The 576,716-nt window shown below is 40.2% G+C and overlaps 7 protein-coding genes, 2 long non-coding RNA genes and 8 pseudogenes across 31 annotated transcripts; 3 read left to right on the forward strand and 14 right to left on the reverse strand.

Annotated features, from left to right (window-relative positions):
* Positions 1 to 8,588: 8,588 nt before the first annotated feature.
* On the reverse strand, positions 8,589 to 10,175 carry LOC144366299 (uncharacterized). The gene is made up of 2 exons (XR_013425315.1): positions 10,036 to 10,175; positions 8,589 to 9,871 (listed from the first exon to the last, which is right to left on the reverse strand). It is a non-coding gene; the product is annotated as an uncharacterized LOC144366299 (long non-coding RNA).
* A 757-nt stretch (positions 10,176 to 10,932) lies between these two features.
* On the reverse strand, positions 10,933 to 14,674 carry LOC144364633 (saoe class I histocompatibility antigen, A alpha chain-like). Of its 4 annotated transcripts, none has more exons than XM_078020379.1 (8): positions 14,571 to 14,674; positions 13,773 to 14,042; positions 13,266 to 13,541; positions 12,402 to 12,677; positions 12,173 to 12,274; positions 11,724 to 11,756; positions 11,537 to 11,584; positions 10,933 to 11,377 (listed from the first exon to the last, which is right to left on the reverse strand). In XM_078020379.1, exons 2-7 carry the CDS (start codon positions 14,020 to 14,022, stop codon positions 11,541 to 11,543), a joined length of 981 nt encoding a protein of 326 aa, XP_077876505.1. In that variant the 5' UTR covers positions 14,023 to 14,042; positions 14,571 to 14,674; the 3' UTR covers positions 10,933 to 11,377; positions 11,537 to 11,540. The 4 variants fall into 4 exon arrangements, with proteins under 4 accessions (XP_077876505.1, XP_021577268.2, XP_077876506.1 ...); XM_021721593.3 differs by lacking the exon at positions 14,571 to 14,674 and adding an exon at positions 14,370 to 14,564; XM_078020380.1 differs by lacking the exon at positions 14,571 to 14,674 and adding an exon at positions 14,209 to 14,231.
* Positions 14,675 to 60,221: 45,547 nt separating this feature from the next.
* Positions 60,222 to 64,077, reverse strand: LOC101974336 (patr class I histocompatibility antigen, A-2 alpha chain-like). 3 transcript variants are annotated; one of them, XR_013425317.1, is made up of 8 exons: positions 63,959 to 64,077; positions 63,398 to 63,664; positions 62,915 to 63,190; positions 62,058 to 62,333; positions 61,814 to 61,930; positions 61,373 to 61,406; positions 61,173 to 61,220; positions 60,222 to 61,012 (listed from the first exon to the last, which is right to left on the reverse strand). XR_013425317.1 is itself a non-coding variant. In XM_078020394.1 (5 exons), exons 1-5 carry the CDS (start codon positions 64,029 to 64,031, stop codon positions 61,830 to 61,832), a joined length of 993 nt encoding a protein of 330 aa, XP_077876520.1. In that variant the 5' UTR covers positions 64,032 to 64,077; the 3' UTR covers positions 61,812 to 61,829. The 3 variants fall into 3 exon arrangements, 2 of the variants coding, with proteins under 2 accessions (XP_077876520.1, XP_077876521.1); XM_078020394.1 differs by lacking the exons at positions 60,222 to 61,012; positions 61,173 to 61,220; positions 61,373 to 61,406 and having other exon boundaries at positions 61,812 to 61,930; XM_078020395.1 differs by lacking the exons at positions 60,222 to 61,012; positions 61,173 to 61,220; positions 61,373 to 61,406; positions 61,814 to 61,930 and having other exon boundaries at positions 62,207 to 62,742.
* LOC101966190 (patr class I histocompatibility antigen, A-2 alpha chain) lies at positions 60,222 to 359,765 on the reverse strand. Of its 6 annotated transcripts, none has more exons than XR_013425319.1 (8): positions 359,630 to 359,765; positions 359,069 to 359,335; positions 358,585 to 358,860; positions 357,728 to 358,003; positions 357,484 to 357,600; positions 323,919 to 323,951; positions 61,173 to 61,220; positions 60,222 to 61,012 (listed from the first exon to the last, which is right to left on the reverse strand). XR_013425319.1 is itself a non-coding variant. In XM_078020396.1 (7 exons), exons 1-5 carry the CDS (start codon positions 359,700 to 359,702, stop codon positions 357,500 to 357,502), a joined length of 993 nt encoding a protein of 330 aa, XP_077876522.1. In that variant the 5' UTR covers positions 359,703 to 359,765; the 3' UTR covers positions 290,130 to 290,158; positions 323,919 to 323,951; positions 357,484 to 357,499. The 6 variants fall into 6 exon arrangements, 3 of the variants coding, with proteins under 3 accessions (XP_077876522.1, XP_077876523.1, XP_077876524.1); XR_013425318.1 differs by lacking the exons at positions 60,222 to 61,012; positions 61,173 to 61,220; positions 323,919 to 323,951 and adding exons at positions 355,760 to 356,675; positions 356,835 to 356,882; positions 357,042 to 357,076; XM_078020396.1 differs by lacking the exons at positions 60,222 to 61,012; positions 61,173 to 61,220 and adding an exon at positions 290,130 to 290,158.
* LOC144365797 (class I histocompatibility antigen, Gogo-OKO alpha chain pseudogene) lies at positions 133,705 to 134,877 on the reverse strand (annotated as a pseudogene).
* LOC101965888 (patr class I histocompatibility antigen, A-2 alpha chain) lies at positions 200,935 to 209,636 on the reverse strand. 11 transcript variants are annotated; one of them, XM_078020386.1, is made up of 8 exons: positions 209,329 to 209,636; positions 209,023 to 209,038; positions 208,772 to 208,929; positions 208,264 to 208,539; positions 207,390 to 207,665; positions 207,146 to 207,262; positions 206,709 to 206,741; positions 200,935 to 205,765 (listed from the first exon to the last, which is right to left on the reverse strand). In XM_078020386.1, exons 1-8 carry the CDS (start codon positions 209,402 to 209,404, stop codon positions 205,710 to 205,712), a joined length of 1,008 nt encoding a protein of 335 aa, XP_077876512.1. In that variant the 5' UTR covers positions 209,405 to 209,636; the 3' UTR covers positions 200,935 to 205,709. The 11 variants fall into 11 exon arrangements, with proteins under 11 accessions (XP_077876512.1, XP_077876514.1, XP_077876513.1 ...); XM_078020388.1 differs by having other exon boundaries at positions 209,023 to 209,102; positions 209,329 to 209,463; XM_078020387.1 differs by having other exon boundaries at positions 209,023 to 209,102; positions 209,396 to 209,416.
* On the forward strand, positions 207,977 to 222,284 carry LOC110599517 (uncharacterized). The gene is made up of 3 exons (XR_005732672.2): positions 207,977 to 209,098; positions 209,487 to 216,172; positions 217,919 to 222,284. It is a non-coding gene; the product is annotated as an uncharacterized LOC110599517 (long non-coding RNA).
* LOC144364725 (patr class I histocompatibility antigen, A-126 alpha chain-like) lies at positions 290,438 to 292,424 on the reverse strand (annotated as a pseudogene).
* Positions 292,444 to 309,941, reverse strand: LOC144364732 (class I histocompatibility antigen, Gogo-OKO alpha chain-like; annotated as a pseudogene).
* LOC101975172 (HLA class I histocompatibility antigen, alpha chain G-like) lies at positions 324,324 to 332,343 on the reverse strand (annotated as a pseudogene).
* Positions 359,766 to 399,230: 39,465 nt separating the features above from the next.
* LOC101975453 (patr class I histocompatibility antigen, A-126 alpha chain-like) lies at positions 399,231 to 422,727 on the reverse strand (annotated as a pseudogene).
* A 35-nt stretch (positions 422,728 to 422,762) lies between these two features.
* LOC101975735 (class I histocompatibility antigen, Gogo-OKO alpha chain-like) lies at positions 422,763 to 425,465 on the reverse strand (annotated as a pseudogene).
* Positions 425,466 to 445,935: 20,470 nt separating this feature from the next.
* Positions 445,936 to 449,502, reverse strand: LOC101976014 (HLA class I histocompatibility antigen, alpha chain G-like). Its single transcript, XM_078018544.1, has 3 exons — positions 449,412 to 449,502; positions 448,367 to 449,212; positions 445,936 to 447,928 (listed from the first exon to the last, which is right to left on the reverse strand). The coding sequence occupies exons 1-3, from the start codon at positions 449,461 to 449,463 to the stop codon at positions 447,450 to 447,452; spliced, it is 1,377 nt and encodes a 458-aa protein (XP_077874670.1). The 5' UTR covers positions 449,464 to 449,502; the 3' UTR covers positions 445,936 to 447,449.
* A 5,209-nt stretch (positions 449,503 to 454,711) lies between these two features.
* Positions 454,712 to 492,651, reverse strand: LOC101976303 (patr class I histocompatibility antigen, A-126 alpha chain-like; annotated as a pseudogene).
* Positions 492,652 to 530,337: 37,686 nt separating this feature from the next.
* LOC101966484 (HLA class I histocompatibility antigen, B alpha chain-like) lies at positions 530,338 to 541,722 on the forward strand. Of its 3 annotated transcripts, none has more exons than XM_078020391.1 (10): positions 530,338 to 530,416; positions 530,710 to 530,976; positions 531,192 to 531,467; positions 532,057 to 532,332; positions 532,459 to 532,569; positions 532,979 to 533,011; positions 533,171 to 533,218; positions 533,379 to 538,011; positions 539,631 to 539,872; positions 541,399 to 541,722. In XM_078020391.1, exons 1-8 carry the CDS (start codon positions 530,344 to 530,346, stop codon positions 533,381 to 533,383), a joined length of 1,089 nt encoding a protein of 362 aa, XP_077876517.1. In that variant the 5' UTR covers positions 530,338 to 530,343; the 3' UTR covers positions 533,384 to 538,011; positions 539,631 to 539,872; positions 541,399 to 541,722. The 3 variants fall into 3 exon arrangements, with proteins under 3 accessions (XP_077876517.1, XP_077876518.1, XP_013220005.4); XM_078020392.1 differs by having other exon boundaries at positions 539,631 to 539,839; XM_013364551.4 differs by lacking the exon at positions 539,631 to 539,872.
* Positions 541,723 to 551,445: 9,723 nt separating this feature from the next.
* On the forward strand, positions 551,446 to 556,349 carry LOC144365798 (out at first protein homolog pseudogene; annotated as a pseudogene).
* Positions 556,350 to 558,913: 2,564 nt separating this feature from the next.
* LOC101976867 (saoe class I histocompatibility antigen, A alpha chain) lies at positions 558,914 to 561,570 on the reverse strand. Its single transcript, XM_078018545.1, has 6 exons — positions 561,504 to 561,570; positions 560,976 to 561,239; positions 560,492 to 560,767; positions 559,629 to 559,904; positions 559,385 to 559,501; positions 558,914 to 558,966 (listed from the first exon to the last, which is right to left on the reverse strand). Exons 1-6 carry the CDS (start codon positions 561,565 to 561,567, stop codon positions 558,914 to 558,916), a joined length of 1,050 nt encoding a protein of 349 aa, XP_077874671.1. The 5' UTR covers positions 561,568 to 561,570.
* Positions 561,571 to 576,716: the final 15,146 nt, after the last annotated feature.

The raw sequence follows: 576,716 nt of genomic DNA on the forward strand, positions 1-576,716 counted from the left end.
GGGGAGCCGGAAGCCAGCACTGGAGCTCTCGCAGGTCTATGCCACCCGCTGGAGTGCTCCAGGAGACCAGTGAGGAGTGGAGCCCGCAGGCCAGGCCAGCCTCTGCCCCCAGCCGCCATGTCCCTGCTGCATGCCATGGGCCTTTCAAGAGGAGCCAAGGTGCCACCAGGGAGACAGGGCAGTCACCTGACCAGGTTGTGCTTCAGGGGGATCCCCCACCCACAGCTGGGTGACAAGTCTGGAGGGGAGGGGTCTCGGCAGGGAGAGCAGCAGCCCCAGAAAGGTGATTTGGGTTTCTGAACAGTGAGAGGCAGGGGCAAGGGGCTGTGGTCAGGAGATACTTGGGAGGAGGGGTCAGCAGGGCCCGGGGTTGGATGGCCTGGCTGGGGGAGGCCTGGGAGGGAGGAAGGGGACTTGCCCTGGGCAGGGGACAGGTGGCAAGCCTCTTACTGCGCCGTGGACTCCGAGGCTCAGCAGTGTGACTGAAGGTGCAAAGACCAGTCCGCTCGTGGAGGGAGAGTTCCAACCCACTCAGTGCCCAGGTCACTAGCTGCACCCTCTGTGGCAAGCAGCCTCCAGCAACCGGGGCGTCCTCATCGCTGACACCTGCCCCTTTGTTCCTGCTTCCAACTCAGGAACCCCAGAGACAGTCATGCTCCCAGCCAGCCCCTCAGGACACCCTGTCTCCCTGTGTCACCTCCAGTGGCCCAGGGCAGCAGTCTCCCACGGGGCTCCTCCCCTGCCACCCCTGGGTGTCTCCAAATGCCAGTGAGGCCAGTGGCCCCTCCCTGCAAGCTCTGAGCAAATGGCCTCTGCCTCACTCAGTCTGTCAACGTCCACTCAGGGCCGTGTCCGAGGTAGGACTGAAGCCTGGGAGTGGTGGGGGCCATGGGCAGCGTGTCACGGAGAATCCTGTAGGTCAGAGCCCCAGGCTGGAACTCCTGAGACCCCTGACCCTGAGCAGGTGGTGAAGGTCCAAAGGAAGGAAGATCAGACTCTAGGGGGAGGCCTGGGCCATGGAGGGCGTGTGGCTGGAGCCCTCCCACTCTGCACCTCAGAGGCCTTGTCAAGCCACATGGCAGCTGGTGGAGGTTGCTGGCAGCTCCAGGGTCAGTGCCCAGCTGGGCACTGACCTGAGGGAGCCCCCATTCTCTGCCCACACCCGTCCCCACTGCACACTGATGATGTGAACCTAATTTAATAATCGCCCTGCAAGCATGTGCTTGGTGCCCAGATAGACAGGGTCCAGGCACAAACACAGGACTAAAGACCATGTCCTCCCCTCACCAAGGGCCAGTGGCCTCTCTCTGTACTCTGGACAGCTGGGAACAATGAGAGTCTTTCTTGATTGAAACAAACGTGCCAAGGGAGCATCCATTTCAGTCTTTGGAGGGTTCAGAGTCAGGGCCGCCTGTGCCAGTTGAGGTTGGAGGGTGGTGGGGAGTGTGGGTCATTGTAGTTAGAAGAGCAGGTTCAACAGCATGTGGGGACCACAATGTGTCCTTAACTGAAGCCTCAGATGCAGAGTCAACGCTGCTCACCACCATGCACCTGGTCATCAGCTCACTGGGCCGTCCCTCGTATTTCAAACTCGGCTCCACGTACCATAAACATATATAATTTTTATTTGTCACTTTACAAAAGAAGTTTAGAAAAGAGAAATAATGCCACTTGGATTCACAGGAACCAACCAGTGCCTCTCAAAGCCACTTTGATCCTGTGGAGACATAGGATAAAAGCAAATGACCAGAAGGCCAATAGGGTGGCCGGCCCAACAGCGGCACTGCAAGGTCATCACTGAGCTTCCTGAAGGCCTGCGGGGGCGAGGCTCAGGGCTCCAGGGACCCAGGCTGCAGGGCACCCCCCGCCCCCACACCCTCTCATGTTGTGCAAGGGAGGGAACAGGCAAGGGCAGCTGGTAACTCACAAATCTCTCGTTACCAGGAAGTGGGTTCAAGTCCATGTCGGGCACCCCTAGTCGGGCACCCCTAGTCGGGCACACCGGTTCACCCATGGCGCTGGCCCTCGGGGGCCGTGGGAGGGAAGTGTAGTCCACGGGCTTCAAAGAACCTGTCGAGGAGGAGCCGCAAGACCCGGCTGAAGGGAGGCGATGTTCTGTGTGGCTCCACTCTGCGAGTGATTGAGGACCCCCACAGCTGCTCCTGGGCAGGAACCATGGCTGCCGTGCGGACAGGGGTCCAGGCCTCAGCGACAATGCAGGACCCCGGGTGCCCCAGCAGGACTACCGGGATCAGCATCCGAGCAGGGCTCCCGGCCACCCACCGGAGCAGGAATCCCAGCACGACTCCCACACAGGACACCCGCCACTGCCCCTGTGCAGGAACCCTGGCTGCCACCCCCATGTGGACCCCCATCCACCAAAGTGAGGCTCCTCCGGTCACCTCCATCTTGGGACTCTGCAGCCACTACCATAGTCCCCTACACGCTATAGGTTGCCTGCAACTGAGGACATCGCACAGGCACCCACATCTGGAGATAGCCCACAGTCACAACACTGCATGCCACAGAGCCACGTCTATGACACATTGCCCAACACCATGTCCACCACAACCCTCTCCTCATCGCTGAAAGCAGCCACCTCCATCTTGGGACACCTTCATCACCATCTTTAGTTGGGACAACTCCCAGCTTGGAACTCTGGCTGGGCAGGTCCTGACAGTATCCAGCCTCCCCGTCTGCCCGGCACCTGCCACCTGGCACAGTGACTGCCCGATACAAAACAGCTCTCCGGTGACAGGTGCGCAGTCCCCAGGGCTCAGCCCACAAGACCTCTCGGAGAGAAAGGTCCCCAGTTAGGAAGTAGAGAGGGAGGGGTGAGTGGGATACAGATTAGAGACTAAACTAGAGACCGGGAACCGTGAGGTCTACAGGTGATATAAGGAGAAAGACCAGGTGCCCACATCAGACCAGCGGGCCCCAGAGGAGATCCTTGGGGTGCCGTCTCCCATCAGGAAGGGCAAGTGCCATCCCCCACCTCCAGGAGCCCCGCACCTGAGACCAGCTCTCCCACCCGAATAACCTGCACTATCCTGAGGGTGGAGAAACCAGCTAAGGACAGACAACCCCCCTGTCGGATGAGAAGGGAAGCAGGAGAGATACTGATTTCCAACAAAAATAATCCTGGTTTCCTCATTCGAGGTTTTTCCTCTTGCTCTTTCTTCTCCTGCCCTCACGTCCCCAACATTTGTGAAACCAACTGCATTTCATGAACCAGGCTACCGAGGACTGGGAGGTCTGAATAGTGCATTCCGGTAGTGTTGTCTCTTCTTTTATCTCCTATTTTTACATTTCTATTCTTCTTGATATTGGTGTGTGTTTGTTTCATGTGCTCTACTATCCTCCTGCTCACTTGTCTACCCCAATCACTTCCGCTCTCTTCTCCTGCTACTAACCAACTCCCTTAGATTCCTTTTTCAGGCTTTCTAAGATGTAATAACTCTATCCTCACCTCCTTCCCCCTCAACATCTCATCCTAACCCCCACCCCCCGTTTTTTGTTCACATCAGAAACTGTAGACCCTTTTGCAAACCTACTGTTTATATTGAAGATAATAATTGAACTATTTCCGAATATTGTGACCAAACTGTATACGTCTTCATAGCAGCTATTTGGTTTCAGGTTGTACTGGTTGTATTGGGGTCTGTTAAGATTATCCTCCCCCTCAAAGGACAGGTATTAAACCCTGCAAGGACACTATAAGCCTGTAGGGTGAAAACGATAAACCCTCAGATTGCAGTACTAGAAGGGAAGGCACACAAACAACATAAAAAAAAACAAGGGAAGAAAGTGTCCCCAAACCAACCAAGGTTCTACATTATTAGACTCCAGGCCACTATAGCAGAAGGAATTACAGAGAAGGAGTGCAGGGTTACGTGATTAAAATGTTCTGTGAATTAAAGGATGACATAAGAGAGCGAATCCAGGCAGCAAAAGACCATTTTAATAAAGAGCTACATAAGCAAATACAGGAAGCAAAAGATTACTTCAATAAGGAGACAAAGGTTCTGAAAAAACAAAAAACAGACAAATCCTTGAAATGAAAGAAACAATAAACCAAATTAAAAGCTCAATAGACAACACCACCAACAGGTTAGATCACTTGGAAGACAGGAGCTCAGACAATTCTTGTCAAAATATATCATCTTGACAAGAACGTTGACCACACAGAGAGGACGGTAAAAAACCATGAGCAGAACACTCAAGAATTGTGGGGTAACATGAAAAGACCAAAGTTAAGAATCATTGGGATAGAGGAAGGCATAGAGATCCAAACCAAAGGAAGGAGCCATCTATTCGATGAAATAATATTAGAAAATTTCCAAACATGAAGAATAAATTGGAAAATCCAATACAAGATGCTTATAGGATGCCAAATGTACAAAATCACAACAGATCTCTCCTCATACTGTATGTCTTGCATTTTCATTATGATATGCCTTGGGGTGGATCTGTTAGTTCCAAAAACAACATGGTATTGGCACCAAAATAGACTTATAGACCAGGGGTACAGAATAGAGGACACAGAGACTAACCAATATAATTACAGTTATCTTACATTAGACAAAGGAGCCAAAAACATACATTGGGGAAAAGACAACCTCTTCAACAAATGGTGCTGGGAAAACTGGAAATCCACATGCAATAAAATGAAATTAAACCCCTGTCTCTCACCATGCACAAAACTCAACTCAAAGTGGATCAAGGACCTAGGAATTAGACCAGAGACCCTGCACCTAACAAAGGAAAAGTAGGCCCAAGTCTCCATTAGGTAGGATTAGACCCTGACTTCCTTAATAAGACTCCTATAGCTCAAGAATTAAAAACAAAAATCAATAAATGGGATGGATTCAAACTTAAAAATCTTCTTCTCAGCAAAAGAAACCACCAGTGAGGTGAATAGAGAGCCTAAGGATGGGAGCAAAGTTTTACCAACACACATCACACAGAGCACCAATCTCCAGGGTCTATAAAGAACTCAAAAATCTTAACGCCACAAAAACAAACAACCCAATCAACAAATGGACCAAGGACCTGAACAGACACTTCTCAGAAGAGGATATACAATCAACCAACAAATACATGAAAAAATGTTTATCATCTGTGGCAATTAGAGAAATGCAAATCAAAACTACTCTAAGACATCATCTCACTCCAGTCAGAACGGCAGCTATTGTGAGGACAAACAAGAGTAAGTGTTGGCGAGGGTGTGGTGGGACCGCAAATTGGTGCAGCCAATATTGAAAGCAGTAAGGAGATTCCTTGGAAAACTGGGAATGGAACCACCATCTGACCCAGCTATCCCTCTCCTCGGTTTATACCCAAAGGACTTAAGAACAGCATCCTACAGAGACACAGCCACATCAATGTTTATAGCAGCACCATTCACAATAGCTAACCTGTGGAACCAACCTAGATACACCTCAATAGTTGAATGCATAAAGAAAATGTGGTACATATACACAATGGGAAATTACTCAGCATTTAAAGAGAATAAAATCCAGGCATTCGCAGGTAAATGGATGGAGTTGGAGAATATTATGCTAAGAGAAGAAAGTCAATCCCCAAAAAACCAAAGGATGCTGATCCATTAAGGGGATGGGTGGAGAGCATGGGGGGGATGGAGGAGCTTCAGATAGGGCAAAGGGTAGGGAGGGTAAGGGAGAGGACAGGGTGGTAGGAAAGATGGTGGAATGAGATGGCCATCATTACCCCTAGTACATGCATGAAGACATGGATGGTGACTCTGCGATGTGTACAACCAGAGACGTGAAAAGTTGTGCTTTATATGGGTAATATGAATTATAATGCACTCTGCTGTCAGGTATAACAAATTACAATAAATAAAAAACAACAACAACAACAAAAGAACTTGTGAGGCCCGATTATGTCATGGCCCAGGCTATGTGGACAGTGACCAAACAGACTCCATTTTGCCCTGAGCCTCCACGTCATGTTAGAAAGCCTTCTCCCAGGGAAAACCCTGCCTCTGCGCCTGTCAACAGTTGCCTAGCATAGCATGTTTGCCAACACAAAATGGCGATTCTTACACAATGTAAATGTGTTCTCTCTTGGGTTCCCGTCTTCCCTGGACCATGTGCCCTGGCAGAGACTGACTCTCTAGACGTTGGTGACCATTTTGTAACTTGTACACAACTAGGGACCTTTTGGCCACTCCCTTTTCTGCTTATGAATTTAGATCTCATGACATTTGTTTATGGTTTTGAATCATATCAACAGCCACTTCTACTTTAAGATGGTTTTGGACTATAAAAGGTGTATTCAGACCCCGAGAGGGTCGAAGGGTGTAGACCTGCAGCCTGCCCTTGGCCTGCCCGCTGGTGGATCTGGACCACAGGCTGGTGAATAAAGTTTCCATTCCCGGCTTAGAGATTGACTGAGTGATTTATTGCAATTCCACCTCAACATTTACAGGTCCCTTTGAAAGGATAAAAGAAACTGAAGTTAAAATGTAAAGGACCAGGTTTTGTAGAGTTTCTAAGCTGCAAAGCCTGAGTTAAAATGTAAAGGACCAGGTATTGTTAAGTTTCTATGCTACACTCAAAGCCTGAAATTCCTGTAGCTGTTAGGACAATTCCCGGGACTGCCCATTAAATAATCCTCCTTGACCACTTAGTTGTTTAACAACTTGGACCCTGTGCAGCTAGGCATGTAGGCACCTCAGGGCCCAAACCAATCAGTTTGAATGTATCCCCCTCCTTAGGAGTGACCTATCACTCCTGCCCGACCTGTTCCCGCCAATGAATGTACTAATCATGTTTGAGAGTCGTTGTTTGATTTTCCCGCACCTCATGATGATTTGCTCTGATGTATGCAAAGCCCCCACCCTCCCCAAAAAGTGTACTTAAGCACTGCTCAACCCCTGCTCTGGGCTCTTGGCCGCTGTCCCTTCTTGAGTGAGCCTGGAGCCCCAGTGCACTGGATCCTCAATAAACCCCCTTTTGCTGCTGCATGAGTCGGTCTCTTGGTGGTCTCTTCCTCCATCGTTCCCCAGACCCTTACACCTTTGTAGGAGTGGGAGTGGGTCACACCTGGTTATGGAAGGGGACAAAGCACCCCACCAGCCAGTGCTTCATTCCAAGGTTCCGAGGTGCTCCACCTTAAACAGAGCTGATGACTTTTAAAAAATCGAATAAATTAAAAGAGATGGACCAAGGCTTAATCAAGCAACTCATTTCAACCTCTCCAGAAATGGAAGGCACGAGAGTATGCAAATCCATTGTTAATCTGCGCTCGGCTAAAGCATCATCGGGCAGCTTGCTTTCTATGCAAATAGGACCCAGAGTGAACAGAACCGGTGACTTTCCGTGGCTGGGCTTGTTTTCTTCGTAAATTGATTTTTACCTCAAAAGACTTGAAATTTCTCACAAATAGCTCACATGCACACCCCCGCACTGCAGTATTTTTGGTCTGGATTTATTTCATCCATTTCTGAATCAAGAATTCCCTTTAGACCTGCCCAGGACCCTGGGATGCCAGACATGGCGTCCCCCGAGCCCCAGCATGACCACGGTGGCAGGGTGGGAAATTGCGGGAGATGGCACCAAGAGCCACAGAGGCTTAAAAGCCACCTCCCCAAGAGTGCTCAAGCACGAGACTGTACATTTCATATGCAGATCTGCCTCGTCTTTGAGAGTAAGTGGACACTTAACTCCAGAGCCTTTTTGCAATTCCCTGTTACCCGCAGGGAATCAGCCATCAGTAAAGTCAAACCCACTTCCTGAACAAAGAGTTCCGGAAAACTTTCCTTTTAGCGAGGCAGCAGACTCACCAGGCTCCTAAGCGCTGCTGAAAGATTCCAGTTTGGACCCAGCTCTTGGGAGGCTGAGCGCCCCCTCCCTGGGCCCCGCAGGGCTGTGCTGCAGAACCTGGGAAAGCAGGCACACCCTGGCCTCCAGCTCAGCGGCCAGGGGCTGGTGGTGTGAAGGAGGAAAGAACCGGAGGAAAAGGGGGCCATGCTTCCAGACGCCAGTGCAGAAAGAGACCTTCTGGGTAGGACCCAAAGCACAGGCAACAAGCAAAACTCGACAAATGGTGCTACGTCCAACTAAAAGGCTCCCGCACCACACAGGACACAGTCAGCAGTGAGAAGAAATGACCTGGAAAATGAGAGGAAGTCTTGCCTGCCATGATCGGCCAGCGGGTCAGTGACAGAATCTGCAAGGAACCCAGGGCCTCGTGACAGAAACCCAGGAAGTCCCATTTAAAAAAAGGGGAAATGATCTGAGTGGACCTCTTCTCCAAAGAAGAAACACAAACAGTGACTTGTGCACAGAAAAGTGATGGGTTTGGTTGTCCACAGGGAATGCAAAATGAAATTCCAACCAGGACAGGGCCATGGAAATACAGCACCCGAAAAGCCCCTGGGTCCAGGTATGAAGGCATGAATGGTGTGACTGGACTTCGTGTCCAACCAGAGAAATGAAAACTTGGGCTCCGTTTGTGTACTACGAGTTGAAAGACATCCTGTCCTCATGTAGAACCAGCTGGAACAAGTAAATGAATACATTTTAAAATGTGAATTAAAAAAAAACACAAACTGGTTGAGCTGCTTTCTCAAAGAGTTTCTTTGTTTCTCAGTCAAGGTACACTAGTTCTCATATCTTTATAATCTTTCTCAATAGAAAGTAAGTTCTAAACATCAATCCACATTCCACCAATATTAACTATGCTCATCATATATCCCTATGTAAAGTAAGAAAGGGTTTATAAAAAGAGAAGAATATATCTTTATTTGTTTTAACTTTCCTAAGTGTATAATATAACTTTCCTTAATCAAAAATGAGACTGCATGTGGTGAACTTTGTAAAATAAGCATACTGATTAGGTTTTCTAAGAGGCCGGAAATATGGGCTTGGGTTCTAGTTGATATAATCAATGTCGTGCCTAAAATTCTCATGACCTTTCAAAGGATGATTGTTGTCCATTATCAGGTTTGTCCACAATGTACTGAGATAGAAGAACAGCCTTCTACTTTGTCCTTGATATGCTGAGGGGTAGGAGAACAGCCTCCAAGGCATGAACTACCTGTTCTGTTCTAGCCATCTGAAATTTAATTTGTTTGGCATTTAACATACTCATGCCTCCTGTCAGAAACATAAGCATGAAAATACAAAGTCCCAAATACATAAAAAAGGGCCTCATGGTTTCAATTTCCCACCAACCAGCGTGGCTTTGCCAGCATTCATCCTCACTGTGACCCTGTCAAGACAGTGGGAGAGCGGCTTTGCCAGCACTTTTTCTCACTGTGACCCTGTCAAGACAGTGAGTGGGGGATCGCCTTCACCATCATTTAATTAACATCTCATCACAAATTTCCAATACAAATCAATATCCAGATTCTGTTTTTTCAACAGGGAAGGAAGAAGCTACAGCCCAGGGCAACATAAAGCTAAATCAAGAATGGAGACTTGCCGGGTCTGATGGTGTATAACTGTAATCCCAGTGGCTTGGGAAGCTGAGGCAGGAGGATCACCTGTTTAAAGGCAGCCTCAGCAAAAGCAACTCGGAAGTAATTCAGTGAACCCTGTCTCTAAATAGAATTAGGGCCTGTGGATGTGGCTCAGTGGTCAAGTGCCCCTGAGTTCAATTTAGAACCTTGTCCTCAAAAAAAAAAAAAAAAAAAAAAGGAATGGAGATGTTCCCACTGTGTGGGGAGGGGTCTTGGTGCTTAGAGATGGGTTCTTCTTTCCATTTCCTCACATTATGATGATAGAAACACAGACACATAGACACAATTAGATGCAAGCTACACAAAGAGAAGTGGGGACCTCTTGAGCAGTAGGGGCCAAGAATAAACTGAAGAAATCAGTCCTACAGAAGGCAGCTCACACTGTAAAAAAAAGTGATCACGGATTCAGATCACTCATTGTAATGGAGACCCTCTGAACAACCCATTAAACACTCAAAATGTCAAAAATTCCCCAGAGAGTCCCTGTAACCCAGGAACCTCCCAATTCCCCAACCTCTGTCTCTTCAGGCCCTCCAGGGTCTCACCTTTTTGAGCAGTAAGAGGCATTTCAGAGATCTGGGCACTGTCACTACCTGAGCAGAACAAAAATAGAACCCAGTCAGAGCCCATAGGACATGGGCTAATGGAGGAATTATGGGATGGATCAGCTCCCTCCTCATTTACCTCTACACTACCCCAAGGTCTCAGGGATCACTGTTCTTCATACTTACAGGCAGCTGGAACATAGATTCTTTTTATTTCTCCTGTGGGAAGAAAACGTACTGTGAAGGAACAGGTTGAAGACTCATCTTAGAGGAATCCCCTAGTCCTAGACTCCAGAGAAGTGTCCATAAGTGTGACTGCAGATGTAGGGAAGGATCAGGAAAGGAGATGTGTAGGGATTGAACCAATTGCTCTCCTGAAGATCTGCCCTTGGCAAGGAAATTCCTCTCTTGCCTTTAAATGCTAGGAATCAGGTCCCCATCATCAGAAAAAAACCCAAGAGGGTAAAGTTTCCATCCCGTGCAGTCCTGGTCTCCACAAGTTCCATGTCCTGGGTCTGGTCCTCTCCATCTCGCTGCCAAGTTGATCTCCTTAGGGTAGAAGTCCAGGGCCCAGCATCTCAGAGTGACATCAGAAGGTCAGACTCAGGTCTCATCCTATGTTAATCCAGTGGCCTGATGCCCTCTCACCCATGGTCCTGGAGATAGGACCAGCCCTGGTCCTATCTGATGCTACCTGTTATCAGAGGTCCTGTTGGGATGAGGTTCAACTGAATGGACAAGGACTAAGGAGCAGTAAAACTGATCCAGTTGAGAGTGACCACAAAGGCCCAGGATGGACTGAGCACAGACTAGGTGCCAGACTGTCCACCTGCTGGAGCTCCTTTCATCCTTCTCCTGTCCCCACCTGCAGCAGACTCAGCCCAGCAAACACGTGGATTCTGGAAGGTTTCAGGTTTTATTTTCTCTCAGAAAAATTTTAGGAATCCTCTTCTCATTTAATTAACCCATCAACATATTTTGTGGCACAAATTTGAAATATAATCAATATCCACATTCGATTTTCCAAAAGGGAAGAAAGACGCTACAATTCAGAGCAACATAAAGCTAAATCAGGAATGAAGACATCTCAGCCCCACATCAGCTACAGAGGAAAGTTGATTGAGGAAGAGAACATGACAGTGTGGGGAGGTGTCCTGGTGACCAGGGATGTGCTCCTCTCTCCATTTCCTCACATTATGATTATAGGAACACAGACACAAAGACACAATTAGATGCCAGCTGCACAAAGAGTAGTTGGGACTTCTTAAGATTTCAGAAGGGAGCAGGAAGAGAACTGAAGAATCCTGTACTGCTCAGCCCCATAGAAGGCAGCTGTCTCACACTGTGAAAAAAAAAAAGTATAATGAACAGATTCAGATCACTCATTGTAATGGAGACACTCTGAACAACCCATTAAAGACCCAAAATATCACAAATCCCTGTAACTCAAGTCTCCTCCTTCCCCAACCCCTCTCCATCTTCTGGCCCTCCAGGGCTTCACCTTTTTAAGCAGAAAGAGACACATCAGAGCCCTGGACACTGTCATTACCTGAGCAGAACAAAAACAGAACCTGGTCAGACCCCACAGGAGATGTGGCAAATAGAGGAATTATGGGATGAATCAGCTCCGCATCGCTTCTCACTACACTAACCCATGAGCCTCCGGGATCACTGTTCTTCATACTTACAGGCAGCTGGAGCATAGGGCCCTTTTTTAACTCCTGTGGGAAGAAAACATACTGTGAGAGAGCAGGTTGGAAACAGGTGTTAGAGGTACCCCCTCGTCCTGGACACTGGGGAAGTTTCCAGAACTGTGATTGCAAATGTAGGAAAGGACCAGGAGACAAGAAGAAAACATATGGGTAGGGATGGAGCTAATTACTCTTCTGAATTCTGTCCTCAGCACAGAAATTCCTCTCTGTCTTCTAAATGCTGGATATCAGGTCCCCCGTCACCACAAACATCAAGAGGATATATTTATCCTTCAGTTTCTATGTGCTTTACAAAAAGTAATCAGAGTCCAATTTGGGTAAGGACACATGTAGATATCACTTCCCATGAACAAGGCAGGACACACTTCTACCAGGTACTTGAAACCATCAGTGGGACAAAAATTCAGACCCTGCACTTTCCCTACCTGTGTTTTTCTTCTTCCACATGACAAAAGCGACCACAGCTCCAGTTACAACAAGGACAATTACAACAGCAACAATTCCCATGGTGGCCTGAGGGGGTGGCTCTGGGAGAGGAAGGGAAGTCAGTTGAGGAGCCCTGATCCCCAGCTCTCAGCCCTGACCCTGCTGAGGGTCTCCAGAAAGCCTCCTGCTTTCCTTACAACAGGCTCTGGGCTCTCATCCCCTCCTTACCCCATCTCAGGGTGAGGGGCTCAGGCAGCCCCTCATGGTGCACATGGCAAGTGTATCTCTGCTCCTCTCCAGCAGGAACCACCACAGCTGCCCATTTCTGGAAGTTTCCATCCCCTGCAGGTCTGGTCTCCACCAGTTCCATGTCCTGGGTCTGGTCCTCTCCCTCTCGCTGCCAAGTCAGGGTGATCTCCTTAGGGTAGAAGCCCATCGCCCAGCACCTCAGAGTGATGTCTCCTTCAGAGCTACTGTGGTGAGTCACATGTGTCTTTGGGGGGTCTGGGAAGAACAGGGAAATTCAGACATTTTTGCATTATCTTTCCTGGGCCACCAGCCAGAGAATGGATGACACAATTGGGTGGGGGAGGGAGCACAAAACCTATACACAAGTCTGGATTCAGGCTTCTGGCATAATCTCCTATTCCTTGCAACTAGTTCTAGAAAGTTCTAGAATCAGGTTGAAACAATCTAGTGTAAGAGGCTACAGGTCCCTGAGAAAGAATTCGTATTCTGATCTGGATGTTGCTCAGAGATGTGGAAAAGCTGGAATCAGACCTTCAAGGACACTAGGCTGGTGTGGACCTGATAGTCTGTCCTTGATGGCAAGACTGCTACCAGAGAACTGTGGTCAGTTATTTGCTGTCTTTCTCACCAGCCAGGAGAGAGAAACTGGATTCCTTACTTGTCCTCAGAGAAAGCCGCCTTCAGTTCCTCTCTAGTGCAGCACCTGGGAATCCAAGCCCACTCACCTCCCTCTGGAGGAGGAACTGGGAAGTGTTCTAGCATGGGTGCCATTCTCCCCACCTTGTGGGAAGTGGGCCAACAGATCTGCAGGAGCTCACGCAGGTAACCCACTGCCCCTCATACCTAAGCGCTGCAGACTGTCCTTCCCGTTCTCCAGATATCTGAGGAGCCACTCCACACAGGTGCCCTCCAGGTAGGCCCTGCGGCGCTCTGCAGCACCTGTGGCCTCCCACTTTTGCTGGGTGATCTGAGCCGCAGCATCTGCAGCGGTCCAGGAGCGCAGGTCGTCGTTCAGGGTGATGTAATCCGCGCCGTCGTAGGCGTACTGAAGGAACCCTCGGAGGAGGCGCCCGTCTGTCCCCACCTCGCAGCCATATATCCTCTGGAGTGTGTGAGAGCCTGTCCCCGCCGGGCGGTCAGCCGCGTCCTCGCCCCGCCCACCCCGTGGGATTTTCCCCCTAAACTGAAACCGAAATCAAGTCACAGTCCCCGCAGGAGCTTTCTCGGTCGAGGGTCTTCCGGTCTCTCAGACTTGGGGGCAACCTCGGACGAGGGAATCATTGACGACTCGGAAACAGCCTTGAGGGACCGGAGGGGTGTGATATCCGTTAAGGGCCCCGGGTCACTCACCGCTGTCGCTCTGGTTGTAGTAGCCGCGCAGGGTGTTCAAGCACATTCGGTGATTCTGTGCAGAGTTCTCGGAAATCCGTGTGTTTTGCTCCCAATACTCCGGACCCTCCAGGCCCATCCATGGCGCTCGCGGCTCCTGTCTGGGATTCTTCGCGTCGCTGTCGAAGCGCATGAACTGGGTGTCGTCCACGTAGCCCACGGAGATGAAGCGGGACTCCCCGCGGCCCGGCCGGGACTCGAGGGTTTCCATATACCTCAAGGAGTGGGAGCCTGGAGGCGAGAGCGGCTGAGACCCGGTCCACCTTCCTCCAGGCGCCCGACCCAGGTCCCAGGTTGACAACACCTGGAGGAGAGGAGCGAGCTCCAAAGACGCAAAGGGGGTGGTGTGATGCGGAAAGGCAGGACTTAGGGGCCGGAGTGGAGGGTCAGGACGTGCCTCACTACGGCGGGGAAGGTCTGGGCTGGGAGCAGTGGGGACGCAGTTTCCCCGGCTCCTGCTCGCTCACTGGAGAGTCCTCTGGCTCCTCCCGAGCAGAGACCATTTCCTTCCCCCTCTGCCCCCGCACCCCTCCCCCTCCCCCCACCCCCCGCACTCACTCGCCCAGGTCTCGGTCACTACCAAGGCCCCCGAGAGCAGAAGAAGTGGTAGGAGCTCTACCACCCCCATCCTGCAGTTTGGAAATTCTGCGTCCCGGCTGCTGGATGGGGGACTTTAAAACCGAATCGCGGCTCTGCAGGTTGCCTTCTGTAGGAGCAAGACACGCAAAGGGGGTGAGAACGGTGTCCAGGCAGAATCACCTGACTCAAGTTGGGAGAGCAAGAAGTCAAACTCCAAGGAGACGGCGAATCAATCTTTGGTCTGTGTCCACACCCCAGACACCGCTCTAGATCCTGAGAGCCACACCCACCTGGACTTTGCCCTGAACGCGATTCTGTACCAGTTGTTCTTTGTCACAGTGTCCCCTTTGATTTCTGCCTCAGGGCGTAAATACACAGTTCTCAAATGTTTGGTTCCAAGGTCTTCATAGGCTCTTAGAAAGACATGTGCATTCCAGAGGTAATCATGTTTATGTGGATTATGTCTACCAATATTTGCTGTATTAGAAATTAATTCCAATTTAAAGATATTTTAAATTAACAGAAAAAAATAGTTTCCAAAATAAAAAGATTTACTAGGAAGACTGGATCATTTTACTTTTTACAGTTTTGAAAGTCATTTTTTTTTGTCATTAGAAAACTGGTAGATATTCGTATCTTCTGCATTTTACCTGTGATTTTTGTTGAAACAAAAAATGCAGCCTCATACAAATATGTAGGAGGAATATTTTCAATGATACAATATATGCTCTCAAGAGAAATTCAGAAGTTGATAGTGGTGGATTCAAGTTCTCCCAGATTCTGAATTTCTCTTGAGAGCATATATTTTATTATTGAAAAATATTGCTGTTTTCAATAACCATGGCTGTTCATCTTTGATATTACACTAAAATGACATAAGTGTTAGCTTAAAGGTTCTTTGCCATTTGGACCCTGAAACATTATCATTGAATATTTCATATTTTCTTGCATTAAAGTCTGTGGGTGAGTCTTGCACATTGAATGGATCTTGCACTAATGCATGATGTTTTTAAAAGTCATGCATTGTTGGGTCAAGTTGTATAGACCTTCTAGTGTTAATATATTTAAGTGCAAATGATCAAGAGGTCATATCTTGTTATTCCCACAGATTTCACCAGAAAGTGATGTAGGTACTTGGGAGTCTGTCAAGTTGATAGAGGTGAACTCAAGTTCTCCCAGATTCTGAATTTCTCTTGAGAGCATATATTTTATCTTTGAAAATATTGCTGTCTGTGGATTATCTGGAAGGGACAGGCTCAGTTCATTTTTTAGAATGTTGGCCAAATACTGACGTCTGAAGTATAGTTTTTGTGTAATTCATTGTTTTAAGGAGGAATCGTATTCCAAATAATGGGGCTGATACAACTCACCAAATGGCTTTGGTTGATACAAACACCCTACTTTCAAATGTACCAGAAGTGTCTTATGTGTACTTCCCATTTTATCAATTAGGTGTTTTAATAATGTGGATTCTGGAATGAAGATTTAATAAAGTTAATAATTTTTAATACTTTAACCAGGACATGTTTAAGTGAACTGGCATTCTTTTTTCTTCTGTAGTTAAAAGGTCCTCAAGAAAACAATAAATAGTTTTGTAGTTTGGTACAATAGCTTCACTCTTGCCAAGGTTTACTCTAGTGTAAATAATTTTTTTTGTGGTGCTGGGGATTCAACCCAGGGCCTTATGCATGCCAGGCAAGCACTCTGCCAACTGAGCTGTATACCCAGGCCCATAAATAATATTTTAGTGATATAATAAAAATGTTTTTTTACCCCAAATGCAGAATTAGTAATTGTTGTATTCTGCTACCTTTCCTATCCCCTACTATCCCCCCTCCCCTCCCCTCCCATCTTCTCTCTCTACCCCATCTACTGTAATTCATTACTCTCCTTGTTTATTTTCCCATTCCCCTCACAACCTCTTATATGTAATTTTGTATAGCAATGAGGGTCTCCCTTCATTTCCATGCAATTTCCCTTTTCTCTCCCTTTCCCTCCCATCTCATGACTCTGTTTAATGTTAGTCTTTTCTTCCTGCTCTTCCTCCCTGCTCTGTTCTTAGTTGCTCTCATTATATCAAAGAAGACATTTGGTATTTGTTTTTTAGGGATTGACTAGCTTCACTAAGCATAATCTGCTCTAGTGCCATCCATTTTCCTGCAAATTCTATGATTTTGTCATTTTTTATTGCTGCATAGTACTCCATTGTGTATAGATGCCACATTTTTTTTATCCATTCATCTATTGAAGGGCATCTGAGTTGGTTCCACAGTCTAGCTATTGTGAATTATGCTGCTATGAACATCGATATGGCAGCATCTCTGTAGCATGCTCTTTTAAGGTCTTCAGGGAATAGTCCGAGAAGGGCAATAGCAGGGTCAAATGGTGGTTCCATTCCCAGCTTTCCCAGGAATCTCCAAACTGCTTTCCAAATTGGCCGTACCAATTTGCAGTCCCACCAGCAATGTACAGGAGTACCCTTTTCTCCACATCCTCGCCAGCGCTTGTTGTTGTTTGACTTCATAGTGGCTGCCAATCTTACTGGAGTGAGATGGTATCTTAGGGTGGTTTGATTTGCATTTCTCTGACTGCTAGAGATGGTGAGCATTTTTTCATGTACTTGTTGATTGATTGTATATCCTCCTCTGAGAAGTGTCTGTTCAGGTCCTTGGCCCATTTGTTGATTGGGTTATTTGTTATCTTATTGTCTAATTTTTTGAGTTCTTTGTATACTCTGGATATTAGGGCTCTATCTGAAGTGTGAGGAGTAAAAATTTGTACCCAGGATGTAGGCTCCCTATTTACCTCTCTTATTGTTTCTCTTGCTGAGAAAAAAGTTTTTAGTTTAAGTAAGTCCCATTTGTTGATTCTTGTTATTAACTCTTGTGCTATGGGTGTCCTATTAAGGAATTTGGAGCCAGACCCCACAATATGTAGATCAGAGCCAACTTTTTCTTCTATCAGATGCAGAGTCTCTGATTTGATATCTAGCTCTTTGATCCACTTTGAGTTAACTTTTGTGCATGGCGAGAGAAAGGGATTCAGTTTCATTTTGTTGCATATGGATTTCCAGTTTTCCCAACACCATTTGTTGAAGATGCTATCCATCCTCCATTGCATGCTTTTAGCCCCTTTATCAAATATAAGATAGTTGTAACTTTGTGAATTAGTCTCTGTGTCCTCTATTCTGTACCATTGGTCCACCCACCTGTTTTGGTACCAGTACCATGCTGTTTTTGTCACTATTGCTCTGTAGTATAGTTTGAAATCTGGTATCGCTATACCACCTGATTCACACTTCCTGCTTAGAATTGCTTTTGTTATTCTGGATCTTTTATTTTTCCATATGAATTTCATGATTGCTTTATCTATTTCTACAAGAAATGCGTTGGTATTTTGATTGGCATTGCATTAAACCTATAGAGAACTTTTGGTAATATCGCCATTTTGATAATGTTAGTTCTGCCTATCCATGAACAGGGTATATTTTTCCATCTTCTAAGATCTTCTTCTACTTCTCTCTTTAGGGTACTGTAGTTTTCATTGTATAAATCTTTCACCTCTTTTGTTAGGTTGATTCCCAAGTATTTTATTTTTTTTGAGGATATTGTGAATGGAGTGTTTTTTCTCATTTCCGTTTCAGAAGTTTTGTCGCTGATATACAGAAATGCCTTTGATTTATGCGTGTTGATTTTATATCCTGCCACTTTGCTGAATTCATTTATTAGTTCTAGTAGTTTCTTTGTAGACCCTTTTGGGTCTTCTAGGTATAGAATCATGTCATCTGCAAATAGTGATAATTTAATTTCTTCTTTTCCTATTTTTATGCCTTTAATTTCTTTCATCTGTCTAATTGCTCTGGCCAGTGTTTCGAGAACTATATTGAATAGAAGGGGTGATAGAGGGCATCCCTGTCTTGTTCCAGATTTTAGAAGGAATGCCTTCAACTTTTGTCCATTCAGAATGATGCTAGCCTGAGGCTTAGCATAGATAGCTTTTACAATGTCAAGGTACGTTCCTGTTATCCCTAGTTTATCAAGTGTTTTGAACATAAAGGGATGCTGTACTTTGTTGAATGCTTTCTCTGCGTCTATTGAGATGATCATATGGTTTTTATCTTTAAGTCTATTGATGTGGTGAATAACATTTATTGATTTCCGTATATTGAACCATCCTTGCATCCCAGGGATGAATCCTACTTGATCATGGTGCACAATTTTTTTTGATGTGTTTTTGTATTCGATTCACCAGAATTTTACTGAGGATTTTTGCATCTAGGTTCATTAGAGATATTGGTCTGTAGTTTTCTTTCTTTGAGGTGTCTTTGTCTGGTTTCGGAATCAGGGTGATGTTGGCCTCATAGAATGAATTTGGAAGAGCTCCCTCTTTTTCTATTTCCTGAAATAACTTGAAAAGTATTGGTATTAATTCTTCTTTAAAGGTTTTGTAAAACTCTGCTATATACCCATCCGGTCCTGGGCTTTTCTTGGTTGGTAGTCTTTTGATGACTTCTTCAATTTCATCCATTGATGTCTGTTCAAATTGTGTGTATCCTCCTGACTCAGTCTGGGCAAATCATATGACTTAAGAAATTTATCGATGTCTTCACTATCTTCTATTTTATTGGAATGTAGGTTTTCAAAATAATTTCTAATTGTCTTCTGTATTTCTGTAGCATCTGTTGTGATATTGCCTTTTTCATCCCGTATGTTGGGGTAAAATTGGGAGTTCATAACCCACTTCAATCTAATGTATGAAATATGATATGTCAAGAGCTTTGTAATGTTGTGAACAACCAATAAAAAAATAATAAATAGAAAAAAAAGAAAAAAATATATAATAGTGGGTTTTGTTTTTTAACATGTTTCTTTGTAGAGAAATTTTTAAATTCAATAAAATCCCATCCATCACTTTAAAAAAAATAAATAAATTTGCTAAACTTTTATTCTAAAAAAAAATGTTTTTTGATCATAGAGATCTTGTGCAATACTCTGAGCACCTTCAAGGATTCCATAGATCACAGTTTGAGAACTGCTGCTCTGAGACAACAGTAAAGAGCTCCCAATTGGTCTCAACTTCTTTTTTTTTAAATTAATTTTATTTATTTTTATGTGGTGCTGAGAATCAAACCCAGTGCCTCATACATGCTAGGCAAGCGCTATACTACTGAGCCATAACCCCAGCCCTGGTCTCAACTTCTTTGCTTGATCCTCTGCTACAGTTCTCAATAATTGCTAAAACATGTAAAAAAGAATGGGTATTAGAGAACAAGTAATTATGCACAATTATGTACAGAAAGAAAAAAATAGTTCTTACATATTAAAAAGTGATCATATAAATGAAAAATTCTATAGATTATTTGGACAATTAAAGTAGTATCAGAAAAGAAGTAGTAACACTGGAAAAGTAATGGTAAGAAAGACAGAGAACTCTAAAAGCACACAGTTATTAATAAAGGATTTCAAGCAATTGAATCAGAGGAATTCCAAAAATAATTGAGAATATGAACTTATTTTAAAATCTCAAAAAATATCTCAGCCTTTTCAGCACTCCAAAATTACATGTGAATTGCTCCCAAACAAATGAAAACAGATCCAGAAAGTAGGTAGAAAAAAAGAGACTCTGAACATTTCAAGCAGGAAATACAACTTTAGAAGCTAGATAATGTTGAAACAATATCATGCATACTCCAAGTAAAAATATTTTCAACATAGAATTCTGTACTAAGTTAAAGTTTGACTAAGAGGTAGAGTATCCTAAAGACATTTCAGATGTTTAGGGCTTCAGTATTTTCTGTTCATGTTCCCATAGGATATGGCTAAATATATGAGAAACAAAAATGATGGAGAAAACCAAGAAAAGGGGACACATGGGATGTACCTAAGAGAGGAGACAGCACAAGACAGGGAGGCCATGTTCCCCCATGAGGTGAAGCAGATCCAGGGAGTCAGCCTTACTCCAGTTGTGAAGGCATCCAGTCCAGGTCTGGCAGGACTGAGAGCTCTGGGACAGGTGTCTTCACAAAGACCAAGATGGTTAATTCTGGATATGCTTGAATGTACTCAAGGAGACTGCCTTTGTCTGTTTTGCAGCTCTAATGGAACAGCACATATTGTGTAAATTATGAAGATCAGGCATGTATTTCTTCACCATTATTAAGGTTGGGAAGTGGTGAAAGGTTAAGGGCAGGAGGGGGCAACCCACTCCCAAGATAACAGTACTGATCTATTTATGAGAACAGGACCCTCATGACTCACCCACCTCCCATTAATCCCATCTCCCCACACCATCACATTGAAGATCAAGTTTGTAACACGTGAACTTTGGGACACACATTCAAACCACAGCAGAGACCCTAGGAGAAAGTTTGGGAAAATTCCAGAATAACAGAACAACAGAAACTAAGCAAATGAAGGAAGAACAATTTTATTAATTGCAGGGAAGTTACAAATCAGTTCAAGAAAACAAAGTGATGAAAGTTACAAGCCTAGTTGTGAATAACATTTGCATAGTCAGTATAATATAAACAACATTGATCTAATCAAAATTATAAATTGGCTATTGAGAGAATAGGGGCATGTGCAGGGAAGCTTTCAACTAAAAGTACAACATGAAACTGAAAAACTAAGAAGGAGCCCCATCAGCCTTCTATTTAGTGGCACAGAGGTAATAATAAAAGTATCAGGCAAAAGAAGTAAAGCAGGGATCAGGAAATGGGGCTGCATGGAAGATTGGGGCCATTTGTCTTTTTACTGAGTCTTGTAGAAGCATTTGTCCTTTCAAATGCTGTCTGTGGTTCCACTCAAAAAATAAAATGCAGTGTTTAAAAAGACAACATGAGAAAAAGGACTCAGACATCACTCTATAAGGTGTATCAGAGATTTGGGGCAGTAATGGAAAGGAGACAAAGGATCAGGTGGTGAATTTGTAAGAAGGGATTTTGTTTTATTTACTGAGTTAACTTGTGTTTTAGTGGGAAATATTACAGTATGATTGAATGCAGAAATGAACAAGCCACAGAGAGTAGAATGCAATGATATAGGGGATGGAGGGGCCAGTCTTATTATTCCCAGGTGTGGAGGTGGCCTCAGACAGCAACAGATCATCCATCATCACTGGTGGGAAGATGGGGGAGACAGTTTTGGCTGTGGGGCCTCTGATGGGATTATGATGCAGTTCTTACCTGAGTCCTATTTTTTGTCCAAGTGAAAAGAGAAAGAATTTTGTCTTCTAGGAGTGAGGAGTGGGGTGTTAGTACTGGGGTGTAAGAAGGGAGGAGAAAGTTAGAAATTGCCCACTTAGGAAACCAGAGAGCCAACTGACCTGGGAAATGGCATTTGCAGAGAGCAGTACTGGGGGCCACTAAGCTCTGTATTCATCATCTGAGGGAATGAGAGGGAAAGGAAGAGAAATATGCAGCATTTAGGCTGTAGGAGGAGGAGGAGAACAGGATAGAAGGAAATGCAACAGAATTTTTCTGTCTAGGCATATGGATTATTTTTAACTTGTGATTGATCCTTGTCAACATTTTATAAATTTTCTACATCAAATATATATTAGAGTCATATATCACCTAATGACAATAATACTTTCTATGAAATGCGTTCTTATTCTATGAAGCTAGTATCACCCTGATACCGAAGCAAATGAAGACACATCAAGGAAACAAAACTATATATCAGTATGCCTGATGAACATAGATGTAAAAATCCTTAATAAAATATTAGCAATATACATTCAAAAACACATTAAGAAGTGGGGGAAGGTGGTAGAATGACATGGACATTATTACTCCTATATATGGGTATGGATTGCATGAATGGTATGACTCTACGTATGTACAACCAGAGAAATGAAAAGTTGTCTTCCATTTGTGTAAAAAAATAAAATTAGTTTAAAAAAACATATTAAGAAAATTGTACACTATGATCAAGTGTGTTCCACCCAGAAACGAAAGTTTGGCTCAATATATGAAAATCAATAAATGTAATATATACATAAATAGAATTAAAGACAAACATCACATGACCATCTTAGTGAATTCAGAAAAACCCTTCAACAATGTTCAATGCCCATTCTTGTTTTTTTTTTTTTTTAAAAAAAAAAACACTGAAAAAAACTAGCAATGAAAGGAACTTGTGCTGGCATTGCAAATGCTCTATGTATCAATCCAAGCCAACATCATACTAAATTGGGAAAAACTGAAAGTATTTTCTCTAAAAACTGGAATAAGACATGGATGTTCACTCTCACTAGTCCTATTCAATATAGTAGTTGAAAATCTAGCCAGAGCAATTATGCAAGAGATGGAAATTAAAGAGCTATAAATCGAAAAAAAGTCACATTATCTCTATTTGCTGATGACATGATTCTATACTTAGAAGACCCCAAGAAAAATCTGTAGGGAGCCACTCTGAATGATTCACACTCTCCATCCTGGAGTAGAGAGGCTTTGACATCTTGTAGTGACCTGGACATTGCCCCAGTCCAAGAAGTTTGAGGGCACATCTTCAGATGTAGGTGTGTCACCCCATGGATTGAGCTATGCTCACCTGTTGCTTTGTGCTATTACCCCTTTGCCCTGTTTGGGATAGAATGTTCCATGGAAACACTTTGTGTGTCCCCTTTGGGTGTGGCCTTCCTAGATGTCAGTCAACCTGCTGACAGCAGCATCTGGAAGCTAAGCTAGACTCAACCTCTTGAAACCTGACCCCTTGTCTCATTTGAATGGCTTCTCCTTAATAAAAGGGTTCAGCACATTCTCTCTCTCTCTCTTTCTCTCTCTCTTTCTCTCCCTCCCTCCCTCCCTCCCTGTCTCCCTCCCCACCCTTAAGGTCCAAGGAGCTGTCTCAGGACTCCAAAGAAAAAGGTATCTCTGTCTCCTGTGTGATTATTTTGTGCAGCCCAGTTCCCCTGGAGTGATCCTGCGTGTTTTAGTCCTGAGGAACTTGACAAAAAAAATCACACTTTTGGAGCTGATAAATTCAGCAAAGTAGCAGGATACAAATCAACATACAAAAATCAGTACTAGTAATGATCCTGCTGAGAAAGAAATCAGGAAAACAATTCCATTCATAATAGCCTGAAAAAAACAAAAACCTGAGAATATATCAAAACAAGGAGGTGAGAGACATGTACAGTGAAAATTAAAAAAAAAAACAAACAAACAAACAAACAAAAAAAACTGAAGAAAGAAATTGAAGAAGGCACTAGGAGTTGGAAAGACCTTCCAATTTCTTGGATAGGCAGAATGAATATGGCCTGTACTACCAAAAATGGCCATACTACCAAAAGTGATCTACAGATTCTCTGCAGTCCTCATCAAAATTCCATTGACTTTCTTCATAGAAATAGATAAAGCTCTCATGAAATTCATTTGGAAAGATAAAAGGCCCAGAATATCCAAAGTATCCTTAGTAAGAAAAGCAAAGCAGGAGGCATCAAAATACCAGACCTAAGTTACACTACCAGGCTATAGTAACAAAAATAGAATGGTATTTGCACCAAAACAGACATGAAAACCGATAGGACAAAATAGAAGACAGAGATAAACCCACATAAGTACAATAATCTCATATTTGACAAAGATGCCATAAACATGCACTGGAGAAAAGATATGCTTTTCAACAAATGGTGCTGGGAAAAAAGGAAATCCATATGTAGTAGAATGAAATTCTGTCCCTATCTCTCACCATGCACAAAACTCAACTGAATCAAAGACATAGGAATTAGATCAGAAACCCTGCACCTGCTAGAAAAGAAATGTAGGTCCAATACCCCAACATATTGGCCCAGGAATTGAATTCCTTAACAAGGCTCCTAAAGAACAACAAGTAAAATAAAAATCAATGAATAAGACGGCATCAAATTAAAAAGGTTTTCACAGCAAAGGAAACAACTAAGAGCTTGAAGAGAGATCCTACAGAATGGGAGCAAATCTTTGCCAAATGCTCCTCAGATAAGGTATTAATGTCCAAGATATAAAGGACTCAAAATACTTAACACCAAAAAACCAAATAACCCAATCAATAAATGGGCAAAGGTACTGAACTGGCACTTCACAGAATAAGAAATAAGATGAGTCAACAAATATATGAAAAAATGTTCAACATCTCTAGCAATTAGAGAAATTAAAATTAAAACTACCCTGAGATTTCATCTCACTCCAGTCAGAATGACAAATATGAAGAATACAAGTAACAATAAGCATTGGTGAGGTTGTAGGGAAAAGTGTACACTCATACATGGGTAGTGGGACTGCATATTGGACAATAATAGCTAAACATGGCGTTAAGCTACATGCCCTTTAAAGATGAATGGATAAAGAAAATATGGTATATATATATATAGACTATGGAGTATTACTTGGCCATAAAGAAGAATGAAATTATGGAACTTGCAGATAAATGGATGAAACTGGAGACTGTCATGCTAAGTGAAATAAGCCAATCCCCCCAAAACCAAGATCAGCTGTTTCCCCTGATATTTGGAAGTTAACCCACAATAAAGGTGGGGGTAGGAAAATACAAGAATAGTTGTTCAGTGAAGTAGACAAAGGGAAATAAAGAGAAAGGAGGGAGGATGGGAAAAGGAAAGACAGTAGAATGAATCTGACATATTTTTCCTATGAATATATATGAGTAGACCACAGTGAATCTCACCATCATGTACACACACTAGAAATTCATTTAAAATAATAACTCTGGGTAAATGGCAGAAAGATTTGTAGAGAGAAGGGAGCAGGTGTTGGGGGACAGATGAGGAGGGAGAGATACTAGAGATGGAATTAGAACAAGATATATTCCATGAATTTATAATTATGTCAAAATATAATTCATGTATAACTAAAAAGAACCAATAAAATAAGAAGAAGAAAAGAAAAAAATTATCATGTTCTAATTGCTTATTACTAGAATACTGGAATAAAATTGGTTTTGGCAAAGTAAGCTTTTTACTGTGGCCTTGCTAAATGGAATTATTAATTCTACTAATTAGGAAGTTTCTTAGCATTTTCCACATAAATTCTCATGCTTCCTGCAAATAAGGATAAAGTTTTTTTTTCCTTTTTAATTTGTAAGATTTTATTTGACTCTTCAATTGACTAGGGTATCCAGAATAAAGTTAAATAAAAATGGTGAGAGCAGGTGTCTTTTTTTTTTCTCTTTCACATACTGATTTTATTTTCTCTGGATATATACCCACAAATAGGATTGCTAAACCAAATGGTAGTTCTTTTTTTTTTTGAGAGATTATATTTTATTTTATTTTTTATTGGTTGTTTAAAACATTACATAGCTCTTGACATATCCTATTCCATACTTTAGATTCAAGTGGGTTATGAACTCCCATTTTTACCCCGTATACAGATTGCAGAATCACATCGGTTACACATCCACGTTTTTACATAATGCCATATTAGTGACTGTTGTATTCTGCTACCTTTCCTATCCTTTACTATCCCCCGTCCCCTCCCCTCCCATCTTCTCTCTCTATCCCAGAGAGCAGGTATTTTGCTTGGTTGCTGATCCCAGGAAAAAAATGGTGAGGATTTTATCTCTTGGGCTGATGCTTGCAGTAAGCCTTTAATTAAGGCATGGTCCTTAATCATGTTGAAAGTTCCTTTCAATTCCTAATATGCTACAGATTTTATCATGGAATGAAGTTAAATTCAGATGAATGCTTCTTCTGGATCCCTTGTAATGAACATGTGGCTTTTGATCTCCATTCATTAATTTTCCAAATCAGCCTGAAGAGATGTACATTGCTTTCTGTGTTTTTGCATGTGATTTCCTGGCATTCTGTGTAGATTTTTTTTAATATTTATTTTTCAGTTTTTGGCGGACACTACATCTTTCTTTGGAAGTGGTGCTGAGGATTGAACCCGGGCCGCACGCATGCCAGGTGAGTGCTTAAGCCACATCCCCAGCCCTGTGTAGATTTTTTGAATCTAGGTTCATGATGGATTTTGGCTGTTGTACTCTTTCTTGTGATGTCTTTGTCTAGTTTTGGAAGAAGCAAAGTGGGAAAAGCAAACAGAAAGTGGGACAAAATTTTAAAGGCTCTCAACAAACAAAAGGTCAATCCCTGTTTTAGTCAGCATTTTCACTGCTGTGACTACAACTCACTCAGAACACATTTAGGGGAGGAAAAATTTATTTGAGGGTTCATGGTTTCAGAAGTCTCAGTCCATAGACAACTGGCTGCATTCCTCTGGGCTCTGGATGAGCAGAAGAGTGCTGTGGAGGGAAGCAGCTCACATGATGATCAGAAAGAAGAGAGAGAGAGACTCTACTCACTAGATACAAATATATATCCCAGAGTCATGTCCCCAGTGACCCACCTCCTCTGGCCACACCCTATCCACCTCCAGCCCCCACTCAGTTAATCCCATCAGGGGACTAATTCACTGATTAGGTTAAGGCTCTCATAACTCAATTATTTCTCCTGTAAAACTTCTTGCATTGTCTCATACATGAGCTTTTGGGGGACACCTCACATCCAAACCACAGCAATCCCTAAGCATATGTCAATAAAAAAATGTCCTTCAAAAATGAATAGAGGGCTGGTGTTGTGGCTGAGCACTTGCCTCACACAGTTGAGCCACTGGATTGGATCCTCAACATCACATAAAAATAAATAAATAAAAAAGGTATTGTGTCCATCTATTACTAAAAAAATTTTTAAAAAATGAATAGAAAATAAACATATTTTCAGATTAGAGAAAAGTAAAAGAGTCAGTTACTAAATTACTAAATGAAATTTGTAAATGAATTCTTTGATTTGAAGGCAAATGATGCCTAATCAAACTCAAATATTCAGAAAAGGCAAAATGCAGCAGATGTGGCATATATCTGGCTAAATGCAAAGGACTATCTCATTTTTTTACCCTTTTCCACTTACTTAAGAAACATGTACGACTGTAATAAACTAAAATCATAGCATTTTTTTGTGGACATTGAAACCTGCTTAAGTATATTAAATATAAATCTATAACATTAAAGGTGAGTACAGAGGGAAGTTTCAAGAGTTGCAAGATTTCTATATTTATGTGAATTAATACATTGTTAACCAGTAGACTGAAATGTTAAGATAAACACTGTAATTCTAAGTAAAACTTGTATGAATATAATGCAAAGCAAAAATGCTGATAATTAAAATGGACTTTAAAAAAATTGAATAATTTAAGAAATCATTTTTACTTTGAATGACAGTATTTGTGGTTAGGTAGCTCTTATTTAGCAGCCTTTTCCTATTATTGAGGTATGACCTCCCAATTTTTCTGGACTACATTGTTTCTAATAAGAATTATGCATTGTTTCTGTGCATTTGTTACAGATTTTGGTTTGTAAAAATCACTCCCAAACATAGCAACTTAAACTTTTAAGGATTTACTCACTGCTTTTATGATTATAATGTTCAAGAATTGGCTTAGGTGGGTGTTTCTACCTCTGTTATCTCACGAAATTGCAATTGGCCAGAACTGGAAGGTTTGATTGGCACAGAAGGACCTCCTTCTCAGCTCATACCTCCTGGCCATATAGGTATCTCCTGAGATGATTAGCTACTAGGAGGGCAGGTACTTATCCAAGAATGATTGATCTAAGGTGAGCAGGGCAAGCAGGAAACCCCAGTTCTTTCTCTGTGTGGCTGTATACTGTCACTTCTGGCTTATTCTCTTTACTAAAGTTGAGTTTAGTAAGTCCAGCCTCATTCATAGGAGGGGAATTATCTCCTGCCATTGGGTATCAATAAATTTGTGGTCAGTTTTTGAAAACCATAATAGTCATCCTTCTGACCACAAATATTTTATATTCCTTCCACATGGGCAGTAAGCTGTCTTCTACCAAAAGCTTCCCCAAATCTCATTCCATCATATATTCAGTATAAAGCCCAGACTCTCATTATCTGAATGAGGGTCAGGTACAGATGCAGCTATTTGAATGAATTGATGTGAATTCAGCTCTTCACCTGTTTCATGAAAGTTCACCCTATGCACCCTGACAAACACAATATATAATGGGTGTCATAAAAGATCATTCTGGACATTCTAATTGAGGCCAAGTGAGAGGCACAAAAGAGCCCCAGGTCTGCAGCATTGTTCAAACAGAACCAGGCAAATGTTGGTTTCTTTATGAGGACTCTATCTTGTTTATTCCTGAGAATAAATAGTTCCTGGTCCTTGATTTTACACTGAGATCTATCTTGTGCTATTGGTGATTCACTGTTTTTGTTTTTAAATGGAATGTAACTGTGCTTTCAGTTGCATAATTTCTTCACTGCTTCTTGCTAATAGAACTTGAGGGCTCTATAAGTTTCTTTTCATTTCATACTGTCTCTGTCCCTTGAAAAAAATCAGTTTTTCTTCTACTCAAGTTCTCCTAAACAGTTCCTTCAAAGTCCTTCCAAGTTTACTGATTGCCCAGTTCCAAAGCTACTCCATCCTTTTAAAGTTTTGTTATGGCAGCACCCCATTTCAAGTGCTAGTGTCTGTTGCAGGTATTCGTTGCTGTGGGGATAAATTGTAACAAAATATTTGTTCAGTCTTTTTAAGAAAGAAAACTTCTCATTGGTAATAACATGGATGAATTAGGAGACATTATACTAAATGAAACAAGTCAGGTCCAGAAAGACTGCATATCCTACCATATGTGAAATCTGGTGTGGGGCAAGGTATGAATCAAAGAGAACTACCTCTAAGATATTGGAGATGAAGAAGTACTGGAGATGTAATCTATGAACATAGAGCATGTTGACTATAGTTAATAATACTCCATTGTTTACTTGAAATATGTGAAGATCTTAAGTTTTCTAACCACACAAACAAGAAAAGAAGGAAGGAAAAATTTGTTAATATTTATTCAGTTGAATTGACCATTTTACTCATTTTATATGTGTCTCACCTTTTTGTTCCTCAATTCTTCCTGTATTTACATTCCATGTATCAAATAGATATTTTATAGGTGTTAATTCCCTCAATAGTTTTTCCCTGGAGTTTTCTTTATGGTTGTATAAAGGATTTACCATATCCATCTGGTCTTACTTGAAACCACTTTGGAAACTACCTATATAAAAATATAAGGCTGGGGATGTGGCTCAGTGGTTGAGTGCCCTTGAGTTCAATCCCTGGTACAAAAAAAAAAAAAAACCAAAACCAAAACAAAACAAAACAAAAATACAGTAATGCTATCTCTATACCTCTGCTTTCTCTTATTTTTTCTGTGATTATTATTAAACATCAAATCCAAATATGTAAGACACCTCATTTATGTTGTAAAATCATACCTTTATTTAATTAAGGAAAGTTTTTGTTTATATGCCTTCAAAGACTCTGATATTTTCTATCATTAATCTCATCTCATATTTAGTATATTTTATATCTCAGACATTTTATTCCTCAGAAGTTTCACTTTGATTTTTTATATATCTTTCATGTCTCTTACCTACCTTATTGAACATATGTCATATACTAACAATAAACATTTTAAAATCATCAGCTTCTAATTTCAACCTTAGTGTCAGCTCTAGGTTAGTTCTGATTGATGCTTTTCTCTATCTTCTGAATTGCATTTTCTTATTTTTATTGTATTCTTTGTGACTTTTTATTTGATGCCAGACATTCTGACTTAGTCAAGCTAGGTGCTAGATATTTCTGCATCCCATAAACATTTTTCAGCAAATTGAGTCATTTAGAACCTGTTTCATCTTTTGTTCTGTGTTTTAGCATTTTTCAGGTAAATCAGAAAGTGTTGATGCCAGGATAATTATTCACCACTACAGACATGAGACTCCTCTGAGTATTCTGTCCAATGCCCAGGAAATTATGAGCCTTTCCAATATTGCTAGTGGAAGCAGACACTGTCATTGGCCCTGTGTATTCCTAGGTACCATTGTGCCCTCTCGTCATTTTTGGTCATTCTTTCCCTCTCCTTGGATAATTTTCTAATGTGCCTTTACTGAGCTGAATACTGAGGGGAGCCTCCTTCAGACCTCCATTACTTTTATTTTTAGTGACTTTCTCTAGGGGCCTTCATTTTTCATATTCTGGCTCCCTTGCACTCTCCAAATTCACAACTCTCCAACCTCTACTCACTGAGACAGCTGGGCTGTGTAGGGAGGGCTCCTTCTCCCTGCACTGTGTCCTAGAAATTCTTCAGGAAGGAAGATGACAATGTCAGGCCTCACCTCCTTCATTCCCTTAGTCTCAGAGATGGCAGTCTCTGGGGTGCTTGTTGTGCAATCTGAATACCTTTACATATATTTTTTTTCTGAATTGTTGTGTTTAAGGTGAGAATAAATCTGGTTTCATAGCTTGGCTATTGCAAATTGAGCTGCTATAAACATTGATGTGGCTGCATCACTATAGTATGCTGATTTTAAGTCCTTTCAATATAAGCTGAGGTGTGGGATAACCTCATGATGGTTCCTTTCCAAGTTTTCAATTCAGAATAGCCAAGCTATGGAACCAACCTAGGTGACCTTCAACAGATGAATGGATAAAGAAAATGTGGTATATATACATAATGGAATATTACTTAGCTATAAAGAAGAATGAAATTATGGCATTTGCCAGTAAATGAATGGAACTTACAAATATTATGCTAAGTGAAAGAAGCCAGTCCCACAAAACCACAGGTTGAATGTTCTCTCTGATATGTGGATGCTAACCAGTAACAAGGGAGGGTATGAAGGAGAAGTATAGAAGTTCATTGGATTAAGACAAAGGAGAAAGAAGAGAAGGGTGGGGGAGATGGGAATAAGAAAGACAGAATCAATCAGACATAACTTTTCTATGCTCATAGATGAATACACGATCAGTGTAATTCCACATCGTGTTCAGCCACAAAAATGGGATCAAACTGTAATGGGTTATACCCCATGTATGTATAATATGTTAAAATACACCCTACTGTCATGTATATCTAAAAACAATAAATAAAAAAAATGACAAATCTGTCATTGGCTTTTGAATGATTGTATTACTAAGATGAATTCCAGGAAAGGAAACCTCAGGGTCAATTATAAAAATAGGTAATTATATAAATAAGGGCTTTTGGGAGTATTGCCTTTAATTTTAACAAAAGCAGAAAAAGAAATTTCACATACACTGACTAAGCAGCATCTAACTGTAGTCCCCATCACCCTTGGCATAAGGCATTTGTAATAAGATATGGAGAATTCAGTGGCCTCTGGGCTCAGGCAAGCTGGATTCAAATCTTGGCTTTATTATTGACAAATCGTATGACCTTGATCAAATCTCTAAATCTCTATTTATCTTTAAAATGAGTATGATGATAACACTTGTCTCATCATGTTGTTCAGATGAAGATATTCTGTCTGTGCAAAGTGTTTATCACAGGTTGGTCATCATTGCAAAGGAAGGTGGTGTGTCACATGACTAAACTGGTCAGGATCACCCCAAGTGAATTTGGGGACTAAATAAAGACACAGACACAGAAAGTACCTTTTCTTTGGATTCAGTGACCACTCCTCAGTCACAGCTCCCACAAGGGGGGCAAGGCAGGCAAGAAAGAGAGCGAGGAGCACCATTAAACCCTTTTATTGGGGAGAAGCCATTCAAATAAGGCAAGGGGTCAAGTTTCAGGGGTTGAGTCTAGCTTTGTGATGTCTTGCTGTCAGCAGGTTGACTGACATCTGGGAAGGCCATGTCCATCTCATGTGCTGTATGGGGATCATAGGCAGAGCTAGCAAAAAGACAGTTACATCACCTGCCCAAACAGAGGGGCAATGTCGGTTCAGTCCATCCTGTGCACTCAATGCTCATATTTCACACACACACAGCCCATGGCTGGCTTGCCACATCTCGACACTCTCATAGCTCAAAACTAAGGGGTGCTTGGTTCCCATGTGGCAACTCCCGACAGGAAGGGACAGTGACTGAAATGCTAGAGAGAGAGGCAGGACCACTGATTGTAATGGGGTAAGGTGAGTAGGAACCACATGCTAGTCCTTATACTTTCTTTTTGTTCTGACCCCCAAATCCCACCTCAAGCCTTATCCTTCTTACTAGGTTTCCAGAGAACATGGGATTTTGCAACACACAGAAAAACCAGCAGCATATTTCCCAGGAAACCTGGCTCAGGACAGAAACCAAAGGTATGATCAACCTGCTTCCTTTTGGTCTCTTCTTGATGAGGTTCACAGATCTAGATCCGGTAGCATAGATAGGGTCCCACTTGTAACCATATGAGCTGAGCCCCTCTGTGTTCCTGGATCCGGGCTTTAACCTGGTGTAAACTTTGGTACTCTTAGACAATAACAGGAAGTATGAGTCAATCTGGGGGAAGTTTCGAAGAAAAGCATGATTGTGAAACATTTTATACAAGTTAAATCCTATAAATATGATAAATAATAAATATTCATATTCTGAAAAAAATCTGGGTTTTCTTCCTCCATCATGGTGTTAGCTGTGGGAGGCCATCACATCATGTGACTAGAGTTTTCCTTTCCTGATCAGTTTAGGCACTGTGGGTCACTCCCTTGATCTGGCCGCTTTTTTTTTCTTCCTTTATTGTTGGTTGTTCAAAACATTACATAGTTCTTGATATATCATATTTCACACTTTGATTCCAGTGGGTTATGAACTCTCATTTTTACCCCGTATACAGATTGCAGAATCACATCAGTTACATTTCCATTGATTTACATATTGCCATACTAGTGTCTGTTGTATTCTGCTGCCTTTCCTATCCTCTACTATCCCCCCTCCCCTCCCCTCCCCTCTTCTCTCTCTACCCCCTCTACTGTAATTCATTTCTCCCCCTTGTATTATTTTTCCCTTACCCCTCACTTCCTCTTGTATGTAATTTTGTATAACCCTGAGGGTCTCCTTCCATTTCCATGCAATTTCCCTTCTCTCTCCTTTTCCCTCCCACCTCTCATCCCTGTTTAATGTTAATCTTCTTCTCATGCTCTTCGTTCCTACTCTGTTCTTAGTTACTCTCCTTATATCAAAGAAGACATTTGGCATTTGTTTTTTAGGGATTGGCTAGCTTCACTTAGCATAATCTGCTCTAATGCCATCCATTTCCCTCCAAGTTCTATGATTTTGTCATTTTTTAATGCAGAGTAATACTCCATTGTGTATAAATGCCACATTTTTTTTTATCCATTCGTCTATTGAAGGGCATGTAGGTTGGTTCCACAGTCTTGCTATTGTGAATTGTGCTGCTATGAACATCGATGTAGCAGTGTCCCTGTAGCATGCTCTTTTTAGGTCTTTAGGGAATAGACCGAGAAGGGGAATAGCTGGGTCAAATGGTGGTTCCATTCCCAGCTTTCCCAGGAATCTCCAAACTGCTTTCCAAATTGGCTGCACCAATTTGCAGTCCCACCAGCAATGCACAAGTGTACCCTTTTCCCCACATCCTCGCCAGCACTTGTTGTTGTTTGACTTCATAGTGGCTGCCAATCTTACTGGAGTGAGATGGTATCTTAGGGTGATTTTGATTTGCATTTCTCTGACTGCTAGGGATGGTGAGCATTTTTTCATGTACTTGTTGATTGATTGTATGTCCTCCTCTGAGAAGTGTCTGTTCAGGTCCTTGGCCCATTTGTTGATTGGGTTATTTGTTATCTTATTGTCTAATTTTTTGAGTTCTTTGTATACTCTGGATATTAGGGCTCTATCTGAAGTGTGAGGAGTAAAGATTTGTTCCCAGGATGTAGGCTCCCTATTGACCTCTCTTATTGTTTCTCTTGCTGAGAAAAAACTTTTTAGTTTGAGTAAGTCCCATTTGTTGATTCTAGTTATTAACTCTTGTGCTATGGGTGTCCTATTGAGGAATTTGGAGCCCGACCCCACAGTATGTAGATCGCAGTCTGGCCGCTTTTAAGTAGCTGAAGATGGTAGCCCAATCTTGAGAGTAGTAAAAATGCAACCAAATGTGCCTTCATGCGTAGGGCGTGCCTTCCTGCAGCCCCATGGGTCGAGCTACGCTCACTTTTCCTTTGTGATATCACCCCTTACCCTGTTTGGGGTAGAATGTTCCATGGAAATGCCCTTTGTGTGTCCCCTTTTCTTACTGTGCCCTTGGGTGTGGCCTACCCAGGTGTCAACCTGCTGACAGCAGACATCATGAAGCTAGACTTAGCCCCCTGAAACCTGACCCCTGCCTCATTTGAATGGCTTCTCCTCAATGAAAGGTGTCAGCATGTACTTGATCTCTCTCTTTCTGAGGACCATTAAGGTAAGAGGAGCCATCGCAGGAACCCCAAAGAAAAAGGTATTTCTGCCTCTTGTGTGGTTATTTCACACAGCTCAGTTCCCCTGGAGTGACTCTGAATGTTTTAGTAGCGTGCAACGTGATAGTTAGCTGCTAGGGAGGCTCTTTTACTTTCACAGAAGAAACTGCTGCCCCTTCAAATGCCAACATCCATTCATTTTTTTTCTATTCTTCTCCTTCTCCTTCTTCTTCTTCTTTTGTTTCGTTATTTCCAATAAGGCCTTCCAGATTAAACCACAAGGAGTCTATTAAACCCAGCCCCTCTTCTACGTGACTTAGAATAAACCTTACTCCTTATAATGCTAAATTCTCTATTTTCTTTCTTATCAGGCCACAACAAGATACATACAGAAATGGTGAGAGTAAGCAAGTAAGCTTCTACTTTACCTTGTCCACATGGTGACAGTCAAGCAAAGGTATGCACATATATCGAGTCTTTGCATCTGCTAGGAACAGTTCAGACATCAGCTGTCAATACACCAGTTTGGGTAACAAGGCAGCTACACCAGCAGGGTGCTTAGACTTTTTTGGGCTGTCAAAGAAAAACAACTGAAGAATATTATGGACACTTTCCCTATGTGAATGTACAACAAAATATAAAATGAACATTAATGTCAGACCATTCATGGATCCTTAGCTGTCTTCCAGACCTGGGTTTCTTAATCCTAGCAACAGACAAAGACAGACTGCCTCACTCACAGTCAGAGACCTTCCAACACCTCCAGGTCCACACATTCTATCTGTATTGACAACCTCCTCTTGATGACTCTGCTCCAGTCACACAAACTTCCTTGTTCTTCCAGAATGTTTAGACCTGACTTTGCTCCAGTGCATTAGCACTGACCGTTCCCCCTGCCTAGGAAACAATTCCCCAGAATCCTCATGACAGATTTCTTTATGTTCCTCAAATCTGTCACTTTCCCAACAGGTTTACACTAACCCTAGGGAAATAGTCACCTTCCCTGTCCTCATACACTCACACTCTGGATCACATTCCCTGTAACACTGACCACCTCCTCACATGAATTCTTTCCTTACTCTGCTTAGGGTATATCATCTACCTGTTCCTTCTAAAACACATGCTCCACAAAACTAGAAATTTTGCTTTTATAATTCCAACATAGGTTCTAAATGCAAAATATATTTGTCATTGACAGTGCTCGAAAAACATCTGTAGAATAAATGGTCATTGTAGAGCACCTCCATAACCTAGAGACAGTATCTTCATCAATGGAAACTCAGAACAAAACTTCTATGTGGCAATTGTAGGACAAGGTCCTCTCATACCAATATCAGGGCTGCTTGGGCCTTTTTCTCCTGATGCTTGCCCTCCCCCTTTAATCCTAGGCTCATGGGTCCTATTTTCTAATCAAATGAAAATCTCAATTAGACTTTGGCGTCATCTACCTATGGATTTGAATAGAAGCCAGTACTAGGATTACTAGGACTCTCTCAAGTGTTAAGAGTTGTCCTCTATTTTTAACAAACCCATCAACCACATCTCTTATTTTCAGTAGAAATGTTAGAAGTTACTGCTCAGTGCACCATGAAGTTGAGACAGGGATGGAGACAACCCAGCCACATCTCTGCTGGAACAGGAAGGTTGACAGGGAAAAAGGGCAGGGTTCAGTGTGGGCATGAAACAGTGGGTCTTATTGCTCTAGGACAGACCACTTCCCCATTTCCTTACATTATGTGAACAGAAACACACACACACATACACACACACACACACACACACACACAAACACAGACACCAGTTGCAAAAGAATTCAGGAGCTCTTCATGTCACAGTAGGGATGGGGGATAGACTACAACAAATCTTGTGTTGTCCAGTCCCCCACAAGGCAGATGTCTCACTCTATATAGGAAAATAATTATGAATGAATTCAGATCAGTTTATGTAAGAGGTGACACTATGAACAACCCATCACACAATCAAATGTGTATACCCAGAGTCCCCATGATCCAGTTGTGTTCCCATTGCCCCACCTGCTCTCCCCTTCAGGACTCCAAGGACTCACATTTACAAGTGATGAGAGAGGATTTGGGGTTGAGGCAGATAATCACTATCTGGGTAGAAGAGAATAGGAACTGATCAAGCCCACAGAAGATGTTACTAAAAGAGGAATTGCATGGTGGGTGAGCTCCCCCAGAGGCTCCCATCTATCTCACTCAGAGGATCAGGGATCAAATCTACTCACATGTACATGTAGCCTGAGCATAGCTCTCTCTTTCCATCTGTAAGAAGAAAACAAATTGGGAGAAGCCAAGGAGGAGCAGGGTCAGGAGGGCCTAGAGGAACCAGAAAATCCTGAACCTCAAGGAGTTTTACAGAACTGTGATGGCAGACCCACAAAAACAAAAAAACAAGAGGAAAGAAATGTGAAGGGACTGGGACCAATTTCCCTCCTGGAGATTCCCCTCTGACCTCTGACTTCAGGGAATCAGGTCCAATCACTCCCCATCAAGGTCATCAATCTGTCCTTTACTTTTCCTCAGGATACACTATAATCTCTGAAGAGAAAGTTAGAATTTTGAAGAACTTGTATCCATCAGCGATTATGTTAGCAAATGTGGACTTTTGATAATTTGCTGTTAAGTATGTCAACAGTGGAAAAAATATTTTGAGCAAAGAATGCATTGCTTTTTAAAAACCCATACTTTAGCAAGAGATCCATTCCATGTGCAAGATAGAAATATGGATTTTAACATGACAGATATGAACTATTTGGTGATAGTGTTCTGATTTCCATATTGCAAAGAACTTGTAAGTTAACACTTGTGTCATTATAGTTATCTCAAAAGTTATTAAAACATTCCTCCTACACAATTGTGTGAGGTCAGATTTTTTTTCACTTGCTTCAGTCAAAATAACAGGATAAGTGCAGGTATAGGTATAAAAATTCAGGAAACTTCTAATGAGACACACCAAAATAAAAAAGAAGAAAAGATTTGCAAAATGTGTAAAGAGCCACTTTCCTCACTCTACTGTTGTACTCTGGAAAATAGTTATTTCTCAAAAATAAATAAATAAATAAATAAATAAATCCATTGGCAATCAATGCATTATCATTCTAAATGAATTAAAATCTTTTAAATGGTTCTAATTTCAAATATTATAAACATAAATGTAGAATTTACATAATCAAAATTACCTTGCAGTTTATACCAATTTTGAGGAAATTCTGGGGTGGGAACCCTAGCATTGGAAAGTGAAAGGGATGGGGATATCCCCTCAAAATTTCACTTTCTCTCTCCCAAACTTAGGCAGATCCTTCTGCCTGGATGCTCAGGATGAGGCCCCCATTTCTCGTTCTTTTGGGTGCTGGGGTTTTAGAGAGGCCAATCAGCATCACTGTGGTTCCTTCCCCTTGTTAAAGTCCTCACACACCCACCTGGACTCAGATTCTCCTCAGACCTGGGGGATGGGGATCCTGAGGCCTGGAAGTCTCCTCCTGCTGCTCTTGAGGGTCCTGGCCTTGACAGAGAGCTGTACAGGTGAGTGCTGGGTTTGCTGGGAATAGGTCCCTGCTGGAGAAGAGATTGGGGTCCACTTGGCCTCCAGACCCAGGGGGTGTGGAATCTGTTCAGCCCTGATACAGACCTCCTGCCACACCTTGGCCTCTCCTTGTCTTTTCCTCTTGCTAATCCTCAACTCCCTATTTTCCCAGCCCCTCCTGTCTGGCTCTTCCTCCTCCTTTCACCACTTTTCTCTCTTGAAAACCAGATGCTCCACCTCTACTTCAAGTGGCCCCAGCCTCCTGCTACCTGGGGTCTCAAAATCCTTCATGTGGATTTTGAAGGGAACTAAAGTTAGTCTGGCAGCAGTGCTGTTGGAGAAAACACTCTGTGGTGATGAAACTGTTCTATCTCTGCACCTTCCAGTAGGGTAGCCTCTAGTTTCCTGTGGCTATTAAGCACTCAGATGTGGCTGGCCCACTAGAGAATTAAGTTTTAAGATTCTTTTGTTAACTGAAATGTCAATAAATATGTGAGGCTCACAGTTACTCTTTCTGACAGTGCGCATCTAGTATATTGTTAATATTCAGTCTCCCACCCAGAAAGACACACTGGGACTCCTAGGTGGGAGTCTGTTAATGTTATCTTCATATGAAAACCATGGTCTGTCTTAGTAAAAAGGTGTTTGAAAGGATGTGATGTGAGATTAGGACTTTGGTTGGATGATATGGGGGATGGCTAAGGAAGTAGGGGTTCACTCTAGATTGGGTGTTGTTGAGAAGCAGGAGCAATTGTAGGATGGAGTGTCTTAGTAAATCTTAGTCATAATAAGTACAGACCAGAGCAAAGACAAAACTAATTTGTGAAAAAGCTACTGTCACTCATATCCACCAACCTAGGGAACTGGCTAGTGTTTTGTGACTTGCACAGTTCCTTATTTTGCATGTGCTTAGAAGAAGTTATGAACTGCTCTTGCTTTGTCTTACTTTGTGTGGTTGTAGAATGAACATGTCTGACATTGCTTCTTAATATGCCTTTTGTCCAGCAGGGAATAGCATGACCTCACTGTGAGCACTAGGACAGCTCCTAACTACTCTGATGTCTAGCTCTGAGTGTCAGACCAGTTCCCAGATGTCAGGATCTTCTTTTCTTTCTTCAATTCAGAATTTTTTAGTGCCTGTATCCCCACTCAGAAAGAATAAAGAATATTCGTGGGCAATTTGGAAAAGAAGAAAGGCACATGCTGAAAAAGTTCTGGGTCACTGTTCCTCTATCAGAGGACATTGTCCCACCTGGCCTCAGCTTTCCTTAAAAAATATCTCTTCTTTTTTCTTAATCTCCTGTTGCCCCTCCTGGAGATTTTCTGTTGTTGCTGTGCAAGTCACAGCACAAATGTCAACAAATATTTCCAGAGTTTATAGAAAAAGGTTTTCACTTTGAAGGTTGCAATCAAGTGCTTACTGCAACGATGAAAGCAGACTCCCACTAGGGTATATCAGAATGAAATTTCAGAAAGCCAGGGGAAAGAAGTGACCTTCAAAACTTTGAGAGGCAAGAAAAACAACTTGTCAAAGCTAGAAAATGTTGATGCGATGTCATACAAGTTCCAAAGGAAAGTATTCTGAACACAGAACTCTGTACTAAGTCAAAGTTGGAATAAGTTCTGGGGTGTCCTAAAGACATCATCAGATGCTTAAGGTTTCAATATTGTATAGCTCTTAAGATCCTGCTAGACAAAGTGGGGAACAAGGGGCTGGGGATGTGGCTTGAGCGGTAGCACGCTCGCCTGGCATGTGTGCGGTCCAGGTTCGATCCTCAGCACCACATACAAACAAAACTAAAAAATAAATATTAAAAAATTCTCTCTCTCTCTCTCTCTCTCTCTCTCTCTCTCTCTCTCTCTCTCTCTCTCTCTCTCTCTCTCACTCTCTCTTTAAAAAAAAGTGGGGAACAAATAATGAAGAAAACCCAAAGGGGACACATGGCATCCAGGCAACAGAGAAGCCAGCATGAAAGACAGGCAAAGACTGCCCGGGATGAAGTGAAGGAGATGGGAGATGTCAGCCCTGCCCCAGGTGTGCAGGCATCCTGTCCAGATGTGTCAGTGTGGGGAGCCATTCTCACACGTGACTGGGCAACTCCGGGTTTGGTTGTGAGGCGCTCTGGCTAAACTGTGCTTTCCCGGCCCTCTCCTGGTACGAGAGCCTGTCCGTGGGGGTGTGTGACTGACCACTGACCCCGGAGGCCAATCCCTGACCCTGACCTTGGAGTGCTGCCCCCCTCAACCTTCATTGGATGGAATTCTCCCCTGAATTTCTTGTTCCCCAATAAAAGGCTACTCCCTGGCGTGCTCTCTCTCTCTCTCCTGCTAGCCCTGAGTAATCCCTGCTGCCCTACCGGGTGGTTTGAGGTGGGAGCCAGAGGGGGAACCATCTCGGACCTGGTCATAGAAAAAGGTAACTGAGTCTGTGTGTTTATTTTGATTTCACTAGTTAACTTTTATGCCAAGAACCTCTTTAATGAAACCAGTGCGCTGGTCGCATGGTGGATGTCAGGGCTGAGGGCTCAGCACAGGCATCTTCTCAAAGATGAAGCTGGTGGAATCCTGGATGTGTTGGCTGGTGTCTGTCTTGGCCCATCTGTGCTATCATAAGATGGTAATACAGATTGAATAAATTATAAAGAACATAAATTGATTTTCCCACAGTTGTTAAGTTTGACGAGTCCAGATCAAGGCATGAGTATCGGGCAAAATCCTTCTTGCTGTGTCTTCACAAGGGGGAAGGTGGAAAGTGGAAGATAGAAGGACAAGAGAGAGGGTTGGAGAGGCAAGAGGGGGCAGCATACCCCCAAGAACATATTCTTAGGGATCATCATCCTATATGTGCTCTGTCATTGATCAACATCCTCATGTGATCTGTGTTTACATGACTTATGTATTTTGGGGGGGCAGGGCATATTTGCTGTCTGAGTTCTTTTTTCATTGCTAATAGTAAACCACAGACTGGATAATTATAAAGGATGGAGGTGTAATTTGGTTCACAGTTAAGGTCCAAGGTTGATCAGATGCATCTGTCCATGATTTTATGCTGGCAGAATCCTGAGGCAGAACAGCACAACATACTGTGATAGACAGGGGGTGTGGTTGTTTATGCTCTGATCTCTCTCTCCCTCCCTCTCTCTTTCTCTCTGTCTTTTCTTTTAAAGTCACCAGTATCCAATCATGAAGCCTGAAGTATCCACTCTGAAGACCTGGTCTAATCCTACCACCCCTCCACTGCCCCACTTTTAAACACCTCAGTTGAACTAAATTTCCATCATCTTTATAGCTCACGATGGGGATTAAACTCCCACATGAGCCTCTGAGGGGACAAACCATATTCAAACCACTGTAGTTGCCCTTTTTCATCATTGAAAGTTCTTCTCTGTCTCCAGCAGTCCTCCTTGTCTTGAAGTCTATTTTGTCTTATAATATAAAAAGTCTGTTTTATCTATGCTTACTCTCTTATAAGACCTTTTCCTCATCCTTTAACTTTGAATTAATTTTCATTTTGAACTTAAACTTTCTATCATACATAGTATATTTTCTTCATTGATTCTTATCCAGTGATAAGCTTAGCCTTTGATTTGAATTTTAGTACCCACGTATTTTAATGTGATTATTAATGCCACTGTATTTTGTCAACCATTTGGCTGTTTGTGTTTTGAAGTGTCTTATTTCTTGGTCATCCTACTGTTCCTCATCTACCTTTCTTTGTTTTGAGTAAATATAATTTAGTTTGTGATTTTAATGCCTTTACTAGCTATTAGTTTTATCTATTTGCATTCATTTCTTATCATTTTTGAGAAATTGAAACCTGTACCTTTAACTTTTCACAATCTATTTAAGGTAATGTTGAACTATCCAGTAAAACACAGGAAACTTATAGCCTCATGTTTCCAGTTAACCACCTTTCTGGTATTATCACCATATATACTACATCAGTGTTCATTGTAAACCTAACCAGACAATGTAATACATTATGCTACAAAAAGTCATCTATCTTTTTAAAAAATTAAGAAAAATGTCACGACCCCCTTGCCCGCAAGGAAGACGCGACTCAGGAATCTTCTTTCAGCAGTTTATTCAGGCCCCTGATATTCTTCTAATAATTCTTCTACTACCCGGAATAATCATTGGATGCCCCTCCCAGCCTTAATAAAGCACCTCGAACCCCAATGCAAAGCTGCCACGTGTACCCTTCTCACAGGGTGCTAGAAAATGACACGCCAACTTTCTCTGATAAGGAGCTGGGAACATGCCAACTCTCTCTGATATGGAGTTGTCCTTCACAGACCACAACGGAGCCAGCGCCATCATGTAATGGCGACCACAGTCCGCAGGAACGGCTCACCACAGCTCCCCCTTTTTGTTTCACTAAGACAATACAGGCGAGAGTAGAGGTCCTATCCCACTGTGCAAAAGTGGCTGCATAGTATGGGCCAGCCCCAGGGGGCGCCTTCCCCAGACCTGACACCATATCAGCCGACGCCTTTTTTCGTGGGGCGGGGCGGAGACACGTCAAACCCGCATGCAATAGGACATGCTCCCCTTGAGGTCCCTCTTCTCAATGGATCACTCAAGTGCAGTGCCTTGCCTCGCATCCTGTATCGTGACGATGGTGAGTAAGAGGGAATAGCTGAGGTTGAACTGTGGCCATGCAGAGGTACAACTACAAACAAGTTGGCAGCACCCTGAAAGAAAGGCACGGACTTTAAAGTGATAGATAAAGACCAGTGTGGAAACCCTTCTGCGTGCAATGGCAACAAGACCCGCAGAGTGCAAGGGCTTTCCAGCACTAAGAGAAAGACAAAAGAAGGACATGTCGTACCCAGTGCAATGTTATAATAACTTGGGGTGCAACGACCATGTCAAAGGCACTAGTGTAGAAACCCATCTGCGTGCAATGGTAGCAAGACCGGCAGAGTGCAAGGGCTTTCTGACACTAAGAGAATAACGAGGAAAGACATGTCAATCCCAGTGCAATGTTATAATAACTTGGGGTGCAATGACCATGTCAAAAGTTTAGTGCTTAAGATGCGCAAGCCAGACCTGGGGCGAGTTGCCAGTTTCTAAAGCAGCAAGAGCTTGTATGATCATAGCCTTATCTTGAGCACTGCGGGCCTTAAGGCGACAGAGAAACCACAAACAGAGGAACATACCAAAACAACACAGTGCACCAAAAATGCCTACTCCCACCCACTCTTTAAAAAAGGAAAAAGCAGAAGATATCCAATTGGTGAATTGACCCAGAGTCACGGGATCGACACGGGTACTATTTAAGACAGCTATCTGGGTTAGTTGAGACTGGATCATGTCTTCTGCTTCCATGGACCAATTTCCGGCCAGATATCCACCAATGATGCGGGAAGCATTCCTGGAATTATTAAATCTGACAGAGGTTATACATAAATGTGCACGTTGGTCAATGCAGCCTAAAAGTACTAGGTCAGCCAATTCTTCTACCTGAGCTTGAAGAAAATCTATTCTTTGGTTGGTAGCTAAAATCCCTGACAAAATATGTTGATTAATCGCATTTTGTGATTCAAGTATAGTGGACGTTTGTTGAACAACTTGATTAATAGTGGCAGCAGTTTGTACTTGACTGGCCATGGCTACTCCGGCCGTAACTGCTGCAGCAGCAGATGCCGCCACGGCTGTGACTATAGCTGCTGTGATTCCAAAATCTCTGCGGACTCTAAGTAGCTCTACAATAGGAAATTTATCTGGATCCGCAGTGACTGGGATTGGGACAAAAGTTGGAATTTTCATAATTACTGCTACAGTCCAAGAACCATTCCAACACTCAGATAAGAAACAGGTAGTATGAGAACAATCCAGCATCCCCGACGAGGTGTGATTAGCTAAAAGGAACAGGAACGGGGATTGGATACAGACCATTGCAGGAGGCAATGTGGCATAATGTAACAGAGAGTTGAACGAAACAGATGTAAGCCTATTACCTCGTTCACCCTCCTTAGTAGTGCCAGAAACATTAGCCAGCCAACTTTTGGCTCCTAGTAATTGAGCCAATGCGGAAATATCGGCTGAAGCCCCCTTCTCATTGGAAATGAGCCATTGAAACCAGGACCAACCTGTTCCTGTAGAGGAGTTGGCATTGTTGTTAAAGTTATAAACATATCTCTTTAGAGGGGGGGAAAAGGAGAAACCTTTAGCAACTTGATGTTTCTCCCAAGAATGATCCTGACAAGGCATAAATGTCGGGGGAAAACCAAAATTAGGGGTACAGTAAGGAGAGGCCTTGAAATGAGTGGCATTGCAAGTACTATTAGAAGAAGGAGGCATTGGGATCAATACCTCGGAGATAATAGCTAAAGTAGTTATGTTTAAAACAGAGCTAGTTGTGGGGGTCCCTGAGCCTGATTGCTTCCCTGAAACTACTTGGCTCAATACAGCACTGAGAATACTCCCTGAGACTCGACTGGACCGCAATGGGTCCTCCCAGTTAGTCAAATTTTTGGTCTTAAGGCTAATACAATTAGTGTTCCCAAGACTGAAACAAAAAACTCCTGTGAGATTAACTTGAGACTGATTAAAAATATTTTCCATGTCCCCTCTAGGAGAGGTACAAGGAGCAGACATCTCACATGAGGTATAAAAAAGAGTGGGGAGGACACTAGAATTACTATGAACTGGCATTGGCATTGGCCATGCCCGTGCCACTGCCCACCACTGCATTGGTGCCATCTGTACCGTTGGCACTAGCATCAGAGCCAGAGCACTCATCAGAATGAAGCTCCTCATCATGGGACTGTTGTGGCACCTCCTGCTGCTGGTTAGTAGATCTCGAGACTCTTCTTGTCAGGCGTTCAGGGATCCACAGCGGCTCCGTGCGATCCTGGGGAAAAACACATACAGATCCTCGTGCCCATGTCAGCACGGGGTCAGGGCCGTTCCATTGGCCCGTAAGAACATCCTTCCACTTAACATAGCCAGTCACAGAGGGCTGAGGGGACACATGTCTATCGGCCGCAGAGCGGCCATGAATATCCAAATTCAAAAAATTAATGGTAAAAAGAGCTAAGGACAGGCATTCTTTAGGAGTGTGGTCAACTCCTATTCCCCCTTTTTGTTTTTCTAAGGTTTCTTTTAAGGTGCGGTGGGCACGTTCAACAATGCCTTGCCCTTGAGGATTGTAAGGCAACCCATGAGCAAGTTGTACTCCCATAGTAGAACAAAAAGATGTAAACTGTCTGCCAGTATAAGCAGGTCCATTATCAGTCTTAAGGGATGCAGGTGAACCCCATGCTGCCCATGCCTCTAAGCAATGAGTAATAACATTACGTGCCTTTTCTCCCGATAAAGCAGAAGCATGAATAATTCCAGAGTATGTGTCAACAGAAACATGTACATATTTGAGGTTACCAAAGTCAGGCACGTGAGTTACGTCCATTTGCCAGACGACCAATGGCTTCAATCCTCGTGGGTTTACACCATAAGTAGGAGGATGAAGAAATGTGACACAATGGGGACATTGTAATACTATCTGACGAGCATCTGCTCTGGAGATGGAAAAACGTCTGCGCAGTGTCATAGCATTGACATGAAAGTTGTGATGAAACAATTTAGCTTCTTCTAAGGAGGAGGCCAAGCATACCAACTGGCTTCTAGTTGCCGAGTCAGCACAGGCATTACCCTGTGATAACGGGCCAGGAAGAGAGGTGTGAGCCCGAATGTGCATTGGATAGAAAGGGGCAGTACGGCTACGGATAAGCTGTTGAAGCTGATTAAAGTAAGCAGACACAGCATGGGTGTCACTAATAGCTCCTACAGCCTCCAGAATTTTGAGCGCCTGCACCACATAGATAGAGTCCGAAATGAGATTGAAAGGAAAAGAACACTGTTTAAAAACTTCAATGACAATTTGTAGTTTTACCCATTGTGGATTTCCAGGAGCAAATTGATACTGGACAGGAGGAGAGTCATTAATCACATAAGCTCCCATTCCAGACTTAGAGCCATCAGTAAAAATATTAACAGCCCCTGGAATTGGAGTGGGTGAAGTTACTTTAGGGAAAATGATAGGATGCTCTGTAACAAAATGGAGTAATGGATGAGAAGGATAATGAGTATCAATATCCCCTTGAAACGAGCAACATAGAATAGCCCAGTTGTCTAGAGTAGCACACAAAACATTAAGTTGAACTTTAGAATAGGGTATGATAAGAGAAGAAGGTGCTTGTCCAAAAAATTGAATGCTCTGTTGAATCCCTCTAAGTGCTAACGCTGCAACAGCATCAGGATAGTATTCTAAAGATTTTCCTGGGGATACATGTGGGTGGATCCATAGTAAAGGCCCATCTTGCCACAGTACTCCAGTAGGCTGCCGCATAGTGGCAAGCACACATAACTGGAAAGGTTTATCACTCTGGAGCCTGCATAGAGTAGCATGTTGTATAGCTTCTTCTACTTTTATAAGGGCCGCTCTGGCCTCTTTAGTGAGGGTACGAGGGGAAGTAAGATCTGGATCACCCTTAAGAATAGCATACAAAGGCTGGAGCACGATATTAGGAATATGTAAATAACCTCTTATCCAATTAATATCTCCCAACAGTTTTTGAAAATCATTTAGAGTTTGGAGATCTTGAGTTCTTATAGTAACTTTTTGTGGTTTTAATATGTCATATCCAATCGTCGCTCCCAAATACTGAATAGAATCCCCTGTTTGAACCTTCTCAGGTGCAATATGTAATCCATACTGAGCTAACAACTTCACCAAGTCTTTATAGGCCTCATAAACTGACTGTTGTAATTGGGCTGTCAATAATACATCATCCATATAATGAATAATCTTGATGGAAGGATATTGTTGTCTGAGAGGTGCGAGTGCCTTCCCTACATACATCTGACAAATCGTAGGACTGTTAGACATTCCCTGTGGTAAAACAACCCACTCAAACCTTTGATCTGGTTCCTCGTGATTACACGAGGGAAGGGTGAAGGCAAAACGCTGTGAGTCCTTAGGATGCAAAGGAATAGAAAAGAAACAGTCTTTAATGTCAATAGCAATGATATGCCAGCCCTGAGGAACAGAGGAAAGCAGCGGCAGCCTGAAACACCCCCGCCATACGGAGGCGGATCGGGAGGCTGTCTGTTCTTGAGCCCTTGCTTATCTCTGTTCCCTGTACCTAAACTCCCTAGCTGCCGGGACAGCGTTCTTATCTCCTCCTCCTCAGTGTCTTCTGCCTCTGACCCACTTTCGCATGGGGGCGTGCGCAGCACACTGAGATCTGGATACAGTCTCCTCCCGTTCTCCACGCCCCGCACACTCCCCTCTTCCTGAGACACTTCACTCTCTGTTGTTTCTGATTTTTCCTCATGCAATTGTTCTAAAACCTCCTGCCCCTTAACAAGCGCTTCTTGGCATCTGCCATCCGTAAGACAACTACGGACCATCTTCCAGAGGGGTATCACCCCGCCCTCTAGCATGTCCTGCTCACGAGCAAAGTCAAGGTCTTTGCCTAATTTATCCCAGCTGGGTGTAGTGAGGCTGCCTGAAAATGCAAACCACGGTGCAGCTGTATCCACCCTCTGTAAAAATTTCTCTAAGGTACTGCGTTTCACCTCCAGTCCCTTGGAACGTAAAAGGCCATCTAAGGCCAGAAGAAGTGGACTTGAAGTCACGGCACCCATGACGCAACACAAGAAAACACAGAAATTGAAAGTGAAAGTACACAAAACAAAACGAACATACACAGAAAACCAAAACGAAAATACAGAGTGCAATTGCTATGAGATGTAACGCTCTCTCTTTTTACAGAGGAGCAGGTACCTTTTAATGCTCCCTCTTTATGTATAGAGGAGCCTCCGCTTTTTAACAGCGGGTCCCACCTTACCTGGGACTTACCGGTGCACCTCCCTGACTGCTGAAAGTTCTGGTTCCTGGGTGTTTCTTTGTTTCTTTTCTCCCGGGTCTCGGCACCACTTGTCACGACCCCCTTGCCCGCAAGGAAGACGCGACTCAGGAATCTTCTTTCAGCAGTTTATTCAGGCCCCTGATATTCTTCTAATAATTCTTCTACTACCCGGAATAATCATTGGATGCCCCTCCCAGCCTTAATAAAGCACCTCGAACCCCAATGCAAAGCTGCCACGTGTACCCTTCTCACAGGGTGCTAGAAAATGACACGCCAACTTTCTCTGATAAGGAGCTGGGAACATGCCAACTCTCTCTGATATGGAGTTGTCCTTCACAGACCACAACGGAGCCAGCGCCATCATGTAATGGCGACCACAGTCCGCAGGAACGGCTCACCACAGAAAAATATATGTAATTTTCTGTTGTTAGTTATTTCTTTCTATATAAATTAGTTACCATCTAACATCATTACACTTTAGGCTGTTCTTCATTTCAATTTGTATCTATTTGTAAGTGAAGAATTGCTAGGAAGGAATTGCCCATTTTTGTCTATTAACAAATTTATGTGAAATAAAATTCATTATTTGGGGTGTAAATATTGGCTATTTTTTAGAATCATTAACCATCACTGTGACCAGGATATGCTTTCCATACCCTTGCCCCAAAAAGTGTCACCATGTTCCTTTCTATTTGATCTTCTTCTACACCCCAGCTCTAGGTGACCACCAATCTCCTTTTTGACTATAATTTTGAATAGTCTAAAATTTCTTGTATGTGCAATCATATATTGTCTTTTTATAACAATCATTTCTAAGCACTGTTGTACTATTGTATGTGTATTAATATTTTGTCACTTTCCACGATTTAAACACTCAAGGTCACTCCAGGTGAACTGGGCTAGCATGAAATAATCACAAAAGACAGAGAATTACCTTTTTCTTTGGGTTCTGTGATGGCTCCTCTGACCTTAGGGGTCTGTGGAAAGAGAGAGAGGAGCACATGCTGAACCATTTTATTGGGAAGAAGCCATTCAAATGAGGCAAGGGGTAGGATTACAAAGGAATAGGTGAGTATAGCTCAACCCCCATGGGAGACACCTATCCTGAAGGCATATCTTGCTTTCTGAGCTGGGACAATGCCTAAGTCAGCATCAAATGTAGTAATTAGTCAGAGCCTTGTGCTTCAGGACTGGAAGGGGTGGTCATTCAGAGTGGCTCCCCACAATATTTTATTTATTTTTGTTAGTGAATGTTACTGAAATACTCGTATCTATTAGATTTTGTACTGAAAATTTGTAAAACAGGTGGGTAATTCCCAGTGTGGCTCCATTATACATAAAGGCAACTGTGAACGCTTGAGCATAGTCAGTTGGCATAGGTATGTTTTTCTGCCTTTTGGCTAACGTCCAAGACAGGGGTTGCTGAGTCATAAAGTCAGGGTGTTCAATGATATTAGGATTTGTGATATTGATTTACAAATGTGTTGTAATATATATATTTTTTGCATTTCTAGCAGTGACGTATCTGATTTCCAGTTGTTTCACATTCTGTTGATATGTGGTATTGTCACAAGTGTGTTGAGGTGAAGTGGTCTCTCATTGTGGTTTTAATTTGTATGTCTTTGGTGACCAGTGGTGGTGAGCATCTTTTCAATACTTATTAGGACTTTCAGGGTTATCCCTACCCTATCTCTTGTCCATGGAGCTAAGGGCTATTTGCCTTATTATTGAGTTGTAAATATTCTTTGTATATTCTGGATACTGGCTGTATGACAAATATATTCCTGAAAAATTTTATCCTTATCTGGGTCTTATGTTCTTATCTCCTTTACCACAGTTGTTAAAAGGTATGTTTTAAGCAATTTTAAATGCACTTCATCACTTTTTGTTTTATTTTATGCCTTTTGCTTTATGCTTTGTGTAGTCAAAAATTTTGGTTAATCCAATTTCAATAAATTTTTCTCTATGTTTGTAAAAATATGTTTAATAATTTTGTTTATTAGATATATTGTGATTTAATTCTTTATTATGATGTGAGGTGAGAATTGAGCTCCATTTCCCATATGGATTTCCTGGTGTTTCAGTAACAAATGTTAAAACTCTACCTTTTTTTCATTGAAATATATGGACATCTTTGTCAAAAAACAATTGATAATAAAAGTGTGGTTCCATCACTGGATTTTGTCATGTTAGAAATGATCTATGTTTCTATTCTTACACCAATGCCATGTTTAGTTGATTACTGTGATTTTATGTCTTGAAATAAAATTTAAGCCTTTCAACTTTGTTCTTATTTTTCAAAATGATTTAGCGATTCTAAGTTGCTTTTAAAATGCATGGGGAAAGGTATATACCTATGTGTGTGTCAATGTTCTATGACTGTGACTAAAGACCTGAGATTTAAAAAAAATTATGAGGGGCAAAGCTTTATTTGATCTCAGAAGTTTTAATTCCGTTGCCTTTGTCATGGTGGGAACTCACAGATAAGAAATCACTCACATCATGATATCCAGGAAATAAATACAGAATAAAGAAGGAGCTGAGTTCCCAATGACCGCTACAAGGGCCAACAATCCAATTACCTAACTTCCCTCCATTAGGCACTTAAAATAAATGTTCCAGGACCTCCTAGTAGAGCCATGGGTTTGAGAATCAAGCCAACATGTGGGAAGACACTGAAGCTCCAAACTAGAGCAACCTAGAATCGCTAAATGACTCCTTTTTGGTGACTGTTCAAATATCACTTAGCCAGGAATGAATGCAAGAAAGAGCAAAGCAAGCAGATAACCCCATGTCTTTTTGTTAGAACATCCAAAAAATGCCACCAGAAAACTTGTAAAACTCATAAATAATTCATCAAAGTAGGAGGATATAAATTAAAATAAACCATAAATTAATATACTCTGTTTTTGAATCAACTGAAAGAAAAATTAGGGGAAAATTCCTTTCACAATAGCCTCAAAAATATATATATCTTGGAGTCACTCTAACAAAGAGGGGAAAGACCTCTACAATGAAAACTACAGAACACTAAAGAAAGAAATTGAAGACAACCTTAGAAGACAGAAAGATCTCCCATGTTCTTGGAGAGGCAGGATTAACATTGTCAAAATGGCAATTTTGGCTGCACACCATTGATTCTGCTTTGACTCTTCCCTAGAGGTAAATTTAATAAGTCCAGCCACATTCATGGGGAGGGGAACTAGTTTTCCTTCTTGAGTATCAAGGAACTTGTGATCAATTAAAAACCACCATAGTCATCCTTCTGACCACATATATTATTCATATTCCTTCCACGTGCACAATAAACTGCTTTCCATTCTAGGCCTCCAAAAGACTCATTTCATCACCTAATCAGTGCAAACCCCAGAGTCTCACCATCTGAATCAGATTCAGCTACAGATGAGGCTCCTTGAATGAACTGAGGTCAGTGCCGCTCTCCATATTCAGTTCACAAGAGCTCACCCTGTGGACTAATAGAAGAGCTAGCTGCACCATGATAATCCTAAAACATCATGGTGAGGCATAGATTCTGGTCCCAGGATGTCCTGGCTTCTCTGGATATGATAAGAAGTCTCCAGGGACTCAGAAAGAGACAAACAAATTTATTTGGGCCACATTTACTCTTTTTTAAAAAAATTTATTCTCTTTTATTGCTGAGTAATATTCCATTGTATATATGTACCACAGTTTCTTTATCCATTCATATATTGAAGGGCATCTAGGTTGGTTCCACAGTTTGGCTATTGTGAATTGTGCTGCTAACGAACATTGATGTGGCTGCATTACTGTAGTATGCTGTTTTTTTAAGTCTTTAGGGTATGGACCAAGGAGTGGGATAGCTGGATCAAATGGTGGTTCCATTCCAAGTTTTCTAAGGAATCTCCATACAGTTTTCCAGATTGGCTGCATCAATTTGCAGTCCTACCAGCAATGTATGTGTGTGTCTTTCCCCCATATCCTTGCCAACACTTATTGTTGATTGTATTCTTGATAACTGCCATTCTGATTGGAGTGAGATGAAATCATAGTTTTGATTTTCAATTCTTTAATTACTAGCGATTTAAACATTTTTCATATATTTGTTTTTCTTTTTTTTTCTTTTTTTATTTTTTTTATTGGTTGATCACAACATTACAAAGCTCTTGACATATCATATTTCATACATTAGATTCAAGAGGGTTATGAACTCCCAATTTTTACCCCAAATGCAGATTGCAGAATCACGTCGGTTACACATCCACAATTTTACATAATGCCCTATTAGTAACTGTTGTATTCTGATACCTTTCCTATCCTCTACTATCCCCCCTCCCCTTCCTTCACATCTTCTCTCTCTACCCCATCTACTGCTGCTGCACATTTACTCTTAAGGAGGTTAAAACGTGAAATTTTTTTTCTTTCTTCCTAATGCACTCCTCCCACTTTTAAAAGCATTCCTTGTCCCAGGGCTTTTCTGACATGGAATTTTTGAAACAATTTATATTTTGTTCATTTTCTTTCAAAGATGGCTTTGAATAAAACCCATTTTCCACCAATTTGATTTCAAAATGTTCTGGGGCAGAGAGCATTATGGCCTGGAGATCCCACTGCAGTTTTCACAGGTAGTATTATAGCTGCCCAATAACAACTTGAGTCCTACCCTCTTCTTCCCAGACTGGGGTATTGTGCTGCTTGGTAGCAATCTGGCCTTTTTGTGTGGGTTAATGGAGAGAGAGAGGAGAAGGAGAAGCAGAAGGAGAAGAACTCTTTTATTCATCTTATGTGGCACCATTTTTGTTAGTCTGGGGCTGCACCATTTCCCTCCCTCCCTCCCTCCGTTCTTTCCTTCCTTCTTCCCTCCCTTCTTCCTTCCTTTCTTCTTTCCTTCTCTCCTTTCCACTCTAATGATCATATTTATCCTCAATTATCTCTTAAAGACAAAATCTCTAAACACAGTTACATGGGGATTAGAAATTCAACAAATGAATTTTTGTGGGCAGGGGGACAGGGTTGTACAAGCACTCAGTCTCCCCCAGGCCCTTGTTGCATGCAGAACATTCATCTATTCAATAACTGAATCATAACTCATCTGTTCAATAACTTAACTTTAAATCTTAACTCAATCCAGCATCATTTTTAATATTTTATGTTTCTAGTGTCATCTAAATGTCATTTAAATAGATATGGGTCAGACAGACACATGGTATAATTCATCTTGAAGTAAATGTCTCTCCAGCTGTGATCCTGTGAAACCAGACACCACAGCTCAGTGGGCACCCTGATCCCCAGGCTCCAGGAGCAACAGCCTGGCCTGTGGAAAGCGCAATGGGGTCTCTTTGAGTCCTAGTTGGAGGCAGTCTTGTCCCCAGGCCTGTGTACTCTGATGGAGTGGTGGCCTGTGCAGGGAGTGACAGCCCTGATTTTCTACTGTAATCGAAATTCCCTTAGTTAATTCTCTTAAAATTTTTTCACTGTATTTTTTTTTATTAGTGTTTGCTCTAGGATTTACTAAGAAACAATTTCAGATGTATATTAACTTAATTTCATCAAGATATGGAAATTCTTGATAGCTGTATTTCCTTTTCACTTTTGTACTATTATCTTTAAGTATGTATCTGAATATGTTACAGACCCAACATATATTGTAAGTATTGTTTTGTGTAATTTAGAAAAAATTTGTTTCTTTGTTTCAAGCTCACTGATTTTTATTCTCCAGTGCAAGTTCTACCATTAATCCCACTTCACATATCAGATACTTTCATCTTTGGAAATTTGATTGTGATGTTTCATGGATACCCTCTAATTTAGTTATCTAGTTTTGTGATACTAACTATCAAACTCAGGGCCTTGTATATGCGAGGCAAACACTCTAACCCTAGATCTTCTAATTTTATTTTGAAACACGGTTGCTATGTTTTCTAGGCCACACTTGAACTTGCAATCCTCCTGCTTCAGTCTCCTGAGTAGCTGGAATTACATTGTGTTACCATAAATGACTTTTTTTTTGTCTGTATTTTGTCTCTTATGCAACCTTCTGGGCATGAGGAATTCATTTACAATAATTGTCTTAATGATAAGTTTTCTGGATTGTTTTTTTCTTCTGTGTGTATGCTGCATTTTCTTGTTTTCATTGCATACTTGGTAATTTTTTGTTTGATGTTACACATTATTCACCAATAGCATCACAGACCATTCTGCATACTCTTTCCAATGTCCAGCAAAGTATTAGGCTTTCTAGTTTTTTTTGTTTTTTTTTTTTTTTTGCGGTTGTGGGGGAGGACATCTGTTTATTAAGAAAATCACCCTAAATTAATCCGACAGAGAACACAGAAGCTAGGTAGACAGAGAATAGGCCTTTGGAGGATATTTATTCCTGCTCACCCATACCTAAAGAGCTTTATGGATTTTTCCCTTAACCTTCGTACAGAGATACTGTGCAGGGAAAAATTATTTCTTTCTTGTGAGTTCTGATACGGTTACCCAATGTCTTTCCTCACAAATTTCAACACAAAGTTTAAACTCAAATGTGCTTATTAGGAGTTATATAAAGTGCTCTTTGCTAACATTGCTTCTACACATTATGTCAAAATTCTTCATTTCCCCTCTAGTAAAATAGGGAAAACTTTCTAAGGAGAACAGTAAAACATATGAATACTTTGAGTCAGATTTCCAGTCACTTAAAGCTTTCTGTAGTGGGTACAGAAACATTTTCTGGCCCTGTGTGTCCCTAGGTACCATTGTTCCCTGTGGTGCATTTGCTATCTCTCCCTGTCCTTGGAAGGTGTTCTTACCTGTGTGTCCTGATGGACTGAGGACTTGAGAGGTGCCCCCTAGACCTCCAGTGCTGTTATTCTCAGCAGCCTTCCCTATGTGCCCCAATCTTGCCTATTCTGCAGTTGTGGCCTGTCCAGATACATGTGTCTGTCCCTTCATGTCTTCTAGGCTCCTTGTCCCTGCACTGTGTCCTGGGAACTTCATCCAGGAAGGAAGATGGAAAACTGAAGGCTTCACTTCTTTCATTCCTTTTCTCTCAGAGATTGCAGTCTCTGTCATACTTGTCCAATGTCTGACTGTTTTTCTACCTTTTCACATGTTTTTATGAATTTCTAGTGTTTCTTACTCCATTATGGCTCAGAGCAGGAGTCAATGAACTGGATTTTTAAAATAACTGAATTTACTTTCTAATAACTAAATTTGGTGCCTTTGAAAAACATCTAGGTCATGGTTAGTTTCCTCCTTCTGCAGGCATTTTGAATCTTGTCATATTTTTCTTTGTACATAACACTGGTTCCGATATGTAATTTCCTGTTTCTTAATTCAAATATAGACATCTTATGAGCCTCTTTCTACTATTGCTTGTTTCTACTGATTTTTGATATTGCCATTTTCATCATGTACTTACACAGGAGTACAGAGAGGTGATTACAAATTCCCCAAATACTTGTGTTTCTTCTCCTGTTTTTCTTTTACTTTCCCCCCCCCACCCGATTTAAGGTAAATTTCCTAAGAATAAATTTGGGCGGGAAAAAAAATGCTGGGCGCAGTGGTACATGATTGTAATCCCAGTGGCTCAGGAGGCTGAAGCAGGAGGATCATGAGTTCAAAGCCTGCCTCAGCAACAGTGAGGCACTAAGCAACTCAGTGAGACCCTGTATCTAAATAAATACAAAATAGGTTGGGGATATGGCTCAGTGATCAAGTGCCCTTAGTTCAATCTGCAGTACCCACCTCTCCCAAAAAACAAAAAAGATTTTCACTTCTTGCTCAGAAGGTACAAATTTTTTGTTTCTCAGATTTAACAGAAAGCAAGCATGTCTCCCATTATACTCCTATTCAGCGTATGTCTGAGAATAATCATCCGTGTGCTTGTTGTAATTGAATGATGAGTGTTTCTAAAGCCCTTCTGCTAGAGGCTTGGTGTCTACAGGGAGATGGTGAAATCTTTGAGGGTTGTGGCCTAGTGGAAGGTCCTCAGGGCACTGGGGGCTGTGTCCTTGAAGGACATTATTGAACACCCACCCCTTCTTCTCCTCCTTTGCCTCCTGGTGAGGAGGTGAGTGGTTTTGGTCTGCTCAGTGCTCCCAACATGATGTGCTGCCTCACTACAGGTGCGAAGTGGCAAGACTTCATGGAATCATCCTTTAAAACTGTGAGCCATAACAAACCTTTCTCTCTCTATTTTAAAAACAATATGTTCTAATTAGTTACACATGGCAGCATAAAGTATTTCAACTCACTGTACACAAATGGAGCACAACTTCTCACTTCTCGGGCTGTACGCGATGCAGAGTCACACCATTTGTGCAATCATACATGTACATAGGATAATAATGTCCATATCATTCTACCATATTTCCTACCCCCACACCTTCTCACTTCCTGACACTCCCCTCTGCCCAATTGAAAGCTCCTTCATTATTCCCTATACCCCCTGACCCATCGTTATGGATCACCATCCACACATCAGAGAAAACATTTGGACTTTGTTTTTCTGGGATTGGTGTATTTTGCTTAGCATGATACACTCCAACTCCACCCATTTATCTGCAAATGCCATAACTTCATTCTTCTTTAAGGCTGAGTAATGTTCCATTGTGTATATATACCACAGCTTCTTTACCCATTCATCTCTTGAAGGACATCAAGGTTGGTTCCATAGTTTGTCTATTGTGAATTGAGCTGCTATAAACATTGATGTGGCTGTGTCATGGTATCATGATGATTTTAGTCCTTAGAGTATAAACCAAGGAGTGGGATAGCTGGGTCAAATGGTGGTTCCATATGTTAGGAATCTCCATACTGCTTTCCATAGTGGTTGCACCAATTTGCACTCCCACCAGCAATGTATGAGTGTGCGTTTTCCCCCACGTCCTCACCAACATTTACTGTTGCTTGTGTTCTTGATAATTGCCATTCTGACTGGAGTGAGGTAAAAATCTTAAAGTAGTTTTGATTTGTATTTCTCTAATTGCTAAATGTTGAACATCTTTTTCATATATTCGTTGATCAATTGTAATATCTTTTTCTGTGAAGTGTCTGTTCAGTTTCTTAGTTCATTTATTGATTGGATTATTTTGGTGGGGTTTTTTTGAGTTCTTTATATATACCAGAGATTAGTGTCCTATCTGATGTGTATGTGGTAAAGATTTCTCCCATTCTGTAGGCTATCTCTTCGCATTATTGATTGTTTCCTTTGCTGAGAAGAAGTTTTTTTAGTTTCAACCCATCTCATTTATTCATTCTTGATTTATTTCTTGTGCTTTAGAAGTTGTGTTAAGGAAGTCAGGTCCTAAGCTGGCATGATAAAGATTTGGGCCTACTTTTTCTTCTATTAGGTGCAGGGTCTCTGTTCTAGTGCCTAAATCTTTAATCCACTCTGAGTTTTGTGCAAAATTTCATTTTGTAACATATGCATTTCCAGATTTTTCCAGCTTTCCTACCACCATTGGTTGAAGAGGTTATTTTTTCTCTACTGTATGTTTTTGGTGCCTTTGTCTAGTATGAAATAACTGTATTTATGTGGGTTTGTCTCTGTGTCTTGTATTCTGTACCATTGATCTCCATGTCTACTCTGGTGCCAATACCATGCTGTTTTTGTTACTATTGCTCTGTAGTATAGTTTAAGGCCTGTTATTGTGATGCCTCCTGTTTCACTCTTCTTGCTAAGATTGCTTTGGCTATTCTGGTTCTCTTATTTTCCAAATGAATTGCATGATTATTTTCTCTATTTCTATGAAGAATGACATTGGAATTTTAATAGGAATTGTATTATATCTGTATCATACTTTGGGTAGTATGGCCATTTTGACAATATTAATTATTCCTATCCAAGAATATGGGAGATCTTTTCATCTTATAAGTTCTTCTTCAATTTCTTTCTTTAGCATTCTGTAGTTTTCATTGTAGAGGTCTTTCACCTCTTTCACTAAGTTGATTCCCAAGTATTTTATTTTTTTTTAAGGCTACTGTAAATGGGGTAGGTTTTCTAGTTTCTCTTTCAGAGTATTCATCACTGATGTATAGAAATGCATTTGATTTATGGGTATTGATTGTATATCCTTCTACTTTGCTGAATTCATTCATTAATTCTAGAACATTTCAGGTGGAAGTTTTTGGATCTTTTAAATATAGACTCATGTCATTAGCAAATGATGATAGTTTGAGTTCTTCTTTTCCAATTTTTATTCCTTTAATTTCTTTTGTATAATTGCTCTGGCTAGTTTCTACTTTCCTCTTTATAAGTTAATTATTTCAGGTATTTGGTTCCTCTGAGAGGAATCTATCCCAGTAATAGATCTTGAGATTAAGAAAAAATCAAAGCTAAGCTTTCTCCAGTTTGGGCAAATGCCTTGGGACAAGTGTAATTTTTCTCCAAGAATTTCTGCCTAGCTTTATACTTTGAGCTAACGAATTGTCCTCTTACTTCTCTATCTTTGGATGTGTTTTCCATTTTATAACTTCTTAGTTGATTTTAGGGGAAAGGGCAACCTTAACATCACATTACTATAAATGGAATCATCATGAACTACTGATTCCTTCCTGCTTTTAATCTGACACCAGGGCAGATGCTGGAACACTCCCTGCTACCTTGAGAGTCCTCCCATCTCAATTGTATTCTCAGCTCAGCAGTTAGTATGACGCTTTGAAAAATGCACCATGTCGGTCTTTGCTCAAAACTGCTTCACTGGATGCACAATTCCTTTTGTTAACATCCAGATCTTCAGCGACTGACTGTGCCTCTGAGCTCCTCTCTGACTCCACTCAGGACATCCCAGATCCTTGCTCTCCCCAGAGGACACACAGGATCCTGCCCTGGTGCATTTGCACTGCAGCTTCCTCCTGCCTAGAAAGATCTTCCTCCAAACATCCTGACAAATTCCTTCATGCCCTTCAAATCTATCCCCAAAGGTCACCTTGCTAATAAGTCCCATGCTGAGCACCCTCGGAAAACAGTCATCTTCCCTGTCCCCACACACCCACTCTGAGACCTGCCCTGGAACACTTTCCACCTAACATGAACACTGTCCTCATTTACTGTGCTTAGAGTGTGTCTTCTTCCTCTTTCCTATAGAACACAGGCTCCACAAGGGGGGCACTTTTGGTTTGTTTTCAGTTCCCTGATGTATGCTTGGTGCAAACTGTGTGTCATCTCTTCAGTACTCAACAAATAAGAGCTGAATGAATGGTCAGCGTCGCCCTCCCTCTTCTAGGAACTCTGTCTTTATAAATGGAGCCTCAGAACAAATGCTGCTGGGCATCTGCAGAGCAAGGGCTTCTCCGTCTGAGGTCAAAGCCATTTGGGCTTTTCTCACAAGTGCTGCTCTCCCTCCCTCCTCACCAGCCCTCCTGCATTCCACCCAAGTACGTTTTGATCTTCAAGAAAGATGATCCTAGACTAATGGGTCATATTTTGCAGCTAAAAAGAAATATTTATTAGACTCTGTTTTATTGATCAAGGAAACTGTAATGGAGCAAGTTCTAGGATTAGTATTGTTAAGGACAGTGAAACTGCAGAATAGATAGAACCCTAAGAGAAATTTATCTAGGATGAGAAATCATGAGCTCCTTCCTCTCTGCTATTCCCATAATCTGGGTCCTTTAAAAATATTGGAGGGATGATGGAAAATACAATCCAAGAGACTGCTCTGGGATTTTTGGGACAATGACAGAAAAAAAAAAAAGAGTTCTGCTGCTATCAATGATGAGAGACACCCAGAGGAGAAAGAGCCCAGACATCATATTTAGTAATAAGAACTGGGATGATTCTCTATAGAAGCTGGGAAACAAAAAAAGATGGTAGCAGAAGGTCAGACTCAGGTCTCATCCTATACTGACCCCACAACATGGTGCCCTCCCTGCCCATGATCCTGGAGACAGGATGAGCCCTGGTGATGCTTGAGTCCCTGTCATCACAGGTCCTGGTGGGATGAGGTTCAAGTGGAGGGACAAGACTAAGGAGCAGGAAGATGATCCAGCTGAGGAGTGTCCTTATCACAGACCAGGTTGCACTGTGCAGAAATTGGGTGTCACCTTGTCCACCCTCAGCTGCTTTCAGTCTTCTCCTGTCCCCACTTCAGCAGACTCAGCACAGCAAACATGGATTCTAGGAGATTTCAGGCTTTATTTTCGCTTTGAAATTTAGAAATCTTCATTTAATTAACCCATCAACTGTTACAGTTAAAGCAACATCCTGGGGTTTCATAAATTGGCTTCCAGACCACTCAGGTATAATGGAATCAAGCCTTTATTGAAGCTCACCAGTGGTGACTGACCAGAACATAAAATGTTCCCCTGATCAGCCCCAGACAATTGCAAGGGCACTCCTTATAAGCCTAAAAACCACAAAAGAGATATTTTGGGGTCTAGCCAATGCAAGCAAGCCTGGTTACAGAAATGGGAGAGTGCAGTCAGGTGGCAGGTAGCTTAACCAATCAATTCACAATTAGCCCAGTCACCCCAATTACAGAAACATAGCCCCATTATGCTACTTATAGAAACAATGCCCCATTAGGTAGTTCCATGTTCTTAAGGGTTTCTATAGTAAAAGAAAAAGAACAACTTGCCCCAGTCATGCCCTTTCTATTTGGAAGGTTGTTTTACAAAATGGAGTTACTAAACAAAATGGAGTCACTTTGGCTTGACTATCACACAACCATATTTTGTGGCATAAATTTGAAATACAAATCAATATCCAGATTCCGATTTTCAGTAGAGAAAGAAGAAGCTACAGTCCAGGGCAACATGAAACTACATCAAAAATGGAGACATCCCAGCCCCACATCTGCTACATAGGAAAGTTGACTAAGGAAGAGAACAGGACAGTGTGGGGAGGGATCTTGGTGATCAGGGATGTGCTCTTCTCTGCATTTCCTCAGTGATGATGATAGGAACATAGACACATAGACACAGATGCCAGCTGCCCAGAGAAGTAAGAACCTCTTGAAATCTCAGTAGGGAGCAGGGATGAACTAAAGAAATCCTGTACTGCTCAGTCCCACAGAAGGCAGCTGTCTCACACTGTAAAAGAAAGTACCATGAACAGATTCAGATCACTCATTGTAATGGAGACACTCTGAACAACCCCTTAAACACTCAAAAGGTCAGAAATCCCTGAGAAAGTCCCTGTAACCCAGGAGTCTCTCCATTCCCCAACCCCTCTCCCTCTTCAGAGTCTCACCTTTCTCAGCAGTGAGAGACACATCAGAGCCCTGGGCACTGTCATTACCTGAGCAGGAAAAACAAAACACAAAAAAACTGAACCTGGTCAGAGCCCACAGGAGATGTGGGTAATGGAGGAATTATGGGTGGATCAGCTCCCCCATTGCTCCCCACTAGACTATTCCTAGGGTCTCAGGGATCAGTGTTCTTCATACTTACAGGCAGCTGGAGCATAGGGCCCTTTTTTTTACACCTGTGGGAAGAAAGCATCCTGTGAGACAACAGTTTGGAGATAGGTCTTACAGGTACCCCCTAGTGCTGGACACTGGGACAGTCTCCAGATCTGTGACTGCAGACTTAGGGAAGCCTCAGGAGACAGGAAGAAAGTAGATATGTAGGGATGGAGCCAATTGCTCTCCTGAGGTCTGTCCTCAGCAGGAAGATTCCCCTCTGGCCTCTAAATGCTGGGAATCAGGACCCATCACCACAAAAATCAAAAGGATACATTGTCCTTTAGATTCTATGCAAAAATGTAAATAGGGTCCAGGTTGGGTAAGGACATGTGTAGATTTTACTTCCCATTAACAGGGCAGGGCACACTTCTACCAGGTACTTGGAACCATTAGTGGGTCAAAAATTCAGACCCTGCACTTTCCCTACCTGTGTTTTTCTTCTTCTACTTGACAAAATAGATCACAGCTCCAATGACAACAGCTCCAAGGAGAACTACTGCAGCAACAATTCCCACCATGGGGCTGGTGGCCTGAGGGGGTGGCTCTGGGGGAGAAAGGGAAGTCAGGTGAGGGGCCCTGATTGGCAGCTTTCAGTCCCTACCCTGCTGAGGGTCTCCAGAAAGCCTCCTGGTTTCCTGACAACAGGCTCTGTGCCCTCACCCCCTCCTCACCCCATCTCAGGGTGAGGGGCTCAGGCAGCCCCTCATGATGCACATGGCATGTGTATCTCTGCTCCTCTCCAGCAGGCACCACCACAGCTGCCCATTTCTGGAAGTTTCCATCCCCTGTAGGCCTGGTCTCCACCAGTTCCATGTCCTGGGTCTGGTCCTCCTCATCTCGTTGCCAGTTCAGGGTGATCTCCTTAGGGTAGAAGCCCAGGGCCCAGCATCTCAGAGTGACATCCCCTTCAGGCCTAGGGTGGTGAGTCACATGCGTCTTTGGGGGGTCTGACCGAAAGAACAGGTGAATTCAGACATTTTTGGCATTCCTTATGGACCACTGAAGCAGTGCTCACATGACCATCCTGAGAGTGGACATTACTGGGGTGGGGAGGAGCACAAAACCTAGACACAAGCAGGAACTGATTATTTTGGCATAATCTATTCCTTGGAAAGTTCTAGAATCAGATTGAGATATCCCAATGGAGGAGGCTTCAGGTCCCACGATGGACTTCGGATTCTGATTTAGGTAGAGGCTGGGACATGTGGAAAAGCTGGAGTCGGACCTCCCAGGACACTAGGCTGGAGTGGACCTGACAGTCTGTTCCTGATGTCAAGGCTGTTGACAGGAACCTGTGGTCAGGTATTCCTTGTGTTTCCCAGCAGCCAGAGAGAGAGATGGGATCCGTCACTTGTCCTGAGAGACAAGGGCACCAGTTCCTCTCTAGGGCAGCCCCTGGGGGTCCAGGCCCACTCCCTCTCCCTGGACAAGGAGCAGGAGGTGTGTAGTGTGGACGCCATTCTCCTCCCTCCTGTGGGGAGCTGGAGGAGGGACCTCCAGGGGATCAGGCAGGTGAAGCCCCTCACACCTGTGCTCAGCAGCGTCTCCTTCCCGTTCTCCAGGTATCTGCGGAGCCACTCCACACACTCCCCCTCCAGGTAGGCCCTGCGGAGCTCCGCGACACCTGCCGCCTCCCACTTCCTCTTGGTGATCTGAGCCGCCGTGTCCGCCGCGGTCCAGGAGCGCAGGTCGTCGTTCAGGGTCAGGTAGTCCCTGCTGTCATAGGCATGTTGATGGTACCCGCGGAGGAGGCGCCCGTCGGTCCCCACGTCGCAGCCAGACATCACCTGGACGGTGTGAGAGCCTGTCCCCGCCCCGTCAGCCGCGGCCCCGCCCGCCCTCCCCGGGTTCTCCCTAAATGAAACCGAAACCGTCCAGTCCCCGGGCGCTTTCGGGGTCTGGGTCCCCGCGGGTCCCTCAGCCTGGGGTGGCCCTCGGCCCGGGATCCCTGACGACTCGGGGCCGTCCATGAGGGACGTGAGGGCTCGCGGCCTCCGCTCGGGTCACTCACCGCCCGCGCTCTGGTTGTAGTAGCGCAGCGCCGCGTTGAGGTTCACTCGGAAAGTCTGTGCGTTGTCCTTGTAGATCCGCGTGTTCCGCTCCCAGTACTCGGGCCCCTCCTGCTCTATCCACGGCGCCCGCGGCTCCTCCCTGGGATTCTCGGCGTCGCTGTCGAAGCGCACGAACTGCGTGTCGTCCACGTAGCCCACGGCGATGAAGCGGGGCTCCCCGCCGGGGCGGGACACGGAGGTGTGGAAATACATCAGGGAGTGGGAGCCTGGGGAAGGGAGCCGCTGAGACCCCGGGATCCTCTTCTAGGCGCCCAACCCAGGTCCCAGGTTGACGAGGACAGGAGGAGAGGAGCGGGGTCTAGAAGCGCTAAGGGGGCAGTGCGACACGGAAGGGCAGGACTTAGGGGCGCGAGTGGAGGGTCTGGATGAACCACGCCAGAGTGGGGAGAATCTAGGCTGAGGGCGACGGGGATGGCGCTCTCCCGAGTCCTGCGCGCTGACAGGACGGTGCCCTAGCTCTTCCCGCGCAGAGGCCATTTCTCTCCCCACCCCGCACTCACCCGCCCAGGTCTCTGTCAGGGCCAGGGCCCCGGACAGCATAAGGAGCAGCGTTCGGGGCACTGTCACCCCCATCCTGCAGCTTTGCCGAGATCTGGGACTTGGCCGGCGGGTGGGACTTTAAAACCCGAACCGCGATGAAGCTGATTGGCTTCTCTAGGAGCAAGACACGCAATGGGAGTGAGACCTGCAGGCGCGTCAGGAGTGTCCAGGCAGAAGGACCTGACAAGGGTTGGGAGAAGAAGAAGTGAAACTCGAGAGAGAAGAAAATCCCCAGTGCTGGGTGTCCACACCATGGCCCCCTCTAGACCCTGAGAGCCACGCCCAGGGCTGTGACTTTCTCCTGTACACTCCTCTGTACTAAACACTCTTTGTCACACTGTCCCCTGTTTCCTGCTTCAGGGTGTAAAATCAGTAGTTCTCAAACGTTTTGGTTTCAGGATCTTCACATGCTCTTAGAAAGCAGTGTGCACTCCAGAGTGATTGGTTAATGGGGATTATGTCTGTCAATATTTACCATATTAGAAATTAATTCCACGTTAAAGATATGTTATTCCTTCTGAGTATTTATAACTAATTGCATGTAACAAACAGCAATTTCAAAGAGAAATAACTGTTTTCCAAAATCAAAAGATTTAGTCTGAACACTTAATGTTTTTTCTTTTTACAAGTTGAAAGTCCTTTCTATGTGTCCTAGAGAATGCTAGATATCATGTGTTCTGCATTTATCCTGTGACTTTGAAACAACAACAACAACGAAAAATGCATCCTCCATATTACCAAAAGCACTCTACAGATTCAACGCAATTCTGATCAAAATCCCAATGGCATTCCTCACAGAAATAGAAAAAGCAATTATGAAATTCATATGGAAAAAAAGAGAAACCCAGAATAGCTAAAGCAATACTAAGCAGAAAGAATGAAATAGGTGGTATTGCTATACCAGATCTTAAACTATACTACAGAGCAATAGTAACAAAAACAGCATGGTACCAGCACCAAAAAAGGCTGGTAGATCAATGGTACAGAATAGAGGACACAGAGACCAACCCATAAAACTACAACTAGTTTATATTAGACAAAGTGCTAAAAGCATGCAATGGAGGAAGGATAGCATCTTCAACAAATGGTGCTGGGAAAACTGGAAATCCATATGCAACAAAATGAAATTGAATCCCTATCTCTCACCATTCACAAAAGTTAACTCAAAATGGATCAAGGATCTAGGAATCAAACCAAAGACTATGCGTCTAATAGAAGAAAAAGTTGACCCTGATCTCTATCATGTGGGGTTAGGCCCCAAGTTTATTAATAAGATGCCTATAGCACAAGAATTAAAACCAAGAATCAAAAATGGGACGAATTCAAACTAAAATGTTTTTTTCTCAGCAACAGAAATAATATATGAAGTGAATAGGGATCCTACATCCTGGGAACAATTTTTTACCCCTCACACATCAGATAGAGCTCTAATCTCTAGAGTATAGAAAGAACTCAAAAAGCTAAACAACAAAAAAAATAATAATCCAATCAACAAATGGGCCAAGGACCTGAAAAGACACTTTTCAGAAGAGGATATACAAATAATCAACAAATACACGAAAAAATACTCACCATTGCTAGCAATCAGAGAAATGCAAATCAAAACACTCTATCATACCATGTCAATCCAGTAAGAATGGCAGCCATTATGAAGACAAACAACAACAAGTGCTGGAGAGGATGTGGGGGAAAAGGTACACTTGTACATTGCTGGTGGGACTGAAAATTTGTGCATCCAATTTGGAAAGCAGTTTGGAGATTCCTTGGAAAACTGGGAATGGAACCATCGTTTGACCCAGTTATTTCTCTTCTAGGACTATACTCAACAGACCTAAAAATGGCATACTACAGGGACACAGCTATATCAATGTTTATAGCAGCACAATTCACAATAGCTAGACTATGGAGCCAAACTAGATGCCCTTCAATGGATGAATGGATTAAAAAATGTGGCATTTATACACGATGGAATATTACTCAGCATTAAAAAATAACAAGATCATGGCATTTGCAGGGAAATGGATGGCATTAGAGCAGATTATGCTAAGTGAAGTTAGCCAATTCCCCCCCCCCCACACACACACAAAAAATGCTGAATGTCTTCTCTGATATAAGGGGGGTGGGGTGACTCAAAATGGGGTAGGGAGGAAGAGCATGAGAAGAAAATTACCTCTAGATAGGGAAGAGATGTGGGAGGGAAATGGAGAGAGATGGGGAATTGCATGGAAGAGGGAAGGAGACCCCCTTTATTATACAGAATACAGGTATGATGATGCGAGGGAAAAAAAGTGGATCACATTAGATTGGATAGAGAGAAGTGATGGGAGGGTAGGGGAGGGAAAGGGGGGAATGGAAGGACAGCAGAATAAAACAGACATTATTTTTGCTGTGGGTACATAGGTGACTGCATGACCAATGTGATTCTGCAACCTGTACACTCAGAAAAATGAGAAATTATATCCCATCTAATTCAAATGTATGATATGTCAAGATCATTGTACTGTCATGTGTAACTAATTAAAACAAAAAAGAAAAAGAAAAATGCAGCCTCAGAGAAGTATCAGGAAGAATGTTTTTAACAACTGTGGCTATTCTCTTTGATACAAACACCAACTTGATACAAGTGTTAGCTTCTTAAAGGTTCTTTGCCATATGGACCCTGAAACATTACCATGGAATAGTTCATATTCTGTTGTATTAAAGTCTGTGAGTGTGTCTTGCACATTGAATGGACCTTGTGCTAATGTGTAATATTTTTTACAGTCATGCACTGCTTTTCCAAGATATATATACCTTCTAGTGTTAACGTATTTTTTTCTTTTTTTATTGGTTGTTCAAAACATTACAAAGCTCTTGACATATCATATTTCATATATTAGATTCAAGTGGATTATGAACTCCAATTTTTACCCCAAATACAGATTGCAGAATCATATTGGTTACACATCCACATTTTTACATAATGCCATATTAGTGACTGTTGTATTCTGCTACCTTTCCTATCCTCAACTATCCCCCCTCTCCTCCCCTCCCATCTTCTCTCTCTACCCCATCTACTGTAATTAATTTCTCTTTTTTTAAATTTTCCCATTCCCCTCACAACCTCTTATATGTAATTTTGTATAAAAATGAGGGTCTCCTTCCATTTCCATGCAATTTTCCTTTTCTCTCCCTTTCCCTCCCACCTAATGTCTCTGTTTAATGTTAATCTTTTCCTCCTGCTCTTCCTCCCTGCTCTGTTCTTAGTTGCTCTCATTATATCAAAGAAGACATTTGGCATTTGTTTTTTAGGGATTGGCTAGCTTCACTTAGCATAATCTGCTCTAGTGCCAACCATTTCCCTGCAAATTTCATGATTTTGTCATTTTTTAGTGCTGCGTAATACTCCATGGTGTATAAATGCCACGTTTTTTAAATACATTCCTCTATTGAAGGGCATCTGGGTTGGTTCTGCAGTCTAGCTATTGTGAATTGTGCTGCTATGAACATCTATGTGGCAGTATCCCTATAGTACGCTCTTTTAAGGTCTTCAGGGAATAGTCCGAGAAGGGCAATAGCTGGGTCAAATGGTGGTTCCATTCCCAGCTTTCCCAGGAATCTCCATACTGCTTTCCAAATTGGCCACACCAATTTGCAGTCCCACCAGCAAGAGTACCCTTTTCCCCACATCCTCGCCAGCACTTGTTGTTGTTTGACTTCATAATGGCTGCCAATCTGACTGGAGTGAGATGGTATCTTAGGGTGGTTTTGATTTGCATTTCTCTGACTGCTAGAGATGGTGAGCATTTTTTCATGTACTTGTTGATTGATTGTATGTCCTCCTCTGAGAAGTGTCTGTTCAGGTCCTTGGCCCATTTGTTGATTGGGTGATTTGTTATCTTACTGTCTAATTTTTTGAGTTCTTTGCACATTCTGGATATTAGGGCTCTATCTGAGGTGTGAGGGGTAAAAATTTGTTCCCATGATGTAGGCTCCCTATTTACCTCTCTTATTGTTTCTCTTCCTGAGAAAAAACTTTTTAGTTTAAGTAAATCCCATTTGTTGATTCTTGTTATTAACTCTTGTGCTATGGGTGTCCTGTTAAGGAATTTGGAGCCCGACCCCACAATATGTAGGTCGGAGACAACTTTTTCTTCTATCAGACGCAGGGTCTCTGATTTGATATCAAGCTCCTTGATCCATTTTGAATTAAATTTTGTGCATGGCGAGAGGAGAGGATTCAGTTTCATTTTGTTGCATATGGATTTCCAGTTTTCACAACACCATTTGTTGAAGATGCTATCCTTCCTCCATTGCATGCTTTTAGCCCCTTTATCAAATATAAGCTAGTTGTAACTTTGTGGATTAGTCTCTGTGTCCTCTATTCTGTACCATTGGTCCACCCACCTGTTTTGGTACCAGTACCATGCTGTTTTTGTTACTATTGCTCTGTAATATAGTTTGAAATCTGGTATCGCTATACTGCCTGATTCACACTTCCTGCTTAGAATTGCTTTTGCTATTCTGGGTCTTTTATTTTTCCATATGAATTTCATGATTGCTTTATCTATTTCTACAAGAAATGCCGTTGGGATTTTGATTGGCATTGGTAATATCGCTGTTTTGATGATGTTAGTTCCGCCTATCCATAAACAGGATATATTTTTTCATCTTCTAAGATCTTCTTCTACTTTTCTCTTTAGGGTTCTGTAGATTTCATTGTATAAATCTTTCACCTCTTTTGTTAGGTTGATTCCCAAGTATTTTATTTTTTTTTGATGATATTGTGAATGGGGTGGTTTTCCTCATTTCCATTTCAGAAGTTTTGTTGCTGATATACAGAAATGCCTTTGATTTATGCGGGTTCATTTTATATCCTGCCACTTTGCTGAATTCATTTATTAGTTCTAGTAGTTTCTGTGTAGACACTTTTGGGTCTTCTAGGTATAGAATCATGTTGTGTGCAAATAGTGACAATTTTAGTTCTTCTTTTCCTATTTTTATGCCTTTAATTTCTTTCGTCTGTCTAATTGCTCTGGCCAGTGTTTCAAGAACTATATTGAATAGAAGTGGTAATAGAGGGCATCCCTGTCTTGTTCCAGATTTTAGAGGGAATGCCTTCAATTTTTCTCCATTCAGAATGATGCTAGCCTGAGGCTTAGCATAGATAGCTTTTACAATATCAAGGTAAGTTCCCGTTATTCCTAGTTTTGCTAATGTTTTGAACATGAAGGGATGCTGTACTTTGTTGAATGCTTTCTCTTCATCTATCGAGATGATCATACGGTTTTTATCTTTAAGTCTATTGATGTGGTGAATAACATTTATTGATTTCCATATATTGAACCATCCTTGCATCCCAGGGATGAATCCTACTTGATCATGGTGCACAATTTTTTTGATGTGTTTTTGTATTCGATTCACCAGAATTTTATTGAGGATTTTTGCATCTAGGTTCATTAGAGATATTGGTCTATAGTTTTCTTTCTTCGAGGTGTCTTTGTCTGGTTTTAGAATCAAGGTGATGTTGGCCTCATAGAATGAATTTGGAAGAGCTCCTTCTTTTTCTATTTTCTGAAATAACTTGAGAAGTATTGGTATTAATTCTTCTTTAAAGGTTTTGTAAAACTCCACTGTATACCCATCCGGTCCTGGGCTTTTCTTGGTTGGTGGTCTTTTAATTGCTTCTTCAATTTCATCTGTTGATATTGGTCTGTTCAAATTGTGTGTATTCTCCTGACTCAGTCTGGGCAAATCATATGACTTAAGAAATTTATCAATGTCTTCACTGTCTTCTATTTTATTGGAATATAGGTTTTCAAAATAATTTCTAATTGTCTTCTGTATTTCTGTAGCATCTGTTGTGATATTGCCTTTTTCATCCCGTATGTTAGTAATTTGAGTTCTCTCTCTTCTTCTCTTCGTTAGCATGGCTAAGGGCCTGTCGATCTTATTTATTTTTTTGAAGAACCAACTTTTAGTTTTGTTAGTTTTTTCAATAGCTTCTTTTGTTTCAATTTCCTTGATTTCCGCTCTGATTTTAATTATTTCTCGCCTTCTGCTACATTTGCTGTTGTTTTGCTCTTCCTTTTCTAGGGCTTTGAGATGAAGTGTGAGCTCATTTATTTGTTGGTTTTTTCTTTTTTTGAGGAATGACCTACAGGCGATGAATTTCCCTCTTAAAACTGCTTTCATTGTGTCCCATAGATTCTGATATGTTGTGTCTGTATTTTCATTTATCTCTAAGAATTTTTTGATTTCCTCCTTTATGTCTTCTGTAACCCATTGATCATTCAGTAACATATTTTTCATTTTCCATGTGATGTAGAATTTTTCCTTCCTTCTTTTATCATTGATTTCCAGTTTCATTCCATTATGGTCAGAAAAAATGCATGGTATTATCTCCACCCCTTTATATTTACTGAGGGTTGCCCTATGGCATCATATATGGTCTATTTTTGAGAAGGATCCATGTGCTGCTGAGAAAAACGTATATCAACTTGATGATGGTTGATATATTCTATATATGTCAGTTAAGTCTAGGTTATTGATTGTGATATTGAGTTCTATAGTTTCTTTATTCAACTTTTGTTTGGAGGATCTGTCCAATGGTGAGAGAGGTGTGTGAAGTCACCCATAATTATTGTGTTGTGGTCTATTTGATTCTTGAACTTGAGGAGAGTTTGTTTTATGAACGTTGCAGCACCATTATTTGGGACATATACATTGATAATTGTTATGTCTTGTTGGTGAATGGTTCCTTTTAACAGTATATAATGTCCTTCCTTATCCCTTTTGATTAACTTAGTCTTGAAGTTGATTTTATTTGATGAGGATGGCAACCCCTGCTTGCTTACGAGGACCGTGTGGGTGGTATATTTTTTCCCAACCTTTCACCTTCAGCCTGTGTATGTCTTTTCCAATCAGATGTGTTTCCTGGAGGCAGCATATTGTTGGATTCGTTTTTGTAATCCATGTTACCAGCCTATGTCGCTTTATTGGAGAGTTTAAGCCATTAACGTTTAGAGTTACTATTGATATATGGTTTGTACTTCCAGTCATGTTTGATTATTTATCTTTTTTTTTAAACTTAGTTTGTTTCTCCATGATTAGCTCCCCCCCACCCTCTGTCTTTACTGAGGCACTTCCCACTTATGGTTTTGGTTATTGTTTTTCATTTCTTCCTTGTGTAGTGTTTTGCTCAAGATGCTTTGCAATGCTGGTTTTCTGGCTGCAAATTCTTTTAACTTTTGTTTATCATGAAAGATTTTTATTTCATTGTCATACCTGATGCTTAATTTTGCTGGATACAGAATTCTTGGTTGGCATCCATTGTCTTTCAGTGTTTGAAATACGTTGTTCCAGGATCTTCTTGCTTTCAGCGTCTGTGATGAAAAATCCTTATTGGTTTACCCCTGAATGTAATCTGCCTCCTTTCTCTTGTAGCTTTTAATATTTTCTCTTTGTTCTTTATATTGGATATCTTCATAACAATGTGTCTTGGCGTTGGTCTACTGTGATTTTGTATGCTCGGTGTCCTGTATGCATCTACAATTTGTATATCTGTTTCCTTTTTTATTTCTGGAAAGTTTTCTGTAATTATTTCATTCAGCAGGTTACTCATTCCCCTGGTTTGAATCTCTGTACCTTCCTCTATCCCGATGACTTGTAAGTTTTTTTTTTTTTTATGTTATCCCATATCTCTTGGATGTTTTTCTCGTGATTTTTTTTACCAGCCTTTCTGAGTTGGCTAGACTCTTTTCAAGATGATATATTTTGTCTTCATTATCTGACATTCTGGCTTCTACTTGCTCCACTCTGTTAGTGATACTCTCATTTGAGTTTTTAATTTGGTTTATAATTTCCTTCATTTCTAAAATTATTGTTTGATTTTTTTTATAATCTCTATCTCCTGATAAAGATGCTTAACTTCTTCTTTTATCTGTTTATGTAATTCATTTTCAATGTATTCTTTCACTGTTTGAATTTGCTGTCTCATATCCTCCTTAAGGTTCCATTCCATCTGTCTAAGGTATTCCTTGATTTCTTTATATGGCCATTTTTCTGATGACTCTAGGTCCTCCTGAATATTTAGGCTGTCCTGCATTGTTTGTACTCCTTTTCTTCCTTGCTTTTTCATGCTGCTCATGTTACTTCTTGTTCTGTTTGACTGCTGAGTTACTGTTTACTCCTATAAATGTATTTGATGCTTGGGAGGAAAGGTATTAGAAGGGAAGGGAAGAAGTCACTAAAGAGAATGAGAGTAAGCTGGTAGAATTCAAGGAAGGGGGAATAAGAAAATTGAAAAGAAATGAAAAGACAAAATGAAAAAAATAGAAAATAAAAAAAGAAATTTTTAAAAAAAAAAAAAAATAATAATAATAAATGAAAATTAAAATTAAAAAAATAAAATAAAATAAAATAAAATTTAAAAAATTTAAAAACAACAACAAAAAAAATAAAAATGAAAAAAAAACCCCCAGATTTAAAAAAAAAATTAATAAATGCAGTCTTAGAGTTTGATTAACCTTTTTTCCAGTAGGTGGAGCTGTGCCCACCAGGCCAAGTTTCTCCTATCAATATGTGGGAACCAATCACTGTGCAGCAGCTCTTCCTCCCGGACTGGGCCGGTCTCCAATCCTGAGTGCCTAGGGCCTCCTCTTGTGTCTAGTCACTTTCCCACATTTCCTTGAGCCAGGCCCTGCTCCCCGGTGATGCTCTCCACAATACTGGCTACACACCAGGTCTGCTGCTCCTGGGAGCCCTGTTTTCATGAACGCCTGGGCACACTCTCCCTGTTTGCCATTCCCTCAGACCCTAAGTTTGTAGAGCTTGGGGCTGAGAACCCCCAGTGAATTTGCTTGCCCTCCGGTAGCCACGCCCCCGGAAGCTGGTGCAAAAGACCACAGTTGTCAGCACTGGTGGGAGCGGTAGCCGGGAGTTCCACGCATCGGGTCCCGCCACTCCTGATGCCCTCGATCTGGCTATCGCGCTCACGGGAGAGCTGGGAGGGGGGCCTTAAAGTTTCCCTGCTGTGTGGAGATGAATGGCTAGGGGATTACACACCTGTTGCCACTGGTTTCAATGAAGTTATCTCCTCCGCTGCATTTTGGTGACGTCAGTTCTCTGCCATGATGGTATCCCACGCAAATGGTTACAGTTCGTTCCCTTTGCCAGGTGACCAATGCAACGGGTGGATCCTGACTATCTCTCCCAAGCCCCGTTTCAATCCTGTGGCTACTGCCTATGAAGGCTCGGTTGGCATTTACCTCTGTAAATTCAGAAGGGCCGACCAGCTTTTTCAGCGGGATCGTTAGTGCTGAGTCACAGCAGTTTGTCTGCGAGAAGCAGGCGAACGGGAGCTTGAATTCAGCCGATCCGGGATCGGTGTGTGTTCTGAGAGGCCCAGACTGTTCGCGCCAGATCCACGTCAGCTCAGCATTGCCTAGTGATCCTGAGCAAACAGCATTTAGACAGTTTACGACTCCTATTCCCGCGCAGCTGAAGAGGTCAGAGACTTGATCTCTCCACGCACGCCTCCATGTTCCAAGCTCCGCACCATGGTTTCTTGATGGTTTTCTTTGTCATTACTGCATTCACCTCCTTTAAACCCAGCTCATCTCTTCAGCCTGGCCAGCTGGTGACAGGGAAGTCCAAGGTCAAGGCACTGGCATCTAACTAGGATCCTCTTGCTGTTTCCTTATATGATAGAAGGTGTAAGGGCAAGCAGAGGGCAAGAGAGACAGGAGGGGCCAACCCATTCCCAAGATAACAGTCCTGATCTATTTATGAGAGAGCGACCCCCATGACTCACCCACCTCCCCTTAGGTCTGATCTCCCCACACCACTGCATTGAATATCAAGATTCGAACACGTGAACTTTGGAGCACACATTCAAATGATAGCAGAGACCCTGGGGGAGAGTTTGGGAACGTTCCAGTAATGAGAACAACAGAAACTAAGCAAATGAAGGAAGAACACTTTTATTAACTGCAGGGAAGTTACAAAGAAATAAAGTTCAAGGAAACAAAGTAATGAAAGCTACAATCCTAGTTGTGAATAACATTTCCATATTTTTCTGTATTTTTATCAATCGAATATACATTAGGAGTCATCTGTCATCTAATGACAAGAAATGTGTTCTGATTCTGTGAAGCCAGTATCACCATGATATCAAAGCTGATTAAAGACAATCAAGGAAACAAAACTATATATCAATATCCATGATGAGTATAGAGATGTAAACAACATTGATCTAACCAAAATCATAAAATGACTAATGAGAGAATAGGGCTTGTGAATGGCAGCTCTCCACTAAGACTGCAACATGAAATGGAAAAACAAAGAAGGAGCCCTGTAGCATTCTGTGTGGGGACACAGAGGAGACAGGTAGCAATAGAAGCAGCCCAGGCCAAAGAAGTAAAGCAGGCTACCTCTGGGGATCAAGAAATGGGGCTGCATGGAAGATGGGGCCATTTGTATTTTTGCCAAGGCTTGTAGCAGTATTTTTCCTTTCAAATGCTGCCATGGTTCCACAGGAAAAACAAAAATTCAATGTTTAAAAGATCAACATTTAGAAGGGACTCAGACATCACTCTATAAAGTGTATCAGAGAAATGGGGCAGTAATGGGAGGGAGACGTAGGATCAGGTGGTGGATTTTTATGGAGGGATTTTGTTTTATTTACTGAGGTGTTTGTTTTAATGGGAGATGTTGCAGTATTTTGAATGTAGGAATGAATGAGCCACAGAGAGTGGAAGGTGAGGATGTAGGGAAAGGAGGGGCCAACCTTGTTCCCAAATGCAGAGGTGGCTTGGACAGCAACAGATGTCCATCACGTGGTGATCCATCACGTCACTGGTGGGAGTAGTCAGTTTCAGGTGTGGGGACTGTGATGGGATTATGAAGCCATGCTTACCTGAGTCCTACTGTTTTTTCAAGTGTAAGGATGATGCATTTCATCTTCTATGAATGAGGAGTGAGGATATAGTACTGGGGGTGAGAAGGGAAGAGAAAATAAGAAATTGCCCCCTAAGGGGATCAGAGAGTCAACTCATCTGGGAAATGGCATTTGTAGAGGGCAGTTCTGGGAACCACTGAAACCTGTGTTCATCATGTGAGGGGGAGAGAGAGAGAGAGAGAGAGAGAGAGAGAGAGAGAGAGAGAGAGAGAGAGAGAGAGAGAGATATGCAGCATTCAGGTTGTAGGAAGAAGAGGATAACAGATTAGAAGGAAATACAACAGAATTTTTCTGGTCTAGGCATACAGATAATTTTTAACTTGCCATTTATCCTTGTCAGCATTTAATAATTTTTTTGTATCAAATATTCTTTAGAGTCATCTATCATCTAATGACAAGAAATGTGTTCTGATTCTATGAAGCCAGTATCACCCTGATACCAAAGCAGATTAAATACAATAAAGGGAACAAAAGTATATATCAATATCCATAATGAGTATGGAGATGTAAAAATCCTTAATCAAATATTAGCAATCTCTGTCCAAAAACACTTTAAAAGAATATATACCAGGATCAAGTAGAAGGGAAAGCCCTGTGCCTCAGGTTCCATCCTGAGAGGCAAGGTTGGCTCAGCATATGAAAATCAATAAATGCAAAATATTATATAAATAAAATGAAAGACAAATATCACATGATCATCTCAGTAAATGCAGAAAATCTCAACAACTCTAGAGGCTGAGGCTGGAATTAGGAAATGTCAAGCCAGCCTCAGCAAATTAGGGAGGCCCTACGCAACTTAGTGAGAACTTCTCTCAAATCCAAAAAGTCCTGGGTATATGGTTCAATGGTTTAGTGTCCTTGATTTAATCCCTAGTAACAAAAAAAATGTACTAAATAAATGAGTTACTCATAGGAAAACAACAGGTCTACTAAACCTGAGAATAAACAAGGGGAAACAAAGGGAGTCAATTAAGAAATAAGTCTAGAAATAAATATCTATGGGGCTAACTCCTGCCCTGATCTACTGAGATCATTGTAAAGTTAGGATTTATAGCCGAGAGTTTCTCAATGTAGGTCACAAGGGAAATTTCATTAATAGCACAGTTGCACTAAGATAAAGTGTGCCTGGTCTTAGAACCCAGCAATGTATTCACACAGGACTGATTGTGGATGAAGTCCCCCTGAATGGAATGGTCACCATGACAGTAACTGAAAGGACCAAATAGGGTAAAAAATTACCCTGCTCAACATGAAGGAGGAGTTCAGTATCAGATTGGTGAAGATTGCAGAAGACAGACCCCCCCCTTCTCTGCCAAACATCAAACTTAATAAATTTGGAAGTAGTATCCAGTTTCCTTTGTCCTTCTCTGCTGGGGGATGGATGACCCACTCTCTTTCTCTCTTGAGAGCGTTCTTTGTTTGAGCCTCACTTTGACTTATAACAAAATTCTCTTGCTTGGCTTTTCATGTTTGACTTTAAATTTTCTTTCATGGGGCACAAGAACTGAAGCCTGGAGCTTCAGCTCCCCATTTACCTGTGACACTGATGGGGCAGGAGTGAGAGGAGCCCCTGGAGTGTTGGCCTAGGGTGGTGAGGGAGCCTCCTGAAGAGGTGAACATGAGGAGGAAACAGGGACATTAAGGAAATGGAGGCTGAAGAGGGGAGGGGAAGGAATCAGACCAAAAAAAAGGGGGGGCTATGGGAAGGGTCAACTTACTGAACACCTGTGGTGGGGGTCTGTTTGGGGAGAGGTTCAGGGTCTTCTGGCTGGGTGCTGAAGGAGGGCTCCATTTTTTACTAGGCTGGTCATTACACAGGTATTAGCTGTCTGTCATCAGTAGGCCATAGGATGTTCTGGACAGTCGTCTGTGTTACATGCATAGAGTAATTCACACACACACAGGGAAGAAATGTGAAAAGAAGCAGATGCAAGAGGGGAATTAATGAAGGGGATCCCTCTTTTCCAGAGCCACACTCACTAATGCTGGGGTGGCAGGCAGAATCAAGGAGAGGAGGGAAGAGTAAGGCCTGTGGTTCATGGTGAAGTGTCCATCCCTGGTCCCTGATTTCAGGGTTCCCAGGGTTCCCCTTATTGTGCTAAAATGTCATGGTGTTTTCTAAGCCCACCCCCAGGTATCCTGCAACAAGCCTTGTCTACTTTGATGTCATAATTCAGCAGAAGTCGCTGCAGTAACAGGGGGCTCTGGGCTGAGAGTGGGCTATACAGGTGGCAGCCAGGGAGACAGTGTTCTTAGAGGGTCAAGAATAGATGTGGCAGTGGCTGAAGACCATAGGGGGCTACAATCAGACCTGTGATGAGTGAAAGCCCAGGTCCACCCAGCATCTCCCCTGATGCTGAGATGATCCCTCTCCACCTTTTTAGACCTCCAAGTGAAGATGTACAACCACCAACCCTCTGGATGCTAAGGGTGGACCTTCTTCAACAAGTCAGATCTTGTACCCTCTTGGAGCCTGGAGGGCCACCTATCCACAACCCCAAGGGTCTAGGACACAGTGTTCTGTCTCTTCTCTTCTTTTTTGGACCTAAGCAGACATAGACCTGTTGCTGCATTCCTCACCACCTGTCATCTCCAGTTCAGAAAATTAATGGTCCTGTGGTTTTTTTAATATTTATTTTTCAATTTTAGTTGGACACAATACCTTTATTTTATTTATTTATTCTTATGTGGTGCTGAGGATCGAACCCAGGACCTCACATGTGTAGGCGAGTGCTCTACTGCTGGTCCTGTGGTTTAGAGTTTATTTTGATCCCTGTTATGAGTCCCCAGAGTTTGGGGGTTGTGGCTGGGGGAGGTTCCTGAGGGATCCACAGTGTGCAGCTGGGGCAGGACTCTGAGATGGGAAGCCGCAGTGAATTTTCCAGCTTTGGCTGCTGGGATCATCCTGCACCTGGCCAGGATCCCCCTCCTGACTCCAGGGAGCTGTGAATGTAGTTTAGTGGTCAGAATTCCTCTTGGTCGTGAGCTTTGTGCTATGCCCAAGTGTGGAGGGCACTGTAGGGCTTGCTGAGTAAGGGGTTGCACCTGAGAATAAAGCCTTAAGTAGCCCCTACCATACACACATGTTTAAAGAGGACCCCCAATCACATCCAAGAAAACTACCTGCCTTTCCTGTCCCACCTGGGCTTCAGGGAGACCTGGTTCTTGGATTTAGTGACTCCTTAAAAAGTGTTTTCTGTTATGTGCCTGGCACTTGCAAAACAACCAACCAAAGCCAGGCAAAATTCACAGCCCCTAAGGAGCTTACCTTCTGATGGGGGGCTTAATAAATTATGAGATGACTGCAGTAAATAGATAGATAGATAGATAGATAGATAGATAGACAGACAGATAGATAAGTGAGTGTCAGAAAGTAGAGCGATTTAGAGAAAAACAACAAAGTAGGGATAAGGGACATGGTTGTAATTTTTAATCATTTTTATTATTATCCTCAGAATAGTATTTACTTAGAAATGACAATTGATCACTGCAAAGCTCATTCTGGGTTATACTGGGAGTAACAGACTGCAGTAGAACTGGGAGTGGGCAGACTTCAGGAAGGATTTTCTGTCTGTGATTTTGGACACAAGGTTTGTGGATCGATCATATGATGGCTTCTCTTTTGTGCCTCGTGGAGTCTTCCTAAAATCCTGAAGTTTGGGGACACTGAAGTTCCTGGTATTTGGAGGAAGGTTGGGAGAGGACGGAGCAAGCTGAGGTGGAGTTCTACTCCAACTCCATCTCTATGCTCTTCTCTCACCTGCAGAGTTTGAGGTATAAGTGAATCTGGCGTGTTCAGCAAAAAACTAAATAGGACAACAAAAGGTAGCTTACATCACCTAAACATTGTAATCCACAATGAAGATGTAATGCTTCTTCAAGATCATAGAGAAAAATATACAAATATAAGAATCAACCTGGGTAGGGTGATACACACCCAATCCAAATTACTCAAGAGGCTGAGGCACGAGGTCACAAGTTTGAGACCAGTTTGGGTAATTTATCAATTCTCTGTCTTAAAATTAAAAAAAAATAAAAATAAATGAAAAAGGTCTGGAGATGTAGCTCAGGGTGCAGTGCCTCCTGGGTTCATTTTCCAGAACTGCAATAAAGGAAGAAAGGAAAAGAAAAACAAATTTTATGTTGCAAGTAAAAAATACAGAAAGTGGAAAATTTTACTAATAACAACATACTTTGAAGCAAGAAGTAGCATCCATTTTGTGTCACACTAATTTCCTGCATAATTAATTGTCTTTAATATGTCTGTCCAGCTTCCCCAGCCAGGATCTGGTAATGTATCTCATCACCCTCCTTTCTACCTGGCATCTGGTCCACAATACATGCTCAGTAGGTGCAAATAGTTGAGGGTGTCTCTGGAAATGCACTGAGTATCATCAAAATGCCTGACTCTGAGTCTGTCCAAAGCTTCTGTGTACTATGTGTGTATAATTGTGAAGGCTGTCAAAGGTGTTCAGTTGGTCCCATCTTACCCACCTCTTCTCCCCTTTAACTTCTTCCTCACTTAAACTGACTCCTCCAGGAAGGAGCTCCCTCACTCTGTCTCCTTCCTGTCTTCTTATCTACCTCTGAATCTGTTTTCCTCAGCACCTGCACCCACCTCCCACACATGCAGCCGTTTATTATCACATTCATTTCTCTATGAAGAACCAATGCACCCCCACACCTTGCCAACAGAGAGGAGAAGGTACAGTCAGTCTCCTGAAATTTAGAGCTTAAAACCCATTGGCTACCTGATTAACTTGTTAAAGATCTCAATAAATTAGAATAAACCTTGTCTGTCCTCACTCCTGCTCCAAATCTCTTTCTAAGGAGAAGTCAACTGTAGTTTGGAGCAAAATGATTTAGATACAATTTAGGTGGTCCCTCACCTGCAAAAGTTCCAGTGGTGGCTGCTGAACCTTCTTCTCTAATTCAGAAATCAGAGTCCCAAACCAGACCACCTCCTCTGAGCCTTTAGTGATATGGCTATTCCTCTCTTTTGTGAGCTCTTGCTCCAGCCCCACCAGCAAGTCCAACAGGAACTGCTCCTTTCTCTCCAGAGCTGATGGCCTGTTCAGACACTGTTACAATATCTTGCCTGTGGCCCTGGGATTTTTTCTAAGTAAGTGCAGAAAGATAATGATGATTTTCTCTGGGAGGTCACAAAACACAGTATGTGTGAGATCTTTGGGGATGAGGTCAGAACAGGAATCCCACCCCCTTGATCCCCTCCAAGATCACACCCACCCCTCTCCCCTAGAACATTCTTCTTCTGTGTACACAGAACATTTCCCGGAGAGTTCTCTTACAAGCAGGGCCTGAATCTCATCTCCTATAGACTGAAAATTCTGAATTCTATCCCTGTCTCCCTTCAGAATCTTCAGATGGTTTAGAATTTTACCCTATGGAAATAAACATGAATAACTTCAAGATTAAGATGAAAATAACCTCTTTCTAGGCCTTGGGTTTTATCCCCAATACCAGGGGGGGAAAAAAAGAAAGAAAATAGAAAATGTCTAAAAAAAAAAACACACACACACGAATAAAAACAAAAAACCAACCAACCAAACAAACAAACAAGCAAATAAAGGAAGATGCAAAGTGATTCCACAGTGAAATCCAATAGCATTTGATTCTATGTCCTATAATAATAGACATTTGAAAGAGTTTCCATTCTAATTAATGGGAAACAAATACAGTGAACATAGGTGACTTAGAGCAGTTTCTTAAAAGGTAAATAAAAGAAAAATCAATTATCCTTACCAGTACTGAGACTTATGGTATAGTTTTTATTTATATTTACCTGATGTTTTCATACCAAAAATGCAGGCGATTTTAATGAAAATTAATTAATAATATAAAAATAGAAGAATAAAATCAAGTCAAAATTGAAGGAAAGTATCCATGCTGTTTGAGTCCATTTTCTATTACCATAACAAAATACCCAAGGCTGGCTTAATTTATAAATAAAAAGGTTTATTTAGCTCACAACCCTGAAACTTCGAGGGCATTGGCATCAGCTCAGCTCTGGTAAGGACCTCATGGTGATGACATCACAATGGCAGCAGCACATATGAGAGACCAAATCACCAGACAAAAAGCCAGAATGCAGCAAGAGGCTAGCAACAACCTCCCTCTAATCTCTACTTTTTAAAGGAGCACCATCTCCCAATATTAACACTTTTGAGGACCAAGCTCCCAACACATGAACACTTGGTGGACTAATTTAAACCACATCCAACTATATCATATCCTAAATCCACATTATGCAAAGAATGGCTAAATTGGTTTTATGATTCCTGTCAGCCAAGGAGAAAAGGGAAACAATAAATTGCATCTTTTTTTTTTTTGTGGTACTGTGGATTGAACCCAGGACACGTGCATGCAAGGCAAGCACTCTACCAACTGAGCTATATCCCCAGCTCATTTTTTTTAAACAGAAAAGAGGAATGCTACTCTGTCAGTAAAAATTGGTGAAGATGTTCTCCTCCCATTGTCTTAACAAGGTCACAGTGAGGATGAAAGTGTTTGGCAAGACCTCACTTTTGGGAAACTGAGACCATGAAATCCTTTTTTATGTAATTGGGACTTTTTATTTTATTTTCATAAACCTAAAGAAGGCATGAATATACTTATTGTTCAGCCAGATTAAGTTCTAGAGGGCCAAGAATATAACAGGTGGTTCATGACTTAAAGGCTGTTTTACTATCTCTCAAGACATTGAGGACAAAACAGAAAAATATCAACAATCATTCTGGAATGTTACAGAAACTCTAGGCACCACAATTGATGTTATCAACTAAGAATCCAAATTCACATCCTCAGTCTCTCAAAAAGCCTAAACAGATACTTATCATGCCTATTGCACGAAGCCCACCATGTGTACCTATTGGATTAAGGATAGGTTATGGTATTCATCCAGGGGAGAAAAGGCCAATAAAAATACATTTCCCTTCTAATAGACTCTCCTTTACTTTCCACAGGATTTATGATGAGCGTAGTTGATGTTAGCGGCAGGGGACTGACATACAGGGCCTGCCCTTTATTAAAGATGACTAAGATTTAAGAATGGCTGGACTTTGACTAAGGAACAAAGAAACTCTCTGAGAAAGTGGCTCAACCAGTTTTATGAGAATAAATGTAGGCATTTTTAGATGCTTTTAGGATATATAATATTGTTATAAGGGGACTTTTAGATGGGATCCTAGATTAGAAATAAAGTACAGGGGTGCTTTAAACTTAAAGGTTAACGACAGGTTAGGAGACATAGAGTCTGGTTACATAGTTTGGCATCTGTTAAACAAGGAAAGGTTACTTCCTGGCAAAATCTGGAATTGTAAATTGATGATGCATTTTACTAATGATTCTGTACCCATAATGATGAAAAAAAAGTAGAATAAAAAGAGACCCAGAGAAAGCAGTTTTAGATTGCTCCAATGGAACGACTCCTTGTCTCATCCCTGAGCCGATGCCACTCATCCTTCAGGACCCCCTGGGTCCCGCTGGGGCAGGACCCTGGCAGAAATAACATTTTCTCTGATATTAAATTCTGAATGAAACTTATACAGGAGATTTTATACTGGAAACACTATCTTCAAAAATATTTTTACAAAGATTACATGCTGAAGAACATGCCCTACCAGCAAGTGCAATGGGAAGCTCTATACTAAGAGGGCCGGTGTTCTACGTTGCTCATTGAGACCCAATGCAAATGCCTCAAAACCCAACACACCCAGGCATTGGGCTAGACTTATTATTATAAAAGCTGTGGAAACTGGCATGTGTGAATGTGCCCCCCAAAGTTCATGTGTTGAAAACTTAATCCTGCGGTAGTGTAGAGAGGTGGCATTTAAGAGGTGATTGGGTCTTGAGGGCTCTGCCCTCATGAAGGATTAACGCCATTACTAAGGGAGTGGGCTTGCTCACTGGAATAAGATCCTTATTTGTTTTGGTCTCCCCACCCCCTCCCCCTTGTGATACTCATGCCTTCATGGTATTTTAATGCAATAAGAAGACACACACTAGATGCTGGCACCTGGATCTTGGATTTCTCAGCCTCCTACACCTTGAGCCAATAAACTTCGTTTATGATAAGCAACCTAGTCTGTGTTATTCTGTTATAGCAGCACAAAGCTGATCAAGACAGAAACAACCAGTTTTATCATCCAAATTCAAGAAGAGAGCTTCCAAAACTTTCTATATTAAAGCATCTTTTGGACCATTATACCTGTTATAAGGGCTGCTATTTTTTAAAAAAGATAACAAGTATGACAAAAATGTGGAGAAAAGGGAATCTTCATACATTGTTGGTTAGAATGTAAATTGCTACAGCCATTATTTTTTAAAAAGTATGGAGATTTCTAAAAAAAAAAAGAAAAGAAAATTAACACATGATCTTGTAGCTCCACCTATGGGTGTTTATCCAAAGGAAGTATAAGTATAATCTCCAAGGGTTATCTTCATTCCTATGTTCCCTGTGGCAATATCACCAGAGGTAAGATATGGAATCAACCTAAGTGTCTACTGATGGATGAATGAATAAAGAATATGTACCATCTGCATATAAGGGAATATTATTTAGCCTTAATTTTAAAAGATTACACATTACAGCCAGTGAAATGAGCCAGATACAGAAAGGTAAATACCTCAAGGACCCACCTGTATATGGATAGTCCAACTCATAAGCAGAGAACAGAATGGTAGTTGCCAGGGGCTGGGTGGAGGAAGGGATGGGAAGCCTGGGAAGTCAAAGGGAACAAGGTTGTTTTTGTTGTTGTTTTTTGTTTTTTGGTTTGTTTTTTTTTTTTTTTTTTAGTTGTAGTTGGACACAATGTCTTTATGGTGCTGAGGATCCAACCAGTGTGTTGCACATACTAAAGGAGTACTCTACCACTGAGCCACAACCCCAGCACCCCCCCCCCCAAAGTTTTATAACAAGATAAATAACTTCTGGTGGTTTGTTATATATCATAATGTCTAAAGCTAACAAAAGGAGCACAACGGGGAGAAATCTGGAAGCTCCACCTTGGCCAGGTGAAGAAGGTTCACAGCATCAGGGATGAGTCAAGAGGGCAGTGCATGCCCTGAACATTCTGTGTTGAGCGGCATTTCACCTCTGTGGTCTCCCCAAACCCACAGCCTGGCCAACCAAATTCAAATCAAGGATCATTCTGAGCAACACTCCTCAAAAATGTGAAGGTCATCAAAAGGAAGGACAATCTGAGAAACTGTCACAGGAAGAGGAGCCTTAAGGAGACATGATTAGAATTAAATGCAGTGTGGTATCCTGGATGGTGTCCAGGAACAGAAAAGGGACATACAAACCAATGAAATCCAAAGAAAACATGCAACTAAACGTATGATCTAATGCTCTGAAGTTAACAGCAGGGGAAACAGTGTGCGAGCTACTGGAACTCTGTCCTACCTTTACCTTTCTGTAAATCTAAGAGAATATAAAAATATCGAGGATTTTATTCACTTATTTGGACTTATTTTGTCAGCACTGGTGATTGCAGCCAAGGGCCCTCTACCACTGAGCTACATCCCTGGGGGTTTTGTTTAATTTACTTTGGGACAGGGCCTTGCTAATCTTCCCAGTCTGGGCTTGGACTCCTTAGCCACTGCCTCCTGAGTAGCTGGGATTACACACGTGTGCCACCATGCCTGTCCAAGTCTAAGTTTAAAAGCTGCTTTTGGGAAAAGAATAGTTTGTAGAAGAAAAAATACACCTGCTCTACTTTTAATTTTCCAGGCTATTATCAAGAAATTGGGGGCTGGGGATGTGGCTCAAGCAGAAACGTGCTTGCCTGGCATGCGTGGGGCGCTGGGTTCAATCCTCAGCAACACATAAAATACAGATGTTGTGTCCACCGAAAAACTGAAAAATAAATATTAAAAAAATTCTCTCTCTCTCTCTCTCTCTCTTAAAAAAAAAATAAAATGGAGAAAGGATTTACAGGAAGAATTGAGGAACCTTCAGGATATCTTGTGGGAACATCCTCTAACTTCTTTTCAGTCCCAGGACTGCTCAGAAGCATCTTCATCCCCACATTGTCGCACCCTTTATTTATCAGCCATGTCTTCCACAGCCTGTTCTCTCCAGAACTGCTCAGGCAGCTTCCAAAGGCAGCGCAAAGGCGCCCCCGTGTGGACACAGGGCAGAGCACAGAAGACTTGATGGCGCTTTTCCTGTATCACCTGGGAAAACTCCTGGTCTACCTGGGCTCCCAGCTGCTTTAATCTGAGGAGCCAGTTCATAATATGTCAGTATACGAGTCCCAACTGTTACTCAAAACACAAGAAGGAGTATATCTCCTTCCCATTCAGTGATCCTGGACTCTGGTTTCCAGGATGATGTTGCCGCCCACAGAGTGGGTGTCCTGTCTCCTATATGGGGCCATGAAGCATCAAGCCCCTGACACTTGTTTCTGCTGATGCTCCTGGGTAAAGGGGCACCAGTTAGGGAATTAAAACTGTATTTTTTAACAATAAGATGGCAGGGATGAGAGGGGCTTCTAGAATGTTGGCCAAGGAGGATTAGGGAATTCATCAAAGATGTGAAAACTGGGATATTAAGGGAATAGAGGAAAAGAGGGATGGGTAGAAATTAGTCTGCAAAGGGATATGGGAAGGGTAAAGCTTAGTGGACTCTCATGGGGGAGTGTTGGATTCTGTTTGGGGATAGAGTCAGGGCTTTTGGCTGGGTGCTGGAGGAGGTCTATGGTTATCAATGGGGTGGTACTTGCACATCAATTAGCTCTGCCATTCATCATTAGGCTATAGTAGGTTTTAGGCAGTGTTCTGTATTTACAGGAAAGATTCAAACACACATGGAAGAAATGGAGAAAAAAGATGACAGGGGAATTAGTTTTGTGGATTTCCCCTTTTCCACAACTTGGGCCCCCAAATGCTGATACATAGGCAAAATCATACATAGGCAAAATCAAGGAGGGGAGGAAAGAGCAAAAACTATACCACATGATGAAGGGTCAAGCCCTGGTCCTTCATTCTGGGGTTCCCAGAGTCCCATTCAATGTGCTACATTATCATGGCCCTTTCCAAGCTCAATTTCAGGCAACCTGCACCAAGCCTTGACTTTCTGGATCTTTGAGGTCTTAGGAACTTCTTTAGGATCCTGGGGCTTGGGTTGAGAGTCCCCAGTACCCTTGGTGGCCACAGTAACAGAGTTCCTGGAGAGTCCAGAGTAGAAGTGGCAGGAACTGAAGATATTGTCTACAACCAACCAGACTGTGATGGATATGAACCTAGGCATCTGCTCAGCCTCTGCCTGGAACCCAAAGGTGTTCCTGCTCCACCTTCCCATTCCTCCAATAACCAGACATCCAACCACCAAATCCCTGAACACCAAAGTTGCGCCTTTCTCCAGACTGTAAATCACTCACCCTGAGTATGGAGGGTGCCCCAACACAGCCCTGAGAATCCAGGACACAGGAATTCTGCCTCTTCTTTTCCCTTTGGGATCTAGTTAGACAAGGCCTGTTGCCTGCATTCCTCAGCTCTCATACCCTTGCAACCTGCATTCCTCCAAATCAGTCATCTTGTGATCCTGAACCCAGACCTTATTTTGAACTCTGACATGTGGTCCCAGAGTTTGGGAGTCATATTAGTTAGAGTTCTCTAGAGGAAAAGAACCAACAGGATGTGTGTGTGTGTGTGTGTGTGTGTGTGTGTGTGTGTGTGTGTCTGTGCATGGGTACTGGGTACGTAATTTTCAAAAGGAGTTTATTAAATTGTCTTACAGAACCAGAAGCCTGATAGTCTTATAATGGCTGCATGCAGTTGGACAGCTAGAGGAACTACAGACACTATAGGCACTCAGACCAAGAACATGGAACCTCAGAACAAAAGATATCAGTGTTGCAGCCCCCATCTGGTACCAAAGATCTGGAATCTCCTTGGAGAATCATTTGTCAGAGTCTGCTTTGGAAGCATGAAGGAGCAGCAGCAATCAAGAACCTGTTCATTTGTTAATAAATATATGAAAAAAATGTTCAAAACCTCTAGCACTTAGAGAAATGCAAATTAAAACTACTCTGAGATTTCATCTTACTCCAAACAGAATGGCAATTATCAAGAATGTGAGTAACAATGGGGCTGGGGCTGTAGTTCAGTGGTAGAGCGCTTGCCTCACACTTGTGAGGCACTGAGTTCGATCCTCAGCACCACATAAAAGTACATAAATAGACATTCTGTCCCTCTATAACTAAGAAAAATTAAAAAAAAAGAGAACACAAGTAACAATAAATATTGGAAAGATGTGGGGAAGAGGTACATTCATACATGGTTGATGGGACTGCAGATTAGAGCAACCCCTCTGGATTGCAGTATGGAGATTTCTCAAGGAACTAGGATAGGGCTGATAGGGCTGAAGACCTTGTGTTGGGACTGCCATAGATGCTGAAGAAGACAAGTGTCAGGGAGAAAACCCATCTTAGCTCCAAAGGGCAGTTGTTTCTACCTGCAGAGCTGAGTAGATTCTCATCCCAAACTCAAGGCAGCAGTGGAGACAGACACAGTATGAAGACACACATCCAGGTCTTTTCATTCCATCCCAGTCACCCATCAAACATTTTCAGGCTCAAGTGAAGCATTGGTGTTTTTCAGGAAAAGTGGTCTTCAAGATCCTGAAAAAACCCTAGGCCACCATTATCATGATCCCCACTTGAGATGTGTTATCAAGAGCAAACTCGTGAGAAACTAATACTCTCTTGACCAGCTGTGTGAGGGCCAAAGTCAGTGAATTTTAACGTGACTGGGAACAAGTGAAGCCACAGGGTTTATGTGGGCTTTTTTCACCAGTAACAATTTCACTTTGTGCAAACATTCTGCTTCTGTGGTTTTTATCAATGTCTCATGATGGATGAGTTGGAAGAACACAGGGCAGAGAAGCAACACACCATGTGACACAGGGTGATAATTTACTGTGCCCAGAGGTGTATTTCATGTCCCCTCCTTTTGTTCCACCATGATGGTTTCTGACTGTCTCACTGAGAGCAAGAGTGCTCTAAGACCCGTCTGCACACCCCCAGCTCTACTGGGAAACACACTAAAGCTGCATCAGAAATAGGAGTGGCTGACATCAGGGAGGACTTCCTTTCTGTGATTCTGAACATCGGAGTTCGTAGCTCTCCTGACTGCTTCCCATTTGTGTCCCCTGGAGACTTTCTGAGGTGCTGGAGTCTGGGGGAGGGCGAAGTCCCCATGGGAAAGAAAGCAGCAAGGTGAGGTGCAGTCCTACCCCCAATGCCATCTCTGGTCTCTTTCTCTCCTCATCTAGAGTTTGAGGTGTTCGTCTGATGTGTTCAGCAAATCCCAGTGCCCTGGATCTAATGGATATTTGCCACCTGGCAGGATGGAAAATGAAGGAGTTTTCAGCCCCAGTTTCTCAAAACATTAATACCTGGAAAGGGTAATCACTAAAACAATGGGAACATTTAATCAAAATCAAATATGTCATATTTCTATTTTTATTTCTTTCTGTATAAGTGAATTGCCACTTAGCATATTTTCCCTTCAGTTGAAAAAGTTTGTTTCAAATTATTTGTAGCAGAGGATTTCTAGTGTGGATTCTGTTCATTTTTAATTATTATAAATTGAGTTCATTTTGCCTTTTCCTCCTCCTTTGTTTATTAAGATATTTAAATGAAATACAAATCACAAATTTGGAAGTAAATTTACATGAATATTGGTGATTGTTTACAATCATGTTCTGTGACCCCCACCAAGATGTGCTCTTGCCCACCCTGGCCCTAAAAGCTTTCTCACACCCTTTATGCTTGAACCTCTCCTCCAGTCCAAGGTCATCACTGATCTCCTTTCTGACTGTAGTTTTGAATTTAGAATTTCATACACATAATCATGTAATATGTAGTCTTTTGTATAGCTAAAGATTTTTAAGCTTCATTTATGTTTTCTAACTGTAACTATTACTGAAAGCTAGTTTATCCATTGGTTTCTCCACTGAAAAGTTGGTAAAGAGATGGTTTATTACCAGTTTGGGTCAGATATAAATATAAATATATGAATAAAACCAGTATGAACATTTGAGTGTAAGTCTTTTTAGACATCTTTCACTTTCTTTTGGATAAATGCTTAAGAATGCGATTATTGGGTCATATGTTAAGTGCATGTTTAATCCAGGATTGTGAAACTGATTTACAAAAGGTGGTGTCATTTTTCTTTCTTTCTTTCTTTCTTTACATTTCTTGCAAAAATGCATGAGATTTTTACCTGTTGGACATCTTCTTACCACATGGTATTGTCACAGTGTTTTTAATGTTAGCCATTCTAGAGGATGTGAGGGGGTATCTTGTGGTTTTAGTTTACATTTCTTTATTGACTCATGATGGTGAGCACCTTTTAAGTACTTATTAGTGGTGTGTATATCTTCTCCTGTGAACTATTTCTCATCTCCATGGTGGAAAGTGTTGTTTGTCTCATTAATGAGTTGTAAGTGTTCTCCATCTATGCTGGACACTGGCCATCTATCCAATGTATGTCTTGGAACAGTTCTCTCCCTTTCTATGGCTTTCATTTTTGTTTTTATCATGTTTGTTAAAAGGTATGTTTAATCCTGATTAAGTTATTTAATCACTTATTTGATTTATACTTTATGTTTTTTGCTTATTTTTTTATGTAGTTAAACATTTAGCTCACCCCATTGTAAAAACTTTCTCCCTATGTTTGAAAAACATATTTAATAGTTTTATTACATTTAGACTTATTATGCTTTAATTCTCTTAGTATGTGCAGAAATAATGGATCTTCATTTGCTTTTCTCTTATAGATATCCAGGTGTTCCAGTAACATGTGTTGAAAGCCCCATCTTTTCTCTGTTGAATTATCTTGGTGCCTTGTCAACAAACAGTAGATATAAAATATAGTTTCTTAACTATCCTCTATTAGTTTAGAGTTAACTATATGTGTACTTTTATACTAATGTCATGTTTTATTAATTACTATAGTTTTATAATAGTTCTTGATATAAACGATTTCAAACCTTCCAAAGCTCCTGTGTTGGTTTGGTCCCTATCCATTGCACTGTTGAGATGAGGTTGAACCCTTAGGATGATGTTCTTAGGAAGTGGGACCATAAGAAGGGCAGTTAGGCCATGAGGGTGTGAGTGAAATGTATATTGGCACACTGGCCCCTTTTTTCTTTGCCTCTTTGTCTTCTGACAAATCTATAATTTTTAAAGTGAGTACATGTCTGGGGTTGTGGCTCAGTGGTAGAGCACTTGCCTCACATGTGTGAGGCACTGGGTTCAATCTTCAGCACCACATAAAAATAAGTAAACAAAATAAAGATTAAAAAAAAAGTGGGTACAGAGGGAAGGTTGGAGAGTTGCAAGATTCCTGTATTTGTCTGAATGAATACAATGTTTACTGGGTGGAAACTGAAATGTTAAGATGAGTACTGTAACCCTAAGTAAAACTTTTATGAATATAATGTAAAAGAAAAATGCTGACAAGATAATTAAAATGGATTTCTACAAACAATGGAAATAATTGAAGAAGTTATTTTTATTTTGAAGGACAGCATTCGTATGTGATAGCTTTCATTTGGCAGCCTTTTTTTCTGTTAGTTATTGAGACATATCACTCCAATTTCTTCTAGACTACATTGTTGCTAACAAGAATTATGCTCTTGATTACATCGTTGTTTCCTGTACACTTGTTACAGTTTTTGGTTTGTAACAAATCTCTCCAAAACATAGCAACTTAAGCTAACAAGGATTTATTATCTTGTTGCTTTTTTGAGACTGATGTTCAAGAATTGGCTTAGCTGGGTGTATCCACCTCTGAGTGTCTCATGAAATTGCAATTAAGATATTGGCCAGGACTGGAAGAATTGATTGGCACAAAAGGACCTTCTTCATAGCTCATACCTCCTGGCCATATAGGAATCTCCTCAGATGATTAACCACTACCATGGCAGGCGCTTACCCAGGAATGACTGGCCCAAGAGAGATCAGATCAAGCAGAAAACCCCAGTTCTTTCTCTGTGCATATGCATACTGTCACTTCTGGTTTATTTTATCTACTAGAGGTGAGTTTAGTAAGCCCAGACTCATTCATGAGAAAGGGAATTGTTTCCTGCCCTTGGGTATCAAGGTTTTTTTTTTTTTTTTTCAGTTTTTGAAAACTACCAAGTCATACTTTGAGCACAAACTTTTAATATTTCTCTCACATGTACTCTAAACTGTCTTCTATCAAATTCCTCCAAAAATCTCATTCCATCACATACTCAGTGTGAAGTCCAGACTCTCATCATCTGAATGAAGTCCAGTACAGATGCAGCTCCTTGAATCAAGTGATGTCAGTGCAGCTCTTTACATATGCTTCAGGAAAGTTCACTCTCTAACCCTGACTCACACAATATGCAATGTTGGGGCACAGGAAATCACTATGGACTTACTGAGGGCAAGTGAGAGGAACAAAGGAGCCCCAGGACTGCAACATTGTTCAAATACAGAGAGGTAAACATTGGAGGTTTCTTGTTTATTTCTTGGTATTATTTTTTCTGAGAATAGTTCCTGGTTCTTGACTCTATACTCAGATCTGTTTTGTGCCCTTGGTGATGCTCTGCTTGTGTTGGCTTGGTCCCCACCCATTGCACTGTTGAGATGAGGTTGAACCCTTAGGAAGTGGGACCATAAGAAGGGCAGTTAGGCCATAATTTCTTCACAGCCTTTTGCTAATTGAACTTGATGACTCTCTTGAGTTTTTTTTTTTAAATTTCATACTATCTCTGTCCCTTGCATTGAAAACTCACATTTTTTCTTCTATTCTAGTTCTCCTAAAGAATCCCCTCAAAATCCTTCTAAGTCTAATAATTGCCCAGTTCTAAAGCTACTCCATGCTTTTAAAGTTTTGTTATGGCAGCACCTATTTCAAATGCTAATGTCTATTGTAGGTATCTAAAACTGAGTAACAAATATTAACAAATGTTTATTATATTTATTCAGTTTATATTTTTAAAGAAATTTTTTTTGGTAATAAAATGGATGAAACATGAAACATTATGGTAAGTGAATTAAGTCAGGTCCAAAAACACTGCATGATCTCACCCTATGTGGAATCCAGTGTGGGGCAAGGTACTGGTCAATGAGAACAACCTCCAAGATATGGGAGATAAAGAAGTACTGGAGATGTAACCTGTGAACATACAGCATGTATGTATCATAAAATATTCAAAGAGGGAAGATCTTAAAAATTCTAACCACACACAAAAATATGAATAGAAACAGGTCAAAATTGTTAATATTTATTCAGTTGAATTTGTCATTTTATTATTATGTTCTATGTATCCCAAATTTTTTCCTCAATGCTTACTGTGTTTATCCTTTATGTGCCAAGTGGATATTTTATTCTATGTTAATTTCCTTAATAGATTTTCCCTAGAGTTTTCTTAATGCTTACTTGGAGGACTTACCTGATATACTTGGTCTTACTAGAAACCACTTTGGAAACTACTATATAGGAATAGAGGATGCTACCTCCATACCTATTTTCTCTTCCTCTTCTATCTGTGCTTATTGTTAAAATATTCTGTCTGAATATGTCAGATACTGCATTTAGTTGTAAAAATTATATCTTTGTATTATTAAGAAAAGTTTTTGTTCCCATGCCTTCAAAAACACTGATCTTTTCTACAATACAGGGTCTACAACTAATCTATCTTATATTCAATATATTTTATATCTTAGACATTTCATTCCTTGAAGTTTGATTTTGATTTTCATGTATTTTTTCATGTTTCATGTAACTTACTGAACACACATCATATACTTACAATAAGCATTTAAAAATTATCAGCTTCTAATTTTAACCTTAGTGTCCGTTCTAGGTTCTGATTGTCTGAATTGCATTTTCTTGTTTTCATTGTGTTCTTGGTGGCTTTTTATTTGATGCCATACATTCTGACTTGACAAGTTAGGTGGCAAATATTTTTGCATGTCATAAAAATCTTTTAGAAAATAAAATCATTCAAGAACTGTTTGGTCCTTATTGCTCTGTCTTTGTATCTCTCAGGGGAATCAGAAAGGCTAATTATTCCCCACTACAGACATGAGGCCCCTCTGAGTATTTTATCCAATAACCAGAAAACTATGAGCTTTTCTAATATTGCTAGTGGGAGAAGACACTGTCACTGGCCCTGTGTACCCCTAGGTACCACTGTTCCCTCTAGGCATTCTGGATCATTCTTCCCCTCTCCTTGAGTAGTTTTCTAATGCTCATTTACTGATGAGCTGATGACTGAGGGGAGCTCTCTGAGGACCTCCATTGCTTTTATTTTTAGGGACCTTCTCTAGGTGCCTTCAGTTTGCATCTTCTGGCTGCCCTGCAATCTCCAGATTCACAACTCTCCACCCTCAACTCCCTGAGCTGGCTGGCTGTGTAGGGCTCCTCCTCCCTGCACTGTGTCCTGGAAACTCCAAAGGAAGGAAGAGGGGCAATGGCAGGCCTCACCTCCTTCATTCCCTTTGTCTCAGAAATTTCAGTCTCTGGCAGGAGTGGGGAGCTGGTGTTGCACAATCTGATAAGCTATCGATCTTTGCATATATTTTCTGAATTGTGTTTAAGGTGTGAGAGTAAATCTGGATTTTGTCCTTCCATCATGGTGTTAGCTACTAGGGAGGCTCTTCTAGGGCAGCACCTGCACTTGTGGGGAAGAAACCTCTGCCCATTTATATGACAGCCAACATCCCTTTTCTCCTTTGTTTTTGTTTCTTTATTTAAGAAAGGCCTTTGAGAGTAAACCACGAGGAACATATTAAACCACCCAAAGCTGCCCAGCCCCTCCTCTAGGTGACTTAGAATAAACTTTACTCACTATAACACTAAATTTTTTGCCCTCTCTCTCTCTTTTTTTTTTTTTACTGGCCAGAAGATGTACATGCAGAAATGGTGAGACTTCTACCTTACCTTAGGGAACAGTAAAGCAAACTTATGCACACATATAGAGTCCTTGAGTCTGCTAAGAACAGTTTGAACATCAGCTGTCAATACACCAGTTTGGGTAGCAAGGAAGATACACCAGAGTGTTTAGACTTTTGTGGGCAAAGAGAAATAACTGATGATGTATGGACACTCTCCCTATTTGCATGTACTGAAAAATATAAAGTTAATATTAATGTCAGACCATTCATGGATCCTTATCTATCTTCCAGACTTGGGTTTTCAAATCCTTGCAAAAGAAAAAAAAAACAGGAAGAAAATTCATCGAATAATAATTTTATTATCCCACTGTGTCACTCTGAGGACATAAATTGGAGTAGAAGAAACCTGGACTCCAAATTGAACTATCAGAGGAATATTTTGGTAGATGTTGTTTAGAACTTAGTGGGACTCAGGTGACTGTGATGTGTTGGATCAAATCCCTCAGTTCTCTGTTCCAGGATCTGAAATTAGTGATTCCATCCTTCAATTCTCTGCTCCAACACTTGAACTCACTTCTTATCTTAGAAAAATTCCACATGTACACAATGGCAGTAGAAAGCAGAAATATTTTCCTTGCATTAAAAAGGAAAATCCACTTTTCTTAACATTATTGCATTTGAGCATTGTACCAAGCTTAGGTTCTACTGGTCAGGTGACACATGTACCAGGCCCATGACCATGATGGGTAGACACAGAACAGCTGACACTGTGCACACTGATTTGCAAAGGTGGCATTAGTGGCAAGAGTTGTGCCCAGATTCTATGAGCAGTAATGACAGCAGTCTTTGCTGCAGAGTCCAGTGGCCAGTATAAGGTCTCAGTGGCATCTAAGTCCATCACCAGGGTCAGTGGTTCCCAATAGAGGGAAGGTTTGTGGATTGTTTCTGGCTATGAAGCTTCAAGCCTGGTTCTCTGACCTAATTCAAAATTAAATCAAGTCCCTTGAACACATATGTAAATTCCTTTATGTTTAAACTGGAAAAACTGGCACTGTTTTTTTTTCTTGAAAGAAGTGACAGATAAATCATGTCTGTAGAGTGGTTTCAGAGGTCAGCATTGAGAGTTTTACATTATGGTGAGTTGAATCACCTCTTAAATCTTCCATCTGCCTGTACCTGCCAGGACACAAAATGACTCTTATCTCCTAAATTGTGTATAATAATTTATTATATTTATCTTCCATTTCCTTTACAATGAAAACTAGCACATTTAAATGCAGATGTAAGAACTCTCTCCACCCTGAACTCTCTCATCACTGACCTCAGAAGTTCCCACCTGTCCTAGTAGCTCAATTGTTGGTGGGCTTAGTATGGGAGACCCAATCCTCTCCCCAGACCTTTAATCTCAAGTATGATGCACAAGCTTAATAACTGCTTATTGAACAAGCATGAAATGAGTTTACCACTCACAGTCTAGGAATCCTGCTCTACCTCCTTACCACTGCAATAAGCAGTGTGACTACCAGAGCAGCAGCAGCACCACCACTTCGTCTTAAATATGCAGTCTCTTGCTTAACTCTAGACCATCTACTTGTTAAGGTGACATCCAGGGGATTCCCATGCAGGAAAGTCTGGGACTCCCTGGTCTACCTGCTTCTAGACATGGTGCCAGTACTTTGCAGTATGCTCTGGGCATGAGGTCTCATCAGGTCACTTATACTGGAGCTCTAGGGCTCAGTACTTGTTTCTTTCCCCTCTGCAACCAATCTCTCCCTTGATGACCTGTTCAGTTCTCAAGGCTTTAACTATCATTTATATGGAGGCCTCTCCCAGATAAAATCATCCAGTCTAGAAATGTCTCTCCTAAATATGTCCACATTGTCTATCCCAATGCCAGTCAGCCACCCAACCTGCATTTATGGTGCACATCTCAGCACAGCATCTTCTGCACTGAGTGCTTTGAATGCATTCAGTTATCCCCACCTGTGCTCCTGACAGAGTTCTCTCCTTATCTGCTAAGAGCAGCTCCATATTTCTCCAAGCACAGTCCAAAAACCTTGACTGCTCTTTCTCATACCTCAGATTTTGTCCATCAGGAAATGCTATCAAGTCCATCTTCAATATTTTGTAGAATTCAGTCACTTCCACTGTTTGCACTGCCACAACCAGGTAAAGTGACAGACATGTCCATCCCAAAGGACTCCTTAGTTTCCTCCACTTTTCCCCACCTCCTCACCTGCCCCCTCCATACTGTTCTCAGCAGAGCAGCCAGAGTGAGTCCTTGGAAGGAGAAGTTGTTCCTGTCTGTCTTTGCTCCAGACTGCCTCACTCACAGTAAGAATCCTTCCAACACCTCCAGGTCCACATGTTCTCTCTGTATTGATAGCCTCCTCTTCTTGAAGACCCTGATCCAGTCACACAAGCCTCCTTGTTCTTCCAGAATGCAGAGACACAGTCTTGCCCTAGTGCATTAGCACTGACAGTCCCCCTGCCTAGAAAACAACTCCCCAGAGTCCTCCTGACGAAGCTCTTCATGTTCTTCAAATCTGTCACCTACCCAACAGGCCCACACTGACCCTATGGAAACTGTCATTTTTTCTGTACCTATACAACAGCACTCTGGATCACCCTCCCTGTAACACTGACCACCTTCTAACATGAACAGAATAACTTTCCTCACTCTGCTTATGGTAGATCATCTCTTCTTCCCAGTAAAACACAAGTTCCATAAAAAATAGAAAATTTTCTCTGTTTTTAGTTCCAAGATAAGTTGGAAATACAAAAATTGTTTGCCATATACATAGTACTCAAAAATGCCAGTTAAATGGTCACTGTGGAGCACCTCCCTAACCTAGTGACATAGCTTCATTGAAGGAACCTCACACCAAAAGCTTCTCTGTGGCAGCTGCAGCACAAGGTCCTCTGACACTGAAGTCAGGATCACCTGGGATTTTCTCACCAGTGATCTACATCCCCTCCTACATGGGTCCTGTTTTCCAGACAAATAAAAATCTAAATTAGACTGATTCATATATTATGCATTTGGATAGGAGTCAGCAGGAGGATTACTAGGATTATGGGCAGGCAGAGGCATAAGTGAGCAGAGAATATGGAAACCTAGCAGTAATTTATCTAAGTGAGAAATTATGTCATGCCTCCTCTATGCAAGTCTCACCATCTGGTTCATTTAAAAAGGAGTAGGGAAAAGATGGGAAACACAATCTAGGAGACAGTCCTGGACGGAGGGCCAACACTGGCTAGTAAAAATTCAGTTCTTGATATCATGAGACCTGTGTGTACAGAGGCTGCTTCTGGGCTTTGTGGGGACCATTTAGGGGAAAATGACTCCTGTGTCAGTTATAGGCAGGGGACACCCAGAGGAGAATGACACTAGAAGTCACACAAAAGAATAAGAACAGTAAATATCTTTCCTGAAAGAAACAAAGAAAAGAAATCTCAACACAGGAAAGTTGGCTAAGAGCCAGAGTCAGGACTGATGCTGGGCTGACCTGACCATACAAAGTTCTTGCTGCCAAGGTTCTGGAGACTGGGAAAGGCCTGGACAATGTCAAAGTCCCTGTGTTCACAGATATGGAGGGACAAAGTTCTATGGAGGGACAAGGACAAAGCAGAATAGGTGATGACCCCTGAGGACTGACTCAAAGCTCACAATGGACTAAAAACCAACTTGGCACAACCCATCAATACTTGGCTCCTCACAGCCATCACCTGTCCTCACCTGCAAAGAACAGTAAGCACATGGGTTCTAGGAAGTTCTCAGGTTCAATTCTTCCCTCAGGTGTTAGGAGTCTTTCTTCATTTTAATTAACCCATCCACCACATCTCATGACAAGAATCTTATTTTTAGTAGATTAGTAGAAGTTGCAGCACAGCGCACCATGAAGTTGAGACAGGGATGGAGACAACCCAGCCACACCTCTGCTGGAACAGGAAGGTTGAAAACAGGCAGGGGTCTCTGTGGGGAGTGGGTCTTCTTGCTCTGGGACAGACAACATCTCATTTCAATCAAACAGACAGACAGACAGACACACACACACACACAAACACAAACACAGACACCAGTTGCAAAAGAATTCAGGAGCTCTTCATGTCACAGTAGGGATGGGGACAGACTTCACCAAATCTTGTGTTGTCCAGTCCCCTACAAGGCAGCTGTCTCACACCATAAGAAAAATAATCCTGAATGAATTCAGATCAGTCTCTGTAAGAGCTGACACTATGAGCAGCCCATGACACAAAAGTCTAGACCCAGAGTCCCCTTTACAGGGTTGTGTTCCTTTATTCCACCTGCTCTCCCCCTTCTCCCCCTCCATGGACTCACATTTACAAGACATTAGAGAAGCTTTGTTGAGAAAGCCATTGTCACTATCTGGGGTAGAACAGATTTGGTCAGAGCCCACCAAAGACATTATTAAAGGAAGAATTGCTGGGTGGTTGAACCTCCCAGGGGCTCCCATCTAACTCACTCAGAGGATCAGGATCAACTCTACTCACTCAGGTAGCCTGACCATGGCTCTCCTTTTTTCCATCTGTGAGAAGAAAACAACTGGGAGAAGCCAGGGAGGAGGCAGGGCCATGAGGGTCTAGAGGAACCAGAAGATTCTGAACCCCAAGGAATTTCACAGAACTGTGATGACAGATCCATAAAAGGAACAGAAAATATGAGGGAAGAAATGCGAAGGTGATACCTCTGGATACCAGTGAGGAGTTCTGCTCCCTCACATGTTGAAGTGTACCATTAGAGAAGCATATAAAGCAGGGTTTATTTAAAAAGGGGTAACATGGACTTCTCTGGTAGGGACAAGGGGGCCATAGCTGGTATCCTGGTATCCCCAGAAGGGTGTTTTGCCTTTTTATATATATCATAGGTTCCTTTGTTCTCCTGGTCTCCTCCCCTAATGTCTCTCCTTCCTGCACACATGACTAGGCCCAGGAGATGCTAGGGGGAAGGCCAAAAGTTGAGAAGCAGATGGGCTGGAGGGGCAGGGAGGAGTGATCCAGGAGGAAGGGGGCATAGTTAACAACTCCCAGTAGGAAGGCACCATCCCTGAGACAAGTTACCTTAGCAACAGGTTGGAGTAGGGGCAGGTTGTCTTGATAATGGTGGAGGAAGGGCTCTGAGGGAATTAACATTGCAATTCCTCAATTCTCTAGATCTGATCCTTGCCTCCTATCTGCCTAAATCTAGCTTCAAAGGGATTGGGACCAACTTCCCTCTTGGAGATTTGTCCTCAGCTGGGACCTTCCCTTCAGACCTCAGGTCCCATTACTCTAATCATAAGTGCCATCAATCTGTCCTCTACTTTCTGGGTACTGTATAATAGAGCCCATTTCAGGAAATAGCCCCAGGCTGGGTAAGCACATGTGTGTGGATGGTGTTTCCCAAAAAGGAGGCAGAACACTTTTCTACCTGGGCCTGACCCCCACCTGCCAGGAGCTTAGACCCCCCTCCTCACCTATGTTCTTCCTTCTCCACATCACAGGAGCCACCATGACTCCAAGGAGGACCAGAATAGCAATGATGCCTGTTAGCACAAAAAGACCAGGAGGAAGGCAAACTCGCAAATAAGCTTAGTGCTTTATTCAGGATCTAAGTTTCACATAGGAACAGGGGATGCAGGGACAAAATGACATCATGTTGGGACCCACTTTACTGGTGGAAAAAAGGAAGTACTGGGCTTCTATAGATTATCCTGAGAGGTGGTCTAGTGAGCTTATCAGTTTTCTTGGGAACACAGGAATTTGGTGTTTGTTCTATTAATCAGAGAAGGGGTCATTTTGAGTGCTAAGGAATTTGAGCTCTTGGGTCAGGAGTCTGTGCTTAGTTGTGGAGAGGATTTACTCCAAGGAAGGTCATTGCCCCTGAGAGTCTATCACCTTAGTGTGATGAGACACTTCCTTCCTGCCTGCAGTTAGCACCAGGGAAACATTTGTCTTTGGAAATGAAAGCTGTCAGTCATGGCCTTCTTTTTACTGCCTTTTTCTCAAGCCACATTATTTGGGGGATTCTTCATTTTTCATATATACTAATGCCCATATTAATGGGCTGAGGAGGTGGCTCAGGGAATGGAAGTCAGAGTGAGGGGCTTCCAACCTCAAGTTCAGAGCCTGCTGAAAGTGCTCCATGTTCCCTTGACAACAGGCTCTGTGCCCTTATGTCCTCCTTATCCCATCTAAGAGTGAGGAACTCGGGCAGAAGCACATGATGCTGCACAGCATGCATATGCATACTCTTCTCCAGAAGACAGCATCATATCTGCTGATTTCTGGAAGTTTCCATCCCTTTCAGACCTTTTCTCCATGTGGTCCATATTCTAGGGGTGGTCTTCCCCACCCCTCTGCCAGGTGGGGATGATCTCAGCAGGGAAAAGCCCAAGGTCCAGATAGAACAATTCCAAATATAAGTGCACCTAATCAACCATCAAAAACATAGTAACATACCACATAATAATGTTTTTGGTCAATAATGTTTCTGCAGAATTATATTACCTAGCAATATCTTGTCTCTCTCACGTTGTATAAGTGCACTCTATGATGTCACACAAAACTCAAATGACAAAATGATGTATTTCTCTCTCGTGATACACAACTAAACCAGTCAGGGTCGCTCCAGGTGCACTGGGTAGGCATGAAATAATGACACACAGACAGAGAAAATACCTTTTTCTTTGGGTCCTGTGAGAGTTCCCCTGACTCAGCTCCTACAAAGAGGGCAAGGCAGGCATCTTATCTGATCATAATGGAGTGAAACTGGAAATCAATGATAAAAGAAGGAAGGAAAAATCTTACATCACCTGGAAAATGAACAATATGTTACTGAATGATCAATGGGTTACAGAAGACATAAAGGAGGAAATAAAAAAATTCTTAGAGATAAATGAAAATATAGACATAACATATCAGAATCCATGGGACACAATGAAAGCAGTTTTAAGAGGGAAATTCATTGCCTGGAGTTCATTCCTCAATAACAGGAAAAACCAACAAATAAATGAGCTCACACTTCATCTCAAAGCCCTAGAAAAGGAAGAGCAAAACAACAGCAAATGTAGCAGAAGGCAAGAAATAATTAAAATCAGAGCGGAAATCAACGAAATTGAAACAAAAGAAACTATTGAAAAAATTAACAAAACTAAAAGTTGGTTCTTTGAAAAAATAAATAAGATAGACAGACCCTTAGCCATGCTAATGAAGAGAAGAAGAGAGAGAACTCAAATTACCAACATACGGGATGAAAAAGGCAACATCACGATGGACACTACAGAAATTCAGAAGATAATTAGAAATTATTTTGAAACCCTATATTCCAATAAAATAGAAGATAGTGAAGATATCAATAAATTTCTTAAGTCATATGATTTGCCCAGATTGAGTTAGGAAGATACACACAATTTAAACAGATCAATAACAAAAGAGGAAATAAAAGAAGCTATCAAAAGACTACCAACCAAGAAAAGCCCAGGACCAGATGGATATACAGCGGAGTTTTACAAAACCTTCAAAGAAGAATTAATACCAATACTTTTCAAGTTATTTCAAGAAATAGAAAAAGAAGGAGCTCTTCCAAATTCATTCTATGAGGCCAACATCACCCTGATCCCGAAACCAGACAAAGACACTTCAAAGAAAGAAAACTACAGACCAACATCTCTAATGAACTTAGATGCAAAAATCCTCAATAAAATCCTGGCAAATTGAATACTAAAGCATATCAAAAAAATTGTGCACCATGATCAAGTAGGATTCATCCCTGGGATGCAAGGATGGTTCAATATACGGAAATCAATAAATGTTATTCACCACATCAATAGATTTAAGGATAAGAACCACATGATCATCTCAATAGATGTAGAAAAAGCATTCGACAAAGTACAACATCCCTTTATGTTCAAAACACTAGAAAAACTAGGAATAACAGGATCTTACCTCAACATTGTAAAAGCTGTCTATGCTAAGCCTCAGGCTAGCATCATTCTGAATGAAGAAAAACTGAAGGCATTCCCTCTAAAATCTGGAACAAGACAGGGATGCCCTCTCTCACCACTTCTAATCAATTTAGTTCTTGAAATACTAGCCAGAGCAATTAGACAGACAAAAGAAATTAAAGGCATAAAAATAGGAAAAGAAGAACTTAAATTATCACTATTTGCAGATGATATGATACTATATCTAACAGACCCCAAAGGGTCTACAAAGAAACTACTAGAGTTAATAAATGAATTCAGCAAAGTGGCAGGATATAAAATCAACACACATAAATCAAAGGCATTCCTGTATATCAGTGACAAATCTTCTGAAATGGAAATGAGGACAACCACCCCATTCACAATATCCTCAAAAAAATAAAATACTTGGGAATCAACCTAACAAAAGAGGTGAAAGATTTATGCAATGAAAACTACAGAACCCTAAAGAGAGAAATAGAAGAAGACCTTAGAAGATGGAAAAATATACCCTGTTCATGGATAGGAAGAACTAACATCATCAAAATGGCGGTATTACCAAAAGTTCTCTATAGGTTTAATGCAATGCCAGTCAAAATCCCAAGGGCATTTCTAGTAGAAATAGGTAAAGCAATTATGAAATTCATATGGAAAAACAAAAGACCCAGAATAGCAAAAGGAATTCTAAGCAGGAAGTGTCAGTCAGGTGGTATAGAGATACCAGATTTTGAACTATACTACAGAGCAATAGTAACAAAAACAGCATGGTACTGGTACCAAAACAGGCAGGTGGACCAGTGGTACAGAATAGAGGACACAGAGACCAATCCACAAAATTACAACTTTCTTATATTTGATAAAGGGGCTAAAAGCATGTAATGGAGGAAAGATAGTATCTTTAACAAATGGTGCTGGGAAAACTGGAAATCCATATGCAACAAAATTAAACTGAATCCCTTTCTCTTGTCATGCACAAAAGTTAACTCAAAATGGATCAAAGAGCTTGATATCAAATCAGAGACACAGCATCTGATAGAAGAAAAAGTTGGCTACGACCTACATACTGTGGGGTCGGGCTCCAAATTCCTCAATAGGACACCCATAGCGCAAGAGTTAATAACTAGAATCAACAAATGGGACTTACTCAAACTAAAAAGTTTTTTTCTCAGCAAGAGAAACAATAAGAGAGGTAAATAGGGAGCCTACATCCTGGGAACAAATTTTTACTCCTCACACTTCAGATAGAGCCCTAATATTTAGAGTATGCAAAGAACTCAAAAAATTAAACAATAAGAAAACAAATAACCCAATCAACAAATGGGCCAAAGACCTGAACAGACACTTCTCAGAGGAGGACATACAATCAATCAACAAGTACATGAAAAAATGCTCACCATCTCTAGCAGTCAGAGAAATGCAAATCAAAACCACCCTAAGATACCATCTCACTCCAGTAAGATTGGCAGCCATTATGAAGTCTAACAACAACAAGTGCTGGCAAGGATGTGGGAAAAGGGGTACTCTTGTACATTGCTGGTGGGACTGCAAATTGGTGCGGCCAATTTGGAAAGCAGTATGGAGATTCTTGGGAAAGCTGGGAATGGAACCACCATTTGACCCAGCTATTGCCCTTCTCAGACTATTCCCTGAAAACCTTAAAAGAGCGTACTACAGGGATACTGCCACATCAATGTTCATAGCAGCACAATTCACAATAGCTAGACTGTGGAACCAACCCAGATGCCCTTCAATAGATGAATAGATAAAAAGAATATGGCATTTATACACAATGGAGTATTATGCAGCACTAAAAAATGACAAAATCATGGAATTTGCAGGGAAATGGATGGCATTAGAGCAGATTATGCTAAGTGAAGCTAAAAAACAAATGCCAAATGTCTTCTTTGATGTAATGAGACCAGCTAAGAACAGAGCAGGGAGGAAGAGCAGGAGGAAAAGAATAATATTAAACAGAGACATGAGGTGGGCAGGAAAGGGAGAGAAAAGGGAAATTGCATGGAAATGGAAGGAGACCCTCATTGTTATACAAAATTACATATAAGAGGTTGTGAGGGGAATGGGGAAAAAAACAAGGAGAGAAATGACGTACAGTAGATGGGGTAGAGAGAGTAGATGGGAGGGGAGGGGGGATAATAGAGGATAGGAAAGGTAGCAGAATACAACAGTCACTAATATGGCATCATGTAAAAAAGTGGACATGTAACCGATGTGATTCTGCAATCTGTAAAAATGGGAGTTCATAACCCACTTGAATCTAATGTATGAAATATGATATATCAAGAGCTTTGTAATGTTTTGAATAACCAATTAAAAAGAAAAGAAAGCAAAAAAAAAAAAAAAAAAAGAGGGCAAGGCAGGCAAGAAAGAAAAAAGGGACCATGCCTCAAACCTTGGTTTTATTGGGGGAGGCTGTTGCATGGAATATATCATCCATATAAGGCAGTAGGGTAACATTACAAGGGGCAGCCCACTCCCGTGGTGTAATGCCCACTTCTAGAGCTGTGCTCCTCTGCTGAGCTGAGTTGGGGATCCACCTGCTTTTCCTGGTTAGGGAAGCCAGTCTCCACATTTGCATCACTCAACGCTAGGGGGTGCTCAGCTCTTATGTGGCAGCTAGAGGCATTTCTCAGAATCCCTGTTGGTAAGCAAAGCACAACTATGCAAGAAAACAAACTTGGTAAAAACGAAGAGAGAAATGCAAAATCCAGAAATATTAGTTGAAGACCTCAGTATTTCCCACTAAGTAATAAATTAAACTACTAAACAAATGATAAAAAGAGATTTGAACAACACTATAAGCCATCTAAATCTATAAACACTCCTCTCAACAATGGATGAATATACATTTTTTTTTAAAGTGCACGTGGAACATTTGTCAGGGTGCACCATATGCTAGTCTAAACATTTATAAGCATTAGTCCATTTGAATGCATAAAAGTAATACAAACATCATCTCTGACCACAATGAAATGAATTATTGATCAATCAAATAATAAAAGAAATCAGGAAATGTCACAAATGTAGGTAAAATTTTAAAACACTCCAGAATAATCAATGGCTTAACAAAAGAAAAAGAAAGTTAGAAAACACTGTCCAATTAATGTAAAGGAAGACATAACTCACCAAACCTATGAGACAGTAATCAAGGAGCACTTAGAGGTTAATTTATAGCAGTAAATTGGTAGCCATAAATGCCTGCATCGAAAAGGAAGAAAGGGTTCAAATGAATAGCTAAACCTTCCATCTGAAGGCACAGGAAAAAGAGCAAACTAAACCCCAAACAATCAGAAGAAAGCAGTAAAGAAAGAGTAGAAGATAATAGCAGGAAATAGTAGAAAATAATGAAGTAGAGAACAGAGAAGCAATCAATGGAATCAGATAAGATGGTTTGGAAAGATGAACAAAATGGACAAATGGTCAGCTGGACACACTAAATAAAATAAGACTAGAATATTCATAATCAGAAAAGAGAGAAGGTGCAATATTACCAACTTTACAATCATAAAAACAATTTGAACTCTACTGTGAAAAATGGTATTCCAAAAAATTAGCTAGCATACATAAAATGGACAAATGGTGGTAGCATCAGCAACCTAACATACTAGTAATGTTGACTCAAAAATAGACATTTTGAATATATCTAGAACAAGTGAAGACACTGAATTAGTAATATTATATTTTATAAAAATATCTACAAAGAAAACCCCTTGCCCAAGTAATTTTACTGATGAAATGTAACAAATATGTGAAGAAAATTATTGTGGCAGCGCAGGCTCCTGGATCACTATGGGAATTCGAGAGTTTGACTGCTTGGGTTTGAATCTTGGCTCTATCATTTGTGGGTTATAAGACCTTGGGAAAGTTTCTGAGCCCTCGGTGTCTCTGCTTCCCCTTCTGTACAATGGAGATGATGCTGACTGTTGTACTGAATGTTCACTGTGGTTAAATAAGTGACTGAGGTTAGAATACCATAAACATGAAAAAAATTGAGATACTCTGGTGGAGTCAGTAAATATTCAGATATATGACTTTAAACTTTTGACATTGTATTTCCTTCACAGGACATGGTCAAGACTGAGAGAGAGTGAACTAGGACACCTGGGCTTTCTGTGAGCTGTGGGTGGAGGTATCCACATCAGGCAGCAATGGCTTCTGCAGCCACAGGTACAGAAACCAAATGATGAATGTTAAAGGATAGAAACACAGAAATATTCCCCTTTCCTCAAGTGGAAAACAAAGGAAACAGGAAAGTCAGGGCACCCTCCACTGGTCACCTTAGATTTGCTCTTCTATCTGAGGTAGCCATGACCTGACACAAAATTTCTTCTGTCTCTCCTGTCTAGAGAAGGAACACTTTCCTTCTGTGTCCTCTCACAGTGCTCTTCATTTTTCAATGTGTTCTTTGTATACTTCAGGATGCTATGAGAATTCAAGTTGTTTTCATAGTATTTATTACAATGATGAAGAATTTCTCTATGATATGGAGAAAAGTGGGTAACAGATTACAGAGGTGAGTAGTTTCAAGTCCAGCCAGAGCTCTGTAGAGCTCTTGTCCTCGGTCTCTCTCCAGCAGAAGTGATCCTGGATGTGGTCACTGCTCACCCAAAGCTTTGGTCTCTGAGGGTGGCACACATGTGGTCATGGCAGGCTTTGCTAGGCCAATTAGGTCATTATAAGAACTTTGACAACCCCTCATTGTAAGTTGTAGGGACTGCTCCTTTGGGATGTGACAAGGGATGGTGGAATTCTTACACTGAGCATGCTACACCTTGACTACCACTCAGGAGTATTGAGGAGGAAGGGAGGCTCTCCTTCTGTCAGGAGAGGGTCTGAACTGTGAAGCTCACCAGGAACAGGTTCTAGGCTCTCACAAACTGACCCTGGATGAAATTTCTTTTACTAGTTTAAGCTCTGGAAAAAGGGGACTTTATCAGTTTGGTTCATCTCTATCTCACCAGAGCTTAGTGCAATACCCTAGCACATATTATATACTCAATAAAACTTTGAAAAATGAAAAAAAAAGAAAAGGAAAATTCCCTAATGGAACAGTGACCTTGGTTTTCAGGTCAGAGCAAGTAACATTTGCAAATGCAGAAAAAGAGACCACACTTTTACTTTTGGGGATTATTTTACAGGGAACACAGACCCATTCTTTAACCTGTATGCAATTGGGCCATAGCTGACCCTGTGTCCCTGAGATGGACACAGCCTTCTCATGGCTCCTTGTGAGAATCTGCCCAGGAATGGGTTTCCATTTATCAGACTCTGTGGTTGCTGTCATTGACTGATCATCAGTGAGGGAACAGAGGTGGCAGTCTCCTGTTATGGTATTCCTGTGATTCCTACCATGGTCAGAGGTCTGTCATTGTCTCCGTCCACTGAATCTGCCCCACTGACTCCCAGCAAGAGCTGGGGCATGGTGTTCCAGTTCCTCAACATTAACATTCCATTTCCATCCTGCAGCCCTCGTCTACCCAGACTTCTCACCATCTCCAGCAGAGTTCTCAAATATGATGTGCACAAGAATTGAGAGCAATTCCTGCAAATACAGTTTCCAGCCTCCATCCCATGGACTCTCTGTGGTAGAGATGGAGAATTCTCTTTCTAAGAAGAATTGCAGGTGTTTGGGGATCACACTCAGAGAGGATGGTCCAGAGCAGTGCTTCTGAAACTTCAGCATGCAACCAACTTCTGGGCAGTTGGATCAAATGCAGATCAAGATTCTGCTGAGGGACTCTGGGCCATTCTGTATTTATTCACTCATGTGTATAATCCATTCAATACCACCATGTCCCAGAGGAAGTTGACACTACTGGTCACACTTTGAGTTGTCATGACCCAAAGATTTCTAACCTTTCCTGGTCCTCAGAGAGCAAAAATGCCAGGAAGAATCTTGGTACTAAACTTCCCCAATTCAGGTGGAGTACAATCTTCTGTCCCCTTCTCTCAGGCAGATTCCCTTGGAGCAGAGGGCCGTGCTCTGGCTTGCCAGGTGCTGTGTCTTTAGTTCAGCAGAGTCTCACTGTGGAGAGACTCATTGGGCCACTGAGGACTCTGGCAGAATGCCAAGTGCATGGCTTGAGCACAGATCCTCACCTGGCCAAGCTGCACATGTTGCATTCTAGCCAGAGTCTTGCTTGCAACCCAATGAGAAAACTTTTGTCAAAACTAATCAGCCTACTTGCTTCAGTGTTGCTCTTCACAAATTGGGTGTTATTTTCAGCTGCAGAAATAGTTACAGCTTTATTGTGGTATCATTTTCAAATAGAATTTGTGTATTTATACCGTGCACCACTTGATGTTTTGCTGTGTGCATACATTGTGAAATGATCACCAAAATCAAACTAGTTGATGTATCTATCACCTCACATAGTTACCATTTTCTTTCATTTTTTCTTCAATGTTTTTTTTGTGTGTGGTTCATCCTGTTAGCATATTTCAAGTATTCCATGTGGTATTATTAGCTACAGTCACCATGGTGTATATTAGTACACTATATCTCTAGTTCATGTGGCATATCATAAATGTAGCGCTCTTTGACTAATACCTGCCTCAACATTAGATTCCATGCATAGAGAGATCAGGCAGTCTTCTATACCTGTCTTATAACATCTAACATAATGTCCTCCTGATTCATTAATATTCTTGCAGAGAAGAAGATTTTCTACTTTAAAAAAATATTTTGTTACACTTTGTTCCATAGTAATAGATAACTACAATAGAAACTGACAATACTGGGGAACCATCATAAACATAATAATAACAAAAACAAACAAACAAACAAAAATCCCTGCAAAAAATTAGAGTAGCATTGGGGCTAGGAAATGGGTTAACTTTGACTTTAAAGGATTTTGAAGAGACTTTTTAGGGGAACTTGTTTAAGGAAACACTACTCCTAACTTGATTAGGAGAAATAGAACTTTAACATAAGGGACAAAGACATACAAAATAAAAAGACACTTACAGTGCTCTCTAGTTCTATGAGCCAGAAACAGTGAAGAAATCATGTAACTGCAAACACAGGCTGCATTTCATTGAGAGAAAAGCAGTGGATCACCAAGAGTATCACCAGCTGGCTGAGCTGGGGATATGAACTGGATTCAGAGGAGCTAACTGTATCAATATCTAAGAATGCAGTGAAGAAACCATGTAGCATAGGAACATAAGTTTCTAAGGCAGAATGGTTCAGCTCAGTGACCCCAAGTGTCAGCTCCGGGACTAGAAGAAGCAAGAGACAGAGCACATCTGAAACCTTCTATTTATCAGGGAAAAGACATTTGAGAAAGTTCTAACAAAATAAGGCAAAGAATTGGGTTTTGGAGGGTGAACTCTTACTTGGTAATGTCTGTGGTCAGCAGATTGACTGACATCTTGGAAAGCCACACCTATCTCAGGTGCTATGTGAAATCATAGGTAGAGCAAGAGGAAAGGCTCATATGTGTCACACAGCACAATTAGACAGCAAAGTCAGGCCAGTCCCCTTATAAACTCAAATGAACATAGTTCACACACACAGTCCATGGCTGGCTTATGACACAAGAGTGCAAAACATCTCCATGTAGAGCCAAGAAATAAGTCTGCATCTTAATAAAGAAACCTCCAACATTTGCCTGGCGTATTTGAACATTTCTGCAGACCAAGGACTCCTCTGTTTCTTTGTGCTGTTGTGCTAGCTATGTTATCCAGAATAACATTACACAAAAATGGGGAGATCCATCTTTACATTGTTGTTGATCCCAAAAAGGAAGTTTGAGCCTTTCATGACTGAGACTGATGTAGTGGTATAATTTTATTACTCTTCCTAACCTTGTAGAGAACATTTCTTTCAATTCCTAGAGCCCTAGAAATTTTACCATGCCAATGATATTGAATTTAAACAAATACTTTTCCTGTATCCCTTGTAATGAACCTATGTGTTTTTTACCTTGAACTTTATAATATGGTGATATAGACTTTTGTTTTATTCTAAAACAAAAGACCAATGTTCATTTCTATGATATGACAGAACCCTTGTGGACAGATGTATGGTGCTTTATGCATATTGTTGTATTTGATTTTCTAATGTCATTTTTAGATTTTTGAGTTCAGGCTCAGAAGGGAGTTTGTCTATTGTTCTCTTTCTTATGATCTTTGACTAGTTTTGGAAATAAAATAATGTTGGTCTTTAAAAGGAGTTAGAAGTTGTTACAAGTTTTTATATCTGAGAGTATGTTTATACGTGATATTATTTTTAATTAAATGTTCAACATGATTCACCAATGACAGATTATGGGACTGGAGTGATCTCTGCATGGAGGTTTTCAATCACAAAACAAAAATGTCTACAATTGGTATATGACCTTCATTTTTTCCTAATTTTTATCTCTCAAGAAATTGTTAATTTCATATAGATTGTGAAAAGTGTTATCATGAATCCATTACTAATATTCCCAGATCATCATTCTAACATCCTAAGGATTCACCCTGGTATCCTTTCTTTCATTCTCAATGTTGGCAATTTATATCTGTTTTTCCCCTTTAAATCAATCAAGGCAGAGACTTATAAAATAATATTTTTCATAGAAAATCCATATCTCTGATGAACATAGATGTAAAAAAATATTAATAAAATGCTGATAAAGTGCATACAAAAAGATATTAAAAAGACAGTGCACCATGATCAAGTGGATTTCATCCCAGGGATGCAAGGTTGATTCAACACATTGAAATCAATAAATGTAATGGACCATATAAATAGACTTAAAGACAAAGAACACATGATTATCTCAATATATGCAGAAAAAGAATTTGTAAAAATACAGCATCCATTAAATTTCAAAATTCTAGAAAAACTAGAGATGGTAGGAACATACCTCAACTTTGTAAAAGCTGAATACATTGAACCCAAGGCTAACATCATTCTAAAGGGAGAAAAACTGAAAGCATTCTCTCTACAACCTGGAACAAGACAGGATGCCCTCTTTCACCACTTCTCTTCAACATAGTCCTTAAAACTCTAGCCAGAAAAAAATAGGCAAAAGAAAGAGATTAAAGGGATTTGAATAGAAAAAGATTCAAACTACCCTATGTGCTGATGACAGATCCTATATTTAGAAGACCCAAAAAACTCCACCAGAAAACTTCTAGCACTCATAAATGAATTCATCAAAGTAGCAGGATATAAAATTAACACTCATAAGTGAATTGCATTTCGATATGCCAATGATGAATCAGCTGAAAGAGAAATTAAGAAAACTATCCTATTCACAATAGCTTCAATGGGAATTGAGAATCAATTTAACAAAAGCAATGAATGACATCTACAATGAAAACTGTATAACACTAAAGAAGAAAACTGAAGAAGACTTTAGAAGATGGAAAGATCTTGCACATTCTTGGATAGGCAGAATTAACATTGTCAAGTTGGCCAAACTACCAAAAGCTGTATACAGATTTAATGAAATTTCCATCAAAATTTCAATGATGTCCTCCATATACATAGAAAAAGCAGTCATAAAATTCATTTGGAAAAATAAGAGGCTGAGAATTGCCAAGAGGCATCACAATATCAGACATTAAATTGTACTACAGAGCTTTAGTAACAAAACCAGCATGGTATTTGCAGAAAAATAGACATGAAGACCATTTGAACATTATATAGGACACAGAGACACAACCACATAAATACAGTTATCTCATACTAGACAAAGGGGCCAAAAACATACATGCAGAAAAGATAGCCTCTTCAACAAATGGTGCTGGGAAAACTGGAAATCTAGATGCAGTAAAATAAAATTTAACCCTCATGTCTCACTTTGCACAAAAGTCAAATCAGAGTGAATTCAATACCTAAGCATTAGACCAGAAGCCCTGCACCTACTAGATGAAGATGTAGGCCCAAGTCTCCATCATGTCAGTTTAGACACCAACTTCCTCAACAAACTCCTACTGTGCAAAAAGTAAAATCAAGAATCAAGAAATAGGATGGTATCAAACTAAAAAGTTTCTACAAAGGAAAGGAAACAATCAAGAATATGAAGAGAGAGTCTATGGAATTGGAGAAAGTCATTGCATCTGTACTTCAGAGTATTAATCTCCAGATATATAGAAATTTCAAAAAAAAAGTTACACCAAAGAACAAGTAATCCAATCAATAATGGGCAAAGGAAGTGAACGGGCACTTCCCAGAGGAAGAAATAACAATGGTTAACAGTTCAACATCACTACCCATTACGAAATGAAAATTAAAACTACACTGAGAATCCATCCTATTCTAGTCAGAATGGCAATTATCAAGAATACAAACAACAATAAATGTTGGCGAGGATGTGGGGGAAAAGGTACACCCATACATTGCTGGTTTGGGGGTAACCAAACCACTATGGAAAGCAGTATGGAGATTTCTCAAAAAGTTGGAATGAAATCACCATTTGACCCAGTTATTCCACTCCTTGGAGTATACTCCAAAAACCTAAATTCAGCATACTACAGTGACATGTTCATATCAATGTTCATGGCAGCTCAACTCACAATAGCTAAGTTATGGAATGTAGGTGCCCTTCAAAAGTTGTACAGATAAAAAGAATGTGGTTTATTTACATAAGGAATATTACTCAGCCCTAAGAAAGAATTACTTGATGAAATTGCTTGCCAATAAATAGATGGATCTAGAAATTTTCATGCTGAGTGAAATAAGCCAATCTCAAAACCACAAAGGTTGAATGTTCTTTCTGATATGTGAATGCTACCACTCAACAAGTTCAGTGGATTAGACAAAGGTCAATGGAGAAAAAGGAGGTGGGGATATGAATAGGAAAGAGAGTGGAATGAATTGGTTGTAACTTTTCTTTGTTATATGAATATGCCACAGTGAATCTCCACAATATGTACAACCACAAGCCTGGGATCCTAATTAAAATAAGATATACTCCGTGTATGTATAAATATGCCAAAATATACACTACTGTCATGTATATCTAAAAAGAACAAATTTAAGAAAAGATAAAAGAAATAAGATACAGATGGGTTCCATCAACTTAAAAAATTGTCTATTTCACATTTGTCTTTACTTCCTTCCTTCTACTGGTATCGGGTAAGCAATGTTTTAAGGGTAGAGTTATTAACTTGAGATATTACATGTGGTTTAATATGCTGCATTTTATTCTCATTAAGTTTAAAATGTTTTCCAATTTTTTCTTTGATTCGATAACCACTTATATTTTTATTGTTTAATTTACAAACATTATGACTTACTGGTTATCTTATTGATACTTGCTTTTAATTAATGCTATTATGATCACAAAATATACTCTGTATCATTACAGTATTTTCAAATTGTTGAAAATTCTTTTATGGTTCTAAAAGATGATCTGACAAGGCAGATGTACCATTTTCATGTGAAATAATGTGTATTTTTTTTTTACATTTGTGTGCATTTTATTGATGTCAGTGAAGTATAGTTGCTTTTAGTGTTTTTCTCATCTATCTCTGCTTTCTTTTCCTCCTGTGGTTGTCTAAATTTCTGAGAAGGGTCTGAAACTCTCTGATTCCATCTTGGGAGTTGTATCTTTGTATAACGCTGTCAATTTTGCTTTATGTATTTTATTTTATTTATTTTTTGCCTCATGTATTTTACAGCAGTGTTTTTGGGACCATGTATATTTCTGAGTGCTATGTTATCCTGTTGACTCTTTTATCCTCATGAAGTGTTCTTCTTTGTCTCTAAGAATACATTTTATTTTGAAGTGTGTTTTTTTGATAGCATCGTGGTCACTCCAGCCCGCTTGGGCTTACTATTGGCATGGCGTATCTTTCCGCATGAATTACTTTCACTTCAGAATTTATGTGACAAATGCATATCTTGCCAACAGCACATCCCTGCCACTCAACCTAGCAGCCTTTTAATCAGAGGGGTGACTCATAATGTTGATTGTAGCTGTTAACATCAAAGGTTTGGGGCTACCCTGTTACTTTTCCTGTTTCTTGTTCTGCAGAATCTCCTGTTCTGCCTGATGCTTTATCAAAATCCATAGAACAAGAAGAAATGAGGCAACACCTTTAAGGCTCTGAGCAAACACAATCATAAGTGTATATCTAGCAAAAGTGTCCTTCAGTGTGGGAGGCCATCCTCTCACGTGATTTGAGTTACCTTCCTGGCTGGGTGAGGGGCGCTTAGGCACAGCTGTGTCAGAACTTTCCTCACCCTTCTCCAGGTTCGAGGGCTTGTCCATGCAGTGGCATATCTGGCCACTGCTCTGAAGACCCAATCGTCACCCCTGACCTTGGCATGCTGCCCCCCTTAATCTTCATGGATGGTATTTTCACCAGAATTTTTTGTTCCCCAATAAAAGTCCACTCCCTGGCGTGCGCTCTCTCTCTCTCTCTCTCTCTCTCTCTCTCTCTCTCTCTCTCTCTCTCTCTCTCTCTCTCTCTCTGTCTCTCTCGCCTCTTCAGTAAACCTCACTACCACAATAGGTGGCTGGAGGCTGGAGCTAGGAGGAGCCCTCCTGGTTTAAAGGTAATTTGAGTCTTGTCTCTTTAAGACTCTAACCTTCCTTCATGAAGCTAGCGTGGGGGTCACAGGCTAAACTTCAGGAATGAAGAGAAAATCAATTAATGCTCCAATGAAAGGTAGAGAATTTTGTCACCAGTAGACTTGCACTATATGAAACAGTGAAGATTTCTTCATTTGAAAGCAAACAACACCAGTGGAAAATGTAGACTCCTAGAAAATATATGAATATCAGAAATGGCAAATATCTGGCTCAATGCAAAAGACTAACTTTGCACTCTCTCTGTCTCTCCCTTTGACCTTTTGCACTTACTTAATGAATACAAATATGGCTTTATATTGTGCATTGCGTTTATCTATTTAATATAATAGATATACTAAATATGATACTTATAACATAAGAGTGGGTATAATTAGAAGTCTGAACAATTGTGCAAGGTTTCTTTTTTAAAATTAATTTATTCTAATTAGGTACATAGGACAGCAGAATGCATTTTGATTATCTTACACAAATGGAGCAGAGAACTTTTGATTTCTCTGGTTGTACACAATGTAGCATCACACCATATGTGCAGTCATGTACCTAGGGTAATGATGTCCATCTCATTCCACCATCTTTCCTGCCCCCATGCACCGATTCCCCTTTGCCTAGTGAAACTTTCTGCATTCTTCCCATGTTTTCCTGCTCCATCAGCATCCACTTATTAGAGAGAACATTTGGCCTTTGGTTTTTTGGGATTGTCTTACTTTGCTTAGCATATTCTTTGACTCCATCCATTTACCTGCAAATGCCTTGATGTTATTCTCTTTTAATGCTGAGTAATATTTCATTGTTTGTATATACCACATTATCTTTATCCATTCATCTATCAAAGGGCATCTAGGTTGGTTATATAACTTAGCTATTTGAAATTGAGCTGCTCTGAATATTGATGTGGCTGCATCACTATAGTATGCTGATTTTACGTCCTTTGGGTATAGACTGAGGATTAGTATAGCTGGGTCAAATGGTGATTCCATTCCAAGTGTTCTAAGCAATCTCTACAATGCTTTCCATATTGGCTGCACCAATTTGCAGTGCCACCAGCAATGTGTGAGTATACTTTTCCCCCACATCCTTGCTAACACATAATATTATTTGCATTCTTGATAATTGCCATTCTGGCTGGAGTGAGATAAAATCTTAGGGTGGTTTTGATTTGCATTTCTCTAATTACTAGAGACATTGAATATTTTTTCATGTATTTGTTGGTCAATTGCATATCTTCTGAGATGTGTCTATTCAGTTCCTTAGTCCATTTATTGACTGTTTTTTTTTGGTGTTAATATTTTTGAGTTCTTTGTATATCTTGGAGATTAGTGCTCTATCTGATATGTGTATGGTAAAGATGTTCTCCCACTTTGTGGGCTCTCTCTTCACAGTATTGATTGTTTTCTTTGCTGAGAAGAAGAAGATTTTTAGTTTGAATCTATCCTATTTATTAATACTTGATTTTATTTCTTGCACTTTAGGAGCCTGGTTAAGGAAGTCAGGACCTAACCTGACATCATGAAGATTTGGTCTACTCTTTCTTCTATTAGGTGCAGGGTCTCTATGCAAAGTAAGACTCTGTTAACTGGAGGCAGTGTGAAAAATTAATATGACTACTTCAATCCTAAGGAAAACTCCTATAAAATAGTGCAAAAAATGAAGCCAGCAATAAAATTAAAATGAGATTCTAAAACCACTGAAGTAATTTAAGAGATCACTTTTGAAGGACAGTTTCAGTGGATAAGAAGTCATTTGGCATTTTTTAAAAATCATTTATGTACATACATCACTCCAATTTCTTCTGGACTCCTTCATTTGTTTCAAAATGAAAGAAAAACACCTTTGATTGTATAGCTGTTCCTATATATCAGTTTGTTACTTACTGATTTGTAATAATCACTCCAAAATAGAGCAGCTTAAATTTACTAGGGTTTATCATCCTGCCACTTTCCTATGAGTGAATAAAGACCAGAACTGGAAGGTTGGTTGGCAGGGAAATATTTCATTCACAGCTTATTCCTGTAGCTCTTGGCCACATCCCTCAGTTTCTGGCCATGGGGGACTCCCTTTAGATGATTGTGTAGTAGAAGATGACTTAGCCAAGGGTGAATGATCCAAGAGAGAGCAGAGCAAGCAGGAAACCCCAGTGTGTTTTTGTCTGTGGCCACACACCATGGATTGTGCTTTGTCTCTTCACTAGAGGTGAATTTCAAGTCCAGCCATGTTCATAGGGAGGGATACTTTCTGAGTATCAAGGAACTTGTGATCAGTTGAAAACCACCATAATCATTCTTCTGACCACAAATTATTCATATTCCTTCACGTGCACATTAAACTGCTTTCCATTCAAGACTTCCTAAAGTCTCATTTCATCACCTACCCAATGCCAACTCCAGAGCTTCATCATCTAAATCAGGTCCAGGTACAGATGAGTCTCCTTGAATAAACTGAGGTCAGCATACTCTCCACATACAGTTCACAAAATCTCACTCTGTGGACTAAGAGAGGAGCTATCTGCACCCTGACAAAGCTTGTATACAATGATGAGGCACAGATGTTGGTCCCAGGAAGTCCTGGCTCCTTTTGATATGGGGAGAAGGCTTCAGGGACTCAGAAATAGGGAAAACCTATAAAATTCCTTTGGGACACGGTAACTCCTAAGGAGGTAAAGCCTGTGAAATTTCTGTGTTTCTTCCTAATGTCTTTCTTCCACTTTAAAAAGCTTTGCTTGTTCCAGGATTCTCTGACATGGAACTTTTGAAACAATTATGTTTCATCCATCTTCCTTCAGGCTTTGAATGAAACCTATTTTCCTACTGTTTTGGTTTAGATATGAGGTATCCCCCAAAAGGTTCTCTGTGAGGCAATGTAACCACATTCATAGGTGAAATGATGTTATTATGAGAGTTGTAACCTAATAAGTGGATTGATCCACTGAGATGGATTAACTGGGTGGTAATTGTAGGCAAGTAGGGTGTGGGTGGAGGAGGTAGGTCCCTGGGTGTGCTTGCATTCATGGTGTATATTTTGTCCTGCTTCCTGATGGCCATGTCCTGAGATGCTTTTGTCCTCTACATCCTTCTGCCCCAATGTTTTGTCTCCCCTCAGGCTCAGAGCAAGGGAGTTGGCAGTCCAGGCTCTGAGACCACTGAGACCCAAAAACACAAGAAAAATTTTCCTCTTTTATGTTGTTTTTATTAGTTGTTTTGGTCATAGTGACTGAAAGCTCACTAAAACACCTTCCAATTTTGAGTTAAATGAAGTTTAGAGGACACCTGCTCACTAAATTTAGAATACATTTCTTCTGCAGAGAGAACAAAGCTGAAGGCAAATCCCTGACCCTGCAGTCTCCACAGAAGATGGGAGCAGAGATGCCCACTCAGGCCTGCTCACTGCAGGATCACTAAGTCTGCCTGGGTACATTTCCTGCCCATGTCACTTCCCTCCCTCTTCTTTAAAATTAGGTGAATTTTCAAGATTTTGGAAATGTTATGAAACAATTAAGTTTCTTTCATCTTTCTTCAAAGCTGGCTTTAAATAAAACCCATCTTCCTACCAATCTAATTTCAAAATATTCTGGAGGAGAGAGCATTATAGCCTGGCTTCCTTCACAGCTGCCCAATAACAACTTGAGTCCTAACCTCTTCTTCCCAGAGTGGAATATTTTGCTTCTTAGTAAAAATTTGTCCTATTTTTGTGGGTGTTAGTGAAAGAGAGAGAAGGAGAAGAAAATGAGAAGAAGAAGGGTCTCTTTTACTTATGAGGTATCAATTTTATTAGTTTTGGGCTGCATTCTTCCCTCCCCTCCTCTCTCCACCCTTTTCTCCCTCCCTTCCTTTTCTTTCCCTCTCTCCCTTCCTTCCCTCCTCTCCACTCTCATGACCATATTTAGTCTCAATTATCTCTTAAATACCCTATCTCCAAACACAGTTACATTGGGATTAGAACTACAACAAACGAATTTTTCTGGGTGGGGTTGTATAAGCACTTGGTCCTCCCCCAGGCTCTTGTTGCATACACAGCATTCATCTCTCCAATACCCCCCAAATCTTGACTCAATCCAGTATCATTTACAATATTTTATATCCATATTATCCTCTAAATATTATTTAAATTAGATATAAGTCATACCAACAATTCATCTTGAAGCAGTTGTCTCTCCAGCTGTGATTTTGTCAAATCATACACCACCAGGGCTCCAGGCAGCAACAGCCTGGCCTGTGGAAACCACAGTGGGTCTCCCCCTTTGAGTCCTAGTTAGAGGTTGTCTTGTCCCCAGTCCTGTGCATCTGATGGAGTGGTGGCCTGTGGTGGGAGTGGCAGCCTTGATTTTCTAATTTAATGGAAATTCTCTTAGTTAATTCCCTTAAAATTTTCCACTATATTTTCATTAGTGGTTGCTCTAGGATTTACTATGTAAGAAACTATTTCAGATTTATATTAATTTAATTTCTGTAAGATATGAAAAATCTATTTTTTAATTAATTAATTTTAATTAGGTATATATGAAAGCAGAATGCATTTTGATTCATTGTACAAAATTGTGATACAACTTTTCTTTTCTGTGGTTGTACACAACAGCACTGAACCATCTGTGCAATCATACATGTACCTAGGGTAATGATGTCCACCTTATTCCATCATCTTTCCTGCCCTTATGCCCAAGATACAGAAAACCTTGATACTTGTATTTTCTTTCTCTTTTTTGTGATTTTATCTTTAAATACATATCTGAATGTTATAAACCCAACAATATATTGTAAGTATTCCTTTGTGTATAAGATTATGTTTCTTTGTTTTTAAGCTCACTGATTTTTATTCTCCAGTTCAGGGTCTACCATTTATCCCACTTCACATCTCAGACACTTTCATCTTTGAAAATTTGTGATCTCTTCTATTTATCTATTTTGTGGTACTAGGGATCAAAGTCAGGGCATTATGCATGCTAGACAAACACTGTAACCCTAGGTCATTTTATTTTGAGACATGGTCTTGCTAAGTTTCTCAGGCTGCACTTGAATTATAATCCTAATGCCTCAGTCTCCTGAGTACCTGAATTTACAAGCTTTTGCTCCATGCCTGATAGGTTTTTTTTGGTCTATTTTTTATGTCTCCTTTGTAACTTTCTGAGAATGAGGAATTCATTTACAATAACTGTTTTAATATTAAGTTTTCTGGATTTTTTTTCTGCTGTGTGTATGTTGCATTTTCTTGTTTTTATTGCATACTTGGTAATTTTTTGTTGGATGCCACAAATTACTCACTGATAGCACCACAGTCCCTTCTGTGTACTCTTTCCAATGTCTAGCACTTTTTAGGCTTTCCAGCTTTCTGTTTCCAGTGGGAACAGAAACTTTTCTGGCCCTGTGTATACCAACATAATATTGTTCCTTCTGGTGCTTTTGGACTCTCTTTTCCCTGCCCTTGGATGGTGTTTTTACATGCGTGTACTGATGAATGGAGGACTTGAGAGATGCCCTCTGCAGACCTCCAGTGCTGTTACTTCCAGCAGGCTTCTCCATGTGCCTTCATCTTGCATATTCTGCTGTTGTGGCCTGTAAAAGTACATGTGTCTGTCTCCTCAACTCTCTGAGGCTTCTGGGCTGTCTGGGGCTCTTCCTCCCTGCACTGTGTCCTGGGAACTGCATCCAGGAAGGAAGATGGACAACTAAAGGCCTCAACTCTTTCATTTTCTTTTTCTCTCAGAGATTGCAATCTCTTTCATACTTGCCCAAGGTCTGAATGTCTTTCTATATTTTCATGTGCTTTTATGAATTTATAACTCAATGCAAATGTCAATGAATTGAATTTTAAAACAATTGTTATGATTTTATTTTCTAATAATTGAATTTGATGTCTTTGAAAAATGGTGAGTTCATTGTTATTTTTCTACTTCTACAGGCTGTGAAGGTTGTCATATTTTTCATTATACACAATACTGGTTAAGATATGTAATTTTCTGTTTCTTAATTCACATATGGATGTGTATAAGCCTGTTTCTATTATGTTTTACTGATTTTCATTCCTGTTGTTGTTTTCCACTTATACTTACACTTTTCTCTTTTTTTCCCATAATGTGTAAATAATCATCTTATTATCAAATAGTTCAGCATCAGAACAAGATTTTCAATTCTAAAAGGGTTTTCTTTTATTTATTTATTTATTTTTGCATTACAATTCTTAATACACCATTGTATCATAATTTATCATATCTGTATATAAGGAATGTTGACACCAAATTCACATCTTCATACATGTATTTTGTATAGTGATGAGGGTCTCCTTTCACCATCCATGTTATTCCCCTACAAAAGTTTTCTTTACATAGCATTACGCTGTGAGATTATATTAGAAGAAACTGATATATGTCCTGTTCTATTATCTCTTTTGCAATTGGATAGCTTGTTTTGATCTAAAAAGTCTCAATTTCTCTCACACTTATTAGTTTATTAGTTTTATTTCAGGTAATATAATTATACCAGTGCCAGTTTAAGAGACCTGTTTTACAGCGACATATGACCAACTACAACAAAAACTCCTAATCATTTTTATTTACAAGGGCAAATCATCCTTAACTCAAAGAAAAGAAAGGACTTTATGGAAGTAGGTAATTCAGATGAACCCAGAAATAACATTCATTGAAAGGTAATACTTCATATCCAATGATCCCATCAGATAAATTTCTTACTGAGAGTAACAGAAATTTAAATTATCCCTTGGGCCTTTGACAGTGTAATTGCTAAAGCTTTTTGCAAATTCTAATTAATGCTCTAAATTAACCACTGTTTATCAGAATCATCTACCAGAAGACTATGAACCTCAATAATTACAAGAGGCTTTTCATTTAATTGAGTGCCTATTAAGTGAAAGGCACTGTGCTGAGTGCTGAGAATGTAGTTGTGACAGCATTCTTTGCCTAGAGAAGTGATATCAGCCTGCTGAATAATAGAATGCTTGGCTAGAGGAGCATACACCAATATCCCAAGAATCAAAGGTGTCCAACTTCAGTGATTCAAAAGAGCAAATGCTATATATAAGACATTTGCATTGTTTTCCTTGAGTACAGTTGCATCAGATGAGAGTATTCAATGCTTTCTTTGTAAACTTTGGTTTTAGGCAGATGGAGAAGACTGACTTGCATCCTTCTAACAGAACACAAATATTCAACCAAAAGTAGTCCATTATAAATACTGCTAACTGAAGTGAAGCTATTCACCACTGGCTTCTTTGCACGGAAAATGGAAAGATTCAAAAACTCATTTTCCACAGATGGTATCAATTTGTAAAGGCTCCAGCTGTACTAGCTTTACTAAGGAAGATCTTTAGCAGAGAATGGCCCATTTCTGCAAAGAATGAAGTTTGTTGCTATAGTCTGATGGTTTATGGAAAACCTGAAGCAGAATTCTTCTAAATCCTAAGCATCGTATTTGGTGTCTTTGAAAACAGTGAGGTCATTGTTAGTTTCCTACTTCTATAAGCATTTTGAAGGTTGTCATAGTTTTCTTTATACATAATACTGGTTGTGATATATAATTTTCTGTTTCTTAATTCACATATGGACATACATCTAATTTTGATCCTGTTGCTTTCCACTTGTACTTACACATTTCTGCTCTGAGCTTTTCATTTCCTTTTGAAATGAATTGTGTAAATTGTTTGACACATTGGTTAAGTATGGATTCCCATAGAAATCTTTATTCCCTCCTTCAAATTGTAAGTTAATACCAATCCAGTACATTTTAAAAACAAAATCAAAACTTTTGCCTCAAATGGTAAAGCCAACCAGGGCAAGAATCTATAGAAATGCAATGTATGGATTATAAATTTTCAAAAAGAGTATTTACTTTTGTTTCCCAAGTTAAGGTAAACTTACTAAGAAAAATCTTGTGTGGGGAAAAAAAAGATTTTCATTTCTTGCTCAGAGGAAATCTTTTGTTTTCCAGGTTTAACAGAAAGCCAGAATGTCTCCTATTATAATTCCTATTGAAACTATCTCTGGGGATCATTACCTGTGTGCCTGTTATGGTTGACTATTGAGTGTGCCCAAAGCCCATGTGTTAAAGCTTGGTCCCCGAGTGGTGCTATAGGGAGGGAGATGTTGAAATATCTGAGAGTTGTGGCCTAGGGGGAGGTCCTTAGGACATTGGGGCTGTGCCCTTGAAGGGCATTGTTGGACACCTGGCCCCTTGTTCTCTTTTCCTTCCTGTGAGGAAGTGAGTGGCTTTGCCCTGTCCAGTGCTCCCAACACCATGTGCTGCCTCTCTACAGGTTTGAAGTGGCAGGGCCAATCCTGATATTCACTTCACCTTTCAAAACTGTGAGCCATAATAAATCCTTTATAAGTGAATTACCTCAGGTATTTGATTACACTGACAGAAACCTAACAGAGTAATATACGTTGATTCTAAGGTTTTTCCAAATTTGGCAAATTCCTTCAGGATAAGAACACCTTTTCTACATGAATTCCTGCCCACAATTATGTTTTGAGCTAAATAATTGGTTATGTTACTTATGCTTCTGTACTTTTTCATACTTATTTCATTTTTTACATTTTTAAAAAAATTTTTTTTATTATTATTAGTTGTTCAAAACATTACAAAGTTCTTGTAATATCATATTTCATACATTTGATTCAAGCAGATTATGAACTCCCATTTTTACCCCGTATACATATTGCAGATTCACATCGGTTCCACATCCACTTTTTTTCATACTGCCATACTAATGTCTGCTGTATTCTGCTGCCCTTCCTATCCTCTACTATCCCCCATCCCCTCCTCTCCCCTCCCCTCTCCTCCCCTCCCCTCCCCTCCCATCTTCTCTCTCTACCCCATCTACTGTAATTCATTTCTCTCTCTTGTTTTTTTCTCCCTTTCCCCTTACTTCCTCTTATATGTAATTTTGTATAATAATTAGGGTCTCCTTCCATTTCCATGCAATTTCCCTTCTCTCTTTCTTTCCCTCCCCCTTCTTGACCCTGTTTAATGGTGATCTTCTTCTCATGCTCTTCCTCCCCATTCTGTTCTTAGTTGATCTCCTTATATCAAAGATGACATTTGGCATTTGTTTTTTAGGGATTGGCTAGCTTCACTTAGCATAATCTGCTCTAGTGCCATCCATTTCCCTGCAAATTCCTTGATTTTTGTCATTTTTTAGTGCAGAGTAATATTCCATTGTGTATAAATGCCACATTTTTAAAATCCATTCATCTATTGAAGGGCATCTAGGTTGGTTCCATAGTCTAGCTATTGTGAATTGTGCTGCTATGAACATCGATGTAGCAGTATCCCTATAGTATGCTCTTTTAAGGTCTTCAGGGAATAGTCTGAGAAGGGCAATAGCTGGGTCAAATGGTGGTTCCATTCCCAGCTTTCCCAGGAATCTCAATACTGCTTTCCAAATTGGCTGCACCAATTTGCAGTCCCACCACCAATGTACAAGGGTACCCTTTTCCCCACATCCTCGCCAGCACTTGTTGTTGTTTGACTTCATAATGGCTGCCAATCATACTAGAATGAGATGGTATCTTAGGATGGTTTTGATTTGCATTTCTCTGACTGCTAGAGATGGTGATCACTTTTTCATGTACTTGTTGATTGATTGTATGTCCTCCTCTGATAAGTGTCTGTTCGGGTCCTTGGCCCATTTGTTGATTGGGTTATTTGTTATCTTATTGTCTAATTTTTTGAGTTCTTTGTATACTCTGGATATTAGGGCTCTATCTGAAGTGTGAGGAGTAAAAATTTGTTCCCAGGATGTAGGCTCCCTATTTACCTCTCTTATTGTTTCTCTTGCTGAGAAAAAACTTTTTAGTTTAAGTAAGTCCCATTTGTTGATTCTTGTTATTAACTCTTGTGCTCTGGGTGTCCTATTAAGGAATTTGGAGCCCGACCCCACAATATGTAGACTGGAGCCAACTTTTTCTTTTGTCAGGCACAAAGTCTCTGATTTGATATAAAGCTCCTTGATCCATTTTGAGTTAACTTTTGTGCATGGTGAGAGAAAGGGATTCAGTTTTATTTTGTTGCATATGGATTTCCAGTTTTCCCAGCACCATTTGTTGAAGATGCTATCCTTCCTCCATTGCATGCTTTTAGCCCCTTTATCAAATATGAGAAAGTTGTAGTTTTGTGGATTGGTCTCTTTGTCCTCTATTCTGTACCATTGGTTCACCCACCTGTCTTGGTACCAGTACCATGCTGTTTTTGTTACTATTGCTCTGTAATATAGTTTGAAATCTGGTATCGCTATACCGCCTGATTCACACTTCCTGCTTAGAATTGCTTTTGCTATTCTGGGTCTTTTGTTTTTTCATATGAATTTCATAATTGCTTTATCTATTTCTATCAGAAATGCCGTTGGGATTTTGATTAGCATTGTATTAAACCTATAGAGAACTTTGGGTAATATCGCCATTTTGATGATGTTAGTTCTTCCTATCAATGAACAGGTTACATTTTTCCATCTTCTAAGATCTTCTTCTATCTCTATCTTTAGGGTTCTGTAGTTTTTATTGTATAAATCTTTCACCTCTTTTGTTAGGTTGATTCCCAAGTATTTTATTTTTTTTGAGGATATTGTGAATGGGGTGGTTGTCCTCATTTCCATTTCAGAAGATTTGTCACTGATATACAGGAATGCCTTTGATTTATGCATGTTGATTTTATATCCTGCCACTTTGCTGAATTCATTTGTTAGCTCTAGTAGTTTCTTTGTGGACCCTTTTGGGTCTGTTAGATATAGTATCATATCATCCACAAATAGTGATAATTTAAGTTCTTCTTTTCCTATTTTTATGCCTTTAATTTCTTTTGTCTGTCTAATTGCTCTGGCTAGTATTTCAAGAACTAAATTGAATAGAAGTGGTGAGAGAGGGCATCCCTGTCTTGTTCCAGTTTTTAGCGGGAATGCCTTCATTTTTTCTCCATTCAGGATGATGCTAGCCTGAGGCTTAGTATATATAGCTTTTACATTGTCGAGGTAAGTTCCTGTTATCCCTAGTTTTTCTAGTGTTTTGAACATAAAGGGATGCTGTACTTTGTCAAATGCTTTTTCTGCATCTATGGAGATGATCATGTGTTTCTTATCTTTAAGTCTATTGATGTGGTGAATAACATTTATTGATTTCCATATATTGAACCAGCCTTGCATCCCAGGGATGAATCCTACTTGATCATGGCGCACAGTTTTATTGATATGCTTTTGTATTTGATTCGCCAGGATTTTATTGAGGATTTTTGCATCTAAGTTTATTAGATATATTGGTCTGTAGTTTTCTTTCTTTGAAGTGTTTTTGTCTGGTTTCAGGATCAGGGTGATATTGGCCTCATAGAATGAATTTGGAAGAGCTCCTTCTTTTTCTATTTCTTGAAATAGCTTGAAAAGTATTGGTATTAATTCTTCTTTGAAGGTTTTGTAAAACTCCACTGTATATCCATCTGGTCCAGGGCTTTTCTTGGTTGGTAGTCTTTGATGGCTTCTTCTATTTCCTCCTTTGTTACTGGTCTGCTTAAATTGTGTGTATCTTCCTGACTCAATCTGGGCAAATCATATGACTTAAGAAATTTATCGATATCTTCACTATCTTCTATTTTATTGGAATATAGGGTTTCAAAATAATTTCTAATTATCTTCTGTATTTCTGTAGTGTCCGTTGTGATATTTCTTTTTCATCCTGTATGTTAGTAATTTGAGTTCTCTCTCTTCTTCTCTTCATTAGCATGGCTAAGGGTCTGTCAATCTTATTTATTTTTTCAAAGAACCAGCTTTTAGTTTTATCAATTTTTTCAATGTTTTTTTTGTTTTAATTTTGTTGATTTCTGCTCTGATTTTAATTATTTCTTGCCTTCTACTACCTTTGCTGTTGTTTTGCTCTTCCTTTTCTAAGGTTTTGAGATGAAGTGTGAGTTCATTTATTTGTTGGTTTTTTCTTTTTTTTGAGGAATGAACTCCAGGCAATGAATTTCCCTCTTAAATCTGCTTTCATTGTTTCCCATAGATTCCAATATGTTGTGTCTGTATTTTCATTTATCTCTAAGAATTTTTTGATTTCCTCCTTCATGTCTTCTGTAACCCATTGATCATTTAGTAACATATTGTTCATTTTCCAGGTGATGCAGGGGTTTTCCTTCCTTATTTTATCATGGATTTACAGTTTCATTTCATTATGATCAGATAAGATGCATGGTATTATCTCCACCCCTTTATATTTACTGAGGGTTGCCCTATGGCAATATATATCGTCTATCTTTGAGAAGGATCCATGTGCTGCTGAGAAGAACATGTATCCACTTAATGATAGTTGATATATTCTATATATGTTGGTTAAGTCTAGGTTATTGATTGTGTTATTGAGTTTTATAGTTTCTTTATTCAGCTTTTGTCTGGAGGATCTGTCCAATGGAGAGAGTGGTGTGTTGAAGTCACCCATAATTATTGTGTTGTGGTCTATTTTACTCTTGAACTTGAGGAGAGTTTGTTTTATGAACATTGCAGCACCATTGTTTGGTGCATACATATTGATAATTGTTATGTCTTGTTGGTGGATGGTTCCTTTTAACAGTATATAGTGTCCTTCTTTATCCCTTTTGATTAACTTAGGTTTGAAGTTGATTTTATTCGATATGAGTGTGGCCACTCCTGCTTGCTTCTGAGGACCATATGAATGGTATGATTTTTCCCAACCTTTCACCTTCAGTGTGTGTATGTCTTTTCCTATCATATGAGTCTCCTGAAGGCAGCATATTGTTAGATTTGTTTTTTTAATTCAGGTTAGTAGCCTATGTCTCTTGATTGGTGAATTTAATCCATTGATGTTTAAGGTTACAATTGAAATATGGTTTGTACTGCCAGTCATGCTTATTTATTTATTTATTTATTTTAATATGGCTACTTTTTCCTTTTTGGTTATTTTTTTTCTTCCCTTTACTGAGTTACCTCCCACTGTTAGTTTTGGGTGCTGTTTTTCATTCCTCTTCTTATAGTGTTTTGCTTAAAATGCCTTGCAGTGCTGGTTTACTGGCTCTGAATTCTTTTAACTTTTTTTTTTTTCGTGAAATATTTTAATGTCATTGTCAATTCTGAAGCTTAATTTTGCTGGATACAGTATTCTTGGTTGGAATCCATTATTTTTCAGCGTTTGAAATACATTGTTCCAGGATCTTCTCGCTTTTAATGTCTGTGATGAAAAATCAGCTATTAACCTAATTGGTTTACCCCTGAATGTAATCTTCCTTCTTTCTCTTGTAGCTTTTAATATTCTCTCCTTGTTCTATATGTTGGATATCTTCATAATTATGTGTCTTGGAGTTGGTCTTTTAGGGTTTTGTATGTTTGGGGTCCTGTAGGCTTCCAGGATTTGGCCATCCATTCCATCTTTCATACCTGGGAAGTTTTCTAAGATTATTTCACTCAACAGATTGTTCATTCCTTTGGTTTGAACCTCTACACCTTCTATCCCAGTGATCTCAAGTTTGGATTTTTTATGACATCCCATATCTCTTGGATGGATTGCTCGTGATTTCTTAGTATCCTTTCTGTGTTGACTATATTCAAGTTGATAAAGTTTGTCTTCATTATCTGATGTTCTGACTTCTATTTGATCTAGTCTATTTGTAATATTCTCATTTGAGTTTTTAATTTGGTTTATGGTTTCCTACATTTCTAGGATTACTGTTTGATTTTTTTTAATCTCTATCTCCTGGTAGAGCTCATTCTTTGCCATTTGAATTTGCTTACGTAATTCGTTTTCAAAGTATACTTTCATTGTTTGGATTTGCTTTCTAATGTCTTCTTTAAGATTCCGTTCCATCTGAGTTAGGTATGCCTTGAGTTCTTTCTCTGTCCATTTTTCTGATACATCTAGGTTCTCCTGTGAATTTAATTTGTCCTGCATTGTTTGTAATCCTATTTTCCCTTGTTTTTTTTCATGGTGCTCACGTTACTTTCCAACTTTATTTGACTGCTGTGTTTCTGTTTTCTCCTTTAAATTTGTTTTGGTTTTTATAGTTCCAATATCTCTCCTTTGTGTTTTGAGACAATGTTTAGAGATGTTGGATTTAATTGTGATTTAAGGCAAATTCATTAGTTTCATTAAAGGCCTACAGATTTTGATGGCATATAGAGAATTGAGGTTTGAACTTAGGATTTTATGTTGAGGTCAGGTGATTTGATGGTATGGAGGTAAGTATATGTTAGCTTCTTTGGGGGGTTGCTCAAATGTAGGCGGATATTAACAAGAGAATAGACAGGAGTACTTGGGGTAGTTAAGGGCTTAGGTGGACTATAGACCGATTCGTAGTATTCATCTATTTGCATTTAGTAAGTTGTACATAATCTGGGTGGTCATGCTTAAGAGGAAAGATGGGGAAAATGTAAGGAAGCAAACCCAGAAAGAGAGAGGGAGAGAAAAAAGAAAGAGAAAATAATAGAAAAGAAAAAGAAATGATGAAAAAAATAATAAAATGCCGTAAAATAAAAATTACAATTAAAAAAATAATAATTAAAAATTAAAATTAAAGAATTTAAAAAATGTAAAAATTAAGAAAAGAAAAAAAGGCACTGTTAGGCTTCTATTTTCTCCACTTCCAGTAGGTGGTGCTGTGCCTTCCAGGCCAAGATTTTGCCCTCCAGCTGTAAGAAACAATCCGTGTGAGGCCGCCCGCCCCCCCCCCCCCCCCCGTCTCTCAAAACCTGTTAGCTTAGGTTTATTCCTGGTCTCTAGTCACCTGGCTTCTCCTGCCAGCCAGGCCTTTCCCAGTGTGATACCTCTCGGCAGTTCAAGCTACACTCTGGGCCTGCAGTTTCCTGGATGTGGAGCTCGGTTTTGGGAACCAGCCCCTATTGTTTTGATTCCCTCCACTAGTCCCTCCTCTGAGAGCTGGTGAGACAGGTTTTGTTTTCACTGCTGGTGGGAGGGGGGAGTTGGAGGTCAGGTGCCTTTACCTTTCCCCATGCCTCTATTCATGCTCACTCTGTTAATCATGCCCCTGGAGAGCCTGGAAGATATTTTATGTGATTTCCCTACTGTATGGGAGATGTGCTAAATGCCACACACCTGTTCTATCGCTGAACATGCTGCAATCTGTTGAAAACTGGCGATGGTGATATCAGCTCTCCAAGATGGTGGCCACTGGCTTCCTCGGTGGGCTGTCCGGTGTGGAGGACAGAACTGGACCGCTTCCTTCCCCCGTCTCAAACCCAGAACTCAGCCTGGAGCACAGTGAGGGCACAGCCGGCAGGACCCCACAGAATCTGCAGCACCATTCCTCTGCATTGTGGCATGCCGTTTCCCAAGTGCGCCACAGTCTCTAGCAGCGGGGCCGCCGATCAAACAGCCTGAATCTCTGGGCGCACGGTTCACTTGCAATTGAGCCCCAGTAACCAATCCTCGGGCGATGGAAATCCTTCCTCTAGGTTTCAGTGCACCCCAATTTTGCTGGAAATTCCTAACAAGATAGCTTTTGGCCATTCTAACTTGTTATTCACCTGTGCAGTGACTTGGTACACAGGGTTGATGCACTCTATTCGCCGCCATCTTCCGTCTCCTCTTATAATTTTTCTATATCAAATACATCTTGAAGTCACCCATGACTAGTGACATGAATACTTTCTAAGAAAAGTGTTCTTATTTTATAAAGCCAGTATCACCCTGATACCCAAACAGATAAAGACACATCAAGGAAACAAAACTATATATCAATATTCCTGATGAATAAAGAAGCAAAAATATTTAATAAAATATTAGCTATCTGTATTCAAAACCATGATCAAGTGGGTTCAATTCAGAGATGCAAAGTTGGTTCATATATCAAAATCAATAAATGCAATATATCACATAAATAGAATGAAAGACAAAGATCACATGATCATCTCAGTAAGCTCAGAAAAACCTTAATAAAATTCAGTTCCCATTCATGTTTAAAACACTAAAGAAACTCATAATTGAAGGAATTTGTGTCAACATTTTAAATGCTATATATGTCAAACCCAAAGCCAATGTCATACTAAATGGGAAAAACTGAAAATATTTTTTTTTAAATCACGAATAAGACATCAATATTCATTCTTTTCACTCTTACCCAATATAGTACTTGAAACTCTTGCCAAATCCATGAAACAAAAGATGAAAATTAAAGAGATGAAAGTAGAAAAGGAGTCAATTTTTTCTCTATTTGCTGATGAAATTATTCTATACTTAGTAGACCCCAAGGGTGGGGGGGGGGAAACACCACACTTTCAGCTCTGATAAGTTTAATAAAGGAGCAAGACCTAAGATCAACATACAAAATTTAATAGCTTACTTATATACAAATAATAATTCTTTTGATAAAGAAATTAGAAAAACAATTCCATTCACAATAGCCCCCTAAAATAAAAACCTGGGAATGCATTAAATCAAGGACATGAGAGATTTGAAAATTATAAAACTGAAGAAACAAATTGAAGAAGGCAGAAGTGATATTGTCAAAATGACCATATTACCAAAGCAATCTACAGATTCAATGTAATCTTCATTAAAATTCCAATGTCATGCTCAAAGAACTAGGAAAAATAGTCACTGACTTCAAAGAAAAGGTACTTTCTTTGTCTGTATTTTTCTTTATTCCCCAAATTCACTTGGAATGACCCTGACTTGTGACACAACATCCCATCAAAGCTGCCTTTGTATAAAATCTATTTTCCTACTGTTATCGTTTATATATGACATGTCCCCCAAAATGTCCTGTGTGAGACAATGCAAGAACATTCATAGGTGAAATGATACTATTAAGAGAGTTGTAACCTAGGAAGTGGGTTGATTCACTGAGAGGGATTAGTTGGGTGGTAATAGTACTCAAGTAGGGTGTGGGCCGAGGAGATAGATCATTGGAATGTGTGCCTTTAGGATGTATATTTTGTCTCCTGTAAGTGGAGCTCTCTCCTCTTCCTGATTGCAATGTCCTGAGCTGCTTTTCTCCTCCACACTCTTCTGCCCTGATGTTCTGTCACACTCAGGTCCAGAGCAGTGAAGTTGGCTGTCTATGGACTGAGATCTCTGAAACCCCAAAACACAAATAATCTTTTCCTTCTTGATATTGTCCTTGTCACTTCTTTTGGTCACAGTGACTCAAAGCTCATTAAAACACCTTCCAATTTAGAACCAGACGAAGACTGTGGGCCATTCCCTCATTGAATCAGGAGTACATTTATTCTCCTGAGAGAAGAAAGGTAAAGGCCAGATCACTTACTCTGGCAGTCTGCACAGAGGATGGGAGCAGAGGTGCCCTCTCAGGACTGTCTAACTGCAGGATCCCTAAATCTGCATAGGTTCATTTCTTGCCTGTGTCACTTCCCTGCCTCTTCTGTACAAATTCTGCAAATTTCAGGGATTTTGGAGATGGAAACTTTGAAACAATTAAGTTTCTTTCATCTTTCTTCAAAGCTAGCTTTGAATAAAACCCATTTTCTTACCATTTTGTTTTCAAAATGTTTTGGAGCAGAGAGCATTATGGCCTGGCTTCTTTCCTCCCAGGCAGTATTACAGCTGCCCAACATCAACTTGACTCTGAATATTTCTGGAACAAGAAGCCTATGGCCTAAACTTTTCCTTCCTGGGCATAATGTTGTGTGTTCTGGTAACAATCTGGCATGTGTGTGTGTGTGTGTATGTGTGTGTGTTTGTTTATGTGTTAATGGAGAGAGAGAAAAAGAGAAGGAGAAGAAAAAAGAGGATGACATTTTATTTTATTTATTTTGGTACTGGGAATTGAACCCAGGGGCACTTAACCACTGAGCCACATCTCCAGTTTTTTTCTTTTCTATTTTATGTAGAGACAGGGCCTTGCTGAGTTGCTTAGGGCCTCACTAACTTGCTGAGGCTGGCTTGGCACTTGTGATCCTCCTGGCTCAACCTCCTGAGCCACTGGGATTACAGGCATGCACACCAGCCCTGGCTCAGGTTTTTTATTTTTGTCTTTGAAACTTTAGGAACCTTCCATTTATTTCATTAACACATTGACCATATCTCATGTCACAAATTTGAAATACAATTCAATATGCAGATTCTGTTTTTCAGTAGGGAAGGAAGAAGGCAAAGCTCAGGACAACATAAAGCTAAATCAGAAATGGAGATTGTCAGTCTCACATCTGTTGTGGAGGAAGTTGATTGAGGAAGAAAACAAGACTTTGTGGGGAGGAGTCTCTGTGATCTGGAATGTGCTCCTCTCTTCATTTCCTCATATTCCGCTGATAGGAACAGAGACATCAGACACAGGTAGATGCCAGCTGCACAAAGAGAAGTCCGCACCATTGAAGCTGGAAGAAAACAGAACAAAACCTGTATTGCTCAGTCTCATAGAAGTCAGCTGTCTCACACTGTAAAAGGCAGTATTATGAACTAATCCAGATAAATTTTAATCCAACCTATTTTACGTAGAGACAGGATCTTGCTTAGTTGCTTAGGGCCTCACTAACTTGCTGAGGCTGGCTTTGAACTTGTGATCTTGTGATCCTTGTGAGTCATTGTGAGCTAAAGACACCCTGAACGGTCCATTAAACACTCAAAATTTCTAAATCTAGAGAGTCCTTGTAACCCTAGAGTCTCCCCAAACCCCTCTCCTTCTTCAGAGTCTCACCTTTTTAAGCAGTGAGAGACACATCAGAGCCCTGGGCTGTGTCATTACATGAGCAAAACAAAAACAAAACCTGGTCAGAGTCCATAGGAGAGGTGGCTAATGGAGGAATCATGGAATGGGTCATTGTTCCCCTCTACACTATCCCAAGTGTCTCAGGGATCACTGTACTTCATACTTGTTTCAGCTGGGTGAATCCCCTGTTCATCAGCTCTATTATTTATACTAAATTTTAGGGCTTTTGACCCCCCTTTCAATCCTTATCAGCTCCCACTGGATTTCTCGGTAACATCATTTACTCTGGGGTCAGAAACATCTGGTCTGGAGGTCTCCACCCTGATCTTTTCACCTTTCCCTCTCATCAGGCGAGGACAGCCTGCCAGGGGCTTCACTGTTTATGAGGGTGAGGGGAAATAACTTGGTTGAGGCCATACTGGAGGGCTCTGTGTGTGTGCCTGGTGAGACTGAAGGTTTCAACTGGAGTTTTTAAAATGGAGTTGCTTAGGTTCAGGCCTAAGGCCATCCTCACAGTAGGGAATATGGTGAGTTATGTATTGTCTTTCCCACCAGCCAGGGAAAGAGACTGGCTCTCTTACTTGTCCACAGAGCAGCCTTCAGTTCCTCTCTAGTATAGCACCTGGGACTCCAGGCTGATTCACTTCCTTCTGGAATGGAGCAGGTGGTGTTCTAGCATGGGTGTCCTTCTCCTCCCCTCCTTGTGGGAAGTGGGCAGAGAGCTCCTAGGAGCTCAGGCAGATGTCCCACAGCCCCTCATACCTAAGCACTGCAGAATCTCCTTTCCTTTCTCCAGATGTCTGAAGAGGGACTCTACGCACTCCTCTTCCAGGTAGGCCCGAAATCCCTGTGCCACACCGGCCTCCTCCCACTTGTGCTGGGTGATCTGAGCTGCAGAGTCCGCAGTGGTCCAGGAGCTCAGGTTCTTGTTCAGGGCAAGGTAATCCTCCCCATCGTGGGCTTACTGGGTGAACCTGTGATGAAAGTGTCTATCAGGCCCTAAATCACATCCAGAGATCCTCTGGATGGTATGAGAGCTTGTCTGGGTCCCCCTGGTCAGCAGCGTCCCCATTCTGCCCACCAGCGAGGTTTTCCCTTAAACTGAAAAGGAAACATGTCTCAGTCCCTGGGGGCGATTTCTGGGTGGCTACGTGGGTTCCTTAGCCTTGGGGTGAACCACAGACAGGGGAATCCCTAAAGACTGGGTACCATGCATGAAATACTTGAGGGGTGTGACCTTTGCCATGGGCCCGGGGTCACTCACCGCCCTTGCTCTGGTTGTAGTAGCCCAGCATGGTGTTAATCTCCACCCGGTAATTCTTTGCATTGCTCTTGCAAATCCGTGTTAGTGTCCCAATACTCCGACCCCTCCTGCTCCATCCACCAAGCTCGAGGCTCCTCCCTGGGATTCTCGGGATAGCTGTGGAAGCTCAGGAAGCTCAGGAAATGGGTGTCATCCACGAAACCAATGGAGATGAAGCGGGGCTCCCTGCGGCCGGAAGATACATGACAGTGTGGAAAGACTTCAAGGAGTGGGAGCCTGGGAGGCGGGAGAGGCTGAGACCCCGCGACCCTCGTCCTGCAGCCAGATACCAGGTCTCAGGTTGAGGACGCCAGGGGGAGAAGAGGGGACTCTATTGACGCTAAGGGGGTGAAGGCACACGTGAGGGCAGGACTTAGGGGCCTGAGTAGAGGGATCAGGATGAGCACCTGCACCTGGGGAGGATCTGGACTAAATTAGATAGGATGCTAATTCCCAGGGTCCTGTGTGTTTAGGGGACTGTACCCTCACTCTTCCCCTGGAGTCTGGTTGGCTCCTGACCCTGCACTCACCTACCCAGGTCTGAGTCAGGGACTAGACCCCCAATAGCAGCGGGAGCAGGGTTCGGCGCGCCATCACCCTCATCCTCCACTTCTGTGGAGATTCTTCATCTTGGCAGATGAGTGGGGACTTTGAAACCTGAACCACAGTTATGCTGATTGGCTTCTCTGGGAGTTAGACACGCAGTGGGTGTGAGACTTTGGGCCACTTCAGGAGTGTCCAGGCAGAACCACCTGGCCCAGATTGGGAGAGGGAGAAGTTAAATGCTGGAGAGAAGGGGAATCCCCAGTGCTCCATGTCCACACCCCAGACACAGCTCTAGATCCTGAGAGCCACGCCCAGGGACCTGGGACTTTGCCTTGACCACTCTTATCCCGCAAAGAGTGCTCTTTATCACAAAGTCCACTGATGCCTGCTTCAGGGAATTCTGGAAGGGTTTGGTTACAGGATCTTTTTGTTTCCCAGAGGTAAACATGTTTATGTGGAATATGTTTATCAATTAGAAATTAATTCCATTTTAAAGATGATATTTTATTCACTCAGAGAATTAATAAACAATTGCATGTCAACAGAAATAATGGTTTGAAAGAGAAATTATTGTTTTCCAAAATAAAGATTTAATCAGAAGAGTGGATCTTTTTATTTTTCACAGTTTTGAAAGTCATTTTAATTTGTCCTTTTAGAAAACTGCTACATATTCATAACTTCTGCATTTAACTATTAATTTTGTTTGAAACAAAAAATGCAGCCTCACACTAACACATGAGAGGAATCTAAAAATAATGTTTTAGGTTACTCTGGCTCTTCATCTTTGATAGCACACTACATTCACACCATATTAGCTTCTTAAAAGTTCTTTGACATATGGACCCTGAAACATCATTGTTGAATAGTTCATATTCTGTTACATGAAAGGCTGACTTGCACATTGGTTGCTCTTGTGCTAATGCATGATATTTTTTAAAATCACGCATCATTCTATAAAGTTATATAGATATTCTAGTGTACATACATTACAATGCAAGTAATCAAGAGGCCACATGTTGATATTACCACAGATTTTACCAGAAAGGGTTTAAACATTGGGGAGTCCATCAAGTTCGTGGTGGTGGATTCATATTTTCCCAGACTGATTTTCTTCTAAGAGTGTACATTTTATCATTAATAATATTGCTGTTTGTGTACAATCTAGAAGGGACAGGTTCAGGTCATTAAAAAAAATGTTGGTCAAATATTGAAGCCTAAGAAATGGTTTCTCTGTCTTTCATTCTATGTAGCAGAAATGGTATCCCATAAAAATGGGGCTAGTCCAACTCACCACATGGCTTTTGTTGACACAGACACCCTACTTTGCAATGTAGCAGAAGTGTTTTATTTGTACTTCTCACTCTATCAAATAAGTTTTTCATAATGTGGATTTGAATGAAGATTTAATAAAGTCAATAATTTTTATTACTTCTAACAGGACATGTTTAAGTGAACTGGCATTTTCTCTTGTGCAGTTAAAACATGCTCAGAAATACAATAACTACTATTGTAGTTTGGTACCTTGGTTCCATCTTGCCAAGTTTTACTTCAGTGTAAGTAATGTTTTAGTGACATTATAAAAATAGTTTTTGGTCATATAAATCCTGTGCAAAAATCTGAATAGCTCAAGGACTCCACAGATCACACTTTGAGATCTGCTGTTCTGAGTAAACTGTGAAGAGATCCCAACTGGTCCCAAGTTCTTTGCTTGATCCTCTACAACTATTCTCAATAATTGCTATAACATGTAAAATATATGATACTTTTGAACAAGTAATGGATTTATGCACAATTATATACAAAACAAAAGAAGTTCTTAGAAATTAAAAACCGATCATATACATGATAAATCTATAGAAGATTTGGATGATTAAAAGTTATACCAGAAAAGAAGTTATACAATTAGAAAAATAATGGTAAGGAAAACAGAAGAACTCTAAGAGCATGAGGCTATCAATGAAGGATTTCTAAAAACTGAATGATAGGAGTTCCACAATCATTGAGAATAAGGAAAGATTTTTAAATCTCAAGAAATTCTCTCAGCAATTACCCCACCCCCCATTACATTTGAAAGGTCTCAAAACAAATGAACACAGATCCATGCAAAGATGCATCAAATAAAATTTCAGAAAATCCATAGAAAATAAGAGATCCTGAACATCTCAAGAGGTAGGAACAACTGCTTTGGTAGCTAAACAATGTTGAAGTAATATCATGTGCATTCCAACAAAAATATTTTCAACAACACAGAATTCCATAAAGTTGAAGTTGAATTAAGAGCTAATGTATCCTAAAGGCATTTCAGATGTTTTGGGTTTCAATATTATCTGTTCCATGTTTCTCTAGGATATGGTTAAATGAAGTAAGAAACAAAAATGATGGAGAAAATGATGGAAAGGGGAAACATGATATGTAAGTAAGAAAGGAGACAGCACCAGAGAGGGAAGCCAAAGTTCTCTGATGAAATAAAGGAGACTCTGGTGTCAGCACCCCCTCCCCAGATGCAAAGGAATCCAGTCCAGGTGTGGCAGGACTAAGGGCTCTAGGATAAGTGTCTTCACCAATTTGGTGGAATTCTGGATATCACCAGCTAGCCGGGATGATGACCTGTGCTGGGTTCACAAGAGCTGGCCTCAACCTCAAGCCTAGGAAACAGTGAAGAAAGCACACATCACACAGAAATACCTTTTGCTTGTGAGAATTAGGGACAGCTCTCGACCTTAAGGTTCATTGGAAAGAAAGTGAGTCACCTGAAAACCCTGTATTTATTGGGGAGAAGACATTAGAATATTGTGGGAGGACATCCTCGCACATGATTTGAGTTACCTCCCTGGCTGGGTGAGAGGCACTTAGACACAGCTGTGTTAGAGCCTTCCCCACCCTTTTCCAGGTCTGAGGGCTTGTCCGTGCAGAGGTGTGCCTGGCCACTGCCCTGAAGACTCAATTGCCGCCCCTGACTTTGGGATGCTGCCCCCTTTAACCTTCATTGGATTGGATTTTCCATGGAAGTTTTTGTTCCCCAATACTCTCTCTCAATAGTCTCTTCTGTAAACCTCACCACCACATTAGGTGGCTGGAGGTGGGAGCTAGGAGAAGCCATGAGAGTCTTGTCTATTTTATTTAAAACTCCCTAGAAATTACTTATGAATTGAACCTTCTTTCATGAAGCCAGCGCTGGTCGTGTGGCAGAGAATATTTCACCCAAATAAGGCAAAGGGTCTGGTGTCAGGGGGTTGAATGCAGCCTTTTGATGTCTTGAGGTCAGAAGATTGATTGGCATCTTGTCAAGTCACACCCATCTCAGTTCCCTGTGGGAACACAGGCAGAGTGAGAGAAAAGAGCACAAGTGAGTGGAACAGTCCAAACAGCATGCAATGCCAGGCCAGTCCTCCCATACAATCAAAAAGCACATAGCTCACACACATACAGCCCATGGATGGCCTGCGACACCTGCATATGCTTGAAAATACTCAAGGAGACTGTCTTAGTCTGCTTGGCTGCTCTAACAGTACACCACAGATTAAGTAAATTATGAAGATCAGAAATGTATTTTCTCACCATTTTTAAGGCTGAGAAATTCAAGTTCAATGCACTGGCATCTAACTAGGGCCCTCCTGCTGTTTTCTCATATGTTACAAGGTGTAAAGGCAAGAGAGAGTGCAAGAGAGGCAGGAGGGGCCAACGCATTCCTAAGATAACAGTACTGATTTGTTTAGGAGGGCACAACCCTCATGACACACCCACCTCTCCTTAGGCCCCATCTCCTCACACCAACACATTAAATATCAAGTCCCCAACACATGAAATTTATCATAGCAAAGACCCTGTGAGAGAGTTTGGAAAACTTCCAGTAATAAGTACCAAAATAGCAACAACAATAACAAAAGAAACTAAGCAAATGAAGGAACAACTCTGTAGGGAACTTAAAAATCAGTTAAAGGAAAGAAAAGGAATCATGGCTACAAGCCTGGTTATGAATAGCATTTTCACAGTCAAAACAATATAAACAACATCAGCCTAAACAAAATTATAAAATTACTATTGAGAGGATAGGGGCATGGGAATGGATGCTGTCCACTAAAAGTGCAACATGAAACTGAGAAAGAAAGAAGGAGCCCTTAGCATTCTATTTAGGGGCACAAAGGTAACAATAAAAATATCAGATATAAAAGTAAAGCAGGCTGCCTCTGAGGATCAAGAAATGGGGCTATATGGAAGATTGGGATAATTTGTTTTTTTGACCAACCCTTGTAGAAGTATTTGGAATCTCAAATGCATCCATGGTTCCACTAGAAAAATTAAAATTCAGTGTTTAAAAAGACAACATGAGAGAATAGACTCAGATATCACTCTGTAAGGTACATCAGAGAAATGAACAGTGCTTGGCATTGTGCTGCATGCCCATAATCTCAGTGGATTGGGAGGCTGAGGCAAGAGAATCTCAATTTCAAGGCCAGAATCAGCAACTTACCAAGTCCCTAAACAAGTTAGTGAGATGCTGTCTCAAAATAAAAAATAAAAAGGGGCTGTGGATGTGGTTCAGTGGTTTACTGCACTTGGGTTCAATCTCTGATACCAAAAATTACAAATAAAAATAAAAATAAATGAAGTAGTAATCAGGGAGACATATGATTAGGTAATAGATCTTTATGAAGGGATTTTGTTTTATTTACTGAGTTTATCTGTGTTTCTTTTAATGGGAGATATTCCATTATGATTCAATGCAAGAATTAATGGGCCCAGAGGGAAGAAGGTGATGATGCAGGAGAGGAAGGAGCCAATCTTATTCCCAAGTGCAGGGGTGGCCTCAGACAGCAACAGATCATCTACCAACACTGGTGTGAAGATGGAGGAGCAGTTTCAGCTGTGGTGGGATTATGAAGCAATTATTACCTGAGTCCTATTTTTTCCCCAAGTGAAAAGAGAAGGTTCATCCTTTAGGATTAAGAAGGAGGGAAGTAATAGTGGGGTGTGAGAAGGGAGGAGAAAGTGAGAAATTGCCCACTCAGTGGGCCAGAGAGTCAACTGACTTGGGAAATGGCATTTGGAGAAGGCAGTGCAGGGGTCCACTAAAGCCTGTGTTCATCATCAGAATGAAAGAGAGGGAGAGAAACAGAAATTTGCAGTATTCAGGCTGTGGGAAGAGGAGGCTAACAGACTGAAAGGAAATGCAACAAAAATGTTCTGGTCTAAGCATATGGATTATTTTTAACTTGTCATTTATTTTTGTCAGCATTTCATAATTTTTCTATACTGAATACACATTATAATCATACATCACCTAATTACAGGAATAAATTTGAAGAAATGTGTTCTTATTCTATGAAGTCAGTATCATCCTGTTACCAAAACAGACAGACATATTAAAAAAAAACTATACATTAATATGCCTGATGAACATAGATGCAAAAATCTTTAATAAAATATTAACAATCTGTATTCAAAAGCACATTGAGAAAATTGTACACAAGGGTTCCATCAAGGGATGCAGGTTTGGTTCAACATACGCAAATCAGTAAATGCAATACTTGACATAAAGAAAACTAACGACCAAGATCACATGATCGTCTCAGTAGATTCAGAAAAAAGACTTCAACAGAACCCAGTGTCTATTCATGTTAAAAACACTGAGGGAACTAAGGATAGAGGAAGTTAAAGGAACTTGCTTAGGTAAGTTTCTTGTATATAAGTTAAACCCAAAGCCATCATCATAGCAAATGGTGAAAAATTGGAAGTATTTCCTCTAAAATCAGGAATAAGATAAGGATGTCCATTCTCAATATTCCTATTTAATGTAGTACTTAAAACTCTAGCCAGAGCAATTAGGCAAGAGACAACATTGAAAGGGACACAAAAAGGATAAAAAGTCAAATTATCTCTATTTGCTGATGACTTGATTCTATACTTAGAAGACCCACAAAACACCACACATCTATATCTGATAACTTTAGAAAATTATCAAGATAAACGATCAACATACAAAAATCAATAGCTTTCCTATATATCATTAATAAACCTGTAGTGAAAGAAATCAGGAAAACAATTCCCTCAAAATAGTCTAAAAAACAAAGGGGGGGGAAGAAAAGAACACTGGGCATATATCTATCTAAACAAGGATGTGAGGGATGTCTTGAAATACTAGTGTTGTGAAGTCTTTGGAGGGCTAAGGATGTGGCTCAGTGATAGTGTGCTGACATAGCATGCAAGAGGCCCAGGGTTCCATCCTCAACATGGCTTCTCCCCAAAAAACAATGTCTTTGTAGCATATTCTGAGCTTCATGTTAACAGCATATTTAGTTGCTTTAACTATGCCAGTACAATAGCTATACTGGTTCACTTCTAATAGAAAATGTTTAAAATAGCAGCACCTCTGGCCTTTGCAGTTCCACAGCCAGCCATTTATAATTAAACTTGTTACTTAAATTTTTTGTTAACAATGACATTTTGTGTCGGGGATTTTAGCCCTCCTCCCCACCTCTCATTTCCTCCTGACCTGTGGGAGAGATGGGGAAACCATGCCCCAACCAGGACCAGCCACCTGTACCCGGCCCTCCCTCGCTGGAGGACAATCGGAGATGCCAGGGACACCAGTCAAAGCAGGAACTCAGTTTATTGAGAAAACACACATAGCTAATATAATGTACAGGAGCCAATCAGGATAAAGGTCAGCAGGGTGGGGAGAGTTCACATGTACACCCATCCTACAGGCCATAATGGGAGACACAAGCTGTCCATGAGAGTGGAAGGGTTCTGAACCTATCCTAGAGGTTGTCTGATTTTTCATCACCACCCATAGCACCACCTCCTGGCTGATTGCCAGGCACCATCTTAGCCACACGTGGCCCCAGGACTGGGAAGTGTGTATCAAGTTGGGTTTTTCTCTTTTCTGATGTAACATGCCCCACATGTTACATCATGCCCTACAATTTTGTATCAAATTTTATAATTAAATGTTTTGCCCCCTTTAAATTAATTATTATATTATGAGCATTTATACATATGCAACAATTCAAAGGCAATCCAATAGCATCATTCCAACATTTGCCTGCTTCCCCAAGACAAGTCAAGGTTAGAAGGAAACTAAGAACCAAGTCATCCTCTATCATTGCATATGGCCTTCCTCTAGAACCCATGGAGCCCATGAATTCAGTTTTGGTTTAGTTCTAGATTCCATAAGTGAAATAACAGAGAAACCAGGAGAGCAGTTGTGCTCTTCAAAGCAATGGCAATCAATGGGAGTCCTCAAAAGACTGCAGAAGGAAGGGGGTGAGGATAAAGAAGGTTTGAAGGAAGGAAGAGTGATGAAAAAACACAGCTGGTAACACAATATAAAATATCTAGAGACATATGGCCTATCCAAACTGAACCAGGAAGACAAACCCAATTTTAATAGATCAATATGACCTATCCAAACTGAACCAGGAAGACAAACCCAATTTTAATAGATCAATTTTAAGCAATGAAATAGAAGGCACCATCAAAAGCCTACCAACTAAGAAAAGCCCAAGACCAGATGGTTTCTCAGCCGAGTTCTACAAGACCACAAAGAAGAATTAATATGTATACTTCTCAAATTACACCATGAAATAGAAAAGTAGGGAACCCATCCAAACTCATTCTATGAAGCTAGTATCAGTATGATACCAACACCGAAGAAAGACATACCAAGGAAAGAAAACTTCAGACCAATATCCCTGATTAATATAGATGCAAAACTGTCAATAAAATTCTGACAAATTGTATACAAAAACATATTTAAAAGATAGTATTGTGTTCATCCTACCGAAGCAAGGTTGGTTCAACATATGGAACACAATTCATTGCATCAATAGATTTAAGACAGAAATCATATGATTATCTCAATGGGTGTAGAGAAAGCATTTGACAAAATACAGCACCTCTTCATGTTCAAAACACTATAAAAACTAGGAAAATAGGAAAGTATCTCAACATTGCAAAAGCTATGTATGCTAAATCCAAGGCCAACATAATTATAAATGCAGACAAACTGAAAGAATTCCCTCTAAAAACTGGAAGAAGATGGGGATGCCCTCTTTTACTACTTTTATTCAACATTGTCCTTGAAATTATAGCCAGAGAAATTAGACAGATATAAGAAATTAAGGGAATATGAACAGGAAAAGAAGAACTCAAATTATCACTGTTTGCTGATGACATGATTGTATATTTAGAAGATTCAAAAAAATTTCACCAGAAATGTTCTAGAACTAATAAATCAATAAAAGTAGCAGGATATAAAATTAATACCTATAAACCAAATGCATTCTTATACATCAGTATGGAAATTTCTAAGAAAACTTGGAAGGGAACCACCATTTGACTCAGTCATCCCAATCTTGGTTTATAGCCAAGGTATTGAAACCAGCATACTACAGCGACACAGGCACATCAATGTCTATAGAAGCTCAATTCACAGTAGCTATACTACGGAACCAAACTACATGCCCTTCAATAGATGAATGGATAAAGAAACTGTGGTGTATATATACAGAATAAAATATTACTCAGCCATGAAGAAGAATGAAATTATGGTGTGTTCCATTAAATAGATAAAACTGGAGAATATTATCCTAAGTAAAATAAGCCAATAATCAAAGGCCCAAGGTATTAGGGTCTGTAAACAAGTCAGGATGGTGCCTGGCAAATGTTAGAGTTTGTAAACAAGTCTGGATGGTGCCTGGCATATTGCCAGAGGGAGTGGTTTGTGAAGTAACGCCAGCGAGCCATTAAGTGTGGAGATTCCTTATTGGTTGACTGCTGTATCTAGTTTATGCTAATTAAGATAAGCTGTGTGGGATGTATAAATACCACTCCTGTCCTACAATAAATGTCTCCCACTCCTGCTGTATCAATCAACAATCTACACAAGTTGCTCGTCACCCCCCCCCCCCCGGTTATTTTGCTGCAGCTGGACTGCGGCACCAAGGTTTTCTCTTATGAGGCTGGCCCAAGATGGCCACGAATAGAGTGCATCACACCCCATGTACCGCACCACTGCGCAGGTGAATATCGAGTTAGAACGACAAAAAACTATCTTGTTAGGAACTTACAGCAAAATGGGGGTGCACTGAAACCTAGAGGAAGGATTTCTAGCACCGAGGTCTGGTAATTGAGTCTCATACACGAGCCAACTGTGCGACTGGAGATCCAGGCTGACTGATCCGTGCGGCCCGCCCCGTGGCTACAGACGGCGGGGAGCTGCCAAGAAGCGACCAGCAAGCAGGGAGATTGCTGCAGATTCTGTGGAATCCTGCTGCCTGAGCACTCATGGAGCCCCGGGCTGAGTTTGGGATTTCAGAGAGGGAAGGGAGCGGGACAGTTCTATCCCCCACAATGGAAACTCAACCAAGGAAACCAGCGGCCACCATCTTGGAGAGCTGAAGTAACCACCGCCACTCTCCGACAGATTGCAACAATAAAACAGGTGTGTGTTACTCAGCTCATCTCCCATACAGCGGGGAATTCACATAAAATCTCTCCTAGGCTCTCCAGGGGAGGGATTATCAGAGCAAGCCTGCATAAAGACGCAGCAAAAACTACAGACACCTGACCTTCAACTCCCCCTCCCATCAGCGGGGAAAACGAAACCTGTATTGCCAGCGTGGGGGGAGGGGCAAGCTGGAAAAAATCAAAACAATAGAGTGCGAGGGGGTTCTCAATAGCCACCCTCCGCGCCCAACAAACAGCAGGCCTAGAGTACAGTTTGAACTGCTGAGAGGCATCACTCAGGGGAAATCTGGTTTAGCAGGAGAAACCAGGAATATCAGGAGAAACCAGGGGACTAGAGGCCAGGCCCTCATGACTGGGCGGCTAGAGAATGCACACCCGCCGGCAAAACTCCACCCGCTGCCCGTGTGACTGGAGTCCACCACCTGCCAGTGACTGACCGCGCGACTGGGCAGCTAGAGATTACCTGCCCACCAGCAACGGCTGGCCCATTGCCCCTGCGACTGGGCAGCTAGAGATCGCCCGCCCACCAGCGACAGCCGGCCCATTGCCCCTGCGACTGAGCAGCTGGAAACCGAACGCCCACCAGCTAGTCGGGCAGCTGGGAACTGCCTGCCCACCTGCAACAGCTGGCCCGTTGCTGCTGTGACTAGGTGGCTGGAGACTGCACGCTTGCCAGCGACTGATCACCCACAGGCTGCCCGTGCGACTGGGCAGTTGGAGACCACCAGGCCGCCGGCGTCCAGGAGCTGAAACCAACCAGAGACAGTCTAGTCCCACCTCTCCATTCGAACACCCCAGTAAGAAGCCTGGAACCCACCATAGAAGAGAGGTGATGTCACTGGAGCTTGGCCATCGGAATTCCTTCCCAGCGGAATCCACTTTAGCAAGCATAGTCTACCAACACAAAGGAGAGATAATAGAGATATAAAAAACCAAAACAAATTTATAGAAGAGAGCAGAAACACAGCAATCAAATAGAGCTGGAAAGTAGTGTGAACATCATGAAAAAACAAGGGAAAAAAGGAGTACAAACAATGCAGGACAACTTAAATCTACAGGAAGACCTAGAAGCATCAGAAACAGGGATAGGGAAAGAACTCAAGGCATACCTAACTCAGATGGAAAGGAATATTAGAGAAGACATGAGACAGCAAGTCCAAGCAATAAAAGTATATTTTGAAAATGAATTAAACAAACAAATTCAGATGGCAAAGAACGAGCTTTACAAGGAGACAGAGATCTTAAAAAATCAAACAGTAATCCTAGAAATGCAGGAAACTATAAACCAAATTAAAAACTCAAACGAGAATATTACAAATAGACTATATCAAGTAGAAGTCAGAACATCAGATAATGAAGACAAAGTTTATCAACTTGAAAAGAATATAGTCAACACAGAAAAGATGCTTAAATCCCATGAGCAATCTATTCAAGAGATATGAGATGTCATAAAAAAACCAAATCTGAGAGTCATCGGGATAGAAGAAGGCTCAGAGAATCAAACCAAAGGAATGGACAACCTATTAAATGAAATAATTCTAGAAAACTTCCCAAAGATGAAAGATGGAATGGATTGCCAAATCCTGGAAGCCTACAGGACCCCAAACATTCAAAACTGTAATAGACCAACTCCAAGACATATAATTATTAAGACAGCCAACATACAGAACAAGGAGAGAATATTAAAAGCTACGAGAGAAAGGAGGCAGATTACATTCAGGGGTAATCCAATTAGGTTAATGGCTGATTTTTCATCACAGATAGTGAAATCAAGAAGATCCTGGAACAATGTATTTCAAATGCTGAAAAATAATGGATTCCAACCAAGAATACTTTATCCAGCAAAATTAAGCTTCAGATTTGACAATGAAATTAAAATCTTTCATGATAAACAAAAGCTAAAAGAATTCCCAGCCAGAAAACCAGCACTGCAAAGGATTTTTAGCAAAATACTACAAGAAGAGGAAATGAAAAATGGTGCCCAAAACTAACAGCAGAAGGTATCTCAGTAAAGGGGGAGGAAAATAACCAAAAAGTAAAAACTAGCCAAACTAAAATAAATAAATAAATAAACATGACTGGAAGTACAAATCATATTTCAATTGTAACCATAAATATTAATGGCCTAAACTCACCAATCAAGAGACATAGGCTAGTAACCTGGATAAAAAAAAAATAAAACAAAACAAAAAAAACCCAAATCCACAATATGCTGCCTTCAGGAGACTCATATGATAGGAAAAGACATACACAGGCTGAAGGTAAAAGGTTGGGAAAAATCATATCACTCACATGGCCCTCGGAAGCAAGCAGGAGTGGCCATACTCATATCGAATAAAATCAACTTCAAATGTAAGTTAATCAAAAGGGATGAAGAAGGACACTATATAATGCTAAAAGGAACCATCCACCAACAAGACATAACAATTATCAATTTGTATGCACCAAACAATGGAGCTGCAATGTTCATAAAACAAACTCTCCTCAAGTTCAAGAGTCAAATAGACTACAAGACAATAATTATGGGTGACTTCAACATGCTGCTCTCACCATTAGACAGATCCTCTAGACAAAAGCTGAATAAAGAAACTATTGAACTCAATAGCACAATCAATAACCTAGACTTAACCGACATATATAGAATATATCAACCATCATCAAGTGGATACACGTTCTTCTCAGCAGCACATGGATCCTACTCAAAGATAGACCATATATTATGCCATAGGGCAACTCTTAGTAAATATAAAGGGGTGGAGATAATACCATGCACCATATCTGATGATAATGGAATGAAACTGGAAATCAATGATAAAAGAAGGAAGGAGAAATCCTATATCACATGGAAAATGAACAATATGTTACTGAATAATCAATGGGTTACAGAAGACATAAAGGAGGAGATAAAAATTCATAGAGACAAATGACAATACAGACACAACATATCGGAATCTATGCGACACAATGAAAGCAGTTTTAAGAGGGAAATTCATTCCTTGGAGTTCTTTCCTCAAAAAAAAAAAATAAATGAACTCACACTACACCTCAAAAACCTAGAAAAGGAAGAGCAAAACAACAGCAAATGTAGTAGAAGACAAGAAATAATTAAAATAAGAGCAGAAATCAACAAAATTGAAACAAAAAAAACCATTGAAAAAATTGAAAAAACTAAAAGTTGGTTCTTTGAAAAAGAAATAAGATTGACAGGCCCTTAGCCATGCTAACAAAGAGAAGAAGAGAGAGAACTCAAATTATTAACATACGGGATGAAAAAGGCAATATCACAACAGACACTACAGAAATACAGAAGATAATTAGAAAGTATTTTGAAACAATATATCCCAATAAAATAGAAGATAGTGAAGAAATTGATAAATTTCATAAGTCATACGATATACCCAGATTGAGTCAGGAAGACACACACAATTTAAACAGACCAATAACAAAGGAAGAAATTGAAGAAGCCATCAAAAGACTACCAAATGAAAAAAGCCCTGGACCGGATGGGTATACAGTGGAGTTTTACAAAACCTTCAAAGAAGAATTAATACCCATACTTTTCAAGCTATTTCAAGAAATAAAAAAAGAAGGAGCTCTTCCAAATTCATTCTATGAGGCCAACATCACCCTGATCCCGAAACCAGACAAAAACACTTCAAAGAAAGAAAATTACAGACCAATATCTCTAATGAACTTGGATGCAAAAATTCTCAATAAAATCCTGGCAAATCGAATACAAAAGCATATCAAAAAAATTGTGCACCATGATCAAGTAGGATTCATCCCTGGGATGCAAGGCTGGTTCAATATACGGAAATTAATAAATGCTATTCACCACATCAATAGACTTAAAGATAAGAACCATATGATCATCTCGATAGATGCAGAAAAAGCATTCGACAAAGTACAGCATCCCTTTACGTTCAAAACACTAGAAAAACTAGGGAGAACAGGAACTTACCTCAACATTGTAAAAGCTATATATGCTAAACCTCGGGCTAGCATCATCCTAAATGGAGAAAAACTGAAGGCATTCCCTCTAAAATCTGGAACAAGACAGGGATGACCTCTATCACCACTTTTATTCAATTTAGTTCTTGAAATACTAGCCAGAGCAATTAGACAAAAAAAATTAAAGGCATAAAAATAGGAAAAGAAGAACTTAAATTATCACTATTTGCGGATGACATGATAATATAGTTATCAGACCCAAAAGGGTCTACAAAGAAACTGCTAGAGTTATTAAATGAATTCAGCAAAGTGGCAGGATATAAAATCAACACACATAAATCAAAGGCATTCCTGTATATCAGCAACAAAATTTCTGAAATGGAAATGAGGAAAACCACTCCATTCACAATATCCTCAAAGAAAATAAAATACTTGGGAATCAACCTAACAAAAGAGGTGAAAGATTTATACAATAAAAACTACAGAACCCTAAAGATAGAGATAGAAGAAGATCTTAGAAGATGGAAAAATGTAACCTGTTCATGGATAGGCAGAACTAACATTATCAAAATGGCGATATTACCCAAAGTTCTCTATAGGTTTAATGCAATGCCAATTAAAATCCCAAAAGCATTTCTTGTAGAAATAGATAAAGCAATCATGAAATTCATATGGAAAAACAAAAGACCCAAAATAGCAAAAGCAATTCTAAGCAGGAATTGTGAATCTGGAGGTATAGTGATACCAGAGTTCAAACTGTACTACAAAGCAATAGTAACAAAACCAGCGTGGTACTGGTACCAAAACAGACAGGTGGACCAATAGTACAGAATAGAGGACACAGAAACCAATTCACAAAATTACAACTTTCTTATATTTGATAAAGGAGCTAAAAGCATGCAATGGAGGAAGGATAGCATCTTCAACAAATGGTGCTGGGAAAACTGGAAACCCATTTGCAACAAAATGAAACTGAATCCCTTTCTCTCACCATGCACAAAAGTTAACTCAAAATGAATCAAGGAGCTAGATATCAAATCAGAGACACTGCATCTGATAGAAGAAAAAGTTGGCTACGATTTATATACTGTGGGGTCAGGCTCCAAATTCCTTAATAGGACACCCATAGCCCAAGAGTTAATAACAAGAATAAATAAATGGGACTTACTTAAACTAAAAAGTTTTTTCTCAGCAAGAGAAACAATAAGAGAGGTAAATAGAGAGCCTACATCCTGGGAACAAATTTTTACCCCTCACACTTCAGATAGAGCCCTAATATCCAGAATATACAAAGAACTCAAAAAATTAAACAATAAGATAACAAATAACCCAATCAACAAATGGGCCAAGGACCCGAACAGACACTTATCAGAGGAGGACATACAATCAATCAACAAGTTCATGAAAAAATGCTCGCCATCTCTAGCAGTCAGAGAAATGCAAATCAAAACCACCCTAAGATACCATCTCATTCCAGTAAGATTGGCAGCCATTATGAAGTCAAACAACAATAAGTGTTGGCGAGGATGTGGGGGAAAGGGTACACTTGTACACTGCTGGTGGGACTGCAAATTGGTAAGGCCAATTTGGAAAGCAGTATGGAGATACCTGGGAAAGCTGGGAATGGATCCACCATTTGACCCAGCTATCACACTCCTCGGAATATTCCCTGAGGATCTTAAAAGAGCATACTATAGGGATACTGCCACATCAATGATCATAGCGGCACAATTCACAATAGCTAGACTGTGCAACCAACCTAGATGCCCTTCAATAGATGAATGGATAAAAAAGTGGCATCTATATACAATGGAGTACTATGCAGCAATAAAAAATGACAAAATCATAGAATTTGCAGGGAAATGGATGACATTAGAGCAGATTATGCTAAGCGAAGCTAGCCAATCCTTAAAATACAAATGCCAAATGTTTTCTTTGATATAAAGAGAGCAACTAAGAACAGAACAGGGAGGAAGAGCATGAGGAAAAGATTAACATTATACAAAGATGAGTGGGGGGAGAGAAAGGGAGAGAGAAGGGAAAGCATATGGAAATGGTAGGAGACCCTCAATGTTACACAAAATTACATAGAAGAGGATGTGAGGGGAAAGGGGGGGGGACAAGGGAGAGAATTGAACAACAGCAGATGAGGTAGAGAGGGATGATGGGAGGGGAGGGGAGGGGGGATAGTAGGGGATAGGAAAGGTAGCAGAATACAACAATCACTAATATGCCATTATGTAAAAATGTGAGCGTGTAACCAATATGATTCTGCAATTTGTATTTGGGGTAAAAATGGGAGTTCATAATCCAATTGAGTCAAATGTATGAAAGATGATATATCATGAGCTTTGTAATGTTTTGAACAGCCAATAAAAAATATAAAAAAAAGAAAATTCATCATGTGAGGAGAAGGAAAAATAGAGGTGTTTTGGACCAGAATGAGGGTAGTAAATGGTGGGGAGAGTGCCTGAGACTAGAAATGACAGTAGAATAAATTGGACATTATTACCCTATGTGCCCATATGATTACATACCTGTGTAACTCTACATCATAAACAACCAGGAAAATGAGAAGTTATACTTCATTTATGTATGATGAGTCAAAAATACATTCTGCTGTAATGTATAACTAATTAGAACAAATAAAAACTACTAAAAATTTTGGTGCCTGGTGGAACTTACCTTCAGATGGAAGACAAAACAACTAACCTGAATTAAAAATCAGGAGTGTTGGAAAATATGATGATTTAGAGAAAAACTAGGAGGTAGGAGGAGATGAGGGAGTTGGTTTTAATTTTTTTTATTATCCACAGCATAGACTTTACTGAGAGGTGAGCACAGTTCTGAGGGAGAAGGGATGGGAAGTCCTGCAGTTATGAGACTGGAGATGAGAATATCTGAATCATTGGGGACATCTCCAATATTAAGTCCAGAGAGCAGGGTTATGGAGGCCAAGTTCAATTGAGACTTCAGATAATGGTATGACTGGGGCTTCAGCTAAGGGGAGGCATTGCTAACTGAGGCACCAAGTGCTCACTGAGCAAAGGGAGATGGAAACTTTTTTTCAAATTATTGATTTAATTAATTAATTTATGTATTCATGACAGCAGAATGCATTTTGATTACTGTACACAACTGCAGCACAAATTTTCATTTCTCTAGTTGTCCAATGCAGTGTCACACCCTATGTGCAGTCATAAATGTACCTAGGATAATGATATCCATCTATTTTTACCATCTATCCTGCTCCCATGCACCATCCTTACCTTCCCTCCCCTTTGCCCAAAGTTCCTCAATTTTCCCATGACTTTCCCTCCCCAATTATGGATCAACATCCACTTATCAGAGAGAACATTTGGCCTTTGGTTATTGGAGTGGCTTACTTAGCATGATATTCTCCAACTCCATCCATTTACTTGAAAATGCCATGATTTTATTCTCATTTAATCCTAAGCAATATTCCATTGTGTATATATGCCACAGTTTCTTTACCCATTCATCTATTAAAGGGCATCTAGGTTGCTTCCATGGTTTAGCTATTGTGAATTGTGCTGCTATGGACATTGATGTGGCTGCTTTACTAAGTATGCTGATTTTAAGTCCTTTGGGTATAAACTGAGGAGTGGATAGCTGGGTCAAATGGTGGTTCCAGTCCATGTTTTCTAAGGAATCTCCATACCGTATTCCGGAGTGGTTGCACCAATTTGCATTTCCACCAGCAATGTATGAGTGTATCTTCTCAACTACATCCTCACCAACATTTATTGTTCTCTGTATTCTTGATAACTGCCATTATGACTAGAATGAGATGAAATCTTAGAGTAGTTTTGATTTGAATCCCTCTAATCACTAGAGATGTTAAACACTTTTTCATATACTTGTTGATCAAATGTATATCTTCTTCTGAGAAGTGTCTCTCAGCTCTTTAGCCCATTAGTGATTGGGTTGTTTATTGCTTTGGTGGAGATTAGTGCTCTATCTGACATGCTTGTGGAAAAAAAATTTATCCCCAAATGCAGGCTCTCTGTTCACCTCAATGATTTTTTCTTTGGCTGAGAAGAAGCCTTTTAGTTTGGTTCTATCCCATTTATTAAATTTTTATTTTATTTCTTGTTCTTTAGGAATCCCTTTAAGGAAGTCAGGGCATAATCCAACATCATGAAGTTTTGAGTCTACACTTCCTCTAATAGGCACAGGGTCTCTGGACTAATTTCCAGGTTCTTGATCCACTTTGAGTTGAGTTTTGTGCATGTGAGAGAGAGGGGTTTAGCTTTATTTTGCCGCATATGTATTTCCAGTTTTCCCAGCACCATTTGTTAAAGAGGCTATCTTTTATCCAATGGATGTTTTTGGCACCTTTGTCTAGGTTGAGATAATTTCATTTATGTGTTTTTTTATGTGACTTCTATTCTGTACCATTGGTATACATGTCTATTTTGTTGCAAATACCATGCCATTTTTGATACTATAGATTTGTAGTATAGTTTAAATTCTGGTATTGTGATTCTTCCTACTTCACTCTTCATGCTAAGGATTGCTTTGACTAGTCAGGTTCTCTTATTTTTCTGAATAAATTTCATGATTGCCTTTTCTATTTCTATAATGAATGATGTTGGGATTTTAATTGTAATTGAATTGAATCTGTATAGTATTTTGGGTAGTACAGTCATTTTGACAATATTAACTTTGTCTATTCAAGAGTATGGGGATCTTTCCATCTTCTAAGGTCTTCTTCAATTACTTTCTTCTTCAATTTGTTGGTATCTTTGTCTGTAGATTTTATTGTAGAGTTCTTTCACCTCTTTCTTTAAGTTGATTCCAAAGTATTTTATTTTATTTTATTTTTTGAGCTATTGGTAATAGAGTAGTTTTTCTAATTTCTATTTCAGAAGATTCATCACTGATGTATAGAAATGCATTTTATTTATGAGTATTGACTTCATATCCTGCTACTTTACTGAATTCATTAATTAATTCTAAAGTTTTTGGTGTAGTTTTGGATCTTCTAAATATTGATTCATGCCATCAGCAAATAATGATATTTGAGTTCTTCTTATCCTATTTGTATCCCTTTAATTTGTTATGTTTGTCTAATTACTCTGGCTAGAGTTTCAAGGACTATGTTGAATAAAAGAGGTGAAAGAGGGCATCTCTGTCTTTTTCCAGTTTTGAGAGGAATGCTTCCAAATTTTCTCTATTTAGAAAGGTGTTGGCATTGGGTTTAGTATAGATGGCTTTTACACTGATGAAGTATGTTATTACTATCCCTAGTTTTTCTAGTTTTTTGAACAACATGAAAATGTGTTGTGTTTTGTCAAATGCTTTCTCTTCATCAATTGATATGATCATATAATTCTTATCTTTAAGTCTATTGATGTGATGAATTATATTTATTGATTTCATTATTTTAAACCAAACTTACATCCTTAGAATAAACCCCATTTGATCATGGTGCACTATTTTTTAAAATATGTTTTTGTATTTAATTTGCCAGAATTTTACTGAGAATTTTTGCATCAATGTTCATCATGGATATTGGTCTGAAATTTTCTTTTCTTGATGTGTCTCTGCCTGGTTTTTGTATCAGGATGATAGTAGCTTCATAGAATGAGTTTAGAAGGTTTTCTTTCTTTTGTATTTTATGGAACAATTTGAGGAGTGCTGATATTAATTCTTCTTTTTAGATTTTGTAGAACTCAGTTGTGAATACATCTGGTCCCCAGCTTTTTCTTGGTTGGTAGGCTTTTGATGGTGTCTTCTATTTTCTTGCTTGAAATTTATCTGTTTAAATTGTGTATTTCCACTTGACTCTCTTTGGATTGATCATATGCCTCTAGGAATTTGTTGGTGTCTTTGAGGTTTTCTATTTTATTGGAGTATAAATTTTCCAAATAGTTTTTGTCTTCTGTATTTAAATAGTGTCCATCATTATATTTCCTTTTCATCATAAATTTTAGTAATTTGAGTTTTCTCCCTCCTCCTTTTCATTAGAGTGGCAAAGGGCTCATCAATTTTATGTAGTTTTTCAAAGAACCAGCTTTTAGTTTTGTCAGTTTTTGAATTCTTTCTTTAGTTCAAATTTCATCAATTTCTGCCCTGATTTTAATTATTTCCCATCTTCTACTACTTTTGGTGTTGTTTTGTTCTTCTTTTTCTAGGTCTATGAGCTGTAATTTCATGTTGTTTATTTGTTGACTTCTTTTAATGAATGAACTCCATGCAATGCTTTTCTTTTAGTACTGCCTTTATAGTGTCCCAGAAATTTTGATATGTTGTGTCAGTGTTCTCATTTACTTCTAGTAATTTTTAAATCTCTTCTTTGATGCACTTTGAAACCCATTGATCATTCAATATCATATTATTTAGTCTCCAGGTGGTGGAGTAGCTTTTATTTTATTTTATCATTGATTTCTAATCTCATTCCATTATGATCTAATAGAATGCAGGGTAGTATCTCTCCTTTTTTATATTTGCTAAGACTTGCTTTGTTGCATAATATAAGGTCAATTTTAGAGAAGGATCCATGTTCTGCTGAGAAGAAAGTGTATTCGCTAGTTGAAGGATGAATTATTCTATATATGTCAGTTCAGTCTAAGTTATTGATTGTATTATTGAGTTTTATAACTTCCTTGTTTATTTTTTGTTTGTAAGATCTATCCAGTGATGAGAGCAGTGTATAAAAGTCAGCCTGTATTATTGTGTTACAGTCTATTTGGTTTTTATATTTGAGGAGAGTATATTTGGCATACATAGATGCCCCATTGTTTGGGGCATAGATATTTATGATTGTTATGTCTTGTTGATGTATGAATCCCTTAAGCAGTGTGAAATGTTCTTTTTTATCCCTTTTCACTAGCTTTGGTTTGAAGTTCCCTTTATCTGATATAAGAATGAAAACCCCTGCTTGTTTACAAGGTCCATGTGAATGATACATTTTTTCCCCACCCTTTCACCTTCAGTCTGTGGATGTCTTTTTCTGTGAGATGAGTCTCTTCAAGGCAACATATAGTTGGGTATTTTTTAAAAAATCTAATCTATCAGTCTATGTCCTTTAATTGATAAGTTTAGGCTAGTCACCTTTAGGGTTATTATTATTTTTAAATTTTATTTTTTAGCTTTAGGTGGACACAATATCTTTATTTTATTTTTATGTGGTGCTGAGAATCGAACTCAGTGCCTCACAACTACCAGGAGAGCATGCTACTACTTGAGCCACATCCCCAGCTCCAGGGTTATTATTGATATATGATTTGTATTCTCAGACATTTTGGTTTATTTTGTTTTTTTTTTTTTTTTACTTAACTTGCTTTCTCCTTTGATTGGCCTTTCCTTTAGTATAGTTGATTTATTTGCTGATTTTCAATGCTGTTTTTAATTTCTTCCTCCTGGAATATTTTGCTGAGGATGCTCTATAGAGCAGGCTTTCTCACTGTAAATTCTTTAAACTTTTGTTTATCATAAAAGGTTTTTATTTCATCACCAAATCTGAAGCTTAGTTTTGCTGGATATAAAATTCTTGGTTAGCATACATTTTCTTTCAGAGCTTGGTATATGTTGTTCCATGATCTCCTGGCTTTGAGAGTCTGGGTTGAAAAATATGCTGAGATACAAATTGGTCTCCCCTATACGTGAACTGATTTCTCTCTTGTGGCCTTTAAGATTTTATCCTTATTTTGTATACTAGGCATTTTTGTTATAATGTGCTATGGTGTAGATCCATTGTAATTTTGTACATTTGGCATTCTTTAAACCTCTTGTATTTGACTTTACAATCCATTATTCATGTTTGGGAAATTTTCTGATATTATCTCATTGAAGAAATTGTGCATTCCTTTGGTTTGTATTTCTGTGCCTTCCTCTATCTCAATAACTTTTAGATTGGGTCTTTTGATGGTATCCTACAATTCTTGGATGTTCTGTTCATGGTTTCTTACCATCTTCACTGTGTGGCCAACTTTATATTCCAGATTGTATAGTTTGTCTTTATTGTCTGATGTTCTGACTTCCAAGTGATCTAGTCTGTTGGTAATGCTTTCTATTGATTTTTTATTTTTATTTTTAGTTGTTGATGGACCTTTTTTGAAAAAAATTTATTTTGAATATGGTGCTGAGAATTGAACTCAGTGCCTTATGCAAGCACTCTACCACTGAGCCACAAACCTTTATTGAGTTTTTAATTTGGTTTATTGTTTCCTTCAAGGATTTATGATTTTCTTTTTTTCAGAATCTTCATCTCTTTCTTGAAGCAATCTTTTGCTGCCTGTATTTGTTTCCTTATTTCTTTGTTGGTATGATCAAAGATTGCCTGTATTTGCTCCTTTATCTCTTTGTTGGAGTGATCAATTTTTGCCTTTGTTTGCTCATTTAATTCATTCTTTAATTTACATATCATTATAATTAAGTAAATTCTAAACTCCTTCTGTGACATTGGATTAACTGTACTGTCCATGGGTTCTGTTACTATAATATCCTGGTTTGTTTGGAGCACATTTTCCCTTTGTTTTTTCATGTTGTCTATGTGTCTTTCTTTCTTGCAGTGCAGATATGAGGTATTAAAGTTTCTACCCTATAATCTTGTAGTATATGAGCAGATTATCTATACCTCACCTTAGTGTTGGGCTTCCAGACCATGCCAGTAACCCATGATGGATGCTACTGCAACTATAGGTGGTGGTGACTATAGAAAAGGTAACTCAAGATAGCAGTGGGATTGTCCCAAAATGGATGCAACTTCTTACAGAGATGGAGCTGAAAGTATGGGCCTTACAGTGGCTTTGGGATGACTGTTCAGAGATCCAGCTGCTTCTAGGACATGTCTGTTGTCACAAGATGGAGACTACTGCATGGGTAGGTCTATGACAATGTCTGCACTGTCCCAAGATGGAAGTGGGTTAGGCCTGGACTCCTAGGTGTGGGGCATCAGATCTGGGCCTACCTCAGTCCTGGGCAACTGCTGAGCTTTTGTGTGGATCTGCCAGTTTGTGGGGGAAGACCAGGGTCTGCCATGGAGATGGAAACTTTTATTGATATAGTGGGGTGAACTAGATTCTGGTAATTTCCACAGGCCAGGGACACATTCCAAATGATGTTTCTTCTTGCATGAAATTCAGAATACAGGTGGTCATGGTCATCTTGTATTTCTGTAGCCATTAATGTGTGGCAACATCCTGGTCTTATTGCTCAGTCTGGGCCTTCTGATAGGGATGAAGGGCTTTAGGTGTTGGGACTGCTATAGCAGCTGAAAAAGCACAAGAGTCAGGGATAAGAAAACCCATCCTAGCTCCAATGTCAGTCATTTCTACATGCAGAGCTGAGTAGAATCTGACCCAAATGTTAAGGCAGCAATGGGGACAGATACAGTATGAAGACAAACAGCCAGGACTTTTTATCCTACCCCAGCCACCAAACTAACACTTTCAGGCTAGAGTAAAAGTTGGTGTTTTTAAAGAAAAGTGGCTTTAAGATCCTGAAAAGAATGTAGGGATCCATTATCATAGTCCACACTTGAGATGTGTTATCAAGAGCAAACTTGTGGAAAACTAATATTATACTGACCAGCTGTGTGACTGCCAAAATTAGTAAATTTTAACTTCACTAAGAACAAGTAAAGCTACAGAGTTTATATGGGCTCCTTACCAGTAACAATTTTATTTTGTGCAAACACTCTGCTACTGTTGTTTTTATCAGTGTCTCACATTGGATCAGTTGGAAGAACACAAGAGTAGAGAAGCAACACAACATGTGACAAAGGGTGGTAAGTTATTGCACCCAGAGGTTTATTTTATGTCCCCTCCATTTGTCCCACTATGATGATTCTTGGCTGTCTCACTTACTGATGGAAGAGTGTTCTAAGACCACTCTGCATATCAAAGCTTCTACTGGGGAGCACACTCAGGCTACATCAGGAGAATGGGTGGGCTGACATCAAGGAGGACATTCTGGACATCTGTATTTATAGATCTCAAGACTGCTTCCCATTGGTGCCTCATGGAGACTTTCTGAGGTGCTAGAACTTGGGGGAGGACAAAGTCCCTGTGGGAGAGGAAGCTGAGGTGTATTCAGCAAATCCCAAAGTTTGGCTCTGTGAAGGGCAGTTAGGCCATTGAGGATGTGAGCTTAAAGGGTATATTGGGAGTTGAGCTTTCTTTGCCTTCTGACTGCCTTGAGATGAGCATTTTATTCATCTGAAACTCCCTGCATGATGTCTTGCCTCACCACAGGCCCAAAATCCATGGAGCCAATCAACAATGGACAGAAGTCTTTGAAATCATGAATCAAATTAAAACTTTCCTCTAACTTGTTTTATCTCAGGCATTTTGTCAAAGTGATGGGAAGACAACTAACACTCATGTCTTATATCTTTCCCTATAAATTTTTGAATTAACAGTTCAACTAAAAATTAGCCTCTAATAATTTTGTTTGCATTCTATTAAATCTATTAAATCAATTTGTGAGGATGTTCACTTTAATAATACTGAGTTTTTCAATCTTCAGCACACTATATTCCTTCCTTTCTTTTTGTCTTCTGTTATTTGCCTTTGCAATATTTTGTAATTTTGAGAGTAAATCACTTACATCATTTGAATTGAATTTATATCAGAATTCTATTTTCCTCTTAAATTTATATTTTTTGATTTATTTTAGATTTACAGGGAGATGCAAAGAGAACATTGAATTACCTTTAGTCTTCATCCAGTTTTCTGTCCTGTTACTATGTTCCATCATTATTGTGTATTTGTCCTAATTTAGAAGTTATCTTTACTTTTTTTATCTAAAGAAATTATGGAATGTATTCATAATTCCTTGTGGGGACAAGTGTATGGAGCACTGCATACATGGCATATGTTAAGGGGGCCCTGCAACAGACCCTTGTCATATAATTATGGCCCTGAGAAAAGTTGAGGTTGCCAGAGACAGTCAATGACATTGCTTCCTTATGACCCAATGCCAAAGCCACTAAGGGACTATGACAGTTTAGAAAGGACCAGGCTGCCAGACAGGCCCAAGCCATGATCTTCCATAAACCCATTCCAAGAGGTCAACGATCCTTTTGAAGATATATGTAAGATAAGAGGTGAAAAATGAGGTAAGGCAATACAAGACTTCCCAATCAACATGACCCCCACACCACAGTGTCCTGCCACTTGGTATCCACATACCTTGAGTAACCTGAAGGAGTTAAAGAAGGCAGTGAAAAAGGATGGGCCCCTGGGGCCATTTGCTGCACAAATGCTAGAATCACTCAGTCTTGAACTTAATTGCCCTTAAGACTGGAAAGACCTAGCCAGAGGAGCTCTTGAGCCTGCATTTTTGAAATAGAAGGCATTCTCCTATGACAAATATGAAGAGTAGGAAGATCATAACCACACCACAAATATTAGCCTCCCAGCTGAATGCTTGCAGGGAGAGGGAATCTACAGCTCCCCTGCAGTACAAACAGAGGCCCACTGAATTTTTTTGATCTTTATTATTATTGTGCTGTGAGAGCCTGGAGGAAGTTACCAGATGGGGTGGGGGTGGGTACAGTTTCTATACAGGGCTTAAGGCAGAAAGATACTAAAGCCTTGCTTTAGTTTATTGACAGATTAAACAAGGTGGTAGAAGGGAAGGTGTCTCATGAAGGAGCCAGGGTGGCCTTAACTAAGGAATTGATGTGGAATGGACTAAATAAGGAACATAGAACAGCAGAAGTGCCGGAATGCAATGGCATACTGGGTGACTGGATTTTATTTATTTATTTATTTTCATGATTATTTATTTTTTTATTTTTTTTCATTACGATCTTTATTACACATATAAACACTATTTTTTGTATCTCTGTAATACAGTATGTACATACCAACTTACGCCATTATACATGTACTTTTTTTGCATTACAATTCTTAATACATATATATACCATAATTTTTCATATCTCTGTATATAAGGTATGTTGGCCCAAAATTCAAATATTCATACATGTATTTTGTATAAGGTTGACCATTACATTTTACCTTCCTTGTTAATCCCCTTACTCCTCCCTTTCCCTCCAACCACTCTTTTCTATCTAGAATTAATCTAATCCTTTCATGCTCTCCCTCCCTACCCCACTATGAGCCACCTGCCTTGTATCAGAGACAATATTCAGCGTTTGTTTTTTGGGATTGGCTGACTTCACTTAGCATTATCTTTCCCAATGCCATCCATTTACCTGCAAAAACATAATTTTGTATTTTTTTAATGCTGAGTAATATTCCATTGTGTATAAATGCCACATTTTATTTTTTATCCATTCATCCACTAAGGGACATCTAGGTTGGCTCCACAGTTTAGCTATTGTGAATTGTGCTGCTACAAACATTGATGTGGCTGTGTCTCTGTAGTAAGCTGCTTTTAAGTCCTTTGGGTATAGTCTGAGAAGAGAAATAGCTGGGTCAAATGGTGGTTCCATTCCCAGCTTTCCAAAGAATCTCCATACTGCTTTCCAAATTGGCTGCACCAATTTGCAGTCTGACCAACAATGTGTGAGTGTACCTTTTCCCCCACATCCTCGCCAACACTTGTTGTTGCTTGTTTTCATAATAGCTTCCATTCTGACTGGAGTGAGATGACATCTTAGAGTAGTTTTGATTTGCATTTCTCTGATTGCTGGAGATGATGAACATTTTTTGTGTATTTGTGATTGATTGTATATCCTCTTCTGAGAAGTGTCTGTTCAGATCCTTGGCCCATTTATAGATTGGATTATTTGTGGGTTTTGTGCTTAGCTTATTGAGTTCTTTGTATACCCTAGAGATTAGTGCTCTATCTGATGTGTGAGGGGTAAAGAGTTTCTCCCAGGATGTAGGCTCCTTGTTCATCTGACAGATTGTTTTCTTTGCTGAGAAAAAACCTTTTTAGTTTGAGTCCATCCCATTCTGGATGACTGGATTTTAGCCACCCAGGATATAGGGACACAAGCAACTCAAGCCTCTCTGCTAGCCTTAGTCATAGCAGCTGCACAAAAGTAGGACTAAGGAGATTTGAAAACAGCTAGTCAGAGACTGCAAAATTGTGCACACTTTCTCCCCATTGGCCCTTTACAACCTACTGGAGTGAATCCCCAAAAGATAAAATCTAATACTGTTAGAGTCTGTAAACAAGTCAGGATGGCACCTGGCATTTTGCCAGAGAAATGTTAGAGTCTGTAAACAAGTCTGGATAGTGCCTGGCAAAATGCCAGAGGGAGTGGTTTGAGAAGTAACAAAAGCGAGCCACTAAGTGTGGAGATTCCTTATTGGTTGACTGATGTATCTAGTTTATGCTAATTAAGATAAGCTGTGTGGAATATATAAATATTGCTCAGGTCCTACAATAAACGGCTTCCACTCCTGCTGTATCAACGTACACAGTTGTTCATCACCCCCCCCCCTGGTTATTTTGCCCAGCAAGCCGGGCTGTGGCATAATACTTTAGGGCAAATGGATGTCACTCATTATTTATTCAACTTTTGGAAATTAAAATATATTCATGTAGTCACTGATATATATTCAGGCTATGTAAAGGCCACAGTCTCCACAGGAGAAACCACAAAAAAGGCCATCTCCCATCTACTTAAATGTTTGGAATTATGAATGTTCCAATGTCTATTAAAACTGACAATGGGCCAGTCTATACTAGCAAGACATTTCAGGTGGTTTGCAATGATTAGCATATACATCACTTAACTGGGATCTCCTATGACCCTCAGACTCAAGGCATCATAGAAAGAACACACAAGTAATTAAAGACCATGCCACAAAACAGAGGGGAATACTATACCAAGACCCCTCATGTTACCTCAAACAAAACTTTATTTAATTTAAATTTTCTTTCAATTTCAAAATTCTCTATGGAAACAGCAGCCCATAAGCATAAGGCCTCCCTCACAGGGCCCTCCTATCTCCCAATGTTCTCAAGGGAGAATTCCATAACAAATGCATTGGATGGTCCATGGCCCCTCTTAACCATAGGTCAAGGGTTTGTATATATTAGTAGGAGCCTCACCCCATCTGGGTGCATGCCAGAAAGTCAAGCCCTGTACCCAAAGAGCCACCAACCAAGAAGATGAAGAAACTCTGGAGGAAAAACTCCACAAGCAAAGAACTAAACAATGCAAATGGACCTCATGTAAAGTAACCTGGGGTGATATGAAAGATGTTGTTGACCAAGCCCCCAGTTTGGCTCCTATGCCTGGTGGCTACCTCATCCCTGGGCCTGTGATGCTGCTGCTATTGTGTGCAGTGCTCACTGCTAACAGTGAAGCCTCCCATCAGGTAAATTGGGCTTCAGTCATGAGGCCATCAGTTTTAGCTGTTGCTAATTGGGAAGGGGCTTTGCCTAAGCTCTTCTTTAATAATTCCAACTGTATTGATCCTGAGTTATCCATCCAGGAGGTAACTGTACCCTGGAATACCAGCATTTCCATACCTACCCTGCCCATTTTTTTCTTCATAGTTGATGATAATCTGTTTGGCCTTGCTAATGAAACTATTGTAGATAACTATAATATGTCATATGTTGGGTTTCTCTCACTGACCTTAGAGTTATAGTTAATACTGCCTATATGTGGGGAGCCACTCTGAATGATTCGTGCCTTCCATCCTGTAATAGTGAGGCTTTGACTGTCACTACATCTCGTGGTGACCTAGACATGGCCCCCATCCCAGAAGTTTGAGAGCGCACCTCCAGACATAGGCATGTCACCCCTTGGTTCCTTGGGTCGAATTACACTCACCTGCGCTTTGTAACCCTACCCCTTCTAACCTATTTTGGATGAAACTTTCTAAGAATAAGGGTCCTTCCAATAAAATCCCACTTCTGAACTTGCTCACTCTCTCTCGCCAGTCTCTTGTGACTTTCTCTTGCTCTCCTGTTTGGGGAGCCTGAGGCCAAGAGTGAAGAAGCTGGCTTGAAGCTTGTTTAAAGGTAAAGCATGTATCTGTGTTTTATTTGGTGTCCCTGGAAATTCACCTGAGTGACCTTAATTTCAGCTGCCTGCGTGGGTCAGGGGTAGCAGGTGGTACCCAGAATCAGGGACCACTCAGGGTGAATTTCCAGGTTGACTGAGAGAGTGTGCTATAGAAATTTAGTGAACTGTGTTTTTTGGGGGGTGTGGGTGAGGTCATAGAAGAAGCAGACAGTTTCAGAGCCAGGGACATTAAAGAATTATCATAAGCTGTTTCATGTGTTCAGATAAAGAAATGTATTTATTTATTCTGGAGACGATAATCAACCAGAGAGGAAAACAAGTCAGGGGTCTGTCATTGCCATTCCTGACTGGATCTGCCCCACTGACTCCCAGTAAGAGCTGGGGCATGGTGTTCCAGTTCCTCAACATCAATTCCCATTTCCATCCTGCATCCCTTGCCTGCCCAGATTTCCCATCCTCTGCATCAGGGTTTTCAAACCTGAGTGTGCACAAAAACTGAGAGCACTTGCTGAAAATCAGATACCTGTCTTCACCCCAGGGACCCTCTGTCATAAAGATGGAGAATTTTCTTTCAAGAAGAACTCCAGGGCTGTTTTAAGATTGAACTTAGAGAAAGATGGTCCTACAGCAGTGCTTCTGAAACTCTAGTAAATAAACAAATTGTCTGGGCAGTTTGTTCAAGTGTAGATGCAGACTCTGTTGTGGGACCCTGGGCCATTCTATACTCCTTCACTTATGGACACAAGTCATTCATTCATACCATGTCTCTGATGAATTTGGTGCTGCTTATCACACTTTGAGTAGCTATGACCCAAAGATTTCCAAACTTGCCTGGTCCCCAGAGAGCAAAAATGCCAAGAACAAATTTGTATTATTCTCTATTTTTCACCCTCACTCAAACAGGTCCCCATACAGGAGAAGGCATTGCTCTGGCTTGCCAGGTGCTGTGCCTTTAGTTCAGCAGATTCTCACTGAGGAGACACACACACATGGGGCCACTGAGGCCTCTGGCAAACTGTCAAGTGCTTGAACTTGAGCACAACTCCTCAGCCCTAGCCAAACCTGCATATTATTGTCATTCCAGCCAGAGTCTTGCTTGCAACCCAATGAGAAAATTTTAGTCAAAACTACCCAGTGTACTTGCTCTTAGAGTCATGTTCTCACTAATTGTTTGTTGTTCACAGCTGCCAAAATATTTACAGCTTTATTGAGGTATCACTATCAAATAAAATTTGTGTATAAGTAGCATGCACAACTTGATGTTGTGCTATGTGCATACCTTGTGAAATGGTCCTGTAGCCCTCACTTCAAACTAGTTGGCATATCTATTACCTCACATAGTTCCCATTTTCTTTTCTTGTTTCTTCTCATGTATTTGTGTGTGCTGTTAGAAAGTTTAAAATCTGCCTTTTTAGCATATTGCATATATACAATGCCATGTTACTAGCCATAGTCACCTCATTGTATATTAATACATTACATTTTCAGTACTTCTTCATCTTGCATACCTTAAAAGTAGTACTCTTTGATCAGTACATTGGGTCACACCAGACACCACATAGGGTGAGATCAGACAGTCTTTTTGTACCTAACTTATTTCATGAGCATAATGTCCTCCTGATTAATTCATGTTATTTCAAATGATAAGATATCTTTTTGTAAAGGCTGAAAAATATTTTGATGAAATTTGTTCTAAGCAATATGTAACTACAGCAGACCAACATTAAAAACTTTAAAAGGAGTATATTTGGAGCTAGGAAATGAAAAATAAGGCAGTACTTTTGAAAATTTTAGTATGCAAACAAACTATGGGGACAGTTTGTTCAAGTGCATCCAGAACAAATAGGAAAAATAAAGAAATTACAGGGATACAAATAGGAAAATAAGAGCACAAGCTATCCCAATTTGCCAACAACAAGATCCTATATTTAGAAGATCCAAAAATGACACCAGAAAACTTCTAAAACTCATAAATAATTCAGCAAAGTAGGAGGATACAAAATTAATATAAACCATAAATTAATATACACTGATTTTGAATCAGCTGAAAGAGAAATTAGGGAAAAAATTCTTTCACAATAGCCTCAATATATGTATTGGAGTCACTCTAACAAAGAGATGAAGGTCCTCTACAATGAAAACCACAGAAAATTAAAGAAAGAAATTGAAGACAACCTTAGAAGACAGAAAGATTTCCCATGTTCTTGGATAGGCAGGATTAACATTATCAAAATGGCCACACTACCAAAAGTGCTGTACAGGTTTAATACAATTCCAATTAAAATTCCAATGATTTTCCTCATAGGAATAGAAAAAGCAGTCATGAAATTCATTTGGAAAAATAAGAGGCCCAGAATAGCCAAAGCAATCCTTAGTGAGAAAAGCAAGGGAGGAGGCATCATAATATCAAACCTGAAATCATATTACAGATTTATAGTAACAAAAATGACCTGGTATTTGCAAAATAAACATGAAGGCCAATGGGCCAGTATAGAATACATAGAGACAGACCACATAAATACAATTATCTCACACTAGACAAAGGCACCAAAAAAAAAAAATGGAGAAAAAAATTCTCTTCAACAAATGGTGCTGGGAAAATTGAAAATGGATATCTAGCAAAATGAAATTAAAACCCTATCTCTCACCTTGCATAAAACTCAACTCAAAGCTGATCAAGTACCTCAGCATTAGACCAGAGACCCTTCGCTTCTAGAAAAAAAAAAAAAAACTCTCCCTCATGTCAGCTTAGGAACCAACTTCCTCAACAAGACTCCTAAAGCCCAAGAAATAAAATTGAGAATCAATAAATGGGACAGTACCCAACTAAAAAGCTTCTTCAATTCAAAGGAAACAAGAATATGAAGGAAGAGCCTGAAGAATTGGAGAAAAATCTTAACACATGACTCTCAGATATAGCATTAATTTCCAGTACATAAAAGAAGTAAAAAAATTTAACATGCCAAAATCAATAACCCAGTCAATAAATGGGCAAAGGAACTGAACAGACACAGAAGGAGAAATATGATCAGTCAACAAATATATACAAAAATTAGCATTGCTAGCTGTCGTGACCCCTCGCCAGCAAAGGAAACACGACGCAGGATTCTTCTTTCAGCAGTTTACTCAGGACCTTTGAATCATGATGAGAAAACAGGAACAAGCAAGGAAAGAGCGCAAGCAGTTGGTCTGCCCTAGCTTAAGTACCCAGCCTCGCCAATGAACTAGCACCACGTGGAAAAGTCTAATAGGTACAGCGCAGCGGAAGCAGGCCAGAGCCCAGCCCCACAGCCTTACAAGGAGTTGTTTACTTCTAACAACTCTAACCGCTAAGGAAGCGGAAGCAGAGACCAGTGCCATATTCAGGGTGCGGTCGCTGGCTCCCAACAGTTCCCCCTTTTTGTTTTACAAGCAACAGGTAAAAGTATGGCCACTTTTGCACTATCTCCATTGTGCAAAAGTGGCCATAAATAATGGCACACTCCTGAGGGGGCCCTTCCCCAGGCGAGTCACCATTCCGACCGATGCCTTTTTCATGGAGGTGGGGCGTCGACATCAAACCCACATGCAATAGGACATGCTTTTCTTGGAACTCAAACCTAGAGCTCCCAAGTGCAGTGCCTTGCCTCGCACCCTGTGCTGTGTCGATCGCTTGAGCATGGTGAGCCATGCTTGAGGGGACTGTCCTGCCTCTAAAGTGGCAAAGGCTTGTACAAGCATAAGATTCTGCACCCGCTGCCGCTTGCGCATACGAACCAGACACCACAGGCACAGTCCAATGGCAAGTACTAGGACCACAGCCAACGCACCCATGCCAGCCTATTGCTTCAAGAAACTAAAAGACTTAAACAACCATGATATTACATCTTTCACGGGAGCAATATGGACTCGCGTCTTGTAGTCCATCCACGGGCAATAAACACCCATGAGTGAGTACTTGACTCAAAATGTCCACTTGGTCTTGTAGTAGATCTACCCGCTGGTTGAAAAGCACAATGCCACGATGTAGATGTTAATTCATCATAGTCTGAGTCTCCATGGCTGTTGCAGCAGTACCCGCAAGCTTGTTCACAGCATCTGCAGTAAGCACAGCAGTAGGAAGAGCCGCGGCGGCAGTGGCCGCCGCAAAAGCAGAAGCTCCAATGGCTGCCACAATGGCTGCAGTTATACCAAAGTCTCTTTTGTTTCTTTGCAATAATACAGGCAAATTATCATCATCAATAACATTCTTGTAGGTGGTTGTTAAAGAAAAGGTAAAGGTTTTGTTAGAATTAATAAACTGAAGGGGTCAATGAGCCCTGACATCCAGTCCAAGCTGGTGAACTAGTTTTTGTGGCTTTACTACGGGGCAACAATACCGGTTGTTGAGGAATAGAAGTATTGGCTCTCAATATCTTAACGGGAAAAACACCATTGATCACAGTAGCATTACCATTTGAGCCCCGAGAACCATCACTATCAAACCAGCCCAAAGATTGATTGGTTAACATAATACAAGGTATGGAATCAGAGTAATTAACATGTACAGAGAAACACAATGTGTCAAATAATGAAACAGTAGAAAAGTTATCAATAGCTGCTACAGTATCCATAGACAAGGTCGGTCAATCCATGGTAGCAGAGCCATTAGTAGTGAAGAAAAATGGAAGTACACCAGCCTGAGAAGTAACGTGCAATGGATATGGCCACGTCTTTACCATCGCCCAGAGGAGTCGTTCTGCAGTCCAGACGACCTCATGTCCGATCACCATCAGGAGAAGCATCAAGCACCTCATCTTGTTCATCTTCATTCTTCCTTCCTGACGGAGCTTGAGGAACTTTCCGCACAAGGCGCTCTGGCACCCACAACGGTTCCGTTCGGTCCTGTGGGAAAACACAGACAGAACCTCGTGCCCATGCCAGCACAGGATCAGGCCCATACCATTGTCCAGAAAGTACATCTTTCCACTTAATGTGCCCAAAGTTTGGGGCTGAGGGTGAACAGTGCCTAGTCACAGCAGAGCGCCCTTGGATGTCCAGATTCAAAAAATTAATAGTGAATAGAGCCAGGGAGAGGCGCTCTTTCGGGGTGTGGCCTAAGCCAATTCCCCCTTTTTGTTTTATTAACATCTCTTTTAGAGTCTTATGAGCACGCTCTACAATACCCTGACCTTGTGGATTGTAGGGTAAACCATGGACAAGCTGGATACCCATCTGGTTGCAAAAGGAAGAAAATTGTCGTCCAGTATATGCTGGACCGTTGTCCGTCTTAATGGTCTGTGGTAATCCCCAGGCTGCCCAGGCTTCCAAGCAATGCATGATAACATTTCCAGCCTTTTCACCAGACAAAGCAGAAGCATGGATAATGCCAGAACAAGTATCTACAGACACATGGACATATTTAAGTTTGCCAAAGTCGGGAACATGAGTGACACCCATTTGCCATATAGTTAAAGGCCGCAAACCACGAGGATTTACGCCCACAGAAGAGGGAAGATGTAAAATGATACAATTAGGACAATCCAATACAATCTGCCGAGCATCAGCACGGGAGATAGTAAAGCGCTTCTGAAGTGCTCGTGCATTAATATGAAATTTACTATGAAAGTTTCTAGCTTGATCTAAGGAGGAAACAGGGAACACCCAAGAAGGACAAGTAGCAAGATCAGCTTGGGCATTGCCAGCAGAAAGAGCACCCGGTAAACCTGTGTGGGCTCGAATATGCAAGGGGTAAAAACAGGCAGAGCGATTCCAAATCAATGTTTGAAGATGGAGAAAAAGGGAAGACATTACTCCTGATGTGTGTATGGGACCCACTGCTTCCAACACCTTTAAAGCTTGAACTACATAAACAGAATCTGAGATTAAATTAAAAGGAAACGGACATTGTTCAAATACTTTTATGACAATTTGCAGCTCCACCCATTGTGGATTGCCAGGAGCAAACTGATGTTGGATAGGAGGTTGATCATTTACCACATAGGCTCCAATACCAGTTTTAGATCCATCTGTAAAGATATTTGCAGCTCCTGGGATAGGCGTAGAAGAAGTGATTTTAGGGAAAATGATAGGATGTTCCTTAAAAATGTAATAAGAGGATGTGAAGGATAGTGATTATCTATCTCTCCTGGAAAAGAGCATCGTAATATAGCCCAATTATCCAGGTTAGCACACAAAACTTGAATTTGTTGACACGTATAAGGGACAATCACAGACGTTGGAGGAAAACCAAAAAATTATATACTTTGTTGTATCCCTAACATAGCTAAAGAAGCAACTGCATCAGGATAATACTCAAGGGATTTTCCAAGGGATATTCGTGGATGTATCCACAACAAAGGACCATCTTGCCACAAAACTCCAGTAGGTTGCCGTATAGTGGCGAGCACACATAATTGAAGAGGCTTATCCTCTTGAAGCCTGCAAAGGCTAGCATGTTGTATAGCCTCTTCCACTTTAAGCAACACTGACCTGGCTTCCTCAGTAAGATGTCGAGGGGAAGTAAGATCTGAATCACCTTTAAGAATTTCATACAAGGGTTTTAATTCAACATTGGGAATATGTAAGTAACCCCTAATCCAATTTATGTCACCCAGTAATTTCTGAAAATCATTTAACGTATATAAATTATCAGTCCTAAGAGTTACCTTTTGGGGTGTAATAGTTTCACAAGAGATATTAGCACCAAGATAATCAATAGAGTCTCCTGTCTGTACTTTATCAGGTGAAATAAGCAAACCCTTTAATTGTAGTAAATGTACTAAATCAGTGTAAGCTGCCTCCAACATACATTTGGTTTTGGCTGCCAGCAATATATCATCCATATACACTTTATCAATGGATACTTTTGTCTGAGTGGAGCAATGGTCGCTCCTACAAACATCTGACACATTGTAGGACTGTTGGCCATGCCCTGAGGCAAAACCACCCATTCAAACCTCTGATCAGGCTCCTCATGATTACATGAAGGCAGAGTAAAAGCAAAACGTTTGGAGTCCTGAGAATGTAACGGAATAGAAAAGAAACAATCTTTAATGTCTATACATATCACTGGCCAATTTTTAGGAATTGTTGAAAGCAAAGGCAAACCTCTTTGAATGGGTCCCATGAGCTGCATTTGAGCATTAATGGCCCATAGATCATGCAATAACCGCCATTTTCCAGACTTTTTCTTAATAATAAATATGGGTGTATTCCATGGAGAAGTGGAGGGTTTCATATGTCCCAACTTTAATTGTTCTTGTACTAAAGCATGAGCTGCAATCAATTTCTCAGAGGAGAGTGGCCACTGAGGTACCCATACCGGCTCCCCTGATTTCCAAGTAATGGGCACCTGATCCTCAGTGGCCCCTAAGAAAAACCCAGCCCATATCTATTAAGTTTTTGTTGAGATTCTAAGGGATGTCTACATCCTTGCAAATTTTTTCCTAATCCAAGACCTGGTCTATATCCCATGTCTTTCATTATCTTTTGGGCAACTGCTGAATATTTATTACTAAGTTGAAACCCCATGTCCTTCATAAGATCACGTCCCCATAGGGAGATTGGGAGATCAAGCACATATGGTAGAAAAGTGCCAGAATGTCCTTCAGAATCTTTCCATGATAAATGCCTGCAGCTGACTTGTGGAGCTTGAGCGTATCCTAAACCTCTTAGTGATTGATCTGAGAGTTGCACCGGCCACCCCTTTGACCAGTTCTTTAATGCAATTATGCTATGATCTGCTCCAGTATCCAGTAATCCTAAAATAAATTTGCCCTCTATAGTTAACTTTAAAGTAGGACGGTCATTCATATCTAAGGACAAGTAAACACAATTCCCTCCTGTGGTTCCAATCTCATCACTTGTCCTTAAAAAGGAATTAGCAGGAAAGCGGGTATGTGAACTGGGTAAAATTAGCAATTGAGCAATCCGATCTCCTGGGGAGATGGACACAATGCCTTTTGGAGCTTCCACCATAACCTTCACTGTTCCCACCGTATCCAGATTAATAATCCCAGGGAAAAAATGAAGGCCTTGTAAAATAGAGGAAGCACGCCCAATTAACAAACCCACAGTGTCAGGTGGCAAAGGTCCTTTGAACTCAGTTTCCACCAGTTGGACTCCCATTTTAGGTGTTAATATGAGTCTGGAGGTGGAACAGAGGTCCAATCCCGCAGCACCTGTAGTGGCTCTCCGCGATTCTTGGGATGACGCAGGGATGGCCATGACTCATTCTCCATTGTCCCACTCTCCATTGCCCCATATATTTGTGGGCCCTGGGGTCGGGGACCCCCTGACCGTTTTTTGACATGTTTCTAGCTTGTAAGGGCTGACCATGTATATCTCTAACAGACCTGCACTCATTAGCCCAATGCTTTCCCCTTTTACATCTAGGGCACAGGCCTGGCGGACGGCTAGCAGAATTGGACTCAATTTTAGATGCTCCCCTTTTATTAAGACAATCTCATTTAAAATGTCCTTCTTGACCGCACTGAAAACACTTTGCAGCAACAGGGCTGGACTTATGAGAGAGCTGAATATTAGCAGCAGCAAGGCCTGCATTAGTTAATGGCCCACCTATTTCTCTACAAACTTTCATCCAAGCCTCTATGCCTTTATTTTTATAGGGAGTAACAGCTGACTTACATTCTTTAGTACATTGCTCAAAAACAAGTTGCTTAATCAGAGGCATGGCTCTATCGGGATCACCAAAGATTTTTCCCGCAGCATCCACCATTCTAGCAACAAAGTCTGAGAAAGGTTCTGTAGGGCCCTGTATAATTTTAGTCAAATTGCCAGACACTTCTCCTCTATTTGGGAGTGATTTCCATGCACGAATACAAGTGTTATTAATCTGCTCATATACTTCAGGAGGATATCCCATCTGTTGATTGGCAAACCTGCCCTGCCCCAAAAGCATATCCTTATCCCAGGCGGGGCGTCCCGCCGCATGATTTTGGGCAGCCTGCTCTACCGCGCCCTCTAGCACAAATGCTCTCCAGTCCAAGTATTTGCCTGGGGAAACACAAGTGTGCACCAGACTAGCCCAATCTGAGGGGGTCATGCAAAATCTGGTAAGCCCCTCTACCTGAGTAAGAGTGAAAGCAGCATCTATACCATAAGTGCGAACGGATTCTGCCAAGGTTTTAATTATTTTAAAATCTAAAGGCTCATGGTATCTTCCCCTATTAGCGTCCTGAAAAACCGGGTATGCTAGTCCCATGTCTGTATTAACTGTTCTCCAAACTTGTGTATGAAAAGTTCTCCCGCAGCTTTGGACTCCCCTCACATATGGGGGCAGTGCAACAGGCACTGCATCTTCTTCTAAATTCTCAACCTCCTCCTCAGAATTAGATTTATCAAAATTAGATTTATCCCCCTTCTCACGGTAGGCTTTCATGCTTTGTGTCTCCCTTTTTTTCCTTTTCATTTTTATCTTACGTAATTGCTGCAACAATATATTAAGGTCCTCAGAACTCTCTGAGCCACTTGTGTCCTCAGGTGTTTTTAGTTCGGTCAAGTCTGGATAGAGCCTTCTCCTATTTTTATTTTCAGGCTTTTTTGCCTTTTCACCATTCTTACTCTTAATACTCTCTACCACTTTGCTATATGACCCCTCAGATTTTTCCTCATGTAGTTGTTCAAGAATGGCCTGACCCTCACCCACAGCTTCCTGACATTTACTGTCTGCTATACATTCTCTAACCAATTTCCAAAGTGGTATAACGCCACCCTCTAAAGTACCTTGCTCATTAGCGAAATCCAGATCTCTCCCTAATTTGTCTCAGCTGGGAATTGTAAGACTCCCCGAAAAAACAAACCAAGGAGCCGCTATATCAGCTTCTCTTAAAAACATCTGCAAAGTACTCTGCTCCACCCCAAGTCCTTTTGAACGTAGCAGCCCATCCAGGGCCAAAAAAATTGGGCTTGAAGAAGTAACACCCATAATGTTTTCAAAACTATGAAGAAAGTGAAAGTACAAAAGCCCCGCTCTCTCTTTATCTACAGAGGAGCGTCCTATTATTTTTTCCCCGCTCTCTCTTTATCTACAGAGGAGCGTCCCATTCTATTATTTTTCCCCATTCTCTCTTTATTTACAGAGGAGCATCCCGCTATTTGCTTGCGGATTCCCACTTTACCTGGGAACTTACTGGTGCACCACCCTGACTGCTGAAAGTTCTGAATCCTGGGTTCGAGGAATATTCTTCCCCATTCTGGCCACCAATTGTCGTGACCCCTCACCGGCAAAGGAAACACGATGCAGGATTCTTCTTTCAGCAGTTTACTCAGGACCTTTGAATCATGATGAGAAAACAGGAACAAAAAAGGAAAGAGCGCGAGCAGTCGGTCTGCCCTAGCTTAAGTATCCAGCCCCGCCAATGAACTAGCACCACGTGGAAAAGTCTAATAGGTACAGCGCAGCGGAAGCAGGCCAGAGCCCAGCCCCACAGCCTTACAAGGAGTTGTTTACTTCTAACAACTCTAACCGCTAAGGAAGCGGAAGCAGAGACCAGCGCCATATTCAGGGTGCGGTCGCTGGCTCCCAACAGCTTGCCATTAGAGAAATGCAAATTAAAACTACACTGAGATTTCATCTCATCCAGTCAGAATGGCAATTGTCAAGAATACAAGACAATTGTGATAATTTGGGGAGAAGGTACACCCATACATTGCTGTTTGGAATGCAAATTTGTGCAACCACTCTGGAAAGCAGTATGAATATTCCTCACAAATCTAGGGATGAAACTACTATTTGACCCAGTTATCTCACTCTTGGGTATATACCCCAAAGACTTACAATCAATATACTACAGTGATGCACCACATCAATGTTTATAGCAGCACAATAGGTAAGCTATGGAACCAACCTAGGTGCCATTCAAAGATGAATTTATAATGAAAATGTGGTATATATACACAATGAAATACTTTTAGCTATAGAAAAGAATGACTTTATAAAATTGCTGGTATATTGATGAATAGTAAATGGATGGTCTCCAGATTATCATGCTATGTGAAATAAGACTATCCCAGAAAACCAATGGTTGAATATTCTATCCAATACATGGATACTAACACAAAAGAAGTTGGGGAGAGTGTAAGGATAACAGTTCAGTGGATTAGACAAAGGACAACAAAGAGAAGGTAGAGGGGGATAGGAATAGGAAAGAGAGTGAAATGATTCTGACAAAACTTTTCTATGTTCATATATGAATATACACCACAGTGACTGTGTATATCATGTACCACCCCAAGGCTGGCATCCTAATTAAAATATGATATACTTCATGTGTGTATAAATATACCCCACTGTCATGTATATCTAAAAAGAGCAATTTTAAAAAAGGTAAAAATTAATAAAATCTAGATGGGGTCCTTCAATTTTAAGAATTGTCTATTTCACATTTGTCTTTATTTCCTTCCTTCTAGTTGCATTGGGTATACAGTGTTTTAAGGCTGAAGTTATTAATTAGAGATATTCCACATGTTTTAATGTGCTGCATTTCCTTATCATTCAGTTTTAAATCATTCTTATTTTTTGATCCAATAGTTATTTAGAATATTATTAATTTCCAAATATTTATGACTTGTCATCTTATTGAAACTTGCTTCTAACTAAATTCTTATAGTCACAAAATATACTCTGTACCATTACAGTATTTTCAGATTTGTTGAGAATTGTTTTATGGTTCCAAAAAATGATCTAACAGATGTACTATTTGTACTTGAAATAATATGTATACTCTTGTTGACATTTATATACATTTTATTAATGTTAATGTTGTTGAAGTTTTAATTGATTTTAATGTTTTTTCCATCTTTGTCTGCTTCTTTTTCTCTAGTTGTATTTTAAATTGCTGAGAAGAGCATGAAAATCTCTGATCGGGTTTCTGGAGTAGTGTGTTTCTCTGTATAATTCTATTTTGCCTCATGTATTTTAAAACAGTGTTGCTAGGACCCTGCACATTTCTGAGTGCTATGTTGTCCTGTTGACACTTTTCTCATCATGAGGTGTGCTTCTTTGCCTCTAGGAATACATTTTATTGAAAACATGTTTTTTAAATAGTATTATAGCCACTCCAGCCTTCTCAGGCTTGCTATTGGCATAATGTATCTTTTCCCATGAATTTATTTTCACTTAAGTATTTAAGCTACAAGTGGACATCTTGCCAACAGCATATCATTTGCCACTCAACCAATCAGCCTTTTAATTGGAGGGGTGACTCCTAAGGTTTATTGTAGCTGTTAACATCAAAGGTTTGGGCCTACCCAGTTACTTTTCCTGTTTCTTATTCACAGGAACCTCATTTTTTTTTTGCCTGAGGACTTATCAGAAACCACAGAATAAGAAGAAAGCGAGGCAACACCTTTAAGACTCTGAGCAAAACATTGTCAATCCAGAAGTATTTCTAGCAAAAGTATCCTGCACGAATGAAAAGCAAATAAACAAATACTCCAATGAATGGTAAAGAATTTTATCTTCAGTTTGGAAGCAAATAATACCAGTGAAAACTCAGACTCCTAGAAAATGTAAGAGCATTCAGAAATGGCAGACATCTGGCTCACTGCAAAATACTCTTTCCCTTTCTCTTTATGACTTTTTTTTTGTACTGGGATTAGAACCCAGGGGTGCTGAACCACATCCTCAAAATAAAAACATATTTTATTTTGAGACAAGGTCTCACTACATTGTTTAGGATCTTTCTAAATAGCTGAGGCTGGCTTTGATCTTATAATCCTACTTCCTCAGCCTCCTGAGAGCCTGGGATTGCAGGTGTGCCCCACCATGCCTGGCTCTCTTTGACATTTTATATTTACTTAATAAATACAAACATAGCTTTTTCTTGTGGACTTTGTATGCTGAGTAGACATATTCAATATGATACTTACAATGCAACAATGGGGACAGTTTAGAAGTCTAAAGATTTCTATGTTTATGTGAGGTAAGACAATGTTAAGTGGTGATAGACTGAAAAGTTAATAAGAACTCTGAAATACTGAGGAAACCTTTATGAAAATAGTGTGAAAATTAAAACTAGCAAGAAAATTACAATGGGATTCTAAAAACAATTGAAATCATTCAAGAGGTCACTGTTGAAGGATGATTTCAGTGGATATAGTCATTTGGCAGTCTTTTTATACCAATTATTTGCATTCATCACTCCAATTTCTTCTGAACTCCTTTTTTTTTCTAAAGAGGAAAAAATTTTTTGATTTTATAGTTGTTCCCTGTGCATTTGTTACTTACTGATTTGTATCAATCACTCCAAAACAGAGCAGCTTAAAATTACCAGGTTTTATTATCCTGCCCCTTTCCTATGGGCAATGTTTAAGGCCAGAACCACAAGGCTTATAGGCAGGGAAGGACCTCATTCCTGCAGCTCTTGTCCATATCCCTCAGTCCCTGGCCATTGGGGACCCTTTTATCTTAGTAAAAGAGCTATTCCTCCTTCTCCTGTTTTTTATAGAAAAAACCTGTAAAACTTCTTTGGGCCACAATGACTCCTTTTTGGTGACTGTCCAGTCAAATATCACTTAGCCAGAAATGAATGATGTAAGAGTGAGCAAAGCAAGCAGGTAACTCCTATGTCTTTTTGTTTTGTGGCTGCACACCATTGATTCTTCCTTGACTCTTCCCCAGAGTTAAATTTAATAATTCTAACCACATTCATGGGGAGGTAAACTAGTTTCCCTTCTTGAGTGTGAAGGAACATGTGGTCAGTTAAAAACACCATAGTCATCCTTCTGACCACAAATTATTCATATTCCTTCCACATGCACAATAAGCGGCTTTCCATTCAAGGTCTCCAAAAGGCTCATTTAATCACCTAACCAGTGTCAATCCCAGAGTCTCATCATCTGAATCAGATCCAGCTACAGACTAGGCTCCTTGAATGAACTGAAGTCAGTGCAGCTCTCCACATAGAGTTCACAAAACTCACTCTGTGGACTAAAGAGAAGAGCTAGCTGCACCCTGACAATCCTAATACACCATGGTGAGACTTAGATACTAGCCCCAGGATCCTGGCTCCTCTGGAAGTGATAAGAAGTCTCCAGAGATTCAGAAATAGAGGAAACCTTTAAAATTTATTTGGGCCACATTTACTCCTGAGGAGGTAAAACCTGTGAAATTTTGTTTTCTTCCTAATTCACTCCTCCCACTTTTAAAAGCTTTCCTTGTCCCAGGGCTTCTCTGACATGAAATTTTTGACACAATTTATGTTTTGTCCATATTCCTTCAAAGTTTGTTTTGAATTAAACTAATTTTCCTACCAATTCAATTTCAAAATATTCTGGAGCAGAGAGCATTGTGGCCTGGCTTCCTTCCTCCCAGGTAGTATTATAGCTGCTCAATAGTAATTGAGTCTAACCCTTTCTTCCCAGACTGGGATATTATACTGCTTGGTAGCAACTTGGTCTTTTTGTGTGGGTTAATGGAGAGAGAGAGGAGAAATAGAAGTAGAAGGAGAACAAGAACTCTTTTATTCATCTTATGTGGCACCAGTTTTGTTGGTTTGGGGCTGCACCATTTTCTTCCTTCCCTTCCCTTTCCTTCTCCTCCCTCCCTTCCTTCCTTTCTTTGCTCTCTCCTTCTTTTGTCTCTAATCTTATGATCATATTTAACCTCAATTATATCTTAAAGACCATATGTCTAAACACAGTTACATGGGGATTAGAAATTCAACAAATGAATTTTTTGTGGGTAGGGGGACAAGTTGTACAAGCACTACCTCAAGCCATTGTTGAATGCAGAACATTTATCAATCCAATAACTGTCCAAATCTTAGCTCAATCCAGCATCATTTCTAATATTTTATGTTCCCAGTGTCATCAAAATGTTATTTAAATTAGTTGTGGGTCATACTGACACACGGTACAATTTATCTTGAAGCAAACATCTCTCCAGCTGTGACCCTATGAAACCAGACATTACCAGGGCTCAACTGGGCAGCCCTGACTCCCAGGCTCCAGGCAGCAACAGCCTGGTGCTGAGGGCCATTACCAAGTAGGAATGACACATCGAAATTTCCTTGCCAAGCGTACCCCATGCTGCTTAGAGGACATTTGATGGAACATTGCATGCATGCTTTAATAAGGTGACCTTGCTCAAGGACCAAGGCGGATTCGGGTTTAGAGCTGATCAGGTTTGAGGAAGTAACCGGCTCCTTGAGTTTAAGGCCTTGCCAGTTTAAGATAATGGGTTTTAGGGAAGTTGGAAGTTGAAGATTATTGCTGGGATTAGGGTGTTCCTGCTGCTTGTTCCCGTTGAGTTCTCGTGAGATTAAAATGGGATTTGGAGATAGCCTCGTGGAGTAGGTGGTTTGTGCGGGAGACAGCAGAACGCGTTTGCCCCTGGACCTGTGTGGAGGTGGTGTGAGAGCTGGAATAAAGAATTGCTGTTTGAATCTACAAAGTGTGGGTGCCTCCTGAATCTTGTGCCAAGCCCAGACATTTGCATTATGGTGGTCCGTACGAGGGATGTCTGAAGCTTGGGGGTAAGTGAATTTGCTCGATCCTGAAGGAGAGCAAAAAAATGGGTGACCATTTCAAAAACCAACGTGTTCTTGTTTTGATTTATTTTGTTTTTATTTCAAGTTGCCTGTTCCTAGAACTTTCTCAGGCAAACTGGGGAAAATGGTTGACTCAAGGTTTGAATTTGTTCGCCTCTGAGGAAGAGAAATTGTTAGAGGAAGGAGGCACCCCAGTAAGACCAAGAACAGCTAGGGCATATGTTGATACAATACAAAAATGTAGCCCATGGCTTTTTAGAGATGAGTTATTAAGTATATCAATGGGACAATCATGGTATCCTGTAGAAGGATTTTTCTTCAACAAGAAAGAGATGGCTAGTTCTGTTTACTACTTGTCTAAGATCTTGATTTTTACAGACATCTGATTAATTTACAAAGCTAAAGTGTTAAAATATCAACCACTCAATATGAAATCAAGTACTCTTTACTTATTAAGTTCCATAAGGTAATATATTTAAACATTATGTGTGTTTTCATAAATTGGTGAATGAAAAAAGGTTTAATATTGCTTTGGTCTGTGTCTTTGCTAAACAAGGTTACTAAGAGTTAAGATTCTATCATGTGTAATTTTATATACAAAGAGTATAAGAAGTTTCAGTTGGGTTTCAATTACAGTATAATAGTACCTTAAAAAACATGAAAGTATTTTATCTTATTAAAGTGGAGTAATTTTATAAGGGTTGTTTCAGAATGTGAATTTATAAAAAGTGTTAATGGTTAAAAAAAGGGATATAAAAAGGTTCAAGATGTGGAAATATATTTTAATATAAAAGGTTAAAGGTTAAATAAATGTTTCTAGATGAGATAATCTCTGTGTGGTAAAGTAAAAAGTTGTAAAATGCCATTTAAAAAGATTTTGAGGAAACTAGACTTACTTTAAAAGCTTGAGAAAGGAAGAAAGAAGAAAAAGGCATTTGTACATGGCAGATTGAGACAAAGCTTCTCAATGGAGTTAAAAAAAAAAAGCCTTTGGTTGAAGGGCAGCCATGTAAACTAATATAAAGCGATTTATACAGAATCTAAGCCTTGTTTAAAAGAGTAAAGTGGTAGGTGGTGAAAAAGTACATTTAAAAGTACAGTATAGATGATAATTGAAAGGCTTTAAAAGGTTAAATTGAAGGTGGTCGAGATACCTTCATGGCGGATAAAAGATTGCTTTACTCATCAAACTATATACTTATTAAACTAAAAAGAGGGAGATGAGATAATCTTTGTGTGGTAAAAAGTTGTAAAATGTCTAAATAAGTTGCAAAAGGGTTTAAAAGGTTAAATTGAAGGTGGTTAAGATGCCTTCATGACGGAGAAAAAAAAATAGAACCCATGAAAATGGGAAGATAATAAGATAAAAGATTTAGATAAAGAAGATTAAAAATTTGAAGTGGAAAACTTCAAAAGCAGAAGTACAGGAAGGTAAAAAGAAAGAGAGAGAAGATGTAGAAAGATAAAAAAGATATAGGAAGATAAAAAAGATGTAGAAAGACAAGAATTTTAAACCCACAAAATAGGAAACAAAAGAAAACTAGGAGAAAAGAAAGCAACTAAGGGTAAATATAAAAGTCTTAGAAGAAAACTAGAAGATAGAAATAAGATAGGTATTTCAAATAGGAAATGCAAAAGGCTAAGACAACTATGGTTTAAAACCACATCTAAAAATTAAAAGGACTAAAGTAATTCTAAAAAACTAAGGCAAAATGCTTTTGAAAGACTTAAATTTAAAAGGATCTTAAAGGGGTATTTATCCCCCAAAGATAAACTTAAAATAACCCTTTTTTTACTCTAAACTTTCTAAATTTGGATTCATCAGGACTTAATGCTGCGGAAAGACATGTATCCAAAAAATGTACATAAGCCTAAGGTACTTTGGAAAGATATTCTAACAGGACAATGGAAAGCTTCTGACCCAGTGTTTGTCTGGAGTCGGGGTTCTGTTTTTGTGTTTCTACAGGGAGAACAGCAGCCGATTTGGATTCCAGAGAGGTTAACCAAAACAATTTCTACAGAAAAAGAAGATGATTTGACTGAAATCCATAACAGCTGAAATCCAGAGCTCCAGCTTGGCTATTCTTACATCTGCGATAGTGATTAACCACGGTGCCTTTTTTTTTTTCAATATCTATTTTATTATTGCATTTTTCCCACATCGTAGTTCTATTTTATTTTTGGGCTCATACAAACCTAGGTTAATGTTTTTCTGATCAGTTTTGTTTTTTGACTGTTTTTTATTTTTTGACTGTGGAGTTTTTAAACATTGCAATGGAGATTTTACCTAGGTAAAGCTACAAGGCTGTTATTATTCTTATATGTTGTATGTTATGTGTGCCCTGTTTTGTGTTGCATGTCAGTATGTGTGTATGTCCATATTTTTATATGAGGAGCGCTCATGAAAAAATGGATCCGAATTTTTTTTTTATTCACGTGATTTAAGTGGTTTAATCTAATTAGGTAAACAGCTGTTAATGATTGTTTTCAAAGGTGGTTAATAGATCTGTTTGCTTACTATTGTTTTTAAAGGTGATTAACAGATCTGTTTGTTTACTTTCACTTTTCCTTTTCATTATATTTAATAATTCTGTTCAGGATAATGTCTCTTTAACATCATTACCAGAATTCCCATCTCCATCCCAGTGCCGGTGAAGACTAAGAAAACCAAACTACAGCTTCTATGATAGCTACCACAGTAAACTGTATAAACTGATGCATCAATGAATATAACTCAACAAGTAATGCTCAATCAAGGATTTGATTTACTTTGTGAGGAAATGGACATATTGATAGACTCTTCCACTTTGAACTGCCTGCAGAACCTGCCTGGACTATATATCAGTTGCATGCATTGTGAACTATTGTCTGGTGCAGCGAATTGTGGTACTGCTGGCATATTTTTGCTGATGGTGTCACCAGTGATGCAATTTCCTTGCCAGCGCACCCCATGTTAATTGTGGTAATGCTGACATCTTTGCTGATGGTGTCACCAGTGATGCAATTTTTCCAAAGGAGCCGTCAATTGGCTTGGTGTCGTGGCATTTCTGTATCTTCCTCCCTTCTACTAGTGATGGTCTAAAATTTGGGGGCCAACAGAGGTGAGGCAAGAACCTCACCCCCCCACTGGCACCAAGGTTAAATTTGGGGGCCAACAGAGGTGAGGCAAGAACCTCACCCCCCCACTGGTGCTTAGGCCTATCCACAAGCATGGCTGAATGCTGGACCGGTAGTCAGCGACGGGTTGATCTGATTGCAGTGGATTCAACCTAAGACAGGGGACTGACGCCTAGAGGTCAGTTCATCCGATGACGGGTAAGAACCATATGTTGAATTGGACAACCTACCAGGCACGGTCCTAAGCCGCATTGCTTGTTGTTTAATTAATCAGAAGGGGGGAGATGCTGAGGGCCATTACCAAGTAGGAATGACGCATCGAAATTTCCTTGCCAAGCGTACCCCATGCTGCTTAGAGGACATTTGATGGAACATTGCATGCATGCTTTAATAAGGTGACCTTGCTCAAGGACCAAGGCGGATTCGGGTTTAGAGCTGATCAGGTTTGAGGAAGTAACCGGCTCCTTGAGTTTAAGGCCTTGCCAGTTTAAGATAATGGGTTTTAGGGAAGTTGGAAGTTGAAGATTATTGCTGGGATTAGGGTGTTCCTGCTGCTTGTTCCCGTTGAGTTCTCGTGAGATTAAAATGGGATTTGGAGATAGCCTCGTGGAGTAGGTGGTTTGTGCGGGAGACAGCAGAACGCGTTTGCCCCTGGACCTGTGTGGAGGTGGTGTGAGAGCTGGAATAAAGAATTGCTGTTTGAACCTACAAAGCTGTGAGTGCCTCGTGATTCTGGTGCCAAGCCGAGACATTAGACCTTGGCAGCCTGGCCTGTTGAAACTGCACTGGGATCTATCCATTTGAGTCTAGTTGGAGTCAGTCTTGTCCCTAGGCCTGTGCACTCTGATGGGGTGGTGGCCTGTGGTGAGCAGCCTTGATTTTCTACTGTAATGGAAATTCTCTTCAAATTTTTTTCTATATTTTTTATTAATATTTGCTCTAGGTTTTACTGTCTAAGAAACTACTTCACATGTATATTAATATGGATATGGAAATTCTTTTTTATTGATCCTTTTTAATATTTTATTGATTTTATTTTTTAAAATATATGATAGCAGTGGAATGCATTACAATTCTTATTACACATATAGAGCACATTTTTTTGTATCTCTGTATATAAAGTATGTTCACACCAATTTATGTCTTTATACATGTACTTTTTTGCATTATAATTCTTAATACACATATATAAGACAATTTTTAATATCTCTATTTATATATAAATTATGTTGACATCAATTGTGTCTTTATACATGTACTTCCACCATCCTTGCTAATCCCCTGCCCTCCCCTTTTCCCTCCCACCCCTCTTCCCTATCTAGAATTAATCTAATCTTCCCATGTTCTCCCTCCCTACCCCACTATGAGTCAACTTCCTTATATCAGAGAAAATATTTAGTATTTTGGGGGGGGATTGGCTAACTTCACTTAGAATTGTCTTCTCCAATGCTATCCATTTACCTGTAAATGCCATGTTTTGTTCTTTTTAATGCTGAGTAAAAATCCATTGTGTATATATGCCAAATTTTTAAAAATCCATCAATCCACTGAAGGACATCTAGGTTGGCTCCACAGTTTAGCTATTGTGAATTGTGGTGCTATAAAGGTTGAAGTCACTGTGTCCCTGTAGTATGCTGTTTTTAAGTCCTTTGGGTATAGTCTGAGGAGAGGAATAGCTGGGTCAATTGCTGGTTCCATTCACAGATTTCCAAGAAATCTCCTTACTGCTTTTCACATTGGCTGCACCAATTTGCAGCCCCACCAAGAATGTATGAGTTTAATTTTCCCCCTCATCCTCGCCAGCACTTGTTGTTGTTTGTCTTCCATAATAGCTGCCATTCTGACTGGAGTGAGATGATATCTTAGAGTAGTTTTGATTTACATTTCTCTGATTGCTAGAGATGATGAGCATTTTTAAATGTATTTGCATTTCTGAGAATGTCTGTTCAGGTCCTTGGCCCATTTGTTGATTGGATTATTTGTTTTTTATGTTGCTTATGTTGTTAAGCTCTTTATATACCCTAGATACTAGTGCTCTATCTGATGTGTGAGGGGTAAAGATTTGCTCCCAGGATGTACACTCTCTGTTTACCTCACAAATTCTTTCTTTCACTGAGAGAAAACTTTTTAGTTTGATTTCATCCCATTTATTGATTTTTGGATTTAATTCTTGCACAACAGGAATCTTATTAAGGAAGTTGGGGCCTAATTCCACATGATGAAGATTAGGGCCTACTTTTTCTTTTATGAGATGCAGAGTCTGTGCTTTAATCCCTAGTTCCTTGATCTATTTTGAGTTAAGTTTTGTGCATGGTGAGAGATAGGGATTTAATTTCATTTTGTTGCATATGGATTTCCAGTTTTCCCAGCACCATTTGTTGAAAATGCTATCTTTTCTCCAGTGCATGTTTTGGGTATCTTTATCTAATATGAGATAATTGTAATTTTGTGGGTTAGTTTCTGTGTCCTCTATTCTGTACCATTGGTCTAATGTCTGTTTTGGTGCCAATACCATGCTGTTTTTGTTACTATTGCTCTATAGTATAGTTTAAGATCTGGTATAGTGATGCCCCCTGCTTCACTTTTCTTGCTAAGGATTGCTTTAGCTTTAGCTGGGTCTCTTATTTTTCCAGATAAATTTCATGATGGCTTTTTCTATTTCTATGAGGAATTCCATTGGGATTTTGAACAGAATTGCAATAAATCTATATAGTGCTTTTGGTAGTATGGTCATTTTGATAAAATTAATCCTGCCTATCCAAGAGCAAGGTAGATCTTTCCATCTTTAAGGTCTTCTTTGATTTTTCTCTTTAGGGTTCTGTAGTTTTCATTGTATAGATCTTTCACCTCTTTTGATAAGTTGATTCCCAAGTATATTACTTTTTTGAGGTTATTGTGAATGGGGTAGTCTTCCTCATTTCCTTCTCAGAGGCCTTGTCACTGATATACAGAAATGTGTTTGATTTATGGGTGTTGATTTTATATCCTGCTACTTTCTGGATTCATTTGATATTTATAGAAGTTTTCTGGTGGAGATTTTTGGGTCTTCTAGGTATAGAATCATACTGTCAGCAAATAGTGCTAATTTAAGTTCTTCTTTTCCTATACATATCCCTTTGATTTCTTTCATCTCTCTAACTACTCTGGCCAGTGCTTCAAGAACTATGTTGAATAGAAGTGGTGAAAGAGGCCATTCCTGTTTGTTCCAGTTTATAGAGGGAATGCCCTCAATTTTTTTTCCATTTAGAATGATTTTGGCTTGAGGCTTAGCGTAGGTAGACTTTTTGATGTTGAGATATGTCCCTGTTATTCCTAGTTTTTCTAATGTTTTGAACATAAAGGGGTGCTGTATTTTGTCAAATGCTTTTTCTGTGTCTGTTGAGATGATCATATGATTTTTATCTTTAAGTCTATCAATGTGATGAATTCCATTTATTGATTTCCAAATGTTGAACCAACCTTGCATCCCAGGGATGAATCCCAGATCATGGTGCACAATATTTTTGATATGTTTTTGTATTCAATTTGGCAAAATTTAATTGAGATTTTTTGCATCTATGTTCATTAGAGATATTGGTCTGAAGTTTTCTTTCTTTAAAGTGTCTTTATCTGGTTTTGGAATCAGGGTGATAATGGCCTCATAGAATGAGTTTGGAATTACTGCCTCTTTTTCTATTTCCTGAAATAAATTGAAGAGTATTGATATTTGTTCTTTTTTAAAGGTCTTGTACAACTTGGTTGTGTATCCATTCGGTTCTGGGCTTTTCTTGTTTAGTAGTCTTTTGATGGCTTCTTCTATTTCTTCACTTGATATTGGTCTGTTTAAGTTGTGTATATCTTCCTGACTCAATCTGGGCAAATTGTATGATGTAAGAAATTTGTCAATGCCTTCAATGTCTTCTATTTAATTGGAGTATAAGTTTTCAAAATAATTTTTAATTATCCTATATAATTCTGTAGTCTCTTTTGTGATATTACCTTTTCATTTTTTTTACTTATGCTGGTAATTTGAGTTCTTTCACTCCTCTTTGTTAGCATGGCTAAGGGTCTGTCAATTTTATATTTTTTTTTTCAAAAAACTCTTAGTTTTGCCAATTTTTTCAACTGTTTCTTTTGTTTTGATTTCATTTAATTCAGCTCTAATTTTAATTATTTCTTACCTTCTACTGCTTTTGCTGCTGATTTGTTCTTTTTTCCCTAGGGCTTTGAGATGTTGTGTGAGGTCATTTATTTGTTGGCTTTTTCTTCTTTTAAGAAATGAACTCCATGCAATGAATTTTTCTCTTAGTCCTGCTTTCATAGTGTCTCAGAAATTTTGATATGTTGTGTCTGTATTCTCATTTATGTCTAAGAATTTTTTTAATATCCTCCTTGGTGTCTTCCATAACCCATTGTTCATTCAGTAGCATATTGTTTAGTCTCCATGTAATGCAGAAATTTAATCCTTTATTTTGTCATTTATTTCTAATTTCATTCTATTACTGACAAAATGCATGGTAGTATCTCTACTCTTTTATATTTGCAAAGAGTTGCCCTGGAACATAGTAATATGGTCTATTTTAGAGACTGATCCATGTGCTGCTGAGAAGAAAGTGTATCTGCTTGTTGATGGTTGAAATATTTTATATATGACAGTTAAGTCTAAATTATTAATTGTGTTATTGAGCTCTATAATTTTTTTTATTCAACTTTTGTTTGAAATATCTATCCAGTGGTGAGACAGGTGTGTTAAAGTCCCCCAAGATTATTGTGTTGTGGTCAATTTGACTCTTGAATTTGAGAAGAGTTTATTTGATGAACATAGCTGCACCATTGTTTGGAGCATATATATTTATGATTGTTATGTCTTTTGGGTGTATGGTTTCCTTGACCAGTATGTAATATCCATCTTTATCCGTTTTGATTAACTGGGCTTGAAGTCTACTTTATTTGATATGAGAATGGAAACCCCTCCTTGCTTCTGCAGTCCATGTGAGTAGTATGATTTTTCCCAACCTTTTACCTTTGGTCTGTGTATGTTTTTTCCTAACAGATGAGTCTCCTCTATGCAGCATATTGTTGGATCTTTTTTGTAAATCCAATCTGCTACCCTATGTCTTTTGATTAGTGAGTTTAAGCCATTAATATTAATGGTTATTATTGAACATGGTTTGTATTTCTAGCCATATTTCTTTATTTTTGTTATTTAACTTGACTTGGTTTTCCTTTTTGATTTGTTTTTCCTTTTAGTGTACTACCTCCCTCTGCTGGTTTTCATTGTTGTTTTTCCTTTCCTTTTTATGAAATATTTTGCTAAGGATGTTTTGTAGTGCTAGTTTTATAGCTATAAATTCTTTTAACTTTTGTTTATCATGGAAGGTTTTTAGTTCAACTTCAAATCTGAAGCTTAATTTTGCTGGATGCAAGATTCTTGGTTGGCACACATTATCTTTCAGAGTTTGAAATATGTTTTTCCAGTATCTTCTAGCTTTCAGGTGTCACGACCCCCTTGCCCGCAAGGAAGACGCGACTCAGGAATCTTCTTTCAGCAGTTTATTCAGGCCCTTGATATTCTTCTAATGATTCTTCTACTACCCGGAATAATAATTGGATGCCCCTCCCAGCCTTAATAAAGCACCTCGAACCCCAATGCAAAGCTGCCACGTGTACCCTTCTCACAGGGTGCTAGAAAATGACACGCCAACTTTCTCTGATAAGGAGCTGGGAACACGCCAACTCTCTTTGATATGGAGTTGTCCTTCACAGACCACAACGGAGCCAGCGCCATCATGTAATGGCGACCACAGTCCGCAGGAACGGCTCACCACAGCTCCCCCTTTTTGTTTCACTAAGACAATACAGGCGAGAGTAGAGGTCCTATCCCACTGTGCAAAAGTGGCTGCATAGTATGGGCCAGCCCCAGGGGGCGCCTTCCCCAGACCTGACACCATATCAGCCGACGCCTTTTTTCGTGGGGCGGGGCGGAGACACGTCAAACCCGCATGCAATAGGACATGCTCCCCTTGAGGTCCCTCTTCTCAATGGATCACTCAAGTGCAGTGTCTTGCCTCGCATCCTGTATCGTGACGATGGTGAGTAAGAGGGAATAGCTGAGGTTGAACTGTGGCCATGCAGAGGTACAACTACAAACAAGTTGGCAGCACCCTGAAAGAAAGGCACGGACTTTAAAGTGATAGATAAAGACCAGTGTGGAAACCCTTCTGCGTGCAATGGCAACAAGACCCGCAGAGTGCAAGGGCTTTCCAACACTAAGAGAAAGACAAAAGAAGGACATGTCGTACCCAGTGCAATGTTATAATAACGTGGGGTGCAACGACCATGTCAAAAGTTTAGTGCTTAAGATGCGCAAGCCAGACCTGTGGCGAGTTGCCAGTTTCTAAAGCAGCAAGAGCTTGTATGATCATAGCCTTATCTTGAGCACTACGAGCCTTAAGGCGACAGAGAAACCACAAACAGAGGAACATACCAAAACAACACAGTGTACCAAAAATGCCTACTCCCACCCACTCTTTAAAAAAGGAAAAAGCAGAAGATATCCAATTGGTGAATTGACCCAGAGTCACGGGATCGACACGGGTACTATTCAAGACAGCTATCTGGGTTAGTTGAGACTGGATCATGTCTTCCGCTTCCATGGACCAATTTCCGGCCAGATATCCACCAATGATGTGGGAAGCATTCCTGGAATCATTAAATCTGACAGAGGTTATACATAAATGTGCACGTTGGTCAATGCAGCCTAAAAGTACTAGGTCAGCCAATTCTTCTACCTGAGCTTGAAGAAAATCTATTCTTTGGTTGGTAGCTAAAATCCCTGACAAAATATGTTGATTAATCGCATTTTGTGATTCAAGTATAGTGGACGTTTGTTGAACAACTTGATTAATAGTGGCAGCAGTTTGTACTTGACTGGCCATGGCTACTCCGGCCGTAACTGCTGCAGCAGCAGATGCCGCCACGGCTGTCACTATAGCTGCTGTGATTCCAAAATCTCTGCAGACTCTAAGTAGCTCTACAATAGGAAATTTATCTGGATCCGCAGTAACTGGGATTGGGACAAAAGTTGGAATTTTCATAATCACTGCTACAGTCCAAGAACCATTCTAACACTCAGATAAGAAACAGGTAGTATGAGAACAATCCAGCATCCCCGACGAGGTGTGATTAGCTAAAAGGAACAGGAACGGGGATTGGATACAGACCATTGCAGGAGGCAATGTGGCATAATGTAACAGAGAGTTGAACGAAACAGATGTAAGCCTATTACCTCGTTCACTCTCCTTAGTAGTGCCAGAAACATTAGCCAGCCAACTTTTGGCTCCTAGTAATTGAGCCAATGCGGAAATATCGGCTGAAGCCCCCTTCTCATTGGAAATTAGCCATTGAAACCAGGACCAACCTGTTCCTGTAGAGGAGTTGGCATTGTTGTTAAAGTTATAAACATATCTCTTCAGAGGGGGGGAAAAGGAGAAACCTTTAGCAACTTGATGTTTCTCCCAAGAATGATCCTGACAAGGCGTAAATGTCGGGGGAAAACCAAAATTAGGGGTACAGTAGGGAGAGGCCTTGAAATGAGTGGCATAGCAAGTACTATTAGAAGAAGGAGGCATTGGGATTAATACCTCGGAGATAATAGCTAAAGTAGTTATGTTTAAAACAGAGCTAGTTGCGGGGGTCCCTGAGCCTGATTGCTTCCCTGAAACTACTTGGCTCAATACAGCACTGAGAATACTCCCTGAGACTCGACTGGACCGCAATGGGTCCTCCCAGTTAGTCAAATTTTTGGTCTTAAGGCTAATACAATTAGTGTTCCCAAGACTGAAACAAAAAACTCCTGTGAGATTAACTTGAGACTGATTAAAAATATTTTCCATGTCCCCTCTAGGAGAGGTACAAGGAGCAGACATCTCACATGAGGTAGAAAAAAAGAGTGGGGAGGACACTAGAATTACTATGAACTGGCATTGGCATTGTTCATGCCCGTGCCACTGCCCACCACTGCATTGGTGCCATCTGTACCGTTGGCACCAGCATCAGAGCCAGAGCACTCATCAGAATGAAGCTCCTCATCATGGGGCTGTTGTGGCACCTCCTGCTGCTGGTTAGTAGATCTCGAGACTCTTCTTGTCAGGCGTTCAGGGATCCACAGCGGCTCCGTGCGATCCTGGGGAAAAACACATACAGATCCTCGTGCCCATGTCAGCACGGGGTCAGGGCCGTTCCATTGGCCCGTAAGAACATCCTTCCACTTAACATAGCCAGTCACAGAGGGCTGAGGGGACACATGTCTATCGGCCGCAGAGCGGCCATGAATATCCAAATTCAAAAAATTAATGGTAAAAAGAGCTAAGGACAGGCGTTCTTTAGGAGTGTGGTCAACTCCTATTCCCCCTTTTTGTTTTTCTAAGGTTTCTTTTAAGGTGCGGTGGGCACGTTCAACAATGTCTTGCCCTTGAGGATTGTAAGGCAACCCATGAGCAAGTTGTACTCCCATAGTAGAACAAAAAGATGTAAACTGTCTGCCCGTATAAGCAGGTCCATTATCAGTTTTAAGGGATGCAGGTGCACCCCATGCTGCCCATGCCTCTAAGCAATGAGTAATAACATTACGTGCCTTTTCTCCTGATAAAGCAGAAGCATGAATAATTCCAGAGTATGTGTCAATAGAAACATGTACATATTTGAGGTTACCAAAGTCCGGCACGTGAGTTACGTCCATTTGCCAGACGACCAATGGCTTCAATCCTCGTGGATTTACACCATAAGTAGGAGGATGAAGAAATGTGACACAATGGGGACATTGTAATACTATCTGACGAGCATCTGCTCTGGAGATGGAAAAACGTCTGCGCAGTGTCATAGCATTGACATGAAAGTTGTGGTGAAACAATTTAGCTTCTTCTAAGGAGGAGGCCAAGCATACCAACTGGCTTCTAGTTGCCGAGTCAGCACAGGCATTACCCTGTGATAACGGGCCAGGAAGAGAGGTGTGAGCCCGAATGTGCATTGGATAGAAAGGGGCAGTACGGCTACGGATAAGCTGTTGAAGCTGATTAAAGTAAGCAGACACAGTACGGGTGTCACTGATAGCTCCTACAGCCTCCAGAATTTTGAGCGCCTGCACCACATAGATGGAGTCCGAAATGAGATTGAAAGGAAAAGAACACTGTTTAAAAACTTTAATGACAATTTGTAGTTCTACCCATTGTGGATTTCCAGGAGCAAATTGATGCTGGACAGGGGGAGAGTCATTAATCACATAAGCTCCCATTCCAGACTTAGAGCCATCAGTAAAAATATTAACAGCCCCTGGAATTGGAGTGGGTGAAGTTACTTTAGGGAAAATGATGGGATGCTCTTTAACAAAATGAAGTAATGGATGAGAAGGGTAATGATTATCAATATCCCCTTGAAACGAGCAACATAGAATGGCCCAGTTGTCTAGAGTAGCACACAAAACATTAAGTTGAACTTTAGAATAGGGTATGATAAGAGAAGAAGGTGCTTGTCCAAAAAATTGAATGCTCTGTTGAATCCCTCTAAGTGCTAACGCTGCAACAGCATCAGGATAGTATTCTAAAGATTTTCCTGGGGATACATGTGGGTGGATCCATAGTAAAGGCCCATCTTGCCACAGTACTCCAGTAGGCTGCCGCATAGTGGCAAGCACACATAACTGGAAAGGTTTATCACTCCGGAGCCTGTATAGAGTGGCATGTTGTATAGTTTTTTTTACTTTTATAAGGGCCGCTCTGGCCTCTTTAGTGAGGGTACGAGGGGAAGTAAGATCTGGATCACCCTTAAGAATAGCATACAAAGGCTGGAGCACGATATTAGGAATATGTAAATAACCTCTTATCCAATTAATATCTCCCAACAGTTTTTGAAAATCATTTAGAGTTTGGAGATCTTGAGTTCTTATAGTAACTTTTTGTGGTTTTAACATGTCATATCCAATCGTCGCTCCCAAATACTGAATAGAATCCCCTGTTTGAACCTTCTCAGGTGCAATATGTAATCCATACTGAGCTAACAACTTCACCAAGTCTTTATAGGCCTCATAAACTGACTGTTGTAATTTGGCTGCCAATAATACATCATCCATATAATGAATAATCTTAATGGAAGGATATTGTTGTCTGAGAGGTGCGAGTGCCTTCCCTACATACATCTGGCAAATCGTAGGACTGTTAGACATTCCCTGTGGTAAAACAACCCACTCAAACCTTTGACCTGGTTCCTCGTGATTACACGAGGGAAGGGTGAAGGCAAAACGCTGTGAGTCTTTAGGATGCAAAGGAATAGAAAAGAAACAGTCTTTAATGTCAATAGCAATGATATGCCAGCCCTGAGGAACAGAGGAAAGCAGCAGCAGCCTGAAACACCCCCGCCATACGGAGGCGGATCGGGAGGCCGCCCGTTCCCGAGCCCTTGCTTATCTCTGTTCCCTCTACCTAAACTCCCTAACTGCCGGGACAGCGTTCTTATCTCCTCCTCCTCAGCGTCTTCTGCCTCTGACCCACTTTCGCATGGGGGCGTGCGCAGCACACTGAGATCTGGATACAGTCTCCTCCCGTTCTCCACGCCCCACACACTCCCCTCTTCCTGAGACACTTCACTCTCTGTTGTTTCTGATTTTTCCTCATGCAATTGTTCTAAAACCTCCTGCCCTTTAACATGCGCTTCTTGGCATCGGCCATCCGTAAGGCAACTACGGACCATCTTCCAGAGGGGTATCACCCCGCCCTCTAGCATGCCCTGCTCACGAGCAAAGTCAAGGTCTTTGCCTAATTTATCCCAGCTGGGTGTAGTGAGGCTGCCTGAAAATGCAAACCACGGTGCAGCTGTATCTACCCTCTGTAAAAATTTCTCTAAGGTACTGCGTTTCACCTCCAGTCCCTTGGAACGTAAAAGGCCATCGAGGGCTAGAAGGAGTGGACTTGAAGTCACAGCACCCATAACGCAACACAAGAAAACACAGAAATCGAAAGTGAAAGTACACAAAACAAAACGAACATACACAGAAAACAAAAACGAAAATACAGAGTGCAATTGCTATGAGATGTAACGCCCTCTCTTTTTACAGAGGAGCAGGTACCTTTTAATGCTCCCTCTTTATGTATAGAGGAGCCTCCGCTTTTTAACAGCGGGTCCCACCTTACCTGGGACTTACCGGCGCGCCTCCCTGACTGCTGAAAGTTCTGGTTCCTGGGTGTTTCTTTGTTTCTTTTCTCCCGGGTCTCGGCACCACTTGTCACGACCCCCTTGCCCGCAAGGAAGACGCGACTCAGGAATCTTCTTTCAGCAGTTTATTCAGGCCCTTGATATTCTTCTAATGATTCTTCTACTACCCGGAATAATAATTGGATGCCCCTCCCAGCCTTAATAAAGCACCTCGAACCCCAATGCAAAGCTGCCACGTGTACCCTTCTCACAGGGTGCTAGAAAATGACACGCCAACTTTCTCTGATAAGGAGCTGGGAACACGCCAACTCTCTTTGATATGGAGTTGTCCTTCACAGACCACAACGGAGCCAGCGCCATCATGTAATGGCGACCACAGTCCGCAGGAACGGCTCACCACATTCAGGGTCTGTGTTGAAAAATCTGCCATTATCCTAATTGGTTTACAACTATATTTAATCTGATTCCTTTCTCTTGTGGCTTTTAAAATTCTCTCCTTATTCTGTGTGATGGGCATTTTCATTATAATTTGTCTTGGTTTGGATCTGTTGTGATTTTGCACATTCAGCATCTTGTAAACTTCTTGGATTTGGATTTCCATCTCATTCTTCATGTCTGGAAAGTTTACTGATATTTCACTTAACAGATTGCTCATTCCTTTGGTTTTGTACCTCTATGCCTTACTCTATCCCAACAACTCTAAATTTGGTCTTTTTATACTACCCCATACTTCTTGGATGTTCTGCTCGTGGTTTCTTATAATTCTCACTGTGCTGTCTATAGTCTTTTCAAGATGATATACTTTATCTTCATTGTCTGATGTCCTATTTTCTAAGTGGTCTACTCTGTTGGTGATGCTTTCATTTGAGTTTTTAATTTGGTTTTTTATTTCTTTCATTTAAAGTCTTTCTGTTTTGTTTTTTTTTATAACCTCTATCTCCCTGTTGAGGTGATCTTTTGCTTCTTGGATTTGTTTATGTAGCTTATTGTCAAAGTGATATTTAACTGCCAGTATTTGTTCTCTAATGTCTTCTTTGAGATCCCAATACATTTTATTCATGTATATCCTGAAATCTTTTCTGTCATTATTTCTGCTCTAGCTGTCAATTCTTCTAATGTGTTGTCTTGAATTGTTTGTGGTACTTTCTTTCCTTGTCTTTTCATGTTGCTCATGTTTCTTTCTTTCCAACTCTGTGGGGCTGATGTGTTATTGTTTTTATCCTATAGATTTGTAGTGCTCTTGTGTGGTTCCAAGAGCCCTCCTTTGTGGGGAAAGACAATGTTAACAGATCCCAATATCAAGAATACACTACCTATGAACAAATTATTATTATTTAGACATTTATAATTAGTCTCAATGTCAAGAAATGTTGGACTCAATTATTTTAAAATATAATCAGTAGTTTTATAAGTGTACAGTTTCTGGTGATGGACAGAGAACTGGGGTCAGGAGTAGGACAATATGCTAAGGGGGAAAGATGTGAGGGTATGGGGTTAATATAACTTAGGAAATTTGGAGGAAAACTCTAAAGAAGAGGGTTAGTAGCAGGGGAATTGACCAGCAGGTAATTTAAGGTAGACAAGTATGTGGGAGGACAGGAGAGTACAAAAAAACCCACATATGTATTTTAAAAATTACAGGATGTAAAAATAGTAAAATTTGGAGGTTGAAAGAAGAAAAACAGAGAAAAAGAAAAAAAAGGAAAAGAAAGAGAAAAAAGAGAGAGGAAAAAGAGAAGAAAGGGGGGGCTTATGCAATTCCCCTATATTTTATTATTCTGGTGACTCAGTTCTCAAAGTTCTATTTCATGCAAAGTTCTTGGTATCATATATGTTTGGGTTGTGAGGGCCAGAGAACAGAAGGGTAGAGGAGAAAGAAAAAAAATAAGAAGGAAAAAAAATAGTGTACTACCTCCTTCTGCTGGGACTTGTTCATGCTGAGCAAGAACTGTAACCCTAGATCTTCTTATTTTATTTTGAGACACAGTCTTGCTAAATTTTCTAGACTGCACTTGAACTTGCAATCCTCTTGCCTCAATCTCCTGAGTAGCTGTAATTACATTGTGTTACCATAAATGACTTTTTTTGTCTGTATTTTATATACTTCTGAAACCTTCTGAGCATGAGGAATTCATTTGCAATAATTTTCTTAATGTTAAGTTGTCTGGATTTTTTTTCTGATGTGTGTGTGTGTTGCATTTTCTTGTTTTTATTGCATACTTGGTAATTTTTTGTTTGATGTTACACATTACTCACTGATAGCATCACAGACCCTTCTGCATAGTCTTTTCAATGTTCAGCAAAGTCTTAGTCTTTCTAGTTTTCTTTTTTTTTTTTTGGTGGGGAGGGGATGGAGATCTGCTTATTAAGAAAGTCACTATAAATTAACTCTATACTGAACACAGAAGCTAGGTAGACAGAGAATAGGCTTTTGTAGGACATTTATTCCAGCTTACCCATACCTAAAGAGCTTCATAGTTTTTCCTTAACCTTCATACAGAGATACTATGCAGAGAGAAATCATTCCTTTCTTGTGAGTTCTGATATCAGTTACTCAATGTCTTTCCCCACAAATTTTAAACTTGATTGTGCTTATTAGGAGTTTTACAAAGTGCTCTTTGCTGACATTGCTTCTGATACATCCTCTCAAAACTCTTCATTTTCCCTCTAGTAAAATAGGGGAAACTTTCTAAGGAGAATAGTAAAATATATAAATACTTGGAGTCAGATTTCCAGTCAATTAAAGCTTTCTGTTTACAGTGGGGACAAAAAATTTTTTAGCCCTGTGTATCCCTATGTACCATTGTGCCCTCTGGTGCTTTTGGACTATCTTTCCCTGTCCTTGGATGGTGTTCTTATGAAAAAATGAGGACACAAGAAGTTCCCCTTAGACCTCCAGTGCTGTTATTTTTAGCAGCCTTTCCTATGTGCCCTAAACTTACATATTCTGTGGTTGTGGCCTGTCCAGATACATGTGTTTGTCCCTTTGAGGATTCTGGGCTCCTCCTCATTCACTGTGTCCTGGGAGTTTCATCCAGGAAGGAAGATGGACAACTGAAGGCTTCACCTCTTTCATTTCTTTTCTCTCAGAGATTGCAATCTCTGCCATACTTGTCCAATGTCTGAATGGTTTTCTATCTTTTCACATGTTTTTATGAATTTCTATTGTTTCTTACTCCATTATAGCTCAGAGAAGAAGTCAATGAGCTGAATTTTTAAAATGATTCATTTTAATTTCTAATGATTAAATTTAGTGCCTTTGAAAAACAGCTAGGTCATGGTTAGTTTTCTACTTCTGCAGGCATTTTGAAACTTGTCATATTTTTTTTGTACATAACACTGGTTCTTATATGCAATTTTATGTTTCTTAATTCAAATATACACATCTTATGAACCTCTTTATACTATTTATTGCTTCTACTAATTTTTGATATTGTCATTTTCAATGTGTACTTACACATTTCTGCTCCTAGTTTCTCATTTTCTTTTGTGAAGAATTATGTCAATCAGTTGACACATTGGTTACATATGGATTCTTATAGAAATTGTTATTCCCTCTTCAAATTTTGAGTCAGTACCAACCCAGGACAACTATAAAAAAAAATCAAGTTTCAAAGTTTTCGTCCAAAATATAAAGACAATTCAGGCAACAAATTTGTGGGAGTACAGGGTGATGATTACAAATTCTCAAAATCACTTGTTTTTCTTCTCTTCTTTTTCTTTTTATTTTTTTCCTGACTTAAGGTAAATTTTTTAAGAATAATTTTGCGTGGGAAAAGAAAAAATTCTGGGTGCAGTGGTACATGACTATCATCCCAGTGGCGCAGGAGGCTGAAGCAGGAGGATCATGAGTTCAAAGCCAACCTCAACAACAGTGAAGCACTAAGCAACTCAGTGAGACCCTGTTTCTAAATAAATACAAAATAGGGATGGGGATGTGGCTCAGTGGTTGAGTGCCCTTAGTTCAATCCCTAGATTTTCACTTCTTGCTCATAGGGTATAAATTTTTTCTTTCTCAGATTTACCAGAAAGCCAGAATGACTCCCATTATACTCATGCTCAAAGTATCTCTGAGAATCATCACCTGTGTGCTTGTTATGATTTAATGATGAATGTTTCCAAAGCCCCTGTGCTAGAGGCTTGGTCCCTGGATGGTGCTACAGGGAGATGGTGAAATCTTTGAGAATTATGGCCTAGTGGAGGAGGGTCCTTAGGGTGTTGTGGGCTGTGACCTTGAAGGACATTGTTGGATACCCACCCTTTCTTTTCCTTCTTTGCCTCCTGGTGAGAAGGTGAATGGTTTTGGTCTACCCAATGCTCCCAATATGATGTGCTGCCTCACTACATGTGTGAAATACCAGGACTTCATGAAATCACCATGAAGTGGAATCACCCTCTAAAACTGTGAGCCATAACAAATCTTTCTCTCTCTACTTTTTAAAAAATTTCTTCTAATTAGTTATACGTGACAGTGGAATGCATTTTGACTCACTGTACACAAATGGAAGACAACTTCTCATTTCTCTGGTTGTACACGATGCAGAGTCACACCATTTGTGCAATCATACATGTACATAGGGTAATAATGTCCATCTCATTTCACCATATATCCTACTCCCACACCCTCTCCACTCCCCTCACACCCATCTTCGCAGTTGAAAGTTCCTTTATTCTTCCCTACTGCCCCACCACCACTGTTATGGATCAGCATCTGCATATCAGATAAAACATTTGGTGCTGAGGGCCATTACCAAGTAGGAATGACGCATCGAAATTTCCTTGCCAAGCGTACCCCATGCTGCTTAGAGGACATTCGATGGGACATTGCATGCATGCTTTAATAAGGTGACCTTGCTCAAGGACCAAGGCGGATCCAGGTTTAGAGCTGATCAGGTTTGAGGAAGTAACCGGCTCCTTGAGTTTAAGGCCTTGCCAGTTTAAGATAATGGGTTTTAGGAAAGTTGGAGATTGAAGATTATTGCTGGGATTAGGGTGTTCCTGCTGCTTGTTCCCATTGAGTTCTCGTGAGATTAAAATGGGATTTGGAGATAGCCTCGTGGAGTAGGTGAATTGCGGGTAGACGGCAGAACGAGATTGCCCCTGGACCTGTGTGGAGGCGGTGTGAGAGCGGGAATAAAGAATTGCTGTTTGAACCTACAAAGGTGTGTGGTGGCTCGTGATTCTGGTGCCAAGCCGAGACATTGGCCTTGGCATTTTGGTGGCCCGTACGGGGAACGTCTGAAATTTGGAGGTGAGTAAAATCGCTCGCCCCTGAAGGAGAGCAAAAAAAATGGGTGACCATTTCAAAAAACAACGTGTTCTTGTTTTGATTTATTTTGTTTTTATTTCAAGTTGCCTGTTCCTAGAACTTTCTCAGGCAAACTGGGGAAAATGGTTGACTCAAGGTTTGAAGTTTTTCGCCTCTGAGGAAGAGAGATTGTTAGAGGAAGGAGGCACCCCAGTGAGACCAAGAAAAATTACGGCATATGTTGATACAGTACAAAAATGTAGCCCATGGCTTTTTAAAGATGAGTTATTAAGTATATCAAAGGGGCCATCATGGTATCCTGTAGAAGGATTTTTCTTCAAGAAGAAAGAGATGGCTAGTTCTGTTTACTATACTTGTCTAAGGTCTTGGTTTTTACAGACATCTGATTAATTTACAAAGCTAAAGTGTTAAAATATCAACCACTAAATATGAAATCAAGTACTCTTTACTTATTAAGTTCCATAAGGTAATATATTTAAACATTATGTGTGTTTTCATAATTTGGTAAATGGAAAAAAAGTTTAATATTGTTTTGGTCTGTGTCTTTGCTAAACAAGGTTACTAAGAGTTAAGATTCTATCATGTGTAATTTTATATACAAAGAGTATAAGAAGTTTCAGTTGGGTTTCAATTACAGTATAATAGTACCTTAAAAAACATGAAAGTATTTTATCTTATTAAAGTGGAGTAATTTTATAAGGGTTGTTTCAGAATGTGAATTTATAAAAAGCGTTAACGGTTAAAAAAGGGATATAAAAAGATTCAAGATGTGGAAATATATTTTAATATAAAAGGTTAAAGGAAAAAGAAATGTTTCTAGTGAGATAATCTCTGTGTGGTAAAGTAAAAAGTTGTAAATGCCTTTTAAAAAGATTTTGAGGAAACTAGACTTACTTTAAAAGCTTAAGAAAGGAAGAAAGAAGAAAAAAGGTATTTGTACATGGCAGATTGAGACAAAGCTTCTCAATGGAGTTAAAAAAAAAGCCTTTGGTTGAAGGGCAGCCATGTAAACTAATATTAAAGCGATTTATACAGAATCTAAGCCTCGTTTAAAAGAGTAAAGCGGTAGGTGGTGAAAAAGTACATTTAAAAGTACAGTATAGATGATAATTAAAAGGCTTTAAAAGGTTAAATTGAAGGTGGTCGAGATACCTTCATGGCAGATAAAAGATTGCTTTACTCATCAAACTATTACCAAAAAGAGGGAGATGAGATAATCTTTGTGTGGTAAAGTAAAAAGTTGTAAAATGTCTAAGTAAGTTGCAAAAGGCTTTAAAAGGTTAAATTGAAGGTGGTTAAGATGCCTTCATGACGGAGAAAAAAAAATATAACCCATGAAAATGGGAAGATAATAAGATAAAAGATTTAGATAAAGAAGATTAAAAATTTGAAGTGGAAAACTTCAAAAGCAGAAGTACAGGAAGGTAAAAAGAGAGAGAGAAGATGTAGAAAGATAAAAGATATAGGAAGATAAAAAAGATGTAGAAAGACAAGAATTTTAAACCCACAAAATAGGAAACAAAAAGAAAACTAGGAGAGTAAAAAGCAACTAAGGGTAAATATAAAAACCTTAGAAGAAAAGTAGAAGATAGACATAAGATAAAAAATGGTTGAAAATGTCAAGTAAAGGTATTTCAGATAGAAAATGCAAAAGGCTAAGACAACTATGGTTTAAAACCACATCTAAAAATTATAAGGACTAATATAATTCTAAAAAGTAAGGCAGAATGCTTTTGAAAGACTTAAATTTAAAAGGATCTTAAAGGGGTATCTATCCCCCAAAGATAAACTTAAAATAACCCTTTTTACTCTAAACTTTTTAAATTTGGATTCATCAGGACTTAATGCTGCAGAAAGAGATATGTATCTGAAAAATGTACATAAGCCTAAGGTACTTTGGAAAGATATTCTAACAGGACAATGGAAAGGTCCCGACCCAGTTATTGTCTGGAGTCGGGGTTCCGTTTGTGTGTTCCCACAGGGAGAACAGCAGCCGATTTGGATTCCAGAGAGGTTAACCAAAACAATTTCTACAGAAAAAGAAGATGATTTGACTTAAATCCATAACAGCTGATATCCAGAGCTCCAGCTTGGCTATTCTTACATCTGCGACAGTGATTAACCACGGTGCCTTTTTTCAATATCTATTTTATTATTGCATTTTTCCCACATCGTAAAGTTCTATTTTATTTTTTGAGCTCATACAAACCTAGGTTAATATTTTTCTGATCAGTTTTGTTTTTTGACTGTTTTTTATTTTTTGACTGTGGAGTTTTTAAACATTGCAATGGAGATAAAGGTAAAGCTACAAGGCCGTTATTATTGTCTTATGTGTTGTATGTTATGTATGCACTGTTTTGTGTTGCATGTCAGTATGTGTGTATGTCCATATTTTTATATGAGGAGCACTCATGAAAAAATGGATCCGAATTTTTTTTTTTTTATTCACGTGATTTAAGTGGTTTAATTTAAATTAGGTAAACAGCTGTTAAGGATTGTTTTTAAAGGTGCTTAACAGATCTGTTTGTTTACTTTCACTTTTCCTTTTCATTATATTTAATAATTCTGTTCAGGATAATGTCTCTTTAACATCATTGCCAGAATTCCTATCTCCATCCCAGTGCCGGTGAAGACTAAGAAAACCAAACTACAGCCTCTATGATAGCTACCAAAGTAAACTGTATAAACTGATGCATCAATGAATATAACTCAACAAGTAATGCTCAATCAAGGACTTTATTTACTTTGGGAGGAAATGGACATATTGATAGACTCTTCCATTTTGAACTGCCTGCAGAACTTGCCTGGACTATATATCAGTTGCATGCATTGTGAACTATCGTCTGGTGCAGCGAATTGTGGTACTGCTGGCATCTTTGCTGATGGTGTCACCAGTGACGCAATTTTTCCAAAGGAGCCGTCAATTGGCTTGGTTTGGCATTTCTGTATCTTCCTCCCTTCTACTAGTGATGGTCTAAAATTTGGGGGCCAACAGAGGTGAGGCAAGAACCTCACCCCCCCACTGGCACCAAGGTTAAATTTGGGGGCCAACAGAGGTGAGGCAAGAACCTCACCCCCCCACTGGTGCTTAGGCCTATCCACAAGCATGGCTGAATGCTGGACCGGTAGTCAGTGACGGGTTGATCTGATTGCAGTGGATTCAACCTAAGACAGGAAATTGACGTGTAAAGGTCAGTTCTCCCATGACGGGTAAGAACCACATGTTGAATTGGACAACCTACCAGGCACGGTCCTAAGCCACATTGCTTGTTGTTTAATTAATCAGAAGGGGGGAGATGCTGAGGGCCATTACCAAGTAGGAATGACGCATCGAAATTTCCTTGCCAAGCGTACCCCATGCTGCTTAGAGGACATTCGATGGGACATTGCATGCATGCTTTAATAAGGTGACCTTGCTCAAGGACCAAGGCGGATCCAGGTTTAGAGCTGATCAGGTTTGAGGAAGTAACCGGCTCCTTGAGTTTAAGGCCTTGCCAGTTTAAGATAATGGGTTTTAGGAAAGTTGGAGATTGAAGATTATTGCTGGGATTAGGGTGTTCCTGCTGCTTGTTCCCATTGAGTTCTCGTGAGATTAAAATGGGATTTGGAGGGAATTGCGGGTAGACGGCAGAACGAGATTGCCCCTGGACCTGTGTGGAGGCGGTGTGAGAGCGGGAATAAAGAATTGCTGTTTGAACCTACAAAGCTGTGTGGTGCCTCCTGAATTTTGTGCCAAGCCCAGACATTGCCAATTTGGCCTTTGGTTTTTTGGGGGATTGACACATTTTTCTTAGCATGATATTCTCCAACTTCATCCATTTACCTGCAATGGTGTGACTTCATTCTTCTTTAAGGCTAAGTAATAATCAATTGTGTATATATACCACAGCTTCTTTACCCATTCATCTGTTGAAGGACATCAAGTTTGGTTCCATAGTTTGGCTATTGTGAATTGAGCTGCTATAAACATTGATGTGGCTGTGTCATGGTAATATGCTGTTTTAAAGTCCTTTGGGTATAAACCAAGGAGTGGGATAGCTGGGTCAAATGATGGTTCCATTTCCAGTTTTGTTAGGAATCTCCATGCTGCTTTCCTTAGTGGTTGCACCAATTTGCAGTCCCACCAGCAATGTATGAGTGTACCTGATCCCCCACATCCTTGCCAACATTTACTGTTACTTGTGTTCTTGATAATTGCCATACTGACTGGAGTGAGATGAATCTTAGAGTGGTTTTGATTTGTATTTCTCTAATTACTAGAGATGTTGAACATTTTTTCCCATATATTTGTTGATCAATTGTATATATTTTTCTTTGAAGTGTCTGTTCAGTTTCTTAGCCCATTTATTGATTTTATTGATTTTTTTTAGTTCCTTATATATCCTGAAGATTTGTTCCCTATCTGATTTGCATGTGGTAAAGATTTCTCCCATTCTGTAGGCTATCTCTTTGTGTTATTGCCTTTTTTTTTTGTTTGTTTGTTTGCTGAGAAACTTTTTAGTTTGAACCCATCCAATTTATTATTGTTGATTTTATTTCTTGTGCTTTAGAAGTCATGTTAAGGAAGTAAGGTCCCAAGTTGACATGATAAAGATTTGAGCCTACTTTTTCTTCTTTTAGCCGCAGGGTCTCTATTCTAGTGCCTAAATCTTTAATCCACTTTGAGTTTTGTGCAGGGTGAGAGGGCTTAAATTTCATTTTGTAACATATGGATTTCCAGTTTTCCCAGCACCATTTGTTGAAAAGGCTATCTTTTCTCTATAGTATGTTTGTCTATTATGAAATAAATGTATTTATGTGGATTTGTCTATGTGTGTTCTATTTTGTACCATTGGTCTACATGTCTACTCTCGTGATAATACCATGTTGTTTTTGTTACTATAGCTCTATAGTATAGTTTAAGATCTGTTATTGTGATGCCTTCAGCTTCACTCTTCTTGCTAAGATTGCTTTGGCTATTCTGAGTCTTTTATTTTCCAAATGAATTTTTTCTATTTCTGTGAAGAATGACATTGGAATTTTCATAGGAATTGTATTATATCTGTATCATATCTTGGGTAGTATGGCCATTTTGCATAATATTAATTCTGCCTATCGAAGAACATGATAGATCTTTCAATCTTCTAAGTTCTTCAATTTCTCTCTTTAGCATTCTGCTACTATGCTGCATTCATACATTAGTTCTAGAACATTTCAGGTGAATTTTTTTTATTTTTAAAATATAGAATCATGTCATCAGTAAATGGTGATAGTTTGAGTTCTTCTTTTCCAATTTTTATTGCTTTAATTTCTTTTGTGTAATTGCTCTGGCTAGTTTCTAGGAGTATTAAAACTTTCCTCTTTATAAGTTAATTATCTCCGGTATGGTGGTTCCTCTAATTAGAATCTATCACAGTAATATATTTTGAGTCTAAAAAAAATCAAAGCTAAGCTTTCTCTAATTTGGGCCAATGCCTTGGGCCAAGTATAATTTTCTTCCATAAATTTCAGCCTAACTTTATACTTTGAGCTAAAGAATTGTTCTCTTACTTCTCTACTTTCTGATGCTTCTTCTATTTTATGTCTTCTTAGCTGATTTTAGGGGAAGAAGCAACCTTAAAATCATATTACTATAAATGGAATCACCATGAACTACTGATTCCTTCCTGCTTTTAATCTGATACCAGGGTAGATGCTGGAACACTATTCTGTCTACAGCAGTGCTACTCAAATGGGTATTAAGTGCACTAGCACTGGACTGTAAATGTTTGTTACCAACCCACAATAAGACAGAAAGTGAGAGTGATAAAGAACACATCTACCACATCTTGTTCCAGAATGACACCAGTCAAGCAAAAGATACATATTTACAACAAGCCCTTGTCTGCTGAGAGCAGTTTGATTATCAGCTGTTGGTATGGAAGTTTGAAACCTCTGCTCAACATCTCCACTGAGTGCCTGCAAAGTCCTGTCCTCACACAAGCCCTCTGAGAGTCTTCCCTTCTTCATTGATGCAACTCTTATCTTTCTAATTGCAGTGTCACAAATTTTTGGTGATCTACTTACTTCCTCTTTCTCATACTCCAGCTAAGTTCCTTAGGAAATGCTGTCAAGTCCCAATTCAAAATGTGTGCAGCATCCAAACACTTTCACTATTTCCCCTGCTCATACACCAGGTGAAGTGAGCGACATCTCCAGCATAGGACGGTTTCCCTGCAGTTTCTCTCCTACCTTGCGAGTCCTCCCATATCAATTGTATTCTCAGCTCAGCAGTTAGTATGATGCTTTGAAAAGATGCATCATGTCTGTCTTTGCCCAAAACTGCTTCACTCAATGCAAGATTCCTTTTGTTAACTTCCAGATCTTCATTGACTGACTGTGCCGCTGAGCTCCTCTCTGACTCCCCTCAGGGCATCCCAGATCCTTGCTCTCCCCGAACACACACAGGATCCTGCCCTGGTGCATTTGCACTGCAGCTTCCTCCTGCCTAAAAAGATCTTCCTCCAAACATCCTGACAAATTCCTTCATGTCCTTCAAATCTATCCCCCAAAGTCACCTTGCTAATAAGTCCTATGCTGAGCACCCTAGGAAAACAGTCATCTTTCTTATCCTGACACACCCACTCTGACAACTGTCCTGTAAAAATTTCCACCTAACATGAACACTCTCTTTATTTACTATGCTTAGAGTGCATCTTCTTCCTCTTTCCTATAGAATACAGGCTCCACAAGGGTGGCACTTTTGGTTTGTTTTCAGTTCCCTGATGTATGCTCGGTTGCAACTGTGTGTCATCTCTTCAGTACTCAACAAATATGAGCTGAATGAATGATCAGTGTCAGCCCCTCCCTCTTCTAGAAACACTGTCTTTATTAATGGAGCCTCAGACTAAAAGCTGCTGGGCATCTGAAGAGCATGGGCTTCTCAGTCTGAGGTCAAAGCCATCTGGGCTTTTCTCTCAAGTGCTGCTCTCCCTCCCTCCACAGCACCCAAGTATGTTTTGATCTTCAGGAGAGATGATCCTTGACAAATGGGTCATATTTTCCAGCTAAACAGAAATCTCTATTAGACTTTGTTTTATTGATGAAGGAATCTGTAATGGAGCAACTTCTAGAATTAGTATAGTTAAGGAAGTGAAACTGCAGAATAGAGAAGATAGAATCCTAAGAGGAATTTATTAAGGATGAGAAATTATGAGATCCTTCCTCTCTGTTATTCCCATAATCTGGGAATATTGGGGGAATGATGGAAAATACAATCCAGGAAACTGCTCTGGGTTTTTTGGGACAATGACAGAAACAAAAGAGTTCTGCTGCTATCAATGATGAGAGACATCCATAGGAGAAAGAGCCCAGACATCATATTTACTAATAAGAACAGGGATAATTCTCTATAGAAGCTGATAAACTAAAAAAGATGGGAGAATAAAGTGAGACTCTGGTCTCATCCTGTACTGACCCAGCAAGGTGATGCCCTCCGTGCCTATGGTCTTGGAGACAGGAGCTCTGGTGATGCTTAAGTCCCTGTCATGACAGGACTTGGTGGGATGATGTTCAACTGGAGGGACAAAACTAAGGAGAAGGGAAGAGGATTTAGGTGAGGAGTGGACCACATCAGAGACCAGGATGCACTGAGCAGGGACTGAGTGCCAACTTGTCCACCCTCAGCTGCTTTCAGTCTTCTCCTGTCCCCACCTGCAGCAGACTCAGCACAGCAAACATATGGATTCTAGGTTTCAGGCTTTATTTTTTTTCAAATTTGAGAATCTTCATTTAGTTTACCCATCAACCATATTTTGTGGCATAAATTTGAAATACAAATCAATATTCAGATTCTGTTTTTCAAAAGGGAAGGAAGAAGCTATAGCCCAGGGCAACATGAAGCTACATAAAAAATGGAGACACCTCGGCCTCACATCTGCTACATAGGAAAGTTGATTGAGGAAGAGAACACAACAGTGTGGGGAGGGATCTTGGTGATCAGGGATGTGCTCTTCTCTGCATTTCCTCAGTGATGATGATAGAAACACAGACACATAGACACAGTTAGATGCCAGCTACACAGAGAAGTTAGAAACTCTTGAAATCTTAGTAGGGAGCAGGAATGAACTAAAGAAATCCTGTATTATTCAGTCCCACACAAGGCAGCTGTCTCACACTGTAAAAGAAAGTATTATGAACAGATTCAGATCACTCATTGTAATGGAGACACTCTGAACAACTCATTAAACACTCAAAATGTCAAAAATCCCCATGAGAGTCCCTGTAACCCAAGAGTGTCTCCATTCCCCAACCCCTCTCCCTCTTTAGGCCCTCCAGGGTCTCACATTTTTAAGCAGTGAGAGACACATAAGAGTCCTGGGCACTGTCATTACCTGAGCAGAACAAAAACAGAACCTGGTCAGAGCCCACAGGAGATGGGAGTAGTGAAGAAATTAAGGGATAGACCAGCTCCCCCATTGCTTCCCATTAGACTATTTCTAAGGTCTCAAGGATCAGTGTTCTTCATACTTACCCTTTGCTGGAGCATAGGGCCCTTTTTTTACACCTGTGGGAAGAAAGCATCCTGTGAGAGAACAGTTTAGAGATAGGTCTTAGAGGTACCCTGTAGTGCTAGACACTGGGACAGTCTCCAGATCTGTGACTGCAGACATAGGGAAGCATCAGGAGACCAGAAGAAAGTAGATATGTAGGGATGGAGCCAATTGCTCTCATGGAGGTCTGTTCTCAACAGGAAGATTCCCCTCTGGCCTCTAAATGCTGGGAATCAGGACCCATCACCACAAAAATCAAGAGGATATTACATTCTATGCACTTTACAAAAAGTAAACAGGGTCCAGGTTGGGTAAGGACATGTGTAGATTTTACTTCCCATTAACAGGGCAGGACACACTTCTAGTAGGCACTTGAAACCACCAGGGGGCAAAAATTTAGACCCTGCACTTTCCCTACCTGTGTTTTTCTTCTTCCATAAGACAAAAGCTACCACAGCTCCAGTGACAGCGACTCCAAGGAGAATCACACCAGCAACAATTCCCACCATGGGGATGGTGGGTTGAGAGGGTGGCTCTGGGAAGGGAAGGGAAGTCAGGTGAGGGACCCTGATTCCCGGCTCTCAGTCCCCACACTGCTGAGGGTCTCCAGAAAGCCTCCTGCTTTCCTGACAACAGGCTCTGGGCCCTCACCCCCTCCTTACCCCATCTCAGGGTGAGGGGTTCAGGCAGCGCCTCATGGTGCACATGGCATGTGTATCTCTGCTCCTCTCCAGCAGGCACCTCCACAGAGGCCCATTTCTGGAAGTTTCCATCCCCTGCAGGCCTGGTCTCCACAAGTTCCATGTCCTGGGTCTGGTCCTCCCCATCCCTCTGCCAAGTCAGGGTGATCTCCTTAGGATAGAAGTCCAGGGCCCAGCACCTCAGGGTGATGTCTCCTTCAGGCCTAGGGTGGTGAGTCACATGCATCTTTGGGGGGTCTGAGGGTAAAAACACAGAAATTCAAACATTTTGGCATTTCCTCTCATGGGCCACTTAAGCAGTGCTCACTTGACCATCCTGAGAGTGGACAATATGACCGGAGAGTGGAGGGAGCAAAAAACCTAGACACAAGCCAGGACTGATTCTTCTGGCATAATCTATACCTTGGAAAGTTCTATAATCAGATTGAGATGGCCCAATGGAGGAGGTTTCAGGTTCCTAAGAGGGACTTCAGATTCTGATTTGGTACAGGCTGAGACATATGGAAAAGCTGGAGTCAGACCTCCAAGGATACTAGGCTGGAGTGGACCTAACAATGTGTCCTTGAAGCAAAGGCTGCTGCCAGGAACCTGTGGTCAGGTTTTAATGTCTTTCCCAGCAGCCAGGAAGAGAGAGACAGGATCCCTCACTTGTCCTGAGACCAGTGGCCTTCAGTTCCTCTGTAGTGCAGCACCTGGGGGTCCAGGCCCACTCCTTCCCCCAGAACAAGGAGCAGGAGGTGTCTAGTGTGGGCGCCATTCTCCCCCCCTCCTTGTGGGAAGCTGGAGAAGAGACCTACCGGGAACAGGCAGGTGTCCTGCAGCCCCTCACACCTACCTGTGCGCAGCAGTGTCTCCTTCCCGTTCTCCAGGTATCTGGTGAGTGATTCCACACACTCCCCCTCCAGGTAGGCCCTGTGGTGCTCCGCGTCACCGGCCGCCTCCCACTTCCGCCGGGTGATCTGAGCCGCCACGTCTGCCGCAGTCCAGGAGCGCAGGTCCTCGTTCAGCGCCAGGTAGTCCTTACCGTCATAGGCACGCTGCTCGAACCCGCGGAGGAGGCGCCCGTCTGTCCCCAGGTCGCAGCCAGACATCCTCTGGAGTGTGTGAGAGCCTGTCCCCGCCCCGCCATCAGCCCCGTCCCCGCTCCGCCCACTCTGGGTTTTCCCTAAACCGAAAGTGAAACCTGGTCACAGTCCCCAGGGCGCTTTCTGAGTCGAGGGTCCCCAGGGGTCCCTCAGCTTTGAGGTGAAGCTTGGCCTGGGATCTCTAACGATTCGGGGCCGTCCTTGAGGGAAGTAAAGGGTCGCGATCTCCGACTGGGGCCTGGGGCCCGGGTCACTCACCGTCTGCGCTCTGGTTGTAGTAGCCACGCAGGTTGTTCAGGCTCATTAGGTCAATTTGTGAGTGGCCCTTGGCTTTCTGTGTCTCCCTTTCCCAATACTCTGGCCCCTCTTGCTCTATCCAAGGCGCCAGTGGCTCCATCCTTGGTGTCTCGGCGTCGCTGTCGAAGCGCACGAACTGCGTGTCATCCACGTAGCCCACGGTGATGAAGCGGGACTCCCCGCCAGGCCGGGACACGGCAGTGATGAAATACCTCATGGAGTGGGAGCCTGGGGGACGGAGCCGCTGTGACCCTGCTATCCCTTCCAGGCATCCAGCCAAGGTCCCAGGTTGCTGAAGCCAGAAAGAGAGGAGCGGGGTCTAGAGGCGCTAAGGGGGCAGTGGGACGCGGAAGGGCAGGACTTAGTGGCTAGAGTGGAAGGTCAGGACAAGTAACTCCAGGTTGGGGAGGGTCTGGGCCAGGGCGACTGGAACGTGGCTTCCCTGGGTCCTGCGCAGACTGGAGGGTCCCCTGGCTCCTCCCTTGCAGAGGCCATTTCCCTCCCCACCCCGCACTCACCCTCCCAGGTCTCAGTCCGGGCCAGGGCCCCGGACAGCATAAGGAACAGCATCCGGGGCTCCATTACCCCCATCATCCAGCTCTGTGGAGATTTGGGACTTGGCCGGCCTTGGACGCTTTAAAACCGGAACCGTGGTAATGCTGTTTGGCTTCTCTAGGAGCAAGACATGCAGTGGGCGTGAGAACCTGGCCGCGTCAAGAGTGTCCAGGCAGAAGGACCTGACACGGGTTGGGAGAAGAAGAAGTGAAACTCCAGAGAGGCCAGAAAATCCCCAGTGCTCCTGTCCACACCATGGCCCTGTCTAGACCCTGAGAGCCACGCCCACGGCTGGGACTTTGTCCTGAACACTCCTCTGTACTAAACATTCTTTGTCACACCATCCCCTGATTCCTGCCTCAGGGTGTAAAGTCAGTAGCTCTCAAATGTTTTGGATTCAGGATGTACTTGGTCTTAGAAAGTAGTGGGCAGTCTAGAGGTGATCCAGTTTATGTGAATTATATCTGTCAATATTCACCATATTAGAAATTAATTCCATGTTAAAGATATGTTATTCCTTCTGAGTATTTATAACGAATTGCATGTTAACAAACAGCAGTTTCAAAAAGAAATAACTTTTTTCCAAAATCAAAACATTTAGTCTGATGACTGGATCATTTTTTCTTTTTACAAGTTGAAAGTCCTTTTTATTTGTCATAGAGAATGCTAGATGTTATATGTTCTGCATTTACCCTGTGACTTTGGTTGAAACAACAACAAGAAATGCAGTCTCAGAGAAGTATCAGGAAGAATGTTTTTAATAACATTTTCAGTAACTGTGGCTATTGTCTTTGATACAGACACTAACTTGATACAAGTGTTAGCTTAAAGTTTCTTTACCATATGAACCCTGAAATATTACCATGGAATAGTTCATATTCTGTTGTATTAAAGTCTGTGAGTGTGTCTTGCATATTGAATGGATCTTGTGCTAATGAATGATATTTTTTTGAAGTCATGCACTGTTTGTCCACGTTATATATGTAGACCTTCTAGTGTTGACATATTTAAATGCAAATAATCAAAATGTTATATGTTGATATTTCTACAGATTTCACCAGAAAATGTTGTAGGTACTTGGGAGTCTGTCAGGTTGATAGTGGTGAATGCGGGTTGTACTAGATTCTGAAATTCTCTTGAGAGCATACATTTTATCATTGAAAATATTGTTGTCTGTGATTATCTTGAAGGGACAGACTCAGTTCATATTTTAGCATGTTGGCCAAATATTGAAGTCTAAGGAATGGTTTCTCTGTCATTCATTTTTGAAGCAGGAATGATATTTAAAAAAAAAAATGGGACTGTTACAACTCACCACAGTCTTTTGTTGACACAAACACCCTACTTTCAAATATAGCAGATGTGCTTTAAGTGTACTTCCAATTCTATCAAATAAGGGTATTTATAATGTTAATTATGGAGTGGCAATTTAAAAAGTTAATGATTTTTTAACACCTGAATCAGGACATGTTTAAGTGAACTTGCATGTTTTTCCTTCTATTGTTAAAAGGTGCTCAAGAATATAGTAACTACTATTGCAGTTTGGTACCATAGCTTCCACTCTAGCAAGTTTTACTTTGGTCTAAATAATATTTTAGTGATATTATAAAAATATTTTGATCATATGGATCATGTGCAATAATCTGAACACATCTAAGGGTTCCATAGATCACACATTGAGAACTGCTGCTCTGTGTAAACTGTGGAGAGACCCCAAATGGTCCCAATTTCTTTGCTTGATTGAATGTCACTACTTTCAGTAATTGCAAAAACTTGTAAAAAGATATGGTACATGTAGAAATTATGCACAATTAGGTGTAGAAAAAAACCAAAAATAAGTTCTTAGAAATAAAAAACTGGTCACAGGAATGAATAATTTTATAGATGATTTGGACAATTAAAATAGTATCAGAAAAGAATTAGCATGGTACCCTGTTTGAAGAGGCTCTTGGGAGCCTGTGTGCCCTTCACCAGCAACAGCCACACCTCTGGATGTCTGTCACATCTGCACTGCTGACCAGCACTACAAAATAAGACTCCTTGCCCCCATAGGAAGCTAATTCTTTTTTCTTTGGTTCCTGGGATTAAACACAGGGGGCCTAACCACTGAGAAACATCCCTAACCCTTTAGAGGTGGGTCTGGCTAAGTTTTCCTGGCTGGCATGGAATTGCTGCAGTCCTCCCTTGGTCTCTCCTGAGTCTCTGGGGATTACAAGCATGAGCACCATGCCCAGCCTGGCCTAAGCTAATTCTTCAGATCAAAATAAGACTAGCGTGTTGAATGAGAGGGTCAGTAGTAGGGGTAGAGAAAAATCCTGGTCTCATGGACCTTACTCTGCTGCCCTCTGCAAACAGTACAAGCAGGGGTGAAAAGTGAATCCAGTTTCACCTAGAGGATTATTCCTGGGTACTCAGCTGTGATCCCAACTCCAGCCTATTTTCCATATGCCTAATTACTAATGGCCAATGGTTTTGACATTAATGTTTCAATTTGGGAAGTTTCCAATCCTAATGCTTCAGCTACAACGAGAATTCAGGGTTTTTACAGCCTTTCTCTTTGTTCCCATTTTCTTTGATCCCTGTTTCCATTGGGCCCCAAAGGTGACTGGAAATGTGGGGGTCTGCCAGAGCCTTAGCAATTGCTGAGATGTGGATGAGAAGATGACTCTCTTCACTCAAAATCCTCCAACCTCATCCAAGTAGTTGGCCTCACAGGCATGTGGTACTATCCAGCTGAACATTATCTTTAATAAACTGTTTTCCTGGGGAAAAAAGAATTAGTATATGGTAAGAAAGAGAGAAGAACTGTAAGAGCACAAGGCTATCAATAAAAGATTTTCAACAACTGAACAATATGAATTGCAAAATAATTGAGAGTAAGGAATGATTTTAAAATCTCAAGACATTTTATTAGCATTTACCCTCCCCCACAAATTACATTGAATTGACTCAAAATAAATGAAAATAGACCTATGTGAATTTAGATTACATTGAAATTTCAAAGGGTAGGTAGAAAAGAAGAGATCCTGAACATTTCAAGAAGCAGGAAAAACAGCTTTGGGAGCTAGAAAATGTTGAAACAATATCATGCACACTCCAAGTAAACATATTTTCAACACAGAATTCTACTAAATTAGAGTTGGACTGAGAGCTGGGGTGTCTGAAAGACATTTTAGATGTTTTCAGCTCCAATATTTTCTGTTCCACATTCCTGTAGGATATGGCTAAATGAAGTGAGAAACAAAAATGATGGAGAAAAAGCAAGAAAAGGGAATATGGGAAATGTAGTCAACAGGGAGCCAGAATGAGACAGGGAGGCCGTGCTCCCCCCATGAGGTGAAGCAGATCCAGGGGGTCAGCCTCGCTCCAGTTGTGAAGGCATCCAGTTCAGATGTGGCAGGATTGAGAGCTCTGGTGGAATCATGGATATGCTTATACTCATAGAGACTGTCTTAGTCTGTTTGGCTGTTTTAATAGAACACAACATGTTAAGTGAATTGTGAAGAACAGATATTTATTTTCTCACAGTTATTAAGGTTGGAAGTGTCACAAGCCATCCAGAGGCTGTGAGTGTGAGCTATGAGTATTTGAGCGATAAGACTGGTTTGGCTTTATGCACTGACTGGGCTGTGCGACATCAGTGTGCCTTCCTCTTGCACTGCCTGTGATCCCACACAGCACCTGAGATGAGTGTGAGTGGCCAAGATGTCAATTAATCTGCTGACCACAGACATCACAAAGCAAGACTCCACCTTCAGAACCCTACCCAGCCCTTCTTTGGTGAAGAACATTCCATGGAACCTCCTTTGTGTATGCCCCCCACCCCCATAAAATAAAAGGAATGCAGGTGCATGCTCTCTTTCCAGTGTGGAGCTGACACTTGGGTTTGCTGAGTAGTCCCATCCTTGACTTGAGAAACTCATGTTCATGTGATGCTAGTTTCTTTTTTTTTTTTTTTGATTAGTTGCTCAAAACATTACAATGATCTTGACATATCATTTATCATACATTTGATTCAAATGGGGTATGAATTCTAATTTTTACCACATGTACAAATTGCAGGATCACATTGGTTATACTTCCACGTTTATACTACTGCCATACTAGTGTCTGTTGTATTCTATTGCCTTTCTTATCCCCTTCCTATCCCCTCTCCCCTCTTCTCCCCTTCCATCATCACTCTCTATCCCATCTACTGTAACTCATTTCTCTTTTTCCCCTTTACCCTCAAATCCTCTCATATGTAATTTTGTATACCTATGAGGGTCTCCTTCCATCTTCCGTGCAATTCCCTTTCTCTTTCTCATTCCCTCCTACCTCTAATCCCTGCTTAATGGTAATCTTCTTCTCATGCTCTTCCTCCCTGCTCTGTTTTGAGTTGCCCTTCTTATATCAAAGAAGACATTCAGCATTTGTTTTTTAGGGATTGGCTAACTTCACTTAGCACAATCTGCTCTAATGCCATCCATTTCCCTGCAAATGCTATGATTTTGTTGTTTTTTAGTGCTGAGTAATATTCCATTTTGTATAAATACCACTTTTTTTAATCTATTCATCTAATGATGAGCCTCTAGGTTGGTTCCACAGTCTAGCTATTGTGAATTGTGCTGCTATGAACATTGATGTAGCTGTATCCCTGTAGTACGCTCTTTTTAGGTCTTTGGGGAATAGTCCGAGAAGGGGAATAGCTCGTTCAAATGGTGGTTCCATTCCCAGATTTCCAAGGAATCTCCATACTGCTTTCTAAATTGGCTGCACCAATTTACAATCCCACCAGCAATGTACAAGTGTACCCTTCTCCCCACATCATCACCAGCACTTGTTGTTTGACTTCATAATGGCTGCCATTCTTACTGGAGTAGACAGTATCTTAGAGTGGTTTTAATTTGCATTTCTCTGATTGCTAGAGATGGTGAGCCTTTTTTGTGTATTTGTTGATTGATTGTATATCCTTCTCTGAGAAGTGTCTGTTCAGGTCCTTGGCCCATTTGTTGATTGGGTTATTTGTTTTCTTATTGTTTAATTTTTTGAGTTCTTTGTATACTCTGGATATTAGGGCTCTATCTGAAGTGTGAGGGGTAAAAATTTGTTCCCAGGATGTAGGCTCCCTATTTACCTCTCTTATTGTTTCTCTTGCTGAGAAAAAACTTTTTAGTTTGAGTATGTCCCATTTGTTGGTTCTTGATTTTAACTCTTGTGCTATAGATGTCCTATTAAGGAATTTGGAGCCCGACTCCACGAGATGGAGATTAGAGCCAACTTTTTCTTCTATCAGACACAAAGTTTCTGGTTTGATCCCTAGCTCCTTGATCCATTTTGAGTTAACTTTTGTGCATGGCGAGAGAAAGGGATTCAGTTTCATTTTTTTGCAGATGGATTTCCAGTTCTCCCAGCACCATTTGTTGAAGATGCTATCCTTTCTCCATTGCATGCTTTTAGCACCTTTGTCTAATATAAGGTAGTTGTAATTTTGTGGATTGGTCTCTGTTTCTACTATTCTGTACCATTGGTCTACCCATCTGTTTTGGTACCAGTACCATGCTGTTTGTTACTATTTCTCTGTAGTATAGTTTAAAGTCTGGTATCGCTATACCACCTGTTTCACTCTTCCTGCTTAGAATTGCTTTTGCTATTCTGGGTCTTTTATTTTTCCAGTTGAATTTAATGATTGCTTTTTCTATTTCTGTGAGAAATGCCAGAGCAATTAGATAGATGAAATAAATTAAAGGCATAAAGATAGGAAAAGACGAACTTAAATTAGCACTATTTGCGGGTGACATGATCCCATACCTAGCAGACCAAAAAGGTTCTACCAAGAAACTTCTAGAGCTAGTAAATGAATTCAGCAAAGTGGCAGGACATAAAAATCAACACACATAAATCAAAGGCATTCCTGTATATCAGTGACAAATCCTCTGAAATGGAAATGAGGACAACCACCCCATTCACAATATCCTCAAAAAAAAAAAAAAGTTGGGAATCAACCTAACAAAAGAGGTGAAAGACCTATACAATGAAAACTTTAGAACCCTAAAGAGAGAAATAGAAGACCTTAGAAGATGGAAAATATACCCTGTTCATGGATAGGCAGAATTAACATCATTAAAATGGTGATATTACCAAAAGTACTCTATAGGTTTAATGCAATGCTGCTAGTTTCTTTGCCATTTTTTTTTTTTTTTGCTATTACTGCATTCAGCTCCTTTAAACCTGGCTTATCTCTTCAGCTTGGCCAGCTGGTGACAGGGATGTCTAAGGTTAAGGCACTGGCATCTGATTAGGGCCCTCCTGCTGTTTCCTTATATGGTAGAAGGTATAAGGGTAAGCTAGCCGGCAAGAGAGGCAGGAGGGTCCAACTCATTCCCAAGATAACAGTACTGATCTGTTTATGAGAGAGTGACCCTCATGATTCACCCACCTCCCATTTGGCCCCAACTCCCCACACCACTGCATTGAATATCAAGATTCCAACATGTGAACTTTGGAGCACACGTTCAAATCATAGCAGAGACCCTGAAGAAGAGTTTGTTGTTCTCAGTAATGAGAACAACAGAAATTAACCAATGAAGGAAGAACGCTTGTATTAACTGCAGGGAAGTTACAAATCAGTTCAAGGAAACAAAGTAATGAAAGCTACAAGCCTAATTGTAAATAATATTTCCATATTTTTCTATGTCAGATATACATTAGACTCATTTATCATCTAATGACAAGAAATGTGTTCTGATTCTATGAAGCCAGTATCAGCCGGATCCCAAAGCTGATTAAAGACAATCAAGGAAACAAAACTATATATCAATATCCATGGTGAGCATAGAGGAGTAAACAACATTGATCTAACCAAAATTATAAAATGACTAATGAGAGGATAGGGGCTTGTGAATGGCAGTTCTCCACTAAGAGTGCAACATGAAATGGACAAACAAAGAAGGAGCCCTGTTAGCATTCTGTGTGGGGACACAGAGGAAACAGGTAGCAATAAAAGCAGCCCAGGCCAAAGAAGTAAAGCAGGCTGCCTCTGGGGATCAAGAAATGGGGCTGCATGGAAGATGGGGTCATTTGTATTTTTACCAAGGCTTGTAGCAGTATTTTTCCTTTCAAATGCTGCCATGATTCCACCAGAAAAACAAAAATTCAATGTTTAAAAGGACAACATTAAGAAGGGACTCAGACATTAATTTATAAAGTGTATCAGAGAAAAGAGTCAACAATGGGAGGGAGACATAGGATTAGGTGGTGGATTTTTATGGAGGGATTTTGTTTTATTTACTGAGGTTATTTGTGGGTTTTAATGGGAGATATCACAGTATTTTGAATGTAGGAATGAATGAGCCACAGAGAGTGGGAGGTGAGGATGTAGGGAAGAGAGGGGCCAACCTTGTTCCCAAGTGCAGAGGTGGCCTCAGTCAGCAACAAATGATCCATCACATCATTGGTGGGAAGGGGGAGACAGTTTCAGGTGCGGGGCTTGTGATGGGATTATGAGGCATTTCATCTTCTATGAATGAGGAGTGGGGATGTAGTACTGGGGTTTGAGAAGAGAGGAGAAAATAAGAAATTGTCCCCTAAGGGGATCAGAGAGCCAACTGATCTGGGAAATGGCATTTGTAGAGGGCAGTGCTGGGAGCCACTGAAACCTGTGTTCATCATGTGAGGGAAAGAGAGGGAGACAGAGAAATATGCAGCATTCAGACTTTAGGAAGAAGAGGTTAATAGACTAGAAGGAAATGCAACAGAATTAACTTGTCATTTACCCTTGTCAGCATTTAATAATTTTATAATTATTAAATGAGGCATCTATCATCTAATGACAAGAAATGTATTTTAATTCTATGAAGGCAGTATCAACTTGATACCAAAGCAGATTAAAGACAGTCAAGGAAATAAAACTATACATCAATATCCATAAGGAGTATAGAGATGTGAAAATCCTTAATCAAATATTAGCAATCTGTGTTCAAAAACACATTAAGAAGAGAATACACCATGATCAAGTGGGTTTCATCCTGAGAGGGGGGGTTACCTCAGCATATGAAAATCAATAAATGCAAAATATCACATAAATAAAATGAAAAAATAATATCACATAATCATCTCAGTAAATGCAGAAAATCTCAGCAACTTGAGAGGCTGATGCTGGAATTAGGAAGTGTCAAGTCAGCCTCAGCAAATTAGGGAGACCTTACGCAACTTAGTGAGAACTTCTCTCAAATCCAAAAAGTCCTGGGGATGAGGCTCCATGGTTAAGTGCCCTTGGTTTAATCTCTAGTAACAAAACAAATACCTAATGAATAAATGAGTAACTCATAGGAAAACAACAGGTCTACTAAACCTGAGCCTAAACAGGGGGAAACAAAGGGAGTCAATTAAGAAAACATCTAGAACTAAGTATCTTTGGGGCTAACTCCTGCTCTGATCTACTGAGATCATTGTAAAGTTAGGATTTATAGCCATGGGTTTCCTTAATGTATGTCTCAAGGGAAATTTCATTTATAGCACAGTTGCACTAAGATAAAGTTTGCCTGGTATTAATCAGCACCTGTATTAACACAGGACTGATTTGTGGAGGAAGTACCCCTGAGTGGAATAGTCACCATGACAGTAACTGAAGGAACCAACTAGGGTCAAAAACTACACTGCTCAACATGAAGGAGGAGTTCAGTATCAAATTGGTGAAGATTGCAGAAGATGGAACCCCCTTTTCCTGTCAAACATCAAACAATAAATTTGGTAGTAGTATTCAGTTTTCTTTGTCCTTCTCTGCTGGGGGATGAATGACCCACTCTCTTTCTCTCTTGAGAGCATTCTTTGCTTGAGCCTCACTTTCACTTATGATAAAATTCTCTTGCTTGGCTTTTTGTGTCTGATTCTAAATTTTCTTTCACAGGGCACAAGAACTGAGTCCTGGAGCTTCGGATCCCCATTTACCTGTGACACTGATGGGGCAGGAGTGAGAGGAGCCACTGAAGTGTTGGCCTAGGGTGTTGAGGGAGCCTCCTTAAGAGGTGGAAATGGGGAGGAAATAGGGACACTAAGGAAATGGAGGCTGAAGAGGGGTAGGGAAGGAATAAGACAAAAAAAAAAGGCATGGGAAAGGTCAACCTACTGAACACCTGTGGTGGGGGATGGGTCTGTTTGGGGAGAGGTTTAGGGTCTTCTGGCTGGAAGAGGCCTCCCTTTTCACTAGGATGGTAATGACACAGGTATTAGCTGTCCTTTATCAGTAGGCCATAGGATGTTTTGGATAGTTTTCTGTCTTACATGCATAATGTAATTCAAACACACACACACAGAAGAAATGTAAAAAGAAGTAGGTGCAAAAGAATTGACTAGGAAGATCCTCCTTTTCCAGAGGCACACATACTAATCCTGGGGTGGAAGGCAGAATCAAGGAGAGGAGGGAATAGTAAGCACTGTGCCTCATGGTGAATGGTCCAGCTCTGGTCCCTGATTTCAGGGTGCCCAGGGTCCCACTTATTGTGCTAAAATGTCATGGTCTTTTCTAAGCCAACTCCAGGTATCTTGCAACAAGCCTTGTCTACCTTGATGTCTTAATTCAGCAGAAGTCACTGCAGCAACATGGGGCTCTGGACTGGGAGTTGGCTACACAGATGGCAGCCAGGGAGACAGTGCTCTTAGAGGGTCAAGAATAGGTGTGGCAGTAGCTGAAGACCATAGGGGGCTACAACCAGACCTGTGATGAGTGGGAGTCCAGGCATCTTCCCAAATGCTGAGGTGATCCCTCTCCATCTCTCTAGACCTCCAAGTGCAGATGTCCAACCACCATCTCGCTGGATGTTAAGGGTGGACCTTCTTCAACAAATCAGATCTTGTACCCTCTTGGAGCCTGGAGGGCCACCCATCCACAACCCCAAGAGTCCAGGACACAGTGTTCTGCCTCTTCTCTTCTTTTTTGGGACCTAAGCACACAATATTGCTACAATCATCATCATCTGTCATCTCCAGTTCAGAAAATTAATTGTCCTGTGATTTAGAGTTTATTTTGATCCCCAAAGTTTGAGAGTTGTGGCTGGGGGAGGCTCCTGAGGGATCCATAGTCTGCAGCTAGGGCAGGACTCTGAGATAGGAAACTGCCGTGAATTATTGAGCTTTGGCTGCTGGGATCATCCTGCACCTGGCCAGGATCCCCCTCCTGAATCCAGGGAGCTCTGAATGTAGTTTAGTGGTTAGAATTCCTCTCTTGGTCATGACCTTTGTGCTGTGTCCAAGTGTAGAGGACACTGTAGGGCTTCCTGAGTGAGGGGTTCCAGTTGGGAATAAATTCATAAGTAGCCCCAACCATACACACATGTGCAAAGAGGACCCCAATTGCTTCCAAGAAAACTACTTGCCTTTCCTGTCCTGCCTGGGCTTCAGGGAGATCTGGTTCTTGGATTTAGTGACTCCTTAACAAATCTTTATCTGTTATGTGCCTGACACTTGCAAAACAACCAACCAAAAGCAGTTAGAATTCACAGCTCTTAAGGAGCTTACCTTCAGTGGGGGACTTAATAAATAATGAGATGACTGCAGTAAATAAATAAATGTCAGAAAGTAGAGTGATTTATTTAGAGAAAATGAACAAAGTAGAGATAAAGAAGATAGTTGTAATTTTTAGTCATTTTAATTATTATTTTCAGAGTAGGATTTACTTAGAAGAGACAACTGATCACTGCAATGCACATTCTGGGTCGTACTGGGAACAACATACTACAGCACAAATGGGAGTGGGCAGACTTCAGGAAAGACTTCCTGTCTGTGATTCTGGACACAAGGTTTGTGGACCATTGATAGCTTATCTTTTGTACCTCATGGAAGCTTCCTAAAGTCCTGAAGTTTGAGGACACTGAAGTTCCTGGTATTTGGAGGAAGGGAAAGGAGGGAGTAAGCTGAGATGGGGTTCTACTCTGACTCCATTGGTGAAGGTGCTCCTCCTCTCACTGTCTTGACAAGGTCACAGTGAAGATAAGTGCTGGACCACTCTCCCACTGTCTTGACAAGGTCACAGTGAGGATAAATGCTGGCAAAGCCGCGCTGGTTGGTGGGAAACCAAAACCATAGGACAATTTTTTATGTGATTGGTACTTTTCATTTTCATGCTCATGTTTCTACAGGAGGCATGAGTATGTTAAAGGTCAAACCAAATTAAATTCATATGGCTAGAACATAATAGGTAATTCATGCCTTGAAGGCTGTTCTACTACCCCTCAGCATATTGAGGATAAAATAGAAGGCTGCTCCTCTATCTCAGTACATTGAGGACAAAACTGATAATGGACAACAATCATTCTCTGAAAGGTCGTGAGAATTTTAGGCACCATATTGATTATATCAACTAAGAACCCAAGCCCATATTTCTGGCCTCTTAGAAAGCCTAATCATTATGCTATTGTACAAAGCCCACCATATGTAGTTTTATTTTTTAAGGAAAGTTATATACTTAGGAAAGTTAAGACATATAAAGATACATTCTCCTCTTTTCTATAGACCCTCTTTTACTTCACATAGGGACTTATGATGAGCATAGTTAATATTGGCAGTAAGTGGACTGATGTTTAGAACTTGCTTTTTACTGAGAGAGATTATAAAGATGTAAGAACTAGTGCACCTTGACTCTTTGAGAAAGCAGTTCAACCAGTTTTATGAGAATAAATGTAGGAATTAATTAAAGCAGATTTATAAGACATATTTTTTAGAATAATGTTTGAAATATTATTTTATTTAGATTATTGGGTTTAGAATTTTTAAGTTTGTAGTTGCATGGGTTTCTGACATGCTTTAAGAATAGTTTATAAACCTTAGGATATTTTAAGTATAAGATTTTGAGAAACTAATGTGACTCCATTTAAAAAAAAAAAATAAATAACAGCAGCTTCTACCTCAAGGCCTGTCCTAAGTAAGGGGGCATGACCCTTGTCCTTGGAAAAACCCACAGAGCACTCCTAAGCATATACCCACCCTGCTGAGTTGTTTGCCTGCAAATAACAGGAGAGGTCTGAGGTGCCAGGTGTCCCTGACTCAGTTAGGCTAGGTGAGGACCCATAGCAACCCCCCTAGCAACCTCCAATCAGCCTGAGACAGGAAAAATACCTGGAATGTCAGAAGACCTCCAAGTAGTTTGTGGTGGTTGATAACATGTTGGGAAACCATGTAGTTTAGCACATGCACCCCTATATGGCCTAAGCCAATAAGTTCAAACGAATTCCCCTCTTGTACTAACCAATCACCCCTACCCAACTTGTTCCCACCATTGAATGTGCTAATCAATGTTAAGATTTGTTGTTTGATTTTCCCATGGTATGAATGATTTGCTGTGTGATGTTGTGATGCATACAGTATCCCCCCCAAAACCTATAAAATCTCACTGAACAAAGGACCAGGACTCACTCCCTGGGGTCGCTGCATCGGGAATGGTTGTGAGTTCAGGCTCGAGCTTGCAATAAAGACTCTTGTGTGATTGCATCGGATTTGGCTCCTGGAGGTCTATTGGAGTCCCATGAATCTGGCATAACAATTTAAGGGGTCTTTTTTAGATGGGAATTTTAGATTAGAAATAAAGTGCAGGTATACTTTAAAAGGTTAATGATAAGCTAGGAGACTTAGTGTCTGGTACGTAGTTTGACATTTGTTAATAAGAAAATAGCATATCTAAGGGAAAATAGTACATCTTGGGAAAGTCTGAAAAATGTAAACTAGTGACACACTTTATTAATGATTATGTATCCTTAATAATTGCTAACTAAAGGTCACATCCTGGAAAAGTGTAAATTGATGTTATATTTTTCTATACCCCTAATGATGGTTAAGGAAAGGTGCTGTCTTGGCAAAGTTTTGAAATTGTATAATCCATGACCTATTCTGAATCCATAATGATGAGAAAAATTGCAATAAAAGATGACCTAGAGAAATCTGCATTAGAGCTCTCTTTGGAGATTGCTCCAATGAAATGACTCTTGTCTCATCCTTTTTGCTGATGCCACTCATCCTTCAGGATTCCCTGGACCCCACTAGGGCAGGATCCTGGCACTCCATCTCTGTGCTCTTCTCTTGCCTTCAGAGTTTGAGGTGAATCTGGCATGTTCATCAAATGCCAGAGCTGTAGGACAGTCAACACCTCGAAGGATCTAAACTAGAGGACTTTCTAGACCTCAGATTCTCCAAAGAGTAATAGGAGAAAGGGTAAGTATAAGAACAATGCAGAATGTCTTATCAACACTCTTTTTTATTGTTTTCATGCAGACATTATATTTTGAACATACAAAGTTTAATAAAATACTAATTAATTTAATCCATTATGTGGGAGGCTGACATAGCATGTGACCAGCTTTTGCTTCCCCTCCTGGTCAGCTGAGGCACTGTCAGTCACCCTGTGATCTGGTTGCTTTTAAGTAACCAAAGACAGTAGCCCCAATCTTGAGCATAGAGAAAATGCAAATGTGTCTTTGTGCATGGGCGTGCCTTCCTACATCCCCATGGGTCAAGCTACACTTACCTGTTCCTTTGTGATATTACCCCTTGCCCTGTTGGGGATAGAATGTTTCATGGAAATACCCTTTGTGTGTCCCCTTCTCTTACTCTGCCCTTGAGTGTGGCCTTCCTAGATGTCAGTCAATCTGCTGGCAATAGACATCATGAAGCTAGACTCAGCCCCTTGAAACCTGAACCCTTGCCTCATTTGAATGGCTTCTCTTCAATAAAAGGAGTCACATGTGCTCTCTGTCTCTCTCTTTCTGTGGACCCTTAAGGTCAGAGGAGCCATCATAGCACCCCCAAAGAAAAAGATACTTCTGTTTTTTGTGTGGTTATTTCACCCAGCCCAGTTCCCCTAGAGTGACCCCTGAGTGTTGAAGTCTCGGGGAACATGACAAATGGTGGCCCATATGGAGAATTCCAGGATAAATATTAAAAGTTTAGTGAGTTTGGAATTTCCCTCCAGAAGTTAAGCATGCTTAGGATTGCAGAATATTGTGCGCTGAATTGTAGAAAGTAAGTGAATTAGACAGAAGGAACATCTGTGACTTTAAACTTTTTAATATTGGGAAATAATTTGTCTTTAGAAAGAAAAAAATTATAATTCTAGAAACTCTAAGTAAATGTAAGAGTTATTAAGACAATTAATGGGCTATGTTGTTGAGTTGAGTCCTCTCCCATGGAAAGAGTGCTTTTGTGGACCTTTTTGGATTGTTTTGTGAATCTTTATAAAGATTTTTGAGTTTTATGTTCTAGAAGTCTGCATTTGGAGAGTGAGAAAAAGGAAAAGAAAATGTTGTGATGTTTACCTGGAGAGAAGTAAATTTAAATTTTCTATTGTTTTGGTAAATACTCAGAAAGTTTGTACTGAACCTCTTTGCTACCTTCTCATCTACAGATCAGAATGGCTGTAATTCAGCTTCTGGGGACAAAAGATTTTAGCCACTGCTCCCTATGAGGTCTGTAAATAGACCTGCAGCCTGCAGTACGTTTAACTCTTAAATGACCTGACCTAGATGCCCAAAGCAGACTGCCTTAAGATCTGATAGTTACATTCACATCTACCACTAAAATTCACTTTTAAAGCACCCACATGCTACAAGGAAAAATACAAAATACCAGAGAATACAAGTTGCAAGCTTAGGTTGCAGAGACAAAGCAAGCTGCTACCCACCTTAGTATCCTGACCAGGCAGGGGGAAATGCAGACAAAATCAAAGGAAATGCAACCTGCTAGAAAAACTCAGGGAACCTTTGCCCAGGACAATGAGCAACAGGCTCCATACTGTTTACATCACCATGGTAACTGCCCAACACCTGTCTGGAGGATGGAGCTTCCTGGTCCTGCCTCATGCATTTTTGCAGCCTTCCCATTGGTCCTCCTACTGTCATTCAGACTGGACTTCTAGTCCGGCCTTCCAGCCACTAACCTATACCTGTTTCAGGCCTGCTACCAAAGCTGCTCAGAGCCTGCATTTTTAAAGAATGCTCACCTGTAAATGCTAACAAAAGATATCTTTTTTTTTCAGGCAAAATCTTAATCCCACAGTTTACTACATTGCATCCCTAAATTTAAGTTAGTTTTGAGCTAAATAACCTGACTTTTCTCTATGGTTGTGATACTAAATAATCCTCTGTTGATGAGAGATTCAAACATGCTTCTTTATACTTTACTTTTAAAATTTTGGGAGGTTATGGGATACATTTGCTCACCATAGGAACAAAAGCCGGCAATATATCTGTGATAAACAACAACAAAAAATTTATTTTCATTCTTGACTATATAATTCCAATCAATAAATATGTATACATAAGGATCTTATTTCAGTTACATCAAGTGATGTCACATATAAGAGTGCACTCCCAGTTATAAATTGAAATAGATCCAAAAATTTAAAAAAAACACATGGTTATATAAAGTTAATACAATTATAAGTTATGCTCTTATTTTTAATATATATTTTTCTAAGTATTTAAATAATCTATAGTTGTTAACCCGTAAAATAAAATAACCAATGTATGTCTAATTGTTTAGTTAATATATATTTATCTAATTATTTTCTTTAACAGAAAACCTATAATTTATACGCTTAATACATGCATTTATCTGATACTCTGCCTTTTAGTTACAGATATTTGAGATAAATGTGTCTTACTATTAATTTGCTTTTAAGAAAAAATACAGTCTTCAAGTAATTTCTAATTCTCAAAGTTATTGTACAAACTTTTATAAGATGATAAACAAATATAATTCTGTCTACAGAAATACCCAAGAACTTTAACTATTTTCATTGATATTTCTTCTTATCAAAGTACAATAATTTGTTTAGATTCTAAGGTTTTCAAAAATTGATCCAAAGTATAACCAGGAAAAATTCTAGAAGAAAAGATGCCACAACAGAGAGAGAGCACACATTGGAGGCTAAAAAGAGAGAGAAAAAAAATCATCTTTGGGTAAAACAATGTATTTATATTCTAGATTTTAATGATAAAAGATATTTCATAAATAAAAAGATTATTTTTCAAATTTCTTTTTTATTTATTTTAGTTTTTAAATACATGACCACAAAGTTTATTCAATTATTATTGCACATGTAGAGCACAATTTTTCATATCTTTGTATAAAGTACATTTACACCAATTCACGTCTTTATACATGTACTTGTTTTTTTTCTTTGCATAAAAATTCTTAATACACACATATAGCACAATTTTTGACAACTCTGTTTGTATTTAAAATAGGTTGCACTCAATTTGAGTCTTCATACATGGACTTTGGATAATGATGTCCATCACATTCCACCATCCTTGCTAATTCCCTTGTCTCCTCCCCTTCCCTCCCTCTCCTCTTGCCTATCTAGAATTCATCTATTTGTCCCATGTTGCCCCTCCCTACCCCACTATGAGTCAGCCTCCTTGTATCAGAGAAGACAGTCAGCATTTATTTTTTTGATATTGACTAACTTCACTTAGAATTATCTTCTCCATTTACTGGGAAATGCCATGATTTTATTCTTCTTATTGCTGAGTAAAATTCCATTGTGTATATATGCCACATTTTTTTTTATCCATTCATCCACTGAAGGACATCTAGGTAGGCTCCACAATTTAACTATTGTGAATTGTGCTGCTATAAACATTGATGTCACTGTGTCCCTGTAGTATGCTGTTTTTAAGTCCTTTGGGTATAGTCTGAGGAGAGGAATATCTGGGTCAAATGGTGGTTTCATTCCCAGCTTTCCAAGGAATCACCATACTGCTTTCCACATTGGCTCCACCAATATGCAGTCCCACCAACAATGTATGAGTCTAACTTTTTCCCCATATTCTCGCCAACACTTACTTTAGTTTTTCTTCATAGTAGCTGTCATCCTGCCTGGAATGAGATGATATCTTAGAGTAGTTTTGATTTGCATTTCTCTGATTTCTAGAGATGATGAGCATTTTTAAATGTACTTGTTGTTTGATTGTATATCCTCTTCTGAGAAGTGTCTGTTCATGTCTTTGGCCCATTTATTGATTGGATTATTGTTTTTTTTTTGGGGGGGGCTTATGTCATTAAGCTCTTTATATACCCTAGATAATAGTGCTCTATCTGATGTGTAAGGGGTAGAAATTTGCTCCCAGGATGTAGGTTCTCTGTTTACCTCACAGATTGTTTCTTTTGCTGAGAGAAAACTTTTTAGTTTGATTCCATCCCATTTATTGATTTTGGATTTAATTCTTGCACTTTAGAGGTCTTATTAAGAAAGTTTGGGCCTAATCCCACATGATGACGACTAGGGCTTACTTTTCATGTATTAGATGCAGAGTCTAATTTCAAGTTTTCCCAGCATCATTTGTTGAATATGCTATCTTTTCTCCAGTGCATGTTTTGGGCACCTTTGACTAATATGAGATAATTGTAATTTTGTGGGTTAGTTTCTGTGTCCTCTATTCTGTACCATTGGTCTAATGTCTGTTTTGGTGCCAATACCATGCTGTTTTTGTTTTTGTTACTATTGCTTTGTAGTATAGTTTAAGATCTGGTATAGTGATGCCACCTAGTTCACTCTTCTTGTTAGGGATTGCTTTAGCTATTCTGGGTCTCTTATTTTTCCAGATAAATTCCATGATTGCTATTTCTTTTTCTATGAGGAATTCCATTGGGATTTTGAACAGAATTGCAATAAATCTATATAGTGCTTTTAATAGTATGGTCATTTTGATAAAATTAATCCTGCCTATCCAAGAGCAAGGTAGATCTTTCCACCTTTAAGGTCTTCTTTGATTTTCTCTTTAGGGTTCTGTAGTTTTCATTGTATAGATCTTTCACCTCTTTTGATAAGTTGATTCCCAAGTATCTTACTTTTATTGAGGTTATTGTAGTTTTCCTCATTTCCTTCTCAGAGGCCTTGTCACTGATATACAGAAATGCCTTTGATTTATGGGTGTTGATTTTATATCCTGCTACTTTCTGAATTCACTTGATATTTATAGAAGTTTTCTGGTGGAGATTTTTGGGTCTTCTAGGTATAGAATCATACTGTCAGCAAATAGTGCTAATTTAAGTTCTTCCTTTCTATACATATCCCTTTGATTTCTTTCATCTGTCTAATTACTCTGGCCAGTGTTTCAAGAACTGTCTTGAATAGAAGTGGTGAAAGAGGGCATCCCTGTTTTGTTCCAGTTTATAAAGGAAATGCCCTCAATTTTTCTCCATTTAGAATGATGTTGGCCTGAGGCTTAACGTAGGTAAACTTTTTTATGTTGGGATGTATTCCTGTTATTCCTAGTTTTTCTAATGTTTTGAACATAAAGGGGTGCTGTATTTTGTCAAATGTTTTTTCTGTGTCTGTTGGGATGATCATATGATATTTATCTTTAAGTCTATTAATGTGATGAATTCCATTTATTGATTTCCAAATGTTGAACCAACCTTGCATCCCAGGGATGAATCCCAGTTGATCATGGTGCACAATCTTTTTGATATGTTTTTGTATTCAATTTGGCAAAATTTAATTGAGAATTTTTGCACCTATGTTCATTAGATGTTCATATTGGTTCTGAGGTTTTCTTTCTTTAAAGTGTCTTTGTCTGGTTTTGGAATCAGGGTGATAATGGCCTGATTGAATGATTTTGGAATTATTGCTTCTTTTTCTATTTCCTGAAATAAATTGAAGAGTATTGGTATTAGTTCTTCCTTAAAGGTCTTGTAGAACTCAGCTGTGTATCCATTTGGTCCTGGGATTTTCTTGATTTGTAGTCTTTTGAAGGCTTCTTCTATTTCCTCACTTGATATTGTTCTGTTTAAATTGTATAAATCTTCCTGACTCAATCTGGGCAAATTGTATGATGTAAGAAATTTGTCAATGCCTTCAATGTCTTCTATTTTATTGGAGTATAAGTTTTCAAAATAATTTTTAATTATCCTATATAATTCTGCAGTCTCTTTTGTGATATTACCTTTTCATTACTTATGCTGGTAATTTAAGTTCTCTCTCCTTCTCTTCATTAGCATGACTAAAACTTTTAGTTTTGTCAATTTTTTCAATTGATTCTTTTGTTTTGATTTTGTTGATTTCAACTCGAATTTTAATTATTTCTTGTCTTCTACTGCTTTTGCTGCTTGTTTGTTCTCTTTTTCTAGGGCTTTGAGATGTAGTGTGATGTCATTTATTTGTTCACCTTTTCTTCTTTTAAGGGATGAATTCCATGCAATAAATTTTCCTCTTAATACTGCTTTTATGGAGTCCCAGATATTTTGATTTGTTGTGTGTATGTTCTCATTTACCTCTAGGAATTTTTAAATCTCCTCCTTGATATCTTCTGTGACCAAATTTTCATTCAGTAACATATTGTTTAGTCTCCATGTGATGGAGAAATATTTATTTTTTAACCTTATTTATTTATTTTTGCAATATGATTCTTAATACACCTTTATACCACAATTTATCATATCTCTGATTATATATAAGGTATGGTGACACCATATTTACATCTTCATACATGTATTTTGTATAATGATGAGGGTCTCCTTTCGCCATCCATGCTATGCCCCTTCTCCCTCCCTTTCTCTCCCACCCCTATTCCCTATCTAGAGGTAATCTTCCTCCATTCTCTTCTTCCCAACTCCATTTTGAGTCACCCCCCTTATATCAGACAAGACATTTGGCATTTGTTTTTTTGGGATTGGTTAACTTCACTTAGCATAATCTGCTCTAATACCATCCATTTCCCTGCAAATACCATGATCTTATTATTTTTTAGTGCTGAGTAATATTCCATTGTGTATATATGCCACATATTTTTATCCATTCATCCAGTGAAGGGCATCTAGGTTGGCTCCACAGTCTACATATTGTGAATTGTGCTGTTATAAACATTGATGTGGCTGTGTCTCTGTAGTATGCTGTTTTTAGGTCCTTTGGGTATAGTCCGAGTAGAGGAATAGCTGGGTCAAATGGTGGTTCCATTTCTAGCTTTCCAAGGAATCTCCATACTGCTTTCCAAATTGGCTGCACCAATTTGCAGTCCCACCATCAGTGTATGAGTGTACCTTTTTCTCCTCATCCTTGCCAGCACTTGTTGTTTGTCTTCATCATGGCTGCCATTATTAGTGGAGTGAGTTGATATCTTAGTTTTAATTTGCATTTTTCTGATTGCTAGAGATGATGAGCATTTTTTTCATGTATTTGTTGATTGATTCTTAGAAGTGTCTGTTGAGGTCCTTGGCTCATTTATTGACTGGATTATTTGGGTTTTTTTTGGTGTTTATCTTGTTGAGCTCTTTATATACCCTAGAGATTAGAGCTCTATCTGATGTGTGAGGGGTAAAAATTTGTTCCCAGGATGTAGGCTCCCTATTCACCTCACATATCATTTCTTTTGCTGAGAAAAAAAGTTTTTAGTTTTAATCCATCCCATTTGTTGATTCTTGGTTTTAACTCTTGTTAAGGAAGTTAGGAACTAGCCCCATATGATGGAGATTAGGGCCTACTTTTTCTTCTATTAGATGCAGAGTCCCTGGTTTAATCCCTTGATCCTTGATCCATTTTTAGTTAACTTTTGTGAGAGATAGAGATTCAATTTCATTTTGAGAGATAGGGATTCAATTTCATTTTGTTACATATGGATTTCCAGTATTCCCAGCACCATTTGTTGAAGATGCTATCCATTCTCCAGTGCATGCTTTTGCACCTTTGTCTAATATAAGGTAGTTATAATTGTGTGGGTTAGTCTCTGTGTCCTCTATTCTGTACCATTGGTGTACTAGCCTGTTTTGGTTCTAGTACCAGGCTGTTTTTGTTACTATTTCTCTGTAATATAGCTTAAGATCTGGTATAGCAATACCACTTGTTTCACTCTTCCTGCTTAGAATTTCTTTAGCTATTCTGGGTCTCTTATTTTTGCAGATGAATTTCATGATTGTTTTTTCTATTTCTATGAGGAATGCCATTGGAATTTGATCGAAATTGCATTAAATCTTTATAGTGCTTTTGGTATGGTCATTTTAATAATATTAATTCTACCTATTCATGAACAAGGTAGATCTTTCCATCTTCTAAGGTATTCTTCTATTTCTCTCTTGAGGTTCTGTAGTTTTCATTTTATAGATCTTTCACTTCTTTTGTTAGGTTGATTCCCAAGTATTTTATTTTATTTTTTTGAGGATATTTTGAAAGGGGTAATTTTTCTCATTTCCTTTTCAGAGGATTTGTCACTGAGATACAGAAATGCCTTTGATTTATGGGTGTTGACTTTATATCCTGCCACTTTGCTGAATTCATTTACTAGTTCTAGAAGTTTCTTGGTAGAGTTTTTTTTTGGGTCTTCTAGGTATAGAATCATATCTTCAGCAAAAAGTGCTAGTTTAAGTTCTTCTTTTCCTGTAGTTATTCCTTTAATTTCTTTCATCTTTCTAATTGCTCTGACCAGTATTTCAAGACCAATGTTGAATAGAAGTGGTGAGAGAGGGCAACTGTTTCTTGTTCCATATTTTAGAGGGAATGCCTTCAATTTTTCTCCATTTAGAATGATGCTGGCCTGAGGCTTAGAATAGATAGCTTTTACAATGTTGAGGTAAATTCCTGTTATTCCTAGTTTTTCTAATGTTTTGAACATAAATCGGTGCTGTATTTTACCAAATGCTTTTTCTTCATCTATCAAGATGATCATATGGTTCTTATCTTTAAGTCTATTGATGTGATGAATTATATTTATTGATTTCTGTATGTTGAACCAACCTTGCATCCCAGGGATGAATCCCACTTGATCATGGTGCACAATCTTTTTGATATGTTTTTGTATCTGATTTGCCAGAATTATATTGAGGATTTTTCTAACTATGTTCATTAGAGATATTGGTTCAAATTTTTCTTTCTTTGAGGTGTCTTTGTCTGGTTTTGGAATCAGGGTGATATTGGCCTCATAGAATGAATTTGGAAGTATTCCCTCCTTTTCTATTTCCTGAAATAGATTAAAGAGTATTGGTATTAGTTCTTTAAAGGTCTTGTATAACTCAGCTGTATATCCGTCTGGTCCCTGGCTTTTCCTGGTTGGCAATCTTTTGATGGCTTTTTCTATTTTCTCACTTGATATTGGTCTGTTTAAGTTGTGTGTGTGTGTATATATATATATATATATATATATATATAATCTTCCTGATTCAATCAGGGAAGATCATATGACTTAAGGAATTTATCAATGCCTTTATTATCTTCTATTTTATTAGAGTATAAGGTTTCAATATAATTTCTAATTATCTTCTCTATTTCTGTAGTGTTTGTTGTGATATTGCCTTTTTCATCCCATATACTAGTAATTTGGGTTCTCTCTCTTCTTCTCTTTGTTAGCATGGCTATGGGTCTGTCAATATTATTTATTTTTTCAAAGAACCAACTTTTAGTTTTGTCAATTTTCTCAATTGTTTCTTTTATTTCAATTTCATTTTTCAGCTCTGATTTTAATTATTTCTTGCCTTCTACTGCATTTGCTGCTGATTAGTTCTTTTTCTAGGGCTTTGAGATTTACTGTGAGGTCATTTATTCGTTGGCTTTTTCTTCTTTTAAGGAATGAACTCCCTGCAATGAATGCAATGAATTTTCCTCATAGTACTGCTTTCATACTGTCCCAGAGATTTCAATATGTTTTGTCTGTGTTTTCATTTACCTCTGAGAATTTTTTAATTTCCTCCTTGATGTCTTATGTAACCCATTGTTTATTCAATGGCATATTATTCATTCTCCATATGATGTAGGAATTTTTCTTCCTTATTTTATCATTGATTTCCAATTTCATTCCATTATGATCAGATAAAATGCATAGTAGTATCTCTAATCCTTTGTATTTGCTAAGAGTTGCCCTGTAGCATAACATATGGTCTATTTTTGAGAAGGATCCATGTGCTGCTGAGAAAAAGTGTATCCACTTGATGTTGGTTGATATATTCTATGTATGTCAATTTAGTCTAAGTTATTAATTATGTTATTGAGTTCTATAGTATCTTTAATCAACTTTTGTTTGGAAGATATTTCCAGTTGTGAGATAGGTGTGTTAAAATCACCCATGGTTATTGTGTTGTGGTCTATTTTACTCTTGAACTTGAGAAGAGTTTGTTTGATGAACATAGCTGCACCATTGTTTGGGGCATATATATTAATGATTGTTATGTCTTGTTGGTGAATGGTTCCCTTGAGCAGTATGTAGTGTCTTTCTTTTTACCTTTTGATTAACTTTGGCTTGAAGTCTATTTTATTTGATATGAGTATGGCCACCCCTGCTTGTCTCTGAGGTCCATGTGAGTGGTATGATTTTTCCCAACCTTTCACCTTCAGTCTGTGTATGTCTTTTCCTATCAGATGAGTCTCCTGTAGGCAGCATATTGTTGGATCTTTTTTTTTTTTAAATCCAGTCTACTAGCCTGTGTCTTTTGATTGGTGAGTTTAAGCCATTAACATTTAGGGTTACTATTGAGATATGGTCTTTATTTACAGCAATATTTGTTTATTTTTTCTATTTAACTTGATTTGTTTTTCCTCTTTGATTAGTTTTTCCTTTACTGTACTACCTCCCACTGTTTGTGTTCATTGTTATTTTTCATTTTCTCTTCATGTAATGTTTTGCCAAGGATGTTTTGGAGTGCCAGTTTTCTAGTTGCAAATTCTTTTAACATTAGTTTATTGTGGAAGGTTTTCATTTCATCTTCAAACCTGAAGCTTAATTTTTCTGGATACAAGATTGTTGGTTGGAACCCATTAACTTTCAGCATTTGAAATATATTGTTCTAAGATTTTCTAGCTTTCAGAGTCTGGGTTGAAAGATCAGCCATTAACTTAATTGGTTTACCCCTAAATATAATCTGCTTCCTTTCTCTTATGGCTTTTAAAATTCTCTCCTTGTTCTGTATGTGGGGCATCTTCATTATAAGGTTTCTTGGTGTGGATATCTTGTGATTTTGCACATTCACTGTCCTGTAGGCTTCTAGGATTTGGATTTCTGTTTTATTCTTCATGTCTGGAAAGTTTTCTAATATTAGTTCATTGAACAGATTGCTCATTCATTTGGTTTGGACCTCTATGCCTTCCTGTATCCCAATAACTCTTAAATTTGGTCTCTTTATGCTATCCCATATTTCCCCAATGTTCTGCTCATGGTTTCTTATCAGTCTTGTTGTGCTGTGTACACTCTTTTTAAGATGATATACTTTGTCTTAATTGTCTCATGTTCTACCTTCTAAATGTTCTACTCTGCTGGTGATATTCTCATTTGAGTTTTTAATTTGGTTTATTATTAACTTTATTTCCAGGATTTCTGGTTTTTTTTTATGTAACCTCTATCTCCCTATAGAGTTGATCTTTTACTTCTTTCATTTGTTTATGTAATTCATAGTCAAAGTGATCTTTCATTGTTTGCATTTGCTGTCTAATGTCTTCCTTGAGACTCCAGATCATCTGACCATGTATATCATAAAATCTTTATCTGACATTCCTTCTTCTGAAGATGTTACCTCTTCTAATGTTGAATTGTCCTGCATTGTTTGTGTTCCTTTCTTTTCTTGTCTTTTCATGCTACTCACATTTCTTTTTAGCTCTGTGTGACTGTAGTGTTAATCTTTTTCCCCCTATATATTTATATTGCTCTTATATAGTTCCAAAATCTCTCTTTTGTGGAGAAAGACAATGTTAACAGTTCTCAATATTAATAATACATCATCTATGAGCAGGTGTTCATTATTAATACTTTTATAGTTAGATTCTATGTCTACAGATGTTGGTTTCAATTATTGTTTAGAGTATAGTCATTAGTTTCATAAAAGGCATACCATTTCTGGTGGTGTATAAAGAACTGAGGGTCAGGTGTAGGACGTTATGCTAAGGGGGAAAGGAGTGAGGGTATGGGGTAAATATAACTTAGCAACTTTGGAAGAGAACTCTAGTGAATAGACAGGGGTAAATTATGGGAGAATGTATAAATTAAAACTCCTATCTGTATTTTAAAAATTACCATACATATAATTAGTAAAAGTTAGGAGGTTAAAAGGGGGATAGAGGAAGGAAGAAAAAAGAAAAAAAAAGAAAGAAAAGAAAGAGAGAGAAAGAAAATAAGAAAAAAGGGGTGGGGGAGGTGGGGCATATGCAATTCCTCTACATTATATTATTCTGGTGATTCAGTTCTTAAAGTCCTATTTCATGTGAAGTTCTTTATTTCACATATGTTGAGGTTGTGAGGACCAGAGGGGGAAGGTAGAGGAGAATGGATGAGGAGAGAGAAAAAAGAAACAAAAAAAAATCTCTCAGAACTCTGTTTTCTTTTCTCCAGTAGGTGGCATTATCTATTCCTAGCTTGAGTCTCTGCCCTCAGGGTGGTTGGAGGTAGTCAGTGTGAGAGGGCTTGAGCTTCTACCTGGAGCCTCCTTACTCTTAGTCTCTGAATTGGAAACCAGTTGCCTGTAAAATTGCTGTGCTGTGTTGATAGCTACACCCCCCAAAAGCTTGTGAGAAAAATTTTGAGTCATCACATCTGAGGGTGGGGGAGTTGGAAACCAGTTACCTGATCAGCCGCAGAACCGTGCTGTAGCCACACCCACTGATAGATGGCAAGTAAGGTTTTCCAAGATGGATTCCGTCTATTTCCCGCATGGGTGTTTGGTGAGGTGGGGATGCTGGGGTGACCTTCTTCAATGTCCAGAGCTCGGTCTGGTAACCTGCAAGCAAAGCATCTGCATTCTGTGCCACCTCCCCCTGTGGGCCTGCCTTCCATCCGCACCGAGCGCCTGACGGATCAGAAATTTTTATATTTTATTTTGTCATTGATTTCTAATTCCATTCCATTATGATCTGATAAAATGCATGGTAGTATCTCTACTTTTTTGTATTTGCTAAGAGTAAAATAATCTTTATATCATTATCTAGATAGATGATATGGAAAGTTAAAACAATTAAGAAAAAAATTATATGTACTGGACTAATTATAAAAATTTTAACTGATTAATTTAAAGATATTTCAGGCTATTTTCCTAATTTTACTACACTGATATAAGCTAAGATTTTTCCATATTTTGAAATGATAAAGACCTATTAATATTAAATTTTTCTTTAAGGAAGGTCTTTATTACCTAATGATTCTTACTGTTTAAGAGAAAGATTAATTTTGGTGAATAAATTCACATCCTTGTTTAAACACTAAATATATTGAACTACTGATTTACATCTCAATTTTGATTATTCTCCTTGGACACTAAATTTGATTGATCCAAAGACCTTATTGATTCTTACATATTCTGTTTGTTAAATAATTATGAGATTTAGGAGGTAATTTTATTAGGCCTGAGGTTCTCCAAATTAAATTTGTATGTTTTAGACAATAAAGGTTACAAATTTTGAAAATTTATTGATACTATATATGTTCTCTGGCTGGACCTAGTATTGACAAAAAATGGTAAGATTTATATACTGCTCCCTACACTGGGAAATAACCTCAATCATATTTTTTAAAGACAATTAAGAGGCACCTATTTAAAGGATAATTTTCTAAAATATTTTAAGACCTCAAAAAAAAAAAAAACGATTGAGGGTTTTTTTCTAAATTGTTAGGATGGATCAACTAGTCTACATTAAAAAATTACAATAATCAATAAAAGGTAAATCTATTTTATCATTTAAATACTTGTAATATTATCTATAAATTAAACTAATGATACCATGGCTTACACCAAGTCTTTACTCAATTTGATTACATAAAGAAAAGGGAGAAAATAGGACCCCAGAGACACACACTAGATCTTACAAATATTTTTAATTTTTTTTAAATTGTAATTTGAGAGTCTTATTGTTACTGAACATGATTCAGTAAATAAAATCAGATTTCAAAAGAGAATTTAAACTAGTCGTCATGATAATGACTGAGAAACCTGTCTCAGGAAGGTAAAGTTCCAGCTACAGAGCTTACAACCATGTAGCTTCATGAGCTTGTCAGGTAAGTAAAAATTGTGAAAAGACCTATATGGTACCATTTCCCAGGTCCACCTTTAATGTACATTACAGTGTGGACTAGAAAATCCACACATATAACTAGAATAATTGTCCTGAGTGTAATGGCCAGTTATATATTGATCCTATTATAAACAGACTGTCTGAAAGTATCTTTTGAGAAAAAGACAGCATATGAGAAACCTAAACCAGCCAATTTTGCTGGTCTTTAGTGATTAAGACTATATATGAACAATTTTCAGAAAGATTATTAAAATATATCTTCCCAAGAGTATTTACATTACTGATAGGCCTAATTGATTCCTTAAATGTGAGAATTAAGAGAAAGGATGATAAATATCCTGTAGCCTATAAGAATACAACTTATTGTATCATTAGTTATTACCAGCTTATATTTCAGAACTATAATATGCTGATGTTAATATTCAGGCTTTAAAACATGTACATGCCAATTAACCAGACATAGGCAAGCTGCTGGTCTCATGTCCCCTAAAGTAACTACTTTAAATATTATTCCTTGCTTCTTCAATTGCAGCCTTTGTGGCTGTATTCTAAAACTTACAACATATGGATTTTCTTAATGTTTGACTTAAATTACTTCCAAGATCCTTCATAGTCAGATAAGTGCTGATAGAAGGTTGAGATCTTGATTATAATGCTCTAGAAGTCAATGTAATAAATAATGTGAATTAGCCCTATGCTCTATGGTTTATGGAAAGGCTTAAATACCATGCAAATGAAAATGTCTGTTACTATGGTAAAATGCAATGCTTCCCAATAAAATTGGGAAAAGATTAAGAATCTTCTGATGATTGTATGACAGAGTAGTAATAATAACCTGGATCTTCCAAGTTAATTGTGCTATTAAAATGATATGTTTTCTACTAATTCCTTTTAGTTTCAATAGCAGATCATGATAACCTTGAACCAAGAATCCAGTGACTAAAAGATATAATTCCCCAGTTACTATTTTTTTATATTAAGAAAGGGGGAATATGTGGCAGGTCAACATAGCATGTGACCAGCATTTGCTTCCCCTCCTGGTCAGCTGAGGCACTGTTGGTCACCCCATGATCTGGTTGCTTTTAAGTAACCAAAGACAGTAGCCCTTACCTTGAGCATAGAGAGAATGCAAATGTGTCCTTGTGCATGGGTGTGCCTTCCTACATCCCCATGCGTTGAGCTACACTCACCTGTTCAGTGAGTGGAGTCAGTGGTCTTTTCTTTGCGTCCTGGTCTAACATTTTGGAGGCCCCGGTGAGATGAATCTGCCAGACCAGACCACAAGACCAGACTATAAGAAATTCTAAATCTGGACCTTCACTCCAGGGCTCTGGGCTGGAGAGCCACTCTAGGGGGTGTGCACCTTGAGACTTTCCAAGGCCTCAGAGTGAGCCTTCAGTCCCAGGAGCACTGCAGTGAACTGATGCCCTAAAACAATTAGTAAGCATCTGATGGAGGAGGCCTCCATAGGTAAGTGGCGCCTTTGTAACATCTGGTATTTGGTTAAGGGATATCTCTTCTGAAGAGAGGTGGCCTCGCAAGGCTCACATATACTCCTGTTCGGGACAGTAATGAGATATCATTCTTTCCTCTGTACTGTTTTGTAGAGAATTCCTCTGAAAGGGTAAAGAGATGCCAATGAGCACATATGTGCTCCTACCTGGGAGCTTTAGCAAGACATTGCATTGATCCTCAGTTTTTCAGTTTTGGTGCTGTGTTTCTGTTTTCTTGTGTTTTGTTCTGTGTTCTATATGTTTTTTTCCTGCCTTTTGTTGTGTGACTTCTGTGGTAAAAACTTAAGGAACTTGGACATAAAAATGGATAATAAAGCAAATAAGCCTAACAACACTTTGAACTGTGTTTTAAGGAACTGCAATAAATTTTATCCCCTTTGTTAAGCAGGATTAGGGAAGCAATGTTTTCTTTTTGTCCCCTAATTGGCTGCCTGGAGCACACCCACTGCAGAGGGAAATCCCTGCTGGGGATCTAAGAACTGAATGTCTCCCAGATTAACAAGTGAAACTCCTTTAAAACTCTTGTTACTCCAGATCAAGAGAGTCACAACCTTTGGGGCAGAATCCTCTGTGTTTCTCACTTGTTAGCAAAGCAAAAAACTTCCCTTTTTATTTTTCTCAAAACCCATCCTTATTATTAAATTAGCATTAATTGTCTTCAAGGTCAGGAACTGAACTTTCAGTTACAAATTTTGACACCCCAGGGGGAACTGTAAAGGACACTCTCTTCTTGGGGAAGCCTAGCACTCCAAACAACTGCATGCCAAATATGTAAGATGAACTTTTTGAGAGCTGACTACTGAAAATTTTGGAGATATGTGAGCATGCCTTGGTGTAATTGAACCAGAGGAGCTATTCCTGTAAATAAAAGGAGAGACTGAGGGACTCCCAGCAGCTGCCAAAACTCCTTTTGCTTCAGGGAACTCCTGCCATCCTTCCCTGCACTGTGCGGATTATGCCACTTCTGTCTACTTATAAAAGAAAAAAAAAGGGGACACTAAATGTAGTAAAGTTACCACCAAGACGCTTGATTTTACATTTCTGGTTGCCCCTCTGTGAAAACATCTGGTCCCCTCATGGAGACATCTATGGTGCCACTGGTGTAAGTCATAATTAAATGGGAGTTGGAAACCTGGAAAATTTTTTCTTTTATCTAGTCTTCTGTTTTAAAGGTTCCTGTCTGTTGACAGTAGTCTGGAACTCCTTTCTGCCTGTCTGTCATTGTGTCTTTGTTTGTATTTGTTTCTGGCCCTTTAAGACATGGGCAATAATATGTTAATATTATAAATGGTTTCTTGGAAATCATCTTAAATAAATGGGCTACCTATAGATGTAAATGTGTCTAAAAAATGGTATTTTATGCTTCTTCTGCTTCCCTGCAAGGGGCTAAAAGTCAATTTCCCATTGACTAAAAACACCAGCTTTTCTGTTCTCACCTCTTGCTTTAGACCTCTTAAAATTATCTAAACAGCCTATTACCAAAAGATTCACTCCCTCTGAGTTATGAGCAGATTTTAGAGCAAGATTTATCCTGTTTGTCATTGAAAAAAAAAGTAAAAACATCTTTTACCTGAACTCAAACTAAACTAAACCAAAAAGCAAATTGTATGGTATATAGTGGCCAGTCATTTTTTCTAGGACTCTTGCTTTTTCTTAAATTTTGTATTTTTGAGCTCATAATTTTGATCCTATAGGCCTAGGTTAATGTTTTTCTGATCAGTTCTATTTTTATTCAACTATGAAGTTTTAAACATTGCAATAGAGATTTCACCTACAAAAAGCTAAAAGGCCTTTACTATTGTGTTATGTGTGCACACTTGTGTTATGTGTTGTATGTCTATATGTGCATATGTTCATATATCATATATGTGATATACAACTAAAGAAAATTTGATATAGGATTACTCATTCATGAGTACTTTTGTTAGATATCTGATTGATTTACTAAGTTCTGTATGTTTTTACAATCAGTCATGTGTTAAAAAGACAAAGATTTCTTAAAACATATGTTTATCCATAACATTGTTTTTATTGAGTTTTATTTATTTTTTTCTAGAGCAAGTAACCATAAAAATAAAATAACTGGTTAAATAAGAATGGTTATTTTAGAGCATTGTGCTGCCATTTTTTTAAAAGCTAAATTTGGTTAATATAAAAACATCAATGTAATTGTGATGCTATTAATGTACTCATATCTTCCAGGTATACAAGTCTGTAAGCTAGAAGCTTTAAAAGAGCATTATATCAAGCTGGTGTTCTAAAGTTGTATGGTAATTTTAAGCTTAAAAGAAAAACATACTGGGGATTTATTTATCTGTTATCAATAAGATATATAAAGTTTTATGTTAGTTTTTACATTGGGGAACAATTTAACTGTATTTTTAGGTTAATGAGAGCCTAATCTATGTAAAGACTAATATTGTAAAGCACAAAGTGTTTTGCTATTTTTCCACAAAATGTTAAAAACTTTCAGCCTTTCTTTAATTTGTGTTTTAAATGTGATATCATATGGTGTTAGCTAATATTTATGTGACCTCAAACAATTTATGTAAACTTTGTAAAATGATTTTAAAAAGCAAAGATCAGCTCCAGAACTAGAACAGTTTACTTAAGTTTTATGAAGAGCCCTGCCTTACCTGAGAATAGGCTCTGTGTCCCATCTTACTACATTTGAGAATGACTACAAAAGCAATAGGCCAGATTTTAGCTCATTTAAAGTTATGTTCAAAAGTTGTTTTTTTTTTTTTCTGTCAAGATTACTAGGATCTCAAACAGGGATATAATGTATAACTTAGCCAAAATTCAAGGTAGCTATTACATGAACTAAATATGCTTTTACTCTTGTTAATTTTATTTTATAATTTCCTCATAAGTGATCTAAAGATTCCCTATTAGTGTTTTGCAGAGGTATTGCTTTAAGAACACAACCTGAGTTAACTTAAGATAATAAGCCATCACCTACAAGACAGATAGTATAATACAGACCCCAATTAATAAAAAAGGTAAATAATTGTAAAGTTATAGACATTAAAGCCCAGTACATTTAATTTAAGACTAATGAGGTTAAAAAAAGGTAAATAATTGTAAAGTTATAGACATTAAAGCCCAGTACATTTAATTTAAGACTAATGAGGTTAATTTGCTAAATGTTTAAGATCAAGACTTAAAGATTAAAATTAAATTAAAATGACCAAGAAAACCAATATTTGGCTCTTGCCCTTCGAGTCAGTCTGAATCCAGGAAACAGGGGACTTCTCTAAAGAGCTTTGCAACTCTGGGCCACATAATCTCCCAATCAGGGAGATTGATGAGATGCCTGGAGAACAAAACGCCAATCAGTGCATTTTCTAAAGAGGAGGGTGATTGAAAAAGGAAGACATCCCTGATGCTTCCAAGGGAAGCCACATGGTCGAGGAAGATCTGGACCTATCCTAGTGCAAATGGCACTAGCAGAGGAGCTGCTCTCAAATTTCCCCAGGAATGACTCCTATAAAAACTCTGCTGACTGTTAACAATAGATAGAAGCAAAATCAGTTTGACTACTTCATCTTAAACACCTAGGAAAAACAGTTAAAACCAAAACAGCCATTCCTGGGCATTTTAAATAATAATAATAATAATAATTATTATTATTATTATTATTATTATTTAAGGTATACACTTTATGTTAGTCCCCCAAAATAAGTACGACTAGAGGCTACAAAGAAGGCTTCTCAGGCAGAAATGCTTGATAACTATCAAAAGAGACTATCAAGAGGAACTGCCAGAAACAGAAGTTTTTAGTTAATTTAAGGCCTACAGATATTCCTAACCTATACAGGTAGGATTGGGGTTTGCTAGTATAATTATCTAGCCCTAAGTAACAGAATTAAAGATTTCTCTATTAGACATAGAGGTCATACTAGTAAAATGATTTTACAAGATCAGATGACATTAAATTATTTAACTATATCTTATAGGAAAGGGCATCTACAACATTAAAAGTTAAATGTTGAGTTTACATTCCTGATAACTTTAAAAATGTTAAAGATTTACATTACAATATAAAGGCCTTGTCCACTCTGGCCTTATTATGAAGACAGCTTCTCCTGGTTATATATATATATATACTTCTCAGCCCTCACACGCCTGGTGAGAGGACTTCTAGTATACAGTGACATGTTCCAGCTGCTGCAACATTTATTCAGTACTCATGTTTTTTGTTTCTCTCATAGAAGCACTCATTCCCAGATGACTTTACAACCTGTTCTTCCCCAACCAGACTTCAAATCAAACTGACTTCTGGAAGGAAACTCACATCCCTCATGCTGTGCTCCCTCACATCCCCTCTCAGCTCAGAAGAAGCCAAAACAAGTGCTGCCCCTCTTCATACAACAATGGAGCCCAAAATAGACGGTCAATATAAATAATTAAGTCAGGTCAAATCAGAGAGACTGGTTTTGGGTGAGTTAAAAAATAAGTTGGAGACTGTTACCTGAGGGATTAAAATTCCCTCAGCACTCTTCCCTTACCCTATCAAAGATTTGAAAGGGACACATAATAAAAGGGGGGAATGATAGACCCAGCCTGATTTCCTCTTAAAATTGGGAGTCATCTCACTACAAAGACATGAAAAGCTAATTTTGGCTTTACTGTAAATTATTGCAGATTCTGATCTTGCTTGGAATGCCTGCCCATGCCTTAGACTCATCCCTGCCTGGCTCTCTGTGACCAGATAGCAGCCCTCTCTGAAACTTTAGTGACACCTCATAAGTCTTGGCCTTCCCTGGCCAGATAACAACCCTCTCTGAGGCTCTAATGACCTTCATAAATTCTGATATTGGGGCCAGCAAAAATATAAACTAGCATTTGTGTTACGTTCCTCAGAGTTTTATTATCTGTAACCCACCCCCACCCTTTTGTATAACTTTCTGGGCTATAAAGCTGGGCTGCAAGAAAGATGCAGGGCTGTCTTGTTCCTGCAGTTTTTGTTGGGAGAGGCAGCCTGGCAGGTCAAAATAATAAGATTGCTTTAATTTGATTTTAATTAATCTTTTCTTTGTGTCCTAGTCTAACAATCACATTTCATCTTCCTTGCTAATCCCCTACCTCCACTCTTCCCCTCCTGCCCCTTTGCCTTATCTAGAGTTTATCTATTCCTCCCATGGTCCCTTTTTCTACCCCACCATGAGTCAGAGAAAACATTCAGCATTTGTTTTTTTATTTTTGGATTGGCTAACTTCACTTAGTATTATCTTCTCCAACTACATCTATTTACCTGTAAATGCCATGATTTTATTCTCTTTTACTGCTGAGTAAAATTCCATTGTGTATATATGCTTAATCCATTACTTTTTACTTTAAAAAACACACTGAAGGGGCTAGTGTTTTGGCTCAGTGGTAGAGCACTTGCCTAGTATGTGTGAGGTTTCAATTCTCAGCGCTGCATATAAATAAAATAAAGGTCCATCAACATCTAAAAATATTTAAAAACAAACAAAACAAACAAAAATGTACTGGAAAACTTATGATTGCATCCATGGCTCATGTTTGTGGTTCAAATTGTACTTTTACTGGCTAGCACAGGTGAAGAAACTTGATAATTTTATCTTCTATATTCAGGTCTGTGATGGTTTTTGAACATGGCATTTGTTTTTCTTTCCATGTATAATTGTTTACCTCTGTTTATGGAAAAGACAATCCTCTCCTCATTGGATTTATTAAGCTCCTTTCCATCAGCACAGATGTGTGGTGCTAGTTGTGCATCATTATTCTGTCTTAGCAGGGTAGAATGTCCTGCCCCAGGGCCTCTTTATTTTCACTACTAGCATAAGGTAGTAAATGTTGAGATCAGATAGTGTGCATCTTCCAAGTAAAAAATTATTTTGACTATTCAAGTTTTTTTCACTTTCATATTAGTTATAGAATTTGACTTGTTAGATTTAAAAAATATAGCCTCTTTGATTTTGATTGGAGTTGTATTTAAATAATAGATCAATTTAGAGAGAACTGATATTTTTTCAATATGAGCTATTCCAATTCTTGACTGTAGTGTTTCTATTTAGTTTTTCTTTACTTTCTCTTGATTATGGTTTATAGATTTTAGTGTAAATATCCCTGTTGTGACTTAAATAGTAGGTGTCCCCTACAAGCTCATGCAAGAAGGTTTAGAAGTAAAATGATTGGGTTATTAGAGTCTTATCCTATTGAGTGAATCAATTGCCTGATAGAATTAACTGAACAGTAACTCTGGGCAGGTGGGGTGTGGCTGGAGGAGGTGGGTCCCTGGGGGCATGCCTTTGGGGAACACACTTTGTCATTGTTGAACACAACTCTCTTTCTGCTGCCTTATATGAAGTTCTGAATTGACTTCTTCTGCCACACTCTTCAGCTCAGCTGTGCTGTGCTGCCTCACCTGGAATAGAGTCAACCATCTATGGACAGAGACCACTGAAAATGTGAGCCCCTAGAAGAACTTGTTCTTGTCAATTTCTTTATCCAGGAGCAAAAGTCCTGACTAAATCAGTTACCTAGATTCTAAGAATGGATAAAATACAATGTGATTATAAATAGAATTTAATTATTTTTATTTTCCAAATACCAGGTTGCTGGTGTAAGAAAATATAATTGACTTTGTATCTTGTGGTGTTCTACATTTATCTATTCTAGGAATTTTCTTTGCTTAAGGATTTTCTATGTAATCAATCATGTCACCTGCAACCTAACACAATTCATAATCTATAAATTTAAATATAATCTTTATAATCTCTATCCCATTGTAGGGAAGACCTCAAATGACTCTAGTTAAGCCCCCTTCTAAGGTCTTCTGGTGGGCTATGTTTTTAGTGTGTTGTCAAGGTCATAAACAGTCTGATTCAGCCTATGTGCTCATTTGCTTGTGAGCATGCACCCACTGATGTAATCTGTGCCTTCTTTGTCTGTCCTGTATATTTTAAATTGTCTGTGGAGAAGACCCAGGGAGCTGAAGCTACAGGTGGGGGCTGGCTAAAGGCTGCTGCCACCTCTGAAAAAAGCATATCTACCACCTGTGTCTTCTTCCAACTGTCAGGATCTTGAAATTGCTACCTAAGTCTGAGCCCAGGCTCAGCACCCTTTTATTTCATTTCTTGCCTCAAGATTCTGGCCAAAATGTTGAGTTACAGTGTGTAACAGAGGAGGTAACTCAATGTGCTTGTCTGTCTCTTATGATTTGTATCCTGAATGTCCCTCAAAGGTCTAATATGCCAAAGGCTTGGTCACCAGTTTAATGGGAGATGGCAGAACCTTTGTAAAGAGGTTAGTTTATCAGGGGTGTGCCTTGGAGAAGATAATGAGACCTCAGTCCCCTCCTCTTTCTCTTTTTTTCCTGGCATCAAGAAGTGAATAGTTGTCATCTGCCCCATGCTAATGCTGTGATGGACTCTACTGTGTCCCCACAGGCCCAAAGCAATAGGGTGAAGTACCTGAAATAGTGATCCAAAATGAACCTGTCCTCATTTAATTTGATTTATCTTAAATAAATTGATTTAAGTTGATTTATCTCATGTTGATGGTTACAGCAATACAAATCTGACTAACACAATATCTTAAGTAAAAAGCACCATCACCATAAAATACATTATTAGCTGTAGATTTTTCAGAAGTGCCTGTTATCAGATTGAAGAGGTTTGCTAAAAGATTTGGTCAAGAATATGTTCTGAATTCTTTTAAAAAAAATTTTAATATTTATTTTTTAGTTTTTGGCGGACACAACATCTTTGTTTGTATGTGGTGCTGAGGATCGAACCCGGGCCGCACGCATGCCAGGCGAGTGCGCTACCGCTTGAGCCACATCCCCAGCCCCCTGTTCTGAATTTTTATAATGCCTTTTCTTCAAGGAGATGATCTTGTTTTTATTCTCCCTTATTACATGAAAAACTAGGATTTATTTTAAATATTCATCCTAATTCATAGTTTAGGATAAAACTAACTTCATCATAGTCTTATGGACTTGATTTGTTGATATTTTATCAAGGATTTATTAGAAAAGTTGGTCCAAAATTTCATACTTTTTAAAAAGTTATTTATGCTAATTTGTTATACATGAAAGCAGAATGCATTTCTATTCATAGTACACATATAGAACACAATTTTCAAGTCTCTGGTTTCACACAAAGTAGAGTCACACCATTTGTGTCTTCATATATGTACTTAAGGTAATGATGTCAATCTTATTGCACCATATTTTCTACCTCCTACTCCCTCCATTTCCCTCCATCCCCTATTGCCCTATCTGAAGTTTCTACATTTTTTCCATGCTCCACTCCCATCCCCATTATGGATCATCATCCACATATCAGAAGAAAACATTTCAGCATTTAGTTTTTTGAGATTGGCTTACTTCACTTAGCATAATATTCTTCAACTCTATCTATTTACCTGCAAATGCTATGATTTTATTCTCTTTTAATGCCAAGTATTATTCCATTGTGTATATATATATATATCACAATTTATTTATCCATTCATCTACTGAAGGGCATCTAGGTTGGTTCCACAACTTAGCAATTATGAATTGTGCTGTTATAAGCATTGATGTGGCTGTATCCCTGCAGTATGCTGTTTTTAAATTCCTGGATATAGACTGAGGAAAGAAATAGTTGGGTCTAAGGTGGTTCCATTCCCAGTTTTCCGAGGAATATCCATACTGCTTTCCAGATTGGCTGCACCAATTTGCAGTCCCACTAGCCGTATAAGAGTGTTCCCCTTTCCCCCACATCCTCTCCAGCACTTATTGTTTGTACTCTTAATAGCTGCCATTTTGACTGTAGTGAGATAAAATCTTAGAGTTGTTTTGATTTGCATTTCTCTAATTGCTACAGATGTTGAGCATTTTTTCATATATTTGTTGATTGATTGTATATCATCTTCTAAAAAGTGTGTTCATTTTCTTGGGTGATTTATTGGTTGGGTTATTTGTGGGTTTTTTTGTGGTGTTACATTTTTTTGTGCTATTTTTATATCTTAGAGATGAGTGCTCTATTTAATGTGCATGTGATAAAAATTTGCTCCCATTCTATAGGCTCTCTCTTAACCTCACTGATGCTTCTTTTGCTAAGAAAAAACTTTTTAGTTTGAATTCATCCTATTTATTGATTCATTTTATTTCTTGCACTACAGGAGTCTTGTTAGGGAAGTCAGGGCCTAATTCAATATGATAGAGATTAGGGCCTACTTTTTCTTCAATTAGGTCCAGGGTCTCTGGTATAATTCCTAGGTCTTTGATTCACTTTGAGTTGAGTTTTGTGCATGGTGAGACATAGAGGTTTAATTTCATTTTGTTACATGTGGATTTCCAGCACCATTTGGTGAAGAGGCTATCTTTTCTCCAATATATGTTTTTGGCATTGCTGTTTAATATGAGATAACTGTATTTGTATTGGTTTGTTTCTGTGTCCTCTATTCTATACCATTGGTCTACCAATCTGTTTTGGTGTCAATACCATGCTGTTTTTGTTACTATTGCTTTGTATTATAGTTTAAGGTCTGGTATAGTGATGCCATATGCTTCACTCTTCTTGGAAAAGTTGCTTTAGGGATTCTGGGTCTTTTATTTTTCCAGATGAATTTCCTATCTGCTTTCTCTATTTCTATGAGGAATGACATTGAGGTTTTAATTAGCATTGCATTAAATATGTATAGTGCTTTTGGTAGTATGGTCATTTTGACAATATTAATTCTGCCTATCCAAGAACATGAGAGATATTTTCATCTTCTAAGGTCTTCATTAATTTCTTTTTTAAGTGTTCTGTAGTTTTCATTGTAGAGGTCTTTCACCTCTTTCATTAAGTTGATTCCCAAGTATTTTATTTTATTTTCTTGAGGCTATTGTAAATGGGGCATTTTTCCTAGTTTCTCTTTCAGAGGATTTGTCACTGATGTACAGAAATTCCTTTGATTTATGGGTGTTGATTTTATATCCTGCTACTTTGCTGAATTCATTTATTAGTTGTAGAAGTTTTCTGGTGGAATTTTTTGGATTCTCTAAGTAGATAATCATTTTGTCAGCAAATAGTGATAGGTTGAGTTCTTCTTTTCCTATCTATCCCTTTAATTTGTTTTATCTGTCTATTTGCTATGGATAAAGTTTCAAGATCTGTGTTATCTAGAAGTGGTGAAAGAGGGTATCCCTGTGTTGTTCCAGTTTTTAGAGGGAATGCTTCCAATTTTTCTCCAATTAGAATGATGTTGGCATGGTGCTTAGCATAAATAGTTTTTACAGTGTTGAGATATGTTCCTGCTATCCCTGGGTTTTCTAGTGTTTTGAACATGAAGGGTGCTGTATTTGTCAAATACTTTTTCTGCATCTATTGAGATGATCTTGTGACTCTTATCTTTAAGTCTGTTGTTGTGATGAATTACAATTATTAATTTCCATATGTTGAACCAATCTTGTATTCCTTGGATAAACTCCACTTGATTGTGGTGCACTATCTTTTTTTTAAGAGAGAGAGAGAGAGAGAGAGAGAGAGAGAGAGAGAGAGAGAGAGAATTGTAATGTTTATTGTTTAGTTTTCAGCAGACACAACATCTTTGTTTGTATGTGGTGCTGAGGATCGAACCCGGGCTGCACGCATGCCAGGTGAGCATGCTACCGCTTGAGCCACATCCCCAGCCCTGGTGCACTATCTTTTAAATATGTTTTGTATTTGATTTGCCAGAATTTTATTGAGTTTTTATTATCTATGTTCATTAGAGATATTGGTTTGAAGTTTTCTTTCTTTAATGTGTCTTTGTCTGGCTTTGGAATCAGGGTGATATTGGCCTCATAGAATGAGTTTGGATGTGTTCCTTCTTTATCTCTTTCATGAAATAATTTGAGGAGTATTGGTATTAATTCTTCTTTGAAGGTCTCATAGCTCAGCTGTGTATCAATCTGGTCCTGAGCTTTTCTTGTTTTTTAGGCTTCTGATGGTGTCTTCGATTTCTTCACTTGAAATTGATCTATTTCACTTGTGTTTCACTTGTGTTTCACTTGTGATTCAGTTTGGGCAAATCATATGCCTCTAGAAATTTGTCGATGCCTTTGATGTTTTCTATTTTACTGAAGTACAAGTTTTCAAAATAATTTCTAATTATTTTCTATATTTCTGTATTGTCTGTCTTGATATTTTCTTTTTCATCATGGATGCTAGTAATTTGAATATTCTCTCTCTTTGGTAGCATGGCTAAGGATTTTTCAATTTTATTTATTTTTTTCAAAGAACCAATTTTTTGTTATGTCAATCTTTCAATTGTTTCTTTTGTTTCCATTTCATCTCCAATTTTAGTTATTTCCTGTCTTCTACTGTTTTTTGTGTTGACTTTTTTTTTCCTTCTAAGGGATGAACTACATGCAATGTACTTTCCTCTTAGTACTGCCTTCATAGTGTCCCAGAGATTTTTTTATGTGGTATAAGTGTTTTCATTTACCTAAAGTGATTATTTAATCTCTTTGATGTCTTTTGCAAACCATTGGTCATTCAGTAGCAGGTGGTGAAGTAGCTTTTATTTTATTTTATCACTGATTTCTAATCTCATTCCATTATGATCTGATAGAATTCAAATCATAATGGAATGAGATTAGAAATCAATGATTTGCTGGATAAAAGTATCCCAACTTTTTTGTATTTGCTAAGAGTTGCTTCATGTCATAATATATGGTCTACTTTAGAGAAGGATCCATGTGCTGCTGAAAAGAAAGTGTATTCACTGGTTGAAGGATGAAATATTCTATATATGCCAGTTGAGTCTATGTTATTGATTGTATTATTGAGTTCCATAGTTTTGTTCAGCTTTAGTTTGGAAGATCAATCCAGTGGCATAAGGTGTGTGTTAAAGTGTCCCTAAATTATTGTGTTGTGGTTGATTTGACTCTTGAACTTGAGAAGAGTTTGTTTGATGAATGTATATGCTCCATTATTTGGGTCATATATATTTATAATTGTTATGTTTTATTGATGCATGTTTCCCTTAAGCAGTAGTAAATGTCCTTCTTTATCCCTTCTGACTAACTTTGGCTTGAAGTCTACTTTATTTGATATGAGAATGGAAACCCCTGCTTGTTTCCACCATTCATGTGCATGGTATGGTTTTTTACAACCTTTCACCTTCAGTCTGTGGATGTCTTTTCCTATGAGATGAGTCTCTTGAAGGCAGCATATTGTTGAGTCTTTTTTTTTTAATACAATCTACCACTCTATGTCTTTTAATTGGTGAGTTTAGGCCATTAATATTCAGGGTTATTATTGAGGCATGATTTATTTTCCCAGTCTTTTTTTTTCTTTTGGTATTTAACTTGACTTAGGTTTTTCCTTTAGTGTAATACATCCCTCTGCTGATTTTCATTGTTGTTTTTTATTTCCTCTTCTTGGAATATTTTGACAAGAATGTTCTGTAGTGCAGGCTTTCTATTTGTATATTCTTTTTACTTTGTTTATCATGGAAGGTTTTGTTTTTGTCATCAATTCTATAGCTTAATTTTGCTAGATATAAGATTCTTGGTTTGTATCCATTTTCTTTCAGAGCTTGGTATATATTGTTCCAGGATCTTCTTGTTTTCCATGTCTGGGTTGAGAAATCTGCAGAGATCCTAACTGGTTTCCCCCTGCATGAAATCTGGGTCCTTTCTCTTGTGGCTTTTAAAATTCTCTCCTTATTCTGTATACTAGACATTTTTTATTATAATGTACCTTGGTGTAGGTCTGTTGTGATTTTGTACATTTGGTTTCCTGTAAGCCTTTTGTATTTGGCTTTTCAATTCATTCTTTATGTTTGGAAAATTTTATGATATTATTTCATTGAATAGATTGTTCATTCCTTTGGTTTATAGGCCTGTGACTTTCTCTATCCCAATAATTCTTAAATTTGGTCTTTTTATGTTATCTCATAATTTTTGAATGTTATGTTCTTGGTTTCTTACCATCTTCACTGTGTGGTCAACATTCTTTACAAGATTATATATTTTGTCTTCATTGTCTTAGGTTTTGTCTTCCAAGTGATCTAATCTGTTGGTGATACTTTCTATTGAGTTTTTAATTTAGTTTATTGTATCTTTCATTTTAAGGATGGTTTTGTTTCAGAACTTTTTTCTCCTTATTTATCTTTTGCTTCCTGTATTTGCTTATTTATCTCTTTATCAAAATGATTTTTTGCTGCCTATATTTGCTCTCTTTTGTTATCCTTTAATTTAGAGAACATTTTATTTATGTATATCCTGAACTCCTTCTCTGCCATTTTTCTGTTGTGCTGGCCATGGATTAAAACAATGTAGTATCTTGGTTTGTTTGGGGCACTTGTTTCCCATGTTTTTTCATGTTGTTTGTGTGTCTTTCCTTCTATCACTGTGGATCCCAGGCATTAGAGTTTGTACCATATAGGCTTATCATGTCCCTCCAAAATTTTACTACCTCTCTTTTAAGAGGGATAACAATAATAAGAGATCCCAATACAAAAAATGTCAAGCCTTAAACCAAATAACTGCTATTAAGATGTTTGTGATCTTGTAACAATATACAGAAATGGTGAGTTCAATTATTATCTACAATATAAACAGTAGGTTTGCAAAAGGGTTTACAGTTTCTGATGATGGACAACAAACTGGGGATGAGGTGTAGAATGAGATGTTGCGGGGGTAGAAGATTAGGCTATAGAGTTATTGGATTTAAAGGAGCATGAAAGAGGAATCTAAAATTCTTGGTTAGTAGTAGGAGAAGAGAGAGAAAGTGATTTGGGGGAGAGAAGTAAGTGGGAAGACAATAGAAAGAGTACAACAAACAAGCAAACATAAATATTAAGAAAAATAAAGAATATAAAAATAGGAGGTAAGAGAATATACATCACAACTGTAATATTCTAGTCACACATCCCAGTCCTCAGTACACTAATACATGAAAAGTATTTGGTTTACAAATATTGGGGAGGTGAGGGCAGGAGAAGAGAGAGAGAGAGAAAAGAGAGAGAAAAAAATCTTGAAGGAATATACAAGGATTGTTTTTGTTGAAGTTCAATATCTTTCCTGCTTCTCTTCTCATCTAATAGGTGGAGTTATCTGTTGTTTACTGGAATCTCCTCCCTCAGGATGTTGAAGGTTATTAGGGTGGGAGGGTTGATCTTAGAGGCAGTGTTCCTGGAGGTAATGTACAGCATTTGCCAGTGTCCGAGGGAGACTGCACCCTAAGGTCCTTTGGGGCCCGCTAGTGTGATGTGGGCACCTTATCTCCTTATATCACATGTAGACCTCACTATTCCTGGTCTCTGAATTGTATCTCAATCCTTCCTCCCTTTCTACTTCCCATTCAGGAACCTTTCTCTCTGGAGGTTGTGGGCTGTGCTCTGGGGGCTGCACATCAGTCTTGGAGAGCTGTTTTGTACTGGGCAGCTCAGTACCTTTTTTTTTTTTTTTTGAGCTACAGACCATTGGTATAGCCTCAAGCAGTGTGCTAGGGTTAGTGGCTGCTAGGGAAAGGGAGGATTTGCATACTATAGGTATCTGATATTGCTTTTAAGCCCTAGCCATTGTCCCAAGCTGTGAGTTCCTCCAGTTAAAGATGATGATGAAGGTGTCCCTAGATGGAGGTGGCTGCTTTCATAGATGGGGTATAGGGTCAGGTGGGGCTGATTGGTGGCAATGGGAAGTGTGTTCAGAGATGCAGCTCTGTGGCATATAGTGCTGTGGCTTGCACCTGTCTCCAGACTCTGTGCAACGTCCCCAGGTGCAGGCTCTTTTGTGTAATGAACTAGGGCAGTGGGGAAGTGCTGTGTCCCAAGATGAAGGCAACTCAGGGAGCTCCACATTGGTAGAGTGGGGTCAAAATGGGAGTGGCGGCCCGAGGTCCCATGCATGGGCAGTGTCCAGGTGTCCTGGGGCGAGTGGCAGCCAGAATTCCTGCTCTAGTGGATGGTCAGAAGTCCTGCCTGGTGCTTATGCCAGTGGCCCTGCTTGGGCATCTGGAGGTCCTGCGTGGGTGAGTGTCCAGGAGTCCTGTGCTGATGCTGAGGCCTGGAGACCTGCATGGGCAAGGTGGCCATGATTCCTGCACAGGAGCAGTTGTCAGGGGCCCTCTATACCTCACAGAGAAACAATATTCCCACTACTAGAATCCCAGGTCATGGAGCAACACAGAATGCAGCTTCTCTCTAACCCATCATCTTGGATCACCCCAAATAAATGTTTATGTCAGTAATTGAGGTACTGTTTTACAAATGAGTTGTGATATTTTAACATGTTTACATTACTTACATTTCTGTGACATTTTTACATTGGAAATGATGTTTCCAATTGCTTCATATTCTCTTAAGATGTGTTTTATCTCATGTGTTTTTAATGTTATCCATTCTAGTTGATGAGTGTAGGTAGGTCATTGAGGTTTTAATCTGCATTTCTTTGATGACTACTGATGGTGAGCATCTTTCATGCAGTGACTAGCATATCTTGTTGTGAAATGTTTTTCAATGTTTTATAAAGCATTATCTGTCTCATTGTTTAGTTGTAAGCATTCTGGGTATTTCCTTGTACATATATATATTTTTCTTTCTATGGCTTGCATTTTTATTTCCTTAACTATGTGTTAGTCTATTTATGCAGCTTAAAAACCAGACGAGGTAATTTAAAAAAAAAAACAACATTATTTATTTCTTACAGTTCTGGGGGCTGGAAAGCATAAGATCAAAGGGTCAGTAATTATAGCTCTTGCACTGAAGATCAAATATCATTTCCATTTTAGAAACAAATCTGCCAGTGTCTTGACTTGGCACAGAATCACGAGCCACCACACACCTTGTAGATTCAAACAGCAATCCTTTATTCCCGAACTCACACCGGCCTCTACAAACATGTTCTGGTGCAATCTCCAATAAGCCGCTGCCCCCAATCACCTACTCCATGAGGCGTTTTCCAAATCCCATATTGAATCTCACGAGAACTCAATGGGAACAGGCAGCAGGAACACCCTAATCCCAGCAGCAATAATCTTCAACCTCCAACTTCCCTAAAACTCCTATTGTCTTAAACCGGGAACGCCCTAAACCCAAATTATCTTAAACCCGGATACTTCCTAAAACCTGCAGCATACTTCCTCAAACCTGAATCCACCCTCGATCACCTTGAGCAGGGTTGCCTTTCTCAAACACACATGCAAGGTCACAGCGGATTTCAAAGGCAAGTCCATTTAACATGGGGTACGCTGGCAAGGATTTCGAATCGTCATTCCTACTTGGCAATGGCCCTCAGCAGAAAGCAGAGGGGGCAGAAGACTCCTGACACTACCATGCTGCTTCAGTCAACCAAAGGGATCCAGAAACCCAGCAGGTCAGTCTAGCCAAGGTAGAGAGTTGGGAATGATGTTAAGAAAAAAGGATAAATGAAGAAACCAAGGACTGTGCCCAGGAGGTTTCCTCTCAGGGTCTCAATCTCACACAATTAAGTCACAAAGGAGAAATTCTCCCAGTGAAAAAAGATGAGAATTCATGGATAAACTCTTGAGTTCTAGCATGGGCAAAGGTTACCTTACTTCCCTCACAAAATGTGTCATCTTTACTATTCCTAAGTTCAGTAGTGTTAAGTATATTTACATTGTCATGTAACCAACTCCAAGACCCAATTTGCAAAACTAAAATTCTTTGACTGTTAAATAACAACTTCTCATTTTCCTCCCCACCCCCCTCCCCAGTTCCTGGCAACAACCATTCCACTTTCTGTTTCTATGAATTTGACTATATTAGACATCTCATATGAGTGTAATTACATAGTATTTGTCCTCTATGTGACTGATTTTTTCCACTTAAGTTTTATTCACGTGTCTTAATTTCTTCCCATTTGGTTTAATAATATTCCAATGGATGTACACACACTTTTTCCTCATCCATTCCTCCACTGATGGATATTTAGGTTGCTTCACATCTTGGCTACTCAATATAAACATGGATATGCAATTGTATACTTGGAATACAGCTTTCTATTCTTTTGGTTATTTATTAAGAGGTAAGATTAATGGATCATACAGCAATTATTTTTTAGGGAGAAACTGCTATGCCATTTTTCTTAGCTTACTTTATGTGTTTTAGATATTGTCTGTTTTTAATAAACTCTCAGACCTATTAACTATTATTCTACTTTATTCTATGCAACATTGTTAGAGTGTTATGGGGAAAGATACCCTGGTTTGAACTTAAATTCCCTCTCCAATGTCCCTGCCTTATCTGAGTGACTTTCATGAGAACAAGTAATGTTATAAAGGTAATACCAGAACTAAAACCCAAGAAAACACATCAAGAATATGTTTTCTAGGCTCAGAACTTATTCCTTCACTCATTCCATAAACTAACAACAAAATGAAAGAAATCTGAGGTCTTGGTGTTATTATTAGATCAAATTGAAACCAAGGCAAAAAAAATTAAATAAGACAACAAAAGGTAGCTTACATTACCTAAACATTGTAATCCACAATGAAGATGTAATGCTTCAATGCTTCTTCAAGATTGTAGAGAAAAATATCCAAATGTAAAAATCAATGGTGATGCACACCCAATCCAAATTACTCAAGAGGCTGAGGCACGAGGTCACGGTTTGAGACCAGCTTGGGTAATTTAGCAATACTCTGTCTTAAAATTAAAAAAAAAATAATGAAAAAGGGCTGAGGATGTAGCTCAGAGTACAGTTCCCCTGGGTTCATTTTCCATTACTGCAATAAAGAGGAAAAGAAAGAAAAACAATTTCTATGTTGCAAGTAAAAAATACAGAAAGTGGAAAATTTTACTAATAACAAACAACAAACTTCAAGGCAAGAAGTAGTACCCATTTTGGGTCACCCTAATTTTCTGCATAATTACTTGTCTTTAATATTTCTGTTCAGCTTCCCCAGTCAGGATCTGGTAACGTATCTCATCACCCTCCTTTCTACCCAGCATCTGGTCCACAGTACATGCTCAGTATGTGCAAATAGTCCAGGATGTCTCTGGAAATGCACTGAATATTATCAAAATGCCTGACTGAATCTGTCCAAAGCTTCTGTGTACTATGTGTGTGTAATTGTGAAAGCTGTCAAAAGTATTCAGTTGGCCCCATCTTACCCACATTTTCTCCCCTTTAATTTCTTCCTCACTTAAATTGACTCCTCCAGAAATGTGGCTCCCTCACTCTTTCCCCTTCCTGTCTTCTTATATATCTCCTTATTTTCCTCAGCACCTGCACCCACTTCCCACATGCAGCTGTTTGCTGAGGGCCATTGCCAAGTAGGAATGACGCATGGAAATTTCCTTGCCAGCGTACCCCATGTTGCTTAGAGGACATAAGCTGGGACATTGCATGTATGCTTTAGCAAGGTGACCTTGCTCAAGGACCAGGGCGGATCCAGGTTTAGAGCTGATCAGGTTTGAGGAAGTATCCAGCTCCTTGGGTTTAAGGCGTTCCCGGTTTAAGACAAGTTTAGGGCGTTCCCGGTTTAAGACAATAAGGGTTTTAGGGAAATTCCAGGTTTAAGTTTATTGCTGCTGGGAATAGGGCGTTCCTTCTGCCTGAGTTCCCACTGAGTTCTCGTGGAATCGGGAAAGTATTTGGGATGTGAATTGTGCAGGCAGATTTTGGATTTCCCCAGAACGTGTGTAGAGTGCCGGTGTGAGTTCGGGAATAAAGAATTGCTGTTTGAATCTACAAAGCTGTGAGTGGCTCGTGATCTTGTGCCCAGCCAAGACATTGGCAGCTGTTTATTATGACATTTATTTCTCTATGGAGAACCAGTGCACCTCCACATGTTGCCAACAGAGAGAAAAAGGTACAGTCTCCTGCAATTTAGAGATTAAAACCCATTGGCTGGCTGATTAACTTGTTAAAGAGCTCAATAAATTAGAATAAACCCTTGTCTCTCCTCATTCCTGTTCCAAATCTCTTTCTAAGGAGAGGTCACACTGCAGTTTTGAGCAAAAAAATTTAGGTACAATTTATGTGATCCCTCACCTGCAAAACTTCCAGTGCTGGCTGCCGAACCTTCTTCTCTAACTCAGAAATCAGAGTCCCAAGCCGTATCACCTCCTCAGGGCCTTTAGTGATATGGCTGCTCTTCCCTTCTGTGAGCTCTTGCTCCATCCTCACCAGCAAGTCCAACAGGAACTGCTCCCTTTCTCTCAAGAGCTGATGGCCCTGTTCAGACACTGTTACAATATCTTGCCTGTGGCCCTGAGATTTTGTCTACAGTAAATGTAGAAAGAGAATGATGACTTCTTCTGGGAGATCAGAAAACACTAGAACATGTGTGAGACCTTTGGGAATGAAGTCAGAACAGGAATCCTTAAATCACTACTCCTGTGATCCCCTCCAAAATCACACATCCTCTCTCCCCTAGAACATTCTCCTTCTGTGTACACAGAACATTTCCTGGAAATTTCTCTTACAAGCAGGGCCTGAATCTCAACTTCTCTTGTAGACTGAAAATTCTGAATTCTATTCCTATCTCCCTTCAGAATCTTCAGATGGTTTTAAATTTTACCCTATGGAAATAAACATGGATAATCTCAAGAGTAAGAAGAAATTGACATATTGCAAGGCCCTGGGTTCAATTTCCAGTATTGGAGGTTGGGTGGGGGGAGAAAGAAAATAGAAAATGACCTCAAAAAAAAGAGTAAAATGCAAAGTGATTCCACATGAAATCCAATAGCATTTGATTCTATATCCTATAATAATAGACATTTGGAAGAGTTCCATTCTAGTTAATGGGGAAGAAATGCAGTGAAAACATATAGCTTAGAACAATTTCTTAAAAGGTAAACAAAAGAATAATCAATTATCATTACAAATATTAAGACTTATGGTATAGTTTTTTATTTATATTTACCTGGACTTTTTCCACCAAAAATTCAGACAATTTTAATGAAAATTAATTAATAATATAAAAATAGAAGAATAAAATCAAGTCAAAATTGAAGGAAAGTATCCATGCTGTTTGAGTCCATTTTCTATTACCATAACAAAATACCTAAGGCTGGTTTAATTTATAAATAAAAAAGTTTATTTAGCTCACCCTGAAACTTCAGGGGCAGGGCATTGGCATCAGCCCAGCTCTGGTAAGGATCTCATGGTGATGACATCACAATGGCAGCAGCACACGTGAGACATCAAATCACCAGACAAAAAGCCAGAATGCAGTAAAAGGCTAGTAACAACCTCCCTCTAATCTCTACCTTTTAAAGGAGCACCATCTCCCAACATTACCACACTTGAGGACCAAGCTCCCAACAAACCACATCTATACTATAACATATCCTAGATCTAAATTATGCAAAGAATGACTAAATTGGTTTTATGATTCCTGTCAGCCAAGAAGAAAAGGAAAACAATGAATTGCATCATATTTTTAACAGACAAGAGAAATGCTAGCCTGTCAGTGAAAATTGGTGAAGGTGTTCCCTGTCCCGCTGGTCACTGTGAGGATGAAAGTGTTTGGCAAGGCCACACTTTTGGGAAACTGAAACCATGAGACCCTTTTTAATGTAATTTGGACTTTTTATTTTATACTCATAAACCTAATAGAAGGCATGTGTATACTTATTGCTAAATCAAATTAAGTTCTAGAGGGCCAAGAATATAACAGATGGCTCATGACTTAAAATACTGTTTTACTATCTCTCAGGACATTGAAGATGAAACAGAAAAATATCAACAATCATTCTGGGAAATGTTACAGCAACTCTAAGCACCACAACTGATTATATCAACTAAGAATCCAATTCATATCCTCAGTCTCTCAAAAAGCCTAAGTAGATACTTATCATGCCTATTGTACGAAGCCCACCATGTGTACCTATTTGATTAAGGATAGGTTATGGTATTCATCCAGGGGAGAAAAGGCTAATAAAAATACATTTCCCTTCTAATAGACCCTCCTTTACTTTCCACAGGGATTTATGATGAGCATAGTTGATGTTAGCAGAAAGGGACTGACATACAGGGCCTGCCCTTTAGTTAAAGATGACTAAGATTTAAGAACGGCTGTACTTTGACTAAGGAACATGAACACTCTCTGAGAAAGTAGCTCAACCAGTTTCATGAGAATAAAGGTAGGCATTTTTAGATGCTTTTAGGATATATTATAAGATTGTTATAAGGGGTCTTTTAGATGGGATCCTAGATTAGAAACAAAGTACAGGGGTGCTTTAAACTTAAAGATTAATGACAGGTTAGGAGACATAGAGTCTGGTTATGTAGTTTAGCATCTGTTAAACAAGGAAATGCTACATCCTGGGAAAATCTGGAATTATAAATTGAAGATGCATTTTACTAATGATTCCGTACCCATAATGATGAGAAAAAAGTAGACTAAAAAGAGACCCAGAGAAAGCAGTTTTCAAGCTCTCTCTCTCTGAAGATTGCTCCAATGGAATGACTCCTTGTCTCATCCCTGAGCTGATGCCACTCATCCTTCAGGACTCCCTGGATCCCGCTGGGGCAGGACCCCGGCAGAAAAGAATATTTTCCCTGGGATTAAATCCTGAGTGAAAACTTATACAGGAGATTTTATACTGGAAACACTATCTTCAAAAATATTTTTATAAGATTACATGCTGAAGAACATGCCCTACCAGCCAGTCCAATATGAAGCTGTATACTAAGAGGGCTGGTGTTCTACGTTGCTCATTGAGACCCAATACAAATGCCTCAAAACCCTATACACCCAGGCATTGGACTAGACTTATTATTATAAAGGCTGTGGAAACTGGCAAGTGTGAATGTGTCCCCCAAAGTTCATATGTTGGAAACAATCCTGCAGTAGTGTAGAGAGGTGGCATATTAAGAGGTGATTACATCTTGAGGGCTCTGCCCTCTTGAAAGTATTAACGCCATTACTGTGGGAGTAGGTTTTCTATCACTGGAATAATTTCCTTATTTGGTTTGGTCCCCCCACCCCCTCTCCCCCTTGTGATACTCATGCCATCATGGTGTTTTTAACGCAGTAAGAAGACCCACACTAGATACTGGCTCCTGGATCTTGGATTTCTCAGCCTCCTACACCATAAGCCAATAAACTTCAGATTATTATAAGCTACCTAGTCTGTATTATTCTGTTATAGGAGCACAAAGCTGATCAAGACAGAAACAACCAGTTTTATTATCCAAATTCAAGAAGAGAGTTTCCCAAACTTTCCATTCTAAAGCATCTTTTGGACCATGATACCTGTTATAAGGGCTGCTATTTTTTTTTAAAAGGCAATAAGTACGGCAAAACTTTTTGGTCAGAATGTAAATTGATACAGCCATTATTTTTTAAAATTATGAAGGTTTCTCAAGAAAATAAAGAAGAAAAGAAAATTAATACACCATCTTGTAGCTCCACTTATGGATGTTTAACCAAAGGAAGTATAAGTATGATCTCCAAGGGGTTATCTTCATTTCCGTATTCCTTGTGGCATTATTCACCAGAGATAAGATATGGAATCAACCTAAGTGTCTACTGATGGATGAGTGGATAAAGAAAATGCACCATCTACATACAAGGGAATATTATTTAGCCTTAATGAAAAAGAAAATTCTGCATTTGTGATGACATGGATGTACCTGAAGGACTTTACACCCAGTGAAATGAGAAAGATACAAAATGGCAAATTTATCTCAGGGTCCCACTTGTATATGGAATCTAAAATAGTCCAACTCATAAGCAGAGAGCAGAATGGTAGTTGCCAGGGGCTGGGTGAAGGAAAGGATGGGAAACCTGAGAAATCAAAGGAAACAAAGATTTTTTGCTTTTTTTTTTTTTTAGTTGTAGTTGGACACAATACCTTTATTTTATTTATTTATTTTTATATGGTGCCAAGGATCCATCCCAGCATGTCGCACGTACTAAACGAGCACTCTATCACTGACCCATAATCCCAGCCCCTGACCCCCAGAACAAAGTTTTATAACAAGATAAATAACTTCTGAAGTTTTGTTATGTATCATAACATCTAACGCTAACAAAAGGAGCATCACAGGGAGAAATCTGGAAGCTCCACCTTGGCCAGGTGAAGAAGGTTCATAGCATCAGGGATGAGTCAAGAGGGCAGTGCATGCCCTGGACATGCTATGTTGAGTGGCATTTCATCTCTGTGGTCTCTCCAAACCCACAGCCCAGCCAACCAAAATCAAATCAAGGATCATTCTGAGCAGCAATCCTCAAAAACATGAAGGTCATCAAAAGGAAGGACAATCTGAGAAACTGTCACAGGCAGAGGAGCCTTAAGGAGACATGATTGGAACTAAATGCAGTGTGGTATCCTGGATGGTGTCCAGAAACAGAAAGGGACATCACTACAAACCAATGAAATCCAAAGAAAACATGCTGCTAAATGTATGATCTAGTGTAAGAAGTTAACAGCAGGGGAAACAGTGTGCGAGCTACTGGAACTCTGTCCCACCTTTACCTTTCTGTAAATCTAAGAGAATATAAAGATAACAAGGATTTTATTCACTTATTTGGACTTATTTTGTCAGCACTGGTGATTGCAGCCAAGGGCCCTCTACCACTGAGCTACATCCCTGGGGTTTTGTTTAAATTAATTTACTTTGAGACAGGACTTTGCTCATCTTTCCAGACTGGGCTTGGACTCCCTAGCCACTGCCTCCTGAGTAGCTGGGATTACTCATGTGTGACATCATGCCTGTCTAAATCTATGTTTAAAAGTTGCTTTTGGGAAAAGAATAGTTTTCTTTTCCCAAAATACATCCACTCTACTTTTAGTTTTCCAGGCTATTATCAAGAAATTGGAGAAAGAATTTACAGGAAGAATTGAGGAGCTTTCAGGATTTCTTGTGGGAGCATCCTCTAACTTTGTTCAGTCCCAGGACTGCTTAGGAGCATCTTCCTCCCCTCATTGTTGCACCCTCTATTTATCAGCCATCCCTGAGAGACTCCTTTCATAGTCTTGTCCTCTCCAGAGCCGCTAAGGCAGCTTCCAAAGTGCAGCGGCGCCCCCTTGTGGAAACAGGGCAGAGGCACAGAAGACTTGAGGGAGCTTTTCCTGTGTCACCTGGGAAAACCCCTGGTCGACCTGGGGTCCCAGCTGCTTTACCTGAGCAGCCAGTTCATAATGTGTGGGTTTACAGAGTCCCAACTGTTACTCAAAACACAAGAAAAAGTATATGTCCTCTCCATTCAGTGATCCTGGACTCTAGTTTCCAGGATGATGTTGGAGTCCACATAGTGGGTGTCCTGTCTCCTAGATAGGGCCATGGAGCATCAAGCCCCTGACACTTGTTTCTGCTGATGCTCCTGGGACAAAAGTGGCACCAGTTAGGGAATTAATATTGGACTTTTAAACACTAGGATGGCAGGAATGATAGGGGTTTCTAGAATGTTGGCCAAGGAGGGTTAGAGACCCCCCTGAAGATGTGTAAACAGGGAGGAAATTGGGATATTAAGGGTATAGAGGAAAAAGAGAAATGTGTGGGAATTAGGCTGCAATGGTCCATGGGAAGGGACAGCCTTAGTGGACACTTGTTGGGGGAGTGTTGGGTTCTGTTTGGGGACAGACTCAGCGGTTTTGGGCTGGGTGCTGGAGGAGGACTCTGGTTATCCCTAGGGTGGTACTTCCACATCAATCAGCTCTGCCATTCAGCATTAGGCTATAGTAGGTTTTAGGCAGTGTTCTGTATTTATAGGTATCATCCAAAGACACACAGAAGAAATGGGAAAAGAAGATGAGAGAGGGGAATTAGTTTTGGGGATTCTCCCATTTCCATAACTTGGGCCCCCTAATGCTGTGTTGGTAGGTAAAATGAAGAAGGGGAGGAAAGAGCAAAAAACTGTACCACATTATGAAGTGTCCAGCCCTGGTCCCTCATTCTGGAGTTCCTAGAGTCCCACTCAATGTGCTACAATGTCATGGTCCTTTCAAAGTCCATCCCCAGGCAACCTGCATCAAGCCTTGGCTTTCTGGATCTCTGAGGTCCCAGGAACTTCTATAGGAATCTGGGGCTTGTGTGGAGAGTTCCCCATTCTCCTGGTGGCCACAGAAACAGAGTGCCTGGAGAGTCCAGAGTAGAAGTGGAAGGAACTGAAATACTGTCTACAACCAAGCAGACTGTGATGAATATGAACTCAGGCCTCTGCCCAGCCTCTGCCTGGAACTCAATGATGTTCTGCTCCACCTTCCCATTCCTCCAGTAACCAGATATCCAACCATATGTCCACCATATCTCTGAGCCCCAAGGATGCATCCTTCTCCAGAATGCTAATCACTCACCCTCTCTGCATATTGGAGGGTGCTCCAACACAGCCCTGAGAGTCCAGGACACAGGAATTCTGCCTCTTCTTTTTCCTTTGGAACCTACTTAGACAAGGCCTGTTGTCTGCATTCCTCAGCCCTCATACCCTTGCAATCTGCCTTCCCCCAGATCAATCATCTTGTGATCCTGAACCCAGACCTTATTTTGAACTCTGCCATGTGTCCCCAGAGTTTGGGAATTATATAAATTATGGTTCTCTAGAGAAAAAGAACCAACAGGAAGTATGTGTATGTGTGCATGTGCATGTGTGTGTGTGTGTGCGTGTGTGTGTGTGTGTGTGATTTTCAAAAGGGGATTTATTAAATTTTCTTACAGAATCAGAAGCCTGATAGTCTCACAATGGCCTGCAGGTTGGGGAGTTAGAGGAACTATAGGCACTCAATCCAAGAACATGGAACCTCAGAACAAAAGATATCAGTGATGCAGCCCTAGTCTGGTACCAAAGACCTGGAATCTCCTTGGAGAGTCATTTGGCAGAGTCTGCTTTGGAAACATGAAGGAGCTAGAGTCTAAAGTTGTTAGGTGATTGTAGCAGCATTCAAGAACCTGCTCAATAGTAAGCAAATGTATGAAAAATGTTCGAGATCTTTAGCATTTATAGAAACAAATTAAAACTACTCTGAGATTTAGTCTCACTTCAAACAGAATGGCAATTATCAAGAATACAAGTAACAATAAATGTTGGCAAGGATGTGGCAAAAAGTACACTCATACATCACTGGTGGGACTGCAGAATAGAGCAACTCCTCTGGAAAGCAGTATGGAGATTTCTCAAAAAACTAGGAAATGAAGCACCATTTAACCCAGTTGTCTCACTCCTTGGCATATATAGAGAGAGGATTTAAAATAAGCATATGACAATTGCACAGCCACATATGTTGTGAACTGCCACATAGGAGTGAGCACCGACCCTTAGCCTTGAGAGACAGGGATGTTGGACTGGCTTCTGCTCACAGCATGAGAGCAGGTGGGCCTCACCTCTGCTCGGCAGGGGAATGAAGCTCTGGGAGTGGGTATCACCCAATGAGACTGGGCTACACCCCCTGGAACTCAATCCATTGCCTCATTTGTGTAGAACTTTCTCAAGTGTCTTCTCTTCAATAAATAGGGCTTCAGGCGTGGTCTCTCTCTTTTGCTTCCCTCTCTGGCCTCCCTTTTGGGAGTTGAGGTTGAAGAGCCATCACTGAGTCCCAAGAAAACGGTACTTTTGGTGTCTATGTGATTATTCAGTGACAGCCCAATTCACCTGAAGCAACCTTACTGATTTAGTCACATCAATGTCTATAACTGCACATTCAGAATGGCTACACTGTGAAGCCAAACTAGATGTCCATCAACAGATGAATGTAAAAAGTAATTGTGGAGTATTATTCAGTCATAAAGAAGAATGACTTTATGACATTTGCCAGTAAATGTATGTATCTGAAGACTACCCTGCTAAGTGAAATAACCCAACCCCCCCCCCAAAAAAAAAAACCAAAGGTCAAATGTTTTCTCTAATATGTGGAAGCTAACCCACCAAAAGGGGGTTATAGGAATAATAGAAGTCAAAAGTTTTATACAAAGCTCAATGAAGGGAAGGAGGGGGGTTGGGATAGGAAAAACTGTGGAAAAAATCTGAAATAACTTTCCTATGAACGTAGATGAATATACCACAGTTCATCATCATGTACATCCACAGGATTTAGTTACAATAAAACACATTCCATGCATGTATAGTTATATCAAAATGAACTCTACTGCCATGTATAAATTAAAAGAATCAATAAAAAAACAACATTAAAAAAGAACCCATTCAAGAAGAAGCAGGCTGCATCTGCTGCTGCTTCCTTGTTCTTCCACCTTTTTACAAGCAAGTCTCCAACCTATTACAAAGTCCTGTCCACATTTAGGGTGGGTATCTGCTTTAGCTCACTGTCATACCACTGATTCCTAGAAACACCTTCACTGACAGCCCCTTAATCTTAGACATTTGTTAATCTGATCAAGTTGACAATTCAGATTAACCATCACAAAGGGCCTTGTGTCCTGGGGAGCCTCCTGATGTCTCCACAGTCTGCAGCTGGAGCACAGATGTGATAGGAAGAGTGAGGTCTAGGACTAAGTCTGGGATGAGGAGGACTTCGCTGCTCAGCTTCCTGCCACCTGGTTGGGATTCCTCCTCTTGAGTCCAGGAGGCTGTGGTCCCAACTGGTGGTTGGCATTATTCTCTTGGCCTTGGGCTTGGTGCTGGATCCAGAAAGTTGAGGACGCTGTAGGTCTTGCTGAGTGAGGGGCTCCTGGGCAGGGATTAAGTAGCAATTAGCCACTCATACATGCAGAAAGAGGACCCCCATCACATCCAGGGGCTTCCTTACCTTTCCTATCTCAGAGTCATCTTTGAGGCCTTCTGGTTCTTGGTTTATTCTTCTCTATCTAGTGGCTGAGTATCTATTATATGCCTGGCACTATTCCAGCTACCTGGGAATCATCAAACCAAGCAGTGGAAAAAATTGCTGCTCTGGTAGAACTTACCTTCAATGGAAGACACAACTGCTACATAACATCATATCTTAAGTGAAAATTAAGAGCGTTGGAAAATAGGATGGTTCAGAGAAAAAATAGAAGGCAGGGAAGATGAGGGAGGTACTTGTAATTTTCTTCATTACCCTGAGCATAGACTTTACTGATAGGGACATTTGAGTCTAGTCTTAAAGGAAGAGGATCTCTAGCTCTCTAGTTATAAGAATGGAGATGGGAACTTTTGACTCATTGGGGGTAGAACCAAAATCAAATCAAGTGAGCAGAGGTAGGGAGGCAAGGCTTCAAGTAGGGCTTCAGCCAAAGGGATGACAGGGCTTCAGCTGAAGGGAGGCATCATGGATTGAAGGACCAGCTGCTCTCTGAGAAAAGGGAGATGGAAACTTTTATTGATTTGCTGGGGTGGGCCACGGTCTGGTAGTTTCCTCAGGCCAGGGCAACATCCCCAAACATGTTTGTTCTTATATGAGGCTCAGAGCACCAGGTAGTCATCATCATCCTGTACTCTGTAGCTGGTGCCATTATCCAGTGACATGGTCTTGTGGCTCAGGATAATATTTTTAAAAATGTAAAATGTATCCTGTGCCATCTCTGGTCTCTTCCTCTCTGCTCCAGAGTTTCAGGTGTTAGTCTGATCTGTCCAGCAAATCCCAGTGTCCTGGATCTATCGGATATTTGCCACCTGGCAGTAGGTAAAATGAAGGAGTTTTTAGCCCCAGTTTCTTAAAACAATAATATCTGGGAAAGGTAAGCATGAAAACAATGTAAAACATTTAATCAAAATCAAATGTGTCATATTTCTATTGTTATTTCTTTCTGTATAAATGAATTGCCACTTAGCACTCTTTTCCTTCAGGTGAAGAACTTCATTTCAAATTATTTGTGGTAAAGGATTGCTAGTGTGGATTCTGTTCATTTTCAGTTATCAGAAAGTGAGTTCATTGTGCCTTTTCCCCCTTCTTTGTTTATTAAAATATTTATGAGAAATACAAATCACTAATTTGGAAGTAAATTTACATGAATTTTGATGATTGTTTAGAATCATGTTCTGTGACCCCCACCAAGAAGTGTTCTTACCCACCCTGGCCCTAAAAACTTCCTCACACCCTTTATGTTTGATCCTCTCCTCCAACCCCCATCCAAGGTCATCACTAATCTCCTTTCTGACTATAGTTTTGAATTTAGAATTTCATATAGACATAACCATGTAGTATGTATTTTTTTGTATAGCAAAAAAATTTTAAGCTTCATTTACGTTTTGTGTATATTAATTTTCTAATTGTATAACTGTTACTGAAACCTAGTTTATCCATTGGTTTCTCCACTGAAAAGTTGCTAAAGAGATGGTTTATTACCAGTTTGGGTCTGGTATAAATATAAATATATAAATAAAACCACTATGAACATTTGAGTGTAACTCTTTTTAGACATCTTTCACTTTCTTTTGGATAAATGCCTAAGAATGGGATTATTGGGTCATATGGTAAGTGTATATTTAATTTGGGATTGTGAAACTGTATACAAAAGGGGGTGTAATTTTTTTTCTTTTTCTTTTTCTACGTTTCTTGCAGCAATGCATGAGATTTCTACCTGTTGAACATCTTCTTACCACATGGTATTTTCACAAGTGTTTTCAATGTTAGCCATTCTAGCTGATTTGAGGTGGTATCTTGTGGTTTTAGTTTACATTTCTTTATTGACTTGTGATGCTGAGCACCTTTAAAGTACTTATTAGTGACTTGTATACCTTCTCCTGTGATCTATTTCTCTTCCTCATGGAGGAAAGTGTTATTTGTCTCATTAATGAGGTGTAAGTGTTCTCCATCTCTGCTTGACACTGACCATCTGTCCAATATATGTCTTTTAACATTTCTCTCCCTTTCTGTGGTTTTCATTTTTATTTTTATGTGTTTGTTAAAGGGTATGTATAATCCTGATTAAGTAATTAATCACTTATTTGATTTAGATTTTATGTTTTTTCTTATACTTTATGTAGTCAAACATTTTGCTCACCCCATTGTAAAAACTTTTGCCCCTTGTTTGCAAAACATATTTAATAGTTTTATTACATTTAGACTTATTGCGCTTTAATTCTCTCTTAGGATGTACAGAAATGATGGATCTTCATTTGCTTTTCTCTTATAGATATTCAGGTGTTCCAGTAACATGAATTGAAAGCCCCATCTTTTCTCTGCTGAATTATCTTGGCGCCTTTGTCAACAAACAGAAGATATAAAAGTCTAGTCCCTTAACTATCCTCTATTAGTTTAGAGTTATCTATATGTGTACTTTTATACAAATGTCATGTTTTATTAATCACTGTAGTTTTACAATAGTTCTTGACATAAGAGATTTTAAACCTTCCAAATTTCCTGTCTTGGCTTGGTCCCCATCCATTTGCACTTCTAGGATGAGGTTGAACCCTTAGGAAGTGGGGCCATATGAAGGGCAGTTAGGCCACTGGACCCTAGTTTCTTTTTTCTTTTTGTCTTCTAACTGCCACTATATGAGCATTTCATTTACTACCCACTCCCAGCATGGTGTTTTGTCTTTCCACAGGCCCAAATGCAATGGAGCCAACCAATCGTGGATAGAAACCTCTGAAACAATGAGTCAAAATAAAGTTTTCCTCCTTATAAATTGTTTTATCTCAGGCATTGTGATGGGCAGCCAGATAACACCCATGTCTTATACCTTTCCTTATAAATTTTTAAAGTAACATGTCAATTAAAAAAATAGGCCTGTATGTATGTTGTTCGTATTCTATAAAAAAATCTACTTGATCAATTTTGGGGGATGTTCAGCTTAACAATCCTTTTTTAATTCTTATGCACAGTACAGTCATTCCTTTCTGTATGTCCTTCTGTTATTTCTCTTTACAACATTTTGTAATTTTGAGAGGGAATGACATACATTATTTGAATCATATTTATATCTCAGTATTCCATTTTACTCTTCAATTTACATTTTGGATTCATTTTAGATTTGTGCAAAGATTGTACATAGAAAGTTCCTTTAACCTTCATTCAAGTTTATTTGCTGCTAATATCTTCCTTGACTATTGTGTATTTATCTTAATTAAGAATTTACCGTTATTTCATTTATCTGATTAAAGTACAGAATATATTTATAGTTCAACAATTTTTTAAAGTAGTATTTGTTTTTTGTTGTTTTCTGTCCCAGGATCCAATCCAGGATACTGAATTCCATTTAGCTAATTATGTTTGATGCTGTTGTAAATGGAGGGTAGAAAATTACCATGTTTGAAGAGTCAAAGCATCAGTTTGGAAAGATGGCAGAAAGCAGCCAGGCAGTAGACCCAGATCTCCTCACAGCACAAAGGGGAGGCAGTGAAGGAAAAGCAGAATTGAGAAAACGTCATTACAGATTCATACCTGAACTTGAGGAACAGCAGAAGTCAACTGTCACAAGTTTTGGTTCTTATCAAATTTTGGGCCTATAAGGTTGAGTAGAATGAGGCCTGGCCCAGAAGGGAATATAGTATATAGAGACTCAGAGGCATCACTTAAAGTGGGGCTGATATTGGGATCAGCAGAGATCAAACAATGAATTAAAACTCATTATCTGAATATTTGTCCAACACAGGGCTCTGAAGACAAAGAAGTTCACAAAATAGTCCTTCACTTAATAGAAGAAGTTAGAACTATACTGATAGATGGGTAGACATATGAACAAGATGAAAAGGCAAAGGAATAAACTATCCCCCAAACACCAAAATGACTCAGCAACAGACTTCATTGTCACCCCAGGGGAAGGAAATACCAGAGAAGGAGTTTAAAAAGTTCATAATTAAACTGTTCTATGAGGTAAAAGAAAATGTAAGGTGTAAAATTAAAGAGAAAATTTAAAAAAATGAAAGATCAATTCAGTAAGGAGAGAGTCTAAAGAAGAACTAATTTGAAATCCTCAAAATGAAGGAATCAATAAACCAAATTACAAATTCAATGGAAAGCATCACCAACAGACTAGGCCACTTTGAAGATACATTTTCAGGTATTAAAAACAAAATACATACCTTGAAAATAACATTGACATGGAGAAAAGATATTAAGATGTTAAGAGAACATGAACAGAATATTCATAGTAACAAAAACAACATGGCATTGGCGCCAAAACAGGCAAGAAAACCAACAGAACAGAAGACACAGAGACAAACCCACATTAATACAATTACCTCAACTTGACAAAGGTGCCCAAAACATACATTGGAGAAAAGATAGCCTTTTCAACAAATGGTACTGGGAAAACTGAAATCCCTCTGTAGTAGGATGAAATTTAACCCCTGTCTCTACCCTGCAGAAAACTCAATGAGAAGTGAGTTAAAGACCTAGGAATTGGAGCACAGCCCCTGTTCCTGGTAGAAAATCTTGTAAGTTCAATACTCTAACATATTGGCCCAGGAACTGACTTTCTTGACTCCTAAAGTATAAGAAGTAAAATTTAATAATCAACTAATTGAATGGCATAAAATTAAAAACATTTTCACAGTAAAGTAAACAATCAAAACCTTAAAGAGAGTCTACACAATGGGGGAAAATCTTTGCCATGTGCTCCTCAGATAAAGTGATAATATACAGAATACACAAAGAATTGAAAAAACTTAACACCAAAAAGATGAATTACCCAATCAACAAATGGGCAAAGGAAGTAAACTGACATTTCTCAAAAGAAGAAATATGATGTTCAATAAATATATGAAAAAAAATGTTCAACATGTCTACCAATTACAGAAATGCAAATTAAAACTACTCATGTCACTCCAGTCAGAATGGCAACTATCAAGAATAAATAACAATAGCATTGATGAGAATGTAGGAAAAAAGGTACAATTATGCATTGCTGGTGGAAATGTAAATTGGTGCAAGCACTCTGGAAAGCATGATGGGGATTCCTCAAAAAACTAGGAATGTAAGCACCATTTGACCCAATCATCCTACTCCTTGGTATAAATCCAAAGGATTTAAAATTCACATACTATAGTGACTCAGCCACCTCAATGTTTCTAGAAGCACAACTCACAATAGCTAAGCTATGGAGGCAACATAGATGTCCTACAACAGATGGATGAATAAAGAAAATATGGCATATATACACAATGGAGTATTACTCACCCATAACAATGAGTGCCTTTATGATATTTATGGTAAATGGATGGATCTGGAGACTATCATGCTAAGTGAAATAAGCCAATCCTTCCAAATCAAAGGTCAAGTATTTTCTCTGATATGTAGAAGATAACCAACAATAGGGGGAGGGAGGGTAAAAAGTGAATAGAAGTTCAATAGAGTAAACAAAGTGAAATGAAGAGAGGGGAGAAAAGATAAAAACAGGAAAAATGGAATGAATCTGATGCACTTTTCCCATGTTCACACGTGAATATACCACTATGTATCTCACCACTGGGTGCACACACAAGAAATTCATTTAAAAAATAACTGTGGATAAATGACAGAAGGATATGTATAGAGAAAGGAGCAGGAGTTAAGGGCAGGGAAGAGGAAGGAGAGTTACTGGGGACTGAATTAAAACAAGATATATTCCATGCTTTCCTAATTATGTCAAGTGGATTATAACGTCATGTGTAATTATAAATAATCAATTAAAAAGAAAAGAAAAAAATATCACATTCTAGTTTCTTACTACTAGAACACTAGAATAAAATTAGTTTTGGCATATTAAGCTTTTGTAGTCTGGTCTTGCTAAATGGAGTTATCAATCTAGTAATTTGGGGAGTTTCTTAGCATTTTCTTTGTAAATGCTTATGCTTTCAGCAAATAAGGATAGTTTTGTTTTGTCCTTTTTTTTTTTGGTAAGATTTTATTTTATTTTACTCTTGAATTGACTAGGGCATCCAGAATTAAGCTAAACAAAAATGGTGAGATGGGATATGTCTGCTTGGTTGCTGATCACAGGAAGAAAATGTTGAGCCTTTCATCCCTTAGACAGATGCTTGCATTGGGCTTTTAATTACTGTCCTTAAACATATTGAAAATTCCCTCAAATTCTTTTTTGAAATTCATTTTTAAATTTGTTTTAATTAGTTGTACATGACAGTAGAATGCATTTATGCACTTTGATATATCATACATAGATGGGATATAATTTCTCATTTTTCTGAGTATACATGTTGCAGAATTATATTGGTCATGTAGTCACATATATACATAAATTAATAATGTCTGTTTCATTCTACTCTCTTTCCTATCTCCACAGCCCCTCCCCTCCCCTCCCATAACTTCCCTATACCTAATCCAAGATAATGCTATTCTTCTCTAGTGCTCCCCAATCCCCACCTTATTGTGAATTAGAGAAAACATTCAGCCTTTGGTTTTGTGGGATTGGTTTATTCCCTTCAATTCTTAATATGCTAGAGATTTTATATGGAATAAAGTTGAATTCAGATGAATGCTTTTTTTGGATCCCTTAAACAAACATATGGTTTTTGAACTTTGTTCTATTAATTTTTTCAACATTAGACCAACCTTACTTTTTTTCATGATAAGACCAGCCTGAAGAGATGTCCATTGGTTCCTATATGTTTTTGCATTTGATTTCCTGGCATTCTGTGTAGATTTTTGAATCTAGGTTCATGAAGAATTTTGGATGTTGTTCTCTCTCTTGTGATGTTTTTGCCTAGTTTTGGAAGAAGCAAAGTGGAAAGAGCAAACAGAAAGTGGAAGACAACTTTTGAAGTTCTAAACAAACAAACAAACAAACAAAAAGTCAATCCATAAGCATATGTCAATGAAAAGTGTCCCCCAAGAATTAAAAAAAAAAGATTTTCAGACAAGACTAAAGTAAAAGAATCAGTAATTAAATTACTAAATTAAATGTGTAAAGGAATTCTTTGATTTGAAGGCAAACGATGCCAAATTAAACTTAAACACTTAGAAAAGGTAAAGAACAGCAGATGTGGCATATCTCTAGCTAAATGCAAGGACTATCTCCCCCCCCACCCCTTCTTTTAAAAAATACTTTTATACTTACTTAAGAAACATGTAAACTTGTAGTAAACTAAAATAACAGCATTTTTTGTGGACGTTGAAATCTGCCTAGGTATATTAAATATAAATCTATAACATTAAAAGTGAGAACAGGGTTGAGAAAGCATGAAATGAATTTCTGACACATAGTCTGAGAATCCTGCTGTACCTCCTTACCACTGCAGTAAGAAGTATGACCACCAGACTAGCAGCATCAGCACCACCTTGTCTTAAATATGGAACTTCCTGCTCAACTTCAGACCATCTGCTTGTCAAGGTGACATCCAGGGGATTCCAATGCAGGAAAGTCTGGGACTCCCTGGTCTACCTGCTTCTAGACATGGTGCCAGTACTGTGCAGTATGCTCTGGGCGTGGGGTCTGATCAGGTCACTTACACTGGAACTCTAGGGCTCAGTCCTTGTTCCTTTCCCCTCTGTAACCAGTCTCTCCCTTGATGACCTCATCAATTCTCAAGGCTTTAACTATCATTTATATGGAGGCATCTCCCATATATAATCATCCAGTCTAGAAATTTCTCCTAAATGTTTCCACATTGTCTATCTCAATGCCAGTTGGCCACCCAACTTGCATTTATGGTGTACATCTCAGCACAGCATCTCCTGCACTGAGTGCTTTGAATGCATTCAGTTATCCCTGTTAGGTCAGAGGCCGTGACTTAGAACAAAGCAGCCCATGCAGAAAAGGAACAGCTATCAGGCAGAAACACCTGTCAATCATCAAGATCTCCTGACTAATGCTTGTCAATCAGCAGGACCCCCTGGCCAATCCTGGAGTTCAGGCAGCTCCCCTGACCAACTCCAGCAGGACAAGAGACCCTAAAAATCCCCTTTCCTGACCCAAGCTTTTCCATTCCTGCCATGAGCCCCATAAAATCCCAGTCTGCTGGAGCTCCTACACAGTTTCTCCTCAGACCCTTCTCCTGTCCACTCTGTGGGTCTGATTGAGCTCTGCCCGGGAGTGATATCTCAATAAAGCCTCCTTGGGCAGCCTTTTAAAATCTGCCTCCTTTGGTTGCTGCCTGCCTTTCCTGATCTGACAATCCCCACTGTGCTCCTGACAGAGTCCTCCCCTTATCTGCTAAGAGCAGCTCCATATTTCTCCAAGCACAATCTGAAATCCTTGACTGCTCTTTCTCATACCACAGATTTAGTCCATCAGGAAATGCTGTCAAGTCCATTTTCAATGTTGTGTAGAATGCAGTCACTTCTGAAAAACCAGCCTCTACCTCAGAGAAAGGCCTGTCCAAGGAAGGGGCATGACCTTTGTCCTTGGAAAGACCCACAGAGCACTCCTAGGCACATTCCCACCCTGCTAAGTTGTTTATCTACAAATAATAGGAGAGATCTGCTGCCCCAGGTGTCCCTGACTCAGTCAGGCTAGGTGGGGACCCATAGCAACCCCCTAGCAGCCACCAATCAGCATGAGATAGGGAAATACCTGGGATGCCAGATGACCCTCCCAGTAGTTTATGGTGGTTGATAACATGTTGGGAAACCATGTAGTTCACAATGTACTCCCCTCATGGCTTAACCCAATCAGTTCAAATGAATCCCCCTCTTTTACTATCCAATCAACCTTACCCAACTTGTTCCCACTAGTGAATGTTTTAGAGTTGTTTTATAATTTTCCCGTGGTGTGTGATGATTTGCTAAGAGATGCTATGATGTACGTGAGGTCCCTGCCTTCCCCAAAGAGTGTATAAAACTGCTGCAAACCCTGGGCTTGGGGCCTCTCAGTGTCACCAGTTGCTGTGTGTGTGCACGGAGGACCCACCTAGCTCACAATAAACACCTCTTTACTGTTTACATCGATCTTGGTCTCTGGTGATTTTTGGGGGTCCCTAATTTGAGCACAACTCTTCCACTGTTTTCACTGCCACAACCCAGGTGAAGTGAGGGACATGTCCATCCCAAAGGACTCCTTAGTTTCCTCTACTTTTTCCCACCTCCTCACCTGCCCCCTCCATACTGTTCTCAGCAGAGCAGCCAGAGTGAGTCCTTGGAAGGAGAAGTTGTCCCTGTCTGTCTTTGCTCCAGACTGCCTCACTCACAGTAAGAATCCTTCCAACACCTCCAGGTCCACATGTTCTGTCTGTATTGATAGCCTCCTCTTGAAGACCCTGCTCCAGTCACACAAGCCTCCTTGTTCTTCCAGAATGCATAGACACAATCTTGCCCTAGTGCATTAGCACTGACAGTTCCCCGGCCTAGAAAAATACTCCCCAGAGTCCTCATGACAGAGCTCTTCATGTTTTTCAAAATTGTCACTTCTCAACAGGCCCACACTGACCCTAGTGAAACTGTCATCTTCCCTGTCCCCATACTGTACTCTGGATCACACTCCCTGTAACACTGACCACCTTCTAACATGAACAGAATAACTTTCCTCACTCTGCTTATGGTAGATCTCTCCCTCTTTCCAGTAAAACACAAGTTACATAAAAATAGAAAATTTTCTCTGTTTTTAGTTCCTAGATATGTTGGAAATGCAAAAGTTGTTTGCCATATACACAGTACTCAGAAATGTCAGTTAAATGGCCACTGTAGAGCACCTCCCTAACCTAGTGACATAGCTTCATTAAAGGAACTCTGTGGCAGCTGTAGCACAAAGTCCTCTCACACTGAGGTCAGGTCACCTGGGCTTTTCTCACCAGTGATGCTCACCCTCCCCCTCTACATCCCCTCCTACATCTTGGCTCATGGGTCCTGTTTTTCAGACAAGTAAAAATCTAAATTAGACTCAAATTCATAAATTATGGATTCAGATAGGAGCCAGCAGGAGGATTACTAGGATTATGGGCAGGAAGAGGCATGGGTGAGCAGAGGACATGGAAACCTAGAAGTAATTTATCTAAGTGAGAAATTATGACATGCCTTCTCTATGCATGTCTCACCATGTGGTTCATTTAAAAAAAATTAGGGAAAAGATGGGAAACAGAATCTAGGAAACAGTCCTTAATGGAGGGCCAACACTGGTCAGTAAAAATTCAGTTGTTGATATCAGTGAGACCTGTGTGTACAGAGGCTAGTCTGGGCTTTGTGGGGACCATTTTGGGGAAAATGACTCCTGTGTCAGTCATAAGCAGGGGACACCCAGAGGAGAATGACACCAGAAGTCACACAAAAGAACAAGAACAGGAAATATCTTCCTGAAAGAAACAAAAGAAATCTTAACACAGGAAAGTTGGCAGCTAAGACCCAGAGTCAGGCCTGATCCTGGGCTGACATCACCATACAAAGTTCTTGCTGCCAAGGTTCTGGAGACTGGGAAAAGCCTGGACAATGTCAAAGTCCCTGTATTCACAGGTGTGGTGGGACAAAGTTCTACAGAGGGACAAGGACAAAGCAGAATGAATGATGACCCCTGAGGACTGACTCAAAGCTCACAATGGACTAAAAACCAACTGGGAACAACCCATCAATATTTGGCTCCTCATAGCCACCACCTGTTCCAACCTTGCAAAGAACTCAGCACAGAAAGCACATGGGTTCTGGAGAAAGTTCTCAGATCTTTCTCCATTTTAATTAGCCCATCCAGCACATCTCCTGACAAGAATCTTATTTTTAGTAGATAAGTAGAAGTTACAGCTCAGTGCACCATGAAGTTGAGACAGGGATGGAGATAACCCAGCCACACCTCTGCTGGAACAGGAAGGTTGAAAGCAGGCAGAGGTTTCTGTGGGGAATGGATCTTCTTGCTCTGGGACAGACAACTTCCCATTTCATGCCACAGAGACAGACAGACAGACAGACAGACACACACACACACACACACACACACACACACACACAGATGGCAGTTGCAGAAGAATTCAGGAGCTCTTCATGTCACAGTAGGGATGGGGACAGACTTCAACAAATTTTGTGTTGTCTAGTCCCCTACAAGGCAGCTGTCTCACACTATAAGAAAAATAATCCTGAATGAATTCAGATCAGTCTCTGTAAGAGCTGACACTATGAACAGCCCATCACACAAAACTCCATACCCAGAGTCCCCTTTATGGAGTTGTGTCCTCTTTACTCTACCTGCTCTCCCACTTCAGGACTCCCAAGGACTCCCATTTACAAGCCATGAGAAAGGTTTTGGAGCCAAGCCCACTGTTGTTACCACTGTTTAATGGAGAGTCTTTGCTTCCCTGAATGCTGAAGAGAAGCACGCTGATGCAAGTGTAGAGTGGAAAGTAGAAGCTTTATTAAAGGACAGCAGAAAAGACTTCTCCCCAGAGGTAGAAGGGGGCCCAAAATGTGAATCCTTGGAATTGGGGAGGTCTTCCCTCTTTTATAGCTAAGGTTTTCTTTCAGCTTTCCCACACTCTTGTCTTTTGTTCCCTGTTATCTTCCAGTGATGGAATGCAGGTGGGAAGGCCTGAAAAGTGGGAGATAGGTGGGCTGAAGGAGGAATCTGGGTAGGAAGAACCTGGGGTGGCTTTTGCATTAGCATCTCCTTGTAGAAAGGTTTCAAATGAATAACTAAACCTTCCACCTTAAGGCACACAAAAAAGAAGAACAAACTAAACCCCAAACAGACAGAAGAAAACAGTAAAGAAGGAGTAGAAAATAATAGCTTGAAATAGTAGAAAATTATAGAGAACAGAGAAGCAATCAATGGAATCAAATATGATGGTTTGGAAAGATGAACTAAATGGACAAATGGTCAGCTGGGCACACTAAATAAAATAAGACTAGAATATTTAGAATCATAAAAGAGAAAGGTGCAATATTACCAACTTTATAATCATAAAAACAATTTGAATTCTGTTGTGAAAAAAGGTATGCCAAAACATTAGATAGCATACATCTAATGAACAAATGGTAGATAGACAGCAACTTAACATACTAGTAATGTTGACTCAAAAATACATATTTTGAATATAGCTAGAACAAGTGAAGACACTGAATTAGTAATATTATATTTTATAAAAATATCTACAAAGAAAACTCTTTGTCCAAATGACTTTACTGATGAATCGTACCAAATAGGTGAAGAAAATTATTGATGGCAGCTCAGGCTTCTGGCTCACTATGGGAATTCTAGAGTTTGACTGCTTTGGTTTGAATCTTGGCTCTATCATTTCTGGGTTGGGAGACCTTGGGAAATTTTCTGAGCCCTCGGTGTCTCTGCTTCCCCTTCTGTACAATGGGGTGACACTGACTGTTGTACTGAATGTTCACTGTGGTTAAATAAGTGACTGAGGTTAGAATACCATAAACAGGAAAACAATTTGAGATACTCTGGTAGAGTCAGTAATTATTCAGACATATAGCTTTTTAAACTTTTGACATTGTATTTCCTTCACAGGACATGGTCAAGACTGAGAGAGAGACCTAGGACACCTGGGCTTTCTGTGAGCTGTGGGTGGAGGTATCCACATCAGGCAGCAATGGCTTTTGTAGCCACAGACACAGAAACTGAATGATGAATATTAAAGGATAGAAACCCAGAAATATTTCCCTTTCCTCAAGGGAAAAATAAAGAAACCCAGAAATATTTCCCTTTCCTCAAGTGAAAAATAAAGGAAACAGGAAAGTCAGGGCACCCTCCACTGGTTGCGTTACATTTGCTCTTCTATCTGAGGTAGCCATGACCTGACACAAAACTTCTTCTTTTGCTAGGCTCAGCTGTCTCTCCTGTCTAGAGAAGGAACACTTTCCCTCTGTGCCTCTCACAGTGCTCTTCATTTTTCAATGTGTTCTTTGTATACTTCAGGATGCTATGAGAATTAAAGTTGTTTTCATAGTATTTATTACAATGATCAAGAATTTCTCTATGATGTGGAGAAAAGTGGGTAACAGATTACAGAAGTGAGTAGTTCCAAGTCCAGCCAGAGCTTCTGTAGAGCTCTTACCCTTGGTCTCTCTCCAGCAGAAGAAGTGGTCCTGGGCCACCCAAAACTCTTGGTCTCCAAGGCTGGCACACATGTGGTAATGGCAGGCTTTTCTAGGCCAATTAGGTCATTATAAGAACTTTGACAACCCCTCATTGTAAGTTGTAGGGACTGCTCCTTTGGGATGTGACAAGGGATGGTGGAATTCTTACACTGAGGATGCTACACCTTGACTACCACTCAGGGGTATTGAGAAGGAAGGGAGGCTCTCCTTCTGCTAGGAGAGGTTCTGAACTGTGAAGGTCACCAGGAAGAAGTTCTAGGCTCTCACAAAACTGACCCTGGATGAAAATTCCCTAATGGAACAGTGACCTTGGTATTCAGGTCACAGCAAGTAACATTTGCTAATGCAGAAAAAGAGACCACACTTTTACTTTTGAGGATTATTTTACAGGGAACACAGACCCATTCTTTAACCTGTATGCAATTGCGCCATAGCTGATTCTATGTCCCATAGATGGACACAGCCTTCTCATGGCTTCTTGTGAGAATCTGCCAAGGAATGGGTTTACCATTTATCAGAGTCTGTGGTTGCTGTCACTGACTAGTCATCAGTGAGGGAACAAAGATGGCAGTCTCCTGTCATGGTATTCTTGTGATTCCTCCCATGGCCAGAGGTCTGTCATTGTCACCATCCACTTAATCTGCCACACTGACTCCCAGCAAGAGCCGGGGCATGGTGTTCCAGTTCTTCAACATCAACATTCCATTTCCATCTTTAAGTCCTTGTCTGCAAAGACTTTCCATCATCTCCAGCAGCGTTCTCAAATATGAGTGTGCACAAGAATTGAGAGCAATTCCTGAAAATTCAGATTCCAGCCTCCATACCAGGGACTCTCTTTGGCAGAGATAGAGAATTTTCTTTCTAAGAAGAATTGCAGGTGTTTGGGAATCACACTCAGAGAGGATGGTCCTAGAGCAGTGCTTCTGAAACTTCAGCATGCAACCAACTTGTCTGGGCAGTTGGATCAAATGCAGGTCAAGATTCTGCTGAGGGACTCTGGGCCATTCTGTATTTATTCATTCATGTGTATAATCCATTCATTCCCACCATGTCCCAGAGGAAGTTGACACTACTGGTCACACTTTGAGTTGCCATGACCCAAAGATTTCTAACCTTTTTCTGGTCCTCAGAGAGCAAAAATGCCAGGAACAAACTTGGGACTAAACTTTCCCAATTCAGGTGGAGTACAACCCTTCGCTCACCTTCTCTCAGGCAGATTCCCATGGAGCAGAGGGCCCTGCTCTGGCTTGCCAGGTGCTGTGTCTTTAGTTCATCAGAGTCTCACTATGGCTAGACCCACACATTAGGCCACTGAGGACTCTGGCAAACTGCCAAGTGAATGGGTTTGAGCACAGATCCTCCCCTGGCCAAGCTGCACATTGTTGCCATTCTAGCTAGAGTCTTGCTTGCAACCCAATGAGAAAACTTTTGTCAAAACTACTCAGATGGTCTGACAAGGCAGATGTATTTGCATGTGAAATAATGTGTATTTTTTTTTTTACATCTGTGTGCATTTTATTGATGTTAGTGAAGTCTAGTTGCTTTTAGTGTTTTTCTCATCTATCTGCTTTCTCTTCCTCTTGTGGTTGTCTAAATTTCTGAGAAGGGTCTGAAACTCTCTGATTCCATTTCTGGAGTTGTACATTTGTATAACTCTGTCAATTTTGCTTCATGTATTTTATTTTATTTTTTGCCTCATGTATTTTAAAGCAGTGTTTTTGGGACCATGTATATTTCTGAGTGCTGTGTTATCTTGTTGACCCTTTTATCCTCATGAAGTGTTCTTCTTTGTCTCTAAGAATACATTTTATTTTGAAATGTGTTTTTCTGGTAGCATCATGGTCACTCCAGCCTGCTTAGGCTTACTATTGGCATTATGTGTCTTTTCGAATGAATTACCTTCACTTCAGAATTTATGCTACAACTGCATTTCAGGCTAACAGCACATCTCTGCCACTCAACCTAGCAGCCTTTTAATCAGAGGGGTGACTCATAAAGTTGATGTTAACAACTTTATGAGTTGTTATGATGTTAAAGCTGTTAACATGAAAGGTTCTGGGCCTTCCCTATTACTTTTCCTGTTTCTTGTTCTGCAGAACCTCCTGTTCTGCCTGATGATTTATCAAAATCCATAGAACAAGAAGAAAATGAGGCAACACCTGTAAGGCTCTGAGCAAACACAATCATAAGTGTGTATTTAGCAAAAGTGTCCTTCAATGTGGGAGGCCATCCTCCCACGTGATTTGAGTTACCTTCCTGGCTGGGTGAGGGGCACTTAGGCATAGCTGTGTCAGAACTTTCCTCACCCTTCTCCAGGTCTGAGGGCTTGTCCATGCAGAGGCATATCTGGCCACTGCCCAGAAGACCCAATTGTTTCCTCTGACCTTGGGATGCTGCCTCCCTTAATCTTCATTGGATGGGATTTTCCCCAGAATTTTTTGTTACCCAATATAAGTCCACTCCCTGCGTGTTCTCTCTCTCTCTCTCTCTCTCTCTCTCTCTCTCTCTCTCTCTCTCTCTTCAGTAAACCTCACTACCACAATAGGTAGTGAGGCTGGAGCTAGGAGGAGCCCTCCTGGAGCTGGTTTAAAAGTAATTAGAGTCTTGTCTCTTTAATCCAAAACTCCCTAGCGGTTTCTCATGACTGGAACCTTCTTTCATGAAGCCAGCGTGGGGGTCATGAGCTAAACTTCAGGAATGAAGAGAAAATCAACTAATGCTCCAGTGAAAGGTAAAGAATTTTGTCACCATTAGACTTGCACTATATGAAACAGTGAAGATTTCTTCATTTGAAAGCAAACAACGCCAGTGGAAAATGCAGACTCCTAGAAAATATATGAACATCAGAAATAGCAAATATCTGGCTCAATGCAAAAGACTAACTTTGCACTCTCTCTGTCTCTCTCTCCCTTTGACCTTTTGCACTTACTTAATGAATACAAATATGGGTTTATATTGTGCATTGTGTTTATCTATTTAATATAATAGATATACTAAATATGATACTTATAAGAGTGGGTACAGTTAGAAGTCTGAACAATTGTGCAAGATTTCTTTTTTTAAAATTAATTTATTCTAATTAGGTACATAAGATAGCAGAATGCATTTTGGTTATCTTACACAAATGGAGCTCATCTTTTCATTTCTCTGGTTGTACACGATGTAGCATCTCACCATATGTGCAGTCATGTCCATCTCATTCCACCATGTTTCCTGCCCCCATACACCCACTCCTCTTTGCCCAGGGAAAGTTTCTCCATTCTTCCCATGTTGTCCTGCTCCATGAGCATCCACTTAATAGAGAGAACAATAATGGCCTTTGGTTTTTTGGGATTGTCTTACTTTGCTTAGCATGATATTCTTTGACTCCATCCATTTACCTGCAAATGCCTTGACGTTATTCTCTTTTAATGCTGAGTAATATTTCATTGTTTGTATATACCACATTATCTTTATCCATTCATCTATCAAAGGGCATCTAGGTTGGTTATATAACTTAGCTATTTGAAATTGAGCTGCTCTGAATATTGATGTGGCTGCATCACTATAGTATGCTGATTTTACGTCCTTTGGGTATAGACTGAGGATTAGTATAGCTGGGTCAAATGGTGATTCCATTCCAAGTGTTCTAAGCAATCTCTACAATGCTTTCCATATTGGCTGCACCAATTTGCAGTGCCACCAGCAATGTGTGAGTGTACTTTTCCCCCACATCCTTGCTAACACATAATATTACTTGCATTCTTGATAATTGCCATTCTGGCTGGAGTGAGATGAAATCTTAGGATGGTTTTGATTTGCATTTCTCTAATTACTAGAGACATTGAATATTTTTTCATGTATTTGTTGGTCAATTGCATATCTTCTGAGATGTGTCTATTCAGTTCCTTAGTCCATTTATTGACTGGTTTTTTTTTTGGTGTTAATATTTTTGAGTTCTTTGTATATCTTGGAGATTAGTGCTCTATCTGATATGTGTATGGTAAAGATGTTCTCCCACTTTGTGGGCTCTCTCTTCACAGTATTGATTGTTTTCTTTGCTGAGAAGAAGAAGATTTTTAGCTTGAATCTATCCTATTTATTAATACTTGATTTTATTTCTTGCACTTTAGGAGCCTGGTTAAGGAAGTCAGGACCTAACCTGACATCATGAAGATTTGGTCTACTTTTTCTTCTATTAGGTGCAGGGTCTCTATGCAAAGTAAGAAACTGTTAACTGGAGGCAGTGTGAAAAATTAATATGACTACTTCAATCCTAAGGAAAACTCCTATAAAATAGTGCAAAAAATGAAGCCAGCAATAAAATTAAAATGAGATTCTAAAACAAATTGAAGTAATTTAAGAGATCACTTTTGAAGGACAGTTTCAGTGGATAAAAGGTCATTTGGCAGTTTTTTAAAAAAATCAACTATTTACATACATCACTCCAATTTCTTCTGGACTCCTTCATTTGTTTCAAAATGAAAGAAAAACACCCTTGATTGCATAGCTGTTCCTTGTGGATTTGTTACTTACTGATTTGTAATAATCACTCCAAAATAGAGCAGCTTAAATTTACTAGGGTTTATCATCCTGCCACTTTCCTATGAGTGAATAAAGACCAGAACTGAAAGGCTGATTGGCAGGGAAATATTTCATTCACAGCTTATTCCTATAGCTCTTGGCCACAGCCCTCAGTTTCTGGCCATGGAGGATTCCCTTTAGATGATGTGTAGTAGAAGATGACTTTGTCAAAGGTGTATGATCCAAGAGAGAGCAGAGCAAGCAGGAAACCCCAGTGTGTTTTTGTCTGTGGCCACACACCATGGATTCTGCTTTGTCTCTTCACTAGAGGTGAATTTCAAGTCCGGCCATGTTCATAGGGAGGGAAACTAGTTCCCCTTTCTGAGTATCAAGGAACTTGGGATAAGTTGAAAACCACCATAATCATTCTTCTGACCACAAATTATTCATATTCCTTCACATGCACATTAAACTACTTTCCATTCAAGATTTCCAAAAGTCTCATTTCATCACCTACCCAGTGTCAACTCCAGAGCTTCTTCATCTAAATCAGGTCCAGGTACAGATGAGTCTCCTTGAATAAACTGAGGTCAGCGCTGCTCTCCACATACAGTTCCCAAAATCTCACTCTGTGGACTAAGAGAGGAGCTATCTGCACCCTGACAAAGCTGGTATACAATGATGAGGCACAGATGTTGGTCCCAGGAAGTCCTGGCTCCTTTTGATATGAGGAGAAGGCTTCAGGGACTCAGAAATAGGGAAAACCTGAAAATTTCTCTGGGTCACAAAGACTCCTAAGGAGGTAAAGCCTGTGAAATTTCTGTGTTTCTTCCTAATGTCTTTCTTCCACTTTTAAAAGCTTCGCTTGCTCCAGGATTTTCTATCATGGAACTTTTGAAACAATTATGTTTCATCCATCTGCCTTCAGACTCTGAATGAAACCTGTTTTCCTCTGTTTTGATTTAGATATGAGGTATCCCCCAAAAGGTCCTGTGTGAGGCAATGCAGCCACATTCATAGGTGAAATGATGTCATTATGAGAGTTGTAACCTAATAAGTGGATTGATCCACTGAGAGGGATTAACTCAACGGTAATTGTAGGCAAGTAGGGTGTGGGTGGAGGAGGTAGGTCCCTGGGTGTGCTTGCATTCATGGTGTATATTTTGTCCTGCTTCCTGATGGCCATGTCCTGAGCTGCTTTTCTCCTCCACACCCTTCTGCCCTGATGTTCTGCTCACCTCAGGCTCAGAGCAATGGAGTTGGCTGTCCAGGCTCTGAGACCTCTGAGACCTGAAAACACAAAGAAACTTTTCCTCTTTTATGTTGTTCTTATAAGTTGTTTTGGTCACAGTGACTGAAAGCTCACTAAAACACCTTACAATTTTGAGTTAGGGTAAGTTTGGAGGACACCTGCTCACTAAATTAAGAATGCATTTCTTCTGCAGAGAGAACGAAGCTGCAGGCAAATCCCTGACCCTGCAGTCTCCACAGAAGATGGGAGCAGAGATGCCCACTCAGGCCTGCTCACTGCAGGATCACTAAGTCTGCCTGGGTACATTTCCTCCCATGTCACTTCTCTCCCTCTTCTTTAAAATTAGGCTAATTTTCAAGATTTTGGAAATGGGACTTCTGAAACAATTAAGTTTCTTTCATCTTTCTTCAAAGCTGGATTTAAATAAAACCCATCTTCCTACCAATCTAATTTGACAATGTTCTGGAGCAGAGAGCATTATGGCCTGGCTTCCTTCCTCCCAGAGAGTATCACAGCTGCCCAACAACAGCTTGAGTCCTACCTCTTCTTCCCAGAGTGGGAGATTGTGCTTCTTAGTAAAAATTTGTCCTCTTTTTGTGTGTGTTAGTGAAAGAGAGAGAAGGAGAAGGAAAAGGAGAAGAAGAAGGATCTCTTTTACTTATCTTATGAGGCACCAATTTTACTGGTTTGGGGCTGCATCCTCCCCTCCCCTCTTCTCCCCCTCCTCCCTTTTCATCCCTCCCTTCCTTTTCTTTTCCTCTCACCCTCCCTCCCTCCCTTCCTTCCCTCCTCTCCACTCTCATGACCATATTTAGTCTCAATTATCTGTTAAATATCTTATCTCCAAACACAGTTACATTGGGATTAGAACTGCAATAAATAAATTTTTGTGGGTGAGGTTGTATAAGTACTTGGTCCTCCCCCAGGCTCTTGTTGCATACACAGCATTCATCTCTCCAATACCCCCCAAATCTTGACTCAATCCAGTATCATTTAGAATATTTTATATCCATATTCTCCTCTAAATGTTATTTAAATTAGATAATGGGTCATACTGACACATGGTAGAATTCATCTTGAAGCAGATGTCTCTCCAGCTGTGATCCTGTGAAATCAGATACCACCAGGGCTCAGCTGGGCAGCCCTGACTCCCAGGCTCCAGGCAGCAACAGCCTGGCCTGTGGAAACCACAGTGGGTCTCCCCCTTTGAGTCCTAGTTGGAGGCTGTCTTGTCCCCAGTCCTATGCATCTGATGGAGTGGTGGCCTGTTGTCGGAGTGGCAGCCTTGATTTTCTAATTTAATGGACATTCTCTTAAGTTAATTCCCTTAAAATTTTCCACTATATTTTCATTAGCGGTTGCTCTAGGATTTACTATGTAAGAAACTACTTCATATTTATATTAACTTAATTTCTCAAGATATGAAAAATCTATTTTTAATTAATTAATTTTAATTAAGTATATATGACAGCAGAATGCATTTTGATTATTGTATAAAATTGTGACACAACTGTTTAACTCTGTAGTTGTAAACAACATAGCATTTCACCATATGTGCAATCATACATGTGCCTAGGGTAATGACGTCCATCCCATTCCACCATCTTTCCTGCCTCATGCCCAAGGTAGAGAAAATCTTGATAGTTGTATTTTCTGTTATTTTTTTTGTGTTTTTATGTTTAAATACATATCTGAATGTTATAAACTCAACAATATATTGTAAGTATTCCTTTGTGTATAAGATAATGTTTCTTTGTTTTCAAGATCACTGATTTTTATTCTCCAGTGCAGGGTCTACTATTTACCCCACTGCACATCTCAGACACTTTCATCTTTGGAAATTTGTGATCTCTTCTATTTATTTATCTATTTTGTGATACTAGGGATCAAACTCAGGGCCCTGTGCATGGTAGGCAAGAACTGTAAACCTGGATCATTTTATTTTATTTTGAGACATGTTCTCACTAAGTTTCATTTGAACTTGTAATCCTCCTGCCTCAGTCTCCTGAGTAGCTGGAATTACAAGCTTTTGCTACCATGCCGGATTTTTTTTTTTGGTCTATCTTTTATATCTCTTATGTAACTTTTCTGAGCACGAGGAATTCATTTACAATAACTGTCTTAATATTAAGCTTTCTGGATTGTTTTTTCTGCTGTTTGTATGTTGCATTTTTTTTGTCTTCATTGCATACTTGGTAACTTTTTTTTGATGTCACACATTATTCACTGATAGCATCACAGACCCTTCTGCATATCTTTCCAATGTCTAGAAAATTTTAGGCTTTCTAGCTTTCTGTTTCCAGTGAGAACAGAAGCTTTTTCTGGCCCTGTGTATACCTACCTAATATTGCTTCTTCTGTGCTTTTGGACTCTCTTTTCCCTGCCCTTGGGATGGTGTTCTCTCATGCATGTACTGATGACTAGTGGACTTAAGAGATGCCCTCTGCAGACCCCCAGTGCTATTATTTCCAGCAGGCTTCTCCATGTGCCTTCATCTTGCATACTCTGCTGTTGTGGCCTGTCCAAATACATGTGACTCTCTCCTCAACTCTCTGAGGCTTCTGGGCTGTGTAGGGCTCCTCCTCCCTGCACTGTGTCCTGGGAACCACATCCAGGAAGGAAGATGGACACCTGAAGGCCTCACCTCTTTCATTTCTTTTCTCTATGAGATTGCAATCTGTGTCATACTTGCCCAAAGACTGAATGTCTCTCTATATTTTCATGTGATTTTTAAAAATTTTATGGACACAATATCTTTATTTTATTTTTATGTGGTACTGAGGATCGAACCCAGGGCCTCACACATGCTAGGCGAGCACTCTACCACTGAGCCACAATCCCAGCCCAATATTTTCATGTGCTTTTGTGAATTTATAGTTTTGCTTAGCCCAGTATAACTCAAAGCAAATGTCAATGAACCAAAGTTTTGAAACCACTGTTGTGATTTTATTTTCTAATAATTGAATTTGATGTCTTTGAAAAATGGAGAGTTCATTGTTAATTTCCTACTTCTGCAGGCCATGTGAAGGTTGTCATATTTTTCGTCATACATAATACTCATTATGATACATAATTTTCTCTTTCTTAATTCACATATGGATGTTTATAATCCGGTTTCTACCAGCTGTTGTTTTACTGATTTTTATTCCTGTTGTTGTTTTCCATTTATACTTACACTTTTCTCTTTTTTCCATTATGTGTAAATAAGCACTTTATTATCAAATAGTTCAGCATCAGAACAAGATTTCCGATTCTAAAAGGGTTTTCTTTCCATAGCATTACACTGTGAGATTATATTAGAAGAAACTGATATTATGTCCTGTTCCAGTTTCTCTTTTGCAACTGGGTAACTTGCTTTGATCTAAAAAGTCTCAATTTCTCTCACACTTGTTAATGCAGTATTATTTTTTTCAGATAATACAATTATACCAGTGCCAGTTTAAGAGACCTGTTTTATAACGACATATGGCCAACTACAACAAAAACTCATAATCATTTTCACTTACAAGGGCAAATCATCCTTAATATAAAGAAAAACAAAGGACTTTGCAGAAGTATGTAAGGCAGATGAACCCAGAAATAACATTCATTGAAAGATAATACTTCATATTCAATAAATCCCATAGGATAAATTAATTACTCAGGCTAACCAGAAATTTAAATTATCCCTTGGGCTTTGACAATGTAATTGCTAAGGCTTTTTGTAAATTCTAATTCATGTTCTAAATTAACCACTATTTATCAGAATGATCTACCAGAAGACTATGAACCTCAATAATTACAAGAGGCTTTAAATTTATCCTGTGTAACTTCTTTATCCAGTATTCCACAAATGAAACTGTTCTTAGATTGCTTTTAAGATTTATAATCAATTAATTGAGTGCCTATTATATGCAAGGCATTGTTCTGGGTGCTGAGAATGTAGGGGTGACAGTATTCTTTGCCTAGAGAAGTGATATCAGCCTGAAGAATAATGGAATACTTGGCTAAAGGAGTATACACCAATATCCCAAGAATCAAAGCTGTCCAACTTCAGTGATTCAAAAGAGCAAATGGTAAATATAAGACATTTGTGTTGTTTTCCTTGAGTGCAGTTGCATCAGATGAGAGCATTCAATGCTTTCTATGTAAACTTTGGTTTTAGGCAGATAGAGAAGACTGACATGCATCCTTCTAACAGAACACAAAAATCCAGCCCAAAGTAGTTCAATATAAATACTGTTAACTATAGTGAAGCTAGTCACCACTGTTTTCATTGCACAGAAAATGGAAAGGTTCAAAAACTCTTCTTTTCCACAAATGGGATCCCCTCCTCTTCTAGAGACACTGTCTTTATTAATGGAGACTCAGACCAAATGCTGCTGTGGCATCTGCAGCACAAGGGCTTCTCACACTGAGGCCAAAGCCATTTGTGCTTTTCTCACAAGTGCTGCCCTCCCTCCCTCCACATCAGCCCTCCTGCTCGCCACAGCAGCGAAGGACATTTTGGTCTTCAGAACAAGATGATCCTTGACTAATGGGTCATGTTTTCCAACTAAACAGAAACCTCTATTAGACTCTGCTTTATCCATGCAGGAATCTGTAATGGAGCAAGTGCCAGGATTAGTAGAGCTCAGGGAGCCCACAAAACTGAGTAGAGAAGATGGGAACTATGAGGAATTTACCTAAGATAAGAAATCATGAGCTCCTCCTCTCTACTATTCCCATTCTCTGGTTCCTTTAAAAATATTGGAGAATTAATGAAAAATACAATCAGGATCCACTCTGGTTTTTGTGGGACAATGACAAGAAAAATGACTTCTGCTGCCATCAAAGATTAGAGATACCCACAGGAGATGAGACCAGAACTCCTACTTATTAACAAGAACAGGGATAATTCTCTATCGAAACTGAGAAAAAAAGATAAGAGCAGAAGTTCAGACTCAGGTTTCAGCCTATGGTAACCCAGTGGCATGATGCCCTCCCTGCCCATGGTCCTGGAGACAGACCAGCCCTGGTGATGCCTGAGTCCCTGTCATCACAGATGCTGGTGGGTTGAGGTTTAACTGAAGGGACAAGAAGTAAAGATCAGGGAAGACAATTCAGATGAGGAGTGACCACATCAAAGCCCAGGATGGACTGGACACAGACTGGGTACCTCCTTGTCCACCATCAGCTCCTTTCATCTTTCTCCTGTCCCCAACTGAGGCAGATTCAGCATAGCAGATATGTGGATTATGGAAGGTTTCAAGTTGTCTCTCTGAAGTTTTAGGAATCTTCCTTTCGTTTAGTCACCCATCAACCACATGTCATGGCATAAATATGAAATACAAATCAATTTCGAGATTCAGTTTTTCAATGTGGAAGGAAAAAGCTACAGCTCAGGGCAACATAAAGCTAAGTCAAGAGTGGAGATGTCCCTGCCCCACCTCTGCTACACAGGACAGTTGACTGAGGAAGAGAACAGGGCAGTGTGGGGAGGGGTCTCTGTGCTCATGGATGGGCTCTTCTCTCCAGTTCCTCACATTATGATGACAGGAACACAGACATACAGTTAAATACCAGTTGCTCAAGTTGATGTCTGGACCTCTTAAAATCACAGTAGGGAGCAGGAAGAAAACTTAAAAAAGAACCCGAAAACAACAACAAAAAACCCCAACAAAACCTTGTATCACTCAATCCCACAGAAGACAGCTGTCCCACACTGTTAAAAAAAAGTATTATGAACAAAAATTCAGATCCCTCCTTGTAATGGAGACACTCTGAACAACCCATTAAACACTCAAAATGTCAAAAATCCAGAGAGTGGCTGTAGCTCAGGAGCCTCTCCATTCCCCAACCCCTCTCCCTCTTTAGGCCCTCCAGGATCTCAACTTTCTAAGCAGTGAGAGACACATCAGAGTTGTGGGCACTGTCATTACCTGAGCAGAACAAATACAGAAATGGTTCAGAGCCCACAGGAGAGGTGGCAACTGGCAGAATTATGGGATGGATCATTTCCTCCATTGCTCCCCTCTATACTACCCCAGGGATCACTCTTCTTCATACTTACAGGCAGCTGGAGCACACAGCCCTATTTTTTTACTCCTGTGGGAAGAAAGCATCCTGTGAGAGAGCAGGTTGGAGACAGGTCTTAGAGGTGCCCCCTAGTGCTGGACACTGGAGAAGTCTCCAGAACTGTGACTGCAGATGTAGGGAAGGATCAGGAGACAAGAAGAAAGTAGCTGAGTAAAGATGGAGCCAATTGTTCTTCTGGAGGTCTGTCTTCAGCAGGGAAATTCCCCTCTGATCTCTAAGTGCAGGAAATCAAGTCCCCTTCACCACAAGCATCAGAAGTATAAAATTGTCCTTTAATTTTCATGTGCTTCACAAAGAGCAAACAGGGTCCAGGTTGGGTAAGCATGTTTGTGTAGATATCACTTCCCATTAACAAGGCAGGGCACACTTCTACCAGGTGCTTGAAACCACCAAAGGTTCAAAAATTCAGACCCTGTATTTTTTCTACCATGTGTTTCTTTTCCACAAGACAAAAGTGACCACAGTTCCAGTGAGAATAGCTTCAAAAAGGACCAACAACAATTCCTATGATGGGCATGGTGGGCTGAGGGGTGACTCTGTGAGGAGAATGGAACTTATCCTGATCCCCAGCTCTCAGTACCCACACTGCAGAGGGTCTCCAGAAATTCTCCTGCTTTCCTGACAACAGCTTCTGTGCCCTCAACCCCTCATTACCCCATCTCAGGGTGAGGGGCTCAGGTAGCCCCTCAAGGTGCACAGGACATGTATCTCTTTCTTCCTCTCCAACGGGCACCACCACAGCTGTCCATTTCTGGAAGTTTCCATTCCTGCAGGCCTGGTCTCCACAAGCTCCATGACCCTATTTCATTGCCAGTTCAGGGTCATCTCCTTAGGGTAGAAGCTGAGGGCCCAGCACCTCAGAGCACTTCAGGGCTAGGGTGGTGAGTCACCTTTGACTTTAGGGGATCTCAAATGAAGAATAGGGAAATTCAGACATTTTTGCATTACCTCTTCAGGGCCACCATCCAGAGAATGCACAACAGGATTGGGATGGGCAAGGGAGGATAGAGCCTACACACTAGCCTGGACCAAGGCCGCTGACATAATCTCCTATTCCTTAAAAGTTCTAGAACCAGGCTGAGACAACTCAGTGTAAGAGGTTTCTGGTGTCTAAGAGGAACTTCGGGTTCTGGTCTTGGTAGAGGCTGAGACGTGGAAAAGCTGGAGTCAGACCTCTAAACACACCAGGTAGAAGTGGACCTGACAGTCTGTCCTTGATGCCAAGATTGCTGCCAGAGAGCTGTGGTCAGTTATTTATTGTCTTTCCCAGCAGCCAGGGATAGACCGGATCCCTTAATTGTCCTCAGTGAAAGGAGGCCTTCAGTTTCTCTCTAGTTCAGCTCCTGGGAATCCAGCTGACTCTCTCCCCTCTGAAGAGAAGCAGGGTGGTTTTCTACAGTGGGTGCCATTCTCCTCCCCTCCTTGGGAAGCAGGTAAAGGGTTCTATAGGAGATCAAGTAGTTGTTCAGCAGCTGCTCGTACCTATGCGCTGCAGTGTCTCCTTCCTATTCTCCAGGTATCTGCTGAGCCACTCTACACAGGTACCCTCCAGGTAGGTCCTGAGGTGGTCCTTGAAACCAGCCACCTCCCACTTGCGCTGTGTGATCTGAGCCGCCAAGTCTGCAGGGGTCCAGGAGCACAGGGACTCCTTCTGGGAGATGTAATCCTCGCCACCATCTGTGAGCTGCTCATACAGGGAGCAGGCGCCCATCTGCCCTGATCTCGCAACCAAACATCAGCTGGAGTGTATGAGAGCCTGTCCCTGTGGGTAAGCCATGTCCCAGCCCCGCCCACCCCGCGGTTTTCCCCCTCAACTGAGGAGGGAACCTGGCCCCAGTCCTTGAAGGTGCTTTCAGGATTGAGGATCTCAGCCATCCTGCATCTTTGGATCCCTCAGCCTTGGGGTGAAGCCGGCTGGGGACTCTCTGCTGGACTAGGGACCTTCCGTGAGGGACATGAGAGGTTGTGCCCTCCTACAGACCCGGAGTTACTCTCCGCCTTCACTCTGGTTGTAGTAGCCGCTCAGGGTGTTGAAGACCACTGGGTCACTCTGTGCAAAGTCCGAATATTCCTGCTCTTCTGTTCTATCCAAGGCGTCTGCGGCCCCATCCTGGGTGTTACTGGCGAACTAGGAGTCGTCCACGTAGCCCACGTAGCCCACGTAGCCCAGGGAGATGAAGTGGTACTACCAGCAGCACAGAGGACACATCATGGCATGGGAGCCTGGGGGTGGGGGGCGACTGAGATCCTCGTGACCCTCCTCCTGTTGCTCGACCCACTTCCCAGATTGAGAAACCAGGAGGAGAGGAATGGGCTCTAGAGATGCTAAGGGGGCCATGGGACGCGGGAGCGCAGGACTTAGGGGCGGGAGTGGAGGGTCAGGATGAGCCTCCTTAGGCTGGGAAGGGTCTGGGTCAGGGGCCATGGATATGGTAATTCCCTGGGTCTTGAGCCCTCACTGGAAGGTCCTGGGCTCCTCTAGCACAGAGTCCATTTCCTTCCTGATTCTGCACTCTCTCACCAGACCAGGGTCTGGATTAAAGCCAACATCCCCAATAGCAGCAGGAACAGGGTTTGGGGCATCATCACTCTGATCTGCAAATCTGTGGAGATTTTGTGTCCTGGCCTGTGTGTGGTGACTTTAAAACCAAACCAGAGTAACGTTGATTGGCTTCTCTAGGAGCAATACACGCACTGGGAATGAGAACTGGGGCTCTGTCAGGAGTGTCCAAGCAGAAAGACCTGATCCAGGCTGGGATAATGAAAAGTCAAACTCCAGGGTGATGGGGAATCCCTAGTGGTGTGTCCATACTCCAGACCCAGAGAGCCATGCCCTGGGGACTTGAGACTTTGCCCTGAGTGTGCTTCAGTACCAATCGATCTTTTTTTTTTTTTAATTTTTTATTTCAAAATGCATTTTGATTCATTGTACATTGTCTCGAGCCATCCATGGGCAGTGTGTGTGTGTGTGTGTGTGTGTGTGTGTGTGTGTGTGTGTATGTGTGTCCCACATTTGAGCATATGAGGGAACTGGACTGACTTGCTGCCTGATTGGGTTGTGCAATGTATTTGGGCCTTTTCTCTCCTTCCTGTGATCCTACACAACACCTGAGATAGGTGTGACCACAAGATACCACCAAGCTAGACTCCACTTTCTGAAATTCAATTTCTTGTCTTATTTGGGTGGTACTTTCTATACAGTGGCTTTTCCCCAATAAATACCAGGGCTTAGGGCATGCTCTTTCTCTTGCCTGCCTCTTTCCTCACTTGCTCCCCTTGACTTCAGTGTGGGAGCTTGATTCGTGAGGCTGCAAACCGTCCTGAACATTAAAAAAGTTATTTTCTGTGTTTTTTTCGTTGCCAGCCCAATTCACTTGGAGTGACCCTGGTTCCACCACGTATGACCCTGGTTTCATCGCACATTGTAACAGTACATGATGTAGCATTGCACCATATGTGCAGTCATACATGGACCTAGGGTAATGAGGTTCAACTCATTCCACCATCCTTCCTGCCTCAATGCCCCCTTCCCAACCCTCCTCCCCTTTGCCCAAATAGTTACCAATCACCCATTGTCACACTGTCCCTTTGTTTCCTGCCTCAGTGGTAAATCAGCAGTTCTTAAACGTTTTGGTTTCAGGATCTTTATATGCTCTTAGAAAGTAGTGTGCACTCCAGAGGTAATCTGATTATGTGGATTATGTCTATCAATATTTTGCAGAAATTTCATTTATTTGTTGATATTTTATTCCTCAGAGTACTGATAACTATTTGCATATTGACAGAAATAATAGTTTCAAAGAGAAATAACAGTTTTCCAAAATAAAAATATTTAGTTGGAAGACAGATCATTTTGCTTTTTACAATTTTGAAAGTCTTTCTTATTCGTCATTAGAAAACCACTAGATAGGCATGTCTTCTGCATTTAAGTTGTGATTTTGGTTGAATAAAAAAATGCAGCTTCACAAAAATATCTTGAAAGAATTTTTTAATAACATTTTTAATAGCTGTGGCTATTCATCTTTGAGATTACACTAAATTGACACAAATATTAGCTTCTTGAAGATTCTTTGCTATATGCACTCTGAAACATTATCATTGAATAATTCATATTATGTTGCACTAAAGTCTGTGTTTTGCACATTAAATGGATATCTTGATTTTTTTTTTGAAATCATGCACTATTTGATGAAGTTATATAACCTTCTAGTGTTAACATATTTAAGTGAAAATAATTAAGAAGTCATATGTTGATATTACCACAGTTCACCAGAAAGTGTTTTAGATACTTGGGAATCTGACAAGTTGATGGTGGTGGACTCAGGTTTTCCTAGATTCTGATTTTCTCTTGGAAGCATAAATTTTATCATTAAATATACAGCTGTCTGTGGATTGTCTTGAAGGAACAGGCTCAGGTCATTTTGTAGAATGTTGGTCAAATATTAAAGCCTAAGGAATATGTTCTGTCAATTCATTTTTTTAAGGGGTGTGGGCAATTGAACTCAGGGGCACTCTACTACTGACCCACAGCCTCAGCCCTCTTTTGTATATTTTTTAAACAAATCCCAGACTACCATCATTTGAGGATTAAAAAAAAACATTTTATTGGTTGTTGGTGGGCCTTTATTTATTTATATGTGGTGCTGAAAATCCATAGTCAGTGCCTCACACATGCTAGGTAAGCACTCTTCCACTGAGCTGCAATCCCAGCCCTCCTTTTTTGTATTTTATTTAGAGACAGGGTCTTACTAAATTGCTTAGTACTTCACTTTTGCTCAGGGTGGCTTTCAATTTACAATCCTACCGCATCAGCCTCCTGATCCTCTGGGATTACAGGTGTGGGCCCCCCTGCCCCACCTTTCTGCCATTTGTTTTTATAAGCAGGAGTGGTATTACAAAAAAATGGGGAAGGAACAACTCACCAAATTGCTTTTTTAAACACAAATACCCTCCTTTTTAATGTAGCAAAAGTGCTTTGTGTGTACTTCCCATTCTATCAAACAACTGTTTCTATAATGTGGATTCTACTATACACATTCTACTATATTCATCTGGTCTTACTAGAAACCACATGGAAACTACTATATAAGAATATAAGAATGCTACCTCTATACTTCTGTTTTATCCTCTTCTTTCTGTGATTTGTTAGAGTCTGTAAACAAGTCAGGATGGCGCCTGGCAAAATGCCAGAGGGAGTGGTTTGTGAAGTAAGGCCAGCGAGCCATTAAGTGTGGAGATTTCTTATTGGTTGACTGCTGTATCTAGTTTATGTTAATTAAGATAAGCTGTGTGGAATGTATAAATACCTCTCCTGTCCTACAATAAACGGCTCCCACTCCTGCTGTATCAGTCTACACAAGTTCCTCGTCACTCCCCAGTTATTTTGCTGCAGCCAGACTGCGGCAGTGATTATTATTATACCTAGACTATCCAAATACATCGGACACATGACTTGTGCAGAATTGAGGAACAGAGAGATACAAGCCGCATGGTGAACACACAGGAAAATGAAGACAGATTTCACTGAATAAATATGAACATTAAGTGGAAATGGAGTAACGAAGCCAATCTCAAAGCAGAGAATGTTGCCTTGGGTAAAAGAATATGAACAGACTATGCTGGAGGAGATTCACTTCACAGCCACAATATTAAAATCTAACTTGAACCATTGGCATATTCAAGGCAACCATAGGAAATCTGAAGCACTTACACAAATGTCAAACAAAACTATTTTTTTTAAATAACAGGGACATTTTGTAATGATGTGTTAGTCAGCTTTCCATCACTGTGACTAAACATCTAAGACAATCAATTTATAAGGTAGAATGGCTTATTTCACTCAAAGTTTCAGAGATTACAGCAGGTTGTTGGACCTGCTGCCCTGGGGCCAGTGGCCCAGTGAACATCACTCTGGGGAAGACTTGGTAACCAAAGTGCTCACTTCAGATTGGCCAGGAAGAAAAGACAGGCAAGAAAAGGTCAGGTACCAACATTCTCTTCAGGATCAAGCCCAAAATGAGGTGACTTTCTCTCACCAGTCTCCTCCACATAAAGGCTTCATCTTCTTCCCATAGTGCCATGAGCTAGTGACCAAGCCTTTAACATCTATGTTTGTGAGGGACACTTAACCAAATGAAAGCAAATGATGAAAGTATCAATCCTTCAGAAATACAGATTAATTCAAAATATATGTGCACCTAATCACCAAGCACCAAAAATATAGTCATATACCACAGAATAGTGTTTTGGTCAACAATGATCCTGTGAATTATATCACCTAGCAGCATCTTGGCTCTCTTAGCTTGTGTAATGTAAGTGCACTCTATGATGTCACACAACACTGAAATGACAAAATGATGCATTTCTCACTATCCCTGTTGGTAAGCAACACATGATTACATAAGAAAACAAACCTGGTAGAAATGAAAAGAGAAATGCCAAATGCAGAAATACTAGTTGGAGACCTCCTCAATATTCCACATCTGGTGATGGATAAAATACTAAGCAAAAGATAAAAACAGATTTGACCAACACTATACACCACATAAATCTAGTGGACATCTATAAACACTGTTCTCAACAACAGCTAAATACACATTTTTAAAAAACATTTATTTTTTAGGTGTAGTTGGACACAATACCTTTATTTTATTCATTTATTTTTATGTGGTGCTGAGGATTGAACCCAGGGCTTCTCAAATGCTAGATGAACTCTCTACGACTAAGCCACAATCCTAGCCCCTGAATAGACATTTTTTTTTTCAAGTGCATGTGGAATATTCTTCAGGATGCACTATATGCTAGTCTGTAAAATAAACATTAATCCATTTGAAAGCATAGAAATAATACAAACACATTCTCTTACCAGAATGGAATGAAATTAGTAAACAATCATAAACTAAAAGAAATCAGGAAAAGTCACAAATGTATGGAAAATTTTAAAACACTCCAGAAGAATAAATTACTTGAAAAAATTAAAACAATGTTAGAAAACACTCTCAAATTAATGAAAATGAAAGAACAATTCACCAAATCTATGAGATACTAATCAAGGGGCAGTTAGGGGGAGATTAATAGCAGTAAATTTGTAGCTATAAATGCCTGCATTAAAAAAGAGAAGGATTTCAAATGAATAACCAAACTTTCCACCTGAAGGCACAGGAAAAAGAAGAGCAAAGTAAAACCCAAACAACGAGAGAGAAGGAAATAGTAAATAAATAGTAGACAGAAAAGTATGAAATATTAGAAAATAATGAAGTAGACAATAGCAAAGCAATCAGTGAAACCAAATATGATGCTTTGGAAAGATGAACAAATTGACAAATTGTTAGCTGGGCACACCAAATAAAATAAGACTAAAATAATTAGAATCAAAAAGAAAGAGAGGCAATAGTATTTACTTTACAACAATAGATACAATTTATAGTACAATGTGAACAGTGGTAGGCAAAACATTGTATAATATCTGTAAAGTGGACAAATGGTAGGTAGACAACAAACTAATTATGTTTACTCAAGAAGAAATAGACATTATGAATATACCTAGAACAAGTGAAGATATTCAATTAGTACTAATATATTTTACAAAACTACCCACAAATAAAAGTTCTTCTCCAAATGATTTTACTGGTGATTTATAGCAAATAGGTAAAGGAGAATTATTGATTGCAGCTCAGGCTACTGGCTCATTATGGGAATTCTAGAGTTTGCTTGGGTTTGAATTTTGACTCTATCATTTAAGGATTGTGAGGACTTGGGAAAGTTTTTGAACCATCTGTGTCTTTGATTCACCTTCTGTAACATGGGGATGACAGTGCTTGTTGTACTGAACATTCATGAACTTGTTAGAACAATGCTAAGCATATAATAAACGTTGCATACTTGTTTGTTAAGTCAGTAAGTGAATGGTTTCTTAAATATGAGAATTAAAGAATTAATTCCAATTCTTCACAAATTCTTCCAAGAGGAGGAGGGAATATTACCCAACTAATTCTATGAGGCCAGTAATACTCTGATACTACAGTCAAAGACATTGCATTAAAAAAAAAGAAGGATTGCAGAGCAAAGTCTCATGAAAAGAGATTCAAAAATCCTGAACAAATCCTACTTAACAAAAATTAGCAACACAAAATAATCCTACACTACAACCAAATGGAATTTATCCCAGGAAGTGGTAGTTTAATTAATGTAATACATCATGGTATTCCAGTGAAAACCAAAAGCCACAAAATCATCTTAATAAGCACAGAAAAACATTGCACACAAGTAAAACTCATTCATATTGTAAAGAAAACACACAATTCTCTCTAGTTGCAGATAAGATTTACCATAGGAAAACATTTAAGAAAATCAATAAACAATTATTAAAACTAAGGAGTTCACCTGTTTCAGGATACAAGACTCTTTGTTCTTGGATATACTTGTAATGAACAATTTTCAAATGAAAATAAGAAAATCATTCTATGTTCAACATCATTTAAGGATGAAATATGAATGACATCAGCAAGATGGCAGAGTAAGAGATACCAGCCTTCATCTCCCTCCAGGGGGAAAAATAAAGATCACTAACCATGAACAAAAGTATCATTAAGGTTCCAATTAAGAATATGTGGCAATTTGCAGGTAATGGATGAAGTTAGAGAAGATAATGCTAAACAAAGTTAGCCAATCCCAAAAAACCAAATGCCAAATGTTTTCTTTGATATAAGGACACTGATTCATAGTGGATTAGGGAATGGGAGCAAGAGAGGAACAGACAAACTCTAGATAGGGCAGAGGGTTTAGAGGGGAAGGGAGGGGTCATGGGGTTATTAATGATGGTGAAATGTGATGATCATTATTATACAAAGAACATGTATAAAGACATGAATTGGTGTGAATATACCAGAGATATGAAAAATTGTACTCTATATATGTAATAAGAATTGTAATGCATTCCACTGTCATATATAAATAAAAATAATGTAAAAAATGCTCTTTCCATTAAAAAAAGACTGTATTCCAACAAGATAAAAAAAATAAATAAAATGAGAAAATAAGCACACAGCAAGGATCACTGTGGGACAGCAACCTTGGGACATCAGGAGATGACTAAGAGCCAAGAAGGAGGGGTTACCAGTATCAGGAATGTGGGAGGTTCTACTCTGATCCTCTGAGGTCTGCTCTGCAGAAGACAACAGTAGCATTTGTCACTGGGGTAACCAATAGAGGGCACGTGCCTGACTTGCCCTGACAGTTATTTTCTCTATTCTGCCTTGAGAAAATAACATGCAATCAGGAAGGTGAAACTACAGAAAGCTATAAATGTCAGAAAATGTTAGGACTTGCAGGTGGTAAAAACTGTAAGCTTCATCCTACATTTAATAGTGAGAGTAAGTTAAGTATCAAAAGCCAAAGCCTGGTGAAATGGCACTTACCTGTCATCCCACTTCTCAGGAGGCTGAGGAAGGAGGATCACAGGTTCAAGTCCAGCCTTGGCAACTTAACAAGATCATGTATAAAATAAAATAATTTTTAAAATGAGCTGAGGATGAAGCTCAGCGGCAGAGCTCTAGGTTAGTTTAAGAGTGGCCCAGGGGTCAACTCCAGTACTGCTGAAGAGAGCAAGTAAGGAAGAGGGCAGATGTCAGGAAGGTCAGTCGGTGGCTAAACTTGTGTGTGACTGCAAATTTTGGGCTCCTGACTCCTCCTCTAACACAATTTCCACTATACCATGGGAAGGACAAACTGAAGATGCCTGGAAAAGGGCTGAGACTCATCTCCTTCTGGTGCATTTACTCACAGAAAATAAAGAATTCACATAAAGCCAAACATAAAGTACACAAGAAGCAACAGGTCTGTCCCAGACAGGTCTGTTCTTGCACTGGGGATGATACAGCATGGATGTCACTCAGGAGTACAGAGAAGAAAGGGAGGACCTCTTTCTGCCAGGAGAGGATCTGAACTGTTAAGGTCACCAGGGAGAAATTTTTGGCTCTCTCAACACTGAGCCCGGATTAAAATTCCCTGATGGTACAGTGACCTTGATTTTTTGGTCATGGCAGTTAACATTTGCTAATGCAGAAAAAGGGGCTACTATTTTTCTTTTCAGGATTCTTTCCAATGGCAAACAGTCCTATTACTTAAACTGAATAAAATCAGGCCCTAGCTGACCCTATGTACCTGAGATGTACACAATTTTCCTATGACTTTTTGTGAGAACCTGCCAAGCAGTGGGTTTGTAGTTATTAGAACCTGTGATTGCCATCACTCACTGGCCATCAGTGAGGGGTCAGAGGTGGTAATCTCCTGTATGGCATTATTTGATTCTAGTCATGGCCAGGGGTCTGTCATTGTCACCATCCACTGGATCTGCCCCACTGACTTCCAGCAAGAGCTGGGGCATGGTGTACGAGATCTTCAAAATCAACATTCCACTTTGGTCCTGCAGTCCTTGCCTGCCTAAATTTCCCACCATCTGCAGCAGGGTTCTCAAACCTGAGAGTGCAAAAGAACTGAGGACACTTGCTAAAAATGCAGATTCCTGTCTCCACACCAGGGACTGACTCTCTGTGGCAGAGATGGAGAAATTTCTTTCTAAGGAGAGTTCCTTCTGTTTGGGGATCACACTTAGAGAAAGATGTCCCTAGAGCATGCTTCTGAAACTTTAGTATGGAAGCAAATTGTCGGGACCCTTTTTTCAAGTGCATATACAGATTCTATCATGGGACAGTGGGCCATTCTATATTCATTCATTCTTTCATTCATTGATATCATATACTAGAGAGGGCTGGGGATATAGCTCAGTTGGTAGAGTGCTTGCCTCACATGCACAAGGCCCTTGGTTCAATCCCCAGCACCACAAAAAACAAACAAACACAAAGCTTCTTTGCTATATCATATACCAGAGGAAGTTGATGCTTCTGGTGACACTTTGAGTTGCCATGACCCAAAGATTTCTAACCTTTTCCTGGTCCTCAGAGAACAAAATTGCCAAGAACAAATTTGGTCCTCAACTTCCCCAGTTCAGGTGGAGTAGAAACCGTTCTCTCACCTTCACTCTGGACAGGTCCCCATGGAGGAGAGAGCACTGCTCTGGTTTGCCAGATACTATGTCTTTAGTTAACCAGATTCTCACTGTGGAGAGACCAACACATTGGGCCACTGAGAACTCTGGCTAACAGCCAAGGGCATGAACTTGGCCAAGCTGCACATTGTTGCCACTTGAGCCACCATCTTTATTGCAGCCAAATGAGAAAATTGTAGTCAAATCTACCTAGCCTACTTGCTCCTAGAGTCCTGCTCTTCAACAACTAATTGTTGTTATCAGTTACCAAAATATTTGCATGTATGTGTTCCACATACAACTTAATGATTTGTTATGTGCATGCATTATGAAATGATCACCAAAATCAAAATAGTTGACATATCTATCACCTCACATAGTTACCATTTTCTTTCCATCTTTCTTTTCATGTGTCTGTGTGTATGGTTAGAAAACTTAAGATCTTCCCTCTTAGCATATTTCAAGTATACAGCATAGTATTACTAGCTATAGTCACCATACTGAATATTAATACATTACGTCTCCAGTACTTCTTCATCTTGCATCCCTTAAATTTAATACTCTCTGACCAGGACCTTGTTTCTATATCAGATTCAACATACAGTGAGATTATGTAGACTTTCTGTACCTGGCTTATTTCATTTAGCACAATGTCCTCCTGATTCATTCATGTTATTGCAAATGAGTATATTTCTGAATATTAATTTTTAATTAATGAAAATATTTAAAAATTATATTGTTTATTGGGCTGAAAAATATTTTGTTACAATTTATTTCAAGCAGTAAATAACTACAACAGATATTAGCAACCAAAATGAGGTTCCATTTAAAAAATAAAAATAAACTGTAAAAGGATGGAGTAGAATTGGTGCTGGGTAATGGGACTTTGAGAACTTCAAAGAGAGTTTTTAGGAGAACTTGATTATAAGAAATATTATAAATATTCTTCTTTATTTTCTTTTCTTTTGGTACCAGGGGCACTCATCAAGTGGGCCATATCCCTGGTCCTTTTCTTTGTGAAAGGCTGCCACATATGTGACCAGCATTCTCATCTCCTGATTGGTTTGAGGTGCTGCCAGTCACTTCTAGTGATCTGGCCACTTTCAAGTGGCTACAGACTATAGCTCTGATCTTGAGAGTAGTTATACACAAATGGGAAGATTTAACATTTTTACTTTGTTGCTGGTCCCCAAAAGAAAATGTTGAGCCTTTCATGACTGAGACAGTTGCTGGTGATAGAATTGTATTACTCTCCCTAATCTTATTGAGGATGTTTTTTTCATTTACTAGAGTTCTAGAGATTTTGCCATGAAATGATGTAAATGCAAACAAATGATTTTCTTGCATCTCTTGTAATGAACCAACGGCTTTTCACCTTGATTCTATTAATGTGATGATATGGATTTGGATTCTGTCCTAAAAAGACCAAAATTGACTTCCTATAATATAATAAAATCAGGGGGAATAGGCATAGGTTTCTTTATGCATAGTTTTGTATTTCATTTCCTAATGTCTTTTTAAAATAGTTGTTTCCTCTTTATTTATTATGTACAGACTTCTAATGATGAGTCCAAAATGGAACAACTAAAATTACCAGGGTTTATTATCCTCCCCTTTCCTATAGACGATATTCAAGGCCGGCACTGGAAGGCTGATTGGCAGGGAAGGACCTCATTCACAGCTCATTTCTGGAGCTCTTGGCTATAGCCCTAAGTTTCTTGCCATGGGGGACTCCCTTTAGGTGACTGTCCAGTCAAAGATGACTTAGCCAGGAATGAGTGATATAAGAGAGAGCAGAGCAAGCAGGAAACCCCAGTGTCTTTATGACTATAGCTGCACACCATTGATTCTGCTTTGTCTCATCACTAGAGGTGAATTTAAGAAGTCCAATCATGTTTATGGGGATAGGAAGGAGGTTTCTATTCTTGAGTATCAAGGAATTTGTGATCTTTGAAAACTACCATAGTAGACCACAAATTATTCCTATTCCTTCCACATGTACAATAAACTGCTTTCCATTCAAGACTTCCAAATAACTCATTTCATCACCTAACCAGTGTCAACTCCAGAGTCTCATCATGTGAATCAGGTCCAGGTATAGATGAGTCTCCTTGAAAAAACTGATGTCAGTGTAGCTCTACGTATACAGTTCATGAAAGCTCACCCTGTGGGTAAAGAGAAGAGGTAGCTGCACCCTGACAATCCTAATATACAATGGTGAGGCACAGATGCTGGTCTCAGGAAGTTCTGGCTCTTTTTGGTATGAAGAGGGCTCCAGGGCCTCAAAATAAGCGAAATCTGTAAACTTTCTTTGGGCCACAGTGAGTCCTACCCTAAAATTTCTTTCTTTCTAATGCACCTGTCCCTGCTTTTAAGTGTTTTCCTTGACCCAGAGCTTTTATAACATGGAACTTTTGAAATAATTAAATGTCTTCCATCTCCCATGTGGGAAGCTGCCCTAAATGAACACACACCATCAAGTCCTGACACAGGGGGCTATGACCAATTACTACATTTTGTAGTGACTTGGGTGATGTTCCATGTCAGATAGAAATGTGTGGCTTCAAGTGTAGGCATACCCACTGGGGTTGAGTTATGCTCACCTAATCCTTAGTAATCCTGCCCCTTTGCCCTTTTTGGGATAGAATATTCCATGGAACAGCCTCCCTCAACAAAACATGTTTGAAACCTGCTCTTTCTCTTTTTCTTGCCTGCCTTCCCACCCCGTGGGAGACACAGCTGAGGACCAGTCACTGACCCAAAGAAAGGGTACTTTCTGTGTCTGTATCTTTATTTATTCCCCAAATTTAGTTGGAATGACCCTGATTGGTTCAGTCATGTGATGTGACATCCCATCAAAGCTGCTTTTGTATAAAACCTATTTTCCTACTGTTATGGTTTAGATATGACATGTCCCCAAAAATGTCCTGTGTGAGACAATGCAAGAACATTCATAGGTGAAATGATACTATTAAGAGAGCTGTAACCTAGGAAGTGGGTTGATTCACTGAGAGGGATTAGTTGGGTGGTAATAGTACTCAAGTAGGGTGTGGGCAGAGGAGGTAGGTCACTGGAGTGTGCCTTTAGGGTGTATATTTTGTCTCCTTTAAGTGGAGCTCTCTCTCCTTCCTGGTTGCCATGTCCTGAGCTGCTTTTCTCCTCCACACTCTTCTGCCCTGATGTTGTGTCTCACTCAGGTCCAGAGCAGTTTAGTTGACCATCTATGGACTGTGATCTCTGAACCCTCAAAACACAAATAAACTTTTCCTTGTCAGTTCTTTTGGTCACAGTGACTCTAAGTTCATTAAAACACCTTCCAATTTAGAATCAGACTAAGATTATGGGCCACTCCCTCATTGAATTGGGAATACATTTCTTCTGTTGAGAGAAGGACGCTGAAGGCCAGATAACTTAACCTGTAAGGGTCTGGCGAAACGTCGGAGGGAGAGACCACCCAAGAGACTGACTCCATGCAATTGGCAAAAGGGGATATTTATTGGGGATCCATTCCAGCGCGCTGGGACTCTGTGCTCACTCAAGGAGGGAGAGCAGCCCAGAGCCCAGAGCAGAGTTCAAGCGGAGCTTAAGTACACTTTTTGGAGAGGGTGGGGGGCTTTGCATACATCAGAACAAATCATCATGAGGCGCGGGAAAATTGAACAACAACCCTGAGTCAGGATTAGTGCATACATTGGCGGGAACAATCAGGCAGGAGTGATTGGTGCTCCTAGGTGGGGTACACATTCAAACTGATTGGTTTAGGTCCTGCAATGCCTACGTGCCAAGCAACCTGGAACCCTTAGCTATTAAACAACCAGAAAGTCAGTGGAAATATTTACTGGGCAGTTCCAGTATAGTCCTAACAGCTACAGGGATTACAGGTTTTGGGGGTAGCAGAGGGACTCTAACAATACCTAGTCTTTTACTTTTTAACCCAATCTCTGCACTTTGGAAACTTTAGGATGCCTGGTCTTTTACACTTTAAATCAGGCTCTGTGGCTTAGAATCAGCTTGGAAATTTTACCTTTACAAACCCTGGTAGTCTCCACAGAAGATGGGAGCAGAGGTGCCCACTCAGGACTGTCTAACTGCAGGATCCCTAAATCTGCATAGGTTCATTTCCTGCCTGTGTCACTTTTCTGCCTCTTCTGTACAATTTCTGCAAATTTCAGGGAGTTTGGAGATGGAACTTTTGAAACAATTAAGTCTTCTTTCATCTTTCTTCAAAGTTAGATTTGAATAAAACCCATTTTCTTACCATTTTGTTTTCAAAATGTTTTGGAGCAGAGAGCATTATGGCCTGGCTTCTTTCCTCCCAGGCAGTATTACAGTTGCCCAACATCAACTTGACTCTGAATATTTCTGGAACAAGAAACCTATGGCCTAAACTTTTCCTTCCTAGGCACAATGTTGTGTGACCTGGTAACAATTTGGCGTTTGTGTGTGTGTGTGTGCGTGTGTGTATGTGTGTTTGTATGTGTGTTAATGGAGAGAGAGAAAAAGAGAAGGAGAAGGAGAAAGAGGAGGACATTTTATTTTATTTTATTTACTTTGGTACTGGGAATTGAACCCAGGGGCACTTAACCACTGAGCCATACCTCCAGATTTTTTTCTTTCTATTTTATGTATTGACAGGGTCTTGCTGAGTGGCTTAGGGCTTCACTAACTTGCTGAGGTTGGCTTTGAACTTGTGATCTTGTGATCCTTGTGAGTCATTGGGAGCAAAAGACACCCTGAACAGTCAATTAAATACTCAAAATTTTTAAATTCAGAGAGTCCTTGTAAGTCTCCCCATACCCCAGCCCCTCTCCCTCTTCAGAATCTCATATTTTTAAGCAGTGGGAGACACATCAAAGCTCTGGGCTCTGTCATTACATGAGCAGAACAAGAAGAAAACCTGGTCAGAGTCCATTGGAGAGGTGGCTAATGGAGGAATCATAGAATGGGTCATTGTTCCCCTCTACAGCACACCAAATGTCTCAGGGATCACTGTTCTTCCTACTTACAGGCAGCTGGAGCATAGGGCCTCCATTTTTTTTTTTACTCCTGATGGAAGAAAGCATCCTGTGAGAGAACAGGTTGGAGACAGATCTTAGAGGAACCCCCTCGTCCTGGACTATGCATAAGATTCCAGAACTGTGCCTGCAAATGCAGGGAAGGATCAGGAGACAAGAAGAAAGGAGATGGATAGGGATGGAGTGAATTGCTCTCTTGGAGATCTTTCCTCAGCAGAGAAATTCCCCTCTGGCCTCTAAATGATGGGAATCAGATCCTCTTCACCACAAGCATTAGAAGGATAAAATTGTCATTTAGTTTCTATGTGCTTTACAAAGAGTAAACAGGGTCCAGTTTGGGTAAACATGTTTGTGAATATATTATTTCCCACTAAACAAGGCAGGGTACACTTTCACCAGGTACTTGAAACCACCAGTGGGACAAAAATCCAGACCCTGCACTTTTCCTACCTGTGTTCTTCTTCTTCCACAAGACAAAAGTGACCACAGAAACAATGGTGCCAAGGAGGACCAGACCAGCAAGGGTTCCCCTGATGGGGATGATGGGCTGTGGGGGTGGCTCTGGGAGGAGAAGGGAAGTCAGGTGAGGGTCTATGATCCCCAGCTCTCAGTCCCCACACTGCTGAGGGTCTCCAGAATGCCTAATGCTTTTCTGAAAAGAGACTCTATACCCTCACCCGCTCCTTACCCCAACTCAGAGTGAGGGGCTCAGGCAGCCTCTCATGGTGCACATGGCACATGTATCTCTGCTTATCTCCAGAGGCACCATCACAGCTGCCCATTTCTGGAAGTTTCCATCTCCTGCAGGTCTGGTCTCCACAAGCTCCATTTCCTGGGTCTGGTCCTCCCCATCCCGTTGCCAGTTCAGGTGATCTCCTTGGTGTAGAAGCCCAGGGCCCAATACCCCAGAGTGATGTCCCCTTCAGGGTTAGTGTGGTAAGTCACACATGTCTTTGGAGGGTCTGAGAGGAAGAATAGGGAAACTCAGACATTCTTGCATTATTACTCCTGGGCCACTGAAGCAGTGCTCATGTGTTCATCCAGAGAATGCACAATAGGATTGGAGTGGAGGAGGGAGCATAAAACCAAAACATAAGCCTGGACTCAGGCTTCTGGCATTATCTTCTATACCTTGGAAAGTTCGAGAATCAGGTTGAGACAACTCTCTTACAAGGCTCCACGTGTCTGACAGGGATTTCAGGTTCTGGCCTGGGTGGAGGCTGATAAGTTGCAGTCAGACTTCCAAAGACCCTAGGCTGGAGCTGAGACAAACACCTGATAGAAAGTCCCTTAGTAGCTGTTGGGAGGGGACAAAATTGCAACATATGCAGTCAAAGGGAGAAATAAAGAATGTCCACTCGCTTCTGTCCCTTTCAATACTTTATTCACTCAAATCACTCAATACAATTTCACTCTATAGGTTCTTAATCAAGAAAATGACAATCCTTAATGCTAGATACTACAATAGACATAACCAATTCACAGCAAATGATTCTAGATTAATTAATTGCCCAGCAAAAATTCTAGATTAATTCTAGGCACTGCAAAACACATTTAATCATGATGGGCTATCGACAGACATTCCCTCTGCATGCTGAGTTCAAAAATCTTAAGCCTTAGGCTTTATGTCCAGCAGATGCACACTCACTTGGACTGAGGTGATCAGGTCTGGAACCAAGGTAGGCTTTTCCTGGCATGGAGTGGACAACTGGCTGAGGAGAGGGTTGCAGGGAGAAGTTGCTGCTCTCACCAGGGTCCAGAAGAGGTGGTAGAGTTTAAGAGTGGTGAGGATCACGCAGAAGATCACAAATGATGACAAGTGATGGATGTCAGCCCAGGTCCTCATCAGGCTCTCCACCTGGAGTGCATCCTTGTTTTATCTGGCTGAATCCCCTGTTCATCAGCTCTATTATTTATACTAAATTTTGGGTCTTTTGACCCCCCTCTCAATCCTTATCAGCTACCACTGGATTTCTCAGTGACATCATTTACCCTGGGGTCAGAAACATCTGGTCTGGTGGTCTCCACCCTGATCTTTTCACCTTTCCCTCTCATCAGTCGAGGACAGCCTGCCAGGGGCTTCACTGTTTATGAGGGTGAGGGGAAATAACTTGGTTGAGGCCATACTGGAGGGCTCTGTGTGTGTGCCTGGTGAGACTGCAGGTTTCAACTGGAGTTTTTAAAATGGAGTTGCTTAGGTTCAGGCCTAAGGCCATCCTCACAGTAGGGAATGTGGTGAGTTATTTATTATCTTTCCCACCAGCCAGGGAAAGAGACTGGCTCTCTTACTTGTCCACAGAGCAGCCTTCAGTTCCTCTCTAGTATAGCTCCTGGGACTCCAGGCTGACTCACTTCCTTCTGGAACGGAGCAGGTGGTGTTCTAGCATGGGCGTCTTTCTCCTCTCCTCCATGTGGGAAGTGGGCACAGAGCTCCTAGGAGCTCAGGCAGATGTTCCACAGCCCCTCATACCTAAGCGCTGCAGAGTCTCCTTTCCTTTCTCCAAATGTCTGGTGAGGGACTCTGGCACTCCCCTTCCAGGTAGGCCCGAAATCCCTGTGCCACACCGGCCTCCTCCCAGGTGGGCTGGGTGATCTGAGCTGCCGAGTCCGTAGTGTCCAGGAGCTCAGGTGTTTGTTCAGGGCAAGGTAATCCTCCCCATCGTGGGCTTACTGTGTGAACCTGTGATGGAAGTGACCCCAAACACATCCAGACATCCTCTGGAGGGTGTGAGAGCCTGTCTGGGTCCCCACTCTGCCCACCCTTGGTATTTTCCCTTAAACTGAAAATGAAACCTGGTGGCAGTCCCTGGGGTCTCTTTCTGGGTGGACAGTCTATGCAGGTTCCTCAGCCTTGGGGTGAACCACAGACAAGGGAATCCCTTATGACTGGGGACCATGCATGAGGTACTTGAGGGGCGTGACCTTTGCCAGTTGCCAGGGTTACTCACTGCCCTTGCTCTGGTTGTAGTAGCCCAGCATGGTGTTAAACTCCACCCTGTGATTCTTTGCAGTGTTCTTGCAAATCTGTGTTAGTGTCCCAATACTCTGACCCCTCCTGCTCCATCCACCAAGCTCGCAGCTCCTCCCTGGGATTCTCAGGGTAGCTGTAGAAGCTCAAATTTCTTGTTGTCCATGAAACTCACGAAGATGAAGTGGGATCCCCGAGGCCAGGAAGATACATGACAGTGTGGAAATACCTCATGGAGTGGGATCCTGGGGGGCGGGAGACGCTCAGACTCCATGACCTTCTTCCTGTAGCCAAATGCCAGGTCCCAGGTTGAGGACACCAGGAGGAGAAGAGGGGGGCTCTAGAGACCCTAAGGGGGCGAAGGCAGGCGTGAGGGCAGAACTTAGGGGCAGAGTGGAGGGATCAGGACGAGCATCTGCACCTGGGGAGGATCTGGACCAAATTAGAGAAGACGCTAATTTCAGGGTCCTGTGTGCTTAGGGTACTCCTCCCCTAGAGTCTGGTTCCCTCCTGACCCCGCACTCACCTGCCCAGGTCTGGGTCAGAGACAGGACCCCCAATAGTAGCAGGAGCAGAGTTCCTGGAGCCATTCCCCTCATTCTCCACTTCTGTGGGGATTCTTCATCCTGGCCAGTGGGTGGGGACTTTGAAACCTGAACCATGGTTATGCTGATTGGCTTCTCTGGGAGCTAGACATGACAAGCAATGGGAGTGAGACCTTGGGCTGCTTCAGGAGTGTGCAGGCAGAACCACCTGGCCCAGGTTGGGAGAGGGAGAAGAGAAATGCCAGGGAGAAGGGGAATCCCCAGTGCTCCACATCCACACCTCAGACACAGCTCTAGACCCTGAGAGCCACAACCAGGGACCTGGGACTTTGCCCTGACCACTCTTCTCCTGAAAAGAGTGCTCTTTATCACAAAGTTCTCTGATACCTGCTTCAGGGAAATCTGGAAGGGATTGGTTACAGGATCTTTTTGTGCTCCAAAGGTAAACATGTTCATGTGGAGTATGTTTAGGAATTGGAAATTAATTCCATTTTAAAAATGATATTTTATTCACTCAGAGTATTAATAAAAATTGCATGTCAAAAGAAACAATAGTTTGAAAGAGAAATAACTGTTTTCCAAAGTAAAAATTTAATCAGAAGAGTGGATCTTTTTATTTTTCACAGTTTTGAAAGTCCTTTTAATTTGTCGTTTTAGAAAACTGCTACATGTTCATAACTTCTGCATTTAGCTATTAATTTTGTTTGAAACCAAAAATGTAGCCTCACACTAATATGTGAGAGGAATCTTTTTAAATAATGTTTTACGTTAATCTGGTTCTTCACTAAATTTGAACCGTATTAGCTTCTTAAAAGTTCTTTGACATATGGACCCTGAAACATTACTCTTGAATAGTTCATATTCTGTTGCATGAAAGGCTGTGGATGTGTCTTGCACATTGATTGCTTTTGTGCTAATGCATGATATTTTTTAAAATGATGCATCGTTCTATAAAGTTATATAGATCTTCTAGTGTACACACATTACAATGCAAGTAATCAAGAGGTCACATGTTGATAATACCACAGATTTCACCAGAAAGTGTTGTAAACATTGGGCAGTCCATGAAGTTCATAGTAGTGGATTCAGATTTTCCCAGACTCTGATTTTCTTCTAAGAGTGTACATTTTATTCTTGAAAATATTGCTGTTAGTGGACAATCTAGAAGGGACAAGTTCAGGTCATTTAAAAAAAAATGTTGGTCAAATATTGAAGCCTAAGGAATGGTTTCTCTATCATTCATTCTATATATCAGAAATAGATTTTTATGGTATCCCATAAAAATGGGGCTTGTCCATCTCACCACATGGCTTTTGCTGACACAGGCACCCTACTTTGCAATGTAGCAGAAGTGTTTTATTTGTACTTCCCATTCTATCAAGTAAGTTTTTTATAACGTGGATTTGAATGAAGATTTAATAAAGTCAATAATTTTTATTACTTCTAACAGGACATGTTTAAGTGAACTGGCATTTTCTCTTGTACAGTTAAAATATGCTCAGAAATACAATAACTACTATTGCAGTTTGGTACCTTGGTTTCAATCTTGCCAAGTTTTACTTCAGTGTAAGTAATGTTTTAGTGACATTATAAAAATAGCTTTTGGCCATATAACTCCTGTGCAAAAATCTGAATAGATCCAAGGACTCCACAGATCACACTTTGAGAACTGCTGTTCTGAGTAAACTGTGAAGAGATTCCAACTGGTCCCAAGTTCTTTGCTTGATCCTCTACCACTATTCTCAATAATTGCTAAAAAAAACATGTAAAATATATGATATTTTTGAACAAGTAATGAATTTATGCACAATTATATGCAAAAACAAAAGAAGTTCTTAGAAATTAAAAACTGATCACATACATGATAAATCTATAGATGATTTGGATGATTAAAAGTAATACCAGAAAAGAAGTTATATAAAAAAAATAATGGTAAGGAAAACAGAAGAACTCTAAGAGCCTGAGGCTATCAATGAAGGATTTCTAAAAACTTAATGATAGGAGTTCCACAATCATTGAGAATAAGGGAAGATTTTTAAATCTCAAAAAATTCTCTCAGCAATTACAACCCCCCCCATTACATTTGAGAGGTGTCAAAACAAATGAACACAGATCCATACTAAGATGCATCAAATAAAACTTCAGAAAATCCATAGAAAAGAAGAGATCCTAAATATTTCAAGAGGTAAGAACAACAGTTTTGGTAGCTAAACAATGTTGAAGTAGTGTTACTACTGTTTACTGGTGCTGAAGTATAACACCAGAGAAGCATGTGGAAGCAAGTTAGAGTGGAAAGTAGAAGCTTTATTATGGACAGCAGAAAAGACTTCTCCTTGGAGGAAGAAGGGGACCCAAGAGGTGGAATCCATGAAAGGGGAAGGTCTTCCCTCTTTTATAGCTAAGGTCTTTTTTTAGCTTTCCCACATTCCTGTCTGAGTTCCTGTCCTTTGTTCTGTTATCTTGCAGTGATAGAATGGAGGTGGGAAGACCCAAAAGGTAAGGGACAAAAGAGATGGAGGAGTAATCTGTGCAGGCAGGGCCTGAGGTGGCTTTTGATTAGCACCTCCCTGTTTGCTGCCAGCTGCTTCATTAACATTTCCTTAGAATGGGCTCTGGGCCTTGGGAACATTAACATTTCAATTTCCCCAAGTGCTGCTCTGTTTTCCTGGGCTCCATTTTCAGTATGGCCTTCATTCTCAATTTTACTTCATATTAGACCTGATTTACTTAACTACTCTAACTACCTATCTTTAAATCTGGCTTCAGTAATATCTGTGCATTCCAAGAAAAAATACTTTCAACAACACAGAATTTCATAAAGTTGAAGTTGAACTAAGAGAAAATGTGTCCTAAAGACATTTCAGATGTTTTGGGTTTCAGTATTTTCTGTTCCATGTTCCTGTAGGATATGGTTAAATGAAGTAAGAAACAAAAATGATGGAGAAAATGATGGAAAGGGGAAACGTGATATGCAGGTAAGAAGGGAGACAGCAGCAGAGAGGGAAGCCAAAGTTCCCTGATGAGACCCTGGGGTCAGTACCCCCTCCCCAGATGCAAAGGAATACAGTCCAGGTGTAGCAGTACTAAGGGCTCTAGGATAAGTGTCTTCACCAACTTAGTGGAATCCTGGATATCACTAGCTAGCCGGGATGGTGACCTGTGCTGGGTTCACAAGAGCTGGCTAGCCTCAACCTCAAGCCTAGGAAACAGTGAAGAAAGCATATAACACATGGAAATACCTTTTGCTTGTGAGAATTAGGGACAGCTTTTGACCTTAAGGGTTTATTGGTAAGAGAGCAAGCCACATAAAAATGCTGTATTTATTGGGGAGAAGATATTAGAATATTCCACCCAAATAAGGCAAGGGGTCTGTGTCAGGGGGTTGAATCCAACCTCTTAATATCTTGAGGTCAGAAGATTGACTGATATCTTGTCAAGTCACACCCATCTCAGGGCTCTGTGGGAACACAGGCAGAGTGAGAGGAAAGTGCACATGTGTGTCGAACAGTCCAAAGAGCATGCAATGCCAGGCCAGTCCTCCCATACACTCAAAATGCACATAGCTCACACACACAGTCCATGGATGACCTGCAACACCTGCACATGCTTGAATATACTCAAGGAGATTATCTTAGTCTGCTTGGCTGCTCTAACAGAACACCACATATTAAGTAAATTATGAAGAACATAAATGTATTTCCTCACCATTTTTAAGGTTGGGAAATTCAAATTCAATGCACTGGCATCTAACTAGGACCCTCCTGGTGTTTCCTCATATTGGACAAGGTGTAAGGGCAAGAGAGATGGCAAGAGAGGCAGGAGGGGCCAACACATTCCTAAGATAACAGTACTGATCTTTTTAGGAGAGCACAACCCTCATGACACACCCACCTCCCATTAGGCCCCATCTCCTCACAAGACCACAGTAAATATCAAGTTCCCAACACATGAACTTTGCAGCACACATTCAAACCATAGCAGAGACTCTGGGGGAGAGTTTGAGAAACTTTCAGTAATGAGTACCAAAACAACAACAACAACAAAAGAAACTAAGCAAATGAAGGAGGAACACTTTTATCAACTTCAGGGAAGTTAAAAATTAGTTGAAGGAAAGAAAAGGAAACTTGGCTACTCGCCTGGCTGTGAATAGCATTTACACAGTCAGAACAATATAAACAACATTGGTCTATCCAAAATTATAAAAACTGTTGTGAGGATAGGGGCATGGGAATGGATGTTGTCCACTGCAACCTGAAACTAAGATAGAAGGAGCACTTAGCATTCTATTTAGGGGCACAGAGGTAACAATAAAAACATCAGATTACAAAAGTAAAGCAGGCTTCCTCTGCGGATCCAGAAATGGGGCTATATGGAAGATTGGCATAATTTGTTTTTGTGACCAAGCCTTGTAGGAGTATTTAAAATTTCAAATGCATCCATGGATTTACTAGAAAAATTAAAATTCAGTGTTTAAAAAGACAACATGAGAGAATAGACTCAGATATCACTCTGTAAGGTATATCAGAGAAATGGGCAGTGCTTGGCATTGTGCTGCATGCCTATAATCTCAGTGGCTTGGGAGGCTGAGGCAGGAGAATCTCAAGTTCAAGGTCAGACTCAGCAATTTACCAAATCCCTAAGTAAGTTAGTGAAATGCTGTCTCAAAATAAAAAATAAAAAGGGACTGTGGATGTGGTTCAGTGTTTTACTGCCCTTGGGTTTGAAAGACCCCCGTCCAATGAAAGACCCCCGTATCCCTGTCCAAGGAGAATCACACGAAACACTGGCTGCAAAAGCAAGAGGTTGGTTTATTGGGACACAGGCGCCTGCGGGTGCCCAGCAGAACCTCAGCTGGAGCTTTGGTGAACTGGCACACCGGACTTGGGGATACAGAGATTTTTATAGGGTTTGGGACAGGTTTCGCGGGCGCGGGAAGCAACAGGTTTCTTATTGGTTTGTTTAAATCTAGCATATAGGCCACCTAGGGGGTACAGGTCTGCATTCCAAAAACCACAGGTCTGCATTCTATTCTTTCTGTTCCTGCTTATCTGTTCCGGTTTATTCATTTATGCCTCAGGATGCAGGTGCTCTGTTCTTCAACCGGTTGTCCGGAGAGCATGCCTGGTGCCTGAACCTGTTTATGGCCTGCCTGGTATCTTGGTTTCATATCTTGGCCTTAGGTAACTAGGTTGACTGGGCTAGGGTCTTTCAGGTTCAATCTCTGATACCAAAATTAAAAATAAAAATAAATGAAGCAGTGGGCTGGGGATGTGGCTCAATCAGTAACACACTCACCTGGCATGCGTGGGGCTCTGGGTTTGATCCTCAGCACCACATAAAATAAAATAAAGATGTTGTGTCCACCTAAAACTGAGAAATAAATATTTAAAATTTCTCTCTCTCTCTCTCTCTCTCTCTCTCTCTCTCTCTCTCTCCTCTCTCTCTAAAAAATTTTAGAAAAAAAATAAATGAAGCAGCAATCAGAGGGAGACATATGATTGGGTGATAGATTTTTATGAAGGGATTTCATGTTATTTACTGAGTTTATCTGTGTTTCTTTTAATGGGAAATATTACATTATGATTGAATGCAAGAATTAATGGGCTCAGAGGGTAGAAGGTGATGATGCAGGGGAGGAAGGGGCCAATCTTGTTCCCAAGTGCAGGGGTGGCCTCAGACAGCAACAGATCATCCATCATCACTGGTGGGAAGATGGAGGAGACAGTTTCAGCTGTGGGGGCTGTGGTGGGATTACGAAGCAATTCTTACCTGAGTCCTACTTTTTTTCCAAGTTAAAAGAGAAAGTTCATCTTCTAGGAAAAAGAAGTAGGGAAATAGTAGTGGGGTATGAGAAGGGAGGAGAAAGTGAGAAATTGCTCCCTCAGTGGGCCAGAGTCAACTGACTGGGAAATGGCATTTGTAGAAGGCAGTGCAGGGGGCCAGTGAAGTCTTTGTTCATCATCTGAAGGAAAGAGAGGGAGAGAAGAGCAATTTGCAGCATTCAGGCTGTAGGAAGAGGAGGCTGACAGACTGAAAGGAAATAAAAATGTTCTGGTCTAAGCGTATGGATTATTTTTAACTTGTCATTTATCCTTGTCAGCATTTTATAATTTTTCTCTATTGAATACACATTATAGTCACATATCAACTAATTACAGGAATAATTTTGAGGAAATGTGTTCTTAGTCTATGAAGTCAGTATCACACTGATACCAAAACAGACAGACATATTAATAAAAATATATATCAATATGCCTGATGAATATACATGCAAAAATCTTTAATAAAATATTAGCAATCTGTATTCAAAATTCACTGAGAAAATTTTACACAAGAGTCCCATCAAGGGATGCAAGTTTGGTTCAACACATGCAAATCAATAAATGCAATACTTGACATAAAAATAACTAAGGACAAAGAGTATATGATCATCTCAGTAGATTCAGAAAAAACCTCCAACAGAACCCAGTGTCCATTCATGATTAAAACGCTGAGGAAACCAAGGAAAGAGAAACTTAAAGGAACTTGCTTATGTAAGTTTCTTATATATAAGTTAAACCCAAAGCCAACATCATAGTAAATGTGAAAAACTTAAAGTATTTCCTCTAAAATCAGGAATAAGACAAGGATGTATATTCTCAACATTCCTATTCAATATAATATTTAAAACTCTAGCCAGAGCAATTAGGCAAGAGACAGAATTTAAAGGTACACAAATAGGAAAAAAGTCAAATTATCTGTATTTGCTGATGACTTCATTCCATACTTAGAAGACTCCCAAAACACCACACATCTACAGCTGATAAGTTTAGTAAAGTGTCAAGATAAAAGATCAACATACAAAAATCAATAGCTTTCCTATAAATCAATAATGAAACTGTGGAGAAATAAATCAGGAAAACAATTCCCTCAAAATAGCCTAAAAAACAAAGAGGGGGAGAAAAAAAGAAAACTGTCGATACATCTATCTAAACAAGGAAGTGAGAGATGTCTTGAAATACTAGTGCTGTAAAGTCTTTGGGCTTTACTTTTGGAGGGCTAAGGCTGTGGCTCAGTGATAGTGTGCTGACATAGCATGCAAGAGGCCCACAGTTCCATCCTCAACATGGCCTCCCCAAAAGAAAACAATGTCTTTGGTAGCATAGTTTGTGCTTCATGTTAACAGCATATTTAGTTACTTTCAAAAAGCCAGTATAACAGCTATACTGGTGCATTTCCACAGCTAGCCATTTATAATTAAGCTTGTTACTTAAATTTTTTGTTAAAATGACATTTTGTATCAATTTTTTCCTAATTAAATGTTTTGTTCCATTAAATTAATTATTACATTTTGAGCATTTATAAATATGCAACAATTCAAGGGAAATCCAATAGCATCATTCCAACATTTACCTGCTTCTCCAAGACAAGTCAAGGTTAGAAGGAAACTGAGAATCAAGTCATCCTCCATTATTGCTGATGGCCTTCCTCTAGTACCCATGGAGCCCATGAATTCAGTTTTGGTTCAGTTCTAGATCCCATAAGTGAAGCAACAGAGAAACCAGGAGAGCAGTTGTGCTCCTCAAAGCAGTGACAATCAATGGGAGTCTTCCAAAGACTGTAGAAGGAAGGGGGTTAGGATAAAGAAGGCTTGAAGGAAGGAAGAGTGATGAAAAAGCACAGCTGGTTATACAATAGGCAGGACCCAGTGCACAATGAAGATGTGGACCTCTTGTTCAAAAATTAGAAAAACACTACCATTAAAGATATTAAATGTATTTTTTATATCTTCCATGGTCTCCTGCAACTTGTTATGGTAATGTTTTCTATTTTCTACTGTTTATAAGAAAACTTAAAATAGTTATTATTAGCATGCAAAAAAATTATAAAACACTGAAGAAAAAATTGAAGATGCCACTAGAAATTGGAAAGACCTTCCACATTGTTGAAAAGGCAGAATTAATATTGTCAAAATGGCCATATTACCAAAAGTGATCTACAGCTTCAATGTAATCTCCATCAAAATGCCAATGTGATTCTTCAAAGAACTAGGAAAAATGGTCCTAAATTTTACATGGATGAATAAAAGACTCAGAATAGCTAAAGTAATTCTGATCAATAAGAGCAATGTTGGAGGCAGCATAATACCCAAACTCAAATTATACTACACAACTCTAGTAATGAGACAGCATGGTATTGGCATCAAAACAGATATGATGACCAATGGAATAGACTAGAAGGTACAGAGACAAAAGTATAGAAACAAAGTCATATGATGCTTGAAACATGTCAAAGAACACAAGTTGGGGAGGAGATCCCAGATGATGGAATAAAGAAGGTTGTGGCATGAAATGAAGAAAGGAAACAGACAGCTTCTCCACATTGTAGGTGAACCCAAAAAGGCAAGTGGGAGACGTACTTTACTGGAATCTAAAACTGGAAATTCAAAGGAGACTGAAGATTCAGTAGGTTGAATATTCCCCAGTAGCACAGTCTCTCCCATAGCTGGGCCAGAAGCTCCTTCAGAGAGGTCCCTTTGTGAGTATAGTAGAAGGATGAGGGACTGAAAGGAGCCCACATTTTTGGGAGGCCTAAGGCATGTCTGGGTACAGAGTGTTCAGAGACCAAGAATATTGCTTAGCAAACCTGAAGGACACGCTGCATGATATTTGTTGGGGAGAGGGGAGAAAGAAGCCACCACCTCTCTCCAGGAGGTATGCAGAGGACAAAGGAAGGAAACATTCTGCAGCTGGAACATGGGGGCCAGCAACTAAGGAACCAGATTCCTGGAAAACTGGAGTTTGGCCCAAAATACAGGCCCAGTAAACATATGCTACATGAGATAGAGTGTGATTCGGTAACCAGAAAAAAATCAAATTGGAGAGAGAGGTTTACATAGGGGGAAACTGGTCATGGAAACCCACCCAGCTCTACCCCTACTCCTCAACCTGACTGCTTGCAGGACTAGCTGGGAGACATGCATCAGTCTGGCAAGTTAGAAGGGCAGGGATGGGAGAAACTCTTTGGAGACTGAACCTGTGACCAGGAAAAATGGGATCTGGAAGAGACATAAGGGACAAAGCATTAACTCCCCCACCACATGAGCAGAACCCAGGGAACCCTTGGCATAAAATTCTACAGCATGGACCAGCAAGCACTCAGCACTAGAGCTCTGCTGATTCAAAATCTCCAGACCAGTTAGCCTTCAGAGAAGAGCCTGGAGCCTGCCAAAGCCTAAACTTCTGCCTCCAGGAACTTTGCCTATGGGATCACCTCTCTCACTAGAGCAATCCTGAGGGTGGAGCTTCATACTCCAGAAGATCCCACATAAACTGCTGTGAAGAGAAGCTGAGAATATTTTGAACTCAAACAAAAAAAATCTGTAACTTTTAAAAATTTTTTAAAAATTTATTTTCAGTGTTTAATTGTGATCATAATTGTATATGGACATTTATACAGTTTCCTTTTTTTTCACTTCTTCATCTTTTGCATTTTTGAAGCTAGTTATTTTACATGGATTAGTTTTTTTTTTTTAACTAGGATGGCTGATTAGTATATTTTAGTTTTGTGTTCTTTATTCTTACTTATAATTTAAATTTTTGCTTCATGTATTTTTGCTATGCATGCTAAAACTCTCTTTTACCTGTTTTCCTGGATGCTCTCTTTTCTGCTGTGAACTGCCAATCTCAACATGCTATTGAATGATGAATGGATCACAGAAGAAATAAGAGATAAATTAAAAACAATACTTAGAGGTGAACGAGAACAGTGATACAACTTATCAAAATCTCTGGGACACTGTGAAGTTAGTTGTAAGACAAAAGTTCATTGCATTGAGCTCATTCATTAAAAGAATAGAGATTGACCAAATAAATTACATTACATTCCAAAGCCGTAGAAAAAGAAAAAAAAAAAAAAACACCAAAAACAGCAGAAGAGAGGAAATAATTAAATCAGAGTTGAAGTCAAGGAAATTGGAACAAAAGAAACAATCCAAAAAAATGACAAAATAAAAAGTTGGCTCTTTGAAAAAAATAAATGAAATTGATAAATACTTAGCCACACTAACCAAGAGGAAAATAGAGAAAACTCAAATTTCTAAAATTCATGATGAAAAAGAAAAAATCATGATTGAAACCACTGAAATACAAAAAAGAATCAGAAATTATTTTAAAAATTTATACTCCAATAAGTTAGAAAATTTTGGAGACATTGAAATTTCTAGAGACATATGACCTATCCAAAATGACCCAGGAGGACAAGTGCAATTTTAATATATCAATTTCAAGCAATGAAATAGAAGGCATCATCAAAAGCCTATTAATTAAGAAAAGCCCAGGACCAGATGGATTCTCAGCAGAGTTCCACAAGACCTACAGAGAAGAATTAGTATGCATATTTCTCAAATTACACCATGACATAGAAAAGTAAGAAACCCTTCCAAACTCATTCTATGAAGCTAATATCAGTATGATACCAACACTAAACAAAGAAATATCAAGGAAAGAAAACTTCAGACCAATATCCCTGATGAATATAGATACAAAACTGTCAATAAAATTTTGGCAAATCGCATACAAAAACAAATTTAAAAGATAGTATTATGTTCATCTTAAAGAGGCAAGGTTGGTTCAACATATAGATTTCAAAATAGATTTAAGATAAGAATCATATGATTATCTCAATGGATGTAGAGAAAGCATTGGCAAAATACAGCACCTCTTCATGTTCAAAACACTAGAAAAACTAGGAATCTCAACATTTTAAAAGCTATGTATGCTAAATCCAAGGCCAACATCATTCTAAATGGAGACAAATTGAAAGAATTCCCTCTAAAAACTGTAAGAAGGCAGGGATGCCCTCTTTCAATATATTTATTCAAAATTGTCCTTGAAATTATAGCCAGAGCAATTAGACAGACATAAGATATTAAGGGAATATGAACCGAAAAGAAGAACTCTGATTATCACTATTTACGGATGACATGATTCTATATTTAGAAGACTCAAAAAATTTTTACCAGAAATGTTCTAGAACTAACAAATGAATTCAGAAAAGTAGCAGGACATAAAATTAATACCCATAAATCAAATGCATTCCTATACATCAGTGATAACTACCGAGAGAGAAATTAGGAAAACTAACCCATTCACAATAGCCTTGGAGAGACCGAACCTGGGAATGAATCTAACAATATAAGCAAAAGACCTCTACAATACAAACTACAGAACACGAAAGAAAGAAATTGAAGAAGACCTGAAAAAATAGAAAGATCTCTTATGTTCTTGAATAGGCTGAATTAACATTGTCAAAATGGCCACAGTACCCAAAGTCTTATACAGATTTAATGAAATTCCTATTAAAATACCAATGACATTCTTCATAGAAATAGAAAAAGCAATCATGAAATTCATTTGGAAAAATAAGAGGCCCAGGGCTGGGGATGTGGCTCAAGCGGTAGCGCGCTCACCTGGTATGCGTGTGGCCCTGGGTTCGATCCTCAGCACCACGTACAAATAAAGATGTTGTGTATGACAAAAAAACTAAATAAATACATATTTAAAAAAAAAATAAGAGGCCCAGAATTCCAGAGCAATCCTTAGCAGGAAGAGTGAAGCAGGAGGCATCACAATTCTACAGCTCATATTTTACTAAAGAGCCATAGTAATGAAAACAGCATAGTATTGGCACCAAAACAGATATGTAAACAACAGATACAGAATATAAGACACAGAGACAAACCCTCATAGATACAGTTATCTCATACTAGATGAAGAGACCAAAAAATACATTGGAGAAAACATAGCCTCTTCAACAAATGGTTCTGGGAAAACTGGAAATTCATGTGTATCAAAATGAAATTAAACATCTATTTCTTACACTGCATAAAAGTCAACTCAGAGTGAACTAAAGACTTAGGAACTAAATCAGAGACCCTGTGCGCAATAGAAGAAAAAGTAGGCCTGAATCTCCAGGATGTCAGCTTAGCAACTGACTTCCTTAACACGACTCCTAAATTGCAAGAAATAAAATCAAGAATCAATAAATGGGATGGATTCAAACTGAATAGCTTGTTCACTGCAATAGAAACTATCAATAATGTTAAGAAAGAGCCTACAAAATGGAAAAATATCTTTATCACACTCACTTCAGATAGAACATTAAACTTTGTGATATATAAAGAAGTTAAAAAACTTTACACCAATAAATAAATAAATAAATAAATAATAGGCTTAGGCACTTAACAGACACTTCACAGAAGAAGAAATACAATCAATCAACAATATATGAAAAAATGTTTAGCATTTCTAGCAATTACAGAAATGCAAATCAAAACTACACTAAGATTCCATCTCACTTTAGTCATAATGACAACCATCAAGAGTACAAGCCATAATAACTATTGACTAGGGTGTGGGGAAAAAGCTACACTCATACATTGCTGGTGAGATTGCAAATTGGTGCAACCACTCTGGAAAGAGTATGGAAATTCCTAAGAAAACTTGGAATAGAGCCACCATTTGACTCAGTCATTGCCATCTTGGTTTATACCCAAAGGTCTTAAAATCAGCATGGTACAGAGATGCAGCCACATCAATGTCCATAGCAACACAATTTACAATAGCTAAATTATGGAACCAAGCTAAATGCCTTCAATAGATGAATGGATAAAGAATTGGTGATATATACATAATGGAATATTACTTAGCCATGAAGAAGAATGAAATTATAGCATTCATCAGAAAATGGATAGAACTGGAGAATATTATCCTAAGTGAAATAAGCCAATCCCAAAGAACCAAAGGCCCAAGGCTTTCTCTGATATGTGTATGCAAATTCATCATGAGGGGAGCAGGAAAAATAGAGGTATTTTGGACTAGTCAGAGGGGAATGAATGATGGAAAGGGTGCCTGGGCTAGGAATGACAGTAGAATAAAATGGACATTATTACCCTATGTGCACATATGACTACATACATGTGTAACTCTACATCATATACAACCAGACAAATGAGAAGCTATACTTCATTTATGTATGATGTGTTAAAAATACATTCTACTGTCTTGTATAACTAATTAGAACAAATAAAAATATTAAAAATATTGGTGCCCTGGTGGAACTTACCTTCAGATGGAAGACAAAAATGTTTCAGAACAATTAACTTCAAGTAAAAATCAGGAGTGTTGGAAAACACGATGATTTTGAGAAAAACTAGAAGGCAGGGGAGATGAGGGAGTTGGTTGTAATTTTCTTTATAATTCATAGCATAGACTTTACTGAGAGGTGAGCACAGTCCTGAAGGAGAAGGGATTGGGAGCCCTGCAGTTATGATACTGGAGATGGGAACATCTGAATCATTGGGGGCAGCTCCAACATTAAGTCCAATGAGCAGGGTTATGGAGGCAAGGGTTCAATTCGGGTTTCAGAAAAAGGCATCATTGGGGCTTCAGCTAAGGGAAGGCATTGTGGAATGAGGCACCAACAGCTCTCTGAGCAAAGAGAGATGAAAGCTTTTTTTCTAATTAATTAATTAATTAATTAATGTATTCATGACAGCAGAATGCATTTTGATTTGTTGTACACAATTGCAGCACAATCTTTCATTTCTCTAGTTGTACACTATGTAGCACCACACTCTATGTGCAGAAATACATGTACTTAGGTTAATGATGTCCATCTCATTCCACTATCTTTCCTGCACCCATGCACACTCTCCCCCCACCCCATTCCCTTCCCTTTGCCCAATCAAAGTTCCTCCATTTACCCCATGACTTCTCCCTCCCGCATTATGGATTAGCATCAGAGGGAACATTTGGCCTTTGGTTTTTTGAGTGGCTAACTTCACTTAACATGATATTCTCCCACTCCATCCATTTACCTGAAAATGCCATGATTTTATTCTCTTTTAATGCTGAGCAGAACAAAAACAGAACCTGGTCAGAGCCCACAGGAAATGTGGGTAATGGAGGAATTATGGGATAGACCAATTCCCCCATTGCTCCCCACTAGACTATTCCTAAGGTCTCAGGGATCAGTGTTCTTCATACTTACAGGCAGCTGGAGCATAGGGCCCTTTTTTTACACCTGAGGGAAGAAAGCATCCTGTGAGAGAACAGTTTGGAGATAGGTCTTGAGGTACCCCCTAGTGCTGGACACTGGGACAGTCTCCAGATCTGTGGCTGCAGACTTAGGGAAGCATCAGGAGACAGGAAGAAAGTAGATATGTAGGGATGGAGCCAATTGCTCTCCTGGAGGTCTGTCCTCAGCAGGAAGATTCCCCTCTGGCCTCTAAATGCTGGGAATCAGGTCCTATCACCACAAAAATCAAAAGGATACATTGTCCTTTAGATTCTATGAACTTTACAAAAAGTAAACAGGGGCCAGGTTGGGTAAGGACACGTGTAGATATTACTTCTCATGAACAAGGCAGGGCACACTTCTAAGTACCTGAAACTATCAGTGGGACCCTGCACTTTCAGACCATGCACTTTCCCTATCTGTGTTTTTCTTTCTCCACAAGACAAAAGCTCCAGCGACCACAGCTCCAGTGACAACAGCTCCAAGGAGAACCAGGCCAACAACAATTCTCAAGAAACGAATGGTGGACTGAGAGGGTGGCTCTGGGAGGGGAAGGGAAGTCAGGTGAGGGCCCTGATCCCCAGCTCTCAGCCCTGACCCTGCTGAGGGTCTCCAGAAAGCCTCCTGCTTTCCTGACAACAGCTTCTGTGCCCTCACCCCCTCCTTACCCCATCTCAGGGTGAAGGACTCAGGCAGCTCCTCATGGTGCACATGGCATGTGTATCTCTGCTCCTCCCCAGCAGGCACTACCACAGCTGCCCATTTCTGGAAGTTTCCATCCCCTGCAGGTCTGGTCTCCACAAGCTCCATGTCCTGGGTCTGGTCCTCGTCATCCCTCTGCCAAGTCTGGGTGATCTCCTTAGGGTAGAAGCCCAGGGCCCAGCACCTCAGGGTGATGTCTCCTTCAGGGTTAGGGTGGTGAGTCACATGTGTCTTTGGAGGGTCTGAGGGAAAGAACACGGAAATTCTGACATTTTGGCATTTCCTCTCATGGACCACTGAAGCAGCACTCACATGACCATCCTGACAGTGGACGACATGACTGGGGTGGGGAGGGAGCACAAAACCTAGACACAAGCAGGAACTGATTCTTCTGGCATAATCTATTCCTTAGAAAGTTCTAGAATCAGATTGAGATAACCAAATGGAGGAAGCTTCAGGTCCCTAAGAGGGACTTCAGATTATGATCTGGGTAGAAGCTGAGACATGTGGAAAAGCTGTAGTCAAACCTCCAAGGACACTAGGCTGGAGTGGACCTGAGAGTATGTCTTTGATGCCAAGGCTGCTGCCAGGGACCTGTGGTCAGGTATTCCTTGTCTTTCCGACCAGCCAGAGAGAGAGATGGGATCCCTCACTTTTTCTGAGAGACAGTGGCCTCAGTTCCTCTCTAGTGCAGCACCTGGGGGTCCAGGCCCACTCCCTCCCCTCTGGACAAGGAGCAGGAGGTGTCTAGTGTGGGCGCCATTCTCCTCCCCTCCTGTGGGAAGCTGGAGGAGAGACCTACAGGGGATCAGGCAGGTGTCCTTCACACCTGTGCGCAGCACCTTCCCGTTCTCCAGGGTACCTGGTGAGCCTCTCCACACAGCGGCCCTCCAGGTAGGTCCTGTGATGCTCCGCGGCACCGTCTGCCTCCCACTTGGAGCCGGTCATCTGAGCTGCCTGTCGGCCGCGGTCCAGGAGCGCAGGTCCTTGTTCAGGACCAGGTAATCCACGCCATTGTAGGCTATTTGAACATACCCGCGGAGGAGTCTACCATCTGTCCCCACGTCGCAGCCATACGTTCTCTGGATGAAGTGAGAGCCTGTCCCCGCCCCGCCATCAGCCATGGGCCCCGCCCCGCCCATCCCCGGTTTTCCCTAAAGTGAAAAGGAAACCGGGTCACCTTCCACAGGACGCTTTCTGGTTCGAGGGTCCCCGCGGGTCCCTCAGCCTTGGGGGTGAAGCTTGGCCTGGGACCCCTGACGACTGGGACCGTCCGTGAAGGACTGCCTGCGCTCTGGTTGTAGTAGCCACGCAGGGTTTTGAGGTTCACTTGGTCACTCGGTATGTCGCTCTTGGCTGTCAGTGTCTCCAATTCCCAATTCTCAGGCCCCTCCTGCTCTATCCAAGACGCCCGCGGCTCCATCCTTGGTGTCGCGGCGTCACTGTCGAAGCGCAAACTGCGAGTCATCCACGTAGCCCATGGTGATGAAGCCGGGCTCCCCATCGGCCTGGACACGGCTGTATAGAAATACCTCATGGAGTGAGAGCCTGGGGAAGGGAGCCGCTGAGACCCGAGACATCTTCCAGGCACCCGACCCAGGTCTCAGGTTGCAGAGGACAGGAAGAGAGGAGTGGGGTCTAGAGGCGCTAATGGGGCTGTGGGAGAGGGAGGGCAGGTCTTAGGGGCGGGAGTGGAGGGTCAGGATGAACCCAACCAGAATGGGGAGGGTCTGGGCCAGAGTGACGGTGACAGGGCTCTCAGGAGTCCTACACACTGACAGGAAGGTGCCCTAGCTCTTCCCTTGCAGGGGTCATTTCTCTCCCCACCCCGCACTCACCTGCCCAGGACTCAGTCGGGGCCAGCACCCCCCCCCCCCCCCCCAGCATAAGGAGCAGCATTCAGGACGCCATCACGAGCATCCTGCAGCTTTGTGGAGATCTGGGACTCCGCCAGCGGGTGGGGACTTTAAAACCCGAACCATGATGATGCTGACTGGGGGAGTTGAAAACCCAGGCTGTGTCAAGAGTGGCCAGGCAGAAGGACCTGACACGGGTTGGGAGAAGAAGAAGTGAAACTCCAGAGACAAGAAAATCCCCAGTGCTCAGGGTACACACCATGCCCCCTTCTAGACCTTAGAGCCATGCCCAGGGCTGGGACTTTGCCCAGAACACTCCTCTGTACTAAACATTCTTTGTCACACCATCTCCTGATTCCTGCCTCAGGGTGTAAAATCAATAGTTCTCAAACATTTTGGTTTCAGGATGTTCACATGCTCTTAGAAAGTAGTGTGCACTCCAGAGGTGCTCCGGTTAATGTGGATTATGTCTGTCAATATTTACCATGTTAGAAATTAATTCCATGTTAAAGATACGTTATTCCTTCTGAGTATTCATAACTAATTGCATGTTAACAAATGGCAGTTTCAAAGAGAAATAACTGTTTTCCAAATATCAAAACATTTAATCTGAAGACTTGATCGTTTTTTTCTTTTTACAAGTTGAAAGTCCTTTCTATTTGTCATAGAGAATGCTGGATATCATATGTTGTGCATTTACCACGTGACTTTGGTTGAAACAGCAACAACAAGAAATGCAGTCTCAGAGAAGTATCAGGAAGAATATTTTTTAACCAAGTTTTCAGTAACAGTGGCTATTGTCTTTATACAAACACTAACTTCATATAAGTGTTAGCTTCTTAAAGGTCTTTGCCATATGGATCCTGAAACATTATCATGGAATAGTTCATATTCTGTTTTATTAATGCCCTGGAATTGCTGCTGTTCTCCCTTTGTCTCTCTTGTGAGCGTGTCTTGCACATTGAATGCATCTTGTGCTAATGCATGATATTTTTTGAAGTCATGCATTTTTGTTCAAGTTATATATATATATAAACCTTCTAGTGTTAACATATATAAATGCAAATAATCAAGAGGTCATATGTTGATATTTCTACAAATTTCACCAGAAAATACTGTAGGTACTTGAGAGTCTGTCAGGTTGATAGTGATGAATGCAGGTTCTCCTAGATTCTGATATTCTTTTGAGAGCATGCATTTTATTATTGAAAATATTGCTGTCTGTGATTATCTTGAAAGGAGAGACTCAGTTCATATTTTAGAATTTTGGCCAAATATTGAAGTCTAAGGAATGGTTTCTCTGTCATTCATTCTTTGAAGCAGGCATGGTATTCCCCTCTCCAAACAAACCAAAAAAAAAAAAAAAAAAAAAATGGGACTGTTGCAACTCACCACATGGCTTTTGTTGACACAATCACCCTACTTTCAAATGTAGCAGATGTGCTTTATGTGTACTTCCAATTCTATCAAGTGTATTTATAATGTGGATTCTGGAATGGCAATTTAATAAAGTTAATATTTTTAACACTTCAATCATGGTATGTTTAAGTGAACTTGCCTGTTTTGCCTTCTGCTCTTTCAAGGTGCTCAAGAACATAGTAACTACTATTGAAGTTTGGCACCATAGCTTCCAATTTTGAAAGTTTTACTTTGGTGTAAGTAATGTTTTAGTGATATTATAAAAGTATTTTTAATCATATAGATCCTGTGCAATAGTCTGAACACTCCCAAGGGTTCCACAGATCACACGTTGAGTACTGCTGCTCAGAGTAAACTGTGGAGAGATCCAAAATGGTCCCAATTTCTTTGCTTGATTGTATGCCACTACTCTCAGTAATTGCAAAAACCTGTAAAAATACATGGTATTTGTGAATAGGTAATGAAATTACGCACAATTAGGTGCAGAAGAAAAACCAAAATAAGTTCATAGAAATTAAAAACTGGTCACTGAAATGAATAATTCTATAGATGATTTGGACAATTAAAATAGCACCAGAAGGGGGACAGGAAGGGCAGCAGAATAGAATAGACATTATGATTGCTGTACCTATATAGGTGACTGTATGACCAATGTGATTCTGCAACCTGTACAACCAGAAAAATGAGAAATTATACCCCAATTGATTCAAATGTATGAATTGCCAAGATCATTGTAATGTCATGTGTAGCTAATAAAAAAAAAATTTCTTCAGCAATGTTTTATAGTTTTCAGTGTAAAATTAAATTGTGACGAAGAATGAATGCACAGCTCTGAATACTATAATACATTGAATTGCTTACTCTAAATAGGTGAGTTATATGGTATATGAATTATATCTCAATAAATTGTAAAAAAAAATTTATAAAAAAATAGTACCAGAAAAGAATTAGCATGGTACGCTGTTTGAGGAGGCTCCTGGGAGCCTGTGTGCCCTTCACCTACAACAGCCACACCTCTGGATGTCTGCCACATCTGCACTGCTGACCAGCACTACAAAAATAAGACTCCTTGCCCCCATAGGAAGCTAATTCTTTTTCCTTTGGCTCCTGGGGTTGAACCAAGCAGGGGGCTAGCCACTGAGAAACATCCCTAACCCTTTAGAGATGGGTCTGGCTAAGTTGTCCAGGCTGGCCTGGGATTGCTGCAGTCCTCCCTTGGTCTCTCCTGAGTCTCTGGGGATGACAGGCTTGAGCACCATGCCCAGCCTGGCCTAAGCTAATTCTTCAGATCAAAATAAGACTAACATGTTGAATGAGAGTGTCAGGAATGGGGGTAGAGATAATCCTGGTCTCATGGACCTTACTCTGCTGCCCTCTGCAAACAGGACAAGCAGGGGTGAAAAGTGAATTCAGTTTTACCTAGAGGATTATTCCTGGGTATTCTGCTGTGACCTCACCTCCTTCATTCCCTTAGTCTCAGAGATGGCAGTCTCTGGGGTGCTTGTTGTGCAATCTGAATACCTTTACATATATTTTTTTTTCTGAATTGTTGTGTTTAAGGTGAGAATAAATCTGGTTTAATAGCTTGGCTATTGCAAATTGAGCTGCTATAAACATTGATATGGATGCATCACTATGGTATACTGATTTTAAGTCCTTTGAATATAAGCTGAGGTGTGGGATAACCTCATGGTGATTCCAATCCAAGTTTTCAATTCAGAATAGCCAAGCTATGGAACCAACCTAAGTGCCCTTCAACAGATGAATAGATAAAGAAAATGTGGTATATATACATAATGGAATATTATTTACTATAAGAAGAATGAAATTATGGCATTTGCCAGTAAATGAATGGAACTGACTTTGCTAAGTGAAAGAAGCCAGTCCCACAAAACCACAGGTTGAATGTTCTCTCTGATATGTGGATGCTAACCAGTAACAAGGGAGGGTGTGGAGGAGACGTATAGAAGTTTATTGGATTAAGACAAAGGAGAAGGAAGAGAAGGGTGGGGGAGATGGGAATAAGAAAGACAGAATGAATCGGACATAACTTTTCAATGCTCATAGATGAATACACGATCAATGTCATTCCACATAGTGCTCAGCCACAAAAATGAGATCTAACTGTAATGGGTTGCACTCCATGTATGTATAATATGTCAAAATACACCCTACTGTCATGTATATCTAAAAACAATAAATTTAAAAAAATGACAAATCTGTCATTGGCTTTGAATGATTGTATTACTAAGATGAATTCCAGGAAAGGAAACCTCAGGGTCAATTACAAAAATAGGTACTTATATAAATAAGGGGTTTCAGGAGTATTGCCTTTAATTTTAACAAAAGCAGAAAAAGAAATTTCACATTCACTGACTAAGAAGCATCTAACTGTAGTCCCATCACCCTTGGCATAAGGCATTTGTAATAAGATGTGGAGAACACAGTGGCCTCTGGGCTCAGGCTATCTGGATTCAAATCTTGGCTTTATTATTGACAAATTGTGGGAGACCAACCTTGCACATGACTGGGTCACACTCCCCAGATGGGTGCTGAGGCACTCAATCGCACAAATGTAGCAAAGCTTTCCCCACCCTTCTTGGATTCGAGGGTCAGTGTCTCCTGCATGGGTGTGTCTTGCTGCAGCCCCATGGGTGAAACTATGTTCACCTTTCCTTTGTAATATAACCGCTTGCCCTGTTTAGGATAGAATCTTCCATGGAAGTGCCTTGTGTATGTCCCCTTCTCTTACTTGCCCTTGGGTGCGGCCTACCCAGGTGTCAGTCACCTGCTGACAGTGGACATCATGAAGATAGACTCAGCCCCCTGAAACTTGACCCCTTGCCTCATTTGAATAGCTTCTCCTCAATAAAAGGGGTCAGCACTTGCTCTTGCTCTCTCTTTTCTTGTGGATCCTTAAGGTCAGAGGAGCCATCACAGCGACCCAAAAGAAGAAGGTATTTATGTGTCTTGTGTGGTTATTTTGTGCAGCCCAGTTAGCCCAGTTTAACTGGAGTTACCCCTGAGCCTTTTAGTCATGAGAACAGAAACCCTGCACCATATGACCTTGATCAAATCTCCAAACCTCTATTTATCTTTAAAATGAGTATGATGATAACACTTGTCTCATAGGGTTGTGAAGATGAAGATATTCTGTCTGTGAAAAGTGTTTAGCACAGGTTGGTCATCATTGCAAAGGAAGGTGTTGCATCACATGACTAAACCAGTCAGGATCACCCCAAGTGAATTTGGGGACTAAATAAAGACATAGACACAGAAAGTACCTTTTCTTTGAGTTCAGTGACCACTCCTCAGCCACAGCTCCCACAAGGGGGGCAAGGCAGGCAAGAAAGAGAGCGAGGAGCACCATTGAACCCTTTTATTGCAGAGAAACCATTCAAATGAGGCAAGGGGTCAGGTTTCAGGGGTTGAGTCTAGCTTCTTGATGTCTTGCTGTCAGCAGGTTGACTGACATTTAGGAAGGCCACATCCATCTCATGTGCTGTGTGGGGATCATAGGCAGAGCTAGCAAAAAGACAGTTACGTCACCTGCCCAAACAGAGGGGCAATGTCGGTTCCGTCCATCCTGTGCACTCAATGCTCTTATTTCACACACACACAGCCCATGGCTGGCTTGCCACATCTCATAGCTCATAGCTCAAAGCTAAAGGGCGCTCGGTTCCCATGTGGCAACTCCCGACAGGAAGGGATAGTGACTGAAATGCTAGAGAGAGAGGCAGGACCACTTATTTTAATAGGGTATGGTGAGTAGGAACCACATGCTAGTTGTTATACTTTCTTTTTGTTCTGACCCCCAAATCCCACCTCAAGCCTGATCCTTCTTACTAGGTTTTCCAGAGAACATGGGATTTTGCAATACACAGAAAAACCAGCAGCATATTTCCCAGGAAACCTGGCTCAGGACAGAAACCAAAGGTATGATCAACTTGCTTCCTTTTGGTCTCTTCTTGATGAGGTCCACAGAACTAGATCGGGTAGCACAGATGGGGTCCCACTTGTAACCATATGAACTGAGCCTCTCTGTGTTCCTGAAATGGGGTTTTAACCTGGCGTAAACATTGGTACTCTTAGACAATAACAGGAAGTATGATTCAATCTGGGGGAAGTTCGAAGAAAAGCATGATTGTGAAACATTTTATACAAGTTAAATCCTATAAATATGATAAATAATAAATATTCATATTCTGAAAAAAAATCTGGGTTTTCTTCCTTCACCATGGTGAGAGGCCGTCACATCATATGAGCAGAGTTTTATTCTCCTGATTGGTTTAGGCACTGCAGGTCACTACCTGTGATCTGGCCACTTTGAAGTAGCCAAAGACAGTAGCCCTGATCTTGAGAGTAGTAAAAATGCAACCAAATGTGTTTTCATGCGCAGACGTGCCTTCCTGCAGCCTCATGGGTCGAGCTACGCTCACCTGTTCCTTTGTGATACAACCCCTTGTCCTGTTTGGAATAAAATGCTCCATGGAAATGTCCTTGGTGTGTCCCCTTCTCTTACTCTGCCCTTGGATGTGGCCTTCCTAGATGTCAGTCAGTCTGCTGACAGCAGAAATCATGACGGTAGACTCAGCCCCTTGAAACCTGACCCCTTGCCTCATTTGAATGGCTTCTCCTCAATAAAAGAGGTCAGCACAGGTGCTCTCTCTCTCTCTCTCTCTCTCTCTCTCTCTCTCTCTCTCTCTCCCTCAGGACCCTTAAGGTCAGAGGATCTGTCACAGGGACCCCAAAGAAAAAGGTATTTCTGTCTCTTGTGTGGTTACTTTGTGCAGCCCAGTTCCCCTGGAGTGACCCTGAGTGTTTTAGTCGTGTGAAAAGTGGCAGTTAGCTGCTAGGGAGGCTCTTTTAAGGCAGCACCTGTACTTTCATGGAAGAAACTGCTGCCCCTTCAAATGCCAACATCCATTACATTTTTTTCCTATTTATTTTCTTCTTCTTCTTCTTCTTCTTCTTCTTGTTTCTTTATTTCTGATAAGGCCTTCCAGAGTAAACCACAAGGAGTCTATTAAACCAGCCAAAGATGCCCAGCCCCTCTTCTAGGTAACTTAGAATAAACTTTACTCCTTATAATGCTAAATCTCTGTCTTCTTTCTTATCAGGCCACAACAAGATACATACAGAAATGGTGAAAGTAAGCAAGTAAGCTTCTACTTTACCTTGTCCACATGGTAACAGTCAAGCAAAGGTATGCACATATATCGAGTCTTTGTGTCTGCTAGGAACAGTTCAGACATCAGCTGTCAATACACCAGTTTGGGTAACAAGGCAGCTACACCAGCAAAGTGCTTAGAATTTTTTGGGCTGTCAAAGAAAAACAACTGATGAATATTATGGACACTTTCTCTATGTGAATGTACAACAAAATATAAAATGAACATTAATGTCAGACCATTCATGGATCCTTAGCTGTCTTCCAGACCTGGGTTTCTTAATCCTAGCAACAGACAAAGACAGACTGCCTCACTCACAGTCAGAGACCTTCCAACACCTCCAGGTCCACACATTCTATCTGTATTGACAACCTCCTCTTGATGACTCTGCTCCAGTCACACAAACTTTCTTGTTCTTCCGGAATGTGTAGACTTGAGCTTGCCCCAGTGCATTAGCACTGACTGTTCCCCCTGCCTAAAAAACAATTCCCCAGAATCCTCATGACAGATTTCTTCATGTTCCTCAAATCTGTCACTTTCCCAACAGGCTCACACTAACCCTAGGGAAATAGTCACCTTCCCTGTCCCCACACACTCACACTCTGGATCACATTCCCTGTAACATTGATCACCTCCTCACATTAATTCTTTCCTTACTCTGCTTAGGATATATCATCTACTTGTTCCTAGTGAAACACATGCTCCACAAAACTAGAAATTTTACTGTTTTTAGTTCCAACTTAGGTTCTAAATGCAAAACATATTTGTCATAGACAGTGCTCGAAAAAATCTGTAGAATAAATGGTCATTGTAGAGCACCTCCATAACCTAGAGACAGTATCTTCATCAATGGAAACTCAGAACAAAACTTCTATATGGCAATTGTAGGACAAAGTCCTCTCATATCAATATCAGGGCTGCTTGGGCCTTTTTCTCCTGATGCTTGCCCTCCCCCTTTAATCCTAGGCTCATGGGTCCTATTTTCTAATCAAGTGAAAATCTCAATTAGACTTTGGCGTCATCTACCTATGGATTTGAATAGAAGCCAGTACTAGGATTACTAGGACTCTCTCAAGTGTTAAGAGTTGTCCTCTATTTTTAACAAACCCATCAACCACATCTATTATTTTCAGTAGAAATGTTAGAAGTTACAGCTCAGTGCACCATGAAGTTGAGACAGGGATGGAGACAATCCAGCCACATCTCTGCTGGAACAGGAAGGTTGACAGGGAAAAAGGGCAGGGATCAGTGAGGGCAGTGGGTCTTATTGCTCTGGGACAGACCACTGCCCCATTTCCTTACATTATGTGAACAGAAACACACACACACACACACACACACACAAACACAGACACCCGTTGCAAAAGAATTCAGGAGCTCTTCATGTCACAGTAGGGATGGGGGATAGACTACAATAAATCTTGTGTTGTCCAGTCCCCCACAAGGCAGATGTCTCACACTATATAGGAAAATAATTATGAATGAATTCAGATCAGTTTGTGTAAGAGGTGACACTATGAACAACCCATCACACAATCAAATGTCTATACCCAGAGTCCCCATAATCCAATTGTGTTCCCATTGCCCCACCTGCTCTCCCCTTCAGGACTCCAAGGACTCACATTTACAAGTGATGAGAGAGGCTTTGGAGTTGAGGCAGACAATCACTATCTGGGTAGAACAGAACAGGAACTGATCAGAGCCCAACAAAAATGTTACTAAAAGAGGAATTGCATGGTAGATGAGCTCCCCCAGGGGCTCCCATCTAACTCACCCAGAGGATCAGGGATCAACTCTACTCACATGTACTTGTAGCCTGAGCAAAGCTCTCTCTTTCCATCTGTAAGAAGAAAACAACTTAGGAGAAGCCAAGGAGGAGGCAGGGCCAGGAGGGCTTAGAGGAACCAGAATATCCTGAACCTCACGAAGTTTTACAGAACTGTGATGGCAGACCCACAAAAACAGAAAACAAGAGGAAAGAAATGGCCACTCCTTGTGGACTGGGACCAATTTCCCTCCTGGAGATTCCCCTCTGACCTCTGACTGCAGGGAATCAGGTTCAATCACTCCAGGCATCAAGGTCATCAATCTGTCCTTTACTTTTCCTCAGGATACACTATAATCTCTGAGGAGAAAGTTAGAATTTTGAAGAACTTGTATCCATCACCCCAAGCCTGACAGCTTCTCCATAATTATATTCTGTTCCAAGGCATCAGCGATGTTAGCAAATGTGGACTTTTGATAATTTGCTGTTAAGTATGTCAACAGTGGAAAAAATATTTTGAGCAAACAATGCATTGCTTTTCAAAAACCCATACTTTAGCAAGAGATCCATTCCATGTGCAAGATAGAAATATGGATTTTAACATGACAGATATGAACTATTTGGTGATAGTGTTCTGATTTCCATATTGCAAAGAACCTTTAAGTTAACACTTGTGTCATTACAGTTATCTCAAAAGTTATTAAAACATTCCTCCTACACAATTGTGTGAGGTCAGATTTTTTTTCACTTGCTTCAGTCAAAATAACAGGATAAGTGCAGGTATAGGTATAAAAATCCAAGAATCTTCTAATGAGACAGACCAAAAAGAAAAGAAAAGAAAAGAAAAGATTTGCAAAATGTGTAAAGAGCCACTCTCCTCACTATACTGTTTTACTCTGGAAAATAGTTATTTCTCAAAAATAAATAAATAAATAAATAAATACACGAATAAATAAATAAATCCATTGGCAAGCAATGCATTATCATTCTAATTGAATTAAAATCTTTTAAATGGTTCTAATTTCAAATATTATAAACATAAAGGTAAAATTTACATAATCAAAATTACCTTGCAGTTTATACTAATTTTGAGGAAATTCTGGGGTGGGAACCCTAGCATTGGAAAGTGAAAGGGATGGGGATATCCCCTCAAAATTTCACTTTCTCTCTCCCAAACTTAGGCAGATTCTTCTGCCTGGATGCTCAGGTTGAGGCCCCATTTCTCCTTCTTTTGGGTGCTGGGGTTTTAGAGAGGCCAATCAGCATCACTGTGGTTCCTCACACACCCACCTGGACCTTGTTAAAGTCCTCACACACCCACCTGGACTCAGATTCTCCTCAGACCTGGGGGATGGGGATCCTGAGGCCTGGAAGTCTCCTCCTGCTGCTCTTGAGGGTCCTGGCCTTGACAGAGAGCTGTACAGGTGAGTGCTGGGTTTGCTGGGAATAGGTCCCTGCTGGAGAGGAGATTGGGGTCCACCTGGCCTCCAGACCCAGGGGCTGTGGAATCTGTGCAGCCCTGGTACACACCTCCTGCCACATCTTGGCCACTCCTTGTCTTTTCCTCTTGCTAATCCTCAACTCCCTATTTTCCCAGCCCCTCCCCACCCCGCCTCTGTCTGGCTCTTCCTCCTCCTTTCATCACTTTTCTCTCTTGAAAACCAGATGCTCCACCTCTACTTCAAGTGGCCCCAGCCTCCTGCTACCTGGGGTCTCAAAATCCTTCATGTGGATTTGGAAGGGAACTAAAGTTAGTCTGGCAGCAGTGCTGTTGGAGAAAGCACTCTGTGGTGATGAAATTGTTCTATCTCTGCACCTTCCAGTAGGGTAGCCTCTAGTTTCCTGTGGCTATTAAGCACTCAGATGTGGCTGGCCCACTAGAGAATTAAGTTTTAAGATTCTTTTGTTAACTGAAATGTCAATAAATATGTGAGGCTCACAGTTACTCTTTCTGACATTGCGCATCTAGTATATTGTTAATATTCAGTCTCCCACCCAGAAAGACACACTGGGACTCCTAGGTGGGAGTCTGTTAATGTTATCTTCATATGAAAACCATGGTCTGTCTTAGTAAAAAGGTGTTTGAAAGGATGTGATGTGAGATTAGGACTTTGGTTGGATGATATGGGGGATGGCTAAGGAAGTAGGGGTTCACTCTAGATTGGGTGTTGTTGAGAAGCAGGAGCAATTGTAGGATGGAGTGTCTTAGTAAATCTTAGTCATAATAAGTACAGACCAGAGCAAAGACAAAACTAATTTGTGAAAAAGCTACTGTCACTCATATCCACCAACCTAGGGAACTGGCTAGTGTTTTGTGACTTGCACAGTTCCTTATTTTGCATGTGCTTAGAAGAAGTTATGAACTGCTCTTGCTTTGTCTTACTTTGTGTGGTTGTAGAATGAACATGTCTGACATTGCTTCTTAATATGCCTTTTGTCCAGCAGGGAATAGCATGACCTCACTGTGAGCACTAGGACAGCTCCTAACTACTCTGATGTCTAGCTCTGAGTGTCAGACCAGTTCCCAGATGTCAGGATCTTCTTTTCTTTCTTCAATTCAGAATTTTTTAGTGCCTGTATCCCTACTCAGAAAGAATAAAGAATATTCGTGGGCAATTTGGAAAAGAAGAAAGGCACATGCTGAAAAAGTTCTGGATCACTGTTCCTCTATCAGAGGACATTATCCCACCTGGCCTCAGCTTTCCTTAAAAAATATCTCTTCTTTTTTCTTAATCTCCGGTTGCCCCTCCTGAAGATTTTCTGTTGTTGCTGTGCAAGTCACAGCACAAATGTCAACAAATATTTCCAGAGTTTATAGAAAAAGGTTTTCACTTTGAAGGTTGCAATCAAGTGCTTACTGCAACGATGAAAGCAGACTCCCACTAGGGTATATCAGAATGAAATTTCAGAAAGCCAGGGGAAAGAAGTGACCTTAAAAACTTTGAGAGGCAAGAAAAACAACTTGTCAAAGCTAGAAAATGTTGATGCGATGTCACACAAGTTCCAAAGGAAAGTATTCTGAACACAGAACTCTGTACTAAGTCAAAGTTGGAATAAGTTCTGGGGTGTCCTAAAGACATCATCAGATGCTTAAGGTTTCAATATTGTATAGCTCTTAAGATCCTGATTGACAAAGTGGGGAACAAGGGGCTGGGGATGTGGCTCGAGCGGTAGCACGCTCGCCTGGCATGTGTGTGGTCCAGGTTCGATCCTCAGCACCACATACAAACAAAACTAAAAAATAAATATTAAAAAATTCTCTCTCTCTCTCTCTCTCTCTCTCTCTCTCTCTCTCTCTCTCTCTCTCACTCTCTCTTTAAAAAAAAAGTGGGGAACAAATAATGAAGAAAACCCAAAGGGGACACATGGCATCCCGGCAACAGAGAAGCCAGCATGAAAGACAGGCAAAGACTGCCCGGGATGAAGTGAAGGAGATGGGAGATGTCAGCCCTGCCCCAGGTGTGCAGGCATCCTGTCCAGATGTGTCAGTGTGGGGAGCCATTCTCACACGTGACTGGGCAACTCCGGGTTTGGTTGTGAGGCGCTCTGGCTAAACTGTGCTTTCCCGGCCCTCTCCTGGTGCGAGAGCCTGTCCATGGGGGGGTGTGACTGACCACTGACCCCGGAGGCCAATCCCTGACCCTGACCTTGGAGTGCTGCCCCCCTCAACCTTCATTGGATGGAATTCTCCCCTGAATTTCTTGTTCCCCAATAAAAGGCTACTCCCTGGCGTGCTCTCTCTCTCTCTCCTGCTAGCCCTGAGTAATCCTTGCTGCCCTACCGGGTGGTTTGAGGTGGGAGCCAGAGGGGGAACCATCTCGGACCTGGTCATAGAAAAAGGTAACTGAGTCTGTGTGTTTATTTTGATTTCACTAGTTAACTTTTATGCCAAGAACCTCTTTAATGAAACCAGTGCGCTGGTCGCATGGTGGATGTCAGGGCTGAGGGCTCAGCACAGGCATCTTCTCAAAGATGAAGCTGGTGGAATCCTGGATGTGTTGGCTGGTGTCTGTCTTGTCCCATCTGTGCTATCATAAGATGGTAATACAGATTGAATAAATTATAAAGAACATAAATTGATTTTCCCACAGTTGTTAAGTTTGACGAGTCCAGATCAAGGCATGAGTATCGGGCAAAATCCTTCTTGCTGTGTCTTCACAAGGGGGAAGGTGGAAAGTGGAAGATAGAAGGACAAGAGAGAGGGTTGGAGAGGCAAGAGGGGGCAGCATACCCCCAAGAACATATTCTTAGGGATCATCATCCTATATGTGCTCTGTCATTGATCAACATCCTCATGTGATCTGTGTTTACATGACTTATGTATTTTGGGGGGGCAGGGCATACTTGCTGTCTGAGTTCTTTTTTCATTGCTAATAGTAAACCACAGACTGGATAATTATAAAGGATGGAGGTGTAATTTGGTTCACAGTTAAGGTCCAAGGTTGATCAGATGCATCTGTCCATGATTTTATGCTGGCAGAATCCTGAGGCAGAACAGCACAACATACTGTGATAGACAGGGGGTGTGGTTGTTTATGCTCTGATCTCTCTCTCCCTCCCTCTCTCTTTCTCTCTGTCTTTTCTTTTAAAGTCACCAGTATCCAATCATGAAGCCTGAAGTATCCACTCTGAAGACCTGGTCTATTCCTACCACCCCTCCACTGCCCCACTTTTAAACACCTCAGTTGAACTAAATTTCCATCATCTTTATAGCTCACGATGGGGATTAAACTCCCACATGAGCCTCTGAGGGGACAAACCATATTCAAACCACTGTAGTTGCCTGTTTTCATTATTGAAAGTTCTTCTCTGTCTCCAGCAGTCCTCCTTGTCTTGAAGTCTATTTTGTCTTATAATATAAAAAGTCTGTTTTATCTATGCTTACTCTCTTATAAGACCTTTTCCTCATCCTTTAACTTTGAATTAATTTTCATTTTGAACTTAAACTTTCTATCATACATAGTATATTTTCTTCATTGATTCTTATCCAGTGATAAGCTTAGCCTTTGATTTGAATTTTAGTACCCACGTATTTTAATGTGATTATTAATGCCACTGTATTTTGTCAATCATTTGGCTGTTTGTGTTTTGAAGTGTCTTATTTCTTGGTCATCCTACTGTTCCTCATCTACCTTTCTTTGTTTTGAGTAAATATAATTTAGTTTGTGATTTTAATGCCTTTACTAGCTATTAGTTGTATCTATTTGCATTCATTTCTTATCATTTTTGAGAAATTGAAACCTGTACCTTTAACTTTTCACAATCTATTTAATGTAATGTTGAACTATCCAGTAAAACACAGGAAACTTATAGCTTCATGTTTCCAGTTAACCACCTTTCTGGTATTATCAACATGTATACTACATCAGTGTTCATTGTAAACCTAACCAGACAATGTAATACATTATGCTACAAAAAGTCATCTGTCTTTTTAAAAAATTAAGAAAAATATATGTAATTTTCTGTTGTTAGTTATTTTTTTCTGTATAAGTTAGTTACCATCTAACATCATTACACTTTAGGCTGTTCTTCATTTAAAATTACTTGTGTATCTATTTGTAAGTGAAGAATTGCTAGCAAGGAATTGCCCATTTTTGTCTATTAACAAATATATGTGAAATAAAATTCATTAATTTGGGATGTAAATATTGGCTATTTTTTAGAATCATTAACCATCACTGTGACCAGGATATGCTTTCCATACCCTTGCCCTAAAAAGTGTCACCATATTCCTTTCTATTTGATCTTCTTCTACACCCCAGCTCTAGGTGACCACCAATCTCCTTTTTGACTATAATTTTGAATAGTCTAAAATTTCTTGTATTGCAATCATATATTGTCTTTTTATAACAATCATTTCTAAGCACTGTTGTACTATTGTATGTGTATTAATATTTTGTCACTTTCCACGATTTAAACACTCAAGGTCACTCCAGGTGAACTGGGCTAGCATGAAATAATCACAAAAGACAGAGAATTACCTTTTTCTTTGGGTTCTGTGATGGCTCCTCTGACCTTAGGGGTCTGTGGAAAGAGAGAGAGGAGCACATGCTGAACCATTTTATTGGGAAGAAGCCATTCAAATGAGGCAAGTGTAGGATTACAAAGGAATAGGTGAGTATAGCTCAACCCCCATGGGAGACACCTATCCTGAAGGCATATCTTGCTTTCTGAGCTGGGACAATGCCTAAGTCAGCATGAAATGTAGTGATTAGCCAGAGCCTTGTGCTTCAGGACTGGAAGGTGTGGTCATTCAGAGCGGCTCCCCACAATATTTTATTTATTTTTGTTAGTGAATGTTACTGAAATACTCGTGTCAGATTTTGTACTGAAAATTTGTAAAACAGGTGGGTAATTCTTAGTGTGGATCTACTATACATAAAGGCAACTGTGAATGCTTGAGCATAGTCAGTTGGTGTAGGTATGTTTTTCTGCCTTTGGCTAACGCCCAAGACAGGGTTTGCTGGGTCATAAAATCATGGTATTCAATGATATTAGGATTTGTGATATTGGTTTACAAATGTGTTGTAATATATATATTTTTGCATTTCTAGCAGTGAGGTATCTGATTTCCAGTTGTTCCACATCCTGTTGATATGTGGTATTGTCACAGTGTTTTTAACACTATCTATTCTAGTTGAGGTGAAGTGGTCTCTCATTGTGGTTTTAATTTGTATGTCTTTGGTGACAAGTGGTGATGAGCATCTTTTCAATACTTATTAGGACTTTCAGGGTTATCCCTACCCTATCTCTTGTCCATGGAGCTAAGAGCTGTTTGCCTTATTATTGAGTCGTAAATATTCTTCATATATTCTGGATACTGGCTGTATGACAAATATATTCCTGAAAAATTTTATCATTTTCTGAGTCTTATGTTCTTATCTCCTCTACCACAGTTGTTAAAAGGTATGTTTTAAGCAAGTTTAAATGCACTTCATCACTTTTTGTTTTATTTTATGACTTTTGCTTTATGCTTTGTGTAGTCAAAAATTTTGGTTAACTCAATTTCAATAAATTTTTCTCTATGTTTGTAAAAATATGTTTAATAATTTTGTTTATTACATATATTGTGATTTAATTCTTTTTTATGATGTGAGGTGAGAATTGAGCTCCATTTCCCATATGGATTTCCTGGTGTTCCAGTAACAAATGTTGAAACTCTACCTTTTCTTCATTGAAATATATGGGCATCTTTGTCAAAAAACAATTGACAATAAAAGTGTGGTCCCATCATTGGATTTTGTCATGTTAGAAATGATCCATGTGTCTATTCTTACACCAATACCATGTTTAGTTGATTACTGTGATTTTATGTCTTGAAATCAAATATTTTAAGCCTTTCAACTTTGTTCTTATTTTTCAAAATGATTTGGCGATTCTAGGTTGCTTTTAAAATGCATGGGGAAAGGTATAATACCTATGTGTGTGTCAATGTTCTAAAACTGTGACTAAAGACCTGAGATTTAAAAAAAATTATGAGGGGCAAAGCTTTATTTGATCTCAGAAGTTTTAATTCCATTGCCTTTGTCATGGTGGGAACTCACAGACAAGAAATCACTCACATCATGATATCCAGGAAATAAATACAGAATAAAGAAGGATCTGAGTTCCCAATATCCGCTACAAGGGCCAACAATCCAATTACCTAACTTCCCTCCATTAGGCACTTAAAATAAATGTTCCAGGACCTCCTAGTAGAGCCATGGGTTTGGGAATCAAGCCAACATGTGGGAAGACACTGAAGCTCCAAACTAGAGCAACCTAGAATCGCTAAATGACTCCTTTTTGGTGACTGTTTAGTCAACTATCACTTAGCCAGGAATGAATGCAAGAGAGAGCAAAACAAGCAGGTAACCCCATGTCTTTTTGTTAGAACATCCAAAAAATGCCACCAGAAAACTTCTAAAACTCATAAATAATTCATCAAAGTAGGATGAATTATTTTATAAATTAAAATAAACCATAAATTAATATACATTGTTTTTGAATCAGCTGAAAGAGAAATTAGGGAAAAATTCTTTTCACAATAGCCTCAAAAATATATATATATATATCTTGGAGTCACTCTAACAAAGAGGGGAAAGACCTCTACAATGAAAACTACAGAACTCTAAAGAAAGAAATTCAAGACAACCTTAGAAGACAGTCAAATCTCCCATGTTCTTGGATAGGCAGGATTAGCATTGTCAAAATGGCAATTTTGGCTGCACACCATTGATTCTGCTTTGACTCTTCCCTAGAGGTAAATTTAATAAGTCCAGCCACATTCATGGGGAGGGGAACTAGTTTCCCTTCTTGAGTATCAAGGAACTTGTGATCAGTTAAAAACCACCGTAGTCATCCTTCTGACCACATATTATTCATATTCCTTCCACGTGCACAATAAACTGCTTTCCATTCTAGGCCTCCAAAAGACTCATTTCATCACCTAATCAGTGCAAACCCCAGAGTCTCACCATCTGAATCAGATTCAGCTACAGATGAGGCTCCTTGAATGAACTGAGGTCAGTGCAGCTCTCCATATTCAGTTCACAAGAGCTTACCCTGTGGACTAAGAGAAGAGCTAGCTGCACCATGACAACCCTAATACACCATGGTGAGGCATAGATGCTGGTTCCAGGATGTCCTGGCTTCTCTGGATATGATTAGAAGTCTCCAGGGACTCAGAAAGAGACAAACAAATTTATTTGGGCCACGTTTACTCTTAAGGAGGTTAAAAAGTGAAAATTTTTTTCTTTCTTCCTAATGCACTTCTCCCACTTTTAAAAGCATTCCTTGTCCCAGGGCTTTTCTGACATGGAATTTTTGAAACAATTTATATTTTGTTCATTTTCCTTCAAAGATGGCTTTGAATAAAACCCATTTTCCACCAATTTGATTTCAAAATGTTCTGGGGCAGAGAGCATTATGGCCTGGAGATCCCACTGCAGTTTCCACAGGCAGTATTATAGCTGCCCAATAACAACTTGAGTCCTGCCCTCTTCTTCCCAGATTGGGATATTGTGCTGCTTGGTAGCAACCTGGCCTTTTTGTGGGGGTTAATGGAGAGAGAGAGGAGAAGGAGAAGCAGAAGGAGAAGAACTATTTTATTAATCTTATATGGCACCATTTTTGTTAGTTTGGGGCTGCACCATTTCCCTCCCTCCCTCCCTCCCTCCCTCCCTCCCTCTCTCCGTTCTTTCCTTCCTTCCTGCCCCGACCGGCAGGACACATCAACGTGGGCAGCGAACCTAGATGGGGAGGAATGAAGGGACAAGAGACACGAAGGGTGACAGCAAGACAAAAGTTCTGATCAAGCTGCAAACTTTTATTGTTCACACAGGGGTATTTATGGGCTGGGGATGGGGGGAGCTCTCTTATCGGCAGTTGCTAGAAGTCTTCACAAGGTGAGATAGCGCAGGATGTCTCAGGGAGATGGATGGCTGCAGGGTGTCTCCCAGGCGAGATGTCTCCTAGGGGGCTGTTTCTTGTAACTGTCAGGCTATTCTTTAAGGAGAACTCCCTTTTGGTCCCTGGCACCTTCCTTCCTCCTTCCCTTCCTCCTTCCTTTCTTCTTTCCTTCTCTCCTCTCCACTCTTATGATCATATTTAGCCTCAACTATCTCTTAAAGACCATGTCTAAACACAGTTACATGGGGATTAGAAAGTCAACAAATGAATTTTTGTGGGCAGGGGGACAGGGTTGTACAAGCACTTTGTCTCCCCCAGACCCTTGTTGCATGCAGAACATTCATCTATTCAATAACTGAATCGTAACTCATCTGTTCAATAACTTAACTTCAGATCTTAACTCAATCCAGCATCATTTTTAATATTTTATGTTTCTAGTGTCATCTAAATGTCATTTAAATTAGATATGGGTCAGACATACACATGGTATAATTCATCTTGAAGTAAATGTCTCTCCAGCTGTGATCCTGTGAAACCAGACACCAGGGCTCAGTGGGCACCCTGACCCCAGGCTCCAGGAGCAACAGCCTGGCCTGTGGAAAGTGCAGTGGGGTCTCTTTGAGTCCTAGTTGGAGGCAGTCTTGTACCCAGGCCTGTGTACTCTGATGGAGTGGTGGCCTGTGCAGGGAGGGGCAGCCCTGATTTTCTACTGTAATCGAAATTCCCTTAGTTAATTCTCTTAAATTTTTTTCACTATATTTTTTTTATTAGTGTTTGCTCTAGGATTTACTAAGAAACGATTTCAGATGTATATTAACTTAATTTCATCAAGGTATGGAAATTCTTGATAGTTGTATTTCCTTTTCACTTTTGTACTATTATCTTTAAGTATGTATCTGAATATGTTACAAACCCAACATATATTGTAAGTATTGCTTTGTGTAATTTAGAAAAAAAATTGTTTCTTTGTTTTCAAGCTCACTGATTTTTATTTTCCAGTGCAAGTTCTACCATTAATCCCACTTCACATATCAGATACTTTCATCTTTGGAAATTTGATTGTGATGTTTTATGTATCCCCTCTAATTTAGTTATCTAGTTTTGTGATACTAGGTATCAAACTCATGGCCTTGTACATTCGAGGCAAGCACTGTAACCCTAGATCTTCTAATTTTATTTCGAAACACGGTTGCTATGTTTCCTAGGCCACACTTGAACTTGCAATCCTCCTACCTCAGTCTCCTAAATAGCTGGAAAAACATTGTGTTACCATGAATGACTTTTTTTTGGTCTGTATTTTATGTCTCTTGTGCAACCTTCTGAGCATGAGGAATTCATTTACAATAATTGTCTTAATGATAAGTTGTCTGGATTGTTTTTTTCTTCTGTGTGTATGTTGCATTTTCTTGCTTTCATTGCATACTTGGTAATTTTTTGTTTGATGTAACACATTATTCACTGATAGCATCACAGACCATTCTGCATACTCTTTCCAATGTCCAGCAAAGTATTAGGCTTTCTAGTTTTTTTTTTTTTTTTTTTTTTTTTTTAGCGGTTGTGGGGGAGGACATCTGTTTAGTATGAAAATCACCCTAAATTAATCCTACAGAGAACACAGAAGCTAGGTAGACAGAGAATAGGCCTGTGGAGGACATTTATTCCTGCTCACCCATACCTAAAGAGCTTTATGGATTTTTCCCTTATCCTTCATATAGAAATACTGTTCAGGGGAAAGTTATTCCTATCTTGTGAGTTCTGATATGGTTACCCAATATCTTTCCCCACAAATTTCAACACAAAGTTTAAACTCAAATGTGCTTATTAGGAGTTTTATAAAGTGCTCTTTGCTGACATTGCTTCTACACATCATGTCAAAATTCTTCTTTCCCCTCTAGTAAAATGGGGAAAACTTTCTCTTTTTTTTCTTTTTTTTTAATTGGTTGTTCACAACATTACAAAGCTCTTGACATATTTCATACATTAGATTGAAGTGGGTTATGAACTCCCAATTTTTACCCCAAATGCAGATTGCAGAATCACGTCGGTTACACATCCACAATTTTACATAATGCCCTATTAGTAACTGTTGTATTCTGCTACCTTTCCTGTCCCCTACTCTCCCCACTCCCCTTCCCTCACATCTTCTCTCTCTACCCCATCTACTGTAATTTATTTCTCTCCTTGTTTATTTTCCCATTCCCCTCACAACCTCTTATATGTAATTTTGTATAGCAATGAGGGTCTCCCTTCATTTCCATGCAATTTCCCTTTTCTCTCCCTTTCCTTTCCATCTCATGTCTCTGTTTAATGTTAATCCTTTCTTCCTGCTCTTCCTCCCTGCTCTGTTCATAGTTGCTCTCATTATATCAAAGAAGACATTTGTTATTTGTTTTTTAGAGATTGGATAGCTTCACTAAGCATAATCTGCTCTAGTGCCATCCATTTCCCTGAAAATTCCATAATTTAGTCATTTTTTTAGTGCTGCGTAATATTCCATGGTGTATCATTGCCATATTCTTTTTATCCATTCATCTGTTGAAGGGCATCTGGGTTGGTTCCACAGTCTAGCTATTGTGAATTGTGCTGCTATGAACATTGATGTGGCAGTATCCCTGTAGCATGCTCTTTTAAGGTCTTCAGGGAATAGTCTGAGAAGGGCAATAGCAGGGTCAAATGGTAGTTCCATTCCCAGCTTTCCCAGGAATCTCCATACTGCTTTCCAAATTGGCCTCACCAATTTGCAGTCCCACCAGCAATGTACAAGTGTACCCTTTTCTCCACATCCTCGCCAGCACTTGTTATTGTTTGGCTTCATAGTGGCTGCCAATCTTACTGGAGTGAGATGGTATCTTAGGGTGGTTTTGATTTGCATTTCTCTGACTGCTAGAGATGGTGAGCATTTTTTCATGTACTTGTTTATTGATTGTATATCCTCCTCTGAGAAGTGTCTGTTCAGGTCCTTGGCCCATTTGTTGATTGGGTTATTTGTTATCGTATGGTCTAATTTTTTGAGTTCTTTGTATATTCTGTATATTAGGGCTCTATCTGAAATGTGAGGAGTAAAAATTTATTCCCAGGATGTAGGCTCCCTATTTACCTCTCTTATTGTTTCTCTTGCTGTGAAAAAACTTTTTAGTTTAAGTAAGTCCCATTTGTTGATTCTTGTTATTAACTCTTGTGCTATGGGTATCCTATTAAGGAATTTGGAGCCCAACCCCACAATATGTAGATCGGAGCCAACTTTTTCTTCTATCAGATGCAGAGTCTCTGATTTGATATCAAGCTCCTTGATCCATTTTGAGTTAACTTTTGTGCATGGTGAGAGAAAGGGATTCAGTTTCATTTTGTTGCATATGGATTTCCAGTTTTCCCAACACCATTTGTTGAAGATGCTATCCTTCCTCCATTGCATGCTGTTAGCCACTTTATCAAATATAAGATAGTTGTAATTTTGTGGATTAGTCTCTGTGTCCTCTATTCTATACCATTGGTCCACCTGCCTGTTTTGCTACCAGTACCATGCTGTTTTTGTTATTATTGCTCTGTAATATAGTTTGAAATCTGGTATCGCTATACCGCCTGATTCACACTTCCTGAATTGTCGTACCTGAAGCTTAGTTTTGCTGGATACAGAATTCTTGGTTGGCATCCATTGTCTTTCAGTGTTTGAAATACGTTGTTCCAGGATCTTCTCGCTTTCAGCGTCTGTGATGAAAAATCCGTTATTAACCTTATTGGTTTACCCCTGAATGTAATTTGCCTCCTTTCTCTTGTAGCTTTTAATAGTTTCTCTTTGTTCTGTATATTGGATATCTTCATAACAATGTGTCTTGGCGTTGGTCTACTGTGATTTTGTATGCTCGGTGTCCTGTATGCATCTACAATTTGTATATCCATTTCCTTTTTTATTTCTGGAATGTTTTCTGTAATTATTTCATTCAGTAGGTTACTCATTCCCTTGGTTTGAATCTCTATACCTTTCTCTATCCCGATGACTCTTAAGTTTGGTTTTTTGATGTTATCCCATATCTCTTCCATATTTTTCTTGTGATTTTTTACCTGCCTTTCTGAGTTGGCTAGACTCTTTTCAAGATGATATATTTTGTCTTCATTACCTGATGTTCTGGCTTCTACTTGCTCCACTCTGTTAGTGATACTCTCATTTGAGTTTTTAATTTGGTTTATAGTTTCCTTCATTTCTAAAATTATTGTTTGATTTTTTTATAATCTCTATCTCCTGATAAAGATGCTTAACTTCTTCTTTTATCTGTTTATGTAATTCGTTTTCAATGTGTTCTTTCCCTGTTTGAATTTGGTGTCTCATATCCTCTTTAAGGTTCCATTCCATCTGTCTAAGGTGTTCCTTGAGTTCTTTATATGACCATTTTTTTCTGATGACTCTATGTCCTCCTGAATATTTAGGCTGTCCTGCATTATTTGTACTCCTTTTCTTCCTTGCTTTTTCATGCTGCTCATGTTACTTCTTGTTCTGTTTGACTGCTGAGTTACTGTTTACTCCTATAAATGTATTTGATGCTTGGGAGGAAAGGTATTAGAAGGGAAGGGAAGAAGTCACTAAAGAGAATGAGCGTAAGCAGGTAGAATTCAAGGAAGGGGGAATAAGAAAATTGAAAAGAAATGAAAAGACAAAAGAAGAAAAAATAGGAAATAAAAAAAAAATTTTTACAAATAATAATTTAAAAAATTGAAATTAGAAGAAAAAATTAAAAAAAATTTTAAAAACAACAAGAAAGAAAAACTAAAATGAAAAAAAAAAGCCCAAATCAAAAAGAAAGAAGAAAAGAAAAAAAAAAAAACTAATAAATGCAGTCTTAGAGTTTGATTAACTTCTCTTCCAGTAGGTGGAGCTGTGCCCACCAGGTCAAGCTTCTCCTGTCAATAGGCGGGAACCAATCACTGTGCAGCAGCTCCTCCTCCCAGACTGGGCGAGTCTCCAATCCTGAGTGCCTAGGGCCTCCTCTTGTGTCTAGTCACTTCCCCACTTTTCCTCTAGCCAGGCCCCTCTCACCGGTGCCACTCACCACAATACTGGCTACACACCAGGTCTGCTGCTCCCGGGAGCCATGTTTTCATGAACAACTGGGCACACTCTTCAGTTTGCCATTCCCTCAGACCCTAAGTTTGTAGAGCTTGGGGCTGAGAATCCTCAGCAAATTTTGCTTGCCCTCCGGTAGCCACGCCCCTGGTAGCTGGTGCAAGAGACCTCAGTTGTCAGCACTGGTGAGAGCAGTAGTTCCGAGCCACGTCTGATTCCCTCGGTCTGGCTACCGCGCTCAAGGGAGAGCTGGGAGGGGCCCTTAAGGTTTCCCCGATGTGTGGAGAGGGAGGCTAGGGGATTACACACCTGTAACCGCAGGTTTCAATGAAGTTATCTCCTCCGCCGCAGCCTGGTGACGTCAGTTCTCTGCCATGGTGGTATCTCTTGCAAATGGCGACAGTTCGTTTCCCTTTGCCGGGTGACCAATGCAATGGGTGGGTCCTTACTGTCTCTCCCAAACCCCGTTTCAAACCTGTGGCCACTACCTATAAAGGCTTGGTTGGCATTTACCTCCGTAGGATCAGAAGGGCTGACCAGTGGTTTCAGCTGGATGTATTAGTGCGGAGTCACAGCTGTTTGTCTGCGGGAAGCAGGTGAACGGGAGCTTGAATTCAGCCGATCTGGGCTCAGTGTGTGTTCTGAGAGGCCCAGACTGATCGCCCTAGATCCACCTCAGCTCAGCATTGCCTAGTGATCCTGAGCAAACAGAATTTAGACTGTTTACAACTCCCTATGCCTGCACAGCTGAAGAGGTCAGAGACTTGATCTCTCCGCACCCTCCGCCATGTTGGATCAGCACTACCATGTCTTTCTAACTGGTCACCCACCCCTTCTAATCTATCCCCTATGTCGCTCTGGACTGATCATTCTAAAACTCAAGTTTAATGCCAATTCCCTTCTTGAAACAGTTTCCTGCATGTCATTCAGGAGGAAGCACAAAGTCTAGCTGGATCAGAAGGTCCCTTGTGATCTGGCCCTAAAATGGGGAAAACTTTCTAAGGAGAACAGTAAAATATATGAATACTTTGAGTCAGATTTCCAGTCACTTAAAGCTTTCTGTAGTGGGGACAGAAACGTTTTCTGGCCCTGTGTGTCCCTAGGTACCATTGTTCCCTCTGATGCTTTTGCTGTCTCTCCGTGTCCTTGGAAGGTGTTCTTACCTGTGTGTCCTGATGGACTGAGGACTTGAGAGGTGCCCCCTAGACCTCCAGTGCTGTTATTCTCAGCAGCCTTCCCTATGTGCCCTAATCTTGCCTATTCTTCGGTTGTGGCCTGTCCAGATACATGTGTCTGTTCCTTCATGTCTTCTAGGCTCCTTGTCCCTGCACTATGTCCTGGAAGGATGATGGACAACTGAAGGCGTCACTTCTTTCATGCCTTTTCTCTCAGAGATTGCAGTCTCTGTCATACTTGTCCAATGTCTGACTGTTTTCCTACCTTTTCACATGTTTTTATGAATTTCTAGTGTTTCTTACTCCATTATGGCTTAGAGCAGGAGTCAATGAACTGGATTTTTAAAATAACTGAATTTACTTTCCAATAACTAAATTTGGTGACTTTGAAAAACAGGTCATGGTTAGTTTCCTCTTTCTGCAGGCACTTTGAATCTTGTCATATTTTTCTTTGTACATAACACTGGTTCTGATATGAAATTTCCTGTTTCTTAATTCAAATATAGACATTTTTTGAGCCCCTTTCTACTATTGCTTATTTCTACTGATTTTTGATCTTGCTGTTTTCATCATGTACTTACACAGGAGTACAGGGTGGTGATTACAAATTCCCCAAATGCTTGTGTTTCTTCTCCTGTTTTTCTTTTTCTTTCCCCCCCCCTGACTTAAGGTAAATTTCCTAAGAATAATTTTGGGTGGGAAAAAAATGCTGGGTGCAGTGGTACATGATTGTAATCCCAGTGGCTCAGGAGGCTGAAGCAGGAGGATCATGAGTTCAAAGCCTGCCTTAGCAACAGTGAGGCACTAAGCAACTCAGTGAGACCCTGTTTCTAAATAAATACAAAATAGGTTGGGGATATGGCTCAGTGATCAAGTGCCCTTAGTTCAATCTGCAGTACCCACCTCTCCCAAAAAACAAAAAGATTTCCACTTCTTGCTCAGAAGGTACAAATTTTTTGTTTCTCAGATTTAACAGAAAGCAAGCATGTCTCCCATTATACTCCTATTCAGCGTATGTCTGAGAATAATCATCCATGTGCTTGTTGTAATTGAATGATGAGTGTTTCTAAAGCCCCTCTGCTAGAGGCTTGGTGTCTACAGGGAGATGGTGAAATCTTTGAGGGTTGTGGCCTAGTGGAAGGTCCTCAGGGCATTGGGGGCTGTGTCCTTGAAGGACATTGTTGGACACCCACTCCTTCTTCTCCTCCTTTGCCTCCTGGTGTGGAGGTGAGTGGTTTTGGTCTGCTCAGTGCTCCCAACATGATGTGCTGCCTCACTACAGGTGTGAAGTGGCAAGACTTCATGGAATCATCCTTTAAAACTGTGAGCCATAACAAACCTTTCTCTCTCTATTTTAAAAACAATATGTTCTAATTAGTTACACATGGCAGCAGAAAGTATTTCAACTCACTGTACACAAATGGAGCACAACCTCTCATTTCTCGGGCTGTACACGATGCAGAGTCACATCATTTGTGCAATCATACATGTACATAGGATAATAATGTCCATATCATTCTACCATATTTTCTACCCCCACACCTTCTCCCTTCCTGACACTCCCCTCTGCCCAACTGAAAGCTCCTTCATTATTCCCTATACCCCCTGACCCATCCTTATGGATCACCATCCACACATCAGAGAAAACATTTGGCCTTTGGTTTTTTGGGATTGGCATATTTTGCTTAGCATGATACACTCCAACTCCACCCATTTATCTGCAAATGCCATAACTTCATTCTTCTTTAAGGCTGAGTAATGTTCCATTGTGTATATATACCACAGCTTCTTTACCCATTCATCTCTTGAAGGACATCAAGGTTGGTTCCATAGTTTGTCTATTGTGAATTGAGCTGCTATAAACATTGATGTGGCTGTGTCATGGTATCATGATGATTTTAATCCTTAGAGTATAAACCAAGGAGTGGGATAGCTGGGTCAAATGGTGGTTCCATATGTTAGGAATCTCCATACTGCTTTCCATAGTGGTTGCACCAATTTGCACTCCCACCAGCAATGTATGAGTGTGCGTTTTCCCCCACGTCCTCACCAACATTTACTGTTGCTTGTGTTCTTGATAATTGCCATTCTGACTGGAGTGAGGTAAAAATCTTAAAGTAGTTTTGATTTGTATTTCTCTAATTGCTAAATGTTGAACATCTTTTTCATATATTTGTTGATCAATTATAATATCTTTTTCTGTGAAGTGTCTGTTCAGTTTCTTAGTTCATTTATTGATTGAATTATTTTTGGTGGGTTTTTTTTTTAGTTCTTTATATATACCAGAGATTAGTGCCCTATCTGATGTGCATGTGGTAAAGGTTTCTCCCATTCTGTAGGCTATCTCTTCGCATTATTGATTGTTTCCTTTGCTGAGAAGAATTTTTTTAGTTTGAAACCATCTCATTTATTCATTTGTGATTTTATTTCTTGTGCTTTAGAAGTTGTGTTAAGGAAGTCAGGTCCTAAGCTGACATGATAAAGATTTTGGCCTACTTTTTCTTCTATTAGGTGCAAGGTCTTTGTTCTAGTGCCTAAATCTTTAACCCACTCTGAGTTTTGTTCAAAATTTCATTTTGTAACATATGCATTTCCAGACTTTTCCAGTTTTCCCAGCAACATTGGTTGAAGAGGTTATTTTTTCTCTACTGTATGTTTTTGGTGCCATTGTCTAGTATGAAATAACTGTATTTTTGTGGGTTTGACTCTGTGTCTTCTATTCTGTACCATTGATTTCCATGTCTACTCTGGTGCCAATACCATGCTGTTTTTGTTACTATTGTTTTGTAGTATAGTTTAAGGCCTGTTATTGTGATGCCTCCTGTTTCACTCTTCTTGCTAAGATTGCTTTGGCTATTCTGGTTCTCTTATTTTCCAAATGAATTGCATGATTATTTTCTCTATTTCTATGAAGAATGACATTGGAATTTTAATAGGAATTGTATTATATCTGTATCATACTTTGGGTAGTATGGCCATTTTGACAATATTAATTATTCCTATCCAAGAATATGGGAGATCTTTTCATCTTATAAGTTCTTATTCAATTTCTTTCTTTAGCATTCGGTAGTTTTCATTGTAGAGGTCTTTCAACTCTTTCACTAAGTTGATTCCCAAGTATTTTATTTATTTTTTTTTGAGGCTACTGTAAATGGGATAGGTTTTCTAGTTTCTCTTTCAGAGTATTCATCACTGATGTATAGAAATGCATTTGATATATGGGTATTGATTGTATATCCTTCTACTTTGCTGAATTCATTCATTAATTCTAGAACATTTCAGGTGGAAGTTTTTGGATCTTTTAAATATAGACTCATGTCATTAGCAAATGGTGATAGTTTGAATTCTTCTTTTCCAATTTGTATTCCTTTAATTTCTTTTGTGTAATTGCTCTGGCTAGTTTCTACTTTCCTCTTTATAGGTTAATTATCTCAGGTATTTGGTTCCTCTGAGAGGAATCTATCCCAGTAATAGATCTTGACATTAAGAAAAAATCAAAGCTAAGCTTTCTCCAGTTTGGGCAAATGCTTTGGGACAAGTGTAATTTTTCTCCAAGAATTTCTGCCGAGCTTTATACTTTGAGCTAACGAATTGTCCTCTTACTTCTCTATCTTTGGATGTGTTTTCCATTTTATAACTTCTTAGTTGATTTTAGAGGAAAGGGCAACCTTAAAATCACAACTATAAATGGAATCATCATGAACTACTGATTCCTTCCTGCTTTTAATCTGACACCAGGGCAGATGCTGGAACACTCCCTGCTACCTTGAGAGTCCTCCCATCTCAATTGTATTCTCAACTCAGCAGTTAGTATGACGCTTTGAAAAATGCACCATGTCGGTCTTTGCTCAAAACTGCTTCACTGGATGCACAATTCCTTTTGTTAACATCCAGATCTTCAGTGACTGACTGTGCCTCTGAGCTCCTCTCTGACTCTGCTCAGGACATCCCAGATCCTTGCTCTCCCCAGAAGACACACAGGATCCTGCCCTGGTGCATTTGCACTGCAGCTTCCTCCTGCCTAGAAAGATCTTCCTCCAAACATCCTGACAAATTCCTTCATGCCCTTCAAATGTATCCCCAAAGGTCACCTTGCTAATAAGTCCCATGCTGAGCACCCTCGGAAAACAGTCATCTTCCCTGTCCCCACACACCCACTCTGAGACCTGTCCTGGAACACTTTCCACCTAACATGAACACTGTCCTCATTTACTGTGCTTAGAGTGTGTCTTCTTCCTCTTTCCTATAGGACACAGGCTCCACAAGGGGGGCACTTTTGATTTGTTTTCAGTTCCCTGATGTATGCTTGGTGCAAACTGTGTCATCTCTTCAGTACTCAACAAATAAGAGCTGAATGAATGGTCAGGGTAGCCCTCCCTCTTCTAGGAACTCTGTCTTTATAAATGGAGCCTCAGAACAAATGCTGCTGGGCATCTGCAGAGCGAGGGCTTCTCAGTCTGAGGTCAAAGCCATCTGGGCTTTTCTCACAAGTGCTGCTCCCCCTCCCTCCTCACCAGCCCTCCTGCATTCCACCCAAGTACGGTTTGATCTTCAAGAAAGATGATCCTAGACTAATGGGTCATATATTGCAGCTAAAAAGAAATATCTATTAGACTCTGTTTTATTGATCAAGGAAACTGTAATGGAGCAAGTTCTAGGATTAGTATTGTTAAGGACAGTGAAACTGCAGAATAGAGAAGATAGAACCCTAAGAGAAATTTATCTAGGATGAGAAATCATGAGCTCCTTCCTCTCTGCTATTCCCATAATCTGGGTCCTTTAAAAATATTGGAGGGATGATGGAAAATACAATCCAAGAGACTGCTCTGGGATTTTTGGGACAATGACAGAAAAAAAAAAGAGTTCTGCTGCTATCAATGATGAGAGACACCCAGAGGAGAAAGAGCCCAGACATCGTATTAATAATAAGAACAAGGATAATTCTCTATAGAAGCTGAGAAACAAAAAAAGATGGTAGCAGAAGGTCAGACTCAGGTCTCATCCTATACTGAACCCACAACATGGTGCCCTCCCTGCCCATGATCCTGGAGACAGGATGAGCCCTGGTGATGCATGAGTCCCTGTCATCACAGGTCCTGGTAGGATGAGGTTCAACTGGAGGGACAAGACTAAGGAGCAGGAAGACGATCCAGTTGAGGAGTGACCATATCAGAGACCAGGATGCACTGAGCAGAGATTGGGTGTCACCTTGTCCACCCTCAGCTGCTTTTAGTCATCTCCTGTCCCCACCTGCAGCAGACTCAGCACAGCAAACATGGATTCTAGGAGATTTCAGGCTTTATTTTCTCTTTGAAATTTAGGAATCTTCATTTAATTAACCCATCAACTGTTACAGTTAAAGCAACATCCTGGGGTTTCATAAATTGGCTTCCAGACCACTCAGGTATAATCGAATCAAGCCTTTATTGAAGCTCACCAGTGGTGACTGACCAGAACATAAAATGTTCCCCTGATCAGCCCCAGACAATTGCAAGGGCGCTCCTTATAAGCCTAAAAACCACAAAAGAGATATTTTGGGGTCTAGCCAATGCAAGCAAGCCAGGTTACAGAAATGGGAGAGTGCAGTCAGGTGGCAGGTAGCTTAACCAATCAATTCACAATTAGCCCAGTCACCCCAATTACAGAAACATAGCCCCATTATGCTACTTATAGAAACAATGCCCCATTAGGTAGTTCCATGTTCTTAAGGGTTTCTATAGTAAAAGAAAAAGAACAACTTGCCCCAGTCATGCCCTTTCTATTTGGAAGGTTGTTTTACAAAACGGAGTTACTAAACAAAATGGAGTCACTTTGGCTTGACTATCACACAACCATATTTTGTGGCATAAATTTGAAATACAAATCAATATCCAGATTCTGCTTTTCAGTAGAGAAGGAAGAAGCTACAGCCCAGGGCAACATGAAACTACATAAAAAATGGAGACATCCCAGCCCCACATCTGCTACATAGGAAAGTTGACTGAGGAAGAGAACAGGACAGTGTGGGGAAGGATCTTGGTGGTCAGGGATGTGCTCTTCTCTGCATTTCCTCAGTGATGATGATAGGAACACAGACACATAGACACAGATGCCAGCTGCACAAAGAAGTTAGAACCTCTTGAAATCTCAGTAGGGAGCAGGAATGAACTGAAGAAATCCTGTACTGCTCAGTCCCACAGAAGGCAGCTGTCTCACACTGTAAAAGAAAGTACCATGAACAGATTCAGATCACTCATTGTAATGGAGACCCTCTGAACAACCCATTAAACACTCAAAATGTCAGAAATCCCTGTGAGAGTCCCTGTAACCCAGGAGTCTCTCCATTCCCCAACCCCCTCCCTCTTCAGAGTCTCACCTTTCTCAGCAGTGAGAGACACATCAGAGCCCTGGGCACTGTCATTACCTGAGCAGGAAAAACAAAACACAAAAAACAAAAAAACTGAACCTGGTCAGAGCCCACAGGAGATGTGGGTAATGGAGGAATTATGGGTGGATCAGCTCCCCCATTGCTCCCCACTAGACTATTCCTAGGGTCTCAGGGATCAGTGTTCTTCATACTTACAGGCAGCTGGAGCATAGGGCCCTTTTTTTTTACACCTGTGGGAAGAAAGCATCCTGTGAGACAACAGTTTGGAGATAGGTCTTACAGGTACCCCCTAGTGCTGGACACTGGGACAGTCTCCAGATCTGTGACTGCAGACTTAGGGAAGCCTCAGGAGACAGGAAGAAAGTAGATATGTAGGGATGGAGCCAATTGCTCTCCTGAGGTCTGTCCTCAGCAGGAAGATTCCCCTCTGGCCTCTAAATGCTGGGAATCAGGACCCATCACCACAAAAATCAAAAGGATACATTGTCCTTTAGATTCTATGCAAAAATGTAAATAGGGTCCAGGTTGGGTAAGGATACTTGTAGATGTTACTTCCCATTAACAGGGCAGGGCACACTTCTACCAGGTACTTGGAACCATTAGTGGGTCAAAAATTCAGACCCTGCACTTTCCCTACCTGTGTTTTTCTTCTTCTACTTGACAAAATAGATCACAGCTCCAATGACAACAGCTCCAAGGAGAACTACTGCAGCAACAATTCCCACCATGGGGCTGGTGGCCTGAGGGGGCGGCTCTGGGGGAGAAAGGGAAGTCAGGTGAGGGGCCCTGATCAGCAGCTTTCAGTCCCTACCCTGCTGAGGGTCTCCAGAAAGCCTCCTGGTTTCCTGACAACAGGCTCTGTGCCCTCACCCCCTCCTCACCCCATCTCAGGGTGAGGGGCTCAGGCAGCCCCTCATGATGCACATGGCATGTGTATCTCTGCTCCTCTCCAGCAGGCACCACCACAGCTGCCCATTTCTGGAAGTTTCCATCCCCTGAAGGCCTGGTCTCCACCAGTTCCATGTCCTGGGTCTGGTCCTCCCCATCTCGTTGCCAGTTCAGGGTGATCTCCTTAGGGTAGAAGTCCAGGGCCCAACACCTTAGAGTGACGTATCCTTCAGGCCTAGGGTGGTGAGTCACATGCGTCTTTGGGGGGTCTGACCGAAAGAACAGGTGAATTCAGACATTTTTGGCATTCCTTATGGACCACTGAAGCAGTGCTCACATGACCATCCTGAGAGTGGACATTACTGGGGTGGGGAGGAGCACAAAACCTAGACACAAGCAGGAACTGATTATTTTGGCATAATCTATTCCTTGGAAAGTTCTAGAATCAGATTGAGATATCCCAATGGAGGAGGCTTCAGGTCCCAAGATGGACTTCGGATTCTGATTTAGGTAGAGGCTGGGACATGTGGAAAAGCTGGAGTCAGACCTCCCAGGACACTAGGCTGGAGTGGACCTGACAGTCTGTTCCTGATGTCAAGGCTGCTGACAGGAACCTGTGGTCAGGTATTCCTTGTGTTTCCCAGCAGCCAGAGAGAGAGATGGGATCCGTCACTTGTCCTGAGAGTCAGCGGCCTCAGTTCCTCTCTAGGGCAGCCCCTGGGGGTCTAGGCCCACTCCCTCTCCCTGGACCAGGAGCAGGAGGTGTCTACTGTGGGCGCCATTCTCCTCCCTCCTGTGGGGAGCTGGAGGAGGGACCTCCAGGGGATCAGGCAGGTGAAGCCCCTCACACCTGTGCTCAGCAGCGTCTCCTTCCCGTGCTCCAGGTATCTGGTGAGCGACTCCACACACTCCCCCTCCAGGTAGGCCCTGCGGAGCTCCGCGACACCTGCCGCCTCCCACTTCCTCTTGGAGATCTGAGCCGCCGTGTCGGCCGCGGTCCAGGAGCGCAGGTCGTCGTTCAGGGCCAGGTAGTCCCTGCTGTCATAGGCATGTTGATGGTACCCGCGGAGGAGGCGCCCGTCTGTCCCCACGTCGCAGCCAGACATCACCTGGACGGTGTGAGAGCCTGTCCCCGCCCCGTCAGCCGCGGCCCCGCCCGCCCGCCCCGGGTTCTCCCTAAAGTGAAACCGAAACCTTCGCAGTCCCCGGGCGCTTTCGGGGTCTGGGTCCCCGCGGGTCCCTCAGCCTGGGGTGGCCCTCGGCCCGGGATCCCTGACGACTCCGGGCCATCCGTGAGGGACGTGAGGGCTGCGGCCTCCGCCCGGGTCACTCACCGCCCGCGCTCTGGTTGTAGTAGCGCAGCGCCGCGTTGAGGTTCACTCGGAAAGTCTGTGCGTTGTCCTTGTAGATCCGCGTGTTCCGCTCCCAGTACTCGGGCCCCTCCTGCTCTATCCATGGCGCCCGCGACTCCTCCCTGGGATTCTCGGCGTCGCTGTCGAAGCGCACGAACTGCGTGTCGTCCACGTAGCCCACGGCGATGAAGCGGGGCTCCCCGCCGGGGCGGGACACGGAGGTGTAGAAATACATCAGGGAGTGGGAGCCTGGGGAAGGGAGCCGCTGAGACCCCGGGATCCTCTTCTAGGCGCCCAACCCAGGTCCCAGGTTGACGAGGACAGGAGGAGAGGAGCGGGGTCTAGAAGCGCTAAGGGGGCAGTGCGACACGGAAGGGCAGGACTTAGGGGCGCGAGTGGAGGGTCTGGATGAACCACGCCAGAGTGGGGAGAATCTGGGCTGAGGGCGACGGGGATGGTGCTCTCCCGAGTCCTGCGCGCTGACAGGACGGTGCCCTAGCTCTTCCCGCGCAGAGGCCATTTCTCTCCCCACCCCGCACTCACCCGCCCAGGTCTCTGTCAGGGCCAGGGTCCCGGACAGCATAAGGAGCAGCATTCGGGGCACTGTTACCCCCATCCTGCAGCTTTGCAGAGATCTGGGACTTGGCCGGCGGGCGCGACTTTAAAACCCGAACCGCGATGAAGCTGATTGGCTTCTCTTGGAGCAAGACACGCAATGGGAGTGAGACCTGCGGCCGCGTCAGGAGTGTCCAGGCAGAAGGACCTGACAAGGGTTGGGAGAAGAAGAAGTGAAACTCGAGAGAGAAGAAAATCCCCAGTGCTGGGTGTCCACACCATGGTCCCCTCTAGACCCTGAGAGCCACGCCCAGGGCTGGGACTTTGCCCTGAACACTCCTCTGTACTAAACACTCTTTGTCACACTGTCCCCTGTTTCCTGCTTCAGGGTGTAAAATCAGTAGTTCTCAAACGTTTTGGTTTCAGGATCTTCACATGCTCTTAAAAAGCAGTGTGCACTCCAGAGTGATCCGGTTAATGGGGATTATGTCTGTCAATATTTACCATATTAGAAATTAATTCCACGTTAAAGATATGTTATTCCTTCTGAGTATTTATAACTAATTGCATGTAACAAACAGCAATTTCAAAGAGAAATAACTGTTTTCCAAAATCAAAAGATTTAGTCTGAACACTTAATGTTTTTTCTTTTTACAAGTTGAAAGTCCTTTCTATGTGTCCTAGAGAATGCTAGATATCATGTGTTCTGCATTTATCCTGTGACTTTGAAACAACAACAACAACGAAAAATGCATCCTCCATATTACCAAAAGCACTCTACAGATTCAACGCAATTCTGATCAAAATCCCAATGGCATTCCTCACAGAAATAGAAAAAGCAATTATGAAATTCATATGGAAAAAAAGAGAAACCCAGAATAGCTAAAGCAATACTAAGCAGAAAGAATGAAATAGGTGGTATTGCTATACCAGATCTTAAACTATACTACAGAGCAATAGTAACAAAAACAGCATGGTACCAGCACCAAAAAAGGCTGGTAGATCAATGGTACAGAATAGAGGACACAGAGACCAACCCATAAAACTACAACTAGTTTATATTAGACAAAGTGCTAAAAGCATGCAATGGAGGAAGGATAGCATCTTCAACAAATGGTGCTGGGAAAACTGGAAATCCATATGCAACAAAATGAAATTGAATCCCTATCTCTCACCATTCACAAAAGTTAACTCAAAATGGATCAAGGATCTAGGAATCAAACCAAAGACTATGCGTCTAATAGAAGAAAAAGTTGACCCTGATCTCTATCATGTGGGGTTAGGCCCCAAGTTTATTAATAAGATGCCTATAGCACAAGAATTAAAACCAAGAATCAAAAATGGGACGAATTCAAACTAAAATGTTTTTTTCTCAGCAACAGAAATAATATATGAAGTGAATAGGGATCCTACATCCTGGGAACAATTTTTTACCCCTCACACATCAGATAGAGCTCTAATCTCTAGAGTATAGAAAGAACTCAAAAAGCTAAACAACAACAAAAATAATAATCCAATCAACAAATGGGCCAAGGACCTGAAAAGACACTTTTCAGAAGAGGATATACAATTAATCAACAAATACACGAAAAAATACTCACCATTGCTAGCAATCAGAGAAATGCAAATCAAAACACTCTATCATACCATGTCAATCCAGTAAGAATGGCAGCCATTATGAAGACAAACAACAACAAGTGCTGGAGAGAATGTGGGGAAAAAGGTACACTTGTACATTGCTGGTGGGACTGAAAATTTGTGCATCCAATTTGGAAAGCAGTTTGGAGATTCCTTGGAAAACTGGGAATGGAACCATCGTTTGACCCAGTTATTTCTCTTCTAGGACTATACTCAACAGACCTAAAAATGGCATACTACAGGGACACAGCTATATCAATGTTTATAGCAGCACAATTCACAATAGCTAGACTATGGAGCCAAACTAGATGCCCTTCAATGGATGAATGGATTAAAAAATGTGGCATTTATACACGATGGAATATTACTCAGCATTAAAAAATAACAAGATCATGGCATTTGCAGGGAAATGGATGGCATTAGAGCAGATTATGCTAAGTGAAGTTAGCCAATTCCCCCCCCCACACACACAAAAAAAATGCTGAATGTCTTCTCTGATATAAGGGGGGTGGGGTGACTCAAAATGGGGTAGGGAGGAAGAGCATGAGAAGAAAATTACCTCTAGATAGGGAAGAGATGTGGGAGGGAAAAGGAGAGAGAAGGGGAATTGCATGGAAGAGGAAAGGAGACCCCCTTTATTATACAGAATACAGGTATGATGATGCAAGGGAAAAAAAATTGGATCACATTAGATTGGGTAGAGAGAAGTGATGGGAGGGTAGGGGAGGGAAAGGGGGGAATGGAAGGACAGCAGAATAAAACAGACATTATTTTTGCTGTGGGTATATAGGTGACTGCATGACCGATGTGATTCTGCAACCTGTACACTCAGAAAAATGAGAAATTATATCCCATCTAATTCAAATGTATGATATGTCAAGATCATTGTACTGTCATGTGTAACTAATTAAAACAAAAAAGAAAAAGAAAAATGCAGCCTCAGAGAAGTATCAGGAAGAATGTTTTTAACAACTGTGGCTGTTCTCTTTGATACAAACACCAACTTGATACAAGTGTTAGCTTCTTAAAGGTTCTTTGCCATATGGACCCTGAAACATTACCATGGAATAGTTCATATTCTGTTGTATTAAAGTCTGTGGGTGTGTCTTGCACATTGAATGGACCTTGTGCTAATGTGTAATATTTTTTACAGTCATGCACTGCTTTTCCAAGATATATATACCTTCTAGTGTTAACGTATTTTTTCTTTTTTTATTGGTTGTTCAAAACATTACAAAGCTCTTGACATATCATATTTCATATATTAGATTCAAGTGGATTATGAACTCCAATTTTTACCCCAAATACAGATTGCAGAATCATATTGGTTACACATCCACATTTTTACATAATGCCATATTAGTGACTGTTGTATTCTGCTACCTTTCCTATCCTCAACTATCCCCCCTCCCCTCCCCTCCCATCTTCTCTCTCTACCCCATCTACTGTAATTCATTTCTCTTTTTTTAAATTTTCCCATTCCCCTCACAACCTCTTATATGTAATTTTGTATAAAAATTAGGGTCTCCTTCCATTTCCATGCAATTTCCCTTTTCTCTCCCTTTCCCTCCCACCTAATGTCTCTGTTTAATGTTAATCTTTTCCTCCTGCTCTTCCTCCCTGTTCTGTTCTTAGTTGCTCTCATTATATCAAAGAAGACATTTGGCATTTGTTTTTTAGGGATTGGCTAGCTTCACTTAGCATAATCTGCTCTAGTGCCAACCATTTCCCTGCAAATTTCATGATTTTGTCATTTTTTAGTGCTGCGTAATACTCCATGGTGTATAAATGCCACGTTTTTTAAATACATTCCTCTATTGAAGAGCATCTGGGTTGGTTCTGCAGTCTAGCTATTTTGAATTGTGCTGCTATGAACATCTATGTGGCAGTATCCCTATAGTACGCTCTTTTAAGGTCTTCAGGGAATAGTCCGAGAAGGGCAATAGCTGGGTCAAATGGTGGTTCCATTCCCAGCTTTCCCAGGAATCTCCATACTGCTTTCCAAATTGGCCTCACCAATTTGCAGTCCCACCAGCAAGAGTACCCTTTTCCCCACATCCTCGACAGCACTTGTTGTTGTTTGACTTCATAATGGCTGCCAATCTTACTGGAGTGAGATGGGTATCTTAGGGTGGTTTTGATTTGCATTTCTCTGACTGCTAGAGATGGTGAGCATTTTTTCATGTACTTGTTGATTGATTGTATGTCCTCCTCTGAGAAGTGTCTGTTCAGGTCCTTGGCCCATTTGTTGATTGGGTTATTTGTTAACTTATTGTCCAATTTTTTGAGTTCTTTGTATACTCTGAATATTAGGGCTCTATCTAAAGTTTGAGGAGTAAAAATTTGTTCCCAGGATGTAGGCTCCCTATTTACCTCTCTTATTGTTTCTCTTCCTGAAGAAAAACTTTTTAGTTTAAGTAAATCCCATTTGTTGATTCTTGTTATTAACTCTTGTCCTATGGGTGTCCTATTAAGGAATTTGGAGCCCGACCCCACAATATGTAGGTCAGAGACAACTTTTTCTTCTATCAGACGCAGAGTCTCTGATTTGATATCAAGCTCCTTGATCCATTTTGAATTAACTTTTGTGCATGGCGAGAGGAGGGGATTCAGTTTCATTTTGTTGCATATGGATTTCCAGTTTTCCCAACACCATTTGTTGAAGATGCTATCCTTCCTCCATTGCATGCTTTTAGCCCCTTTATCAAATATAAGCTAGTTTTAACTTTGTGGATTAGTCTCTGTGTCCTCTATTCTGTACCATTGGTCCACCCACCTGTTTTGGTACCAGTACCATGCTGTTTTTGTTACTATTGCTCTGTAATATAGTTTGAAATCTGGTATCGCTATACTGCCTGATTCACACTTCCTGCTTAGAATTGCTTTTGCTATTCTGGGTCTTTTATTTTTCCATACGAATTTCATGATTGCTTTATCTATTTCTACAAGAAATGCCGTTGGGATTTTGATTGGCATTGGTAATATCACCGTTTTGATGATGTTAGTTCCGCCTATCCATGAACAGGATATATTTTTTCATCTTCTAAGATCTTCTTCTACTTTTCTCTTTAGGGTTCTGTAGATTTCATTGTATAAATCTTTCACCTCTTTTGTTAGGTTGATTCCCAAGTATTTTATTTTTTTTTTTTGATGATATTGTGAATGGGGTGGTTTTCCTCATTTCCATTTCAGAAGTTTTGTTGCTGATATACAGGAATGCCTTTGATTTATGCGAGTTCATTTTATATCCTGCCACTTTGCTGAATTCATTTATTAGTTCTAGTAGTTTCTTTGTAGACCCTTTTGGGTCTTCTAGGTATAGAATCATGTTGTGTGCAAAAAGTGACAATTTTAGTTCTTCTTTTCCTATTTTTATGCCTTTAATTTCTTTCGTCTGTCTAATTGCTCTGGCCAGTGTTTCAAGAAATATATTGAATAGAAGTGGTGATAGAGGGCATCCCTGTCTTGTTCCAGATTTTAGAGGGAATGCCTTCAACTTTTCTCCATTCAGAATGATGCTAGCCTGAGGCTTAGCATAGATAGCTTTTACAATATCAAGGTAAGTTCCTGTTATCCCTAGTTTTTCTAATGTTTTGAACATGAAGGGATGCTGTACTTTGTCGAATGCTTTCTCTTCATCTATCGAGATGATCATACGGTTTTTATCTTTAAGTCTATTGATGTGGTGAATAACATTTATTGATTTCCGTATATTGAACCATCCTTGCATCCCAGGGATGAATCCTACTTGATCATGGTGCACAATTTTTCTGATGTGTTTTTGTATTCGATTCGCCAGAATTTTATTGAGGATTTTTGCATCTAGGTTCATTAGAGATATTGGTCTATAGTTTTCTTTCTTTGAGGTGTCTTTGTCTGGTTTTAGAATCAAGGTGATGTTGGCCTCATAGAATGAATTTGGAAGAGCTCCTTCTTTTTCTATTTTCTGAAATAACTTGAGAAGTATTGGTATTAAAGGTTCTTTATATTAAAGGTTCTTAAATCTTCTTTAAAGGTTTTGTAAAACTCCACTGTATACCCATCCGGTCCTGGGCTTTTCTTGGTTGGTGGTCTTTTAATTGCTTCTTCAATTTCATCTGTTGATATTGGTCTGTTCAAATTGTGTGTATTCTCCTGACTCAGTCTCGGCAAATCATATGACTTAAGAAATTTATCAATGTCTTCACTGTCTTCTATTTTATTGGAATATAGGTTTTCAAAATAATTTCTAATTGTCTTCTGTATTTCTGTAGCATCTGTTGTGATATTGCCTTTTTCATCCCGTATGTTAGTAATTTGAGTTCTCTCTCTTCTTCTCTTCGTTAGCATGGCTAAGGGCCTGTCGATCTTATTTATTTTTTTGAAGAACCAACTTTTAGTTTTGTTAATTTTTTCAATAGCTTCTTTTGTTTTAATTTCCTTGATTTCCGCTCTGATTTTAATTATTTCTCGCCTTCTGCTACATTTGCTGTTGTTTTGCTCTTCCTTTTCTAGGGCTTTGAGATGAAGTGTGAACTCATTTATTTGTTGGTTTTTTCTTTTTTTGAGGAATGACCTACAGGCGATGAATTTCCCTCTTAAAACTGCTTTCATTGTGTCCCATGGATTCTGATATGTTGTGTCTGTATTTTCATTTATCTCTAAGAATTTTTTGATTTCTTCCTTTATGTCTTCTGTAACCCATTGATCATTCAGTAACATATTTTTCATTTTCCATGTGATGTAGAATTTTTCCTTCCTTCTTTTATCATTGATTTCCAGTTTCATTCCTTTATGATCAGATAAAATGCATGGTATTATCTCCACCCCTTTATATTTACTGAGGGTTGCCCTATGGCATCATATATGGTCTATTTTTGAGAAGGATCCATGTGCTGCTGAGAAAAACGTATATCAACTTGATGATGGTTGATATATTCTATATATGTCAGTTAAGTCTAGGTTATTGATTGTGATATTGAGTTCTATAGTTTCTTTATTCAACTTTTGTTTGGAGGATCTGTCCAATGGTGAGAGAGGTGTGTTGAAGTCACCCATAATTATTGTGTTGTGGTCTATTTGATTCTTGAACTTGAGGAGAGTTTGTTTTATGAACGTTGCAGCACCATTATTTGGGACATATACATTGATAATTGTTATATCTTGTTGGTGAATGGTTCCTTTTAACAGTATATAATGTCCTTCCTTATCCCTTTTGATTAACTTAGTCTTGAAGTTGATTTTATTCGATGAGGATGGCAACCCCTGCTTGCTTACGAGGACCGTGTGGGTGGTATATTTTTTCCAACCTTTCACCTTCAGTCTGTGTATGTCTTTTCCAATCAGATGTGTTTCCTGGAGGCAGCATATTGTTGGATTCGTTTTTGTAATCCATGTTACCAGCCTATGTCGTTTTATTGGAGAGTTTAAGCCATTAACATTCAGAGTTACTATTGATATATGGTTTGTACTTCCAGTCATGTTTGATTATTTATCTTTTTTTTTAAACTTAGTTTGTTTCTCCATGATTAGCTCCCCCCACCCTCTGTCTTTACTGAGGCACTTCCCATAAGCTTATGGTTTTGGTTATTGTTTTTCATTTCTTCCTCGTGTAGTGTTTTGCTCAAGATGCTTTGCAATGCTGGTTTTCTGGCTGCAAATTCTTTTAACTTTTGTTTATCATGAAAGATTTTTATTTCATTGTCATACCTGATGCTTAATTTTGCTGGATACAGAATTCTTGGTTGGCATCCATTGTCTTTCAGTGTTTGAAATACGTTGTTCCAGGATCTTCTTGCTTTCAGCGTCTGTGATGAAAAATCCTTATTGGTTTACCCCTGAATGTAATCTGCCTCCTTTCTCTTGTAGCTTTTAATATTTTCTCTTTGTTCTGTATATTGGATATCTTCATAACAATGTGTCTTGGCGTTGGTCTACTGTGATTTTGTATGCTCGGTGTCCTGTATGCATCTACAATTTGTATATCTGTTTCCTTTTTTATTTCTGGAAAGTTTTCTGTAATTATTTCATTCAGCAGGTTACTCATTCCCCTGGTTTGAATCTCTGTACCTTCCTCTATCCCGGTGACTTGTAAGTTTGTTTTTTTTTTATGTTATCCCATATCTCTTGGATGTTTTTCTCGTGATTTTTTTACCAGCCTTTCTGAGTTGGCTAGACTCTTTTCAAGATGATATATTTTGTCTTCATTATCTGACATTCTGGCTTCTACTTGCTCCACTCTGTTAGTGATACTCTCATTTGAATTTTTAATTTGGTTTATAATTTCCTTCATTTCTAAAATTATTGTTTGATTTTTTTTATAATCTCTATCTCCTGATAAAGATGCTTAACTTCTTCTTTTATCTGTTTATGTAATTCATTTTCAATGTATTCTTTCACTGTTTGAATTTGCTGTCTCATATCCTCCTTAAGGTTCCATTCCATCTGTCTAAGGTATTCCTTGATTTCTTTATATGGCCATTTTTCTGATGACTCTAGGTCCTCAGGAATATTTAGGCTGTCCTTCATTGTTTGTACTCCTTTTCTTCCTTGCTTTTTCATGCTGCTCATGTTACTTCTTGTTCTGTTTGACTGCTGAGTTACTGTTTACTCCTATAAATGTATTTGATGCTTGGGAGGAAAGGTATTAGAAGAGAAGGGAAGAAGTCACTAAAGAGAATGAGAGTAAGCTGGTGGAATTCAAGGAAGGGGGAATAAGAAAATTGAAAAGAAATGAAAAGACAAAATGAAAAAAATAGAAAATAAAAAAAGAAAAATTTTTTAAAAAAAAATAATAATAATAATAAATGAAAATTAAAATTAAAAAAATAAAATAAAGTAAAATAAAATTTAAAAAATTTAAAAACAACAACAAAAAAAATAAAAATGAAAAAAAAAACAACCCCAGATTTAAAAAAATAATTAATAAATGCAGTCTTAGAGTTTGATTAACCTTTTTTCCAGTAGGTGGAGCTGTGCCCACCAGGCCAAGTTTCTCCTATCAATATGCGGGAACCAATCACTGTGCAGCAGCTCTTCCTCCCGGACTGGGCGGGTCTCCAATCCTGAGTGCCTAGGACCTTCTCTTGTGTCTAGTCACTTTCCCACATTTCCTCCAGCCAGGCCCTGCTCACCGGTGATGCTCTCCACATACTGGCTACACGCCAGGTCTGCTGCTCCTGGGAGCCCTGTTTTCATGAACCCCTGGGCACACTCTCCCTGTTTGCCATTCCCTCAGACCCTAAGTTTGTAGAGCTTGGGGCTGAGAACCCCCAGTGAATTTGCTTGCCCTCCGGTAGCCACGCCCCCGGAAGCTGGTGCAAAAGACCACAGTTGTCAGCACTGGTGGGAGCGGTAGCCGGGAGTTCCACGCATCGGGTCCTGCCACTCCTGATGCCCTCCATCTGGCTATCGCGCTCACGGGAGAGCTGGGAGGGGCCCTTAAAGTTTCTCTGCTGTGTGGAGAGGGATGGCTAGGGGATTACACACCTGTTGCCACTGGTTTCAATGAAGTTATCTCCTCCGCCGCAGTCTGATGACGTCAGTTGTCTGCCATGGTGGTATCTCTTGCAAATGGCGACAGTTCGTTCCCTTTGCCAGGTGACCAATGCAATGGGTGGATCCTGACTGTCTCTCCTAAGCCCCGTTTCAATCCTGTGGCCACTGCCTATGAAGGCTTGGTTGGCATTTACCTCTGTAAATTCAGAAGGGCCGACCAGCTTTTTCAGCGGGATCGTTAGTGCTGAGTCACAGCAGTTTGTCTGCGAGAAGCAGGCGAACGGGAGCTTGAATTCAGCCGATCCGGGATCGGTGTGTGTTCTGAGAGGCCCAGACTGTTCGCCCCAGATCCACGTCAGCTCAGCATTGCCTAGTGATCCTGAGCAAACAGCATTTAGAAAGTTTACAACTCCCTATGCCCGCGCAGCTGAAGAGGTCAGAGACTTGATCTCTCCACGCCCGCCGCCATGTTCCAAGCTCCACACCATGGTTTCTTGATGGTTTTCTTTGTCATTACTGCATTCACCTCCTTTAAACCCAGCTCATCTCTTCAGCCTGGCCAGCTGGTGACAGGGAAGTCCAAGGTCAAGGCACTGGCATCTAACTAGGATCCTCTTGCTGTTTCCTTATATGATAGAAGGTGTAAGGGCAAGCAGAGGGCAAGAGAGACAGGAGGGGCCAACCCATTCCCAAGATAACAGTCCTGATCTATTTATGAGAGAGCGACCCCCATGACTCACCCACCTCCCCTTAGGTCTCATCTCCCCACACCACTGCATTGAATATCAAGATTCGAACACGTGAACTTTGGAGCACACATTCAAATGATAGCAGAGACCCTGGGGGAGAGTTTGGGAACGTTCCAGTAATGAGAACAACAGAAACTAAGCAAATGAAGGAAGAACACTTTTATTAACTGCAGGGAAGTTACAAAGAAATAAAGTTCAAGGAAACAAAGTAATGAAAGCTACAATCCTAGTTGTGAATAACATTTCCATATTTTTCTGTATTTTTATCAATCGAATATACATTAGGAGACATCTGTCATCTAATGACAAGAAATGTGTTCTGATTCTGTGAAGCCAGTATCACCATGATATCAAAGCTGATTAAAGACAATCAAGGAAACAAAACTATATATCAATATCCATGATGAGTATAGAGATGTAAACAACATTGATCTAACCAAAGTTATAAAATGACTAATGAGAGGGTAGGGGCTTGTGAATGGCAGCTCTCCACTAAGACTGCAACATGAAATGGAAAAACAAAGAAGGAGCCCTGTTAGCATTCTGTGTGGGGACACAGAGGAGACAGGTAACAATAGAAGCAGCCCAGGCCAAAGAAGTAAAGCAGGCTACCTCTGGGGATCAAGAAATGGGGCTGTATGGAAGATGGGGCCATTTGTATTTTTGTCAAGGCTTGTAGCAGTATTTTTCCTTTCAAATGCTGCCATGGTTCCACAGGAAAAACAAAAATTCAATGTTTAAAAGATCAACATTTAGAAGGGACTCAGACATCACTCTATAAAGTGTATCAGAGAAATGGGGCAGTAATGGGAGGGAGACGTAGGATCAGGTGGTGGATTTTTATGGAGGGATTTTGTTTTATTTACTGAGGTGTTTGTTTTAATGGTAGATGTTGCAGTATTTTGAATGTAGGAATGAATGAGCCACAGAGAGTGGAAGGTGAGGATGTAGGGAAAGGAGGGGCCAACCTTGTTCCCAAATGCAGAGGTGGCTTGGACAGCAACAGATGATCCATCACGTCACTGGTGGGAGTAGTCAGTTTCAGGTGTGGGGACTGTGATGGGATTATGAAGCCATGCTTACCTGAGTCCTACTGTTTTTTCAAGTGTAAGGATGATGCATTTCATCTTCTATGAATGAGGAGTGAGGATATAGTACTGGGGGTGAGAAGGGAAGAGAAAATAAGAAATTGCCCCCTAAGGGGATCAGAGAGTCAACTCAATCTGGGAAATGGCATTTGTAGAGGGCAGTTCTGGGAACCACTGAAACCTGTGTTCATCATGTGAGGGAAAGAGAGGGAGAGAGAGGGAGAGAGAGAGAGAGAGAGAGAGAGAGAGAGAGAGAGAGAGAGAGAGAGAGAGAGAGAGAGAGAGAGAGAGAGAGAGAGAGAGATATGCAGCATTCAGGTTGTAGGAAGAAGAGGATAACAGATTAGAAGGAAATACAACAGAATTTTTCTGGTCTAGGCATACAGATAATTTTTAACTTGCCATTTATCCTTGTCAGCATTTAATAATTTTTTTGTATCAAATATTCTTTAGAGTCATCTATCATCTAATGACAAGAAATGTGTTCTGATTCTATGAAGCCAGTATCACCCTGATACCAAAGCAGATTAAATACAATAAAGGGAACAAAAGTATATATCAATATCCATGATGAGTATAGAGATGTAAAAATCCTTAATCAAATATTAGCAATCTCTGTCCAAAAACACTTTAAAATAATATACACCAGGATCAAGTAGAAGGGAAAGCCCTGTGCCTCAGGTTCCATCCTGAGAGGCAAGGTTGGCTCAGCATATGAAAATCAATAAATGCAAAATATTATATAAATAAAATGAAAGACAAATATCACATGATCATCTCAGTAAATGCAGAAAATCTCAACAACTCTAGAGGCTGAGGCTGGAATTAGGAAATGTCAAGCCAGCCTCAGCAAATTAGGGAGGCCCTACGCAACTTAGTGAGAACTTCTCTCAAATCCAAAAAGTCCTGGGTTTATGGTTCAATGGTTTAGTGTCCTTGATTTAATCCCTAGTAACAAAAAAAATGTACTAAATAAATGAGTTACTCATAGGAAAACAACAGGTCTACTAAACCTGAGAATAAACAAGGGGAAACAAAGGGAGTCAATTAAGAAATAAGTCTACAACTAAATATCTATGGGGCTAACTCCTGCCCTGATCTACTGAGATCATTGTAAAGTTAGAATTTATAGCCGAGAGTTTCTCAATGTAGGTCACAAGGGAAATTTCATTAATAGCACAGTTGCACTAAGATAAAGTGTGCCTGGTCTTAGAACCCAGCAATGTATTCACACAGGACTGATTGTGGATGAAGTCCCCCTGAATGGAATGGTCACCATGACAGTAACTGAAAGGACCAAATAGGATAAAAAATTACCCTGCTCAATGTGATGGAGAAGTTAAATATCAGATTGGTGAAGATTGCAGAAGACAGACCCCCCCCCTTCTCTGCCAAACATCAAACTTAATAAATTTGGAAGTAGTTTCCAGTTTCCTTTGGCCTTCTCTGCTGGGGGATGGATGACCCACTCTCTTTCTCTCTTGAGAGCGTTCTTTGCTTGAGCCTCACTTTGACTTATAACAAAATTCTCTTGCTTGGCTTTTCATGTTTGACTTCAAATTTTCTTTCATGGGGCACAAGAACTGAAGCCTGGAGCTTCAGCTCCCCATTTACCTGTGACACTGATGGGGCAGGAGTGAGAGGAGCCACTGGAGTGTTGGCCTAGGGTGGTGAGGGAGCCTCCTGAAGAGGTGAACATGAGGAGGAAACAGGGACATTAAGGAAATGGAGGCTGAAGAGGGGAGGGGAAGGAATCAGACCAAAAAAAAAGGGGGGGCTATGGGAAGGGTCAACCTATTGAACACCTGTGGTGGGGGTCTGTTTGGGGAGAGGTTCAGGGTCTTCTGGCTGGGTGCTGAAGGAGGGCTCCATTTTTTACTAGGCTGGTCATTACACAGGTATTAGCTGTCTGTCATCAGTCGGCCATAGGATGTTCTGGACAGTCGTCTGTGTTACATGCATAGTGCAATTCACACACACACAGGGAAGAAATGTGAAAAGAAGCAGATGCAAGAGGGGAATTAATGAAGGGGATCCCTCTTTTCCAGAGCCACACTCACTAATGCTGGGGTGTCAGGCAGAATCAAGGAGAGGAGGGAAGAGTAAGGCCTGTGGTTCATGGTGAAGTGTCCATCCCTGGTCCCTGATTTCAGGGTTCCCAGGGTTCCCCTTATTGTGCTAAAATGTCATGGTGTTTTCTAAGCCCACCCCCAGGTATCCTGCAACAAGCCTTGTCTACTTTGATGTCATAATTCAGCAGAAGTCGCTGCAGTAACAGGGGGCTCTGGGCTGAGAGTGGGCTATACAGGTGGCAGCCAGGGAGACAGTGTTTTTAGAGGGTCAAGAATAGATGTGGCAGTGGCTGAAGACCATAGGGGGCTACAACCAGACCTGTGATGAGTGAAAGCCCAGGTCCACCCAGCATCTCCCCTGATGCTGAGATGATCCCTCTCCACCTTTTTAGACCTCCAAGTGAAGATGTACAACCACCAACCCTCTGGATGCTAAGGGTGGACCTTCTTCAACAAGTCAGATCTTGTACCCTCTTGGAGCCTGGAGGGCCACCTATCCACAACCCCAAGGGTCTAGGACACAGTGTTCTGTCTCTTCTCTTCTTTTTTGGACCTAAGCAGACATAGACCTGTTGCTACATTCCTCACCACCTGTCATCTCCAGTTCAGAATAATGGTCCTGTGGTTTTTTTAATATTTATTTTTCAATTTTAGATGGACACAATACCTTTCTTTTATTTATTTATTCTTATGTGGTGCTGAGGATCGAACCCAGGACCTCACATGTGTAGGCGAGTGCTCTACTGCTGGTCCTGTGGTTTAGAGTTTATTTTGATCCCTGTTATGAGTCCCCAGAGTTTGGGGGTTGTGGCTGGGGGAGGTTCCTGAGGGATCCACAGTGTGCAGCTGGGGCAGGACTCTGAGATGGGAAGCCGCAGTGAATTCTCCAGCTTTGGCTGCTGGGATCATCCTGCACCTGGCCAGGATCCCCCTCCTGACTCCAGGGAGCTGTGAATGTAGTTTAGTGGTCAGAATTCCTCTTGGTCGTGAGCTTTGTGCTATGCCCAAGTGTGGAGGGCACTGTAGGGCTTGCTGAGTAAGGGGTTGCACCTGGGAATAAAGCCTTAAGTAGCCCCTACCATACACACATGTTCAAAGAGGACCCCCAATCACATCCAAGGAAACTACCTGCCTTTCCTGTCCTGCTGGGCTTCAGGGAGACATGGTTCTTGGATTTAGTGACTCCTTAAAAAGTGTTTTCTGTTATGTGCCTGGCACTTGCAAAACAACCAACCAAAGCCAGGCAAAATTCACAGCCCCTAAGGAGCTTACCTTCTGATGGGGGGCTTAATAAATTATGAGATGACTGCAGTAAATAAGATAGATAGATAGATAGATAGATAGATAGATAGATAGATAGATAGATAGATAGACAGATAGATAGATAAGTGAGTGTCAGAAAGTAGAGCGATTTAGAGAAAAACAACAAAGTAGGGATAAGGGACATGGTTGTAATTTTTAATCATTTTTATTATTATCCTCAGAATAGTATTTACTTAGAAATGACAATTGATCACTGCAAAGCTCATTCTGGGTTATACTGGGAGTAACAGACTGCAGTAGAACTGGGAGTGGGCAGACTTCAGGAAGGATTTTCTGTCTGTGATTTTGGACACAAGGTTTGTGGATCGATCATATGATGGCTTCTCTTTTGTGCCTCGTGGAGTCTTCCTAAAATCCTGAAGTTTGGGGACACTGAAGTTCCTGGTATTTGGAGGAAGGTTGGGAGAGGACGGAGCAAGCTGAGGTGGAGTTCTACTCCAACTCCATCTCTATGCTCTTCTCTCACCTGCAGAGTTTGAGGTATAAGTGAATCTGGCGTGTTCAGCAAAAAACTAAATAGGACAACAAAAAGTAGCTTACATCACCTAAACATTGTAATCCACAATGAAGATGTAATGCTTCTTCAAGATCATAGAGAAAAATATACAAATATAAGAATCAACCTGGGTAGGGTGATACACACCCAATCCAAATTACTCAAGAGGCTGAGGCATGAGGTCACAAGTTTGAGACCAGTTTGGGTAATTTATCAATTCTCTGTCTTAAAATTTAAAAAAATAAAAATAAATGAAAAAGGTCTGGAGATGTAGCTCAGGGTGCAGTGCCTCCTGGGTTCATTTTCCAGAACTGCAATAAAGGAAGAAAGGAAAATAAAAACAAATTTTATGTTGCAAGTAAAAAATACAGAAAGTGGAAAATTTTACTAATAACAACATACTTTGAAGCAAGAAGTAGCATCCATTTTGTGTCACACTAATTTCCTGCATAATTAATTGTCTTTAATATGTCTGTCCAGCTTCCCCAGCCAGGATCTGGTAATGTATCTCATCACCCTCCTTTCTACCTGGCATCTGGTCCACAATACATGCTCAGTAGGTGCAAATAGTTGAGGGTGTCTCTGGAAATGCACTGAGTATCATCAAAATGCCTGACTCTGAGTCTGTCCAAAGCTTCTGTGTACTATGTGTGTATGATTGTGAAGGCTGTCAAAGGTGTTCAATTGACTCATCTTACCCACCTCTTCTCCCCTTTAACTTCTTCCTCACTTAAACTGACTCCTCCAGGAAGGAGCTCCCTCACTCTGTCTCCTTCCTGTCTTCTTATCTACCTCTGAATCTATTTTCCTCAGCACCTGCACGCACCTCCCGCACATGCAGCTGTTTATTATCACATTCATTTCTCTATGAAGAACCAATGCACCCCCACACCTTGCCAACAGAGAGGAGAAGGTACAGTCAGTCTCCTGAAATTTAGAGCTTAAAACCCATTGGCTACCTGATTAACTTGTTAAAGATCTCAATAAATTAGAATAAACCTTGTCTGTCCTCACTCCTGCTCCAAATCTCTTTCTAAGGAGAAATCAACTGTAGTTTGGAGCAAAATGATTTAGGTAAAATTTAGGTGGTCCCTCACCTGCAAAAGTTCCAGTGGTGGCTGCTGAACCTTCTTCTCTAATTCAGAAATCAGAGTCCCAAGCCAGACCACCTCCTCTGAGCCTTTAGTGATATGGCTGTTCCTCTCTTTTGTGAGCTCTTGCTCCAGCCCCACCAGCAAGTCCAACAGGAACTGCTCCTTTCTCTCCAGAGCTGATGGCCTGTTCAGACACTGTTACAATATCTTGCCTGTGGCCCTGGGATTTTTTCTAAGTAAGTGCAGAAAGATAATGATGATTTTCTCTGGGAGGTCACAAAACACAGTATGTGTGAGATCTTTGGGGATGAGGTCAGAACAGGAATCCCACCCCCTTGATCCCCTCCAAGATCACACACCCCCCTCTCCCCTAGAACATTCTTCTTCTGTGTACACAGAACATTTCCCGGAGATTTCTCTTACAAGCAGGGCCTGAATCTCATCTCCTATAGACTGAAAATTCTGAATTCTATCCCTGTCTCCCTTCAGAATCTTCAGATGGTTTAGAATTTTACGCTATGGAAATAAACATGAATAATCTCAAGATTAAGATGAAAATGACCTCTTTCTAGGCCTTGGGTTTTATCCCCAATACCAGGGGGGAAAAAAAGAAAGAAAATAGAAAATGTCTAAAAAAAAAAAAACACACACACACACACACACACACACACGAAAAAAACCAAAAAACCAACCAACCAAACAAACAAACAAGCAAATAAAGGAAGATGCAAAGTGATTCCACAGTGAAATCCAATAGCATTTGATTCTATGTCCTATAATAATAGACATTTGAAAGAGTTTCCATTCTAATTAATGGGAAACAAATACAGTGAACATAGGTGACTTAGAGCAGTTTCTTAAAAGGTAAATAAAAGAAAAATCAATTATCCTTACCAGTACTGAGACTTATGGTATAGTTTTTATTTATATTTACCTGATCTTTTCATACCAAAAATGCAGACGATTTTAATGAAAATTAATTAATAATATAAAAATAGAAGAATAAAATCAAGTCAAAATTGAAGGAAAGTATCCATGCTGTTTGAGTCCATTTTCTATTACCATAACAAAATACCCAAGGCTGGTTTAATTTATAAATAAAAAGGTTTATTTAGCTCACAACCCTGAAACTTCGAGGGCAGGGCATTGGCATCAGCTCAGCTCTGGTAAGGACCTCATGGTGATGACATCACAATGGCAGCAGCACATATGAGAGACCAAATCACCAGACAAAAAGCCAGAATGCAGCAAGAGGCTAGCAACAACCTCCCTCTAATCTCTACTTTTTAAAGGAGCACCATCTCCCAATATTAACACTTTTGAGGACCAAGCTCCCAACACATGAACACTTGGTGGACTAATTTAAACCACATCCAACTATATCATATCCTAAATCCACATTATGCAAAGAATGGCTAAATTGGTTTTATGATTCCTGTCAGCCAAGGAGAAAAGGGAAACAATAAATTGCATCTTTTTTTTTTTTTGTGGTACTGTGGATTGAACCCAGGACACGTGCATGCAAGGCAAGCACTCTACCAACTGAGCTATATCCCCAGCTCATTTTTTTTAAACAGACAAGAGGAATGCTACTCTGTCAGTGAAAATTGGTGAAGATGTTCTCCTCCCATTGTCTTAACAAGGTCACAGTGAGGATGAAAGTGTTTGGCAAGACCTCACTTTTGGGAAACTGAGACCATGAAATCCTTTTTTATGTAATTGGGACTTTTTATTTTATTTTCATAAACCTAAAGAAGGCATGAGTATACTTATTGTTCAGCCAGATTAAGTTCTAGAGGGCCAAGAATATAACAGGTGGTTCATGACTTAAAGGCTGTTTTACTATCTCTCAGGACATTGAGGACAAAACAGAAAAATATCAACAATCATTCTGGAATGTTACAGAAACTCTAGGCACCACAATTGATGTTATCAACTAAGAATCCAAATTCATATCCTCAGTCTCTCAAAAAGCCTAAACAGATACTTATCATGCCTATTGCACAAAGCCCACCATGTGTACCTATTGGATTAAGGATAGGTTATAGTATTCATCCAGGGGAGAAAAGGCCAATAAAAATACACTTCCCTTCTAATAGACTCTCCTTTACTTTCCACAGGATTTATGATGAGCGTAGTTGATGTTAGCGGCAGGGGACTGACATACAGGGCCTGCCCTTTATTAAAGATGACTAAGATTTAAGAATGGCTGGACTTTGACTAAGGAACAAAGAAACTCTCTGAGAAAGTGGCTCAACCAGTTTATGAGAATAAATGTAGGCATTTTTAGATGCTTTTAGGATATATAATATTGTTATAAGGGGACTTTTAGATGGGATCCTAGATTAGAAATAAAGTACAGGGGTGCTTTAAACTTAAAGGTTAATGACAGGTTAGGAGACATAGAGTCTGGTTACATAGTTTGGCATCTGTTAAACAAGGAAAGGTTACTTCCTGGCAAAATCTGGAATTGTAAATTGATGATGCATTTTACTAATGATTCTGTACCCATAATGATGAAAAAAAAGTAGAATAAAAAGAGACCCAGAGAAAGCAGTTTTAGATGGCTCCAATGGAACGACTCCTTGTCTCATCCCTGAGCTGATGCCACTCATCCTTCAGGACCCCCTGGGTCCCGCTGGGACAGGACCCTGGCAGAAATAACATTTTCTCTGATATTAAATTCTGAATGAAAACTTATACAGGAGATTTTATACTGGAAACACTATCTTCAAAAATATTTTTACAAAGATTACATGCTGAAGAACATGCCCTACCAGCAAGTCCAATATGAAGCTATATACTAAGAGGGCTGGTGTTCTACGTTGCTCATTGAGACCCAATGCAAATGCCTCAAAACCCAACATACCCAGGCATTGGGCTAGACTTATTATTATAAAAGCTGTGGAAACTGGCATGTGTGAATGTGCCCCCCAAAGTTCATGTGTTGGAAACTTAATCCTGCAGTAGTGTAGAGAGGTGGCATTTGAAGAGGTGATTAGATTTTGAGGGCTCTGCCCTCATGAAAGGATTAACGCCATTACTAAGGGAGTGGGCTTGCTCACTGGAATAAGTTCCTTATTTGTTTTGGTCTCCTCATCCCCTCCCCCTTGTGATACTCATGCCTTCATGGTATTTTAATGCAGTAAGAAGATCCACACTAGATGCTGGCACCTGGATCTTGGATTTCTCAGCCTCCTACACCTTGAGCCAATAAACTTCCTTTATTATAAGCTACCTAGTCTGTTATTCTGTTATAGCAGCACAAAGCTGATCAAGACAGAAACAACCAGTTTTATCATCCAAATTCAAGAAGAGAGCTTCCAAAACTTTCTATACTAAAGCATCTTTTGGACCATCATACCTGTTATAAGGGCTGCTATTTTTTAAAAAAGATAACAAGTATGACAAAAATGTGGAGAAAAGGGAATCTTCATACATTGTTGGTCAGAATGTAAATTGGTACAGCCATTATTTTTAAAAAGTATGGAGGTTTCTAAAAAAAAAGAAAAGAAGAGAAAATTAACACATGATCTTGTAGCTCCACCTATGGGTGTTTATCCAAAGGAAGTATAAGTATAATCTCCAAGGGTTATCTTCATTCCTATGTTCCCTGTGGCAATATCACCAGAGGTAAGATATGGAATCAACCTAAGTGTCTACTGATGGATGAATGAATAAAGAATGAATAAAGAATATGTACCATCTGCATATAAGGGAATATTATTAAGCCTTAATTTAAAAAGATTACACATTACACCCAGTGAAATGAGCCAGATACAGAAAGGCAAATACCTCAAGGACCCACCTGTATATGGAATCTAAAATAGTCCAACTCATAAGCAGAGAGCAGAATGGTAGTTGCCAGGGGCTGGGTGGAGGAAGGGATGGAAAGCCTGGGACGTCAAAGGGAACAAAGTTGTTTTTGTTGTTGTTTTTTGGTTTTTGGTTTTTTTTTTTTTTCAGTTGTAGTTGGACACAATGTCTTTATGGTGCTGAGGATCCAACCAGTGTGTTGCACATACTAAAGGAGTACTCTGCCACTGAGCCACAACCCCAGCACCCCCCCCACACACAAAGTTTTATAACAAGATAAATAACTTCTGGTGGTTTGTTATATATCATAATGTCTAAAGCTAACAAAAGGAGTACAATGGGGAGAAATCTGGAAGCTCCACCTTGGCCAGGTGAAGAAGGTTCACAGCATCAGGGATGAGTCGAGAGGGCAGTGCACTCCCTGGACATTCTGTGTTGAGCGGCATTTCATCTCTGTGGTCTCCCCAAACCCACAGCCTGGCCAACCAAATTCAAATCAAGGATCATTCTGAGCAACACTCCTCAAAAATGTGAAGGTCATCAAAAGGAAGGACAATCTGAGAAACTGTCACAGGAAGAGGAGCCCTAAAGAGACATGATTAGAATTAAATGCAGTGTGGTATCCTGGATGGTGTCCAGGAACAGAAAAGGGACATACAAACCAATGAAATCCAAAGAAAACATGCAACTAAACATATGATCTAATGCGAGGAGTTAACAGCAGGGGAAACAGTGTGCGAGCTACTGGAACTCTGTCCTACCTTTACCTTTCTGTAAATCTAAGAGAATATAAAAATATCGAGGATTTTATTCACTTATTTGGACTTATTTTGTCAGCACTGGTGATTGCAGCCAAGGGCCCTCTACCACTGAGCTACATCCCTGGGGGTTTTGTTTAATTTACTTTGGGACAGGGCCTTGCTAATCTTCCCAGTCTGGGCTTTGACTCCTTAGCCACTGCCTCCTGAATAGCTGGGATTACACACATGTGCCACCATGCCTGTCCAAGTCTAAGTTTAAAAGCTGCTTTTGGGAAAAGAATAGTTTGTAGAAGAAAAAATACACCTGCTCTACTTTTAATTTTCCAGGCTATTATCAAGAAATTGGGGGCTGGGGATGTGGCTCAAGCGGTAACGCGCTTGCCTGGCATGCGTGGGGCGCTGGGTTCAATCCTCAGCAACACATAAAATACAGATGTTGTGTCCACTGAAAAACTGAAAAATAAATATTAAAAAAATTCTCTCTCTCTCTCTTAAAAAAAAAAGAAATTGGAGAAACGATTTACAGGATGAATTGAGGAACCTTCAGGATATCTTGTGGGAACATCCTCTAACTTCTTTTCAGTCCCAGGACTGCTCAGAAGCATCTTCATCCCCACATTGTCGCACCCTCTATTTATCAGCCATGTCTTCCACAGCCTGTTCTCTCCAGAGCTGCTCAGGCAGCTTCCAAAGGCAGCGCAAAGGCGCCCCCGTGTGGACACAGGGCAGAGCACAGAAGACTTGATGGCGCTTTTCCTGTATCACCTGGGAAAACTCCTGGTCTACCTGGGGTCCCAGCTGTTTTAATCTGAGGAGCCAGTTCATAATATGTCAGTATACGAGTCCCAACTGTTACTCAAAACACAAGAAGGAGTATATCTCTTCCCCATTCCGTGATCCTGGACTCTGGTTTCCAGGATGATGTTGCCGCCCACATAGTGGGTGTCCTGTCTCCTATATGGGGCCATGAAGCATCAAGCCCCTGACACTTGTTTCTGCTGATGCTCCTGGAGTAAAGGGGCACCAGTTAGGGAATTAACACTGTATTTTTTTAACAATAAAATGGCAGGGATGAGAGGGGCTTCCAGAATGTTGGCCAAGGAGGATTAGGGAGTCCGTCAAAGATGTGAAAACTGGGATATTAAGGGAATAGAGGAAAAGAGGGATGGGTAGAAATTAGTCTGCAAAGGGATATGGGAAGGGTAAAGCTTGGTGGACTCTCATGGGGGAGTGTTGGATTCTGTTTGGGGATAGAGTCAGGGCTTTTGGTTGGGTGCCGTAGGAGGTCTATGGTTATCAATGGGGTGGTACTTGCACATCAATTAGCTCTGCCATTCATCATTAGGCTATAGTAGGTTTTAGGCAGTGTTCTGTATTTACAGGAAAGATTCAAACACACATGGAAGAAATGAAGAAAGATGATGACAGGGGAATTAGTTTTGTGGATTCCCCCTTTTTCACAACTTGGGCCCCCAAATGCTGATACATAGGCAAAATCATACATAGGCAAAATCAAGGAGGGGAGGAAAGAGCAAAAACTATACCACATGATGAAGGGTCAAGCCCTGGTCCTTCATTTTGGAGTTTCCAGAGTCCCATTCAATGTGCTACATTGTCATGGCCCTTTCCAAGCTCAACTTCAGGCAACCTGCACCAAGCCTTGGCTTTCTGGATCTTTGAGGTCTTAGGAACTTCTTTAGGATCCTGGGGCTTGGGTTGAGAGCCTCCAGTACCCTTGGTGGCCACAGTAACAGAGTCCCTGGAGAGTCCAGAGTAGAAGTGGCAGGAACTGAAGATATTGTCTACAATCAACAAGGCTGTGATGGATATGAACCCAGGCATCTGCCCAGCCTCTGCCTGGAACCCAAAGGTGTTCCTGCTCCACCTTCCCATTCCTCCAATAACCAGACATCCAACCACCAGATCCCTGAACACCAAAGTTGCACCTTTCTCCAGACTGTAAATCACTCACCCTGAGTATGGAGGGTGCCCCAACACAGCCCTGAGAATCCAGGACACAGGAATTCTGCCTCTTCTTTTCCCTTTGGGATCTAGTTAGACAAGGCCTGTTGCCTGCATTCCTCAGCTCTCATACCCTTGCAACCTGCATTCCTCCAAATCAGTCATCTTGTGATCCTGAACCCAGACCTTATTTTGAACTCTGACATGTGGTCCCAGAGTTTGGGAGTCATATTAGTTAGAGTTCTCTAGAGGAAAAGAACCAACAGGATGTGTGTGTGTGTGTGTGTGTGTGTGTGTGTGTGTGTGTGTGTGTGCCTGTGCATGGGTACGTAATTTTCAAAAGGGGTTTATTAAATTGTCTTACAGAACCAGAAGCCTCATAGTCTTATAATGGCTGCATGCAGGTTGGACAGCTAGAGGAACTACAGACACTATAGGCACTCAGTCCAAGAACACGGAACCTCAGAATAAAAGATATCAGTGATGCAGCCCCCATCTGGTACCAAAGATCTGGAATCTCCTTGGAGAATCATTTGTCAGAGTCTGCTTTGGAAGCATGAAGGAGCAGCAACAATCAAGAACCTGTTCATTTGTTAATAAATATGTGAAAAAAATGTTCAAAACCTCTAGCACTTAGAGAAATGCAAACTAAAACTACTCTGAGATTTCATCTTACTCCAAACAGAATGGCAATTATCAAGAATGTGAGTAGCAGTGGGGCTGGGGCTGTAGTTCAGTGGTAGAGCGCTTGCCTCACACTTGTGAGGCACTGAGTTCGATCCTCAGCACCACATAAAAGTATATAAATAAAGACATTCTGTCCCTCTATAACTAAGAAAAATTGAAAAAAAAAAGAATACAAGTAACAATAAATATTGGAAAGATGTGGGAAAAAGGTACACTCATACATGGTTGATGGGACTGCAGCTTAGAGCAACCCCTCTGGATTGCAGTATGGAGATTTCTCAAGGAACTAGGATAGGGCTGATAGGGCTGAAGACCTTGTGTTGGGACTGCCATAGATGCTGAAGAAGCACAAGTGTCAGGGAGAAAACCCATCCCAGCTCCAAAGGGCAGTTATTTCTACCTGCGGAGCTGAGTAGATTCGCATCCCAAACTCAAGGCAGCAATGGAGACAGACACAGCATGAAGACAAACATCCAGGTCTTTTCATTCCATCCCAGTCACCCATCAAACATTTTCAGGCTCAAGTGAAGCATTGGTGTTTTTCAGGAAAAGTGGTCTTCAAGATCCTGAAAAAACCCTAGGCCACCATTATCATGATCCCCACTTGAGATGTGTTATCAAGAGCAAACTCGTGAGAAACTAATACTCTCTTGACCAGCTGTGTGAGGGCCAAAGTCAGTGAATTTTAACGTGACTGGGAACAAGTGAAGCCACAGGGTTTATGTGGGCTTTTTTCACCAGTAACAATTTCACTTAGTGCAAACATTCTGCTTCTGTGGTTTTTATCAATGTCTCATGATGGATCAGTTGGAAGAACACAGGGCAGAGAAGCAACACACCATGTGACATAGGATGATAATTTACTGTGCTCACGGGTGTATTTCATGTCCCCTCCTTTTGTCCCACCATTTCTGTGACTGAGCGCCTCAGCACCCAGCTGGGGAGTGTAACTCAGTCACCCATAAGATTGGCCTCCCACATAACAAATCTCTCCAAAACATAGCAATTTAAACTAACAAGGATTTATTATCTTGTTGCTTTTTTTTGGGACTGATGTTCAAGAATTGGCTTAGCTGGGTGTGTCCACCTCTGAATGTCTCATGAAATGGCAATTAAGATATTGGCCAGGACTGGAAGAATTGATTGGCACAAAAGGACCTTCTTCATAGCTCATACCTCCTGGCCATATAGGAATCTCCTCAGATGATTAGCCACTAACATGGCAGGCGCTTACCCAGGAATAACTGGCCCAAGAGAGAACAGATCAAGCAGAAAACCCCAGTTCTTTCTCTGTGCATATGCATACTGTCACTTCTGGTTTATTTTATCTACTAGAGGTAAGTTTAGTAAGCCCAGACTCATTCATGAAAAAGGGAATTGTCTCCTGCCCTTGGGTATCAAGGGGTTTGTTTTCAGTTTTTGAAAACTACCAAGTCATACTTTGAGCACAAACTTTTAATATTTCTTTCACATATATCCTAAAATGTCTTCTATCAAATTCCTCCAAAAATCTCATTCCATCACATACTCAGTGTGAAGTCCAGACTCTCATCATCTGGAACAGGTCCAGTACAGATGCAGCTTCTTGAATGAAGTGATGTGAGTGCAGCTCTTTACATATGCTTCAGGAAAGTTCACTCTCTAACCCTGACTCACACAATATGCAATGTTGGGGCACAGAAAATCACTATGGACTTACTAACTGAGGGCAAGTGAGAGGAACAAAGGAGCCCCAGGACTGCAGGATTGTTCAAATACAGAGAGGTAAACATTGGAAGTTTCTTGATTATTTCTTGGTATTATTTTTTTCTGAGAATAGTTCCTGGTTCTTGACTCTATACTCAGATCTGTTTTGTGCCCTTGGTGATGCTCTACTTGTGTTGGCTTGGTCCCCATCCATTGCACTGTTGAGATGAGGTTGAACCCTTAGGAAGTGGGACCATAAGAAGGGCAGTTAGGCCATAATTTCTTTACAGCTTTTTGCTCATTGAACTTGATGACTCTCTACGTTTTTTTTTTTTAAATTTCATACTATCTCTGTCCCTTGCATTGAAAACTCACATTTTTTCTTCTATTCTAGTTCTCCTAAAGAATCCCCTCAAAATCCTTCTAGGTCTAATAATTGCCCAGTTCTAAAGCTACTCCATGCTTTTAAAGTTTTGTTATGGCAGCACCTATTTCAAGTGCTAATGTCTATTGTAGGTATCTAAAACTGAGTAACAAATATTAACAAATATTTATTATATTTATTCAGTGTTATATTTTTAAATAAATTTTCTTATTGGTAATAAAATGGATGAAACATGAGACATTATGGTAAGTTAATTACATCAGGTCCAAAAACACTGCATGATCTCACCCTATGTGGAATCTGGTGTGGGGCAAGGTACTGGTCAAAGAGAACAACCTCCAAGATATGGGAGATGAAGAAATACTAGAGATGTAATCTATTAACATACAGCATGGTGACTACAGTTAATAATACTCCATTTTTTCATAAAATATGCAAAGAGGGAAGATCTTAAAAATTCTAACCACACACAAAAATATGAATAGAAACAGGTCAAAATTGTTAATATTTATTCAGTTGAATTTGTCATTTTATTATTATGTTCTATGTATGCCACATTTTTTTTCCTCAGTACTTACTGTGTTTATCCTTTATGTGCCAAGTGGATATTTTATTCTATGTTAATTCCCTTAATAGATTTTCCCTAGAGTTTTCTTAATGCTTACTTGGAGGACTTACCTGATATACTTGGTCTTACTAGAAACCACTTTGGAAACTACTATGTCGGAATAGAGGATGCTACTTCCATACCTATTTTCTCTTCCTCTTCTATCTGTGCTTATTGTTAAAATATTCTGTCTGAATATGTCAGATACCTCATTTATGTTGTAAAAATTATATCTTTGTATTATTAAGGAAAGTTTTTGTTCACATGCCTTCAAAAACACTGATCTTTTCTACAATACAGGGTCTACCACTAATCTATCTTATATTCAATATATTTTATATCTTAGACATTTAATTCCTCAAAGTTTGATTTTTATTTTAATGTATTTTTCATGTTTCATGTAACTTACTGAACACACATCATATACTTACAATAAGTATTTAAAAATTATTAGCTTCTATTTTTAACCTTAGTGTCAGTTCTAGGTTAGTTCTCATTGATGCTTTTTGTCTTCTGAATTGCATTTTCTTGTTTTCATTGTATTCTTGGTGACTTTTTATTTGATGCCATACATTCTGACTTGACAAGTTAGGTGGCAAATATTTTTGCATGTCATAAAAATATTTTAGAAAATAAAATCATTCAAGAACTGTTTGGTTCTTTTTGCTCTGTCTTTGGAGAATCAGAAAGGCTAATTATTCACCACTACAGACATGAGACTCCTGTGAGTATTTTATCCAATACCCAGAAAACTATGAGCTTTTCCAGTCTTGCTAGTGGAAACAGACACTGTCATTGGCCCTGTGTACCCCTAGGTGCCATTGTTCCCTCTAGGCATTTTGTATCATTCTTTCCCTCTCCTTGAATAGTTTTCTTTTTTTTATTGGTTGTTCACAACATTACAAAGATCTTGACATATCATATTTCATACATTAGATTGAAGTGAGTTATGAACTCCCGATTTTTACCCCAAATGCAGATTGCAGAATCATGTCGGTTACACATCCACAATTTTACATAATGCCCTATTAGTAACTGTTGTATTCTGCTACCTTTCCTATCTCCTACTATCCCCCCTCCCCTTCCCTCACATCTTCTCTCTCTACCCCATCTACTGTAATTCATTTCTCTCCTTGTTTATTTTCCCATTCCCCTCACAACCTCTTATATGTAATTTTGTATAGCAATGAGGGTCTCCCTTCATTTCCATGCAATTTCCCTTTTCTCTCCCTTTCCCTCCCATCTCATGACTCTGTTTAATGTTAATCTTTTCTTCCTGCTCTTCCTCCCTGCTCTGTTCATAGTTGCTCTCATTATATCAAAGAAGACATTTGGTATTTGTTTTTTAGGGATTGGCTAGCTTCACTAAGCATAATCTGCTCTAGTGCCATCCATTTCCCTGCAAATTCCATGATTTTGTCATTTTTTAATGCTGCATAATACTCCATGGTGTATAAATGCCACATTTTTTATCCATTTAACTATTTAAGGGCATCTGGGTTGGTTCCACAGTCTAGCTATTGTGAATTGTGCTGCTATGAACATCGATGTGGCAGTATCCCTGTAGTATGCTCTTTTAAAGTTTTCAGGGGATAGTCTGAGAAGGGCAACAGCTGGGTCAAATGGTGGTTCCATTCCCAGCTTTCCCAGGAATCTCCATGCTACTTTCCAAATTGGCCTCACCAATTTGCAGTCCCACCAGCAATGTACAAGTGTACCCTTTTCTCCACATCCTCGCCAGCACTTGTTGTTGTTTGACTTCATAGTGGCTGCCAATCTTACTGGAGTGAGATGGTATCTTAGGGAGGTTTTGATTTGCATTTCTCTGACTGCTAGAGATGGTGAGCATTTTTTCATGTACTTGTTGATTGACTGTATATTCTCCTCTGAGAAGTGTCTGTTTAGGTCCTTGGCCCATTTGTTGATTGGGTGATTTGTTATCTTACTGTCTAATTTTTTGAGTTCTTTGTATACTCTGGATATTAGGGCTCTATCTGAAGTGTGAGGAGTAAAAATTTGTTCCCATGATGTAGGCTCCCTATTTACCTCTCTTATTATTTCTCTTGCTGAGGGAAAACTTTTTAGTTTAAGTAAGTCCCATTTGTTGAGTCTTGTTATTAACTCTTGTGCTATGGGTGTCCTATTAAGGAATTTGGAGCCTAACCCCACAATATGTAGATTGGAGCCAACTTTTTCTTCTATCAGACGCAGAGTCTCTGATTTGATATCAAGCTCCTTGATCCATTTTGAGTTAACTTTTGTGCATGGCGAGAGAAAGGGATTCAGTTTCATTTTGTTGCATATGAATTTCCAGTTTTCCCAACACCATTTGTTGAAGATGCTATCCTTCCTCCATTGCATGCTTTTAGCACCTTTATCAAATATAAGATAGTTGTAACTTTGTGGATTAGTCTCTGTGTCCTCTATTCTGTACCATTGGTCCACCCACCTGTTTTGGTACCAGTACCATGCTGTTTTTGTCACTATTGCTCTGTAATATAGTTTGAAATCTGGTATCGCTACACCGCCTGATTCACACTTTGTGCTTAGAATTGCTTTTGCTATTCTGGGTCTTTTATTTTTCCATATGAATTTCATGATTGCTTTATCTATTTCTACAAGAAATGCCGTTGAGATTTTGATTGGCATTGCATTAAACCTATAGAGAACTTTTGGTAATATCGCCATTTTGATGATGTTAGTTCTGCCTATCCATGAACAGGGTATATTTTTCCATCTTCCAAGATCTTCTTCTACTTCTCTCTTTAGGGTTCTGTAGTTTTCATTATATAAATCTTTCACCTCTTTTGTTAGGTTGATTCCCAAGTATTTTTTTTTTTGAGGATATTGTGAATGGAGTGTTTTTCCTCATTTCCATTTCAGAAGTTTTGTCGCTGATATACAGAAATGCCTTTGATTTATGCGTGTTGATTTTATATCCTGCCACTTTGCTGAATTCATTTATTAGTTCTAGTAGTTTCTTTGTAGACCCTTTTGGGTCTTCTAGGTATAGAATCATGTCTTCGGCAAATAATGATAATTTAAGTTCTTCTTTTCCTATTTTTATGCCTTTAATTTCTTTTGTCTGTCTAATTGCTCTGGCCAGTGTTTCAAGAACTATATTGAATAGAAGTGGTGATAGAGGGCATCCCTGTCTTGTTCCAGATTTTAGAGGGAATGCCTTCAACTTTTCTCCATTCAGAATGATGCTAGCCTGAGGCTTAGCATAGATAGCTTTTACAATGTCAAGGTAAGTTCCCGTTATCCCTAGTTTTTCTAATGTTTTGAACATAAAGGGATGCTGTAGTTTGTTGAATGCTTTTTCTGCGTCTATCGAGATGATCATATGGTTCTTATCTTTAAGTCTATTGATGTGGTGAATAACATTTATTGATTTCCGTATATTGAACCATCCTTGCATCCCAGGGATGAATCCTACTTGATCATGGTGCACAATTTTTTTGATGTGTTTTTGTATTCAATTCGCCAGAATTTTATTGAGGATTTTTGCATCTAGATTCATCAGAGATATTGGTCTGTAGTTTTCTTTCTTTAAGGTGTCTTTGTCTGGTTTTGGAATCAGGGTGATGTTGGCCTCATAGAATGAATTTGGAAGAGCTCTCTCTTTTTCTATTTCCTGAAATAACTTGAAAAGTATTGGTATTAATTCTTCTTTAAAGGTTTTGTAAAACTCCGCTGTATACCCAACAGGTCCTGGGCTTTTCTTGGTTGGTAGTCTTTTGATTGCTTCTTCAATTTCATCCATTGATATTGGTCTGTTCAAATTGTGTGTATCCTCCTGACTCAGTCTGGGCAAATCATATGACTTAAGAAATTTATCGATGTCTTCACTGTCTTCTATTTTATTGGAATATAGATTCCTTGAGTAGTTTTATAATGCTCATTTACTGATGAGCTGACAACTGAGAGGAGCTCTCTGAGGACCTCCATTGCTTTTATTTTTAGGGACCGTCTCTAGGTGCCTTCAGTTTGCATATTCTGGCTGCCCTGCAATCTCCAAATTCACAACTCTCCACCCTCAACTCCCTGAGCTGGCTGGCTGTGTAGGGCTCCTCCTCCCTTCACTGTGTCCTGGAAACTCCAAAGGAAGGAAGAGGAACAGTGGCAGGCCTCACCTCCTTCATTCTCTTTGTCTCAGAAATTTCAATTTCTGTCGGAGGCGGGGGCAGGTGTTGTGCAATCTGAATAACTGTCTATTTTTGCATATAATTTCTGAATTGTGTTTAAGGTGTGAGAGTAAATCTGGTTTTTGTCCTTCCATCATGGCGTTAGCTGCTAGGGAGACTCTTTTAGGGCAGCACCTGCACTTGTGGGGAAGAAACCTCTACCCATTTATATGACTGCAAACATCCCTTTTCTTTTTTGTTCTTTTGTTTCTTTATTTCAGAAAGGCCCTCAAGAGTAAATCCCGAGGAACATATTAAACCATCCAAAGCTGCCCACCCCCTCCTCTAGGTGACTTAGAATAAACTTTACTCACTATAATACTAATATTTTTACTCTTTCTCTTTTTTTTTTACAGGTCAGAAGAGGTACATGCAGAAATGGTGAGAGTAAACAAGTAAGCTTTTGCCTTACCTTTGAGAACAGGCAAACTTGTGCACATATATCGAGTCCTTGAGTCTGCTAAGAACAGTTTGAACATCAGCTATCAATACACCACTTTGGGTAGCAAGGAAGTTACACCAGCAGGGTGTTTAGACTTTTGTGGTCAGTCAAACAAAAATGACTGATGAATGTACGGACACTCTCCCTATTTGCATGTACTGAAAATATAAAGTTAATATTGATGTCAGACACCATTCATGGATCCTTAGCTATGTTCCAAACTTGGGTTTTCAAATCCTAGCAAAAGAAAAAAAAAAGCTGGAAGAAAATTTATGGAATAATAATTTTACAATCTTACTGTGTCACTCTGAGAACATAAATTGGAGTAGAAGAAACCTGGACTCCAAATTGAACTATCAGAGAAATAATTTGGTAGATGTTGTTTAGAACTTAGTCAATGGAACTCAGGTGACTGTGATGTGCTGGAGCAAGTTCCCTCAGTTCACTGTTCCAGGATCTGAAATTAGTGATTCCATCCTTCAACCCTCTGATCCAGCACTTGAACTCACTTCTTACCATAGGAAAATTCCACACATACACAATAGCAGTAGGAGGCAGAAATCTTTTCCTTGCATTAAAGAGGAAAATCCACTTTTCTTAATGTTATTGTATTTGAGCATTGTACCAGGCTTGGGTTCTACTGGTCAGGTGTCACATGTACCAGGCCCATGACCATGATGAATAGACAGAGAACAGCTTACACTGTGCACACTGATTTGCAAAAATGGCATTAGTGTCAAGAGTTGTGTCCAGATTCCATGAGCACTAATGACAGCAGTCTTTGCTTCAGAGTCCAGTGGCCAGTATAAGGTCTCAGTGGCATCTGAGTCTGGCACCAGGGTCAGTGGTTCCCACCAGAGGGAAGGTTTGTGGATTGTTTCTGGCTATGAAGCTTCAAGCCTGGTTCTCTTACCTAATTCAAAATTAAAAGGTCCCTTGAACATATATGTAAATTCCTTTATGTTTAAACTAGAAAAACTGGCACTCTTTTTTTTCCCTGAAAAAAAATGATAAATAAATCATATCTGGAGAGTGGTTTTAGAGGTCAGCATTGAGAGTTTTTCATTATGGTGAGTTGAGTAACCTCTTAAATCTTCCATCTGCCTGTACCTGCCAGGAAACAAAATGACACTTATCTCCTAAATTGTGTATAATAATTAATTAGATTTATCTTCATTTCCTTTATAAGGAAAACTACCACATTTAAATGCAGATGTAAGACCCCTCCCCACCCTGAACACTCTGATCACTGACCTCAGAAGTTCCCACCTGTCTTAGTAGCACAATTGTTGGTGGGCTCAGTACGGGAGATTCAGCCCTCTCTCCAGACCTTTATTCTCAAGATTGATGCACAAGTCTAAGAACTTATTGAACAAGTGTGAAATGAGTTTCCCACACACAGTCTGGGAATCCTGCTGTACTTCCTTACCACTGCAATAAGTAAGAAGTGTGATCACCAGACCAGCAGCATCAGCACCCCCTTGTCTTAAATATGGAACCTCCTGCTTAACTCTAGACCATCTTCCTGTTAAGGTGACATCCAGGGAATTCCAGTGCAAGAAAGTTTGGTACTCCCTGGTCTCCCTGCTTCTAGACATGGTTCCAGTACTGGGCAGTATGCTCTGGGTGTGGGGTCTGATCAGGTCACTTACACTGGAGCTCAAGGGCTCAGTCCTTGTTCTTTTCCCTCTGTAGCCAGTATCTCCCTTGATGACCTCATCAGTTCTCAAGGCTTTAATTATCAGTTATATGGGAGCACCTCCCAGATATAATCATCCATCTGGAAATTTCTCCTAAATGTTTCCACATTGACTATCCCAATGTCAGTTGGCCACCCAGCCTGCATTTATGGTGCACATCTCAGCACAGCATCTTCTGCTCTGAGTGCACTGAATGCATTAAATTATCCTCACTTGTGCTCCTGACATTGTCCTCCCCTTATCTGCTAAGAGCAGCTCCATATTTCTCTAAGAACAGTCTGAAATCCTTGATTGCTCTTTCTCATACCTCAGATTTAGTCCATCAGGAAATGCTGTCAAGTCCGTCTTCAATGTTGTGTAGAATGCAGTCACTTCCACTGTTTTCACTGCTACAACCCAGGTGAAGTGATGCACATGTCCATCCCAAAGGACTCATTAGTTTCTCCACTTTTCCCCACCTCATCATTTTCTCTTGTCCTCTCCATACTTTTCTCAGCAGAGCAGCCAGAGTGAGTCTTTGAAAAGAGAAGTTGTTCCTGTCTGTCTTTGCTCCAGACTGCCTCACCCACAGTAAGAATCCTTCCAACATCTCCTGGTACACATGTTTTGTCTGTATTGATGGTCTCCTCTTGAAGAATCTGCTCCAGTTACACAAGCTTCTTTGTTCTTCCAGAATGTGTAGATATGAGCTTGCCCTAGTGTATTAGCACTGACTATTCCCACCTCCCTAAGAAACAATTCCCCAGAATCCTCACATCTTCCCTGTCCCCACACGGCCCTCTGGATCACATTCCCTATAACACTGACCACCTTCTAACATGAACAGAATAATTTTCCTCACTCTGCTCATTGTAGATCATCTCTTCTTTCCAGTAAAACACAAATTCCATAAAAATAGAAATTTTTCTTTGTTTTTAGTTCCAAGAAAAATTGGAAATGCAAAAATTGTTTGCCATATACATAGTACTCAAAAATGTCAGTTAAATGGTCACTGTAGAGCACCTCCCTAACCTAGTGACATAGCTTCATTGAAGGAACCTCACACCAAAAGCTTCTCTGTGGCAGCTGCAGCACAAGGTCCTGTCACAGTGAGGTCAGGATCACCTGGGCTTTTCTCACCAGTGATGCTTGCCCTCCCCCTCTACATCCCCTCCTACATCTAGGCTCATGGGTCCTGTTTTCCTGACAAATAAAAATCTAAATAAGACTCTGATTCATAAATTATAGATTGGGTAGGAGCCAGCAGGAGGATTACTAGGATTATGTGCAGGAAGAGGTATTATTGAGCAGAGAAGATGGAAAACTAGCAGGAATTTATCTAAGTGAGAAATTATGACATGCTTCCTCTATGCAAGTCTCACCCTCTGGTTCATTTAAAAAAGATTAGGGAAAAGATGAGAAACACAATCTAGGAAACAGTCCTGGAAGGAGGGCCAAAGGTGGCCAGTAAAAATTCAGTTCTTGATATCATGAGACCTGTGTGTACAGAGGCTGCTCTGGGCTTCGTGGGGACCATTTTGGGGAAAATGACACCTGTACCAGTCATAGCCAGGGGACACCCAGAAGAGAATGACCCTAGAAGTCACACAAAAGACCAAGAACAGGAAATATCTTTCCTGAAAGAAACAAAGAAATCTCAACACAGGAAAGTTGGCAGCTAAGAGCCAGAGTCAGGACTGATCCTAGGCTGACCTGACCATACGAAGTTTTGCTGCCAAAGATCTGGAGACTGGGCAAGGCCTGGACAATGTCAATGTCCTTGTGTTCACAGGTGTGGTGGGACAAAGTTCTACAGAGGGACAAGGACAAAGCAGAATGGGTGATGACCCCTGAGGACTGACTCAAAGCTCACAATGGACTAAAAACCAACTTGGCACAACCCATCAATTCTTGGCTCCTCATAGACATCACCTGTCCTCACCTGCAAAGAACTCAGCACAGTAAGCACATGGGTTCTAGGAAGTTCTCAGGTTCAATTCTTCCCTCAAGTATTAGGAGTGTTCTTCATTTTAATTAACCCATCCACCACATCTTGTGATAAGAATTTTACTTTTAGTGGATAAGTAGAAGTTGCAGCTGAGTGCACTGTGAAGTTGAGACAGGGAAGTAGACATCCCAGCCACACTTCTGCTGGAACAGGAAGGTTGGAAACAGGAAGGGGTCTCTGGGGGAATGGATATTTATACTCTGGGACAGACCACTTCCCATTTCATGCCACACATACACACACACACACACACACACACACACACACACACACACACAGCAGCAGCAGCAGCAGCAGCAGCAGCAGCAGTTGCAAAAGAATTCAGGAGCTCTTCATGTCACAGTAGTGATGGGGACAGATCTCAACAAATCTTGTGTTGTCTAGTCCCCTACAAGGCAGCTGTCTCACACTATAAGAAAAATAATCCTGAATGAATTCAGATTAGTCTCTGTAAGAGCTGACACTATGAAGAGCCTATCCACACAAAAGTCCATACCCAGAGTTCCCTTTACAAAGTTGTGTCCTCGTTACTGAACTGATTTCCCACTTCAGGACTCACATTTACAAGTCATGAGAGAGGCTTTGGAGCCAAAGCCACTGTTCTTACCACTGTTTAATGGTGAGGAATCCTTACTTCCCCGACTGCTGAAGTATAATACCAGAGAAGCAGGCCAAGGCAAGTTTAGAGTGGAAAGTAGAAGCTTTATTAAAGGAGAGCAGAAAAGACTTCTCCCAGGAGGAAGAAGGGGACCTAAAAGGTAAATCAGTGGAAGTGGGAGGTCTTCCCTCTGTAAGGGTCCGGGGAAACGTTGGAGGGAGAGACCACCCAAGAGACTGACTCCATGCAATTGGCAAAAGGGGATTTATTGGGGATCCATTCCAGCGCGCTGGGACTCTGTGCTCACTCAAGGAGGGAGAGCCGCCCAGAGCCCAGAGCAGAGTTCAAGCAGAGCTTAAGTACACTTTTTGGAGAGGGTGGGGGGCTTTGCATACATCAGAACAAATCATCATGAGGCACGGGAAAATTGAACAACAACCCTGAGTCAGGATTAGTGCATACATTGGCGGGAACAATCAGGCAGGAGTGATTGGTGCTCCTAGGTGGGGTACACATTCAAACTGATTGGTTTAGGTCCTGCAATGCCTATGTGCCAAGCAACTCGGAACCCTTAGCTATTAAACAACCAGAAAGTCAGTGGAAATATTTACTGGGCAGTTCCAGTATTGTCCTAACAGCTACAGGGATTACAGGTTTTGGGGGTAGCAGAGGGACTCTAACAATACCTAGTCTTTTACTTTTTAACCCAATCCCTGCACTTTGGAAACTTTAGGATGCCTGGTCTTTTACACTTTAACTCAGGCTCTGCAGCTTAGAATCAGCTTGGAAATTTTACCTTTACACCTCTTTTATAGCTAAGTTTTTCTTTCAGTTTTCCCACACTCATGTCTTTTGTTTTCTGTTATCTTGAGTGATAGAATGCAGGTGGAAAGGCCCAAAAGGTGGGAGACAGGTGGGCTGAAGGAGGAATCTGGGCAGGAAGGGCCTGGGGTGGCTTTTGCATTAGCATCTCCATATTGCTGAGAGCTGCTTCCTTAACATTTCCTTAGGATGGGCTGTGGGCCTTGGGGACATTAACATTTCATTTTCTCCTTGTGCTGCTCTGGTTTCCTGGACTCCATTCTCTATAATGGCCTCCACTTTATTTATCTTACTCGATATTAGACCTGATTTACCTAACTACACTAACTACCTATCTTTAAATCTGGCTTCACTGTCACTATCTGGGGTAGAAAAAAATTTTCAGAGCCCACAAAGACATTATTAAAGGAAGAATTGCTGGGTGGTTGAACACCCCCAGGGGCTCCCATCTAACTCACTCAGAGGATCAGGATCAACTCTACTCACTCAGGTAGCCTGTCCATGGCTCCTCTTTTTTCAATCTGTGAGAAGAAAACAACTTGGGAGAAGCCATGGAGGAGGCAGGGCCATGAGGGCCTAGAGGAAACAGTAAATTCTGAACCCCAAGGAATTTTACAGAACTGTGACTACAGACTCATGAAAAGAGCAGAAAATATGAGGGAAGAAATGTGAAGGTGATACCTCTGGATACCAGTGATGAGATCTGCTCCCTCACATGTTGAAGTGTAACATTCTGTAATTTTTGAAGGTTGTCATATATCTCTTTATGTAAAATACTGGTTATGATATAAAATTTTCTGTTTCTTAAATTCACATATGGATATCTGTTTTTTGATCCTGTTGTTTTCCACTTGTATTTACACATTTATGCTCAGAGCTTTTCATTTCCTGTTGAAATAAATTGTGTAAATTGTTTAACACATTGGTTACATATGGACTCCATAGAAATCTTTATCACCTTTATTCTCTCAGTGACTCTATTGAAGACACCCCAGATCCTCACTCTCCCTAGTTCTCCCCTGTAGCTTCCTGTTGCCCCAAAGATCTTCCTCCAAACATCCTCATAAAAAATTCCTTCATGTGCTTTGAATCTTTCTTCCAAAGTCAATTTGCTCATAAGTCCCATGCTGAATACCCTAATAAAACAACCATCTTCCCTGTTCCCACACACCCCTCTGACGCCTGCCCTACAATAATTACCACCTAACATAAACATTGTCCTCATTTACTATATTTAGAATATATCTTCTTTCTCTTTCTTATAGAACACAGGCTCTACAAGGGTGGCACTATGGGCTTGTTTTCAGTTCCCTGATGTATCTGAGATGCAAACTATGTGTCATATATTCAGCAGTCAAAAATCAGAGCTGAATGAATGATCAGTGTCATCCCCTCCCTCTTCTAGAGACACTGTCTTTATTAATGGAGCCTCACACCAAATGATGTGGTGGCATCTGCAGTACAAGGGCTTCTCACACTGAGGCCGAAGCCATTTGTGCTTTTCTTAAAACTGCTGCCCTCCCTCCCTCCACATCAGCCCTCCTGCTCTCCACAGCAGCGAAGGACATTTTGATCTTCAGAACAAGATGATCCTTGACCAATGGGTCATCTTTTCCAACTAAACAGAAACTCTATTAGACTCTGTTTTATCCATGCAGGAATCTGTAATGGAGCAAGTGCTAGGATTAGTAGAGCTCAGGGAATGCACAGTGTTGAGTGGAGAAGATGGGAACCTAAGAGGAATTTATCTAAGATGAGAAATCATGAGCTCCTCCTCTCTGCTATTCCCATTCTTCAGTTTTTCAATGTGGAAGGAAGAAGCTACAGCTCAGGGAAATATAGAGCTAAGTCACCAGTGGAGATATCCCTGCCCCACCTCTGCTACACAGGACAGTTGATTGAGGAAGAGAACAGGACAGCCGGGTAGGGGTCTCTGTGCTCAGGGATGGGCTCTTTTCTTTAATTCCTCACATTATGATGATAAGAACACAGACATATAGACTTATGGTTAGATGCCAATTGCTCAAAGAGAAGTCAGGACCTCTTAAAATCACAGTAGGGAGCAGGAAGAGAACTTAAAAAAAAAAAGCCTGTTATCACTCAATTCCACAGAATACAGCTGTCTCACACTGTTAAAAAAAAAGTATTATAAACAAAAATTCAGATCCCTCCTTGTATTGGAGACACTCTGAACAACCCATTAAACACTCAAAATGTCAAAAATCCAGAGAGTGCCTGTAACTCAGGAGTCTCTCCATTCCCCAACCTCTCTTCCACTATGTCTCTCCAGGGTCTCCCCTTTTTAAGCAGTGAGAGACACATCAGAGTCCTGGGCACTGGCATTACCTGAGCAGAACAAATACAGAAATGGGTCAGAGCCCACAGGAGATGAGTCTACTGGCAGAATTATGGGATGGATTATTTCCTCCATTGCTCCCCTTTATACTACCCCAAAGGTCTCAGGGATAACTCCTCTTCATACTTGCAGGCAGCTGGAGCATAGGGCTCTTTTTTTTTTTTTTTTTTTCTCCTGTGGGAAGAAAGCTTCCTGTGAGAGAGCAGGTTGGAGACAGGTCTTAGAAGTGCCCCCTAGTGCTGGACAATGGGGAAGTCTCCAAAACTGTGACTACAGATGTAGGGAAGGATCAGGAGACAAGAAGAAAGTAGCTGGGTGAAGATGGAGCCAGTTGCTCTTCTGGAGGTCTGTCTTCCACAGGAAAATTCTCCTCTGACCTCGAAATGCTGGAAATCAAGTCCCCTTCACCACAAGCATCAGAAGGGATAAAATTGTGCTTTAGTTTCTATGTGCTTTACAAAGAGCAAACAGGGTCCAGGCTGGGTAAGCATATGTGTGTAGATATCACTTCCCATTACCAAGGCAGGGCACACTTCCACCAGGTACTCGAAACCACCAGTGGGTCAAAAATTCAGACCCTGCACTTTTTCTACTGTGTTTTTCTTCTTTCACAAGACAAAAGTGACCACAATTCCAGAGACAACAGCTCCAAGGAGGATCAGGCTATCAACAATTCCCATGATGGCGATGGTGGGTTGAACAGGTGGCTCTGTGAGAAGGAAATTAAGGTGATCCCCAGATCTCAGTCCCCACACTGATGAGGGTCTCCAGAAATTCTCCTGCTTTCCTGACAACAGGCTCTGTGCCCTCACCCCCTCCTTACTCCATCTCAGGGTGAGGGGCTCAGGCAGCCCCTCATGGTGCACAGGACATGTGTATCTCTGCTCCTTTCCAGCAGGCACCTCCACAGCTGCCCATTTCTGGCAGTTTCCATTCCCTGCAGGTCTGGTCTCCACAAGCTCCATGTCCTGGGTCTGGTGCCCCCCGCTAGTTTAGGGTGATTTCCTTAGGGTAGAAGCTAAGTCCCAGCACCTCAGAGTAACATCCACATCAGGGCTAGGGTCAATTTTATATTTGGGGGATTTGAAAGGAAGAATAGGGACATTCGGATATTTTTGCATTACCTCTTCTGGGCCACCATCGAAAGAATGCACAACACAATTGGGATGGGAAAGGGAGCATAGAGCCTACACATAAGCCTAGACTGAGGCTTCTGGCATAACTTCCTATTTCATAAAAAGTTCTAGAATCAGGCTGAGACAAATCAGTGTAAGAGGCTTCAGGTGTCTGAGAAGAACTTCAGGTTCTGGTCTTGGTAGAGGCTGAGACATGTGGAAAAGCTGGAGTCAGACGTCTAAACACACTAGGTTGAAGTGGCCCTGACAGTCTGTCCTTGATGCCAAGATTGCTGCCAGAGAACTGTGGTCAGTTATTTATTGTCTTTCCCAACAGCCAGGGGTAGACCGGGATCCTTTACTTGTCCTCAGTGAAAGAGGACAGTTTCTTCAGTTTCTCTCTAGTTCAGCTCCTGGGAATCCAGGCTGACTCTCTCCCCTCTGAAGAGAAACTGGGCGGTTTTCTACAGTGGGTGCCATTCTCCTCCCCTCCTTGGGAAGCAGGTAGAGGGATCTACAGGCTGCAGATGTTCAGCAGCCACTCATACTAAGTGCTGCAGTGTCTCCTTCCTATTCTCCAGGAATCTGGGGAGCCACTCACACAGATGCCCTCCAGGTAGGCCCTGAGGAGGTCCCTGAAACCAGCCACCTCTCACTTCCGCTGGGTGATCTGAGCCACCAAGTCTGCAGTGGTCCAGGAGCGCAGGTCCTATTCAGGGGGATATAATCCTCGCCTTCATCCGTGAACTGCTCCTACAGACTAAGCAGGTTCCCATGTGTCCCCACCTCGCAACCACACATCAGCTGGAGTGTGTGAGAGCCTGTCCCCGCCCGAGGTCAGCCATGTTCCAGCCCCGCCCACCCCGCGGTTTTCCCCCTCAACTGAGAAGGAAACCTGGTCACAGTCCTCACAGGCACTTTCTGGGCTGGGGATCTCCCCGGATCCCTCAGCCTTGGGGTGAAGCCAGCCCGGGGAATCTCTGCTGGACTAGGGACCTTTCGTGAGGGTCGTGAGGTGTTGCACCCTCCTACAGGGATTCCCACCGCCTTCACTCTGGTTGTAGTAGCCACTCAGGGTGTTGAAGTCCACTGGGTCACTCTGTGCGAAGTCCGAATACTCGGCCCTTCCTGTTCTATCCATGCCGCCCGCAGCTCCATCGCGGATGTCGCTGCGCTGTTGAAGCGCAGGAACTGGGAGTCGTCCACGTAGCCCATGGAGATGAAGCTGTACTACCCGGGGCCAGGCGGGACAGGGAGGTGTGGACATTGGTCATGGAGTGGGAGCCTGAGGGCGGGGAGCGACTGAAATCCTCGTGAACCTCCTCCTGTTGCCGAATCCAGTTCCCATGTTGAGACACCAGGAGGAGAGGAATGGGCTCTAAGCGGGCGGGAGTGGAGGGTCAGGAAAAACCTCGCCAGCCGGGGAGGGTCTGGGCCAGGGGCCATGGAGATGCTAATATGACCACAGAATGCATTTTAATTCATTGTACACAACTGCAGCACAACTTTTCATTTCTCTGGTTGTACATTTTCGTGAGCCATCCATGGTGTGTGTGTGTGTGTGTGTGTGTGTGTGTGTGTGTGTGTGAGAGAGAGAGAGAGAGAGAGAGAGAGAGAGAGAGAGAGAGAGAGAGAGAGAGAGAGAGAGAGAGAGAGAGATGCGCATTTGAGCATATGAGGGAACTGGACTGACTTGCTGCCTGGTTGGGCTGTGCCATGTATGTGTGTGGGAGGCCATCTTTGTAGGTGATTTGAATTACCTCCCTGGCTGGGTGAGAGGCGCTTAGGCACAGCTGTGTCAGAGCTTTCCCCATTCTCCAGGTCCGAAGGATTTTCTGTGCAGAGGCCTGTCTGGCCACTGCCCTGAAGACCCAATTGTGGCCCCTGTCCTTGGGATGCTGCCCCCCTTAACCTTCATTGGATGGGATTTTCCCTTGAATTTTTGTACCCCAATAAAAGTCCACTCCCTGGCATGTTCTCTCTCTCACTAGCCTCTTCAGTAAACTTCCTTCTGCATTAGGAGGCTGGAGGCGGGAGCTAGGAGAAGCCGTCTGGAGCTAGTATTAAAGGTAATTAAGAAAGGTAGCAGAATACAACAATTACTAATAGGGCATTATGTAAAATTGTGGATGTGTAACCGACGTGACTCTGCAATCTGCATTTGGGGTAAAATTGGGAGTTCATAACCCACTTCAATCTAATGTATGAAATATGATATGTCAAGAGCTTTGTAATGTTCTGAACAACCAATAAAAAAAAATTAAAAAAAATAAAGGTAATTAGAGTCTTGTCTCTTTAATTTAAAACTCCCTAGCTTTTACTCATGAATCAAATCTTCTAAATGAAGCCACCGCTGGTCGTGTGACAGATATGTGTGCCTTTTCTCTCCTTCTTCCTGTGATCACACACACCTGAGATGGGTGTGACTTTCCAAGATGTCAGTCAAACTGCTGACCACAAGACATCACCAAACAAAACTCCACTCTCTGAAGTTCAATTTCTTGCCTTATTTGGGTGGGACTTTCTATCCAGTGGCTTTTCCCTAATAAATACCAGGGTTTGGGGCATGCTTTCTCTCTCTCTTGCCTGCCTCTTGTCTCCCTTGCTCTCCTTGCCTTCCAGTGTGGGAGCTTGACATTCTGTCAGTCTTAATAGTCTTGAGGCTGCAGAGCCTGAAAACTGAAAAAGTATTTTCCATGTTTGTGTGTTTTTTTTCCTTGCCAGCCCAATCCACTCAGAGTGACCCTGATTCCATTGTGTATTGCCACAGTACATGATGTAGCAGTGCACCATATGTGCAGTCATACATGGACCTAGGGTAATGATGTTAATCTCATTCCACCATCTTTCCTGCCTCCATGCCCCCTCCCCACCCCTCTTCCTCTTTGCCCAATAGCTCTTTGTCACACTGTCCCCTTGATTCCTTCCTCAGGTGGTAAATCAGCAGTTCTTAAACGTTTTGGTTTCAGGATCTTTATATGCCCTTAGAAAGTAGTGTGCACTCCAGAGGTAATCTGTTTATGTGGATTATGTCTATCTACATTTGGCATATATTAAATTTATTTGTTTAAAGATATTTTATTCCTCAGAGCATTGATAACTATTTGCATGTTAAAAGAAATAATAGTTTCAAAGAGAAATAACAGTTTTATAAATTAAAAAGATTTAATTGGAAGACTTTTTTGCTTTTTTACAATTTTGAAAGTCCTTCTTACTTGTCATTAGAAAACCACCAGATAGTCATGTTTTCTGCATTTAAGCTATGACTTTGGTTGAATAAAAAAAAATGCTGCCTTACAAAAATCTCTAGGAAAAAATTTTTAACAATTTAAATTTTTAGAAATTTAACAATTTCAATAGCTCTGTGCTATTCATCTTTGAAACTACACTAAATTGACACAAGTGTTAACTTCTTGAAGATTCTTTGCTATATGAACCCTAAAACATTATTATTGATAGTTCATATTCTGTTGCAGTAAAGTCTTTGTCTGGCACATTGAATGGATGTCTTGATATTTTTTTTAAATCATGCACTCTTTGACAAAATTTTATATACTTTCTAGTGTTAACACATTTAAGTGCAAATAATTAAGAAGTTATATGTTGATATTACCACAGTTCACCAGAAAGTGTTGTAAGTACTTGGGAATCTGTCAAGTTGATGGTGGTAGATTCAGGTTTTCCCAGATTCTGATTTCCTTTTGAAAGTATGCATTTTATCATTGAATATACTGCTGTTTGTGGATTATCATGAAGGGACAGTCTCAGGTCATTTTTTAGAATGTTGATCAGATATTGAAGTCTAAGGAATATGTTCTCTGTCATTCATTTTTTTTGGGGGGGGGGTTGTGGGGAAGTGTACTGGGGATTGAACTCAAGGGCAATCTATTACTGACCCACATCTTTAGCCCTCTTTTGTACTTTTTTTTAAAAAAACAAATCCCAGCTTACCATCATTTGGAGATTTTTAAAAAACATTTTATTAGTTTTGATGGACCTTTATTTATTTATATATAATGCTGAGAATCCATACCCAGTGCCTCACACATGCTAGGCAAGCACTCTTCCACTGTACCACAACCCAAGCCCTCCTCTTTTGTATTTTATTTAGAGACAGGGTCTTACTATATTGCTTAGTACCTCACTTTTGCTGAAGCTTACTTTTAATTTATAATTCTACTGTGTCAGCCTCCTGATCCTCTGGGATTACAGATGTAGGCTACCCTGTCCCACCTTTCTGCCATGTTCTTTTAAGCAGGAGTGGTATTACAAAAAAACAAATGGAGCAGGGACAACTCATCAAATTGCTTTTATTAACACAAATACCCTCCTTTTTAATGTAGCAAAAGTGCTTTGTGTGTACTTCCCATTCTATAACATAAGTGTTTTTATAATGTGGATTCTGGAATAGAGATTTAATAAAGTTAATAATTTTTAATACTTTATCCAGGCCATGTTTAAATAAACTGACTTTATTTTCCCTCTGCAGTTAAAAAGTGCTCAAGAAAATAATAAATACTAATGTAGTTTAGTACTATAGCTTCCTTGTTGCCAAGCTTTACTTTAGTGTATGTTATGTTTTTGTGACATTATAAAAATGTTTTTTTGGTCATATTGATTCTGTGCAATTGTCTGAGCACCTTCAAGGTTTCCACATATCACACTTTGAGAATGGCTGTTCTGAGTGGAGAAATCACAACTGGTCCCAACTTCTTTGCTTATTTTGCTGCCACTACTCTCAATAATAAAAAGATATGGTATTTGTGAACAAGTAATGGGATTATGCACAATTATATTTAAAAAGAGAACAAAAGAAGTTCTTAGAATTAAAAACTGATCCTAGAAATTAATAAGTATAATAGGTGATTTGGATGATTAAAGTAATAGCAGTAAAGAAGTAGTACAGTTGGAAAAATAATAGTAAGGAATACAGAAGAACTATAAGAGCATAAGTCCATCAATAAAGTATTTTCAGGAAATGGGGCTGCATGGAAGATTGGGGCCGTTTATCTTTATATCAAGCCTTGTAGAAAAATTTGACCTTTCAAATGATGCCCATGGCTTCACTAGAAAAATAAAAATTCTTTTTTTTTTTAAAGACAAAAGGACTCAGATGTCACTCTATAAGGTGTATTAGAGAAATGGGGCAGTAATTGGAGGGAAACATAGGACAAAATGGTGGATTTTATTTATTTATTTACTGAGTGTAGTTGTGTTGGTTTTAATGAGAAATACTACAGTAAGATTAATGAGAATGAACCACAGAGCATGGAGAGTGATGATGCAGGGGATGAGGGGCAGATCTTATTTCCAAAACAAGATCAGACAGCAACATAATCATCCATTGTCACTGGTGGAAAAATGAAGGAGACATTTTCAAGTGTGGGAGCTCTGATGGTATTAAGAGTCCTACTTTTATCTGAGCCCTACTTTTCTTCTATGTAAAAAGAGAAACAATTTCATTCTCTAGGAGTGAGGAGTGGGGAATTAGTACTAGAATGTGAGAAGAGAGGAGAAAGTGAAAAATAGCTCCCTCAGGGGACTGGGGAGTCAACTGACCTGGGAAATGGCATTTGAAGAGGGCAGTCCAGGGGCCTCTGAAGCCTTTTTTCATCATCTGATGGAAAGAGAGGAGAGAAAGGAAATCTGAAGTATTCAGGGTGCAGGTGGCCGAAGATAACAGACTGAAAGGAAATGAAAGAAATTTTTTTCTGTTCTAGGGATGTGGATTATTTTTAAATTGTCATTTATACTTGTCAGAATCTTATAATTTTTCTATATCAAATATATCTTGCAGTCACCTGTAACTAGTGACAGAAATATTTTCTAAGAAATGTGTTCTTTTTCTATAAAGCCAGTATCACCCTGATACCAAAACAGATAAAGATACACCAAGGAAACAAAACTATATATCAATAGGCCTGATGAATGCAGAAGGAAAAATCTTTAATAAAATATTAGCAATCTATATTAAAAATACATTAAGAAGATTGTATACCATGATCAAGTGGGTTCCATTCAGAGATGCAAGATTGGTTCATGTATCAAAATCAATAAATGCAATATATCCCATAAATAGAATTAAAGTCAAAGATCATATAATCATATCAGTAAATTCAGAAAAAAACTAATTAAAATTCACTTCCCATTCATGTTCAAAACACCGAAGAAACTCATAATTGAAGGAACTTGTGTCAACATTGTAAATGCTATATATGTCAAACCCAAAGCCAATGTCATACTAAATGGGGAAAACCTGAAAATTTATTTAAAATCATGGATAAGACATCAATGTTCATTCTCTTCACTCCTACCCAATACAGTACTTGAAAAGTAGCCAAAGCCATGAAACAAACGATGCAAATTAAAGAGATGAAAGTATAAAAGGAGTCGATTTTTTCTATATTTGCTGATGACATTAATCTATACTTAGGAGACCCCAAGGTGTGAAAAAAAACACTCTTCTAGATCTGATAAATTTAGTGAAGGAGCAAGACAGAAGATCAACATACAAAATTTAATAGTTTACTTATACACCAATAATGATTCTTCTGATAAAGAAATTAGGAAAACAATTTCATTCACAATAGCCCCCAAAATAAAAACCCAGAAATGCATTAAATCAAGGAGGTGAGAGATGTATACAGTGAAAATTATAAAACTGAAGAAAGAAATTGGAGAAGGCACTAGAAGTGGGAGACTTCTCATGATTTTGGATAGTCAAACAGATATTATCAAAATGACTATATTACCAAAACAATCTATAGATTCAATATAGTGTTCATCAAAATACCAGTGTCATGCTCAAAGAACTAGGAAAAATAGTCCTAAACTTCACATGGAATTGCTTTCTCTATTCTTATTCATACTAAATGGGGAAAACCTGAAAATATTTTGTTTAAAATCATTAATAAGACAGTGTTCATTCTCAGCAATAAGACAATGTTGGAGGCACACCAATACTCAATCTCAAATTACACCACAGAACTATGGTAATAAAATAGCACACGTATGCATAAAACATACACGAAGACCAATGGAATAGAATAGAAGGTACAGAAAAAACACAAGTTAGAGAAAACAGCTTTTTAAACAAATAGTACTAGGAAAATCAGATATGCAAAAGAATGAAACAAGTTGTTATCTCTCATCCTGCCCCAAACAAAAAAACAAAAACTGAAATTGGTTCAAAGACCTAGGTTTTAGACCAGAAACACTGCAACTGCTGGAAGAAAACAGGGTCAACCCTCAACGTGTTGCCTTAGGAATCAATTTCCTTAAAATATGTCTAAAGCTCAAGAAATAAAGCCAAGGATCAATAAGTGTCATGAAATCAAAATGCATCTACACAGCAAAAGCAATAGTCAAGATTATGAAGAGCCTACAGAATGGGAGAAATCTTTTGCCAGATACTCTCTGATGGGAGACTAATATATAGAATATATGAAGAACTCAAAATACTTGACAGTAGAAAAGCACATGATATATGAGTGAAAATCACATACATATTTTCTGATATATATGTATATATTCATTTACACACATATATACATATGTATGTGTATATATATTATATATCATATATATATAATCAGAATTACACTGAGATTTCATCTCAGTCTTGCTAATATGACAATCATCAAGAGTACGAAGAGTACAGATAACAAATGCTGGAGAAGATGTGGAGGGGGAAGATACATTTAAATCATTGTTAGTGGGATTGCAAATTTATACAACACATTGGAAACCAGGATGGAGATTTCTTAAAAGACTAAGAATGGCACCACACTATGACCTAGCTCTTCCACTCCAAAAGAACTAAAATCAGCTTACTCTATGGAGACATGCAATGTTTGCAGGAGCACAATTCACAATAGCCAAGTTATGGAATCAGCCTCAGTGTGTGTCAACAGATGAATGGATACAAAATGTGATATTATACACAGTGAAGTTTTACTCAGCCATGAAGAAGAATGAAATAAATGTTATTTTTTTAAATAAATGGATAGAACTGGAGAACTCATGCCAAGTGAAATAAACCATATTCAGAAAGTCAAGGAGTGAAAGTTTTCTTTCATATGTGGAACTGAAGCGAGTCAGAGAGGAAATAAAACAGAATAAAAAGTAATCTCGTGAAAATAGATGGGGAGACCAATAGAGTAGAATAGAGGGACTGAGAGGACAGGAGAAGGAAAAGACATGGGGAAGTACTGGGAACAAAATTTACCGAAATATGCTCTGTCCATGTGCAGACATTCCACGATGAAGGCTGCTTCCATATGTAAGCATAACGCACTCACTTAAAAAAATAATAATAATAGAATGGAGACCAGTAGAGCAAGAGGATCAGGAGGAAGGAGGAGGAGAGGGAAAGGGGAGAGAGTGGGGAATGAGATTAATCAAGTTATGTGCATGTACAATTGTGGTGTAATGCACCTCACTATTATGTATAATTTCAATGAACCAATAAGAAGAAAAATAAATATGTTGTTACATGATCCCATCATTGTGCAAGCATCCTAGAGGGTACTTCCATGAACCTAGATGACATAGCCTATGACATGCTGTCTTAGAGCATGATCAGGATATGATGTGTCATGAGGGTCACAATTGTAAGGGATATTAATGGTGTTTAGTTTTTAAAATATGATTCATGCACACACAAGAAAATTCAAGGTAAGAATATGCAAAGGTAAGTTATTTATGTTGCTTTCCCAGTATCATGCCTTGTCTTTCAGGTCATCTACCCATTTAGTAATTTCTTATTTCTATTTTCTAAAATGTGTCTATTATTATTGTTGTTATGTTGGTAAATTCCACACACTGGGAGACAGTATTTGCAAATGACATATCTGCTAAGAGATTTGAATCTAGAATATTAAAAACATCCACTAAAAATTGATCAATATGGAAAACCCTCATTTAAAAACAGGCAGAACAGCTGGGCACATTGGCAGATATAAATAAAAAGGGCTGGGGATGTCGCTCAGTGGTTAAGTGCCCCAAGTTTAAGCCCTGATACCAAATAAATAAACATAAATTTTAAAAAAGGGCAAAACAAATTATCTCGTTATTTCATGTGCATGAGCATATATGTAAAAACAAATTTCACCATCATGTATAATTACTCACCAACAAAAATAAGATGAAAAATGGCTAAACGTCTAAACAGACACTTCTCCAAGGAGGACCTAGGGATGACAAATAAGTGCATGAAAAGTTGTATGATGTGATTAGTCATTAGGGAAATGCAAATAGAAGCAACTATATACCATTACATACATATGAGTGGGGTTAAAATTTTTAAAAATTGGTAATACCACTTGCTGATGAGGACATAGAGCAACAGAATCCCTTGTTCATTGCTGATAGGGATGCAAAATGGTACAACCATGATGGGAGATATTTGACATTTTCTTCTAGAACTAAAAACAGACTTGCAGTACAACCCAGTGATTATCCTCCTAGGTCTTTCCCATCTAATTTGAATAATGATGCTCCAATCTAAACCTGCATGCAGACATTTATAACAGAATATCTCTTAAGTGTGGGCTGCACATAGTGACTTCCAAAGTCTGCAACATGGGAAAAAGGGAAATACAAATGGAGCTTCACAGGCAGAAATCTGGAAGCTCCACCTTGGTCAGATGAAGAAGGTTCACAGCATCAGGGATGAGTCAAGAGGGCAGTGCACTCCCTGAACATGTGGTGTTGAGTGGCATTTCATCTCTGTGGTCTCTCCAAATACACAGCCCAAGCAACCAAACTCAAATCAAAGATAACTCTACAATATATCTGAGAAGCACTCCTCGAAAACCTCAAGGTCATCCAAGAAAACCTCAAGGTCATCCAAGAAAGGAAAGTCTGAGAAAGTGTCATAGGTGGAGCAGACTTCAGGAAACATGACTGCAACTAATTGCAGTGCAATACTTCTGTTTTCTCTACTTCTTTCTGTGATTATTATTAAACATAGCCTATCTGAATACATCAGACACATGATTTGTGCAGAATTGAGGAACAGAGAGATATGAGACATATGACAGAGGTGACTTTCTCTCACCAGGCTCCTCCACTTAAAGGCTTCACCTTCTCCCCATAGTACATGAGCTAGTGACCAAGCCTTTAACACCTATGTTTGTGGGGGACACTTAACCAAATCATAGCAAATGATGAAAATGTCAATCCTTCAGAAAGACAGAGCAATTCAAAATATGTGTGCACCTGATTGCTAAGTACCACATAATAGTGTTTTGGTCAACAATGTTCCTGTAAAATTATATCACCTAGCAGCATCTTGGCTTTAATAGTTGTATAAGTCATTCTATGATGTCTCACAACACTGAAATGACCAAATGATGCATTTCTCATGATCTCTGTTGGTAACACACAATTTCACAAGAAAACAAACCTGGTGGAAATGAAAAGAGAAATGCCAAATGCAAAAATACTAGTTGGAGACCTCATCAATATTTCACATTTGGTGATGGATAAAATACTAAGCAAAAGATAAAAACAGATTTGACCAACACTATGCATCATTTAAACCTATTGGACATCTATAAACACTCTTCTCAAGAACAGCTGAATACACATTATTTTTCAAGTGCATGTGGATGATTCTTCAGGACGCACCATATGCTAGTCTGTAAGATAAACATTAATCCATTTGAAAGCATAGAAATAATACAAACATGATCTCTGACCAGAATGGAATGAAATTAGTAAACAACCAAATACTAAAAAAAATCAGGAAAAGTCACAAATGTATGGAAATTTTTTAAAACACTCAGGAGTAATCAATGGCTTGACAAAATTAAAACAATGTTAGGAAACACTCTCAAATTGATGAAAATGAAAGAACAATTTACCAAACCTGTGAAATACTAATCAAGGGAACTTATAGGGAAATCTGTAGCAGTAAATTGGTAGCTGTAAATGCCTGCATTAAAAAGGAAGAAGGATTTCAAATGAATAACCAAACCTTTCTCCTGAAAGCACAGGAAAAAGAAGAGAAACTAAAACCCAACAACCAGAGAGAAGGAAATAGTAAATAAATAGTAGACATAATAGTAGGAAATATTAGAAAATAATGAAGTAGACAATAGCAAAGCAATCAGTGAAACCAAATATGATGCTTTGGAAAGATGAACAAATTGACAAATTGCTAATTGGACACATAAATAAAATAAGACTAAAATAATTAGAATAAAAAAATAAAGAGAAGTAATAGTAGTAACTTTAAAATAATAGAAACAATTTATAGTAAAATGTGAACAGTACTAGGCAAAACATTGTATAATATCTGTAAATTGGACAAATGGTAGGTGGACGACAAACTGATAATGTTGACTCAAGAAGAGATAGACATTATGAATATATCTAGAACAAGTGAAGACATTTAATTAGTACTAATGTATTTTTCAAAATTACCCACAAATAAAAATTCTTCTCCAAATAACTTTACTGGCGATTTATAGCAAATAGGTAAAGGAGAATTATTGATGGCAGCTCAGGCTACTGGCTCATTATGGGAATTCTAGAATTTGCTTGGGTTTGAATTTTGACTCTATCATTTAAGGATTGTGAGAACTTGGGAAAGTTTTTGAACCATCTGTGTCTCTGATTCACCTTCTGTAACATGGGGATGATAGTGCTTGTTGTACCAAACATTCATGAGCTTGTAAGAACAATACTAGGAATATAATAAACATTACATACTTGTTTGTTAGATCAGTAAATAAATGGCTTATTAAATCTGAGAATTAAAGAATTAATTCCAATTCTTCACAAATTCTTCCAAAAAGTAGAAGAGGGAATGCTATCTAACAAATACTATGAGACCAGCAATACTCTGAAATTACAGTCAAAGACATTGCATTAAAGAAGGATTCAGAACAAAAATCCTCAACAAATCCTACTTAAACAAAATTGGTAATGCAAAATAATTGTACATTACAACCAACTGAATTTATTCCAGGAATGGTAGTTTGTTTTAACTTCCCCAGTTAAATTAAGATAATACATCATATTATTAAAATGAAAACCAAAAAATACACAATCATCTTAGTAAGCACAGAAAAAAACATTGCACACAAGTAAAACCTGTACGTATTGTAAAGGACATATAATACTCTCTCTAGTTGCAGATGATAAGATTTACCATACAAAAACATTTAAGAAAATCAATAAACAAATATTAAAACTAAGTAGTTCACCTGTTTCAGGATATAAGACTCTTTGTTCTTGGATATAATTATAATGAACAATCTTCAAATGAAAATAAGAAAATCATTCTATGTTCACCATCATTTAAGGATGAAATATGAATGACATCAGTAAGATGGCAGAGTAAGAGATACCAGCCTTCATCTCCCTCCAGGAAAAAAAAAACGATCATTATATATGAACAAAAGTATCATTGAGGTTCCAATTAAGAATGTGTGCCAATTTGCAGGTAAGTGGATGAAGTTAGAGAAGATAATGCCAAGCAAAGTTAGTCAATCCCCAAAAACCAAATGCCTAATACTTTCTTTGATATAAGGAGGCTGATTCATAGTGGGATAGGGAGTGGGAGCATGGGAGGAAGAGTAGAACTATAGATAGGGCAGAGGGGTTGGAGGGGAAGGGAGGGGGCATGGGGTTATTAATGATGGTGGAATGTGATGGTCATTATTAATTTGCAAAGTACATGTATGAAGACATGAATTGGTGTGAGTATACTTTGTATACTTTGTAATGAATATATGAAATAATTGTAATGCATTCCATTGTCATATATAAATAAAAATAATATAAAAAAATGCCCTTTCCATTCCAAAACAAACAAGCAAACAAACAAGGAATATGTGCAAAAAGATAAAAAAGAAAAACAGAATGAGAAAATAAGCCACAGCAAGGATCACTGGGAAACAGCAACCCTGGGACATCAGGAGATGGCTGAGAACTAAGAAAGAGGGGCTACCAGTATCAAGAATGTGGAAGGTGCTGTTCTGGCCCCCCTGAGGCCTGCTCTGCAGAAGACAGCAGCATTTGTCACTGGGGTAACAAATAGAGGGCATGTGCCTGACTTGTCCTGACAGATATTTTCTCTATTCAGTCCTGACAAAGTAACATGCAATCAGGAAGATGAAGCTACAGAAAGCTATGAATGTCAGAAAATGTTAAGACTAGCAGGTGGCAACAACTGTAAGCTTCATCTTACATCTAATAGTGAGAGTAAATTAAGTATCAAAAGCCAAAGCCTGGTGCAATGGCACTTACCTGCCATCCCATTTCTCAGGAGGCTGAGGAAAGAGGATCACAAGTTCAATTCCAGCCTTGGCAACTTAATAAGATCATGTGTAAAATAAAACAATTTTAGAAATGGGCTGAGGATGAAGCTCAGTGGCTGAGCACTAGGTTAGTTTAAGTGTGGCCCAGGGGTCAATTCTAATACTGCTGAAGAGAGCAAGGAAGGAAGAGGGCAGATGTCAGGAAGGTTAGTAAGTGGCTAAACTTGTGTGTGACTGTAAACTTCAGGGTCCCGACTCCTCCTGTAACACAATTTCCACTATACCATGAGAAGGACAAACTGAAGATGCCAGGAAAGGGGCTGAGACTCATCTCTTTCTTGTGCATTTACTCATAGAAAATGAAGAATTCAAATGAAGCCAAACATAAAGGAGACAAGAAGCAACAGGTCTGTCACAGACAGGTCTATTCTTGCACTGGGGATGATACACCTTGGATGTCACTCAGGAATACTGAGAAGAAAAAGAGGATTTCCTACTGCCAAGATTAGATCTAAACTATGAAAGTCACCAGGGAGAAATTTGGGGCTCTCACAACACTGGGCCTGGATGAAAATTCCATGTTGGTATAGTGACCTTGATTTTTAGGACATAGCAGTTAACATTTGCTAATGCAGACTTTCTTTTCAGGAGTCTTTCCAATGGCAAACAGTCCCATTATTTAAACTGTATGAAATCAGGCCCTAGATGACCCTGTGTACCTGAGATGTTCACAACTTTCCTATGATTTTTTGTGAGAACCTGCCCAACAATGTGTTTGTAGTTATGAAAACTTGTGGCTGCCATCACTCACTGGCATTCAGTGAGGGGACAGAGGTGGCAATCTTCTGTCATGGCATTCTTGTGATTCCAGCCAGGGCCAGGGGTCTGGCATTGTCTCCGTCCATTGGAGCTGCCCCACTGACTCCCAGCACGACCTGGGGTGTGGTGTTCCAGTTCCTCAACATCAACATTCCATTTCCACCCTGCAGCCCTTGCCTACCCAGAGTTCCCACCATCTGCAGCAGGGTTCTCAAACCTGAGAGTGCATAAGAACTGAGGGCACTTGCTAAAAATGCAGATTCCTGCCTCCACCCCAGGGACTCTCTGTGACAGAGATGGAGGATTTTCTTTAAGAGGAGAGCTCCAGGTATTTTGGGATCAAACTTAAAGAAAGATGATCCTAGAGCAGTGCTTGTGAAACTTTAGTATGGAAGCAAATTGGGCAGTTTGTTCAAGTGCATATACAGATTCTGTCATGGGACAGTGGGCCATTCTGTATTCATTCATTCATTCTTTCATTCATTTATACCATATCCTAGAGGAAGTTGATGCTTCTGGTCACACTTTGACCAAAAGATTTCTAACCTTCAGAAAACAAAATTGGTCCTCAAGTTCCCCAATTCAGGTGGAGTAGAAACCCTTCTCTCACCTTCACTCTGAGTGGTCCCCATGCAGGAGAGAGCACTGCTCTGGCTTGCCAGATACTGTGTCTTTAGTTTAGTGGAGAGACCAACACATTGGGCCACTGAAGACTCTGGCTAACTGCAAGGGCATGAGCTTGAGCACAGATTCTCATTCTCACCCTGGCCAAGCTGCACATTGCTGGCACTTGAGCCAGAGTCTTGCTTGCAACCCAATGAGAAAATTGTAATCAAAACTAGCTAGCTTACTTGCTCCTAGAGTCCTGCTCTTCCCCCAAATAATTGTTGTTTTCATCTACCAAAATATTTGCATGTATGTGTACTACATAAAACTCAATTTGCTATGTGCATGCATTGTGAAATGATCACCAAAATCAAAATAGTTGACATATCTATCACCCCACATAGTTACCATTTTCTTTCCATCTTTCTTTTCATGTGTCTGTATGTATGGATAGAAAAATATCTATATTTTTATATAGATATAAAGTATCTAATAGCATATTTCAAGTATATTAGCATATTTCAAGTTTATAATGCAATATTACTAGCTATAGTCACCATATTGAAGATTAATACATTATATCTCCAGTACTTATTCATCTTGTATACCTTGAATATAGTACTCTCTGACCAGTACCTTGTTTCTACATCAGATTCCACATACAGTGAGATCATGTAGTCTTTCTGTACCTGGATTAATCCATTTAGCACAATGTCCTCCAGATTCTTTCATGTTATTGCAAATGAGAATATTTCTGAATATTAATTTTTTTAATTAATGAAAATATTTCAAAATTATATTGTTTATTGGGTTGAAAAATATTTTGTCACAAGTTACTCCAAGCAATAAATAACTACAACAGATATTAGCAACCAAAATGAGTTTCCATTTAAAAAAATAAAAACAAACTATAAATGGATGAAGTAGAATTGGAGCTGGGTAATCGATGAACTTTAAAGTACTTCAAAGAAGATTTTTAGGAGAACATGATTAAAAGAAACATTGCAAATATTTTTCTTTATTTTCTTTTCTTTTGGTACCAAGGACTGAACCCAGGGGCACTTATCAAATAGGCCACATCCCTGGCCCTTTTTATTTTTTATTTTGAGAATGGGTCTGCTGGCTTTGAACATGTAATATTCTTGCCTAAGCACCCAGTGACCCTGGGATTACAGGCATGCACCACCCCTCCTAGCACAAGTTTCCAATGTAAGAGACTGAGAAATTACAAAATAAAAAAAGACCCATGGAATCCTCTACTTATACTATACTAGCAAGAGACAGTGAAGACATTTGTAACTTAAAACACAGGTTACATTTTATTCTGGCAAAAAAGCAGTTGATCACCAAGAGTACAAAATCTTGGTGTAGAGTCAAGAGCCAGGAACTTTTCTCAGGAAGAAATAAGACTGACTCTTTATCAAGCAACCTCCAGCATTTGCCTGGCAAATTTGAACATTTCTGCACACCAGAGGCTCCTTTGTGTCTTTGGGCTATTGTGCTGGCATGTCATCCAGAATAAATTTATACAAACATGGGAAGATCCAACATTTTTACTTTGTTGCGGGTCCCAGAAAGAAAATGTTGAGCCTTTCATGACTGAGACAGTTGCTGGTGATAGAATTGTATTACTCTCCCTAATCTTATTGAGAATGTTCCTTTCAATCACTAGAGTCCTAGAGATTTTACCATGAAACAATGTAAATGAAAACAAATGCTATTCTTGCATCTCTTGTAATGAACCAATGGCTTTTCACCTTGATTTGCTTTATGTGGTGATATGGATTTGGATTTTGTACTAAAAATACCAAACTTGACTTCCTATGATGTGATAAAACCAGGGTGGATAAATATAGGTTTCTTTTTGCATATTTTTTTATCTTTTTTTTCTTTTTGGATATTTTTGTATTTGATTTCTTAATGTCTTTTTTAAATAGTTGTTTCCTCTGTATTTATTATATACTGGTTTTTAACGATCAATCCAAGATGGAGCCACTAAAATTACCAGGTTTTATTATCCTTCCCTTTCCTCTAGGCAATGTTCAAGGCCAGAACTCGAAGGCTGATTGGCAGGGAAGGACCTCATTCACAGCTCATTCCTTAAAATCTTGGCCAGAGCCCTAGGTTCCTGGCCATGGAGAACTCCCTTTAGGTGACTGTCCTGTTGAAGATGACTTAGCCTGGAATGAATGATACAAGAGAGAGTAGAGCAAGCAGGATACCCCAGTTTCTTTTTGTGTGTGGCTGCACAACATCAATTCTGCTTTGTCTTATCACTAGAGGTGAATTTAAGAAGTCCAACCATTTTATGGGGAGAGGAACTTGGTTTCTATTCTTGAGTACAAGGAATTTGTAATTTTTGAAAACTACCATAGTAGACCACAAATTATTCATATTCCTTCTACATGCACAATAAAATTCTTTCCATTCAAGACTTCCAAAAGACTCATTTCATCACATGATCAGTGTCATTTTCAGAGTCTCATCATTTGAATCAGGTCCAGGTATAGATATATAGATATAGTCTATATAGATATAGTCTCCTTGAATAAACTGAGGTCATGAAAGCTCACCCTGTGAACTAAAGAGAAGAGCTATCTGCACCCTGACAATCCTAATATACAATGGTGAGGCAAAGATGCTGGTCCCAGGAAGTTCTGACTCTTTTTTTTTTTTTAAAGACAGAGTGAGAGAGAGAGAGAATTTTAATATTTATTTTTTAGTTTTCGGCCGACACAACATCTTTGTTTGTATGTGGTGCTGAGGATCGAACCTGGGCCGCACGCATGCCAGGCGAGTGCGCTACCACTTGAGCCACATCCCAGCCCAAGTTCTGACTCTTTTTGGTATGAGGAGAAGGCTCCAGGGACTCGAAATAGGCAAAATCTGTTAAATTTCTTTGGGCCACAGTGACTCCTACCTGTAAAATTTCTTTCATCTTTATGCACTTGTCCCTGCTTTTAAAAAGTTTTCCTTGACCCAGAGTTTTTCTGACATGGGACTTTTGAAACAATTAAATGTCTTCCATCTCCCTTGTGGGAAGCTGCCCTGAAAGACCACACACTTTTAAGTCCTTACACAGGGGCCTCTGACTCATTACTACATTTCATAGTGACTTGGGCATTGTCCCAGCTGAGATAGCAATGTGTGGCTTCAGGTGTAGGCATACCCACTAGGGTTGAATTACACCTATCTGTTCCTTTGTAATCCTGCCCCTTGCTGTTTTGGGGATAGAATATTCCATGGAACAACCTCCCTCAACAAAATACGTGTTTGAGGCCTGCTCTTTCTCTTTTTCTTGCCTGCCATTTTCCCCCTTGTGGAAGTGGAGGACCAGTTACTGACCTCCCCAAAAGGTACTTTCTATGTCTGTATCTTTATTTTTCCACAAATTCACTTGGAACCACCCTGATGGGTTCAGTAGTGTGATATCCCATCAAAGCTGCCTTTGTATAAAACCTATTTTCCTACTGTCATGGTTTAGATATGACATGTCCCCAAAATGTCTTGTGTGAGACAATGCAAGAACATTCTTAGATGAAATGATACTATTAAGCGAGTTGTAACCTAGGAAGTGGGTTGATTCACTGAGAGGGATTAATTGGGTGGTAATAGTACTTAAGTAGGGTGTGGGCAAAGGAGGAGGTCACTGGAGTGTGTGCCTTTGGGGTGTATATTTTGTCTCCTGTAGGTGGAGCTCTCTCTCCTTCCTGATTGCCATGTCCTGAGCTGCTTTTCTCCTCCACACCTTTATGCCCTAATGTTCTGTCTCACTCAGGACCAGAGCAATGGTGTTGGAGATCTATGGACTGAGATTTCTGAAACCCAAAACCACAAATAAACATTTCCTTCTTGATGTAGTCCTTGTCACTTATTTTGGTCACAGTGACTCAAAGATTACTAAAACACCTTACAATTTAGAATCAGACTGATTATGGGCCACTCCCTCATTGAATCAGGAATACATTTCTTCTGCTGAGAGAAGGAAGCTGAAGGCCAGATCACTTACCCTGGCAGTTTCCACATGAGATGGGAGCAGAGGTGCCCTCTCAGGGCTGTCTAAATGCAGGATCCCTAAATCTGCATAGGTACATTTTCTGCGTCTGTCACTTTCCTACTTTTTCTGTACAAATTCTACAAATTTAAGAGAGTTTGGAGATGAAACTTTTTAGTAAAAGGCGAAAGATTTGTACGATCTGAAGAGAAACCAGAATATTGGAGATGAAACTTTTTAAACAATTAAGTTTCTTTCATCTTTCTTTGAAGTTAGCTTTGGATAAAACCCATTTTCTTATCATTTTGTTTTAAAAATGTTCTGGAGCAGAGAGCATTATGGCCTGGCTTCTTTCCTCCCAGGCAGTATTACAGTTGCCCAACATCAACTTGACTCTGAATATTTCTGGAACAAGAAGCCTATGACCTAAACTTTTCCTTCCTGGGCAGAATGTTGTGCATCCTGGTAACAATCTGGCGTGTGTGTGTGTGTGTGTGTGTGTGTGTGTGTGTGTGTGTGTTAATGGAGAGAGAGAGAAAAGGAGAAGGATTTTAAGGAGAAAGAGGAGAAAGTTTTCTTTTATTACAATTATGGGGCCCCAGGTTTATTGGTTTCCAGCTCCATCATTGTTTATGGTGTTGTGTTTTCTTCCTTCCTCACTTTATTGACTGATAGGGTCACATGCCCTTTGAATACTCTGTCCCATGTCTAGCAAAAAATGAGGCTTTCCAGCATGGAGATGGAAAAAGACACTTTTTCTGGCCCTGTATATTTCTACCTACCATTGTTCCCTCTGGTGCTTTTGGACTTCTTTTCCCTGTCCTTGGATGGTGTTCCTACATGTGTGTACTGATGAACTGAGGACACAAGATGTGCCCTCTAGACCTCCAGTTCTGTTTTGTTCAGTTACCTTCTCTTGTCATCTTGCATGTTCTGCTGTTGTGGCCTCTCCAAATACATATGTCTGTCCCCTCAACTCCCTGGGTCTTCTGGGCTGTGAAGGGCTCCTCCTGCCTGCACTCTGTCTTGGGAACTCTCTGAAGGAAGATGACAACTATAGGCCTACCCTCTATCATTACTTTGCTATCATAGGTTACAATCTGTTAGACTTGTCCAATGTCTGAATATTTATCTTTTTATGAATTCCTAGTGTTTCTAACTCCATTTTTAGTTCAAAGCAAAGGTCAATGAGGTGAATTTTTAAAACAACCTTTATGATTTTACTTTCTAATAACTAAACATGGTGTCTTTAAAAAACAGCTGGGTCACAATTAGTTTTCTACTTCTACAGGCAGTTTGAAGGTTGTCATAATTTTCTTTATACATAATCCTTGTTATGGTATGTTATTTTGTGTTTCTTAATTTACTTATGGACATTTATGAGTCTCCTTCTATTGTCTTTTTTTAAAAATAATTTTTAATCCCATTGTCATTTTCCACGTGTACTTACACATTTGTGCTCCTAGCTTCTCATTTCTTTTTGTATTGGCACATTGGTTAAATATGGACTCCTATAGAAATATTTATTCCCTCCTTTAAAATTGAGTCAGAGCCAATCCAGGACATTTATAAAGCAAAATCAGGTTCAAAATTTTTGGCCCAAAATGGTAATCAGGGCAACAACCCTGTAGGAGTGCAGAGTACTGATTACAAATTCTCAAAAATGGATGTGTTTCTTCTTTTTTTATGAATTAATGTAAATTTTCTAAGAATTCTTGGGTAGGGAAAAGAAAAATATTTTTATTTCTTACTCAGAGAATATAAATGTTTTATTTCCTAGATTTAACAGAAAGCCAGAATGTCTCCTATTATACTCCCTCATCAAACTGAGTCTGAGGATTATTACTTACTTGCTTGTTCTGATTGACTGTTGAGTGTTCCCAATGTCTCCGTGTCAGAGGCCTGGTCCCTGGACGGTGCTAAAGGAAGATGGTGAAATCCTTGAGAGGTGGGGCCTAGTGGGGGGTGATTAGGACATTGAGGACTGTGCCCTTGAAGGACGCTGTTGGACACCCTCCACCTTCTTTTTCCTTTGCTGCCTGGTGAGGAGATCAGTGGTTTTGCTCTGTCCACTTCTCCCAACATGATGTGCTGCCTCACTATAGGTGTAAAGTGGCGGGGCCAGTCATGGACTTCATTTTCCAAAACTGTGAACCATAATAAATCTTTTCTCTTTATTAGTGAATTATTTCAGGTATTTGTTTATACTCACAGTGAACTAACACAGGAGATGACTTGTGAGTCTTAAGAAAAATCTAAAATTTTTCCAGATTTGGCAAATGCCTCAAGAATAAGAGCAATTTTTCTCCTTGAATTCCTGTCCAAATTCATACTTTTGGCTGAAGGATTGCTATCTTTCTTATACTTCTCTACATTTAGATGCTTCTTCCATTTTATGTCTTCTTTTTAGTTGATTTTAGTGGAAGGACAGCCTTAAAACCATGTTACTGAAAACAGAATCACCATGAACTACTGATTCCTTCCTGCTGTTGAACTGACACCAGGGCAGATGCTGGAAAACTCTGCTGTCTAGAACAATGTTCCTAAAAAGTGTACTATGTGCACCAGCACTGGACTGTGAAATGTTTGTTACCAACCCACAACAAGACACATACAGACATACAGAAAGTGAGAGTGAACAAGGACACCTCTACCACACCTTGTCCCAGACTGACATCCATCAATCGAAAGATGTATATATACATCAGGTTCATTGAGTTGCTGAAAACAATTGGATCCTCAGTTGTTGGTACAGCAGTTTGAATATCTCATCTTAACATATCCATTAAGTGCTTGCAAAGTCCTCTCCTTGCATGGGCTTTTCAGTCTTCTCTTCTCTATTGGTATAACTCTTATCTTTCTGAATACAGTGTCTTAAGTTTTCAGTGCTCTTCTTACTTGTTCTTTCTCATACCCACATTAAGTTCATTAGCAAATGCTGTAAAGTCCATCTTCAAAATGTGCATAGCAGCCAACCACTTCCACTACTTTCCCTGCCCATACTCCAAGTAATGTGACCCACACCTCTAGCATAGGACTACTAGTTACCTGCTCCCTTGCTAATCCTTTGTTCTCAGCTCAGTAGTCAGAGAAATCATTTGTTTCACCTTGTCTGTTTTTGCTCAAAACTGCCTCACTCAAAGTAAGATTCCTTCCATCAACCCGCAGATCTTGTGTGATTGGCCATGCTTCTGAGCTCCTCTCAGTGACTCTGCTCAGGACATCCCAAAACCCTTGTTTTTCCTAGAGCACACACACAGGGTCCTGTGTGTTTGCACTAGAGCTTCCTCCTACCTAGAAAGGTATTCCTCCAAATGAATTCCTTCATGTCCTTCAAACCTATCCTCAAAGGCAACTTTGTAACAAGTTCCATGCTGAGCACCTTAGTAAAACAGCCATTTTCCTGTCCCCAAACACCTACTCTGACATCTTCCATGCAACACTTACCACCTAACATGAGCACTGACACTGTGTTTAGAGTGTATCTTCTTCCTCTTTATAATAGAACACAGGCTCCACAACGTTGGCACTTTGGGATTGTTTCAGTTCCCTGATCAATTCTGTCAACTCTTCAGTACTCAACAAATGAGTACTGTCATTATCAATGTAATCTCAAACCAAATGCTGCACAAGACTTCTCACACTGAGGTCAGAGCCATTTCTCACCAGTACTGCCTTCCCTCCCTCCACACCAGTTCTCCTGCATGCCACAGCAGCTAAGTACATACTGATCCTCAGGAAAGACAATCCTTGGGTCATATTTTTCAATTAAACACCTATTTATCTCTGTTTGATCAATCTAGGAATCCAAAAGAAGTAAGTGCCAGCATTAGTAGAGCTCAGGGTAGTGAAAGTACTGAGAAAATGGAACACTAAGAGGAATTTATCTAAGATGAGAAATCATGAAATTCTTCCTCTCTGCTATTTCCATAATCTGATTCCTTTAAAAGTGTTATGGAAATTATAGAAAATACAATCCAGGAACCACCCTGAGTTTTGTGGGACAATGACAGGAAAAAGGTCTCCTGCTGCTGTGAAAGACAAGAGATACCCAGAGAAGAAATTACTAACAAAAACAGGGATAATTCTCTATAGTGACTGAGAAATACAAATAAGGGAGTAGAATGTCAAGCTTGGGTCTCAGCCTATGCTAACCCACTCATATGATGCCTGCCCACCCATGGCCCTGGAGACAGGACAAGCCCTGGTGATGCTTGTGTCCCTGTCATCACAGGTACTAGTTGGATGAGGTTCAACTAAATGAACAAAGACTAAGAAGCAGAGAGATGTTGAGCTGAGAACTGACCACATCAAAGCCCAGGATGAACTGATCTGAGACTTGGTGCCACCTTGTCCACCCTCAGCTCCTTTCACCCTTCCCCTGTCTCCATCTGCCAGAATCAACTCAGCAAAAACATGTATTCTTGAAGACTTCAGGTTTAATTTAATTTATTTATTTAGGTACTGGGAATTGAACCCAGTGGTACTTAACCACTGAGCCATATCCCCAGTTTTTTTTTTCTATTTTATGTATAGACAGGGTCTTGATAAGTTGCTTAGGGCCTTACTAAATTCCTGAGACTGGCTTTGAACTTGTGATCCTCCTGCCTCAGCCTCCTGAGCTGCTGGGATTACAGACATGTGCCACTAACCCTGGCTCAGGTTTTATTTTGTCTTTGAAACTTTAAGAATCTTCCATTTATTTAATTAACTCATTGACCATATCTCATGTCACAAATTTGAAATACAATTCAATATTCAGATTCTGTTTTTCAGTAGGGAAGGAAGAAGGCAAAGCTCAGGACAACATAAAGCTAAATCAGGAATGGAGAAGGTCCCAGTCTCACATCTGCTGTGGAGGAAGTTGATGGAGGAAAAATACAGGACATTGTGGGGAGGGGTCTCTGTGATCTGGAATGTGCTCCTCTCTTCATTTCCTCACATTACGGTGATAGGAACAGAGACATCAGACACAGGTAGATGCCAGCTGCACAAAGAGAAGTCAGCACCCTTGAAGCTGGAAGAAAACAGAACAAAACCTGTATTGCTCATCCCATAGAAGTCAGCTGTCTCACACTGTAAAAGAAGGTATTATGAACTAATCCAGATCAGTCATTGTAATGGAGACACTCTGAACAACCCATTAAACTCTCAAAATTTCTAAATCCAGAGAGCCTTGTAACTTTGGAGTCTCCACATACCCCTCTCCCTCTTCAGAGTCTCACCTTTTTAAGTAGTGAGAGACACATCAGAGCCCTAGACTCTGACATTACCTGAGCAAAACAAAAACAGAACCTGGTCAGAGTCCATAGGAGAGGTGGCTAATGGAGGAATCATGGAATGGGTCATTGTTCCCCTCCACACTACCCCAAGCGTCTCAGGGATCACTGTTCTTCATACTTACAGGCAGCTGGAGCATAGGTCCCTCATTTTCCACCTGTGGGAAGAAAATATCCTGTGAGAGAATAGGTTGGAGACAGGTCTTGAAGAAACCCCCTAGTCCTGGACTCTGTGGAAGATTCCAGAACTGTGACTGCAAATGCAGGGAAGGATCAGGAGACAAGAAGAAAGGAGATGGATAGGGATGGAGTGAATTGCTCTCTTGGAGATCTTTCCTCAGCAGAGAAATTCCCCTCTGGCCTCTAAATGATGGGAATCAGGTCCTCTTCACCACAAACATCAGAAGGATAAATTGTCCTTTAGTTTCTATGTGCTTTACAAAGAGTAAACAGGGTCCAGCTGGGTAAACATGTTTGTGAAGATATTATTTCCCACTAAACAAGGCAGGGTACACTTCTACCAGGTACTTAAAACCACCAGTGGGACAAAAATTCAGACCCTGCACTTTTCCTACCTGTGTTCTTCTTCTTCCACAGACAAAAGTCACCCCAGCAACAGTGGTGCCAAGGAGGACCAGGCCAGCAAGAGTTCCCATGATGGGGATGATGGGCTGAGGGGGTGGCTCTGGAAGGAGAAGTCAGGTGAGGGACCCTAATCTGCAGCTCTGTCTCCACACTGCTGAGAGTCTCCAGAATGCCTACTGCTTTTCTGAAAAGAGACTCTGTGCCCTCACCCCCTCCTTACCCCATCTCAGGGTGAGGGGCTCAGGCATCTCCTCATGATGCACATGGCAAGTGTATCTCTGCTCCTCTCCAGCAGGCACCACCACAGCTGCCCACTTCTGGAAGTTTCCATCCCCTGCAGGTCTGGTCTCCACAAGCTCCATTTTCTGGGTCTGGTCCTCCCCATCTCGTTGCCAGTTCAGGGTGATCTCCTTGGGATAGAAGCCCAGGGCCCAACACCTCAGAGTGAAGTCTCTTTCAGGGCTAGTGTGGTGAGTCACACTTGTCTTTGGAGGGACTGAGAGGAAGAAAAGGGAAATTCAGACATTCTTGCATTACTGCTCCTGGGCCACTGAAGCAGTGCTCACATGTCCATCAGGAGAATGCACCACAGGATTGGAGTGGAGGAGGGAGCATAAACCCAAAACATAAGCCTGGACTCGGGCTTCTGGCATAATCTTCTATACCTTGGAAAGTTCTAGAATCAGGTTGAGACAACCCTCTTACAAGGGTCAAGGTGCCTGACAGGGACTTCAGTTTCTGGTTTGGGTGGAGGCTGATAAGCTGCAGTCAGACCCCAAAGACCCTAGGCTGGAACTGAGACAAACACCTGATAGAAAGTCCCTTCATGATGCCAAGGTGCTTCCAGGGAACATGGTGAGTTATGTATTGTCTTTCCCACCAGCCAGGGAAAGAGACTGGCTCTCTTACTTGTCCACAGAGCAGCCTTCAGTTCCTCTCCAGTATAGCACCTGGGACTCCAGGCTGACTCACTTCCTTCTGGAAAGGAGCTGGTGGTGTTCTAGCATGGGCGTCTTTCTCCTCCCCTCCTTGTGGGAAGTGGGCAGAGAGCTCCTAGGAGCTCAGGCAGAAGTCCCGCAGCCCCTCATACCTAAGTGCTGCAGTGTCTCCTTTCCTTTCTCCACATGTCTGGTGAGGGACTCTGCGCACTCCCCTTCCAGGTAGGCCTGAAATCCCTGTGCCACACCTTCCTCCTCCCGCTTGTGCTGGGTGATCTGAGCTACAGAGTCTGCAGCAGTCCATGAGCTCAGGTTCTTGTTCAGGGCAAGGTGATCCTCCCCATCGTGGGCTTACTGGGTGAACCCTTGAAGGAAGTGTCTATCAGGCCCTAAGTCACATCCAGACATCCTCTGGAGGGTGTTAGAGCCTGTCTAGGTCCCCGTGGTCAGCAGCATCCCCACTCTGCCCACCCTGTGGGGGTTTTCCCTTAAACTGAAACCGAAACCTGGTCGCAGTCGCTGTGATCACTTTCTGGGTGGACCTGGTCTCAGCCTTGGGGTGAACTGCAGACCGGGAAATCCCTAAAGACTGGGGACCATGCCTGAGGGGCTTGAGGGGTGTGATCTTTGCCAGGGGCCTGGGGGTCACTCACCGCCCTTGCTCTGGTTGTAGCAGCCCAGCATGGTGTTAAACTCCACCCCATAATTCTTTGTAGTGCTCTTGCAAATCCCTGTTAGTGTCCCAATACTCCAACCCCTCCTGCTCCATCCACCCTGCTGGAGGCTCCTCCCTGGGATTCTCAGCTTGCTGTGGAAGCTCAGGAACTGTGTGTCATCCATGAAACCCACGGAGATAAGCGGGGCTTCCAGTGGCCAGAAAAATACATGACAGTGTGAAAATACCTCATGGAGTGGGAGCCTGGGGGGAGGGAGAGACTAGACCCCGCGACCTTCCTCCTGCAGCTAGATGCCAGGTCCCATGTTGAGGACACCAGGAGGAGAGGAGGGGACTCTAGAGACACTAAGGGGGTGAAGGCACGCGTGAGGACAGGACTTAGGGGCCAGAGTGGAGGGATCAGGACGAGCATCTGCACGCTGGGGAGGAACTGGACCAAATTAGAGAGTACGCTAATTCCCAGGGTCCTGTGTGCTTAGGGGACTGTACCCTTGCTCCTCCCTTGGAGTCTGGTTTCCTCCTGACCCCGCACTCACCTGCCCAGGTCTCGGCCAGGGACAGGGCCCCCAATAGCAGTGGGAGCAGGGTTCGGGGTGCCATCACCCTCATCCTCCACTGCTGTGGAGATTCTTCATCCTGGCAGGTGGGTGGGGACTTTGAAACCTGAACCCTGGTTATGCTGAATGGCTTCTCTGGGAGCTAGACAGGCAATGGGAGTGAGACAGTGGGCTGCTTCAGGAGTGTCCAGGCAGAAAAACCTGGTCCAGGTTGGGAGAGGGAGAAGAGAAATGCCAGGGAGAAGGGGACTCCCCAGTGCTCCACATCCACACCCCAGACACAGCTCTAGACCCTGAGAGCCAGGCCCAGGGACCTGGGACTTTGCCCTGACCACTTCTCCTTCACAGTGTGCCTTTATCACAAAGCCCAGTCAGTGAGTTTGGAAGGGTTTGGTTTTAGGATCTTTTTATGCTCCAAAGGTAAACATGTTTATGTGGAGTGTGTTTTTCAGTTAGAAATTAATTCCATTTAAAGACGATATTTTATTCACTCAGAAGATGTCAGCAGAAATAATAGTTGAAAGAGGAAATACTCTTATTCAAAACAAAGATTTATTTAGAAGAGTGGATCTTTTATTTTTTTTACAGTTTTAAAGTACTTTTAATTTGTTTTTGTTTTTTTTTTTTAGAAAACGGCCACATGTTCATATATTCTACATTTAACTAATAATTTTGTTTGAAACAAAAAATGCAGCCTCACACTAATATGTGAGAAGAATCTTTTAAAATAATGTTTTAGGTAACAATGGGTCTTTGTCTTTGGTACCACACTAAATTGACACACGTGTTAGCTTCTTAAAAAAGTTCTTTGACATATGGACCTTGAAACCTTATCATTGAATAGTTCATATTTTTCTGCATGAAGTGCTGTGGGTGAGTCTTGCACATTGAATTGATCTTGTGTTAATGCATGATTTTTTTAAAAGCATACATTGTTCTATAAAGTTATATAGACCTTCCAGTGTACATACATTAGCAATTAATCCAGAGGTCACATGTTGATAATACCACAGATTTCACCAGAAAGTGTTGTAAGCATTGGGGAATCTATCAAGTTCATAGTGGTGGATTTAGATTTTTCCCAGATTCTGATTTTCTTCTAAGAGTGCACATTTAATCATTGAAAATATTACCGTTAGTGGACAATCTAGAAGAGACAGGTTCAGGTCATTTTTTAGAATGTTGACCAAATATTGAAGTCTAAAGAATAGTTTTTTCTGTCATTCATTTTATGTAGTAGAAATGGTATTCCATCAAAATGGGGCTAGTACAACTCACCAAATGGCTTTTGTTGAGACAAACACCCTACTTTGCAATGTAGCCGAAGTGTTTTATTTGTACTTTTCATTCTATATAATGTGAATTCAAATGGAGATTTAATAAAGTTAATAATTTTTATAGCTTCAAATAGGACATGTTTAAGTAAACTTGAATTTTCTCTTGTGCAGATAAAACATGCTCAGAAATACAATGACTACTATTGTAATTTTGTACCTTGACTTCCATTTTGCCAAGTTTTACTTCAGTGTAAGTAATGTTTTAGTGACACTATAAAAATACTTTTTGATCATATGAATCCTGTGCAAAAATCTGAATAGCTCCAAGGACTCCTCAGATCACACTTTGAGAACTGTTGTTCTGAGTAAACTGTGGAGAGATTCCAACTGGTCCCAACTTCTTTACTTGATCCACTACCATTATTCTCAATAAATGCTATAACATGTGAAATATATAATATTTTTGAACAAGTAATGGATTCATGTACAATTATATACAAAACCCAAATAAATTCTTAGAAATTAAAAACTAATAATATACACTATAAATCTATAGATGATTTGGATGACTAAAAGTAATACCAGAAAAGAAATTACACAATTAAAAAAAAATAATGATAATGATAAGTGGGCATTGAGAAATTGTACACAAGAGTTTCATCAAGGGATACAAGTCTGGTTCAACATATGCAAATCAATAAATGCAATACTTGACATAAAGAGAACTAAGGACAAAGATCACATGATCATCTCAGTATGTTCAGGAAAAAACCTTCAACAGAACCCAGTACCCATTCATGTTGAAAAACACTGAGGAAACTAAGGATAGAGGAAGTTAAAAGAACTTGCTTAGGTAAGTTTCTTGTATATAAGTTAAACTCAAAGCCAACACCATAGTAAATGGTGAAAAACTGAAAGTATTTCTTCTAATATCAGGAATAAGACAAGGATGTTCATTCTCAACATTCCTATTCAATGTAGTACTTAAAACTCTAGCCAGAGCAATTAGACAAGAGACAGAATTTAAAGGGACACAAATAGAAAAAAAAAAGTTGAATTATCTCTATTTGCTGATGATTTGATTCTATACTTAGAAGACCCCCCCAAACACCACACACCTACAACTGATAACTTTAGCAAAATATCAAGATAAAATATCAACATACAAAAACAATACATGAATAATCAACCTGTGGAGAAAGAAATCGGGAAAACAATTCCCTCAAAATAGCCTAAAAAACACAGAGAAAAAAAAAAAAGAAAACTGGGCATACATTAATCTAAACAAGGAGGTGAGAGATGTCTTGAAATACTAGTGCTATAAAGTCTTTGGAGCGCTAAGGATGTGGCTCAGTGGTAGTGTGCTGTCAAACCATGCAAGAGACCCATGGTTCCATCCTCAACATGGCCTCCTCAAAAGAAAATAATGTCTTTGGTAGCATAGTCTGAGATTCATGTTAACAGCATATTTAGTTGCTTTAAATATGCCAGTATAACAGCTATACTGGTTATTTCTAATGGAAAATGTTTAAAATAGTGGTACCTCTAATGTCTGTGGTTCCACAGCTTGCCATTTATAACTAAGCTTGTTACTTAAATTTTTTGTTAACACTGACATTTTGTATCAAATTTCCCCTAATTAAATGTTTTTCCCCCTTTAAATTAATTATTACATTTTGAGCATTTATACATATGCAACAATTCAAGGGAAATCCAATAGCACCTTTCCAACATTTGACTGCTTCTCCAAGACAAGTCAAGGTTAGTAGGAAACTGAGAATCAAGTCATCCTCCATTGTTGCAGATGACTTTCCTCTAGTACCCATGGAGCCCATGAATTCAGTTTTGGTTCAGTTCTAGATCCCATAAGTGAAGCAACAGAGAAACCAGGAGAGCAGTTGTTCTCTTCAAAGCAGTGACAATCAATGGGAATCCTCCAAAGGTTGTAGAAGGAAGGGGGTTAGGATAAAGAAGGCTTGAAGGAAGTAAGAGTGATGAAAAATCACAATATGCAGGACCCAGTGCACAATGAAGATGTGGACCTATTGTTCAAAAATTAGAAAAACACTACCATTACAGATATTAAATGTACTTTTGATTTCTTCCATGGTCTCCTACAACTTGTTATGGTAATGTTTTCTATTTTCTATTTAATGAAAATTTTAATTATTGGCATGCAAAAAATAATAAAACACTGAGGAAAAAATTAAAGATTACACTAGAAATTGGAAAGACCTTTCACATCCTTGAATAGTTAGAATTAATATTGTCAAAATGGCCATATTATCAAAAGTGATCTATATATTCAATGTAATCTCCATCAAAATACCAATGTGATTGTTCACAGAACTAGGAAAAATGGTCTTAAATTTTACCTGGAAGAATAAAGGACTCAGAATAGACAAAGCAATTCTGATCAATAAGAGCAATGTTGGAGGCAGCATAATACCCAATCTCAAATTATACTACAGAACTATTAGTAATGACACAGCATGGTATTGGCATCAAAACAGATATGAAAACCGATGTAATAGAAGTTTCAGAGACAAAACTACAGAAATAAAATCAGATGATGCTCAAAAACATGTCAAAGTACACATGTTGCGGAGGAGATCCAAGATGTTGGAGTAGAGGAGGTTGAGTTCCTGGCTGCTCTGTGGCATGAAACTAAGAATGCAGACAGACAGCTTCTCCACATTGTGGGTGAACCAAAAAAGGCATGTGGGTGAGGTACTTCAGTGGAATATAAAACTGGAATTCAACGAAGACTAGAGACACAGGAGGTTGAATGCAATAAGAAAAAAATTCCCCATTAGCACAGCCTCTGCCATAGTTGGGCCAGAAGCTCCTTTAGAGAGGTCCCTTTGTGAGCATAATAGAGGGATAAGGGACTGAAAGAAACTCATATTTTTGGAAGGTCTAAGGCATGTCTGGGTACAAAGTGTTCAGAGACCAAGGACATTGCCCAACAAACCTGAAGGACACACTGCATGATATGTATGTGTGGGGAAAAGAAGCCACCATCTCTTTCCAGGAAGCATGCAGAGGACCAAAAACAAAACAAAACAAAACAAAAAAACCCAACATTCTGCAGCATGGGGGCCAGCAACTGAGGAGGTGGATTCCTGGAAAACTGGAATTTAGCCCAAAATACAGGCCCAGTACATGCAAAATGCATGAGGTAACCAGAAAAAAATCAAACGGGGAGAGAGGTTTACACAAGTGACAACTGGTCATGGAAACCCACCCAGCTCTACCCCTATCCCTCCAAACCAACTGCTTGCAGGACTAGCTGGGAGAGATGCATCAGGTTGGTAACTCAGAAGGGCATGGGTGGGAGAAATTGTTTGGAGACTGAACCTGAAAACAGAAAATATGGGATCTGGAGGTGACATAGGGAACAAAGAATTGGCTCCCCAGCCACATAAGTGGAACCCAGGGGAGTCTTGGTTTAAAGTCCTCCAGCATGGACCAGCAAGTACTCAACACTTGAGTTCTGCTGATTCAAAATCTCCAGACCAATTAGCCTTCAGAAAAGAGCCTGGAGCCTGCCAAGGCCTAAACCCCTGCCTCCAGGAACTCTGCCGATGGGATCACCGCTCCCTCTCTCACTAGAGTGATCCAGAGGGTGGAACATCACACTCTAGAAGATCCCACATAAACTGCTGTGAAGAGAAGCTCAGAATATTTTGAACACAAACAGAAACAATTCTTTAAATTTTCATAAAGATTTTTTTTAAAAAAATTCATTTCAGTGTTTAATTGTGACCATAATCGTACATGGACATTTATACAGTTTCCTATTTTTTTTTCATTCCTTCTCATCACTAGCTATTTTGAAGCCAGTTATTTTACATGGATTAGTTTTTTTCTGAACTAGGATGGCTGATTAGTATATTTTAGTTTTGTGTTCTTTTATTTCTAATTTAAACTTTTTTTTCATGTATGTTTTCTTCTCTCTTACCTGTTTCCCTGGATTCTCTCTTTTCTGCTGAAAACTTCCAATCTCAGTAGGCTATTGAGTGATGAATGAGTAGCAGAAGAAATCTGAGATAAATTTAAAAAATACTTAGAGGTGAATCAGAACACTAATACAACATATCAATATCTCTGAAACACTATGAAAGCAGTTCTAAGAGAAAAGTTCACTGCATTGAGCTCATTCATTAAAAGAATAGAGATTGTCCAAATAAAAAACATTATATCCCAAAGCCCTTGGTCTCTGAACACAAAAAAAAAGCATAAGAGAAGAAATAATTAAAATCAGAGCTGAAATCAAGGAAATTGGAACAAAAGAAACAATTCAAAAAATTGACAAAAAGTTGGCTCTTTGAAAACAATAAATTAAATTGATAAATGCTTAGCCACACTAACCAAGAGAGAGAGAAAACTTAAATTACTAAAATTCATGATGAAAAAGGAAAAATCATGATGGACACCACTGAAATAAAGAAGATAATCAGAAATTATTTTGAAAATTTATACTCCAATAAGATACAAAATCTTGAAGACATCGAAATTCCTAGAGACATATCACCTATCCAAACTGAACCATGAGGACATGTGCAATTTTAATAGATCAATTTCAATCAATGAGATAGAAGGCACCATCAAAGCCTACCAACTAAGAAAATCTCAGGACCATATGGATTCTCAGCAGAGTTCTACAAGACCTACAGAGAAGAATTAATATGTATATTTCTCAAATTACCCCATGAAATAGAAAAGTAGGAAACCCTTTCAAACTCATTCTATGAAGCTAGTATCAGTATGATACCAAAACCAAAAAAAAAAAAAAAGACATATCAAGGAAAGAAAACTTCAGATGAATATCCCTGATGAATATTCATGCAAAATTGTCAATAAAATTCTGGCAAACTGCATACAAAAATATATTTAAAAAATAGTATTGTGTTCATCCTAGGGATTCAAGGTTGGTTCAACATATGAAAATCAATAAACATAATTCATTGCATCAATAGATTTAAGACAGGAATCATATGGCTATCTCAATAGATGCAGAGAAAGCATTTAACAAAATACAGCACCTCTTCTTATTCAAAACACCAGAAAAACTAGTAAAATAGGAAAGTATCTCAACATTGCAAAAGCTGTATATGCTAAACCCAAGGCCAAAATTATTCTAAATGGAGACAAATTGAAAGCGCTCCTTCTAAAAACTGGAAGAATACAGGGATGCCCCCTTTCACCACTTTTATTCAGCATTGTCCTTGAAATTCTAGCCAGAACAGTTAGACATAAAAATTAAGGGGATATGATCAGGAAAAGAAGAACTCAAATTATCACTTTTGCTGATGACATGAATCTGTATTTAGAAGATTAAAAAAATTTCGCCAGAAATGTTCTAGAGCTAATAAATGAATTCAGCAAAGTATCAGGATATACAATTAATACCCATAAATCAAATTCATTCCTATACATCAGATGAAACTACTGAAAGAGAAATTAGAAAAACTACCCTATTCTCAGAAGCCTGGGAAGGGAGACTTGGGAATCAATTTAACAAAATAAGCAAAAGACCTCTACCATGAAAACTATAGAAGACTAAAGAAAGAAATTGAAGAAGACCTGAGAAGATGAAAAGATCTCTTATGTTCTTGGATAGGCTGAATTAACATTGTCAAAATGGCCATAGTACCAAAAGTCTTATACAGTTTTAATGCAATTCCTATTAAAATCCCAATGACATTCTTCATAGAAATAGAAGAGGCAATCATGATATTCATTTGGAAAAATAAGAGGCCCAGAATAGCCAAAGCAATCCTTATCAGGAATAGTGAAGCAAGAGGCATCACAATACTACAGCTTAAATTATACTAAAGAGCCATAGTAATGAAAACAGCATAGCTTTGGCACCAAAACTGATATATAGAACAATGGTACAGAATAGAAGACACAGAGACAAACCCACATAATTAAGGTTATCTCATACTAGACAAAAAGGCAAAAATCATAAAAGACAGCATCTTCTACAAATGGTGCTGGGAAAACTGGAAATCCAAGTGCAGCAAAATGAAATTAAACCCCTATCTCTCACCCTGCATAAAAGTCAACTCAAAGTGAATCAAAGACTTAGGAACTAGACCAGAGACCTGTGATCAACAGAAGAAAAAGTAGGCCTAAATTTCCAGAATGTCAGCTTAGCAAATGACTGTCTTAACAAGACTCCTAAATTGCAAGAAATGAAATAAAGAATCAATAAATGGGATGGATTCCAACTGAAAGACTTGTTCACTTCAAAGGAAACTATTAATAATGTTAAGAGAGAGCCTACAAAATGGAAAAAAATCTTTATCATGCATACCTCAGATAGAACATTAAATTCCAAAGTATATAAAGAACTCAAAACCTTTATGCCAAAAACAAAGCAAAGACAAAACAAAACAAAAAACTATTAATAAATGGGCTCAGAAACTGAACAGACACTTCACAGAAGAAGAAATAAAATCAATCGACAAATATATGAAAAAAGGTTCAACATCTTTAGCAATTACAGAAACGCAAATCAAAGCTACACAGAGATCCCATCTTACTCCAGTCATAATGACAACCATCAAGAATACAAGCAACAATAACTATTGACAGGATGTGGAGGAAAAAAAGGTACACTCATACAGTGCTGGTGGGACTGCATACTCTGGAAAGCAGTATGGAAATTCCTAAGAAAACTTGGGGTGGAACAACCATTTAACTTAGTCATCCCAATTTTGGTTTATACCCAAAGGTCTTAAAATCAGCATACTATAGTGACACATCACATAAATGTTCATAATAGCTCAATTAACAATAGCTAAACTATGGAACCAAACTAGATGCCCTTCAATAGATGAATGGATAAAGAAACTGTGGTATATAGACACAACAGAATATTACTCAGCCATGAAGAAGAATGAAATTATGACATTTTCCAGTAAATGGATGAAATTGGAGAATATTATCCTAAGTAAAATAGACAATCTCAAAGAACCAAAGGCCCAAGGTTTTCTCTGATATGTGTGTGATAATTTATCATGAAGGGGGACAAGAAAAATAGAGGTATTTTGGACTAGACAGAGGGGAATGGGTGGGGGTAGGGTGCTTCAGGTTATAAATGATAGTAGAATAAACTGGACATTATTATCCTATGTGCACATATGATTACATACCTATGTAACTCTACATCATATACAACCAGACAAATGAGAAGTTATACTTCATTTATGTATGATGTGTCAAAAATACATTCTACTGTCATGTGTAACTAAATAAAACAAATAAAATATTTTAAAAATATTGGTGCCCTGGTGGAACTTACCTTCAGATGGAAGACAAAAATGTTACAGAACAACTAGCCTGAAGTAAAAATCAGGAGTGTTGGAAAACATGATGAGTTAGAGAAAAACTAGAAAGCAGGGGAGATGAGGGAGATGGTGGTAATTTTCATTGTTATCCACAGCATACACTTTACTGAGAGGTGAGCACAGGCCTGAAGGAGAAGGGATGGGGAGCCCTGCAGTTATGAGACTAGAGAAGGGAATGTCTGAATCATGGGGGGGGGGTAGATTGAACATTAATTTAAGTGAGCAGGGTTATGACAAGGGAAAGGCTTCAGATAAAGGTCTGATTGGGGCTTCAGCTAAGGGAAGGCATTGCTGACCGAGGGACCAACTGTTCTCTGAGAAAAAGGAGATGGAAGCTTTGTTCCAAATTATTTATTTATTTAATTAATTAATTTTAGTTAGGTATTTATGACAGAAGATGCATTTTGATTCATTGTACACAATTGCAGCACAACTTTTCATTTCTCTGGTTGTACATGATGCAGCTCCACACCCTATGTGCAGTCATAAATGTACCTAGGGTAATGATGTCCATGCCATTCCTCCATCTTTTCTGCCCCCATGAAACCTTCCCACCTTCCCTCCCCTTACCCAATCAAAGTTCCTCCATTTTTCCATGCCTCCACCCTCCCCCACTATGGATCAGCATCCACTTACCAGAGAGAACATTGGCCTTTGGTTTGTGGAGTGGCTTACTTCACTTAGCATGATGTTCTCCTACTCCACCAATTTACCTGCAAATGCCATGATTTTATTCTCTTTTAATCTGAGTAATATTTCATTGTGTATATATACCACATACCATTCATCTATTATGTCGCTCCTAGAGTTTAGCTATTGTGAATTGAGCTGCTATGGACACTGATGTGGCTGCTTTACTAGGTGTGCTGATTTGAAGTCCTTTGGGTGTAGACCAAAGAGTGGGATAGCTGGGTCAAATGGTGGTTCCAGTTCAGGTTTTCTAAGGAATCTCCATACTACTTCCCAGATTGGTTGCACCAAATTGCAGTTCCACCAGCAGTGTATAAGTGTGCCTTTTCCCTCATGTGATTGTCGACATTTATTGTTGTCTGTATTCTTAATAACTGACATTCTGACTGGAGTGAGATGAAATCTTAAGAATAATTTTGATTTGCCTTTCTTTAATTACTAGAAATGTTGAACATTTTTTCATATATTTGTTGATCGAATGTATATTTTCTTCTGAGAAGTGTATCTTCAGCTCTTTAACCCACTACTGATTGGGTTGTTTATTCCTTGGTGGTAAGATTTTTGAGTTCTTTATATATACTGGAGATTAGTGCTCTATCTGATGTACTTGTGGCAAAAATTTGCTCCTTAAATGGAGGCTCTATGTTCATCTCAGTGATTGTTTCTTTTGCTGAGAAGAAGCTTTTTAGTTTGATTCCAGCCCATTTATTATTTTTTTATTTTATTTCTTGTGTTTTAGGAGTCTTTTTAAGGAAATCAGGGCTTAACCAACATGATGAAGATTTGAGCCTACTTTTTTCTCTAATAAGTGCAGGGTCTTTAGACTAATTCCTAGGTCCTTGATCCACTTTGAGTTGAGTTTTGTGCATGGCGAGAGATAGGGGTTTAATTTTATTTTGCTGCATATGGATTTCCAGTTTTCCCAGCACCATTTGTTGAAGAGGTTATCTTTTCTCCAATGTATGTTTTTGGCTCCTTTGTCTAGATTGAGATAACTATATTTATGTGGGTTTGTCTCTGTCTCTTGTGTCTTCTATTCTGTACCATTGGTCTACATGTCTGCTTTGGTGCCAATATCATGCCACTTTTGTTATTATAGCTTTGTAGTATAAAGTCTGGTATTGTGATGCCTCCTGCTTCACTCTTCATGCTAAGGATTGCTTTGGCTAGTCTGGTTCTCTTATTTTTCCAAATGAATTTCAGATTGCTTTTTCTATTTCTATAAGGAATGATGTTGGATTTTAATTAGAATTGCATTGAATCTGTATAGCACTTTGGGTAGTATGGCCATTTTGACGATATTAACTTTGCCTATCCAAGAACATGGGGGCTCTTTCCATCTTCTAAGGTCTTCTTCAAGTTCTTTCTTTAGTGTTCTGTAGTTTTCATTGTAGAGGTCTTTCACCTGTTTCTTTACATTGATTCCTAAGTATTTGAGTAGTTTTTGAGGGTATTGGAAATGGGGAGTTTTTCTAATTTTTGTTTTAGAAGATTCAACAGTGATGTATAGAAATGCATTTGATTTATGGTTATTGATTTTATATCCTGCTACTTTGTTGAATTCATTAATTAATTCTAATACTTTTCAGGTGTAGTTTTTAATCCTCTAAGTGTAGAATCAGGTCATCATCAAATAGTGATATTTTGATTTCTTCTTATCCTATTTGTATCCCTTTAATTCCTTATGTCTTTCTAATTACTCTGGCTAGAGTTTCAAGGATTATGTTGAATAGAAGTGGTGAAAGAGCGCATCCCTGTCTTCTTCCAGCTTTTAGAGGGAATGTTGCAATTCCTCTATTTAGAAAGATGTTGGCCTTGGACTTAGCATAGATAGCTTTTACAATGTTGAGGTATGTTTCTACCATCCCTAGTTTTTCTAGTGTTTTGAACATAAAAGGGTGTTGTATATTGTCAAATGCTTTCTTTGAATCAATTGATATTATCTTTAAGTCTATTGATGTGATAAATTATATTTATTGATTTCAGTATGTTAAACAAAACTTGCATTCCTAGAATGAACCACATTTGATCATGGTGCACTATTTTTAAGTATATTTTTGTATGCAATTTTCCAGAATCATATTGAGAATTTTTGCATCAATATTCATCATGGATATTAGTCTGAAATTTTCTTTCCTTCATGTATCTCTGCCTGGTTTTGGTATCAGGATGATAGTAGCTTTGTAGAATGAGTTTAGAAAGTTTTATTTCTTTTGTATTTCATGGAATAATTTGAGGAGTATTGGTGTTAATTCTTCTTTGTATTTTTTGTAGAACTCAGTTGTGAATACATCTGATCCACAGATTTTTTTGTTTGGTAGGCTTTTGATGCTGCCTTTTATTTCCTTGCTTGAATTGATCTGTTTAAATTGTGTATTTCCACTTGACCCTGTTTGGGTTGGCAATATGCCTCTAGAAATTTGTCAGTGTCTTTGAGGTTTTCTATTTTATTGGAGTATAAATTTTCAAAATAGTTTCTGTCTTCTGTATTTCAATAGTGTCTGTCATTATATTTCTTTTTTATCACAAATTTTAGTAATTTGAGATTTCTCTCTTCTTCTTTTCATTAGAGTGGATAAGGGTTATTCAATTTTATCTACTTTTTCAAAGAACCAGCTTTTTGCTTTTTCAGTCTTTTGAGTTGTTTCTTTACTTTCAAGTTCATTGATTTCCACCCCGATTTTAATTATTTCCCACCTTTTACTACTTTTGGTGTTGGTTTGTTCTCCTTTTTATAAGTCTATGAGTTGTAATTTCAGGTTGTTTATTTGTTGAGTTCTTCTTCTTTAATGAATGAACTCCATGCAATAAACTTTCTTCTTAGCATGGCCTTTATAGTGTCCCAGATATTTTGATAAGTTGTATCAGAGTTCTCATTTTAACTCTAAGAATTTTTTATTTTCTCCTTTATGTCTCCTTTTATCTATTTGTCATTCACTAACATATTGTTTAGTCTTCAGGTATTGGAGTACTTTCTCTTTTTGTTTTACTATTGATCTAATTTTATTCCATTATCGTCAGATAGAATGCAGGGTATCTCTATTTTGTGTGTGTGTATTTGCTAAGACTTGCTTTGTGGCATGACACATGGTCTAGTTTGGAGAAGGATCCATGTGCTGCTGAGAAGAAAGTGTACTTTCTCATTGATGAAAGGTATATTCTATATATGTATGTTAAGGCCAAATTTTTTATTGTACTATTCTATAATTTCTTCATTTAGCTTTTGTTTGGAAGATCTATCTAGTGGTGAGAGCAGTGTTTAAAAGTCACCCAGTATTATTGTGTTATGGTCTATTTGGTTTTTGTATTTGAGAAGAGTTTGTTTGACATACATAGATACCCCATTGTTTGGGGCATAGATATTTATGGTTGTTATATCTTGTTGATGTATAAATCCTTTAAGTAGTATGCAATGTCCTTCTTAATTCATTTTCACTAGCTTTGTTTTGAAGTCCACTTTATCTGAGAATGAAAACTCCTGCTTGTGCACAAGGTCCATGTGAGCGGTATGTTGTTTCCCACCCTTTCACCTTCAGTCTGTGGATATCTTTTCCTGTGAGATGAGTCTCTTGAAGGCAACATATTATTCAGTATTTTTTAAAATCCAATCTGTCAGTCTATGTCTTTTAGTTGATGAGTTTAGGCCATTCAAATTCAGGGTTATTATTTATATATTATTTGAATTCCCAGACATTTTGGTTTATTTTTTTATTTTTATTATTATTTTTTTACTTAACTTGCTTTCTCTTTGATTGGCCTTTCCTTTAGTATAATTCCTCTATTTGCTGATTTTCAATATTGTTTTTAATTTTCTCCTTCTGGAATATTTTGCTGAGGATGCTTTGTAGTGCAAGTCTCTCACTGTAAATTTCTTTTAATGTTTGTTTATCATGAAATGTTTTCATTTCATCATCAAATCTGAAGCTTAATTTTACTGGATATAAGATTTTTGGTTAGCATCCATTTTCTTTCAGAGCTTGGCATGTTGTTCCTGGATCTCCTGGCTTTGAGGGCCTGGATTGAAAAATCTGTTGCGATATGAATTGGTCTCCCCCTATATGTGATCTGATTCCTATCTCTTGTGGCCTTTAAAATTCTATCCTTATTCTGTAGGCTAGGCATTTTTATTATAATGTGCTGTGGTGTAGATCCATTGTAATTTTGTCCATTTGGCATTCTGTGAGCCTCTTGTATTTGGTTTTTGAATTTGTTCTTCATGCTTGGGAAATTTTCTGATATTATCTCATTGAAGAGATTGTGCATTCCTTTGGTTTGTATCTCTGTGCCTTCCTTTATCTCAATAACTTTTTTTTTTTTGAGAGAGAGAGAGAGAGAGAGAGAGAGAGAGAGAGAATTTTAATATTTATTTTTTAGTTTTCGGCAGACACAACATCTTTGTTTGTATGTGGTGCTGAGGATCGAACCTGGGCCACACGAATGCCAGGCGAGCGTGCTACCGCTTGAGCCACATCCCCAGCCCTATCTCAATAACTTTTATTTTTGGTCTTTTGATGGTATCCCATAATTCTTGGATATTCTTTTCATGGTTTTTTACTATCTTCAATGTGTGGTCAACTTTATTTTCCAGATTGTATAGTTTGTCTTTATTGTCTGATATTCTGTCTTCCAATTGATCTAGTCTGTTTTTTTTTTTCAGTTGTTGATGGGCCTGGAGGTTTAGTTTGTTGTTGCCTTTGATATTTTTTATTTTATTGGAGTACAAGTTTTCAAAATAATTTCTAATTATCTTCTGTAATTCTGTAGTGTCTGTTGTAATATTTTCTTTTTCATTTCCTGTCTTCTACCATTTTGGGTGTTGATTTGTTCTTTTTCTAGGGCTTTGAGAAGTAATGTTAAGTCATTTATTTGTTGACTTTTTTTTTAAGGAATGAACTCAATGCAATGAACTTTCCTCTTAGAACTGCTTTCATACTGTTTCAGAGATTTTGATATGTTGTATCTGTGCTCTCATTTACTTCTAAATTTTTTAAGCTCCTTCTTGATGTCTTCTGAAACCCATTGTACATTCAGTAGCATCTTATTTATTCTCCAGGTGTTGGAATGGATTTTATTTCTTATTTTGTCATTGATTTCTAATTTCATTCCATTATGATCTGATAGAATGCAGTGTACTATCTCTACTGTTTTACATTTTGCTAAGAGTTTTTTTGTGGCATAGTATATGGCCTATTTTAGAGAAGGATCCATGTGCTGCTGGACACAAAGTGTATATTCTCATTGAAGGATAAAATATTATATATATATATATATATATATATATATATATATATTAGTTAAGTCTAAGTTATTGATTGTATTATTGAGTTCTATAGTTTCTTTGTTCAGCTTTTGTTTGGAAGATCTATCTAGTAATGAAAGATGTTGGTTAAAGTCACCCAAAATTATTGGGTTGTCATCCATTTGACTTTTGAACTTGAGAAGAGTTTGTTTGATGAACCAGATGTTCCATTGTTTGGGGCATATATGTTTATAATTATTAAGTCTTGTTGGTGTATGGTTCCCTTGAGCAGTATATAGTTTCCTTCTTTAATCGTTTTTGATTGACTTTAGATTTAAGTCAACTTTATTTGATGTGAGGATGGAAACTCCTGCTTGCTTCCACAGTTCATGTGCATAGTATGATTTTTCCCAAGCCTTCGTCTTCAGTCAGTGATGTTCTTTTCCTATGAGATGAGTCTCTTGGAGGCAGTATATATATATATATATATATATATATATATATATATATATATATATATATATATTTATCCAATGTACTAGTCTATGTCTTTTGTGAGTTTAGGCCATTAACCTCCAAGGTTATTATTCAGACATGATTTATATTCCCAGCCAGTTTTGTTTATATTTGGTATTTAACATGACTTGATTTCTCCTCTGATTAGATTTTCTTTTATTGTATTACCTCCCTCTGCTAATTTTCATTATTGTTTTCCATTTCTTCCTTGTCAAATATTTTGCTGAGGATGTTCTGCAGTGCAGGCTTTCTAGTTGTAAATTCTTTCAACTTTTGTTGATCACAGAAGGGTTTTATTTCATCATCAAATCTAAAGCTTAGTTTTGCTGGATATAAGATTCTTGGTTGGCATCCATTTTCTTTCTGAGCTAGGTATATGTTGTTTCATGAGGATCTGGATTGAAAAATATGCTGAGATATGAATTGGTCCCCCAGTATGTGATCTGATTCCTATCTCTATGGCTTTTAAGATTCTATACTTATTCTGTATGCTAGGCATTTTTATTGTAATGTGCTGTGGTGTAGATCCATTGTAATTTTGTCCATTTGGCATTCTGTTAGTCTCTTGTATTTGGTTTTTGAATTTGTTTTTTATGCTTGGGATATTACCTCATTGAAGAAATTGTGTATTCCTTTAGTTTGTATCTCTGTGCCTTCCTCTATCCAAATAAATCTTAGATTTGGTATTTTGATGCTGTCACATAATTCTTGGATGTTCTGTTCACAGTTTCTTACTATCTTCACTGTATGATCAACTTTATTTTCCAGATTGTATACTTTGTCTTCATTATCTGACATTCTTTCGTCCAAGTGATCTAGTCTGTTGGTTATGCTTTCTATTGAGTTTTTCATTTGATTTATTGTATCCTTCATTTCAAGGATTTCTGATGTTTTTTTTTCTCAGAATCTCTATCTCTCTCTTGAAGTAATCTTTTGCTACCTGTATTTGCTCTCTCATCTCTGTGTTGAAGTAATCAATTTTTGCCTGTGTTTGCTCATTTAGTTCATTCTTTAATTCACAGATCATTTTCATTATAAGCCTTGTGAAATCCTTCTCTGACAAATCACCAACTTTGCTGTCCATAGGTTCTGTTATTATAGTATCCTGGTTTGTTTGGGGGCACTTTTCTCCTTTTTTTCATGTTGTCTATGTGTCTTCCTTTCTTGCAGTTTGGATCTGAGATATTAGTTTCTTCCTTATATTATTAGTACCTGTGCAGATTGTCTGTACCTCACCTTGATGTTGGGCTTGCAGACCCTGCTGGTGTCCCTCGATGTATGCTACTGCATCTTAAGGTGATGGTGTCAATAGCTGAGGTTACTCGAGACAATAGTTAAGGTGCCCCAAGATGGAAGCTATGTCATACAGAGATGGGGCGGAAAGGATGAGCCTCACACTCCCTTTGGGATGCCTGCTCTGAGATGCAGCTGCTTCTGTGTGATCAACTTTATTTTCCAGATTGTATACTTTGTCTTTATTCAGCCCTGTCTGCTGTCAAAAAGTTAGTGGCTACTGCATGGGGAAGGCTATGGTGATGGCTGCAGTGTCCCAAGATGGAAGTGGGCTTAGACTCCAAGGTGTCGGGGAGCCAAACTCAAACCTACCCTGAACCAGAGACCTGTGAAAGTTGCTGTGGACAGATCTGGACTGGGCCTGGAATCCTGTGGTAGTCTGCTGGTACTGTGCCAGAGGCTGGGCTCTGGCAGGTGTCTGCCCCATTCCAAGTTTTCTCATGAATCTCCATACTGCTTCCCAAAGTGATTACACTAATTTGCAGTCCCACCAACAATATATGAGTGTACCTTTCCCCCCACATTCTCACCAACATTTATTGTTGCTTGTGTTCTTGAAAATCTGACTAGAGTGAGATAAAATCTTAGTTTTGATTTGCATTTCTCTAATTGCTAGAGATGTTGAACTTTTTTTTATGTATTTGTTGTTCAATTGTATATCTTCTTCTGTGAGATGTCTGTTCAGTTCCTTATCCCATTTATTGATTTTGTTTTTTTTTTTAAATTCTGTATGTATTCCAGAGATTTAGATTAGTACTTTATCTGATGTGCATGTGGTAAAGATTTCTCCCATTCTGTAGGCCATCTCTTCATGTTATTGATTGTTTTCTTTGCTGAGAAGGAACCTTTTATTGAATCTATCCCATTTATTAATTCTTGATTTTATTTCTTGTGCTTTAAAAGTCATGTTAAGGTAGTCAGGTCCTAAGCTGCCAAGATTTGGGCCCACTTTTTCCTCTATTAGGTGCAGAGTTTATGTTCTAGTGCCTAAGTCTTTAATTCACTTTGAGTTGAGTTCTGTGATGGGTGAGAGGGCTTTAATTTCATTTTGTAACTTATGGATTTCCAGTTTTCCCAGCACCATTTATTGAAGAGGCTACCTTTTCTCTATTGTATGTTTTTGGTGCTTTTGTCTAATATGAAATTACTATATTTATGTGGGTTTGTCTCTGTGTGTTATATTCTGTACCATTGGTCTACATGTCTACTCTGGTGACAATACCATGCTGGTTTTGTTACTATTGCTCTGTAGTACAGTTTAAGGTCTGTTATTGTGATGCGTCCTGCTTCACTCTTCTTGCTAAGATTGCTGTGGTTATTCTGGGTCTCTTATTTTCCAAATGAATTTCATGATTATTTTTTCAATTTTATAAAGAATGACATTGGAATTTTAATAGGAATTGCATTAAATCTTTATCACAATTTTGGTAGTATGGCCATTATGATAATATTAATTCTTCCTATCCAAGAACATGGGAGATGTTTCTGTCTTCTAAGTTCTTCTTCAATTTCTCTCTTTAGCATTCTGTAGTTTTAATTGTTGAGGTCTTTCACCACTTTCATTAAGTTGATTCTCAAGTATTTTTTAAGGCTATTGTAAATGGGGAAGTTTTCCTAGTGTCTCTTTCAGAGTATTCATCGCTGATGTATAGAAATGCATTTGATTTATGGGTGTTGATTTTATATCCTGTTACTTTGCTGAATTCATTAATTAGTTCTAGAACATTTGTGGTGGAATTTTTTGGATCTTCTAAATATAGAATTATGTCATCAGCAAATAGTGATATCTTGAGTTTTTCTTTTTTTATTTGTATTTCTTTAATTACTTTTGTGTAATAGTTCTGTCTAGTTTCTAGGAATATTAAAACTTTCCTGTTTTTAAGTTAATTATCTCAGGTACTTGGTTGCTCTGAGAGGAATGTATCATAATAATGTATCCTGAGTCTAATTAAAGCTAAGCTTTCTCCAGTTTGGGCAAATGCCTTGGGACAAGTGTAATTTTTTTCCATGAATTTCTGCGTACCTTTACACTTTGAGCTAAAGAATTGTTATCTTACTACTCTATTTTTGGATGATTCTTCCATTTTATAGCTTTTTAGCTGATTTTAGGGGAAGGGGAAACCTTAAAATCACATTAAGTAAAAATGAAATCACCAGGAACCACAGATTCCTTCTGGCTTTTAATCTGACACCATAGTAGATGCTGAAATATTATTCTGTCTAGGGAAATGCTACTCAAATGAATATACTAAGTGCACTAGCACTGGATTCTGAAATGTTTGTTACCAACCTTAAACAAAACACGTACAGAAATTGAGAGTGAGCAAGGACACCTCTACCATACTTTGTCTCAGACTGATACCAGTCAAGCATAAGATGCATATTTACACCAAGCCTTTATCTCCTAAGTGTAGTTTGATCATCAGCTGTTGGTATGGCACCTCCACTCTACATCTCCACTGAGTGCCTGAAAACTCCTGTCCTCACACAAGGTCCTGACAGTCTTCCTTTTTTTAAAAAAAATTTTTTTTAGTTGTGGATGGACATTTATTTGCTTATTTATATGCGGTGTTAAGAATAGAACCCAGTGCCTCACATGTATGAGGCAAGCGCTCTACTGCTGAACTACAACTCCTTCCCTTCTTCATGGATGCAACTCTTATCTTTCTGATTACAGTGTCACAAATTTTTGGCATTCTCTTTTTTCTCCTTTTCATAGTCCAGTTAAGATCATTAGGAAGTTCTGTAAAGTTCTACTTCAAAATGTGTGCAACATCCAAACATTTCCACTATTTCCCCTGCTCAAACACCAGGTGAAGTGACCAACATCTACATCATTGGACTACTTCCCTACAGTTTCCCTGCTACCTTGCTATTTCTCCTATCTCAATTGTATTCTCAGGTCAGTACTTAGTGTGATGCTTTAAAAAGATTCATCATGTCTATCTTTGCTCAAAACTGCTTCACTCAATGCATGATTCCTTTTGTTAATCTCCCCATCTTCAGTGACTGGCTGTGCCTCTGAGTGCCTCTCTGACTCTGCTCAGGACATCCCAGATCCTTGCTCTCCCCAGAACACACACAGGATCCTTCCCTGGTACATTTGCACTGCAGCTTCCTCCTGCCTAGAAAGATCTTCCTCCAAACCTCCTGACAAATTCCTTCATGTCCTTCAAATCTATCTCCAAAGGTCACCTTGATAATACTTCCCATGCCGAGCACTCTAGTTAAACAGTCACATTTCCTGTCCTCACACACCCGATCTGACATCTGTCCTACAACACTCACCACCGAACATGAACACTGCCCTCATTTACTGTGCTTAGAGTGTATCTTCTTCCTCTTTCCTATAGAACACAGGCTCTACAGGGTTGACAGTTTTGGTTTGCTTTCACTTCTCTGATGTATGCTTGATGCAAACTGTGTGTCATCTCTTCAATACTCAACAAATGAGAGCTGAATGAATCATCAGTGTAGCCCCTCCCTCTTCTAGAGACACTGAATTTATTAATGGAGGCTCAGACCAAATGCTGCAGGGCATCTTCAGAACAAGGGCTTCTCAGTCTGAGGTCAAAGCCATCTGGGCTTTTCTCACAAGTGCTCTCCTCCCTCCCTCCCTCCACACAAGCCCTCCTGCTCTCCACAGCACCCAAGTACATTTTGATCTTCAGAAAATGAGATCTTTACCTAATGGGTTATATTTTCTAACTAAACAGAAACCTCTATTAGACTCTGTTTTGTTTACCAAGGAATCTGTAATGGAGCAAGTTCTAGGATTAGTATTGTTAAGGACAGGGAAACTGAAGAACAGAGAAGATAGGACCCTAAGAGGAATTTATCTAGGATGAGAAACCATGAGATCCTTCCTCTCTGCTATTCCTATAATCTAGTATCTTTGAAAATATTGGAGGAATGATGGAAAATACAACCCAGGAAACTGCTCTGGGCTTTTGGAACAATTACAGAAAAAAATGAGTTCTGATGTATAGAAATGCCTTTGATTTATGATGAACGACACCAGACATCATATTTAATAATAAGAACAGGGACAATTCTCTGTAGAAACTGAGAAATAAAAAAAGATGGGAAGAGAAGTGAGACTCAGGTCTCATCCTATACTGACTCAGCAACATGATACCCTCTCTGCCCATGGTCCTGGAGTTAGGACCAGCCCTGATGATACTTTAGTCTTTGTCATCACAGGTCCTGGAGGGATGACATTCAACTTAAGGGATGGGATTAAGAAGCAGGGAAGGTGACCCAGCTGAGGAGTGACCACATCAAAGTCCAGGATGAACTGAGCAGAGACTGGGTGCCACCTTGTCCACCCTCAGCTACTGTCAGTCTTCTTCTGTCCCCACCTGCAGCAGATTCAGCACAGCAAACATACAGATTCTAGAAGGCTTCAAGCTTTATTTTCTCTTTGAAATTTAGGAATCTTCTTTTAATTAACTCATCAACCATATTTTGTGATACAAATTTGAAATACAAATCAATATCCAGATTCTGTTTTTCAACAGGGAAGGAAGAAGTTAGAGTCCAGGGATACATGAAGCTACATTTAAAAATGGAAAGGTCCCAGCCCCACATCTGCTACATAGGAAAGTTGATTGAGAAAGAGAATAGGGTAGTGTGGGGATCACTGATGTGCTCCTCTCAGCATTTCCTCAATTATGATGATAGGAACACAGACACATAGGCATAGTTAGTTGCTAGCTGCACAGAGAAGTTGGAACCCTTGAAATCTCAGTAGGGAGCAGGAATGAACTGAAGAAATCCTGTGTTGCTCAGTCCCACAAATGGCAGCTGTCTCACCCAGTAAAAGAAAGTATTATGAACAAATTCAGATCACTCATTGTAATGAAGACACTCTGAACAATCTATTAAACACCCAAAATGTCAAAAATCCCTGTAAGAAGTCCCTGAAACTCAGGAGTCTCCTCCTTCCCCAACCCCTCTCCCTTTTCAGGCCCTCCAGTGTCTCACCTTTTAAGCAGTAAGAGACACATCAGAGCCCTGGGCACTATTATTACCTGAGCAGAGCAAAAACAGAACCTAGTCAGAATCCACAAGAGGTGTGGCTAATGGAGGAATTATGGGATGGATCAACTCCCCCATCGCTTCCCATTACAGTAACTCAGGGGTCTCAGAGATCACTGTTCTTCATAGTCACAAATAGCTGGAGCATAGGGCCCTTTTTTTACACCTGTGGGAAGAAAACATCCTGTGAGAGAACAGTTTGGAGACAGGTCTTAGAGGTACCCCCTAGTGCTGGACACTGGGGAAGTCTCCAGAACTGTGAATGCAGATGTAGGGAAGGATCTGGAGACAAGAAGAAAGTAGATATGTAGGGATGGAGCCAATTGCTCTCCTGGAGGTCTGTCCTCAGCAGGAAGATTCCCCTCTGGCATCTAAATGCTGGGAACCAGGTCCCAATCACCACAAAAATAGGAGGATATATTTGTCCTTTAGATTCTATGCACTTTTCAAAAAGTAAAAGGGTTCAGGTTGAGTAAGGGCATGTGTAGATATTATTTCCCAAGAACAAAGCAGGGCACACTTCTACTAGGTACTTGAAACCACCAGTGGGACACAAATTTAGATCCTGAAATTTCCTACCGGTGTTTTTCTTTCTCCAGGAGACAAAACTGATCACAGCTCTAGCGACAAAAGCTCCAAAGAGAACCACACCAGCAACAATAACCATGATGAGGATGTTGGGCTGAGCGGTTGGCTCTGGGAGAGGAAGGGAAGTTAGGTGAGGGACCCTGATCCCCAGCTCTCAGCCCTGACCTTGCTGAGGGTCTCCAGAAAGCCTCCTGACTTCCTGACACCAGGCTCTGGACCCTTATCCCCTCCTTACCCCATCTCAGGGTGAGGGGCTCAGGCAGCCCCTCATGATGCACATTGCAGGTGTATCTCTGCTCCTCTCCAGCAGGCACCACCACAGCTGCCCATTTCTGGAAGTTTCCATCCCCTGAAGGCCTGGTCTCCAGAAGCTCCATGTCCTGGGTCTGGTCCTCCCCATCTCGTTGCCAGTTCAGGGTGATCTCCTTAGGGTAGAAGCCCAGGGCCCAGCACCTCAGAGTGACATCCCCTTCAGGCCTAGGGTGGTGAGTCACATGTGTCTTTGGGGGGTCTGAGGGTAAGAACACAGAAATTCAGACATTTTGGCTTTTCCTCATAGGCCACTGAAGCAGCACTCACATGATGATCCTGAGAAAGGACAGCATGATTGGGGTGGGGAAAACCTAGACACAAGCCTGGACTAATTCTTCTGGCATAATCTATTCCTTGAAAAATTCTATCAGATTGAGGTAACCCAGTGGAAGAGGCTTCAGGTCCCTGAGAGGGACTTCAGATTCTGGTGGGTAGAGGCTGGGACATGTGGAAAAAGCTGGAGTCAGACCTCCAAGGACATTAGGCTGGAGTGGACCTGACAGTCTGTCCCTGATGTCAAGGCTGCTGATGGGTAACTGTGGTCAGGTATCTACTGTCTTTCCCACCAGTGAGGGAGAGAGAGACGGGATCCCTCACTTGTCCTGAGAGAGGCCTCAGTTCCTCTCTAGTGCAGCACCTGGGGGTCCAGGCCCACTCCCTCCCCCTCCACAAGGAGCAGGAGGTATCTTAGCTTGGGCGCCATTCTCCTCCCTTCCTTGTGGGAAGCTGGAGGAGAGACCTACAGTGTCCTGAAGCCCCTCACACCTGTGCGCAGCAGCGCACTTCCGCCGGGTGATCTGAGCCGCCCTGTCCGCCGCGGTCCAGGAGCGCAGGTTGTAGTTCAGGGCGATGTAATTCGCGCCGTCGTAGGCGAACTGACTGTACCCACGGAGGAGGCGCCCGTCCGTCCCCACGTCGCAGCCATACGTCGTTTGGTAGGTGTGAGAGCCTGTCCCCGCGCCCCACCCCCACCCCCACCACCCGTCAGCTGCGGGCCCGCCCCGCCCCGCCCACCCGGGTTTTTCCCTAAACTGAAAAGGAAACCGTCCCAGTCCTCTCCTCTCCCCCCGCCCCACCCCCTGCGCTTTGGCGCTTTCTCGGTCGAAGGACCCCGCGAGTCCCTCAGACTTGGGGTGAAGCTTGGCCCGGGACCCCTGACGACTAGGGACCACCGTACGTGAGGGGTCGCGGCCTCCGACAGGGCCCGGGTCACTCACCGCCGCGCTCTGGTTGTAGTAGCCGCGCAGGGTGTTCAGGCCCACCTGGTCACTCTGTGCGTTGCCCTTGGCAATCCGTGTGTTCCGTTCCCAGTACCCCGGCCCCTCCTGCTCTATCCATGGCGCTCGCGGCTCCATCTTCGGCGTCGGGGCGTCGCTATCAAAGCGCACGAACTGCGTGTCGTCCACATAGCCCACTTCCATATGCCGGGGCTCCCCTCCGGGCCGGGACACGGAGATCTCAAAGTACCTCATGGAGTGGGAGCCTGGGGAAAGGAGCCACTGAGACTCTGTGATCCTCCTCATGGCGCCCACCCCAGGTCCCAGGTTGACGAGGATGGGAGGAGAGGAGCCGGGGGAGGGTCTGGACCGGGGGCGGCGGGGACCCGGCTTCCTTGGGTCCTGAGTGCTGACAGGACTCTCCCTCGCTCCCAGAGGCCCTTTTCCTTCTGACCCCGCACTCACCCGCCCAGGTCTCTGTCAGGGCCAGGGCCCCAGAGAGCATCTGGAGCAGCATTCAGGGCGCCACCACTAGCATCCTGCAGCTCTGGGGAGATTATGGAGATTCTGGGACTTGGCCTACAGGGTGGTGACTTTAAAACCCCAACCACGATGACGCTGATTGGCTTCTCTAGGAGCAAGACACACGCAATGGGAGTGAGAACCTGGGCCGCATCAACAGTGTCCTGGCAGAACGACCTGACATGGGTTGGGACAAGAAGAAGTGCTAGGTGTCTACATCCCAGTCTCCTGTCTAGACCTTGAGAGCCACGCCCAGGGCTGGGACTTTTCCCTGAACACTCCTCTGTACTAAACATTCTTTGTCATACCTTCCCCTGATTCCTGCCTCAGGGTGTAAAATCAGCAGTTCTCAAACATTTTGGTTTCAGGATCTTCACATGCTCTTAGAAAGTAGTGTGCGTTCCACAGGCAATCCAGTTAATGTGGATTATGTCTGTCAATATTTACCATATTAGAAATTAATTCCATGTTAAAGATATATTATTCCTTCTGAGTATTTATAACTAATTGCATATTAACAAACAGCAGTTTCAAAGAGAAATAACTGTTTTCCAAAATCAAAAGGTTTAGTCTAAGGAATGGATCATTTTTCTTTTTACAATTTTGAAAGTCCTTTTTATTTGTGGTAGAGAATGCTAGATATCATATGCTCTACATTTATCCTGTGACTTTGGTTGAAACAACAATAACAACAACAAAAAATGCAGCCTAAGGGAAGTATCAGGAAGAATGTTTTAACAACGTTTTCAGTAACTGTGGCTATTGTCTTTGATACTACACTAACTTGATACAAGTGTTAGCTTCTTAAAGGTTCTTTGCCATATGGACCCTGAAACACTACTATGAAATAGTTCATATTCTGTTGCATAAAAGTCTGTGGGTGTCATAAATCAAAGGCATTTCTGTATATCAGAGACAAATCCTCTGAGAAGGAATTGAGAAAAACTATCCCATTTACAATAACCTCAAAAAAAAAAAAAAGATACTTGGGGATCAACATAAAGAAAGAGGTGAAAGATCTATACAATGAAAACTCCAGATCCCTAAAGAAAGGAATCAATGAAGACCTTAGAATATGGAAAGATCTACCTTCCTCTTGGATAAGCAGAATTAATATTATAAAAATGACCATACTACCAAAAGCACTATACAGATTTAATGCAATTCTGATCAAAATCCCAATGGCATTCCTCATAGAAATAGAAAAAGCAATCATGAAACTCATCTGGAAAACTAAGAGATCCAGAATAGATAAAGCAATCCTTAGCAGGAAGAACGAAGCAGGTGGCATCGCTATACCAGACATTAAACTATACTACAGAGCAATAGTAACAAAAACAGCATGTTATTGGCACCAAAACAAACTGGTAAACCAATGGTACAGAACAGAGGACACAGAGACTAACCCACAAAATTACAATTATCTCATATTAAACAAAGTTGCCAAAAATATGTACTGTAGAAAAGATAGCATCTTCAATAAATGGTGCTGGGAAAACTGGAAATCCATATGCAACAAATGAAATTAAACCTCTATCTCTCACCATGCACAAAACCTAACTCAACGTGGATCAAAGACCTAGGAATTAAACCAGAGACTCTGCATCTAATAGAAGAAAAAGTAGGCCCTAATCTTTATCATATGGGATTAGGCCCCAACTTCCTTAATAAGACTCTTATAGTGCAAGAATTAAAACCAAGAATCAATAAATGGGATGGAATTAAACTAAAAAGTTCCTTCTCAGCAAAAGAAACAATCTGTGAGGTGAACAGAGAGCCTACAACCTGGGAGCAAATTTTACCTCTCACACCTTAGATAGAGCACTAATCTCTAGCATATATGAAGAACTCAAAAAGCTAAGCACCAAAAAAAAAAAAAAAAAAAAAACCCAAATAACTCAATCAACAAATGGGCCAAGGACCTGAACAGACACTTCTCAGAAGAGGATATACAATCCAATCAACAAATATATGAAAAAATGCTCATCATCTCTAGCACTCAGAGAAATGCCAATCAAAACTACTCTAAGATATCATCTCACTCCAGTCAGAATGGCAGCTATCATGCATACAAACAACAATAAGTGTTGGCAAGGATGTGGGGGAAAAGGTACACTCATACATTGCTGGTGGGACTGCAAATTGGTGTAGCCAATATGGAAAATAGTATGGAGATTCCTTGGAAATCAGAGAATGGAACCACCATTTGACCCAGCTATCCCTTTCCTTAGTCTATAAACAAAGGACTTAAAAACAGCATACTACAGAGACACAGCCACATTGATGTTTTTAGCAGCACAATTCACAATAGCTAAACTGTGGAGGCAACCTAGATGCCATTCAGTGGATGAATGGATAAAAAAAAATGTGGCATATATACACAATGGAATTTTACTCAGGAATAAAAGAGAATAAAATCATAGCATTGTAGGTAAATGGATGGTATTGGAGAAGATAATGCTAAGTGAAGTTAGCCAATCCCCCCAAAAACAAATGCTGAATATTTTCTCTGATATAAGGAGGCTGACTCATAGCAGGGAAGGGAGGGGAGCATAGGAGGATCACATGAATTTTAGATAGGGCAGAGGGGTGAGAGGGAAAGGGAGGGGGCAGCAGATTAGCAAAAATGGTGGAATGTGATAGACATCATTATCCAAGTACATGCATGAAGACACAAATTGGGTGTCAACATACATTATATACAAAAAGAGATATGAAAAATTGTGGTATATATGTGTAATAAGAATTGTAATGCATTCCCATCATTTATTTAATAAAAAACAATAAAAAGTCTGTGGGTGTGTCTTGCACATTGAATGGATCTTGTTTGCTAAGCATGATATTTTTTAAAGTCATGCACTGTTTGTCTAAAGATATATATATATATATACATATATATATATATATACATATATATATATATATATATATATATATATATATATAGAGAGAGAGAGAGAGAGAGAGGCTGTCAGGTTGATAGTGGTGAATGCAGGTTCTCCTATATTCTGATATTCTTTTGAGAGCATACATTTTATCACTGAAAATATTGCTGTTTATGATTATCTTGAAGGGAAAGACTCAGTTCATATTTTAGAATGTTGGCCAAATTTTGAGGTATAAGAAATGGTTTCTGTGTCATTAATTCTTTGAAGCAGGAATGGTATTCAAAAAAAAAAAGAAAGAAAGAAAGAAAAAGAAAAAGAAAATGGGGCTGTTATAACTCACTACATGGCTTTTGTTTACACAATCACCCTACTTTCAAATGTAGCAGATGTGCTTTATGTGTACTTCCAATTCTATCAAATAAGTGTATTTATAATGTAGATTCTTGAATGGCAATTTAATAAAGTTAATGATTTTTAACACTTCAGTCAAGACATATTTAAGTGAACTTGCATGTTTTCCCTTCTGCTGTACAAGAATATAGTAACTACTATTGCAGTTTGGTACCAGAGCTTCCACTTTGGCAAGTTTTACTTTGGTGTAAATAATGTTTTAGTGATATTATAAAAGTATTTTTGATTACATGGGTCCTATGTAATACTCTAAACACCTCTAGGGGTTCCATAGATCACACATTGAGAACTGCTGCTCTGAGTGAACTGTGGAGAAATCCTAAATGGTCCCAATTTCTTTGCTTGATTGTGTGCCACTACTCTCAGTAATTGCAAAAACCTGTAAAAAGACATGGTATTTATGAATAAGGAATGAAATAATGCACAATTAGTTGAGGGAAAAAAACCTAAAAGAAATTCTCAGAAATTAAAAACTGGTCACAGAAATGAATAATTCTATAGATAATTTGGACAATTATAATAGTACCAGAAAAGAATTAGTATGGTACACTGTTTGAGGAGGCTCCTGGGAGCCTGTGTACCTTTTACCTGCAACAGCCACACTCCTGGATATCTATGACATCTGCATTGCTGACCAGTACTACAAAAATAAGACTCCTTACTTCCATAGGAAGCTAATTCTTTTTTCATTGGTTCCTGGGATTGAACCCAGTGAGGGCTAACAATGAAACTTCCCTAACCCTTTAGAGGCAGGTTGGCTTGGGATTGCTACAGTCCTCCCCTGGTCTCTCCTGAGTCTCCCGGGATTAGAGGCTTGAGCACCATGCCCAGCCTGGCCTAAGCTAATTCTTCAGATCAAAATAAGACTAGCATGTTGAATGAGAGGGTCAGGAGTGGGGGTAGAGAAAATCCTGGTCTCATGGACCTTACTCTGCTGCCCTCTGCAAACAGGCCAAGCAGAGATGAAAAGTGAATCCAGTTTAACCTAGAGGATTATTCCTGGGTACTCAGCTGTGACTCCAACTCCAGCCTATTTTCCATATGCCTAATTTCTAATGGCCAATGTTTTGACATTAATGTTCCTATTTAGAAAATTTCCAATCCTAACGCTCCAGCTACAAAGGGAATTCAGGGTTTTACAGCCCTTCTCCGGGTTCCCATTTTCTTTGATCCCTGTTTCCAGTGGGCCCCCAAAGGCAACTGGGAATGTGGGGACCTGCCCGGAGCTGTAGCCATTGATGAGATCTGCATGAGAAGATGGCTCTCCGCGCTCAAAATATTCCAACCTCCACCAAGTAGTTGGCCTTACAGGTTTGTGCTAAACTCAGCTGAACATTGTCTTTAATAAACTGTTTTCTTGGAGAAAAAAAAAAGAATTAGTATACGGTAAGGAAGAGAGAAGAAATTTAAGAGCACAAGGCTATCAATAAAGGATTTTCAACAACTAAACAACATGAATTGAAGAATAATTGAGACTAAGGAATGATTTTAAAATCTCAAGACACTTTTTCAGTATTTAGAGTCCCCCACAAATTACACTTAATTGCCTAAAAATAAATGAAAACAGACCTATGCCAATATAGGTTACAAAGAAATTTCAGAGCAGTCAGAAAAGAAGAGATTCCGAACATTTCAAGAAGCTGGCAAAACAGCTTTAGAAGCTCAAAAATGTTAAAACAATATCATGCACACTCCAAGTAAACATTTTCAACACAGAATCCTACTAAGTTAGAGTTGGACTAAGAGATGGGGTGTTTGAAAGATATTTCAGATGTTTGAGGTTTCAATATTTTCTGTTCCATGTTCTTGTAGGATATGACTGAATGAAGTGAGAAACACAAATGATGGAGAAAAAGCAAGAAAAGGAAATGTGTGAAATGTAGTTAATATGAGAGCCAGACAGGTAGGTTGTGTTCCCCCGTGAGGTGAAGCAGATCCAGGGAGTCAGCCTTGCTCCAGTTGTGAAGGCATCGAGTCCAGGTGTGGCAGCACTGAGAGCTCTGGGACAGGTGTCTTCACAAAGACCAAGTTGGTGGAATTCTGAATATGCTTATACTCATAGAGACAGTCAATCTGTTTGGCTGCTCTAACAGAACACAACATATTGAGTAAATTGTGAAGAACAGAAATTTATTTTCCTACATTGTTAAGATTGGGAAATGTCAGGAGCCATCTATGGGCTGTGAGTGTGAGCTATGCACATTTGAGCGATAAGACTGGTCTGGTGTTGCGCACTGATTGGGCTGTGCAACATTAGTGTGCCTTCCTCTTGCTCTGCCTGTGATCCCACACAACACCTGAGATGAGTGTGAGTGGCCAAGATGTCAATCAATCTGCTGACCACAAGACATCACAAAGCAAGACTACACCTTCAAAACCCTATCTTAGGCCTTCTTTGGTGAAGAATATTCCATTGAACCTCTTTTGTGTGTGTCCCCCTTATAAATAAAAGAAATATAGGTACATGCTCTCTTTCCAGCATGGAGCCAACCCTTGGGGTTGCTGAGCAGTCACACCCTCGACTTGAGAAACTCATATTCATGTGCTGTGTGGTTTCTTCACCATTTTCTTTGTTATTACTGCATCCAGCTTCTTTAAACCCAGCTCATCTCTTCAGCCTGGCCAGCTGGCAACAGGGAAGTCCAGAATCAAGGCACTGGCATCTGACTAGGGCCTTCCTGCTGTTTCCTTATATGGTAGAAGGTGTAAGGGCAAGCAGAAGGCAAGAGAGGCAGGAGGGGCCAACCCATTCCCATGATAACAGTACTGATCTATTTATGAGAGAGGGACCCCTATGACTCACTCACCTCCCATTAGGTCCTGTATCCCCACACAACTGTGTTGAATATCAAGATTCTAACATTAACTTTGGAGCACACATTCAAACCATAGCAGTGACCCTGGAGAAGATTTTGGGAAAGTTCCTGTAATGAGAACAACAGAAACTAAGCAATTAAAGGAAGAACATTTTTATTAACTGCAGGGAACTTACAAATCAGTTCAAGGAAACAAAGTAATGAAAGCTTCAAGCCTAGTTGTGAATAACATTTCCACATTTTTCTATATCAAATATACATTAGACTCATCTACCATCTAATGACAAGAAATGTGTTCTGATTCTATGAAGCGAGTATCACCCTGATCCCAAAGATGATTAAAGACAATCAAGAAACAAAACTATACATCAATATCCATGGTTATCTTAGAGATGTAAACAACATTGATCTAACCAAAATTATAAAGTGACTAATGAGAGGGTAGGGGCTTGTGAAGGAAGCTCTCCACTAAGAGTGCAACATGAAATGGACAAACAAAGAAGGAGCCCTATTAGCATTCTCTGTGGGGACAGAGGAAACAGGTAGCAATAAAAGCAGCCCAGGCCAAAGAAGTAAAGCAGGCTACCTACCTCTGGGGATCAAGAAATGGGGCTGCATGGAAGATTGGGGCCATTTGCATTTTTACCAAGGCTTGTAGCAGTATTTTTCCTTTAAATGCTGCCATGATTCCACAGAAAAACAAAAATTCAATGTTTAAAAAGACAACATTAAGAAGGGACTCAGACATCACTCTATAAAGTGTATCAGAGAAAAGAGGCAGTAATGGGAGGGAGACACAGGATCAGGTGGTGGATGTTTATGGAGGGATTTTGTTTTATTTACTGAGGTTACTTGTGTTTGTTTTAATGGGAGATATCACAGTATTTTGAATGTAGGAATGAATGAGCCACAGAGAGTGGAAGGTGAGGATGTAGGGAAGAAAGGGGCCAAACTTGTTCCCAAGTGCAAAGGTGGCCTTGGACAGCAACAGATGATCCATTGTGGTGAGCCGCCTCTGCCGCTTATGCAGATTATTGTCGCCATTACAAGATGGCGCTGGCTCCTCTGTGGTATGTGACAAACAACTCCTTATTTGGGAGAGTTGGCGCATGGTTTTTCAGCACCCTATGAGAAAGCTCCACGTGGCAGCTTCGCATTGGGGCTTGAGATGCTATATTAAGGCTGGGAGGGGCATCCGAGGGATTAGTAGAAGAAATATCAAGGGCCTGAATAAACCGCTGAAAGAAGATTCCCGAATTGCATCTTCCTTGCGGGCAAGGGATCGCGACAATCCATCAAGTCACTGGTGGGAAGATGGAGGAGACAGTTTCAGGTGTGGGGCCTGGGATGGGATTATGAAGACATTCTTACCTGAGTTCTATTTTTTTTCAAGTGTGAGGATGATGCATTTCATCTTCTATGAATGAAGAGTGGGGATGTAGTACTGGGGTGTGAAAAGGAAGGAGAAAATTAAAAAAAAAAAATTGCCCCCTAAGGGGATCAGAGAGCTAACTCACCTGGGAAAGTGCATTTGCAGAGGGCAGTTCTGGGAGCCATTGAAACCTATGTTCATCATGTGAGGGAAAGAGAGGGAGAGGGAGAAATATACAGCATTTAGGCTGTAGAAAGAAAAGAATAACAGACTAGAAGGAAACAATAGAATTTTTCTTGTCTAGGCATACAGATAATTTTTTTAGAGACAGAGTGAGATAGAGAGAGAGAATTTTTAAATATTTATTTATTTATTTATTTATTGTAAAGGTAGCTACAATTTTTTATTTTATTATTACAATCATTGTGCAGTGATTTGTACAGTATTATGGAGTATAGTGTGACACTTCAACAGATGTATATGATGCAAAATGATCATATCAGGGTAAGTAACATTTATTTATTTATTTATTTTTTTTATTGTTGGTCGTTCAAAACCTTACACAATTCTTAATACATCATATTTCACAGTTTGATTCAAGCGGGTTATGAACTCCCAACTTTACCCCGTATACAGATTGCTGTATTTTTTAGTTTTTGGCAGGCACAACATCTTTGTTTGTATGTGGTGCTGAGGATCGAACCCGGGCTGCACGCATGCCAGGCGAGCATGCTACCGCTTGAGCTACATCCCCAGCCCCATACAGATAATTTTTAACTCGCCATTTATCCTTGTCAGGATTTAATAATTTTTCTATATCAAATATACATTAGAGTCATCTATTATCTAATGACAAGAAATGTGTTCTGATTCTGTGAAGTCAGTATCACCCTGATACCAAAGCAGATTAAATACAATAAAGGAAACAAAAGTATATATCAATATCCATGATGAGTATAGAGATGTAAAAATCCTTAATCAAATATTAGCAATCTCTGTTCAAAAACACATTAAATGATTATACACCAGGATCAAGAGAGTTCCATCCTGAGAGGCAAGGTTGGATCAGCATATGAAAATCAATAAATGAAAAATATCACAAATAAAATGAAAGACATATCACATGATCATCTCAGCAAATGCAGAAAATCTCAGCAACTCGAGAGGCTGAGGCTGGAATTAGGAAGTGTCAAGCCAGCTTCAGCAAATTAGGGAGGCCCTAAGCAACTGAGTGAGAACTTCTCTCAAATTCAAAAAAGTGCTGAGGGTGTGGCTCAATGGTTAAGCACCCTTGGTTTAATCCCTAGTAACAAAACAAAAACCTAATGAATAAATGAGTAACTCATAGGGAAACAAAAGGTCTACTAAACCTGAGAATAAACAAGGGGAAATAAGGGAGTCAATTAAGAAATAAGTCTAGAACTAAATATCTATGGGCCTAACTCCTGACCTGTTCTACTGAGATTATTGTAACATTAGGATTTATAGCCATGGGTTTCTCGATGTAGATCACAAGGGAAATTTCATTAATAGCATAGGTGCACTAAGATAAAGTTTGCCTGGTCCTGGACCCTGCACCTGAATTAACTCAGAATTGATTTGTGAATGAAGTCCCCCTGAGTGGAATGGTTGCCATGTCACTTACTGAAAGGACCAGCTGGGGTCAACACTACCTACTCAACATGAAGGAAGAGTTAATTATCAGATTGGTGAAGATTGAAGAAGATGGAACCCCCTTCTCCTGCCAAACATCAAACTTAATAAATTTGGAAGTAGCCCTTGGTGTCCGGAGCCTGCCATTTTTTCAATTTTTTTGTAGGCGTCTGTCCTGCATCCAGAGCCTAGGTCTCTGTACTACGTTGAAGCTGAAAACAAACCACAGGGAGAACACTGAGAACCCTGAAAGCCAGGAAATGCAAAGGAAACCATCACGAATTATGAACAGAGAACCTTCAAAATGTGAAAAGATCTTTGCCATGTGCACCTCAGGTAGAACATTAATCACCAGGATGTACAAATAATTCAAATTTTTTAATGCCAAAAGAACACCAACCAATAATCCAATCAATAAATGGACAAAGGAACCGAAAAGGCACTTCCCAGAAGAACATATGCAAATGGTCAGAAAATATATGAAAAAAATTCAATTAGAGAAATGCAAATGCCACACTGAGATTTCATCTCACTTGGGTCAGAATGGCAACTGAAAAGAATAAAATAATGATAGATGTTGGTGGCAGTGTGGGGAAAATGTTCACTTACACATTGCTGATGGGACTGCAAATTGGTGCAATCACTCTGGAAAGCAGTATGGAGACTCCTCAGAAATCTTGGAATGTAACTGCCATTTGACCCACTTATCCCACTCCTTGATTTACACACAAAATCCTTAAAATCATCATACTACAGTGACACAGCCACAACAATGTCTAAAGTGACTCAAATCACAATATTCAAGCTATGAAACCTTCAATAGATGAACAGATTTAAAAAATGTGTCATGTACACAGGATGGAATATCAATAAGCTGTGAGAAAGAATGAAATTATAGCATTTGCCAGTAAATGGATGGAACTGGAGATTATCATCCTAAGTGAAAGAAGCCAATCCTCCAAATCCAAAGGCTGGAAGTTCTCTTTCATAAGTGAATGCTAACACACAGTAAGGAATGTGGGAAAAATAATAGAAGTTCATTGAATTAAGACAAAAGGAATGGGAATGAAAATGGAAACAGAAAAGACAGCAGAATAAATCTGAAACAACTTTCCTATATTCACATGTGAATACATGACCAGTGTAACTCCACATTATGTACAAATATAAAAATGTGAAGTTATAATCTATGATGTAAATATTCAAATACAGTCTCCTGTCATATATATCTAAAAAGAACAATAAAGAAACAGTGTACTACAGGGACATAGCCACATCCATGTTTATCGCAGCACAATTCACAATAGCTAGACTGTGGAGCCAACCTAGATGCCCTTCAATGGATGAATGAATAAAAACATGTGGCATATATACTCAATGGAATATTACTCAGCACTAAAAATAATGAGACCATGGCATTTGCAGGGAAATGAATGGCATTAGAACAGATTATGCTAAGTGGAGTTAACCAACCCCAAGAAAAACAAATGCCGAGTGTCTTCTCTGATATAAGGGGGGTGACTCAAAATGGGGAAGAGAGGAAGAGCATGGGAAGAAGATTACCTCTACACAGGGAAGAGGGGTAGGAGGAAAAAGGAGGGAAAAGGAATTGCACGGATCCTGGAAGGAGACCTTCATTGTTATACAAAATACATGTATGAAGATGTGAGAAAAAAATAATAGTGTTACCTTAGATTAGGTAGAGAGAAGTGATGGGAAGGGAGGGAGAGGCTGGGGAGATAGGAAGGATAGTAGAATAAAACGGACATCATTATTACCATGTGTATATATGTGAATGCATGACCAATGTTGATTCTGCAACCTGTATACTCAGAAAAAATGAGATATTTTATCCCATGTGATTCAAATGTATGATATGTCAAGGTCATTGTATTGTCATGCGTAACTAATTAAAACAAATTTAAAAATCACATAAAAATAAAATAGAGTCTTGCCTAAAGTTAAAAAAAATAAATAAATAAAAGTACTATGGTTTACATTTGTAAATTACTAAAATAATATATTGGTAGTTTTCTAGGACTTTGGACGTGTAGGGATTAGAAAACTGACAGCTAAGAGGTTCCAGGTTTCTTTTCTAGAACATGAAAATGTTCAAAATTGACTGTGTAAATGGTTACATAACTCTGTTAATGTACTAAGAGACACTGTATTTTACATGTTATATGGGTGAATTCGATGTCAGGTGCATTACATATATCATAAAAATGCCTTTTAAGAGATGTACTAAAAGAAACTTAGCTAACATTTTTCATTGTCTAGTTTGGATAACAGTCCAGACATAATACAAATATTTATATGCTTCATAATGTATCTAAATAAATTAAAAAATAAAGAAAAAAAATAAATTTGGAAGTAGTACCAAGTTTCTTTGTCATTCTGTGCTGGGGGATGAATGACACAATCTCTTTCTATCTTGAGAGCATTCTTTGCTTGTGCTTTACATTCACTTATAACAAAATTCTCTTGCTTGGCTTTTCATGTCTGACTCTAAATTTTCTAGAATTGAGTCTAGAGTTTCAGCTATGCATTTATTTACCTGATCAGGCAGGAGTGAGAGGAGCCACTGAAGTGTTGACCTAAGGTGGTGAGGGAGCCTCCTGAAGAGGTGGAAATGGGGAGGAAAGCAGGATATAAAAGGAATGGAGGCTGAAGAGAGGTGGAGAAGGAATCAAACAAAGGCATGAGAAGGTCAACTTAGTGAATACCTGTGGCAGGGGATGGGTCTGTTTGGGGAGAGGGTCGGGGACTTCTGGTTGTGGTGCTGAAGGAGGGCTCCATTTTTTACTACGCTGGTATTACACAGGTATTAGCTGTCATTCATCAGTAGACCATAGGATGTTTTGGACAGTCTACTCTGTTACATGCATAGTGTAATTCTAACACACACAGGGAAGAAATGTGAAAAGAAGTATATGCAAGAGAGGAAGTAACAAAGGGGATCCTCCTCTTTCAGAGCCATACTCACTAATGCTGGGGTGGCAGCAGAATCAAGGAGAGGAGGGAAGAGTAATCCCTGTGCCTCATGGTGAAGTGTTCAACCCTGGTCCCTGATTTCAAGATTTCCAGGGTCCCACCTATTGTGCTATGATGTCATGATCTTTTTGTAAGTCCACCCTCAGGTATTCTGCAACAAGCCTTGTCTACCTTGATGTCTTAATTCAGCAGAAGTCGCTGCAGGAACAGGGGGCTCTGGGCTGGGAGTTGACTACACAGCTGGCAGCCAGGAAGACAGTGTTCTTAGAGGGTCAAGAATAGATGTGGCAGTAGCTGAAGACCATAGGGGGCTACAACCAGACCTGTGTGAGTGGGAGCCCAGGCATCCACCCAGGATCTCCCCAAATGCTGAGGTTATCTCTCTTTACCTCTCTAAACCTTCAAGTGCAGATGCCCAACCACCATCCCTCTGGATGCTAAGCATGGACCTTCTCCAACAAATCAGATCTTGCACCCTCTTGGAGCCTAGAGGGCCACCTATCCACAACCCCAAGTGTCCACAGGACATGGTGTTCTGCCTCTTCTCTTCTTTTTTTGTGACCTAAGAAAAAATAGACTTGTTGCTGCATTCCTCACCACCTATCATCTCCAGTTCAGAAATTAATTGTCCTGTGGTTTAGAGTTTATTTTGATCCCTACTATGAACCCCCAGAGTTTGGGGGCTGTGGTTAAGAAAGGCTCCTGAGGGATCTACAGTCTGCAGCTGGGGCAGGACTCTGAGATGGGAAGCTGTAGTGAATTCTCCAGCTTTGGCTGCTGGGATCATCCTGCACCTGCGCAGGATCCCCTTCCTGACTTCAAGGAGCTGTGAATGTAGTTTAGTGGTCAGAATTCCTCTTGGTCATGAGCTTTGTGCTATGTCCAAGGATGGAGGGCACAGTACAGCTTGCTGCGTAAAGGGTTTCATTTGGGAATAAAGTAGTAGTAGCACCTACCATACACACATGTGCAAAGAGGACCCCCAATCACACCCAGGAAAATGATCTGCCTTGTCCCAGCCCAGGCTTCATGGAGATCTGGTTCTTAAATTTACTGATTCCTTAACAAATGTTTATCTGTTATGTGCCTGGCAGTTGCAAAACAACAAATCAAAGCCAGGCAGAATTCACTTCACAGCCCTTAAGGAGATTACCTTCTGATGGAGGACTTAATAAATAATGAGATGACTGCAGTAAATAAATAAATTAATACATAAATAAAGGAGTGTCAGAAAGTAGAGTGATTTAGAGAAAAAGAACAAAGTAGGGATAAAGGAGATGGTCGTAATTTTTAATCATTTATTATTATCCTCAGAGTTGGATTTACTTAGAAGAGACAATTGATCACTGCAATACACATTTCTGTGTTACATTGGGAACAAAAGACTACAGTAGAAATGGGAGTGGGCAGACTTCTAGATGGACTTCCTGACTGTGGTTCTGGACACAAGGTGCTGCCCCTCCGACCTGTGTGGGCAGCTGAACTTAGGTTCGCTTGGGTGAATTTCCAGGGACACCAAATAAAACACAGACACACACTTTACCTTTAAACAAACTTCAGGACAGCTTCTCTCCTCTCAGCCTCAGGCTCCCCAAATGGGAGAGCCAGAGAAAGTCATGAGAGGCTGGTGAGAGAGAACCAGCACATTTGGAAGTGAGCTGTTATTGGGGGGACACTTGTTCTTAGAAAGTTCCATCCTAAAAAGTCAAAAGGGGCAGGGTTACAAAGGACAGTGAGTGTAATTCAACCTAAGGGGCTATAACTGACAGGCCTATGTCTGAAGACATATCCTCAAACTTCAAGGACCAGGGCAATGTCCAGGATGTAGTGACAGTCAAAGCCTCTCTGCTCCAGGATGGAAGATGCAAATCACTAAGAGTGGCTCCCCACAGCATGGTTTGTGCATCATATGATGGCTTCTCTTTTATGCCTCATGGAGGCTCCCTAAAATCCTGAAGTTTGGGGACACTGAAGTTTCTGGTATTTGGAGGAAGGTTGGGAGAGGACGAAGAAGCCGAGGTGGAGTTCCACTCCAACTCCATCTCTGTGCTCTTCTCTTGCCTGCAGAGTTTGAGGTATAAGTGAACCTGGCGTGTTCAGCAAATGTCCCTGGAACTGGAGGACAGTCACCACTTGGCAGGATCTAAACTAGAGGACTTTCTAGCTTTCAGATTCTCCAGACAGTAATAAGGAGAAAGGGTTTGTGAGAGAACAATTCACAATATCTTGTCAACACTCTTTTTCATTGATTTCATGCAGAAATTGTATTTTGAAGGTAAGTTTAATAAAATACTAACTATTTTCATCCATTACTTTTTACTTTAAAAAATGTACTGATGGGGCTGGGGTTTTGGCTCAGTGGTAGAGCGCTTGCCTAGCATGTGTGAGGCACTGTGTTCAATTCTCAGCACCACATATAAATAAATGAATAAAATAAAGGTCCATCAATATATAAAAAATTTTAAAAACAAACAAACAAACAAAAAACACTGGAAAACTTAAGATTGCATCCATGGTTCACATTGGTGGTTGTATTTTTTATTGGCTAGCACAGGTGAAGAAACTTGATAATTTTATCTTCTCTATTCTGGTCTGGAGTGGTTTTTGTACATGGCATTTGTTTTTCTCTCTTTGTCTCTCAAAGAAATAGGATAGGGCTGATAGGGCTGAAGACCTTATGTTGGGACTGCCATAGATGGTGAAGAAGACAAGTGTCAGGGATAAAACCCATCCCAGCTCCAAAGGGCAGTTATTTCTACTTGGAGAGCTGAGTAGATTCTCACCCCAAACTCAAGGCAGCAATAAAGACAGACACAGTATGAAGACAAACATCCATGTCTTTTCATCCCATTCCAGTCACCCATCAAACATTTTCAGGCTCAAGTGAAGAATTGGTGTTTTTCAGGAAAAATGGTCTTCAAGATTCTGAAGGCCACCATTATCATGATCCCCACTTGAGATGTGTTATCAAGAGCAAACTCGTGAGAAACTAATACTCTCTTGACCAGCTGTGTGAGGGCCAAAGTCAGTGAATTTTAACTTGACTAGGAACAAGTGAAGCCACAGGGTGTATGTGGGCTTTTTTCACCAGTAACAATTTCACTTAGTGCAAACATTCTGCTTCTGTGGTTTTTATCAGTGTCTCAGGATGGATGAGTTGGAAGAACACAGGGCAGAGAAACAACACACCATGTGACACAGGGTGATAATTTACTGTGCCCAGAGGTGTATTTCATGTCCCCTCCTTTTGTCCTACCATGATGTTTTCTGACTGTCTCACTGAGAGCAAGAGTGCTCTAAGACCACTCTGCACACCCCCAGCTCTACTGGGAAACACACTAAAGCTGCATCAGAAACAGGAGTGAGCTGACATCAAGGAGGACTTCCTTTCTGTGATTCTGAACATCAGAGTTCATGGGTCTCACGACTGCTTCCCATTTGTGCCTCCTGGAGACTTTCTGAGATGCTAGAGTTTGGGGGAGGGTGAAGTCCCCATGGGAGAGGAAGCAGCAAGCTGAGGTACAGTCCTACCCCAAAAGTCCTACCTTTCTGTCCTGCATCCAGAGTTTGAGGTGTTCGTCTGATGTGTTCAGCAAATCCGGTGTCCTGGATCTAGTGGACAGTTGCTACATGGTAGGATATAAAATGAAGGAGTTTTTAGCCCCAGTTTCTCAAAACAATAATACCTGGAAAAGGTAATCACTAAAGCAATGGGAACATTTAATCAAAATCAAATCATACTTCTATTGTTATTTCTTTCTGTATAAATGAATTGCCACTTAGCATCTTTTTCTTCCAGGTGAAGAACTTCATTTCAAATTATTTGTAGCAAAGGACTGCTAGTGTGGATTCTGTTGATTTTTAGTTATCAGAAAGTGAGTTTATTTTGCCTTTTCCCCCTCTTTGTTTATTAAGATATTTAAATAAAATTCAAATCACTAATTTGGAAGTAAATTTACATGAATATTGATGACTGTTTGGAATCATGTTCTGTGACCCCCACCAAGATGTGCTGTTACCCACCCTGGCCCTAAAAGCTTCCTCATACCTTTTATGCTTGAACCATCCTCATACCTTTTATGCTCCACCATCCCCAGCCCAAGGTCGTCACTGGTCTCCCTTCTGACTGTAGTTTTTAGAATTTCATATACACATAACCATGTAATATGTAGTCTTTTGTATAGCAAAAGATTTTTAAGCTTCATTTATGTTTTGTGTATATTAATTTTCTAATTGTGTAACTATTACTGAAACCTAGTTTATCCATTGGTTTCTCCACTGAAAAGTTGGTAAAGAGATGGTTTATTACCAGTTTGGGTCAGATATAAATATATAAATAAAACCAGTATGAACATTTGAGTGTCTTTTTAGACATCTTTCACTTTCTTTTGGATAAATGCTTAAGAATGCTATTATTGGGTCATATGTTAATTGCATGTTTAATCCAGAATTGTGAAACTGTTTTACAAAAGGGAGTGTAATTTTTTTCTTTCTTTCTTTCTTTTTTAACATTTCTTGCAACAATGCATGAAATTTCTACCTGTTGCACATCTTCTTACCACATGGTATTTTCACAAGTGTTTTTAATATTAGCCATTCTAGTTAACGTGAGGTGGTATCTTGTGGTTTTAATTTACATTTATTTTTTGACTTGTAATGGGGAGCACCTTTTCAAGTACTTATTAGTGACTTGTATACCTTCGCCTGTGAACTATTTCTCATCCTCATGGAGGAAAGTGTTGTTTATCTCATTAAAGAGTTGTAAGTGTTCTCCATCTATGCTGGACACTAGCCATCTGTCCAATGTATGTCTTGGACCATTTCTCTCCCTTTCTGTGGTTTTCATTTTTATTTTTTATCATGTTTGTTGAAAGGTATGTTTAATCTTGATTAAGTCATTTAATCACTTATTTGATTTATATACTTTTTGCTTATATTTTATATAGTTAAACATTTTACTTACCCCATTTAAAAACTTTCTCCTCTATGTTTGCAAAACATATTTAATAGTTTTATTACATTTAGACTTTTTGTGCTTTAACTCTCTTAGTATGTGCAGAAATGATGGATCTTCATTTGCTTTTCTCTTATAGATGTTCAGGTGTTCCAGTAACATGTGTTGAAAGCCCCATCTTTCCTCAGTTGAATTATCTTGGTGCCTTGTCAACAAACAATAGATATAAAAGTGTAGTCTCTTAACTATCCTCTATTAGTTTAGAGTTATCTATATGTGTACTTTTATACTGATGTCATGTTTATTAATCACTGTAGTTTTACAATAGTTCTTGACATAAAAGATTTTAAACCTCCCAAAGCTCCTGTCTTGCCTTGGTCCCCATCCAGTTGCACTGTTGGAATGAGGTTGAACCCTTAGGAAGTGGGGCCATATGAAGGGCAGTTAGCCATTGAGGGCGTGAGCTTGAAATGTATATTGGCACACTGGCTTCTTGTATCTTTTTCTCTTTGTCCTCTGACTACCACGAGATGAGCATTTTATTTACTACCCACTCCCAGCATAATGTTCCACCTTACCCAGGCCCAAACGCAATGCAGCCAATCAACAGTGGACAGAAATCTCTGAAATAATGAGTCAAAATAAGGTTTTCCTCCTTATAAATTATTTTATCTCAGGCATATGATGGGCAGCCAGATAACACTCATGTCTTATACCTTTCCCTATAAATTGTTAAGTAACATGTCAATTAAAAAATAGGCCTAAACGTATGTTGTTTGTATTTTATAAAAATAATCTACTTGATCAATTTTGGAGGATGTCATCTTAACAATCCTTTTCCAATTCTTATGCACAATATACTCTTTCCTTTCTTTATATCTTCTGTTATTTCTCTTTGCAATATTTTGTAGTATTGAGAAGGAATGACTTCCATCATTTGAATCATATTTACATCTAAGTATTCCATTTTACTCTTCAATTTATATTTTAGATTCATTTTAGATTTACAGAAAGGTGCAAAGTTATTACACTGAATGTTCCTTTAACCTTCATTCTGCTTTCTTTTCTGCTAATATCTTCTTTGACTATTGGTTATTTGTGTTAATTAAGAATTTATCATTATTTCATTAAAGTACAGAATATAGTCATAGTTCAATAATTTTTTAAAGCAGTGTTTTTGCTTTCTGTTCCAAGATACAATTCAGGATACTGAATTTCATTTAGTTAAGTAGTTTGATGCTGTTGTAAATGGAGGGTAGTAAATTATCATGTTTGAAGAGTCAAAGCATCAGTTTGGAAACATGGGAGAAAGCAGCCAGGCAGTAGTCCCAGATCTCCTCACATCAAAAAAGGGAGGCAGTGAAGGATAAGTAGATTTGAGAGAACTTAGTTATGGATTCATACCTGAACTTAAGGAATAGCAGGGGTCAACTGTCACAAGTTTTGGTTCTTATCAAATTTTAGTCCTATAAGGTTGAGTAGAATGAGGCCTGGCCCAGAAGGGAATATAGTATATAGAGACTCAGAAGCATCACTTAAAGTGGAGCTGATTTTGGGATCAGCAGAGATTAAACAATGAACTAAAGCTCATTATGTGGATATTTGTCCAACACAGGGCTCCAAAGACAAAGAAGTTCACAAAATAGTCCTTCACTTAATAGAAGAAGTCAGAACCATATTGATAGTTGGGTAGATGTACAAACAATAAGAAAAAGCAAAGGAATGAACTATCCTCCAAACACCAAAATGTCTCAGCAACAGACTTCACTGTCACCCCAGTCGAGGGAAATACCAGAGAAGGAATTTAAAAAGCTCATAGTTAAACTGTTCTATGCAAGGAGTGACATTAAAGAGAAAATTTTAAAAATGAAAGATCAATTCAGTAAGGAGAGAGAGTCTGAAAAAGAACCAATCTGAAATCCTCAAAATGAAGGAATCAATAAACCAAATTACAAATGCAATGGAAAGCATCACTGACAGACTAAGCTACCTTTAAGATAGATTTTCAAGCATTAAAAACAAAATACATACCCTTGAAAATAACATTGCCCATGGAGAAAAGATGTTAAGATGTTAAGAGAACTGAACGGAATATTCATAGTAACAAAAACAATATGGTATTGGCACCAAAACAGGCAAGAAAACCAACAGAACAGAAGACACAGAGACAAACCCACATTAATACTGTTATCTCAACTTGACAAAGATGCCCAAAACATACATTGGAGAAAAGATAGCCTTTCCAACAAATGGTTTTGGGAAAATTCTTCTGTAGAATGAAATTTGACCCCTGTATCTACTCTGCAGAAAACTCAACAAGAAGTAAATTAAAGACCTAGGAACTGGAGCAGAACCCCCTGTTCCTAATAGAAAATTTTGTACGTTCAATATTCCAAAACATTGGCCCAGGAACTGACTTTCTTGACTCCTAAAGTACAAGAAGTAAAAATTAAAAATCAAAAAATTGGATGGCATCAAATTAAAAATATTTTCACAGCAAAGGAAATGATCAAAAGCTTAAAAAGAAAGCCTTCAAAATGGGGGAAAATCTTTGCCATGTGCTCCTCAAATAGGGTGACAGTATACAGAATATACAAAGAATTGAAAAAACTTAGCACCAAAAAAGTGAATAACCCAATCAATAAATGGGCAAAGGAACTAAACCGACACTTCTTACAAGAAGAAATGTGAATGTTCAATGAATATATGAAAAAATGTTCAACATATTTACCAATTAGGTAAATGCAAATTAAAACTACTCATCTCACTCCAGTTATAATGGCAACTATCAAAAGTAAATAACAATAGCATTGGTGAGAATGTGGGAAAAATGTACACTTATGTATTTCTGGTGGGTCTGCAAATTGGTGCAATCACTCTGGGAAGCATGATGGGGAGTCCTCAAAAGATTATGAATGTAAGCACCATTTGTCCCAGTTATCCTACTCCTTGGTATATATCCAAAGGATTTAAAATCCACAACAATGTTTCTAGCAGCATAACTCACAATAACTAAGTTACAGAGACAACATAGATGCCTTCAATAGATGAATGGATAAAGAAAATATGGCATATATATACCCAATTAAATATTACTCACCCATAATGATGAGTGCCTTTATGACATTTACTGGTAAATGAATGGATATGGAGACTATCTTGCTAAGTGATATAAGCCAATCTCACAAATTAAAGGTCAAATATTTTCTCTGATATGTGGAAGGTAACCAACAATGGAGGGAGGGGGGTAAAAAGTGAATAGAAGTTCAATGGAGTAGACAAAGTAAAATGAAGGGAAGGGCAAGAAGATGAAAACAGGAAAAATGGTAGAATGAATCTGATGTGCCTTTGCTATGTTCACATATGAATATTTCACTATGTATTTCAGCATTGTGTACACACACAAGAAAATTCATTTAAAAAATAACTGTGGATATGGCAGAAAGATATGTAGAGAGAAGGGAGCAGGAGTTAAGAAGGGGAAGTTTTGGGGACTGAATTAAAACAAGATATATTCCATGCTTTCATAATTATGTCAAATGCATTCTACTGTTATGTGTAACTATAATCAGTTAAAAAGAAAAGAAAAAATTATCATATTCTAATTTCTTATTACTAGAACACTGGAATAAAATTAGTTTTGGCATATTAAGGTTTTCTAACCTTGCCTTGCTAAATAGAGTTATCAATTCTAGTAATTTGGGGAGTTTCTTAGCATTTTCTTTATAAATGCTCATACTTTCAGCAAATAAGGGTAGTTTTATTTTGTCCTTTTTTTGGTACAATTTTATTTTATTTTACTCTTGAATTGACTATAGCATCCAGAATTAAGCTAAATAAAAATGGTAAGATGGGGTATGTCTTCTTGGTTGCTGATCACAGGAAGAAAATGCTGAGCCTTTCATCCTTTAGACAGATGCTTGCTTTAGGCTTTTAATTACTGTCCTTAACCATATTGAAAATTTTCTCCAATTCTTTTTAAAATTAATTTTAAACTTTGTTTTAATTAGTTGTACACGACAGTAGAATGCTTTTATGCATTTCAATATATCATACATAGATGGCATATAATTTCTTATTTTTCTGAGTGTATATGCTACAGAATCATATTGGATATATATATATATATATATATATATATATATGTGTGTGTGTGTGTGTGTGTGTGTGTGTGTGTGTGTGTGTGTGTGTGTGTGTATAGATATAGATAGATAGATAGTATGTTTCATTCTGCTATCTTTTCTATCCCCACATCCCCTTCCCTCCCATCCTGTCACTTCCCTCTACCTAATCTAAGGTAACACTATTCTTCTCTAGATTCTTCTCTAGTCCACTCCCCACCCCACCTTATTGTGAATTAGCTTTCTTATATTAGAGAAGACATTCAGCCTTTGATTTGGGGGGATTGGCTTATTCCCTTCAATTCTTAATATGCTAGAAATTTTTATATGGAATAAAGTTGAATTCAGATGAATGCTTTTCTTGGATCCCTTAAACAAAGATATGGCTTTTAAACTTTATTCTATTAATTTTCTCAACATTAGACCAACCTTGATTTTTCCACGATAAAACCAGCCTGAAGAGATGTACATTAGTTTCTATATGTTTTTGCATTTGATTTCCTGGCATCCTGTGTAGATTTTTGAATCTAGGTTCATGAAGAATTTTGGACGTTGTTCTCTTTCTTGTGATGTTTTTGCCTAGTTTTGGAAGACGTAAAGTGGAAAGGGCAAACAGAAAGTGGGAGAAAACTTTTGAAGCTCTCAACAAACAAAAAAAGTCAATCCATAAGCATATGTCAATGAAAAGTGTCCTCAAGAATGAAAAGAAAATAAAGATTTTCAGATAAGACTACAGTAAAATGATTAGTTACTAAATTACTAAATGAAATTTGTAAATGAAACTTGTAAATGAATTCCTTGATTTGAAGGCAAATGATGCCAAAACAAATTTAAACAGTAAGAAAAGTCAAAGAGCAGTAGATGTTCCATATATCTAGCTAAGTGCAAGGTATCTCTCTCTCTCTCTCTCTCTCTCTCTCTCTCTCTCTCTCTCTCTCTCTCTCTCTCTCTTTTAAAAAATCCTTTTAAACTAACTTAAGAAACATTTAAGCCTATAATAAACTAAAATAACAGCATTTTTGTGGACATTGAACCCTGCTTAGGTATATCAAATATAAATCTATAACATTAAAAGTGGTACAGAGGGAAGGTTGGAGAGTTACAAGATTCCTGTATTTGTGTGAATGGATACATTATTAACTGGACACAGACTGAAATGTTAAGATGAATACTATAAATATTAAGATGAGTACTGTAATCCCAAGTAAAACATTTATGAGTATAATGCAAAACAAAACTGCTTACAAGATAATTAAAATGGATTTCTAAAAACAATTGAAATAGTTTAAGAAGTTATTTTTACTTTGAAAGACAGTATTTGTATGTAGATAGCTCTTATTTGGCAGCCTTTTATCTGTTAATTTTTGAGACATATCACCACAATTTCTTCTAGACAACATTGTTGCTAACAAGAATAATGCTCTTGATCACTTTGTTGTTTCCTGTGCATTTGTTACAGATTTTGGTTTGTAACAAATCACTCCAAAACATAGCAACTTAAACTTACACAGATTTATTATCTTGCTGATTTTATGAGACTGATGTTGAAGAATTGGCCTAGCTGGGTGTCTACCTCTGAGTATCTCAGGGAATTGCATTTAAGATATTGGCCAGAACTGGAAGAATTGATTGGCACAGAGACCTTCTTCACAGCTCATACCTCCTGGCCATATAGGAGTCACCTTAGATGATTAGCCACTAATACTGCAGCAGTTTACTCAGTAACAACTGACCCAGGAGAGAACAGAGAAACCAGAAATCCCCACTTCTTTTTCTGTGTATACTCATACTGCCACTTCTGGTTTATTCTCTCTCCTTGAGGTGAGTTTAGTAAGTCCAGCTTCATTTATGAGAAAGGGGATTATCTCCTACCTTTGGGTATCGAGGACTTTGTGTTCAGTTTTTGAAAACCACCATAGTTATCCTTTGACCACAAACATTTAATACTCCTTCCACATGTACCCTAAACTGTCTTCTACCAAATGCCTACATAAATCTCATTCCATCACATACTCAGTGTAAAGTCTAGACTCTGTTCATCTAAATGAGGTCCAGGTACAGATGCAGCTCCTTGAATGAAGTCACATGAGTGCAGCTCTTCACATATGGTTCATTAAAGTTCACTCTCTAACTCACACGATATGCAATGTTGGGGCACAGGAAATCACGATGGACTTTCTAATTGAGGGCAAGTGAGAGGAACAAAGGAGCCCTAGGTCTGCAGCATTGTTCAAATACACAGAGGTAAACATTGGAGGTTTCTTGATTAGGTCTTAGTGTGATTTCTTCTGAGAATAGTTCCTGGTTCTTGACTCTATACTCAGATCTGTTTTGTGCTCTTGGTGATGCTCTGCTTGTTTGTTTTAAATTGGAATGCAGCCTACGTTTGCAGATACATAATTTCTTCACAGCTTTATGCTAATAGAACTTGATGTCTTTCTAAGTTTCTTTTCATTTCATACTGTCTCTGCCTCTTGCATTGAAAACTCACAGTGTTTCTTCTATTCTGGATCTCCTAAAGAGTCCCCTCAATGTCCTTCTAAGTCTACTAATTGTCCAGTTCCAAAGCTACTCCATCCTTTTAAGTTTTGTTATGGCAGCACTTATTTCAAGTGCTAATGTCTATTTTAGGTATCTAAAGCTGTGGAACAAATATTAACAAATATTTATTATATTTATTCAGTCTTATTTTTTAAAAGAAATCTTATCAATAGTAATAAAATGGATGAAACATGAGACATTATGTTAAGTGAATTAAGCCAGGTCCAAAACCACTGCATGATCTCATCCTATGTGGAATCTGGTGTGGGGCAAGGTGCTGGTCAAAGAGAACAACCTCCAAGATAAGGAAGATGAAGAAGTACAGGAGATGTAATCTGTGAACATACAGCATGGTGACTATAGTTAATAACACTCTATTTTTTATGAAATATTCAAAGAGGAAAGATCTTAAAAATTCTAACCGCATACAAACACATGAATAGAAACAGGTAAAAATCATTAATACTTATTCAGTTGGATTTGTCATTTTATTCTTATTTTCTATGTGTCTCACCTTTTTTGTTCCTCAATACTTACTGTATTTATTCTTTATGTATCAAGAGGATATTTTATACTATGTTAATTCCCTTAATAGATTTTCCCTAGAGTTTTCTTAATATTTGCTTGGATGACTTACCAGATACACTCGGTCTTACTAGAAACCACTTTGGAAACTACTATGTAGGAATAGAGGATGCTACCTCTATACCTGTTTTCTCTTCCTCCTCTATCTGTAATCATTGTTAAAATATCCTATCCGAAGATGTCAGATACCTCATTTATGTTGTAAAAATTATACCTTTGTATAATTAGGAAAAGTTTTGTTTATTTGCCTTCAAAAACACTGATCTTTTCTACAATACAGGATCTACCTTTAACCCATGTTATATTCAGTATATTTTATATCTCAAACATTTCATTCCTTGAATTTTGGTTTTGATTTTGATTTTTATGTTTTATATTTTCATGTTTTATGTAACTTATTGAACATAATCATATACTTACTTACAATAAGCATTTAAAAATTATCAGCTTCTAAATTTAACCTTAGTGTCAGTTCTAGGTTAGTTCTGATTGATGCTTTGTCTGTCTCTGAATTGCATTTTCTTGTTTTCATTGTAATCTTGGTGATTTTTTTATTTGATTCCAGATTCTAACTTGACCAATTTAGTTGCCAAATATTTTTGCATGTCATAAAAATTTTTTAGAAAATAAAATCATTCAAGAAGTGTTTGGTTCTTTTTGCGCTTTTTTTTTAGCATCTCTTAGGTAAATCTGAAAGAGTTGAGGTCCGGCTAATTATTCACCACTACAGACATGAGACACCTCTGAGTATTTTATCCAATACCCAGAAAACTGTGAGTTTTTTCAATCTAACTAGTGGAAACAGACACTGTCATTAGCCATGTGTACCCCTAGGTGCCATTCTTCCTTCTAGGCATTTTGGATCATTCTTTTCCTCTCCTTGAATAGTTTTCTAATGCTCATTTACTGATGAGCTGACAACTGAGAGGAGCTCTCTGAGGACCTCCATTGCTTTTATTTTTAGGGACCTTCTCTAGGTGCCTTCAGTTTGCATATTCTGATTCCCTACAATCTTCAAATTCACAACTCTCCACCCTCAACTCTCTGATCTGTGTAGGGCGCCTTCTCCCTGCACTGTGTCCTGTAAATGGCAAAGGAAGGAAGAGGGACAAAGGCAGGCCTCATTTCCTTCATTGCCTTTGTCTCAGAAATTTCAGTCTTTCCGGTGGGGGTGGGGAGCAGGTGTTGTACAATCTGAACAGCTGTCTATTTTTGCATATATTTTCTGAATTTTGTTGAAGGTGTGAGAGTAAATCTGGTTTTTGTCCTTCCATCATGGTGTTAGCTGCTAGGGAAGCTCTTTTAGGGCAGCACCTGCACTTGTGGGGAAGAAACCTCTGCCCATTTATATGACCGCAAACATCCCTTTTCTCCTTTTCTGTTTTTGTTTCTTTACTTAAGAAAGGCCCTCAAGAGTAAACCATGAGCAACATATTAAACCACTCAAAGCTGCCCAACCCCTCCTTGAGGTGACTTAGAATAAACTTTACTCACTATAATACTAAATTTTTTACCCTCTTTGTTATAGGCCAGAAGAGGTACATGCAGAAATGGGGAGCATAATCAAGAAAGCTTCTACCTTACCTTGGGGAACAGTCAAGAAAACTTATGCACATATATTGAGTCCTTGAGTCTGCTAAGAACAGTTTGAACATCAGCTGGCAATACACCAGTTTAGGTAGAAAGGAAATTACACCAGCAGGGTGTTTAGACTTTTGTGGGCAAAGAGAAATAACTGATGAATGTATGGATACTCTCCCTATGTGCATGTATTGAAAAATATAAAATTAACATTAATGTCAGACCATTCATTGATCCTTATCTATTTTCTAGAATTGTGTTTTCAAATCCTAGCAAAAGAAAAAAACTAGAAGAAAATTCATGGAATAATAATTTTACCATCCCACAGTTTCACTCTGAGAACATAAATTGGGGTAGAAGAAACCTGGACTCCAAATGGAACTATCAGAGGAATAATCTGGTAGATGTTACTTAGAACTTAGTCAATGGAACTCAGGTAACTGTGACATGCTGGAGCAAGTTCCCTCAGTTCTCTCTTCCAGGATCTGAAATTAGTGATTCCATCCTTCAACCTTCTTATCCAGCATTTGAACTCACTTCTTACCTTAGGGAAATTCCACACATACACAATAGCAGTAGGAGGCAGAAATCTTTTCCTTGCATTAAAGAGGAAAATCCACTTTTCTTAACATTATTGCATTTGAGCATTGTCAGGTGCCACAAGTACCAGGCCCATGCCCATGATGTGTAGACAGAGAACAGCTGGCACTGTGCACAATGATTTGCAAAGGTGGCACTAGTGGCAAGAGTTGTGCCCAGATTCCATGAGTAGTAGTGACTGAAGTCTTTTCTGCAGAGTCCAGTGGACAGTATAAGGTCTCAATGGCATCTGAGTCCAGCACCAGGGTCAGTGGTTCCCAACAGAGGGAAGGTTTGTGGATTGTTTCTGGCTATGAAGCTTCAAGCCTGGTTCTCTGACCTAATTCAAAATTAAATCAGCTCCTTGAACACATATGTAAATTCCTTTATGTTTAAACTAGAAAAACTGGTACTCTTTTTTTTTCTGAAAGAAGTGACAGATAAATCATGTCTGGGGAGTGGTTTCAGAGGTCAGCATTGGGAGTTTTACATTATGCTGAGTTGAGTCATCTCTTAAATGTTCCATCTGCCTGTACCTGCCAGGACACAAAATGATACTTATCTCTTAAATTGGGTGTGGTTATAGATTAGAATTATCTTCCATTTCCCTTATAAGGAAAACTACCATATTTTAATGTAGATGTAAGACCCCTCCCCACCCTGAACTCTCTGATCACTGACTTCAGAAGTTCCCACTCATCCTACTAGCACAATTGTTGGTGGGCTCAGTTGAGAACACTCAGCCCTCTCCCCAGACCTTTAATCTCAAGTGTGATGCACAAGTCTAAGAACTATTTATTAAACAACCATGAAATGAGTTGCCAACACACAGTCTGGGAATCCTGCTGTACCTCCTTACCACTGCAGTAAGAAGTGTGACCACCAGACCAGCAGCATCAGTGCCACCTTGTCTTAAATATAGAACCTCCTGCTCAACTCCAGACCATCTGCTTGTTAAGGTGACATCCAGGGGATTCCAGTGCAGGAAAATCTAGGACTCCCTGGTCTACCTGCTTCTAGACATGGTGCCAGTACTGTGCAATATGCTCTGGGTGTGGGGTCTGATCAAGTCACTTACACTGGAGCTCTAGGGCTCAGTCCTTGTTCCTTTCCCCTCTGTAGCCAGTCTCTCCCTTGATGACCTCATCAGTTCTCAAGGCTTTAACTATCATTTATATGGAGTCACCTCCCAGATATAATCATCCAGTCTGGAAATTTTCCTAAATGTTTCCACATTGTCTATCCCAATGCCAGTCAGTCACCCAACCTGCATTTATGGTGCACATCTCAGCACAGCATCTCCTGCACTGAGTGCTTTGAATGTATTCAGTTATCTCCCCCTGTTTTCCTGACAGAATCCTCCCCTTATCTGCTAAGAGCAGCTCCATATTTCTCCAAGCACAGTCCAAAATCCTTGACTGCTCTTTCTCATACCACAGATGTAGTCTATCACGAAATGCTATCAAGTCCATCTTCAATGTTGTGTAGAATGCAGTCACTTCCACTGTTTCCACTTCCACAACTCAGGTAAAGTGATGGATATGTCCATCTCAAAGGACTCATTAGATTCCTCCACTTTTCCCCACCTCCTCACCTGCCCCCTCCATACTGTTCTCAGCAGAGCAGCCAGAGTGAGTCCTTGGAAGGAGAAATTGTCCCTGTCTGTCTTTGCTCCAGACTGCCTCACTCACAGTAAGAATCCTTCCAACATCTCCATGTCTATACTGATAGCCTCCTCTTCTTGATGACTCTGCTCCAGTCACACAAGCCTCCTTGTTCTTCCAGAATGCAGAGACACAGTCTTGCCCTAGTGCATTAGCATTGACAGTTCCCCTGCCTAGAAAACAACTCCCCAGAGTCCTCATGACAGAGCTCTTCATGTTCTTCAAATCTGTCACTTCCCATCAGGCCCACACTGACCCTAGTGAAACTCTCTTCTTCCCTCCCCCCCTGCACTGCACTCTGGATCACATTCCTTGTATCATTGACCACCTTCTAATGTGAATAGAATAACTTTCCTCACTCTGCTTCTGGCAGATCATCTCTTCTTCCCAGTAAAACTCAAGTTACATAAAAATAGAAAATTTTCTCTGTTTGAGTTCCAAGGTATGTTGGAAATGGAAAAATTTTTTGCCATATACACAGTACTCAAAAATGTCAGTTAAATGGCCACTGTAGAGAACCTCCCTAATCTAGTGGCATAGCTTCATTAAAGGAACTCTGTGGCAGCTGCAGCACAAGGTCCTCTCACTCTGAGGTGAGGATCACCTGGGCTTTTCTCACCTGTTATGCTTATTCTCCCTCTCTTCATCCCCTCCTACACATAGGTTCATGGGTCCTGTTTTGCAGACAAATAAAAATATAAATTAGACTCTGATTCATAAATTATGGATTTGGATAGGAGCCTGCAGGAGGATTCCTAGGATTATGGGCAGGAAGAGGCATGGGTGAACAGAGGAGATGGAAACCTAGCAGGAATTTATCTAAGTGAGAAATTATGACATGCTTCCTCTATGCAAGTCTCACCCTCTGGTTCATTTAAAAAAAAATTAGGGAAAAGATGGGAAACACAATCTAGGAAACAGTCCTGGAAGGAGGGCCAAAGCTGGCCAGTAAAAATTCAGTTCTTGATATCAGTGAGACCTGTGTGTACAGAGGCTGCTCTGGGCTTTGTGGGGACCATTTTTGGGAAAATGACTCCTGTTTCAGTCATAGGCAGGGGACACCCAGAGGAGAATGACACCAGAAGTCACACAAAAGAACAAGAACAGGAAATGTTTTCCTTGAAGAAACAAAGAAAAATAATCTCAACACAGGAAAGTTGTTAGCTAAGAGCCAGAGTCAGGACTGATCCTAGGCTGACCTGACCATGCAAAGTTCTTGCTGCCAAAGTTCTGGAGACTGGGCAAGGCCTGGACAATGTTAAAGTCCCTGTGTTCACAGGTGTGGTGGGACAATGTTCTACGGAGGGACAAGGACAAAGCAGAATAGGTGATGACCCCTGAGGATTGACTCAAAGCTCACAATGAACTAAAATCCAACTGGATACAACCCATCAATAGTTGGCTCCTCACAGCCATCACCTGTTACAACCTTGTAAAGAATTCAGCACAGAAAGCACATGGGTTCTGGGAAGTTCTCAGATCTTTCTCCATTTTAATTAGCCCATCCAGCACATCTCCTGACAAGAATCTTATCTTTAATAGATAAGTAGAAGTTACAGCTCAATGTACCATGAAGTTGAGACAGGGATGGAGACAACCCAGCCACACCTCTGCTGGAACAGGAAGGTTGAAAACAGGCAGGGGTCTCTGTGGGGAGTGGATCTTCTTGCTCTGGGACAGACCTCTTCCCATTTCATGCCACAGACACACCCCCCCCACACACACACACACACAGCAGTTGCAAAAGAATTAAGGAGCTCTTCATGTCACAGTAGGGATGGGGATAGACTTCAGCAAATCTTGTGTTGTCCAGTCCCCTACAAGGCAGCTGTCTCACACTATAAGAAAAATAATCCTGAATGAATTCAGATCAGTCTCTGTAAGAGCTGACACTATGAACAGCTCATCATACAAAACTCCATACCCAGAGTCCCCTTTACAGAGTTATGTCCCCTTTACCCTACCTGCTTTTGCACTTCAGGACCTCCAAGGACTCACATTTATAAGCCATGAGAGAAGCTTTGGAGCCAAGGCCACTGTCACTATCTGGGGTAAAACAGATTTGGTCAGAGCCCACCAAAGATATTATTAAAGGAAGAATTGCTGGGTGGTTAAACACCCCCAGGGGCTCCCATCTAACTCACTCAGAGGATCAGGGATCAACTCTACTCACTCAGGTAGCCTGACTATGGCTCTGCTTTTTTCCATCTGTGAGAAGAAAACAACTTGGGAGAAGCCAGGGAGGAGGCAGGGCCATGAGGGCCTAGAGGAATCAGAAGATTCTGAACCCCAAGGAATTTCACAGAACTGTAACTGCAGACCCATAAAAGGAACAGGAATATGAGGTAAGAAATGTAAAGGTGATAGCTCCGTATAGCAGTAACGAGTCCTGCTCCCTCACGTGTTGAAGTGTAACATTAGAGAAACACTCTGAGGCAAGCATAAAAAGCAGGGTTTATTTAAAAAGGGGTAACATGGACTTCTCTGGTAGGGAGAAGGGGGCCATAGCTGGTATCCTGGTATCCCCAGAAGGGTGTTTTGCCTTTTTATATGTCCTAGGTTTCCTTTGTTCTCCTGGTCTCCTCCCCTAACGTCTCTCCTTCCTGCACACATGACTAGAACCAGGAGATGCTAGGGGAATGGCCAAAAAGTGAGAGGCAGATGGGCTGGAGGGGCCAGGAAGGAGTGATCCAGGCAGGAAGGGGGTGTAATTAACGACTCCCAGTAGGGAGGGACCATTACCTTAGGACAGGTTGGAGCAGGGGCAGGTTATCTTGATAAGGGTGGAGGAAGGGCTCTGAAGGAATTAACATTTTAGTTCCTCCATTCTCTAGATCTGACCCTTGCCTCTCTGCCTATTTTGGGCTTCAAAGGAATTGGGGCCAACTGACCTCTTGGAGATTTGTCCTCAGGTGGGACTTTCCCCTCAGACTGCTAGGAGTCAGGTCCCATTACTCTAATTGTCAATGTACCTTTACCTTTACTTTCCAGGCACTGTATAATAGAGTACATTATAGGAAGTAGGCCCAGGCTGCTGGGTAAGCATGTGTGTGTGTGTGTGTGTGTGTGTGTGTGTGTGTGTGTGTGTGTTGTTCTTGTTGTTGTTGTTTCTCAATAAGGAGGCAGGACACTTTTCTACCTGGGCATGACCCCCACCTGCCAGGAGCTCAGATCCCCCTCCTCACTCTTTCCCTACCTCCTGTGTTCTTCCTTCTCCGTGTCACAGGAGCCACCAGAGCTCCAAGGAGAACCAGGACAGCAATGATTCTTGTTAGCACAAAAAGACCAGGAGGAAGGCAAACTTCATAAAGAAGCTCAGTAGTTTATTCAGGAAGTAAGTTTCACACAGGAACAGGGGATGCAGGGACAAAATGCTGACATGTTGGGACCCACTTTCCTGGTGGAAAATGAGCCCCTGAACAAAGGAAGGACTGGGCTTCTATAGATTATTCCGAGAGGTGGTCTAGTGAGCATATCAGTTTTCTTGGGCACCAAGGAATTTGGGGTTTGTTCTATTAATCAGACAAAGGGTCAGTTTGAGTGCTGAGGAATTTGAGCTCTTGGGTCAGGAGTCTATGCTCTGATGTGGAGAGGATTTACTCCAAGGAAGGTCAGTGCCCATGAGAGTCTATCACCTTAGTGTGATGAGACACCTCTTTCCTGCCTGCAATTAGCACCAGGGAAACATTTGTCTTTGGAAATGAAAGCTGTCAGTTCATGACCTTCTTTTACTCCCTTTTTCTCAGGCCACATTATTTTGGAATTCTTCATTTTCCATACCTATTAATGCCCACATTAATGGGTTGAGGAGGTGGCTCTGGGAATGGAAGACAAAGTGAGGGACCTCCACCCCCAAGTTCAGAGCCTGCTGAAGGTGCTCCAGGTTCCCTTGACAATAGGCTCTGTGCCCACATGTCCTCCTTATCCCATCTAAGAGTGAGGAAGCTGGGCAGAAGCCCATGATGCTGCACACAGCCTGTATATATATGCTCTTCTCCAGAAGGCAGCACCATAGCTGCCGACTCCTGGAAGGTTCTTTTCTCCCCATATTCTAGGGGTGGTCTTCCCCACCCCTCTGCCAGGTCAGGATGATCTCAGCAGGGAAAAGCCCAAGGTCCTGATAGAACTATTCCAAATATATGTGCATCTAATAACCAAGCACCAAAAATAAAGTCATTTACCACATTATAATGTTTTTGGTCAACAATGTTCCTGTAAAATTATATTACCTAGCAATATCTTGGCTCTCTCAGGTTGTGTAAGTGCACTCTAAGATGTCACACAACACTCAAATGTCACACAACACTCTTATGTCTCTGATGCGACATAAGACTAAACCAGTCAGGGTCACTCCAGGTGATTTGAGTTGGCACCAAAAAATGACACACAGGTGGAGAAAATACCTTTTTCTTTGGGTTCTGTGACAGTTCCTCTGACTCAGCTCCCACAAAGGGGGCAAGGCAGGCAAGAAAGAAAAAAGGGAGCATGCCTCGAACCCTGGCTTTATTGGGGGAGGCTGTTGCATGGAACATACCATACATATAAGACAGAAGAGTAATATTACAAGGGGTACCCACTCCCATTGTGTAACACCCATTTCCAGAGCTGTGCTCCTCTGCTGAGCTGAGATGGGGATCCATCTGCTTCTCTGTGAGGGAAGCTAGTCTCCACATTTCCATCACTCTAAGCTAGGGGGCGCTTAGCTTCTATGTAGCAGCTCCAGGCATTTCTCAGTATCCCTGTTGGTAAGCAAAGCACAACTATGCAAGAAAACAAACTTGGTAAAAATAAAGAGAGAGATGCAAAATCCAGAAATGTTAGTTGAAGACCTCAATATTTCACACTAAGTGATAAATTAAACTACTAAGCAAATGATAAAAAGAGATTTGAACAACACTATAAGCCATCTAAATGTAGTGGACATCTATAAACACTTCTCTCAACAACAGATGAGTATACATTTTTTAAGGTGCATGTGGAACATTTTTCAGGATGCACCATATGCATTAATAAACATTAATCCTTTTGAATGCATAAAAATAATACAAACATCATCTCTGACCACAGTGAAATGAATTACTTATCAATCAAATAATTAAAGAAATCAGGAAAAGTCACAAGTGTATGTAAATTTTTAAAACACTCCAGAATAATAAATGGCTTAACAAAAAAAAGAAAGTTAGAAAACACTGTCAAATTAATGTAAAGGAAGATACAACTCACCAAATCTATAAGATAATAGTCAAGGAGCACTTAGAGAGCAATTTATAGCAGTAAATTGGTAGCTATACATGCCTGCATTGAAAAGGAAGAAAGGATTCAAATGAATAGCTAAACCTTCCACCTGAAGGCACAGAAAAAAGATCAAACTAAACCCCAAACAGAAGAAAACAGTAAAGAAGGAGTAGAAGATAATAGCAGGAAATAGTAGAAAATAATGAAGTAGAGAACAGAGAAGCAATCAAAGGAATCAAATATGATGGTTTAGAAAGATGAACTAAATGGACCCATGGTCAGCTGGACGCACTAAATAAAATAAGACTAAAATATCTAGAATCATAAAAGAGAGAGGGTGCAATATTACCAACTTTACAATCATAAAAACCATTTGAACTCTGTTGTGAAAGATGGTATGCCAAAAAATTAGCTAGCATACGTAAAATGGACAAATGTTAGATACAGCAACCTAGTAATGTTGACTCAAAAATAGACATTTTTGAATATACCTAGAACAAGTGAAGACACTGAATTAGTAATAATATATTTTATAAAAATATCTACAAATAAAACCCCTTGTGCAAGTGACTTTACTGAAAATTGTACTAAATAGGTGAAGAAAATTATTGATAGCAGCTCAGGCTCCTGGCTCACTATGGGAATCCTAGAGTTTGACTGCTTGGGTTTGAATCTTGACTCTATCATTTGTGGGTTGTGAGACCTTGGGAAATTTTCTGAGCCCTCGGTGTCTCTTCTTCACCTTCTGTACAATGGGGATGATGCTGACTGTTGTACTGAATGTGTTCACTGTGGTTAGATAAGTGACTGTGGTTAGAATACCATAAACAGGAAAACAATTTGAGATACTCTGGTGGAGTCAATAATTATTCAGACATTTGACTTTTTAAACTTTTGATATTGTATTTCCTTCATAGGACATGGTCAAGACTGAGAGAGACCTAAGACACCTGGGCTTTCTGTGAGCTGTGGGTGGAGGTATCCACATCAGGCAGCAGAGGCTTCTGCAGCCACAGGCACAGAAACCGAATGGTGGATATTAAAGAATAGAAATACAGAAACAGTCCCCTTTCCGTGGAAAACGAAGGGAACAGGAAAAGTCAGGGCACCCTCCACTGGCCATGTTAGATTTGCTCTTCTATCTGAGGTAGCCATGACCTGGCACAGAACTCCTTCTCTCCCTAGGCTCAGCTGTCTCTCCTGTCTAGAGAAGTAACACTCAGAAAGGCACATGGTCCCCAAAACATGCTTTAAAATATATGAGGCAAGAAATTTTAAAAAATAAAATACATGAGGCAAAATTGACAGAATTATACAAATGTACAACTCCAGAAATGATCTTTCTATACTTTCATGTACTTTTATGAATTTATAGTTTTTTAGTCCCATTATAACTCAAAGCAAATGTCATTGAACTGAATTTTTAAAAAATTTTTGTTATGATTTCATTTTCTAATAATTGAATTTGATATTTTTGAAAAACAGTGAATTCATTGTTAGTTTCCTACTTCTGCAGGCCGTGTGAAGGTTGTCATATTTTTCATTATACGAAATACTGGTTATGATATGTAGTTACTGTTTCTTAATTCACATATGGATGTCTATAAGCCTATTTCTACCACCTGTTGTTTTACTGATTTTCATTCCTGTTGTTTTCCACTTGTACTTACACTTTTCTTTTTTTTCTATTATGTGTAAATAAACATTTTATTATCAAATAGTTCAGCATCAGAACAAGATTTCCAGTTCTAAAAGATTTTTCTTTACATAGCATTACACTGTGAGATTATATTAGAAGAAACTGATACTATGCCCTGTTCCAGTTACTCTTTTGCAATTGGGTAACTTGCTTTGATCTAAACAGTCTAAATTTCTCTCACACTTGTTAATGCAGTATTAGTTTTATTTCAGATAATATAATTTTACCAGTGCCAGTTTAAGAGATCTTTTTTATAGTGACATATGACCAACTACAACAAAAAAGTCATAATTAATTTTACTTACAAGGGAAAAATCATCCTTAACTCAAATAAAAGAAAGGACTTAATGGTAGTATGTAAGGCAGATGAACCCAGAAATAACATTCATTGAAAGTTAATACTTCATATCCAATAATCCCATAGGATAAATTAATTAATCAGAGTAAGCATAAATTTAAATTATCCCTTGGCTTCTTGTGAATTCTAATTAATGCTCTAAATTAACCACTATTTATCAGAATGATCTACCTGAAGTCTATGAACCTCAATAATTACAAGCAGCTTTAAATTTATCCTGTGTAACTTCTTTATCCAGTTTTCCACATATAAAATTCTTCTTAGATTGCCCTTAAGATTTATAATCAATTAAAAGTGAGTGCCTATTATATGCCAGGCACTGTGCTGGGTGCTGAGAATGAAGTGGTGACAGCATTCTTTGCCTAGAGAAGTGATATAAACCTGCTGAATAATGGAATGCTTGGCTAGAAGAGCATACACCAGTATCCCAAGAATCAAAGATTCAATGATTCAAAAGAGCAAATGCTACATATAAGACATTTGCATTGTTTTCCTGAGCACAGTTGCATCAGATGAGAGTATTTGATGCTTTCTATTTAAACTTGGCTTTAGGCAGATAGAGAGGACTGACAAACATCAGCCAAAAGTAGTTCCATTATAAATACTGCTAACTGAAGTGAAGCTATTCACCACTGGCTTCATTGCATGGAAAATGAAAAGGTTAAAAAACTCTTCTTTTCCACAGATAGGATCAATTTTTAAAGGCTCCAACTCTACCATCTTTACTAATGAAGATCTTCAGCAGAGCATGGTCCATTTCTGCAGAGATTGAAGTTTGTTGCCACAGTCTGATAGTGTATGCAAAACCTGAAGCAGAATTCTTCTAAATCCTGAGCATCATATTTGGTGTCTCTCCTGTCAAGAGAAGTAACATTCAGAAAGGCACATGTCCCCAAAACACAGTGAGGTCACTGTTAGTTTCTTACTTCTGTAAGCATTTTGAAGGTTGTCATATTTTTCTTTATATAGAGTATAAATATTCTGTTTCCTAATTCACATATGGACTTCTGGTTTTCAATTTCTGCTCTGAGTTTTTCATTTCCTTTTGAAATGAATTATTGTAAATTGTTTGACACATTAGTTAAGTATGGATTCCCATAGAAATATTTATTCCCTCCTTCAAATTTTAAGTTTATATCAACCCAGTACATTTAAAAACAAAATCAAAATTTAAAATTTTTGCCTCAAATAGTAAAGCCAATCAGGGCAATGCATCTATAGGAATACAATGTGTGGATTATAAATTCTCAAAAAGACTGTTTTCCTTTCTTTGTTTGCTGACTTAAGATAAATTTACTAGGAATATTCTTGAGTGAAAAAAAAAGATTTTAATTTCTTGCCCAGAGAAATCTTTTGTTTTCCAGATTTAACAGAAAGCCAGAATGTCTCCTATTATAATTCCTATTCAAACTGTTTCTGGGGATCATTACCTGTGTGCCTGTTATGATTGACTATTGAGTGTGCCCAAAGCCCAAGTGTTAAAGCTTGGTCCCCGAGTGGTGCTATAGGGAGGCGATGGTGAAATCTCTGAGAGTTGTGGCCTAGTGGGAGGTCCTTAGGACATTGGGGCTGTGCCCTTGAAGGGCATTATTGGAAATCTGGCCCCTTCTTGTTCTCTTTTCCTTCCTGGTGAAGAAGTGAGTGCTTTGCCCTGTCCAGTGCTCCGAACACCATGTGCTGCCTCTCTACAGGTGTGAAGTGGCAGGCCAATCCTGGACTTCACCTTTCAAAACTGTGAGCCATAATAAACCTTTCCTCTTTATAAATGAATTACCTCAGGTATTTGATTACACTGACAGAAATCTAACACAGTAATATACCTTCAGTCTAAGGTTTTTCCGAATTTGGCAAATGCCTTCAGGATAAGAGCAACTTTTCTACATGAATTCCTGCCCACAATTATATTTTGAGCTAAAGAATTGTTATTTTACTTACGTTTTTGTACTTTTGAATACTTATTCCATTTTATATCTTCTTTTTAGGTCATTTCAGGGAAAAGGGAAGCCATAAAATCAGGTTACTGAAAATGGAATCACCATGAACTGTTGATTCTTTCCTGCTGTTGATCTGACACTGGGGCAGATGCTAGAACCCTTTTCTGTCTAGAGCAATGCAACTCAAATGTGTATTAAGTGCACTAGCACTGGACTGTGCAATACTTTTTTAATCTTTATTTTGTTTCTTTAGTATTTTATGTGATGCTGGGGATCAAACCCAGTGCCTCACACATGCTAGGCAAGCAATAAAGACACATATAGAGAAAGTGAGAGTGAGCAAGGACACCTCTACCACACCTTGTCCCAGACTGATACCAGTCAAGAAAAATTAGAATATTTACATCAAGCCCTTAGGTCTGCTGGGAACAGTGTGATCATCAGAAGCTGGTATAGCAGCCTGAACACCTCAGCTCAGTATCTCCACTGAGGCTCTCCAAAGTCCTGTCCTCACACACATCCTGTCACTCTCTTATTCTCCACTGATGCAACTTTTATCCTTCTGATTACAGCATCACAAGTTTTTGATGTTCTCTTTACTTACTATTTTTCATATTCCAGTGAAGTTCATTAGGAAGTGCTGTAAAGTTTATCTTCAAATGTGTTCAGCAGCCAAACACTTCCACTATTTCCTCTGCTCATACTTCTGGTGAAGTGACTGACATCTCCAGCATAGAGTGACTAGTTTCCTACAGTTTCCCTGATGCCTTCCTAATCATCTATCTCAATTCTTTGTCAGCTCTTCAGTGAGAGTGATGCTTTGAAAAGATACTCCACGTCTATCTTTGCTCAAAACTGCCTGATTCAATGCAAGATTCCTTCTGTCAACCTCCAGATCTTTAGAGACTCACAGTGTCTCTGAGCTCCTTTAGGTGACTCAACTGCGAGGACATCCCAGATCCTCACTCTCCCTAGTCTTCCCTCACAGGATCCTACCCTAATGCATTTGTACTGTGGCTTCCTGTTGCCCAGAAAAATCTTCCTCCAAACATCCTCATGACAAATTCCTTCTTCATGTGCTTTGAATCTTTCTTCTAAGGTCAGTTTGCTCATAAGTCCCATGATGAGTACCCTAAAAAAACAGCCATCTTCCCTGTCCCCACACAACCACCTGCCCTGCAAAAATTACCACCTCATGTGAACACTGCCCTTATTCACTTTGTTTAGAGTATATCTTCTTACTCTTTCCTATGGAACACAGTCTCCACAGAGTTGACACTTTTGTTCTGTTTTCAACTCCTTGATGTATTCTAGATGCAAACTGTGAGTCATATATATATATATATGACGATATCCAATAGTTAAAAATCAGAATTGAATGAATGATCCCTCTTCTAGAAACACTGTCTTTATTAATGGAGCCTCAGACCAAATGCTGCTGTGGCATCCGCAGCACAAAGTCTTCTCATACTGAGGTCAGAGCCATTTGTGCTTTTCTCACAAGTGCTGCCCTCCTTCCCTCCCTCCACATCATCCCTCCTGTTCTCCACAGCAGCTAAGGACATTTTGTTCTTCAGAACAAGGTGATCCTTGACTAATGGTCATCTTTTCCAACTAAACAGAAACCTCTATTAGATTCTGTTTTATCCATGCAGGAATCTGTAATGGAGCAAGTGCTAGGGTTAGTAGAGCTCAGGGAAGACACAGTGTTGAGTGGAGAAGATGGGAACCTAAGAGGAATTTATCTAAGATGAGAAATCATGACCTCCTTTCCCTCTGATAATCTCATTATCTGGTTCCTTTAAAAATATTGGAGGATTGATGGAAAATACAATCCAGGATCCACTCTGGTTTTTGTGGGACAATGACGAGAAAAATGACTCCTGCTGCCATCAAAGATTAGAGATACCCAGAGGACATGAGACCAGAGCTCCTAATTATTCTTAAGAACAGGGATAATTCCCTATCAAAACTGAGAAACAAAAAAGATAAGAGTAGAAGGTCAGACTCAGGTCTCAGCCTATGGTAACCCAGTGGCATGATGCCCTTCCTGCCCATGGTCCTGGAGACAGACCAGCCCTGGTGATGCTTGAGTCCCTGCCATCACAGGTGCTGGTGAGTTGAGGTTCAACTGAAGGGACAAGAACTAAAGATCAGGGAAGATAATCCAAATGAGGTGTGACTACAGCAAAGCCCAGGATGGACTGGACACAGACTTGGTACTACCTTGTTCACTCTCAGCTCCTCATCCTTCGGCTGTTCCCACCTGCCCCAGATTTAGTACAGCAAATATGTGGATTCTGGAAGGTTTAAGGTTTTCTTTTCTCTCTGAAGTTTTAGGAATCTTCCTTTCATTTATTCACCCATTAACCAGATTTCATGGCACAAATGTGAAATACAAATCAATATCCAGATTCAGTTTTTCAAAATGGAAAAAAGAAGCTACAACTCAGGGCAATATAAAGCTAAGTCAAGAGTGGAGATGTCCCTGCCCCACCTCTGCTACCAAGAAAGTTGATTGAGGAGGAGAACAGGACAATGTGGGGAGGAATCTTCATGCTCAGGGATGGGCTCTTCTCTCCAGTTCCTCACATTATGATGATAAGAACACAGACACATAGACATATGGTTAGATACCAGTTGATCAAAGATAAGCCAGGACCTCTTAAAATTGCAGTAGGGAGCAGGAAGAGAACTGAAGAAATCATTCAATCCCACAGAATGTGCCTGTCTCACACTGTAAAAGAAAGTATTATGAACAAATTCAGACAATTTGTTGTAATGCAGACATTCTGAACAACCCATTAAACACTCAAAATGTTAAAAATCCAGAGAGTGCCTGTAACTCAGAAGTCTCCCCATTCCTCAAACCATCTCCCTCTTCTGGCCCTCCAGGGTCTCACCTTTCAAAGCACTGAGAGACACATCAGAGTCCTGGGCACTGTCATTACCTAAGCAGAACAAATACAGAAATGGATCAGAGCCCATAGGAGATGTGTCTAACTGGAAGAATTATGGGATCCATCAACTCCCCCATTGCTCCCCTCTATACTACTCCAAAGGTCTCTGGGATCACGCTACTTCATACTTATGGGCAGCTGGGACATTGGTTCCTGTTTTTCCTCCTGTGGGAAGAAAGCATACTGTGAAAGAACAGGTTGGAGACAGGTCTTAGAAGTGCCCCCTAGTCCTGGACACTGGGGGAGTCTCCAGAACTGTGACTGCAGATGTAGGGAAGGATCAGGAGAGAGGGAGAAAGTATATAGGTGAAGATGGAGCCAATTGCTCTCTTGGAGGTCTGTCCTCAGCAGGGAAATTTCCCCTCTGACCTCTAAATGCTGGGAATCAGGTTCTCTTCACCACAAACATCAGAAGGATAAAATTATCCTTTAGTTAGGGTCCAGCCTGGGTAAGCATGTTTGTGTAGCCATTAATCCCCATTAACAAGGCACACTTCTACCAGGTACTTGAAACCACCAATCTGAAAGTGGATTTTTGAACTTTCCATACCTGGGTTTTCCTTCTTCCAGCACACAAAAGCAACCACAGCTCCAGTGACAACAGCTCCAAGGAGAACCACACCAGCAACAATTTCCATGATGGGGATGGTGGGCTGAGGGGGTGGCTCTATCAGGAGAAGGGAAGTTAGATGAGGGGCCCTGATCCCCAGCTCTCAGTACCCACACTGCTGAGGGACTCCAGAACACTCTTGCTTTTCTGAAAAGAGGCTCTGTGCCCTCATCTCCTCCTTACCCCATCTCAGGGTGAGGGGCTCAGGCAGCCCCTCATGGTGCACATGGCATGTGTATCTCTGCTCCTCCCCAGCAGGCACTAACACAGCTGCCCATTTCTGGAAGTTTCCATCCCCTGCAGGCCTGGTCTCCACCAGTTCCATGTTCTGGGTCTGGTCCTCCCCATCTTGTTGCCATTTCAGGGTGATCTCCTTAGGGTAGAAGCCCAGGGCTCAGCATGTCACAATGACATGGGCTTCAGAGCTAGGATGGGGAGTCACCTTTGTCTTTGGGGAATCTGAAAGGAGGAATAGGAGAAATTTAGACATTTTTGCATTACCTCACCTGGCCACCATTCAAAGAATGCACAACAGAATTGGGATGGGAAAGGGAGCATAAAGCCTACACACAACCCTGGACTGAGGCTTCTAGCATAATCTCCTATTCCTTGAAAAGTTCTAAAACCAGGCTGAGACAACTCAGTGTAAGAAGCTTCAGGTGTCTGAGAGGGACTTCAGGTTCTGGTCTTAGTAGAGGCTGAGATTGGAAAAGCTGGAGTCAGACCTCTAAACACACTAGGTTGAAGTGGACCTGACAGTCTGTCCTTAAGTCCATGATTACTGTCAGAGAACTGTGGTCAGTTATTTATTGTCTTTCCCACCAGCTAGGGATAGACTGGATCCCTTACGCATCCTATTGAAAGCAGCCTTCAGTTTCTCTCTAGTACAGCTCCCAGAAATCCAAGCTGACTCTCTCCCCTCTGGTTGAGAAGCAGGGCGGTTTTCTACAGTGGGTGCTGTTCTCCCCCCTTCTCCCCCTTGTGGGAAGCAGGTAGAGGGATCTACAGGAGATCAAGTAGGTGTTCAGTAGCTGCTGGAACCTATGCGTTGCAGTGTGTCCTTCCCTTTCTCCAAGTATCTGCTGAGCCACTCCACACAGGTGCCCTCCAGGTAGGCTCTGAGGTGGTCCGTGAATCCAGCCGCCTCCCACTTCCGCTGGGTGATCTGAGCCGCCAAATCCGCAGCGGTCCAGGAGCGCAGGTCATCATTCAATGAGACGTAATCCTCGCTGCCATAGGAGCTGCTCATACCCGCGGAGGAGACGCCCATCTGTCCCCACTTCACAACCTTACAGGAGTGTGAGAGCCTGTCCCCGCCCCGCGGTAAGCCGCGTCCCAGTCCCGCCCACCCCGCAGGTTTTTCTCTAAATTGAGGAGGAAACCTGGCCAAGGTCCTCACGGGCTCTTTGTGGGTCAAGGGTCTCCGAGGGTCCCTTAGCCTTCGCGGGTCCCTTCGCGGGGTGAAGCCAGGCCCACGGAATCCCTGCCAGACTAAGGACCTTCCATGAAGGACAGACAGGTTGCGACCTCCTTATGGGGGCCCGGGGTCACTCACCGCCTTCACTCTGGTTATAGTAGCCACGCAGGGTGTCAAAGTCCACTCGGTCACTCTGTGCGAAGTCCTTGGCTTTCTTTGTCTCCAGGTCCCAATACTCCGGCCCTTCCTGTTCTATCCATGGCGCCCGCGGTTCCATCCTGGGCATCTGGGCTTCAAGGAGCGCAAGAATTGTGAGTCGTCCACGTAGCCCACGGAGATGAAGCGGTACTCCCCGCGGCCGGGCCAGGACATCGAGGTGTGGAAATATGTCATGGAGTGGGAGCCTGGGGTCACAGAGAGACTGAGACCCTAGTGACCCTCCTCCTGTTGCCCGACCCAGTTCCCAGGTTGAGAAACCAGGAGGAGAGGATTGGGCTTTAGAGGTGCTAAGGGGGCAGTGGGACTGGGACTCGAGGGCAGGACTTAGGGGCGGGAGTGGAGAGTCAGGAAGAGCCTCCTTAGGCTGGGAAGGGTCTGGGTCAGGGGCCATGGAGATAGTAATTCTCTGGGTCCTCAGCCCTTAAGGAAAGGTCCCTGGGCTCTTCCTGCACAGAGGCCATTTCCCTCCTAATCCTGCACTCACTCACCTGCCCAGGTCTGGGTTAAAGCCAGCATCCCTAATAGTAGCAAGGTCAGGGTTTGTGGCGTCATCACCCGGATCCTGCAAGTCTGTGGAGATTCTGTTTCCTGATCTGTGTGTTGTAACTTTAAAACCAAACCGCGGTAACGCTGATTGGCTTCTCTAGGAGCAATACACGCAATGAGAATGAGAACTGGGACCATGTCAGGAGTGTCCAGGCAGAAGACAAGATCCAGATTGGGAGAATGAGAAGCGAAACTCCAGGGTGATGGGGAATCCCCAGTGCTCTGTCCACACCCCACACCCAGAGAGCCATGCCCTGGGGACTTGGGACTTTGCCCTGAATGGGCTTCAGTACCAATCTATCTTTCTTTTTAATTTTTTTTATTTCAATTAGGCATATATGACAGCAGAATGCATTTTGATTCATTGTACACAATTGCAGCAAAACTTTTCATTTCTCTGGTTGTACATTGTCTTGAGCCATCCATGGGCTGTGTGTGTAAGCTATGCACATTCCAGCATATGAGGGAACTAGACTGACTTGCTGCCTGGTTGGGCTGTGTGATGTATGTGTGCCTTTTCTCTCACTCTTCCTGTGATCCTACACAACACCTGAGATGGGTGTGACTTTCCAAGATGTCAGTCAAACTGCTGACCACAAGACATCACCAAGCAAGACTCCACTCTCTGAAATTAAATTTCTTGCCTTATTTGGGTGGGACTTTCTATCCAGTGGCTTTTTCCCAATAAATACCAGGGTTTGGGGCATGCTCTCTCTCTCTCTCTCTCTCTCTCTCTCTCTCTCTCTCTCTCTCTCTCTCTCTCTCTCTCTCTCTTGCCTCCTTCTTGCCTTTTGCCTCCCTTGCTCCCCTTGCCCTCCAGTGTGGGAGCTTGATTCCTGAGGCTGCAGAATCGATCTGAACACTGAAAAAGGTATTTTCTGTGTTTGTGTGGTTTCTTCGTTGCCAGCCCAATCCACCTGGAGTGACCCTGATACCATCACATATTGCGACAGTACATGATGTAGCATGTGCAGTCATACATGTACCTAGGATAATGATGTTCATCTCATTTCACCATCTTTCCTGCCTCCATGCTCCCTCCCTGACCCTTCCTCCTCTTTGCCCAATCAGTTACTAATCACTCTTTATCACACTGTCCCCTTGCGTTTCAGGATCTTTATGTGCTCTTAGAAAGTAGTGTGCACTCCAAAGGTAATCTGTTTATGTGGATTATGTCTATCAGAATTTGACACATATTAAATTTATTTGTTTAAAGATATTTTATTCCTCAGAGTATTGATAACTAATTGCATGTTAACAGAAATAATTGTTTCAAAGAGACATAAGACATAAATAAAAAGATTTAAAAGACTGGATCGTTTTGCTTTTTACAATTTTGAAAGGCCTTCTTATTTGTCATTAGAAAACCATTAGATAGTCATATCTTCTGCATTTAAGCTGTGATTTTGGTTGAATACAAAAAAATGCAGCCTCACAAAAATATCTAGAAAGAATTTTTTAAATAACATATTCAATAGCTGTGGCTATTCATCTTTGAGACTACACTAAATTGACACTACACTAAATTGACACAAGTGTTAGATTCTTGAAGATTCTTTGCTATATGGACCCTGAAACATTATCATTAAATAGCTCATATTCTGTTGCATTAAAGTCTGTGTCTTGCACATTGAATGGATATTATGATATTTTTTACAATTATGCACTCTTTGACAAAGTTATGTAGGCCTTCTAGTGTTAACACATTTAGTTGCAAATAATTAAGAGGTCATATGTTGATATTACCACAGTTCAGAACACTGTAAGAAGTATATAATTTGAATAAATCAATGCATTGCTTTTTAAAAGTCTCATACATTAGTATGAGATCCATTTAATGTGCAAGATAGACATATGGATTTTAACATGGTAGAATATGAACTATTCAGTGATAGTGTTTCAAGTTCCATATTGCAAAGAACCTTTAAATTAACACTTCTGCCATTTTATTGTAGTGTCAATGATAGTCACAGTTATTACAAAAGATTTCTCCTACACAATTGGTGAAGTAAGATTTTCTTTTTTACACACTTCACTCAAAAATAACAGGTTAATGCACAAGTAGATATAATAATCCAGATTTCCTCTAATAAGACAGACAAGAAAAAGACTTGTAAAACATATAAAAAGATCCACTATCTTGCTGGGCACAGTGACATATGCCTGTAATCCTAGTGGCTCTGGAGGCTGAGGTAGGAGGGGTGAATGTTCAAAGTCAACCTCAGCAATTTAGCAAAGCCCTAAGCACCTCAGCAAGACCCTATCTCTAAATAAAATATATTAAAAAGGGCTAGGGATGTAACTCAATGGTGCCCCTGATTCAATTCTGTTTATAAGCAATGCATTACTATTCTAAATAAATTAAAAATTTTAAATTGTCTTAATTTTAAATATTGTAAGCATACACTCATGTAATTTACGTAAGTAAAATTACCTTTGCAGTTCACACTAATTTCAAGGAGAATATCCAGATCCTAAAATAAAAATGTTTTACATGGCTGAATTAGTCCCTGGGCCAGGACTCAGGGAGACTGTGTGACAAAGATCAATGGCTGCAAGAGGATAGGTGTCAGGGCAAAGCCTCAATACCCAAGGCGTGGCTCTCAGGGTCCAGACCAGAGGGACTCTGGCTGGAAACCCTAGCCTCGGAGGTTCCCCATGCTCTCAAGGTTTCACTTCTCCCTCTCCCAACCTTAGTCAGATCCTTCTGCCTAACACTCAGGATGGGGCCTAATTTTTTATTCCCATTGGGTGTTGGGTTTTAGAGAAGCCAATCAGCATCACAGCTGTTCCCCTTGCAAAGTCCTCTCACACCCACCTGGCCTCAGACTCTCCTCGACCAGGGGATGGGGACCCTGAGGCCTGGAAGCCAATTCCCGCTATTCTTGGGGGTCCTGGCCCTGACAGAGGCTGGGACAGGAGAATGCTGGGTCTGTATGAAAATGGCCTCTGTTGGGGAGGAGTTAGTGGGCAGTTCCACTGGGCCACAAGGCCCACAGAGTGTGGAATCTATGCAACCCTGGCATAGACGTCCTCCTCCACCTTGGCCACTCATTGTCCTTATTCTTATTTACTGGCTGCATCCTATTTTCCTTCCCCTCCCTCACCCCACCTCAGTCCTGCCTTTGTCCTTCTCCCTTTGTCCCTTTTCTATCTCACAAGCCCAGGTGCTCCACCTCCACTCCCTGTTGCCCCAGAAACCTGGAACCTGGGTTCCCGTACTGGTCAGAGGTTTGCACCAGGTCTCAGCCTCTGAGAGTCCCCAGGGTTCCACTCCCTGATGTTTTTGTCCGGGCGAGGACTCTGGGTGCCTGGCTTTATCACAGTCTTGAGGCACAGAGATACATGTGCCTTGTGCAGCATCATGGGCTGCCTGGGTCTCTCACCCTGAGATGTGTACAAGGGCATGAAGGCACAGAGCCTGTTGTCAAGGGAAGCTGGAGCACCTTGGGGTCGAGGCCCCTCACCTTTCCTTCCTTCCCAAGAGCCACCTCCTCAGCCCACCATCCCCACTGTGAGCATCACGGCTGTCCTGGTCCTCCTTCACGCTGTGGTGGCTCCTGTGATGTGGAGGAGGAAGAACACAGGTAGGGAAAGAGTGAGGAGGGGGTTTGGCAGGTGGGGGGCAGGTGAGGGGCAGGCCTGGGTAGAAGTGTGTCCTGCTTCCTTATTGGGAAGCACCATCCACACCCATGGGCTCACCCAACCTGAGGCCACTTCTTAAAACTTATTTCATTATACAATACCTGAAAAGCAAAGGACAGATTGATGACATTATGACTGGATTAATGGGACCAGACCCCCAACAGTCAGAGGTCCGAGGGGGAGGTCTCTGCTGAGGACAAATCTCCAGGAGGGCAGTTGTTCCTATCCCTTCATGTTTCTTTCCCTCATGTTTTCTGCAGTCACAGTTCTGTGAACCTCCCTGACGTTCAGGATTTTCTGGTTCCTCTGGGCCCTTCTGGCCCTGCCTCCTCCCTGCCTCTCCCAACTTGTTTTCTTCTCACAGATGGAAAAGAGGGAGACATGCTCAGGCTACATGTTAAGTATGAGTAGAGTTGATCCCTGATACTTTTGGGTGAGTTAAAGGGAACCCCTAGGGGAGCCCACCCACACCAACATTTCTCCTTTTGCCACATCTTCTGTGTGTCCTGACCAGTTCCTGTTTTGTTCTATCAGAAATGATGACAGTGGCCTAGGCTCAGATGTCTCTCTCATAGCTTACCAATGTGAGTCCTTGGAGGTCCTGAAGGGAAACTGCAGGTGGGGATCCTGAAGTGGGAGAGCAGGTGGGGTAAAGAGAAAACACCTAGGTAAAGGGGACTCTGGGTATGGAGTATTGTGTGATGGGCTGTTCATAGTGTCAGCTCTTACAGAGACTGATCTGAATTCATTCAGGATTATTTTTCTTATATTGTGAGAGAGCTGCCTTGTAGGGGACTGGACAACACAAGATTTTCTGAAGTCTGTCTTCATCCCTACTGTGACATGAAGAGCTCCTGAATTCTTTTGCAACTTCGATCTGTGTGTGTAGGGGTTGTTTCTGTCGCCATAAAATGGCAAGTGGTCTGTCCCAGAGCAAGAAGACCCACTCCCCACACAGACTGCTGCCTGTTTTCAACTTCCTGTTCCAGCAGAGGTGTGGCTGGGTTGTTTCCATCTCTGTCTCAACTTTATGGTGCACTGAGCTGCAGCCTCTTACTTCTCCATTGAAAATAAGAATCTTGTCATACGTGGTTGATGATTTAATCAAAGCCAAGGAAGACTCCTAACACTAGAGAAAGGAATTAAACTTGAGAACTTTCCAGAATCCAAGTGTTTTCTGTGCTGAGTTCATAGCAGATGGGAACAGGTGTGAAGGCTATGAGAACCCCACTGTGGTCAGGTTGTGCCCAGTTGGTGTTAGTCCATTGTGGACTTAGTCCTCTGATGGTCATCTTCCCTCCTACTTTGTCATTTTACCTCAGTAGAGCCTTGTCCCACAACACCTGTGACCACAAAGACTTTGACATTGTCCAGTCTCTGCCTAGTCTCCAGGGACTTCCCAAAATGACAAAGTAGGAGGGAAGATGACCATCTTTGTGTTATTGGCTCAGCCTAGGATCAGACCTGGCCCTGGCTCTTGGCTACCAACTTTCCTGTGATGAGATTTTGGTTTTTCTTTCTGTGGAAGGATATTTCCTGGTTTTGTTCCTTTGTGTGAGTTCTGGTGTCATTCTCCTCTGGATTTCCCCTACCTGTGACTGTAACAGGAGTCATTGTCCCCACAAACCCCAGGGTAGCCCCTGTACACATGAGTCTCTGTGATATCAAGAGATGAATTTTCAATGGCCAGCTGTTGGCCTCCTTCCAGGACTGCTTCCTGGATTGTATTTCCCATCTTTCCTCTAATCTTTTTTAAATGAATCAAATTGTGGGAATAGCAAAGAGAAAGCATTTCTCACTGTGTTAAATTTCTGCAAGGTTTCTATATTTGCTGCTCTCCTATGCTTCCACCTGCCCTGAGTTCAAGTAATCCAGTGATGGTTCCTGTCCAAACTTATGGGTTCATAAAGCAAAGTCTAATAGAGATTTTTATTTGTCTGAAAACAGGACCCAGGAGCCTAGGGTAAGAGTCATTGGTAAGAAAAGCTCAAGTGGCCCTGATTTCAATATGAGAGGACTGCATACTGTAGCTACCACAGAGCAATCCTTGGTGTGAGGCTCCATTAATAAAGATACAGTCCCTAGATTATGGAGGTGCTCTATAATGATCATTCATTCCACTAATGTTTTTTAAGTACTCTCTATATGACAATTTTTGCATTTAGGAATTACCATGGAAATTTAAAAAAAAACAGCAAAATTTCTATTTTCTGTGGAGCATGTGTTTTACTACGAACAGGTAGATGATATAACCCAAGCAGAGTAAGGAAAGTTTTTATGTTAGAACATTGTTACAGAGTTACAGGGACTGTGAACCACAGTGCTGGTGTGGGGGACAGGGAAGATGACTATTTCACTAGGGTCAGTGTACATCTATTGGCAAGGTGACAGATTTGAAGAACACGAAGAAATCTGTCATGAGGATTCTGTGGAATAGTTTTCTAGGCATAGGGAATGCTTAATGCTAATGAACTAGGGCAAATTCATGTCCATGCATTCTGGAAGAACACGGAGGCTTCTCTAACTGGATTAGAGTCATCAAGAAGAGGTTGTCAATACAGACAGAACATGTGGACCTGAAGGTGTTGGAAAGACTCTTACCATGAGTGAGGCAGCCTGGAGCAAAGACAGACAGGGACAACTTTTCCTTTGAAGGCCTCACTCTGGCTGCTCTGCTGAGAATAGAATGGAGAGGATAGGGGTAGGTGAGGAGGAGGTAGGGAAAAGTGTAGGGAACTAGTGAGTCCTCCTGGAGAGGATGGACATATCCATCACTTTACCTGGCTTTTGAGAAGTTTAAACACTGGAAGTGACTGGATTCTATATATACATTGAGTAGCAACTGTACCACTCAGACAAGTGGGGACTGCTGAGGACAACTGAATGTATCTCAGAGGCTCAGTGTACAAGATGTTGACTGAGCTGTGGAGGAGGTGGCCATTTGGCAGTAGGACAGATGACTGTGGAAATATTTAGGAGAAATTTCTGGATTGGAGAATAGAAGTGTGAAATGACACCATTTAAATTAGTTAAAGCCTTGAGAACTGTTGACGTCATCAAGGGAGAGATTGGCTGCACAGGAGAAAGAGAACAAGGACTGAAGGTGCAGTGCAAGTGGCCTGATCAGACCCCACGCCCAGAGCAGATGGCACAACTCTGGCCCCACATCTAGAAACACACACCATGGAGTCCCAGGCTTTCCCATGCTGGAATCCCCTGGTTGTAACCTTAATAGTAAGCATAAAAGTCCATATTTGAGACAGTTGGTGCTCATGCTACTGGCCTAGTGATTATACTTCTTACTTCGGTAGTAAGAAGGTACAGCAGGATTCCCAGACTGTCATTGATGGCTCATTTAATATTTTTTCAACAATCAGTTCTTAGTCTTGGGCATAGTACTGAGATGGCAGGTCTGGGTATTTGCACGGAGCCCACCAGCATCATGCTGTTTGGGTGGAAATTGCTGAGATCAGTAGTCAGCGTGTTCAGGGTGGGGAGGGGTCTTACCTCTATATTTAAATGTGGTTTTGTCCATAGAAAGAAAATGGAGGATAGGTTGAGTCAATTATCCCACCCAAGTTAGGAGGTAATTGTCATTTTCTGTCCCAGGAAGATGGAAGACTTTAGGAAGTGATTCTCAGCTTAGCCTAATGTAAACCTTCAGATGAAGCTCTCTGAAACCATGCCCAGATCTGATGTATCAGTCACTTCTTAGATCCAATAATAGAGTGTTAGTTTTTCTAATTTGAACAAAAAAATTTACATGTGTTATTTTGGGAGGCTGACTTCATTTGGGGGAAGGTCAGAGAACCAGGCTTGAGGATACACAGCCAGAAATACAATCCACAATCCCTCCTTCAGTTGGGAACCACTGACCCTGGTGCTAGGCTCAAATGACACTGAGACCCGGATGCTGGACACTTGACCCTGCATCAGGGACTGCTGTCATTCTATTCATAGAATATGAGCATCACTCTTGCCAGTAATGCCACCTTTGTAAATCACTGTGCACAGTCCCGGCTGCTCTGTGTCAATGAGTCTGGTCATGGGCCTGGTAGTTGATATGTGGTTATCTGAACTGTAGAACCGAAGCCTGATATAATGGTCAAATGCAGTAATGTTGAGAAAAGTGAATTTTCCTCTTTTAGGGAAGGAAGTGGTCTGTCTCCTATCAAAATTCTGTAGAAGTGGAATTTCCCTAGAGTAGGAAGAGAATTCAAGTGCTAGAGCAGAGGTTTGAAAGATGGAATCACCAATATCAGTTCCTGGAACAGTGAATTGAGGAAACTTGATCCAGCACAGCACAATCACCTGAGTTGCATTAACTTCTAAATAATATCTATCAAGTTGTTCTATTGATACTTCATTCTGGGGTCCATCTTTCTTCTCCTCAAATTTATATTCTAGCATAAAGTGAAGTGACAGTATGGAATGGTAAAATGATTATTCCATTGATTTTCTTCCTGTCTTTGTCTCTTGCTAGGATTAGAAAACCCAGTCCTGGAAGACACTTAAGGATCCATGGATGGTCTAATATTAATGCTAAGTTCTATATTTTCTTTTACATGCACATTAGAAGAGTGTCCATGATAATCCTTCGTCTTGTTTTCTTTGATCAGCCACAAGTCTCAAACACCTTAACTGATATAGCAATAGCTGATGTCCAAAATGTTCTTTGAAGATTCAAGGACTCGACATATGTGCACACCTTTGCTTGACTGTTAGCCATGTGGACAAGGTAAGGTAGAAGCTTACTTGCTTATCTCACTATTTCTATATGTGTCTTGTCTTGTTGAGCCCTAGTTAGAAATAGAGTAGAGAATTTAGCATTATAATGAGTAACATGTATTCTAAATCACCTAGAAAATGGACTGGGCAACTTTGGCTGATTTAATAGTTTCCTTCTAGTTACTGAAGAGCTGGGTGTCACAGGCCTGTAATACCAGCAGCTCAGGAAGCCGAGACAGGAGGATTGTGAGTTCAAAGCCAGCCTCAGCAATGGCGAGGTACAAGGCAACTCAGTGAGAGCCTGTCTCTAAATAAAATAAAAAATAGGGCTGAGGATGTGGCTTAGTGGTCGAGTGCCCCTGAGTTCAATCCCTGGTACCAAAGGGATGTTAGTAGCCACTAGAAGGAGCAGCAGTTTCTTCCCTGCTGCCCTTTTAAGGTGCCACCTTAAAAGAGCCTTCCTAGCAGCTAACACCATGATGGAGGAAAAAGAAACAGATTTACTCTCTTACCTTAAACATGACAATTCAGAAAAGTATATGAAAATACAGACAGTTAATTATATTATACAACAAGCACCTGAGAGACTACAATCTCTTAGACAAAGGGAATAAATGAGGGAGGCCTGCCATTCCATCTTTCTTCCTGCAGAGTTTCCAGGACACAGTGCAGGGAGGAGGAGCCCTATGAAGCCCAGCTGTCACAGTGAGTTGAGGTGGGAGAGTTGTGAATTTGGAGAGTGCAGGGCAGCCAAACTCTGTAAGATGAAGGCACCAAGAGAAGGTCACTGAAAATAAAAGCAAAGGAGTTCTGCACAGGGCTCCCCCTCAGTCTGCAGCTCATCAATAAATGCACATTAGAAAATGATCCAAGGAGATACAAATAATGATCCAAAGTGCTACAGTAACTAGGGATACACAGTGTCTGATTCCACTAGACTATTGGAAAGGCTCATAGTTTTCTGGGCGTTGGATAGAATACTCAGAGGAGTCTCATGTCTGTAGTGGGGAACAATTAGCCTGGAATAGACACTTTCTGAGTTACCCAAGAAATGTTAAAAGACAGAACAAAAAGGAAACAGGTCTGAATGACTCAATTTGCTGAAGAATATTTGTGTCATGCAAAATATTTGGCATCTAACTTGGTTAAGTCAGAATGTCTGGCATCAAATAAAAAGTCACCAAGAATACAATGACAATTTTAAAATGCAGTTCAGAAGATAGATAAAAGCAAGCAACCTGAATGAATCTAGAACTGACAATAAGGTTAAAATTAGAGGCTAATGATTTTAAAACCTTGATTGTAAGCATATGACACATGTTCGCACAAGTTACATAAGCAACATGAAAGATACATAAAAAATCAAAATAAAACTTCCAGGGAAGAAAATGTCTAAGATGTAGAATATGCTGGATATGAGATGGGTTTTATGGTAGATTCTGTATTGCAGAAAAGATCAGTGTCTTTGAAAGCATTAAAAATCCCTTTTTTAAATTATATAAAGATATAATTTTTACAACATATATTAGGTGTCTGATGTATTCAGATAGGCTATGTTTAATAATAATCACAGAAAGAAGAAGAGAAAACAGAAGTATAGAGGTAGCATTGCTATGTTCCTATATAGTAATTTCCAATGTGGTTTCTACTAAGACCAAATGTATATAGTAAATCCTTCAAGCAACCATGAAGATTATATATGTAACGTGTTACATGTTTATAATATACACAGACATGTTATATTATATGTATACATAAGTGTATACATATTATATCTTCCATAATATGTGTATATAATATATAGTATATATCATATGTATATTTTTATATGTCGTCTTCTTTAAGTTTATATATGTATATGTTACACATACATATATATGTATATTTTTTTGGATTTTAAAATCATTTCTTACTCTCAATTAGTTTGGAATTCCTATCATTCAGTTGTTGGATCCTTTATTGATAGCCTTGCACTCTTACAGTTCTTCTGTCTTCCTTACTATTACTTTTTCAACTGTACTACTTCTTTTCTACTATTATTTTAATCATCCAAATCATCTATTATATTTATTAATTTCTGTGATCAGTTTTTAATTTCTAAGAACTTCTTTTTGTTCTCTTTCTGAATATAGTTGTGCATAATCCCCTTACCTTTCACAAATACCATATCTTTTTACATGTTTTAGTAATTATTGAGAGTAGTAGAAGCAAATTAAGCAAAGAAGTTGGGACCAGTTATGATCTCTCCACTCAGAACAGCATTCTCAAAGCATGATCTGTGGAACTCTTGAAGGTGCTCAGACTATTGCACAAAATCTATATGATCATAAAACATTTATATAATGTCACTAAAACATTATTTACACTAAAGTAAACCTTGGCAACAAGAAAGCTATAGTACCAAACTGCAATAGTATTTATTGTTTTCTTGAGCACCTTTTAACTGCAGAAGGGAAAATAAAGTCAGTTTACTTAAACATGGTCTGATTGAAATATTAAAAATTATGAACTTTATTAAATCTACATTTCATTATTTGAGTTTTTTTAATTTATCAGTTGTTGATGGACCTTTATTTATTTATATGTGGTGCTGAGAATCCATACCCAGTGTCTCACACATGCTAGGCGAGTACTATTTCACTGAGCCACAACCCGAATCCCCCTCTTTTGTATTTTATTTGGAGACAGGGTCTTACTAAATTGCTTAGTATCTCACTTATTCTGAGGCTGGCTTTAAACTCAAAATCCTACTGCATCAGCCTCCTGATCCTCTGGGATTACAGGTGTGAGCCACTGTGCTCAGCCTTTCTGCCATTCGTTCTTTTAAGCAGGAGTGGTATTACAAAAAAATGGGGCAGGGACAACTCACCAAATTGCTTTTGTTGACACAAACACCCTACTTTTTAATGTAGCAAAAGTGCTTTGTGTGTACTTACCGTTCTATCAAATAAGTGCTTTTATAATGTGGATTCTGGAATGGAGATTTAATACAGTTAATAATTTTTAATACTTCAATCAGGCCATGTTTAAGTGAAATTACTTTATTTTCCTTTTTGTAGTTAAAAAGTGTTTAAGAAAACAATAAATACTGTTGCAGTTTGGTACCATAGCTTCTTTGTTGCCAAGGTTTACTTTAGTGTAAATAAATGTTTTTTGATCATATAGATTCTGTGCAATAGTCTGAGTACCTTCAGAGGTTCCATAGATCACACTTTGAGAACTACTGTTCTGAGTGGAGAGATCAAAATTGGTCCCAACTTCTTTGCCTAATTTGCTGCCACTACTCTCAATAATTACTGAAATATTTAAAAATATATGGTATTTGTGAACAGGTAATGGGATTATGCACAATTATATTCAGAAAGAGAACAAAAAGAAGTTCTTAGAAATTAAAACTGATCACAGAAATTAATAAGTATAATAGATGATTTGGATGATTAAAATAATACCAGAAAAGAAGTAGTACAGTTGGAAAAGTAATAGTAAGGAAGACAGAAGAACTGTAAGAACACAAATATCAATAAAGAATTTCCAACAACTGAATGACAAGAATTCCAAACTAATTGAGAAAAAGAAATGATTTTGAAATCTGAAAAAAAATTATTTCAGCATTTACAGTTCTGTAAATTACATTTGAATTGTACCCAAACAAATTAAAACTGATCCATGCAAGATACATTACAATAAAATTTCAGAAAGTCTGTAGAAGAGGCCCTGAATATTTCAAGAGACAGGAAAAATAGCTTTGGAAGCTACAAAATATTGAAGCAATATCATGCATATTCCAAGCAAAAATATTTTCAACACAGAATTCTGAATGAACAAAGTTGAAGTTGGATTTAGAAATAGGGTGTCTTAAAGACATTTTCAGATGTTTAGAGTTTCAATGTTTTCTTCCATGTTCCTCTATGATATAGCTAAATGAAGTGAGCAACAAAAGTGATGGAGAAAAACCAAGAAAAGAGGATATGTGAAATGCAGGTAAGAGGGGAGCCAGCACGATAGAGGGAAGCCAAGTGTTCTCCCATGAGGTGAAGGCGATCCAGGGAGTCAACTTTGCCCCAGATATGCAGGCATCTAGTCCAGGTGTGGCAGGACTGAGGGCTCTGGTACAGCTGTCTTCACAAAGACCAAGTTGGTGGAATCCAGGATATGCTTGAACATATCCACGATATACAGGATATCCAGGATACTCCTGGAGACTGTCTTACTCTGCTTGGCTGCTCTCACAGGATACCACATATTGAGTAAATTATGAAGAACAGAAATTTATTTTCTTAGTTATTAAGGTTGGGAGGTCCATGGTCAAGTCACAGGCATCTAGATAGGGCCCTCCTGCTATTTCTTCATGTGGCTGAAGGTTAAGGGCAAGAGAGGCAGGAGGGGCCAACCCATCCCCAAATAACACTATAAATCTATTTATGAGAGTGGGACTCTCGTGACTCATCCATCTCTCATTAGGCTCCATCTCTCAACACCAGCACACTGAAAATCAAATTTCCAACACATGTACCTTGGGGAACACATTCAAACCATAGCAGAGATCCTGGGGAGAGTTTGAGAAAGTTCCATTACAACAAAAACTAAGCAAATGATGGAACAACACTTTTACTAACTTCAGGGAAGTTAAAAATCAATTCAAGGAAACTGAGTAATGAAAGCTACAAGTGTAGTGTGAATAATATTAAATCAGAATAATATAAACAACATTGGCCTAACCAAAATTATAAAATGACTATTGAGAGGAGAGGGGTTTGAGAAGGGAAGCTGTTCACTTAAAGTGCAACATGAAATTAAAAAACTAAGGAGGAGCCCTGTTAGCATTCTATTTAGGAGCACAGAGGTAACAATAAAATCATCAGGCAAAAGAAATAAAATAGGCTGTCTCTGGGGATGAGGATATGGGGCTGTATGGAAGATTGGAGCCATGTGTCTTTATATCAAGCCTTGTAGAAACATCTGACCTTTCAAATGCTGTCCATGGCTTCACTAGAAAAAAAAAATCTTTTTTGTTTAAAAAGACAACACGAGAAAGGACTCAGATGTCACTCTATAAGTTGTATTAGAGAAATGGGATAGTAATTGGAGGGAGACATAGGATCAGGTGGTGGATTTTTTTTGTTTGTCCTATTTATTTGTTTACATGACTATAGCCAAGTCTTGTTGGTTTTAATGGGAGATACCATTAATGGAGTAGTGAATGAGCCACAGAAAGTGGGAGGTGATGATGCAGGGGGTGAGGGGCCAAGCTTGTTCCCAAGTGCAGAGGTGGCCTCAGACAGCTCCATGATCATCCATTATCACTGGTGGGAAGTTGGAGGAGACATTTTCAAATATGGGGGCTGTGATGGGATTAAGAGTCCTACTTTTGGGTCCTACATTTTTTCCAAGTAAAAAGAGAAACAAGTTCATCCTCTAGGAGTGAGGAGCTGGGAAATAGTACTGGAATGTGAGAAGGGGGCAGAAAGTGAGAAACAGGCCCCTCAGGGGGTCAGAGAGTCAACTGACCTGGGAAATGGCATTTGGAGAGGGCAGCTCAGGGGCCCCTGAAGACTGTGATCATCATCTGAGGGAAAGAGAGGAGAGAAGAGAAATGTGACACATTCAGGGTGCAGGTGGAGGAGGATAACAGAGTGAAAGGAAATGCAAGAAAAATTTTCTGGTCTAGGGATATGGATTATCTTTAGCTTGTCATTTATCCTTGTCAGAATCTTATAATTATTCTATATCAAATATATCTGTAGTCAACCATGACTAGTGACGGGATTACTTTCTAAGAAAGTTTTCTTATTCTATAAAGCCAGTATCACCCTGATACCAAAACAGATAAAGACCCGTGAAGGAAACAAAACTATTTATCAATATGCCTGATGAATACAGAAGGAAAATCTTCAATAAAATATTAGCAATGTATATTCAAAACCATTATCAAGTGGGTTCCATTCAGAGATACAAGACAAAGATCACATGATCATCACAGTAAACTCAGAAAAAAAAACCTCAGTAAAATTCAGTTCCCATTCATGTTAAAAAACACTGAAGAAACTCATAATTGAAGGAACTTGTGTCAACATTGTAAATGCAATATATGTCATACTAAGAGGGGAAAAACTGAAAATATTTATTTAAAATCATTAATAAGACATCAATGTTCATTCTCTTCACTCCTATGTAATACAGTACTTGAAACTGTAACCAAAGCCATGATACAAAAGATGGAAATTAAAGAGATGAAAGTAGAAAAGGAGTCAATTTTTTCTCTATTTGCTAATGACATTATTCTATACTTATAGACCCCAAGGAAAAAAACCCACCACACTTCTAGATCTGATGAGTTAGTAAAAGAGCAGGACAGAAGACCAACATACAAAATTTAATAGCTTACTTATACACAAATAATGATTCTTCTGATAAAGAAATTAGGAAAAGAATTCCATCCACAATAGCCTCCCAAAATTAAAACCTTGGAGTGCATTAAATCTAGGAGGTGAGAGATATGTACAGTGAAATTTATAAAACTGAAGAAAGAAATTGGAGACGGCACTATGTTCTTGATTAGGCAGAACTGATATTGTCAAAATGACCATATTACCAAAGCAATCTACAGATTCAATGTAGTCTTCATCAAAATATCAATGTCATGCACAAAGAATTACAAAAATAGTACTAAATTTCACATGGAAGAATAGAAGACCCAGAATAGAAAAAGCAATTCTCTGTATTAAGACAATGTTGTAGGCATCACAATACTCAATCTCAAATTATATCACAGAACTATAGTAACAAAACAGCACATGTTAGCATAAAAACATACATGAAGACCAATGGTACAGAAAACCTACAGAGATATAATCATCTGATCCTTCATAAAGATGCCAAAAGCACAAGTTAGGGAAAACAGCTTTTTTAAGTGAATAGTATTGGGAAAACTGGATATGCAAAAGAATGAAACTAGATGACTATCTCTCATCCTGCACAAAAACCAACTTTGTCCTTTGGGTATATACTGAGGAGTCGGATAACTGGATCAAATGGTGGTTCCATTCCAAGTTTTCTGAGGAATCTCCATGCTGCTTTCCACAGAGGTAGAATGAATTTGCAGTTGTACCAGCAATGTATGAGTGTAGCTTTCCCCACATATCTGCGCCAACATTTATTGTTACTTGTATTCTTGATGATTGCCATTCTGACTGGAATGAGAGGAAATCTCAGTATAGTTTTAATTTGCACTTCTCTAATTGCTAGTGATGTTGAATTTTTTATATATTTGTTGACATATTATATTTCTTCTTCTGTGAAGTGTCTGTTCATCTCCTTTTCAAGAATCAATAAATGGGATGATATTGAACTATAAAGCTTCTTTAGAGCAAAGGAAAAAAATCAAGAACATGAAGACAGAGCCTACAGAATGGGAGAAAATCTTTGCCACCTGCACCTCAGAGAATTAATCTCCCCAAAATATAAAGAACTCAAAAAACAACACCAAAACAATAACAGTAAAAACAACAACAAAAATAAAACCAAAACAAATAACCCAATCAATAAATGAGCAAAGAAACTGAACAGACACATCTTTAACTTTTTACAGACTACCTAAGGTAACCTTGTACTATATCCAATAAAAATACAGGAAACTTATTAGCCTCATGTTTACAGTTAACCACCCCTCTGGTATTATCACCATGTATACTACATCGGTGTTCATGATAAACCTAACCAGACAGTAGCAGCTGGGAGCCCAGGTAGACCAGGGGTTTTCCCAGGTGACATAGGAAAAGCGCCCTCAAGTCTTCTGTGCTCTGCCCTGTGTCCACAAGGGGGCGCCACTGTGCTGCCTTTGGAAGCTGCCTGAGCAGTTCTGGAGAGGATCAGGCTGTGGGAAGGAGTGGGGCAGCCATGGTTGATCCAGAGAAGGTGCAACAATGTGGGGATGAAGATGCTTCTGAGCAGTCCTGGGACTGAACAGAAGTTAGGGGACATTCCCACAAGGAATCCTGAAGGCTCCTCAGTTCTTCCAACAACTCCTTTCTCCAATTTCTTGATAATAGCCTGGAAAACTAAAAGTATATTGGATGTATTTTTTCTTCTACAAACTATTCTTCTCCCAAATTCAGCTTTTAAACATAGACTTTAGACAGGCATTGTGGCACACGTGTGTAATCCCAGCTACTCAGGAGGCAGTGACTAGGGAATCCAAGCCCAGACTGGGAAGATTAGCAAAGTCCTGTCTCTAAGTAAATTAAAAACAAAACCCCCAAGGATGTAGCTCAGTGGTAGAGGGCCCTTGGCTGCAATCATCAGTGCTGCCAAAATAAGTCCAAATAAGTGAATTAAATCCTTTATATTTTTATATTCTCTTAGATTTACAGAAAGGTAAAGGTAGGACAGAGTTCCAGTAGCTTGCACACTGTTTCCCCTGCTGTTAACTTCTTACACTAGATCATACATTTAGCAGCATGTTTTGTTTGGATTTCATTGGTTTTTAGTGGTGTCCCTTTTCTGTTCCTGGAAACCATCCAGGATTCCACATTGCATTTAGTTTCAATCATGTCTCCTTAAAGTATGACATTTTCTCAGATTGTCCTTCCTTTTGATAAACTTCACATTTTTGAGGATTGCTGCTCAGAATGATCCTTGATTTGAATTTGGTTGGCTGGGATTTGGGCTTGGGGAGACCGCAGAAATGAATAGCCTTTCAACACAGCATGACCAGAGCATTCCTGCCTGCTTGACTCATCCCTGATACTGTGAGCCCTCTTCACCTGGCCAAGGTGGAGCTCACAGATTTCTCCCCATGATGTTCCTTTTGTTGGTTTTAGAAGTTATGGTATTTAACAAAACTCCAGAAGTTATTTATCTTGTTACAAAACTTTGTTCCCTTTGACTTCCCAGACTTCCTATCCCTTCCTCCACCCAGCCCCTGGCAACTACCATTCTGCTCTCTGCTTATGAGTTGGACTACTTTAGATTCCATATACACGTGGAACCCTGAGATATTTGCTTTTCTGTATCTTGCTTATTTCACTGGGTGTAATGTCCTCCAGGTACATTCATGTCATCACAAATGACAGGATTTTCTTTTTTTTAAGGCTAAATAATATTAACCTTGTATGTATATGGTGCCTTTTCTTTATCCATTCATCCATCAGTAGACACTTAGGTTGACTCCATATCTTATCTCGGGTGAATAATGCCACAGGGAACATGGGAATGAAGATAACCCTTGGAGACTATAGTTATACTTTCTTTGGATAAATACCCCAAAGTGGAGCTACAAGATCATATGTTAATTTTATTTTTATTTTTTTAGAAATTTCCATACTTTTAAAAAATAATGGCTGTACCAATTTATATTCTGACCAACAATGTATGAGGATTCCCTTTTCTCCACATTCTTGCCATACTTTTTACCTTTGTTTTAAAATAGCAGCCCTTATAACAGGTATGATGGTCCAAAAGATGCTTTAGTATGGAAAGTTTTAGAAGCTCTCTTCTTGAATTTGGATAATAAAACTGATTGTTTCTGTCTTCATCTGCTTTGTGCTGCTACAACAGAATAACACACACTAGGTAGCTTATAATAAACTGAAGTTTATTGGCTTATGATTTAGGAGGCTGAGAAATCCAAGATCCAGGTGCCAGCATCTAGTGTGGGTCTTCTTACTACATTAAAACACCATGAAGGCATGAGTATCTCAAGGGGGAGAGGGGATGGGGGACCAAACCAAATAAGAAACTTATTCTAGTGATAGCAAACCCACTCCCTTAGTAATGGCAAAAATACCTTTATGAGAGCAGAGCCCTCAAGACCTAATCACCTCTTAAATGCCACCTCTCTACACTACTGCAGGATTAAGTTTCCAACACATGAACTTTGGGGGCACATTCACACATGCCAGTTTCCACAGCTTTTATAATAATAAGTCTATCCTGATGCCTGGGTGTGTTGGGTTTTGAGGCATTTGCATTGGGTCTCAATGAGCAAGGTAGAACACCAGCCCTCTTAGTATAGAGCTTCCCATTGCACTTGCTGGTAGGGCATGTTCTTCAGCATGTAATCTTTGTAAAAATATTTTTGAAATTAGTGTTTCCAGTATAAAATCTCCTGTATAAGTTTTCATTCAGAATTTAATATCAGAGAAAATGTTATTTTCTGCCAGGGTCCTGCCCCAGCGTGACCCAGGGGGTCCTGAAGGATGAGTGGCATCGGCTCAGGGATGAGACAAGGAGTCGTTCCATTGGAGCAATCTCCAGAGAGATCTCTAAAACTGCTTTCTCTGGATCTCTTTTTATTCTACTTTTTTCCATCAATTTGGGGTACAGAATCATTAGTAAAATGTATCATCAATTTACAATTCCAGATTTTGCCAGGAAGTAACATTTCCTTGTTTAACAGATGACAAACTACTTCATAATCAGTCTCTATGTCTCCTAACCTGTCATTAACCTTTAAGTTTAAAGCACTCCTGTACTTTATTTCTAATCTAGGATCCCATCTAAAAGTCCACTTATAACAATCTTATAATATATCCTAAAAGCATCTAAAAATGCCTACATTTATTCTCATAAAACTGGTTGAGCCACTTTCTCAGAGAGTTTCTTTGTTCCTTAGTCAAAGTCCAGCCATTCTTAAATCTTAGTCATCTTTAATTAAAGGGCAGGCCCTGTATGTCAGTCCCCTGCCGCTAACATCAACTACGCTCATCATAAATCCTGTGGAAAGTAAAGGAGGGTCTATTAGAAGGGAAACATATTTTTATTACCCTTTTCTCCCCTGGATGAATACCATAACCTATCCTTAATCAAATAGGCTACACATGGTGGGCTTCATGCAATAGACATGATAAGTATCTACTTAGGCTTTTTGAGAGACTGAGGATGTGAATTTGGATTCTTAGTTGATAATATCAATTGTGGTGCCTAGAGTTTCTGTAACATTCCAGAATGATTGTTGATATTTTTCTGTTTTGTCCTCAATGTCCTGAGAGAGAGTAAAACAGCCTTTTAAGCCATGAACCACCTGTTATATTCTTGGCCCTCTAGAACATAATGTGGCTTAACAATAAGTGTACTCATGCCTTCTGTTAGGTTTATGAAAATAAAATAAAAGTCCCAATTACATAAAAAAAAAAAAAAAGATTTCATGGTTTCAGTTTCCCAAAAGTGAGGCCTTGCCAAACACTTTTATCCTCACTGTGACCTTGTTAAACAATGGGAGGAGAACTCCTTCACTAATTTTCACTGACAGAGTAGCATTCCTCTTGTCTGTTAAAAAAAAAAAAATGAGCTGGGCATATAGCTCAGTTGGTAGAGTGCTTACCTTGCATGCACAAGGCCCTGGGTTCAATTGCCAGTACCACACACATACAAAAAAAAAAAAAAAAAAAAAGATGCAACTTATTGTTTCCCTTTTCTCCTTGGCCGACAGGAATCATAAAAGCCATTTAGCCATTCTTTGCATAATGTGGATTTAGGATATGATATAGTTTGGATGTGGTTTAAATTTGTCCTCCCAAGTGTTCATGTGTTGGGAGCTTGGTCCTCAAAGGTGTTAATGTTGGGAGATGATGCTCTTTTAAAAGGTAGAGATTAGAGGGAGGTTGTTGCTAGCCTCTTGCTGCATTCTGGCTTTTTGTCTGGTGATTTGGTCTCTCATATGTGCTGCTGCCATTGTGATGTCATCACCATGAGGTCCTTACCAGAGCTGAGCTGATGCCAATACCTTGCCCTTGAAGTTTCAGGGTTGTGAGCTAAATAAACCTTTTTATTTATAAATTAATCCAGCCTTCGGTATTTTGTTATAATAGAAAATGCACTCAAAACAGCATGGGTACTTTCCTTCAATTTTGACTTGATTTTATTCTTCTATTTTTATATTATTAATTAATTTTCATTAAAATTGCCTGCATTTTTGGTGTAAAAATACCAGGTAAATATAAATAAAAACTATACCATAAGTCTCAGTACTGGTAAGGATCATTGATTTTTCTTTTATTTACCTTTTAAGAAACTGCTCTAAGCCACTTGTGTTCACTGCATTTCTTTCCCATTAATTAGAACGGAAACTCTCCCAAATGTCTATTATTATAGGACATAGAATCAATGCTATTGGATTTCACTGTGGAATCACTTTGCATCTTCCTTTTTTTTTTTTTTTTTTAGGCATTTTCTATTTTCTTCCCCCCCTCCCACTGGGGATTAAACCCAGGACCTAGAAAGAGGTCATTTTCATGTTAATCTTGAGGTTATTCATGTTTATTTCCATAGGGTAAAATTCTAAGCCATCTGAAGATTCGGAAGAAAGATAAGAATAGAATTCAGAATTTTCAGTCTAGAGGAGAAGATGAGATTCAGGCCCTGCTTGTAAGAGAACGCTCCAGGAAATGTTCTGTGTACACAGGCAAGATATTGTAACAGTGTCTGAACAGGCCATCAGCTCTGGAGAGAAAGGGAGCGGTTCCTGTTGGACTTGCTGGTGGGGCTGGAGCAAGAGCTCACAGAAGGGAGGAGCAGCCATATCACTAAAGGCTCAGAGGAGGTGGTCCGTCTTGGGACTCTGATTTCTGAGTTAGACAAGAAGGTTCGGCAGCCAGCACTGGAACTTTTGCAGGTGAGGGACCACTTAAATTGTATCTAAATCATTTTGCTCCAAACTGCAGTGTGAACTCTCCTTAGAAAGAGATTTGGAGCAGGAGTGAGGACAGACAAGGTTTATTCTAATTTATTGAGATCTTTAACAGGTTAATCAGGTAGCCAACGGGTTTTAAGCTCTAAATTGCAGGAGACTGTACCTTCTCCTTTCTGTGGCAAGGTGTGGGGGTGCATTGGTTCTTCATAGAGAAATGAATGTGATAATAAACGGCTGCATGTGCGGGAGGTGGGTGCAGGTGCTGAGGAAAACAGATTCAGAGATTCAGAGGTAGATAAGAAGACAGGAAGGGGACAGAGTGAGGGAGTCTCCTTTCTGGAGGAGTCAGTTTAAGTGAGGAACAAGTTAAAGCGGAGAAGAGGTGGGTAAGATGAGTCAACTGAACACCTTTGACAGCCTTCACAATCATACACACATAGTACACAGAAGCTTTGGACAGACTCAGAGTCAGGCATTTTGATGATACTCAGTGCATTTCCAGAGACAACCTCAACTATTTGCACATACTGGGTGATAAGATATGTTACCAGATCCTGGCTGGGGAAGCTGGACAGACATATTAAAGACAAGTAATTATGCAGAAAATTAGTGTGATACAAAATGGATACTACTTCTTTCTTCAAAGTATATTGTTTGTTACTAGTAAAATTTTCCACTTTCTGTATTTTTTACTTGCAACATAAAATTTGTTTTTCTTTTCCTTTCTCCCTTTATTGCAGTTCTGGAAAATGAACCCAGGAGGCACTGCACCCTGAGCTACATCTCCAGACCTTTTTCATTTATTTTTATTTTTTTTTAATTTTAAGACAGAGAATTGATAAATTACCCAAACTGATCTCAAACTTGTGACCTCGTGCCTCAGCCTCTTGAGTAATTTGGGTTGGGTGTGTATCACCCTACCCAGGTTGGTTTTTATATTTGTATATTTTTCTCTATGATCTTGAGGAAGCATTACATCTTCATTGTGGATTACAATGTTTAGGTGATGTAAGCTACCTTTTGTTGTCCTATTTAGTTTTTTGCTGAACATACCAGATTCACTTATACCTCAAACTCTGCAGGTGAGAGAAGAGCACAGAGATGTAGTTGGAGTGGAACTCCACCTCAGCTTGCTCTATCCTCTCCCAACTTTCCTCCAAATACCAGGAACTTCAGTGGCCCCAAACTTCAGGATTTTAGGAAGACTCCATGAGGCACAAAAGAGAAGCTATCATATGATCGATCCACAAACCTTGTGTCCAAAATCACAGACAGGAAGTCCTTTCTGAAGTCTGCCCACTCCCAGTTCTACTGCAGTCTATTACTCCCAGTATAATCCAGAATGTGCTTTGCAGTGATCAATTGTCACTTCTAAGTAAATACTACTCTGAGGATAATAATAAAAATGATTAAAAATTACAACCATGTCCCTTATCCCTACTTTGTTCTTTTGCCCTAAATCGCTCTACTTTCTGACACTCACTTATCTATCTATCTATCTATCTATCTATCTATCTATCTATCTATCTATCTATCTATCTATCTATCAATTTATTTAATGCAGTCATCTCATAATTTATTAAGGCCCCCATCAGAAGGTAAGCTCCTTAGGGGCTGTGAATTTTGCCTGGCTTTGGTTGGTTGTTTTGCAAGTGCCAGGCACATAACAGAAAAACACTTTTTAAGGAGTCACTAAATCCAAGAACCAGATTTCCCTGAAGCCCAGCAGGACAGGAAAGGCAGGTAGTTTTCTTGGATGTGATTGGGAGTCCTCTTTGCACATGTGTGTATGGTAGGGGCTACTTATAGCTTTACTCCCAAATGAAACCCCTTACTCAGAAAGCCCTACAATGCCCTCCACACTTGGACATAGCACAAAGCTCATGACCAAGAGGAATTCTGACCACTAAACTACATTCACAGCTCCCTGGAGTCAGGAGGGGGATCCTGGCCAGGTGCAGGATGATCCCAGCAGCCAAAGCTGGAGAATTCACTGCGGCTTCCATCTCAGAGTCCTGCCCCAGCTGCACACTGTGGATCCCTCAGGAACCTCCCCCAGCCACAGCCTCCAAACTCTGGGGACTCATAGCAGGGATCAAAATAAATTCTAAATCACAGGACCAGACTGAGGTTGTGGCTCAGCAGTAGAGCACTTGCCTAGCACATGTGAGGCCCTGGGTTCCATCCTCAGCACCACACAAGAATAAATCAATAAAATAAAATAAATAAAATAAAGGTATTTAACTTCTCCATCACATTGAGCAGGGTAATTTTTTTATCCTATTTGGTCCTTTCAGTTACTGTCATGGTGACCATTCCATTCAGGGGGACTTCATCCACAATCAGTCCTGTGTGAATACATTGCTGGGTTCTAAGACCAGGCAAATCTTTATCTTAGTGCACCTCTACTATTAATGAAATTTCCCTTGTGACCTACATTGAGAAACCCACGGCTATAAATCCTAACTTTACAATGATCTCAGTAGATCAGGGCAGGAGTTAGCCCCATAGATATTTAGTTCTAGACTTATTTCTTAATTGACTCCTTTACTTCCCCTTGTTTATTCTCAGGTTTAGTAGACCTGTTGTTTTCCTATGAGTTACTCATTTATTCAGTAGATTTTCTTTTGTTACTAGGGATTAAATGAAGGACACTTAACCGTTGAACCATATACCCAGGACTTTTTGGATTTGAGAGAAGTTCTCACTAAGTTGCGTAGGGCCTCCCTAATTTGCTGAGGCTGGCTTGACATTTCCTAATTCCAGCCTCAGCCTCTAGAGTTGTTGAGATTTTCTGCGTTTACTGAGATGATCATGTGATATTTGTCTTTCATTTTATTTATATAATATTTTGCATTTATTGATTTTCATATGCTGAGCCAACCTTGCCTCTCAGGATGGAACCTGAGGCACAGAGCTTTCTCTTCTACTTGATCCTGGTGTATAATTTTTTAAAGTGTTTTTGGACAGAGATTGCTAATATTTGATTAAGGATTTTTACATCTCCATACTCATCATGGATATTGATATATACTTTTGTTCCCTTTATTGTATTTAATCTGCTTTGGTATCAGGGTGATACTGGCTTCATAGAATCAGAACACATTTCTTGTCATTAGATGATAGATGACTCTAATGTATATTTGATATAGAAAAATACAGAAAAATATGGAAATGTTATTCACAACTAGGCTTGTAGCTTTCTAAACTTTGTTTCCTTGAACTGATTTGTAACTTCCCTGCAGTTAATAAAAGGTGTTCTTCCTTCATTTGCTTAGTTTCTGTTGTTCTCATTACTGGAACTTTCCCAAACTCTTCTCCAGGGTCTCTGCTATGGTTTGAATGTGTGCTCCAAAGTTCATGTTAGAACCTTGATATTTAGTGTGGTGGTGAGGGGAGATGGGACCTAATGGTAGGTGGGTGAGTCATGAGGGTTGTTCATAAATAGATCATAAATAGATCAGTACTGTTATCTTGGGAATGGGTTGGCCCCTCCTGTCTCTCTTGCCCTCTCACTTGTCCTTCCACCTTCTACCATATAAGGAAACAGCAAGAGGACCCTAGTCAGATGCCAGTGCCTTGACCTTGAACTTCCCTGTCTCCATGTGGCCAGGCTGAAGAGATGAGCTCGGTTTAAAGGAGCTGGATGCTGTAATAACAAAGAAAACCATGAAGAAACCATGCAGCACATGAACATGAGTTTCTGAAGTTGAGGGTGGGACTGCTCAGCGACCCCAAGTGTCACCTCCATTTCTTTTTATTTTATAGGGAGGAAACACACAAAGGAGGTTCAATGGAATGTTCTCCACCAAAGAAGGCCTGGAATAGGGTTTTGAAGGTGGAGTCTTGTTTTATGATTTCTTGTGGTCAGCAGATTGATTGACATCTTGGCCACTCACACTGTGTGGGATCACAGGCAGAGCAAGAGGAAGGCACACTGATGTCTCACAGCCCAATCAGTGCACAAAGCCAGACCAGTCTTATCACTCAAATGCTCACAGCTCACACTTACAGCCCATGGGTGGCTCGTGACACTTCCCAACCTTAATAACTGTGAGAAAATAAATATCTGTTCTTCACAACTTACTCGATATGTTGTGTTCTGTTAGAGCAGCCAAACAGACCAAGACAGTCTCTACCAGTATAAGCATATCCAGGACCCCACCAACTTGGCCTTTATACAGACACCAGACCCAGGGCTCTCAGTCCTGCCAGACCTGTTCTTGATGCCTTCACAACTGGAGCGAGGCTCACCCTTGGATCTGCTTCACCTCATGGGGGAACACAGCCTCCCTGTCTCATGCTGGCTCCCTATTGACTACATTTCACATACATAGTCCCTTTTCTTGATTTTCTCCATCATTTTTGTTTCTCCCTTCATTTAGCCATATCCTACAAGAACATGGAACAGAAAATATTAAAACCCTAAACATCTGAAATGTCTTTCAGACACCCCAGCTCTCATTCCAACTCTAACTTAGTAGAATTCTGTGTTGACAATATGTTTACTTGGAGTGTGCATGATATTGTTTCAACATTTTTGAGCTTCCAAAGCTGTTTTTCCTGCTTCTTGAAATGTTCAGAATCTCTTCTTTTCTACCTGCCCTCCAAAATTTCATTGTAACCTATATTGGCATAGGTTTATTTTCATTTATTTTGAGGCAATTCAATGCAATTTGTGGGGGACTGTAAATGCTGATAAATTGAGATTTTTTTTTTCTTTTTTTTTTTATTGATTGTTCAAAACATTACAGAGCTCAAGACATATCATCTTTCATACATTCGACTCAATTGGGTTTTGAACTCCCCAAATACATAATACAGACTCACTTCTGTTACATACTCACATTTTTACATAATGGCATATTAGTGACTGTTGAATTCTGCTACCTTTCCTATCCCCTACTATCCCCCCTCCCCTCCCCTCCCCTCCCATCTTCCCTCTCTACCTCCTCTGCTGTTGTTCAATTCTCTCCCCTTTTTCCCCCCACCCCCTTGCCCCTCATAACCTCTTATAATTTTGTGTATCACTGAAGGTCTCCTACCATTTCCATATGTTTTCCCTTCTCTCTTCCTTTCTCTCCCCCCATTCGTCTTAGTTTACTGTTAGTCTTTTCCTCATGCTCTTCCTTCCTGTTCTATTCTTAGTGGCTCTCTTTATATCAAAGAAGACATTTGACATTTGTTTTTTAGGGCTTGGCTAGCTTCACTTAGCATAATCTGCTCTAATGCCATCCATTTCCCTGCAAATTCTATGATTTTGTCGTTTCTTAGTGCTGCATAATACTCCATTGTGTATAGCTGCCACAATTTTTTTATCCACTCATCTATTGAAGGGCATCTAGGTTGGTTCCACAGTCTAGCTATTGTGAATTGTGCTGCTATAATCATTGATGTGGCCGTATCCGTATAGTGTGCTCTTTTAAGGTCCTCAGGCAATAGTCCAAGAAGGGCAATAGCTGGGTCAAATGGTGGATCCATTCCCAGCTTTCCCAGGAATCTCCATACTGCTTTCCAAATTGGCCTCACCATTTTGCAGTCCCACTAGCAGTGAACAAGTGTGCCCTTTTCCCCACATCCTCGCCAACACTTATTGTTGTTTGACTTCATAATGGCTGCCAATCTTACAGGAGTGAAATGGTATCTTAGGGTGGTTTTGATTTGCATTTCTCTGATTGCTAGAGATGGTGAGCATTTTCTCATGTGCTTGTGGATTGATTGTATGTCCTCCTCTGAGAAGTGTCTGTTCAGGTCCTTGGCCCATTTGTTGATTGGATTATTTGTTATCTTATTGTTTAATTTTTTGAGTTCTTTGTACATTCTGGATATTAGGGCTCTATCTGAGGTGTGAGGGGTAAAAATTTGTTCCCAGGATGTAGGATCTCTATTTACCTCTTTTACTGTTTCTCTTGCTGAGAAAAAACTTTTTAGTTTAAGTAGGTCCCATTTGTTTATTCTTGTCATTAACTCTTGGGCTACGGGCGTTCTATTAAGGAATTTGGAGCCCGACCCCACAATATGTAGATCGTAGCCAACTTTTCCTTCTATCAGATGCAGTGTCTCTGTTTTTATATCTAGCTCCTTGATCCATTTTGAGTTAACTTTTGTGGCTGGCGAGAGAAAGGGATTCAATTTCATTTTGTTGCATATGGATTTCCAATTTTCCCAGCACCATTTGTTGAAGATGCTATCCTTCCTCCATTGCATGTTTTTAGCCCCTTTATCAAATATAAGATAGTTGTAACTTTGTGGATTAGTCTCTGTGTCCTCTATTCTGTACCATTGGTCCACCTGCCTGTTTTGGTACCAGTACCATGCTGTTTTTGTTACTATTGCTTTGTAGTACAGTTTGAGCTCTGGTATCGCTATACCTCCAGATTCACACTTCCTGCTTAGAATTGCTTTTGCTATTCTGGGTCTTTTGTTTTTCCATATGAATTTCATGATTGCTTTATCTATTTCTACAAGAAATGTCTTTGGGATTCTGATTGGCATTGCATTAAACCTGTAGAGAACTTTGGGTAATATCGCCATTTTGATGATGTTAGTTCTGCCTATCCATGAACAGGGTACATTTTTCCATCTTCTGAGATCTTCTTCTATCTCTCTCTTTAAGGTTCTGTAGTTTTCATTGTATAAATCTTTCACCTCTTTTGTTAGGTTGATTCCCAAGTATCTTATTTTCTTTGAGGATATTGTGAATGGAGTGGTTTTCCTTATTTCCATTTCAGAGGTTTTGTTGCTGATATACAGGAATGCCTTTGATTTGTGCGTGTTGATTTTATATCCTGCCACTTTGCTGAATTCATTTATTAACTCTAGCAGCTTCTTTGTAGATCCTTTTGGGTCTGTTAAGTAAATTATCATGTCATCTGCAAATAGCGATAATTTAATTTCTTCTTTTCCTATTTTTATGCCTTTAATTTCTTTTGTCTGTCTAATTGCTCTGGCTAGTACTTCGAGAACTAAATTGAATAGAAGTGGTGATAGAGGACATCCCTGTCTTGTTCCAGATTTTAGAGGGAATGCCTTCAGTTTTTCTCCGTTTAGGATGATGCTAGCCTGAGGTTTAGCATATATAGCTTTTACAATGTTGAGGTAAGTTCCTGATATCCCTAGTTTTTCTAATGTTTTGAACATAAAAGGATGTTGTATTTTGTCAAATGCTTTTTCTGCATCTATTGAGATGATCATATGGTTCTTGTCTTTAAGCCTATTGATGTGGTGAATAGCATGTATTGATTTCCGTATATTGAACCAGCCTTGCATCCCAGGGATGAATCCTACTTGATCATGGTGCACAAGTTTTCTGATATGTTTTTGTATTCGATTCGCCAGAATTTTATTGAGAATTTTTGCATCCAAGTTCATTAGAGATATTGGTCTGTAGTTTTCTTTCTTTGAAGTGTCTTTGTCTGGTTTTGGGATCAGGGTGATGTTGGCCTCATAGAATGAATTTGGAAGAGCTCCTTCTTTTTCTATTTCTTGAAATAGTTTGAAAAGTATTGGTATTAGTTCTTCTTTGAAGGTTTTGTAGAACTCCGCTGTATACCCATCAGGTCCAGGGCTTTTCTTGGTTGGTAGTCTTTTGATGGCTTCTTCTATTTCTTCCTTTGTTATTGGTCTGTTTAAATTGTGTGTGTCTTCCTGTCTCAATCTGGGCAAATCATATGCCTTAAGAAATTTATCGATATCCTCGCTATCTTCTATTTTATTAGAATATAGGGTTTCAAAATACTTTCTAATTATCTTCTGTATTTCTGTAGTGTCTGTTGTGATATTGCCTTTTTCATCCCGTATATTAGTAATTTGAGTTCTCTCTCTTCTTCTTTTTGTTAGCATAGCTAAGGGCTTGTCTATCTTATTTATTTTTTCAAAGAACCAACTTTTAGTTTTATCAATTTTTTCAATGGTTTTTTTTGTTTCAATTTCGTTTATTTCTGCTCTAATTTTAATTATTTCTTGTCTTCTACTACAATTGCTGTTGTTTTGTTCTTCCTTTTCTAGGTTTTTGAGGTGTAGTGTGAGTTCATTTATTTGTTGGTTTTTTCTTTTTTTGATGAAAGAACTCCAGGATATGAATTTCCCTCTTAAAACTGCTTTCATTGTGTCCCATAGATTCCGGTATGTTGTGTCTGTATTATCATTTGACTCTAAGAATTTTTTTATCTCTTCCTTTATGTCTTCTGTAACCCATTGATCATTCAATAACATATTGTTCATTTTCCATGTGGTGTAGGATTTTTCCTTCATTTTTTTTATCATTGATTTCCAATTTCATTCCATTATGGTCAGATATGGTGCATGGTATTATCTCCACACTTTTATATTTACTAAGATTTGCCTTATGGCATAATATATGGTCTATTTTTGAGTAGGATCCATGTGCTGCTGAGAAGAACGTGTATCCACTTGATGATGGTTGGTATATTCTATATATGTCAGTTAGGTCTAGGTTATTGATTGTGCTGTTGAGTTCTATAGTTTCTTTATTCAGTTTTTGTCTAGAGGATCTGTCTAATGGCGAGAGCGGTGTGTTGAAGTCACCCATAATTATTGTGTTATGGTCTATTTGACTCTTGAACTTGAGGAGCGTTTGTTTTATGTAGATTGCAGCTCCATTGTTTGGTGCATACAAATTGATAATTGTTATGTCTTGTTGGTGGATGATCCCTTTTAACAGTATATAGTGTCCTTCTTTATCCTTCTTAATTAACTTAGGTTTGAAGTTGATTTTATTTGATATGAGTATGGCCACTCCTGCTTGCTTCCGAGGGCCATGTGAGTGGTATGATTTTTCCCAACCTTTTACCTTCAGCCTGTGTATGTCTTTTCCTATCATATGAGTCTCCTGAAGGCAGCATATTGTTGGATTTGTTTTTTTGATCCAGGTTGCTAGCCTATGTCTCTTGATTGGTGAGTTTAGGCCATTAACATTTAAAGTTACAATTGAGATATGATTTGTACTTCCAGTCATGCTTCTTTATTTATTTATTTTAGTTTGGCTAGTTTTACTTTTTTGGTTATTTTCCTCCTCCTTTACTGAGATACCTCTTGTTGTTAGTTTTGGGCACTATTTTTCAATTCCTCTTCTTGTAGTATATTACTCAGAATGCTTTGCAGTGCTGGTTTTCTTGCTGCAAATTCTTTTAGCTTTTGTTTATCGTGAAAGATTTTAATTTCGTTGTCAAATCTGAAGCTCAATTTTGCTGGATACAGTATTCTTGGTTGAAATCCATTATTTTTCAGCGTTTGAAATACATTGTTCCAGGATCTTCTCGCTTTCAAAGTCTGTGCTGAGAAATCAGTCGTTAACCTAATTGGTTTACCCCTGAATGTAATCTGTCTCTTTTCTCTGGTAGCTTTTAATATTCTCTCCTTGTCCTGTATGTTGGCTATCTTCATAATTATGTGTCTTGGAGTTGGTCTATTATAGTTTTGAATGTTTGGGGTCCTGTAGGCTTCCAGGATTTGGCAATCCATTCCATCTTTCATCTCTGGGAAGTTTTCTACAATTATTTCATTTAATATGCTGTCCATTCCTTTGGTTTGAATCTCTGTGCCTTCTTCTATCCCGATGACTCTCAAATTTGGTTTTTTAATGACATCCCATATCTCTTGAATAGATTGCTCATGGGATTTAAGCATCTTTTCTGTGTTGACTATACTCTTTTCAAGTTGATAAACCTTGTCTTCATTATCTGATGTTCTGACTTCTACTTGATCAAGTCTATTTGTAATATTCTCGTTTGAGTTTTTAATTTGGTTTATAGTTTCCTGCAATTCTAGGATTATAGTTTGATTCTTTTTTAAGATCTCTATCTCCTGGTAGAGCTCGTTCTTTGCCACTTGAATTTGTTTGTTTAATTCATTTTCAAAATATATTTTTATTGCTTGGACTTGCTGTCTCATGTCTTCTCTAATATTCCTTTCCATTTGAGTTAGGTATGCCTTGAGTTCTTTCCCTATCCCTGCTTCTGATGTTTCTATGTCCTCTTGTAGAATTAAGTTGTCTTGCATTGTTTGTACTCCTTTTTTCCCTTGTTTTCTCATGTTATCCCCGTTGCTTTCCAGCTCTATTTGATTGTTGTGTTTCTACTCTCTTCTATAGATTTGTTTTGGTTCTGTATTACTCTGATGCCTCTCCTTAGTGTTGTTAAACTATGCCTGCTGACGTGGATTCCACTGTGAAGGAAGATCCGACGTCCGAGCTCCAGTGACGACACTACTTTGCTATGACCGGCCCCAGTTCCTTGCCTGGGTGTCCTGATGAGGTGGTGTGACTGGACTGTCTCTGTTTGATTTCAGCTCCCAGTCGTGGCAGGCAGGCGGTCTCTAGCCGCCCAGTATCACAGGCCGCGGGCGGGTGATCAGTCACCTGCGGCCGGGTGTTCTCCTACCGCCCAGCTATGCGGGCAGTGGGTGAACTGTCGCCGGCGGGCCTGCAATTTCCAGCTGCCCAGTCTCGAGGGCCTTGGCTCTAGCCTCCTGGTTTCTCCTGCTAGCCTTCTGTAGCCGCAGGGCAGGCCGCACGAATCAGTGGGCCTGGATCTCCGGGGTCCCACAGTTGGCAATTGGGATCCCAGACACTCTGTCCTTTGGATTTTTCCTGCTTGCCCCACCCCCAGCTCTAGCTAGACAGGTTTCCTTTTGGCTGCAGATGGGTAGGGGGGGGTTGCAGGTCAGGTGCCTCTAGTTCCCCCCTAGTCTTTATGCAGGCTCACTCTGATTCTCCCTCTCCCAGCAAGCCTAGGAGAGATTTTATGCGAGTTCCCGATGTATGGGGGATGGGCTGAGTGCCACACACCTGTTTTGTTGTTGATCTGTCGGAGAATGGCGGTGGATATATCAGCTGTTCAAGATGCTGACTGCTGATTCCCTTGGTGGAGTGTCCGCTGTGGGGGATGGGACTGTACCGCTTCCTTCCCCGTCTAAACTCCCGTACTCAGCCCAGGGGGTCAGTGTGGGCTTGGCTGGCGGGATTCCACCTGATCACAGCCGAGCCTCTCCCTGCTTGCTAATTAATCGCTTCCCTGGGGCGCCTCGCCTTCTGTAGCCGCAGGGAAGGCCACACGAATCAGTGGGCCTGGATCTCCGGGGTCCCACAGTTGGCAATTGGGATCCCAGGCACTCTGTCCTTTGGATTTTTCCTGCTTGCCCCTCCCCAGCGCTAGCTAGACAGGTTTCGTTTTGGCTGCAGATGGGGAGGGGGGGTTGCAGGTCAGGTGCCTCTAGTTCCCCCCTAGTCTTTATGCAGGCTCACTCTGATTCTCCCTCCCCTAGCAAGCCTAGGAGAGAATTTATGCGAGTTCCCGATGTATGGGGGATGGGCTGAGTGCCACACACCTGTTTTGTTGTTGAGATCTGTCGGAGAATGGCGGTGGATATATCAGCTGTTCAAGATGCTGACTGCTGATTCCCTTGGTGGAGTGTCCGCTGTGGGGGATGGGACTGTACCGCTTCCTTCCCCGTCTAAACTCCCGTACTCAGCCCGGGGGTCAGTGCGGGCTTGGCTGGTGGGACTCCACCTGAACGCAGCTGAGCCTCTCCCTGCTTGCTAATTAATGGCTTCCCTGGGGCGCCACGCCCGCCTTCTGTAGCCGCAGGGCAGGCCGCACGAATCAGTGGGCCTGGAACTCCGGGGTCCCACAGTTGGCAATTGGGATCCCAGGCACTCTGTCCTTTGGATTTTCCTGCTTGCCCCTCCCCCAGCTCTAGCTAGACAGGTTTCCTTTTGGCTGCAGATGGGGAGGGGGGGTTGCAGGTCAGGTGCCTCTAGTTCCCCCCTAGTCTTTATGCAGGCTCACTCTGATTCTCCCTCCCCTGGCAAGCCTAGGAGAGAATTTATGCGAGTTCCCGATGTATGGGGGATGGGCTGAGTGCCACACACCTGTTTTGTTGTTGAGATCTGTCGGAGAATGGCGGTGGATATATCAGCTGTTCAAGATGCTGACTGCTGATTCCCTTGGTGGAGTGTCCGCTGTGGGGGATGGGACTGTACCGCTTCCTTCCCCGTCTAAACTCCCATACTCAGCCCGGGGGTCAGTGCGATAAATTGAGATTTCAAAATCATTCCTTACTCTCAATTATTCTTCAATTCATATTGTTCAGTTGTTGAAAATCCTTTATTGATATCTTTGTGCTCTTAAAGTTCTTCTCTCTTCCTTACCATATACCAATTCCTTTTTTTCCCAAGAAAACAGTTTACTAAAGATAATGTTCAGCTGGGTTGTAGCACATGCCTGTAAGGCCAACTACCTGGCTGAGGTTGGAGGATTTTGAGTGCAGAGAGCCATCTTCTCATGCAGACCTCAGCAATGGCTAGGGCTCTGGCAGGTCCCCACATTCCCGGTCACCATCGGAGGCCCACTGGAAACAGGGATCAAAGAAAATGGGAACCCAGAGAAAGGCTGTAAAAACCCTAAATTGTCTTTGTAGCTGAAGCATTAGGATTGGAAAATTTTCCAAATTGGAACATTAATGTCAAAACCATTGGCCACTAGAAATTAGGCACATGGAAAATAGACTGGAGTTGGGCTCACAGCTGAGTGTCCAGGAATAATCCTCTAGTGAAACTGGATTCACTTTTCACCCCTGCTTGTCCTGTTTGCAGAGGGCAGCAGAGTAAGATCCATGAGACCAGGATTTTCTCTTCCCCCACTCCTGACCCTCCCATTCAACATGCTAGTCTTATTTTAATCTGAAGAATTAGCTTAGGCCAGGCTGGGCATGGTGCTCAAGCCTGTAATCCCCAGAGACTCAGGAGAGACCAAGGGAGGACTGCAGCAATCCCAGGGAGCCTGGACAACTTAGCCAGACCTGCCTCTAAAGGGTTAGGGATGTTTCTCAGTGGTTAACCCCCACCCTGGGTTCAATCCCAGGAACCAAAGAAAAAAGAATTAGCTTCCTATGGGGGCAAGGAGTCTTATTTTTGTAGTGCTGGTCAGCAGTGCAGATGTGGCGGACATCTAGAAGGGTGGCTATTGCAGGTGAAAGGCACACAGGCTCCCAGGAGCCTCCTCAAACAGTTCACCATGCTAATTCTTTTCTGGGACTATTTTAATTGTCCAAATCATCTATAGAATTATTCATTTCTTTGACCAGTTTTTAATTTCTATGAACTTATTTTTGGATTTTCTTCTTCACCTAATTGTGCATAATTTCATTACTTACTCACAAATACCATGTCTTTTATAGGTTGTTGCAATTACTGAGAGTAGTGGCATACAATCAAGCAAAGAAATTTGAACCATTTGGGATCTCTCCACAGTTTACACAGAGCAGCAGTTCCCAACGTGTGATCTGTGGAACTCTTGGAGGAGTTCAGATGATTGCACAGGATCCATATGATCCAAAATATTTTTATAATATCACTAAAGCATTACTTACACCAAAGTAAGTATCAAAGTGGAAGCTCTGGTACTAAACTGCAATAGTAGTTATTGTATTCTTGAGCACATTGTAACAGCAGAAGGGAAAACAGGCAAGTTCACTTAAACATGTCCTGATTGAAGTGTTAAAAATCATTAACTTTATTAAATTGCCATTCCAGAATCCACATTTTAAATACACTTATTTGATAGAATTGGAAGTACACATAAAACACATTTGCTACATTTGAAAGTAGGATGTGTGTGTCAACAAAAGCCATGTGGTGAGTTGTAATAGCCCCATTTTGGGGGGCGGGGAATACCATTCCTGCTTCAAAGATTGAATGTCAGAGAAAACATTCCTTAGACTTCAATATTTGGCCAAAATTCTAAAATATGAACTGAGTCTGTCCCTTCAAGATAATCACAGATAGCAATATTTTTGATGATAAAATGTATGCTCTCAAGAGAATATCAGAATCTAGGAGAACCTACATTCATCACTATCAACCTGACAGACTCCCAAGTACCTACAATATTTTCTCGTAAATCTGTAGAAATATCTACATTGGACCTCTTGATTATTTGCATTTAAGTATGTTAACAGTAGAAGGTATATATATATATAAAAACTTGGACAAACAGTGCCTGACTATAAAAAATATCACACATTAGCACAAGATCCATTCAATGTGCAAGACACACCCACAGACTTTAATACAACAGAATATGAACTATTCCATGGTAATGTTTCAGGGTCCATATGGCAAAGAACCTTTAAGAAGCTAACACTTGTATCAAGTTAGTGTAGTATCAAAGACAATAGCCACAGTTGTTAAAAACATTCTTCCTGATACTTCTCTGAGGCTGCATATTTCTTTTTCTTTTTTCTTTTAATTAGTTACACATGACAGTACAATGATCTTGACATATCATACATTTGAATCAGATGGGGTATAATTTCCCATTTTTCTGAGTGTACGGGTTGCAGAATCACATTGGTCATGCAGTCACATATATACCCACAGCAATAATAATGTCTGTTTTATTCTGCTGTCCTTCCTTTCCCCCCTTCCCCTCCCCTCCCCTCCCATCACTTCTCTCTACCCAATCTAATGTGACCCACTTCTTATTTTTTCCCTCACATCGTCATACATGTATTCTCTATAATGAAGGAGGTCTCCTTCCCTCTTCCATGCAATTCCTTTTCTCCCTCCCTTTCCCTCCCACCTTTCTTCCCTATCTAGAGGTAATTTTCTTCTCATGCTCTTCCTCCCTATCCCATTTTGAGTCACACCCCTTATATCAGAGAAGACATTCGGCATTTGTTTTTTTGGGATTGGCTAACTTCATTTAGCATAATCTGCTCTAATGCCATCCATTTCCCTGCAAATGCTATGATCTTGTTATTTTTTAGTGCTGAGTAATATTCCATCATGTATAAGCCACATTTTTTTTTATCCATTCATCCATTGAAGGGCATCTAGGTTGGCTCCACAGTCTAGCTATTGTGAATTTTGCTTCTATGAACACTGATGTAACTGTGTCTCTATAGTATGCATTTTTAGGTCTTTTGAGTATAGTCTGAGAAGAGGAATAGCTGGGTCAAATGGTGGTTCCATTCCCTGTTTTCCAAGGAATCTCCATACTACTTTCCAAATTGGCTGCAGCAATTTGCAGTCCCACAGGCAATGTACATCCCGCCCTCCGCATCCTCTCCAGCACTTGTTGTTGTTTGACTTCATAATGGCTGCCATTCTTACTGGAGTGAGATGGTATCTTAGAGTAGTTTTAATTTGCATTTCTCTGATTGCTAGCAATGGTGAGCATTTTTTCATTTATTTGTTTATTGATTGTATATCCTCTTCTGAGAAGTGTCTGCTCAGGTCCTTGGCCCATTTGTTGATTGGGTTATTTATTTTTTTGTTGTTTAACTTTTTGAGTTCTTTGTATACCCTAGAGATTAGAGCTCTATCTGATGTGTGAGGGGTAAAAATTTGTTCCCAGGATGTAGGATCCCTATTCACTTCATATATTATTTCTCTTGCTGAGAAAAAAAAAACACTTTTAGTTTGAATTCGTCCCATTTATTGATTCTTGGTTTTAATTCTTGTGCTATAGGCATCTTATTAAGGAACTTGGGGCCTAACCCCACATGATGGAGATTGGGGTCTATTTTTTCTTCTATTAGACACAGAGTCTTTGGTTTGATTCCTAGATCCTTGATCCATTTTGAGTTAACTTTTGTGCACAGTGAGAGATAGGGATTCAATTTCATTTTGTTGCATATGGATTTCTAGTTCTCCCAGCACCATTTGTTGAAGATGCTATCTTATCTCCAATATGTTTTTGGCACCTTTGTCTAATATAAGATAATTGGAATTTTGTGGGTTAGTCTTTGTGTCCTCTGTTCTGTACCATTGATCTACCAGCCTTTTTTGGTGCTGGTACCATGCTGTTTTTGTTACTATTGCTCTGTAGTATAGTTTAAGATCTGGTATAGCGATATCACCTATTTCATTCTTCCTGCTTAGAATTGCTTTAGCTATTCTGGGTTTCTTTTTTTTCAGATGAATTTCATAATTGCCTTTTATATTTCTGTTAGGAATGCCGTTGCGATTTTGATTGGAATTGGTTGAATCTGTAGAGTGCTTTTGGTAATATGGAGGATGCATTTTTCGTTGTTGTTGTTGTTTCAAAGTCACAGGATAAATGCAGAACACATGATATCTAGCATTCTCTATGACAAATAGAAAGGACTTTCAACTTGTAAAACAGAAAAAACATTAAGTCTTAAGACTAAATCTTTTAATTTTGTAAAACAGTTATTTCTTTTTGTAACAACCATTTGTTAACATGCAATTAATTATAAATTCTCAGAAGGAATAACATATCTTTATCATGGAATTAATTTCTAATATGGTAAATATTGACAGACATAATCCACATTAACCGGATCACCTCTGGAGTGCACACTGATTTCTAAGAGCATGTGAAGATACTGAAACCAAAACGTTTGAGAACTACTGACTTTACCCCCTTAGGCAGGAAACAGGGGACAGTGTGACAAAGAGTGTTTAGTACAGAGGAGTGTTCAGGGCAAAGTCCCAGCCCTGGGCGTGGCTCTCAGGGTCTAGAGGGGGCCATGGTGTGGACACTGAGCACTGGGGATTTTCTTCTCTCTGGAGTTTCACTTCTTCTTCTCCCAACCCGTGTCAGGTCCTTCTGCCTGGACACTTCTGACGCCGCCACAGGTGTCACTCCCATTGCGTGTCTTGCTCCAAGAGAAGCCAATCAGCTTCTTCGGCATTGGGGTTTTAAAGTCCCACCCGCCGGCCAAGTCCCAGATCTCCGCAAAGCTTGCAGGATGGGAGTGATGGCACCCAGAACGCTGCTCCTTATGCTGTCCGGGGCCCTGGCCCTGACAGAGACCTGGGCGGGTGAGTGCGGGGTGGGGAGAGAAATGGCCTCTGCTAGGGAAGAGCTAGGGCACCGTCCTGTCAGCGTGCAGGACTCAGGAGAGCGCCATCCCCGTCGCCCTCAGCCCAGATTCTCCCCACTCGGGCGCGGTTCATCCTGACCCTCCACTCGCGCCCCTAAGTCCTGCCCTTCCGTGTCGCACTGCCTCTTAGCGCCTCTAGACTCCGCTCCTCTCCTCCTGTCCTCGTCAACCTGGGACCTGTGTCTGGCGCCTGGAAGAGGATCCCGGGGTCTCAGCGGCTCCCTTCCCCAGGCTCCCACTCCCTGAGGTATTTCCACACCTCCGTGTCCAGGCCCGGCGGGGAGCCCCGCTTCATCTCCGTGGGCTACGTGGACGACACGCAGTTCGTGCGCTTCGACAGCGACGCCGAGAATCCCAGGATGGAGCCGCGGGCGCCATGGATAGAGCAGGAGGGACCCGAGTACTGGGAGCGGCAGACACGGATCGCCAAGAGACAGGCACAGACTGACCGAAGGAGCCTCAACACCCTGCGCGGCTACTACAACCAGAGCGCGGGCGGTGAGTGACCCGGGCCCTGTTTGAGGTCGCGACCCCTCACGTCCCTCACGGACCGTCCAGAGTCGTCAGGGGTCCCCGGGCCGAGCTTCACCCCAAGGCTGGGACCCGAGGGGACCCCGACCCTGAAAGCGCCCGGGGACTGCGACGGTTTCATTTTCAGTTTAGGGAGAGCCCGGGGCGGGCGGGCGGGGCCGCGGCTGACGGGGCGGGGACAGGCTCTCACACCATCCAGCACATGTACGGCTGCGACGTGGGGACCTACGGGCGCCTCCTCCGTGGGTACCGTCAGTTCGCCTACGACGGCGGGGACTACATCGCCCTGAACGACGACCTGCGCTCCTGGACCGCGGCGGACATGGCGGCTCAGATCACCAAGAGGAAGTGGGAGGAGGGCGGTGCCGCGGAGCAGGACAGGGCCTACCTGGAGGGTCGCTGTGTGGAGTGGCTCCTTAGATACCTGGAGAACGGGAAGGAGACGCTGCTGCGCACAGGTGTGAGGGGCTTCACCTGCCTGATCCCCTGTAGGTCCCTCCTCCAGCTCCCCACAGGAGGGAGGAGAATGGCGCCCACACTAGACACCTCCTGCTCCTGGTCCAGGGGGGAGGGAGTGGGCCTGGACCCCCAGGGGCTGCCCTAGAGAGGAACTGAGGCCGCTGTCTCTCAGGACAAGTGAGGGATCCCGTCTCTCTCTCCCTCACTGGTGGGAAAGACAGTGAATACCTGACCACAGGTTCCTGTCAACAGCCTTGACATCAGGGACAGACTGTCAGGTCCACTCCAGCCTAGTGTCCTGGGAGAACTGACTCCAGCTTTTCCACAAGTCTCAGCCTCTACCCAAATCAGAATCTGAAGTCCATCTTAGGGACCTGAAGCCTCCTCCATTGGTTTATCTCAATCTGATCTAGAACTTTCCAAGGAATAGATTATGCCAATAAAACAAGTTCCTGCATGTGTCTAGATTTTGTGCTCTCTCCCCACCCCCAGTCACGTTGTCCACTCTCAGAATAGTCCTGTGAGCGTTGCTTCAGTGGTCCATGAGGAAATGCCAAAATGTCTGAATTTCCATGTTCTTTCCCTCAGACCCCCCGAAGATGCATGTGACTCACCACCCTAGGCCTGAAGGAGATGTCACTCTGAGGTGCTGGGCCCTGGGCTTCTACCCTAAGGAGATCACCCTGAACTGGCAACGAGATGGGGAGGACCAGACCCAGGACATGGAACTTGTGGAGACCAGACCTGCAGGGGATGGAAACTTCCAGAAATGGGCAGCTGTGGTGGTGTCTGCTGGAGAGGAGCAGAGATACACATGCCATGTGCACCATGAGGGGCTGCCTGAGCCCCTCACCCTGAGATGGGGTAAGGAGGGGGTGAGAGCACGGAGCCTGTTGTCAGGAAGCAGGAGGCTTTCTGGAGACCCTCAGCAGGGTAGGGACTGAGAGCTGGGGATCAGGGCCCCTCACCTGACTTCCCTTTCTCTCCCAGAGCCACCCCCTCAGTCCACCATCGCCATCATGGGAATTGTTGCTGCTGTGATTGTCCTTGTTGTCACTGGAGCTGTGGTCTATTTTGTCATGGGGAAGAAGAAAAACACAGGTAGGGAAAGTGCAGAGTCTGAATTTTTGTCCCACTGATGGTTTCAAGTACCTGGTAGTAGTGTGCCCTGCCCTGTTCATGGGAAGTAAAATCTACAAGTGTCCTTACCCAGTCTGGACCCTGTTTACGTTTTGTGCATGGAATCTAAAGGACAATACACCCTCTTGATTTTTATGGTGATGGGACCTGATTCCCAGCATTTAGAGGCCAGAGGGGAATCTTCCTGCTGAGAACAGACCTCCAGGAGAGCAATTGGCTCCATCCCTACATATCTACTTTCTTCCTGTCTCCTGATGCTTCCCTGAGTCTGCAGTCACAGATCTGGAGACTGTCCCAGTGTCCAGCACTAGGGGGCACCTGTAAGACCTATCTCCAAACTGTTCTCTCACAGGATGCTTTCTTCCCTCAGGTGTAAAAAAAGGGCCCTATGCTCCAGCTGTCTGTAAGTATGAAGAACATGGATCCTTGAGACCCTAAGAATAGTCTAGTGGGGAGCCATGGGGGAGCTGATCCATCCATAATTCCTCCATTACCCACATCTCCTGTGGGCTCTGACCAGGTTTGGGTTTTTTGTTTTTTGTTTTTTGTTTTTCCTGCTCAGGTAATGACAGTGCCCAGGGCTCTGATGTGTCTCTCACTGCTGAGAAAGGTGAGACTCTGAAAAGGGAGAGGGGTTGGGGAATGGAGAGACTCCTGGGTTACAGGGACTCTCTCAGGGATTTGTGACATTTTGAGTGTTTAATGGGTTGTTCAGAGTGTCTCCATTACAATGAGTGATCTGAATCTGTTCATAATACTTTCTTTTACAGTGTGAGACAGCTGCCTTCTGTGGAACTGAGCAGTACAGGATTTCTTTAGTTCGTTCCTGCTCCCTACTGAGATTTCAAGAGATTCTTACTTCTCTGTGTAGCTGGCATCTAACTGTGTCTATGTGTCTGTGTTTCTATCATCATCACTGAGGAAATGCAGAGAAGAGCACATCCCTGACCACCAAGATCCCTCCCCACACTGTCCTGTTCTCTTCCTCAGTCAACTTTCCTATGTAGCAGATGTGGGGCTGGGATGTCTCCATTTTTGATGTAGTTTAATGTTGCCCTGGGCTGTAGCTTCTTCGTTCTCTGCTAAAAAGCAGAATCTGAATATTAATTTGTATTTCAAATTTATGCCACAAAATATGGTTGTGTGATAGCCAAGCCAAAGTGATTCTATTTTGTTTAGTAACTCCATTTTGTAAAACAACCATGCCAAATAGAAAGGGCATGACTGGGGCAAGTTGTTCTTTTCTTTTTGCTATAGAAATCCTTAAAAACATGGAACTACCTAATGGGGCATTGTTTCTATAACTAGCATAACAGGTCTATATTTCTGTAATTGGAGTGACTGGCCTAATTGTGATTGGTTAAGCTACCTGCTGCCTGACTGCACTCTCTCATTTCTGTAACCTGGTTTGCTTGCATTGGCTAGACCCCAGAATATCTCTTTTGCAGTTTTCAGGCTTATGAGGAGTGCCCTTGCAATTGTTTGGGGCTGATCATGGGAACACTTTATGTTCTGGTGAGTCACCACCGGTGTGCTTCAATAAAGGCTTGATTGGATTATACCTGAGTGGTCTGGAAGCCAATTTATGAAACCCCAGGATATTGCTTTAACTGTAACAGTTGATGGGTTAATTAAATAAAGATTCCTAAATTTCAAAGAGAAAATAAAGCCTGAAATCTCCTAGAATCCATGGTTGCTGTGCTGAGTCTGCTGCAGGTGGGGACAGGAGATGACTGAAAGCAGCTGAGGGTGGACAAGGTGACACCCAATCTCTGCTCAGTGCATCCTGGTCTCTGATATGGTCACTCCTCAGCTGGATCATCTTCCTGCTCCTTAGTCTTGTCCCTCCAGTTGAACCTCATCCCACCAGGACCTGTGATGCCAGGGACTCAAGCATCACCAGGGCTCATCCTGTCTCCAGGATCATGGGCAGGGAGGGCACCATGTTGTGGGGTCAGTATAGGATGAGACCTGAAGCTGACCTTCTGCTACCATCTTTTTTTTTTGTTTCTCAACTACTATAGAGAATTATCCATGTTCTTATTACTAAATGTGATGTCTGATCTCTTTCTCCTCTGGATGTCTCTCATCATTGATAGAAGCAGAACTCTTTTTTTTTCTGTCATTGTCCCCAAAATACCAGAGCAGTTTCTTGGATTGTATTTTCCATCATTCCTCCAATATTTTTAAAGGACCCAGATTATGGGAATAGCAGAGAGGAAGGAGCTCATGATTTCTCATCCTAGATAAATTCCTCTTAGGCTTCTATCTTCTCTATTTGCAGTTTCCCTGTCCTTAACAATACTAATCCTAGAACTTGCTCCATTACAGATTCCTTGATCAATAAAACAGAGTCTAATAGAGATTTATGTTTAGCTGGAAAATATGACCCATTAGTCAAGGATCATCTTTCTTGAAGATCAAAACGTACTTGGGTGGAATGTAGGAGGGCTGGTGTGGAGGGAGGGAGAGCAGAACTTGTGAGACAAGCCCAGATGGCTTTGATCTCAGACTGAGAAGACCTTGCTCTACAGATGCCCGGCAGCATTTGGTCTGAGGCTCCATTAATAAAGACAGAGTTCCTAGAAGAGGGAGGGGCTACACTAAGCATTCATTCAGCTCTTTTTTTTTTTTTTTTCATTCAGCTCTTATTTGTTGAGTACTGAAGAGATGACACACAGTTTGCACCAAGCATACATCAGGGAACTGAAAACAAACCAAAAGTGCCCCCCTTGTGGAGCATGTGTTCTATAGGAAAGAGGAAGAAGACACACTCTAAACACAGTAAATGAGGACGGTGTTCATGGAAAGTGTTGCAGGTCAGGTGTAGAGTGGGTGTGTGGGGACAGGGAAGATGACTGTTTTCTGGGGGTGCTCAGCATGGGACTTATTAGCAAGGTGACCTTTGGGGATAGATTTGAATTACATGAAGGAATTTGTCAGGATGTTTTGAGGAAGATCTTTCTATGCAGGAGGAAGCTGCAGTGCAAATGCACCAGGGCAGGATTCTGTGTGTTTTCTGGGGAGAGCAAGGATCTGGGATGTCCTGAGCAGAGTCAGAGAGGAGCTCAGAGGCACAGCCAGTCACTGAAGATCTGGAGGTTAACAAAAGGAATCCTGCATTGAATGAAGCAGTTTTGAGCAAAGACTGACATGGTGCATCTTTTCAAAGCATCATGCTAAGGGCTGATCTGAGAACCCAATTGAGATGGGAGGACTCCCAAGGCAGCAGGGAGTGTTCCAGAATCTGCCCTGGTGTCAGATTAAAAGCAGGAAGGAATCAGTAGTTCATCGTGATTCCATTTATAGTAATGTGAATTTAGGGTTGCCCCTTCCCCTAAAATCAGCTAAGAAACAAAAACAGCATGGTATTGTCACCACAGTAGACATGCAGACCAATGGTACAGGGAAACCGTCCTATGCTGGAGATGTTGGTCACTTCACCTGGTGTATGAGCAGCGGAAATAGTGGAAGTGTTTGGATGCTGCACACATTTTGAAGTGGGACTTTAAAGCACTTCCTAAGGAACTTAACTGGAGTATGAGAAAGAGGAAGTAAGGAGAATGCCAAGAATTTGTGACTGTAATCAGAAAGACAAGTTGCTTCAATGAAGAAGGGAAGATTTTCAGGGGCTTATGTGAGGACAGGACTTTGCAGGCACTCAGTGGAGATGTTGAGCGGAGGTTTCAAACTGCCATACCAACAGCTGATGATGAAACTGCTCTCAGCAGACATGGGCTTCATGTAAATATGCATCTTTTGTTTGACTGATGTCAGTCTGGGACAAGGTGTGGTAGACATGTCCTTGCTCACTTTCAATTTCACTATGTGTCTTGTTTTAGGTTGATAACAAACATTTAGAGTCCAGTGCTAGTGCACCTAGCACCCATTTGAGTAGCACTGCTGTAGACAAAATAGACTTCCATCATCTACCTGGTGTCAGATTAAAATCATCAAAGAATCAGTAGTTCATGGTGATTCCATTTATAGTAATGTGATTTTAAGGTTGCCCTGTGGGAAGCCATTCTCGCACATGATTGGGCACCTCCCGGATTGGGTGTGAGGCACTCTGGCTAAACTGTGTCAGAGCTTTCCCCACCCTCTCCTGGTGTGAGAGCCTATCCGTGTGGGAGTGTGACTGACCACTGACCCTGAGGCCAATCACTGACCCTGACCTTGGAATGCTGCCCCCCCCCACCTTCATTGGATGGAATTTTCCCCTGAATTTCTTGTTCCCCAATAAAAGGCCACTCCCTGTCATGCTCTCTCTCTCTCTCCTGCTAGCCCTGAGTAAGCCTTGCTGCCCTACTGGGTGGTTTGAGGTGTGAGCTAGAGAGGTGAGAGCCACCTTGGACCTGGTCATAGAAAAGGTAATTGAGTCTGTGTGTTTTATTTTGATCTCACTAGTTAACTTTTATGCCAAGAACCTCATTAATGAAATCAGTGCACTGGTCGCATGGTGAAATTTGGCGCCTAATGAGGGGGCTAGAATGATTAGCTAGATTGAGTGGGAGCGTGCTATAAAGATAAAGGAATTGGTTACAATTTTGGGTCACCAAAGTATCTGGAGATACTGAAGGAACGAGATGTTAAATTAATTAAAATGGGAAATTCAACTTCTATGGATAAGGAGATGTATCTGACTATTCTAGACACCATAATTAATCAGAAAGGAAAACAGATAAAGAAAACTCAGTTATTACAATTGTTAAAGATTGTAGGCGAATATTGCCCTTGGTTTTGTGAACAAGAATCCCCAAATTTACTTACTTGGGAAAAACTAGGGAGGAAATTACAAAAAGTTTGTCTTTCTAATGAATTACCTGGAGGCATAGAAAATATTTAGAAAACTTGGAGGGCTCTGGAAATTTGTCTTTTTGAATATATGGGACAGAGTTCATGGCCCCCTGAAGATCTATTGAAAGGCATTCAGAGAGCTATTAGGTCTATTCAAATGGAAAATCTGCCTGAGGTTAAGTTAATTTCCTTTCCCTTGAAATGTTTAAAAACAAAGGCTCTAGGGGCTAAACTGAAAGTTAGGAATGTGACTTTAAACTTGCATGATCAGGTTAGCCTGCAAGGAGATTATAGAGAAGAAGGTCATAGAGGAGAAACCTCCGCAGTCCTAGAAAGTCCTCCAGAAGAGATAGACGATCCTCCCCAGGAGGAAAATCTGGAAGAGATTCTTAGAGAGGCACAGAGTCCTTCTCCACCATGTGGCTTAGAAGCCCAATTTCAAAATGGCAACAACGGAGTTTCTACCCACGAGTCGCAGTCCAAGGGAGAAGAATCAGATGTTGAAATTCAGGACTTACAGAGAAATTTTAACAGGCTGCGTTTCACACCACCTGCCCAGGCTATTAGAATTCAGCCATTACCTGCTAAAAGGACAAAAATTAACAGGTACTCTGAATTAACAATGACTTTTCTTACCCTGTTCCAGCGAGATATTAAGAAGGCACAGGAAGCGGGGGAAGATATTAGCGGTTTTCAACTTTTCCCAGTTTTTGAGCAAGTTAGTGAACAAGATCAGAGAGTTAGAGTTCATGCTGTAATCCCATTTAAAACCATTAAGGAATTGAAAAGTGCATGTGAGACATATGGTCCGAATATGCCTTTTGTACAGAACCTAATCCATAATATTTCCTCGCAGCCTCTCCCACCTAGTGATTGGATTTTGTTAGCCAGATCTGGCTTTTTCAAACTTCTAGCTTATGGCAGATAGCTTTTGCTGATTTTCCTGGACAGATAGATAGCCATTACCCTTGTGATAAAATTATCCAATTTGTATCATTAGCGTCACTTATTTTTCCAAAGATTGTGCGTGCATGTTCTATAGATGAAGCTTTATCAGTGTTCACTGATGGTTCAAGCTCAGGTAAAGCAGGTTTTTATAGTCATGTTCACACAGAGGTAATGTAATGCAAACTTTATATACTTCTACCCAAAGAACAGAGCTTCAAGCTCTGATTTGTGCCTTAAATTACTTTTCAAATGAGCCTATTAATATTTATTCTGACAGCTAATATGCAGTCAGAGTTACCAAAAATATTGAAACTTCAGTTATTGGGTATACTTCATCACAAGAGTTATTTGAATTATTTCATAATTTACAGAAGGCAGTGCTAATGCAAAAATTAGTATGAGCTCGTATGTGTCATAGGACACATACCAGCTCATACTAATCCTCCAGGACCTTTAGCTTCAGGTAATGACAAAATTGATAAACAGATGTCTTCATATGACTGTGCACAAGCTTCCAATTCCTTTCATCATCAAAATGCTTCTAGCTTACGTAAAAAATTTATTATTACCAGAGAACAAGCTCGTCAAATTGTAAGCCAATGCCCTAAGTGTGTTATTCACACTCCATCTCCACCATCAGGGGTAAATCCCCGTGGATTAAAACCAAATCAAATATGGCAAATGGATGTAACTCATATTCCTCAATTTGGTAAGCAATGTTATGTGCATTTCGTAGTGGACACTTATTCTAGATTTATTTTTGCCACAGCACATACTAAGGAAAATACCCAACATGTAATTTCTCATTGCTTGGCAGCTTTTTCCGTTTTAGGGTGCCCTATGCAGATTAAAACAGATAATGCTCCAGCTTACGTAAGCTCTTCTTTTCAACAATTTTGCCAAGAGTTTAAAATTAATCATAAAACAGGAATTCCTTATAACCCCCAAGGTCAAGCCATTGTGGAACGAGCTCATTTATCTATTAAGCTTCAATTACAAAAATTAAAAGGGGGGAATAGGATTGTCACTCCCCAAAATAGCCTTAATCATGCCTTGTTTGTTTTAAATTTTTTAAACTGTGATGCAGAAGGTCACACTGCTGCTGAGAGACAAATGTCTCCCTCAGTAACAGGCCCTTTAGGCAGAGTTTTGTGGAAATATTTACAGACTGGTCAGTGGAAGGGTCCGGACCCGGTGATAATGTGGGGCAGAGGTCATGCTTGTATTTTCCCAGAAGGCTCTTTCCGTCCTATTTGGGTGCCTGAACGTGCTATCAGACATGGAAGAGATAGAACCCAGATTCAAGCGACTGAGGATTGACCCGGAGGAGCCACTACCCAGAAGGAGGCGATATCAGAAAAAGATGAAGAAAGACCAGATTGAACCAGCTGAAAAGCTGATTTCGTGGGAAGACATGAAGAAGCTAACAACCCAGGCCTCCCGAATACTTCGATGCCTAGGAAAGAACAGGACCCCAGTCTTGATGGTAGCAACAGTAATTGACCTACTGGGCTGTCAGGTAAAGGAGAATCAAGTAGACACTTATTGGACATATTTCCCAGATCCACCCCTGGTACACCCAGCTGTGTGGACTGGAGAATCTATTCCAGTATTTACTAATGACTCATTCATGATGGGAGGATTTATAGATACTCATATTACTCCCAATCATGTGACTAGAGTTAATTATTCTGGCTACAGTGCCCAATTACCTTTGTGTTGGTCACATGATAAACATGCTGGCTGTCTGAGAGTATCATTTGAAGAAAAGACAGCGATTGGTAGACCTAGACTGACAAATAATTCTATTTATGGAGACTTAAAACCTAATACTAGATTAGTAATTAAGATGGGATTTTCCAATAACAAGCCAGTCATTTCTGCAAAACCTCCACCGATACCCCACTGTCCAAATAGTTCTATAATTGAGATCGGCACCTTTCCTAAATGGATGGACTGTGTAAATGCCTTTCCTGTACAACATAAGGTGTCTAAAGATAGTGGGTATATTTTAGACTGGTCTCCAAAAATTGGTAAGAGACAATTATGAAGAAATTCTGCTATGACACCTGCAGGATTTGATAGTAATATTTTGACTTATAGTGAAGGAGGTGTTCAAAAAGATATTTGACGCTTAATTGCTGCCTCAGAATTTTTACATTTTACAGATAAACCTTTACCAAAATTTGTCGGCAAAAACTGTAAAGAGGGATCTTGCTATGGCTTACAAGCTTATGTCCAATCTCCTTATGTTTTAATTATTGGAAATGTAAAAGTTAAATGGATAGATGACAGGTATATTGTTACTTGTAATAAGTGCAACCTAACCAATATGGTATATGGAGGAAAAGGAGTGCTGATACTTCATCAGCCCTCTCGTTTTATTATCTGCTAATATTTCAGAGCCATGGTATGCTGATGCTGGTTTACAAGTCTTGCAGCAAATTCATGCCCAGCTAACAAGACCTAAACGTGCTATTGGAGTCATAATTGTTGGTGTTTTAGCGCTGGTCTCGTTTATTGCCTCAACTGTCTCTGCGTCTCTGACATTGTCTCAGAATATTCAGCATGCAGAATTTCTTAATAATTTAGCTCAAAATACTTCCAAGGCTCTGCATAATCAAGTAAATATTGATGATAGGATTAAAACTAAATTAAACGCCTTAGAGGCGACTGTTATAGACATAGGTAATGAACTTTCAGCCTTAAAATTTAAAGAAAGGCTTAAATGCCATGCTAAATATAAGTATGTATGTGTTACAGCTGCCAAGTACAATGCTTCTCTCTGGGATTGGGAGAAGGTTAAAAACCATTTATTAGGTATTTGGCAAAATAGTAATAATAGCTTGGATATTCTGGAACTTCATCACCATATCCAAGATATTCAAAATAATAGAGCTGATTTTTCAGATCCTTATTCTTTGGCTAACCAAATATTAAAGGAGTTAAATGGATTCAACCCTGGAAATATTCTTAAACACTCTGCTTGGTACATTATTGGATTATTCTCTTTGCTGTTAATTCTCTTTTGTGTTGTAACCATAGGATGGCGAGTCTTCCAATCAAGAATTCAGAAACTCCAGAGAGTGAACCGCTGCCTCATTGTTAAGAAAAGGAAAGGGGAATATGTGGGAAGCCATTTCTGACATGTGATTGGATGGCTCCCATTAAGGGTCTGAGGCGCTCTGGCTGTGTCGAAGCTTTCCCGGCCCTTTCCTGATGAGAGAGCCATCCGTGTCGGGGTGTGCCTGACCACTGACCCCGGGGGCCCAATCACTGACCCTGACCTTGGAGTGCAGTCCCCCCTCAACCTTCATTGGATGGAGTTCTCCCCTGAATCTCTTGTTCCCCAATAAAAGGCTACTCCCAGGCGTGTTCAAACTCTCTCTCTCCTGCTAATAGGAATTGCGTTAAATCTGCTTCATACTTTTGATAGTATGGCCATTTTGACAATATTAATTCTGCCTGTCCAAGAACTTGGGAGATATTTTCATCTTCTAAGGTGTTCTTCAATTTCTTTCTTTAGTGTTTAGTAGTTTTAATTGTAGAGGTCTTTTTACCCTTTTTGTTAGATGGATTCCCAAGTTGTTTTTTGTTTGTTTGTTTGTTTTTGATTTGGGTTTTTTGTTTGTTTGTTTTTTGAGGTTATTGGGAATCAGATACTTTAAGCTCATTCATCATTGTTGAATAGGAGCACAATTGACTTATTGGGGTTAATTTTATATCATGTTTCTTTGCTGGATTTGTGTTGAGCTCAGGTAAATTTCTGGTGGAGCTTTTGGGGTCTTCTCTCTGGGATTGGGAGAAGAGAAGAATGGAATAATGTCATCAGCAAACAGGCATAGTTTGAACTCTTCCTCTTTGTATCCCTTTAGTGTCTATCTGCTATAGCTAGAGTTTCAAGGATGATGTTGAATAGAAGTAGTGAAAGAGCACATCTTTGTCTTATTCCAGTTTTTAGAGGAAATGCTTTCAATTTTTGTCCATTTAGAATGATGTTGTCTTGGGCTTAGCATCTATAGCTTTTTTAATGTTCAAGTATGTTACTACTATCCCTAGTTTTTCTAGTGTTTTCAGCATGGATGGATGCTGTATTTTGTCAAATGCCTTTTCTGTATCTGTTGAATAATCATGTGATTCTTGACCTTAATTGTATTGAATTGGTGATTTACATATATTGATTTCTATATGTCAAACCATCCCTGCATCCATGAAATGAATCCCACTTGATTGTGGTGCACTATCTTGTTAATATATTTTTCTATGTGATTTGCCTGTATTTTATTTTTAAAAAATGTGTCTATGTTCATCTGGAATATTGGTCTGAAGTTTTCTTTCCTTGAAATATCTTTTTCTGTTTTTGGTATCAGGTTGACACTGGCCTCCTAGAATGAATTTGGAAGGGTTCCTGCCTTTTATATTTCATGGAATAATTTGAGGAGTATTGCTGTAAGTTCTTCTTTGAAGGGCTCATAGAATTTGACTGAGAATCCATCTGATCTGAAGCTTTTCTTTGTTGGTAGGCTTTTGATGGCATCTTCAATTTCATTGCTTAAATTGATCTGTTTATATTTTCTATGTTCTCCTGATTTAATTTGGGTAGATCGTATGTCTCTAGAAATTTGTTGATGTCTTCAAGATTGTCTGCTTTTATTGGATATATATTTTCAAAATAATTTCTGATTATGGTCTATTTTTCAGTAGTGTCTGTTGTAATATTTCTCTTTTCATCACACATTTTTGTCATTTAAATTTTCCTTCTCTTTCTCTTGTTCAGATTATCTAAGAGTTTATCATTTTTTAAATTTGTTTAAAGAAATAATTGTTTGTATTGTTCATTTTTCGAACATTTTTTTGTTTCCATTACATATTTTTGCTTTGATTTAAATTATTTCTGATCTTCTGCTGCTTTTGGTGTTGATCTGTTCTTCTCTCTCTAGAGGTTTGGAATATAATTTTAGGTTATTTATTTGGTGGCTTTCTATTCTTTAATAAATGAGCTAAATGCAGTATACTTTCCTCTTAGAACTGCCTGATAGTGTCCCAAAGCTTTTGATATGTTGTATTGAGTCTCATGTACTTCTAAGTATTTTCTTATTTTATCCCTGATATCTTCACCTATTCATTGGTCATTCAATACCATATTATTTAGTCTCCAGGTGTTAGAGTAGCTTCTATTTTTTAATTTATCCTTGATTTCTAATTTTGTTCCATTATGGTGTGATAGAATGCAAGATATAATCTCTATTTTTTTATTTACTAAGAATTGCTTTGTGGCCTATGATAGAGTCTATTTTAGGAATGGATCCATGTGCTGCTGAGAAGAAAGTGTATTCGGTTACTGATAGATGAAATATTCTATATATGTCTGTTATATCTAAAATTTTTATTATATTATTTAGTTCTATAGTTTCTTCATTTAATTTTTGTATGGAGGATGTATGGAGTAGTGAGAGAGGCATGTAAATGCACTCAGTATTATTGCCTTGAGTTATTGTGAAATATTTGTTTGATGTACGTAGCTGCCATTGTTTGGGGCATAAATATTTAAGATTGTTATATCTTGTTGATGTATATTTCCATTAAGCAATATAAAATGGCCTTCTTTGTCCCTCTGATTGACTTAAGTCCACTTTATCTAATGTGATGATAGAAGCTCCTGCTTGTTTATGAGATCCAAGTGAATGATATATTTTTCCCCATCTTATTACCTTCAGTCTGTGAATGTCTTTGCCTATGAGATGAATGTATTTGGGGTCTTGTTTTTAAATCCAATCTGCCAGTCTATGTGTTTTGATTAATGAGTTTAAGCCATTTACATTCAATGTTATTAATGAGAGATGATTTTTATTCCATGTCATTTTGAGTTATTTCTTTCTTTTAATTTGAATTGGTTTCTTCTTTGGTTGACTATTCTTCTAGTTTAGTTCATCCCTTTGTTGGTTTTAAATTTTATTTTTAATTTTTTCTCCATGAAATGTTTTATTGAGTTTTCTAGTGCAGATTTTGGTTTTGAATTCTTTTAACTTTTTTATCATGGAATTTTTTTATTGCATCATCAACTATAGAAGCTCATTTTGCTGTGTATTATATTCTTGGTAAGCACCCATTTTCTTTCAGAGCTTGGAATGTATTATTCCAAGATCTCCTAGCTTTGAGTGTGAGGGTTGAGAAATCAGCTGAGATCCAGATTATTTTCCCTGTAAATGTGACCAGTCCCCCCCTCTTTTGGCTGTCTTTAAAATTCTATACTTATTCTATATGTTAGGCATTTTTATAATAATATGCCTTGGTAGCAGGAGGAGCACACCATGACCCCAGCCTGTTGCATGGAGAAGAAGGAGCAGACCATGACCTGAACTCACTACATGGAGTAGAAAGAAGATAATCACACACATACAGCAGAGGAAAACAACTGTGCTGTGTCTTCCCCATCTACCAACTCATGGCTCCCCTGGCCCACTCATATCTTGAGACACAGCAGTCATTTCCATAGCTTGTGTTAGCCTCCACCTAAGGACGATGGATAGTCCAGGAAGAAGCTGCCTGCCACAGCCCTGCATGTCATAATGCTGTACCTCCAAATAGGCTGCCTAACGGCACTATACAGCCCTCTCAGCCCCATCTCTGAAAGCAGTCATTTTCATCTTGGTAAACCTCTGCTACCATCTTGGGTTACTGCCACTGTTGCCACCACCATCTTTAGTTGAGGCAGCTTCCATCTTCTACACCAGCTAGGGTGTGGAAGCCTAACATCAATGTAACAACAGGTTTGATGCTGCCACCAATATCAACTAGGGTTGTGGCTACTTCCATTTAGGAACAACAGCCAGGAGCTGGAAGACTATCACCAAGTGCCTGCAGACCTGGTTACACCAGAGACATGTATCCCTGCTAGTTTACTTCTCTTAATTCCTCTTTCATTCTTCCTATAATCTAATACCTCTATATTCTCACCTCCTACCTCATAAACCCCACATCCTGCACCATCCCTCTTTGTCCACCATTGAAATGGTAGACCATTATGCAAACCTACTATTTATATTGTAGATATTAATTGAACACATCATTTCTGTTTATTGCAACAAAATTCTAATTTTCTAAATAGAAGCGTTTTGGTTTAAGACTGCATATTGTTTGCATTGATTGCTGTAAATATTGATCTCCCCTTTAAAGGCAAGGTATTGGTTACCTGTAAGAATATTATAAGATTATAGGGTAAAAGTTTTAATACCTCAGATCCACACTGCAAGGGAGGAAGACACATGAACACCATGAAGGAAAAAACAAAAACAAATAAACAAACAAAAAAATAAGGAAAGAAAGTACCTCAAACTAATCAAATGGTAAGATCCAATATCTTTGTTGCTGATCCCAAAAAGAAAATGTTGAGCCTTTCATAACTGAGACAGATGCTAACAGTAGAATTTTATTATTCTCCTTAAACTTGTTGAAAACTTTCCATCATTTTACCATAAAATGATGCTAATTTAAACAAATGCTTTTCTTGCATGCCTTGTAATGAACCTATGGGTTTTCACCTTCATTCTCTTAATGTGGTGATATGGATTTTTGTATTATTCTAAAATAAAAGACCAACTTCAATCTATCATGATACAATAAAACCAGCATGAACAGATAGATGTATGATGTTTTTTGCATTTAATTTCCTAATATCTTTTTTTTTAATTTTTGAGGCTAGCTCATGAAGGGTTTTCCCTATTGTTCTATTTCTTGTGATTTTTGCCAAGTTTTAGAAGCAGAAAAACCTGAAGTTGGGTTTCCATGTTTTTATTTCTACAAGTGTGCATATATATAAAATACTTCAAATTATATGTTCAACATCATGCACAATGAAATCTTCTGGTTCTGAAGTATTTTCTATGGGAAGGTTTCCCCTCACAAAATAAAAATGTCTACAATTGGTATATGACCCATCATATTTTTCTTTATTTTTTCTCTTAATAAATTCTTGATTTCATCTAGGTCATCTCATGTATTATCATGAATTTATTACTAATATTCACAGATCATCATTCTAACATCTGCAGTACCCATACCAGTGCCATTTGTCTCATTCCCAACATTGACAATTTTCATTTTTTCCTCTAAATCCATCTAGGTAAAGGCTCATAGAAAAAAAAATTTATTGTAGAAAATAAAATCCACATTTTGGGTCCATCAATTTTTAAATTGTTGTTCTATTTTTAATTTGTCTTTATTTCCTTCCTTCTAATTGACTTAGGTATGTATTAAGTTGAAGTTATCAACATGAGATATTCCACATTTTAAAATACTTAACTTTCTTATCATTCAGTTTAAAATGTTTTCCAATTTCCTCTTTGATACAATGATTATTTAAAAATATTTTAATTTCCAAATATTTATAATTTACTGGTAATCTTATTAAAATTTGCTTCTAATTTCTATTATGGTCACAAAATATATTCTGTATCATAAAAGAGTATCTTCAGATTTGTTGAAAATTGTTTTTTATTGATTTCTTTAAAAAATACATGACAGCAGAATACATTACAATTCTTATTACACATATGCAGCACAATTTTTCATATCTCTGGTTGTACATAAAGTATGTTGAAACCAATTCATGTCTTCATACATGTACTTGGATGATGATGTCTATCACATTCCACCATCCTTTCTAACCTCCTGCTACCTCCCTTACGCTCCCACCCCTCTGCCCTATCTAGAATTCATCTATTCCTCCCATGCTCCCCCTCCCTACACCACTATGAGTCAACCTCCTTATATCAGAGAAAACATTCAGCATTTGTTTTTTGGGGATTGGCTAAGTTTACTTAGCATTATCTTCTCCAATGCCATCCATTTACCTGCAAATACCATGATTTTATTCTCTTTCATTGCTGAGTAAAATTCCAATGTCTATATGTGCCACATTTTTTATCCATTCATCTACTGAAGGGCATGTAGCTTGGTTCCACAGTTCAGCTATTGTCCCGTCCGGCAGGACACATCAACGTGGGCAGCGAACCTAGATGGGGAGGAATGAAGGGACAAGAGACACGAAGGGTAACAGCAAGACAAAAGTTCCGATCAAGCTGCAAACTTTTATTGTTCACACAGGGGTATTTATGGGCTGGGGATGGGGGAGCTCTCTTATCAGCAGTTGCTGGAAGTCTTCACAAGGTGAGATAGGGCAGGATGTTTCAGGAAGACAGATGGCCGAAGGATGTCTCAGGGAGATGGATGGCTACAGGGTGTCTCCCAGGCGAGATGTCTCCTAGGGGGCTGTTTCTTGTAATTGTCAGGCTATTCTTAGAAGGAGAACTCCCTTTTGGTCCCTGGCACTGTCAGGCTATTCTTTGAAGGAGAACTCCCTTTTGGTCCCTGGCAAGCTATTGTGAATTGTGCTGCCATAAACATTGATGTGGCTGTGTCCCTGTAGTATGCTGTTTTTAAGTCTTTTGGGTATAAACAGAGGAGAGGGATAGATGGGTCAAATGGTGATTCCATTCCCAGCTTTCCAAGGAATCTCCATACTGCTTTCCATATAGACTGCACCAATTTGCAGTCCCATCAGCAATGTATGAGTGTACACTTTTCCCCACATCCTCTCCAACACTTATTGTTTGTCTTTATAATAGCTGCCATTCTGACAGGAGTGAGATGAAATCTTAGAGTAGTTTTGATTCGCAGTTCTCTAATTGCTAGAGATGATGAACATTTTTTCATATATTTGTGGTGCTGTGAAAACTGGAAATCTATATGCTACAAAATGGAATTAAATCCCTATCTCTCACCATGTACAAAACTCAACTTAAAGTGGATCAAGGTCCTAGGAATTAGACCAGAGGCTCTGCATCAAATAGAAGAAGAAGTAGGCCCTAATCATCATGTGGGATTAGGCCCCAACTTCCTTAATAAGACTCCTAATAGCACAAGAATTAAAACCAAGAATCAATAAATGGGATGGATTCAAACTAAAAAGCTTCTTCTTAGCAAAAGAAACAATTTGTGAGATGAACAGAGAGCCTACATCCTGGGAGCAAATCTTTACTCCTCACACATCAGATAAAGCTCTAATTTCTAGGGTATATAAAGAACTCAAAAAGCTAAGCACCAAAAAACAAATAATCCAATCAACAAATGGACAAGGACCTGAACAGACACTCTCAGAAGAGGCATTCAACAAATATATGAGAATTGTTTTATGGTTCAAAAAATGGTCTAACCTGGCAGATATGCCGTTCACACTTGAAATAATATGTATGCTGTTGTGATATTTGTTCATATTTTATTAATGTTAGAGAATTCTGAGTTGATTGTAGTGTTTTTTCCAACTGTCTATTTGCTTTTTTTTTCTAGTTGTTGTCTAAATTGCCAAGATGAGTATGAAAGTCTCTGCTTATATTTCTGGAGTTGTATATTTTTTATATAATTCTGTCAATTTTTCCTCATGTGTTTTAAAGAAGTATTTTTGGGAACATGTATATTTCTGAGTGCTTTGTCTTTCTGTTAACCCTTTTGTCCTCATGAAGTATGTTTCTTATTCTGTAATAATGCATATTATTTTGAAATGTAGTTTTCTGGTAGTATTGTGACCATTCCGGCCTGCTTAGGCTTACTGTTAGCATGGCATATTTTTTCCATAAATTGACTTTCACTTCACTATTTATACTATAAGTGCATATCTTGCCAACAGCACATCTCTACGACTCAACCAATCAGCCTTTTAATTGGAGAGGTGACTTTAAGGTTTGTTATAGCTATTAACATCAAAACTTTGAGGCCTACCCAGTTACTTTTTCTGTTTCTTGTTCTCTGGAATCTCCTTTTCTGCCTGATGACCATAGAACAAAAAGAAAGTGAGAGAAAAACCTTGCTCTGAGCAAAAAACACCATCAATCTATAAGGATATATCTAGCAAAAGTGTCCTTCAGGAGAGAGGAGAAAATAAACAAAAGTTCAAATGAAAGGTAAAGATTTTCATCACCAGTACGTGTATACTCTATTCAATGGTAAATTGTTCTTTAGTTTGAAAGCAAGCAATGCCAGTGGAAATCTCAGACTCCTAGAAAAGATAAGAGCATCAGAAATTGCAAATGTCTCCCTCAATGCAAAGGATTATCTTTGTGCACTCTGTCGCTGAATTGCTGTCTCTCTCTCTCTTTCTCTCTCTCTCTCTTTTTCTGACCTTTTGCACTTACTTAATAAATACAAATGTAGCTTTTTCTTGGACACTCTGTACCCAGAACAGATATATTAAATATAATATCTATAGCATAACAATGGGTACAGTTTGGAGGTCTGAACAGTTGCAAGATTTTTATATTTGTGTGAACTAAGACATTGTTAACTGGAGGTAGCATAAGAAGTTAAGATGAATACTGTAGTCCTAAGGGAATATGGAACTATGAAAATAGTGAGAAAAATAAAGCTAGCAAGAAAATTAAAATGGAGTTCTAAAAACAATTGAAAACATTCAAGAGGTCACTTTTGCAGTCAGTTTCAGTCGATAAAAAATCATATGGTAGTCTTTTCTACCAAATATTTGTATAAATCATTCCAATTTCTTCTGGACTCCTTTGTTTCTAAAGAGAAAAAAAAATCTCAATCTCATGCCTTTGTTCCCTATGCATTTGTTACTTGCTGGATTGTAACAATCATTCCAAAACAGAGTAGCTTAAAATTTACCAGGGTTTATTATCCTGCCCCTTTCTTGTGGGTAATATTCAAGGCCAGAATTGGAAGGCTGACTGATATGGAAAGCTCTCCCTCATTCACAATTAATTGCTGAATTTCTTGGTCACAGCCCTCAGTTCCTGTCCATGGTTAACTCCCCTTGGGTGACTGTCCAGTAGAAGATGACTTAACCAGGAATGAATGATACAAGAGAGAGGAGAGCAAGCAGGAAACTCCAGTGTCTTTTCCTCTGTAGCCACACACTATAGATTCTGCTTTGTCTCTTTAGTAGAAGTGAATTTATCAAGCCATGTGATAGTAGGAGCAAATGTGACTCCATTTTGTTTAATGACTTCATCCTGTAAAACAACCATGACAAGTAGAAGAGTCATGACTGGAGCAAGATGTTCTTTTCCTTTTGCTATAGAAACCTTTAAGAACACGGAACTACCTAATGGGGTATTGTTTCTGTAACTAGGGTACCGGGGTTCTGTTTCTGTAACTGGGGTGACTGGGTTAACTTTGATTGTTTAGGCTTCCCTCCGCTTGATTGCACTGTCCCACTTCTGTAACCTGGCTTGCTTGCATTGGCCAGACCCCTGAACATCCCTTTTGCAGTTTTCAGGCTTATAAGGAGTGCCCTTACAATTGTTCGGGGCTGATCAGGGGAACAGCTTTATGTTCTGGTCAGCTGCCACCGGTGTGCTTCAATAAAGGCTTGATTTGATTATACGTGAGTGGTCTAGAAGTCAGTTTATGAAACCCTGGGACAAAGCTTTAACTGTAACAGCCACATTCATGGGGAAGTGAACTAGGTTCCCTTTTTGAGTATCAAACAACCTGTGTTCAGATGAAAACCACCATAGTCATTCTTCTGACCACATATTCTTTCCACATGCCCAACAAACTGCTTTCTATCCAAGGCCTCCGAAGTCTCATTTCATCACTTAACCAGTGTAAACTCCAGAGTCTCATCATCTGAATCAGGTCCAGGTAGAGATGAGGCTTCTTGAATTAATTGATGTAAGTGCAGCTCTCTACACACATTTCACAGAAATCCATCCTGTGAACTAAAGAGAAGACCTGTGTGCACCTGACAAACCTAATATAGTGGTGGGGGAATAGAGGCTGGTCCCAGGAAATCCTGGCTCTTTTTTGATATGAGAAGGATCCAGGGACTCAGAAATAGACAAAACCTATAAAATTTCTTTGGGCCACAATAACTCCTAAGGAAGTGACACCTGTGGAATTTTTTTTTTGTCCTAATACACCTTTCCTTGTCCCAGAGCTTTTCTGACATGGAACTTCCTAGATATGAGGTGTCCCCCAAAAGCTCATGCAAGACTTTAGGGGGTGATGTGATTAGCTTATGATAATTATAACATAATTAGTGGACTAATCTGGGTGATAATTGTAGTCAAGTAGAGTATGGGTGGAGGAGGTAGGTCACTGGGGCATGTGCCTTGAGGGTGTATATTTTGCCCCTAGTGAGTGGAGAGCTCCCCCGCCCCCAGATTCCTGATTGTCATGTCCTTGTCTGCTTTTCACCTCCACATTCTTCTGCCCTGGTGTCTGTCTCACCATAGGCCCAAAACATGGAGTAAGTTATCTATGGAATAGGACCTATGAACCTGGAGCCCCTCTCTTATTTTATTCTTATTAGGTCTTTTGGTCACAGTGACTCAAAGCAGACTAAATCACTTTCCAATTTTGAATCAATAAGTTTTGGAATGCCCCCCCTCAATGAATTGGGAATACAGTTTTTCTGCTTAGAGAAGGAAGCTGAAGGTCAGATCTCCCACCCTTACAAGGCTCTAAAGAAGTTGGGTACAGAGACGCCCACTCAGGCCTATCCAACTGCAAGATCACTCTGTCTGCATAGGGACATTTCCTGCCTGTGTCACTTCCATGCCTCTTCTTTTAAAATTAGGCTAATTTTCAGGAATTTTGGAGATAGGACTTATGAAACAATTAAGTTTCTCCTATATTCCTTCAAAGCTAGCTTTGAATAAAACCTATTTTCCTTCCAATTTGATTTCAAAATTTTCTGGAGCAGAGAGCATTATGATCTGGCTTCTTTCTTCCCAGGCAGTATTACAGCTGCCCAATAGCAACATGACAGTGAATATTTCTGCAACAATGAGAATTATAGCCTAACCTCTTCCTCCCCAGGCAGAACATAGTGCTGCCTGGTAACAATCTGGTCATTCTTGTATATGTTAATGGAGAGAGAGAGAAGGAGATGAAGAAGGAGGATCTCTTTATTATGCTGTGGGACAACAGTATTATTGGTTTTGGGATACACCTTTTTTCTTCCGTCTCCTCTCTTCTCCTCTCCTCTGTTATTTCCATATTAGCCTCAATTATCTTCCACAGACCCCCATCTCCAAACAAGCTTGCCTTGAACTTGCAATTCTCCTCCCTCTGCCTCTTGAGTAGCTGGCATTACAAGGTTGTATAACTAAGCCTGATGTTTTTTGTCTTTTATGTCTCTTAAGTAAACTTCTGAATATGAGGAATTCATTTATAATAACTGACTCAATATTAAGTTAGTCTGTGTTATTTGCTTCTGCTGTGTTGTCTTTCCTTGTTTTCATTGCATACTTGGTAATTTTTTATTTAATGCCACACATTAATCACTCATAGGATTAAAGTCCCTTCTAGATACTCTGTCTGACGTCTGGCAAACAGTTAGGCTTTCTAGCATGGACAGTGGGAACAGACATTTTTTTCTGGCCCTGTATATCCCTGGGTACCATTATTTTCTCTTATCCTTGTCCTTGCATGGTGTTCTTATGTGTGTGTACTAATGAACTGAGGACAGGACAGGTGCCCTGTAGCATGGAACCACCAATGCTATTAGTTTCAGCAATGTGACTTCATCTTGCATATTCTGCTGTTTGGCCTCTCCAAATACAGATCTCTGTTCCCTCAACTTCCTGAAGCTTCTGTGTAGGGCTCCTCCTCCCTTCACTGTGTTGGGAACTGAATCCAGGAAAGAAGATGGACAGTTTGCAGCCTCGCCTCTTTCATTCTCTTTCCCTCAGAGACTGCAATCTCTGTAATACTTGTCCGAATGTCTTTCTATCTTTTCATGTTTTTATGAATGTCTAGTGTTTCTTACTCTAGTATCAAAGCAAACATCAACAAACTGAACTTATAAAATGATTGCTGTAATTTTACTTTTTTAAAAAATATATTTTTTAGTTGTAATTGGACACAATACAATTACTTTATCTATTTGTTTTTATGTGGTGCTGAGGATGGAACCCAAGGCCTAGCACATGTGAGGTAAGTGGTCTACCACTGAGCCACAACCCCAGCCTCTAATTTTACTTTTTAATAACTAAATTTGAAAAATGACTAGGTCACTGTTAGTTTCCTACATCTTCAGGCATTTTGAAGGTTATCAGATTTTTCTTTATACATTAAACTGATTAAATATGTAATTTTCTGTTTCATAGTTGCACATGGATGTCTTATGAGCCACTTTCTACTATCTGTTCTTTCTTCTGGTTTCTCCTTCATCTTCTTGTTTCCTTTTGTACTGAATTGTGTACATTGTTTGACACGTTGGTTAAATGTGGATTCCTATAGAAATTGTTATTCCCTCTTTGAAAATTTGAGTCAATGCCAACCCAGGGCCTTCATAAAACAAAATCATGGCTTAAAGTTATTTAACCCAATTAGTAAAATCAATCAGGGCAACAAACTTGTAGGGGTCCAAGGTGGTGGTTACAAATTTTTCAAAATAGTAATGTTTCTTCCTTTTTTAAAAATTTTTTTTCTGGTTTGAGGTAAATTTTCTAAGAACTCTTGAGTGAGGGAAAACAGATTTTCATGTCTTGTTTAGAGGACATAAATCTTTTGTTTCCTAGATTTAATGGAAATCCAGAGTGACTCAAATTCAGACTATCTCTGAGGATCATTACCTGTGTACTTGTTGTGACTGAATGGTGAGTGTTACCAAAGCCCATGTGCCAGAGGGTTGATCTCTGGGTGGTGATACAGGGAGATGATGAAATCCTTGAGAAGTGAGGTCTAGTGGGAGGACTTTTAAGATATTGTGGGCTGTGTCCTTGAAAGACATTGCCAGACACACTTCACCTTCTTTTTCTCCTGGTGAGGAAGTGAGTGGTTTTGGTCTGTCCAGTGCTCCCAACATGATGTGTGGCCCCACTACAGGTGTGAAGTGGCAGGACTAATCATGGACTTCACCTTATAAAACTGTGAGCCATAATAAACCTTTCCTTTTAATAGTGAATTATCTCAGGTATTTGGTTACACTGACAGTAAACCAACAGACACAGCACTATGACTTGTGAGTCTAAGAAAAAGCTAAGATTCCAGATTTGGCAAATGCTTTCAGTAGGAGTACTTTTCTCCATAAACTCCTGCCTCCATGTATATATTCAGTAAAATAATTACTATCTTACTTATACAATCTCTTCATTGATGCTTTTTTCATTTTGTGTCTTTTTTTTTGGGGGGGGGGTGATTTTGCTGGAAGAGGAAGCCTTGGAACCATGTTATTGAAAACTAAATCAAAATGTACTGATTCCTTCCTGCTATTAACCTGACACCAGGGCCGATGCTGGAATGCTATTCTGTCTATAGCAATGCTACTTATAAGTATACTATGTGCACTAGCAGTGGGTTGTGAAATGTTTGCTGTTATTCCACAATAAGACACATACAGAAAGTGAGAGTAAGGGGCTGGGGATGTGACTCAAGTGGTAGCAAGCTCACCTGGCATGCAAGGGGCGCTGGGTTCGAACCTCAGCACCACATAAAGATTTAAAAAAAATAATAATAAAGATGTTGTGTCCACCGAAAACTAAAAAAAAAAAAAAAAAAAAAAAAGTTAAAAAAATTATCTCTTTCTCTCTCAAAAAAAAAAAAAAAAAAGAAAGTGGGAGTAAGGATACCTCTACCACACCTTGTTCAAGACTCACACTGCCGACAGTGACACCGACAGCGCCAGCCTGGAGCTGCGCAAGCCGGATGGCACACTCCTCTCCTTCACAGCCAACTTCAAGAAGGATGTGAAGACCTTCCGCGCCCTGATCCTGGGGGAACTGGAAAAGGGGCAGAGTCAATTCCAGGCCCTCTGTTTTGTCACCCTACTGCACCACAGTGAGATCATCCCCAGTGAGGCCATGGCCAAGCTGCGGCAGAAAAACCCACGGGCAGTGAGGCAGGCTGAGGAGATGCAGGGCCTGGAACAGCTGCACATGGACATCGCTGTGAAGTTCAGCCAGGATGGCCTGCTGAGTCCCCATCTTCACAACGCATGCGCTGAGGCCGCAGATGCCTTTTACACCTACCAGGAGAATGTCCAGTTCTGGCTGGAACAAGGTGTAAACAGCTTTGTCTTAGAGGCTCTACCTAAGGCATCTGAGCAGATGGAACTGCCTCGCTGCAGGCTGGTGGGGGACCATAGGAAGCCCTGCACCTGCTGCCATGGCCTGAGCCTAGCCTAATACCCCTGCAAGCTCAAGTACTACCACAGCTGTGAGCAGCCCACGCCCTACAAGTGTGGCATCCGAAGCTGCCAGAAGAACTACAGCTTTGACTTCTCTGTGCCCCAGAGGCAACTGTGTCTTTGGGATGAGGACCCCTAGCAGAGCTGCTCTGGGCCCTGCCACCAGAGGAGGTGACAACCCTACCTAAGGCCTTAAGTTCCCTTCCCCCACTCTGGCCCTGAAGCCTAGGCCTGCCTATGAAAAGGAGTGGGACAGCAGGGTCATTCATGAAGGCAGCCCCCTCCCACCCTGTGCCTTCCTTGGGGGCAGGAAGAGACAAAGCTAGTTCTCCAGACTTGCCCATTTCCCCTCCTCCTCTCCCCTGAAGTGTTCACTTTCAAGCAACCAAAATGTGACAGCCTAGAATTCAGCTCTTCAAAGGTTTAGATCCTAAAAGGAGACTCTGCCTATTAGCCCATCTCCCCACTTATGACTAGAAGGAGCTGGCCTTGCCAGCCTTCCTATTCCCCACCAATGAAAGGATTGCACCCCCAAAGGTGCTCTTGGGGACCCATGTCACAGCCCCTGTGCCAGATCCCATGCATTCTTCTTTCTGAAGAGGCCAGGCCAGGTGTGGGGCTGAGCAGATGCCTACCACCCCTGATACTGACCACACGTGCCTTTCCCCAGACCTGGACTTTGCCCCTGGAGTGGGCACCTCCTCTTTCTCCCTGTAAACAGAAATATTTTTGTAAGGTTCTGGGGAAGGGAGGGAGTATGGAGTACAAGAAAAACTTGAATTCCAGATTTTTAATACAAAGTATTTGTCATTTGTACCATAAATAAAAGTTTTAAATTTTTACTTGACACACTAAAAAAAAAAAAGACTCACACTGTCTAGGAAAAAATGCATATTTATACAAAGCCCAATGTTTCAACAGCACATCTCCACTGAATGCCTCTAAAGTTCTCTCAGTCTTCTTTGTCAGTTTTCCCTTCTCCATTGATGCAACTCTTATCTTGCAGATTACAGTCACAAATTTTTGGTATTCTCACTTCCTCTTTCTCATATCCCAGATTAAGCTCATTAGGAAGTGCCAGAAAATCCATTGTCAAAATGTATTCAATATCCAAATACTTTCAGTATTTCCTCTGCTCAGACTCCAGGGGAAATGACTGACACCTCCAGCCTAGGACTGACTAGTTCCCCACAGTTTCCATGCTGCCTTGCTTGTCCTCCTGTCTCAATTCAGTTCTCAGCTCAGCAAAGTGATGCTTTGAAAAGATGCACCAGGTCTGTCTTTGCTTAAAACTGCTTCACTCAATGCAAGATTCCTTTAGTCAACCTCCAGATCTTCAGTGACTTGCTGTGCCTCTGACCTCCTCTCAGTGACAGATCAGGAAGACTCAGATCCTTGCTGTCCCCAGAACACACACAGAGGAGGCTGCCCTGGTGTATTTTCATGAGATCTTCCTCCAAATATTTTCATGAAAAATTCTTTCATGTCCTTTGAATCTTTCCACAAAGCTCATCTTGCTAATAAGTCCCATGCTGAGCACCCTAATAAAACAGCTATCTTCTCTATCCAACACACTCACTCTGATACCTTCCCTGAATCATTCACCACCTCACATGAACACTGTCCTCATTTACTGTGTTTAGAGTGTATCTTCTTCCTCTTTCCTATAGAACACAGGCTCTATAAGGGTGGATGTTTGGGCTTGTTTTCAGTTCCCTTATGTATCCTGGATACAAAATGTGTGTCATCTACTCAGTACTCAACAAATGACAGCTGAATGAATGTTCAGTGTCAGCCCCTCCCTCTTCTAGAGACACCATATTTATTAATGGAGCCTCAGATCAAATGCTGCTGTGGCATCTGCAGCACAAGGCTTCGCACACTGAGGTCAGAGACACTGGGCTTTTCTCACACATGCTGCTCTCCTTTCTCCACACCAGCCCTCCTGCACTCCATAGCACTCACGTGTTTTGATCTTCAGGAAAGATGATCCTTGACTAATGGGTCATAATTTCCAGCTAAAAGAAACCTTTATAAGACTCTGTTTTATCAATCCAGGAATCTGAAATGGAGTAGTAGAGCTCAGCGCAGTGAAACTGCTGAGTAGAGAAGATGGGACACTAGGAGGAATTTATCTAAGATAAAAAATCATGATATTCTTCCTCCCTACTATTATTATAATCTGGTTTCTTTAAAAGTACTGGAGAAATGGTGGAAAATACAATACAGGAAACTGCTCTGAGTTTTGTCTGACAAGGACAGGAAAAAGGAATTCTGCTTCTGTCAAAGATGAGAGACAGCCAGAAGAGAAGGAGACTAGAACTCACACTTAATAACAAGAACAGGGATCATTCTCTGCAGAAACTGAGAAACAAACAAACAAACAAAGATGAGAGAAGGTCAGACTTGTGTTTGAGCATATTCTAACCCCATCACATGAGCCCCTGTCATCAGAGGTCCTGGTGGGATGAAGTTTAACTGAAGGGACAATGACCAAGGAGCAGGGAAGATGATCCAGCTGAGGAGTGACCACATCCATGCCCAGGACGTACTGAGTGCAGACTGTGCCACCTTCTCCACCCTCAGCTCTTTCAACCCTCTCTTGTCCTCACCTGCAACATCCTCAGCACAGCAAACATGTGGATTCTCAAGGTTTCAGGTTTTATTTTCTCTCAGAAATTTTAGGACTCCTCTTTTCATTTAACTGACCCATCAACCACATTTCACAGCACAAATTTGAAATACAAATCAATACCCAGATTCTGTTTTTCAGTAGGGAAATAAGAAGCTATAGCCCAGGGCAACAAAGCCAAGTGAAGAATGGAGATGTTCCAGCCCCACATCTGGTATACAGGAAAGTTGATTGAAGAAGAGAACAGAAAGGTGTGGGGATGGGTCTTGATACTCCAGGAGAGGTTCTTCTTTCCATTTCCTTACTTCAAGCTGATAAGAACACAGACACATAGATACAATTCGATGCCAGTTGCACAAAAAGTAGTTGGGACTTCTTGAAGTTACAGTAGGGAGCAGGAAGAGAACCAAACAAATCCTATGTCACTTGGCCACACAGAAGCCTGCTTACACTAGAAAATAAAATATTAGGAGCAAATTTATCTCAGTCTTTCTATGTGGAGACACTCTGAATGAACCATTACATGCTCAACATGTCCAAATACAGAGAGGCCTGTAACCCAAGAGTTTCCCCATGCTTCAATTCCATTCCCTCTTCAAGTATTCCAGGTCTCTCCTTTTTAAGCAGCAAGGGACACATCAGAGCCCTAATCACTGTCATTACCCAGGAATAAAAAGTCATACTGGTCAGAGCCCAAGGAGATGTGGCTAATGGAGGAATTATGGGATGGATCAGCTCTCCCATCATTCCCTTCTACACTACCCAGAAGGTCCCAGGGATCATTGTTCGTAAAACTTACGGGCAGCTGGAGCATAGGTCCCTTCTTTTCCATCTGTGGGAAGAAAACATCCTGTGAGAGAGCAGATTGGAGGTAGGTCTTAGAGGTACTCTTATTTTCTGGACCTCAGGAAAGTTTCCAGAACTGTGACTGCAGATGTAGGGAAGGATCAGGAGACAAGAAGAAAGGAGATGGGTAAAGATGGAGCCAACAGCTCTCCTGGGTGTCTGTCCTCAGCAGGGAAATTCCCTGGTGGCCTCCAAATGCTGGAAATCATGTCCCATCATCACAAGTTTCAGGAGAATAAATTTGTCCTATATTTTCTACCTGCTTTACAAAGAATAAACAGGTTCCTAGGCTGAGGAAACATATGTGTGAAGATACTACTTCTCTTTAAAAAGGTAGGGCTTACTTCTCCCAAGTGCTTGAAATCACCAGTGGGAGAAAAATTCAGACCTTGCATTTTCCCTACCTGTGTTTTTCTTCTTCCAAAAAACAAAAGATACCGCAGCTCCAATGACAATAGTTCCAAGGACAACCAGACCGGCAACAGTTCCCATGATGGGGATGGTGGACTGAACAGGTGGCTCTGGGAGAGGAAGTGAAGTTATATGAAAGGCCCTGATCTCCAGCTCTCAGTCCCTATCCTGCTGAGGGTCTCTGGAAAGCCTCTTGCTTTCCTGACAACGGGCTCTGTGCCCTCACCCCCTCCTTACCCCATCTCAGAGTGAGGGGCTCAGGCAGCCCTTCATGATGCACATGGCATGTGTATCTCTGCTCCTCTCCAGTAGGCACCTCCACAGTTACCCATTTCTGGAAGTTTCCATCCCCTGAAGGTCTGGTCTCCACAAGTTCCATGTCCTGGGTCTGGTCCTCCCCATCTCGTTGCCAGTTCAGGGTGATCTCCTTAGGGTAGAAGCCCAGGGCCCAGCACTTCAGAATGACATCCCTTTCAGGGCTAGGGTGGTGAGTCACATGTGTCTTTGGGGGATCTGAGTGAAAGAACAAGGAAATTTAGACATTTGGACATTACCTCCAGTTGGCCACCATCCAGAGAATGGTCAGCACAATTAGGGTCTGGGAGGGCGCAAGCACAAAACCTAGACATAAGCTTGGACTCAGTCTTCTGGCATGATGTCCTATTCCTTGCAAAGTTCTAGAATCAGGTTAAGACAACCCATTGTAAGAGGTTACAGGTGTCTCAGAGGAACTTAAGTCTCAGGGTGGGTGGAGACTGAGTAATATAGAAAAGCTGGAGTCAGACCTCCAAAGACACTAGGCTGGAATGGACCTCCAATCTATCCTTGATGCCAAGACTGCTGCCAGAGAACTGTGGTCAGTTATTTATTGTCTTTCCTACCAGCCAGGAGAGAGACTGGATCCTTTACTTGTCCTGAGAGAAAGCAGCCTTTAGCTGTGCTCTAGTAGGATACCTTGGAATCCAGGCAGACCCACTTCATTCTGGACAAGGAACAGGGCAATGTTCTAGAGTGGGTGCCATCGATCTCCTTGCCTTCTTTTGGGAAGCAGGCGGAGAGATCTACAGGAGCTCAGCCAGGTATCCCGCAGCCCCTCATACCTAAGCACTGCAGGGTCTCTTTCCTGCTCTCCAGATATCTGAGGAGCTTCTCCACACAGGTGTTTTCCAGGTGGACCCTGTGGAGCTTCATGACACCAGGCGCCTTCCAGTATCGCTGGATGTTCTGAGCCACCGAATCTGCCACAGTCCAGGAGCTCAGGTCCTCATTCAGGGCGAAGTAATCCTCCCCATCATATGCCAACCAGTAGAACCTGCGGAGCAGGCACCCATCTTGCCCCACTTCGCAGCCGTAGGTTCTCTGGATGGTGTGAGAGCCTGTGCCCACCCCCACGGTCAGGGGCATCCTCACTCCGACCAACCCGCCTGTTCCCCTCCTCGCCCCCAAATGTAAACAAAACCCGATCACAGTCCCAGTGGATGCTTTCTGGGTCAGGGGACTCCATGACTCCCTCAGAATCGGGAATCCCTGTGGACTCAGGACAGGAAGAGATTTAGACCTCAGACAAGGGCCCAGGGCCACTACCGCCCTCGCTCTGGTTGTGGTGGCTCAGCAGGTTGGTCAAGCACGCTTGGAAATTCTTTGCGGAGTCCTTGGAATTCCATGTGTCCCAATGCTTCTGCTCCTCCTGCTCCACCCAGGGCGACCATGGCTTCATCCTCTGGGACTCAGAGTCGCTGTCAAAGTGCTGGAACTGTGTGTCGTCCACGTAGCCCACGGAGACGAGGCGGGGCTCCCCGCGGCCCGGCCGGGACACGGAGGTGTCGAAATACCTCAAGGAGTGGGAGCCTGTAGGCAGGGATACTGAGACCAGGTCCACCCTTCTCCCAGCGCCCTGCTCCAGGATCCAGGAGGAGAGGAATTGGCTCCGGAGAAGCAAAGGTGGTGGGACAAAAGAGAGAAGGATTTAGAGGCTGAGTGAAGAGCCAGGACTAGCTGCACCACACAGGGGACAGTCTGGGACAGGAGCAGGAGACCGGCTTCTCTGGGTGGGAGGAGCAAGGGGACGGTCCTTCCTAGCATAGTCAGGTTCCTTCCTGACCCCGCACTCACCTGCCCAGGTCTCCATCAGGGACACGGCCCCCAGTAGCAGCAGGAGCGAGGTTTGGGGCGCCATCACCTCCAGCCTGCACTTCTGTGGAAGTTCTAAGTCCTGGATGGTGGGTGGGGACTTCAAAACCCAAACCACTGTAATGCTGATTGGCTTCTCTGGGAGTTTAACCGCGCAATAGGAGCGAGACCCGGGGCCACTTCAGGAGTGTCTGGGCAGAATCACCTGGCCCAGGTTGGAAGAGGGAGAAGAGAAACGCCAAGGAAAAGGGGAATCCCCAGAGCTCTGCATCCACACCCCAGACACAGCTCTAAACACTAAAAGCCACGCCCAGGGACCTGGGTCTTCAACCTGACCACTTCTTCACAGAGTGCTCTTTGTCACAAGGTTCCCTGATTCCTGCTTCAGGGAGTTCTAGAATGGTTTGGTTTCAGGATCTTTGTATGCTTCAAAGGTTTATGTGGAGTATGTTTATGTGGAGTATGTTTATGTGGAGTATGTTTAACAATTAGAAATTAATTCCATTTTAAAGATGATATTTTATTCATTCAGAGTATTTATAAACAATTGTATGTCAATAGAATAGTTTGAAAGAAAAATAACTGTTTTCCAAAACAAAGATTTAATCAGAAGAGTGGATCTTTTTTTTTTATTATTTTTTCAGTTTTTTTAAATTTTTAAAATTTTTTTATTGGTTGTTCAAAACATTACAAAGCTCTTGACATATCATATTTCATACATTAGATTCAAGTGGGTTATGAACTCCCATTTTTACCCCAAATACAAATTGCAGAATCACATCGGTTACACATCCACATTTTTACATAATGCCCTATTAGTAACTGTTGTATTCTGCTACCTTTCCTATCCTCTACTATCCCCCCTCCCTTTCCCTCCCATCTTCTCTCTCTACCTCATCTACTGTAATTCATTTCTCTCCTTGTTTTTTCTTCCCATTCCCCTCACAACCTCTTATATGTAATTTTGTATAACAATGAGGGTCTCCTTCCATTTCCATGCAATTTCCCTTTTCTCTCCCTTTCCCTCCCACCTCATGTCTCTGTTTAATGTTAATCTTTTCCTCCTGCTCTTCCTCCCTGCTCTGTTCTTAGTTGCTCTCATTATATCAAAGAAGACATTTGGCATTTGTTTTTTAGGGATTGGCTAGCTTCACTTAGCATAATCTGCTCTCGTGCCATCCATTTCCTTTCAAATTCCATGATTTTGTCACTTTAGTGCTGCGTAATACTCCATGGTGTATAAATGCCATATTTTTTTTTATCCATTCATCTATTGAAGGGCATCTGGGTTGGTTCCACAGTCTAGCTATTGTTTTTTTTACAGTTTTAAATGTCTTTTTGATTTGTCTTTTTTTAGAAAACTGCTACATGTTCATATCTTCTGCATTTAATGATTTTGTTTGAAACAAAAAATGCAGCCTCGAACTAATATGTGAGAGGAATCTTTTTAAATAACGTTTTAGGCGACTCTGGATCTTCATCTTTGATACCACACTATATTGATATACATTTCAGGTTCTTAAAAGTTCTTTGCCATATGGACCCTGAAACATAATCTTTGAATAGTTCATATTTTGCTGCATGAAATGCTGTGGGTGTGTCTTTGTAATGAATTACTCTTGTACTAATGCATGATATTTTTTTAAGTCATGCATTATTCTATAAATTATATAGACCTTCTAGTGTACATACATTACAGTGCAACTAATCAAGAGGTCACATGTTGATAATACCACAGATTTCACCAGAAAGTATTATAAGCATTGAGGTCTCTGTCAAGTTCATAATGGTAGATTCAGATTTTCACAGATTCTGATTTCCTTCTAAGACTATACATTTTATCATTGAAAATATTATTGTTAGTGGACAATCTAGAAGAGACAGGCTCAGGTCATTTTTTAGAATGTTGGTCACATTTTGAAGTCCAAGGAATGGTTTCTCTGTCATTCATTCTATGTAGCAGAAATGGTATCCCATAAAAATGGGGCTAGTACAACTCACCAAATAGTTTTTGTTGACACAGACACCCTACTTTGCAATGTAGCAGAAGTGTTTTATTTGTACTTCCCATTCTATTAAATAAATATTTTTGTAATGTGAACTCGAATGGAAATTTAATAAAGTTAATAATTTTTATTTCTTCAAACAGAACATATTCAAGTGAACTGGCATTTTCCCTTGTGCAGTTAAAACATGCTCAGAAATACAACAAATACTATTGCAGTTTTGTACCTTGGTTTCTATCTTGACAAGTTTTATTTCAGTGTAAGTAATGTTTTAGTGACAATATAAAAATAGTTTTTAATCATATGAATCATGTGCAAAGATTTGAATACCTCCAAGGACTCCACAGTCACACTTTGAGAACTGCTGGTCCCAACTTCTTTGCTTGATCCACTACAACTATTCTCAATAATTGCTATAACATGTAAAATATATGATATTTTGAACAAAGAGTGGACTTATGCACAATTATATACAGAAAAAAGAAGTTTTTAGAAATTAAATACTGATCATATACATGATAAATCTATAGATGATTTCGATGACTAAAAGCTGTATCAGAAAAGAAGTTATACAATAGAAAAAGTAATGGTAAGGAAAACAGAAGAACTCTAAGAGCATTAGCTATCAATAAAGGATGTCCCAAAACTGAATAATAGGAATTCCACAATGAAAGCATCAGATAAAGAAAGTAAAGCAGGTTGCCTCTAGGAATCAGAAAATAGGGCTTTGGGAGATTGGGATAATTTGTATTTTTACCAAGCCTTGTAGAAATATTTTAAATTTCAAATACATCCATGGTTCTACTAGAAAAATTAAAATTCAGTGTTTAAAAAGACAACGTGAGAGAATAGACTCAGATATCACTCTGTGAGGTATATCATAGGAATGGGCAATGCTCAGCATTGTGGGGTATACCTATAATCCCAGTGGCTTGGGAGGCTGAGGCAGGAGGATTCCAAGTTCAAAGCCAGACTCAGCAACTTATTGAGTCCCTAAACAAGTTAGAGAGATGCTTTCTCAAAATGAAGAAAAAAAAGGGCTGTGGATGTGCCTCAGTGGCCCTTGAGTTCAATCTCTAATACAAAAATTAAAACTAAATGAGGCAGTATTTAGAGGAAGATGGTGGAATCTGATGGTCATCATTATACAAAATACATGTATGAGGACTTGAATTGGGTGTCAACATACCTTATTTACAAACAGAGATAAGAAAAATTGTGGTATATATGTGCATTAAGAATTGAATTGCAAAAAAATGTACATGTATAATGGCATAAATTGGTGTGAACATACTTTATATACAGAGATATGAAAAATTGTGCTCTATACGTGTAATAAAAATTGTAATGCATTCCACTGTTGTCATGTATTTTTAAAAAATAAATAATAATTAAAAATTAAAAATTAAAATAAATGAGGCAGTAATCAGAGGAAGACATATGATCAGGTGGTAGATTTTTTAGGAAGGGATTTTGTTTTATTTACTGAGTTTATCTGTGTTTCTTCTAATGGGAAATATTGCATTATAATTGAATGCAAGAATTAATTTGCCCAGAGAGTTAGAAGGTGATGATGCAGGGTAGGGAGGGGCCAATCTTGTTCCCAAATGCAGGGGTGGCCTTAGACAGCAACAGACCATCCATTATCACTGGTGTGAAGATGGAGGAGACAGTTTCAGCTGTGGTGAGGGATTATGAGGCAGTTCTTACTTGAGTTCTACTTTTTTTCCAAGTGAAAAGAGAAAGTTCATCCTCTGGGATAAGAAGTGGGGAAATAGTACTGGGGTGTGAGAAGGGAGGAGAAGCAGAGAAATTGTCCCCTCAGAGGACCAGAGAACCACTGACCTGGGAAATGGCATTGGAAGAGGGCAATGCTGGGACCACTGAAGCTTGTATTCATTATATGAAGGAAAGAGAGAGAGGTAAAGAGAAAGTGCAGCATTCAGGCTGTAGGAGGAGCATGATAAGAGACTAGAAAGAAATAGAATAAAAATTTTCTGGTCTAAATGTACAAATTATTTTTAACTTGTCATTTATCCTGTCGGAATTTTATAATTTTCTGTATTAAATATATATTATGGTGATACATCCACCCAATAGGAATACTTTTGAAGAAATGTGTTCTTATTCTATGAAGTCAGTATCACTCTGATACCAAAACAAAGACACATCAAGAAAACAAAACTATACATCAATATGCTTGATGAACATAGATGCAAAAATCCTTAATACAATATTAGCAATCTGTATTAAAAAACACATTGAGAAAAATGTACACCATAATCAAGTGCACTCCATCAAGAATGGCAAGTTTTGTTCAACATATGAAAATTAATAAATACAATACATCACATAAGTAGAACTAAAGAGAAAGATCACATGATTATCTTAGTAGATTCAGAAAAAAAAAAACCTTCAACAGAATCCAGTGCCCATTCATGTTAAAAACACTGAAGAAACTAAGGATTAAGGAACTTAAAGGGACTTGCTGAGGTAAGTTACTTGTATATATGTCAAACCCAAAGCCAACGTCATAGTAAGTGGTGAAAAACTAAAAGTGTTTTAGACAAGGATGTTCAAGGATGTTCATTCGTGTTCAATAGGGATGTTCATCCCTATTCAAGGTTGTACTTAAAACTCTAGCCAGAGCTATTAGGCAAGAGACATAATTTAAAGGAACACAAATAAGAAAAGGAGTCAAATAATGTCTATTTGCTGATGATTTGATTCTATACTTGCAAGATGCAAAACACCACATTTCCAGAGCTGATAACTTTAGCTAAGTGTCAAGATAAAAGATTGACATACAAAAATCAATATATTCCAATATATTAACAATGAATCTGCAGAGAAATAAATCAGGATAACAATTTCACTCAAAATAGCCTGAAAAAACAAACAAACAAACCTGAGAGAACATCTAAACAAGAAGGTGAGAGATGTCTTGAAATATTAGTGCTCAAAAGTCTTTGGAGGGCTATGGATGTGGCTCAATGGTAGTGTGCTGGCATAGCATGCAAGAAACCCAGGGTTCCATCCTCAACATGGCCTCCCCAAAAGAAAACAATGTCTTTAATAGCATAATCTGAGCTTCATGTTAATAGCATATTTAGTTGCTTTAAATATGTCAGTACAACAGCTATACTGATTCACTTCTAATGGAAAATGTTTAAAATAGTAGCACTTCTAACCTTTGCAGTTCCACAGCTAACCATTTATAGTTCAGCCTGGTTACTTAATTTTTTGCTTATATGTTTTATAACCATGACATGCTATATCAATTTTTCCCTAATTTAAATGTTTTTCCCATTTTAAATTAATTAAGTCATTACATTTTGAGCATTTATAAATATGCAACAATTCAAGGGAAATTCAACAGCATCATTCCAGCATTTGACTTCTTCTCCAAGACAAGTCAAGGTTAGAAGGAAACTGAGAATTAAGTCATCCTCCGTAGTTGGAGATGGCCTTCCTCTAGTACCTGTGGAGCCCATTAATTCAGTTTTAGTTCAGTTCTAGATTCCATAAGAGAAGCGATAGAGGAATCAGGAGAGTAGTGGTGCCCTTCAAAGCAGTGACAATCAATAGGAATCCTCCAAATACTGTAGAAAAAAGAGGTTTAGGATAAAGAAAGGCTTGAGACCTGCCTCAGAAGGAATAATGATGAAAAAATAGGGCTGGTTACATATTATGCACAATGAAGATGTGGACTTCTTGTTCAAAAATTAGAAAATCAGTACCATTAAAGATATTAAATGTGTTTTTACCTTCCTCTATGGTCTCATACAGCTTGTTATGGTGATAGTTTCTATTTGCTACTTTATACTGTTATAAAGAAAATTAAAATTTTAAATTATTAGCATGCAAAAAAGGAGAAAATTATAAAACATTGAAGAAAGAAATTGAAGATGACACTAGAAGTTGGAAAGACCTTCCACATTCTTGAAGAGGCAGACTTAATATTGTCAAAATGGTCATATTACCCAAAGTGATCTATGGATTCAATGCAATCTCCATCAGAATACCAATGCCGTTCTTCAAAGAACTAGAGGAAATGGTCCTAAATTTCACATGGAAGAATAGAAGACTCAGAATAGTAAAAACAACAGAATAGTAAAAACAATAGCAATAAGAGCAATGTTGAAGGCAGCATAATACTGAATCTCAAATTATATTACAGAACTATTGTAACAAGACAGCATGGTATTAGAATCAAAACAGATATGATGACCAATGGAATAGAATAGATGGTACAGAGAAAACAATTACCGAAATAAAGTCATTTGATACTTGACAAACATGTCAAAAATACAAATTGGAGAAAACATAGCTTTTTAAACAAATGGTATTGGGGGAAAAAGGATATTCATATATGGAATAATGAAAATAAATCCTTCTCTCTCACCCTGCACAAAAATCAACCAAAAGTGAATCAAAGACTTGGGAATTAGACAAGAAGCCCTGCAACTGCTAGAAGAAAACAGAGCCAACACTCTAACATACTGATTCAGGCATCAACTTCCTTAATAATATGCCTATAGCTCAAGCAATAAGACCAAGGATGCATAAGTGGCATCAAATCAAAAACCTTCTGCATATTAAAGGAAACAAAAATGTGAAGAGAAAGCCTATAGAATGAGAGAAAATCTTTGCCAGATACTCTTATAGATTAATATTGAGAACATATAAACAACTCAAAAACTTATCAGCAGAAAAAAAATAGCCCAGATAATAAATGGTCAAAATAAATAAAAACAGACATTTTTCAAGAGAAGAAATACAAATGATAACAAATATATAAAAAAATATCCAACATTCTTAGTAATCAGGGAAGTGCAAATCAAAACTACACTGGGATTTCATTTTATTCCTGTTAGAATGGCAATCATCAACAATACAACTAACAACAAATGCTAGTGAGGATGCAGGGGGAAAGATACACTTAAAACATTGTTGGTGGGACTGTAAATTAATACAACCACTTTGCGAGATTCTTTAATGTCAATGAATGGTATCACCATATGACTCAGCTACCCAACTCCTTGATGTGTATCCAAAAGAACTAAAATCAGCATACCCTATTGGGACATGTATACCAATTTTTATAGCAGCATAATTCATAATGCATAAGTTATAGAACCAGCCTAGGTGTGTATTAGTTGAATGGATGTAAAATGTGCTATATATAAACAATGGAGTTTTACTCAGTCATAACAAAGAATGAAGCATTGTCATTTCCAGAAAATGGTTGGAACTGAAGAATATCATTCTAAGTGAAACTCAAGCAATTAAGAAGTGAAAATATTCTCTTAAACGTAAAAAGCTGGAGAGAAAAAAAATGGAATCAATAGAAGGGAAAACCAACAGAGTAGAAAAGAGGGATTGAGAGGAAGGGAGAAGGAAAGGACATGGGGAAGTACTAGGAAATGAAATTACCAAATTTAGGTTATGTCCATGTCCAGCTATACAACAATGAATCCTGTCTTTGTAATATAAGTATAATGCAGTAACTTAGAAACAATACTAACAGCAGAAGAGAGACCAATAGAGTAGAGCAAGAGGATCAGGGGGACAGAGAAGGAGAGGGAAAGAAGAGATAATGGGAAATGAGATTGATCAAGTTATGTGCATGTATAATTATATAATTATATATAATGAATCTCACTATTAGATACAATTGTAATGCACCAATAAATAAGAAAAACAAATATGTTGTTATGTCATTTCATCATTGTGCAAGCATCCTAGAGTTTACCTCCACAAACACAGATGGCATTGCCTATGATACACCTAGTCTTAGTGCATGATCTGGATATGACCTGTCAAAAGTGTCACAAATGAAAAGGATGTTAATGGTATTTATTTTTGAAAATAGGATTTATGCACACACACAATAATTCAAAGGTACTCCAGAGTATACAAAGGGAAGTTATTCATGTTGCTTCCCATTCCAATGTCATCCCTTATCCTTCAGTTCATCTACCAAGAAACCATCCCAGTTAGCAATTTCTCGTTTCTATTCCCAAAATATATGTCTATTGTTAGTATTGTTATGTCAGTAAAGACCACAGACTGGAATACAATAATTCAAGATGACATATCTAATAGGAGATTTGTATCTAGAATACAGAAAGTATCCCCTAAAAACTGATCAATAAGGAAAAAAAAACTTATTTTAAACTGGGCAAAACAAATTATATTATTATTTTGTATGCATGACAACTACGTAAAAACAAATTTCATGATTATGTAGAATTATAATGGACTAACAAAAAATAGAGGAAAAATGGGCAAAAGTCTGAGAAAATCACTTCTCCCAGGAATATTTATAGATGACAGATAAATGCATGAAAATATGTGCAATGTCATTAGTCATTAGGGAAATGCTAACAGAAACTATATACCATCACACACACATTAGTATGTGTAAAATTTTTAAAAACTGGTAATACTACATGCTGATGAACATGCAGAACAACATTAACTCTCATTCTTTGCTGGCAGGGATGCAAAATGGTATAGCCACAATAGGAAACATTTGACATTTTCTTCTAGAACTAAATGTAAACTTGCTGTACAGCCCAGTGACCATACTCTTTTAGGTCTTTCCCAATTAATTTGAATAATTATGTTCAAACAAAAATCTGCATGTAAATGTTTACAGCAGGACACCTCATAAGTGTGAGTTTCACATAGTGACTTCCAAAGATTACAGTATGGGAAAGTGGGGGGCTAAAAAATTAGTATCACAGAGATTTCTCAGAAGCTCTCAGTTTTCCAGGATATTATCAAGAAAACAGAGAAAATAGTTTGGGAAGAAGAATGAGGAGTCTGAAGGATTCCTTGTGGGAAACTGCTCAAATACCTGTACAATTCCAGGATTGCTCAGAAGCATCTTCATCCCCACACTGATGCACCCCCTGGATCAGACACCTCTGCCTCACTCCTTCCACAGCTTGGTCCCCTCCAGAGTTGTTCAGACACTTTCAAATGTTTCCCCTATGTGGCTACAAGGCAGAGTACAGAATACCTGAGCTTGCTTTTCCTGTCCTCATCTGGGAAAACGCCAGATGCTTTACATAAGGGGCAACTTCATACTGTGTCAGTTTCCAAAGTCCCAACTCTTACCACAAACACAGATGAAGTATATTTCCTCCCCATTGAAACCCTCCCTATAGGGTTTCAATCTGAGGCCATCTGGGCCTTAAAGATGACCAAGGTATCTTTTCTGAATATCACAAACAGTTCTCTGGTATCCAGGATTACAGGGGATCACACACAGTGGATTCTCTTGGTCTTCTAGATGTGGCCAGGAACCATTGAGTCCCTGACAGTTCTTTCTTCTGCTGTTCCTGGGATAAAGGGGCACCATTCAAAAAATCAACCCTGGATTCATCAACTTTAGAATGAAGCTGGGATAAAAGGACCCCCTGTAATGTTGGTTTAGGAAGATAAGGGAGCCCCATGAAGATGTTAAAACAAGGAGGAAATCAGGACATTAAGGCAATGGAAGCCAAAGAGGGATGAGCTGGAATTATACATAAATGGCCACGGAAAGGGGCAGCCCAGTGAACTTTTTGTTGTTGTTGTTGTTGTTGTTGTTGTTGTTAATTGTTGATGATCTGTCACCAGCACTACAACTAAGGCATAGCCTGAAATGTTGGGTTTTCTTCCCTTTGTATTTGTGTAAGGAGCACTGCACTCCTATAAAAGGTTTTAAAATATAAACTATACAAGAAAACACAATCCTAAGTGCTATGAATAAAACCAAGAACAAATCTCTATATTAAACATCCATTTTATAAAAAAACAGGTTTTCAATCTGAGGCCATCTGGGGCTTAAAGATGACCAAGATATCTTTTCTGAATATCACAAACAGGACTTCACTTCCAGGCCAAGTAACCATCTGGTGACAATGGCTGGCCTTGGTTTGGTTGAACCTGGGACAGCAGCACAGTCTAGTGAACTCTTGTGGGGGAGGGATGGGTTCTGATTGGGGACAGGCTCAGGGGTTTAGGGTTGGGGGCCGAGGAGGTCTCTGGTTATCACTAGGCTAATATTTTCATAGTTAAGAGCTTTGTCATTCATCAGTAGGCTATATTACTTTTTAGGCAGTGCTCTGTATTTATAGGTATAATTCAAACACACACATGGGATAAATTGTAAAAGAAGATGAGAGAGGGGAATTGGTTTGGGGGATTTCTCCTCTTCTAGAGCCAGGGCCCCCTCATGCTGGGTGGGCACAAAGAATCAAGGAGGAGGAAAGAGTAAAAACTGTACCACATGATGAAGTGTTCTACCCTGGTTCCTCATTCTGGGGTTCCCAGAGTCACTCTCAATGTGATATGATGTCATGGTTCTTTCCAAGTCTGGCCCCAGGGAACCTGCATTAAGCCATGGCTTCTCAGATATCTTAGTCAGTGGGAGCTTCTACTGGAAACCTGGGCTTTTACTAGGAGTTGGCAACTTTTCTAGTGGCCATGGAAAGAGTATACCTGGAGGGTCCACAGTAGAAGTGTCAGAAACTGAAGATAATATTTCTCTACAATCAACCAGGTCTCTGATGATTGTGAACCCAGTTTTCTGTCCAGTTTCTCATGTGAAATCTAAAAATGCTTCCTCTCTACCTCTCCAGACCTCCATTACTCAGGTTTCCAACCACCATATTCCTGGATATCAGAGGTACACCCTTCTCCTGGTTGACAATCACTCATTATCTCTGAGCGTGGAGGGCTGCTCCAACACAGCTCTGAGAGTCCAGAACACAGGCATCCTGCCTCTTTTTATTTCCCTTTGATACCCAAGCAGACAAGAGCCTGTTGTCTACGATCCTTAGCCCTCATCCCCTTGGCACCTGCATTCCCCAAAATCAATCATCCTGTGATCCTGAATCCAAATCTTATTTTGACCTTTGCTGTGTGGCCCCAGAGTTTAGAGATTGTGGCCTGGGAGCTTCCTGATGTGCCACATGATGCAGTGGCCCACAGCTGTGAAGTAGGAAGTAATAAATTCTGGAAGGATTCATTGAAAGGATTTTACCCCTCTGCATCCTGCAACTTGTTTGGGGCTACTCCTTCTGACTGCAGGAGGCTGACATCCCAACTAGTGGTCACATTTTCTCTCTTGGTCACAGACTTGATGCTGTGTCCAGAATGTGGAGAATGCTGTGGAGCTTGCTGAGTGAGGGTCTCCTGGTATGAAATTAGGTAGTAAGAAGCCACCCATATATACATGCACAAAGAGGACCCCCAACCACATCCAGGAATATCTATACGTATCCTACTTTATACTCAGATTTAAGGTGTTCTGGTCCTTGGAATTATTCACACATATCAAGTGTTATTATGTGCCTGGCCTTATTCCAGGCACATGGAAGAGACATGGAACCAAACCAAGGTAACAAATCCTGCCCTGGTGGAACTTACCTTCAGATAGAAGACACAAACATTAATAATAACATGCCTGTAGTCAAAATTAGGAGCATCAGAAAGTAGACTGATTTAGAGAAAAAAAAGCAAAGTAGGGAAGATGGGGGAGATGGTTATCATTTTTTATGATTATCCTCAGCATAGGCTTTACTGTGAGGTGACACTTGAGCTCAGTCTGAAGGAGAAGGGTCAGTGAGCCCCGTACTTATGAGGGATGGGAACTTTTGACTCACTGAGAGTAGAACCAAAATCAAGGCATGTGAACTGTAATATAGAGGAAAGGCTTCAGTTGGGGCTTTAGGCAAAGGAATGACTGGAACCTTTAGCTAAAGGGAAGCATCCTTGTTCTTATCCCAGGATTCAAGGTTGGTTCAACATATGCAAATCAATAAATGTAATTCACCACATAAGTAGAATTAAGGTCAAGAATCACATGACCATTTCCATAGATACAGGAAAAGGCTTTGATAAAATCCAGCACCCATTCATGTTAGAAATGCTGGAGAAACTAGTGATAAAAGGAAATTATCTAAACATTTTTTAAAGAGAGAGAGAGAGAGAGAGAGAGAGAGAGAGAGAGAGAGAATTTTTAATATTTATGTTTAGTTTTCGGCGGATACAACATCTTTGTATGTGGTGCTGAGGATCGAACCAGGCAAGCGCGCTACCACTTGAGCCACATCCCCAGCCCACCTAAACATTATAGAAGTTATATATGACAAACTTAAGGCCTACATCATTCTATATGGAGAAAAACTGAAAGCATTTTTTTTAATCAGAAATGAGACAAGTTGTCCACTCTTACTGCTCCTATTCAACATATACATGAAACTCTAACCATAGCAATCAGTTAAGAAAATGAAATTACATAATATAAATAGGAAAAACATCAAATTATCTGTTTGTGGTTGACATGATCCTATATCTAGAAGACTCCCAAAACTCCACCAGAATATTTCTAGAGCTGATAAGCAAATTCATCAAAGTAGCAGGATACTAGATAACATACATACATCAATAGTTTCCCAATACTCCTTTAATAAGAAAAAGATCAGGAACATCATCCCTTTCACAATAACCTAAAAACAGTGTACTTGGGAATAAATCTAAAAAGGAAGTGAAGATCTCTGCAATGAAAACTGAAAATCCTGAAGAAAAAAAGTGAAGACCTTGGGATTTGGAAAGATCTCTCATGTTTTTTGCTATACAGATGAAGTGCTATCTCCATTAAAACATCAGTGACCTTATTCAAAGAACTAGAAAAAAAATGGTCCTGAAATTATTTTGGAAGGAAAATCAAGATTAGCTAAAGCAGGGGTTTTTTCCAAGATGGTGGAATAGAGGAGGTTGCTTTCTGGGCTGTTCTGTGGCATGAAACCAAGAAAGCAGACAGACAGCTTCTCTGCAAGGTGAGTGAAGAAAAAAAGGGAGGGACTTTACTGGAACCTAAAACTGGACATTCATTGCAGACCAGGGACACAAGAGGTTGGATATAATAAAGTAAAGGGGAAAAAAACCCAGCAGCACAGCAGCTGCAGTGGCCAGGCAAAAAACACCAGCCAGAGAGTTTCCTCCATGAGAATAGTGGAGGGAAATGGAAATTAAAGGAACCCACATTTTTGGGAGGCCTGAGGCAGGGAATATGGAGCATTTAGAGATAAAGGACATTACCCAACAAACCTGAAATTTGCACTGCATAATTTCCATGTGCAAGAGAAAGAAGTCACCATCTTTCCTGGTGAATGAAGGACAAATGAAAAAACACTTTTGCAGCCATGGCATGGGGCCTGGCAGTACAGGGGGGCCAATTCTTGGCAAACCTGAGTTTGGCCTGAAAAACAGGCCCAGTAAACACACACTGAATGGCATAGAGCATGCTTAAGTGACCAGGAGAAATCAAATGTGAAAAGAGGTTTACACAGGGAACAACTGGTGGTGGAAACCCACCTGGCCCTACCCTTCTCCCTCCAATCTAACTGCTTTCAGAACTGGCTGAGAAAAACAAAAAATCTGGGAACTCAAAGAACAGGGGCAGGAGAGATTGGAGACTGAACCCAAGACCAAGAAATGTGGAGAACAGGAAATAGTAGGAACTATTTGGTTTAGTGCTGTATATTGTTTTCATTGGTTGTTGTTATTATTTGTCTCTGCTTAAACAATGAGGTAGTGGAAACCTTCAGGGACAGTATAAGTCCACAGATAGAAACTCTACTGTGGTGAGCCGTTCCTGCGGGCTGTGGTCGCCATTACATGATGGCGCTGGCTCCGCTGTGGTCTGTGAAGGACAACTCCTTATCAGAGAGAGTTGGCGTGTTTTCAACTCCTTATCAGAGAGAGTTGGCGTGTTGTTTTCTAGCACCCTGTGAGAAGGGTCCACGTGGCAGCTTCGCATTGGGGTTCGCGGTGCTTTATTAAGACTGGGAGGGGCATCCGAGAATTATTAGAAGAATTATTAGAAGAATTATTAGAAGAATATCAAGGGCCTGAATAAACTGCTGAAAGAAGATTCCTGAGTTGCGTCTTCCTTGCGGGCAAGGGGGTCGTGACAAGTGGTGCCGAAACCCGGGAAAAAAGAAAAAAGAAAAGAAAAAACCAGGAACCAGAACTTTCAGCGGTCAGGGAGGCATGCCGGTAAGTCCCAGGTAAGGTGGGACCCGCTGTTAAAAAGCGGGAAGCTCCTCTGTAAAGAGAGGGCGTTACATCTCATAGCAATTGCACTCTGTATTTTCGTTTTGTTTTCTGTGTATTTTCGTTTTGTTTTTGTGTACTTTCACTTTCGATTTCTGTGTTTTCTTGTGTTGCGTCATGGGTGCCGTGACTTCAAGTCCACTTCTTCTGGCCCTAGATGGCCTTTTACGTTCCAAGGGACTGGAGGTGAAACATCGCACTTTAGAGAAATTTTTACACAGGGTAGATACTGCTGCACCGTGGTTCGCATTTTTGGGCAGCCTCACTACACCCAGCTGGGATAAATTAGGCAAAGACCTTGATTTTGCTGGTGAGCAGGGCATGTTAGAGGGCGGGGTGATACCCCTCTGGAAGATGGTCCGTAGTTGCCTTACGGATGGCAGATGCCAAGAAGTGCTTGTTAAAGGGCAGGAAGTTTTAGAACACTTGCATGAAGAAAAGTCAGAAACGACAGAGAGCGAAGTGTCTCAAGAGGAGGGGAGTGTGCGGGGCGTGGAGAACGGGAGGAGGCGACTGTATCCAGATCTCAGTGTGCTGCGCACGCCCCCATGCGAAAGTGGGTCAGAGGCTAAGGAGGAGGAGCTGAGGACGCTGTCTCCGCAGCTAGGGAGTCTAGCTAAAGGGAACAGAGATAAGCAAGGGTTCAAGACAAGACAACCTCCCGATCCGCCTCCGTATGGCGGGGGTGTTTCGGGACGAAGTTTCCACGCCCAAACATGGAGGGCTGTTAACTTTGAGATGGGTCTTGCTTACCCAGTTTTTCAGGATGATAATAGGGGAAGATTTCATGAGCCTTTGGATTTCAAAATGGTAAAGACCCTGGCGGAGTCTGTGCGCACTTATGGGGTCGATGCCGCTTTTACACTAACTCAGGTAGAGAACCTGTCCAGATACTGCATGAATCCCTCTGATTGGGCTAGCCTCGTTCGGGCTTGTGTCTCCCCAGGCAAATATTTGGACTGGAGAGCATTTGTGCTAGAGGGCGCAGCAGAGCAGGCCGCCCAAAATCATGCAGCACATAACTTGGCTCACCGAGGAGCCTGTTTGGGTGCCTCAGTGGCCCCTTCCCTCA

The sequence above is a fragment of the Ictidomys tridecemlineatus genome, chromosome 8 (assembly GCF_052094955.1).
Source record: "Ictidomys tridecemlineatus isolate mIctTri1 chromosome 8, mIctTri1.hap1, whole genome shotgun sequence".
Classification (NCBI taxonomy): domain Eukaryota; kingdom Metazoa; phylum Chordata; class Mammalia; order Rodentia; family Sciuridae; genus Ictidomys; species Ictidomys tridecemlineatus.

Bases quoted from the DNA above. Each gene is read 5' to 3' on its own strand.
- LOC101974336 (XM_078020394.1), bottom strand. From the start codon at position 64,031: ATGGGGGTGACAGTGCCCCGAACGCTGCTCCTTATGCTGTCCGGGGCC. The intron at 63,191-63,397 runs GTGAGTGACCCG...GGGCGGGGACAG, and splicing joins CTACAACCAGAGCGCGGGCG to GCTCTCACACCGTCCAGGTG. The intron at 62,334-62,914 runs GTGTGAGGGGCT...TCTTTCGGTCAG, and splicing joins GGAGACGCTGCTGAGCACAG to ACCCCCCAAAGACGCATGTG.
- LOC101966484 (XM_078020391.1), top strand. From the start codon at position 530,344: ATGGGAGTGATGGCACCCAGAACGCTGCTCCTTATGCTGTCCGGGGCC. The intron at 530,977-531,191 runs GTGAGTGACCCG...GGGCGGGGACAG, and splicing joins CTACAACCAGAGCGCGGGCG to GCTCTCACACCATCCAGCAC. The intron at 532,570-532,978 runs GTAGGGAAAGTG...TTCTTCCCTCAG, and splicing joins GGGGAAGAAGAAAAACACAG to GTGTAAAAAAAGGGCCCTAT.
- LOC101976867 (XM_078018545.1), bottom strand. From the start codon at position 561,567: ATGGCGCCCCAAACCTCGCTCCTGCTGCTACTGGGGGCCGTGTCCCTG. The intron at 560,768-560,975 runs GTAGTGGCCCTG...GGGTGGGCACAG, and splicing joins CCACAACCAGAGCGAGGGCG to GCTCTCACACCATCCAGAGA. The intron at 558,967-559,384 runs GTAGGGAAAATG...TTCTTCCCACAG, and splicing joins TTGGAAGAAGAAAAACACAG to ATGGAAAAGAAGGGACCTAT.
- LOC144364633 (XM_021721593.3), bottom strand. From the start codon at position 14,439: ATGGGGGTGGTAGAGCTCCTACCACTTCTTCTGCTCTCGGGGGCCTTG. The intron at 12,678-13,265 runs GTATGAGGGGCA...TGTTCTTCCCAG, and splicing joins GGACAGTCTGCAGCGCTTAG to ACCCCCCAAAGACACATGTG. The intron at 11,757-12,172 runs GTAGGGAAAGTG...TTCTTCCCACAG, and splicing joins GTGGAAGAAGAAAAACACAG to GAGTTAAAAAAGGGCCCTAT.
- LOC101966190 (XM_078020396.1), bottom strand. From the start codon at position 359,702: ATGGGGGTAACAGTGCCCCGAATGCTGCTCCTTATGCTGTCCGGGACC. The intron at 358,004-358,584 runs GTGTGAGGGGCT...TCTTTCGGTCAG, and splicing joins GGAGACGCTGCTGAGCACAG to ACCCCCCAAAGACGCATGTG. The intron at 357,601-357,727 runs GTGAGGAGGGGG...TTTCTCCCCCAG, and splicing joins GCCCCTCACCCTGAGATGGG to AGCCGCCCCCTCAGGCCACC.
- LOC101965888 (XM_078020381.1), bottom strand. From the start codon at position 209,404: ATGATGGGGGTAATGGAGCCCCGGATGCTGTTCCTTATGCTGTCCGGG. The intron at 206,742-207,145 runs GTAGGGAAAGTG...TTCTTCCCACAG, and splicing joins ATGGAAGAAGAAAAACACAG to GTGTAAAAAAAGGGCCCTAT. The intron at 205,766-206,708 runs GTAAGTATGAAG...CCTTCTCCTTAG, and splicing joins GCCCTATGCTCCAGCAAAGG to TTTTGTCCCTCCAGTTGAAC.
- LOC101976014 (XM_078018544.1), bottom strand. From the start codon at position 449,463: ATGCTGCTCCAGATGCTCTCTGGGGCCCTGGCCCTGACAGAGACCTGG. The intron at 449,213-449,411 runs GTGAGTGCGGGG...TCCTTTCCCCAG, and splicing joins CCTGACAGAGACCTGGGCGG to GCTCCCACTCCATGAGGTAC. The intron at 447,929-448,366 runs GTGCTGCACTAG...TCTTACCCTCAG, and splicing joins GAGTGGGCCTGGACCCCCAG to ACCCCCCAAAGACACATGTG.